The sequence below is a fragment of the Lissotriton helveticus genome, chromosome 7 (assembly GCF_964261635.1).
Source record: "Lissotriton helveticus chromosome 7, aLisHel1.1, whole genome shotgun sequence".
In the NCBI taxonomy this organism is placed as follows: Eukaryota; Metazoa; Chordata; class Amphibia; order Caudata; family Salamandridae; genus Lissotriton; species Lissotriton helveticus.
The window spans coordinates 1674350536-1674927251 of record NC_136068.1 but is presented as its reverse complement, the minus strand read 5'-3'; the positions used below and the strand labels follow the sequence as shown (position 1 = coordinate 1674927251).

The 576716-nt window shown below is 43.1% G+C and overlaps 1 protein-coding gene across 1 annotated transcript; it reads left to right on the top strand.

Annotated features, from left to right (window-relative positions):
• Window positions 1-121443: 121443 nt before the first annotated feature.
• On the top strand, window positions 121444-464056 carry LOC144767611 (putative methyltransferase DDB_G0268948). Its single transcript, XM_078651014.1, has 7 exons — window positions 121444-121600; window positions 171826-171936; window positions 177940-178097; window positions 201677-201890; window positions 403253-403359; window positions 444330-444467; window positions 463874-464056. Exons 2-7 carry the CDS (start codon window positions 171826-171828, stop codon window positions 463965-463967), a joined length of 822 nt encoding a protein of 273 aa, XP_078507140.1. The 5' UTR covers window positions 121444-121600; the 3' UTR covers window positions 463968-464056.
• Window positions 464057-576716: the final 112660 nt, after the last annotated feature.

The window sequence follows — 576716 nt, the reverse complement described above, 5'->3', positions numbered from 1 at the left end:
TCTCACGGGGTGTCCAAATAAAGGTTCAAATGGAGAAAACCCTACTCCCTTTTGTAACACCTATCTGTAAGCAAAAAGCAGGCAAGGTAGCAAGACATCCCATCTTCTTCTGGGTTTTTCAGCGAGCCCAATAATGTTAGAGTCTTGTTAATTCTTTCAACAAGCACATTTCTCTGTGAATGGTATGGTTTAGTGAACATATAGTTTACCCCACACTCAGCCAACATGTGTTTTAAGTATGCAGACATGATGTTTGTACCTCTGTATGATACTACTTCCTTAGGAAATCCAACATTAGTAAAATACTAAGGAGTGCCATGGCCACTGCGTATGCAGTGATGGTCCTTAGGGGAATGGTTGCAGGGTATTTGGTTGCATGATCCACTATCACCAAAATAAATGTATTCCGTGATGCAGTTGGATGGCCAAGGAGACCAACAACGTCAATCCCTACCCTTTCAAGGGCATCCCATTGATTGCAAGTGGAATTAAGGGGGTCTTAGGATGCTACCTTACTTGCCACTGGCCTGAAAGGTAGCACAGAACTTGCAAAACTACTACACCTTCTGGGATATTGCTGGCCAGCTGAAGTGGTTAAGTACCGACTCCTGTTTTTTTTTCTGGCCAAGATGGCTACATAGGGGAATGCCATGGGCCAATGTTAGGAGGAACTCTCTTTAGTGCGAGGCACTATCAATCTCCTGGAGGCACCAGGTTTGGGTCTCTAGACTCAGTATATAGGAGTCCCTCCTAGCAATAGGTCCTGTGGGAACCACAAATACTTCCCTTTTCCTGATCATCAGCTTGCGGCTACAGACTTTCAAGTGTAGGATAGTTTTTCTGCCGAGGCACAGATCTACCCCAGTGGTTCCCCCTGGTCCTAGGAGCTCTGCCATGAAAGACCAAAGCTCCTGGGGCTGACAAGTCTTCTCCCTTCTCCCTGTCAGCTCATTTCCGAGCAGACACTGTACATCAATGTTATGTTATGTTATGTTAATCTAAACTTTTTAAGCTCACGGGCACCCAAGGGTTTCATGGCGCTGGCAGTGAGGAAAATTGATAGCAATTAACCTATCCAGAAGCTTGCTTGAATAGCCAGGTCTTCAAGGCTCTCCGAAACTCCATAAGGTTAGTACATCTCTTGATCGTCAGAGGAAAAGTGTTCCAAACCTTTGGGGCAAGAAAAGCAAATCGGCACCCACCCTGACGCTTCCGTTTGAAAGAGGGTAGGGTGAGGAGGGACAGGTGGTCTGAACGAAGGTTGCTGGTAGGCTCATGCTTGACAATTAGGTTGTTGATAAACATGGGGCTTTTCCCGTGGGGGGCCTTAAAAGCCAGACATCCTACTTTAAATATTACCCGTTGGGCTATGGGTAACCAGTGGAGGGCAGCCAACAGTGGTCTCGCCGATCTCCCATTGCGGTGTTTGAAAAAAAGACTGGCTGCTTGGTTTTGAACAATTTGTAAGCATTTAGACAAAAACATGGGGAGTCCTAAGTAGATAGAATTGGAGAAGTCTAATCGGGACAAGACCAGGGCAAGTACCACTTGTATGATCGCAGAGAGGGTGAGCAAGTGAGCAATTTTTCTAATTTTGCGCAATTGATGGAAGCTGGAAGAGATCACAGCTCCCACCTGACCTTTGAGAGAGAGATAGGAGTTGATGGTGATCCCGAGGCTTTTCACCGAGAGAGAGGGAGAGGGAGGAGACCCCATGGTTGACGGCCAGTAGTGGGGGCCCCAGCTAGTCGCACTTTTGCCCGGGAGTACTAACTCTGTCTTCCCTGGGTTGAGTTTTAGATGGTTCAACTCCATCCACCGCTGAATGTGCAACATGGTGGCCTGGAATTCCGGGACAGAGTCAGTAGAGTCCAATGAGAATATTAGCTGCAGGTCGTCAGCGTAGTTATAAATAGTAACCTTCCTGTTTTTTAAAGAGTGTAAAAGGGGTTTGAGACATAAATTGAACAGGAGGGGGTACAGTGACGTACCTTGCGGGACACCACAGGTAGTGATCAATTTGGGCGCAGTAAAGTTCCCGAGTCTAACTTCCTGAGTACGGTTGCTCAGGAAAGATTTCACCCAACTGAGAGCCGAGCCCCACAGACCAGCCTGTTCGACACGGTGTAATAGGATGGTGTGATCCACCGTGTCAAACGCCGCCGACAGGTCTAGGAGCACCAAGGCCTGATGTATACCCCTGTCGGCGTTAGACCTCATAGTGTCCAGGACTGCGAGAAACACTGCTTCAGTCGGGTGTGCCGGGCGGAAACCAGCTTGGTTGGGCTCCAAGTACTCCGATGTTTCGATGAAATTGGAGATACAGCTTGCCACATGGGCTTCAAGGATCTTTGCTCCGAATGGGAGGAGGGATGTGGGCCGATAGTTAGAAAGATTGGCCGGTTCGGCCCCCGGTTTTTTAATTAGTGGGACCAGTGTCTCATTTTTAAAAGTAGTGGGGACCCTTCCCTGTGCTAGTGACTCATTCAGGAGGAGTAGTATGCCTAGTGGAAGTGCTGAGGAAACGTCCTGTAGGACGTAGGGGGGGCAACAGTCATTAGGTGAGCCAGGTTTCACCCGGGTCATCAGTTCCACTAGCCTAGGATGATCGATCGGGGGAATAACATCAAGTTCAGTTGGATTCCTGAGGATGTCCTCAATAGGAACCGTGCTAGGCCTTTCCGGTATGCTTTCTTCTATGGTGGCAATCTTATCCATAAAGAAATTATTGAGCGAGTTACAGAGCTCTTGTGTCGGAACTTGGGGGGGGGGAGTTCTTACATCATTACAAAGATCGTTCCCCACCTTAAAAATTTCTTTTGATTTATTGTGCGCATTCAAGATTTTCTCAGAGAAAAATGCTGCATTAGTGGTTAATATAGAGTTCTTGTAGTTCCTACGAGCAGTCGTATATAACAATCTCTCTTCATCAGAGTACCCATGTCTCCATTTCCTCTCGTATTGACGCAGTTCCAATTTTTGTTTCTTTAGATCTTCCGTGAACCATCTATGAGCATCCATACGACGGGCAAGGGAGAATTTGGAGAGCGGTACATGCTCATTGCAGGCTGCCAAGAGCCAGTCAGAGCAGGCTACACCCCTACCCTTTTAAGGCCAATAACTCCTCCCCAATCTAAGGTCACAAAGGCCATTGGATGCTCCTAAGCTTGATTGTCAGCATTGAGGACTGTCTAGGTCTGTCCTAGGAGATAATAATATGGGGATACCAGTGACTGAGCCACCATGGTAATGATGGTATCAGTGTCCTTCAGGTCTTCCATTTTAATCCCATTAATATTTGGCTCTTATTTGTATCTTTCCAGGTTACTGGGCCATAGTGCCAGGGTAGCTACATCTACCCCTCCCTCTGAGATGAGGGTTAAGTCAGTGAGTACCTTGACATGGTCAGGCCTTACCTGGGATCCCATCTGCTGCAGGTATGCTAGTGGCATTATTTTTGTTTTTACAATTAGGGTCTCTAGTTTGGTGTCCAGTTGTCCAGCAATCAAACTACCAAGCCTTCTTGGGATCACAGTTTTTAACCTGGTACCACCCTTGGACTGTGATTAGTTTCTGGGCCCACCATCCTGACCAGAGTTTTAGGGGCCTGACTTATTTGGCACACCAAAGGCAAGCCCATCTGTGCTTGTCTATGCCTGGACCATGCCCAGAGCCACGGACACAGGTTCTTGGACGTGCTACAGATTCAATACCAGCACCCTCCTTGCCCTCAACACAGGAGGCCATACCATCTGCCACCTTGCATCACTGAAGGTCACCCAAGGGTCCTTTTCCTGCCATAACTGCAGCTTCACCTTGTCCCACCTTTTCACTCCAGCTCCCCCGCCACCCGACTGACTTATGGCGGTCAAGACCAGCTCTGCTGCATCCTCCTCAATGTGCGTTCCCTCCACAAACAAGCTACAGAAACCTTTGATCTCATCGACTTCACCTCTCCCGACATCACCTTCATCACGGAACCCTGGAAGAAATCCCAGCTCTGCCCTGGACATCGCCACTGCCTTACCAGATGGCTACAGGATCACCCTCAAGGACCATGTCATCCAAAACAGCAGGATGCATCGTTTTCATCCACAAAAAAACTCTGCCTGACCACCCACTTCGAAGACCCAGCGACAAGAATGGAACACCTCTACTTCTACTTCCAGGTCCAGACAACATAACCCTCACAGAACCCTCCACAGCACGATCACAACCCTCCACAACACCATCATCAACAGACCTCCGGGCCCTGGCCTGCCCTTCACCAAAGTCATCATCGACGTCATAAACCCCAGGCTCTCGTATCAACTGATTCCATCCTACTCTGTGACCTCAACTTTCACTTGGACAACCCCAATGACCAGAACACTGCTTCCATTCTGGAGAACCTCACAAACATAGGACTCAAGCAGCTAGTAACCACTCAAACCCATGCAGCGGGACACACGCTGGAGCCCTGTCTTCTCAGCCAGTGGAAACGTCACCTACAGCCACACCACAAAACGCATCTGGACCAAACACCACTGCGTGCACTTCAAATTCACCAAACCTACTGTACACCAAAGCCTTCACTGCACCCCCGGCCGTAGCTGGAACAAGGTCACCAAAGAACAGCTCACCACCTCCCTCAGCCCTACCACGTTTCTGACATCCACTGATGCCAACACAGCTGCATGCTGCAAGATAGCTTGGCTGATGAAACTGCTCCTGGGGTGCATTTTTCCAGTCCAGGGAGGACTTGGTTTGGCAGTTCGGGCTGGACTGTCCCCATGAGGAACAGGGTCAAGACTGATTCGAGTATGGATGGGCCAAAACTGGGGTGGGATGGTGGGCAAAAGAACAATAGATTAAACCCCGATCCTTGTAATTGTGGGTGAATTGTTCAACATTCTGTCGATCATTTGTTCCTTAATGGTTTTGTCGGCCTAAGTTGGAAGGGTATGCCGAGATGTGGGTACGTGATCAATGAGCCACTGGATTCAAGCTAGCCTGGCCAATGAGGGGTGATTCCCTGAAAATAAGGATACTTATTTCGGCCCAGGGAGGACATGGCTTGGCAGTTTGGGCTGACCTGTTCTCATGAGGAACAGGGTCAAGGCTGATATGCTTTTGGGTGGCTCCAAACTTGGGTGGCATGGTGAAAAAAAGAACAATGGATTAAACCCATATCCATGTGACTGGGGTGAATGTTTGCATTGTTCAGCAGTCCATCCATCATTTTTTCCTTTAACTTTTTAAAAGTGCCATTTTCTAAATTGCAACCAAAAATTTGATTTCATTATAAAAGAGAATTTCTTGTTAAAAATTCCAGAGACACCAAACTTGAACTGTTCATGTGTTCCCATTTGGAAATTCCACTTGTTAAATGTAGAAATGCAACTCCAATGTTATCCTATGGGAGAGATAGGCCTTGCTATAGTGAAAAATAAATATATGATTTGTTCACTTTCATGGCATGTACATTTAAAAGTATATGTCCTACTTTTGAAATACACTGCTCCCTGTATATGGGTTGCTTAGGGCCAACCCTAGAGGTTAGTTATACATATGAAAAGGTAATGTTTTTGCATTTTAAAAGATATATATTTGCCAGATAAAAATGGCAGATTAAAATTGGACACAATAGCAGGCCTGAGAAATGTTTGGAAGAGCTACTTAAGTGTGTGGCACCGTCAGTGCAACAGGTCCACTGTTAGTGTTACATTTACTTTCGCTGGGTACATCTCCTACTACTTTATCAAAGACTTACATGTAAATTAAATATGCTAATTGAAAACAAGACAATGTTATTATGTTTTAGGAAGTGAGCACAAATGCTTTAACACTGGTTATCATTAGAAAAGTCCTTAGGCCAGCAAAATAGAGCTCATTAAAAAGTGGAGGAATAAGGCAACATGTTTTGGGGAAGACCATCCTAAGGTGGACAGGTCTGACAGGGGTCCTGGTGGGACCCCCCAACCAAAATGTTTTTTTAAAGTAGACATTTTGGGGTAGTGTGGTGGAAGAGGTTAATCAGGGTTTGCCACCAGTGGGGGATTGGTATGGTAGTGAATTGTCCCTAGACTTTCAGTGAAAACGACCAAGGATAAAAGTGATATTCAAATTAGGTGGAAATGAGGGGGCATGGCTTGGACAGGGGAATGTATGTCTTCTTATCTCAACCTATCCTCTCAGCTAAATCAAAATACCACAGGTTGAGATGTTTCAAAACCTGTAATCCCACTGAAAATAACTGATTTCAATGTTGGAAGACAAACAGAGCTAACCTTGAAAGTCAGAGAGCCCGAAAGTCTTTCCATGAGGAGACTTATTTGAAACAAATCATCACCGCCGTAACACACACTGATCCAAAATGGCAGCTGTCGGTACACAACCGAAATTGGAACAGGGATCGCCTCACACTGTTAACTGTGCATGCCAGTGACCGTGCACTCAAATACCAGCACCAATGTTGCCAGGTACTACTTCATTTGAAGCAACACCTTGACACAGCTACTATCTGCCACCTATAAATGCCATACATAGGCTGATACACAAGCTTTACCTGACCGTAAAATGATGAACATAGGTCACAGCAATTGATAAACCAGTTAGCGCTTCTAAATTTGTCACGGTCACCAGAGTTACTAGGCACTGTTTGCGCCCTTAGGACAATACTGATTTTTTTATGACAGATTTTTCGAGCCAATTGAACACCTGCCACTTCACTAACACTTTGTCAGGAGGCTCACCTTATTCTCCAGCTAGGTCTGTAGTTCTTGCACAGGAACAGAAGTTGCTAACTTCCCGACTCCCACTACCAATCACTCAGGGCCAACAGATTTCTTGGCGCTAACTGATCAGCGAGGGGGAAGGGGGAAAAGTGGATAAAATAAGAAAGAACAAAAAGAGACAGGTCCAGAACCTTCTGATTTCCGTCAGGTATTCTTCTTCAGCTAGTACTCAGCTTATTGAAGACACCTAGGAAACTAAGCACATAACAATTATATATATTTCCCTTCCCTACTCTACTCTAATTTCTATTGATTTTTTCCTAAGAGTGTTACCTACCCACAGTTCTTTACACCTTGCCTCTCTTCTGTGCCTGATGTAGTCTGTTTATTTTATTATGTGGTTGTGGTATTACATCTGTAAAACATTTAGAAGGGAATTATTCTCTAGCTCTTTCTCTCTGTATTTCTTATTAAAGTTTTCTATTAGTTCTGTAACCTACCAGGTTTTTCCTAAAAGGAATTTCCTAAGTAATCTGTATTTCTCTTTTTCTTCACAGCTATTACTTCACGGAAGCAAGTCTCTGGTAAGTGTTCTCCACTATAGTTTTTTCTCTCTTAGTAACTCTGTAGCTTTTCTGCGTAGCTAAACAGTTTTATTTGTCATATTAAAGTCTTTCTTTCTCTTGCAGGTAACAAGCATCAAAATATCCGCTATTGGTAAGTTTCTCAGTCACTTGTCTGCTTAAAGAATCGTAAATGAAATTTAACTTGGTAACTCTCTAGTTTTCAGACTGCCTTAACGATTAGTTTATACAGTGTACACTTTTATCAAGTTGCTCCAACAGAAATACGTTCTTTTTGTCACTTAGCTCTCAGTTAGGTTGTTGTGCAGCATGACGAAAACACCAGTCTTTTCCTCAGAAGACGAGCAGGACTCCGTAGCTCGCCGCGGTATTCACTCGCTCTCTCAACTCGGACTTCGGAATCAGGAAACGTTGTCACCTCCAAGACGAACCTTGAAAATACACTGCTCTACTTGGCGTTGGTCCTAAAACACTCTATTGCTCACTAGGAATCAGTACTTTTTGAAAACTACGGGCGCTCTGGGACACTACCTCTTCGGTGAAAAGCTTTAGTGAAGTGCGCAACACCTCAGGTGTGCGTGCGTCACATAGCCTCACTCTGAATCTGTAAGAAGACTAGACTGCTGACCTGAACACCTCAGCAGCCATCTTGCAGTTGCGCAAATGCCACCAACTTGACCACTGCTGTCCAGTCTTCAGCCCAGTAATAACGCAAGAGTGTTTCCAGTCACGGACATTTGTAGAATTTATATCTAAAGCGTTAGGGATCCTGACAGTACCCCCCACCAAAGATGGTCCTCCCTCTCTTGGTTTAGCAGGATAGCGTTGATGGAACAGCCGTACCAATCTGGGAGCGTGAACATCTGACTCTAAGTCCCAAGATCGCTCCTCTGGTCCATAACCTTTCCAGTCAACGAGATAGTACAATTTTCCTCTAACAAGCTTGGAATCTAAAATGTCTTTGACTTCAAACTCCGCCCCTGTATCTAACTGAATTGGTGGTGGAACTGGTCCCTTTCTCAAATTTGGTTCTGATTTCTTCAGTAAGGAGACGTGAAACACTGGGTGAATCCTGAGTTTTGGTGGCAATGTCAATTTATAAGTCACTGGATTAACCTGCTCAACAATAGGATAAGGACCAATGAATCGTGGTTGAAACTTTCGGTTTCCCTTTAATCTCAGATTCTTGGTATTCAACCAGACTTCATCTCCTACCACTAACGAAGGAGGGTTCTTTCTCTTTTTGTCAGCATGCATCTTATACTTTTCCTTAGCCTGTTTTAAGTTTTTTGATGCCGACTCATGTACTGAACTTAAGTGAGTCACCAAATCCTTAACTGCTGGAACTGAAAGCTCAACATCTTGTACTGTGGAATTTGGGTGCCTGCCGTAATTTAAGTAGAATGGGGAATAACCGGTGGACACATTCTTAGCATTGTTGTGAGCAAATTCTGCTGTCCATAAATAGTCCGGCCATTCACCATCCTGTTTCAAGGAGAACAATCGTAGGTATTGTTCCAACTCTTGATTCACCCTTTCAGTCTGTCCATCTGTTTCCGGATGGAAACTGGTGGAATAGCGTGTTTCTATTCCCAACCCTTGCATAAAGGCTCTCCAAAAATGCGAATCAAATTGAGTGCCACGATCTGATATTATTATTTTAGGTATTCCATGCAACCTTACTATCTGTGTGCTAAAATGACTTGCCAACTGTTTCGCTGTTGGGATTCCTTTTAAACCCAAGAAATGTGTCATCTTTGTGTATGCATCTACCACCACTAAAATTGTGTTTACCCCATGACAAGATGGAAAATCAGTTATCAGATCCAAAGTGATCGTGTGCCAAGGATAGGGAGGGGTGGGCAGTGGGTGCAACAATCCCTGAGGAGCGTGCCGTTCTGATTTTCCCTGAGCGCATATCTCACAGGTTTTCACATATTGTTCAATGTCCTCATTCATTTGTGGCCATCGATATTTCCTTTTAGTTAGATCTGCGGTCTTGAGTTCTCCCTTGTGTCCAGCTAACCGATGATCATGACATTCTCGCAAGGCCTGTTTCTGTAATGCTATAGTAGGCAAATATAATGCACCCTCTTTGTAAGGTAAATTATTAAGGATTGCTCTTCCTTCCCCTTGTTGGACCCAGTCTTGCATTTCTTCAGGGGTTAAGGCTTGGGCTATTTGCTCTTTGAATTCCAAAATGTCAGTAGCACAGATAATTTTAGAATCCGGTATAATCGCTTGAGTACTGATTGAATCTTTCTCTTCTCCTGAGCCCATTCTAGACAAGGCGTCCGCCTTTCCGTTTTGAGTTCCTGGTCGATAAGTTATTACAAAATCGTAATCAGCAAAATATAGCGACCAACGGAGTTGTCGCGGTGTTAGAGTTCTGGCAGACTTCAGAAACTTTAAATTGCGATGGTCTGTGTAAACTGTTACCAAGTGATGAGCTCCCATGAGATAATGTCTCCACTCTTTAAAGGCATCTTTAATTGCCAGCATTTCTTTTTCGGTAATTGTATAGTTGATTTCAGCTGGTGTCAACTTTCTAGATGGATAAGCCACTGGGTGTAATTGGCCAGTTTCCTTGTTCCTTTGAGAAAGTACTCCACCAATCGCAAAATCCGAAGCATCAGTTTCGACATAAAAAGGCTCCATTGGGTCAGCATGAAGGAGAATCGGTGTGGAAGTGAATTCACACTTCAATTCCTTGAAGGCTTGTTCTGCTTCTTCAGACCATTCAAATCGAACTCCCTTCTTCAATAGGCGCGTCAAAGATAATATTCGTCGAGAGAATTCTCCAATAAATCTTCGATAGAAGTTTGCAAACCCTATGAACGCTTGAACTTCTTTAACACTGGTCGGTGACTTCCATTCAAGGACTGCCTGAATCTTCTGTCTATCCATATGGATTCCAGTTGGCGAAATCACGAAGCCCAGAAATTCCACCTTTGTAACACTAAAGGCACACTTCTCCAATTTAACAAATAATTTGTTCTCTCGAAGCTTCTGAAGTACTCCTCGAACTTGTGTCTGATGCTCTTGTGTATCAACTGAGTAAATTAAAATGTCATCAATGTACACAATTGCGCATTGATCAATGAATTCACTAAGCACCTCATTGATAAAGTGTTGAAACGCTGCAGGAGCGTTACATAACCCGTAGGGCATCACTTGATATTCAAATAGCCCAAAACGAGTCCTGAAAGCCGTCTTCCACTCATCACCCTCTCGGACTCGAATAAGGTGATAAGCACCTCTTAGATCCAACTTCGTAAATATCTGCGCTCGCTTGATTTGATCCAATAGGACAGAGATGAGAGGAAGAGGATATATATTCTTCTTTGTTATTCTGTTTATGGCTCGATAGTCGATACACATCCTTAGCTCACCCTGCTCCTTCTTGGGCACGAAAAATAGGGGCGAAGATACGGGAGATTGAGAAGGACGTATAAACCCATTGGCCTAATACTTGTCAAGATATTCTCTCAAATGATGGTGTTCCAGTTCAGTCAAGGCGTACACACGACTGCATGGCAAATTCGCCCCTGGTTCCAGATCTATCTTGCAGTCATAGACTCGATGAGGGGGCAATTGTTCAGCTTCCTGTTCATTGAACACATCCTCGAAATCCTGATATTCCGGTGGTATTGAGTGAGTATTGATCACACACACTGAGACTTCTGCCGAACATAGGGCGTGAGCCGGATTCTGTTTGTTCGTTTCTTGTACATCTCCAAAGCAGTTCTCTTTACAATATGCTGAGTTCATCCTAATTGTTCTGTCACTCCAGTTAATTGAAGGATTATGCTCCATGAGCCATGGAAGTCCCAAAATAGGTTGAAATTGGGGGGCGTCGATCAAATTAAAATGTATCGTTTCTCTATGCCCATCCTCACGAATCAACTCTACCAGTTCCGTGTGACTTACTATTGGCCCAGAAGACAAATTTGTTCCGTCAATGGCTCTAACTGGTTCGCTCTTAACCTTGGCGATAGCTTGTAACCCAATTCTTGCCGCGAATTTCAGGTCACAAAAATTGCCAGTTGCCCCTGAGTCCACCATAACCGCGACACCGTTCATAGTTTCTTGACGAAATCTTATTGTCATAGATAAAATTAAATGCGGTGAGGATGACTGCAAGGTATTCGCCAATCGATGTTCTTGTGGAGTTGATTCTTGATTCGCATCCACCTGCACAACTCCTTCTACAGGTGGTGCTGTGAGTTTTCCTTTGGCTTAAATGGTCCTTTTGGCTTCTTCGGACAATTCCGTACAAAGTGTCCACTGGAGCCACAGTACATACACAAATTACTGACTCGCCGCTTTTCCTTTTCTTCCTTTGTAAGTGGACCCCGAATCGTTCCAATTTGCATCGGTTCAGCTCCAGAGGGGGTGTCTGCGCCTTTCCAAACTTCAGTCTTGGCTCTGTCAAATCGTGGAACGGTTCCTCTGTACTCTCGCTTCTTTTCTCCTCTCCGCTCTCCTTGCCGGAAATCTAATTCTAAGACCAGATCTATAAGAGCAGATATCTCAGTGGGTCGATTGGGTATCTGAGCCAAACCGTCCTTCAGCTCGTCGCGCAGACTTCGATAAAATATCGCTGTTCTTTTGCGTTCTGGCCAATCCGTTTCCATTATAAGTTTGTTGAACTGGGCTAGATAAGCCACTAACTCTCTATTTCCCTGCTTGAGCTCCAACAACTCATTATCCACTGCCTGGGAGATTCGTCTTCGATCAAAGATTCTCAAAAATTCCTTCTTGAACTCGTCAAAATTCTGCAACAATGGATCATCTCGCGAAACTATCGGCATCGACCATGCCGCCGCATCTCCACTTAAATATGACAGAATAAAGGCTACTTTAGATTGCGCATCAGGGAAGATAGAAGGGCGACACATAAAGTGGAGTGAGCATTGTGTGATAAATATCTGTGCTTTTTGTGGATCCCCACTAAATCTCTCTGGTGCTGCCAAGGGTATAACAGGTGACAAGGAATGTATAACCTGCGTAGTTAACTTATTTGGATCTCCCCCGGAAGTTGTCGGACTCTCCCTTCCAACTGGGTATGGTTGTCTTACTCTCTGTGCTAATTCTGCAGTTTCTTTTCTAGAATTCATGACCTCCTGTCTCAAACTTTGATTCTCTTCTTTAACCGCTACCAGTTCCTTCTGAATAGCCTCTAGAACCGACCCTAAGGTCTGCAGATTTATTCCCTCAACCATTTTCTGTTTGGGTGCAAGATTTAAGACGTGGGCACTTCACTCTGTCAGGAGGCTCACCTTATTCTCCAGCTAGGTCTGTAGTTCTTGCACAGGAACAGAAGTTGCTAACTTCCCGACTCCCACTACCAATCACTCAGGGCTAACAGATTTCTTGGCGCTAACTGATCAGCGAGGGAGAAGGGGGAAAAGTGGATAAAATAATAAAGAACAAGAAGAGACAGGTCCAGAACCTTCTGATTTCCGTCAGGTATTCTTCTTCAGCTAGTACTCAGCTTATTGAAGACACCTAGGAAACTAAGCACATAACAATTATATATATTTCCCTTCCCTACTCTACTCTAATTTCTATTGATTTTTTCCTAAGAGTGTTACCTACCCACAGTTCTTTACACCTTGCCTCTCTTCTGTGCCTGATGTAGTCTGTTTATTTTATTATGTGGTTGTGGTATTACATCTGTAAAACATTTAGAAGGGAATTAATCTCTAGCTCTTTCTCTCTGTATTTCTTATTAAAGTTTTCTATTAGTTCTGTAACCTACCAGGTTTTTCCTAAAAGGAATTTCCTAAGTAATCTGTATTTCTCTTTTTCTTCACAGCTATTACTTCACGGAAGCAAGTCTCTGGTAAGTGTTCTCCACTATCGGTTTTTCTCTCTTAGTAACTCTGTAGCTTTTCTGCGTAGCTAAACAGTTTTATTTGTCATATTAAAGTCTTTCTTTCTCTTGCAGGTAACAAACATCAAAATATCCGCTATTGGTAAGTTTCTCAGTCACTTGTCTGCTTAAAGAATCGTAAATGAAATTTAACTTGGTAACTCTCTAGTTTTCAGACTGCCTTAACGATTAGTTTATACAGTGTACACTTTTATCAAGTTGCTCCAACAGAAATACGTTCTTTCTGTCACTAAGCTCTCAGTTAGATTGTTGTGCAGCATGACGAAAACACCAGTCTTTTCCTCAGAAGACGAGCAGGACTCTGTAGCTCGCCGCGGTATTCACTCGCTCTCTCAACTCGGACTTCGGAATCAGGAAACGTTGTCACCTCCAAGACGAACCTTGAAAATACACTGCTCTGCTTGGCATTGGTCCTAAAACACTCTATTGCTCACTAGGAATCAGTACTTTTCAAAAACTACGGGTGCTCTGGGACACTACCTCTTCGGTGAAAAGCTTTAGTGAAGTGCGCAACACCTCAGGTGTGCGCGCGTCACATAGCCTCACTCTGAATCTGTAAGAAGACTAGACTGCTGACCTGAATACCTCAGCAGCCAGCTTGCCGTTGCGCCAATGCCACCAACTTGACCACTGCTGTCCAGTCTTCAGCCCAGTAATAACGCAACAGTGTTTCCAGTCACGGACATTTGTAGAATTTATATCTAAAGCGTTAGGGATCCTGACACACTTCTATGAGTTCACCAATACAGGCCCAGTTTGCACATGATAGAAGCAAGCTTGTGCAACACACAAGTTCCAGAATTAGACAAACATGCTTCGCACATACACGTGAATCCTGCAATTTTAATGCCCATTCTGACCATTGTCAGGGGCTCCTGATATGCATGTTGGTGACGGTGCCTTTAGGCTTTTGTTAAGTCTGCCATATCTTATGCTTTATCAACAGGACGTCGAGGACCAAATGCTCTAGAGATACAGACCCATGTGAGGCTCTCAACATTTAAGAACCTCATAGAGCTTCATCTTTATCTTGCTTTTTAATCAGCACAATTTTCCTATTTAGGCAAATAACCCTCTGTGAGTAATTGTTCAGGAACTGCTTATTGCCTCCTCCTACTTAGATTAGTCCAATTCTACAAGTGGGAAAACCAACTCCTATTTGCTTTAAACCCCTACGCCAACATCGGATACACCATTGATTCTAACTAACACCACCATCCTGGCCCACCAAGATGAGAGATAAAAAATCTAAATCACTCTTTCAGCACTCAAAAGCAAAGCTACCCTTTCCTGAATTGACTATCAAAAACAAATCAGATATCAACAGAACGATCAAAATGATATTTAAAAGCAGGTGGATGTATGTACGGTGCTCAGATGGTTTTCGTCTTTTCTAGCCGGCCGCCGGCAAACGGTCTGGACATCACCTGACACCGCTGTGATGCCGCCTTTGGGAGTCGGGGTCCCTCAGGGCTCTATATTGAGCCCGACCCTTTTTAACATCTTTATGACCCCTTTGGCGGCGGTGGCGGAGTCATTTGGTGCCCGGATCGTGTCGTATGCCGACGACACCCAGCTCCTCTTCTCTTGTGAGAGAGGGGCTGACTTTGACGGGGAGAGTATCCGGAATTGCCTTGGGGCGGTGTTCACATGGTTCCAACTGAACAGCCTCAAGTGCAATTCCGACAAATCTGAGGTACTCTTCTTCGGGTGCGATACGGAGCCTAGCTGGCAGGCCTGGTGGCCCATCGACATGTTCCCTCCGTCCGGTTCTTCCCCCATGGCTAAAAACTTGGGGGTTAAGATGGACAAGGGGCTGACGATGAAAGCCCAGATCCTGGGGGTGACCGGCACCTGCTTCGGCCTTTTAAAAATGTTGCGGAGGTTTTTGCCTCTCTTGTCAGAGGAGCACAGGAGGCTGACTGTGCAGGCTCTGATAGGCTCCAGGTTGGATTATGCCAACATTCTTTACCTGGGCCTACCAGAGTACCTGTTGCAGCGGCTTCAAGTTGCGCAGAATGCGGCGGCCAGGGCCATTTTTGGTCTAAATAGACGCACCAGCGTCACCGGGCTATTGGTGACGCTGCACTGGCTACCCATTCGCAAACGGATCGCCTTTAAGGCTATGACTTTGGCCTACAAGGCGCTCCATGCCGTGGGAGCAAAGCATCTCCAAAAGAGACTGGCCTTTTACCACCCGGCTCGTTCGCTGAGGTCTGAATCTCTACTTTTGGCGGCTGTCCCTCTTGTTAAGAGAGCTCGCCTGGGCGGCCGCTCTTTCAGTCTGTTGGCTCCACAGATGTGGAATTCGCTTCCGCTCCCACTTCGGGGGGCCACTACTCTCCTTGATTTTAGAAGAGGCCTCAAAACTTGGCTGTTTACCCAGTAGGTTCCCTAGCAGTCCCTCTTTTTTGTCTGTTTGTTTTCTACTCTTTTTAACTGTGTTATGTTACTCTGAATTAATTCTCCTTACCTAAAGCGCCGGGACACTCTTTTTGAGTAACCGTTGCGCTATACAAAAGAATAAATAACATAACTTTTTTTTCTCTTTTATGCGTGTGTTACAATTCCCTTCAGTGTTATGTTTCTCCCTCTCTTAGTGGGTACCTTCGAAAAAGCGCCGGGATGCTCCAACTGGAGTGGCCGTGCGCTATAGAAGCACAAAAATAACATAACATAACATAACATAACATAACATAACATAACAGGTGGCCTGGCAAAATTAACAAAGCAAAACATGGACTGTGCTACAGGAAATGGCTACGATAAGAGCGGACATCAATGCAATCAATAATAAAATAGCTAAGGTAGACCATAGAATCAGTATATTTAGAATCCGTAGAAGATACCACTCATGTGTCTAAGGAATTACAAGCACTTCAATTGTTGATAAAACCCATGAAAAAAGACATAACTGTATTGGAACAATGCATCAGGAGTGGAAACATAAGAATTGTTGCAATCCCTGACAGTACAGAAGGATCGTCAGGCTCCTTAATATCGTTCTTTGAGACCTGGCTCTCACAAGTTACTGGTCTGAAATTCAACAAACAATTAGAACTCGTAAGAGCAAATAGAGTCCTGACAGTCGCCAATTGACAGAAACGCCACAAAAGGATAGTATCTAAACCACTGTAGTTCCAGAACATATAGATGGTACTGGTCTACATGCACAAGAATAACTGGAATGGCCTCAAAGTTCATATATGACATGACTATTCCAAAACCACTGTCAACACCAGGAAAGGATTCTAGGCACTCCAGGATAGATTTATAAGATTACAATCTTCCTTTGAAGGGCCAACAAAACTCAAAGTAAAGATGAAGGACAAATTCCATACCTTTGAGGACCCCAATGACCTGTTAAACTTCCTTAACAAAGGCACAGACCAGGAGATGAAAAACTCCTGCTCCACCTCCAACAAAAGGAAAACATTATTCACGTCTCGGATGAGTAAGACAATGTCCTTAAGCCTTGCTATTTAACAGACTGCTGTGTGTTTTAGATAAGTATATTATATTTCCAATACATTTCACCAGTAATTGGCTTATATAAGTGAACAGAGATTGTTGGTGCTAGAATTGGGCATATTAGCCAAACACCAGTTCTGTCACTTGGTTCAAAAGCTCAAGTGCCTTGATTGGGCCTTCGTCTATGGTTGTGGACAGTTTGTTGACATGTTAATTAAGTTACTATGCTTTTTCTTCTTCTTACAACAGAGAACTGATGCCTTCAAAGTAGTTACCAATAATTGTCCTTCGTTCATATATTTTATTTTGTCGAACACTCTATTTTATAACCTTAAAAAAAATCCCCTTTGAAAGAAATTATGGTTAGTACAAAAAAAGACAACATTAAAAAGAAATTGTGTTCAACAATGATCTTTATAAATAAAACTTTTTGTGAGGTATATCATTACAAAAGTAGTCCTTCCGCTATGTTTACAAATGTGAACAAGTTTTAGCTCTCTAGAATTTCTGACATTCTGTGGCTGGAACACAGTAAAAAACATTTTTTAAAACTTTAAAAATAAATACACGTTCTCTCTGAATTCAATGCACCTTTAAAAGCCATGTATTAAACATGTTTTGTTTGAATTATGGAACACCACCCAAAATACACCGTCCCTAATTTTGTTCTCAGTAGTACACTGAAGCCCTTCATGACCACATCCATTCTTTGGAGCAGAGAATCAAGACCTACATCCTGTAGTTAATACTGCCTTCTAACAAGTTAAAAGGTAAATCAATAGGAATATTCAATCAAAAATAAACCTTCCAATAAATCTAAAATATATATATATTCATTGAAAAAACCACACACAGTATAGTTAGGAATTAGCATTTAAAAAACTATGCAAATTCATTGAAAAAACCCTAGTTTTCACACATTATAGTTAGCTGAACATTTCTCTCATACAAAACCCTTGAAATTCCTCCGTTATAGTTAGCTCAGCTAACTATAACTTGCGCACCCGCAATGCACTGCTGATGACGTCACATATAACATCACTCATGACATGGTCAGTGACATCACTCATGACATCACTGATGACATCTCAAATGACATCACTGATGACATCATCCACTGAATGTGTGTCTTTCTGAAAAATAAATCTTTTTATATATGTATATCTAAAGGTCGATGGAAGAATAAATGGGTACATAAGTGTCTAAATGGATATTTTTTTGTAAATTTCATTGTATAACTGACTTAATAAGTGTATATTGGTGAATACATGTATTAGCGAGTAATGTTTAAATATGTAAATATCTGTATCAGTGTCTCACTTTGTGCATAAGTGGCTGCATGGGTTGGTGAGTAGCTACACAAGTGTCTATATGGGTTATTAGTTGGTTTTTTCAATCAATCAATCAATCAACAATTTGTATAGCGCGCTACTCACCCAGTAGGGTCTCAAGGCGCTGTGGGGAGGGGTTCGTTACTGTTCGAAAAGCCAGGTCTTGAGTTGTTTCCTGAAGGAGAGGTGGTCCTGGGTCATCCGTAGGTGGATGGGGAGGGAGTTCCATGTCTTGGCCGCCAGGTAGGAGAAGGATCTTCCTCCAGCGGTGGCTCTGCGAATGCGTGTTACGGAGGCGAGGGCGAGGCTGGCCGGTCGTAGCTGGCGGGTGGGTTGTAGAAAGTGAGGCGGCTGTTGAGGTACTTCGGGCCCATGTCATGGAGAGCCTTGTGTGCGTGGGTGAGGAGTCTGAACGTGATCATCTTGTTGATGGGGAGCAAGTGCAGGTCTCTTAGGTGGGTAGAGATGTGGCTGCGGCGAGGGATGTCCAGAATGAGTCGTGTGGAGGCGTTCTGTATGTGCTGGAGTCTTTTCTGTAGTTTGGCAGTGGTTCCCGCGTAGAGGGTGTTCCCGTAGTCCAGTCGGCTGGTGACGAGTGCCTGGGTGACTGTCTTCCTGGTTGCGGTGGGGATCCATCGGAAGATCTCACGGGGCATGCGCAGGGTGTTGAAGCACGATGACAATATGGCGTTGACTTGTCTGGTCATCGAGAGGGAGGAGTCCAGGATGAAGCCCAGGTTTCGTGCGTGATCCGTTGGCTTGGGGGTGATGCCCAGGGCAGGGGGCCACCAGGACTATTCCCAGGCGGAGGGCGATGATCACAGGATGAGGACTTCCATCTTGTCTGAGTTCAGTTTCAGGCGGCTGTTCTTCATCCACTCGGCGACGTCTTTCATCCCTTCGTGTAGGCTGGCTCTGGCGGTGGCGGGGTCGTTGGGGAGGGAGAGGATCAGCTGGGTGTCATCGGTGAAGGAGATGATGTTTAGGTTGTGTTGGCGTGCGGTGGCTGCGAGGGGGCTCAAGTAGATGTTGAAGAGGGTGGGGCTGAGTGAGGATCCTTGTGGTACGCCGCAGATGACTTCGGTGGCCTCGGATCTGAACGGGGGGAGGCGGACTCTCTGGGTTCTTCCGGTGAGGAACGAGATGATCCACTCCAGTGCCTTCTCTTGGATTCCGATGTTGCTGAGGCGCTGTACTAGGGTGCGGTGGCAGACAGTGTCGAATGCTGCACAGAGGTCCAGGAGGATGAGGGCCGCTGTTTCCCCGTTGTCGAGCAGGGATATGATGTCGTCGGTGGCTGCGATGAGGGCGGTCTCGGTGCTGTGGTTGGCTCGGAAGCCGGACTGCGAAGGGTCGAGGGATCCGTTTGTCTCGAGGAAGGCGGCGAGCTGTTTGTTGACGGTCTTCTCGATGACGTTGGCAGGAAAAGGGAGGAGCGAGATGGGGCAGAAGTTCTTGAGGTCGGTGGGGTCCGCAGTTTTTTGAGTATCAGAATGAGTGTCTGTATGGTTTGGTGGCGGGTATTACTTAGGGCACAGATGCATGAATGACTGAATCACTGTTTGTATGTGTTTTGAAGACAGCATGTGTGCAGGACTGCACGGGTGGATGAATGTGTGCATGGGTGTGCTAGTGAGTGAATGACTGCCTCAATAGTGTCTTTATGAGTAAGTACATATGTTTTAAACAAGTATGTTTGAGTATCAATGTATATAAGTAAGGATATATGTCAGTGATAGATTCAAAAAGTTCCTGTATAAATAAGTATGTGTTTCTATCACTGATTGTTTAAGAGAGTAAGTATGTGTACGTTTCTGTAAAAGTAAGTCTAGTGGTGTGTGTATAGCTGTATATGCAACAAATGGATGTTTGATAGTTTATTTACATGTGTGAGTATGTGTGTGAGTAACTGTATGGATGAGTGTCGGTGTGTAACAGTATTCATAAGTATATGAGTACATATGATGAGTGAGTACAAGTATAAGTGACTATGTAGAACTGTTGGTGAATGAGTGGATGGGTATGTAGATGGCGGAATTACTAAATTGGTTGTTGGTAAGTGGTATTCGTATCTCCATTTTTTATTTTATTTTTACTTTCTATTTATGTAGGTTTGTATCAAAGGTTATTTTACGCCAAAAGGAGGTCTGCCACTCTTTCACAAGGATGATATCATCAGTGATGTCATCAGTGATGTCATTTGAGATGTCATCAGTGATGTCATGAGTGATGTCACTGACCATGTCATGAGTGATGTTATATGTGACATCATAAGCAGTGCATTGCGGGCGCTCAAGTTATAGTTAGCTGAGCTAACTATAACGGAGGAATTTCAAAGGTTTTGTATGAAAGAAATGTTCAGCTAACTATAACGTGTGAAAACTAGGGTTTTTTCAATGAATTTGCATGTTTTTTTAAATGCTAATTCCTAACTATAACGTCTGTGAAACCTATGGTTTTTAAATAAATTTGCAAGGTTTTTTAAATGCTAATTCCTAACTATAATGTTTGTGAAACCTATGGTTTTCAGTGAATTTCAAAGGTTTTGTAAATGATAAGTTATTAATGTATAAATTGTTATGTCTTTCTTTTTATACTAATTTCTTATATTTTTAATATAAATATTTATATGTATTTAATTTTTTAGATTATATTTCATATTCTATTTTATAAAATAATAACAAAACTAAATTGCAAAGTAATTTTTGGATTAATTATTGCTTGACTTCGGTTGCAAGTATAACCCAACTCCAGCAATGCTCTGGGGCCCTATGCTCACAAAGCTGTATCAATCATTACACCTGCTTCAAGCATGTACAAGGTTTTGATGCAGCTTAAGCTCAAAAGTGACTGAATGAAATGTTATACATTTCACGCAGTCACTTTTAGGAGGCGTTGCTGCACCCTCTTCTGCACAGGAAAGCCTCTTCTGGTGCAGGGCTTTACAATGTAATGCACCCTCCAGATGCGTCACATTGTTAATAGCACACACCGTGGCCCATTTTTGCACCACCGCTTTGTCACAAAAGTGACGCAACGGCTGTGTAAAAGAGGCACAAGGGGATTGTAAATCCACCCCTAACACATACAAATTCACCCAGGCAGTTTCACCAGCAGCGCAAATTGAAGCATAGACTTCTAACATATTTAAGTACATATGTTACATTCAAGTGCTTCGCACATACTACAGTATACTATAGGTAAACACCTTACAGATTTATGCTGTAGTACTTCCTTATAGCTCTGAACTTTCTTTTTTTCTTTTTTTTTTTTTTTAATCCTCATCTTGCGATTTCTGTTATGTTTATGGAGTATCAGGTGTCTGCCTCATTGCTTTTTTCCAACACTGCCCCTTGTTCTCTCTTGATTGGGGAGTTTTGACCATTCGTTGTTTGAGGAGTTTCCTTTACTCGTCACATATCAATACCTCTCTGGCTTGGATCGAGGGGAGCTAGCCAGCTTGGCTACTCGGCAAGTACCTTACTTGTCCACCAGAAGATAAATCGCCTTAATCATAGGACTTAAGTTTATTCTTATTCTTATTTGAGGTTTAAGAAAGATTCGAAAACATCCCAAAACTTAAATCTTTTGCTTGCACTTCCTAGCTTATCAAGTTTGTTGATTCTTATTGACGAGTTTAGCCATTCTGCATGGGTTGGGCAAGAGGCTCCTATCCATTTAATACATATTTCTCTCCTTGCGAGAGCTATTAATACAAAGAGGAGATTTTCCTGCTCTTTAGTGAGACCCCCTTCATTACCTGAGTCCAAAATCCCAAAAAGAATAAGAGTTGTACTTACAGTAAGTTGTTTGGACAGGATAGTGCTCAGGGTCTTACCGACTTGATCCCAAAATTCCTCCAGATGGGGACAACTTTTAAACATATGGATGTCGTCTGACTTTTCTTCCCCACATTTAGGGCATTTCCTAATTCCAGCATTTTTGAATTTGGACAGTTTTTTAGGAGTCCAATATGCCCGATGGATTGTATACAGATGATTCCTCTTCAAAGCCGCGGATTTCAAGGTTGACCAGCATTTAGCTACAGATTTTTCCCATATTAGATCTAAATCTGTTATTTCAATATCTTTCCATATTTGGGTTTCCATGTTAACACTAACATCGTTGGCCGTTATCAGCGCCCAATACCACTTAGCCACTTCTTTTGGTAGTCGCGTTGTTGTGATCATGTCATCTTCCAATCTTTCATTACCATGTATACTGGGTAGAGTTCTGGACCAACTTGACATTTGATAATATTTGAATTTAGATAATGTGTTGTTCGACATTTCTTGAAGTTCTAACCAAGTTTTTAAATTTGGACCATCTAGTATTTGTCCCCAGTATTTGATGTCGACTCTTTTCAATGCTAGTGCAAGAGTGTCTTTTAGGCATTCTGGAGTTCCGGGGGATTCCCAAATAGGAGCCCACTTACTGTAGTAAGATATGTGTAGAATGCCTCTAATTTGTGTCCACATCTTTGCTGCATCTCTCAGTATCTTAAGCTTTATTTTTTTGAAGTATTTGGGATGTCCATACTTAAACAGCGCGTGATCCTCTGAATTTGTGATTGCTTGTAAATAGGCTGAGTAGTGTTCATGGTTTTTCAGTAGTGGTTTGATATTTTTAAATTGAAAGGCTCTGCAATATTCCAACAGATCTGGGCTGGCCAACCCGCCATCCCTCTTGCTCCTCCTGATCTTTTTCCATGCAATCCTCGTGCCCTTTGCTGCCCAAATGAAGCTTGTTATATCTCTTTGTGCTCGAGCTAGATCCGCTTTTCCGAACTCCATTGGTATCGTATTAAATAAAAAGGTAAACTTTGGCAAAATGGTCATCTTGATTATATTCGATCTCCCAATCAAGCTCAGTGGTAGAGAGGTCCATGTCTCAAGTAATTTTCTTACGTCCCCGGCAACTTTATTCAAATTCCTGTTTGCAATCTTCTCTATGTCATGATTTATTAAGATTCCTAAATATCTGATTTCATTTTTTATGAAATTGTTTTGAAAAACCGTATTCCATGTCATAATCTCTGTCTTAGTTTGATTCACCAAATATCCTGAGATTTTCCCAAATGTAGTTAGAGTTTTCTCGATACTTGCTTTAGCTTTTGAGTAATCATCAGTAAAAATCATTAAATCATCCGCATAGAGAGCGATTTTCTTCTCCCAGATGCCATACTTGAAAGGTGTAATTCTGTTGTTGCTTCTTAGCTTGTTTGCCAGAGGTTCAATATATAAATTGAAGAGTAAGGGGGAGAGTGGACAACCCTGTCTTGTTCCTCTGGTTATTTTTATGTTTTCTGTTAAACTACCGTTTATTAGGACCTTTGACCTTGGATCTTTATAAATCTGGTTTACCATACATGTAAAGTGGGGTCCGAAGTTATTCTTGATCATAACTTTCTCAAGAAAGGTCCAATTGACCCGGTCAAAAGCCTTTGCGGCATCAACAGCAAGTATAGTAAGGGGAGTTTTCTCACTTATAGCAATGTCTATTGCAGTTAAGAGCTCTTGTGTTACTTCATGTAAGTGTCTTCCTTTAATGAAGCCTTTTTGATCTTGATGCAGTAAATTTGATAGTACTTTCCCAAGTCTAGCTGCCATTATTTTGGTGAATATTTTGTAATCAGCGTTCAATAGTGATATTGGACGGTATGATTCACATTTGAGAGGGTTCTTTCCGGGTTTCAGAATGATTGAAATTATGGCATCATTCCATGAGTCAGGTATTGTTTTCTGTTGTATTAAAATTAAGTTGATTAGTTTTGTTATGTAAGGAAGTATGGAGTCTTTCAGTTTCATATATAGTTCGTTTGGAATGGCATCCGGCCCTGCTGCTTTCCCTTTCTTCAAACCTTTAATCACATCTGCCACTTCTTCTTCGAGGACTTCTTTGTCCAGTGTTTCTCTATCACTTTCTGTCAATTTTAGGAGCGCTGCATCTTCCAGGTAGGAGTTAATCCTTTGATCTGAGGGATTTGAGTCTTCCGTATACAGATCTTTAAAACATTTCCAGAATTCGTGCTTGATGATATTTTCATCGGAGGTAGGATTATTTTGATCATCCGGAATGATGCTTTCCACCTTATTTTTGGCTAGGTCTGTTTTGAGCTTCCATGCCAGCCATTTTCCGCAGCCTTCGCCAAACTCATGTTTCGCTAGTTTGCTGGAATCCCATTTCTTCTGTAATCTCTCCTCCAAGATTTGATTAATTTTATCTTTTTGCATTTGTTTTTTGTCAAGAAGATCTTGTTTCTTTACCTCTTCATGTTCTGTGGATATAGCGATATCTAAGGTACTGATCTCTGTTTCTAGATCTGAAATCTCTCGCTTTACTTGTTTGTTTTTGCGAGCCCCTAAGCTCAAGAGTTTACCCCTTAAGACTGCTTTATAAGTGTCCCACGTTATTTGTTCTGTGGTATCTGTCACATTTAATTCGAAGAAGGTGTTTGTTTCTATTTCTAGCTCCTTTATAACTTGTTCATCTTCCAGCAAGGCTCTTTCAACTGTGAATCTCCTTTCAGTTATTTTTTCTGTAATTTGTAGTTCTAATTGTACTGCCGAGTGATCTGACAGGTGAGCTGGTAAGTGAGATACTCCTTTTACTTTCCTTGATATTTCGTTACTGATCAGAAAGAAGTCAATCCTGGATTTGTGACCCAGTTTTTTGTTGTGCAGAGTAAATGGGTATGATTTTTCTCCTTTATCTCTCCAGATATCCACCAGATTAAGATCCCTTTTATAAGTCCCAATCCATTGTCTCATTTTTTTTAGGTTGGTATGTCTACCTGGAGGTGATCTGTCTAGTTTTAAATCCATTACTAGGTTGAAATCACCCCCCAATATTATGGGAGAAGTGGCTAGTAGTAGCTGCGAGTATAAATTTCGCAGCGGATCAGAATCATCTAAATTAGGACCGTAGTATTCTGCAATTGTAATGGGAGAATTTCCTATTTTTGTATTGACTATTGCCCATCTTCCTTTGCTATCCACTTCTGAACTGATTATAGTTGCTTTTAGGGACTTTTTAAAGATTATCGCTATTCCCTTAATATTGCATTGTTGTGTTGTGCAAATTAAGGTATCTACCCACCACAGGTTCTTAATTATTTGGTCCCAATCTTCCTTTAACAAGTGAGTTTCTTGTAGTATTATTATCTCACTTTTCCCAGTTCTGATATATTCTAAGATTTTATTCCTCCTGCTTTTTGTCCTTAACCCATTCACATTCCAGGATAGAATATTTACACCTCTACTTTCACTCCCCATTTGTTTTGTTCAGTAGTTGTGATTTTCTTTTTAATATACTTCACTCCCTGTTGTTTTGATTTCCTGAATTTTCGCAGATGAGGAATTTTTTGTTTTTTTTTCCCTATTTTGCTCCCCGCCCTTTTTCGTGTAGTTTCGTATTTTCTGATTTGTGCTTTACAGTTACCCTCCCCGGGGAAGCCTCCATCTTCTTCTCCTTCGGTTATCTTCGTAACCCTTTTGGCTTCCCGTCCCCACCCCCGTGATTCTTATCTATATACATTTAAAAGATGAAAAAATTTAGTTGGATTATAGCTCCTACATATTATTTTACACTTGTCCTTGCGTATGAGTTGAATTGGGTTGGATTGTGTCTGTTTCTCCTTAGAGATTTTTTTAACATTTTTTTTTTTTTATGTGAACATTTTAGCATTTTAACTCAGAGGTTCCTCTGATTGTACTTGATCTTTGATCCGTTCTATCAGGTTTTTCACCTCTTCAGGCTCTCTTAGATTTCTCATTTTATTTCTCCACATAATGCGTAGTGAGGGTGGAAATTTCATTTGTACTGTGGCACCTAGTTGTTGCAATTCGGACATCAGATTTCCCAGTTCCCATTGTCTGGTCTGAGAGGCTTTTGACATATCAGATCTTATTTTAAAATTCCAACTATCTTTGCTATACGTTCCTTTTTTCAGTGCCTCCCCCAAGATCTTATCCTTCAACATATACGTTTTGAAGTTTACTAGAATCTTCCTGGGGGTTTTCCTTTCTTTGCTCTTTCCATAAGGATCTCTGTGCACCCTCTGTATATCCTCGTTCAAAACCTCTTTGTCTGCCTATGGGAAATGTTCCATCAAGAGTGCCACTACAAATGCTTTTACATCTTTACCCTCTTGATTCTCCGGCACATTTAAAATCCTTATGTTGTTTTTCCTGGCTTGATTTTCTAAGGATTCCAGTTTTTCATTTATGTTTTTACTCTCCAATCTTATGGAATTTATTTCCTTTCTATTTTTCTCCACCCTTTTGTCCAAGCCAGTAACTTCATTTTCAACTGCCGTGACTCTGTCTGCTAGAGCGTTTAGCTTGCTATCCAATTTCTCGCAGACCTCCTGTATTTTGTTTTGTTTTGATTCGGAAATGGAGAATTTCTCTTTCATTTCTATCCATATTTTTTCAAGGAGTTCGTCTGTATGAGTTTTAGCTGGGTTCTTGTTATATTCTATAGACCTTGGGTCATCGTCTTCTTTATCTCCAACCTCTTCCGTCATATTTACAGTTTCATTTACTACTGCTATGGCAGCAGGATCAGCGCCCCCCTCCGCCATATGGAGTTCTGTTCCTTCTTCTGTACTGATTCCCTTAATTTTCCAAAGTTCTTCTAAACTCTTGTTTTCCACTAAGTTCTTTTTCTTAGTTCGAGGTTTTCTCCCTTTCTTTATCTTGCTTGGACTCGGTTTTCCTGCTAGGAGGGGAATTCCTCGTTGAATTTCCTTTCTTAAGGAAAGAGTATCTGTAGATTTGGTTGTTTCTTCCTTCTCACTTCCCCAAGCTTCTAATGATTTTTGTGGTTGTACGGAGCTAGAAGGACCCGAGTTTAGCTCTTGTTGCTGAATTTTAAAGTAAGACCTAAGAGAGGGAGTAACTTTTACTTTCACTTTTGATTTTTCCTCCTTCTCTAAGTTATTCTTTAGGGAGTCTCTGAGTATGGTCTTTTGTTTTTTCCTGCTCACTCTCGGTGTGATACCCTTTGGGAACTGCTCCTGACTCAGAAATTTTCTATTGCGTAGACTGTAGAAGGATTTCACCGTGTTAGGCTGAGTTTCTTGTTGCCGAGGCTCTGATTCTATTTCTGATTTAGATTCAACTTGATTTTTCAGAAGGTTTTTTGAGTCTTGAGGTATTTTCTCTTCTGAAACCTCCTGCGTTAATTCAGTGACTTTACTCATGTGCTGATTGTTTGTGGAGGTTTTCTTTTCTGTATTTGTATTTGTGATTTGGCAAGGTTGAAAATATTTATATGTCTGGCCCGGCAAAAAATATTTACGAAGTTGACAGGGTCGACTATCAATACTTTTAACACTGTTTAGGTTATAGTATGTTTTATTGTGTATGTTCGTTTGTTGGGCTTGCTGTGCTTCGTATGTTTCGTGAGGCAGTTTATCCAAAATCCAAATACTTTCAATACTTTCGGTACTTAGATGATTATTTATCTCTTTCTCCTTGTATTCGGGACTTGTTTCCTCTAGTCTTGCCTCTTTGTATTCCTTTATTTTGCTGAGTGTACTTCCATAGACTTTCCTCACCCCTATCGCATTATCCAGTTCTTTTCTCGGTATGCTCGTTATCGAGTCAGAGTCCGATTCAGATTCTTTCCTACTGACCCCTTCGAGCAGCCGCTTCAGTTCTCTGGCTCCGGCTCTGGCTCTGCAGCTCGCGCCCCGGAACTGAAAGCTCAGTCTTCCGGAGGCGCGGCGGCAGTGCGACTTTGCTCTCTGTGCGGCGCTCCACTTGCCTGTCCCCGCTGTAACACGAGCTCCGGAGCTCCTCTCCGCTTCACCTGCTCCCCGGCGCCCACACGTTCCGCTGACAGCCCTCGGGGAATCCAAGAAAAATGCGCTCACTGTCACAAAAGTACCGTATGTGGGGCAGCGAGCCTCAACCTCCCAGACGCCGCAGGGCAAACAACAAGCCTCACCCTTCTCACCACTGCGCAGCGAGAGAGAGGCGGCCCCAGAAAACACCATACCAGGTACAGTCCGTTATTTGGATAAGAATGTCTTCCTAGCACTCGTTTGGTTCGTAAATTCAATCCCCACTATGCGTCGCTTCTTAATAATTCACCTCGGGTCTAGTTGCGTCCATGCTGGAGCTGTTTCCCCAACCTCTGCTATGATGAATCACGGGTGAGCGGGAGCTCTCCGACCGAGCTTCCTACTCGGCCGCCATCTTCCCCCCACTCGAGGTCATAGCTCTGAACTTTCACATTCTCCATACATTAGTAATATATTCATTTATGAACTACACATTCATTCTGACAAACTTTTACACACTAACATAGAAATATAGTTCTTTCTTTGACCAGTGAAGGTAGTTCTAAAAATAACTGGTTTTTTTTGTTTTGTATTTTTTTGTTTTCTCAACAAATTCCAAGCGGAACAAAAGAATGAAAAAAAGAACAACCAATGTCGAGGACAGCAATGATCCTGTATCCTGCATTTCATCAGGTCTATAGACTGTTCCCCATAACACAAAAGTTTATCGTAATAAATGCAAAGAATTTTAACTTTAGCAAAGTCAGAATCAATACGTGGGTGTGGACTGCTTGCTGAAAATGCTGCCACAGTTGACGTGCTTGGTGTAGCAGCAGGTGGGTTCTAGTGCAACCTCCGTCTTTCAGCTCGAGCAAAGTTCTTGGGGTGCAAGTTCTTCACGTGTCGCACCATATTTGCTGTGCCAAAGGAGTATTTTTTACATGGATCACCCCTTGAAAGTGTTGTTTGGTAAATTTTACAGGTTACTTTTGCAGCATTAACCTTTTTTTGACAAACTTCCAAATTAGAGCTTCTTTCCTCTTCTTTGGAGCTTCTTCAGGAATTAAATATTCCTCAGAAGAGCTGCTGGAAGATGACTCCATTGCTCTTATTATGGTGATCTTCCTTCTATTTGAGAAGAAAAGTCAAAGTCGAATAATTATAATGGGACGGAACTTTCAACACTCGCAATAGGAAAAGTTACGAACCAATCAAATTTCTACTTTTAAAGTCACATGGCTTTGCGTACGCTTACGATGCACTTGCGCAGCTCTTCCAATACGAGTACGCATGATGTTCTACCGCGATTTGTGTAATTCTTTTTAAAAGTAATATAGGAATATTAAAAGTATTTAAAAAAATCATAGTTATCCCAAATGTCTGCCCTTAGTATCTATATTAAATACATACATGTTTTAAACCAAGTAGAAACATTGTCCCCTTTCACGTACAGAACGCCGTACATGACGTCACACTGAAGCTTTAATGCGACACGTAACGTCAAAGCATATTCGTACCGTATGCGCGGGTACACCCTGAGAGTATGATAAGCAGTACAAACTATGGTGCAATCACCCTCTCTTTTTTTATTTTTTATTTTTTTATTTTTTTATTTTATTGAGAAAATAAGGTGTAATTCCATTAAGATCCAATACATATTCACTTCATACATCATAAAAAGATATAAAATTCATAATGTGCAATAAATTAGTCAACATTATACAATAACGATATAAATACAATCATTGCTCATGGAAAATTCATACTTCTATTATAAAAACATAGATCAGCTTTAAAAAACTACTTAATGATATGATCATACATCATAGCTTTTCATTGGTTCCTCCATTTCTTCAGTGGCGCCCAGATGTTCCTACCGAATTCTTGCGCCCTCCTCCCCTTAAATTAATATAGACATGCCTCTAGATTATGCATACCTAGCAACCTGGAGAGCCACATATGAAACGTGGGAGCGATGGTATCCTTCCACCCAGCAGATATAAGGATTCGTAATACCGCTACTGATTTGAACAATAATGCTTGGGTGTCATTCCCAACCTTGAGTTTATCATCTGTCCCTGTGAGAACCAAGGTAGGGGATAGGTCAATGTTAATACCTATCAGCCCCCCCAAAAACTGGGTTATCTCACTGCGTATTAAGGCCAAATTGGGACAATATTAAAACATATGCAGTAGATCTGCTGGATCTATGTTACATTTAGGGCAATTATTGTCTTCTCTTAGCCCCCACCCATATAATTTTGCCGGGGTATAGTAGAGGTTAAACAAAGTCTTATAATGTTGGGCCCTCAAATTTGACGCTCGAAATACTTTCTTACTTAGGAGTAGGGCTAGGTCTATGTCAACATCAGGGTCCCCCAATTTTTGCGCCCATGTGGCCTCTATTTTCTCCAGATCATCTGGGAGGCCAGGCAGTAAAAGATTGTAGGCTGTACCTATCTTCTTTCCCCCTCTTTTTAAATATTCAACCAGTTGACTGTCTGGAGGCAGCAGAATCTTTGGTCTATAAGCCAATAGGGTTTGAACAATTTGTCCATATAAAAACCAGTGACTATCTGGGATCCCATATTTCTGCTGTATTTCACAAAAGCTGAGGATGACATCGGCTGTCATGATATCGCCCAGGCATCTTATCCCCTGCCCCCTCCATACGGTACAATACGCACTTTGGCCCAGATGAGGGAATAGAGTGGATTTCCACAAGTTAGTATTGGCATTTATTTTAGGGATCTTCAGAATTTTGCTAATAGCCTTCCAAGTTCCCCAGACCCCTTCGATAATCTTATACCTTGTCTTCCTATAATACCTTCGATCCACCTCGCACTGCAGTAATCCATAGGCCTTCCTCCCTAATAGTAGCTCAAAAAAAGAGGGAGGGTCCTGCCTCTCAATTTGACCTTCAGATGGTAGAGGATCAGATTGAATCAGTATATTCATTTGCGTGAGGAGGCATACCAAATGATATAATCTAAGGTTCGGCATAATGACATGTGGTTAATTGAGCGTCTAATTTTGCCGTACTGCCAAACAAACCTAACAAATGTGGCTTCAATTTTCCTCACCTTCCTCTAACTACAGTGGAATAGCCCTAAACAGGTATAGTAATTTGGGGAACATGGTCATTTTTAGAACATTCACTCTGCCAATCAAAGATGGGTGTAACACATCAATTCTTTTTAGGTCTGTTTCAATTGAATTAATGAGGGGAAGATAGTTCTCTCCAACCATCTTCTCAACTGATGCATTAATTCTGACCCCAAGATATACAGCTGAATCTACAAATCTATAATCAGTCTTCACAACATTTTTAGTACATAAAATCTGGGTTTTCCCCTCATTTAACCGATAGCCAGATCGAAGACCAAATTCATTAGCTAGTTGTACCAGTACAGTCATTGCTTGGTATGGGTCCGAAGTAGTTATCGCTAGGTCGTCGGCGTAAGCAAGCAATTTTTGGGTAAAGCCATTGAAAATCACGGGGCTAATTTGACGGGAGGCTAAAATTTTCTGTATAAAAGGATCTATATATAGGGAAAACAAGATCGGGGAGCAGGGGCAACCCTGGCGCGTCCCCCTCTTGATCACTATTTTATCTGACCGTTGCCCCATAACCATGACCCAAGCCACCGGATCAAGGTACATAGCCTTAATTACCCTCAGGAAATTACTACCAAATCCTCTGCCAGCCAGAATGCCCCAGAGAAAGTCCCAGACCACTCGATCGAAGGCTTTCTCTGCGTCGAGGAGGATCATGGCCATCTCCCCCCGTGGCACCATGGGCATCAAATAGCGCTATTGCTCTTCTGGTATGTTCCGTAGTGCCTCTCCCGGGTATAAACCCATGCTGCCATGGGGAAACAAGATGGCCAATAATCCCCGCCAACCTGCCAGCCCAGACCTTAGAGTATAATTTTGTATCCGCATTAATTAGCGATATTGGGCGATAAGACTCCGGCAGTTCCTTAGGTTTCCCCTTCTTATGAAAGATAACTATGTTAGTCTCCTTCCAGGACTCCGGTATAATACCAGAGCACAAGATCCCGTTAAATAAATCAAGTAGAATTTGGGCGATCTCCTTTTCTAAGCATTTGTAAACCTCGAGGGGCATTCCGTCAGGGCCTGCAGCCTTGCCTGCAGCTAGCTCCTGTAGGGCCTTAGTTAATTCCAACATATCTATGTCTCTATCAAGTTCTTCTCTACACTGTGCAACTATACCCGGACCACCATCCAAATAGCCAGGGCCCTGCTCACCAGTAACATCCTCCTCGTCATACAACTTTTGATAAAAATTCTGAAAGACCCTTAAAATATCTTTGGGCTCCGTATACTCCTGTCTTCCTCCTGTATACGGGAAATTAAGTTCTTGGTCCTCTCAACGCCCTGTTCTCCCCCCGCCTGACTGCCCACCCTTCCCCTCTTCCCCCCTCACTCCCCATTCCCCCCTTGCCCTCCAGCCCCTCCCCCCTTTTCAAGCACCCCTGCACCCTTGCTGGTGAGGCGCTCAGACCAGGTCTGTGCATGTGATGGTCACAGTGAGACCAGTGAAGCCCTTAATACAACAATCCAATTCAACATCCTGTTACCCCTTACCATCTTTTTGAAAAAACCCACACTCCGAATCCAACCTGACCCCCTCACCAATGCTTCAATAGTACTACGAAAACCAACATATATACGTCCAGTATTAAATGATTCTACTTCCCATAAGAATCCAAATATTCTCTGGCTTTTATCTCGGAGGCAAAGTACATAGTTCTCCCCTCATTAATGATTTTCAGTTGAGCTGGGTAAATCAAATAGGCCTGCATTTTTTTCTGTTGAAAAGGGGTGATCAGTTGCCTGAGTCTCCAGTGCCTCTCCATTGTTATATGGCAGAAATCCGGGCGGACAAATAAAGAGATCCCCTCCACCTGCCTCTTAGCATCCGGTCTTGCCTTCTTCGCAATTGCCTGCCTCAGCACAAAGTTGCCCAGAACAATTAGAATAGCTCTAGGTTTGTCACCTTCCTTGTTGCCTTTTTTGATTTTAAACGGGGTGCGATGCGCTCTCTGGATCTCTGCTGCCCAGACCCAGTTTGAAAGCTCCGGAAATGCCTGTTCAAATAGTTTAATGACGTAGACTCTGACATCGGACCCTTCCACTCCTTCAGGTACCCCAAGGATCCGGAGGTTATTCTGTCTGAGCCTGTTCTCAATGTCCTCCAGTTTCCACTGGATGTCTCTTACTTGTGCATTTTGGGCTTCGACCTTATTGACTGCGGCTGTTGCCTCCGCAGAGACCACTCTATCCTCCAGATTAGTTACCCGATCTCCCAGATTAATACAGGCCTTAGACAGCTTCCTAACAGCCCCCTGTATTTTCTTTACAGCGGCTTGGGACTTCCGACCATCCTGCCGGGCTTCCTCCCTGTGGGCCAGGATCTCATTGTGAATAGTCTCCAATAGCGACATCTGGGCTGCACCGCCCCCCGGGCTCCACTGCAGAGGCATTGCTGAAGAATGGTCCCAACTAAGCTCACTTTGAGGGAGCTCACGGCTTTTTGGCGGTTTAACTGCTGTTACCGGAGAGCCAGGCTCGAAATCGCTTTCTGCGTCAGGGTCTGAATTCACATTGGAGCCAAGATCTTCATCATCATCATCCTCTGACCACTCACCTCCCTCCGACACTGAAAAGAAGCATTCGCTCGGGACCTTTTCATTCTCTTTTCCCTTATCGCCTTCCCCGCGGACCACCGCGTTCTCCTTTGTAAGCTCGCCAGGTTTCTGCCCATCTTGATCTTCTGCCCTATTCACGACTTCATTCAGACCACCTGAGTTCCTTTGAGTGATACAGGCATCTGGAACGGCATTAAGATCACCTGGCTTACATTCGCCCAGTTTGTTATTGCTGATAGCTCCATTCTCCATAACCTCGTTGTCCAGGTTGCCTGGGTTATTAAGCTCAGCAATATCAGCTCCTTTCGCCATACTTTGTCCTATGGTACTCAGGGGCAAAGGGGAGTCAATCAAATCAGTCAGATCCGGGAGAATTGAGGAGGTTACATCACCTACCTCTAGTTCAGCCTCACCGCCCTCCCCCACAGGCGTTGTAGTTTTTAGCCCCTTCTCTCTGCCAGCCTTGACAAAAATATCCGCAATTGGGGCTGTGGCTGTAGACTGCCTCGTTCTGACCACCATCTGCTTTCTCACCGGGGGGTCTGTACTTTGCCATCAATGTCTCCTGGCGCTGTCTCCACTCCAGCCTTCATTTTCTTTTCCTTTTCTACAGCAGATTTTCCTCCTGTATTGATCTTAGGAGCCATTGCAATCCATCTCTTTTCTGCCCAGAGCCTCCTTGCACTGCACTCCTCCTCGCGTCTTGCTGACCTCGGTAGCCCTGCCACAGACACCGCTCTGCTCCACACAGCCCGCGGAACTTCACCCGCGCCCCGCCCCTTCGCTCTCCAACGGGTGCGGGAACACACAGAGCGAGCAGCCCGAGTCAGCTCCTGAAGCAGCCATAACGCTGAGCCGCGGCAGGTGAGCTGCAAAATCATCCGTATGAGTGCTCCGCCTGGATTTTTAGTTCGATTTTAATTTCCGCATTACTGAGGGATCAGGAGTCTCCGGGGTGAGAGGAGAAGAATCCCTGTAGTTCCGCTGGGTTAATTTACACGGGCTTCACTGCTCTGCTGTGATCGGCCACAACTAGGCGGCCGCCATCTTGCCTCCTGTGCGATCACCCTCTCAGTGACAAATCAGAGCTCAGGGCACGATAAGGACAATGATTAGAAGTGCTGACTCATTGCAGATCTGATTCTGGGCCTGCCTCTGCGTACATTATAACACCGCTCCCATCTCTCTCTGTTGTTAATGGTTAGCGCACACACTCATACTTGCACATACGCAGTGCACGCCCGCCCAGACTACCCACATGCCACCACCTAGCATGCTTGCTATCATTTAGCCAGGAAACCAATACATTACCCAATGGCATGTCCCAAAGGGCCATCATTCTTGCAGACCGCGAAAACGCTACCAATGACGGCCCTGGGCTTGGTTTGGTCAGCCCCCGCGGTTCCCATATAATGCGGGCACACGTGAGCACGCTCTCTTTTGCCTGCCTGTGCTGCGGTGACAGACAGACTGCCAGACTCAGGGAAACTGCTGCCTTTCAAGACACGATAAAAGACGACAGAAGCAAAGGTAAGAGAAGACGTCACAACATCAGCCTCCACTGTAAATTGTATATACATAATGCTATTTTTTTATCCTTCATATGGCTTTCAATATGGCCTCAATGGTTTTAAATAGTACTTACATAATTGAAATATTTCTTTATAAGTCACGCGGTCCTATACACCCCTAATGTCAAAAATTGTGCGTGCATACATTTCTGTGTCGTATTTCTGTACTACGCCACGTGCTTAGGCCTCTATTATTATTAATTGTGCGTCCATGATACTATTTTCTTTTCTGCGTCACAAGGCCGTCCCTGGCCTCTATTAACATATTGATCTTCCTTTGTTTGCTGGAGCAGCAACAGTCTTAACTACGTAATATTAAGAACCCACATTAAAATTCACTTTTGATTGTAGTTACACACTCAGTTTACGATGACTAATCAAAATGTCCTTTTGTTTCCTTCAGCAAACATCGTTCAGAAGCAACCACGGCCTATCGAGCAAGAGCAATGGAATTCTTATTGAATATACTTTGACGTATAGGCAAACTACAAGTCGAATGGTGAACTCCGGTGGCCGCACTCTTTATACAAGGTAAGCACAGCACCCTAGATCTAAGCCTTCATAGCAATGCATTAGAAATAAGTCGCCATAACGGGCGTCAGTAACGCAGTAGGCACTTCTATATAGACACCACTTGAACACGGCACTATAACAAGTAAAATGTACCAGTACACTGCACTCGTAAAATTGTAGTGTTAGCTTTATTTGTGAAACGAGAGAGGGCCATATTATCAACCCTTGGCGACAAAATTATCGCCACTTTATCGCCAGCAAACTGCCGCTAAATAGGCCATAATAGGTTTGATAATATGCTGTATGGAATTCCAATCGAAACTCATGTTACATGTGAAGGACATCTGACATGACCTTAGATTGAAATTCCATAGAGCATATTATCAAACTCATTTTCGCCACTTTAGCGACACTTTCCTGCCGATAAAGTGGCGATAATTTTGTCACCCAGGCTTGATATTATGGCCCAGAGTGCGTAGTGTACAGCAGCTTCTCTGTAAAATCTATAATTAATAATAATAATCCACATTTGTAAAGCGCACAATCACCCGTAAGGGTCTCTAGGCACTGGGGGCCGTCGGGAAGATTAAGCGAGCTATTGCCCAGAGTCACATGGTGCTGGGCTAACCTGCCGCCGGAGCCGGGGATCGAAACCTGATCCCCAGATTCCAGCGTCAGTTGCCCTGGCCGCGGCGCAACACCTCTCCCCTAATTACCTCCAAGCAGTGAAAACAGATAGGTTACTACAGTCTGACAAACAGATCCACAACCTTATTACGCCACTTTTGAGTCACTTTTAACATGGGCAAAGTGATGCAAGGAGCTAGTAAATCTACGTCTGGTTCAACAAAAAATCTCAACTCCAGACTCTGTGACACAGTTTTAATGTTGTTTTCTCTCTCTCTCACTCTCTGTGACATCATTTCTCTTTCTCTCTTAAACTTAGACACTGCTGTCTGCTTGGACGTGTAGAAGATCTGCTCAACTTAAGTTGTCAACTCCACTTCCTAATGTGTTTGGCGAAAAGTTTACACAACGGTAAGCACAGAGGCCTAGATCTACAAATCCTTAACAGGAATGCCTTAGCAATAATGCGACATAACGGGCATCAGTAACGCAGTAGGCACTTCCATATAGACACCACTTGAACGTGGCACTATATCAAGTAAAATGTACCAGGTACACTGCACTCGTAAAACTGTAGTGTTAGCTTTATTTGTGAAATGAGAGACGGCCATATTATCAACCCTTGGCGACGAAATTATCTTTATCGGCAGCAAACTGCCGCTAAAGTGGCCATAATAAGTTTGATACTATGCTGTATAAAATTCCAATCAAAGCTCATGTTAGATGTGAAGGACATCTGACATGAGCTTCGATTGAAAATCCATAGAGCATATTATCAAACCCATTGTCGCCACTTTAGCGACACTTTCCTGCCGATAAAGTGGCAATCATTTTTGTCACCCAGGCTTGATATTATGGCCCAGAGTGCGTAGTGTACAGCAGCTTCTCTGTAAAACCTATAATTACCTCCAAGCAGTGACAACAGATAGGTTACAAATGTCTGACAAACAGATCATCAACCTTATTACGACACTTTTCAGTCACTTTTGAGTCACTTTTAACATGGGTAAAGTGATGCAAGGAGCTAGTAAATCTACATCTGGTTCAACAAAAAATCTTAACTCCAGACTCTGCGACACAGTTTTAATGTTTTCTCTCTCTCTCACTCTCTGTGACATCATTTCTCTATCTCTCTTAAACTTAGACACTGCTGTCTACTTGGACGTGTAGAAGATCAGCCCACCCGAAGTTGTGCATCCAAGTTGCTGCAGTGTTTGGCCACAAGGTTTATACAACGGTAAGCACAGAGGCCTAGATCTACAAATCCTTCATAGGAATGCATTAGAATAAGTCGCCATAACGGGCGTCAGTAACGCAATAGGGACTTCCATATAGACCCCACTTGACCGCTGCACTATAGCAGAACAAGAATATACGAGTCACACTGCACACGTAAAACTGTAGAGTTACCACAACTTGTAATACTTCAGCTCATTTACTCACATCTACATAATTCTAAACTCTAATTTTCTTTTTTCTTTTGCAGATTACCAATCGGACACCTTTTGGAATCCATTTCACAATTTCTTTATAACATTGTTTAGGTTTTTTTGCCAGTTCTAATATACTTATAATTGAGTTTTGTTCATATTTATTGTTTAATAAAAGTTAATTAAAAAAAACTACATACTTCTTTTATTTTGTGGGGGAGGGGTACGACGGTCCACAATAAAAATAATGTTCAAATACTATAGTAAGATATTCAAGACTAGGATTGAAAACTACTGAGTTCTAACTAACTGATATAATAATTACAACGGTGAGAAACTACTAAAATGGCGATGGACCCAGGACATAATCAACGTTTGGTGCCTCGGCACTACCTTTCAAATAAATATATAAAAAATATAACTATTAATACTGTACAAAAGTACAGCACCGGATGAATCACATGAACCGGGAAAAGAAAGCGACAGATGTACTAACTGATATAAAGAAAGGTTTGCTTGTTGAACTTGAAGAAAAAGAAAACGTGAGCTTCGAAACAACGATGAGCATGCGAAGAGAGTACAACTGCTACATCAAAAAAAGGGAAAGCTTTACATACATAAGGCGATACATCATCGCCGCTTTTATCGACAGGAAACTGCTGATAAAGCGGCGATAATGTGCTTGATAATAGGCCCTTGTAACTTCCCATAGCAGCCCAGGTTCTGATCCTAACCTAGGCTGCCATGGTTATTCACAAGTACATATTATTAAGCCCATTATCTCAGCTTTATCAGCAGTTTCCTGCCAATAAAAGCGACGATAATGTATCACCTTTTGTTGATAATATGGCCGATTGCTCTTTTTTTGACCAGTAAACTTAGGTGCATAATATCAAGGATCGGTGATAAAATTATCGCCAATTTATTGGCAAGAAAATGCAGATAAAACGGCGATAATGAACTTGATAATACGGCCTTGTTATTTCCCATGGAACCCCATGTTAGCACCAGAACATAGGCTTCTATGGGAATTAACAAGGACGTATTATCAAGCCCACCCTCCTAACAATAATAAAAAACTCCAGACAATGCAGATACCCAGAGCTGGAAGGTCATTTTACATATCACTGCCCCAGAAAGGTGGGCGTTCCCCGCGACATTTACGGGGAGAGAGAGAGAGAGAGAGCTCAAAACATATATATTTTTTAAAAAGACCCGAGGGGTGCCGCTCACCGAGACTGTGGGGAGTAGGACCGTATCCCCCCGCATAAATCAAAATAAAACCAGAGGAGTGCCGTTCCCCAGTGCTCGGGGCACCTTACAAGCCCCCATTATGCAGAAAAACTGCCCCCGTAATTTACCCCCCGGGACCTAATGAATAAAACAGACTTCTACTTTTTTTTCACCTTTTCCACGGCGTACAAGTACTGCACAAGTACCTCGCCATTTTTTTTTAAAAATAAAAATTGAGCCTAAAGATCCATTTACCACCCCCTGACCAAGACTACGGGCTCAGAATGTTTCTACCCTGCCACCTTTCCTTATTTCTCAACTTTGTTTTACTGTTTTCTTGTGACTCGGTTCTAGCGAGGCACAAGATGGCCGCCAACACTTCCTGGTTAGAAGTATTGACAGCCAATCAGCATGCAGCTCCTGCTCGTAATTGTAGGTATTTACATACGGGTACACCGCGATTTTTCTTTAAAAAAAATAAAATAAAAAATAGAGCCTTAACATCCATGTACGTCCCCCTGAGCAAGCCTAGAGGGTCAGAATGTCTCTATCCTACCCCCTTCCCTTATTTCTCAACTTTGTTTTACTGTTTTCTTGTGACCCGGTTCTAGCGAGGCACAAGATGGCCACCAACACTTCCTGGTTTTGAGTGTTGACAGACAATTCACAGCCATGCAGCTCGCGCTCGTAATTGAACAGATTTCAGTACGTGTACTGAACTCCGACTCTAGATATCGCTTTGATTTTACTTGCAATTTTCTCAGAAACTCCAGAACGGATTGACACCATTTAACAAAAAGCACAATGTGTGAACTGAACTCTACCTCTCTGCCAAATTTCGTGTAATGCCGTTCAATCGTTCGGGCTGTAGCCCTGGCTAAATGTCCCTATGGAAAATTGCATGGGGAAAACACATTTTGGGGTCCCCCTTTTTTCTCGGTCCCCACTTGACGAATCACCCCCAAACTTTCAGGGAAGGAGCGGAACTGAGCAGGTCCACCGGCGCCAAAGTTATTCCAAATAGAATGTTGTGGATCTCCTATGGAAACTAGGTCCTAACTATAACTACCTACTGGTGACCGCCAGTAGGTAATATATATCTATCTTCTATATCTATAAATATATATATCTATATTACCTACTGGCGGTGGCCAGTAGGTATATATAGTTAGGATTTTTTTCCCATGGGATTTTTGAAAATTCTATGTCGAATAACTTTGGCGTTTGAGGACGGAATTGGCTGAAATTTTCAGGAAAATGGAACATTTTGTTTCTGAGCACCCCTGAAAGTTTGGGGGGTTTCGTCAAGGGGGGGGCCGAGAAAAAAGGGGGGTCCCAAAACGCGTTTTTCCAATGCAATTTTTCATTGGGCGGTTGGACTCACTTTTAGCCCGAACGGCTGAATGGATTTCCACGAAACTTGGCAAAATTGTAGGGACTGTTAGCCCGATGTGCCTTTGCTAGGTCTCAATATATGTGCTCCGGTGGATTTTGATAAATTAACGTAAAAAAAAAAATATATATCTGTAACAGCGCTCCGGGTAGCGCCCCGGTTCGCGTACCTTACTCGTAACGGAACTTCGCGAAGCGAAGCTGATTGGCTCTCCGGTGTCTGTCAACATTCTAAACAGTCCGGAGCGGCCGCCATCTTATCTCTCGGTAGGATCGAGAGACAAGAGGAGGCCAAAACAAAGGGGGAAATGACCATAAGGGGGCATAGTAGATCCTCCCTGACCCCCTAGGTTTGATGTGGAGGCTTTAAAAGGGCCCCGCGTTCAATCGAGAAAGAGATGTACAGGGGGGGGAGCAGAAGAACAAATTGCAATCAATAGACAAAAGTACGTGAAGGAAACCACGGGTTACGGGGACGTTGGTGCAACATCTGGGTCAGGAAGAGGAGGGGCACATATATCGCCACGGTAAGTGTTCCACTGAGTCCATATCTTCCCCCATTTTCGGGGGGTACCTCGAGAAACATACACAGTTTTTTCTCTGAACATGCACCAATCCATGTTTTGTTTCCATTTCCGTATCCCGGGCGGCCCCTGAGCACCCCACAGCTGCGCAATGTCCCTTTTGGCAATCATATTACCCAAGGTCACCCACCGAAGCTGCGACACAGAGTAATCATTCGGTTCCCAGACGTTCAGCAGACATCTCCTAGCCTCCGGCATTGATCGCACCCCCGTAACCTCACTCATCACCTCGTGCACACGGGTCCAGAATCGCACTATCTCAGGGCACTCCCAGATGATATGTAAAAAGGTACCTAGGAGACCGCATCCACGCCGACACAAACCATCCACAGAAAAGCCCATACGTACCAAACGGGGACCAGTGACATACACTCGATGCATGATTTTTAATTGCACAAATCTAAGGCGCGCCTGGATGGCTACCTCTTTAGGGGAGGAGATCGCCGCCTGCCAGTCCTCGTTGTCTAGCTCCAGCCCATCGCCCGTCCAGACCTCCCTGAGGCGAGACAGGAGATCAGACCTGGAGTTGATGAATTTTTTATAAATAAGCGAAATCGTACTATCAGGAACATGTCCGTCTAGTACCCTGTCCTCAAGTCGGGACGACTACGGAATCTCCACCCCCATAGGGAAGATCGAGAGCACCACGTGACGGACCTGCACATAGCGAAAAAATTTGCGGTCGCTCAAAGCGAACTCGGTTTTCAATTCCACAACGTCTTCATTCTCCCCTTAGTCCAAACATCATCAATCCTGCTGATACCGATCAAGTCCCACCTATCAAACCCCTTCGACTGCCAGAGTGAACCAAGTCTATCAGACGCATACAGTGGTGTGGCGCAAGTCAGTTTATCAGTCCACCCCAGCACCATGGAAGCATGTCGCCACACCTGGACGGCCGTCCTAGTGGGGCCCGTAACGTTGCGAGGGGTGAGTTTCGAGTAGAGGGCTCTGTTGTAGTCGCGCCCCGGTAGCAACCATTTGTCGATCTCGAAGGCCGGATTCGGCAAAGGGCCGTACATGCAGTGATTTATAGCCCCCAGTTGAGACGCCCAATAATAGCGACGGATATCAGGCAAAGCAATTCCACCGTCGTACCACGGGAGCGACAATTTAGCAATAGCGATCCGGGGCCTACCCCCCCACACCAGTTGCCTCTGTAAACTCTCAACCTCACGGAAGTATGTAGCACGGGACAACGTCAAGCGTGTTTTGCAATGCGTTGAGGAAGCGGGGCAGCGACATCATCTTAAACAATGCCGCTCTACCCAGGGGAGAGAGAGGAAGTTTCCCCCAGGCGACCACATCCGCCCGAAGGCGCTGAAGAGGGGGCAGCAAGTTACGGTCAAACCGCAGCGTAGAGCTCAGCGTGATAAAAATGCCTAGATATTTAAAACCATCGTTCACAATCGCGATAGGACAACCACTCGGCAGAGGGGGGCGGCACCCGACAGGACATATATACAGGACTTAGACCAGTTGATGACAAGACCTGAGTTTTTGCGGAAGGATGTTAGGACATCAAACAGCACAATGAGGGATTTACGGGGTGACGTAAGATACAGCAAAATATCATCAGCGTAGAGAGATACACGATCCTCAAACCCCGAATTCCATCTAATGCCCTTCAGGGACGGTTCCCACCTCAACCAGGCCGCCAGCGGTTCCAAAGCGAGAGCAAACAACAAGGGGGACAGGGGGCAGCCCTGTCGCATCCCTCTGCTCAGTGCAAAGGGCGCCGAGACCCGACCATTGACCACCACCTGAGCCATAGGACCGGCATAAAGCAATTTGACCCACCGAACGAACTCCGAACCGAAACCAAACTTAGCAAGAACCGCCAACAAATATGGCCATTCTATCGTATCAAACGCCATCGTAGCGTCCAAGGACGCCAAGATGGCGGGCTCACGCAGCGTTTCGGCCCGTGCCAGGACCCCATGCAACCTTCGGAGGTTAAGCGCCGTGTTACGATGCGGTATAAAGCCGGATTGATCAGGGTGAACCAGGTCCCCAATGACGGTCGCCAAACGTGTAGCCAGCAGCCTGGCTAGGATTTTAGGTTCCGCATTAATCAACGAAATGGGTTGAAAAGAGGCACAACGATCCCGTGGTTTACCATCCTTGTGGATGACAACAATGGTAGCCAGTCTCTGGTCTGGCGGGAGAGAACCCACCTCCAAAGACTCAAGAAACATAGAGCGCAGATGAGGAGCTAGCGAATCCGGGCGCAGTTTATAAAGCTCAATGGGGAGCCCATTAGGGCCCGAGGCCTTGCCGGATCGGACCGAGCGGACAGCAGCGGCAATCTCGTCCACAGTAGGCGGAGCATCCAGAGCATCTCTATCAATATCAGACAATCGGGGAAGTGCAATATCACGCAGTGGCAAGTGGGAATCCTGCTCCGATCGATTAGACACCTGGGAGTACACCTCGCGGAAATAATCGGCAAAACATTCAACAATATCAACAGGGTCTGTACAACTCTCTCCATTCTCCGCAACAATCACAGGGACGACACGACTTGCATTCTCTCTCTTATCTAACCAAGCAAGCAATTTCCCAGCCTTATCACCAACATCATACAGGCGTCCCTGCTGTTCTCTTCCCATTTCCTTGGCGGCTTCAGTGACCAGAGCTCTGTATTCATGTTGTTTCAACTCCAGTAGATGTAACCCCTCAGCGGTGACCCCAGATTCCAAGCACTCCTCCAGGGCCGTAACCTCCCCTTCAAGTCGAACCATCTCAGCGCGGTTGGCCAGCTTCACGCCACCAATCAGTGAGAGGGCCTGGCCACAAATGACTGTTTTGTAAGCCTCCCAAAGTGAACTAGGGGAGGAAACAGAGCCCACATTTTCCTCAAAATAACAATCGTGCGCTTTAACCAGCTCATCTCTGACCCTGGGGTCCTTCAAATACCAGGGATTGATCGGAGCCACTCGGCCCGCCGAACCCTGCCGTGCATCAACCACCAACCAAAGCGGAGAATGGTCCGAGATACCCCGTGCCAGATGTTTAACTTCTCGTATGAGGGATGCATGAGCTGAGGGCAGTAATACATGATCTAATCTCGAGAGACTACCATGAGCACCAGAGTGATAGGTATATTGCGACTGGCCCGGGTGAAGCAACCGCCAGCTATCGGTGAGCCCCAGGGTATCCAGTTGTCACTCAACCAAGTATGGGCCCTCGGCAGTTCCCTGGGAGGGTGACGATCACGCATCCCCGAGACCACCGCATTAAAGTCACCACCAACCAGAAGCAGACCCTCGGGGAGACCCAGGATAAGCCCACTCAGATCAGCAAATGTGGTGGCCTGGAGGCCCGGGGGCACGTACACAGAAATCAGAATAAGAACCTTTCCCTCCCAGCGTCCCACAATGGCAGCATAGCGTCCCTTATCATCCAGTATGACATCATCAATGGCCAAGGGGAGGGAGGTCCGAACCAGAATGCCCGCCCCCCTAGATCCCGAAGTGAAACCCGAGTGCGCCACAAGGCGATAACCACGCCTATTCAAAGCGTAGCACTTGTTGCCGAGCAAGTGAGTCTCCTGCAGTAAAACAACATCTGGAGTCAAACGTTTCAGCAATTGCAACACCACCCTCCTCTTAATCCCATCCCCCAACCCGTTCACGTTCCAACACAATAATCAAAGTCCCTTACCCCCCATCTCTGCGTTCAGCCCCTCCCCCGCCCCACACCCAGAGCAACCACCATCCATGAATTCTAAGTCATCATTGGGTTCAATAACTTGTTCATTGTTGCTCTCCAGAACAATTTTGAAGGAAATATTCTGGTCTCCTTCCATTTTCTTGCTGTAATTTGCATAAAAAATAAATATATCAGTAGAGATAGGGCACTGTTGGGTTTAAGTTCAGACAGGCACTTGTGAGTTTATAACAGAGAAGTTATCTATGGGCACTGTATGGTTTCAGGCGTGAAGTAGTACTATTAAAAAGTGCCTGTGAAGAAGCCTAGGTAAATTCATAATTATACCACAGAAACCTCAATCAATCCATAATTATAATAAACAAGCCTTTCTCAATGTCTAACTCTTACAGAGGGACAGTATATAACTATCTGAAAATGTTTTCCCAAATTAATTTAAAGTGCATAACATAGTTCTCCTTTCAAATTTATAAAATAACATCTTACCTTTTAAAAACAAGTTTAAGTTGTCAGTGAAAATGCTCTTGCAATGTACTTCATGAAGTTGTAGTCAAAATGGCTGTGTTTCTCTCTCTTTCTTTATATATATTCAGGTACATAACCAATCAAATGTCAGGTAAAAAAGTAGAAAATGAAAGTAACATTTTCATTGGTTGTCAATTCCAACACTTCAGATGTGTTTTGTGAAGTAATTTACCTCAGGGTATTTAGAGAGGTGTACAGGCTAAATGGCTAAATGGAATTCCAACCAAATTTGTGAAAATGGTAGGGATTGGTATGTAGTATGAGCTAATCTATATTTGGTGAAAGTGTCTCCAGTGGTTTTTCTGTAAATTACTTTCCCACCTTTTTTAAGCGAGCGCTTCCCGGTGCGCGCCCCGGTACGCGAACCGGCTGCGTTACGGGAGTCCTCCATATTGTGTTTCGGTAGAATTGAGATACAAGATGGAGGGCAAATAATGTTCAGAATGGATAGAAGGGGGCACGGTAGACGTATCCTGACCCCCTAGGTTTTCTGAGGGTGGCTGAGGAGGCCCATATGTGCGAAAAAAATCCACATTTTTTTTCAAATTTTCGCGCGTTTAGCGTCCGGTGCGCGTACCGCGTAGCGCTCCGGAAAGCGTAAATCGTGAACATTTGTAAAAAAAAAGTTACATTTAAAATTTGTTTATAGTGATCATAGTTAGGGTAGCTCTGAGAAGAGCTTTTGGGTCTGTGGTAGATTTAGGTACTTATAAGTAGGTACCAATACATAGTCTTAAATTCAGGATGAAAACTGTGTTCCCCTCATCTGAGAAGTGAACTCCATCTTCTCTGTAGATATCTTGCATGTAGTAACGCAAGTTATTGTTGCAGATGGAGCCCATTCCATGGTCTCTCATGTAAGCTGAAACAGACTTATTTACATGCTTCCTCGATTTCTCAATTTGTGGACAAAATTCGTTAGACCACCTCCATTTCTGTCTTTGGCATATATTTGAATATACCAAGGCAGTTTGAGGAAAAAGTGCCATCAATTGCTCAAAGGTGTCCTTTAAAAGCATTTCCAGACCTACCCCAGTCAAAGTGCCCAAGTCATTTCCTCCACAGTGCACAATTAACAGGTCAGGTTTTGGCAAATGCAAAAAGGTTTTCACCAATGGTATCAATTGGTGACATCTTAATCCTCTGTGGCCAATCCAGTAGATTTCCACATTTTTAAAATTGAGGTTGTGTAAATTTCTGTTATCAGCATACCTTTGAGCCCAGTAGATGTAACTATGTCCAACAATCCAGACAGAAAACATGGTGAGAGAACGTTCTGCTGCAGTCAGATGAAGTGTGGTAATGAAATGGCAGTTGAAACAGTAGGAGTATGTAATGAAAAAAACTGTGGAGTTTCTGTGCTAATGAATCAGTAGCAGTGATTGGTGGATTTTGATTGCTGAAAACAGAAAGTTAGGGTGCATGGATGAGTTCTTTGAAAGATGTAATTTGAATGGTCAAGAAAAAATCATTTTATGAAAGATTGCACTGGATACGCAGGTGTACTGAGAGTTCAGAGTTCAATTGAAACATTGTTGTGTGAACTTGCAAACATGAGAGGTCTTTCAGGAGGTGGTTGCTATGGGAAAAAGGCAGAAAGGGCAGAGGGGGGAAGGGTGTTGATTTGAAAAAAGTGAGGGAAGAGTTTTGATTGGGTGACATGAGAGATATGTGTGATGAATTACAGCATTTCTGTGCCATTGTTGGTTGCAGCCTCTGGAGTGCATACCTTTTGCTCTGCTAAAGAATATTTTGTGTGTGTCTGAGACTGTTTTGAAACTCAAAAAGTATTTGCTAAGGTGAGAAAAGATTCATTTAATTTAGATAGAGAATAGTATGCTTTAGGCAGAAAATTATGAAGAAAGTTGTGTATTTAAAATGTTGCTTTGTGTCAAGTGTTTTACAAATAAATTTTGATTCTTTGAGTTACATAGCCATGTTAAAAGTGACGCAAAAATGGTGCAAGGGCCTTAAAAATACGCTTCCATGTGTGTTAGGGCATTTTAAGTCACTTCCCCATGAATGTGGGTAAATAATTGCTTTACTTGATGTGTTTAAAAACGTTTTTTGAAATCAATTAGGTTTCTTGATATGTACTGTTAGAGTTTCATAGGTTGCTTGGGGCATATTTACAAGTCCTTTGAGTCACTTTGATGTTATTTTCCCCATTTTAATTTAGGTCATTTCCCCGTGGTGCAAGGTCCTTGTAAATACGCCCCAATGTGTGCTTGGCAAATTTAGATTTTGTTTCTTTGAGTTACTTAGCCATGTTAAAAGTGACGCAAAAATGGTGCAAGGGCCTTAAAAATAAGCTTTCATGTGTGTTAGGGCATTTTAAGTCACTTCCCCATGAATGTGGGTAAATAATTGCTTTACTTGATGTGTTTAAAAACGTTTTTTGAAATCAATTAGGTTTCTTGATATGTACTGCTAGAGTTTCATAGGTTGCTTGGGGCATATTTACAAGGCCTTTGAGTCACTTTGATGTTATTTTCCCCATTTTAATTTAGGTCATTTCCCCGTGGTGCAAGGTCCTTGTAAATACGCCCCCATGTGTGCTTGGCAAATTTAGATTTTGTTTCTTTGAGTTACATAGCCATGTTAAAAGTGACGCAAAAATGGTGCAAGGGCCTTAAAAATACGCTTTCATGTGTGTTAGGGCATTTTAAGTCACTTCCCCATGAATGTGGTTGAATAATTGCTTTACTTGATGTGTTTAAAAACGTTTTTTGAAGTCAATTAGGTTTCTTGATATGTACTGCTAGAGTTTCATAGGCTGCTTGGGGCATATTTACAAGGCCTTTGAGTCCCTTTGATGTTATTTTCCCCATTTTAATTTAAGTCATTTCCCCGTGGTGCAAGGTCCTTGTAAATACGCCCCCATGTGTGCTTGGCTAATTTAAGTACTGACAGGGTGTGCTTCTACATAGGACTTGTGTTGTGTTTTCAAATTATGACCAGAAAATCGTTTTTTAAAAAAAAATACGCTTTTCACATTTATGAGAAGGTCATATTGGTGTCTGCTTCTTTAAATAAATATTTCAGTTTCCACCATGAATATGTGAGAATAATTTTCCTTGTTTGCCGGTTTAAAAACACGTTTCTTGAAGTCATTAAGGTTTCACAAAATGTTCTGCAAGAGTTTCATAGTCACTATGATGATAATGATATAGATTTAGAACTGTGTAGGAGGCATGGAGAAACTGAGGCTTCTGTAAGTGTCAAGGGAGGTGAGTAATGTACATTGCTCTGTTGCATACAGTCCTCATCTTCTGCGTACTCTTGGATATGCTAGACTACATCTGCACAATGAGATAACTAAGCTGAGGAAACACGGGTGATGTATTGTGAATTGAGCATAACTATTTGCACGTTTTTCAATTACATCACCTGTGTTTCCTAACATTACGAATCACATTGTGCAGATGAGGTTTAGGCCTGTCCAGTGAGATAGAGGAGGTCTGGCCTTTGTTCAAGAGTGCAGTGGACTTGACTCACTTCATTGTTAGGCGTGCACATGTGTTATCTCCTCTGTACTCTTCAATAAGCCTAAATTTCATCTGCAACCCTGAGTAGGCCTCACCTCAAACAAACCTCTGGATAGGCCACACCTTATCGTCATCTTGAATCAATCATTTAAAATGTTAGGGGCAGATTTATGATTGCTGTGCGCCTCTTTTGTGCCGCTGTTGCGTCACTTTTGTGACGCAGCAGTGATGCAAAAGATGCACCATGTTGCAAGATAGGCCTCACTTCATCTGCAACAAGATACCGTCAGTTTAAACTGTAAACATTTAGGACTGTGTAGGGGGCATGGAGAAGCTGAATCTTCTGTAAGTGTCAAAATTGTTGCATAAAGTGCTCACCTTCTGCGTATTCTTTGATATGCTAGACTACATCTGCACAATGAGATACCTAAGCAAAGGAAACACAAGTGATGTGATTGTGAAATGAGCAAAAGAAATTCCACATTTTTCAATTACATCACCTGTGTTTCCTAACATTACGAATCACATTGTGCAGATGAGGTTTAGGCCTATCCAGGGACACAGAGGAGGTCTGGCCTTTGTTCAAGAGTGCAGTGGACATGACTCACTTCATTGTTCGGCGTGCACAAGTATTATCTCCTCTGTACTCTTCAATAAGCCTAAATTTCATCTGCAACCCTGAGTAGGCCTCACCTCAAACAAACCTCTGGATAGGCCACACCTTATCGTCATTCTGAATCAATCATTTAAAATGTTAGGGGCAGATTTATGATGGCTGTGCGCCTCTTTTGCGCCGCTGTGCGCCACTTTTGTGACGCAGCGGCGGCGCAAAAGATGTGCTATGTTGCGACATATTTACAACTTGATGCATCTAGGCAGATGTGTCATGCTGTAAAGTCCTGTGCCACATGAAACCTGCGTCAGGTTTCATGTGGGCGTTTTGTTGCAGGGTGGGCAGTCATTTGCATGAAAGCCCTGTAAAACTAACACAGTAAAATTAAGAAGATTTCACTGAGTCAGCTTTATGGCATTGCTGAATCAAATCCTTACGCCTGTTTGAAACAGGCATAAGGAGTGATGCACCATGCAATGTGTGGCTTGCCCCTGTGCATTGCAGTAGATATGTCGCGCTTACGACGGGATTCCTGCAATGCGCCGCTTTTGAGGAACAGATGCGTGACGCATCTGTGCTGTTTTTGCTCAATGGTGCTCCGCATTGTAAATGAGGCATATCATGGGTGGCAGAGCAGTGGCGCACGTTAACTGGTGCATCCCTGGGGATGCGCCAGTTAACATAAATCTGCTCCTTTACATTTAAGTATGAGCAGGGGACACAGAGTTGGTGAGGCTTATCCAAGGTTAAGAAGAGATGAGTCCTGTTCACTGAAAACTTGGACATAGGCCTCACCTCCTCAGCATTGCTGGACATGGTTAAATAATATCTGCAAAATGTTACTCTTGTTAAACAATTTTACTATTATAGTCTCTGAGATTTGTCTCTTACTCTGCAACATCTCATTGTTGTTCTCTTTCTCTAAAGATAACGACAACATCAAGCATGAGTGATAATGAGCAATCTGTTGATCTCGATCTTATCATTGAACTTGTTATTGAAACGTCAGTGGAAGTAGATCCTTTGATGATTTATATCCTGTGGATGATGAAGAATATGATGAGGATGCTGATTTGTCAGAATTGTATGATATAGGGTGGGCAGCTGACCTGCTCGAGCCTATTAACCTATAAAGACTTTTAAAAATAAATTTAAGTTACTCGAAATAAAAAGTAATCATGTAAACCGTTTCATTTAAAATTGAATACAACTTCAAAAACAGCTTGTGTGAAGTGTCTTTAATAAAATAGTGAAATATGATAATAAAATTAGTTCAGATTCACATATAAAAGAGCACAGGTCAAATGTAGAAGCATTCCATTTCTTTGCTACTATTTGTGAGTTTTAAATTTGCCAATGCACTAAAAATTATTGCATGTAGAATTGACAACTAGTATGTTAATTTTTTGACGACTGTTATTGATTTACTGTTTGTTAATAGTGGTTAATAAAAATTTTTGTTATATTTTACCACAGATTCAACTGCAGATCATTTCAAAACTACACTATGCAATCGAAGCAAAGAAGCCGAAAGGCTACAAAAGGTCAAAGACAGCAGCTTACTAAATGCTTGCAGCAGTCCTCTACAATAAAAACTCGTCAAGTCACCAAGAAAGCTCCGGGTAAGACAACAAAATCATTCCTAAGAAACATTTACAGAAAAAAAGTATCACTACAGAACATGTTTTAGTCCAGAAAAAGAGAGCCAATTTAAACAGAAAGGAAAGGACAATCAAAAATGTTACTGCTAGAGCAGGAGATAACTCTGTGCATGGTAGTAGTAGGAAAAATCAGTTTAGGGACATTCGTAGACGAATGTTCCGCAACAGGATAATTGGCAATTTGTTAAAAAATATTAAGAAAGGTCAACAAAAAGTGGCTTTCTATAAGAGAAAGAAACACGTTGAGAAAATTATTGATCAGGCATTCGAAATTAAGCGAAAGTTATTTATTTTGATAATCAATAGAATTAGGAAACTAAACAAGGCAATTTATGATTTCAAATCAAATAGTAGATGGAAGAGAACAGTTAATCGTAGTAATTTTTGTGAAGTTTTTTCAGGAGAATGGATGCATAGTTCAAGTTGTGAGGCATTTTTTAAAGAGGAGAGTTATTTCCAGGATAATGATTTGGTGCATGCAGTTGACACCAGTGGTCGAGCATATGAGGTGAAATATGGTTGTGTGGTTGAAAAAGAAAAACTTGTGACAACAGAGGCAGAAGAGGTGTTAGGTAATGAAGTTTTTTATTAAAACGTACTAAGGGACCAGTGTACACCTGGAAGTGTAGTAGTATTTGCAGTGTGCGACAGGATTCCATCAATTTGCTTTGTGATTTTGTACGGACATTTAATAAGAAAAGTTTAAAACAGAAAATGAAGTTGTTGCAAGAATTAGATCCTTGCAGAGTGAGAGAAGTGACAGGTTTGCATGGTCATTCATTGGCTTGTCTTTCCAGGAGAGTATGCCAGAGTGTTTTTCATCATTTCAGGATGCTAGCAGTGCATCATAATAAAGTGAGGAAATTAGTTATAATGTTGTATTATGCTAAGAGTCCAGCAATTATGCTTAAACTATTATGCACTGCTCTTTTGCATGGTTCAGAAGTAGATGTGAAGAATATTTGTGCAGAAATTGAGTTTTGTTACTTTGCAAGTGAAGAGGAGAATGTTGAAATTGACCCAGAAGAAGAAGGTAATGTGGAAGAGAGTGTACAGATTTCCAGTACAGATAATTTTCAGAAGGAAATTGCCACGTTTCAGGTGAAATCAAGTGAGAGGCCTAATTTCACTTGTGTGTGTTTTTGACGCACTTATTATAAGAATCAGACTAAGTTAGTGGATTTATATGCAAAAAGTGAAAGGGAAAATAATAGTGAATGGAAGGATTTCGCAACATACTTGATGGTAGAAAATTTGTTTTGATTTGGGATCGGATCTACGTGTGTGTACTTATTGTTGTAGCAAATTAAATCAAAACCGGATGCTTGCTAGAGCGGTTCATAATAATCTGGAATTGGTTGACATTCCTTCTGAATTGAAGGATTTAAATACTTATGAATCTATTTTGATTCAAAGTGTCCATCCCTTTCAAGCTATTGTACGAATGGAGCCAAAGACTGGGAAATTGCCTCCATCAGGTTTACAGAGAGGATTAAAGGGAAGAGTTGTTTATTTGCCTCTAGATTTGAAGAAAAACATTAATACAATTGGAGTAGAGAAAGTGGAAGAGGAACCTCTGGTTATCTTAGTTCACGGGGTTCCGACAAAGAGTAAAAAAATCTGGCAAGATTTAGTGGATGTTAGGAAAGTCAAAAAGGCAACATTGTATTTGATGAAAAACAATCAGCACTACAAGAATGTATGTGTTGCAGAAGAGGAAGTAAGTGAAGAAGAGGACAGCGATTTGTGTGCTGGACAAATTGAGAAAGTAGAAGCCTCTAAAAATGAAGAAATATATGAACATTATAGTGTTCATCCTTTGCATTCCAAGGAAGTCATGGGGAATGCTATTGAGTTGTTTCAAATGAAACAAGCCAAAGGGAGTCCCATTAGTGTTTGGGAGGAAAGTTTGGAAGCTCGGTGTTTCCCACAGCTATTTCCAACAGGTCAAGGAGGAAGATATGATGAGCGACCTCATCAAATTCCTGCTTCTGAATACCGGACTTTACGATTGTATGCAGAAGATCCTAGGTTTCGTCAATGCATTCCTTATTTGTTTCATCTACTGTTTGAAAGTGATCTGTCTGGACTGTCATATGTAGTGAACCACATTTTGAAAAGTGGTGTACAGATGCAAAATATCTCGGCAAGGGACTTTATGGATAAAGTCAATGTGCAAGACAGTATTTTGGATTCTCACCTGATTAATCTCATGGCGTGTCAGCGTGGTACTAATGAGTACTGGTACCATCGTCATGGTGAATTAAAATGTATGCTGAGGAACTTAGGAACTCCCACATGGTTCCTCACTCTCAGCTGTGCCGAGTATGGTTGGGAAGACTTACTTGAATTTCTACGAGAGGCAAATGGAAACATTGAAAATATCGAATTCAAGACACCCGGAGAACTGTGCTCTTTGGATCCAGTGAATGTATGCAGGTACTTCAATCATAGATTTGAAGCTATGATGTCTTTCATCATGAACAAGAAAAATCCACCTCTTGGAGAGGTGTTGGATTTCTTCTGGAGAAAGGAGTACCAAGCAAGAGGTGCTCCTCATATACATATGCTGCTGTGGATCACAGATACACCCAAATTTGGAACAGATCCGGATGACTTAGTGATGAGTTTCATAGAACAGTATTCTACATGTGCTGTTCCAAAGACAAAGGAAGACAAAAGCCTAAGAGAACAAGTTTTAAGCTTCCAAAGCCATCATTGTGGAAAGTACTGTCGTCGTAAATTCAGAAACAAGGACAAGTTCTACACAAAATGTCGTTTCGGCGTTCCACGACCGGTGATTTCTAAAGGAAGAGTGAACAGTTTGATGTCTTCGCTGCGACATAATGTGAAGAGGAAATCACCCAAAAATACATACAATTTGAAAAGGAACGAAGAGTCCAAGTACATCAACGACTACAACCCAGTGATTTTGTCCATGTGGAATGCTAACATGGATATACCGTTTGTGGCTGATAACAGTATGGCTGTGGCTCGGTATGTGACATCTTACATTACCAAAAAAGAAAAGACAGAATTGAAGGATATGTGGGAGGACATTTCCCATGAAAAGAGCCTCAGTAAGAAGTTGTACAGTTTCAGTCTGAAGATGTTGTCACATCGAGAAATCAGAGCTTACGAATGTTCTGACCGCTTATCTTCAGCAAGTCTCTATGCCAAATCTAGGAGTATCATTTGGGCGAGTCTTGGTTCTGAAACCTGTGCGGGAAATTGAGTATTTGGCGGAAAATGAGCCAAACAGTACTGATATATTGAAGACCAACATGTTGGATACATATTATCCAAATAGAAGCAGTCACCTCGAGAATGTTTGTCTGTATGAGGTTCTACAAAATTACATATTCAAGAGGAACATCAAAGAAGATACTGATAAAGGAGTGTATGCTGTAATTGGAAGTGAGGGATGTCTGGTCAAGCAAAGAAAATGCCAATTGGTAATCCATCGAAAATTGAGTGTCGAATCTCCTGAAAGAAAAGAGTTTTTCTATTTAGCTCTTTTGCAACTTTTCAAGCCTTGGCGTGCAGAAGAGGAACTGCTTGGAGATTTCCTCTGTTACGAAGACTCTTTCAATGCCGCCAAGGAGACCATAGAATGTCCTGTTTTTCCCAAATATCTAGAAATGTTGAATGCGGAAATCGAGCAGGAAGCAACGATTGCAGCCGAGATTGCTAGAGACAGTTCTCAGGATAGTCAGAGTTCTGTTTCATTGAGTCAGGATCCACTAGGAGGACCAGTTATCGAAAATGAAGCTGCCACTGCCATGATTGAAGTGGAAAGAGCCATGGCACATGCTCAGGAGGATGCGGTTAACTTAGAAGACTTGGAAAGACAACTCAACGTTGAGCAGAGGAAAATATATGACGAAGTTACCAACCAAATTGATCATGGATTAAGTCATGAGAAGAAAGAGTGCTCATGTACGTCGTTGAAGCCTGTCCGACTGTACGTGAGTGAAGAAGCGGGAACTGGAAAAAGTTTCCTCATTAAAGCAATTTCATGTTATTTGCAGAAAAGGACTGAGTCATTGCTGTCTTGTGTTGTCACTGCTCCAACTGGACTGGCAGCACATAATATTAAAGGTATTACTTTGCATCGTCTACTGATGCTGCCATCTGAGCATGATAACAAATTACAATACCACAAGTTATCTGGAGATGCTTGTTGTGAAGTTTCAAGAGTCTTGAGGAAAATGAAACTTCTTATCATTGACGAAGTAAGCATGGTTTCCAATGTCATGCTTGCCTTTGTGCATTTGAGAATGCAAGAAGTTCTCAAAACAGAGTATGATGTGTTATTTGGTGGCAAAAACATCATTGTTTTCGGTGATCTTCTGCAACTGACACCAGTGAAAGGACAACCAGTTTTTAAACTACTTACGCATGAAGATACCAGGAAGTGCCTAGGGAGCATTGGCAACGTCAATATATGGTTAAACTTCAATTATGCTGAACTGCGTGAAAATATGCGTCAAGCGAAGGATGAAGATTATAAGAATATTCTACAAGATGTTAGAATCGGAAAAGTGACCGAGCATGGGAAAGAAGCTTTACATGCACGATTACTGTCAAATTTGTATCCAGAAGAAGACGTTGTGCCAGAGAATATTTTTCGGAAAATTACTGAGAAGAAATCTGGAATATGTTTGATGCCAACTCTTGCAGAATGTGCCATCTTCAACAACAAAATGTTGAATTTAGAAAACCAAGAGATTGTGAAACTGGAAGCTATTGACAGAATAGAGCATATGGGAGCAACAATTATTTTGTCTGAGAATTTGAAATCTAAATTGGATTCATTAGAGAAGACTATATCTAAAACTGCTGGTTTTGAAAAGACTCTGAATGTGTGCTTAAATTGCCGTATCATTTTGAGAAGGAATTTGCATGTTGAAAGAGGTCTGGTAAATGGATCAATGGGTAATGTTGTTGATTTTGAGAAATACAGAAATAGAGATGGAATTGAATTTTTAAAAATTAAATTTGATGGCATTGAGGAAGTACAGCTAATTGGTCGTTGCTCTGCTAGGTTTTTGGTTGTAAAAGACTTATATGTTCGCCGTAAGCAGTTTCCTGTTTGCTTGGCATATGCAGTGACAATCCATAAATCGCAAGGTTTAAGTGTAGACAGTGCATTGGTGAATATTGGTAGTTCTGTGTTCAAGGAGGGTATGGCATATGTGGCATTGTCACGAGTCAGAACTTTATCAGGATTGTACTTGATTGAGTGTGATGTCACAAACATTTGTGCGGATTTAGATTGTGTTAAGGAATACAATAGGCTAAGAAGAGAGTATGCGCCACATTTGCCTCAATATCCTTTGTTTGAGAAACGTGTGGTAGGCCGGAAACGAAGAAATGTGACCAATAGTAGAGAGGTTGTAGCAAAAAGACGAAAAGTCGATGAACCTGAAATTATAAACAGAAAGAAAAAGGATTCTGTTGAAGATGTTGTTGGTTTTCAATTTGAAAATAGTTCTGGTGTCAACTGCTATGCTAATGTAGTGGTTAATGTTGTCTTTTCTCTAGAAACTTTAAAAGAACAGATTGTGATCAATTCGGATCAACGTTTTTGCTGCTTGTTGAATTCTGTGTTAGAGAAATGTAGCACTGATAGAACAAAAATAGAAAGTGTGTCTGAAATTCGAAATCTGTTAGACAAGTGTTCAGGTCAAATGCAATTCTCCCAAAATATTCAGCAAGATTGTCAGGAGTTTTTAATGTATATGCTTGATGTATTGCAAGATGAAGGTGTAGATGTAGATCATCTGTTTGGCCTTTCTTATCAATGGCAGCATGACTGCGAGAACTGTAGGGTATCAAGTACTACTAGTGTAGACTCAGAAAGATTTATATATTTAACCCCTTCAGCGCTAATGACAAGGGTAACTCGTCATGGACTTTCCATTGATTTCAATGGAAAGTCAATGGGAAGAAGAGGGAGTACCTTAGCAGCCAAGTGGTTAACTTTGCCAGACAGTAAATCAGTGTCCTTTAATAAACTAGTAAAAGCAGCCGATCAAAACATGGAGTGTAGCCAATGTAAGTCTGCAATGCTGTCCACATTATTTATACGAACATATGGCCAGTATGTCATTTTAATGTTCCAACGATGTAGGCCTGATGGAACAAAATTGACAACTTTAATTAAAAATGTTGTGGCTTCGCAGTTGTCAATATCAGGAAGGACTTTTGTAACTGCAGCAATTATATATCATGATGGTCCTTCAACAACATCAGGACATTACACAGCTTATTTGAAGTCTGGAAACGGCTGGTCATTCTGCAATGATTCTGTTTTAACTTTCAAAAAAAGATTGCCTTTTGACCTTAAAAATTCTTACCTGGTGTTTTTACAACCAAAATTTTAGGGTAGGAATCTCGGGATTTGCACTGAGGAATTTCAAGAGGTTATAATGGCTCCTACACTATTTAGCCTTGAGGATAAGTGTAGTACAGAGTCAAAAGTTATTTTTGAGTTTTAAGTAGTTCCTGGAAAAAAAGAAGGTTTTCTTACAGAAATTGGTGGGCACGGATTAGTTAAAGGACAACAGAGTATTTCCCAAAGCAAACGGTGTTCTTACCATAACACTTGACGTCATGGAAAAATAACTGCACTTTGAATGAGTTCAGAAAAACTGTTTCTTTTAATAAGCTAATTCAAGCAGCCAATCAAAACATGGAGTAGAGGTAATGTAAGTCTGCAATGCTGTGCACATTATTTGTCCAAACTTTTGGTTATAATGTCATTTTAAAATTCCAACTATATAAACCTGATGAAAGTAAGTCTTCAACTTTAATTACAAATGTTGTGGCTACACAGTCGTTGATTTTAGGAAGAACATTTGTAACTGCAGCTATTATATGACATGATGGTCCTTTGACAACATCCGCTTATTACACAGCTTATTTAAAATTTAAAAAAAGCTGATGTTTCGGAAATGATTCACATTTGACTATGAAACAATGTTGCCTTTTGACTTAAAAATATTCTTACTTTCTGTTTTCAGAGGAGAGAATTTTGGGTAGGTAACTGGCCTATAATGATTCTAGGAGTTGATATAATTTTATGTCCTGTTTTAAATTGCTTTGTGATTAAAAGTGATGTAGAGAATTAAATAATTGTAGTAGTCATAGAGATAGTGTTAGTGTGCCTCATAGTAAGCAGTATCAATGTCATAGGAAATATAGAACATGAGTAAGCAAGAAGGGTGAGATATTAATAGTACAGGATTGTGAAAGTGATCTTGAACGTTTTCTTTCTGAAAGTTGCGGAAAAAGAAAATGACGGGATTTGCTTAGAAGAATTCCAAGAGTTATAAATGGCTCTTACACGATTTGGCCTTGAGGAAATGTGCGGTAGAGAGCGAGAAGTCATTTATTGTATGTAACATATTTGTCAAAACGATGGAGCTTTTCTTTCAGAAAGTGGCGGGCTGAAAATAATAACAGCACAACAGAGTATAAGCTGTTCATAGGACATCCTTCGACGTCATGGAAAGTAAGTTACTTTTAAGGAGTTCTGATTTCTGATTGGTTATGTTATATGGGTTTTTTAAACACAATCATTTTGATTGTGTTTTTTTTCCCCCCGCTGTTATATGATGAATACCTTCAACTCACTGTTTTTAGTGAAATTTGATACATTCTGAGAACAGAAAAAATAAACCATTTAACATGTATAATTAATTCTGTACTTTTTGTATTTATGATATACATTTAGAACTGTGTAGGAGGCATGGAGAAACTGAGGCTTTTGTAAGTGTCAAGGGAGGTGAGTAATGTACATTGCTCTGTTGCATAGAGTGCTCACCTTCTGCGTACTCTTGGATATGCTAGACTACATCTGCACAATGAGATACCTAAGCTGAGGAAATACAGGTGATGTGATTGTTAAATGAGCAAAAATATTTGCACGTTTTTCAATTATATCACCTGTGTTTCCTAACATTACGAATCACATTGTGTAGATGAGGTTTAGGCCTGTCCAGGGAGACAGAGGAGGTCTGACGTTTGTTCAAGAGTGCAGTGGACATGACTCACTTCGTTGGTAGGCCTGCACATGTATTATCTCCTCTGTACTCTTCAACAACTTAAATTTCATCTGTAACCCTGAGTAGGACTCACCTCAAACAAATCTCTGGATAGGCCACACCTTATCGGCATCTAGAAACAATCATTTAAAATGTTAGGGGCAGATTTATGATGGCCGTGCGCCTCTTTTGCGCCGCTGTTGCGTCACTTTTGTGACGCAGCAGCAGTGCAAAAGATGCAACATGTTGCAAGATAGGCCTCACTTCATCTGCAACAAGATACCGTCAGTTTAAAATGTATATATTTAGGACTGTGTAGGGGGCATGGAGAAGCTGAGGCTTCTGTAAGTGTCAAAGTTGTTGCATACAGTGCTCACCTTCTGCGTACTCTTTCATATGCTAGACTACATCTGTACAATGAGATACCTAAGCAAAGGAAACACAGGTGATGTGATTGTGAAATGAGGAAAAACAAATGCACGTTTTTCAATTACATCACCTGTGTTTTCTAACATTACGAATCACAGTGTGCAGATGAGGTTTAGGCCTGTCCAGGGAGACAGAGGAGGTCTGGCATTTGTTCAAGAGTGCAGTGGACATGACTCACTTCGTTGGTAGGCCTGCACATGTATTATCTCCTCTGTGCTGTTCAACAAGCCTAAATTTAATCTGTAACTCTGAGTAGGCCTCACCTCAAACAAATCTCTGGATAGGCCACACCTTATCGGCATCCTGAAACAATCATTTAAAATGTTAGGGTCAGATTTATGATGGCCGTGCGCCTCTTTTGCGCCGCCATTGCGTCACTTTTGTGACGCAGCAGCAGTGCAAAAGATGCACCATGTTGCAAGATAGGCGTCACTTCATCTGCAACAAGATACCGTCAGTTTAAAATGTATATATTTAGGACTGTGTAGGGGGCATGGAGAAGCTGAGGCTTGTGTAAGTGTCAAAGTTGTTGCATACAGTGCTCACCTTCTGCGTACTCTTTCATATGCTAGACTACTTCTGCACAATGAGATACCTAAGCAAAGGAAACACAAGTGATGTGATTGTGGAATGAGCAAAAAAATTGCACGTTTTTCAATTACATTACCTGTGTTTCCTAACATTACAAATCACATTGTGTAGATGCCTCACTCAGTCTGTATCTGACACTCTTTCCTTCACTTCCTCTGTCTCCTCTCTCCCTAACTCTCTTTTCCTTATTCACCCTTTCCTTATATAGTTTACCTTACTCACTTTCTTTTAGTAGCTTACACAACTTCAATTTAGTTTTCTCTTCTATCCTTCTTTTCTGTCACTGAAAGTATCTTCCTTTTTTTTCTCTTAGTAATTTACTCTATTTCAATTTCTTTTTGTCTCTGACTGTCTATCACCGTTTCTTTCTCTTTTTTTTCTGCATGTTTATCTCTAACTTTATTTCTTTGTAAAATTGGATGATTGTCAATCTTTTCCCTTGTCTTTTCTAATTTTTAAATACATGTTTTAATATTTTTCAAATTTTTGTTGTTTCTTTCACAGATTGAAAGTATAAAAATATCAGATGTCACTGACCATGTCATGAATGATGTAATATGTGACATCATCAGCAGTGGATTGCGGGTGCGCGATATATAGTTAGTACAACTAACTATATATGGAATTTCAATGGTTTTGTGTGAGTAAAATAAGGTTTTGTAAATGCTAATTCCTAACTATATATGGTGTATAACCTATGGTTTTTTCAGTGAATTTTCAAGGTTTTGTAAATGCTAATTCCTAACTATATATGGTCTATAACCTATGGTTTTTTCAGTGAATATATATATATATATAAGTGGGGGCAGAGAAAAAAGGGGGGTTTTCCCCTTGTTATTTTCCATAGGACAATTAGACACGGCTACAGCCCGAACGGCTGAACAGAATTACAAGAAATTTGGCAAAATGGTAGAGTCAGATTCGCAGATCACGCTTTTGCTCAAATGGTGTAAATCCTTTCAGTAGTTCCTGAGAAAATCAAAAGAAAAAATATATATATATCTATAAGCGTGCACCTGTGCACGCACGGTGTGTGAATCGGGTGTGCGCGAGCCTAATTCTGATTTGCTGTTAGACGTCTATCAACATTCCAATCGGTCGAAACCAGGAAGTCTTGGCCGCCATTTTGTCAGTCCGAGGCGGAAGAGAACTCAAAACAAAATTGGAAAATGTGAAAAGGGGGCAGGGTAGTGACTCCCTGACCCCCTTGGCCTTCTCAGGGGGTCCCTGAAGGACCCCGAAGGCCCCCCCAAACTTTTTTTTTGTTTAAAAATCACGGGGTGCGCGCACGTTGCACACACCCAGAGACAGAAGAGAGCCTAAAACAAAAGTGGAGAACGTGAAAAGGGGGCAGGGTAGAGACTCCCTGACTCCCTAGGCCTTCTCAGGGGGTCCTGAAGGACCCGAAAGGGCAAAAAAAACATTGTTTTTTAAAAGAAAAATCACGATGTGCGCGCACGTTGCACGCACCCTCGAGGCTGAAGTGAGTCAAAAACAAAAGTGGAGAACCTGAATAGGGGGCAGGGTAGAGACTCCCTCACCCCCTAGGCCTTCTCAGGGGGACGCTGAAGGGCAAGAAAAACATTTTAAAAAAACAAAAAATCATGAGGTGCGCGCGGGTTGCACACACCCTCGAGGGAGAAGTGAGTCAAAAACAAAAGTGGAGAACATGAAAAGGGGGCAGGGTAGAGATTCCCTGACCCCCTAGGCCTTCTCAGGGGGTCCCTGAAGGACCCTGAAGGGCAAAACATTTTTTTTTTTTTTTAAATATCGAGGTGCGCGCACGTTGCGAGCACGTCGGATAAAAAATACAAAAGAAATACAGTTAAATAACAAGTTTGAGTGTTTAGATGTTGGTTGGTTCTAAAAAGATCCATTGTGTTTATTGAGTGTTTTTTGTACCTACAAGTAAGTACCGATGCAGAGTCTAAAGTTCAAGAGGAAGACTCTGTTTCCCTCATCTGTAAAATGTACACCGTCTCCTCTATATATGCCTTGCAAGTTGTAACGCAACTTGTTGTGGTATATAGAACCCATACCATGGTCTCTGAGGAAAGCAGAAACAGACTTATTCACATGTTTCCTTGCTTTCTCAATCTGTGGACAATATTGGTTGTGCCAGTTCCATTTTTGCCTTTGGCATATATTAGAATATACAAAGGCAGTTTGTGGAAAAAGTGACATCAATTGCCCAAAGGTGTCCTTTAAAAGCAATTCAAGACCTACCCCAGTCAAAGTGCCTAGGTCATTGCCACCACAGTGCACAATTATGAGGTCAGGGTGTGGGAGATGCAAAAAGGATTTTACCAATGGCATCAATTGGTGACATCTCAATCCTCTCTGGCCAATCCACATAATATCCACTTTTAGTAAATCAAGGTTGAGAAAGCATCTATTTGCTGCATACCTTTTACTCCAGAAAATATAGCTGTGTCCTACAAGCCACACTCTAAGCATCTTGAAGGGATATCTGGTTGTACTCAGATGGGCTCTGGAAATGAAATGGCAGTTTGAAAAGTAGGAATTTAGAAAAAAATGTGGATGAGATTCAGTGCACTTGAAAAAAAGAAATGATTGGTAGTTTTAGAAAATTCAACATTGAAAACTAGGGTGCATGCTATTGTTTTGGAAAGGAGAAATGCTAATGGTTGTGAAAAAGTCATTGAAAGGAACATTGCACAGGTTAAGCTGGTGTATTGTGTGATGAACTTTTCACCTGTGGGTTCAGTTAGGTGTCCTTTGGAGTGTTACCATGGTATCAGGCAGAGAGAGCAGTGGGGGAAGGTTGAACATTATGTGAGATTGAAAGTGTTGAAATGTAGAACCAATTAAAATGTTAGTTTGGTTTTGAATTCGTGTGGGAAGATATTTTATTGGTTAACTACAAGAATACGTTTGGAAAATGAGAGGGGAGCTATGTCATTCTATTGTCGAAGTGACTGGGGCACAATTCAGAGATTCTGCTTAGGAAAATCTGGTGTGTGATTGACAGTGTTCTAAATCTACAAAAGGATTATTAAAGGTGAGTTGATAATTTGTAAAGGGCACTATGTTGTGCATTTTAAGTTAAATTGTAGGAGTTTATTTGTATAGAGTCTGATTTTGAATTTGTTTACTTTGGGAAAAACATTGTGAAAGGAGCATTTAATATGTTGATGTGTTTGAGGAGATATTTTTTGCAGTACAGTGCTGTTGTTAAAAATGTAGAGTGTGTATATTAAGTGGTCTAACCATTAACACACTTTTATATCAGGGTTGGAATTCTCAGATAGTCTCCTTGCAGTCTAGTAAACATTTTGGGTTTGCTGCACAAATGCCATAGAAAATCTTTCAATAGCAGATAGTAATAATTTTACTGAATTGCAAGGGATACTGTCATGTGTATAAGATCACAGTGTGAGTCAGAATTCATTTCAGCAAAATGTGGCAGAATCATTTGCTTAGATTATGTGTTTAAAAATATGGGAATACATGCACTCATGAAGTGAGTCTGGTTTTAGGATATTTACTGGTAGAAAGTCCTTTGCAGCATGTGTGTCAGGCCTCTCAATTCCCAAATAGTCTCCATGCTGTGTAATACAGATCCTGGGTGTGCTGTAGTAATACTATAACAACAAAGAGGGGATTCCAATACTGATATATTTTTTAGAACAATTACTTTCACCAAAGTACAGACACCGGTTCAATACCTGGGATGGCTATAAAATAGCTATTTATTCACAATAATTCAAAAACAACGGACACCATTTCAAGTTTAGTGCGCCTTTACAGGTTGTATTCTTGACAAACATTGAGAATTAGGACACAAAACAGTAAAAAGTTTCAACCATATCATCACTTTCCAAGCATGTCACATTCACACCACTCTCATTCAGACATTTGTAAAATACACAGAAGATAAAGAAGAATGAATTGGAAAATGTCGGGTCAACTATACAGTTCTAAAGCAATTATTAGGAGTAACACAAACAATATATACACCGCTATCATTTCATTTTTAATTTTCAGTTGTCAAAACAGAATGTGTAACACTCAAGGGGTGTATACGCACCAAACCAAGTGCCGAAAAATTAAACACCAGGATGGCACAGGTTGACCCTACACGGTCTACGCGTTTCGAATCCTTACTAATCACAGGATTCTCTTCAGGACCATAGAACGCTCTGCAGAGGAGACAAAAAGAGAGAGAGAGAAAAGACCAAATCTAAGTATCTAATTCAGTGGTTAAAACAACCGCTTAAACCTCAAAAGCACTACTACACCAGAAATCCAATAACAGCTTACCCATCAGAAGAGCAAAAGATTATTTAGGAATTGTGGTTGCTCCTACATGAAAAGGAGAATCAGAAAGGAAAACAAATCAAAACAGGGGGAGGGGAGAAGGGGTGTTAGTAACACTTGTCAGAGGCCAACGTGAGTTCTACATATCTAATAACCACAGGAGTTACCTTGAAAAAGGAATTTTCTGGGAAGGCAAAAATCCAGTCTTCAAAGAAAGGCGCGGCCAGCTGTGGTGCCCCTGGTGAACCACATATACATGGTTTAGTATACACACTTCATGACTCCACAGCGAGCCAATGCATGCATGTCTATCAGAACCGTTGAAGTGCGCTTACCGGGCGGGGATCATAGTTGAAGCCCAAGAGTAGTTCAAACAGACTTGGCTGAAGGTGGCAGCGTCGGAGAGTGAATCAACACGCCGGCTATCTAAAATAACAAAAGCAGGCCGGCTCTGTATTTAATTTAGGGTGGGCTGTAGTCAGGGATTAGAACTGCAGCAACTACTGAAAAGGACATACGGTCTTACCGTCAGTTAGCCGAGCCTGACGCCATGGGCGAGAGCTTCGTCAATGGCAGTAAACGACTGATTGCGCATGCGTGCCCCACAGCACGCTGGGTAATGTAGTTTCAGTGGTGCGGGAGCAGTGGTACGAGCAGGAGGATTACTGATCCTGCTGTTGCAAAGTCAGGGGGGCACCTCCGAATCGGAGGAGGGGCGGCCTTCGCGTCATAGGTGTGGGGTATCGTAATTAATATAAAACGAAAAGGCGAATTTAAGAGCCAGAATAATTGGTAAAATCTATGACTGGTACAGAAGGCTGCCACATGAACGTGGAGTTAAAGTTTGTAAATTTCGGACAGTTCATTGAGACCCGGCACGGCCGTGTCGAATTTAACAATAAGAAGGGCTTCCCTCCTAGACAGTTTTAGTTCCCAATCACCTCCACGGGGATCTTTTTCTACTTTGGAGACGACTGTCCATCTCAAGTCATTAATATGGTGTTGGCATATATTCCAGTGGTTGACCAATGGCGCAGTTTCCACTTTCTGTTTTAATCTGTACTTATGTTGCGAAATCCTTTGACGGATTTCTTGGTTGGTTTTACCAATATACAGGAGTCAACAGGAACATTTTATTCCGTAGACCACATATTTTGATTTGCAGTTGCTAAATGTTTCGTGTTTCCAAAAAATTCCATTGTGATTGAAGAGTTTGCCTTCTACAGTAAGGTCGCAACACAGACATGTCCCACATTTGTGGTGACCTGTGATAGGGGGCAGACCCATAAGATGTCTTAAAGTGGGTTGTGATTCCTTCGGGGGGGCTGCTCTCACTACATAGTTGGCAATACACTTTTCTTTTTTAAATGCAAAAAGAGGAGACTCATGTAGACTCTCATGTAGATCCTTCACTAGATGCCAATTCTGTCCAATGATTTTTTTGAGTCTGTTGGCATTTGGGCAAAAAGTAGTGACACACACTTGACGTTTCAGTTGGGATTTATTTTTGCGTTCAAGAAGGCTTTGCCTTGGAGTCCATCTGGCACGTTTCATTGAATTTCGCACTAGTTTTTTATGGTAGCCTCGTTCACATAACTTTTTGATAAGGTTGCCAGCATGCAGATTATAGTCATCATTGTAAGAACAATTCCTACGCACGTGTAAAAATTGGCCATAAGGCAGATTTTCCTTTAGGATCCTGGGATGATTACTGGAGAACAATAAAGCCTTGTTTCTATCAGTTGGCTTAGTAAATAATGAAGTCGCCAATTTCCCTTCAGCAGGAAAAACTTCAACATCCAGGAAGGATATTCTCTTGTCTAATTGAACCATACTAAACTGGATATCGATGGTTCTAGCATTCAACCAATTGTAGAAGAGTTCCAACTTTTCTCTCCCTCCTGACCAAATCATGAACACGTCATCGATGAACCGTAGTCATGTCTCGATGTACTCAGAAAATGGATTGATATGATGTACATAAGTATCCTCATATAGTGACATAAACAATACTGCCAGCTCTGGGGCAAAAGGACACCCCATAGCTACCCCTTTCGTTTGAAAAAAGAATTCCTTCCCAAAACAGAAGTAGTTTTTTTAAGGGCAAAAGAGGCCAGATCAACCAAAAATTGTGTGGGAACTTGAACTGGTCTTGGTCTCAAGTCTAGGAAGTGGGAAAGCACTGCCACTGCTTCATCCTGAGGTATTTGTGTGTACAGAGAAGTCACATCCATTGTAACTAATAGATCCTTCCCTGTTGTAAAGTTGATTGTTTCCAGTTTTTTGATGAAGTCAGTGGTATCTTGCATGTAGGAAGTTACATGCACCATAAATTGTTTCAAGAAACAGTCCACATATTTCGCAATTGGTTCCAATAAAGAATCACAATCCGCCACAATTGGTCTTCCGGGCGGGTTTGCTTTGGTTCTTATGAACCTTTGGTAAGATGTAGAACAATGGGACTTTGGGATGTTTATTCTGTAGATAGTCGTATTCTTTAGATCCGAGGAAGCCTTGTTCATGGCCCTCTTTAAGTATAGAAAAAAGTTGGTTTTGCAATTCAATTGTGGGAACCTTTTCGGTTTTCCGGTAACATGCTCGGTCATTGAGCTGCCTCATGACCTCGGATGTGTATTCAGCAGTGTCCCAAACCACAATCGACCCGCCTTTATCAGATTGTTTTATTGTAACAGTGGAGTCATTGCGTAAGGTTGTCAAAGCATTGGTTTCGTCCTTTCAGAAATTTCTTTTGTTTTTCCATTTCGGAGATGGCAGATAAAACCGTTTTTTCAAACACAATGATTTCCTTGGGAATCTTATTACCTGGAGGACAGAAGGTCGATTTTTTCCATAATCCTGTTACTTCAGGTGTCAGAGTGGCTGGACTGTCCACAAAAAGCAACGTCAACCTCAATTTGCGGCAGAATTCCATAAATTCAGTTTTCATTCTCACAAAGTCAGTTTTCCTGGATGGCACAAAAGAAAGTCCCTTGGCCAGGACACTTTTTTCCGCCTCATTTAGAATTCTTTGAGATACGTTAAAAATAGGAGAGACCGCTAATTCTTGTAATGTTGGCGGCGGGTTGTCATTTCCCACGGTTGTGTGTATCTTGTTTTTGCTCTTGACCTGGGTTGACCTCTTCCTAAAAAAGAATTCGAAGATTGTCCTTGAGGCTGTTGTTGTTGGTTCCATTTACGATTCCTGTTTGGTCTATTACTACTGTTGTCACTGTCACTGCCTGCTGATGAGGACGTGTCGGAAAACGTGATAAATTGATTGCGTGACCTTCCTCGGTTATCACTTAAAAAGCGTCTTGAATCTGACTTGGTGTAGAAGTCCGCTTGTAAAAAGGGGTAGACGTTGTCCAATGAAAAGTTTTTTTTATCCTTTTCAAATTGGTTGGTTTTTTGCGTGATAGTGTAATCTCTGAATTCCTGGATTTCCTTATCTACTTTTTCAAGTAGCGATTTGGAGTCTGTTATGGTTTGGCTGTTACTTATTTCAGATTCCAACTGTGCTATTTCCTCAAGTTCTTTTTGGGAGATCCTAGCTGCCGTTTCTATAGTAAGGACCATGAGGTCCCTACTACATTTCGTTTCAATGCGGCTGAATCCTTTTTTAAAAAGGGGATACTCGGTGAAAATCACCTGTATATTCTTTATTTGGAGGCCTCCTGGGAAAGTGCCTTCCCTAAGATGTTGGAGAAGGAAATGGCCGTGCAGATCAGTTCTGATCTGTTTTTTCTTTATTCTCAGTAATTTGTCCGACTCGTTTTGTGAGGCAGCAGAAGTACTGAGGGAAACTGAAGTGAATTTAGGTGGAGCGCTCAAGAGGTTTTTTATATGATCTTCGCTATAGGCAAAGGCATCCTTCTCTGCCATAACGTTTCGAAATTAGTAAATTTAAAAGAAAAGAAAAGGACAACTCAAACACAGGGGTACTGCAAACAAGTAAAACAAAGTTTATAGAGAATTGGCAAAGGATAGAAAAGAAGCAACCTCTACCTCCAGCAAAAAGGCACAAGTCCTCGATGCACCCTCTCATGTAGGGTTTCCACAACAGGGAAAAAAATTGCCTCGCGAGACTGCTCCCGCTATCACAACTAATAACAAAATAGGGCTGGCTCTGATCAGTAAGGCTGAGCCTGATAAGTACAACAACAAAGAGGGGATGCCAATACTGATAGATTTTTCGGAACAATTACTTCCACCAAAGTACAGACACCGGTTCAATACCTGGGATGGCTATAAAATAGCTTTTTATTCACAATAATTAAAAAACAACAGACACCATTTCAAGTTTAGTGCGCCTTTACAGGTTGTATTCTTGACAAACAATGAGAATTAGGACACAAAACAGTAAAAAGTTTCAACCATATGATCACTTTCCAAGCATGTCACATTCACACCACTCTCATTCAGACATTTGTAAAATACACAGAAGATAAAGAAGAATGAATTGGGAAAATGTCGGGTCAACTATACAGTTCTAAAGCAAATATTAGGAGTAACACAAACAATATATACACCGCTATCATTTCATTTTAATTTTCAGTTGTCAAAAAGAATGTGTATCACTCAATGGGTGTATCCGCAGAAAACCAAGTGCTGAAAAATTAAACAACAGGATGGCACAGGTTTACCCTACACGGTCTACGCGTTTCGAATCCTTACTAATCACAGGATTCTCTTCAGGACCATAGAACGCTCTGCAGAGGAGACAAACAAAGAGAGGGAGAGTGTGGAAAAGTAAATTTTGCCATGTTCTGTGTCCCTACGTGTCATCCATCATATGTTATGTGTGCATGACCAATATGCATATGTTATTCCCCATGTCCGATTAATGACGCAATTACAGTTGTGTCCACCTCTAGTATGTCATTTTCCAGTCCTCGTGAATACTACGAATATCAGGCCTATGTAAAGCTACGTTGCCACGTTTCTCAGTGTGCACGTTATTTCAATTGACAAGTCCCCGTTTTCTAGGCCTAAAAAGGGCCTGGACATCAGATTCAGTTCCTGTCTCCTGAAGCCTTGTTAAGGAGCGATACAGCCCCCACCTGTATCCTCGACCTTTCACTTGCTTCCTGCCTCACAGTGCCCGGTGCAGCCTGGCTCTGCCTCTGAGTCTGCCAAGAGTATGTTATTATTTATTTATTTATTTATAGGTTTTTATAGCGCTATGAATAAACTCCCGAAGGAGTATCTCCGCGCTTATGACACCTAGAGTGGAGAGCTTAGATGGAGCTACGGGAAGATATTTTAATACTTTAATACCAGAAGTCTAGTAGAGACCAGCGGATAAATGCTTAGCATAGGCTAAACAGAAAGGTTTTCAGACATTTTCTGAATTCTAGATGACTCCCACACTGTTTTAAAGAAAGCGGGAGGGAATTCCAAAAGCTTGGGCCTACCACAGACAAGGTCCTACCTCCTTGCCTTGCTTTGGCGATTTTTGGAATGTTCAACAAGAGCTGTTCACCAGACCTAAGGGTACGTGTAGGAACGTAGGGAACAAACTTAGTAGCAAGGTACTCAGGTCCTAATTCATTGAGGCCTTTGTGGATTATACAGCCGATCTTAAAATTCACTCGCTGCCGTATTGGCAACCAGTGAAGTTTGTGCAATAGAGGTCTAGAAGGAGACCTAGGGGGAGCATTGAGCACCAACCTCGCTGCTGTATTTTGTACCACCTGTAGGCGATTAAGGACCTCTTCATTAGCTCCTGCCAGGAGACCATTGCAGTAATCAAGACGGCTGATAATCAGAGCTTGAACCAGGGTTCTCCTATAAGAATCCGGAAGGTAAGGAAAAATCCTCCGGAGGAGACCTATTACGTGGAAACATGTTCCTACCGTAATGGAGACATGATGTTTCATAGTCAGCTCTGGTTCTAGTCTGACTCCTAAGTTCTTGATCACTGTTTTGGGCTGAGGGACTGGGCCCAGATCAGGAGGCCACCAGTCAGGGGACCATTGGACCTTGACATCACCAAAAAGCATAACCTCCGTTTTTCCAACGTTGCATTGGAGGAAATTGGCAGACATCCATCTTGCAACTGCCTTCATTCCGTCGGAGAAAGATTGTATTATCTCCGGTGTAAGATGTTTAAAAGGGAAGAGCAGCTGCGTATCATCAGCATATGATACTGGGTGGAATCCGTAAGCTCTAGTTACACCTGCCAAGGGGGCCACATAGGTGTTAAACAGGGTTGGGCTCAAACAAGAGCCCTGCGGAACCCCCTTGGTAATGTTAACCTCCTTCGACCTAAAATCACCCATGGTGACAGATTGGGTGCGGTTGGAGAGAAAGCTTCTGATCCAATCCAGTGCCATACCACCGATTCCACTCTCAGCCAGGCGTTCGATAAGAATGTTGTGCGAGATAGTATCGAACGCTGCCGATAAGTCTAGGAGTACCAGGATCACAGAGTAACCTTTGTCCTGGTACAACCGAAGATCGTCAGTAATCGACAGCAAGGCCGTTTCGGTGCTAAATTTTGGCCTGAAACCTGACTGAGATGGATCGAGGTAGCCAGATTTTTCCAAGTAGGTAGATAGATGTTTATTGGAATGCTTTTCGGTGATTTTCCCCAAGAATGGTAAAAGGGAAATAGGTCTGAGATTAGACAGATTGGTCCATGGAATTGAGGAATTCTTCCTGATCGGTCTTACAAGAGCTTTTTTCCAACATTGTGGAACTACTCCAGATGTTAGTGAGAGATTTACTAGCCTCTGAACGTCAGGGCCCAGAATGCTCCCTAGTGGGCCCATAAGCCTAGCTGGGAGCCGGTCTGCCGGACTGCCACTTTTGATATCCATAATTAGACTTTGGACCTCACTCAGTGAGATTTCTGGAAAGTTATTAAAAGAATGAGACTTCTTGGCTTTAGTTGATGATATACGCATCAAAGCAGAGTGATCTTGACTACTGTTCCCAGTATTTGTGGTCTCTATTGTCCTGTAAATGGCATCAATTTTATCGGAGAAAAAGCTTGATATACTATCACAAAGATGTTGTGAGGCCATATCTGTACTTTCGCAAGCAGCAGGCTTAAAAAATTTATTGACAATCTGGTACAAGGTCTTTGAATCATTACCAGCTGCCTCTAACTGAGCGGTGATATGGTGCTTGCGAGCAGATCGTATGGCTTTGTGATAGGTATTAAGAGCCATCCTGTAATTGACTTTGTCTCCTTCCAGGTGGGAGGTTCTCCATGTTTTCTCAAATTTCCTAGCTGTACGTTTTAAAGTACGCAAACCCTCCGAATACCAGACTTCGTGTTTTTTGGTGAAGCTAGTTTTAAAGGTTTTTATCGGGGCAAGTTGTTCTACTACATCACCGACTGCTAAATCCCACTTCGAAAGAGCGCTGTTAATGTCGTCTGTACATACGACAAGAGGGGGACAGTATCTTTGTTCAAAGGTGATGTTGGTGATTTTATGCCACTGCCTTCGTTTGGATGGAATATGGGCGTGTACAGCGGCAGGGGGAACATTTATTGGCATGAAAAACTCAAGCATAGAATGATCTGTCCAAGGATAGTGTTTGGGTAGGTTACATTTGATGCCCGGAAAATTGGCTATAATCATGTCCAAAGTATGTCCTGCTTGATGTGTAGGTCCACTGTTACATTGTTTTAATCCCAGGAGAGAGATATCAGTCATAAACGATTGTACCTCCTTATTATTTCCGTCTTCACTGTGGATATTAAAGTCCCCAAGTAATAGGAAATCTTTATCTATGCTAATATGTGGTGCAATTGCTTCCACTAACTAACAGAGTTATGATTCCAGCTATCAGTTTAGTCCTCCTTCTCTGCATTCCTAAGCTACTGAACTGCATCAATAGTTTCTGTCATTGTCTAGCCTTCACGTCTCCATGTTAGAGAAATACTGTATTTACTGGTCATTTAATATTCTTCATCACGCACTACATGTAGAATAATGCATGGTCCAGTCTTAGAGTCAAGTTAGCTTTTCCCCTCATGACTTCTAGTTTATATCAACATGTTCCCTAAACATCAGATACTAGATAGGGTTTAGGTACATGTCGCTCCGACCCTCCAGACTTTAGTCTCTGCTCCTAGCACAGAGTTCATAGCCCCCAGCTTCTCCTAGTGATACGTCATTGCCAGTTTACGCGCACCACCAGGTTAGAGGTCCCGGCTCCTTAGGTAGCCCCCTCCAATGTTTCCGCCCCATTCATGACATATTCTGTTACGTCTGCACCACATGTCTATGTATACGCCCAGTTACACCTACTTTTACTGTTATCTTTCGCGACTGCTACGCGTCACGCCTTCTGCTCCACCCACTGCTACGCCTACTGCAATGTAATGCTATGTGTTCGCGCTATGTATATATGCCCGTGTATTGTTATTAAAAGTTAGCGCGCTCATCCCAGACCCAGCCCCGGCAGCTGCCGGGCCACTCTAGCCCTGCCATTCTGTTCCTATGCAGGTTGTCCTGATCCTGTCCTTATGCTGTAATAAACCTGCAAAACTCCTACTACCTCGAATCTTGACTCTTATTTATTGAGCTATCTGTTATGATATATGCCTAGTCAAAAATAGGGTATTATTTATTTATTTACCACATAATGGCGCCCGAACAGGGACTTGCCCTTTCCCCACGCGTCGGTGAAGCCACGCCGACCCCCTGACCCTCTGCAGTCGTGACGGAACCATACTGGCCAAGTGCAGATATTTCTGCTTCAAGTATCCCTCAGGCCCACGGAGGAGACGGAGGAGGCGGTCCAGCATCCAAACGAGACGGTGGAGGAACGCGGCGAGTCCCGACCAGAGCCCAAGCCGAGAGTCCAAGGTCCGAGGTATCCGGAGGCCCACCCGTAACTGAAGTCCGAAGTCCGAAGTTCGTCGCCATCAGTCCAGTCCAGTCCGAGACTTTCCGTTCCGTGCTGCCCGGTGAGTACCATTGCTGGGGTAGTATCTAGACAGGACCAATCTAAATTGACTCCTGGTCCGTGGGTTGGTGGTACCCAGACTCACAAACGAAGTGTTCACCTAGGTGGATACGGGTCTTGATGCGTCCCTTTATGGGACCGGTATGTTCCGTACTGTTACAGCAGTGCATCCAGTAACTCTAGTCTGTTCCGTTCTCGAGAAAATTCCTGTATTTCTGTTCTCAGTATTCCAGGTAATATTCTGTTCGAACTGTTATGTTATGATATTGTTTAATGTATTTTCAATGTCGTGGTATGCCTGAATTGTTTTCCCAATTGTTATTGTTCTTTGTGTATTGTATTGTGTTCCGATTCAAGTTTACAATGCCGCTCTTTTCCAAGTTACGTCAGTTAAAAACTAGAAAGGGTTTATTAGAAGAAGCAGTTCCTGTTCCGCCGAGGGACAGTCCAGGTCATTTTATGTATCAGAAACATGGCATAAGTGCCATATTGTATCTAGATTTATGGGTAGAGTATACCAAACAGTTAGAAGAAAAGTATAGATGGCCTGTATCGGGTACATGGGATGCCGAATGTATCATGCGAGTAGAAGAAGTATTATGGAAAAAGAAAGCCAGACAGTCACAGAAAGATGCCATCGAGTTATGGCGTAAAGAAGCGCATAGAAGATCCGAAAAGGAAGTCAGAAAGTCAGAGTTAAGTAGAGAATCCCAAGAACGAGCCCAAGAAAGAGAATTAATCGAGATAGGTGAACAAGTCAAAGCCGAACAGACAGACAGACAGAGGCATGCCCTTATTAAGGGTATGTATCCTCTTCTTGCCGAGGGCTCGCCAAAAGCGACCCCGGAGGCATCCAGTAATTTCCCGCCACCATTAGTTCCGACCAAGCTACGTCACAAACAGACCGCAGCTGATATTTTTATTTCGTCCTATTTGGACGACACAGTCCCAGAATATGCAAATCCTGTTCGCGCTCCGCCAGTCCCTGTAAATCAGGCACTTCCCGCTCTTCCAGACACCGGAGTACCTGCTACGGTACCCCCGGTCCAGCCAGCATTTCAACTTCCCGCTCCGCCACGAAGAATGTCCGTCGATGATTCTAGTTTAGGGGCCGCAGGAGGAGGTCCTCCTCAGACCCCGCCGCCACACAAGCGTTTAACGTTAGCCGAATTACATGCACAAGCGTCACAGCGTACGCCTAGACATCAGACGGTAGCAGAAATAAGAAAATCCCTTGCCGAATGTGTCTATGATCCAGTCCCAGGCGAGGATAATATGGTTTTATATTCGTTCCGCGTAAGAAAGGTGGCCGAGTATCTAGTCACCTTACCGAATATGAAAGAAGATCTAGACAGAATATATCGTTTCATCCGTACAGGGGATGATCCAGAAAGTATTCACGAAGCCATGTCTCAAAGGAAAGCCGAGATCCAGCTCATGATATTAAAGTTTCTGATTAATTGTCTAATAAGAGAACAAGATTACCCGTCTAAAGATTCTGCCGAAATGAGAATCCTGACAAGGTGGAGTGATAATATAGCCGAGGGTAAGCACAAGACCGTCGGTGCCATGGAAAGTATGTACAAGAAAATCCGTAAAGAAATAATAAAGATACACGAACAGCGTAAAGCAGCACAAGTAAGCGAGAAAGAAAGTACCTCTGATCCTGAAGAGGAAGACGACGAGAATTCCGCCAGAATAGCGTATGTAGGAAAATCTAGATTTCCAGATCGCCATTTACGTCTAGAACCCAAGTCTATTTTCCATCATTCAGCACCAGAACAAGGTTCCCTAGAACAAGTATTTCAAGCTACCGATCACATTCTGAGATCACGAATCGGTTACAGTGAATTAAGTACTATGCATGAACAAGAACTAGTTCGATCAGCAGTCCGATGGATTACTGATTCTACCACTTTTCCAGACGAAATAGTGGCACAAATGTTTCTGAAATTGCCCCCAGCCGAGCAGCGACTGGTGGGTATGTATATGATCCAGCACCTCATTACTCTGTATGAGGGTCAGCACTCTGATCCAGGTCCGTTACATGATATCCTGAACGAGTTACTCCAGTATAAATGGAGAGGTCTAGGTACCGATTTAATTAGTGTCATTCTAGAACAGCGTCACAAATATAGAACGTTCTTGAACCCGCATTTTGTTCATGTCTCACCCCCAGAAAGTAAACCATTCTACATAGACAGACAGAATCCGTTACGAGAAGTCCACCCAGTTAGAGGAACGGGTGGCGAAATGCAGCGAGTGTTTGTATACACTCCAATCACAAAGATGGAACTCCTTGAAATGAAGAAATTAATTCCCTGTCATGACAAAGATCCAGCAGGGTTCCATAGAGAATTAAAAGACATGCTCCGTATGGGAGAATACACATACCCAGATATCATTAAAATGTTAAAAGTTCTGCTACCCGCAGGGGTGTATGAAAAGCTAAAGGAAAAAGAATGGGAGGTGGGAGAGAAAAAGATCGATTGGACAGCTCTAGAAGCTGAAGACAAGGCACGAGTACCAGGTACCGGTCTTGGAGATAAATGTAAAGAATTACCAGAATTATTAATTCAAGTTTTACCCAGATTATTAACAACGAGAAAAGAAGACTGGGATGCAATCTCAGCCTGTAAACAGAAGCAAGATGAAGATATTAGTGATTTTTATTCTAGGTTTGAAAAATGTTTCAGTATCAACAGTGGTCTCAAGACAAGTAGTGAGTCATACCCTCACCTTTTCGTTACTAAATTAGTCGAGAATTCAAGTCCACAAATTAAAAATCGAGTTTTGAAAGTCGAAAGCACCTGGCAAGCAAATACTCCGTCCCAGATGCTCCAGATGCTCCAGTATCACCAGAATAGAATCAGGGAAGAGCAAGAACACGAGAGAAAACGTATGAAAGATACGAAAATGAAAGTGCTAGTTGCACAATCTGTTCCTCAAGATAGTCAGAAGAGGGGTCCGAATCAAGCCAGTCATCCTGCAGCTCCCGTTAAAGGGAACTGCAATTATTGTAAACAGCCAGGTCATTTTATAAATGAGTGTGCAGTTCTGAAACACAACATAGCTACTGGTAAGACTAAAGAAAGACCACGTCCGCCTAGACAAGAACAAGTTTCACAGACTCCTCAGTCACAGAATGCACCACAGACAGTTACAGTACCGCAGCCTATTGCTGCAACACAGCATGTCACATCACAGATGTACCAGTATGCGCAGTCTGAGTATCCAGAGTACCAGCCATATTCATGAAACAGCCTAGAGAGGGAGGTAGGCTTGCCTCTCATCGAGATACCTGTAGATCAAGAAGGTCCCTATGTTCACAGTCAAGTATTAGGGAAAGACAGAAAGTTTCTGATTGATACAGGGGCAAGTAGGACCACAATTAGTCATGCCGAAGTTCCAGGGGCTCCGCTCTCAGGCTCAAGAAATGTTTCCCTTGGATTTTCAGGAAAACCTATCGTTAACGAGATATCGAAGCCAGTTACTTTAGAAGTAGGCCCATTGTCCCGCACTGCTGATCTGTTACTTACTAAGTCATGTCCAGAAAATCTATTAGGCATTAAGACACTGAAAGAGTTGGGTGCAGTCATATGCTGTTCCCCAGAGGGAATACGTCTGTTCCTACGTGACTTTAAGGGTCACTATGTATTACGAGATTTTGATTCAAGACTGTCTAATGTTCCGCAGCATTTATGGGCGCAAGGTCCAACTGATGTAGGTTATATGCAAATCACACCCCATCGTGTGACTCTCAAACCAGGTGTAGTGTTACCACGAATCAGACAGTACAGATTGCCACCTGAGGCTGTAGCAGCCTTATCCAAAATTATAGACGAGCTCATGGCTCAAGGAGTAGTTGTAGAAACTGACTCCAATGTATGTAACTCTCCGATCATTCCAGTCATGAAACGTACTGATCCAAATGCACCCCCAGTATATCGATTAGTGATTGATTTACGAGAACTTAACAAATGTATTATTCCTCAGTACCCAGTTGTCCCAGATATTTCCTCCCTGTTAACTGCTATTGATCCCGAAGCCATGTTCTTCACTGTGATAGACCTCAAGAATGCATTTTTTAGTGTTCCCATTCATCCAGACAGCCAGTTTCTTTTCGGATTTTGTTTAAATGGAAGGAGCTATATGTTCACACGCGCTCCTCAAGGTTTCACAGAAAGCCCTAGTATTTACAGTCAAGCACTCAAGAGACAACTAGACAATATTCACATGCCAACTGACACTGCCCTGCTCCAGTATGTCGATGATCTACTGATCACAGCCCGTTCTGAACGTGATTGCGAGCGTGCATCACTGACAGTTCTGTATTTCCTAGCCGAGATGGGGCACAAGGTGTCCCCTTCGAAGCTTCAATTCTGTGTCCAGCAAGTGGTCTACTTAGGACACTTGCTGTCCAAGAGGGGTAGGCAGTTGACACCCGACCGTATCCAGTTAATAGCGAGTCTTCCCCAGCCCAGAACCCAGAAGGAGGTGCGTGCCTTTATCGGCCTTACTTCTTATTGCAGACAATGGATTCCTCAGTATGCATTTCTAGCCAAGCCACTGATACAGTTAACGACACAGGAGGCAGCCGTATCGACTGTCCTCCCTTGGACATCTGAACATACACTTAGTTTCAACGAGTTAAAGAAAGCTTTATGCCAAGCTCCAGTTCTAGCTACACCGAACTACAGTAAGCCTTTTACACTTTTCGTCACAGAACGTGAAGGTACAGCATTATCTGTTCTCACACAAGATCAAGCAGGTCAATACAAGCCCTGTGCTTATTTTTCGAGCACATTAGATCCAGTCGCCCAGGCGTTGCCTGCGTGCCTCAAGTCAGTTGCAGCCACAGCACTAGCTATCAGACAAAGTGATTCCATAGTTTTAGGACATTCCCTGACAGTACAAGTTCCACACTCCGTAGAAGTTCTTTTAAACCGAACACAAACACAGCACTTGACAATTGAACGTTTAACAGGTTATGAATTGACACTGTTTCAGCCACACATAGAAATTAGACGCTGCAATATCCTGAATCCTGCTACACTGTTACCATCAGTTAATTCAAATCCTGACACACATGACTGCGTGGAAGTAGTTAACATTACGACAAAGCCAAGACAAGACCTGACAGATATTCCGTTACTAAATCCTGACCTGACACTTTATGTGGATGGTTCATGTATGAGAACTAGTACAGGAGAACTAGTCGCCGCATATGCAGTGACTACTGACACTGAAGTTATTAAGACACACCGCATTGATACCTTGTCCGCTCAAGCAGCAGAGCTAGTTGCTCTGACACAAGCCTGTATACACGCCAAGAACCTGAAAGTTAATGTTTACACAGATTCACGTTACGCATTTGGAGTTGTACACGACTTCGGAGTGCTCTGGCAGGAGAGAGGTTTCATGACTTCTCATGGAACCAAGATTCAGCATGGTCTCCTTATTCAAGCCCTGTTAGATGCCATACATTTACCAACATCCATTGCTATCATGAAATGCAAAGCACATACGAAAGTTACTGACATTATTTCTCAAGGTAATGATCTAGCAGATCGCACAGCCAAGCTTACAGCACAGACTCCAGACATTCCAGTTAACCTGACACACACTCCAGATCCGACTACATGTATGACAGTTAAGGACCCTACTCAAGATGTCATAGATATCCAGTTACATGCTACTTCTGATGAAATCAAGAAATGGTCCGAACAAGGAGGGGTCCAGACAGATCAAGGATGGGTAACGAAGGGTAGAGCCACATGGTTTCTCCCCGACTCTATGGTTCAAGTCATCATTAATACCGCACATAGTCCAGCACATTTAGGAGAAAAAGCTATGTTAGACAGTATCCCGAACATTTGGTTCAACAAGCATTTACGAGCTGCAGCTAAGCAGAAAGTCCGTACCTGTATGATATGTTGTCAGTTTAATCCAGGTAAAAGTGTCCCGGTGGAACAAGGTGGTTTCCAGCCTCCTGACCACCCTTTTGAAGTCCTCCAGATGGATTATATTCAGATGGAGCGATGTCGAGGTTTCAAGTATGTCCTTGTAGTTGTATGCGCTTTGTCCAGATGGACAGAAGCATATCCAGTCCCAGATTACACAGCCGCGACCACTGCCAAGCAGTTGGTTCGTGAATTCTTCCCTAGATATGGTCTCCCTAGAGTCGTATATTCTGATAACGGTCAGCCATTCTCATCTGAACTCATGAAGCACGTTTCCCTTTTGTTAGGGTACCAGTGGAAGTTCCATTGTGTACGCCATCCTGAAGCAGCCGGTCTAGTCGAGAGACATAATCAGACTCTGAAAATCCGTATCGCCAAAGTTTGTAAAGAAAAGGGTGTGGACTGGCTAGTAGCTCTGCCAGTCGCTTTATTTTATATGCGCATGGTCGCACATTCCAGATCAGGTCTGTCCCCGTATGAGGTCGTTTTCGGCCGCCCCCCTAACATGTGGGGTACTCCTAGACCCCGAAGTATTACCGATGTTTCATGTAATATGCTGACAGATTACCTAGCTTCCTTGATGTCTGCCCTCAACTCATGTCGTTCACAGGTTGCTGCCGCATTTCCAGACAATACCGAGGTGGCACCGCATGAAATCGTTCCAGGTTCGCTGGTGATGATCCGAAACTTTGACAGATCAAGTCCGCTGGAACCTCGTTGGAAGGAGCCCCGTCAGGTCCTCCTCACCACCCGTACAGCCGTGAAGTTGGAAGGCCGAAAAGGATGGATACATCTTTCTCATGTAAAACTTTTCAATGGATTAAAACCCGTTTCTAAAAATATTTCCAAGGATTCCCAGGATTTTAAAGACTGCCGAAATATTGTTCCTAAGGACTGTCCCGCAAAAGACATTGACACAACCCCTTCCCTGTTAGAGAAAACTCCGCAGCAGGAGTATAAGCAAAAGCTACGGTCTAGTAAGTCAGTCAGGTTGATTGTATAAGTCCTCCCCTAGGTGAAACGGTTAGGCTGTTTCTGACATGTATAAAATAGACCCCCATAGTGAGAGAGTTAGTCAAAACTCAATTCAATGTATCATTTTTCTAAGCTTCATATTATTCATCAGCATTATGATTTCTTGCATCAGCTATGTATTTTTCCTGTATTTTTCAGTTTCTCATGTAAATAAGTCTGCTAATGCTACAGTAGAACACACGTTTAGTGATCTGCCTCCTCACGAATATGCTTACCGCCTCGCTATGCGTAACAATTCATTTATCCGTATGTTACATTACTCACACCAGACCAGCAATGCCACTAATTGTTGGGTGTGTGGTCGACTCCCCCCTTTCCAGACACCGAAGGGAGTTCTGCCACTCTTTCCTTATCCATTTTCACATAATGGTTCGTGTGGAGCATGGTCCACGTTAACGTCCTCCTCAACAGATATGTCTTTTCTTAACAGCACATGTTTCCCAGACAAGCAAGGTTTCCCCCACAGAACAGGTTTAGATCTAGAAAATGAAGTGTATAATTTAGGTAACTATTCTTCGAATTTTATGGTCCTGAATGTCCAGTCTGATACTACTCCAGACTCACCTGCTATTTCAGTATTACCAGTCAAAGGCGAATTATGTGTCCGTAGTCATGGTTCTGTACACGTAGGACATAGTGATTGTACTACTATTATCCAGTATAGTGACAGTGGGAAATCTATTTTCAAAGCTTCACGTCATTCTTATTTTGTTTGTGGTCAAACTGCATATGTTCGTCTGCCCCTCGATTGGGAGGGAACCTGTTACATTGCCTTCCTACTGCCACCAGTTTTTCTAGCCCCACCTGACTATCATAGAAACACACATCTAGTACATACTAGACACAAGAGAAACCTCCCGATTGTCGATTATACTGAAACCGCTGCAGAACAATTCATTGATATTGATAAAGGTGTGTTCCCTTATTTAGGTACAGTTGTAAACAGTAAGCTAATCCGTAGGTTAACAAGAACCCTTGAAGCAGTAGTAGATGAGACTGCCTCCGCTCTAGGTAACTTAACCGAAGAGCAATCCTTTATGAGAATTGTCGTTTTACAGAATCGTCTCGTCCTTGACGTCATACTGGCCGATAGGGGCGGGGCCTGTAGAGTTCTCGGATCTAGTTGCTGCATTTTCATTCCAAATAACGCGCCGTCTGTTTATTCAGCTATAACCAGACTTCATAAAATTGCCCATCTGTTACACCAAGATCCAGGCACCTGGACATGGTCCGGTTGGTTCTGGAATATAATTTCCGCCTGGGGATGGAAAGTCCTGTCCTTTCTAGGTATTGCAGTAGCGATCATATTCAGCTGCTGCCTCTGTATACAATGTGGCCCTGCGATTTGCGGCATTTGTGCTACCTCTTGTATTCCTAGTCCCAAGCCCCGTTCTAAATCCCGTTCCAAGACAATTCGAGACGAGCAAATGATACTGTATGAAATGATAGATGGTATCATGAATATTGATGTTTCCTGATGGAAACGTAGTGACAAGGAGGGAATGTGGAAAAGTAAATTTTGCCATGTTCTGTGTCCCTACGTGTCATCCATCATATGTTATGTGTGCATGACCAATATGCATATGTTATTCCCCATGTCCGATTAATGACGCAATTACAGTTGTGTCCACCTCTAGTATGTCATTTTCCAGTCCTCGTGAATACTACGAATATCAGGCCTATGTAAAGCTACGTTGCCACGTTTCTCAGTGTGCACGTTATTTCAATTGACAAGTCCCCGTTTTCTAGGCCTAAAAAGGGCCTGGACATCAGATTCAGTTCCTGTCTCCTGAAGCCTTGTTAAGGAGCGATACAGCCCCCACCTGTATCCTCGACCTTTCACTTGCTTCCTGCCTCACAGTGCCCGGTGCAGCCTGGCTCTGCCTCTGAGTCTGCCAAGAGTATGTTATGATTCCAGCTATCAGTTTAGTCCTCCTTCTCTGCATTCCTAAGCTACTGAACTGCATCAATAGTTTCCGTCATTGTCTAGCCTTCACGTCTCCATGTTAGAGAAATACTGTATTTACTGGTCATTTAATATTCTTCATCACGCACTACATGTAGAATAATGCATGGTCCAGTCTTAGAGTCAAGTTAGCTTTTCCCCTCATGACTTCTAGTTTATATCAACATGTTCCCTAAACATCAGATACTAGATAGGGTTTAGGTACATGTCGCTCCGACCCTCCAGACTTTAGTCTCTGCTCCTAGCACAGAGTTCATAGCCCCCAGCTTCTCCTAGTGATACGTCATTGCCAGTTTACGCGCACCACCAGGTTAGAGGTCCCGGCTCCTTAGGTAGCCCCCTCCAATGTTTCCGCCCCATTCATGACATATTCTGTTACGTCTGCACCACATGTCTATGTATACGCCCAGTTACACCTACTTTTACTGTTATCTTTCGCGACTGCTACGCGTCACGCCTTCTGCTCCACCCACTGCTACGCCTACTGCAATGTAATGCTATGTGTTCGCGCTATGTATATATGCCCGTGTATTGTTATTAAAAGTTAGCGCGCTCATCCCAGACCCAGCCCCGGCAGCTGCCGGGCCACTCTAGCCCTGCCATTCTGTTCCTATGCAGGTTGTCCTGATCCTGTCCTTATGCTGTAATAAACCTGCAAAACTCCTACTACCTCGAATCTTGACTCTTATTTATTGAGCTATCTGTTATGATATATGCCTAGTCAAAAATAGGGTATTATTTATTTATTTACCACAAGAGCAAAGACCAAATCTAAGTATCTAATTCAGTGGTTAAAACAACCGATTAAACCTTAAAAGCACTACTACACCAGAAACCCAATAACAGCTTACCCATCAGAAGAGCAAACGAAGATTATTTAGGAATTGTGGTTGCTCCTACATGAAAAGGAGAATCAGAAAGGAAAACAAATCAAAATAGGGGGAGGGGAGAAGGGGTGTTAGTAACACTTGTCAGAGGCCAATGTGAGTTCTACACATCTAATAACCACATGAGTTATCTTGAAAAAGGGATTTTCTGGGTAGGCAAAAATCCAGTCTTCAAAGAAAGGCGCGGCCAGCTGTGGTGCCCCTGGTGAACCACATATACATGGTTTAGTATACACACTTCATGACTCCACAGTGAGCCAATGCATGCATGTCTATCAGAACCGTTAGAGTGCGCTTACCGGGCGGGGATCGTAGTTCAAGCCCGAGTGTAGTTCAAACAGACTTGGCTGAAGGTGGCAGCATTGGAGAGTGAATCAACACGCCGGCTATCTAAAATAACAAAAGCAGGCGGGCGCCGTATTTAATTTAGGGTGGGCTGTAGTCAGGGATTAGAACTGCAGCAACTACTGAAAAGGACATACGGTCTTACCGTCAGTTAGCCGAGCCTGACGCCATGTGCGAGCGCTTCGTCAATGGCAGTAAACAACTAATTGCGCATGCGTGCCCCTCTGCACGCTGGGTAATGTAGTTTCAGTGGCGTGGGAGCAGTGGTACGAGCAGGAGGATTACTGATCCTGCTGTTGCAAAGTCAGGGGGGTACCTCCGAATCGGAGGAGGGGCGGCCTTCGCATCATGGGTGTGGGGTATCGTAATTAATATAAAACGAAAAGGCGAATTTAACAGCCAGAATAATGGGTAAAATCTATGACTGGTACAGAAGGCTGCCACGTGGACGTGGAGTTAAAGTTTGTAAATTTCGGACAGTTCATTGAGACCCGACACGGCCGTGTCAAATTTAACAATAAGAATGGCTTCCCTCCTAGACAGTTTTAGTTCCCAATCACCTCCACAGGGATCTTTTTCTACTTTGGAGATGACTGTCCATCTCAAGTCATTAATATGGTGTTGGCATCTATTCCAGTGGTTGACCAATGGCGCAGTTTCCACTTTCTGTTTTAATCTGGACTTATGTTGCGAAATCCTTTGACGGATTTCTTGGTTGGTTTTACCAATATACAGGAGTCCACAGGGACATTTTATTCCGTAGACCACATATTTTGATTTGCAGTTGCTAAATGTTTCGTGTTTCCACGAAATTCCATTGTGTTGGAAGAGTGTGCCTTCTACAGTAAGGTCGCAACACAGACATGTCCCACATTTGTGGTGACCTGTGATGGGGGCAGACCCATAAGATGTCTTAAAGTGGGTTGTGATTCCTTCGGGGGGGCTGCTCTCACTACATAGTTGGCAATACACTTTTCTTTCTTAAATGCAAAAAGAGGAGACTCATGTAGACTCTCATGTAGATCCTTCACTAGATGCCAATTCTGTCCAATGATTTTTTTGAGTCTGTTGGCATTTGGGCAAAAAGTAGTGACACACACTTGACGTTTCAGTTGGGATTTGTTTTTGCGTTCAAGAAGGCTTTCCCTTGGAGTCCATCTGGCACGTTTCATTGAATTTCGCACTCGTTTTTTAGGGTAGCCTCGTTCACATAACTTTTTGACAAGGTTGCCAGCATGCAGATTATAGTCATCATTGTAGGAACTATTCCTACGCACGCGTAAAAATTGGCCATAAGGCAGATTTTCCTTTAGGCTCCTGGGATGATTACTGGAGAACAATAAAGCCTTGTTTCTATCAGTTGGCTTAGTAAATAATGAAGTCGCCAATTTCCCTTCAGCAGGAAAAACTTCAACATCCAGGAAGGATATTCTCTTGTCTGATTGAACCATACTAAACTGGATATCGATGGTTCTAGCATTCAACCAATTGTAGAAGAGTTCCAACTTTTCTCTCCCTCCTGACCAAATCATGAACACGTCATCGATGAACCGTAGCCATGTCTCGATGTACTCAGAAAATGGATTGTTATTATGTACATAAGTGTCCTCGTATAGTGACATAAACAATACTGCCAGCTCTGGGGCAAAAGGACACCCCATAGCTACCCCTTTCGTTTGAAAAAAGAATTCCTTCCCGAAACAGAAGTAGTTTTTTTTAAGGGACTTCTCTGTACACACAAATACCTCAGGATGAAGCAGTGGCAGTGCTTTCCCACTTCCTAGACTTGAGACCAAGACCAGTTCAAGTTCCCACACAATTTTTGGTTGATCTGGCCTCTTTTGCCCTTAAAAAAAACTACTTCTGTTTCGGGAAGGAATTCCTTTTCCTTGAAGGTAAGATGCTGAGGTTCCCTCAGCGCGTTTCAATTGTGTTTTTTAATCGATGCCCCGAGATTGTTGCTCCAACTCCACCCCTCCCTTCATCTCACCAGATAACCGATTTCCGTACCCCCGAAGTGGGCGTTTCTACGCCACCTGACGGCCATTGCCCTTCCTGGACTACTCGTTACTCCAGGATTCTGCTAGTGAGTAGTGCTAGCGCTCTGGCTCGCCCTACACAGACCTACCCCCTTTAAATGGTATTTCATGCCTGATATATATACATATATAATTTCAGTTCTCCACGTGCCACCCGGATCAGGACCACCACAGGCTTGACTCCAATTGAATCCTCCCACACTGGTCCGATAATCATTGATCCACGGTAAGCACCAAACCCAACCCCACCTTCCCATTACCTTAATCCAGTTGCTTGACCTTCCCTTACCCTTGTCTCCCTCCCTCCCATACAGCACTGTACCCAGCCCATCATGTCCTGAAGATGATCCTCATTCACACGGATCGAAACGCCGTCGACCAAACAGCCAGACTCCAGGCGCCCCTCCACATTGGTTCTCCTTACAAATACTGAACTGAGATACCATTATTGAACCGGAAACCATTGTGTACTTTCACTGTATATATCTGCACCTTGCACCTTGCGCCGTTCACGCTGTATTCTCTGTCACTTGCGCTGCCGTAGTGTCACAACCCACTGCACTCGTGCACCTTGTACTACCCTATGGGCTGATATTTGCTATTTGTTTAATTGTTCACACAGTGCTGTAACCAATTGAGTTTATCTGCCCCCACCCCTCATTTTTCTTTGAATATAAAATGATGCTTTTTAGCACTACCATGAACAAAATAACTGACTCCTTGATCTTTTTAGGATAATACTGTATAGATATCCTTACCAAGTACTGTTTATTAACGTGTTCAATAACACCATTTGGGATATTGTTTTGTATACACTTCCCTGGACTGGATACATGCTTCCTAGGACCGGTTTCTGGCATTCCCGCCGTCTTCAGCCAGGCTTGCTTGAATCCAGTGGCAAAGTGAGCAAGGCACTCACGTCTGAGCATACCCTGCCAACTTATGGCGAACAAAGAGGTACAAAAGGGGGTGGTGATGGACGGAGCATCTGAACCAATCAAACACTCACACCCAGTCAAAAGATTTGGGTTTAATCCATCACCGTTCTTTAGCCCACTCTGCCACCCCAGTACAGACATGCCATATGCAAATCAGTCTGACACTGTGCCTCATGGGAACAGTCCAGCCCGAACTGCCAAGACATGCCTTCCCTGGACCGGATACAAGCTTCCTAGGACCGGTTTCTGGCATTCCAGCCGTCTTCAGCCAGGCTTGTTTGAATCCAGTGGCAAAGTGAGCAAGGGACTCACGTCTGAGCATACCCTGCCTTTGTAAATTACTATTTCTTCTTTACCTGGTCCTTACCTCAGGAAGATGCTGTACAGTGACTGAGGGGCTAAATTAGCATTCCTACTGCACCAGATACTAACTTCAGGAGAGGTGCTGGAAAGTGAGGGTAGTGGTGTCTGAAATATACATTGAAATACCAAACTAACATCAAAACATTTGGTTTCACCAATACAGAATTTTGGTTGAAAGTAACAATAGGATTTTTATCCAGTAATCCTGTCAAAACTCTCAACAAATGATTAACTTAGGCCTTGAGATAGAGAGTGAGCGTCCGTGACAGGTGTTGGATGGTGACCAGGGGGCTAAATTTCTATTTCTACTCTGCAGGTACTTACCTCAGGGCAGGTGCAGGATAGTGTCAGGGGCTAAACTACTATTACCGCTCTACCAGGCATTTACCGCAGGGCAGATAGTGATGGGGGGCTACATTTCTTTTCCTACTCCACTGGGTATTTACTTCAGCACAGGTACTGGGCAGTGACTTGAAGTCAAATTATTATTTATACTCCACAGGGTTCTTACATCAGTGAACTAAAGGGTCATTGGGGGACAAAATCACTATTCCTACTCCACCATGTAGTTACCTCAGGGCGGGTGCTGGAGAGTGACTATATGTCAATATTTTTCTAAACCTACTCCACTGGGTACTTACTTTAGTGCAGGTTTTGGACAATGACTGGGTGGCGGAATCACTACTCATACTCCTTTGGGTACTTACCTCAGGGTACGTGGTGGACAGTGTCTAGGGAACAAAATTCCTATTCCCATTCTGCCATGTACTTACCTCATAGCAGGCGGAGGACAATTAGAGTCAGAGGTACAGAACAAATAAATAAGAAAATGCAACTAAATTTTCGATATTTGTTTTCACCCATTGAGACTTTCCTTTGAAAGTAAAAATAGAGTTTCTTTCCAACCAACCACTGAAATCTCTTATCAAAACATGAAAATTACACATTAAGTGCTGCAAAATAATCAATGTGGATGGTGACAAATGAACCATATATCAGTATACACATCTAAAGTCCCAAAATCTTCCACTGCTCCAGAATTTTCTAAGACTAGAATCTGATCTAACATTTGCCAATCAAGCAAATACCATATTGACCTTAGGTAACTAAACACCTATGCAAAACTTCAACCCATGCTGTACAAAGAATAACAAAACAAAACTACAGAACTTAGAATATTTGTCTCCCACATGTTTTAAACTGTTCCCTTTCTCCATAGACTACAGCAAATAGCAAAATCATTTCATTTTATTTGCAGAAAAAAACAACAAAAAGTTGAGCATCTTAAAAAATATGTAAAACACATAGACTTAAACAGGTTTTCTTTCTCCCACAGATATATTAACAATGGCAACAGCAAGGTAAGCAGATTACGTTAAATCTCGTACAAGGAACAAACTTGTGAAATATGGTGGCTATCTCTACTGTAAAGAGAATTTACTGAATCCAAGATTCATTTAAGGTGTTTGTAATACTTCTCTTCCCATAACACAGGCAGAGCGGTTACTCTGAAAGGTACTTTGGTTAGGACAACAGAGCGTAACCACTCTGCCTCTGCAATGAAAATAGAAGTAAGAGAAAATGTTCGACAAATTAAGCTTCTCGTGCACAGTTCCAATGAGCACTGTGGTGAAATATTATGAGAGGTAGCCTAAAACATTCCAGTACATGTTGCCAGGGGCATGCCCTCCATTCCCAACCTTAGGAAGATGGTTCAGAGGTAAAAACTCTACCGTGTAACACCCAAACCTATGAAGACATTTACATCCCTCTTTAACTATCTGTATATTTCTCCAAAACACCTTTAGTTTTGCATGGCAATAAAAACCCTCAAAAAAGATTTTTAATTTTAAGTACTACCCATAACCTTAGACAATAGTCCACATCTATATCAACACCCCATTAATTCAAGCAAAATTATACTATTCATGTCAACAGGAATAACACATCTATCCTCTTAGTGTACGCTTTACTCCCTTACGAACATTCTTCAACATTCACAGAATTTTTTACTGTGATCAGAAGCAAAACTTTGAATTAAAGTCCTGGAAAAGTAATAGTGGATTTCGAATTGACAATGAATAAAACTGTGACTAAATTATACCCTAATAGCCATACTCAAAGATGCTTTTTCCATTTTTTTCAGGTGTATTGGCAAAAAATACAAAAATCATTCTTGGTTGAGGGCTATTTGTCAAGCATAAAACTACAAAATGAACTACAAAATTAACCGCATTATGATTCGAACCATGCGACAGTGTAAATTAGTCCTATACTTCCACTACAGAATTTGAATATTTTACCCAAAATGAAGAGAAATTGGCTCTATAAGTAAGCTACTTTGAGTATACATGGATTGGCAGTCTAAGCAGGTTGGGTCGCAAGAGGAAGCCAAAGGTTTCCCATTGAATGCTGGAACTGCCACATGACCAGCTTAGAAGTTGGTTCGAAAACTAACTATTGCCATTGTGGGATGGTAGAATTCCTTCAACAAATCAATTGGTAAACATTAACCAAATATCTATTATTTTCTGGACATTTTGAAGAAAGAACAAGGTTTCCTGGAAATAAGGCTTGTGCAATCACTGTTAAGTAGCCTAAACCCATGAGTATCAATAAAAAGAGAAGAACTGTCTGAAAGACGTTTGGATAAAATTAAACAATTTTTGTTGATGGTGTCTTCGAACTACCATGACAGTATGGCTTACATATTACAATTCTAGCGCTAGCTAACTGCATTACTTGCATTACTTGCCAATTTTTAGAAGAGAGATAAATTCATCCAATTTTTCCATGTTATTTTCTCAAAAAATTAAATTTTTAAAAGGCAAATACATTAGCCTTATTCCACAGCAGCCACGTGGTCTTCAACCAATGTTTCCGATGAATTTTAAAAAATGGAAAATCCTCCTTATGAAATGCATCACAAAAAATTTGAAAGTGTCACTTTCATTTGAAAATGTTTTAGGAGAGTAGTATTTCATTTTAATTAAATGCTTTTGTAAACCTGTTTTAAAAACATAAACACCCACACAAACATGATTTGTATTGGAATGAATTTGTGTTTGAAACAACATATTTGTATACAAACGTAGAACCTATCTCCGAACTACCTATACCCTCTCTCATTACATTAAAGATAGTCACCTATTTACTTAGAATAATAATTTAAATAGTGCTTATCTGCACAATAATCTTCCTTGCTTCCGATCTTGATCCCGCCCCTCCACCGACTGTCAAAGCACACACACAACCAAATCTGTAAATATAGAAAAAGGAAGTTTCTCCCATTGAAATCAATGGGGGAGCACAAAAAAGTTTTTTATATTAACTGCTATGTTCAAAAATATGTTTATTTTTAATACATTTTGTACATTTAATTAGTTTTCTAAAATTATGTCTGTATTTATAGTGTTTTTAATAAAAATATTCATTTGAATATAATTAGTGTGTTAATTTAAAATTCTTCCTCGCAAATAAAACATAATTCAGTGTGTTCTGTACGTTGAACTATTTTCAAATCTCAAAAAGTTGTGTATATTGTTTTTAGCTCTTATATTTTTCTTTTCACTTTTGTTTTTAGTATTTAAAATGTAATTTCATGAATTCTTAGGTACTAACATTGAGTGTCACTTTTTTATAATAAAATTATCTGTTTAAGTTCACTACTTAATTTAAATCTATAAGTACCTTTATTGATTAATACACAGGTTTAACGGCTATTACATAGTATACATGAAATACCAGGTCTCAGGAATGCTCTATGTAGGATTTACCAAGAGGTCTTCTTGGCCCCCACGGCCCCTCAGGAGTAATGTGGACTTCACTTATAAACTAGTAGTGCACCTTGAGCCGTGTTTGCAGAGTAGTGGAGAAAGGAGGCCAGGCCTCCAAAGACTTCTTAGCAATCCCGCTGTGTGTGACTTATTGGAGTTAACAGGAGTGGTAGATGGCCCCCAAGGACTTTATTGGAGGCCATGTCCCCTTTCTCCACCCTGCTGCAAAAATGCCTCCATGGGCACTACCAGAAAAGCTACTTAGGTTCCTTAAGGGCCAACCAGCCCTTCTGTTACTGCACATAAGACTCACATAGTAGGATTGCTAAGAGGTCGTCAGCGGCCATGTCCCCTTTCTCCACCACTGTGCAAACATGTTTCCTGGCACATTACTGGTTGGGGAAAGACGTCCACTCAGGAGTACAGTGGAATTCAATCCCCAACCAGCAGCTTGCCAGTAGGTGCCTTTGTAGAGTGGCGGAGAAAGGGGGCGTGGCCTCCAATTCCTCTCAGCCATCCCGCTGTCTGGGAGTTACTGGAGGCAGCAAACAGAAGGAGTGCCTGGACCCCGTGGAACCTTAAACATCATAGGGAACTTCCGCCCCAACCACCACTCGCCTCGAGGAACACTTGAAAATTGGTGGAGAAAGGGGCATGGCCTCTAGTGACTTGCCGGAAGTTTTTTTTTCTTTTTTGAGTGAAGGGTGCTGTGTAGTTCCCCTTTCCTTGGAATTTTGAGCCCCAGGGACCCCATCCTCCAGGGCCTGGCAGTTTTTATATACACTACAGGCCCGGCCAGTATGAGGAAAACAAATTATAATATGGCCTGAATGTCCCCTGCGTGCACCCTGCCATTTTAGTATAGCTACATGTCACCCACGCATTACCCATTCATCATCTGCCATGTTAAAGCCTCTACATTGAGGCTCATTTAAACGCCATGTTTTTCTGCCACCAAGTTGAAAAAGGCACAGGTTGCATTTTCTAGCAGTACACCACATATTTGCTGCCTGGCCACTTCAGGTAAAGAGGCCCAGCCTGGGGCCTCAAGCTATATCGGTCAAAGAGCTGATTTGACAAACTGCATTCCGGCCTCGAGCAGGAGGCTAAACCAAGCACATCTGCAGAGATAAGCCCCAGCCTTCCTGCCGCCACTTAAAGATAAACAGAGCTTACGACAAAGAAGTTTTCAATACAGCTACATAATGGATGGGCAGGAAGGGCCTAACGAACTCGCCTCGCTAGTTCACTGGTATGAAGAAACCACTCTCCCACAGATAAGAGCCATCTGGATCCTGTCCCGGGCTAGAGATAAAGACAGATTTACTGGTCACCCTGACACCCAGGGCCCTCCCTACCAGACAGGAAGAATGCAGCCCCCGTGCAAGTGCTGATAAGTTGCGCAAAGAGGCAGGATGGGTTTTCTTTTAGCTGACATTGCAGACCAGCTTCCTGTATGCACCCACCCCCCTATGACTCATACACGCTCATATCTCCTTTTCTTTCCTTTACGTGGAGGGCTCCTCCCTATGTATGCAAAGAATGTATAAATATTATACTCTGTGAATAAAGTTCAGAACTCTCCTGAACCCGCTTGGTGAAGGAGCTCTCCGTTAACTCGAGTTAATGAAATAAAGCCCATTGACTCTAACACCACGGACTCTGCTCCTCATTTATGCTTGACCCTTTTGGTATTTATAGAAATTATGATAGTTTAAATAATTTATTTACCACATTCTGGTGCCCGAACAGGGACGCATCCCCTTCCCCACGCGCCAGTGATGTAGGTCCGGCCCATGCCCCTTTCTACAGCCTGGACGGACTTCAAGTGTACACGTCAGCAGGACTTCCCGCCTACTCCCTCAGGCCCACAGAGGAGGCGGACTGCGACCAGACATCCACACGAGGCGGTGAGGAAGATTGCGGAGCGTCCTGACCCAGAGCCCAACCAGTGAGAGAGCCGAGTCCGAGGTCTTCAGAGGTCCGCCATTCCTGCGCAAGCGTCAAGTGTCCGATGACCAGGTCTTCAAGTTCTGCTTCCCGGTGAGTACCACTGAGAACGCATAAAGACGGGTTCATTTATTGAACACGGTAAAGACGTGTCTCCTTCACGAGACCGGTATGGTTGTACTGTATTTCAGTGCATAGGAATATGTTATATATGTTTTGAGTTTGGATTTGTTTTAATTAGGTTTTAGCATGCTGCTGTTTTCAAAATTGCGTAAAATAGGCACTAAAAAGGGAATATTAGAAGAGGCAGTTAATGTCCCGCCAAGAGATACTCCCGGCCATTTTATGTATAACAAACATGGCATCAGCGCTATTCTCTATTTAGACCTCTGGGTAGATTATACAAAGGATCTAGAGGCGGTGCATAGATGGCCTGCTACGGGCACATGGGATTCAGAATGTATTATGAGAGTAGAGGAACAATTATGGAAAAGGAAGTCGAGGCCCTCGCAGAAAGAGGCCATTGAATTATGGCGGAAAGCGGCTAACAGGAGGTGCCCTGAAAGAACTTAACAAAGCCGAGAAAAGCAGGCAAATGTCAGAACAGGCAAAAGAAAAAGAGTTACTAGAAGAGGGTGAACAGGTTCGAGCGGAACAAATGGATAGGGATAGAAATGCTCTTGTTGTTGGTATCTACCCTGTACTCTCAAAGGAGATTGCGGAGGAAGTTCCCCAAGGTGTACCCCTTAGAATAAAGCCAACGGCCCCAGAAGCGTTCCTTTCAGCCTACCTGGTAGAGCCCCCCCCAGCTTACATAGACGCGCCATTTCCCCCGCCGCCACCACCACCAGTGAATCAGGACCAACAGGATCCCCGGAGTGCGGAAGGTGGGGCAGAGGGAGGGGGGGTCGGTTAACGAAGACAAAGACAACATTGTACTCCCTAAGTGTAGATATGACCCAGAACCGGGTGTAGGGCCAATGCTCATCATATCAAGGAGGTTGCACCGAGCTGTCACTGAGTTAGACGATATACCAAATATAAGAAGTTTCTTAGACAACATATACGATTTCATCAGAACTGGTCAAAATTCCGAAGCTATAGCTCAGGCTATGGGAAGTAGAAAAATAAGGGTTAAGAACAATATTCTCCGTTTTATCATCAATTGCTTGATCAGGGAACTTGATGAGGGCAACGGGGACGTAGACGCTGGTTTAATAGAATGGAGCGATAACATAGATGCCGGTAAACATGACAAAGTAGGGCAGACAGACAATATGGTGACTAAAATAAGGAAAAGAATATTAGCAATACAGAAAAAGGAGGAGGAAGAAAAAGAGGACTTGCCCGGGGAGGGGGACCCACAAAAAGACAGTACAGAAAACACGTTAGGGTTCCAGGGCCTGGCACGGCACAATAGTGGTGCAAAGTGCCACCGTCCTCAGAAAAAGAGATTAGTCAAAGAACTGGGACTTTCCCCTGAGGACCTGTTCCAAAGAACTGAAAAGGCACTACACAATTGGATAGATGATGAGCCACCCCTCACGTCACAAGAGAGGGAGTTGGCACGGTCCGCTACCCAGTGGATGTCCCAACCATATGTATATAATCCTGACATACTGTCCCAAATGTTTCTGAATCTCACCCCTCATGAACAACGCCTGGCCAGTATCTATATGGTCCAACACCTGATCCCTATGTATGAGAGTCATTATCACCACCCTGGTAAATTATACAAACTCTTAGAAGATGTGATACTAGACAGATGGATGACGCAGGGTCCGGAATTGATTAACATCGTTTTGGACCTGCGTCATCGTTATGACCAATTTCTGTCCACTTCAACGTTGCCCGACCCTCGTCCCAGAGGACAGTACCCCCTGCGAGAGGTACACCCTGTAAAAGATGCAGACGGTACCCTCCAGCGGGTATATGTCTATACCCCTTTGACAAAACAGGAAATACTAGAGATGAAGAAGTTACTGCCCTCCCATGATAAAGATCCAGGAGGGTTTCACCGAGAACTCAAAGATTTTCTCCGCATAGGAGACTATACGTACCCAGACATTATAAAATTACTAAAGGTCTTGTTACCTGCAGGCTTTTATGATAAACTTAAAGAGAAGGATTGGGAGGTGGGAGAGAAAAAATTGAAGTGGACAGACTTGGAAACGGAAGAGGCCGGTAGAGGCCCAGGGGCTGGTCTTGGTCCCCGCGCTAAGGACCTCCCCGACCTCCTCATACAAATTTTACCGGGACTATTGACAACTAAAAAGGAAGACTGGGATGCAATATCAGCATGCAAGCAGAAACCAGAGGAGGATACGGGCGATTATTACACTAGGTTAGAAAAATGTTTCTCTATAAATAGTGGTTTAACAACAAGTAGCGAGGCATACCCACATCTGTTTGTGTCAAAGCTGGTAGAGAACGCCCTCCCTCAGATCAGGAACAGAGTGCTGAAGGTAGAAAGTACCTGGCAGGCTAACAGTCCCTCGCAGATGTTGCAAATGCTACAATACCACCACAACAGAATAAGGGAAGAGCAAGAACAGGAGAAGAGGCATATGAAGGATACAAAAATGAAAGTGCTAGTTGCCCAAACTGTACCTGCAAGCACAAACAAAAATGGTGCTGCACCCGCACCCAATAAAGGGACTTGCAATTATTGTAAACAACAGGGTCACTTTGTAAGAGAATGCCCCTTCCTAAAGCACAATATAGCGACAGGCAAAACGAAGGAACGGCCCTATACGCCCAGACAGAACAAAACTCAACAGACACAAGCCCCCACACCACAACAGGTCCAGACGTCCGCTGCTGCTGCACCTCAAATGTATCAGTACACGCAGTCAGACTACCCTGAATATCCACCTTTCTCATGAAACAGCCTCGAGAGGGAAGATGGATTGCCCCTTATCCCAGTCCCTGTGGACCAAGAGGGTCCGTATGTACATGCTAATCTACTGGGACAAGATAGAAAGTTTCTGATTGACACAGGGGCGAGCAGGACTACCATCAGTCATGACGAGGTTCCAGGGGCACCTCTCTCGGGCTCTCAGAATATATCCCTGGGATTTTCTGGAAAGCCAATTATCAACAAAGTATCAGAACCAGGCTCCATTGGGGTGGGTCCACTGACACGCATGACAGACCTACTACTGGCTAAAACATGTCCAGAAAATTTGACACTAAAGGAACTGGGAGCAGTTATCTGTTGCTCACCAGAAGGAGTAAGACTGTTTCTACGTGATTTTAAAGGACATTTTACAGTAAGAGATTTTGATCCCAGGCTTCAGAACGTTCCACAGCATTTATGGGCACAAGGTTCGACTGACGTGGGTTACATGAACATCACACCAAATGAGGTCACACTCAAAGAAGGAGTAGTCCTACCCCGGATACGAAAATACAGGATCCCGCCTGAGGCCGAAACAGCCTTACTAAAAATAATACAAGAGCTCATTGAACAGGGGGTGGTGGTGGAGACAGACTCAAATATATGCAACTCACCCGTCCTTCCTGTCCTTAAACGAACAGACCCTAAAGCACCCCCAGTTTACAGACTAGTGGTTGACCTTCGAGAATTGAACAAATGTGTGGTCCCACAATACCCGGTGGTGCCAGACATTTCTTCACTGTTGACCGCTATTGATGCTGAGGCAACATTCTTTACGGTCATTGACCTGAAGAATGCATTCTTCAGTATTCCTATACATCCTGACAGCCAATACCTTTTCGGATTCAGTCTAAAAGGTCGAAGCTTTAAATTCACGAGAGCACCCCAAGGTTTTACAGAAAGCCCGAGTGTTTACAGTCAGGCATTGAAGAGACAACTTGACAGTATTAGTATGCCTACCAACACAGCATTAATACAGTACGTGGATGACCTTCTCGTCACAGCAAGATCAGAATCTGACTGCAAAAAGGCATCCCTCACAGTCTTACACTTTCTGGCTGACAAGGGGCACAAAGTGTCCCCCTCAAAGTTGCAATTCTGTGAACAGCAAGTGGCTTACTTAGGGCACTTGCTGTCCAAGGAGGGTAGGCGGCTAACACAGGAACGTATTCAATTGATTTCCAACCTTTCACAGCCCAAGACACAAAAGGAAGTACGTGCATTCATTGGCCTCACCTCCTATTGCAGGCAATGGATTCCCCAGTATGCTCACATAGCAAAGCCCCTTATACAGTCGACTACACAGGAGGCAGCCACTTCTACTGTCCTCCCCTGGACACCAGAGCATACCCTAGCATTTGAGGAATTAAAACGGGCCTTATGTCAAGCACCAGTTTTAGCCACTCCTGATTACAATAAACATTTCACCCTGTTCGTGACTGAGCGGGATGGAACAGCATTATCTGTTCTCACACAAGACCAAGCAGGAAAGCACAAGCCATGTGCTTATTTTTCTAGTACACTGGATCCGGTAGCACAGGCTTTGCCCGCATGTCTGAAATCAGTTGCGGCCACAGCCTTGGCAATAAGACAAAGTGAGTCGATAGTGCTGGGACACCCTCTGACAGTACAAGTACCACACGCAGTGGAAGTCCTCCTGAATAGGACACAGCTGCAACACCTGACTGTAGCGAGATTGACAGGATACGAGCTGACACTATTCCAACCACACATAGAGATCAGAAGATGCAACATACTCAATCCTGCCACTCTTTTACCATCAAACACAGATGACACCACACCCCATGATTGTGTGGAAGTAATAAATATAGTGACGAAGCCAAGACAGGACTTGACAGATGTTGCACTCCCAGACCCTGATATAACGCTTTATGTAGATGGATCATGCATGAGAACAGGGACAGGAGAGTTAGTGGCAGCATATGCAGTAACTACTGCTTCTGAGATTGTAGAGACACAAAGAATAGATATCCTGTCAGCACAAGCAGCAGAGCTCATTGCTTTGAAACAAGCCTGTAAACGAGCAAAACAGTTAAAGGTTAACATTTACACCGACTCACAATATGCATTCGGTGTCGTTCACGACTTCGGAGTGCTATGGAGGGAAAGAGGCTTCTTGACCTCACACGGAGCTAAGATACATCATGGCCCTCTCATACAAGCCCTGTTAGAGGCAATACATCTCACAGCAGCCGTAGCTATCCTGAAATGCAAAGCACACACCAAAGCCACTGATGCCATTTCCCAAGGCAATGACCTGGCAGACCGAACTGCGAAACAAACAGCTCAGACCCCAATTGACACAACAGACTCACAGGCATCATTACCGACTACCACTATGGCAGTCAGGGATCCCTCCAAAGATGTACATGATATACAGACCCATGGCAACACCAGATGAAATAAAGAAATTGACTGAACAAGGAGGGGTCCAGACTGACCAGGGTTGTATGACGAAAGGCAAAGCCACATGGTTTCTCCCTGATTCTATGGTACAGGTGATAATAGATACAGCACATAGGCCAGCTCACCTGGGAGAGAAGGGAATGTTGGACAGCCTACAGAATATCTGGTTTGATAAACATTTACATGCTGCAGCAAAACAAAAAGTGAAGACATGTATGATATGCTGTCAGTTCAATCCAGGAAAGGGTACCCCAGTGGAGCAAGGTGGATTCCACCCCCCTGACCATCCTTTTGAGGTCCTCCAAATGGACTATATCCAAATGGATAGGTGCAGAGGTTACATGTACGTCCTGGTAGTGGTGTGCGCCCTGTCCAGATGGACAGAAGCGTACCCTGTCCCAGATTACACTGCAGTAACAACAGCCAAACAGTTGGTAAGAGAATTTTTCCAGAGATATGGGCTGCCTCGTGTCATTTACTCAGACAACGGCCAGCCTTTCTCTTCCGAACTCATGAAACAGGTGTCCATTCTGTTAGGATATACCTGGAAGTTCCATTGTGTGAGGCACCCCCAAGCAGCAGGTCTGGTAGAGAGACACAACCAGACACTTAAGACAAAACTAGCCAAGATCAGTGCAGACAAGGGCGTGGATTGGATGGTGGCCTTACCGGTTGCCCTCTTCTACATGCATATGGTAGCTCATTCTAGAACTGGCCTATCCCCATATGAGGCGGTTTTTGGCAGACCACCAAATATGTGGGGTACACCAATGCCTAAAAGAATAACTGATATTGACAGTACTATGCTTACAGATTACCTGGCTTCCTTGATGTCTGCACTACTCTCTTGCCGTTCGCAGGTTGCCGCTGCCTTCCCTGACAACACCCAGGTCGAGGACCATGCCATAGCCCCAGGGGACTGGGTGCTAGTGAGGAACTTCGACCGGACGAGCCCTCTGGACCCCAGGTGGAAGGCACCAAAATGAGTCCTGCTGACGACAAGGACGGCCATCAAAGTCGAGGGAAGAAAAGGGTGGCTACATGCTAATCACTGTAAAAAATACTTTGGGACTACCAGAACGTTTGCTAAAAACAAAGACAGTACAGACTTTGAGCCCCCCTTTTTGGAAAAGACTCCCCAGCAAGAGTACACTTCCAAACTGAGATTTAGAAGGTCAGTCGACGTTTGATTGTCTAAGTCCACTCGGTGGTGAAACGGTTGAACATGATGTCTGACTTGAATAAATTAGTGAACAGTAAAGAAAAAAGGACTACGATGAGAGAGAAGTACTGCAAGTTATTACACAGCAGATGTATAGTGTCTCTGATTATTGTACTTTTTATGAGCACTGTGGTGATAAGCATTGGCTGGTTCTTGCATGTTCTCTATCCACCTGCTATCTCAGGCAACACCACTATAGTACACTCACATGTTGAGCTTCCAGTACACTTAGAGAACAGAAGAAATGAATTTCAGAACAATACTTTCATCACCCTTTTACAACAACACCAACTGGCCATAAACACATCCAACTGCTGGGTGTGCGGTCTTCTTCCCCATACAGTTGCCAGAGGCATGCCTTTCATCACTCTCCCTTTTTCTTATGAAGGCTCTTGTACCGGGTGGTGGGAAACAAACAAAGCTTCGTATATGGCCAATACGGATACAAAAGGGCAGTCTCAGCTCCGAGATCACCTATATATCTTATGTTGGCCAGGTGAAAAGAACAGGGCATATGGCACCCCACTAGAGCAGGAAGCCTATGCTGACGCGGTAACAGATCTAATGAGCTATATTATCAGTATATGGACAGGATAAACAGATCAGTTTCACCTGTTTTTGTGGTATCAACGAAGGCCCCTTTTTGTGTCCACAGTGAAGGAAAAATACGTATGGGTGATAGCGTCTGCAATCACACAGTCAATTTGAATGGAACAAACAATACACGGCTAGTAGAGGCACAGGGCACATACTTCATCTGTGGGGATAAAGGTTACACATGGCTCCCACAGGGCTGGTCCGGCACTTGTTACATTGCGTTTCTCCTTCCACCCACCTACACTGCCCCTGCGGACTATCATGACATTGAGCCCCTGACTGTCCATAACAGACGGCGAAGGGGGGTCATAGATGCAGAAGATACAGCAGGGCAGGATGGGGAGACTTCTTTGCCGGAGTCATTCCATTTTGGCGTCCAATGGTAAACAGCAGGAATATCCGCCACCTCACACGAGTGGTGCAAAATACGATAGATGCAACGGCAGGTGCCCTCTCTAATCTCACAGCCGAGGTGGTCGCGGATAGACTCATGACCCTACAAAATCGCATCGTTTTAGACATCGTTCTGGCTGACCGTGGTGGTGTATGCAAATTGATCTCCACGAGTTGTTGTGTGTTTATCCCAGATAATGCACCTACGGTATACCAAGCCATTGCCAAGCTACACAAGATGTCAAGTCAGCTAGACCTGGATAAAGGAGAATGGTCCTTAAGCAGCTGGTTGTGGGGATTGGTATCAACGTGGGGATGGAAAGTGTTGACTGTATAGGATCAATACTGTTTAACATCTTCAGTTCAAAGTCCCTGCTGAGCACACAAATCGAAGGTGTATAAATTCTGAGTCCAATATGAAGTCTTCAAAATTGCAAATCTTCTTCATGAAAGTTCAGTTAGTGTTCGGGAGTATCAAAGATGCATAAGGTAGTATCAATCTTTTTTCAAATCAAAACGTCAACGAACGTGAGGTTGGTTCTTTTATTTCCAAATATCAACCAATTCTGCAGCCAACACGTGTTTCGTCAGGCATCAATCGTATGCCAAACAACTTCCTCAGGGCTGCATGCCAAAAAATAATATAAGAGAATTGTATCACAATGCTTGTTCTATAATGATAATAACACTATCAGAAAATAATTTTAAACTTATGAACTAATCACCACCTAAGTGAAAGAGTAAGGCAAAGATCCTTAAGTGAGCAACAAGTATAAAAACTCACGTGACTCCCGGTGTGAAATTTACAACCAACACAAAACATTCCGTTTTATAGCCAAATCCATGAGTATAGAAATGATATTTACCTATATTAAACAGATCGCATTTCCGTATAATCAAAGTTGACAAATGAAGAAAACTAAACGTAGAAATTGAATCTGGAATGACATAAAGTAACCCTCAGTCCAGACGCCAAAACTTGAGCCCAACAAGAGAACCTCTACAGTCATCCTCTTCTAATAATTAGTGTCACACTACACTTAATCATTAATCACGTGTTTAAAAGATATATTTCACAAAGATGTGTCCAAAGCCTTCAGTCATCAATTTTAGTAACATACACATGATAATATTTCTAATAGAGTATTACCTCATATCGTTCTTAAGTCCCTATGTACAGAATTTACCATCACATATTGATGATACAAAACATGTGCTCAACATCATGAATGACATAGTGTGGGATGATGACATGATTATGGCTACACTTGATGTAGTATCCCTTTACTCAAATATTGACCATGAATTGGGAATTCAAGCAATTGAGAGCTTTTTTAACAGTAGATCTATCGAGTATCTGGATCATACATCAATGTTGTTAGAAATGACAAAAATAGTTTTGGAAAATAATTATTTTTTATTTGAATCTACCTGGTACAGACAAAAACTTGGTACGGCAATGGGTTCTAAATTTGCTCCGTCCTTCGCGAACCTCTTTATGGGGAGACTGGAGGCGGAGTGGATTTGGGGCCCCAAAGGCCAACAATGGATAGATCACATTTATTTTTGGGGAAGATTCATTGATGACTGTTTATTATTTTGGAGAGGGACTTCAGATGAGTTGGAATCTTTCTTTGAGTATCTTAATGCTAACAATTTGAACATGTCATTTACCACGCATTATGACAAAAAGAAATTATCTTTTTTAGATATTGAACTCTTTGTAGAGGATAATGTATTACACAGTCGGATGTTTCGGAAAGAGACAAGTTGTAATGCTTTATTGCGAGCTGATAGTTGCCACCCCAGAAGTCAAATTAACTCTATCCCATATGGAGAAATGATTAGAGCAAGGAGAAATTGTTCCAAAGATGTAGATTTTCATAAGAATATACTTGATATGGAAAATAGATTTATAAACAGAGGATACAGCAAAAATGTGATTAACAAAGCAACCAATAAAGCTATGAAGCTAAAGAGAGATGCTACATTAAAATCAAAAATTAAGAATGATGTAAGTCAATCGAATCAGAAAGTAAGAATGATTACTAATTTTGCTAAAGGAAGCCAAAAACTCTATAATATTATGCGTAAATATTGGCATATGTTGTGCTCTGATAAGGATTTGAAACCCTTTCTCACTGATAAACCAAGTGTGACTTACCACAAAGGGATGACTATTGCTAACTTTGTGAGTCCTAGTTATCCTAAACCTATAAATCCTACAAGCCAAAGTGACTGGTTACGGTTAAAATATAAAGGCTTCTATCACTGCGGTAATTGTAGTTCTTGCTGGTGGGCGGAGAAAAAAATACTTACGTTTGAATACAACGAGACTGGTACTTTTTACATAAATTCTTTTATTAACTGTGAATCGACATATGTGATTTATGTAATTGCCTGCACATGTGGGAATATTTATGTAGGAAGTACAGTGAGGAGACTGAAAGAGCGTATGGTGGAACATTATAGAGCGCTGAAAAATGGAGATACGAGGTATCCTATAGCCTCGCATCTGATTCAAAATAAGAATGATTTCAGTAAACACAAATTCTCCTATCACGGTATTGAACAAGTGATTATGGACAAACGTGGAGGAAATAGGTTGCTAAAACTGAGGCGCAGAGAAGCAAAATGGATCATGGTCCTTCGGGCAGTAGAAGAGGGACTTAATGTTGATACCGAATTACAGTATTTCCTAGGAGAACGTTAATAACTAGGACCGCTATTTACTTTTGAAATAATCTGTTGCTGAAATGTATAGTGTATGCTCTGTTTAGTTGTTTAGTATATAATTTTGAATATTACCCTGTGGATTCTTCTCATGCCTATGCTGTGTCCCTACGTATCTGAATTGAGATGCTATAATTACATTAGTGATGTTGCTTACTGAGACTTTGGTATATTATAAATCACGATGTAATTAGTTACACATATGCATATTTGTGTTGATTTAGTAGTAATTGATGGCATGACTGGGGGCACCCATTTGACTGGACGCTGACTCTTGTGACCCACAAGTTGACAAGACTTTTCCAATTGATCAAAAAATAAAGTCTAAAAAGCTTAAAATACTTAGGTAGATTTCGAATAAATTTTAAATCTGTATTGTACCTAAAATTGATTTATATAAAGCGAAAACGCATGATGATCGCTTAATACGATTATGACTCTATGTGTTTAGTTTGCCCAACCCAAGATGGCGCTGACGCTTGAGAAATGAATAGCGTATTTCACTAAGAAATGAATCGTTTAAGCATAATCTTGGCAAACGAAGGTTGATTTTGGTTATGTTAAACCATATATTATATTTAGAGCCATAAATATACAATTATTTGAAACTCGCGTTAGGTCCGATAAACATGAACAAATTTATGAAATATATTCGTCTTTTAGGTAAACTTGTATTGCGCGAGCCGGGTCCGCATTAAAACACGGACTACTTATCTGTATTTACCACAAACAGTGTTAACATCTTATAAACGACTTTTATTTAAACAACATGGCGGCCGTAATAGACGCCAGTCCACTGAACTCGGTAGGACTGAGACGTGAGGATTTAGCGACGACTGCACTCGAATATAGGGTAAGTCTATGCGTGCATATAATAATGGTTGGGCAACATAAACCACGGAGGACTACACTGATATGGTGTTTTATCTTATACATTTAGAAACTTGAATTTGTGATGACGACCTGATTGGATCAAGACATTGATATTTTGACTGTGAAAAACGATATGAGGTAATACTCCATTAGAAAGGAAGCTTATGCTTGTAGACACTAATAGCTGGGCAATACAAACCACAGAGGAATAGACTGATGTGGTGTTTTATCTTATAGATTTAGAAACTTGATTTTGTGATGACGACCTGATTGGATCAACAATTTGATATTGTGACTGTGAAAAACGATATGAGGTAATACTCTATTAGAAATATTATCATGTGTATGTTATTAAAATTGATGACTGAAGGCTTTGGACACATCTTTGTGAAATATATCTTTTAAACACGTGATTAATGATTAAGTGTAGTGTGACACTAATTATTAGAAGAGGATGACTGTAGAGGTTCTCTTGTTGGGCTCAAGTTTTGGCGTCTGGACTGAGGGTAACTTTATGTCATTCCAGATTCAATTTCTACGTTTAGTTTTCTTCATTTGTCAACTTTGATTATACGGAAATGCGATCTGTTTAATATAGGTAAATATCATTCCTATCCTCATGGATTTGGCTATAAAACGGAATGTTTTGTGTTGGTTGTAAATTTCACACCGGGAGTCACGTGAGTTTTTATACTTGTTGCTCACTTAAGGATCTTTGCCTTACTCTTTCACTTAGGTGGTGATTAGTTCATAAGTTTAAAATTATTTTCTGATAGTGTTATTATCATTATAGAACAAGCATTGTGATACAATTCTCTTATATTATTTTTTGGCATGCAGCCCTGAGGAAGTTGTTTGGCATACGATTGATGCCTGACGAAACACGTGTTGGCTGCAGAATTGGTTGATATTTGGAAATAAAAGAACCAACCTCACGTTCGTTGACGTTTTGATTTGAAATAAGATTGATACTACCTTATGCATCTTTGATACTCCCGAACACTAACTGAACTTTCATGAAGAAGATTTGCAATTTTGAAGATTTCATATTGGACTCAGAATTTATACACCTTCGATTTGTGTGCTCAGCAGGGACTTTGAACTTGTAACTTTCAGAGCGTTGCTCAATGAATTTTGGGGGAGTGAGGTAACCTCCCTCTCTTGCTTGGAGCACCTAACGTAATTTGTTTTACTTATACCTTGGCCTTATTTTTTGCAGTGCGCCCTGTCAACCTGTTACCTAACCTTGTATATAACATCTTCAGTTGTTGCCTTTGCCCGGCCATCTGCGGTCTGTGCGCCACTGCCTGCGTTCCCCGTCCACACATACAAAGTGAAGAAAATGGGAAAATAATGCTGCAAGAGCATATCGATAATCTTATGAGAATTGATATGACTTAAAGGGTACACTAGGGGACAAGGAGGGAATGAGGAAAACTAATTATAATATGGCCTGAATGTCCCCTGCGTGCACCCTGCCATTTTAGTATAGCTACATGTCACCCACGCATTACCCATTCATCATCTGCCATGTTAAAGCCTCTACATTGAGGCTCATTTAAACGCCATGTTTTTCTGCCAACAAGTTGAAAAAGGCACAGGTTGCATTTTCCAGCAGTACACCACATATTTGCTGCCTGGCCACTTCAGATAAAGAGGCCCAGCCCGGGGCCTCAAGCTATATCAGTCAAAGAGCTGATTTGACAAACTGCATTCCGGCCTCGAGCAGGAGGCTAAACCAAGCACATCTGCAGAGATAAGGCCCAGCCTTCCTGCCGCCACTTAAAGATAAACAGAGCTTACGACAAAGAAGTTTTCAAGACAGCTACATAATGGATGGGCAGAAAGGGCCTAACGAACTCGCCTCGCTAGTTCACTGGTATGAAGAAACCACTCTCCCACAGATAAGAGCCATCTGGATCCTGTCCCGGGCTAGAGATAAAGACAGACTTACTGGTCACCCTGACACCCAGGGCCCTCCCTACCAGGCAGGAAGAATGCAGCCCCTGTGCAAGTGCTGATAAGTTGCGCAAAGAGGCAGGATGGGTTTTCTTTTAGCTGACATTGCAGACCAGCTTCCTGTATGCACCCACCCCCCTATGACTCATACACGCTCATATCTCCTTTTCTTTCCTTTACGTGGAGGGCTCCTCCCTATGTATGCAAAGAATGTATAAATATTGTACTCTGTGAATAAAGTTCAGAACTCTCCTGAACCCGCTTGGTGAAGGAGCTCTCGTTTAACTCGAGTTAATGAAATAAAGCCCATTGACTCTAACACCACGGACTCTGCTCCTCATTTATGCTTGACCCTTTTGGTATCTATAGAAATTATGATAGTGTAAATAATTTATTTACCACAAGTAGTTCACCCACATTTTATAAATTAGGGACTGTGGGTTGAGCCTGTAGACACACACGGTCCTGGTTGGCTCCCCGCCTTCTGCAGGAGCCAGCATTGCTTTTTACACACAGGAAGATGCTGACATGCATACCTATACGACGCACAACCATACGATATTAGCCACTAGATAAAGTCAGCAGTCCGTAGTGAGCTAAGAGGAATCAGGGTGTGGTCCGAGGGAGAGAGTGGTGCCTGGGCGGAGGGATTCAAATGTCCAGTGCACCTCACCTCGGACACTACGAGGCAGCATAAGTAGAGGGAAAAATATTGTCACAGAGTAGCCTCTGACCACTTACCACACTTGTCAAATAGGATAGTAGATCACTCTAAACTTAGGGAAGGGCCGAAAATTTAAGGAAACTAGCCCAAAAAGAGGTTTTCTGACAAAAGGCAGGGTTGGGATACGTGGCGGAAGAAGGGAGGGTCATGTGGCATGCCAGAAGTTGCAAGATACATACACACATGATCTCGGGGCAAAGTGCAACCTCCAGCGGCACTAAACAGCAACACCCCCCCTTATCACATATTCTGACACACATATAGAAGAAAAATGCATCTCACACCAACAGCGCCCTCGTGTACACACCAAGCAAGACACATCCCTGGAAAACTAGTGATGCTCACAGAATTTATGTTCATGTAGCACTACGATTAGTTCATTTGTCAGAGGAAAACAAAGAGACCTTATGTAAACCAATCTCCATAGGAGAGATCAATAAAACTATTTACATCCTTAAAGAAAATAAAGTGCCTGGCACTGACGGCTTTACAGCCAAATTTATAAAAACTTTGCCCTCTCTATTTAATTGACCAAACTAGAATAATTTAATTATTTTGCAACAACTGTTACTATTAGCAGCACTGCAGCTGAAAGTAACGTAGTCTTGATCACTAAAGAAGGGAAAAACCTACTACTGTCAAAACATCATAGGCCTATATCACTTATACATCTGGAATGCAAACTGTCCAGAAAAATACTCGTTAAGCGGATCAACCACTTCCACATCTACCACATTAGCGATAAGACTTGACATTGAGAAAACATTCAGTAGAATATCCTTGTCCTTCCTTGAAGAATCTCTCAAAGCTTTAAACTTTAGAGACAAATTCATAAAAGTGGTCATGGCCTCATATAGGAATTGTTATGCTCCAGTCTACACTGGTTGTTTCCTATCTCAAACATGCAAACTTGAAAAGGCTCAAGACAAGGGGCCTCATTTATGAAGGCCTTGCGCCACTAGTACATCACTTTTTCCCATTTTAAAAGTTACGCACCGGCGGCGCAAGACCTTCATAAATAAGGCCCAAGGATTCTAGCTCTCGCCGTCCCTCTTTCTAATGGCACTGGAGCTACTCCTATTAGATATGAACAACAATGATAATATAGCAGGAATCATATGTATCTCATTGCTTAATTGTTTTGTATTTAAAATAATAAAGATTATCTGAAAAAAACCTGATAATTAGCTGAAAAGGACAATTTACACACAACATTTTAAACTAAAAAAACACTGACATTTGCCCAGTTATGTTTAACTTAAGAAACTATACCGTATGCCTCCATCATGTACAGTGTTGTCATCAATGATGTCATTTGAGTTGTCATCAGTGATATTATCAATTATGTCATGAAACTTTTCATGAGTTAAAAACAATAAATAGCATGGAAACACACACACCTGGAATTCATTACCTAATTTGAATATATATACATTCCAGCAAGTTCTCCAGACGAGTGCATCCTGACCCAATAAACAAGTGAGTTGAAAAGCCACGTTATTGTTTTCTTTCTGAACCCCAATCTGTTAGGTCTGAATTTGATCTTCAAAGGAAGCTCTTCCAGATCTTGGTAGTGTTGCAATATGAATATCTGTTCAAAACACACTTAAGAGACATGGCCCAAACGTTGCCTGTCAGCTCTATGTTGAATGTTGAATGTCCTTATTAAAAGAAACTAGCAGCCCGCCCCGGCGTTGCCCGGGGCAGCATCGCAGCAGGAGTGACGCAGCAGAGCAGCCGTTTTGTTGGTCCAGGCCGCTTCTGCCCACGCTTTGTTTTCCCCGCCGTCCCGAATTTGAAGAAAATGTGTTTTGAGCACTCAGTGTTTATGGACCCCGCCCGTCGTTGGTCCTGGCCGCTTCTGCCCACGCTTTGTTTCCCCCTACGTCCCGACATTGAGGAAAATGCTTTTAGAGCACTCAGTGTTTATGACCCCCGCCCGTCGTTGGTCCTGTCCGCTTCTGCCCACGCTTTGTTTCCCCCTACGTCCCGATTTGAGGAAAAGGCTTTTTGAGCACTCAGTGTTCATAGCCCCCGCCCGTCCCTCGGTGCGCACCCACGGATGCTTCTCTTACCTCTGCCTCCGCTCCTCCCCGCGCTGCTGATTTTACCGCTCCACTGCTCCTCCGCTTCTCGCCGCTCCGCAGCTCCTCCCCACGCTCATGTCCACGGCTGTTCCTCGGGCACCTGTACGCTGCTCCTCCCTGCGCTGCTGATGTCAGCATGCACGTCGCGGCCGGCGCTACTTCCAAGGGACTACTTTTTTTGTAATCGTAAATTTTTTAAATAAGGTATATATATATATTTTTTATATAGCCTATGTCCTTCTGCTTGTCCTGACGTTTTCAAACATGTATTGGGTGTTTGGATTGGTGGAGTAGTTTTCGAGTTTACTTGGCTCAAAGGTCACAGTTCTCTCTTTATAATAGTAGTATAGATAACGATCTGCGCCTCATCATCATCATATGAGATCAGCTGAAAGTCAACAAATGAGCCTAGAAAGAGAAATGGCATTTACATTAAATAAAGGGCTTAACAACAAGTGCACATGAGGAGGCGTAATCTAGAGCAGCAACTAGCGAGTTTAACTATTGAGTTTCTGCTGTGATAAAAGATGTAGCCAAGCCAATGGATTGTGGTGAATCACAAGTAGAGGTAATTGTGCTGTGATGTGACTGTATCAGAAGCAGTCCTGAAATATAACATAATAAAGCTGTACTGTCTGCTCTTTCAAGAGTTACATGCAGTATTTCACAGATTGTTCATAGAGCAGACTCAGCACTAATGAGCTTTTTGCAAGCCCCTTTTATGATGTTCCGGTGGCAGAATGCAGACCCATATCTACGAGTCCAGGTAAGGCACCTTTAGCAAAGATTTTCAGGAACAATTGTGTCTAGCATGTGCCCTGCAATATGGTTAGCTTCATTTACGTTGTGTGCATGACCATGTAGGTTAACTGGTCAAGACAGGCCTGCATGCAGTATAGCTAAACACAGGTAATGTGCCACGGATAGGGTAAAAAATTACGCAAACCTGCACATGCAAGTTAGTTGAAAATACACAAATGTGCAGGGTTGTGCAATTAAAGTATGACACAAGAGATTTGCAAATACAGAACATAATTTATTTTGTCTATGGAATGATCTATCATTTGGTGGTTTAACGGAGTATTTGCTTTCCTATAAGGTACGCTTTGATGATTGGAGTGCCTATAGCTCGGTGATAAAAATGTGCTTGCCAAGAAGAATTGTGTACGAAATTGGATTATTATTTGAGATTGGCAACTGCCCACCTCAAATAATGATCACAACTCTTTGCAGGGTGAACCAGAGCTCAACCACTTGTACCAAATAGTTAAAAGTCAAAACATCAAGTAATAAAAGTACCAAACAGAAATAGTAAAATAAAGGAAAGTGTAATGAGGTAAATGACATGAATAAAACAAAAAAACAATAAGTGAAACCCATGACATGATTTTATGAAGTTTAAGAGATGAAAGTGCCAAAAAACAAAAATCTCTAATTGTAGTTCATGCTCCTTCTAGACTGGGACCTAGGTGCAGACCAACCAGGTTTGGCACGATTACAGGTTGATCTTGGTACTTAGTCTTCACTAGAGCAAAGCAGCAGGATATATCAGAGAAAGACTTCTTAAAGTTATATACTACTGAAACTGTTGGTTTTGGCTGGAAAAGCATAATACAGGAAACATTCAGATTTAATTCCAGGGAAATCCACTTGTTGGCTGAATTATTTTGGTGTATTGCATAGACAAGATTTTTACCTTTGTAATTGTCTCTGGTGTTAGTATCCTATGTTGAGTTCCATGAGGCCAGAGGCCAGGGGGACAATGAACCGCATTTGCAGCAAATAATTCCCAAGTGGTAGAACCCTGATTTAGCCCAGGAAAGTTGGGTCTTGGTTAGATAGATAGGAATGTTTGTCCGGGTCCTCTGGAAGTCAGGAAATCAAAAATATTTTCTAAGTAGCAGGTTTTTAGGGATGGTAGGAGAGAACACCTGTTAGATACTGCAAATATAGATTCTCAATATCAAGAACCACACTGCTGAAAAGTACTGAAACACAAATAGGCACCAAAATAGTACTGGTTTCAAAATATTCAACTTTAAGTCTAGCTTTCAAAAGAATCCTAATGAAACATTGGCCAGTCTTAAGCATGGAACCAGACTTTAAGTCCTTATTCCTACAACCACCGTTATTTGCATACACAAGAAATCACAACTTGGGAGAATTACTGAACAAAAAGACCATGTCACAACCCGCAGCGAAGGGAACTAGAGCATGTACAAAAATGCAACAATTGTAACATTGTGATAAGAGGCAATACCATAACACACCCCATGAAAGGTTTCAACATCAAACTGAACACATCAGAAACTTGTGACACACCCAATGTGATATATCTATTAAAATGTCCATGTGGAAAAGTATATGTCGGGAAGACTGAAAGGAAAATAAGAATCCGAATTAATGAGCACAAGTCAAACATTAGAACACATAATGAAAAATCATCAGTTGCCATGCATTTCAAGCGAACTAAATAATCACGTTTCACAATTAAAATTTCTGGTCCTAGAAGTAATCAAGAAAATGGAAGGCAGAGACAATAATTAATATCTCCTACGTAGAGAGAATTTTTGGATACATAAATTGAACTCGATGAGACCGAACGGACTAAATGATCGCATGGAATTCACATGCTATCTTTAAATTGTAATAACTGTGACACATGAATTGCCATTATGGCAAGAGATGTCTTTTCCAAGGTGCCATTAGTGAATTATTTTCATTATTACACTACACACTTTCGTACACTCACACGAAAACCGTTTTCTTTATCCTGATTTCCCTTTACCGTGAGTGTATTATTATTCGTATTTGTATTCCACTTATTTCATTTCTATTCGTATAACCTGATTCCATAATTTTTTATGGACCAAATAGCCATTATATATCCCCGCGACCACTTCAAAATGGCCGCTGCACTTGTCTCGACATCGTTAGTCCATTTTCTATCACTATTGAAACGCGTGGTTACGTACAAAGCCAATGAACGCTCCATATGTTTACAAAAAACGTAATGCCGGCCGGCAACAATACGGAAGCAGATACCCTTCTAAAGCTGAACAGCGCGCGACTCTGGTGTAAAATGTGAGTTCTTATTAGCATGAAGCTTTCAAAACACAGGACCCGGTAATCTAATTTTCCTTCATTACAGCTTTTTTCATGTTATAGTTCCACAAGCTGGTTTTAAAAGGTCATATCGATGCGTAAGTCCATTTGTTTCATAACGAAACTCTCGTTTTTCACCTTGGGCAATGTTTCAGCAGCATGTTTTCACTCCACGCTCACTCACTAATACACATTTTTTTCGCACCAATACTGGCATGAACATTATCACATAAAACGATTACTGTGATTCTGTATATGGTTCATGTAAGAAAATGTACAGATGTTATGTCCTTGGTATCTTGTAGATAAGCTCCCCGAAGAAGGGCGTGTTAGCCCGAAATGCATCGGAGCGTTTGGAATGTATTGATTATGTTGATAATCACTTGAAAAGGAATGAAAACATATGAAATTCAAATAAGAATAAATCATAAACTCAAAAAGAAACTATTGTGGAATCCTTCTTACTGTAAGGAATCAAAGGTGTGCCCTGAAGGGATGCAACCAATGTTTGGAAGCACAACACTGATTTATACTGCAAAGAATCCCATTATCTCAATGAAGAGAACTTCGGGTTAAAGTTCCCCTTGGAAGAGGCCACCAGCATGGTCCATGTCACGTTCAGCTGGTGCTGAAAAATTTGGAACTTCTGGAATAGACTTATTGCAGATTTTTGTAGCTCTGTAACCAAACAGAAGTTACTCAAACTGACCATTGTAGTGCACGTCTTTATCCTGCATACAATTTTGAAGCAGGTCCATCCTGTAGGAGAGTAGGATCTGCTTACTATGGTTACCCCCACTTTTTGCTGGTGTTTCACTGTTTTTCTACTTTCGTCTGGATGGAGCCCTGCTATTCAGGACCCCAGCCTAGCTGCTTCCTCTCTAACATGATTGCATGTACTTTAGGTACACTCCAGATTGGTTACTGGGTTACCCTTGAGAGTCCCTAGTATATGGTACCCGAGGTACCAAGGGCATAGGTACCCCAGAGGCCTACCAGGGGCTGAATCATGTTTTATGCCACCCCTGGGAAGCCTTCCAAAATGGCACCACAGGTCTGCTACTGCAGCCTGGGTAAGGTGGTGCATGCACCCCTTACTAAGATATAGGTTACCTATATCTACATTTAATCACTGACACATATAAACCTATAAGTCACTCTATGGCAGACCTTATCATTCCTAAAGCAAAAAGTGCTTGGTTTTGTGTGAGAGGGTGCCCATGCATGAGCTGGGCCGCTCTGCAGCTTTCGGAGCATATTCTCTGAGGCTGTTAAGTAATGCGGCCAGACCACCTACTCTTAAGTGCATATAACCTCGCTGTAAAATGCTAACTTTGGAATGGCTGCATGGAAACATGTTGAGTTCGGTGCAAATCACTTTGGAATCCTACACCCCCGCCAGTCCTGGCAGCGGGGCTAGAATTCCACCATTCTAGAGGGAGAGACATGTCCACACTGGTCTAACCAATAAAAGTGTAAAAGAACCTTGGCATCACAAAATGGATGCAACAGCCACAGACACGGTCTGACCTCCTGCTGCTAGATGAAACTCCAGCAGGGGAGGCCTGGAAAACAGGTTTCCTATCACATGGAGGTGTAACCACCTCCTAGACAGCCTTTAGTGTATTGGGGCTAGGTGGGTGCATTCAGAGAATGCTTTTCAGACATTGCTGGGGACACACTTGGTGTCCCTGTGCATAATCCAGATCAAACCAGTTGCAGAGGCCTTCAGCCGCTATTCTGGCGTGAAACTGGGCAAAGGGAATGGGGGTAACCACCCCTCTTCCCAGACCCTCCCATAGGTGGGTCCCCAGAGTATGTCCAACCCCCTAACTCGTATAAGTATGGGACCCCAGTCCTTAGGACTTCAGATTATACCTGGATGAAACTTTTATACTGAATCCTGGAACTTCGACACGCTATTTCGACTAGAAGACTGAAGAATCTCCATTGAGGTCAAGGAGTGACTCCCATGTTCAAACAGGCACCAAAGAAGCATCTTGCCGGTCTGCATTTCCAAAGCTCCCACCGGACTCCAAAGTATTTGTGACTCAGGACATGGACTTCCAGACTTCTCAGAGGCCGAAATGAGATCCTAGCAAAGCTGAGACCCGCAGCCCTCACAAGTGATGTGAACTGGAAGTCATGGACACGTGCACACTTGCTAGTGCATTGACCTCCCAAGCTTTCCCGATGTTGAGCATTGGGCTACTTGTAGTCCAAGCCCCAAGCACCATCTGCATTGAAGATTGTGGGCTACACTCCACGAGTGTTCCGTGAGCCTGATTCTAGCATTTCTGCTTGAGGCCCCTTCGCCATCCCTGGTCCATCGACTGGAAACTCTTCTTTTCTTTGAGCTTCCCTGGTTGCTCCAGAAATGCCCTGACTCCCCACGGAGTGCTGAGTCCCTCAGACCTTGCTGGTCGGCATCAAAGCCAATCCTAGCTTTCTGCATGGGTTGCCAAGGCTTGTTGGGTCCAATCCGGAAACCGACACCGCAGCACTCGACATCCTTTGAGGGATAACTCAAATCAAGCTCCAGGTTGTCGTTGATGCCTCTTGGTCCTAGTGGCTGAAGAGTCAAGCTTCACCTTCTTCACCTGAAATCACCTGACATTGGTGGGCATTCACTCATCACCTTCCTTGTCACTGGAAAGTGACCCAGACTCTGTCCCCTCTGCTTTCAGGTTCTTCACACCTCCGATCCACCCTTGGTTCCACTCGGACACTTTCGACTTAGTCGCCAGCAGCACTTTGCAGCAGATCGCCATTTAAACCGACGTCGAACCCCGACACGAAAAGACACCTAAGAACCCGCCTTCCCTGGGTGAGGTAACTCGAGTACTCCGGTGCTTTTATAGGTGTTGACTCTAGAACCTCCTAGTTCTAAAGGGGTTTGCTCCAAGTCCTCTTCTAAGTGTCCTTATTCTTTAAAATTCCGACCGCGACTTTCCTCATAGAAGTCAATAGTGATTCGCAGCTGTGTTTAGACACTGCACACTTCCCCCATGGGTCCCCTGTGTCACTACCTTGGGTGGTACCTGGTGGCCAAAGCGGTTCTAAAGACTCTAGGCCTTGTCTCTGTGTCAGCCGTGGTTCTTTCTACCACTTACTTAATATATGGTTTTCGTACGCACCTATGGCTCAAAGTATATTGTGCTAATTTACTGTGTGCTCATTAAGTTTAGTGAATGTACTTTTGCCTCTAGCCTCATAAAGAGACTAGAGGGATGTTTTTTGAATAATTACATATATTTTATATATATATCCCTGGTGTGGTTCTCCTTTCATTTGATCATTGATGAGATTATAGACTGGTAAAACAAGCTGCTTTACATTCCTTCAAGACTTAGCCTGAAGGCTGCTGTCCACAGCTACTACTAGGATAGATTTCTATATAGGTTGTCTTTAAACCTACCATCAATAAGGATTGTTTGGCCTGGTGCAAGGTGCCCGCTAGAATAGTGGACAACATATGCCAGGCCAACTTCTCACACATTCCTATTCTTTTCATCCAGAGGTACAGAATATACTTTTAAGAAGGAGCCTGGGGATGCCACATTTTTGCCAGGCACTGCTTAGTGAAATGGGTGACTCCTGACCCATCCTAGCAAATTGGATAAAAGTTCTCACAGGTTATTCCATCCATTTTTGCAGCAGTCTCTACTGCAAACAATTTCAAAGTTCCCCTCACTCCTAAAACCCAAAATGAATAGTCCTCCTCCCCTTATGCAAAATGTGTGTGCCTACCATGAGTTGTGGCCGGAGTAATGAGCCGTTCCTTCCTCTGTGGTCAGTTCAAACCAGTTCTGGGAGCAGCTTTCCCCCACTGGAATTGGTGCCTGCTTGAATTGGAAGAAAAATGCGCGGCCTGTTCAAGTTTCCACTAACATGGCTTGTGATGAGGGAGGCCACTTTTAGGTAAAATATGCTCCTGGGAACATCAGAACTGGTCTTCCTACATGGGAAAGTGAAAACATCACCACACACCCCGAATCCCAAAGCCATTGTAACTGCTCTGGGACCAGTTTTCACACCTCATCGGGGCTACTTACCCACTAGTCTTCCACTGGGGGACAAATGCAGATAGGCATACAACATACAAATTTGCGTTCGCCATCGGGTCGGGCTTTTAATCGTGTCTTAGGCTGGTCCCAATACAGAGATAGACAAATTATTATTTAATCACACTTTCCATTATTTCCTGTGGGCCAGCCAGGCCTGCGTACAATACAAAATGCTTTTGGTTGTTAATCACTGTAAGTACATGTCAACTTTAAAATTCTGCATCTCATACTTTTAAATATCCAGTCTTTTACTATAATTGAGGTGACATTATTATCTAAAAGGCAGGTTTTCTCTTGTCAAAAAGTGTTATTTTGACAGATTACATGTTTTACACTGCAGTAGTCATGCTACACAGAATATTTCTGATGTCATGTTTGCTCTGCCACTGTAGTGAAGGGCACAAAAGGTGCTACAATTCACAAATTGTTTCTAATTAAAAGGCCCTGGGTGCACGTTTTGCACAATATGCAGGAGATGTATATGCAAGTTAGATGTGCCAGTTTGAAATAAGCCAGTTCAAGGTGGTGTAAATACCCTTTCCAGGGTGGGCAGGGAAATGAATCACCCCCGCATTTGGTGGGGTTGTAGAAGAAGGTGTTTCTCTGCAGGGGTAAAATAATATCCCTGTGGAGAAAGAAAAGGCCAACAAATGAGAACTGTGATCCTTCTGTGCAGCATTTTCCACCATAGCGAACTCTATACGGAAAGAATGGGTTCATAAGATGAAATTCACCTCACTTTGCTAGGAGTTTGCAAGGGACACCTGTGCTAAGCTCAGCTTTTCATGTGGGTTCCTTGAGAAGTTTCCTACTTCCATAATGTAGGAAATCTACACACAGACACAAAAGTAAATGGTGCCTGGATACCCTCTTGAGTGAATAGTGAGCTATACAAATCAACATAAAATGACATATACATTTTCTACTTTTCTTGTCAATAGGATCTTAGGCAGAGATTCATCAAACAAAAATCCGCTCGCAAAGGGGCAGAATCCGAGAATCTGCCCCTTTGCGAGCGGTATTTTTGGATTTGCGATGCATCACCCCAAATGCAAAAATCGCAAATAGAGAATTCGCTAAATTGCGATTATTTGCATTTAAGAAATCTCAAATTGAGATTCCTTAAATGCAATGCATGAAAGTTTTAAAAATAGCGAATTCGCTAATAGGGCACGCAAATTACCATGAAGTACAACTTCATGGTAATTTGCAAAAACTTTTAAAAATGCACTTTTGTGCATTTTTCAAAGTTTCATGTTGCGCACACACATGCCCCAAGGGCATGTGTGTGCGCAACATATGTGCACAGATCAATTTCAGGGGTGCAACAGGGTGTCCTTTGGACACGCTTGCATCCTTGAAATCGCAATCTCAATTTGCGAAATGAATGGGGGGTATTCCTTAATTGCGACTCGCAATTTGCGAGTCGCAATTAATGAATTTTAAGAAATCGCTATTTTTTAAGTGATTTCTTGATGCATTCCATTTTGCTATTCCTTAATAGCGAATCGGTATTTTTCGCTATTAAGGAATCACAAAATGGGTTATTGATGCATCTGGGGGATAGTTTTTTTTTTTTATCCCTAACGACCAAGCCTGAAATGACCAATCTGAATCTCAAAATGAAGAATGCAATCTGGCTTTATTTTCTGAAGGATAAAGAAGTATTTCCCAACCTCCCGATGGCATGTGTTAAGTGCTTTGAATGAAATGAAATGAAATGAAGGTAAATTTATAGAGCGCGATTGCTGCCCGGGGGCGTCCAAGCGCTAGGAACCAACAGAGGAGGCCTGGCAGAGTTGCTAACAGAGATTACTGAGGGAGGTTGAATAGGAATGTCTTTAACTGTTTTCGGAATAAAGAAAGGTTGGGGTTAGCTCTGAGATGGAGGGGGAGTGTATTCCAGGTCTTGGAGGTATTATAGGTGAATGTCCTGCCGCCAGACCTTGTCTTTTTTATTCTCGGAGCAATACCCATAAAGGCCTGGCTCGATCGAAGGCTTCTGCAGGGTTGATAGTGATTGACTAGGTTACGGGTGATCATAGGACCTGTGTCCCAGAAGGCCTGGTGGGCGATGCACATGGCCTTGAAAAGGATTCTCTGACGCACTGGTAGCCAATGCAGGCTGATCAGACCAGCTTTGGCTGATTGTCTGCGAGGGAGCTCTAGCAGTGTGCGAGCCGCACAGTTCTGCACTGTCTGAAGTCTACGCAGGGTGTACTCTGGGGCACCAAGATAGAGGACGTTGTTGAAGTCCAGGCGGGACTGTATCAAACCCTGAATGGCTACCTGCTTAGCCTCCATGGGTAGAAGGGGGAGAATTTTCTTTAATATCCTGAGAAGGCCAAAGCAGGTAGCCGACAGTTTTGTATCCTGGATGTTAAATGAAAGGGTCCTATCCAGCCACACCCCGAGGCTCTTGATGTTGTCCTTGGGTGCTGGAGGGGTGCCTAGGCAGGGGGGCCACAGAGAGTTGAAAAAAACGGGGTTAGAGGGGCCCAGGAGCATCAGCTCCGTTTTGTCCCCATTGAGTTTAAGGGATGATGAGGACATCCAGCTCTTTACCTCCTCTAAACACTTTCTAAGGCCGCCTGACATTGGCATGCCGGCCTCCTGTGCCTCCAGCCACCAGCTGGGTGTCGTCCGCGTAAGATATAATCTTAACCCCAAAGGGACGAACAACCTCAGCCAGTGGCCTCATATAGATGTTTAAAAGCGCAGGGCTTAAAGAGGAGCCTTGTGGGACCCCACACCTCAATGGTCTGCTAGTGGACACTGACTCACCATCAAATACTTGAAAGGATCTGTCCCTCAAGAAGGACTCGAACCAAAGCCAGGCTTTATCCATTATTCCGACACTGGACAGACGGTTCAGCAGGATGTCGTGGCTGACCGTATCGAATGCCGCGCTAAGGTCAAGGAGGATCACTGCCACTGATCCTCCTTGATCTAGGATTTTTCTGGATTCCTCGGTGACTACAAGGAGGGCGGACTCAGTTCCGTGTTTAGGCCTAAAACCCATCTGGGTGGGGTCCAACAGTTGGTTGTTTTCCAGGAAATTCACCAGTTGGAGATTGATGTATCTCTCCAGGACTTTGCTCAACCAGGGGAGCAGGGAGATAGGCCGGTAGTTACTAAAATCTGAGGGATCCAGATTGGGTTTCTTTAACAGGGCTCGGACCATGGCTCGTTTCCAAACGGGAGGGACAGTGCTGGAGGTGATGGAGAGGTTCAGGAGGTCTATTATGGTCGGCAAGGTGATCTGGGAAGCTGACATTATGACATCTGGCGGAGCCGGATCGTCCGGGGATCCAGATTTTACCTTGCGGGCCACGGACTCTAAGGATTCAAGATCTAAAAGGGGGAAGTGGTCCAGTATAGGTGGAGGATCTAGTGGGGTGTCTGCCAGCTTTGTATTGGTCCGAGCTAAGGGGGCGGTAGCTAGAGAGGAAAAGGATGAGTAGATTTTATTGACTTTTTGGTGGAAAAATTCTGCTACGTCATTACAGTGGGCTGTTGTTTTTGCCTCGTGCAGGCTAGATGGTGGAGGTTTGGTAAGTTTTTTCAGGATCTGAAAAATTTCTTTGGGTTTGGATTTGGCTAGAATAATTCTGTTAGAGAAGTATACAGATTGAGCAGCTTTGACTTCTGATTTGTAGTCCTTGATTGAGTCTCGGTATCTAATTTTTGCCTCCAAAGAATAGTGTAGACGCCATTGTCTTTCTGTTTTTCTGCATTGGTGTTTCTTTTCCCTGAGAACCTCTGAGTACCAGGGGGCGGTGTTATGGGAGCGTTTCAGCGTAATTTTACTCTTAGGGAGAGTCGCTTCAAGGGTTTGTGTGATCCAATCTTCATAAGCCTGATTGGCTCGACAAGGATCCTCATTGTGGAGGGGTTGGTTGCTGGCGAGCTTAATGGTCCATTCGTCGACTGGGAGGCGCGACCAGGATCTGGCGTGTCTTGTCGTGGGTCTAGTGGGTGGGGGCTTAAGCGTGGTCCAGGTGAAAGGTACCAGTAAATGATCCGTCCACGGGAGGGGAATAGGTAGTCCTGCTACAAGGTCTACGCAGTTGGTGAACACAGGGTCCAGCAAGAGGCCCTTGACGGGAGTTGGGGTCTTGACATGTTGAATTAATTGCAAGGCAGCTAGGTCATCTACGAGCGTAGTAACTGTATGATTCAGGGATTGCTTCTGGAGTAACTCGGCAGTGGAACTGTTCTTTATAAATGATTGCTAGGCCTCCTCCTCTCCCCTCAGGTCGGTCCTGCCGAGTAATTTGGAAGCCTGGAGGGAGGGCTGTTACGAGGGCTCGGTCGGAGTCTGTGGCGAGCCATGTTTCCGTTAGGAAAACTACGTCTGGCATGCGTTCTTCTAACAGCAGGGCAACTTCCGCCCTGTGTTTAGGCAAGGATCTGCAGTTTAACATAAACATACAGTACTCGTGTGTCAATTCTTGGACCTGTTTAGGTTTAAGGATTGATTTACATTTCGGGCAGGTATGTGGAATGTCTTCTGCATGGTAGAAATGCAGAGAGCAGTCCAAGTCTGGGGGCCTAATACTGTGGAGAGTTTCAGCGCTGTATTGCCTGGTCTTTTGAGGTTGAGATGTAGGGGGTATGGCCCCAGGCCCGGACTCGGCTCGGACGAGCGCAGACGAGCTTGCCTTAAGCGCACCTTCGGCGCGCAAACGTTGCGCCCGCTGCACTCGTCCGCTGCGCTTCCGGTAGATGCACATACTTATTAGGGCGGTGAAAGGGTGCGGGGGGAGTGACCAAACAAGTGGGCGTGTCTTGTGGCTAGGCTTGGAGAATGGCGGCAAGAGAGACGGAGAGACTCTCCCGCGTCAGCGCTAGATCCGCTGTGCGGGGATGCCTGCACCAAGTAGATCGGGTGCCAAGTGGGGTGGTGAGTTACTTTTAAAATCAAATTAACACACAGTAAAAACGAACGCGAGCAAACTCTACTCCCGGCTGCGCCTCAGGAGGTTCCAGCTATCTAAAGCGGCGCTTGTATTCAGCGCGCATTAAATACCTGGTGCGGGGGGCGTGGCCAAACAAGTGGGAGTGTCTTGTGGCTAGGCTTGGAGAATGGCGGCAAGAGAGACAGAGAGACTCTCCCGCGTCAGCGCTAGATCCGCTGTGCGGGGATGCCTGCACCAAGTAGATCGGGTGCCAAGTGGGGTGGTGAGTTACTTTTAAAATCAAATTAACACACAGTAAAAACGAACGCGAGCAAACTCTACTCCCGGCTGTGCTCAGGAGCTTCCAGCTTTGTAAGTTTGGTTTATTAGCGCCAACTCAACTCTGCTTTATAAGCTAATAACATCCTGTTGAATTCGCAGACTCAGTTTCATAAATCAAAAAACAAGCATTAGCTGGTGTAACATGTTCCTTTCATCACCCATTCCCAACAAAACTGCCACAGGAGGCCACTCCTTCTCCTTCCTTGCAGCCAAGGCCTGCAACACCCTTCCGCTCCATCGCAGACAGACAACATCACTTTCCAAGTAAGGTCGTAAGAGATCTCAAGACCTGGATCTTCGACAGACCCCCCTCTTTGATGGACCGGAACCTGCACACCCCTAGTCTCAGGGAGACCCTTACGGATAAGTAGTCGCGCTTAACAAACAATTGATTGATTGATAGAATATATATATTATTACCATAATCATCTCTTCTGGAAGAAAAGATGGCATGTAGCCAGAGACAAATGGCTCATCTGAAGTGCCTTCAGAAAGACTGCATACAGCATTAACAGATACTTTCAAAACTAATTAACTTGGTACCTGGCCGGCTTGATTATATAGAACTCTTACCCTCAGGAAGGGTGTGGCCCATGTTGCAATGCCTTATTCACCTTTGTTGAAAAGAAATATGCCAGCAGATGAGGCAGGAAGGGTGTGGCCCATGTTGCAATGCCTTATTCACCTTTGTTGAAAAGAAATATGCCAGCAGATGAGGCAGCATTGGCATGCCCAATCATGATTAAAACATTCAGCTGTTGATGTAACTATCAATGGCATATAAGAGAGTTCCCACCTGTACCTTCACACATTCACTGGCTTCTTTGAGTGGGACTTCATAGACTTCCTAATGAAAGCATCCTCCTGAGTACCTTGGAGCTGCGACTTGAACTAATCCCTTTCCACCCACCAACGTAGCAGCTGTCATTGAAGAAGAAACGCTTACCCATTGCAATAGTAAGCTGGTCTTTCCTCTGGTGTTATCTTTTCTTTAATTACAAGGCTTTGCTTCTGTTCAGAGCTTTAGTGGAATGCACATCTGCTCCCACAGTGATTGTTGTCGTTTGTATGGTACTATATGGAAACCTATTGAGTGCAATCATACTTGGGTATCAGCAAAAACAACGTTTTGCACGGCAGGTTTGAGCCATCTGTTAATATGAAGTTAAAATATTGGTAATATGTTTGGAAACAGTAAACATTTACACTGGAAAATATGGTAATTGTGGTAGTGTACATCATGAAAAGAGTCATAAGGTCCGAGCTGAATTATGCCTCTTTTATGAAACTGAAGTATTAATCTCTTTGACAGATTTGGTATATTATTTGTCTTGTATGTTACAGAGTGACCTCATGTGTTTAAAATAATTGTGTATTATGTGATCTAATATTTACCCGATGGATAATATGGTAGGTGACTGATTCTGAGAGTGGGGCGCATAGAGTGCGTATCTTTGCACACTTCATGTATTCGTGTGTTTCTCACTTTACAGTTTTTTTTTTATTTTATTCTATAATGCTGGGAAGATTAGTGGTTTCATGTTAGTAGAGTTTTGACCAAATGTTTATTCACACCATTATTTTCTATCGTTTTGGTAATTTGAGGAACCAGATAGCACATACAAGAAACCCATCTTTCAGGGTTTCTGCTATGAATTTGAAATAACAACGATTTTGAGACACCTTTAAGTTTCACATGCACACAGGTTACTTGACTAAATGCCTTAATAAGTTATTGACTGTGCGGCAGTTGCAGAAATATTTCCACTTATAGCATTTTACCTGTGCAGGCAATGTATCATACCTTTAATTATGTAGCATTTAATGTTCAATTTCATTAGTTTTAGAGCGCTAAAACAATGGTTATTTTTTTGGGTCTTTTCAGCACCAGAAGACAGTCCCCATTACAGCATTCTACCCAATTAGACACTCCCTATTTTTATTTACAATAGTAAAGGTGATTGCAGTAACTATGAGGGTCCGTGTCGTAGTTGTTCTGCTTATCACACGTGATATTCAGTTTTAGTTGTTTAGTCAGATTCCAGTAACTGTTTATATTTCAACAAAAAGAAAAAAGCAGATGAGCTCAACACTGGCCTGATGATTCAGTGGTGGGTGAGTGTTATCTTGTCCTAGCAGGGACGACACTCATTTGCTGCTGCTTTACCCCACCCCCATCCCGTCCCTCCCCCAAAAGCAACTGCAGGGCTAGCAGTAGAAGTGATTGTTTGGTAAAGTTTAGCTACGTTAACACTATCTTAACCAGTTAATACATGCAGAATGCAAGTTCAAATTAGAGACCTTTATTGTACTTTAAAATATAATTCGCAAATTTTCTTGGATTTTCAAATGATTCGTGTAATTGAAATATTCATCCTTTGGCACGATGTAGGGATTAACTGCGATAATGCATGGGTGACTGTAATCTAGGCATTAGTTAAATGCATGTTTTACGTGTCATGTCTCCTTTTCATTACCTGCATATATAGGACAAATTTCATTTCATACCTTTTTTAAAGTTCTCTTGCCTAAAGTAGTCATCGCCCTGGGCCAATATTTAGTTCACATGGATATGGATTGCAAATATTAAACCCGGCCCTATTCTGGCGCAGGGCGCACCTTTAACAGGGCGTGCTAGGTGAAAACTGGGTCACTGCACATTTTTCATAAAGACTTGTTTTTCTCAGTGCAGGAGCAGACTTGCATCTCACTGGGAACATTCCATTAGTGAAAGGCAGACCAGCTGTTTGAAACCGCCTGTCCACTTTTCACTGTGCAGGTGGCAACAACCCTGCATCTGTAAGCAAGATACCTTCGGTGTCCCCTGTGCAGGTGTTCGCAACTTCTTCTGCAACACAAATGTGCCCTAGGAGTTCAAATAGGAGGGGCCATGCCTATTGCACAAAGGGCTACAAATGCTAATAAAACATAAATCTCTCACCCATCTTTATTCTGACGGCTCTGCCATCCCACACGAGTTGGTGAATAAAGATATCATGTGGGACACTATGGCGTGTATTTACAAGGGTATAGCGCCACCAGAATATCATGTTTAGGGACGTTCTGGTGGTGCTATGCCTTTCTCCATATTTACAAAGTGGCATTAAGCCACCTTTCGTGGCTTCAAGCCGCCTTATAAATATGGCCCATTTACACACATCACTCAGCGTGGAAAGGGTGTGCAGTGTGTGTTTCTGGGGGCATTTCACCGCAACACCTATTGTTTTTTGACACTGCCACAGATTTACAAGGATCTGCAAATCTGAGGCAGTGCCAAAAATTAACGCCATGCAAGAGCAGGCATTAGCATGGTGAAACATGGAAAAATGCTTATATTTCTCCTTGTTTTTGCTGTTTCTATGCGTGCTGCCATTATGGATTGTTTATGTGCAGGAAGGTAGACCTTAAGGCACATAAGCAATCAATACCTGCCACGCTGGCACCCTTTCACCATGGTGCAAGGGTGCCTAGGGTGGTGATAGGCAGCTAATTTTAGAGCCAGCTATTGGTAAAACACATGGGTGCACTTTATTGTTGTAAATACTGTGCATCCCTGAGTTTTGTAAATGTCGGATCACTATGCTGCCAAATTTGGCACAGGCCCGTACTCTGACATTTCTTTTTTAAATATGCCCCTAAGACTTACCCAGAGGCACACACTGTGACATTAAGAAACTAACTCAGGGGCACTCCAAATGACAGGTAAGCACCAGCTAAAAGTATCCAACATAGTCACAGCCATACTACCACAGAAGAACCAACACTGACATGGGACATTGCCATGGCTACTGTAGCTAAGGTAATACTAACTGTGGACCACTGATACTGGGGCACAAGCAAACTAGTGCTGTCATGATAAAACCATCATTAACAATAGGGCATTGACACAGGAAACCATGAAACAATAGCAGTGATATGACCGAATGTATGACGTTACAACGCATGCTTTTACCACGCGTGCTGTTACAACGCATGCTTTTACTACGCATACCATTACAACGCATTACACTTGGGGGTGCTGGATAGTGAATAGTTTAATTTACTATTCCAACTCCAGTCCCCGTGGACACTAGGGAAGGTGTTGGATAGTAAATTAAACGTATTCCCTATCCTAGAGCGCCCCCCAGTGTAATGCGTTGTAATGGTATGCGTAGTAAAACCTGCGTTGTAACAGCACTGCGTGGTAAAAGTTGCGTTGTAAAGGATGTTTACCATATGACCAGGGCAGAGAGACACTGGACGCTGCTATGGGGCACAAAGACTAATACTATGACAATTTCGCAGGGCAGTTTCACTGCAAACCTGACACAGGGGTGCTGACATGACGATAGTGGCACTAGGAAACAACACAAGAACAGAGACACATTGTAGGGACACTGACAGGTACACTCGGAGTGCAAGTCATGGTGTTGATATAGGTCAAAAACATCAACACTAGTGCACTGTCCTAGGGACACCAGCAATCACATGGCCACACTGACTCAAGCGGTACGCGAAGAGGGTTTAGACACATTATTTTGAACACGACCGATTGTTTAAGAGGCACCATGGGTCAAACCATACATTGATTGTGTAAACCGCCAGGTATCTAACACGGGGCCACGCACCCGAGCGTCTCTCGCTGCCGTGGTTTCATTTACTGGGACAGTTGGATCCGCGCAAAGTATTGAACAAGGTATACCCAGTAAAGGATATTTTAGGAGTGGTTTTCCGATGCCTGCCACATGAATATTAGGACAGGATCAGAATGTTCACTGCTGGCAGTGACTTTACCGTTCTCAAGGTGTCACGTCAGAATCTCTATACTTTAAGGAACGCATACTTTCTACCCAAGATATTATCTTCTAGGATTACGATTGGTTTCACATTGATTGGAACTTAATATTTGAGCCCCAGCTTTGCCGTATCTCATATTTTGTTGAAATATCCATAGAGGAAACCTTCAACCTGAAAGTATTGCATCTTCCGGCCCTGACGAAGGAAATTTGGACCCAGGTCCTACCCCGAAACGCGCGTTGGCGCCTTTTTTCCCTTTGTTGATGTTATGTTGTTTGTAGGTTCAAAGGTTCAAAATAAGCTTTATTCGATATTTAGCAAAGAAATATCATATAAGCGTACATACTTATACAGTGTTTTAAAAACAAGATGATGAAAAAAGAACAAAGAAACACAAAGAATTCCAATTTAAAATTCCTCAATAGCTTAGGCAATGGTTAAAACACACTGTTAAGAAAACAATTAAAAACAGCATTTAAAAACGACAATTGTTATCACCGGTATCATTCTAGGGATTTCCTAAATTTGATCAATAGTTTTAAAAACTGTTCCATGGTAGAGATCACCTCCCGGTCTTCAAATTCTTGCAAACGCTCGAAGGCGATTTTGCAGGACCTAATACCCCATCTCTTTATGTTGTTGGTATAATTTTCGTATTATTGTTATATTTTTTGTGTTCTGTTAAGTGGAGTTTGATGTACTCCAGTTGTGTATGGTTTGACTGATGCGTGTGGGTATGTGTGGAACTATTAGGGGATGAATGATTCCTGTGTATATATTCTTGTTTAGGGGCTCTATGTAATTATGAATTATGTATTGTGAAGAATGTTGTATATGCAACAAATAGTTTGATGAAATTGCTTTGCCAAATATAGGTTTCACTTGTGATACAATAAAATAAAATAATGTTTATATATTTCTGGCTTGGGACAATATTGATGTCAATTAAATGAATGAGGTAATACCCATGTCTTAAATAGTTGCCAGGGAGAGGTTTTTGTCCTTGTTCACACTGACTCAAGATCCATGACTCTGGCACAGGACCAACAAGAATTATTGATTAACTTAACAGTGACTCTTTTTAAGAAAAAAATGTATTGCGTTTAACTTTAGTTGTCAAGCAATATACAGCAATACTTTTTACATCACAACTCACAATGATTACGTTGACACCAAGGTTGCATGCCCTACATTATATCAAATAGGCGACAACAAAAAAGCAATCAGAGAAAAAACAAAGATACAGAACATATGCCATGCAGTGCCACACATCAACCCACAAGTCCAATGCTGTCAATCATCATGTATCTGTATCGCCCATTTATCGACTGCAAGCTTATACCACATCCGGGTGTTCTAACAGATAACATGTAAGTGGCGCCCAAAGGTTTTTGGGTCTAGAGGCCTCTGGCAGTTCCTTCGCCTATTACATGGCTGAAGCTTTTTTAGCAGACCTAGGAGGCATACTTCAGGTGAATATTTGACAGTTTTCATTATAATCAACGTTAGCAATGTGGGCATCAGTGTAACATTTGTCCAGAAGTGATAAATAGAGCTATATGGCTAGGCCAATTGTGCGAAACCTGCCCCATCGTCCCCGCATCTCACGCATTTAGCATCCTCGTGCTGCCCATATTTCCACAACTTCATTAGTGTGTAATACATTTGATGCAGGAATTTAAAAAGTCTTATTCTGAGATTGCAGTTGGCCGTGAGGCGGCCTGTCAGTGCACAGCATGTCACCCGGCCCTCCCAGACCAGCGGCACCTCCATCTGTCAATTCCAACTAGCAAAGGAAGTGGAACTTTTCACATCTGTTTCTCTTTGGGAGGCATTGTACAACCGAGTAATACGCCCTGGAGATTCCCACACAGTTAAAACAGTTAGTACTGCTTTCAGCATTTTCGGCTCATCTGGGAATCCTGGGTCCGGCTCTCTGACAGCCATGCACAGCCCGGTATAAACAAACCCATGCATCGCGTTATATTGGGTCCCTGTGGTACGGTCATTCAGGGATAGAAACTTTCCATTTAGATACATATCCTCAGTTTGGTAATGCCTGCACTATATAATATGCTTAATGGCCCTGTCTCACATGCCACCGAAATATCCAGGTGCACACTGGCATTGCTGGTGCATATAAATATTCATGTCCTGCACAACCATTCACGGTTTTTCACACTCTGATGGTGCATGCAACGTATCTATCTCTTTCCTGTTCCCATGTGTTTTATGTTGCAATACCATAACAGTCAGCGGGATCGGGTGCGCATTGTCTGCCTTCACCACCAAGGGTGGCAGGTAGCAATGGGAGAAGTACCAGTAATGTGCAAATTGGGCTTGTGTGCAAAGATAACGTAATCACAAATCTGGGGCTTCAAAACCTCCCTTTTCAAATGGTAACACCAGTGATCCCAGGTGCATCTTAGTTTTTTACCCACCCAAACCAATCTCAGCAAACATGACTGCATGGCCTGAAAGATAGCTCTATTAAGTGGTAATGGGATAGTCACAAACAAATATAGCAATTTGGGGAGTATTGCCATTTTGGCAGCAGCTATCCGTTCAGCAAGAGACAGAGGGAGGCGAGTCTATCCAGCAACCTGGTCACCTAGTTTTGTGAGCACTCACCCATTGTTCATGCTAATCACAGTTTCAGGGTCTCTGGGCACCCAAACTCTTAAACACCCAAACTCCCAACTTCAGACTAGGTGAACTCTAGTGTTAAGGCTACTGCAATTCATTTAATTGTTCCTTGCGATTGGTTGGATCTCTATGCCATAACCTTCTATATATCTACCATAAAAAAGAATAAGACCACGCAACCTGTCAAACTTTAACTGTGGATTTGAGACACCAACGACCCAAATATTGAGCAATTAGCAGCATGATGAGAGAAGGGTCTAAACCCACCCAACAACTTGATGTACGTTAGCAAACTCACAGATCACTATAACGCATCAATGACGAATATAATTAACTCCACCATGCCGCTAAGACTGTAAAGAATTACAGAGAAAGATACAAATCCCTGGTTTAATGGGTCACTAAAGAAGACAGGTGGAGACTGAGACTAGCAGAAAGAAAATGGAGAAAGACCCTTTCATCCACCCAGCTAAAAGCTCCCAGGAAAACTAGAAACAACCACAACCAAAGCATTCTCAGATCTAAAAAGGAACTTTTTTAGATCCAAACTGGATAATGTTAAAAACAGACCACGGAAACTCTTTGAGATGTTATAACAACAATCCAATAAATTGGCCATAAATGCTCAGGAATCAACAAAAACCCAACTGAGCTGTGAGGAATTCTCAACCTTCTTCACATACAAAGCCAACTCCCAAGAAAGGGAACTCGAGATGGCAGCTGACAACCTCTCTAGACCATTATGTTCATAGAATGTTATGTTATGTTAAGTGGTTTATTAAGAGCTCAAATCACCCTGGGCCATCTTGTCGCTGACTAGAAGATTGGATCCTGCTATAAAATTCACTTTGTACGCCGTCCAGTCCCACCTCTTTCCATTAGGGAGCAACACTATGGCCTCTTTAATGTCCTCAACCGTCCAGGGCTGTGTGAGATATTCACGCTGGCTCATAGACAACCAGCCCAACACTATGTCATCTAAGTAGTTTGAGAACTAGGATACTGCAACAGGCAGCATGGCTCTTACAGGTCAGAGAAGAACCCCATAAACACCCGACTGATCTCTGGTGTAGTGTGACGTGCTACCAGGTTGCTGTCTACAGAGATCTCTGAAAGCTCTGCACACTTGAGCGGCCTTGATATGCAGCCTTCACAACATAAACAGACACCTCCCTCACCCACTTCAGCATCCACAACATGCTAAAGCCATCCCAAAAACAAGTGAGAGAGGAGTTGGCCTAACGGCTAGGGCGCTCGACCTCGGACCTGGGGACCTGGGTTCGAGTCTCGGTAACGACGCCAAAACCTCCTGTGATTCTCGGCAATTCACTTACAGCCTGATTCATGTAGGTAAATTGCACTCGCAAAGGGCCAGATTCTGAGAATCTGGCCCTTTGCGAGTGCGATTTTTGCATTTGGTATTCCTGATACCAAATGCAAAAATCGCTATGTAAGAATTCGCATATTTGCGTGGAATGGCATTTAAGGAATCTCTAATAGAGATTCCTCAAATGCTATTCATGACACAAAACAAATTAGCGATTTTGGACTTTTGGGGCCGCTATTTACCGAGAGGTCAGACCTGTCGGTAAATAGCAAAAACTCAGAAAAATGCTTTTAAAAGCATTTTTCTAAGTTGCATGTTGCACACACACATGTCCTTTGGACATGTGTGCGCGCAACACATGTTCAAATCTGCATTTTAGGGGTGCTACAGGGCGTCCTTTGGACACCCCTGGCACCCTTAAAATCGCTATCTCATTTGCGAGTAGCAAATTGCTACTCGCAAATGACGGATACTCCCCATTCATTCCTATGGGCCTCTTGGCCCATAGGAATGAATGGGGAGTATTTGCGAGTAGCAAATTGCTACTCGCAAATAAAGAACATGTAGGAATCGCTATTTAAGTAGCAATTCCTACATGAATGCCGTTTTGCGTGTCCTCAATAGCGAATCGCTATGATTCGCTATTAGGGACACGCAAAACGGCATGTACATGAATCAGGCTGTATATCTCCCCGTGCATAAAATGAAAGTGTGTCCTCATGTAACGTAACTGGAAAATATGTAAAGCGCTCTGATACCTGATTCGGTTCGGGTCTAGTTTGCGCGATATATCAAACTCTGCAAAAAAAAAAAAAAGTGAACATAACCCAATTACATAACAAAATCCACAAATAGATGTCGGGTACACTATTGGGGAACATCAGAGTGCAACCAACATCCCAAATGAAAGGGAGGTGGCCAAACATACGCAGTACATCCACAGGGGGACCCGTATGCATGGGATCAATAACAGCAATATAATTAAAATACCTACACACCAATAGGTAGAATTACGATCAGTGACCACGAGAAACCAACATTATTCGACCACCCCAGCAGACACCTACCATCAGTCTTGGTCCCCATCAACTGTTCCCACCATTGTAACAACAGATGAAGGTCCAAGATCAACACAATAGTTCCTGCGGATCAATGACCCTCAGTCCTTCTCAGCCTCCGGGGCTTTGCCTTATGTTCCAATTCATAGCCAGGCTGGATATAGCATGGCATTCAGGATGTTCTCTGCCATTACCAGTTTCTTGACATTCTGGAATTCCCACCTCACTGCCTGGACTGTTGCTGTGAAATCCGGATAGAAGCCAAGGTTATTTCCCCAAAAGTTTATGGTGCCTTTCTCATGGGACATGCGTAGGACTTAGTCACTGTCCCTATAATTATTTTTATTATTTATTTTTGTCACATATTAAACTATACAGACATGGCAGTTCACTGTCGGTGCAGCATCAATTGAAACATCAAAAAAAATAGCATACTTGTACATTGAAATACACCCACTACTATAGCTTACAGTGTATAATTCTTAGCCGTTCAATATAAACACAGTCCCTTGGCCCCAACCCATGACGTCATTGCGGCCACCATCCAGATAGTGCCCGCCCCTGGAAATCTTGGATTCAACAGACATATAGTGCTAAACATTCGAGAATTATCTTGCATGGTGGTGGGCACCATGGGTAAGCCTCAAAATACAAACGGGACGAGATCTATCACCCCACCCCCTCCTGGACAATGCCCCGTTCCAGTTGTGAGGTGGATGCCTGTCCGTAAATCCTCCACATAGGTTCAGTAAGGTCCCCATATGTCTTTAGGGCTTGAAGAGCGAGGCATAGTGCTAGAGTAAACCTGACTGTTAGTGGTGCAATAGGCCAGGCGATGCAACCAATTCTGTGTCGTAACTGACTTGCGACCCCACAGTAGGGCTATTTCTCTTTTGGCCAGCAGCAGACAGAGGAACGCAAATCTTCTAATCTCTCTGGGGAAGTTAACTGTGTAGCCCAGTAAAGCAACTTCCGGTGTAGGGATCAGGGTCAATTTGGTCATATCTCCTAGTGTGAATTCTGGGACAATTCCATGTGAGGTGTGCAAAATCTGCATGTGGCGCCGAGCACTTCTGGCAATTATGCAGTCTGGATGGGTCTGGTCTGTGTGCTTTGGAATGAGTTAAGTATATTTGACATAAGAACTTGAAATTAAGGAGTTTATGCCTGCTGTTAAGCGAGACTTCATTCGTAACTACACAATACTTGGTCCATTGCTCGTCCGTGATGGGGCCATGGGCGTCCGCAGGGGGGGGCAAGGAGGGGCACTTGCCCCCCCCTGGAGCGCCCCTCCTTGCTCCCCTGCCAGGCCCGGCTGTAGGGTGGTGTGACCGCTGCCATCGCACCGGGTGCTGGCTTCCTGGGGGCGCCGTGTTTACATCTTAATTATTATTTTAAAAGCACCTGCTGCAAACTCCTTTCCTCCTGCAATTAAGGGGCCTCACAAAAATGTCTAGATAACTCCTGGGATTAATGTTCTTTCTGGCCAGAGATCAGAGTTTAATGTAGTTGAGGTTTTTGACTTCTATGAAGGTAGTACAGAGGGTTAATATGCCTGCTGCAAAGAACTTGTACCAAGTAGATTAAAGAGTGCATTTAATGTAAATAGATCAGCTTTTAAAAGAGCTATCCTTTTCTTACTTGCAATTTATAACTTAAAGTCCTAATATAGAATAGTGAGGTATTAACTTTCATCATAGAAGTGCATACACACTGCTAAGTATAGAACATTGATTAATGTTGCAAAAAGGGTTAATTTGGGTAGAAATGGATTCTTATTAAAGAAAACTCCCAACTATGCTGTTTCTTTTTCGACTCTGAGTTTGTGCTTCTCCACACCAAGCGAGTGCTTACTATACTGCCTACCAGTATGGATGACATGTGACTCCTACACTTTTAGGGGCATATCATCAACGGTCAGCGATAATTATCGCAGGCCGTGTGTAGTGTGCAAAAAATTAACGCCGCATATCGCCTTATTCTATTGCTCGGTGAGCGCACTATCAGCAAGGTGCATCTCCCAGGCGTTAGAAATCCGGGCAAAAGCGACGGAAAGAGTCGAAATCGCCGTATTTCCAGAGAAAGAAAACCGCGTTAGGGAAAACCTAATCTATAATGGGAGACGTGGACTCAGCATAACAATCCATATCCCATTATAGATATGGCTTAGTAAGGAAAATAGCAGGCGTTACAAACCGGCGCAAAACCCGGTTAGCACTGATTATAATATTGCTATGTATGTTAGCGATACACTTGAAAATAGAGAGAATCAAGGTTAGTGATGATACCCCATGTTGTTTCACGGGACACGCCTCCCTTGTATCTCATTAGCGATGCAAGGTGATGCGATGTTGAAACCAGGGCTAATCCCATTGAACACGCGTTAGCGTGCTCTTGTAAATAAAGCAATATTTTTATCGGCGCATTTTGTCCGAAAACGAACGCAAACGCAGCGATAAAAATATCGCTAGGCTTGATAATATGCCCCTTTGTCCTTTGGCTTATGTAACATTTCCTATACACTGATTTACACAAGTATGATTGATTGTCTGTGTAATGTGTGTGTGATGCAAAGTGCTCTGATATACTTTAATGGTATGAGGAGCGCTATATAACAAATTCAATGCATCTGAGAGAGAGTGGTTATGGAGACTTGGTCACTGTTAAAGTAAGCATGGGCGTAAAATCCGCTCCGCTCGCGGATTTTTCAGATTTTCGGCAAATTCGCAATCCGCGAACGCTCGCGAATTTGTCGAAAATCCGTGAATCCGCTCGCGGCGGATTTTTTACTTGGTTGCGGCGCGCGGCGTGGTGCACGGCGTTCACTTTCCGTCATTTTAGCGTTTGCCGAGTTGTTTTTCTTTGCGAGTGACGCGCCATTTTAGATCTTGCTGCGTGTTCCCGCGGGAGTTTGTCGCCCGCGAATACGTACTCGCGGCTTGCCACCTTGCACAGCACACCTCGCGAGAGTTCGCAATTGCGAACACGTAGTTGCGGCGGAAAGGAACAATCTCGCACTTGCGAAATAGACATTTTGCAATTTCGCACAAGAAAATCACCAGCAAACAGGATAAACCTTCAGAAAATTATGATTTTTATCAGAATCACTCCTCAGGTTGACATTTGCATGGCCTTTTTTTTTGCAAGGAGTCCATTTTGGGGGGGGGAGGAAGGAAGTGCCCCACAGTCTCCAACTTCCTGTTCCTGTCCAGCAGGCTCCTCCCAGTGCTTTGTCCATCTCCTGGTCACTTTCATTTGGATCTGGAGCTGGAAGGATTACTTTTTGTGGGTGCTGCTGGATATTTGGATTTGAGGCCTTTTTGACTGTCTTTGGATCACTTTTGGATTAGAAATCAACTTTCACAAGTAAGTTTGTTTGGGGCATTACAGTTGCTGCAAGTACAATTTTGGAACTTTTTCAGAAAATTAAATAAATTATATTGTGGGTAGCCACAGTATCCAGTAGGACCAGGGTTGGTTATGGGTGCATGATACAACTGTTTTGTTGAATTTAAACACCATTGAGGCCATGGATGGGCTGGGATTGTGCAGATTTTATTGTTTTTTGTCGTTTTTTTGGGCCTGCTGGTGTGGCCCTTTGCCCAGGGGTGGTGAGTGTTGCATGGGCCTAGTCTTTCTGTGGGGTGTCTTCTTGAATTTAAACACCATTGAGGCCATGGATGGGCTGGGATTGTGCATATTTTATTGTTTTTTGTCGTTTTTGGGGGGCTGCTGGTGTGGCCTTTTCCTTGCCCAGGGGTGGTGCTGGTGCATGGACTGAGTGTGCCTGTGGTGTGGTCTCACTCTCTTTGATGTAAACATCATGGATGGCATTGGATTGTGGTGATTTCTGGCTGTTTTTCTGTTTTTTGGGGGTGTACTGTTGATGTGGACTGGCCATGTGGGTGGTGGTGGTGGCCATCTTGAGTGCTGGCTGGTACAGGCAACATGTGCTTGGGGTGTAAGGGGGCCATTTTGAGGAGAGGCAGTGTCTGAGGCCTGCACTTATTTTGCCTACTTTTCATCCCTTATGCCCAGGGGTAGTGAGTGTTGCATGGGCCTAGTGTTTCTGAGGGGTGTCTTCTTGAATTTAAACACCATTGAGGCCATGGATGGGCTGGGATTGTGCAGATTTTATTGTTTTTTGTCGTTTTTTTGGGCCTGCTGGTGTGGCCCTTTGCCCAGGGGTGGTGAGTGTTGCATGGGCCTAGTCTTTCTGTGGGGTGTCTTCTTGAATTTAAACACCATTGAGGCCATGGATGGGCTGGGATTGTGCATATTTTATTGTTTTTTGTCGTTTTTGGGGGGCTGCTGGTGTGGCCTTTTCCTTGCCCAGGGGTGGTGCTGGTGCATGGACTGAGTGTGCCTGTGGTGTGGTCTCACTCTCTTTGATGTAAACATCATGGATGGCATTGGATTGTGGTGATTTCTGGCTGTTTTTCTGTTTTTTGGGGGTGTACTGTTGATGTGGACTGGCCATGTGGGTGGTGGTGGTGGCCATCTTGAGTGCTGGCTGGTACAGGCAACATGTGCTTGGGGTGTAAGGGGGCCATTTTGAGGAGAGGCAGTGTCTGAGGCCTGCACTTATTTTGCCTACTTTTCATCCCTTATGCCCAGGGGTAGTGAGTGTTGCATGGGCCTAGTGTTTCTGAGGGGTGTCTTCTTGAATTTAAACACCATTGAGGCCATGGATGGGCTGGGATTGTGCAGATTTTATTGTTTTTTGTCGTTTTTTTGGGCCTGCTGGTGTGGCCCTTCGCCCAGGGGTGGTGAGTGTTGCATGGGCCTAGACTTTCTGTGGGGTGTCTTCTTGAATTTAAACACCATTGAGGCCATGGATGGGCTGGGATTGTGCAGATTTTATTGTTTTTTGTCGTTTTTTTGGGCCTGCTGGTGTGGCCCTTTGCCCAGGGGTGGTGAGTGTTGCATTGGCCTAGTCTTTCTGTGGGGTGTCTTCTTGAATTTAAACACCATTGAGGCCATGGATGGGCTGGGATTGTGCAGATTTTATTGTTTTTTGTCGTTTTTGGGGGGCTGCTGGTGTGGCCTTTTCCTTGCCCAGGGGTGGTGCTGGTGCATGGACTGAGTGTGCCTGTGGTGTGGTCTCACTCTCTTTGATGTAAACATCATGGATGGCATTGGATTGTGGTGATTTCTGGCTGTTTTTCTGTTTTTTGGGGGTGTACTGTTGATGTGGACTGGCCATGTGGGTGGTGGTGGTGGCCATCTTGAGTGCTGGCTGGTACAGGCAACATGTGCTTGGGGTGTAAGGGGGCCATTTTGAGGAGAGGCAGTGTCTGAGGCCTGCACTTATTTTGCCTACTTTTCATCCCTTATGCCCAGGGGTAGTGAGTGTTGCATGGGCCTAGTGTTTCTGAGGGGTGTCTTCTTGAATTTAAACACCATTGAGGCCATGGATGGGCTGGGATTGTGCAGATTTTATTGTTTTTTGTCGTTTTTTTGGGCCTGCTGGTGTGGCCCTTTGCCCAGGGGTGGTGAGTGTTGCATGGGCCTAGTCTTTCTGTGGGGTGTCTTCTTGAATTTAAACACCATTGAGGCCATGGATGGGCTGGGATTGTGCAGATTTTATTGTTTTTTGTCGTTTTTGGGGGCTGCTGGTGTGGCCTTTTCCTTGCCCAGGGGTGGTGCTGGTGCATGGACTGAGTGTGCCTGTGGTGTGGTCTCACTCTCTTTGATGTAAACATCATGGATGGCATTGGATTGTGGTGATTTCTGGCTGTTTTTCTGTTTTTTGGGGGTGTACTGTTGATGTGGACTGGCCATGTGGGTGGTGGTGGTGGCCATCTTGAGTGCTGGCTGGTACAGGCAACATGTGCTTGGGGTGTAAGGGGGCCATTTTGAGGAGAGGCAGTGTCTGAGGCCTGCACTTATTTTGCCTACTTTTCATCCCTTATGCCCAGGGGTAGTGAGTGTTGCATACTTGCATGTCCCTAGTCTTTCTGTGGGGTGTCTTCAATGTAAACATCATGGATGGCATGGGATTGTGCTCATTTTTCTGTGTTTTGTCGATTTTTTGGGGTGTATAACTGAACTGATGTTCCTCTGTCTTCCATTGCTTTTAGGTGCACAAGAAGACTCAATAGAACCACCAGTGCCAGGAAGAAGTCCTGCAGCGGTGTGTGCAGCACAACGTCACGCGACGTCACGTCTGGACACAGAACCCTCTGCAACTCGTGCAACTGCTGCCTGCTGACCTGCTCTGAAGAAGATGGCCCCAAAAAAAGTAACCCGTAGCTCCTCTAGCAAGAAAGGTGCCAGTAAGGAGCAGAAGAAGCAAGTTACCAAGGACACTGGTGTGCCGCCTGCCCCTTTTTTTGGGAGTAAAAAAAAAAGTATGCCTGCAGCAGCTGCAGCGGGATCTGCTGGGGACCAAGCTGGCAGCAGCACCCCCGCTCCATTGGGCTCAGTGCCACCACCACCACCACGCCAACTTAAGTCCAAGCCCTTGAGTGGTGCAGAGGCAGCCAGTATACTTCTTCAATCACCATCGACCAGTGATGTTGGCTCATCGCAAGAAAGCAGCAGCAATGTCCCTCAATCAACACAGGTTGTTGTAGCTCATCTGACGAGTGTTGAACAACCACAGCCGCAACAACAATCACATGTGCAAGTACAAGCCCAAGTACATGTGGAAGGAGAGGCAGCGCAAGGAGATGCGCAAGCAGAGGTGCATGGAGGGTCACAACAAGTGCCCACAATAGTTGTTCCTCCCGAAGTAGGGGCACATCAGGAAATCGACAATCAAGGCGAGGTATCATTTGAGGAAGCCACTCCTCCTGATGATCCTTCATTGTCTTCCACACCCCTAGCAAGGAAGAGATCAAGGGTGGTGTCTACATCCTCTTCAAGCACACCTCCTTCTGATGATACGGATCAAACTTGGGAACAAACAAAGGTAGTTAAGCGTAAAAGGAAGCTCGTCCAAAGTCTCAGAGTTATGGAGTGTGATGAGTCTCAACAAGAAGTGGCGGATACTGCTGCTGATGAAGACTCTGCCAACGACGACCCAGTCATCATAAAGGTCACTGCAGCCCCAGCGGGCATGCAGCAAACAGACATTTTGACCCTAGCCCGAAAAGCTGCTGAGCGTGATGATGATGTTGTCGATGAGGAGGCAGTGGAAACACCACAATCATTGGAGTTAAGTAGTACACCAACTCGTCCCGCTTCCATATTTCTTTCTGGCAAGAAGAGACCTCCGTCAACCTCGACCTTAATTAGTGGCGGTGAAAGTGCAAAACGTACAAAAGTTGGGCAATCCACATCCTCCACTTCATCTGGCATTAGCTTCATGACCACCACCACCAGTATCGCCGCCTCCTCCATGTCCCACAGACACTTCAAGTCCCCAGTTTGGGACTTCTTTACTGTTTGTCCAAAAAATCCAAAGTTTGCCATTTGTACCATTTGTAAGCAAGCAGTTAGTCGTGGTAAGCCAGGTACAAACTATGGTACCGGAGGCCAGAGAGGTCATCTTAGGAGACAGCACACTGTCAAATGGTTTGCGCACCTAGATGCGATCAAGAAAGGCCAAATTCATGGAAACGTTGATGTTTCATCTGATGATGACGAGCAGGAAGAAGACGTGTCAAACACTTCCCTTACACCCAGTACCCCTGTCAGCAGCACACCCAATGTGAGGCACACTAAGAGTGTTGGAGCGAGTGAGACACCAACGCACAAAAGTTCACCAGCGAGCAAAATTGGGTCAACGAAGTCATTATCAGCCCGTAAATGCTTGGTCCAGGGCAACATTAGAACAATGCTTACTTCAGACGTGCCATATGAACGCAACCACCCACTGACGCGTCTGTATAACACTAAGCTGGCTAAAATGCTAGCTGTGGACCTTCTACCTTTTTCTTTTGTAGAAGCGGTAGGTTTTCTTGAATTAGTGGCAACGCTCTGCCCTAAATGGAAAGTTCCGAGCCGGTTCTATTTTGCCAGAGTTGCGGTTCCAGCACTACATGAAGATGTGCTGCAGGCGATTGGGGCAGCTTTGCAGAAGAGTGCTGTTCACACAATACATCTGACAACAGACATGTGGACCAGTGGCCCAGGCCATGATTACATGTGCATCACTGCACACTGGGTCTCTTTTTCAGGTGTTAAAGCAAAGCTAAACGCAGGTGTTGACCCGGACAAAGTTTTCAAAGCTGCTCGGAAACATGCAACACTAGCCATGTTTGGCTTGGAGAAAAGTCACACAGCAGAAAACCTTTTGCAAGAGTTTAACAAAAAGGTCTTGACAATGCTATCCCCCCTAAAACGCAAGATTGGTTATGTTTCCACGGATAATGGCTCCAATGTAGTTAAGGCCATGTCGGAGGGTGGCTATTTCAGAGTGCCATGTTTGGCGCACTGTATCAACCTGGTAGTTCAAAAATTCTTGAGTGATAGAGACAGTGCAGCGTTCGCGGTAATGGCCACCTGCCGCAAAATGTCCAACCATTTCAGCCATTCTTTTAAGGCCCGGAAGCATCTGCGGAGACTGCTACTTCAACGTAGAATGCCAGTGAAAGCACTCATCCAGGAGGTGGCAACACGTTGGAACTCAACCTTCTACATGCTTGAGCGTCTGTATGAGCAGTATACGGTACTCGATCACTATTTCTTCACAGAGGGTAAATCTCAGAAGGAGGACCTGCGGATGACTGCGGCGCAATGGGACATAGTTAAAAGCCTGACAGACATGCTTCGTCCTTTTGAGTTCTTCACGCGTGCAGTCAGCCAGGAGGACTGTAATTTGGGAAAAGCTATCCCATTGTTGTGCATGCTGGAGCACCAACTGATGGCGGTGTCTTCTGAGTTTGAAAAAGAAGATGAAGAAAAAAAAAACCATTTCATTTTGTCAGAGAAATTATTAGAGCGCCTACGTGGTGATGAACGTCTTCAAAAGATCAAGTCCGATCAGCATTACATTTGTGCTACTATTCTGGATCCACGCTACAAAAAGGCGCTGGCAGACGAAGCATTCTTTCCTTTTGATGATGCAGATGTTCAAAAGTACAAACATTGGTTAGCCTGGTCAGCCAATAGGTTTGAAAAAGAACGGCAGGTTATTGAAGGAGAAGCCAGTACATCAGCATCAGCATCAGCAGGCCATCCCCAGTCACAAGAATCCACTTCTGCACCTGTGGCTGGGGCACAAGTGACCTCTCAGCCGTTAAAGACACCGGCAACTGGATCATCTGCACCACACACAATGACAACACTAACAGTGGCTGCGGAGGAGGATTGGCTAAGTTTGATGGGGTATGGTTCTCGAAAAAATGTCACAGCCACAGCAAAAAGTAAGCAAAGTGGAGGAACCGTTGATGACCTTGAGTCGATGGTGCAGGCCTATATGAATGACTCAACAGTGGTCTTTCTTAATGAGGAGCCATTGCAGTATTGGCATGGCAAAAAACAATTGTGGCCACAGCTCTACAACCTGGCTATAAACTATTTGTCTTGCCCACTCGCAAGTGTGTCTTCTGAACGTGTTTTCAGTGCTGCTGGTGGCATTGTAACTCCCAAACGGAGCCGCCTCTCGCCCAAAAATGTGGAGCGGCTGACAATGATCAAGATGAATCAGCACCTCATACCACCTGATTACAAAGTACGAGAAAGCACGCCGCATGAAGACGAGGAGGACGGCAACGTAGATGAGGGGATTTTTTCTCTCTTCGGTGGCACTGACCTCATCCAGCCTGAATTCGCAGAGTATGATGACGAAATCTTGTTCTTATTCCCTGACACCGAGCACTGAAAATGAGACAATCAATCAAGAACTTTCTTTTTCGTCCTTATTCCCTTTTATTCCTGTGTGCTTTGTGTCTCTCTTTCTTTGTTTTGCACAATTAATTTAATTCAAACTTTAATCACCTAATCCCAAAAACAAGACCATCATCAGAACTGTCTTCACTTGTTTGCTTATTGCTTTGAAGGTGCCGCAGTCTACATTCCTCAGGTTCACAAGTTCCGAAGAACATGCTCCTCTATCCTCCTCCTCCAGACTGCGATTTCCCTCCAAGCAGAGTGCTGGATTACGCCCAATGAAGAAAGACTCAGCACTTGTGGGGGTGTTGTACTTCTTTGCGGGTGAGTTGACGGATTTGGGCCCATTGCTGTGAAGCTCTAATAATGGACAAAAGTGTTTTGGACCAAATATGAGGTGGAAATTTCTTGCCGTTTTTGCTGACTTGCTTGCCTTTGAGGTGCTCTTTGGCGGGGTTCCGGGGGTTTGTGGGTAATTTTTGGTGTCTGTCGAAGCACTGCTGCGACAGTCTAATCTTGATTGCATTTGCTTTTCAGGAAATCCGTGGTGGAAAACAGGAGTTATGATGATTGATGATGATGACCTAGCTGAACAGCGCCGCATTTGGACCGAAGGCCGAGAGATATTGTAAGTATGAGATTTAGCTTTTTCGCTGTTTGGGGGTGTTGTCGGTTGTTTTTTTGCGGGTGGGTTGGCGGGTCTTGCCTGGTCCATTCCTGGGAAGGTCTAATACCGGATAGAAGTGTTTTGGACAAAATCCATAAGGAACAGCCTTTTTTTTGCTATTTCTTCTGACATCTTGCTCAATGTAGCGTTTTGGGGGGCTTCCTGCTGTTCGTGGGTGGGTTGCGGCCGGGGTCTCTGTCGAAGCACTGCTGCGACAGTCTAATCTTGATTGCATTTGCTTTTCAGGAAATCCGTGGTGGAAAACAGGAGTTATGATGATTGATGATGATGATGACCTAGCTGAACAGCGCCGCATTTGGACCGAAGGCCGAGAGATATTGTAAGTATGAGATTTAGCTTTTTCGCTGTTTGGGGGTGTTGTCGGGTGGTTTTTTGCGGGTGGGTTGGCGCCGGCGGGTCTTGCCTGGGGCATTCCTGGGAAGGTCTAATACCGGATAGAAGTGTTTTGGACAAAATCCATAAGGAACAGCCTTTTTTTTGCTATTTCTTCTGACATCTTGCTCAATGTAGCGTTTTGGGGGGCTTCCTGCTGTTCGTGGGTGGGTTGCGGCCGGGGTCTCTGTCGAAGCACTGCTGCGACAGTCTAATCTTGATTGCATTTGCTTTTCAGGAAATCCGTGGTGGAAAACAGGAGTTATGATGATTGATGATGATGATGACCTAGCTGAACAGCGCCGCATTTGGACCGAAGGCCGAGAGATATTGTAAGTATGAGATTTAGCTTTTTCGCTGTTTGGGGGTGTTGTCGGGTGGTTTTTTGCGGGTGGGTTGGCGCCGGCGGGTCTTGCCTGGGGCATTCCTGGGAAGGTCTAATACCGGATAGAAGTGTTTTGGACAAAATCCATAAGGAACAGCCTTTTTTTCAAGGTCAAATTTTGTTCTAAAACACAGTAGTACACCTACCTTGAGGGGAAAGATCCGCTATAATATTTTGGCCATACTTATTGATCCTTAAAAAGGTGACTCAGACAGAGCACGCAATTTCTAAAATATTGTACTGTCTATTAGGGAAATCAAAGTGTGACTTTTTGCACCACACAGCGTACATAGCTTTTATTTATTTATCAGTGGTATTGTAATAGCACTTCCTGTTTTCCGTTCAATAATTACAGGCCGGGTTTCAGTCAACATCCGCCAGGCAGGCAGTGGACAGGGTGTCTTCTGTCAGTGGTCACCACATTGATGGACGAAGCGTCAGCTGGAATGGAGGAGTGCCGCCAATAAGAGGAATTGTTTGCTGCATGCTTATTACTTACCAAATTCAACAGGACAACTCCAACAACATACGCAATACAGATACAGTATCCATTGTTGTCTTTTATTCTATGAGTGTGACTGCATGTGCTTACCTTTAGTTTGTAACCAAAGATTGTCTGTATCTTCAATTATTGTTTGTCCATGCTCTGCTTTTTTTTTCTTCTCTCAACAAAACCTACCCAAAAAGAAACCCCCATTCCCATCCATTTTACAAACCCTAACCCTCTTCCCCCGGGCTGTGTTGTTTTGCTTGATGTCTGACTAAAATGACATCAATAATTCCACACACTTGCTGGGGAGGATAAGGTCATAGCAGCAACAGGCTGGTGAAGGAATACGAGGATATCTTCTAGACTTACTAAGCTTCAGTACTATATCTTCTAGTAGTAGTAGCCAATGTCAAATAAATTCAACGCAAGTACTAGTTATACTTGCAAGCAAATACTTTACCATTTGTTAGGCTACATTATGGCACTGTTCTAGTGTACTGTCACCTGCTATTTTCTCGATCGTACCGTAACCGTTGTAATGCTACAGTAAGGAGGACAAACAAGGTTTTGTTTTCTTTTTTTCCATAGGCATGCAACTGCCACTGTGTCACACCACTAGTACCACCGCAATGAGGAAATGTCACCCGCCCAGGATTGACAACGTTAATCCCCATTTCACCTGAAGCCAGCCCTGGGCCTAGCCCTAATTTCTAACACAAATTACAGGTAAGATAAGCGTTTGGTGGGAGGTAGTATAATGGAGTATTATTTCGGAGTAGACAAGAGATTGACGGTTGTACTATTAAAGTCCTACGACTGTTCAGGAAAACAAAGTTACTGTTACACCCCCGCCCCCCACCCACCAGACTGAAAAGCAGTAAAAAACAGGTATGGTCAGATAAAGTTGAAAAATATATTTATTTAGCCCTAACAAAATAATCTCCCTCACCCACCCTAACCCCAACGATTGTCTCTGAAACGTCCCAAAACGATCCCAACTCCCAAATCCCACCCCCCAAAAGTCTATAAAAAAAGGGCAAGGGACACTCCACTACTGGAGGGTGCTGGTGCTGGTGCATGATGCGGCATGGGCATCATACTCCTTGCGGAGGGTGGCAAGCTCGGAGCGGAGGCCCTTAACCAAGTTCTTATACCTCAGGACCTCCTGCTCCAGGTTGGACATGCGGACTCGTAGGCGGCGTTGGCGTTCCTTGCAGCTCCTGTGGGGGGCAGCTGGTATTTCGGTTGCTTGGCGGTGGCGGTCGTCTTTCTTAGCCCGGCTCGGTCCCGCTGGCTTAGTCACGGAGGAGGATGCAGTGGTCACAGTCGAGGATGTTGCCCCGCTCGACTGCGTGTCCTCCTCCTCCTCCAGGGCCACCAGCCGCCGATATTCGGCGACTGTGGCCTCCAGCCTCCGTTGCCGGGCCAATCTAGCCTGCTCCCTCCTTGTTGTTGATTTGGAAGGAGCAACTATATGAAGAAAGAAAGACATAGTCTGTAACCAATGCTCCTTATTAATAACACAAAGTGATTGAGCCGAAAGTTGGGTCACAGAGTACAAGTAGCAAATTGAAAGCACAGTACATAACTATTGAGGACAGTATCTATGTAACCTCCCACTTCTGCATCCTTGCTCTAACAGTAGTGGTAGTTTAATGAACTAATTCTACGACCACTATGGACTTCCATTACAGTCGACTATGACAGTACACCAGTCTTATTCTTCTTCTTCTCTCTTGTTTAGGGAAATGGGTACGTTATCTTATGCAAGCCGGCAGAATGACATGGACACAGCACAGTGAACTTGCACCCGAGAAAAAAAGTTGCACACCATGATGAGTGAGACAGACTTGCGTTACTGTACCGGTCCAGTACATGCAGGTGGTGAAGCTATTACTTTTCTATTACCTATTACGGGTGGCACTGAGAATACTCTGTTACAAGGGCTACTGCTTAATTAATTTACCTTTCACCCTACAGTGCAAATGAGTACTAGAAAAGGAAAATGAAGAAGCTAACTAATTTGATTATCTATCACTTCACATGGGACGTATTTAATGACAGATGAGATGACTTTAGGTGCTTTGCTTAATATTGAGTGAACAGTGATACACCCACACATGAATGACGTACTACAAGTAAACTAAAGTTATTAAGAGAGGTACGGAGTGTCCACCGTAATAACCAGATATATGCTGTGAATGCAAACGCAATACAAAGTACTGCTACTATTCATGATAGTATTGGACACATTTATAATTTCTTTTCCTTGCCTTCCCTGCACTGGAACGGACGTGCGGGTGCGGTGGTACATGCTCTTCAAGGTAACACTTACTTCACCTGGCGACCATCTACTCTCTCTAGATACACATGTGCTATCTAAGAGTCAGAGAATACCATGCTCCAGGCATCCATTCAGTCAAAGTATACGCACACATACAGTTTCTGTTTCACCCACCCAGGCTGCTGTCCTTCCACCCATCCTTGCTTCATCATTGACCCAGCCATGCACCATACCATATTCTTTCCTTCCCAGCCACCTCGGGGGCCAAGCAAACACATATCGTTCTTCTTTGCCAGCCATCATACAAGTTCGCGTCCCACTTACTTACACCCTTCTTTCGCTTTTCGTTCATCCCATCCATCACGTTCGTCTAAGAACTTATTGGGATTCTTCTCACCAAAAACTTCACAGCTAAGTCGAAGTACATTTCGAGGAGGCTACTACCTGGTTGATTTGTAATTGTAATACACCCGTGCAGAAAGCACACTATGCAGTCTTCAATCTCAATAAGTAAGGAATATATAGCTTACCTGTTTCCGCCACCACCGTTTGATCCCCCACAGGAACGTCCGCCAGCTCTTCTACCGCCGCCTCCTCCCCAGAGGCCTCCGAGTCCTGGTCCAACACAGCCACCTCCGCGCTGGCCCCGTCACCAGATGTTACACCTACAAAGTACATTTAAGAATGTTAGAATACACCACTCACTACTATATAATATTTGGTCTAGGAGAAATGTTAAAAAAACAGAATACAATGTAATAATTTGTGACTGTCTACTCCATAGTAAAAATGTCCCATTTTCCAGGGAAGGCTGTTGTCTTGCTGCACTTTTATGCACAACTGATGAATGCTTGCTTTTGATTTTTAACACGCACCACTTTTTCTCCTAACAGACAGAAGCTTGACTCCTGAGTCCTAAGAACACGACCAGGATCAAGTTCAAACCAGGTGAGAGTTCGGCTCGACCACAAGAAATGTGTCCAATTAATCGTCAGCACTAACCACTTTTCCGTTTACAGTTAAATAGTTTTATGACAAAGTAGATTTTAATAAATGTGTTTACTTTTAATAAAGCTTTTAAACTTAAATAGACTCTGTGGTTTTTGTTCCTCTACACTAGAGTGGATGAGCTAAAGGTTTTGGAATTTTTGCAAGCATGAGTGCCTCTGACACTTCTTGACTGTGCTGTGACTCCGTAATACTCTCTTGTCCTGCGTACGATAATCTAGAGATCATTGGGGATCTATAATCGGTGACTTCGGGAGCTGAATGACTCTGCCACACTATCTAGTCAGTAAGGAGACAGTGCATAGAGGTATTGCTGAATATAATGGGAGTCCAATGGAATTGCCAAATGTCCAATCTTAGTTAGCTACACAGACAGACTAATAAGAATAGTCTAGTAATACCACAGGGAGTCATATTCGAGGCAGGATAAGAATTTATATCCAGTCTACAAGAAGATCAAAGACGATTTAGAAAAAATCGAATGAGGAACGCTAGGAAAAAATAGGTACTGTTTATTAAAATGTAAACTTACTGGGGCCAGCAAAGGAGCCCTCGCCTGCCCGATCCTGGCCTGCATCCTCAGCACCCTCCTCCTGTGTCCTCTTGCCCTTGGGGGGAGCTGATGTACAACATGAAAGAAAGAAAAACCAGAAAACATGGATGAGATTTTTCAACCAAATCAAACATTTCAAAAGAACAATAACAACATATTTTGGAAAAATAGCAAATAGATAGACAACCATTCCACGGGATCTATCTCATGTGGTATACTACGTTATTCGTATTGCCTGATTTGCGGAACGTTGACTTAGAAAGTTCCTATGTAACTCAATAAACAGACTACTAAAGAGGTTTGCCTAGGCCTGGCACTGCAGCAGGCAGCAGTGCGCAACACGTGACAGACAAAGTCCATCCTGCTTGCAGATCAGTGAATACTCAAACTATCAATCCACCCGCCACCACCGCCACTATTTCTTCTTATAGCCATGTGTCTAAAGGAAGGACTGGACTTCAGTCTGTTGGGGCTGATTTAGAAGTCCCTTGCGGAAGATGCGGCTCATTTTCCTCCATTGTTGCGTGCCTTTTCTGACGCAGCGGCAGAACAAAAGACTCGCCATGGTGTTGGTGCGGCGTATATATTAAAAAAAAAACACATATGGGCATATGGGCGATGCATCACGTTGTAAAGCCCTGCGCCATCAGGGGGCGTTCCGGCGCAAGGGAGGGCGTACCTGCGCAGGAACGAATCCTAAAAGTGGCCGAGGGAAATCTACAAGATGTCAATCAGTCACTTTTAGGACAATGATGCATGACTCAAACCCTGCGCGCTTGAAGCCGACGTACGGCTTGATGCAGCATTGGGAAGATAGGGTACCCCAGAGCATTGCTGGAGCTGCGCCATCGTTGGCACGCAACTCCAGCAATGCGCTGCCTTTACGGCACAGATGCGTAAGGCTTCTGTGACGTTTTGGGCCAATGGGTGGTGGTGGCATGGCACACAATTACTGCCGCATCCCTGCTACTTTGCAGGGATGCGCCGGTAATTGAAAATATGACCCTTACTGTCTAGCATTACGCAGTTTTTTTCTTTACAGTACACTCATACATAATTTCTCAGGCCAATGAAATGCTTCTGAACACAACATACAAAACAAAGAAGCATAGTAGCAAGCAAGGCTACTGAGAAGGAGAGCAGTGCACCTGAAATGCATAGAAGATTTTGAAATATAATTTACCTCAATGTAATCGGCAGCATTATTGCTCTTGGTAAAGAACAAAGATTTGCAAATAACAGAGCAGGATAAAACAGAGTAGTAAATGTACTACTACTACTACTCACCAAGCCCGGGGACCTCTACGCCGAGCGCGTCCAGCAAGTCCCGCTCCCGGTCCATGACATCGGTCCAGCGGTGGGTGGCCTGGTTATATGTGCGCCGGACCCCAGAGATCTTGTACATGGCCCGGCACACCTTCTCTCACCGCTTGCGACGCTCCCGGATGCCATAGCCGGTCGCGATCTTGCCGCCTCCCAGGATCGTCTTGGGGAGGCGGCGCTGGACGTGGAAGATCAGTGCCGCCACTTCCTCCGCGCTGAAGATCTCCCTCGGGACCACTTGCTCCCCCCTTAAACGCCCGCACGGGAGCCGGGCACGGGGTGCGGGACCCTTCCCCTTCTCAGGGTGCTTCCCGGCTCCCTTTACCATGGTCTGGGCAGAAATAAACTTAAATGATAAAGAAGAAATAGAATAGTGAAGAAGAAAAGAAAAGAGTTTAAAAAAGTAGTTTAAAAGTAACTAAAAGCTGCAGAAAACACAAAAATATAGAGGTAGAAAAATAGAGGGATAGATAATAAGTAAAATTAGATCAAAAAAACTTCAAACAAGCAAAGGATGGCAGAGATTGAGAGAGGATAGAGAAAGCATGCCCAGAACCATAGCAATGAATGAGAAACAAGATGGCCGCGCCCGTTCACGACCGCGTGGGTGAGTTCGCGCGAGATTTTCCTTGCGAGTACGCGTGAAATTGTACTAGCGAGCAGCACACTTTGCGAGATTACACATAGCGGGCGGAAACGGAATTACGTCACGCCAACAAGATGGCCGCGCCCATGTACGACCGATAGGGTAACTTGGCAAATGTATAGCTAGAAGCGCCTCGCGAACACGCGCAAGATCACGCGAACATACACGTCGCAAAAAAAAAATTTTGTATTCGCACGTATTCGCGGCTTCCGAAATCGATCTCGCACGGATTCGCGCCCCAAAAAACGCGCGAAATTGCAGAAAAAACGATTTTAGCTAAACTGAAAGCAATGAGCAGGTGCAAAAGTTCAAACTTAACATTAGTAACATTCAAGGTAGTGCTTCCTGATGGGCCCCTCCAGAGTTTGCAACTATTCTATGACCCTGCTATGACCCAAACAGCAGGCTCATAGAATAGCTACAAGTAGACCATAAAGGTCCTGTGAAAAAAAAATTTCACTGCAACAAAAAGCAAATTACAGATAAGGAAGGAAGCAGGTGCCAGCCAGACTGGAACTTTCAAAATTACTGACACAATAATGAAACACAAATTAATTGATGGCAGTTGAAGAAGGGCAGGTGTGCTTGCTTTTTTCAACCACCATAATCTACAGTGATAAATAAACCTAATAGGTGCCAGTGAGGATGTACCAGAGGGTGGCATGGGTGTCCCAGAGGGTGGCAGTGGTGAAACAGAGGGTGCTGTGAACCTGTGATGATAAACCAGACGTAGAAACAACATAGTCGCGGCCGTTGCGAGCCGAAAAGTAAGTTCGCAATTGCGAACTTGTCCCAAAATCAGCGCGAACACGCGCCAACACAAAAAACGGAAAAATCCGCAAATCCGCTAGAGTTCGCGGATCTTCGCGGATTGCGAATCCGTAAATCCGCAAGTTCGCTTACGCGAGATCCGCTAGATCCGCCCATACTTATGTTAAAGGGTGTTAGGGAGAGAATCCGTGGTGGAGGTGGTCATTGGGGGCACCAACTAACATTATTGCACTGGGTGCCACCAGCGCTAAAGCCGGCCCTGCCCCCTGCGGACGCCCATGCCACTATACATTACACATGGTGCTCCAGCCACGGTTCCTCTCCAGCTCGCACTCTCTGTTCTATTCTGAAGCTCCTCTGCATTTCAGGGCTCAGTAGGACAAGACCTGGGCTTCATTTTCCTGCACCGTCCCTTTGGCACTCTCTTCTAGGAGAACTCCTGTGCATCTCATCGCATGTCACATCTAGACAACACCTGGAGATTCTGCACTTTTCTAGATCCTTCTGAGTACCCTCTGATCCCCCACCCCCTCCATCTTATAATTTAGTCAGAAGTGCCAGGAGACCTCGGACTTTATAGTACGCTCTGACACAATAACAAGATTGAGGCAAAGTCTTTTCAAATAATTATTGGATTATAGTGATTGACTGCCTAGAACAGTTGCTGTTAAGTAAATTACTAAGCAGAAAGAATAGTCACATTTGAATAAAATAGTAGTATCTGCCTCTTGCTCTGGTGTTGTTTTTGTCCTCAGACTGCTCCCCGCCCCGTCTCACCTCTCTGAGAGCCAGTGCCCCCTTTAACCCTCTACTTGCTGCCCAACCCCTCTCCCACCTCTTCCCCTGGTTCACACCTTGGTGCTTTCACACTTAACGTCACCTCCAGCTCGCATTTTCAGAGAGGGCCCCGGGCTCCCTATCACCGACATGAGGAGGAGGAAGAGAGAGGGAGGACAGAGGAAGACTTGGTGGGGTAGGGGAGACGGATACGGTTGGGGTGAGAGTGAACGAAGAGGGGGGGGGAAGAGAGAGAGAAGCAGTGGGGAAAGAGAGACCGAGAAGTAGGGAGGAAGGAAGATGAGAGAGCAAGTGGAGAGGGAGTGGGTGGACTGGGTGAGGGAGAGCAGCTTCAGAAAAGTGAGACCTGTGTCCTAACTCCGCCAGTGAAGACAGCAGGTCCAAAGGAGAAAGAACTAGGCCAGACAGAGTAGGTCCAGGCAGTGTGCACGGAGGCAGGCTTGGTGGGTCTGGAAGAGGGACAGGGCAGGCAGAACAGCTCCAGCGAAGGGCAAGCAGAACCGGACCAGGGCGAACCGATCCGGACCAGCAGATCCTCCCTGAGCAGGGAGACGGCGCAATACACAATCAGATGTAGTGTTCAGCTTTTGGGGTGACAGGGGGTAACTTGAGGGTTCAGGGTGGGTGTTGGTTTTAAGGTGCCAGGGAGTAATTTTAAGGTTCACGGTGGGTTAGAGATTGGGGTGCCAGGGGGATAATTTTAGGGTTCAGGATGGGTATGGGTTTTGGGGTACCAGGGGCGGTAATTTTAGGATTCAGGGTGGGTACGGGTTTTGGGGTACAAGGGGAGAATTTTAGGGTTCAGGGCGGGTATGGGTTTTGGGGTGCCAATTTCAGGGGTCTGGACAGTATGGTTTATGGGGTGACAGGGGGGTAATTTTAGGGTTCAGGGTGGGTATGAGTTTTGGGGTGCGAGGGGGACAATTTTAGGGGTCAATGTGGGTATGGGTTATGGGTGCCAGTGGGGTAATTTTAGGGATTGGGGCAGGTATGAGTTTTGGGGGGCAGGGGTAATTTTAAGGTTCAGGGTGCGTATGGGTTTTGGGGTGTCGGGGGTAATTTTAGGGTTCAGGGTGTGTATGGGTTTTGGGGTGCCAGGGGCGTAATTTTAGGATTCAGGGAGGGTATGAGTTTTGGGGGGGTGGGGTAATTTTAGGGTTCAGGGTGGGTATGGGTTTCGGGGTGCTAGCGGGGAATTTTAGGGACCAGGGCAGGTATGGATTTTGGGGTGCCGCAAAAGAAAGAGATGGCTGTGGCACAACAACCCTATGGTGTATGAGATCATATGAGGCCTGCTTCCTGCCCCCCATGGCTCCTCCTGCGCCCCAGTGTTTCTTGTGCCCCACCTGGCACACATCATGTCGGAGGATAGTGATGATGTTAACATTTTGCCCCCCCCTGGAAAAATTTCTGCGGACGCCCATGGATGGGGCGACCTGAATCGGAATCCCATCCTTTCCGGATCTTGTCGTCGTTCACCAGCCTCATCCTAGCACATGTTTTATATAGTTTAGATATTAGAGGAGCACTATTAGTACTTTCGGTAATCAGCATTAGAGGGGTGAATGATTCAGGTTCAATGGGGAAATTGGGCAGTGTGGCACGGAAAGCCGAACGGATTCGGCCCAGCACAAATCTGTCTATAAAAGTTGCGTCTTGCAGCGCTCGTTCTCGGACAGAAAATATGCCCCTTTGGTAATAGATCTCCCAGTTTGTGATCTCAAATTTGGCGAGAGTGCGGTGTACCAGCTTTTTGCCGGTTATTGGCAGCCATCGAGCATTAGGGATAGGTAATACAGAGGAATATAATGTGGTGGTGCCGGTTAGGAACCTCAGCTTTTCCCAGGCCCAAATGGTGGTGGAAATCGACTGTCTGTCATTGGGGTCCCGAGGAACTCCCCTGAGCAGCACTGTGGATAGCCGATCTGGCAGGGCAAAATCTGCCTCTGGGCAAAGAAATTGGATCCTGGCGTCCGGATGAAACCAGGCATAGGCGTGGCAACATTGGGCCACTAGATAGTATATTTGTAAATCCGGGACGCCATACCCCCCTCTGTCGTATGGAAGAGTGAGCACTTGCCAACAAACTTGTGCCTGCTTGCCACCCCAGACTAATCTTATAAGGTGTGTGCGCAGAATCAGGAAAAAACTGCTCGGCAGGGGAATGGTGATGTATTTAAAAAAATATAAAAATGTGGGGAGCACTACCATTTTAAGAATCAAGACTCTGCCAGCAATTGACAATGACAGAAGCAGCCATCTCTCAACCTGGGTCTCGAGGGTGCTGACTGCCTGCCTGTAATTCAAGCGGATTATCTCGGTTGTATCTAAGTGAATATGGATACCCAGATACTTGATCAAGTCAGAGCACCATTCCAAGGGAAACTCGCATGCCCATGGAACCATACTGCATGTTAAAGGAAAGATCACAGACTTATGCCAATTGATGGCTAGGCCAGAGAAACGGCCAAATCTGGGTATTTCCCTAATGAGCAGCTCCAAATTCACCTGGGGATCTCTAACATAGAGGCTTGTGTAATCCGCGTAAAGCGAGACTAGGAGGGGGCCAGTCTAGAATTGCAAGCCTCTCTGTAAATGTCGTTCTTGGGTATGGCGTATTAAAAGATCCATAGCCAGGATAAACAATAGAGGATACAAGGAACAGCCCTGACGCAGTCACACCCAGCCAAGCCGGTCTTGAATCGGGGGGGAGGGGGTGTCACCACCACCAGTCCCTCGCCCAGGTCACTCACCGCCACAATGGGTCGTCCTCCTGCCTGCACAAGTCTAGATGGCGCAGTTTCTCGCCAGCTCTTGCTCCACCCCCGCAGCTTCCGAGTGCTGTAGATCACCGGAGGAGGCACCTTTCTGCCACCTGGTCAGACCGCCATGCTCAGTACGTTGTCAGCACTCAAGCGCTGTTGAGCATGTTGCGGTAGCTGCAACGATCGCCGGGGAAAATGCAGAATAGCCAGGCCGTCCGACGGAGCTTCAAAACCAATCGGCCATCTTGGTCGCTGGCTTGGCCATGCCCCCACGGTCCCTATAATTTAGAACAGTTGAGCAATAATTGGCCTCGACAGGGTGCCAAGCATCATCAACAGATGTTCTGCTCCAAAGATCTCCTTGAGCATTTCCTTAACATAGGGCTCCAGTTTCCCCATGTTGGTTGACACCTGCAGGCCTGTGATCCACAGGTTATTGCGTCTTGACCTAGCTTCAAGGTCCTCATTCTTAGCCTGGATATCCGCAAGCACCTTTTCCATGTTAAGGGTTTTGGATGAAACGCTTTGTAGACTGTTGTCTGCATCAGAAATACTCTTTTCAGCTTCTACCAGCCTGGAGCCCTGCTCATCAAGCTCAGCTGACGTGTGATTCATTCTCAGATTAAGGGCATCAATTTTACCATCAATGGATTGCAAGTTACTTTGCATAGTGAGGAGTGTTGCTTCAAGTGACGGTGTGCCCTATGCTGCGATTTGCCAGGTTTCCGCAGCTCGAAAGTGAGATAAGATTGGTTCTTGTCTGTTTTGCCCATTTTGTGCATATGGGCAATGACGATATGAATAGATCACGTACCGCCAGCTGGCTATATGCTTCGTGGCACCCCCAGCCCCAGTGGATCTCACACCACAACGGGAGATCCCGTTAAGCACAGCGGATCCCTCGCAGGCCCTACAGGCTGCCTCTGTAGTTTACTGCTGCGTATGCTGTGTTACAGACAGTTCAGTGTCTTCCCTTTTGATATTGGCTGCAATGCACGTTGATTTCCAAATAAAAAGGTAATCCCTACTCTGCCTGTGTAGATGCGCAGATATAAACTTTAGCGTTACATCACTGGGAGACAGGGGACTATGGCATACCACGCATTGAGCGTGCCGCTGGAGTGAGGCCCACCACCAATTCAATGTAGTCAAACTGCCATATCCAGATCCACAGACCTGCAGTGGCTCACGCCATGTGTCTGCCTTCACGCTGGCCCTAGGTATTAGTCAGAAGCGTTGCGGGGTCCCTACAGGAAAAGTTCCAGCAACATAGAACTTAGCTCTAGTGTGCTTGCTTCTGCATACAATCTTTTACAGCCACTATTGTCCCTTGCATTGGGCCTGGCCCCCCAACAGGGAAGGCCCCCTTTCTGCAATGGAACTTTTGTAGTCTCACGGCATCAGCACCGCACAGGGCTATCTCCAGGGAGCAGGTTCACGGCCCTAGGCCCAATGTAGCACATGGATCGAAATACAGTGCCATACTGCGTTCGCCGAATTGGAATGCACAACGCCTCCGGGGGCCCTCGCCGCCAAAGGCCGCCTAGCTGCAGAGCGTCACAACGGTAATCTCGACTTCAACGGGAGTCCAGCAGGGGTGTCTTGTGACACCGGCCGCTGGCCCATACAGGCCTGTGTCGCGCCCCTGCGGCAGCCCAGCTCACCAGCTCTCAGCTGGGGACTCTGTCTTGCCTCACAGCCACCATGTTGCTCTCGGAGGTGCGGCAGTGGCGATCAGCAAAAACGGGATTCCGGGTAATCCCCTACCCCACTGCCACTTCAAATCACCTGTCTTCTGTACAGCAACAGTGCCTGTCAAGTCTTGGCGCAGTATGTCAGATTATGAGCAGGATTTTAGGCTGATAGGGTGCTCGGCTAGCAGAGCTGCACTACAGTGTAGTCATCTTGCTGTGCGCCCTCTATGATAATTATAATGATAATGACATTTATAAAGCGCACAACTACCAAGAATGGTGTCTCGGCGCTAGAACCATGAGCAGAGCCCCAAACCAACACCCCTCACTGGAACAACCAGGTTATAAGATTTTTTATAAAGGTCATAAGAGAGCTGGCCTTCCTAATTTCTGGTGGAAGTAGATTCCACAGCTTAGAAGTGCTGTGCTGGAAACTCCGTCCTCCCCAATGCAAAGTCCGAATTTTCGACACTGTTAGAAGTTTTGCACCTGAAGAACGGAGTGATCTGTCTGGCTGGTACCACGCAAAAAGCTCCTGCAAGAACAGCGGACCCTTTAGTGTCAGAGCTTTGAAGGCCACACAGAGTGCCTTAAATCTGATCCGTTGCACCACTGGAAGCCAATGTAACTTCTGGATCTCTTCTGAGATGGATTTATGCCAAGGTAAGAACAGCAAAAGGCGGGCCGCTGAATTTTGAAGAGCCTGGAGTTTTCTCAGGCACTGCGTCTGGGCATTCAAATAGAGCCTTTTGGAATAATCCAACTTAGACTGTATCAGGGAAGTGATGACCACTTTCCTGGTTTCCTCAGGGATGTAGGGAAGTACCTTCCTGATTTTTTTTATCAGGAAGTGAGAAGCAGACACGATGGCATTTGTTTGAGGGATAAATGCCCACATTTTTTTTCCTTGCTGTAGGAATGGGCGGCAGGCCCATTTCCACAGGCCACCAGAGATTACTCCAGGAAGGTTGCATATTTCCAAAAATCAGCACTTCCGTCTTCTCAGAGTTTAATTTGAGGCAGTGACTACTCATCCAGATGTTGATGGCGGCCATGCAGTTATAAAACTGCACCGCAGGGAGCTCTGTTTTTTATGAGCTGCAACCACATTCTGAGAGTCATCTGCATACAATGTTAATGAGAAGCCGTAATCCCTGACCAATAATGCGAGTTCAGTGACATAGATATCGAACAATGGGCTCAACGAGCTACCCTGCGGAACCCCACAAGGCAGCACATAGGGTTCCGAATTGAACCCGTCGAGTGACACCGTTGATCTCCTCTCCTGCAATAAAAGAGGCCAAAAGGGCCAACGCCATGCCATCCACACCTAAAGTTTTTAATCGGTGGGTCAACGGTATCAAACGCGGCGGAGAGGTCGAGTAAGATTAATGTCGCAGTACCTCCACCGTCCATGACTGCTCTAATTTCTTTGGTCACCTTAATGAGTGCTGTCCCGGTACTATGTTCCCTGTCATCAATAAACTAGGTCATTTGGATGTTCATAATTTTGTCCACAATTTTGACTGGAAGAGGACGTCGAGCAATGGGGCGATAGTTTGATGTCATAGATGCATTTAGGGAGGGTTTCTTAAGAAGCGGGAGAACGGAGGTCTCCTTCCAAGTAGTGGGAAAGCTTCCTGAGGAAAACATTTTGTTAAAGATGTCTGCCAACACAGGACTCACAAGGTCTGCCAGCTCCACCAAAAAAGCTGACAAGCACGGGTCCAAAGGAGAGCCCGATTTAGAGGCCAAAATATAATGGCCCACTGTATCAGTCGACACAGGGGAAAAATCGAAAAATCTGCTCATGCCGGCAACTGTCACCTTCGTGCTAGAAACCGGCTGAGCACCCAGGCCATCTTTAAAATTGCGGACAATATCCAAATCCTTGCTTTTAAAATTAGACGCCATGTCATCCACAAACTGTTGACTGCCCAGTTTGTTCAAAGCCTTGCGGACCGTTAGTTTGTTTATAACTAATCTCGACTTCAACGGGAGTCCAGCAGGGGTGTCTTGTGACACCCCTGCTGCAACAGCTCTTTTGAAGAATATTTCGCTGAATCAATCTGGGATTTAAAGTATTTACTTTTCTCTGTGATCACTAATGCTTTATAAGACCTAAGGGTAGTCCTGTAAATCTGTTTGTCGGAATTATAATAGTTTAGACGCCAGCGTCGTTCCATACGACCGCACTATCTGTCTCTCATTGTGAAGAAGATCAGAGAACCAGGGTGCTGATGACGCCGCCCGGTTACCAGAGATGTGCTTGACATGAACCGCTACACTAATGGCATCGGATAGCCAGCTATTATAGTTATTAACTGCATTGTCCACATTGGCCGAACTTAGGGGGACGGAACAAACCAGTTTAGTTCGAAGGGCAGTTTTATCCACTTTACTCCAGGCTCTACAAGGGGCTGCCTGAGGCATGGCTTTATAACCCTGTTGTCCAGAGCTTATGGGAAGGGTAAAGCAAATGAGTGAATGATCAGACCAGGGAAGTGGAATCCCTTTGTTAACTTTAAGTCCGTAAAAAGAAGAGAAAATTCCATCCCGCGTGTGCCCCGCTTCATTTTCATTTCATTTTTACATTTACCGACCAGTTGAGCCAGCCATGCAGCACCCAGAGTTTCCATGAGCACCGCAGTCTCTTTATTTGCAGGGTCTTCTAAATAAAAATGAAAATCACCCATAGTGAATTCCTTATTAACTAATACTGATTTGAGTAATTCATCAAGATTGTTCAAGAAGGTGGCTTTAGCTCCAGGCGGCTGGTACACAAGAATACCCTTAAATGAAAGGTTGGCACTAAGTTTGGAAGTGAAGTGTAATGCTTCACAACCAGAGAGCTGAACCGGATGGACCGTAACAGTGTAGCAATTTTTTAATATAATTGCTACTCCTCCTCCTCTCCTGCCCAGAGGCCTATCCATCTTTAAAAAACTATAACCATCAGGGGAGGCGGTAATGAAGTCAGGGTCCGAAGCCATGTCCAGCCCCATATTTTCAATAACTTGGGCTATTTCATACCTATGTTTCCCCAGTGAACGGCCCTGCATTAAAATCTCAGATCGCCGGCTGCCCGCATGACTAGTATTTGCGGTAGAAAAGGCAAAACCACAGCCACCGCATCTACAATGGGCATTAAGAGGACATACCTCACATCCCTCCTTTGGATGATTTAAGGCGAGCAGTTCCTTTTTAGAGTACAATAGTCTATTTTCCTGCAAACTGGCATCATTATGTGCGCTCGGTGGAGGCCAGGCGCGGACGGGCGCAGACGGGCTTGCCTTAGGCGTGCCTTCGGAGCACGAATGGCTAAAATACCTTCCTTCCGGCGGACGACTAGACCGCGTCCTGCCGGAAGTAGGGATTGTGTGCAAAGTAGCGGCAACCGCCCTCCGCACAAACGGCACAGCAGCCGTGGCGGACAGGGGTCAGTTCCAGAAAAAGAACAGAGCCGAGGATGAATGCTTAGAGCTGCGCCCAGGTACAAGTAACAATTATGTAATTTTCCCCGAATCACTTGATCAAAATGCTGAAAGCCCCAGAATCACACGATATTTAAAATATGTACAGACTCTTTAAAATAATTGGGAAGGTTCAAGAATTGCAGTGCCAGCAGGGCTACTCACAGTCACCCCCAACAGTGACTCTTAATGCTGAGACAATGTAATGGTGCAGTGACACTGGATTAATGTGACAAAAGGCATTAGTTCGGGTTGAAGGCTACCGATGTTGTAATGAGATCGCAGATTGAAGCCTCTTTGATGAAAATAAGTGCAGAGGGTTGAAATTGTTGGTGTTAAAAAGAACATTTTGACATCTGATCTCTTAATCTACTGGCAGAAAGGAATCTAGAGTTAATTGGAGGTATATCATGGAACTTCTGTGGTCTGTTCGGTAATTAGTCTTGGGAGACTAAAGGTTAGGTCCCTGACCTGCCCATTAAAGGTCTTCTAATGAGAATTGTTTCAAAAGCATATAAGAAAGGTTTTCCATCCTATCAAAAGCAGAGATTGGATAAGAAGAATGAAACTGGATTTAAGGATTTAAACACCAGTGAGTCCTTTTTTTACCTTGAGATGTGGAACTAACCTGACAACCTATTTTTTTCTGTTCCTTTGGGAACCGGGGTAAATCCTTCAAAAAAAGTGAAGCAGGAGGAGCTAAGGGGTCGATCACAGAGGGAGGTTTGATCAGCCGTGTCCCGTGCAAGTAAGAGTGGTGAAGCAGTAGGGAAGGGTTGAGGGGACGTAACTGATGACCACGAGGGAAAATTCAAAACATTTTCCCTCGTCGTTGTCTTTTTAAATTCCCCCCCCCCCGATTCCACTGCTCTTAGCTGCATGACTACGGCTAGTTTTTATATATCATGACAACACTTCCTTTCTTTTGTACAGAGAGAATCACTGTTATGATGATGTAGCTCCTTTAGAGGAGTTTGGGAATGTAGCGGATGTGGAGGGGGAGGTTGAGATGTTGAAGTGGACAATGAAATGATCAGTCCAGGTGATATTGGTGGCATGGCTGTACCTGATTCTGTCACTGGCTGTAGAAATAGGCTCAAGGGTGTGTCCAGTGAGGTGTGTGGAGTCTGTGATGAGTTGGGAGAGGCTGAAGAATTCCACACTCTTGAGTAGATTGGTTGTGTTTGTGTTGTTGAGGTCTACCAGGTGAAACCTACGGTCCACGAGGAAGAGGAAGTCCTTGGAGAGTATGGCTTGCGGGGTTACGAAGTCGGAGATGGCTTTGCAGAAGGTAGGGTGTGGCCCAAGGGGTCTGTAGGCTATGTTGCCTGTGACCAATGATTTGCTGTTGGAGTTGATCTGAAAGTTGAGGTGTTCCATGATGGAGATGGAGGATTCGACAGTGATTGTGCAGTTGAGTGACTCTTTGTGTAGGATGGTTATTCCACCAACTTGTTTGTTCGGGTGGTCCCCACAGCTTATCTTGTAAATATTTGGTGTGCTGGTGGTAATGTTGTGTGGTGAAGCCGGATTAGGATGTCTGGTGTGAGGAAGGTAATGGTGTTCCACATCCCGTTGGTGTGCTTGTGAAGTGAACAGGTGTTAATCACTAGCAATTTGAGTTGATCTATAGTGGTGTCTGTGTGTGAGGGCTGCAGAGCAGAGGGTTCTATGTTGCCATGTAAGAAGCAGTGCTGGCAGGAGAGTGGCTGTTGCTTACGGAGAAGCGTGTTAGTGGTTGTTGTTGTGTGGACCTGAATTGAGGGCTAAAAGTTTGGAGCTGGTATATCTGTGAATGGGTTTAGGGGCAAGGGTGCTGGGCAAGGTCCAGGTGTTGATGAGCCCAGACAGGGTTGCCTTTGGCACGCCAGTGGCACGGCCACGTTGTAATCTCCAATAAGTGTTTAAGTAAGGTAAACAGGCACCAGTTAAAAAGAAAAGTATGTTTTAAATAAAATCAATCACTGACATGGTGATTTTCTGACCCCAACAGCCTACCTCATTAATATGCATGAGGTAGGTTGATCTGCAACCCACTAGGAATTGCTAACAAAACTCATAAAAGTTTCATATATTAGGAATACCGATAACCTAATTGCGATTCGGAATTAATCGCAATTTTAAAATCTGTATTCCTAATGTTAGTACATCTAGCCCTTGGAGTGCAGGATATGTGATAAGGACCATATTTAGGTACGTCTTCATTTATTCCCTTAGGTGTTCCACAGTCTCGTCACTGAGCTTTACACTTTTTAGCGCATATGACTGCCCTTTGGCGAACATTTTTCAATCATTTGGCTTTACGTTAATTTCACTTGCTAAAATCAATTTATCATATCTGTGACTCCCCATCCAGGCAGCAACCCACCCAAAATGAGAGAGTGTCTGATGTTTGTGGCAGTCTATATGGACCTTAAATGCCTCGAAATTCAAATGGTACTGCATGATGGTGGGAATCATCCCAATTTTGTGAACCTCTCACTGTGGCCAGAGGCCTTAAACCCATTGCCAGACCCTATGTTTGCCGTGAAGGCCTTGAGCGTGATGTAGTAATTTAATTGTTGACAACCAGATAATAGCTGTCTCCACCTAAACATAACTTCTAGACTATCTGAATTTTAATATCTGGCCATCAAGCAGGCCTCACTAAAGATATTCCAAACTATTTACAATGTGGGAGCACACCAGCTCTGTCACATCCCCAAGTACCACTCGATTACACAGTATTTGTGAGATCTACACTGGCTGCCAGTGGGCAAGCATATGCAATTTAAAGTTATCTGCTTTGCCTACTGTGACTTTGTAAATATAGCGCCATGCTATGTGGGGCATGTCATACAACACTACGTTCCATCTAGGACCTTAAGATCAGCCAATTTAAAGTTAGCACAAGTTTCGATAATCAAACAAGTCAGGCAGGGGGACAGCTCCTTCAGGTATTTGGCATCCAAACTCTAGAGCACTCTTGGCATTCAATCAATCAATCAATCAGGACACTTTTAAAGCGCACTACATACCCGTGGGGGTCTCAAGGCGCTGGGGGGGCGCTGCAACTGATCGAAGAGCCAGGTCTTGAGTAGTCTTATGAAGGCCAGTAGGTCTAGGGTCTGCCGTAGGTTGGGGGGGGAGGGTGTTCCAGGTCTTGGCGGCGAGGTGGGAGAAGGACTCGCCTCCGGATGTCATTGTTTGGATGCGGAGGACAGCGGCGAGGGCGAGGTTGGCTGAGCGGAGCTTGCGGGTGGGGTGTGAAGCTGAGTTGTCTGTTGAGGTATGCTGGGCCGGTGTTGTGGAGGGCTTTGTGTGAGGGGATGAGGAGCTTGAAGGTTATTCCGAGGCGTTTTGGATGCGTTGCAGCCGTCTTAGGAGTTTGGCCGATGGTTCTGCGTAGAGGGCGTTACCGTAGTCCAGCCTGCTGGTGACGAGGGCCTGGTTGACTGTTCTTTTTGTTTCAGTGGGGATCCATTTGAAGATCCTGTGTAGCATTCGGAGGGTGTTGAAGCAGGAGGAGGATAGGTTGACCTGCTTAGTCATGGTGAGAGTGGATTCGAGGACGACCCCCAGGTTGCGTGCGTGGTCTGTGGGAGTCGGAGTGGTTACCAGTGCGGTCAGCCACCTGGAGTCATCCCAGGCCGAAGGGGTGGACCCAAGCATGAAGACCTCCGCCTTGTCCGAGTCCAGCTTCTGTCGACTGATCCTCATCCAGTAGGCGACGGCCTTCATTCCTTCATAGAGGTTGTTTTTGGCTGTGTGAAGGTCTTTGGTGAGGGAGATGATCAGCTGGGTGTCGTTGGCATAGGAGATGATGTTGAGGTCGTGTCGACAAGCGACGTGGGCGAGGAGTGCCATGTAGATGTTGAACATCTTTGGGCTGCGGGACGAGCCCTGGGGTACGTTGCAGATGATCTCAGTGGCATTGGAGTGGAAGGGGGGAGGCGGACACTCCGTGTTCTGCCGGTGAGGAAGGATGTGGTCCAGTCCAGGGCCTTCCCTTGGACTCCAGCGTTGTGTAGATGTGGGCTTTGGGTGCGGGGGCAGACTGTGTCGGAGGCGGCTGATAGGTCCAGGAGGATGAGGCCTGCTGTTTCTCCGTTGTTTAGAAGGGTCCTGATGTCATCCGTGGCAGCAATGAGGGAGGTTTCGGTGCTGTGATTGCTGTGGAAAATGGACTGGGATTGGTCCAGGATGTTGTTGTATTCAAGGTAGCGGGTTAGCTGTTGACTATTTTCTTGGTGACCTTAGCCGGAAATGGGAGCAGGGAGAGGGGCCGGAAGTTCTTGATGTCCTTGGGGTCCGCCTTTTGTTTCTTGAGTAAGGCGTTGATTTCTGCATGTTTCCAGCATTCTGGGAAGATTGCTGTCTCGAAGGAGATGTTGATGGCCTTGCTGAGATGGAGTGCGATGGATGCGCTGGCTTTGTTGAAGATGTGGTGGGGATATGGGTCTAGCGGTGAGCCGGAGTGGATGGTCTTCATGATAACGATGGTGTCCTTGTCGTCATTGCAAATGTGTCATAGCCCTGATGAAGGGCGCATTCGAAACCACCTTAGGGTATTGCTGTTCCAAGTAGGCTAATGTGAACTAAATTACTTTAGCAAATCTATTTTAGCTCTGAGAAATTGCCATTTGGAGCAGTCATGTGGTCTATGATTCCTGATAACAAAACATTACATAAGACAGTACAACATGACAATTGCAAATTCTGCATATCAGAAATACATCATAGACTATAATTTTGAGATAATAAGGCATCCTATCAATTTAAACGCACAATGATTCCTCGTCCCTGCTGAAAATAAACCCAACTCATGCCTCAAAAAAGTGAATTTCTAAAATACGCCTTTGATGTTCTCAGCACTGGGAGAAAGACAAATGCTTTCTGTTGTCACAGTGCAGCAGTGTGAGGCTTGAATCAGTCTATTTCCGAAGAGAAGCTTTTCTCTTTTTTTTTTTATTGTATTCTTGGGTTTTACAATCATCATACAAAGTCCCCAAACTTATCATTCATAGGTATACAGTGACAAATGACACAGAGAACAGTAAAATCAGTTTTGTAACTAACCCTTTAAGTTATGTTCTGAATGTCATAGGAGGGTCAACAAAATCGAATACACAAGCAGATACTTCACCTGCACCTAATTCACTTGGCATCATGTTAGAGGAGGCAGCCTTAAGCAGGAGAGGTAAAGAAAGTGTAGGTAAACTTACATCGCCCATACGAGGTTAACAAGGGGGAGCACATCCGGAATGAAAGGGTCAAATATGCTCAAATTCGAGCGTTTGATCCAGAGACTATAAATGCTTTGCTCATTTGAGGCTGTCGCTGCCATGCCATGCATCCCGTCAATGTGGAAACGGGTCACTCTTTTCTTCCATCAACAAGCATAGCCATTGTAGCTGCCGCAAGAGCCGTTCCTAAACACGGCTTTGTAAGGTTGTCTAGATCAGCCACTTTCAGTGAATCATGAAGAAAAATCAGCACTGTTGACGGCGTTTGCTCCAGATTGTTGCAAGAGTTGATACTCCCTCTGACCATTTGCCAAATGTTTGTAAATGTGGCTAAGAGTATAAATGTACAATCTCACCAATCTAATGATCACATCTCCAGCAAGTCATCTTGAGGCACAAATAGGCAGCCTGTAGTGTTTGCAGGAATGTTTGCCAATAGTGCACAGTTTGAAGAAACAGAAGGTTATATTTACAAGGGGAAAGCACCACCAGAATGTCCTTTTTAGAGACGTTTTGGTGGAGCTATGCCCTTCTCCATATTTACAAAGCAGCGTTAAGCGACTTTTTATGGCTTTACTCCACCCAGTATATACAACCCCTCTATACGCATCACTTTGCATAAAAGGGGGTTCCACAGCAACACCCATTGCAATTTGACAGTGGCCCAGGTTTCTAAGCATGTGTAAATCTGACATAGCACACCATCAAAAAAGAACGCCATGCACCAGCAGGCGTTAGAATAGCGCAACAAGGAGAAATACTTTTGTTTCTGCTAATTTTTAGTTTTTTATTGTTGCTACATTTTGCAGCACACATAGAAAGAGCAAAACGCTATTAATGATTGTTTATGTCATATACAGTAATCAAAAGGCCTCCCCCTCAGGTATCCGCATGTAGCTTGCTGTGTTGCTGTTTCAGACCATCCCAGACATAAGCTTTTTACAAGTTTGCACTCCAGGGTATGTGAAGTAGATATTTCGGGTACCTGAAGAGAGATACTGTCACTGTCTTTACTGTTTGCATCTGCCCCGCAGTGAAAGTTACAAAACTGAACACCACTTTAAAGTCAGCCGCAGATGTATTGAGCAAGGCCTTCATGTTTTTCGGTGTTGCCTGTGCTAAGTCGGTGCTGAGCATGATGGCGAAGTTTTTAGGCCCTTCAGTTCTGTTGCTGTTGTTGCTCAGATAAGGGGTAAATATTTTATTACTAGAAAGATGACCAAACACAGTAATTGTATTGTAGTAATGGAACATAGAGGCTTCTCTTTCCAGGACCTCCTTGTTAATGCTGGAGATGACAGTGGATGCATGTAGTTTTGTTTTCAGGGCTTCAAGTGTCAACAGGAAAAGAAGTGCAAACAGGTGATCTGTCCCACACTCCATCACAGTTAACCTGACCTTATGACTTTTACATGGTCTCACATGACAAGATATCTGTGAGTGGCACTTCGGCAATTTTTCACCTAAAATTACAAAATCTCATGTCTCCAGTTCTACTGATTGGATTTTTGTCATTTTGGTGTAAAATATCAGATTATCTTTTACTCTATGTTTCTAAATTGGTGTGGGATTTTTCTTGTGTTATTTTTAAATTGTATTGCTGTTTGAAGTACTGCATACAACTGTACACATTGCCTCTACATTAAGCCTGGCTGCTTTTATGCCAAGTTACCAGAGGTTTAAGCATAGATTACTTTGGGTTTTGCTCGTGACAGAGATTGAGGTTGCTGCTTGAGTAAGGTTTCACCTACTCATTCACTAACCTAATTTCCAACATTGTTCTTGAGGATTGCTATTGGTATTTGTTTAGAATTTCCTCTAACATCTTCATAGACAAGGCAATGAGCATTGTACTCTCTTTCCTCAAGCTACCACGATATTCACAGTGTATCTTTTCCATGCTTTGGTAAGAATTCAGTTTTATTCTAGGCATACTTCCGCTTGTCAAGCATCTGAGGGAGTCTGTTAATAAGTCTGATATCTCACAGAGTTGCACCCATTACATAAATATACCATAACAGAGTGGCCTGCTATTTAGATAAACTGATATTTCTAGAGTTATAGATTACACAGTGCCAGCATCATTCACATGTGTGGCTGACTAACATGGTCTGAAAGGAGGTTTTAGGGGGAGATTGAGAGAAGACTGGAAATTAACCGGCATGTGAGGAGTGTGGGGGACACTGCGGAGGTATTTGTAAGATCAGGGCTGCATAGAGGTTAGCCTTGCATAGGCAGAATAAGCATCCATGGTTGATTAGTGTTGGACTTGACCCTTTTTTGCAGGGTCATCCCTGAACTTTTTACGGACGCGGTAGCTCTATCCGGGGCTACTGCGATGCTGAAAACAACAGAGTCAAACAGTTCCAGCCAACCAAGTTGGTACGGGCCAGAGAAAGCATGGACAGACCCGGTAACAGTATCTTCTTGTTGTGCCTGGCTCGTTGGTGCGAGCCGGACTAGGCAACCATTGCAAAATGGAAGAGGTGCAGGGTGCGGTGCCCTCTCAAGGATGTATGACGTTACAACGCATACTTTTACCACGCATACCTTTACAATGCGGTATTTACAACGAATACCGTTACAACGCATAGCGCTTTGAGGTGCTGGATAGTGGTAAGTATAATTTTCTATTCCAACTCCAGTCCCCGTGGACACTAGGGAAGGTGTTGGATAGAAAATTAAACGTATCCCCTATCCTAGAGCGCCCCCCAGCGCAATGCGTTGTAATGGTATGCGTGGTAATGCCTGCGTTGTAATGGTAGTGCGTTGTAAAAATTTCGTTGTAAACGTTACATACCCCTCTGAATGCTGTGGAGGCAGTGCTTAGTGAAAATCGTCCAGATGGCGTTGGTGAGACCAGAACTTATGGTGCAGGGCGATGCGGTGCTCTATGCGGTGCTGGCAGGTTGTGGTGCAAGCGACATAGCCGGTTAGCAGGAGCTGGCATCGGTCTGTTTGGGACGAGGTGGTGGGTCGTGAAACTTACGAGCTGTGCCCCCATCCATTATGTGGTCAGCAGCAGCGACAGTTTTGGTGAGAACAGGATGGCAGAGTGTAGCAAGGCGGTGCAGAGTGCGGTACCCCCAGTTCACGATGCAAACAGTGGCTCAATGGCGGCAGTTTTGTTCGTCGTCGTCGGAGAGACCGGGCTTGCTGTACAAGATGTGGGTGGTGCCTTCTGCAGAGCCATCAGGATATAGAGCTAGCAACGGAGTCGGTTGTGATTCACTTCTCAGTGGCAACTGAAACGGCGGTTCCAGAAGTGGTACCCATAGGTTGGTGTAGTCTTTCCAGTCCCTGAGACTTCAGGACAGGAAGCAAGCTCTATTTTAAGCCATTGGAGATACTCAGAACAAGTAAAGAAAGTTCAGTCCAGTACTTTCACTGCCCAAGGCAGAAGCAGCAATTGCAGGCCAACCCAACAAAGCAACAACACAGCAGAGGGGCAGTACTCCTCCTGGCAGCTTTTCCTGATCTTCTTCATGGCAGGTTACTTGATTCCAGCGAGTTCTAAAATGTTGGGGTCTAGGCCCAAATATTATTAATCAAAATCCCTTTTTCTGTCAGTCAGGCAGTGTCTGTTCTTAGTCCAAACCACTTCTGTCCTCTCAGGCTCAGCTTCCTGGCAGGAGGTGGAGAAAGCATTGTGGAAGGCAGACCAGCTCCATTCAGGTGAAAGGAAATCTCCTCTGCTACTCTAAATGCAGTCCAGGTCTGTTCAGCACACCCCTGACTCATCCAGACCTTCTGGACCCACTGTACATCCCCAGCCCCTGTCACTCCAAAGCCAGACAGTTAATATACATCCTATCAGAGGCACACTGGATGGTTAAGCAAGAAAATACCTACTTTCTAAAAGTGGTATTTTCAAACACAGAATGTAAATCACCCTCAATAAAAAATGCATTTTAACATTCTGAGTTCAGGCGTTCTAAACTTTATTTTCCGACCTTGTTCCCATGCGTAGTTATGTTATCTGATGTTCTAAGCAAACTCCCTATTCTATTTCATGGGAGCAGGTAGCCTTGCAATAGTGAAAAACAAAATTGGCAGTATTTCACTATGAGGGCATGCCACACACAACAGGGCATGTCCTACCTTTCACATACACAGCAGCCTGCCCACAGGGGTACCTTGGGCCTACCTTAGGGGTGACTAACATGTAAGAAAAGGGAAGGTTAAGGCCTGGCAAGTGGGTGAACTTGTTAAGTCAACATGGCAGTACCAGACTGCACACAGGCTCTGCAAAGACAGGCCTGAGTTACCTTTTCGGGACTCCTCCTGTGGGTGGCACAAGCAGTGCTGCAGACCCAATCGTGGCATTTGATTTACAGGTCCTGGCACACTTAGTGCACTTTACTAGGGCCCTACCAGTAAATCAAATATGCCAATCATGGGAACACCAATCCATAATAACAGTAGCAATTGCACTTTAGCACGGAGCAGCAGTGAAAAAGTGAGCAGAGACACTAACAGCCAGATTCATGAAGCAAAATTGCGATCGCAATAGCTGGGAATTAGCTATTGCGATCGCAATTTACTGAAAAGCAATTCATCATGTCAAAAACACAGAAATTGCGAATTCTCAAAAATAAAACTGCGAAATCGCAAAGAAAATCGCAGAATTTAGGAGGAACCCCTATAGCGAATCGGAAATAGCGAGAATCCATGGATTCTGCAATTTGTTTTGCGATATTCGCTAAATAATCGCAAACGCAATTCATGACAACTCGCAATTTGCGAAAAAGCTCAAAATCGCTATTTGCGAGGCGCAATTTAAGGAGAACCAAAAGCAGGTGGTAACCCTTAAGGACAAAAAACAAAATCCACAGGTGCAGTCCTGAACAATAACACTTAAGGAAACACAGTAGTAGCCTGAGGACTCTCACAATGCCAGGACTCTACATGGTGGTCAGGCGGCGAAGGCTCCAGGCTGCAGCACGGAACAGACGCAGGATCCAGGAGCGAATATTCCGCCAGCGGGTCACCCTGCTGGGCCAAACTGCGGAGCAAATTTACTCTAAGTACCGCCTGAATGGGCCAATGATCATCAAGCTGATCCGGGACCTAGACCCCCTGATGCAGCACCCAACAAGGAGGACCAATGCTGTGCCCACCCATGTCCAGGTCTTGTGCTGCCTGCACCTGCTGGCTTCCGGAAGCTTCCAGGGGATAGTCGCTGTTGCAGGGGGGATGTCCCAGAGCACCATGTCCCGCTGCCTAAGTTTTCTGGAGGCATTGCTGATCCGGCTACACCACTACATCTCATTCCCCACCACCCAACAGGACTTTAATGAGACCAAGCTACATTTTTACAACGTTGCGTAATTCCCACATGTAATCAGATGCATTGACTGTACCCACATCCACATCTGCCCACCAGCACAAACGGAATACATGTACCGCAACCACAAGTTCTACCACTCCCTCAATATCCAGATGGTGTGCAACGCTAAGACTTACATCACGGACATAGTGGCACAATACCGAGGTAGCACACATGACTCCTTCATATTCCGGTACAGCGGCATTCACACACGACTGGCCAGGGGAGACTTTGGAGAAGGAAACCTACTAGGTAAGTACACATGCCCCCATATAGTACACTATGATCATGTAGCTGCGCAGAATATGCACTCACCCTCTGCTCCTTTCATTCAGGTGACAGCGCCTACGGTCTCCGTGAGTACCTCCTCACCCCTTACCTCAACCCTGCAACACCACAGCAACGACGTTACAATGCAGCACACATCCGCACTAGGAATTGCATTGAGAGGACACTTGGGCTTTTGAAGAGCCGCTTCCGCATACTGCATAAGACTGGTGGGGCCCTCAAATACGAGCCTGAGGTCTGCTGCCGCATTGCTGCCGTGTGTGCAATACTCCACAACATTGCTACCAAGCACAGGATACCTGTTGAGCTATCTGGCAGTGAATCGGAAGGGGACAACCGCCCACCTGCACATGCGCGTCATGCACGCGGGGAAAATCCAGCTGAAGGACACAGACGCCGCAACCACATCTCAAATAACTGTTTCTAGTCCACCCACTCCCCTCACACAACACTGCACTCATGCATGACAAATATAATAATGACATGAGTCGGATTAACGTTAAACCATAAATTATTATTGTTCATTTACAATAATGTGGCTTTTTTTGTCCATGAGTGCACATGGGAACAGTATTGCCTCAGACGTCCCCATGCAGGGGTAGAGGGCTGCATGGCCCTCTAGGCAGAGAGAAAAGTGTCATTGGCGCCTCCGTCCAGACGCACCCAGTCGCCTCTCGCTGTCCTCATTTGCAGTGTTGGCCCGTGATGCTGCAGTGGGCCTGCTGCTGCGGCGGCGTTCAGTCACCGTCGGCAAGGACATGCTGCTGTGGCTTGACGTGCCCTCGCTGACATCATCACCACCCCCTGGTTCACCATGGGCAGTTGGCTGCAGACTGAGCACTGCTGCTGTCACCTGATCAAGTGCCCTTGCAACGTCCTGGCAACACTGGACCATTTGTACCTCCATTGCAAGGGACTGGCAGGAAAGCTGAGATGTTGCATTGCCAATAATATGATTTGACCTGGTGTAGGCTGACAGGCGGGTCAGCAGCTGGCGGTGGCGATGGCGGGTGATGTCCTGCTGGGAGACCAGGATCTGGTTATTTTCTCGCACCGCTGCGGTCAGCTGTCCAACATGCTGCGCGGTATTAGTGTGCTGCAGATGTATGGCAGCCAGGTGACACGCCTGCGTCATATGTACCGCAAGCTTGCTGCGTTCAAATGCCAGGCCAGGATCCCGTGCATGGACAGCCCTGCCCCTGTGTGTTGGGGTGTCACGCTGCTGGCGCGTCAGTCCGCTGGACTGCGACCTGACTGCGGCTGTGCGCCTCGTCTACCTCCTGGCTGCTGGTGGTGTGGCCTGTACCACTGCCGTGGGTGTCAGTTGGGATGGTTGCTGGGCACCTGTGGCTGCAGGGGTGGCCCTGACCACATGGGGGGGTGGTACTGCTGCAGGTGGCTGAGATGGTCCTGGTTCAGGTTGGCCCTCACCCTCGGTGTCCTCCGGGTACTCATCAATATGTAGGGCCTCGCTGTCGGTTCTGGCCTGTTCTGCTGCACCTGTGATGTAAAGGGGTGTATGATTAATGATATGTAGCTTGCACAGGAGATGTTCCTACATGCATGCAGGCCTGCTTTCCCTGACTGGCTTTTGGAATTACTTTGAATTGACAGGTCTGCCTGTGTTGGGCTATCTGGGAATGTTTATTACACTGAAACTCCCACAATGCAATAGGGCATTTCAGGTGTGCATGGCCTGCATTACTGGGGTTGACAAATTGCTAGCTCAGGGGTCATGGACATTGTTAGGGGACGGGCTAGCAGTCGCATGGCACTTACCTTGGGATTGTTGGGTGAGTCGGGACGAGTCGAGCTGGGTGACCCCCACGCAGGCTTCAGGAGTCAGGGTGTCCTCCACCAGGTCCTCCAGTGGGGTGTTGGGTGTGGCAGTGGGGTCTCCTCCACCGGTGGCAAGTCGCTCCCCCAGCCTCTCCGCAATTCGCTCTTTGGCACGATCTCTGAGGTCGTACCACCTCTTTTTCAACTCGTCGATTGACCGCTGGGTCACCCAAACAGAATTTACCTTGGCGCAGATGCGCAGCCAGATGCGGCGCTTGTCAGCCTCTGGCACCCTCCTGGAGTCCTTGCCAAACAGGTGTGCATGGTCCTTACAGACCCCCTCAATTAGGAACTCGAGTTCTTGCTCAGAGAACTTAATATTCCTCTTCCTCTCATGGCCACTGCTCCCTGCTGCTTCTTGTGACATTTTGGAGGTTGTGGAGGTCCTGCTGTGGTGCTGCAAGTTCACTGTTGTGGAGCTCTTCCCAGTCCTGCTTCCACTTTCAGGCTCAGTGGTCTGAATGTGGGAGGGAACAGCCTACTTCCTGGTTGTGATATCATCATTGGGCTCGAAATGCGACTTCCCGTTTTTGCGATCTTGCAGTTAGCGAGATCGCAAATAGCGATTTCGGTAATTGCGAAATCGCAATTTTAACCAAGAAATCGGCCGATTCTGCGATTAAAATGCGATTGGGGCTAAATCGCAATCGGTAATTGCGGCCGATTGCGATTCGCATTTTTTTCGCACTTTTCTTCATGAATGCCATTCTGCGAATTCTAAATTGCGATTCGGTAAATATCGCAATTTGTAATTCGAGAATGTTGCATTGATGAATCTGGCTGTAAGCCAGCAAAAACAGAGTCAAAACCGGGAGGTCAGAAAGCAAAAAGGCATGGGGAACATACGAAAAGATGCCAAGTCTAACATCTATTTATCGAGGAGCAGGCTGAATGTGAGTGACATAGGGGGATGGCTGCATAAATGTGAAGTGTGACATGAGTTTGACTCCGAATCTATTTGAATATAGATGTTTCTTGTTGTGCACATGCCTGGCCCAGGATTCCCTAAAACAGTTAGACCACACTGCAGTTTAGATGTGTATAAGGCAGAGGATACTCCTTCTTCGAGATGATAATCTGTCAGTCTTTGACAATGAAAGAATACCCCAGCCCAGTCATGGATAATTGACACACACAGCTGCACTGCCCACATTAATCTGATCTGTATGTGACTAACTTTGTGACTATATGATATACTGTAATCCTGCTGGTTTTACATCAGTTTTGAAACTAACAGTCTTTGTGCACTGAAATGTGACTCACTTCTTCTAAATGTGTACTTTTCTTTTACCTAAATGTGTTGCAACTTTCCATTAACAATGCACCTAAGAACATTTTGGTACCAAAATCTGAATGTCCGTTTGATCGAAAATGGTCCTATTGAATTGATATCAAAATATGATTTGACACCTAAAACTGATTTTATACCAGAATATGTTTTACACTAATTGAATTTCCACAGTACTGTTGATGCTGCAACTAGGGTGATTTTTCACATTCATAATGATATTGCAGCAATTATGAATTTGCACTAATACATGGTTTTCGTTCTAAGGGGAGGGGAACCCAGTTTAGTAGATTATGGCATTGTTGTTCACTGTATCTTTTATTTTTATAATCCTTATGTTCTTTTCATTTTGTTTCTTGTGTTTTTGCATCTCCAGATGACTTTTCGATTCTACGAAAGGAAGGAACATGCGTCACTGTATCGGAAATACATGATCCGTGAGCCTAGCGAGGTGCAGGGGCTTATCCTCTCCTACCTAGAAAAGAAGGTAAGAGGAACATGGTTATGTGTGAGGGCATTGTCATTGGTCCTGCTGTGGAGTTTGGTGAGATGATGCTTTGTGCTGTGGCTCTGATGAGGAGTTTCTGGGAGATGATGCATTGTGATGCATCGGTTTTGCTGGGATCACAGTTGGGCTAGCATAGCACGTCCAGGCCAACTTCCAAGGGTCCATGGCTTGGGTAACACCACTTGGGAGGGTGGGACTCACAACTGGCAGAGTCCAGATGCTTTGCTCAAGATGAAGGAAGCCTGTTCAATCTCTGAGTCTTCTGAACAAAAGGCCAGCCAACTAGCCCTTGGATTCAACCCAGATCTGTGACTGGGGGTAAGTGTGTGAAACGTTTCAGCGCTCTGTCCAACATCTCCTTGTCAGGTCTCGCTTGGTGTTGCAGTGCGAATGCGCTACCATCACTTTGCGAGGCATGCACTATACACTATAGTGTGGAAGCTTTGTGTAAGCTCCACCAACACTCCGCCCATGTTTTTCATTTACTTTTGTGTTAACTGCTGCCTTCCGATTGGTTTTAGGCTTCTTAGTCCCTCATCATGATTACTATGTCGTCATTTGTGTCCTTCCATGGCTATTGGCCCCTTTACTCTGCCTGTTGTCCAACACTATTTTATTCCAGTAGCCCCCCCCCACCCTCTCCCGCAGTCCGTGCCTTCTCACATGCTTGTTAGAGTTAGTAAGTTGTATAGTATGAGCTCTGACAAGGTCTCAAGCTTTACATGTTGTCTTTTTTATAATCCCGGCTCAAAGGCGGCGCAGACTCTTCATATACAACTCGGAGCAGCCTTAGACCGTGTCATAAGCAGTCGCCATGTAAAGGTCAGGCAAATGCTAATAGAAACATGTGCATGTATCTTAACATTTCTTCGACTCCAACAAGACGTTGGCTGTTTGAACCTCTACTCTGACCAGTCTGGCGTGCGTAATTGCTCTCAAATTACGGCCAGAGCAGTTACCTGGCTAAAATCTCACGCCTATAGGTTAATGAGCTTAGCGCATTCCCAGGGCCCTCTGCTAGCGTTTAGTGTTTGTGAGTTTGGGGCTCACACGCCACCGTCCGCTCTGAGGCCTGCAGGACCATCTCTACGCATGCCGATGTGCGTGTGCTAGTGCTGGACCTGGTGCTGTGCGGGCGGATAGTCTCTTCCCTCCCCTCTGGCTGGGGGTGAGCACAGAGGGTCCCCTAGAGCAGGGTATTGGCGGACGCAAAGCAGAAGAGCAATGAGCAGCTCCAGCGCTGGATCGGCACTGAGATGGAGCAGAAGCCGCCCATGGTTATGCGCAAGAAGGCCAGGGTCAAGTTTGACGATGGTGGCGTCTTCCTGACTGCATGCTCCAGTGGTGACAGAGAGTAGGTTAGTTTGCACACACTCTCTCCACACATGTTCACATTGCTGCTCACGACCCAGTTATTTCCACCAAAGAAACCCTTCCTGAGCAATAAGCATAGTCACTTGCCTGGAACTCCGGCCCTGGTTTTTGGCCCGCCGCTGTATTGGAAGATTCTAACTGATAAACAAACTGGAGTGAATTTGAGATAGCAGTTTTGTTTAAACCACAGCATCCAATTCACACAAGTTCCCTAGCATCACTACTCTGTCTAAGCCAGCCATTTATCGATCTACGGTCCAAACCAGAGTAGTTCATTTTTTTCTCCTATTACTGGTTAGTACTTTGAAGTGGTCTTAGGGTAACAAGAGCATCACACAGTATTCCACATTGCACTACATTCTGTTTTCTTCCTATTCTCCATTGGCATACTGAGGCAGCCCAAGTGTAGCTCTAGAGGTATAAAAAGCAAAAAAGATACAACATTCGCCTTACTTCTCTCCTATTCCCTCCTTGGATGCCTCCTGCATCATCAACAGTTATTTGAAGTCCACCTTTCCTCTGTTTTTTTTTCTCCCACTCCCTCTGTAACACTCTGAAGTTTCACCCGTAGCACACACATTTCACATATAAACTATTGCACAAGAACTAGAATTATTCACTCAACAACAGAATCTCCACCAAATTATAATCTACAAAATGCAATGTATCTTCTCTTTAAATGGCCAGACATGTTAAAGGGTATGACAAATTTCAGAACGTTTTTTTCAGCTATTTGTGTTTTGCAGTTGTTGTATCTAAGTAGCAGCGCTTGCCTTAACTGTTGTTGAAGTATGGCCTGTCACAGCTCTAGCTCGGAGGCACTGCTAGATGGGCCCCGGTAGGGCTTGCCTGGCCAGGAGAGTGATGGTGGTGGCTTTATTTTGGTGTGGTGCACGACTGGCACAAGTGTACAGCCTGCTACATTTAGAAATGCTGCACAGGTGAGCTAGGGCAGGCTGAGAGCATTAATGGAGCGCTGAAGCCGCAAAAATGAATGAAGATAGACATTGTTTAGTCAACCCATTTACGCAGGAATAGTTCCCATGACAAGAAGCAGTTTAAGTCAGTATTTAGACTGGGTTGGTATTGTCAAGTACCTGCTCTCCTTAAAATTGAAAGAAAGTATACCTGCAAGGCTCAGCGCTGGAGCAATACTTTTAATTGGAGAGAACCAGTACTCGTTGTAACAAATATTATGGAATAGTAAGTGCAAGCACTTCAGTATTTCCAGTGAAAGGGGGGCTTTAATAAACCTAGGGTATTTATTTTGGATAGGAGTGCAGCTATAATATGAATGACGTCAAGGGGCCACGGAGCAGTACTTCAAAAAAATGCACCCACCTTCACTGTCTAAAAGCCATTTCACCAAGCCATACGAAACACAGCAACCGAATCACCACCCTCTCTGAGGATTAAACAAAGCAAAGTAGGTGCTTGTGAGCACCGTGCAGACATATAAGTAGAAGATTCATATAGTGTAGCTTATTACCCGGGAGGGTGTTAAGGCGGTACCAATAGGTTTACACCACTACTAGGATTTCCATCTTAAGTTTTCGAGAAAAAAAATACTGGCCATTTGTTGTTATTTTAAGTGTGTGCAAAGTTGCAGGCATGATAATAAATAGGACTTTAAATTAAATAAAATATATTTATGTGTAATATTAATGTCTGCTTTTGTTTCCTTTAATTATTAGCCAGGGATGCTTAACACAGCTCCCAAACATATTTAAAAGTACTTCCTATTTGTGTTTGAAGTATGTACAGATAAGAGGTAAAATACCAGCTATTTGTGATTTTGCTTATTTTTTTTACCGGCAAGACATCAAAATGCTGGCGGGGCCGTAGAAAACCAGTCAGGTGGCAGCACTAATCACTTTCCTCCTTCGCTTGCAGCTCTATGGTGTTTTGGAAGACACGTGTCACGAGAAGGCTAAGGTATATGCTGGCATGGGCAGCAGCACAAGCATTGTACACTATACAGCAGTCAGATCCAGCCTCCTTCCGCAGCTCCAGATATGGTGCCATTGTTTTGCCAGTGACCTCCAGTGGCCGAGCACAGCCGTTTGTCTCCTTTCCTCTCAGGCGGGCCTTTGAGCACGACCAGCGAGATACGAGTGAAGGAGAGGAGTCTTTTCTTTCATGCTCGGTGACAGAGTTGCTTCAAGCGTGAATTGCGAGTCTCCTCCAGAGAACCAGTCCCCAAACCCACTGGAGGACTGGACACACACGGGGCATGAGTCCTAAACAGGGACGACGTTTGAAGGGCTTTTGTGTGCTGATAGATTGAAGGCCCTGCAAACACACACCACGAGGGGGGGAGGAGGCTGTGTAAATAATAATAAAAGTAGTAACATTAATGTGCAGGTAATCGCACCTTAATGTATCTATTTGCATCATTATGTAAGCGCAGGGCAGATTGCAGCGTCACAGCTGGGGTGAGGACTAGCCTGGGGGAGGAGCAAGCTAGAGCAGGCAAACAGAACAAGTAGAACAGCAACAGCAAGCTCAGGTCAGAGACTGTGCCTACTTTCAATGCAATGCGACCGATATGGTAATTGAGGAGAGGGAGGCATGAGATCCCCCCCTCTCTGAGCCGCAGTACAGCTATAAGTTTGGCTTGGTGGGCAGGAGCAAATGTTTTTTCTTCCCTGTCTGTGAGTGTGTGCAGTAAAACATATTTGCTCTCGGTGTGAGAGCAAAGTAAAAATCTTCTTATGCAGGGCAGAAGCACTCTTTAGTGGGTGTTGCCAACATCACAATGGGGATGTTCAGGGGAGCACTCAGAAACACCCACCAATAAGCAGAATGGCTAGCCAAAAATTATACCAAATGTGGCTAATAGGTTTAACTTTACTTGGAAAGCTTGTTTGAATTCTTTTAAAGATTTGGCTTTTTGGGCTTTGCATAGGAATTATATTTATATCTGGACAGTTGGTCCCATGGTACTGTAAGTTATAAAAATTAATGAGTTCTAATTGGCTGAGAGGGCTTTTTTCCCATTGAATGTTTCAGTATCATGAGACTGGTTCAGTCTCATGAGACTGTTACCGTCTCACAGAACCAAGTGAGATGATTGGCTGGTCATGGGATGAACAGAATGTGCCACCATTTAAGGACATAGTTAACGTGTTTCTAAAGCTAAACTAAAATAACATATAAAGAGACAGTATAGCAGTACTCTGATCCCCTGGCACTTCTGCGGTACACAGAGGGGCCTCGCTGGCTCAAAAGTTAAACAATATGGTTTTTATGCCACATGTCCTCCTGTGTAACCCAGCAAGAACCCATGTGAAGTAGTGCTGGCCTACCACAACAGTTGTTGTACCCCAAGACAGCACAAGATTCAATAAGTGAAGTTTTTGTGGTTTTTCTATACCGCGGGTGAGGATACCACAGTATTGTAAAACAATTGTAAAAAGAAAGTGAGAGGTGGTCCTTTGGAGTTTAGATGCCTGCTTTATAGCTCACAAACCTGACAACAACTTGCAGCCCCAACATGCACTGCTTATGAGCTCACATATTACATCAATCATGAAATGTTAAATTACAACATTTATGACTTTACTAATGGCAGCTCAAATGACAATGTGCATGACATCACTGATCACTTCATAGATTACATCATCCAATAGATATGAAAGTTTGCTAGAAGCTTTTGAAGCTTGATGGTATTAAGCAAGGTACACATAGATCCATTTGGAAATATTGTCTTCACTTGTACTAATCAGCCAATTGTAAGGCATGAACTACCAAACCCTAGGGCAATCCTCTTTAGAATGTAAAACTACTCTGCACATATTATTGAAAAGAGCAGAATGGTGTGCACCATTTAAACATGGCTTGCAACCATACTATGACATGAACCCTCTGTGAGTCACCCATAGATTATACATTAAAAAAAACAATGTACCATATCACAACATTTTCAGTGAATATTTGAGATAAAAATTCCTAAGTTAATATTGAAATTGCCTATAGTACTTCATGACAACTCTTTAATGTTGTTTAACAAAATCCAGATGAGAAATATGTATTTCAAGGAGAAGCTTCATTTTTTCTACTATATGTTTGGTAAGAGGCCATTGAATTAGGGTACAATCTATTGGAAATGTACATCTGCAACACAAACTAGTTGAACTCAGTATCTACTTATTTGATGAAGTACTGCTTGCTCTTGAAATTTGACTGGTTGCTTAAGTGCCCACCACATATGATGTCAGCAGTGATGTGATCAGGGATGCCATCAATGATGTCATGTGAGATATTATCAGTGATGTCACCATTGTTGTCATTTAACATGTAATGTGTGAAGTAATTTGGAGATCATAGGTAGTTCATGGTTGGGGCACAGGTTATAAGTAGGTAAGTAAATAATAACTGGTGAATTTCTGTGTGTTTTTGATTTTTGAATTATATTTTTATCTGGCATTTTCACCTAACTATAACGTCACTTTAAGCTTTGTTTTTTGTCTTGAATTTCTCAGGTTATTTTGAAATATAAAGTAAGATATTAGTACCAGACCTCCATATAATGCCATGTATATTACAAGGACATCACAAGGAAAAGCCTGTCTCTAATAATCTTGCTGAAACCTTTTTTTCAAACAGAAGAATCCCTATGAGCTTGCAGTCGATGTTGGCTGTGGAACAGGGGACAGCACTCGTTTCTTGGCTCCTCGTTTTCAGAAGGTGGTTGGGATCGACATCAGTGAGGCTCAGATCCAAGAGGCCAAGAGTGTTGGCTCACCCTCCAATGTGTCCTACCGGTAAGTTAGCTTCAACTTTTACTAGAGTTTCATAGCAGGTGCAGGTTGTTCCGTACATTTCAGAGTCACATAACTCCAACATTACACAGTCACATCTGCAGAGGAGGTAGAGCATGGAGCACAATAAAGACATTTCTGATAGTCCCAAAGTAGCACCAGAATAGCTTTTTGAAATCTATAAGAATATATCTTCTACAGTTTGAGAATGTTTGTAAAATATATTTTACCAGTATGAGCATAAATGTATAATGTGTTCTAATTTACTATTGTTTGTGACACTCTGGCCGTACAGTGTCTTTATGTCTGGATTTGATCAAGTGGCTAGAAAACAGAGGTACTCTTCAAGGAGTACCATGAGGAATAGTGGCCAGAGAACAACAGGTATGTTTGCAACTTCCACTAAAAGTTGCAGAAATAGGGTTCTTTTATGGACAATACATTGAAAAAACTGTTTACAATTTTACTGATATTTTAACCATGGCCACACTAGTGATAAAAAAGCTGTCCAGTCTGCCCTAAAACCTTTGCAATTTGGCAGGGGGGAACATGAAAATGGGGAAACTTTGAAAACTTCTTGAAATGTGATTTCCCCATTTATTTCTCACTCCCTAACAATGTATACTTCGGAAAAGTATTCACTTTTCTCATAGGAGTGAATTGATTTAATGCCTATTTTGACGTGGTGGTTGTCAATTAATTCAAGTGAAAAATATGAAGAAATCATTGTGGATGACTTGTAACTCTAAAAAATGTTGACCTGTAACATTGTCTAATGCAAATGAAATACAGTGTCATTGAACTGCATTACTTACCAGTACTCCACCCTTGCAACCATAATAGCAGAGTCTCATTGTGGGTTTCTGGTGAAAGTTTGTTTTGTAATAGGTAGGTCAATGGGCACTCGTGTTAGCTATATTGATATTTTTAAACGTGTTGCTTTAGTGTCAATTTCTTTGGTTAGTGTGGAATGTTATGAAGACGTTTGAAACTGTAGTTATTTCTTTAAAATTACAGTGGAATTAAGGTGGAATTGATAGCTCCAGTGGAGATAGTTTTTTTCTTCACTCTTAGATGCTGTATTAGAGCTGCTCAAGTCGATGTTAATGTCTTTCCTGCAGAAGAGGAAGAAAGGAACTAATGTGAATTGCCTTCCCTAGATTGTGATAAGTTGGAACTATAGAGACAATAAGTTCCTCATTTGTTAGACCAAGGCTTGATATTCTGGGCATAAGTGTTTGACATGTGCTCACCAATTTTTGCTTTATTCACTAAAATATGAAAACACCATACTAAATGTTCAATTCTTTTATATTTATATATATATATTATTGCTGTCCGCATTCAAGCCCCTGCACAATTATCTCCTGACATCTGTGGCTTTGGCAGTATGGGGGGACCCGAGGGGAGACCGAGTGTTCAGGAAGTCGGCGATTTGTGTCATCGTGTCTGCCAGCACTCCGGTACCGCAATATTCAACTGACCATCGCTCCCCGAAAATTTTACCTACCTGCATTGCTTCCACAAGGCATTATGGGTGTTGCAGTTCTGAGATGTGAAGAAACTGCAACAAGTGAATGCTATCGTCATCGGGGGAGGGGCGGACCTGTATTTGAATCACTCAAGTAGCGGCAAGAAAGACTTACACGGTGTCATAATGGTCTGGTGTTGGGCGCTTAGGAATGTTCTTATTGAAATGCATTCGCCGCCACTGGAGCGGAATCCTGAACATTAAAGCCTCTCCAACCTGTCCCCCTGGGTTCCTGCCTTTTCTTTTTCGAGGCAGAAGTTATTTCTAATGTTTATGCGCTGGCCAGCAGCACATTAAAGGACACCCCTGCCACGCTTTTGGGTCAAGACTACAACTGGCAAGCCTCATGGCCAATCTTCCTGTTCGGCTATGGACTGAATCTGGTACCCACCCTATTGGAAGGAGAAGGCGAGCAGTTGAGATATTGCACCTCTCTCGGGCTAATTGTTGTCCGCATTCAAGCCCCTGCACAATTGACTCCTGACATCTGTGGGTGTGGCAGTATGGGAGGACCCGAAGGGATACCGAGTGTTCAGGAAGTCGGCGATTTGTGTCATCGTGTCTGCCAGCACTGGGGTACCGCAATATTCTACTGACCATCGCTCTCCGAAAATTTTACCTACCTGCATATCTTCCACAAGGCATTATGGGTGTTGCAGTTCTGAGATGTGAAGAAACTGCAACAGGTGAACGCTATCGTCATCGGGGAGGAGCGGACCTGTATTTGAATCACTCACATAGCGGCAAGAAAGACTTACACGGTGTCATAATGGTCTGGTGTTGGGCGCTGAGGAAGGTTCTTACCGAAATGCATTCGCCGCTACTGGAGCGGAATCCTGAACATTAAAGCCTCTCCAACCTGTCCCCCTGGGTTCCTGCCTTTTCTTTTTCGAGGGAGAAGTTATTTCTAATGTTTATGCTCTGGCCAGCAACGCATTACAGGACACCCCTGCCACGCTTTTGGGTCCAGACTACAACTGGCAAGCCTCACGGCCAGTCTTCCTGTTTGGCTGCGGACTGAATATGGTACCCGCCCTATTGGAAGGAGAAGGCGAACAGTTGAGGTATTGCACCTCTCTCGGGCTAACTGCTGTCCGCATTCAAGCCCCTGCATAATTGACTCCTGACATCTGTGGCTGTGGCAGTATGGGGGGACCTGAGGGGAGACCGAGTGTTCAGGAAGTCGGCGATTTGTGTCATCGTGTCTGCAAGCACTGAGGTACCGCAATATTCAACTGACCATCGCTCCCCGAAAATGTTACCTACCTGCATTGCTTCCACAAGGCATTATGGGTGTTGCAGTTCTGAGATGTGAAGAAACTGCAACAGGTGAACGCTATCGTCATCGGGGGAGGAGCGGACCTGTATTTGAATCACTCAAATAGCGGCCAGAAAGACTTACACGGTGTTATAATGGTCTGGTGTTGGGCGCTGAGGAAGGTTCTTACCGAAATGCATTCGCCACCACTGGAGCGGAATCCTGAACATTAAAGCCTCTCCAACCTGTTCCCCTGGGTTCCTGCCTTTTCTTTTTCGAGGGAGAAGATATTTCTATATATATATATATATATATATATATATATATATATATATATATATATATATATATATATACATATATATATATGTAGACTTTGGGTGAGACGTAGGTCCCCTAATTAGTTCTGATTTCATGACTGCCTAGATTTCAGACCTCCAATATGGGTAAGTCGCATTACTTGGGTCTCACTCACTGTAAGCTGTGATAAAGTGACCTGGAAGTACTAACCACCAGTGTCTGCTTTTTAAAGTAAGGTCCGCTTCTACACAGACGTAGTATTAGGCTCATGGTTGTGTGCATGTGAACATGTTCGCACTAGCATGGACACACATGTAGGCTGAGTGAGTACAACTAGCATCTATCCCCATTCAGTGTCTGTAGGGACATAGCCTGTTGCAGAAGGACCCTGTTAGAAATTGGGTTTCTGGTTGGTAGAGGTATAACACTTTGTCAAGCAGGAACCACAATCCGAATCTGGATAAGTAGAATAAACAACCTAATTTAACCTGTGCTCACCCTCTGGCAGCGTAGCACAGAGCAGTCAGGCTTAACTTAAGACGCAATGTGTAAAGTATTTGTGCCATACTTAAAACAGTAAAACAGTGAAAACACCACAGAAGAATAATCCGAAGCAAGTTAGAAAGATAGTAAAGCCTTAGGGCCATATGTATCAAGGCCAAATGGGTTCGCAAATGCCGAAATCCGCAGAATTTCGGCGTTTGCGAGCCCATATTCGCAAAATGGTATGTATGAAAGTATTTAGGTGCAAAATAAGGATTCGCAAAATTTGCCATTCCTTATTTTGCGATTGAAGTTAAGGAATCGCAAATTTTGCGATTCCTTAAATGCAATGTATGATGCAATGAAAAATTCCAAAATGTCCTTAGGGAATCGCAAATTACCACCAACTTGTAGTTGGTGGTAATTTGCGAATTCTTTTACAAATGCACTTGATGCAATTTGTAAAGGTGCCATGTGACGCTCATACATGCCCTTAGGGCATGTATGTGCGCCATATGCGCACACATGTCATTTTCAGGGGTGCATCAGGGTGTTCTTGAGACAGCCCTGCACCCTTGAAATTAATCTGAATTTGCGATTAGCAAATTGTGAATCGCAAATTCAGAATAATTTCACATTCATTCCTATGGGCCTCCTGACCCATAGAAATGAATGGGAAATTATTCCTTAATTGCGATTAGCAATTTGCTAATTGAAATTAAGGAATTTTAAGGAATCGCTAAAAAAAGCGATTTTCTACATACATACCATTTTGCGATTTCTAAATAGCGATTCCTTAATATTCGCTATTAAGAAATCGCGAAAGGGTATGTTGATGCATATGGCCCTTAGTTATGAATTTATAACAAATATTTTGAAATGTAGGACTTAGAAACATATAGAATTCCACTCTGGTTTTCTGAGCCTCCTGTACAGGATCAAATCTGAATAGTCAGGCCAACTGCAATGGAGCTTGGTTTGAATACCGGAGCCATGTAGGACTCGCCGAAAATAGTGCCTTCTTGCAGGATATATCACTGTCGAGATCAATAGGATTGCAGGTGATGCATCAGTTCTGAGTCGCACAGTTGGGAGTTGCATTGTTGTTGAATCCCTAGTGGTGAAATGTTCAGAGCAGCGGGAATGGTGATGTGTTAGCGTTGAGGCGAGATGCTTCAGTTCAGTTTAACCCCGTGGCCGCGGCAGTAATTATGCTGCGGCGCTAAGGGGGAGGGGGGCCGCGCGGCGCCGCCATGCTCGTGACAGAACCACTCCATCACGAGCCATGGTGGCGCTGTGCTTGGGACGGAATGGTTCCGTCACAGCCTCGCCAGCTCAATAGAACGCGCAGGCGCGAAATTGATGCCGCACAGGTAAGGCGGCCGGGCCGTGACGGAACCAATCCGTCACCAGCACAGTGCTAACGTGGCTCATGATGGAATGGTTCTGTCACGAGCATGCAAAGGGTTAAAGAACGGTGATGTCTTGCTTTTGCAGAAAACAGCCACTTCCAAGTGCCCAGGACTCGATTGGTACCACTTGGCAGAGCAGGATTCAGAGTTGGCGGAGTCTAGAAGATGTAGCAGGGTTGGGTGAAATCTTTCATGTCCCTTCGAGTCACTTATTTCTAGGGATGTAGAACTGCAGGCCCAATCTTTTTCACTATCAGGCAAGGAGGGAAGCAGGCATCAGGGCAGGCACAGCAGAACAGGAATCTAGCAGAACCCAGCATAGTGACAGTCTTTCCAGCAGAAGAGCCATCTTTATGGTTGGCAGAGTGTCCTTAGGTCCAGAAGTGTACTGAATTGTTGATTTCAGGAATCAAGTACTTATAACCAGTTGTGCCTTTGAAGTTGGGGAGACTTCAAAGAGAGGCCTGTGAAGTGCAAAAGTCCTTGCTCTTCCTGCCCAGTTCCTAGACAATCAACAGGGGATATGCAGCTCTTTGGGTCGAGCCAGGCACAGCCCCTATTTGTGTCTGGACAGGTACAACCCTATGCAAGTGTCATGTCCTCCCTCGCATTTTGCCCGGGATGGCCCATCAGCCTGGTGACAGCCCATCAGGATGTGAATGGACCATCAGGCACACCTAAGCTCCCTTTGTATGGGGCTATCTAGAGGATGAGTGGGTAAAGTGGGAGGAGTTTAACTTCATGGAATTCCTAGAAGTTACCTAAAAACTCACTGAGATTCTGCAGAGTTTCGTGAACACAGAATTCCAGTTTGTCATGCTATTTTCACTGATTTTAAGCCCTGGGAGCTTGTCACATACAGTAAAATCGAAGGGAAAAGGAACACAAGACACACCCGATTGTGCTACCTCTTTCTGTCGTGACCATCCACATTGAGAATTCTTACCAGGAGATGATCTAGTACTCATCTTCTTTTTGTTCGTGCTTGGCAACTTAATGTTGGTGAGCCGCGCATAAGAAAATCTGCACTATGCTGCATTTGGCAGAATTTTTCCGACAGAGTGCATAAAACTATGCTAACTTTGTCCACAGAGCAGACTTTACCACCCACCCCTTGTCTAGAGGGAATACACAAAGCCCAGCTGTCACCCAACCCAGACGTGTATTCAGAGACAAGCAGAGGCACAGAATGGTTAAAGTAAGAAAATGCCAACTTTCTAAAAGTGGGTTTTTCAGACTTATAACTTAAAATCTGACTTTATCATAAGTTGTGATTTTAGATTTTAAGTCCCAAGACCCCAAACTCCAAATACCTATTGTTTCCCAATTGGTAATTACACTAATACAATGTAATAAAGTAATCCCGATGTTAATTCATGGGAGAAATAGGTCTTGCAGAAGTGAAAAAGGAATTTAAGAGATTTTTACTACCACAACATGTAAAATATAAAGGCCATGTCAAACTTTTAAAATACATTGCACACTGCCCTTTGGGCTGGCCAGTGCCTACCTTAAGGGTGATTTATATGTATTAAAATAAGGTTTGGGCCTGGCAAGAGGGTTTACTTCCCAGGTCAAAATGGCAGTTCAAACTACTACACAGGCACTGTATGCATGAAAGTCCAGGAAGACAAGGATCTCAAGTACAAATGTGTCATTATTTTCCGCTAATCTGCACTTATTCTGGCACTACAGTATTAAGAATTTTCTTTTGGTCATATCCTGATTAGAGTAAGGCTTAGAATTACCCGGGTGTACCATGTCAATGACTTTGGTGGCTAAAATTAGGGTCAGAGGGTTGCCCCACAATAGAACAATTTGACGATAATTAGGCTTGATCATAGTAGAGTAAAGGGTGTGGACAGAATCTGCCTGTGCTAATTACTTTCTCTGGTGGTCTGTGAGATGTTGAGCTAAAAGTTGGGTTTGTTTGCCCACGATATGATCCTTATCTTGGCACTATTTTATGTTGCCAGTTAGTTGCCATCCGCCCATTCATGGAGGTCAGGCAATCTTGTAGAATAATAAATGTGACACATTTGGATCTCATTTGAATGTGGATATGAGTGTCATTGGTGTAGGAATGAACCCCTGCACACAACAACTACACACTACAACAACATCAACTCAACAGAAAAACTAAACACAATGTTATTGTTTTGTTGCAGTGTGGTATACTTGTTGTTTAGTTTTGGTTAATGTTAGAAGCGGCTGTCTCTAGTTGGCAGAGGTATACACTTCTGACAAATAGGGACACACCTTTTCTAGTCAGGGCAAGGGGATCACACACTTAGATAACCCCTGCTCACCCCCTTGGTAGCTTGGCAAAGCAGACAGGCTTATCTCAGAGGCAGTGCGTTAAGCATTTATGACCACATACAGTAATAAAGTGAATACACTACAAATGTACACGACACAGTAGTATTATAAAAATAAGGATGTTTATATAAGGCTTAGCACAAGACCAAATAACGACAAAAATATACCACAATCTTAATAAATACTCTTGGAAGGAAAAATAACAGTTCAAGCGTAGTTTCTTCTTAGCACAAAGTCATTAGTAACAAAAGCAACTCTTCTTCTTTACAACACAGTTCTTGGCAACAATGTAACCTGCACGGGGGTCACACGACGTCGAGGCAAAGTTAATCCAAAGGTTCGGCGTCGACCGTGAGGAGCACTACGTCGAGCCCGGAGTCGCACAGACCCCCACAACACAGTACCTTGGAAAAGTGAAGCACTCGATGATCAGCGGCGTCGAGAGGTCCGGCGTCGCGTCTTCGGCGTCGATCGGGCCTCGGAGTCGGGGCGATCTGCAGCGGCGTCGACAGATGTCAGGCAGGAGCAGCGCTCACGAGGTGAAGCAGGATACGGCATCGTCGTTGATGTCGATGTTGCAAGAGTGAGCAGCGCTCACGGCGTCGAGAGGGCTCGGCCTCGATGCGATCAGCGGCGGCGTCGACACAGGGTCACTTGGAGCTGGAGCTGAACTCGCTACTCACTGGCGTCGATCGGGCCCGGCGGCCGGCGTCGGAGGTGCGGGACACGGGAGCTGCACTCACGATGTCGGGCTGGATCCGTCGGCGTCCGTCGGCGTCGGGATTGCTGGATTCTTCAGAGGTGCTGAATTTTCAGGTTCCAGCAACAAGCACTTTTAGCAAATAAGTGAAGTCCTTTGGCCCTGTGACTTCAACAGGAGGCTGGCACTCTTCCAGCCCTTGGAGATTTTCCTTGGCAAAGCTTGAGAGTACAGACTCAGTTCCTCTCTCCTGGTTCCTTGGCAAAAATAAAGAAGCAACTGCAGGATTCCCCGACAAACAGCACACTGGCAGAAGGGGTAGGCAAGTCCTTGGATCAGCAGGCTTCTTGTCCTTGGTTCAGGTTTCCTTGTCAGAAGTGATCTGAATTCTTGGTTCAGGGGTCCTTCTCCTATACCCCTTTTTGGCTTTGATCCCTTTGTCCATTCAGGGGAATTTCCCCCCATCTTGGGTTTGTTGTGGGTGTTGCCAGGCCGAGGCACCTGGCCTATTCACTGTGCAGGGCAGAGTCTTCAGCCGCCCAGCAGGAGCGGAACCAGCATTGTCACTGGCAGGGGCAGGGCCATCAGTCGCCCGGTAGGAGGTGGGGCCCGGAAAGTCCCCGGCAGGCACAGAGTCATCAGTCGCCTGGTAGGGGGGTGGAGCCATCATTGTATCAGGCAGGGCAGGCTATCAGGAGCTACTCTTCCCCCACTCTCAATGCAAAAGCCCCACTCACCCCACACTGACTCATTCAGATCTCTGGAGCCACCTAGCTCCTGTCACACGCACACCAGAACCAGCAGAGACCGGTAAACAGTTAGACAAGAAAATAGCTACTTTCTAAAAGTGCTATTTTCAAACACAGAGTCCAAAAACCATTCCACCCAAACGGATGCGTTATTAAACCCTGAGTTCAGGGATACCAAACTCGTCATTGCACCATGCTCCCCGAGCCCGCTAGGATTATAGCATTAATAATCCTGGCAGCCCATTCTAACTGATGGAGAGCAGGTAACCTTACAATAGTGAAAACGAATATGGCTGTAATTCACTATTAGGACATGCCAACCTTGTCAGGCTTGTCCTACCTTATGCTTACAATGCACCCTGCCCTTGGGCCTACCATAGGGGTGACTAACATGAAGTTAAGGGAATGTCTAGGGACTGGCAAGTAGGTGTACTTGCGCAGTCTGTGTGACAGTACCAGACTGCATGTAGGTCTAGCAATGGCAGACCTTTAGACATATTATAGCAGGCGGCTTCTGTGGGTGGCACAACACGTGCTGCAAGCCCACTAGCAGCATTTGTATTTACAAGCCCTGGCACTCCTGGTGCACTCTACTAGGGACTGACAGTAAACCAAATAAGCCAAACATGGAATCCAATCAATACATCAATTTCACATAGGGAGCACTTGCACTGTGGCACTGATCAGCAGTGGCACAGTGCCCAAAGCAATATACCAGCAAAAACATCGTAAACAGAGGAGGCAAACAGAAAAAATGGAGGAGAGACTCATGCCAATGATGCCAGGTCTAACAGTTAACAATTGTTTTATTGTGTTGTGATGGTAAGTTGCTGTGCTGTAGTGCTGCTTTTAGTTCAACATGTTGTTCTTTTGTACTTATATGTTTGTTTTGTCATTGTGCTATACTATATTGGTGTACTGCTACATTGTGGTTGTGTGTTGAATTTTCTTTGGTTCTCTCTGTGTTTGGCTTTTATTGCATTGCTTTGTTCTTCATTGTTTTATAAATCTGTTTATTAAACAGCAAAAAGACGACATTTCCATTCACAATTTGATGAGATAGGACATGTTACATGATTATAGTCACACTTGACGTCATTGTATGATATGTCATATGAAATAGCAATGTAATGATCTTTATTGTGTTAAAGGATCTTCCAAAGAGAGAACAGCTGGGGGTTCACAGATATTACTTCAGTAGCTATTCCATTTGCTCCATATGTCAATCCACTTTTTGGGGCACCCTCTAGAAAGATACACAGTTTTTCCCACAGCAGACACCAATACATGTCTGCTTTCCAATCTATAAGTTTGGGCGGTGTTCCGGCTCCCCACAACCTGGCAGGTTCCTTTTTGCGACCATCAGTCCCAACGTGGCCCATATATGGTACCCAAATCTGTGGGCTCCCATACATTTAGAAGACATCTCTTAGCCTTGTTCTCCACCACAGATCCAAGAACTTCACTGAGGCAGGCGTGTACCCCCTTCCAATATATATAGTATATAGTATATGCACACCCTCCCACAGGATATGCATAAATGTGCCCTCCTGACCACATTGTCTCCTACACATGCCCTCATCCGCCCTTCCCATACTGACAAACTGAGTCCCCGTGACATAAATTCTATGGAGGATTTTCAGTTGGACCAGGCACAGCCTGAAGAAGATTGCAAATTCCCGCGGGGATGCCACTGCCTCTTGCCACTCAACGTCATCAAATTCCAACCCATTGCTCCCCGAGTGCTCCCAGATCACTTTGAGAGGGTCGAGCTTTTTATATGTCAAGGACACTGCTCTTGTTTTTAGGTACCCATCAAGTAGCCTGTCTTCCAGCAGCAAGGCATCAGGGAGGATACCCCCTTTCTGTAAGTGCCACGTTAGCGCATGTCTCAGCTGTAAATACCTAAAGTATTCGGTGCTGGCCAGTTTGTATTCTTGTTGCAGGGTGGTGAAGGAGACCACTTCTCCCTTCTGCCATAGGTCACCTATTTTCTTGCGCCCTATCAGGTCCCACTTATCAAATCCCCTTGAACCCCTCAGGGTGCCAAACTGTTCCGAGTCCTACAAGGGAGTAGCAATTGCGAACTTTTGTTTCCACCCCAGGCTTCTATTTACTGTGTACCACACGTGCACTGAATGTCCAGTCTGCCCCATAAGTGATAATCTTTTGGGCCTGGAATAGAGAGCCATGTTGTAGGTACCCTCCGGTAATAACCCTATATCCATTCTGTAACCTAGGTCGTCCCACTGACAGTACATACATTGATTTATAGCTGCTAAGTGGGCCACCCAGTAATACTTTCTTGTGTCTGGTAGCCCAATCCCCCCATCATAACAATTTAGAACCAACTTGGGAAGGGCTATGCGAGGGCGACCATCCCAAAGCAGCTCCATCTGAAGGCTTTCCACCATTTTAATACATTTCAGCTGGACTGAACCTGGGAAATTGTGGAGGACATATAGAAAACATGGCAGAGACATCATTTTAAATAATGCCGCCCTCCTCAATAATGAGAGCGGTTGGGTCTTCCAAGGGGTCACATCTTGTTTTAGTCTCTGTAGCAGGGGGAATCATTTCGATCATAGCTAGTTTTGGGATCTTCAGTGATATAGATTCCAAAAATACTTGAAGCCCTCTTTTGCTTCCTTCATAGGATACCCTCTAGGCAGTGGAGGCGGCTCACCACTAAGGACATATATCAGTGATTTTCACGAGTTGATCTTGTACCCAGAGTATTTCCCAAAGTTGGTGAATATATCCAGTGCTCTGCAGAGCAATGGGTTAGGGGAGGCGAGATAAAGCAGGATGTTGCCCGCATATAGGGAAATGCAGCCTCCTTAGGTTCAAAGCAGTATTACGGTGGGGCATTTAGCCCGACTGGTCAGGGTGCACTAGTTTGCCTATTACCTGGACCAAATGCCTGGCTAGTATTTTTGCGAGTATTTTGGGCTCAACATTTAATAGTGAGATGGGCCTGTAGGAGGAGCATTGCCCTTTGGGTTTGCCACTTTTATATATATTAATCAGTGTGGTAACCCGCTGATCTAGATGGAGCAGCCCCAAGTCTAGGCTTTCCTCAAACATGGCTCACATATTTGGGGCAAGAAAATCTGGCTTCATCTTGTAGAGCTTGTTGGCAGGCCGTTGGGGGCCAGAGCCTTACCGGATTGGAGGCTTCTAATCACTTGAGCAACATCATCGTTAGTAAAATCGCTGTCTAGCAGGTATCTATGTCTAGGAATGGACGTTTTATGTCCCTGATCAGATCCTGTGAGTCTTCTTCCGTTAAGGAAGTGCTTGCGCTATAGATGGAGCCATAGTGGTCCGCAAACTCAATAGCGATCTCTGGTGGGTCTGTTATAACTTCCGCTGAGCCCTTTAGCAGCTCCGGAACCAGTCTGCTCGCCTGCTCTCTTTTATCCAGCCATGCCAATAGTTTCCCCAGCCTTGTCCCCCAGGTCATAGAGCCTACCCTCTCTGTCTCAACTCATTGACTTGGCCGTGTCAGTAGCTATGGTTTTATATTCTGTTTGTTTAAGCTTCAGGGCATGAAGACTGTCTGGTGTCAGTGGTTCCCCGCCATCGTCTTCCATGAGGTGGAATTTCCTCTTCCAAGCAAGTTAGTCACTTCGACTTTTTTTTCCTCACCCGCGCTATCAGCAAGAGTGCCTGACCATGCACTACAGTTTTAAAGGCTTTCCATAGGGTTTGGGATGAACTCACTGATTCCTTATTCTCTAGGTAGTAATTTTTTATAGCTGTTACTACTCTGTCTTTAACCACTGGGTTTCTGAAGTACCACGGGCTGATAGGCGCCAACCGTCCCACTCTCTTCTCACCAATGACAACTTCTACCCACAGCGGGGAGTGATCAGATATACCTCGGGCAAGGTGTCTGATTTCCCTGATGGTCCCCCCTTAGGGCACCGGATTGAGAAGGTAGTCTATACGGAATAGGCTATTGTGTGCCCCAGAATGGAAAGTATGTTGAATGCGATCTGGGTTGAACACTCTCCACACATTCACAAAGCCCATGGCCTCAATGAAGTCTGGGAGACAACCCTGTGAGGGGCTGATGGTACAGGGGGAGAGCGGTCCAGAGAGGCCAACACAGCTGAATTGAAATCTCCTCCTATACCTAGAGAGCCTACTGGGAATGACTACACGATTTTACCCAGGTCACTGAAAGATTGGCCCTGCAGCCCCAGCGGGATATACACTGACACCAGAGTGAGTGTCTTACCTGTTTGATACCGGGCTGAGGAGGGGAGCAGGCGGACACACTTTCCCTCACCTGCTGCTGGGGCCCTGACGCTGTTTGTGCCCCCTGCCGCCGTTGTTTCCAGCTTCACGGCCGCAGTTGGGGGAACTACAGCTCCCAGCAAGCCCTAGGACAACATCCGGCACCGCCCACGCATCCCGAGGACTAGCGCGCACGGAGGCGCTTTCATCCAGGAAGCTCCCATTAAGGAGCGGGGACCTGTTTGATACCGGGCTGAGGAGGGGAGCAGGCGGACACAATTTCCCTCACCTGCTGCTGGGGCCCTGACGCTGTTTGTTCCCCCTGCCGCCGTTGTTTCCAGCTTCACGGCCGCAGTTGGGGGGAACTACAGCTCCCAGCAAGCCCTGGGACAACATCCGGCACCGTCCACGCATCCCGAGGGCTAGCGCGCCCGGAGGCGCTTAAATCCTGGAAGCTCCCTCCGCGTTGCGGACGCGAGCCGACGCCGGGCGAAGCCCGGGCAAAGGGCGGGCCCTCTGAGGTCCTCAGAGGTCGAGGAGGCCGGGCCGGGTGCACCCCCCTAACACTGATATTGTCGGTCTTCCCAAGGTACGTCTTTCCGACAATCTTCGTTTCATCTGGATTGACTGCCGGACAGCTACATATTTTACCTACCACATGAGGGAAATAACGCAGACTTGTGTATATATTACCCTGCCCCTTGCGAACTCCACTGTACGGCATATTGCTTCTCGCATCTTCCCAATTCCTACCCTTACAGTTACAGGTGGTGACACATCTTAGTGAATATAACCACTGCATATTCCGTATTGTACTTGTGCCCTATACTGCGCTTACCTCGGTATTGGGTTTGTCCCGACTCACCCGCTTTTGTGCAATAGTTTCCCTACAGGGGATCCCTTTGTCATCATTGCCATTTAGCGGGGAGAGTGGGAGGGTCCAAGCCCAGTATAACACCTTTTGTTCTTTGTTTGGAATTGAGTAACAGCCTACTTGTGATAACATAAACACTTCCAAACAAACACTATGTCTACTAGGGGCAGTAGAAGCAAAACAGCAAGCTGAGGGGGTTCCAGTGATAGGCCCAATAGATAACTTTATAATAAGAGCCAATGATGCCATAGATCAGGGCATCTCACTCCTGGAGCGCAGGGTTTCGCAAGATTTAGCCCGAGCAAAACGATCATCCCTTGGACTCATTGCATCGGCAAGAACACCAGTTCAGGCCAGAAATATTAATATTGGACCTACAATTGATGTCCGTGCCGATATTCACAGTATATCAAATGAGGTTAATTTATCAGCATCGAACCCCTTAATAGACTCAGATTCAGAATATAGCATGGAACTGGAAAGGTCCCCGGACCTGCTCATCAATCCTACACCATATGAAGCAGTTGTAGATAGTACAAGGCAATTAAGGGGTAGGCGGGAGGGTGCCATACGGAAACAAATAAAACACACAACACAGCCTAGTATGTCTAAGGTTAGAAAGCATAGCGCGCCAAAGCGAAAGCGAAAGCCCAGGAAGGGCGCTAACTCACACACAAATGCAGATGGAACAAATGTAACCATAGAGATAGAAAGCGTAGAGTCTCGGGGATGCCGCTGGGCACAGGGGACAAACTTGATGCAAATACTGCAAATGATCAACTGTTGGAAAGAATGGGTGAACTTTTTTGCATCTATTTGTCCCCTATAGAATCCAGACTTGTACGCATTGAAAAGCAACTAGCTGAATTAAGCGCTCCCATTAAAAACACTCCTAGCAATGGGGCGCCAACTTGTGTGGGACCCAAATCAAGTTCCTCAAAACCCACATGTCCTGAACCCAAGAACCCCCCAGCTCCAACCTTAACTACAAAGCCCAAAACCCCACAAGCTCCATGTAAAGGAACCGCTGCCAATCAACTGGCAGCAAACACTATTGTTAATCCTACCGTTAATCTTTATGCGACCAAAGCAGCCTCAAAGTTAGGGAAGGGGCAAAATACTGCCCAGAGCAAGGGGATTCCAAACAGCCAAACTAATAATTCTGCCCAAAATCCCCCAAGGGCTCAGCCCGTCCAAAATACGACAACTAACATGAGGCAGATTCCTCCCCGCATCAGCCTGCCGCCTGAATGCGGGGCGTACGTGCTGGTCCTAGTTAATGTCCCCAAACTTAGGAAGGACCAAGAAGAAACCCCCACGTCCCTTAAGAATAAGACCCTACACTGGTTAATTACAAATTGTAACTTCCCAATGGAAGGGGCAAGGTAGATCATTCATACCCAGATAGTGGGATGGGTAGGCCCACTGAAGAAAAAGGTCGAGGGGGACTGCATAATCGTAAATTTTAAGAACCCCCAATGGGCGGAAAAAACTCTGGCTAACGCACCACTGCCCTCATCATGGGAATTTAACACCACCCTGCTCCCATTGTTTTTTTTTTATAGACACTTGATTTCCCCTAAGTCGAATATGGCGAATAATCCTGTTGTGCCTTTTCAGGACCCACATTTCTGTACTAGGATTGAGTCTCCATTCTTTCACCAGAATCAAGATCTCAATTCCCTGAAGGGCCCTGCCCAGTGCCATCAGGCCCCAATGCCAGCATATCCGTTGTATTACCCTCACTTTCCCACTATGCCCCAGTACGACCACAGGGAAAGGTCACGTACAACAATTACCCCAAATCAGAATAAGCATCAGAATGCAGTAAGGCTCTATTTAATATCCCAACCTATAATAGGTTCGAATATGCCTTTTCAATTTTAGATGAGCAGGATTGACTGGATCATAGGGTAGGTAACAACATTGGAAGTATAGGTACAAGCAATGACAACAAGGGATATCTATTATCAGTAGAAGATAGAACAACTCAGGAAAGATTAACTGGTGATATGGACGGCAATAGTGGTTGTCCAAGAGTTGGCTATATTAACGAAGAACATCTACTAACAACACCAGCTAACGCCACCCAGGGAACACTAATACATGACCACACTGCTACACTTATAACCACACATGAATACAAAATTACTACATTGCCCGAACCCGATGTGAACATAGTGAGGAGTCTTGGGAACAAGCCTACTAGACATCCCAGTTATCGTGGTTTGTCAATTCTTAGCTGGAATGTAGCTGGGCTAGAATCAAGGCTCTCAGATCCTCAAGGGGCCAAGATAAATGATGGCATAGACATCGTTATGTTTCAGGAGACCTGGGCTGTTGGGAACCTACACATAGAGGGCTATCACTGTTTCAGTGTAACGGCGCCCAAACCCAGTTTTGGCCGAGCTGTGGGCGGTTTGTTTATTGGGATTAAGATATTGGCTGGTGGCACAATTAGAGATTTGTCTAGAGGGAATCTCAATATACAAATTCTTGAATACAAGTTAAAGACCCGGATTTATTTAATCAATTTTTATAATAATGATTTTTACTGCGTACCTAATAAGAACTTTGAGGCACTTGCAAAGACCTTACACAATCTGGAATTTAGCCCACAGGCTGATGTTGGGTCAGGGATTTTAATTGGGGGTGACTTCAATGCAAAGATACTAAAGAATTACGGAACTGAGGATAGGACCCACTTAGATCAAGCGGAACGAAGGGGCATTGAATTAGCCAACATACTAACTGAGTTCACCCTTGGTGATGCCATGGGACCAGGCCACACTTCTAGTGCTTTTCATGCTCCTACGTTCAGAGGTAGGGACAATTTTTCCACCATTGATTATATCTTTATGTCGCCCCATTTAATAGATTGTATAGTAAAGGCTCCAGTGATGGAGACATCGTTTGGCAATCAAAATCCACTTACAGTAACTTTGGATTTAGCCCCTAGTTCGGTTTACACGAACTTAAATGGTGCAAGGGACATCACACCCTCGGTTGATGGTTTGCGACTAAAATGGAGGGGGGTTGATAGCGGGGTAATTTTGGATAGTGTACAAACTAAATACCCGCACTTGATTAACTCCTGCCAATCCATGGACGGTAACCACCACAGGATAATTGCTGATTTTGACAAATTGTGTTCATCCATAAAAACTCTCCTGTCAGTGCCGTTACCAAAGGAAGGGAAAGAACCAAGGTGGTTTGATTCGGCCTGTTCACTGGCAACTAGGGAATTACGAAGGGCACTTACTACTAAACCCAGGTGTATAACGGCTGTTCAGACAGCTAGGAAACAGTACAAACTTAAAATAGCTGGAAGAAAGGCTGCACTACTCTCGGAACAGTGGGAGTCGCTGGTCGCCAGCGCAAATCTGGGGGGCAGTGGGCCCTTCTGGTCCGCAGTTAGGAAAACAAGAGAAATGGGTAAAAAGCTAACACCAATTAGCTGTAATATAACTAGTAGTGTATGGGAGGCCCACTTCTCTAAAATCTATGCCGCACCACCCGAGGAGTCGATGACTTTCAGCCAAGGACAGCTGTGTGGCCTTCAGATTGATGCCCACGAAGTAGAAATAGCTATAAAAGAGAGCCTTGGAAACAAGGCACCAGGCCCTGATGGTCTGCCTATTGATATTATTAAGTACAGGCCAGATCTATGGGCACCAATTCTTCTTAATATCTTTAACAGCTTGCCAACAGTATCTATGCCTACTACCTGGGCAACCAGCACCATCGTCCCAATCTTTAAAAAGGGAGACAGGTCGGACCCAGTCAACTATCGTCCGATCTCCCTTTTGGATAATACCTTAAAAATCTCGGGGCGAGTAATTTATAACAGGGTGCTTGAATGGACTGAAGACACAGACTTATTGGACCCGTGTCAGATGGGATACAGGAGCGGGGTGGGGACAGTGGAGCAATGCTTGTACCTAAAATTGATAATTGACAAGTATAGCATTGCTCGATCATCTCCTATTTTTCTTGCTTTTATGGATCTTTCATCCACCTTTGATTTAGTGAATAGATCTAAACTCTGGACCATTTTACTGAATTACGGGCTAGACGAGGCTCTTGTTAACTTCCTGGCCTACCTACACACTGATCTTAAAGCACAGGTCAGGATTGGAATGGGTGGTGAAGTCTCTGGAGCTATTGATATCGGCAGGGGGGTGAGACAGGGGTGCATTTTAGCACCCCTGTTGTTCATTATCTACATTAATGGCTTAGCCGGAAGTCTTAAACAAGTTACTAGTGACGTACCGATAATCCTGGGGAAACCTCTACCAGTGTTACTATACGCGGACGATGCGGTGCTTATGGCCCGCACACCAAATGCCCTCCGTTTACTTGTTCAAAGCTTTGTCCAATATATGGAGGGATTACATCTGCGTGTAAATTTAAATTTTTTTTTTATCATGTCATGTGGCCCTGGGAAATGGATGCTCAACACCATACACATAGGGACAGATAAACTCGAATCCGTGCCTATATTTACTTACTTAGGGTTGGTTTTCGCTGCGAACGGCTCGTGGAGTGGGCTTTTGGCCCACGCCAAGAGCAAGTTCTCGAAAGCCACCAATTCTATCTTGAGCTTGCCTCGCCCGAAGAAAATAGGTGCCACAAGAGCTATCTTAAAATGTTTTAGACTACAGTGCCTACCAGTAGCCTCATATGGAGCTGAGGTTTGGGGGTTGGGAAGTAGCCCATGCATCCAATGGGAAGAAAGTCGTTTTTGCAGGAAAATACTGGGCGCCCCAATCTCATCTTCTGATTTTATCTGTCATAATGAATTAAACCTCCCTTATGTATGTGATTTTATCAGAGCCAGACCAGCACTATTCTGGGTTAGGGTTTGGAGGAACAACTCAGCCACCCTTACACATGGTGATTCCATGGCTCGCAGGAGTCTCTAAAACACTAAGCTCCGTGGACAGAGGTAATCTTTTCTCCGACCCCACCAAGATTGAGCTGAAGGACAATACTGAGGTTAAACACGCACTGTATGCACTTTATAAATCTGAACGGATGGGAAGAGAATTACCAAAATCAACTGTTGCAAAATATATGGGAAACGAACTGTGTAGGCAACCACTCCCGCCCTACCTTACTCTACCCATGACCAACTGGGAGAGATCACTTTTGTTTCGTTTAAGTGCGGGTTCAGTGAAATTTTTGTTGTCCTTCCCTTTGGGTTATCGACATAGCACAGACTATAATCCATGCCCGTGTGATGGTGTTACCACACAGGATGATTTGCACTTCCTATTCTCCTGTAAATTTATCTAAGATATATCAAATGGTTTTTAACCCCATATTTTAGGAAACATAGACCATTGTCGCTGGAGGATTCTTATTTAATGTTGGTTTCCCTGGATTCAGATGAATTAATTTTTCGCACTAGCACTTTCTTGAGACTGATAATACGAGTGCGCAAAATGATGGAAAATCCCTGAAATTAGCCTTATCAAAACTGTATTACATTTTAATCATGAATTTTTGTATGATGTGTTATGTAAATGAATTGTTTTTATGTGGTACTTTTATGAATTTTATGAAATTCGAATAAAGGTCTTTTGAAACTTGAAACTTGAGTGTCTTACCCTCCCACTGCCTGGAAATCACCGCATACCTACCCATCCCATCGGTCCATGTATGTTGTATTGACATCGGAAAGGAATTCTTGATCAGGATACCCACTCCCCTGGAACCCGCGGTAAAACCAGAGTGGGTCAACAGCCGGTAGCCCCATCTGCCCATGGCCTTGCAGGAGTTACCTACCAGGTTCATCTCTTCGAGAAGCACCATATCTGGAGCTTGCCACTTGATATATTGCATTATTATACTATGCTTTACTTTGTCCCCAAACCCATTTACATTCCAGCTTAGGAGCTTAAAGATCTTATCACAGTGCTTCCCCATGTGTAGGTGCAAAGATTTTGTATCTCATCTCTCTTTTAGTAATGTGCAATACTGCTCTCTTTAACAGAACATAGAACAACCCCACTCCACCCCAACTCCCCCCCTCCCTGCTCCCGTGCACTGTGGGCCTGGAACTGCTCATGTTTCAACTATGCAGAGTGCCTATCGCCCAAACTATACTAGGGGGTGTAAGCTTCGCCACCCCAAGCACCTCCTAAGTCCAAAAAGTGATGCGCCCTGCCATATAGGCACACCCAATACCAAAAAAGGATATATAGGACAATCAATCAATGCTGTCAAACCATCGCCCAACACACATGTTCAGCCGCTGCATCAGTTCGAAGGCACTGCTGGGCAGTGTGCGAAGATCAATTACCAGCACCACACGCTCATCAGATTGAGTCATTAGATGAACCGGCCCGGGCCGCTCCTTGGCGGGCTGTATGGTCCCTTGCATCTCTCCATCCTTCAAGCCAGTCTGCAACTGCCTCAGGTGCATCAAAGAACCTGACCCTTCCATCGGCTTCGACATTGAGTTGGCCAGGAAATAACATGGTGCGTTTAAGTCCCTTGTCTCTAAGTCTCTTCTTCACCTCCAGAAAGGAATGCTGTTGCTGCTTTACATTAGAGGTCAAATTTGGAAAAAAGGAGATCTCTGAATTCTCATATTACAAGGGAGGGGGGCTAATAGGCGAGCGTCTGCAATATGGCATCTCTGTCTCTGAAATGTAGAAGTCTTGCCAACATAGCGCACGGAGGCGCACCAGGTTTGGGGCATCCTCCAGGGACTCTATGCACCTTTTCAACCACAAAGAAGTTAGACAACCCCTTATGCTGATGGTGTTGAAGTATAAGTTCTTCCACAAATAGGTCCACGGCAGGACCCTCTGCCCTACCTGGCAGACCTATAATCCTCATGGTATTTCTTCCGGTGCAACCTTCATAGTCATCCAGTTTATCCTCTGCTAATTTGTGAAAGGTCTGTAGGTCCTTGATAGCTTGCTGCATTTGCGTTGCATCTCCCATGAGGCTGGCAGTGACGATTTCCATTTGCTTCACTCTCTTTCCAGTTTTAGTTAGGTCAGCTCAGATCAGCATGACTTCAGACGTGATTGTGTCCATCTTCTGCTCAAGGGAGGAGTGTACAGCTGAGATGGCGTCCATGACATCTTTTAACGTTGAGTCCAGGAGTTCCCCCTCAGATCAAGTTATCCGTTTCCCCTTGTCACTGTGTTTGGGTTCCGTCCGCTTTGGCAGTGCATATTTGTCTAGTCTACTCTGTTGTGCCATTTTCGCACCCTTGGCAGATCAACCCCATGCAGACTCCAGGTCTCCCACTCCTCAACGGTAATGCCCTCTGCCCTCAGGCGACCAGCCTTGTCGTGCGGCTCACTTATGATGTTTCTCTGTTACCAGCATCAGCGGGGGAGGCCCCATATACCAGGTCATTGCATATACAAGTTGTCGGTTGGTGGGACCAATGTGATCTTCTCTTTTGCCCCACCGTGACAATAGTGCTGATTCTACTGGGGCTCCGAGTTCGGTTATTCAGCTGGGCCACCGAGCCAGTCTCTGGCCCACCACAGCGGTGGAGAGGGCCAGATCAGCTTTTCCCACTCAGGCACAGCCTCATGGTCAGCCCTCCAGAGGCCAGCGGTCCAAGTCCAGACCGGCAGCCGTGCCATCGTTCTTCCACTCCTCAGCGGTAATCCCCTCTGCCCCATGGCGACCAGCCTTATCGTCCAGCTCACTTATGATGATTCTCTGTCACCAGCAGGGATCACTGCACGTACTTATTGATGGTAGATGGGGGCCACTGTGACCTTTTCTTTTGCCCCAGCGGTAATTTAACTGGGTCACTGAGTTTGTTTATTCAGCTGGGTCGCCCAGCCAGCTTCGGCCCACCCCCTCAGGCACAGCCTCAACCTCAGCCCTTCAGAGGCCGGTGGTCCAAGTCTAGACCGGCAGCTGTGCCGTCTTTCCTGCCGTTCAGCGTCCCATGAGGCTGTCTTCTACCATTACAGCAGCTGGCCGATCGGGACACACGCATTCACCACCCACTGCAGCCACCGCCGCAGGCTCTGGTCACGCAACACTGGCATGAGCACTCATCCGTCCTTCGCGGGCGGTCGGGCCACAGACACTTGCATCAGGGTCAGGATGTCGGGACTCGGACTGCCTCCCACTGCCACAGGCCCGACTGCAGAAACATTTACGGCCTTGTGTTCACTAAGGGCTGGACCAAATAGTGCACCACGCCCAGCTCTCCAATGTGGCAGTTCCCGGCCTCTGATCTCGGACAGGTCACAGCTTTGAATGCCGCGGGGAAACAATGAACCGCCCTTGACTGGATCCAATCCTTTCTCACCGGCGAACCCAGAGGATCAGACTCCCTCCCTTCGTCTCCAAACCCATCGACATCAACTGCGGAATACCACAAGGATCATCGCTAAGCCCCATGTTCTTCAACATCTACATGGCCCCCCTCACTGCCATTGTCAGACAGCATGGGCTCAGCATTGTATCCTAAGCCGATGACACCCAACTCATCTGCTCACTCACGAAGAAGCCTGAAGATACCAGACTCTTTTTCAAGGAAGGAATGAAGAAGGTGAAAACCTGGGTGAAAGACAGCTGTTTGAAGCTCAAATCAGAGAAGACCGAGGTCCTCACCCCGGACCCTGCACCTCCACCTGGTGGCCCACCGCCCTCGGGAACCCACAGACCCCTACAGACCACATACGAAACCTCTGCATCATCCTCAACTCCTCCCTCTCCACAAACCGCCAGATCAACGCCATCACCTCCACCAGTTTCAACTGCCTATGCATCCTCCGCAAGACCTTCAAATAGATCCCCCTGACTGCAGAAGGACCCTCACCCACGCACTCATAACCAGCAAACTGGACTACGGCATCGCCCTATACGCCGGAATCAACAGAACCCTTCTACACAAACTCCAAACCATCCAGAACGCCGCAGCCAGACTCATCCTCAGGAGTGTGCATCACGAACACATGACCCAACACCTAGGAGACCTCCACTGGCTCCCTGTTGAGAAGAGGGCCACCTTCAAACTCCTCAACAATGCCTACAAATCACTCAACAATATCGGACCCAAATACCTCAATGAGAGAGTATCCTTCCACGTACCCAAGAGGAACCTCCGCTCTTCAGACCTCGTCCTGGCAGAAGTCCTCCGTATCTGCAGAAACAGAACAGGCGGGAGAGCCTTCTCCTACTTTGCAGCTAAGACCTGGAATTGTTTTGGAATGCTGCTATTATTGCAGTGTTTTGTTTTGTGGTATGGTGTGCAGTTTTGGTTATTTTGTGAGGCTGTTCTGTCATTGAACTCTAGCTGGTATCTGTCAGCTTAAGTTTGCAAAAATGTTTTTGTCATATATTACTACCGCAATGGATTTCCTGCCAAGCCATTAGAGGGGTAAGCACAGGCTCATTAAGTGACTTTTATTGTTCAGCCTGACAAGGATTGTGGACATTATTTGAGTGTGACTTCCACCACTTTCAAATATTAGCCCCATTTCTTGCAAGTAATATACAGAATTATTATTGATTTAATTAATATGACTTCAATTGTATGTTAATTCAAAGTGCCCATGACTTCCTCAATAATCAGGTGGTGAAGATGTGTTTGCTGGAGCATGCATAAATATCAAGCTTCCTAAAGAGGGCACTGTTAGGTCTCTGAAAGCTCACGCCTTGTACGACTTTTGAAATCCAGGTTTTATAAGTGAACCCATCTTTTCTCTTCTTCTCTAGAGTTGGTTGTGCTGAGAATTTGCCATTCGAAGATAGCTCTGTTGATCTGATCACTACTTCTGTTGCTGCTCACTGGTTCAACACAGAGGAGTTCTTAAAAGAATCAGATCGTGTCCTTAAACCCAATGGCTGCCTGGCGATATACTCTTTGCATCCACATTATAATCTTTACTACAAAGAATGCTCTCAAAGTTTAACGCATGCTTTCAATGAGGTGAGTGATCACACAATTATTATTTGACAACATTTTAAATACGCACATCAGACTTAGGAAGCAGCCTCAAAGATCTTGATTTTTGGCTTAAGGTTCGAGAACCCATATCTTTTTTGAACAGTCATGGTAATAGAAGTACCTAGCAAGTGCCTGGGCTTGCATAAAAAATAAAGAACTAAGGGCCTTATTTATTTATTTATTTGCATCGCGTTTCCACCAGGCAACGTGGTACATGCATGATGCTAACCTCTAAGTCAGATTTTTGAAACCACGCAAGGCCACTTTACAGGGCTCTGAGTGGCTTAAAAAATCTGGAGTGTCACAATGCAAGCAATTCACTACATTGCATTACTCTGCATTGGAAGACATTCCATGGTCATTATGGGGGTGTTCCCAAGCAACTTCCATGGATTTTGATTTATCCGTAAATTTACTAGGTGGATGCACAAAGATCTTACACCTTCCCAGGAGGAGGCGTATCAAGGAGAAATATCTCTATTTCTCCTAATTTCTTCCTCTTCTTATGTGAGCTGCATTCTGCAGCGCTCATAAAAGAGGGAGATGCCTCCCAGGATTGTTTTTGTGCAGGATCGTTTTTGTGCAGGAAGGGGCACCTGCCTGCACAAAAACAATCCTGCATGCAACCCATGGTGCAAGGGTGTCAGTGTTGGCACTAAGCTACAAAAATGGAGCCAGTGCAAGAAAAATGACAGGAATGTGCTGTATAGCCTTAAATAGGATGCATTTCTGCCCTCTAGCCATCATGCAGTGCAGCACAGCAAGGTGACTTACAGCGCTGCACTGTGCCAAAGTCTCTTAATGAACCCCTAGATGCACAGTGTTTGGAGTGCATCTAGGGGCATGCAAGGTCATGCAGGTGTAGCATGTATTCCTGCAACATAGTTACGGTTGAAACTTTAATTAGCCTGGAATAAATGACAAACATGACGTTTTTTGAATTAATGGGGCGCGCTGTATTTACAAGAATATGGTGCTAACCTGTGTTTTCACTTGCGCTGGCTCGAACAAAAGCTCCCTACTATCAATAGAGTCACCCTTGCACCATGGTGCAATGGTGCCTATGATGCATGGATGATTGCCAATGTGCAAGAAGGGGCACCTTCCTGCACATAAACAATCATTAAAGGCGATTTGCTCCTTCCAAGCGTGCTGCAGATGCAGCACACAAAGAAAGAGCAAAAACAAGGAGAAATACAATTATTTATCCTTGTTGCACTCATTTAACACCTGCTATTGAGTGGCTTTATGCAGGTACGCACATGCAAAGGTAACAATATTTACAAAGTGCTGCTTTGGTAAGTATGGCGCAGGGCATTGTGCAATGAGAGCATCCTAAAAAGTGACGCTCCAGTGGCACAATGCCTGTATAAATATGTCCTATTGTGTACTTTTCAAAAATTCACAAAAGGACATATCACACAATTTTGCATATCTTTTTAAGGTGCAAAAGTGCATTTTGGTACAAATTCCCCATTGATGTAACATCAAGGGGGTGTTAGGGGCTTTTCTCTGGACATCTAGAAGCAAATATCACATTTACATGCGCAAAAATCACATTTTGTGAACAATCAGCACGGCCATGGTGTTACGGTTGGATGCAAAATCACTTTCAGACACAAAAAATAGTAGTGAGATGTTCATCATCATCACTTTATTTTAACTGTGTTTACAGAGCATAACAGTTCATAGATACATATTTAATTCATCAGAAATTCCATAAAGAGTATAAAAACCAGTTAAAAACGATCGTGAAAACACTAAAAGAAAACCTATAATTAATTCCGGCAAATGTGCATTCTTCTAGATTTTAGGGACATGCATAAGAAAGATACGACACAGTAACAAACATAGTGATCAGGCAGCATTTTTAAGATTGACATTCTAGGACTACTTTGTCTAAAATTGTGTATTGGCATGATTGGCAGAATATACCTTTTGCGGTGTTCCAAACAAAATATTAAAATATGTATGTCGATTGTAAAGATACCCTATTCATATAGGTCACCCAACATGCAGGGAGTTAAGTTTAGCCTGAATCTCAATAGTAAAAATCTGTTGTGCAAGTTTGTCAAGGAAGTCAGATAACACTATTGCCCCCTGATTAGTGGCGGTCCCTCACGATATACTCGCATCATGAATTTAAAACTATTGAGTTGATTCCTTTTTTCCATCATATAATTTAAAAAGCATGCTTTATTGATTTTTTTAGATATTCTGGCAGGTACTTGGGGTTTTAAAAATAGTTTTTAGGCATAGGGAAATCAGGTTATTTTTAACATACAATAGCCATGAGATATTTTGTGCATGTTCCAGAGTAAGGCAGTCCCCCATGAACTGATGGGTTAAATCAACAGGATCTCTTCTCTATATGGACTGTGATACAAGGATTGGGACCAAGGATATATGGTCTGATATGTAGGGAACTTTCAGTGCAATATTGCAATTGTTGTTAGAACATCTTTTAGGGAGGCCCACCAGATTCTTCCAGAATGTATCTTATGCTGTTTGCAGGGTTGCATGCTTAGTATGTCCCCACACACCAGCTCCGTAAGTAGCTACTGCTATGGACTTGAACATACCCTTTTCACAACATCTAGGGGTTTCGAGCCAAACTTTTTGTTAAAAGAGAATAAAGCAGCAATACATTTTTCTAGCATGAAGCCCCTGTTCCTCACCATTTGGGACCATGATAGCGGAAGTTCACACCTAAGTAGGAAAATTTATCTGTCTGAGCCACTCTCTGGCCTGCTATGCAAAATGTTGAGGCTTTCTTCGCCTTCGGCCCCGTCACTAACATTTTGTATAATTACTAGATTATGCATGAAGTTAACAAAGGAGTCTAGGAGCTTCTGAAGAGCCAGACCAGCTCTCTATATTAGGACCGCATCATCTGCATAGAGGAGGATGGGAGTGTGGACTGTGTTCATCTTTGGGACATCAGGGGTTAAATCTAATAAAGGGGCCTCTACTCCATTGGTGTAAAATGAGACGAGAAATGGGGTGAGAACACAACCCTGACGAACTTCCGTATTAACAGGGAACCACCTTGTGCACTCTCCCTGCTTTCCATAGCAAACGCAAGCTTATTATTTGTGCACTGGGAAAAAGCTTCCTTAACCTCTAAAAAATTTAAAGTAAGAACGCGGGTGGATTAGAGCCAATACTATTCATGGACAGTTGCCTTCTTTCACTCCCAGTAATAAATATTTTGGAAAAGTAGGCCACCCATAAATATTCATCCACATGGCTATCTAGGTTAAGGTATAGGGATGATTTCAGGAATATGGCATTAATTACATTCCAAAATTCCCTGAAAGTATTTCAGGTGGACGGCTGCTGTAGTTGTTCTCAGGCTTCCTCCTTCAGTGCTTCTAGTCTAGCCTTCCTGGCATCTTTGTAGAGTTTTCGTGATAACTTGACCACTGTTCTATCAGTCATTAGGGCCATATGTAGGGCCTTATGTAGATTTTAGAGCACTCTGGTACAATTTTGGTCAAACCACTGTTTGGTGGCTACACCCTTCTTTGTTAAATTATTTTTTACCTCACACAGTCTTGACTCAAAAGCATTCACAACAACCTTGAATGGGTCAGTATTAACCCTGGGCAGAGTATGCAGAGTGGCACTCCACAGAGTTCCACATAGGTAAAACTCTGTGGAACTCCGCTCCGCCCCAGTCCCACCTACAATTAAAAAAAGATTTTAAAAAACCACTTACCTGCTCTCTGGTATCTGCGGGCCATCCTCCACCTCGCTGTGATGTCACTCCTCCTTGCTACCATCCTCCTCACCATCGCAGGTCACAATTTCCTACGTTCTATGTCTTCTGTATACTGTGCATTTTCAGTTCACGTAATTCGTAAAGTGTAGGGATTTGCAGCAGCGGCAACGAAAAGGTGACGGCGAGGAGGAGAGACAACATCGCGAGGAGGAGGACGGTCCGCAGACACCAGAGAGCAGGTAAGAGGGTTTTTTGTCTTATGCTGTGGTGTAAGGGCTGATGGGCGTACTGCTCCCTACATAGAGTAGGAGTGTTACATCAACTTTGCATTCCCAGTGGAGCGCCGAGTTGGTAAAACTTTGCTGTTGTTGTTGATAACTTTTATTTCGGTCAAACGACCATAAAAGTGTATATAAAGTACATCAGCACAGACAATAAAACAATAAATAATCAGGAAATGTTAAAAAGAGAATTAAACTAAGTGTTATCACAATACAAGACGTTAAAAAAACTATATATACAACAATCAAGTTAAAAAGGTATATCTCCTACGCCACATATTAAATAACGAGAGACCGCAAACACAATGGGAGGGTAGTTATCATACGTCAATATCCTACAAGCCTGCGTAAAATGCAAAAGTCCCAGGTTCTTGCAGATCGGTGTTAACCAGCGTTTTCTAATTGCAGAATAGGCGGGGCAGAAAAACAGCACATGGGTTACATTTTCAATTTTGTAGCTACATGCAGGGCAAACTTCGTTCTTAGGGTTTAACCATTTAGATGTGAAAGACCTAACTGGAAGAGTGCCATGCCTTAACTGTAGATGCAACTTTCAAGCAACTGGGGGTTCAATTAGGTCCATGAATTCCTCAACTTTAGGTTCAGGTTTAACTAGGAGGAACTCAGATGTCAGCTTACCCGGGCATGCAGAGCTCATTAGTGATTGATAGTTTAACATACGTATCTGAGAAAGAAGTTCGTTCTTAGATATCCCGAGGCAAAAGATCTCAGGGGTTTCCCACAGTTCAGGAAAACCTAAACGGGTACTAACAGCACTAATGTGCTGAAGCCAAGGGATCTTTATGTTTTTAAGAAGGGGCAAAATCTCAGAAAAATACACTCTATACGCATCCTGTTCAGGGACTGACCACAACCTCTTCCAGTACATAATTGGTCTAGCACTAGTGATCTCCTCTATTAGCAACATGCCAAGGTCAAATCTAAGGGGGATCAATGGCGTGCTAGATGGTAACCCAACTAGATTTCTAACAAAAGACTGCTCCACCTTTTTAAGTTTCAGTATCTGCTTGTGCCCCCAAAGTTCAGCCCCATAGGTTGCTGCCAACCTAGCCTGACGGCAGTATATCTCTAGGGCTGGGGACACCGGCCTAAAAGTAGATGCCCTAAAAACCTTACTTATGCCCCCCGCTAGCTGGGATAACTTGAGTGTGGATTTAGCAATCTGCGTATTCCAACCAAAATTCTCTGTTAACGTGACACCCAAATAAACAAATGTTTTAACCCTTTCAAGGGGAATACCATGTAAAACAGGGTTTGGGCGTACACGCTTAGGGGGGTTAAAAATCATAAATTTTGTTTTACCTAGGTTGATTTCTAACCCCCGAAGGTCGCAAAACTCCACAAAACCACCAAGTATTCTCTGAATGCCCGATGATGTTCTAGACAACAACAAAGTGTAGTCGGCAAACATCAGAGCGGGCACTCTACCTGTAACTAGTTTAGGGGCATCGTTATTTTCCACACCATTCAGATGTTCTACAAGGCCATTTATGTAGAGACTGAATAACGTTGGCGCCAAAACGCACCCTTGGCGAACTCCTTTTTGAACAGGGAATTGGTCTGTGAGTTCGCCATACGTGCCACACCTCACCTGGGCAAAATTATTTTCATGAAGCCTGGAAAGAATGGCTAACAGATAGGGCGGGAGGCCCAGGTCTGCTAGTACTCTCCACAATTTTCCACGCGGAACTAGGTCAAAAGCTGCCCGCAGGTCCACGAAGACAAGGTAGAGGCTGCCACCCTCCACCTTAGCTGTCTTCCAGTACAAGAACTGCAGGCGAAATATTTGATCTAGAGTGGAGATGCCAGACCTAAAGCCTGCCTGGAGTATAGACAGTATCCCATTGTCCTCAATCCACCCTAAAATCCTATCGAGGGTGACCCTCGCCATCAGCTTTTGAGATGTATCTCTTAGGCTGATCGGTCTATAGTTCGAAGGCGTTAGTGGGCAACCCTTTTTTAAGATAGGGACGATTTCAGCTCCCAACCAGGTAGGGGGCAAATCATCTCCCTGTAAAATGCCGTTAAACAAAACAACCAAATAGGGGGCCCAGATTTTCGGTTGCGCCCTAAACAAATCTCCTGGCAGTTTATCCAAACCTGGGGCCTTATTAGGAATCAACGTACCTATAGCTGTCTCTACCTCAGCCAAGGTAAAGAGTTCGGCTGGGGGGGGGGGGCATAAGGGAACTGTAGTTAACCGTCCCCACTCAGCCCCACTAATGCTATTAGATTGCTGAGGCTCAAGTGTAGTAACAGGCTTTTCATCAGGCTCAGAAATGCCATAAAGATCGCAAAAGTGGCTTTCCCAAATTAAACGGGCAATGTTTGGAGCAAAAGCGGGGAGATGCCCACTAAATCTAGTTGCAACTCTGGACCAAAATAATTTGAAGTCATTGGTACTAAGGGGCCGATTAGGATGGCGGACGGAAATGGGTACTGTCCGCCATGGTGGGGGAAATTTTACTCCCGGCTGCGCCGCGGAGAAACCGCGGTTGGGATTAGGATATTCATGTCACGAAACTCCGACCGCGGCGGACGGATCACAACCAACACCGTCCGCGGTGGACTGAACACAACCAAGTCCGTCCGCGGCGGACGGAGTCCAATGAACAACCACTGCCGCGGACGGAAATGACCGCGGAAAATAAAACATGTACCGCCATACCTGAGAATACTCCGTGACCGCAATTAGGATAAATCCGCCCGTACCACGGAATTCACAGCCATCCACGTCCGCGGCGGAAACAATGCTACGATAACCACAGCATCACTGCGGAAGGCCAACACGCACAACATCCCTAGCGCCTAACAAATGTCAGAAAGTGCACCGCAAGTCCTAAGCAAACATACGAACATTGACAAGGCCCCCCCCCACACCAAGCACAAGCCACCATGACACGTCCCAATTATCCAATAATGCACACAAGTCAACACGCCCACCTACCACCTGACTCGCAACAACCATTGAGACACGACTACAAAAAGACACCCACACACAACCACAATCCTTTGCACCACAGCATTGCTGCCAGCAAGAGGGCCATTCGAGACACTGCTAACTCACATAAAATCACATAGAAGACACCCACCCACCACCCTACCACACCCACCACACAAACACCCACCACACAAATCCTACACATCACACACCACACACCTGCACCTCCCAACTCACTCAACTCACACACTGAGCACCACACACCATGGCACCCAAAAAAACCCCGAAATTCACGGAGACAGAGTTGCGGGTAATGGTAGATGAAATAATCCGTGTGGAGCCCAACATCTTCGGGGCCCAAGTCCAGCAGACGACCGTGGCGCAAAAGAACCACATGTGGGACAGGATCGTCACTCGGGTGAATGCGTCGGGGACTGTGCCGAGGACGAAGCATGACATTCAGAGGCGGTAGCATGACCTGAAGACCAGGGTCAAGGGCATCCGAGCGAAAAACTTCGGCAGAGCCAATCTTACTGGCGGTGGCACACCCCCGGAGCCCATACCCTACACCGATTGGGAGGAGAAGGTGCTGGTGATACTACACCCAGAGAGCCTAGACGGACTTGACGAAGGAGAAGAGACTGGTGAGTACAAACCAAGCACCACGATCAGCACGACATGGTCAGGCTCACACAACTGAGAAGAAACATCCCCCACGCCCCAACCCATGCACGTTGGACACCAACACACTAACATGTCCATGCCTCCCAACAGGCCCCCATGTTCACGGGGAGGGTGGTGGTGGTGGTGGAGGGTGGGGTGTGTGAGAGGGCCAAACTACAACTCCCAACGGGCCCCCATGTTCACGGGGAGGGTGGTGGTGGTGGTGGAGGGTGGGGTGTGTGAGAGGGCCAAACTACAACTCCCAACAGGCCCCCATGTTCACGGGGAGGGTGGTGGTGGTGGTGGAGGGTGGGGTGTGTGAGAGGCCCAAACTACAACTCCCAACAGGCCCCCATGTTCACGGGGAGGGTGGTGGTGGTGGTGGTGGTGGAGGGTGGGGTGTGTGAGAGGGCCAAACTACAACTCCCAACAGGCCCCCATGTTCACGGGGAGGGTGGTGGTGGTGGTGGAGGGTGGGGTGTGTGAGAGGCCCAAACTACAACTCCCAACAGGCCCCCATGTTCACGGGGAGGGTGGTGGTGGTGGTGGTGGTGGAGGGTGGGGTGTGTGAGAGGGCCAAACTACAACTCCCAACAGGCCCCCATGTTCACGGGGAGGGTGGTGGTGGTGGTGGAGGGTGGGGTGTGTGAGAGGCCCAAACTACAACTCCCAACAGGCTCCCATGTTCACGGGGAGGGTGGTGGTGGTGGTGGTGGTGGAGGGTGGGGTTGTGAGAGGGCCAAACTACAACTCCCAACAGGCCCCCATGTTCACGGGGAGGGTGGTGGTGGTGGTGGTGGTGGTGGAGGGTGGGGTGTGTGAGAGGCCCAAACTACAACTCCCAACAGGCCCCCATGTTCACGGGGAGGGTGGTGGTGGTGGTGGTGGTGGAGGGTGGGGTGTGTGCGACAGGAAACAGAAATGTCTACAAATCAATGTAACCATGTACTGTCCAAATTACTGACCAGCTCGATCTTGTCCCTCAGGTGATCGTCAACTGACTGGGGAAACCAGTACCCGGCCGCCAGCCTCGCCTCCTACACCTACAGGACTCTCTGGTGACGAGGACACAGTCAGCTCCGGGGCGGAGGATGGAGCGGGACCAAGCACGCAGCCAGGGCCATCTGGCTCACAGGGACTCCCGGGACCGACCAACGTCGCAAGTGTCATTCCAGCGACACCTGTCTCTGTGATCTGCACAGTCCCCACCACCACCAGTACCACCAGTACCACCAGTACCACCAGTACCACCACTACCACCAGCACCACGACTCCTGCCGGTGCCACCCAGCATAACCCAGCGCGCAACGCTGGTCCAACGGCCCCACACACAAGCAGGGTGAGTGGGCCACAAACACAGGCAACGGGACAACAGCCAATCAAGCGAGCCACACACCGCCGTGCAGAGGAAGGACAGCTACCCGAGCCAGTGGCACAGTCCCTACAAGCTCTTGCCAGGTGCCAGGCGTCATACGACCGGTCCCAGGCTAACGCTGATCGTGCACACCAGGACTCAGTGGACAACACCAACATCCAGCGCGAAATCGCTGGCATCCTTGGCCAGATGTTCCTGATCATGGGCCAGCAGGCAACGATGTGGAGGGAATGGGTTGCCCGGAACAACCCCCCCCCTCCACCAAGTGTGTTAGCGCCACCGCCACCGTCACCTCCGCCTCCCCCGTCACCTCCGCCTCCCCCGCCACCTCCGCCTCCGCCTCCACCGCCGCCACCACCACCTGAGCCCCTGGCGACGGATGTGGCCCATCAACAACCTGCCCTCCCAGCTGACTCTGTTCCACCTCAGAGACGGAGGGGCCGGCCGAGGCAGGAAGTGGCTGAGAGCAGTGTTGGAGCGCCAGGCACACGCTCCAAGAGGGGACGACCATGACAATGCCACTGCCTGTGCCAGACATTCACCCTGCAAAGCATCCTGTCCCACATAGACAATCATTGCCACTGGTCTGCTGGACTAGCCTGACACCCCCCAATGTGGTGTCAGCACGGACATTTCATCTGCCATTACCTTCAACTCCAACTCCCTCCCCCCCACTTACTTGTAAATATTCACCAGCACAAAAGCACAACCTGTCAATAAATTGCATTTACTCACACAATGATGTTTTGCCTCCATGTTTATTCACATGATTGCCATCAGATACAGACGTAAACAGGTACAGGGATCATAGTCGCACATGATCATGGCGCTGCGGGAGTGACCTACAGAAAACCAGAGACAGCAAACACACGTCAGTAAAGAGATTCACACACATCACAACACAATGCACAGCAACATTACACAAACGACAACCATCACACAAGCATGGGATGAGAGCACACACATCATGGACACTCCTATGTCCAAAGACATGAAGACACACATGTGCAACCATCACAAACCACACCCAGCTGATTAACCCCATATCCACACAACACCAGCAAACATACATGAGGCATTGTCAACCGCCACTAGAGGTAGATACTCACATTCAAGGGAAGTAGCGATCTATGAGCTGGCGCCTCTGGTCCACACCTTCCTCCTCACCACTATCCTCATCAGTCGACATGGGTGGGATGGGAGGCCGAGGAACTCCTTCGTCTTCAGGGTCCAACAGCAGTTCAATGTTATTGCGTACTGCCAGGTTGTGGAGCATGCAGCAGGCAATCACGATCTTGCATACTTTTCCTGGTGAGTAAGGCAGGGCCCCTCCGGTCTTATCGAGGCACCGAAACCTAGACTTGAGCAGTCCAAAGGTACGTTCGATGACTCTCCGTGTCCTTCCATGTGCCTCATTGTACCGCATTTCACCCGCCGTCCTCGGATTACGTAGGGGACTGAGGAGCCAGGGCCGGTTTGGGTAAGCCGAGTCGCCTATGTAGGGGGATGACAGAGACAAACATCACAACAAGATATGGTGGGTACCCCATGCAACACAGAGATCACAAGAGTCCCCACTGCACACTCACCAACAAACCACGCTTGACCGGGTGGCAGATTTGCCATGAGTCGTGGGACATTGCTGCTCCGCATGATGTGGGTGTCATGTGCGGATCCAGGAAATCTTGCACACACATGGGAGATGATGTTGCTCGCCAGGCACACCACCTGCACGTTCAGCGAATGAAAGTGTTTGCGATTCCTGAACACTTGTTCGCGTGCCCGTGGTGGAATGAGCGCGATGTGCGTGCCATCAATTGAGCCCACAACGTGAGGTATGTGGCCCAGTGCATAGAAACCAGCTTTGACAGCTGGCAACTCTTCCGGCCGTGGGAAATGTATGTACTCATCCTTGTACAGCATCATAGCTGTTAACACATCCCGAAGAACCGTGCTGAACATGGCCTGTGACATTCCCCCGGCACCTCCAACTGTATACTGAAATGTGCCAGTAGCGAAGAAATGTAGTACCGCCATGACCTTTGCAGTGGGTGTAAACGAGCCAGGATACGTTCTACGTGGCTGCAGATGAGGAGACAATTGAGCCACAAGCTCCAGCAACCGACGTCGATCCAGCCTGAATTTCCGAATCACCTCCTCGTCTACCATATCCTCCAGCACAGTGTATGGCCGATGCACATTTGGAGCCCTCCTGTGTGGGAGAGAGATGTTACTTTGGCCAACTAACACACGACGCATATGTGTACAACTCCATCACATGTGTACCTTACTGACAAAACTTCAGTCTTCACCCTAATGTATCGTAGACACATCACAGACACTCATGCAACTGCATGCACACAAACGATAAGTTTACACACGCCATGTCATCAAGCACAAATGCCACCACCAATAATGATGTGCATACGGTAATGACATGCATGGTGACACAACGTAGAAATCACATACACGGAATGCATGTGTACCACCACCACTGTAGTCACCTCGACACAACAAGAAAATGACAACAGATGCATTAATTGGCCACACAGCCATGATGTACTGTGTAGTTGTGAAGATGTGACAACGTCTGTAGGGTCACACCCGACGTCAACACGTACAAATGCACATCTGTTGCCCATTGTGTGCCGACCGATGGCCATTGTATGGACACACATGCTATATTGTATGACATATGACCTTTCCCAATCACGCTCACATCCCTCATGACGCAACTGCACACAACACATCACGGTGCAGCGTCTGACAAGATCACATATTTGGCGCCGCCATGGCGGTGCTCAAGTTCCGCTACTTCCCAAAGGCCATATGCGGCCAGCGTCCCTCTTCCCATTGGCTGCATGTGCAGGGACCGTCACGGGCACACATCGGCAACCGCACGTGCAAGCCTCAGGCACGGATGCTTCAGTTGCAACAATGTACTATCACTGGCGCCTCCATGGCGGTGCACGTACACAGCGGGGGAGGTGCAGGCCTATACACCCTGTAGATGTACTCAATGGACATGCCAGTTCATGACCCCCCTTACAGTCACCTTGCATCATCCACCGTACACCGGCCGGAGCGGCCGGGCCATGAGCAACCGCCGTGCCCGGCCATGAGCAACCGCCGTGCCCGGCCATGAGCAACCGCCGTGCCCGGCCATGAGCAACCGCCGTGCCCGGCCATGAGCAACTGCCGTGCCCGGCCATGGCGGTTGTGTTCATGGCCGGCCACTTCACATGGTGTGTCCTTTGAGAACTGCGTGGCACTCTTGTGGTCCCTGTGACGGGTTGGTAGGGACACGTAGTTGTGCAGCCTCTGATGTACCTGCTCTGTACTGCACAATGCCCTGTTGATGCTCTGATACTGCATGCTGCCCTCTCGTTACCTGCTCTGATGTACCTGCTCTGTACTGCACAATGCCCTGTTGATGCTCTGATACTGCATGCTGCCCTCTCGTTACCTGCTCTGATGTACCTGCTCTGTACTGCACAATGCCCTGTTGATGCTCTGATACTGCATGCTGCCCTCTCGTTACCTGCTCTGATGTACCTGCTCTGTATTGCACAATGCCCTGTTGATGCTCTGATACTGCATACTGCCCTCTCGTTACCTGCTCTGATGTACCTGCTCTGTACTGCACAATGCCCTGTTGATGCTCTGATACTGCATGCTGCCCTCTCGTTACCTGCTCTGCTGTACCTGCTCTGTACTGCACAATGCCCTGTTGTTGCTCTGATACTGCATACTGCCCCTCTCACGTGCTGCCTCTGATGGATCTGTTCTGTGCAATGGACTGTTGATGCACTTAGCCCCTCTCACGTGCTGCCTCTGATGGGCCTGTTCTGTGCAATGGACTGTTGATGCACTTAGCCCCTCTCACGTGCTGCCTCTGATGGATCTGTTCTGTGCAATGGACTGTTGATGCACTTAGCCCCTCTCACGTGCTGCCTCTGATGGGCCTGTTCTGTGCAATGGACTGTTGATGCACTTAGCCCCTCTCACGTGCTGCCTCTGATGGGCCTGTTCTGTGCAATGGACTGTTGATGCACTTAGCCCCTCTCACGTGCTGCCTCTGATGGATCTGTTCTGTGCAATGGACTGTTGATGCACTTAGCCCCTCTCATGTGCTGCCTCTGATGGGCCTGTTCTGTGCAATGGACTGTTGATGCACTTAGCCCCTCTCACGTGCTGCCTCTGATGGGCCTGTTCTGTGCAATGGACTGTTGATGCACTTAGCCCCTCTCACGTGCTGCCTCTGATGGGCCTGTTCTGTGCAATGGACTGTTGATGCACTTAGCCCCTCTCACGTGCTGCCTCTGATGTACCTGCTCTGTACTGCACAATGCCCTGTTGATGCTCTGATACTGCATGCTGCCCTCTCGTTACCTGCTCTGATGTACCTGCTCTGTACTGCACAATGCCCTGTTGATGCTCTGATACTGCATACTGCCCTCTCGTTACCTGCTCTGATGTACCTGCTCTGTACTGCACAATGCCCTGTTGATGCTCTGATACTGCATGCTGCCCTCTCGTTACCTGCTCTGATGTACCTGCTCTGTACTGCACAATGCCCTGTTGATGCTCTGATACTGCATGCTGCCCTCTCGTTACCTGCTCTGATGTACCTGCTCTGTACTGCACAATGCCCTGTTGATGCTCTGATACTGCATGCTGCCCTCTCGTTACCTGCTATGTTGTACCTGCTCTGGTGCCCACTTTGCCCATGCTCACGCATACACTGTGATTTAACCCCTATTTTGTACAATAAAGGTAGTGTATCAAGTCTCGTGGTCTGTCGTTGTCATTCCTGCTTGCGTACTACAAATGTGTATTCGTATTTGCTTCTCATCAGTGGTTTCGGTAAGATGACACTCCCCCTCCCTACGTCACATCCCTTGCTGGTATTCACCTCCAGCCAGCCAATGGTTTGTGCCTTACCTGCGTCGTCGTCCATAGTAGGCCATGACTAGGACGTGGTGGATCGCGAAGAGCATCGGGAAAGCGTGTAGCGCCGGGTCCATGGTGGTGGTCAGCTTGCGGTGGGTTTCTCGGCTGTGTCACCTATGTTCGCTGTGGGGATTCCGCCGTGTTCAGACAGGTTGTTTTTCCGCTGCGGTTTTATGTGTGTTTTCCGCCATCTTGATTGGGGGGACGGTCTTAGACGTCAGTGCGTACGGCGGAGCGTCCGGATGTGTTACGTCCGCCGCGTGGTCGTGTGTAGTTGGCCGGCGGAACGTGCTTTTCCGGAAATTTGACACGTTTTCCTATCCTGATATGGCGGACGGAGTATCCGCGGCAGGCGGACACGGTAAAGGCTTTTTCCGCCTACTCACGGGCTGCGGTGGCTCTTCCGTCCGCCATCCTAATCGACCCCTTAGCTCGGATCCCAATTCCTCCCACATAGAGGCCTCCCATTCCTTCTTGCCATCGCAAAGTGCCTTTTTATACATGCTAAGATGGGCCCAGATTTCCTCCCTGTTATTTGATGTTCTTGCTATAAGGAGGGCCTTTTTGGCCTTCCGACAGGAGGCATTGAACCATCTAGAGGTTGCACTTCGAGGCTGATTTAACTTTCTCACCGGGTACAGAATATCTTTGAGTGCGGCAGCCAAATGAATGTGTATTTCAGATGCCCTACCTAGGTGGCCGAATTTCCCCATATCTTCAATGAATGGAGTAACAAGCTCAAATAATTCGGCAAGTTTACTAGTGGACATCTGAAGGTCTGGCCATTTGACCCTGTGCCTACAGTTTGTTATTATTAAGGGCTCAATGATGGAATGTTCAGCCAAAGTTTGGCATTTCAACCCAAAGCTCCCCGGTTTAAGTGACAGGACCAAAGCATTATGATCACTGTCGGATCTTTCGATAACCCTGAACTCATGCAGCCTATCCCAATGCCTGGCCTCGATGAAAATATAATCGATTACTGAGGTGCTCATTTTTAATCGATTAAACATGTTTTTCCCTGGTCTATCAGGGTCCACCCTCCCATTACAAGCTCGCAATGATGTCGCTAACGAGAATGACTGCAATTGCAGAACCAGGGGGGTCCAGACCTTGACCCAAGTAGTCAATGGCTCGGGAATAGCCCACAACAAGTCAACCTCATCCGGATTGCTCAAGTTCGGATCCATGAGTGGCTCAAAGTGACAGTTGAAATCTCCAACCAGGATTAACACAGTGGATGAATCAATCGATTGGATGAAGGTTAGCAAGGACACAATAGCCTCCGACTCAAGGCCCCGCCTAACTGGCCTTGAGTATACGTTGATCAAGGCAATGTCCGGCCCATTTAACATACTCAACAGCACACACTGGACATCCTTTGAATTAGTTGGAATTTGAGAAGCCTTAGCTCCTAAGTGCGTGCCGACCCATATAGACAGCCCACCCGAGGGCCTACCCCTCTCACCCATAAAACTTTGCAAACTCCACTGGCGGAGCGGAGTCCGTCGCCCGGGCTTAATCTATATTCTTTCGAGACATGTAGTTGAATCACTGAGAGAATATTGACTACCACAATATCGAGGTCCCAAAATTTCAGGACCTAAATATCGATGTCAAGAATATTGAAATCCTATCTACATCATAGTAGGTACAAAATATCGTTTTTTTTTAAATAATATAAAATAAAGTAAATAGTACATATGATTGGAAAAAAGGGTTAGAATTATTATAAAATGTTTAACATTCGAAATTATAAATATAATGTAAAAAAAATTAAACATGCATGTATATAAAATATAATATATACATTTACTTAACAATATTAATAAATAATTATTATAACATGTTAGAAACATACAAAAAATTATAAATACATAAATATATTACCTACTGGCGGTCGCCAGTAGGTATATATAGTTAGGATTTTTTCCCTATGGGATTTTTGAAAATTCTATGTCTAATAACTTTGGCGTTTGTGGACGGAATTGGCTGAAATTTTCAGGAAAATGGAACATTTTGTTTCTGAGCAGCCCCTGGAAATTTGGGGGGGGTTCGTCAAGGGGGGGCCGAGAAAAAAGAGGGGTCCCAAAAAGTGTTTTTCCCATGTTAATTTCCATAGGGCGGTTGGCCTCACTTTTAGGCCGAACGGCTGAATGTATTTGCACGAAACTTGGCAAAATTGTAGGGACTGTTAGCCCGATTTGCCTTTGCTAGGTCTCAATATATGTGCTCCAGTGGATTTTGAGAAATTAACGTTCAAAAAAAGATATATATCTGTAAGCGCGCTCCAGGCAGCGCTCCGGTTCGCGAACTTGACGCGTAACGGAACTTCGCGTAGCGAAGCTGATTGGCTTTCCGGTGTCTGTCAACATTCTAAACAGTCCGGAGCGGCCGCCATCTTGTCTCTCGGTAGGATCGAGAGACAAGAGGAGACCAAAACAAAGGGGGAAATGACCATAAGGGGGCATAGTAGATCCTCCCTGACCCCCTAGGTTGGATGTGGAGGCTTTAAAAGGGCCCCGCAGGGCAAAAAAAAAAAAAAAAAAATTGTTTTTTTGCGTGGGGAGCGCCCGGTCCGCGAACCGGGAAGCGTTCTGGGGAGCGTACTATAAGGAAGAATGAATGATAGACTTTTTAAATACTGTATGTTAATTGATTGTTGGTTTTGTTGATTATTTTTTAATTTCTTTATTTTTTAAGCAATTATTTATTATTGTGATTGTGTTTCAAAATTTAATAACATTTCTAACATTTCACTGTCTGAAATGTCGTTATTTTCATTGAACATAGCTTGTAATCTCTGAGGGTGTAAAATGTCCTCATTTTGAAGGAGGTCATCTACTGCTTGCACACATTGCAGTGGGAATGTAACTGTGAATCTGAAAGGTCACATCTAGCATTTAGAACAAATCATTTTTTACTGTTTCCCTTGTGCTCTAAATAAGTATCAGAGATATGGGTGAACATACGTCATTCTTTTTATATTATTTAAGCTGTCAAAATTTGACACTTTGTTTAGCAGACACCAATGCCTTTTAAATGGCGCTCGCCCTATTCAGCCAATCGGGTTATAGACATATGGGTAAACATATGTTACCCGTCTATATTATATAAGCTGTTAAAATCTGTTATTCTATTCAGCACAGACTTACACGTCTTTCCCCACTTACAAATGGCGCTCGTTTTTTTTTTTTTTTGAGCCGTTGGGAGACCATTCTGAACCAACCCGTAGTTCAATTCCGGAGCCGAATAATTATATTTGTTTTCTTTTTTGCCTATATGGTATTACTGCTAAATACTTAAAAATATCACGGGAAACCTTGTATGTTTACCAGGCCCCCCTAACTGCGTTTAATAAAGAAAATAAACATACACTCGATAATATCGGCAACTACTTCCGGGTCATTTCCTTTAACTACCGGGTTCCCGCGAAAGTGAGTAGCGTGGGGATTCAACCCAAAGACCATCATGCCGGTATAATCTTAGGATCGGGGACATCAGTCCAACAAGTAAGTCTCAGTCGCATGCCGCCCAAACCGCTTCATACGGTTTTAAAACTACGGATGTATATCATCCCCCCCCTTTATGGACGAAAGCGTCCGTAATTTTTGGGTTGTATACCAACTACATGCCATTTATAATTCCCGACATGTATATTCGGTTTTTCTTTTTTGCGGCACGCTGTCATGCCCTTTCACGTGTATACCGGCCCAGTCATATTGTTAGTGCCTTTGTTTTTTCGAAACAATGTTAACATGACGAACGGCTATGTAAGACCTGTACTGTTTTATACGGTTTTAAAACTACGGATGCATATCATCTCCCTCCCCTATGGACGAAAGCGTCCGTAATTTGGGTTGAAATACCAACCACATGCCATTTATAATCCCCGACATGTATATTTGTTTTTTTCGTTTTTGTTACACGCTGTCATGTTTCTTTCGAGTGTATACCGGCCCAGTAAAATTGTTTGCGCCCTTGTTTTTTCCGAAATAACGTTAACATGACGAACGGCTATGTAATACTCGTACTGCTAAGCAAAGAATGCACATTTTGTTCAACCACTAGAACACATGAAGGTGACTCCGTTTGTTTATAAATGCCATATAAAATGTGATCATGTGTTTGTTGAATACAAAAATTAAGCCAATCCTTCCCAATAGAGGTAATCCATGATCTCGCTAAAAATATGTTATAAAGTCACCAGGGCCATTACTGTAGTGCTTTATTTGCCAACAAATGAACTTATTGGATGACAGTCCCAATGATGTAGGCAAAATAGCATTGTTAAAATCAAATAACATGCACTACCGCCAAAGAGCCTGTTAAACCTTATGCAAGGATATCATGAACCTGTTTATTTTATGTTGTGAATACCTTTTATATATATATACAGATGGTTCTTATACTATATAGGCTTGCTTGTACCCTTCGCAATGCTTTATTTAGACATACTAACAAAAATCTGAGTGACAATATAATCGCACTTATGGTATGTTTTGTCTGAATTTACAGAAAATGTTTTATTTTTGAAGAACTATATTTTCGTATTTGGGACTTTTTAAATATTTGGATACAAAGATTGTCTACGCGACCTAATCAATCTAGGTATTATGACTGTATTTTTTCGTATCACATTGTATCGTTATCCACTCACTTATTTTTTAGCTTTTTCTTTTCTGTATTTTGGGATCTTTTCTCTGATTAAGAACACTGAATTTCGTCCAAAATCTCTCTCACGCTCAATAGACTTTGCCGTCTTTCCTAAAAAAAATTTTTTAAAAAGTTTTTTTGATTCTCCTTTTAACTTTGCTCTGCGTGGCTCTGGACTTCTCCACACTACTGCACTTGTTTTAAGAATCACCATTCATCTATGAGCACGAATACTAGCTCTCTATTGTCATTCAAACACGGACCTACCTCTAACTATTTTTTCACATTTGGTGTCTTTCATGCTCTCTCTGGGGTCAACTGCTCTTAGATCACATAAACTAAACACTCTCTTTTATCCTCTTTTAACAGCCTTGAGAAAGCCCCGGCGCAATTCGCCAAGAGGGGGCGAAACACGTGTCGGCTGTCCTTTGCTCTAAAGAAAAAATAGAAAAAAATAAAAGAAACCTCACTGCAAACAAAAACGTCTCTGTCATATCATGATTTGAAAAAAATGGATATTAATCTCGAAAATTGATGCAATCTTATGTGGAGAACACACTTATCACTTCTCAAATCTGTTTTGTATTTGAAGCCCAAGAGGTCCAGAGCTTCGAGTGTGTCTCCACCAACCTATTAAGATCACTTATTCAAGTGTTGTCTAAAGCCTTGATTTTCCCGGACCTTTGCTACTTCATCCGCTTCTACACATTGCAGTAGTTCTTGGTCCCAAGTTTCATCCATACATTCTATATAATTTGGATCAATTATTTCTTGGCTGCTCTCTTGCAGGACAATTTGAAATGAAACTTTGTGTTCGCCTTCCATTTTGCCTGAAATTTGGATAAAAATATATATATTAGTAGAGATAGGGCACTGTTGGGATTAATTTTAGATAGGCAGTTTTTATCAGTGAATTTATCTTTGGGCAGTGTATAGTATCAGAGTGGAAGTAGGAATATAAAAAAGTGTATGTGATTTAACGTAAGTAAATTCATAATTATACAAGAGAAACCTAACTCCATCCATAACTATAACAGAGAAGTCTATCTAAATCTATAACTACTACAGAGGGATAGTATATAACTATCAGAAAAAGTTTACCATATTAACTTATAGTGTACAATATACTTCAGTTTTTAAAATAACAACTTACCTTTACAAAGAAGTTGAAGTGATTAGTGAAAATCCTATTGAAATGTACAACAAGAAGTAGTAGTCAAAATGGCTGTGTTTCCTTCTCTTCCTTTATATATATTCAGGTATATAACCAATCAAATGTCAGGTAAAAAAAGTAGAAAATGAAAGTAACATTTTCATTGGTTGTCAATTCCAACACCTCACGGTATTTAGAGAGGTCTCCAGACTAAATGGCTAAACGGAATTTCAATCAAATTTGTGAAAATGGTAGGGATTGGTATGTAGTATGAGCTAATCTATATTTGGTGAAAGTGTCTCCAGTCGTTTTTCTGTAAATTACTTTCCCACCTTTTTTTGATGGAGCGCTTCCCGGGGAGCGCCCCAGTACGCGAACTGGCGAGCGCCCCGGTACGCGAACCTGAAGCGTTACGGGAGTCCACCATTTTGTGTTTCGGTCGAATTAAGATACAAGATGGAGGGCTAATAATGTTCAGAATGGGTAGAAGGGGGCACGGTAGACTTATCTTGACCCCCTAGGTTTTCTGAGGGTGGCTGAGGAGGCTTATATGTGCGAAAAAAATACATTTTTTTAAAAAAATTCGCGAGGTTAGCTTCCGGTTCGCATACCAGGTAGCGCCCCGGGGAGCGTACTTTGTTGAAAATTAGTGAAAAAAGTTAGAGTAAAATAATAATTGTGAGTGATCAGATGTAGGGTAGCTCTGAGAAGAGCTTTTGGGTTTATGGTACATTTAGGTACTTATAAGTAGGTACCAATGCACAGTCTTAAATTCAGAATGAAAATTCTGTTGCCCTCATCTGAGAAGTGAACTCCATCTCCTCTGTAGATATCTTGCATGTAGTAACGCAAGTTATTGTTGTACATGGAGCCCATTCCATGGTCTCTCATGTAAGCTGAAACAGATTTGTTTACATGCTTCCTCGACTTCTCAATTTGTGGACAAAATTGGTTTGACCACCTCCATTTCTGTCTTTGGCATATATTTGAATATACCAAGGCAGTTTGAGGAAAAAGTGCCATCAATTGCTCAAAGGTGTCCTTTAAAAGCATTTCCAGACCTACCCCAGTCAAAGTGCCCAAATCATTACCTCCACAGTGCACAATTAACAGGTCAGGTTTTGGCAAATGCATAAAGGTTTTCACCAATGGTATCAATTGGTGACATTTTAATCCTCTGTGGCCAAACCACTTAATTTCCACATCTTGTAAATTGAGATTAGGTAAATTTTTGTTCTCAGCATACCTCTGAGCCCAATAGATGTAACCATGTCCAACAATCCAGACAGAAAACATGGTGAGAGAAGGTTCTGCTGCAGTCAGATGAAGTGTGGCAATGAAATGGCAGTTGAAAAAATAAGAGTGTAAAATGAAAAAAACTGTGGAGTTTCTGTGTTAATGAAGCAGTAACAGTGATTGGTGGATTTTGATTGCTGTAAACAGAAAGTTAGGGTGCATGGATGAGTTCTTTGAAAGATGTATTTTGAATGGTCAATAAAAAATCATTAAATGAAAGATTGCACTGGATATGCAGGTGCACTGAGAGTTCAGAGTTCAATTGAAACATTGTTGTGTGAACTTGCAAACACCAGAGGTCTTCCAAGAGGTGGTTGCTATGCAAAAAAGGCAGAGAGGGCAGAGGGGGGAAGGGTTTTGATTTGAAAAAAGTGAGGGAAGAGTTTTGATTGGGTGACATGAGAGATATGTGTGAAGAATTACAGCATTTCTGTGCCATTGTTGGTTCCAGCCTCTGGTGTGCATACCTTTTGCTCTGCTAAAGACAAATTGGTGTGTTTCTGAGACTGTTTTGAAACTCATAAAGTATTTGCTAAGGGGAGAAAAGATTTATTTAATTTAGATAGAGAATAGTGTGCTTTAAGGAGAAAATTATGAAGAAAGTTGTGTTTTTAAAATGTTGCTTTGTCTCAAGTGTTTTACAAATAGATTTTGTTTCTTTGAGAAATTGTAATTGGAGAAAATGTGAAGTATTAGTACTGACAGGGTGTTTTTGTGCATAGGAGCTGTGGAGTGTTTTCAAATTATGACTTGAAAATCGTTTTTGAGGAAAAGGAATGGTTTTAAAATTTATGACAAGGACATAATGGTGTATGCTTCTTTATAAGGCATTTGAGTGTCTCTGATGTTATTTTTCCCATTTTAATGTAAGACCTTTCCCCGTGGTGCAAATTCCTTGTATATATATTCCCACCTGTGCATGGCAAATTTAGATTTTGATTGTTTGAGTTACATAGCCATGTTAAAAGTGACCCAAACATGCTGCAAAGGCAATCAAAAAACGCTTTCATGTGTCTTAAGGACATTTTAAGTAATTTCCCCATGTGCAGTGTTTTCAAATGATGACTTGAAAATCGTTTTTGAGGTAAAGGAATGGTTTTAAAATTTATGACAAGGACATAAACGTGTATGCTTCTTTATAAGGCATTTGAGTGTCTCTGATGTTATTTTTCCCATTTTAATGTAAGACCTTTCCCTGTGGTGCAAATTCCTTGTAAATATGCTCCCACCTGTGCTTGGCAAATTTAGATTTTGATTGTTTGAGTTACATAGCCATGATAAAAGTGACCCAAACATGCTGCAAAGGCAATCAAAAAACGCTTTCATGTGTATTAAGGACATTTTAAATCATTTCCCCATGTGCAGTGTTTTCAAATTATGACTTGAAAATCGTTTTTGAGGTAAAGGAATGGTTTTGAAATTTATGACAAGGACATAATGGTGTATGCTTCTTTATAAGGCATTTGAGTGTCTCTGATGTTATTTTTCCCATTTTAATGTAAGACCTTTCCCTGTGGTGCAAATTCCTTGTAAATATGCTCCCACCTGTGCTTGGCAAATTTAGATTTTGATTGTTTAAGTTACATAGCCATGTTAAAAGTGACCCAAACATGCTGCAAAGGCAATCAAAAAACGCTTTCATGTGTCTTAAGGACATTTTAAGTCATTTCCCCATGAGCAGTGTTTTCAAATTATGACTTGAAAATCGTTTTTGAGGTAAAGGAATGGTTTTAAAATTTATGACAAGGACATAATGGTGTATGCTTCTTTTTAAGGCATTTGAGTGTCTCTGATGTTATTTTTCCCATTTTAATGTAAGACCTTTCCCCGTGGTGCAAATTCCTTGTAAATATGCTCCCACCTGTGCTTGGCAAATTTAGATTTTGATTGTTTGAGTTACATAGCCATGTTAAAAGTGACCCAAACATGCTGCAAAGGCAATCAAAAAACGCTTTCATGTGTCTTAAGGACATTTTAAGTCATTTCCCCATGTGCAGTGTTTTCAAATTGTGACTTGAAAATCGTTTTTGAGGTAAAGGAATGGTTTTAAAATTTATGACAAGGACATAATGGTGTATGCTTCTTTATAAGGCATTTGAGTGTCTCTGATGTTATTTTTCCCATTTTAATGTAAGACCTTTCCCCGTGGTGCAAATTCCTTGTAAATATGCTCCCACCTGTGCTTGGCAAATTTAGATTTTGATTGTTTGAGTTACATAGCCATGTTAAAAGTGACCCAAACATGCTGCAAAGGCAATCAAAAAACACTTTCATGTGTCTTAAGGACATTTTAAGTGATTTCCCCATGTGCAGTGTTTTGAAATTATGACTTGAAAATCGTTTTTGAGGTAAAGGAATGGTTTTAAAATTTATGACAAGGACATAATGGTGTATGCTTCTTTATAAGGCATTTGAGTGTCTCTGATGTTATTTTTCCCATTTTAAATTAAAAGACCTTTCCCCGTGGTGCAAATTCCTTGTAAATATGCTCCCACCTGTGCTTGGCAAATTCAGATTTTGATTGTTTGAGTTACATAGCCATGTTAAAAGTGACCCAAACATGCTGCAAAGGCAATCAAAAAACGCTTTCATCACCTGTGTTTCCTAAGTTTACGAATGACATTGTGCAGATGAAGTTTAGGTCTGTCCATGGACACAACAGAGGTCTGGCCTTTGTTCAAGAGTGAAGTGGACATCACTTACTTCATTGGTAGGCCTTTACATGTATTATCTCCTCTGCATTCTTCAACAAGCGTATCTTTGATCTGCAACCCTGAGTAGGCCTCATCTTAAACAAACCTCTGGATAGGCCACACCTTATCGTCATCCTGAATTAATTATTTAAAATGCTAGGGACAGATTTATGATAGGTGTATGCCTCTTTTGCGTCACTGTGCGTCACTTTTGTGACGCAGTGGCGGTGCAAAAGATTTGCTATGTGGCGACAAAATTACAAATTGATGCATCTAGGCAGATGTGTCATGCTGTAAAAAAACCGTGCCACATGAAACCGATGCAGCAGTGATGCAAAAGATGCACCATGTTGCAAGACAGGCCTCACTTCATCTCCAACAAGATAAGAAGCTTAGGGATAGATTTATGATGACTGGCGCATCCCCAGGGATGTGCCAGTCATCCTGCGCCGCTGTTCCGCCACCCATGGTGTGCTGCATTTACAATGCGGCGCACCATGGGGCAAAAACGGCACAGATGCGTGACGCATCTGTGCCGTAAAGGTGGCGCATTGCTGGATCTGCATCGCAAGTGCGATGCAGCTCCAGCAAGGCTTAGGGGTGCCCCATCTCCACAATGCTGCGTCAAGACCTATGCCTGCTTCAAGCAGGCGCAGGGTTTTGATGCAGCATTGTCCTATCTGATTGTAAATGTGGCACACCATGGGTGGCAGAGCAGCGGTGCACGTTAATTGCTGCATCCCTGGGGATGTGCCAGTGAACATAAATCTGCCCCTTTACATTTAAGTATGTGCAGGGGACACAGAGTCGGTGAGGCTTCTCCAAGGTTAAGAAGAGATGAGTCCTGTTCACTGAAAAATTGGACATAGGCTTCACCTCCTCAGCATCGCTGGACATGGCTAAATAATAGCTGCAAAATGTTACTCTTGTTAAACAATTTTACTATTATAATCTCTGAGATTTGTCTCTTACTCTGCAACATCTCATTGTTGTTATCTTTCTTTAAAGATACCGACAACATCAACATGAGCGACAATCAGCAATCAGTTGATTTCGACCTCATCATTGAACTCGTAATTGAAACATCAGTGGATGTTGATCCCTTGGATGATTTAAATCCTGAGGATGAAGAAGAACATGATGAGGATGCAGATTTGTCAGAATTGTATGACATAGGATGGAAAGCTGACGTGCTTGAGCCTATGGAACTATAAACATTTATTTAAAAAATGTATAATAAATGAAAAGTAAAAATGTAAACCGTTTCATTTAAAAATAAAGAAACCTTCAAAAACAGGTTATGTGTAGTGTCTTCAATAAAATATTAAAATATGCTCATAAAATTAGATCAGATTCACATATAAAACAGCACAGGTAAAATGAATATGAATTCCATTTCTTTTCTGCTATTTCTGTATTCTAAATTTGCCAAGCACTAAAAAATATTCTATGTAAAAATGTCAAGTAGTGTGTTAAGTTTTTGATGACTGTTATTGATTTACTGTTTGGTAATAGTGGTTAATAACATTTTTTATTATATTTTACCACAGATTCAACTGCAGATCATTTCAAGATTTGAGCATGCCAAGCAAAGAAAGACTTAGAAAGGCTGCAAAAGTCAAAGACAGCAGGACCATGACATAATGCAGCAGTCCTCTAACAAAAAAATTAGTCAAGTCACCAAGAAAGCACCGGGTAAGAGTACAAAAACATTTATAAGAAATATTTGTAGTAAAAAAAATATTACTACAGAAAATGTTTCAGTCCAGAAAAAGAGAAGCAATTTAAACGGAAAGGAAAGGCCAATGAAAAATGTTACTGCTAGAGCAAGAGATAACTCTGTGCATGATAGTAGAAGGAAACAACAGTTTAGGGACATTCGTAAATGAATGTTCCGCAACAGGATAATTGGCAATTTGTTAAAAAATATTAAGAAAGGTCAACAGAAAGTGTTTTTTTATAAGAGAAAAAAAATAGTTGAGAAAGTTATTGATCAGGCATTTGAAATTAAACGTAAGTTATTTATTTTGATAATCAATAGAATTAGGAAGCTAAACAAGGCAATTTATGATTTCAAAAGAAATAGTAGATGGAAGAGAATAGTTAATCGTAGTAATTTTTGTGAAGTTTTTTCCGGAGAATGGATGCATAGTTCAAGTTGTGAGGCATTTTTTAATGAGGAGAGTTATTTCCAGGATAATGATTTGGTGCATGCAGTTGACACCAGTGGTCGAGCTTATGAAGTGAAAGATGGTTGTCCAGTTGAAAAAGAAAAACTTGTGACAACAGAGACAGAAGAGGTGTTAGGTAATGAGGTTTTAGGAAGACGTCCTAAGGGTCCTGTGTACACCTGGAAGTGTAGTAGTATTTGCAGTGTGCGACAGGATTCCATCAATTTGCTTTGTGATTTTGTACGGACATTTAATAAGAAAAGTTTGAAGCAGAAAATGAAGTTGTTGCAAGAATTAGATCCTTGCAGAGTGAGAGAAGTGACAGGTTTGCATGGTCATTCACTGGCTTGTCTTTCCAGGAGAGTATGCCAGAGTGTTTTTCATCATTTCAGGATGCTAGCAGTGCATCATAATAAAGTGAGGAAATTAGTTAGAATGTTGTATTATGCTAAGAGTCCAGCAATTATGCTTAAACAATTATGTGCTGCTCTTTTGCATGGTTCTGAAATAGATGTGAAGAATATATGTGAAGAAATTGAGTTTTGTTACTTTGGAAGTAAAGAGGAGAATGTTGAAATTGACCAAGAAGAAGAGGGTAATGTGGAAGATAGTGTACAGGTTTCCAGTACAGATAAGTTTCAGAGGGAAATTGCGACGTTTCAGGTGAAATCAAGTGAGAGGCCAAATTTCACTTGTGTGTGTTGTCGACGCACTTATTATAAGAATCAGACTAAGTTAGTGGATTTATATGCAAAAAGTGAAAGGGAAAATAATAGTGAATGGAAGGATTTCACAACATACTTGATGGTAGAAAATTGTTTTGATTTGGGATTGGATCAACGTGTGTGTACTTATTGTTGTAACAAATTAAATCAAAACCAGATGCCTGCTAGAGCAGTTCATAATAATCTGTAATTGGTTGAGATTCCTTCTGAATTGAAGGATTTAAATACTTATGAATCTATTTTGATTCAAAGTATCCATCCCTTTCAGGCTATTGTAAGAATGGAGCCAAAGACAGGGAAATTGCCTCCATCAGATTTACAGAGAGGATTAAAGGGAAGAGTTGTTTATTTGCCTCTAGATTTGAAGAAAAACATTAACACAATTGGAGTAGAAAAAGTGGAAGAGGAACCTCTGGTTATCTTAGTTAATGGGGTTCCGACAAAGAATAAGAAAATATGGCAAGATTTAGTGGATGTTAGGAAAGTCAAAAAGGCAACATTGTATTTGAAAAAAAATAATAAATACTATAAGAATGTATATGTTGCAGAAGAGGAAGTAAGTGAGGAAGAGGATAGCGATTTGTGTGTTGGTCAAATTGAGAAAGTAGAACCCTCTACTAGTGAAGAAATATATGAACATTATAGTGTTCATCCTTTGCATTCCAAGGAAGTCATGGGGAATGCTATTGAGTTGTTTCAAATGAAACAAGCCAAAGGGAGTCCCATTAGTGTTTGGGAAGAAAGTTTGGAAGCTCGGTGTTTCCCACAGCTTTTTCCAACAGGTCAGGGAGGAAGATATGATGAGCGACCTCATCAAATTCCTGCTTCTGAATACCGGACTTTGCGATTGTATGCAGGAGATGCTAGGTTTCGACAATGTATTCCCTATTTGTTTCATCTCCTGTTTGAAAGCGATCGGTCTGGACTGTCATATGCAGTGAACCACATCTTGAAAAGTGGTATACACATGCAAAACATCTCGGCAAGTGACTTTATGGATAAAGTCAATGTCCAAGACAGTATTTTAGATTGTCACCTGATTAATCTCATGGCGTGTCAGCGTGGTACTAATGAGTACTGGTACCGTCGTCATGGTGATTTAAAATGTATGCTGAGGAACTTAGGAACTCCCACATGGTTCCTCACTTTGAGCTGTGCCGAGTATGGCTGGGAAGACTTACTTGAATTTCTACGAGAGGCAAATGGAAACATTGAAAACATCGAATTCAAGACACCCGGAGAACTGTGCTCTTTGGATCCAGTCAATGTATGCAGGTACTTCAATCATAGATTTGAAGCTATGATGTCTTTCATCATGAATAAGAAGAATCCACCTCTTGGAGAGGTGTTGGATTTCTTCTGGAGAAAGGAGTATCAAGCAAGAGGTGCTCCTCATATACATATGCTGCTGTGGATCAAGGATGCACCTAAATTTCGAACGGATCCAGAAGACTCAGTGATGAGTTTCAACAGTATTCTACGTGTGCTGTTCCAAACGCAAAGGAGAAGAAAAGCCTAAGAGAAAAAGTTCTACGTTTCCAAAGCCATCGATGTGGAAAGTACTGTCGTCGTAAATTCCGAAACAAGGACAGGTTCTACACCAAATGTCGTTTCGGCTTTCCACGACCAGTGATTTCTAAAGGAAGAGTAAACAGTTTGATGTCTTCGCTGCGACATAATGTGATGAAGAAATCACCTAAAAACACATACAATTTGAAGAGGAACGAAGAGTCCAAGTACATCAACGACTTCAACCCGGTGATTTTGTCCATGTGGAATGCTAACATGGATATACAGTTTGTGGCTGATAACTGTATGGCTGTGGCTCGGTATGTGACATCTTACATCACCAAAAAAGAGAAGACAGAATTGAAGGATATGTGGGAGGACATTTCCCATGAAAAGAGCCTCAGTAAGAAGTCGTACAGTTTCAGTCTGAAGATGTTGTCGCATCGAGAAATCGGAGCTTACGAATGTTCTGACCGGTTGTCTTCAGCAAGTCTCTATGCCAAATCTAGGAGTATCGTTTGGGCGAGTCTTGGTCTTGCTGCAACGCGTAATCGAGTTCTGAAACCTGTGCGGGAAATTGAGTATTTGGCGGAAAAGGAGCCAAACAGTACCGACATTTTGCAGACCAACATGTTGGATACATATTATCTAAATCGAAGCTGTCACCTCGAGAATGTTTGTCTGTATGAGGTTCTTCAAAATTACATATTCAAGAGGAACCTCAAAGAAGATACTGAGAAAGGAGTGTATGCTGTAATTGGAAGTGAGGGATGTCTGGTCAAGCAAAGAAAATGCCACTTGGTAAACCATCGAAAATTGAGTGGCGAATCTCCTGAAAAAAAGGAGTTTTTCTATTTAGCACTTTTGCAACTTTTCAAGCCTTGGGGTGCAGAAGAGGAACTGCTTGGAGATTTCCTCTGTTACGAAGACTCTTTCACTGCCGCCAAGGAGACCATAGAATGTCCTGCTTTTCCCAATTATGTAGAAATGTTGAATGCGGAAATCGAGCAGGAAGCAACGATTGCAGCCGAGATTGCCAGAGACAGTTCTCAGGACAGTCAGAGTTCTGCTTCATTGAGTCAGGATCCACTAGGAGGACCTGTTATCGAAAATGAAGCTGCCACTGCTATGAATGAAGTGGAAAGAGCCATGGCACATGCTCAGGAGGATGCGGTTAACTTAGGAGAGTTGGAAAGACAACTCAACGTTGAGCAGAGGAAAATATATGACGAAGTTACCATGCAAATTGATCATGGATTAAGTCATGAGAAGAAAGAGTGCTCATGTACGTCGTTGAAGCCTGTCCGACTGTACGTGAGTGGAAAAGCGGGAACTGGAAAAAGTTTCCTTATTAAAGCAATTTCATGTTATTTGCAGGAAAGGACTGAGTCATCGCTGTCTTGTGTTGTCACCGCTCCAACTGGACTGGCAGCACATAACATTAAAGGGATTACTTTACATCGTTTACTGATGCTGCCAGTGGAGCATGACAACAAATTACAATATCACAAGCTATCTGGAGATGCTTGTTGTGAAGTTTCAAGAATCTTGAGGAAAATGAAACTTCTTATCATTGACGAAGTAAGCATGGTTTCCAATGTCATGCTTGCCTTTGTGCATTTGAGAATGCAAGAAGTTCTCAAAACAGAGTATGATGTGTTATTTGGTGGCAAACACATCATTGTTTTCGGAGATCTTCTGCAGCTGACACCAGTGAAAGGGCAACCTGTGTTCAAAATGCTCACGCATGAAGATACCAGGAAGTGCCTAGGGAGCGTTGGCAACGTCAATATATGGTTAAACTTCAATTATGCTGAACTGCATGAAAATATGCGTCAGGCGAAGGATGAAGTTTACAAGAATATTCTACAAGATGTTAGAATTGGAAAAGTGACCGAGCATGGGAAAGAAGCTTTACATGCACGATTACTGTCAAATTTATATCCAGAACAAGACGTTGTGCCTGAGAATATTTTTCAGAAAATTACTGAGAAAAAATCTGGAATATGTTTGATGCCAACTCTTGCAGAATGTGCCAAATTCAACAACAAAATGTTGCATTTAGAAAAGCAAGAGATCGTGAAACTGGAAGCTATTGACAGAGTAGAGCATATGGGATCAACAATTATTTTGTCTGAGAATTTGAAAACAAAATTGGATTCATTAGAGAAGACTATATCTAAAACTGCAGGTTTTGAAAAGACTCTGAATGTGTGCTTGAACTGCCGTATAATTTTAAGAAGGAATTTACATGTTGAAAGAGGTCTGGTAAATGGATCAATGGGTAATGTTGTTGATTTTGTGAAATACAGAAATAGAGATGGAATTGAATTTTTAAAAATTAAATTTGATGGCATTGAGGAAGTACAGCAAATTGGTCGTTGCTCTGCTAGATTTTAGCTTGTAAAAGACTTATATGTTCGCCGTAAGCAGTTTCCTGTTTGCTTGGCATATGCGGTGACAATCCATAAATCGCAAGGTTTAAGTGTAGACAATGCATTGGTGAATATTGGCAGTTCTGTGTTCAAGGAGGGTATGGCATATGTGGCATTGTCACGAGTTAGAACTTTATCGGGATTGTACTTGATTGAGTGTGATGTCACAAACATTTGTGCGGATCTAGATTGTGTTAAGGAATACAATAGGTTGAGAAGAGAGTATGCGCCACATTTGCCTCAATATCCTTTGTTTGAGAAACGTGTGGTAGGCCAGAAACGAAGAAATGTGACCAATACTAGGGAGGTTGCAGCAAAAAGACGAAAAGTCGATGAACCTGAAATTATAAGCAGAAACAAAAAGGATTCTGTTGAAGATGTTGTTGGTTTTAAATTTGAAAACAGTTCTGGTGTCAACTGCTATGGTAATGTAGTGGTTAATGTTTTGTTTTCTCTAGAAAATGTAAAAGAAGAGATTGTGGTCAATTCTGATCAAAGATTTTGCAGTTTGTTAAATTCTGTGTTAGAGAAATGTAGCACAGATAGAACAAAAATAGAAAGTGTGTCTGAAATTCGAAATCTGTTAGACAGATGTTCAGGCCAAACACAATTCTCTCAAAATATTCAGCAAGATTGTCAGGAGTTTTTAATGTATATACTTGATGTATTGCATGCTGAAGGTGTAGATGTAGATCACCTGTTTGGGCTTTCTTACCAATGGCAGCATGACTGCGAGAACTGTAGGGTATCAAGTACTACTAGTGTAGACTCAGAAAGATTTATATATTTAACTTTGCCAGACAGTAAATCAGTCTCTTTTAATAAGCTAGTAAAAGCAGCTGATCACAACATGGAGTGTAGCCAATGTAAATCTGAAATGATATCAACATTATTTATACGAACATATGGCCAGTATGTCATTTTAATGTTCCAACGATGTAGGCCTGATGGAACAAAATTGACAACTTTAATTAAAAATTTTGTAGCTTCACAGTTGTCAATATCAGGAAGGACTTTTGTAACTGCAGCAATTATATATCATGACGGTCCTTCAATAACATCAGGACATTACACAGCTTATTTAAAGTCTAGAAATGGCTGGTCATTCTGCAATGATTCTGTTTTAATTTTCACAAAAAAATTGCCGTATGACCTTAAAAATTCTTACCTGGTGTTTTTAAAAACAAAATTTTAGGGAAAGAATCTCGGGATGTGCTCTGAGGAATTTCAAGAAGTTCTAATGGCTCCTACACGATTTGGCCTTGAGGATAAGTGTAGTACAGAGACATAACTTCTTACCATAACACTGGACGTCATGGAAAAATAACTGCAGTTTGAATGAGTTCAGAAAAACTGTTTCTTTTTATAAGCTAATTGAAGCAGCCAATCAAAACATGGAGTAGAGGGAATGTAAGTCTGCAATGCTGTCTACTATTTTATATTGCTTTGTGATTAAAAGTGATGTAGAGAATTAAATAATTGTAGTAGTCATAGAGGTAGTGTAAGTCTGCTTCATAGTAAGCCGTATCAGTGACATAGGAAATGTAGAACATGAGTGAGGAAGAAGGGGAAGATATTACTAGTCCAGGATTGTGAAAATTATCTTCAACATTTTAATTCTGAAAGTTGCAAAAATGCAAAATGACGGGATTGGCTTACAAGAAATCCAAGAGTTATAAATGGCTCCGACATGATTTGGCCTTGTGGGAATGTGTGGTAGAGAGCGAGAAGTCATTTATTGTATGTAACATATTTTCCAAAACGATGGAGGTTTTCTTTCAGAAAGTGGCGGGCTGAAAGTAATAACAGCACAACAGAGTGTAAGCTGTTCATAGGACATCCTTCGACGTCATGGAAAGTAAGTTAACTTTAAGGAGTTCTGAATTCTGATTTGTTATGTTGTATGGGTTTTTTAAACACAATCATTTTGATTGTGTTTTTTTTCCCCGCTGTTATATGATGAATACCTTCAAGTCACTGTTTTTAGTGAAATTTGATACATTCTGAGAACAGCAAAAATAAACCATTTAACATGTATAATTAATTCTGTACTGTTTGCATTTATGATGTACATTTAGAACTGTGTAGGAGGCATGGAGAAGGAGACGCTTCTGTAAGTGTCAAAGTTGTTGCATACAGTGCTCACATTCTACGTAGTCTTTCATATGATAGACTACATTCCCACAATGAGATACTTAAGCAAAGGAAACACAGGTAATATGATTGTGGAATGAGCAAAAAAAATTGCACGTTTTTCAATTATATTACCTGTGTTTCCAAACATTACACATCACATTGTGTAGATGAGGTTTAGGTCTGTTCCAGGAGACAGAGGAGGTCTGACATTTGTTCAAGAGTGCAGTGGACATGACTTACTTCGTTGGTAGGCCTGCACATGTATTATCTCCTCTATATTCTTCAACAAACCTAAATTTCATCTGCAACCCTGAGTAGGACTTACCTGAAACAAATCTGTGGATAGGTTACACCTTATCGGCATCTTGAAACAATCCTTTAAAATGTTAGGGTCAGATTTATGATGGCCGTGCGCCTCTTTTGCTCCGCTGTGGGTCACTTTTGTGTAAAAGATGCACCATGTTGCAAGATAGGTTTCAGTTCATCTCCAGCAAGATACCATGAGTTTGAAATGTATATAATTAGCACTGTGTAGGGGGCATGCAGAAGCTGAAGCTTTTGTAAGTGTCAAAGTTGTTGCATGCAGTGTGCCTTTCTGGGTACTGTTTCATATGCTGGACTACATCTGCACTATGAGATACCTAAGCAAAGGCAACACAGGTGATGTGATTGTGAAATGAGGAAAAGAAACTCCACATTTTTCAATTACATCACCTGTGTTTCCTAAGTTTACGAATGACATTGTGCAGATGAAGTTTAGGTCTGTCCACGGACACAGAAAAGGTCTGGCCTTTGTTCAAGAGTGAAGTGAACATGACTTACTTCATTGGTAGGCCTTCACATGTATTATCTCCTCTGTATTCTTCAACAAGCGTAAATTTGATATGCAACCCTGAGTAGGCCTCACCTTAAACACACCTCTGGATAGGCCACACCTTATCGTCATCCTGAATCAATCATTTAAAATGCTAGGGACAGATTTATGATAGGTGTATGCCTCTTTTGCGCCACTGTGCGTCACTTTTGTGACGCAGCGGCGGTGCAAAAGATTTGCTATGTGGCAAAATAATAAAAAATTGATTCATCTAGGCAGATGTGTCATGCTGTAAAAAACCCGTGCCACATGAAACCGATGCAGCAGTGATGCAAAAGATGCACCATGTTGCAAGACAGGCCTGACTTCATCTCCAACAAGATAAGAAGCTAAGTTCTGTAAATGTCAAAATTGTTGTATATACTGCTCAACTTCTGTGTACTCTTTGATATGCTAGACTGCATCTGCACTATGAGATACCTAACCAAAGGCAACACAGGTGATGTGATTGTGAAATGAGGAAAAGAAACTCCACATTTTTCAATTAGATCACCTGTGTTTCCTAAGTTTACGAATGACATTGTGCAGATGAAGTTTAGGTCTGTCCACAGACACAGAAGAGGTCTGGCCTTTGTTGAAGAGTGAAGTGGACATGACTTAGTTCATTGGTAGGCCTTCACATGTATTATGTCCTCTGTTCTCTTCAACAACTCGAAATTTTATTTGGAACCCTGAGTAGGCCTCACCTCAAACAAACCTCTGGATAGGTCACATCTTATTGGCATCCTGAAACAATCATTTAAAATGTTAGTGTCTTGCGACACTTTTGTGAGACAACAGCAGTGCAAAAGATGCACCATGTTTTAAGATAGGCCTCACTTCATCTGCATCAAGATACTGTTAGTTTAAAATGTATATCTTTAGGACTGTGTAGGGGGCCTGGAGAAGCAGAAGCCTCTGTAAGTGTCAAAGTTGTTGAAAAACTGTTTGTCCTTCAATCTTTTCCCTTGTCTTTTCTAATTTTTAAATACATGTTTTAATATTTTTCAAATGTTTGTTCTCTCTTTCACAGATTGAAAGTAGAAAAATAAAAAGTGAGTAAGTTACCGACAATTATAAGGTAAATGTTTTGTATTCTTTTCGTTACATTTCTATCACATTCACCTACTATTAGTTCCACAGCTTCATTTCTTTAACCCTCAGTTTCCTGCCTTTGCTACTTTCCTCATTCCTTTCTCTATTACGTACTTACTCAACTCCTTCCACTCTTTTTCTCAGTCCCTCTCTTCTCATAGTTCCTCACTCTTGTTCACTCACTCCGTCTCTATTACTCTTAGTGTCTTTGACTGATCACTCTTTCACTACTTGTTCATAATGCTTTCTCTGTGTAGTTGAAGCACACTAAGGGGCATATTATGAGCACAGCCAATAAAATTATTGCTGTTTTTATTGGCAGAAAACTGCTGCAAAAGTGGTTTTAGCGGCAGTTTTCTGCCGCAAAAGCGGCTTTAGCGACACATTTCTGCTGATAAAAGCTGCAAAACTTTTATTGGCTATGTTGATGATATGGCTCTATGTTATTTACATTTCTTTGCTGTTTCAATTAATCTTTTTCTGTTATTTTTTCTTTTCTGTTTTCTGTTTTTTCTCTCTGTTATTCCACATGTTTTAATCTTATTTTGAACATTCACTCACATTCTCCAAGAAACTCTTCTTTGTTATTGTTCTACTCTCTTTTTTTTCTTTCACTTCCTTATCTATTTTGTTTTTCACAATTATACCCTCTTCCATCTTTTCTTCGGCAAATAGATCTATTAAACAGTATCTCTGGTTTACTCCCTATAGCTGTCTTTCTTTTCACATTACTCTCTGTTTACTTCCCTTATACTTACTCTTCTTTTTTTTTTTTTAATTTTTGGTTCGCTCCCGGTTCGCGAACCGGGAAGCGAACGGGGAAGCGAACCAAAAGAAATAGAGCTTGCCAGAGTGCTAAACATTCTAGCAATTTTTTTTGAAAGGGGAGGTAGTCCTGAAAAGAACTTTTTTTTATGTTTTTGTTGTTTTATATTTTTTTTTTATTTTTCTGAACATTTTTAGTTTTTTTGTATTTTTTGAACAGTTTTATGTTTTTTTTTGTTTTTGATGGAGGGGAAACAACAAAAAACAGGCATTGGAAAGGGCTCAACAGGAGCAACAAAAAAAATTACTGTCTGGGGCGTTTAGGGCAATTGTGATTTTCATAAGCTTGGTTGATTAAGGTAATGCTCATGTTGCCACATGACAGCAATGCACCGCAATACAGACAGGTAAACTTCATATGAACAAAGTTCTCCTGAATGTTTGGCACAGTTTCCCGTGCCTCTGCTCCTGTCAAAGATATCTGTGATGTTGACCTGGCCACAGGAGTTGTTGGGTTGTCCTGCAGGTCACGCATCTCTGCCCGGCTGTAGTTCAATGGATGCCACCTGCTCATGTGACGATGCATGGTGTAGTTACCGAAGCTATACTTTTTTAAAGTGCCTCTAGATAACTGGTCTTTACATATGAGGCAGGTGACATATCTTGCATTAACTTTCTTCTGCCCTTCAGGGACTGAAAAAAACTGCCAAATAAAACTGGTTTACCGATGAGAAACCCGGGGCACCTCTTCTAAAAACTGTGGTCCTTCTGTCTCCTCTTCTTCTTGTTCATCCTCTTCCTCCTCTGTGTTGCTGATGAACTGGGGAGGTGGTTCTCTCTTCCCATGAGGAGGTGGTGGTGGTGGTGGGGGTCCACCAGCTGAAGCTACCATTGAAGCCATTGCTCAAATTTCAAAAAAGGTCTTCCTCTCACAAAGATGAAAGTCAGAGTGAGGAAAGAAGGAGGGGTTTTCATCATTTGGGAAAAACAATAGTTCTAAACCAATGAAAAGTGTTATTTTTAGGTCACCTGACCTAGCCTTACATCATTATGAAACCAAAAGTGAAATGAACCAATGAAAAGTTTTATTAACAAGTCACATGACCTGTTACGCTTATGTTACGCGCTGCGGAACGCGCCCCGGATCGCTTCCGGGTCGCTGCGCTTCGCGCCTCGGTTCGCGCTCCGGAGCACTTCCGGGTGCGGTAACGCGGCGCGTCATAAGACGCATTACGCGGCAACGCGATACGTCGCGCTTTTGCGACGTGCCCCGGATCGCTTCCGGGGAGCTGCGCTTCGCGTCTCAGTTCGCGTACCGGAGCACTTCCGGGTGCGCTAACGCGGCGCGTCATAAGACGCATTACGCGACAACGTGATACGTCGCGCTTCCGCGACGCATCACGATGTTGATTTCTAACGCGGCAGTTGCGCAAACGGAACGTTTACCGGTTCGCGGACCGGGTCGCGGCATCAAATTGAGCTAACGGGAAGCTTCCCGGTTCGCGAACCGGGAGCGAAGAAAAAAAAATATAAAAAAAAAAATATTAATAAACATATAAAATATATTTTTGGATTTAAAGAAGAATACATTTTACAGCTACAGATATTAGCTTTTAAAAAACCAATGAAATTTACTGAAAAAACCGTAGGTTATAGACCATATATAGTTAGGAATTAGCATTTACAAAACCTTGAAAATTCACTGAAAAAACCATAGGTTATAGACCATATATAATTAGGAATTAGCATTTAAAAAACCTTCATTTACTCACACAAAACCATTGAAATTCCATATATAGTTAGTTGTACTAACTATATATCGCGCACCCGCAATCCACTGCTGATCATGTCACATATTACATCATTCATGACATGGTCAGTGACATCACTGATGACATCACTGATGACATCTCAAATGACATCACTGATGACATCACTGATGACATCTCAAATGACATCACTGATGACATCACTGATGACATCACTGATGACATCTCAAATGACATCACTAATGACATCACTGATGACATCTCAAATGACATCTCAAATGACATCACTGATGACATCTCATTTGACATTACTGATCACATCACTGATGACATCATTCATGTGATATTATGATGAACCTCTTCAGACTCTTATATAACCTTAGATACACTCAGTATAAACATACACTCACAGACTGTCACTCATCCATGGAGTTACTCACACACCTAGTCAGTCATGCAAAGAATCAATCACACCTCCATTTCCTCAACTATACAGTTATACACACCTTACTTATTCAAACATATACTAAAACATATTTACTCACTTATACAATCCTGGATACAAGTTCAGAATGATCCATACAGCCACTCACACATTCACTGGCTCTTATGCACAGTTATTTATATATGTCAACTCTCACATGTACTGTATTTTACATATGTACTTACTTTGACATGTAGCACTGAGATATCCATTCACTCACCAATACACTCATGCACACAGTCAACCGCCCATACAGCTGTTTCCACATGCACTTTTGAACCCATAAATCTAGTGAATCAACTGCTCACACATCTATGCACAGAGTCATACACCTCCCAGCCACCCACACACACCCTCAGTCTCCCATACAAATGCTTGGGCAACCAATCAATAACCCATATAGTTAATCATATAGCTACTGATCAACACATGCAGCAGTTTACAGAACAACAGACATAATGATGCACAAATTAAGACAGTTTAGTCACTAACCCATGCACTCAGTGAGACACATTTAATCACTCACTCATACAGTCAGTCATGCCCCTACTAAATCCTTCATCCAGACACTTATACATCCACTCATTCTTCAATATGTAAGACATATTTTAACTTTACATAAAAATACAGTCACTGGATGTTGTCATCAGTGATGTCATCAGTGATGTCATTTGAGATGTCATCAGTGATGTCATCAGTGATGTCATTTGAGATGTCATCAGTGAAAAACCCATGGGTTATAGTCCATATATAGTTAGGAATTAGCATTTAGAAAACCTTATTTTACTCACACAAAACCATTGAAATTCCATATATAGTTAGTTGCACTAACTATATATCGCGCACCCGCAATCCACTGCTGATGATGTCACATATTACATCATTCATGACATGGTCAGTGACATCACTGATGACATCACTGATGACATCTCAAATGACATCACTGATGACATCACTGATGACATCTCAAATGACATCACTGATAACATCTCAAATGACATCACTGATGACATCACTGATGACATCTCAAATGACATCACTGATGACATCTCATTTGACATCAATGGTCACATCACTGATGATATCATTCATTTGACAATACAATGCATCTCCTTACACTTTAATATGACCTCTGTTACACCCAGTGTTAAATACAGAATATAATTTTTTAAACCATTGACACACCAATACTAGTTACTACATACGCACTCACTGATTCCTATGTCTACACACACATTCACTCATTCACCCATACAATCATTCATACATACAATCACTCATCTTTACAACACTATCATATGCACTCATACACCTATACAGACACTCACACTCTGCCACTCATCCATGGAGTTACTCACACACCTAGTCAGTCCTGTAAAGAATCAATCACACTTCCATTTTCTAATCTATACAGTTAAACATAGAGCACCTTACGTTTTCAACCATATACTAACACATACTTACTCTCTTATACAATCATTGATACAAGTACACATTGATCTGTACAGAGTCACACATCTCCCAGCCAGCCACACACACACTCAGTCTCCCATACAAATACTTGGACAATCAATCAATAACCCATATAGTTACTCATATAGCTACTGATCAACACATGCAGCAGTTTACAGAACAACAGACGTAATGATGCACAAATTAAGACAGTTTAGTCACTAACCCATGCACTCAGTGAGACACATTTAATCACTCACTCATACAGTCAGTCGCGCACCTACTCAATCCTTCATCCAGACACTTATACATCTACTCATTCTTCAATATGTAAAACATATTTAAACTTTACAGAAACACACAGTCACTGGATGATGTCATGAGTGATGTCATCAGTGATGTCATTTGAGATGTCATCAGTGATGTGATCAGTGATGTCACTGACCATGTCATGAATGATGTAATATGTGACATCATCAGCAGTGGATTGCGGGTGCGCGATATATAGTTAGTGCAACTAACTATATATGGAATTTCAATGGTTTTGTGTGAGTAAAATAAGGTTTTCTAAATGCTAATTCCTAACTATATATGGTCTATAACCCATGGTTTTTTCAGTGAATTTTCAAGGTTTTGTAAATGCTAATTCCTAACTATATATGGTCTCTAACCTATGGTTTTTTCAGTGAATTTCAATGGTTTTTTAATAGCAAATATCATAAGCTGTCGAATGTCAAGTACGTGGTAAGTAAAAACATTTTCGTGTTTATGCACACTGATCTGCTTTGAATGCTGCCCCCCCCTCATTTCTATTAGGAGTACTCTCTCTTTGCAGATAGTGAAGGGTAGTTAACGCAGGCCTTTGCCCCCGTTGTAATCCGTCGTGCCTGCTTCTCTCTCCATTTGATTGATTGTTATCAAAGCATTTACTGTTTTAGAATTGGTTCTATTTGGTTCATTCTCTATTTACAAACAAGCACAGAGTCGCAATACTCTGTTTAGTCTTTGCAGATAGCGAAAAATCGTGTAAAAAAACAAAAGGAATCGAGCAAAATCAGTAGGCCACTAATGGGATCTCTTTTTGACCTCGCTAAAATAGAAACATTAGGAACAACCCCTCATGAGAAATACGAAACTAGTGAGATGAACTGAGCTCCACACCATGATGGCTGCAAGACAGCTCGGCTCCGCCACCCACCCCGCCCAAAATAACGATAAACTCTATGCAAATATTACAAATATATACAACACACCAGCAAAGTAACAGGGTAAAACATTTTATTAAATAACTATTTACATAACTAATTTATACTTTTTGTTGCCCGATCCGGCTAGCTCAATCGATCTGTGGTAAATAAATGATTAAATACCTGATCTATTTTTCGGAATAATTAATTAACAGATAGCTCAATAAATAAGAGTCAAGATTCGAGGTAGCTGGAGTTTGCAGGTTTTAATACAGCATAAAGGACAGGAACAGGACAACCTGCACGGGAATAGGATGGCAGCTGCCGGGGGCAGGATCTGGGAGCATAAGGGGGGTAACTTTTAATAACAGTGCACAAGTATATATAGTTAAACAAAATACATAGCATTCAGTACAGTAGGCGTAGCAGTGGGCGGGGTCTGTAGCAGTCGCGAAAGATAAGGCTGAAGTGGGTGTAACAAGAGGCGTGAACAGGGCGTATACATAGACATGTGATGCAAACGTAACAGAATATGTCATAAATGGGGCGGAAACATGGAGGGGGCTACCTAAGGAGCCGGGACCTCTAACCTAGTGGTGCGCGCAAACTGGCAATGACGTGTTACTAGGAGGAACTGGGGGCTACGACTTCTGCGCTAGAAGGGGAGACTGAAGTCTGGAGAGTCAGAGCGACATGTACCTAAACACTATCTAGTATCTGATGTTTAGAGAACATATTGATAGAATCCAAAAGTTATCAGGGTAAAGGCTAACAGACTCTAAGACTGCTGCATGCATTATTCTACATGTAGTGCGTGTTGAGGAATATTAAATGACCATTAATACAGTATTTCTGTGGAAAAGTAAATTTTGCCATGTTCTGTGTCCCTACGTGTCCCCCATCCTATGTTGTATGTGCATGATTAATATGCATATGTATTCCCCATGATCGATTAAAGACGCAATTACAGTTGTGTCCATCTCTAGTATGCCAGTTTCCAGTTCTCGTGAAAGCTACGAGTATTAGGCCTATGTAAAGCTACATTGCCACGTTTCCCAGTGTGCACGTTATTTCATTGAAAGTCCCCGTTTCTAGGCCTCAAAAGGGCCCGGACTCAGATTCAGCTCCTGTCTCCTGAACCCTCGCTGAGGAGCGATACAGCCCCCACCTGTATCCCTGACCCTTCACTTACTTCCTGCCTCACAGTGCCCGGCTCGGCCTGGCTCTGCCTGCCAGTCTGCCAAGAGTATGTTATGATTCCAGTTATCAGTCCAGTCCTCCTTCTCTGCATTCCTAAGCTACTGAATCGCATCAATAGTTTCCGTCATGGTCTAGCCTTTACGTCTCCATGTAAGAGAAATACTGTATTAATGGTCATTTAATATTCCTCAACACGCACTACATGTAGAATAATGCATGCACCAGTCTTAGAATCTGTTAGCCTTTACCCTGATAACTTTTGGATTCTATCAACATGTTCTCTAAAACACCAGATACTAGATAGTGTTTGGGTACATGTCGCTCTGACTCTCCAGACTTCAGTCTCTTCTTCTAGCGCAGAAGTCATAGCCCCCAGCTTCTCCTAGTAACACGTCATTGCCAGTTTGCGCGCACCACTAGGTTAGAGGTCCCGGCTCCTTAGGTAGCCCCCTCCATGTTCCCGCCCCATTTATGACATAATCTGTTACGTTTACATCACATGTCTATGTATACGCCCTGTTCACGCCTCTTGTTACACCTACTTTCTGCCTTATCTTTCGCGACTGCTACAGGCCCTGCCCACTGCTACGCCTATTGTATTGAACATCATGTATTTTGTTTAACTATATATACTTGTGCACTGTTATTGAAAGTTAGCTGTTGTCCCGATCCTGCCCGTGTGCAGCGCTGCCATCCTATTCCCGTGCAGGTTGTCCTGTTCCTGTCCTTTATGCTGTATTAAACCTGCAAAACTCCAGCTACCTCGAATCTTGACTCTTATTTATTGAGCTATCTGTTATTGTATATCTAGTCAAAAATAGAGGTATTATTTATTTATTTACCACATTTCTCTTACATGGAGACATAAAAGCTAGACTGTGACGGAAACTATTGATGCGATTCAGTAGCTTAGGAATGCAGAGAAGGAGAGCTGGACTGATAACTAGAATCATAACATACTCTTGGCAGACTGGCAGGCAGAGCCAGGCCGAGCCGGGCACTGTGAGGCAGGAAGTAAGTGAAGGGTCAGGGATACAGGTGGGGGCTGTATCGCTCCTCGGAGAGGGTTCAGGAGACAGGAGCTGAATCTGAGTCCGGGCCCTTTTGAGGCCTAGAAACGGGGACTTTACAATGAAATAACGTGCACACTGAGAAGCGTGGCAACATAACTTTACATAGGCCTAATACTCGTAGCTTTCACGAGAACTGGAAACTGGCATACTAGAGTTGGACACAACTGTAATTGCGTCTTTAATCGATCATAAGGGAATACATATTGCATATTAATCATGCACATATAGCATAAGATGGGGAACACGTAGGGACACAGAACACGGCAAAATTTACTTTTCCACATTCCCTCCTTGTCACTACGTTTCCATCAGGAAACATCAATATTCATGATACCATCTATCATTTCATACAGTATCATTTGCTCGTCTCGAATTGTCTTGGAACGGGACTTAGGACGGGACTTGGGACTAGGAATACAAGATGTAGCACACATGCCGCAAATCGCAGGGCCACATTGTATACAGAGGCAGCAACTGAATATGATCGCTACTGCAATACCTAGAAATGACAATACTTTCCATCCCCAGGCAGAAATTATACTCCAAAACCAACCGGACCATGTCCAGGTGCCTGGATTCTGGTTTAACTGATGGGCAATTTTATGAAGTCTGGTTATAGCTGAATAAACAGACGGCGCGTTATTAGGAATGAAAATGCAGCAACTAGATCCGATGACTCTACATGCTCCTCCTCTATCGGCCAGTATGACGTCAAGAACGAGACGATTTTGGAGCACGACAAATCTCATAGCAGATTGCTCTTCGGTTAAGTTACCTAGAGCAGAAGTAGTCTCATTCACTACTGCTTCAAGGGTTCTGGTTAATCTACGTATTAACTTACTATTCTGGATAGGGCCTATAAAGAAAAAGAAACCTCTATTGAAGTCTGTATACTGTTCTAGAGCAGTTTCAGTTTGATCGACAATTGGGGACTCGATCTCCCTTCTATGTCTAATGTGTACTAGATGTGTGTTTCTATGATAATCGGATGGGGCTAGGAAAACTGGTGGCAGTAGGAAGGCAATGTAACAGGTTCCATCCCAATCGAGGGGCAGACGAACATATGCGGTCTGACCACAAACAAAATAAGAATGACGTGATGCTTTGAGAATAGATTTCCCACTGTCACTATACTCGACAGTAGTAGTACAATCACTATGTCCTACATGTGCAGAACCATTCTTTCTGACACATAATTCGCCTTTGACTGGTAGTACTGAAATAGCAGGTAAGTCTGGAGTAGGATCAGACTGAACATTCAGGACCATAAAATTCGAAGAATAATTTCCTAAATTATAAACTTCATTTTCTAGATCTAACCCGGTTCTATGGGTGAGACCTTGCTTGTCTGGAAAACATGTACTGTTCAGAAGGGACATATCTGTTGAGGATGACGTTAACGTGGACCATGCTCCACACGAACCATTATGTGAAAACGGATAAGGAAACAGTGGCAGAACTCCCTTCGGTGTCTGGAAAGGGGGGAGTCGACCACACACCCAACAATTAGTGGCATTGCTGGTCTGGTGTGAATAATGTAACATACGGATAAAGGTATTGTTGCGCATAGCAAGACGATAGGATAGTTCGTGAGGAGGCAGATCACTAAATGTGTGCTCTACTGTAGCATTAGGGAACTTATTTACATGAGAAATTGGAAAACATAAATGCAATGCATAACTTGTGCAGGTAACCATCAAACTCAGAAACAATATAAAACTTAGAAAAACGATACATCGGATTGAGTTTTGACTAACTCTCTCACTATGGGGGTCTATCTCATACATGTCAGATACCTGTCTAACCGTTTCACCCGAGGGGGACTTAGACAATTAAACTGGCTGACTTATTTTACTAGACCGGAGCTTCTTTTTATACTCCTGCTGCGGAGTTTTCTCTAACAGGGAGGGCTTTGAGTCAAAGTCAATAGCGGGACAGTCCTTGAGAATAGGGCAATTTTTAGACTCGGAAGTGTCCGTAGAAGTATCACTGAATGTTTTAGTTCTTAGTCCATGAAATTTCTTGACGTGGGACAGGTGCACCCAGCCTTTTCTGCCTTCCAACTTCACGGCCGTGCGGGTGGTCAGAAGGACTAGCTTCGGCTCCTTCCAGCGAGGCTCCAGCGGACTTGAACGATCAAAATTCCTGATTAAGACCAGGGTGCCGGGAAGGACCTCGTGTGGCTTGACTTCAGTATTGTCGGGAAATGCAGCGGCAACCTGTGAACGACAAGAGTGTAGGGCAGACATCAAGGAAGCTAGGTAATCTGTCAGCATATTACTAGAAACATCTGTAATACTTCGGGGTCTAGGTGTACCCCACATGTTCGGGGGGCGGCCAAATACGACCTCATAAGGGGACAGACCTGATCTGGAATGTGCGACCATGCGCATATAGAATAGGGCGACTGGCAGGGCAACTAGCCAGTCCACACCTTTCTCTTGACAAACTTTGGCAATGCGGGTTTTCAGTGTCTGGTTATGTCTCTCTACAAGACCGGCTGCTTCTGGATGGCGTACACAATGAAACTTCCACTGGTACCCTAACAAAAGGGAAACGTGCTTCATGAGTTCAGATGAAAATGGCTGGCCGTTATCAGAATACACGACCCTAGGGAGTCCATAGCGGGGGAAAAATTCACGAACCAACTGCTTGGCAGTGGTCGCGGCTGTATAATCTGGGACTGGATATGCTTCTGTCCACCTGGACAAAGCGCATACAACTACAAGGACATACTTGAAACCTCGACATCGCTCCATCTGAATATAATCCATCTGGAGGACTTCAAAAGGGTGGTCAGGGGGCTGGAATCCACCTTGTTCCACCGGGACACTTTTACCTGGATTGAACTGGCAACATATCATACAGGTACGGACTTTCTGCTTGGCTGCAGCTCATAAATGCTTGTTGAACCAAATGTTCTGGATACTGTCTAACATGGCTTTTTCTCCTAAGTGTGCTGGACTATGTGCGGTATTGATAATGACTTGAACCATAGAGTCGGGGAGAAACCATGTGGCCTTTCCCTTCGTCACCCATCCCTGATCTGTCTGGACCCCTCCTTGTTCGGACCATTTCTTGATTTCTTCAGGAGTAGCATGTGACTGTATGTCTATAACATCTTGAGTAGGGTCCTTAACTGTCATACAAGTGGTCTGTTCTAGAGTGGATGTCGGTGTCTTGTTAACTGGAATGTCTGGTGTCTGTGCTGTAAGCTTGGCTGTTCGATCTGCTAGATCATTTCCTTGAGAAATAATGTCTGTGACTTTCGTATGTGCTTTGCACTTCATGATAGCGATAGATGTCGGTAAATGTATTGCATCTAACAGAGCTTGAATAAGGAAACCATGCTGAATCTTGGTTCCATGAGAAGTCATAAAACCTCTTTCTTGCCAGAGCACTCCAAAATCGTGTACGACTCCGAATGCATAACGTGAATCTGTGTAAATGTTAACTTTCAGGTTCTTGGCGTGTATGCAGGCTTGGGTCAGAGCGACTAGCTCTGCTGCTTGAGCGGACAGGGTGTCAATACGATGTGTCTCTATAACGTCAGTGTCAGTAGTCACTGCATACGCGGCTACTAGTTCTCCTGTACTTGATCTCATACATGAACCATCCACATAAAGTGTCAGGTCGGGATCAGGTAAGGCAATGTCTGTCAGATCTTGTCTTGGCTTTGTCATGGTGTTAACTACCTCCACACAGTCATGTGTGGCAGGATTTGAAGTAACTGACGGTAACAGTGTAGCAGGATTTAGAACGTTGCAGCGTCTGATTTCTATGTGTGGCTGGAACAGTGTCAGTTCATAACCTGTTAAACGTGCAATTGTCAAGTGCTGAGTCTGTGTTCGGTTTAAAAGAACTTCCACGGAGTGTGGAACTTGTACTGTCAGGGAGTGTCCTAATACTATGGAATCACTTTGTCTAATAGCTAGTGCTGTGGCTGCAACTGACTTGAGGCACGCAGGCAGAGCCTGGGCTACAGGATCTAGTGTGCTTGAAAAATAAGCACAGGGCTTGTATTGTCCTGCTTGATCTTGTGTAAGAACAGATAATGCAGTACCATCACGTTCTGTGACGAAAAGTGTAAAAGGCTTACTGTAGTTCGGTGTTGCTAGAACAGGAGCTTGGCATAAGGCTTTCTTTAATTCATTAAAACTAAGTGTATGTTCAGATGTCCAAGGGAGGACAGTCGATACGGCTGCCTCCTGTGTCGTTAACTGTATCAGTGGCTTGGCTAGAAAGGCATACTGAGGAATCCATTGTCTACAATAAGAAGTGAGGCCGATAAAAGCTCGTACCTCCTTCTGTGCCTTGGGCTGTGGAAGACTCGCTATTAACTGGATACGGTCAGGTGTCAACTGCCTACCCCTCTTGGACAGTAAGTGGCCTAAGTAGATCACTTGCTGGACACAGAATTGAAGCTTCGAAGGGGACACCTTGTGCCCCATCTCGGCTAGGAAATACAGAACTGTAAGTGATGCTCGCTCGCAAGCACGTTCAGAACGGGCTGTGATCAGTAGATCATCGACATATTGGAGCAGGGCAGTGTCAGTTGGCATGTGAATATTGTCTAGTTGTCTTTTAAGTGCTTGACTGTAAATACTAGGACTTTCTGTGAAACCTTGAGGAGCTCGTGTGAATTTATAGCTCCTTCCATTTAAACAGAATCCGAAAAGGTACTGGCTGTCTGGATGAATGGGGACACTAAAAAATGCATTCTTGAGGTCGATTACAGTAAAAAATACAGCTTCAGAATCAATGGCTGTCAATAGAGATGAAATATCTGGAACAACTGGGTACTGGGGAATGATACATTTATTGAGTTCTCGAAGGTCAATCACTAATCGATATACTGGGGGTGCATTTGGATCAGTACGTTTCATGACTGGAATGATAGGAGAATTACATACATTGGAGTCAGTTTCTACAACTACTCCTTGAGCCATGAGCTCATCAATAATTTTGGATAAGGCTGCTACAGCCTCAGGTGGCAACCTGTACTGTCTAATTCGTGGTAGGACTATACCTTTCTTGAGAGTCACACGATGGGGTGTGATTTGCATAAAACCAACATCAGTTGGACCTTGTGCCCATAGATGCTGCGGAACATTAGACAATCTCGGATCGAAATCTCGTAAAACATAGTGACCCTTGAAGTCACGCAAAAACAAACGTATTCCCTCTGGGGAACAACATATGACTGCACCTAATTCTTTCAATGTCTTAATACCTAACAAATTTTCCGGACATGACTTCGTAAGCAATAGATCAGTAGTTCGGGACAATGGACCAACTTCTAGAGTAACTGGCTTTGATATCTCGTTAACTATTGGCTTTCCTGAAAATCCAAGGGAAACATTTCTAGAGCCTGAGAGCGGAGCCCCTGGAACCTCGTCATGACTGATAGTAGTCCTACTTGCCCCTGTATCAATCAAAAACTTTCTGTCTTTCCCTAATACTTGACTGTGAACATAGGGACCTTCTTGATCTACAGGAATCTCGATGAGAGGCAAGCCTACCTCCCTCTCTAGGCTGTTTCATGAATATGGCTGATACTCTGGATACTCTGACTGGGCATACTGGTACATCTGCTGTGTAACATGCTGTGTTGCAGCAATAGGTTGCGGTGCTGGAACTGTCTGTTGTACATTCTGTGGTGGCTGAGAAGTCTGTGAAACTTGCTCTTGTCTAGGCGGACGTGGTCTTTCTTTAGTCTTACCAGTGGCTATATTGTGTTTCAGAACTGCACATTCGTTTATAAAATGACCTGGCTGTTTACAATAATTGCATGTCCCTTTAACGGGAGCTGCAGGATGACTGGCTTGATTCGTACCCCTCTTCTGACTGTCTTGTGGAACAGATTGTGCAACTAGTACTTTCATTTTCGTGTCTTTCATACGTCTTCTCTCGTGTTCTTGCTCTTCTCTGATTCTATTCTGGTGGTACTGGAGCATCTGTAACATCTGGGACGGAGTACTAGCTTGCCATGTACTTTCGACTTTCAAAACTCGATTTTTCACTTGTGGGCTTGAATTCTCGACTAGTTTTGTAACACAAAGATGAGGGTATGACTCACTACTCGTCTTTAAACCACTGTTTATGATAAAACATTTCTCGAATCTGGAATAAAAATCACTAGTGTCTTCGTCTTGTTTCTGTTTACAGGCTGAGATTGCATCCCAGTCTTCCTTTTTAGTGGCTAATAACCTAGGCAAAACCTGTATCAATAATTCTGGTAATTCTTTACATTTGTCTCCAAGACCGGTACCTGGTACACGTATCTTATCTTCAGCTTCTAGAGCTGTCCAATCAATCTTTTTCTCTCCCACCTCCCATTCTTTTTCTTTGAGTTTTTCATATATGCCCGCAGGCAACAGGACTTTTAACATTTTAATAATATCTGGATACGTGTATTCTCCCATACGGAGCATGTCTTTTAATTCACGGTGGAACCCTGCTGGATCTTTATCGTGACAGGGAATTAACTTCTTCATTTCTAAGAGTTCCATCTTGGTAACTGGGGTGTAAACAAATACTCGTTGCATTTCACCACCCGCTGTCTTAACTGGGTGTACTTCTCGTAACGGATGCTGTCTGTCTATGTAAAACGGTTTACTTTCCGGGGGTGAGACATGAACAAAATGCGGGTTCAGAAACGTTCTATATTTATGGCGCTGTTCTAGAATGACACTAATTAAATTGGTACCTAAACCTTTCCATCTATACTGGAGTAACTCGTTCAGGATATCATGTAACGGGCCTGGATCAGAATGTTCACCCTCATACAGTGTAATGAGGTGCTGGATCATATACATACCCACCAGTCGCTGCTCGGCTGGGGGCAGTTTCAGAAACATTTGTGCCACTATTTCGTCTGGAAAAGTGGTAGAATCAGTAATCCATCGGACTGCTGATCGGGCTAGTTCTTGTTCATGCATGGTACCTAACTCACTATAACCGATTCGTGATTTCAGAATGTGATCGGTAGCTTGAAATACTTGCTCTAGAGAACCTTGTTCTGGTGCTGGAGGATGAAAGACTTTCTTGTGTTCTAGGCGTAAATGTCGGTCTGGAAATCTAGATTTACCTACATACGCTATTCTGGCGGGATTCTCGTCGTCTACCTCTTCAGTAGAAGAGTCATTTTCTTTCTCGCTTCCTAGAGCTTCTTTGCGTTGTTCGTGTAACCTTATTATTTCTTTACGTATTTTCTTGTACATACTCTCTATACTATTGAGTGTCTTGTGCTTACCCTCGGCTATATTATCACTCCACTTTGTCAGAATTTTCATTTCGTTCGGATCTTTAGTCGGGGAATCTTGTTCCCTAATTAAACAATTGATCAGAAACTTTAATAGCATGAACTGGATCTCAGATTTCCTGAGAGACATGACTTCACCAATACTTTCTGGATCGTCTCCTGTACGAATGAAACGATACATTCTGTCTAGATCTTCTTTCATATTCGGTAGGGTGACCAAATACTCGGACACCTGCCTTATACGTACGGAATATATAACCATACTATCCTCGCCTGGGACTGGATCATAACAGCATTCAGTAAGAGCTCGCCTGATTTCTGCAATGGACTGATATTTGGGCGTACGCTGTAATGCACGTTCATGTAACTCGACTACCCCTAGACGTCTATTTGGCGGCGGGGTACCAGGAGGACCTCCTCCCGCGGCCCCTAAACTGGAATCGTCGACTGATACTCTTCGTGCTGGCAAAGTGACTGATGTGGCGGGAATTTGTACTACGGGCTGGACCGGGGGTACCGTAACAGGTGCTGTAACAGGTGCCCCGGTGGCTGGAGGACCGTGAATTACATTATTTACAGGAGCTGGCGGAACAGGATATGCATATTCTGGGACTGTGTCGTCTAAATAGGACGAGAGAAAAATATCAGCTGCGGTCGGTTTGTGACGTAGCTTGGTCGGAACTAAGGGTGGCGGGAAATTACTGGATGCCTCCGGGGTTGCTTTTGGCAAGCCCTCGGCAAGAAGAGGATACATACCCTTAATGAGGGCATTCCTCTGTCTGTCTGACTGTTCGGTTTTAACTCGTTCACCTATTTCGATTAATTCCCTTTCTTGGGCTCTTTCTGAGGATTCTCTACTCAATTCTGACTTTCTGATTTCTTTTTCGGTTCTTTTATGAGATTCTTTGCGCCATAACTCGTTGGCATCTTTCTGTGACTGTCTGGATTTCTTTTTCCATAATGCTTCTTCTACCCGCATGATGCACTCGGCATCCCATGTACCCGATACGGGCCATCTATACTTTTCTTCTAACTGTTTGGTGTACTCCACCCATAAATCTAGATATAATATGGCACTTATGCCATGCTTATGATACATAAAATGACCTGGACTGTCCCTAGGCGGGACAGGAACTGCTTCTTCTAACAGACCTTTTCTAGTTCTTAACTGACGTAACTTGAAGAATAGAGGCATGACTGGGTTGGAGTCTAGACACAATACAATACACAATGAACACGATAATTACTGAAGAACAACACATTCATACCACGACATTGAAATACATGAATGACATTTAAAATAATAGTTCGGACAAAATACTATCTGGAAACAGAAAACAGAATACATGAATTTCTCGAGAACAGAACAGACTAGAACAGAAACTAGATGCACTGCTAAAACAGTACGAAACTTACCGGTCTCATAAAGAGACACGTCAGGACCCGCATCCACCTAAGTGAACACTTCGTGTTGGATCTGTGTACCCAAACCCACGGACCAGAGACAATGCAATTGACCCTGTCTAGATACTACCCCAGCAACGGTACTCACCGGGCAGCAAGAACGGAAGGCCTCGGACTGGACTGGACTGCTACGACGACGGACGGACGCACTTCGGACTTCTGTTACGGGTGGGCCTCCGGATACCTCGGACCTTGGACTCTCGGCTTGGGCTCTGGTCGGGACTCGCCGCGTTCCTCCACCGCCTCGTCTGGATGCTGGACCGCAACCTCCGTCTCCTCCGTGGGCCTGAGGGATACTTGAAGCAGAAATATCTGCACGTGCACGGTATGGTTCCGTCACGGCTGCAGAGGATCAGGGGGCTTGCGTGGCTTCACCGGCGCGTGGGGAAAGGGCAGGTCCCTATTCGGGCACCATTATGTGGTAAATAAATAATTAAATACCTGATCTATTTTTCGGAATAATTAATTAACAGATAGCTCAATAAATAAGAGTCAAGATTCGAGGTAGCTGGAGTTTGCAGGTTTTAATACAGCATAAAGGACAGGAACAGGACAACCTGCACGGGAATAGGATGGCAGCTGCCGGGGGCAGGATCTGGGAGCATAAGGGGGGTAACTTTTAATAACAGTGCACAAGTATATATAGTTAAACAAAATACATAGCATTCAGTACAGTAGGCGTAGCAGTGGGCGGGGTCTGTAGCAGTCGCGAAAGATAAGGCTGAAGTGGGTGTAACAAGAGGCGTGAACAGGGCGTATACATAGACATGTGATGCAAACGTAACAGAATATGTCATAAATGGGGCGGAAACATGGAGGGGGCTACCTAAGGAGCCGGGACCTCTAACCTAGTGGTGCGCGCAAACTGGCAATGACGTGTTACTAGGAGGAACTGGGGGCTACGACTTCTGCGCTAGAAGGGGAGACTGAAGTCTGGAGAGTCAGAGCGACATGTACCTAAACACTATCTAGTATCTGATGTTTAGAGAACATATTGATAGAATCCAAAAGTTATCAGGGTAAAGGCTAACAGACTCTAAGACTGGTGCATGCATTATTCTACATGTAGTGCGTGTTGAGGAATATTAAATGACCATTAATACAGTATTTCTCTTACATGGAGACATAAAAGCTAGACTGTGACGGAAACTATTGATGCGATTCAGTAGCTTAGGAATGCAGAGAAGGAGAGCTGGACTGATAACTAGAATCATAACATACTCTTGGCAGACTGGCAGGCAGAGCCAGGCCGAGCCGGGCACTGTGAGGCAGGAAGTAAGTGAAGGGTCAGGGATACAGGTGGGGGCTGTATCGCTCCTCGGAGAGGGTTCAGGAGACAGGAGCTGAATCTGAGTCCGGGCCCTTTTGAGGCCTAGAAACGGGGACTTTACAATGAAATAACGTGCACACTGAGAAGCGTGGCAATATAACTTTACATAGGCCTAATACTCGTAGCTTTCACGAGAACTGGAAACTGGCATACTAGAGTTGGACACAACTGTAATTGCGTCTTTAATCGATCATAAGGGAATACATATTGCATATTAATCATGCACATATAGCATAAGATGGGGAACACGTAGGGACACAGAACACGGCAAAATTTACTTTTCCACAGATCGAGCATGAAACTCATGCACTCTGATAGTTCAAAGTTTTGAGGAGTGCTTGTTAGACGGTCTGAAGCTTATTTGCACCTGCTACAGCTTCACTATTCTCAATGTAAGTGGGGGCTGTTTGAGGACGTGACTGCATTTGAAAACAATGTGATGCGGTGCCTTCCTGAACCGCTTGACGGAGGCCCCCGAGGGACGGTGTGATGGCGCGGACTCAGAGGGGGCGCTTGGCTCCGGCCCCCTCCCCAAGTCGTGTTGCCCTGGTGTGGCCTGAGATCGCCCCCGACATAGGTGGCCGGCTCCCGGGGTCAAGCGGAACTTTTTGCCTTTTGGTGACTCTTCCATTCTTGACCTTGTCCCACAATCCTTTTGACCTAAAGACACGCTGTAGTGGGGCGCCCCTTTACCGTTTCAGTTGCCATTCCGCCCGCTTTTGCTACACTGTGCCTCTTCCGCTATTCAGCTGTTTACCGCCCGCTCTTGCGACTACAGCATCTCGCTCACCATGTAGTTGAGTTGCTCCCGCTCTTGCGGTGCAGCGATAGGCGGCTGCCACAGGACTCTCAAAATGGCGGCCGGCTCTTCAGATTTGGGCGTGGTCCACTAAAATGGCCCTGCGACACCTTGGAACTCGGACGCTTGCCTGCTCGGGGTTGGGCTCCATTCTCGAAAGCGTCCCCTCAGCCTTGAAGATTCTACAAAAGTCTTGGGGGCCCCCGACTCCCGCAAGCTTCTGGTGGGGAGCGGCTGCCATGATTGCTCGTGGAATGGCCATGACGGAGCTACGAGATGGTGGTGCTCTCATGCTGACGCCAGCTTCAGTCTGAAACATCCAGAAACACTGTAGACTACCAATTCGATCAGTTCCGGTAGCGCCCCAACGTGACCCGGTAGAGAAGAACTTGCCCTCCCCTCTTTGACTGATGGTTCTTGTTGCCTGTCCCTTCTGTTGTCATTTAACAGAATTATTTAGCCTGCTGAAAGGGGTTGTGTTCCGACCGCTGGTTGGTGGAGACATTTTGACTATATTCTGGACCTGCGTTGTCGCGTAATGCGTCATATGACGCGCCGCGTTAGCGCATCCGGAAGTGCTCCGGTGCGCGAAGCGCAGCTTCCCGGAAGCGATCCGGGGCGCGGCGCGCAGCGCGTAACGTAAGCATAACAGGTCATGTGACTTGTTAATAAAACTTTTCATTGGTTCATTTTACTTTTCTTATTCTAATGATGAAAGGCTTGGTCATATGACCTAAAAATTACACTTTTTATTACTTTCGAACATTATTTTTTCTTAAACATATATGTTATAATGTTCCAGGCTAATGTACTTTCCCGGAAAATTTACAACTGTCCTGCAAGTAAAATATATTCCTTTTTTGAGAAAAAGGGCGTTTCTGCGTCCCATGACGGAGCCGTTGAGCAAAAGAGGCTCGGCCTGCTGTCTTAGTCGCCGATACGCCTGAATATCAGATTCTTATCGATCACTTTATGTTGCAGGAGTAGAAAATACAACAGCCCTTGACCATTTATCTTTACTGCGTTCCTGCGTATTATACCTTTTACCCTTCATGTAATTGGACTGCTTTATTTCACTTGCCTTTTACTGATTCGAAAACAGTGACTATTATTAAAAACTTTACCAATGTAAATACTACTACCATGTTTTCTTTTAAAAACCTTTATTGTGAAAATGTCAGTATACAAAGACGGGCCTATAACCACGTGGGCCGGCCACGGAGCAAACTGTAATCGTATATGATGAGGAGACATTTACACTGTAGAGGAACGTAACGGGCGGGCCATTAGGTTGCAAGAACTAAGGTGTCTAACAGTTGCGGAATCGGTGGACGTACATTTTATAATTAAAATACGACAGGGCCAGTTACAATAAAATTATCTAGATATACATTTGCGGGCAAGTACCATGGGTGACGTTAATTCGAACTTTCAATAGTACAGTAATCAATAACACATCAGAACTTAATATCAATAGGGATGTCGAAATATTCAATCAATTCTCGTCCCCGCCCGCCATGTGCTTCAAAACTGCATACGTATCTCGTGATATCAAGGTTGTGCAACCAGTACACAACAAGGAGTTACGAGTCCCATTTATTCCGGCGCCATTTTGGGCGAGGACGGGCAGGTCCAGGATATAGTCAAAATTTCTCCACCAACCATCGACTATGATGATGTTCATATGCTGTATTTATTAGAGTAACACTCATCTGTCCACATGAAATTAATTTGCCACAATCTAAACATGTCATTTTAATCTTTTCAAAGTTCTTCTGAATATTTGGGACCGTTTCCCTTGCCTCTGATGCTGTCAGTGCCACTTCTTTGGTGAATGTACTGGCAGGTCGGGGGTTGTCCTCCAAATCTCTCTTTTGTGCAGCACTATAATTAATCGGTGCCACCTCTCCATATGACGATGCATGGTATAATTACCATAACTATATTTTTTTTCGGTTCCTCTGGAGAGTACATCGTGGCAGATGAGGCAGGTAACGTACCGGGCATTTACCTTTTTTGCATGTAGAGGAAAGGAAAAAAAATTCGAGCGTCCGAGTTCTAAGGTGTCCCAGGGCCATTTTAGTGGACCAGGCCCAAATCCAAAGAACAGGCCGCCATTTTGAGAGTCCTGTTGCAGCCGCCTGTCGCTGTAGCAGCAAGAGCGGGCGAAACTCAGCTAGACGGCGCTCCACTGCAGATGAAGTGCCTCAACCTGGAGAGGCGGGAGAGGCTCGTTTGCGCCGCCTCCCCCCCCCCCTTCGGGCACCCCACGCCGTCTTTCGGCGCTGCATTGTAGGATGGCCACACCAGTGCGGCAACTTGCTAGACACCACCTCGGTGCCATCCGGATCTCGGAGCCCCACTGCAGATGAAGTGCCTCCACATGGAGAAGCGAGAGAGGCTTGTTTGCGCCGCCTCCCCCCCCCCCTTCGGGCACCCCCACGCCGACTTTCGGCGCAGCATTGTAGGATGGCCACACCAGTGCGGCAACTTGCTGGACACCACCTCAGTGCCAACCGAATCTCAGCGCCTTGTGGTGTCTTCCATTCCGAAAATATTGTTGGCAGCATTTTGAAAGGAAAGATAAACAGCCGTTTGTGGCCCTCACTACACCGTTCTCCTAGTGGGTCTCACATTGTTACATTTAGGAAGAATGTTGAAGAGTAGTATGTTGAAAATCTGAAGCCATTGTTCTACAAACTCTCAACCAGCCTTGGATGGAAAAATCCTGAAGAATGTACAAACTGATGTCTGTATAGCATCAGCAGCAACGCTTGAGTCAGCTTTGTGTGAAGCCGCCATTTTGATTCAATCAATAGCGTCCCCCTGCACACATTCAGGGACCTGGTCGTGTCTTCAGGTCAAACGGATTGTGGGACAAGATGCACAAAGGACAAGGAAAAAAGTTCCGCCGGACCCCGGGAGGCGGCCGCCTATGTCATGGGCGATCTTAGGCCACACCAGGGCAATAGTGAAGCTGCAGCAGGTGCAAATAAGCTTCAGACAGTGTTACAAGCGCTGCTCAGAACTCTCAACTATGACACCACCTCGGTGCCATCCGGATCTTGGCGCCTTGTGCTGGTTCCGGCCTATTCACACATCGGTCCGCTACTGACGCCACCTCACAGGCCAACGGGGCACCCCATGCCGACTTTCGGCGCAGCATTGTAGGATGGCCACACCAGTGCGGCAACTTGCTGGACACCACCTCGGTGCCATCCAGATCTCGGCGCGTTGTGCTGCCTTCGGCCTATTCGCCGCAAGTGCGCACGCAACTCAGCTGCATAGCGAGTGAAACACCAAGGGGCGCCCCACTGCAGCCGAGGAACCTCCATCTTGGGGGCGACGCACAGCATCACATTGCTTTCCAATGCATTCAGATCCTCAAACAGCCCCCACTGACTGACGCAAACTCACAGGCCAACGGGGCGCCCCACGCCGACTTTCGGCGCAGCATTGTAGGATGGCCACACCAGTGCGGCAACTTGCTGGACACCACCTCGGTGCCATCCGGATCTTGGCGCGTTGTGCTGCCTTCGGCCTATTCGCACATCGGTCCGCTACTGAGGCCGCCTCACGTGCCAACGGATTTTCTACGCTTTTTATAGCCCTATGCCGCATGCCGGTCATGTGACTTGTTTATAACACTTTTCATTGGTTCATTTTCCTTTTGGTTTCCTAATGATGGATTAAAACATTTTTTTTTCCCAAACGATGAAAGCCCCACCTTGTTTCTGGATGTTTCAGACTGAAGCTGGCGTCAGCATGAAAGCACCACCATCTCGTGGCTCCGTCGTGGTCATTCCGCGAGTAATCATGGCAGCCGCTCCCCACCGGAAGCCTGCAGGAGTCGGGGGCCCCCAAGACTTTTGTTGAATCTTCAAGGCTGAGGGGGCGCTTTCGAGAATGGGGTCCAAGATCTAGCAGACAAGCGTCCGAGTTCCAAGGTGTCCCAGGGCCATTTCAGTGGAACAGGCCCAAAAAGGAAAGAGCCTGCCGCCATTTTGAGAGTCCTGTGGCAGCCGCCTGTCGCTGCACCGCAAGAGTGGGCGCAACTCAGCTGAATGGCGGATTTTGGCACAGTGTACCAAAAGCAGCCGGAATGGCAACTGAAACGGTAAAGGGGCGCCCCACTACAGCAGACAAGCCTCCACCTGGGGAGGCCCGTTCACGCCGCCTCACCCCCCCCCCCCAGGGCGCCCCACGCCGTTATTCGGAGCAGCATTGTAGGATACCAAAACCAGTGCGGCAACTTACTGGACATCACCTGGGTGCCATCCACATCTCAGCGCGATCTGCTGCCTTGGGACTATTCGTACAACAGACCGCTACTGACGAGGCCTCCCCCGCACCCCCGGGACGCCCCACGCCGTTTTTCGGAGTTGCATTGTAGGATACCAAAAACCAGTGCGGCACCCAGGTAACATCACCTGGGTGTCGTCCAGAACTCAGCACGTTGTGCTGCCTTGGGACTATTCGCACAAAACACAGCTGCTGACCATTGTTGCTTCTTTTTTCAAAAAAATGTTTAAATGTATTTACTGTTTTTGTTGCGTTGTATATATTTATAAGTTATTAAAGTTTTATAATCCTACTACTTTGTTGGAGTGCTCTATATTTTTAATGTGACACATAATTGTAAAAACTTTGATGTACAAAGAGGCATCCCTGGAATCTTCCGCTTCAGGCTCGGTCCCCTCCCCAATCCCAATACAGGATGGTTTTCAGATAGTAGGAACGCGTGTGGTGTGACGGATCTCATCGGGTGGGGGCCTTGATCTACTGTAACTCCTTTGAAGAGGGGTGATTCTTTACAGCTGGGGCCATAAACTACATCTGCAGGGCTAAGTGATAGCCTGGGACCGGCCTGGACAATCGGACACAGAGGAAGAGGAGTGTCAGAGGGTGCGGTAGTGAATAGGGCGAAAGGGAGGTGTCGGGCGGGCACAGGGTGTGATTCTCAAGGAAGAGCAGCGCAGATGGGGGAGGTTTATTGCCCATGCATAAGACAGAGAGCGGGGGTGACCAGTGCCTGGGGGAGATGCTTGCGAGGGTGGGGAGCCATGCTAAGGATCGACAGCGTGCAGAGAGTGGGTCTGGTCAAGGCATCTAAAATGGCTGCCGTGCACGACAAAAGTGTGGCATTTGAAAAAAGGCAAGATGGCGCAGACAATGTTTATCAACACTTCCTGATTTCCTTCGAATCGAACGTTAACAGACGTTATCTCTACCACACTACCGGTCCCCCTGGGCTTAAACGCCGAGATGGTATGGACTGCATCCCGTGGAGATAGGCCGAGACGTCACTCAGCAGAAAAAAAATAAAAATAAAAAAAAGTCTATAAACATACAATAAGTTAAAAGTCAATCATTCTTGTTTCCTTGTAGTACGCTCCCCAGTCCGCTTTCCGTTACGCGTACCGGGCGCACCCCATAAAAAAAACGATTTTTTTTTTTTTTTTTTTGCCCCATGGGGCCCTTTTAAAGCCTCCACATCAAACCTAGGGGGTCAGGGAGGATCTACTATGCCCCCTTATGGTCATTTCCCCCTTTGATTTGGCCTCCTCTTGTCTCTCGATCCTACCGAGAGACAAGATGGCGGCCGCTCCGGACTGTTTAGAATGTTGACAGACACCGGAGAGCCAATCAGCTTCGCTTCGCGAAGTTCCGTTACGCGTCAAGTACGCGAACCGGAGCGCTACCCGGAGCGCTGTTACAGATATATATCTTTTTTTGAACGTTAATTTCTCAAAATCCACTGGAGCACATATATTGAGACCTAGCAAAGGCACATCGGGCTAACAGTCCCTACAATTTTGCCAAGTTTCGTGCAAATCCATTCAGCCGTTCGGGCTAAAAGTGAGGCCAACCGCCCTATGGAAATTAACATGGGAAAAACGCGTTTTGGGACCCCCCTTTTTTCTCGGCCCCCCCTTGACGAACCCCCCTCAAATTTTCGGTGGCTGCTCAAAAACAAAATGTTCCATTTTCCTGAAAATTTCAGCCAATTCCGTCCACAAACGCCAAAGTTATTAGACATAGAATTTTCAAAAATCCCATAGAGAAAAAATCCTAACTATATATACCTACTGGCGACCGCCAGTAGGTAATATGTACATATATATATATATATATATATATATATATATATATATATATATATATATATATATATATATTCACTGAAAAAACCATAGGTTATAGACCATATATAGTTAGGAATTAGCATTTAAAAAACCTTATTTTACTCACACAAAACCATTGAAATTCCATATATAGTTAGTTGTACTAACTATATATTGCGCACCCGCAATCCACTGCTGATGATGTCACATATTACATCATTCATGACATGGTCAGTGACATCACTGATGACATCACTGATGACATCTCAAATGACATCACTGATGACATCACTGATGACAACATCCAGTGACTGTATGTTTCTTTAAAGTTAAAATATGTCTTATATATTGAAGAATGAGTGGATGTATAAGTGTCTGGATGATGTATTTAGTAGGTGCATGACTGACTGTATAAGTGAGTGATTAAATGTGTCTCACTGAGTGCATGGGTTAGTGACTAAACTGTTTTAAATTGTGCACCATTGTGTCTGTTGTTTTGTAATCTGATGCATGTGTTGATCATTAGCTATATGACTAACTATATGGGTTATTGATTAGTTGGCCAAGTATTTGTATGGGAGACTGAGTGTGTGTGTGGGTGGCTGGGAGGTGTATGACTCTGTGCATAGATGTGTGAGCAGTTGATTCACTAGATGTATGGGTTCAAAAGTGCATGTGGAAACAGCTGTATGGGCGGTTTACTGTGTGCATGAGTGTATTGGTGAGTGAATGGATATCTCAGTGCTACATGTCAAAGTAAGTACATATGTAAAACACAGTACATGTGGTAGTTGACATATATAAATAACTGTGCATAAGAGCCAGTGAATGTGTGAGTGGCTGTATGGATTATTGTGAACTTGTATCAGGGATTGTATAACAGAGTAAATATGTGTTATTATATGTTTCAATAAGTAAGGTGTGTTTAACTATATAGTTTTCGGAAATGGAGGTGTGATTGATTCTTTGCAAGACTGATTAGGTGTGTGAGTAACTCCATGGATGAGTGACAGTCTGTGAGTGTCTGTTTACACTGAGTGTATCTACGTTTTTATTAGAGTCTGAAGAGGTTCATCGTATCATCACATGAATGATGTCATGAGTAATGTGAAATGAGATGTCATCAGTGATGTCATCAGTGATGTCATTTGAGATGTCATCAGTGATGTCATCAGTGATGTCACTGACCATGTCATGAATGATGTAATATGTGACATCATCAGCAGTGGATTGCGGGTGCGCAATATATAGTTAGTACAACTAACTATATATGGAATTTCAATGGTTTTGTGTGAGTAAAATAAGGTTTTTTAAATGCTAATTCCTAACTATATATGGTCTATAACCTATGGTTTTTTCAGTGAATTTTCAAGGTTTTGTAAATGCTAATTCCTAACTATATATGGTCTATAACCTATGGTTTTTTCAGTGAATTTCATAGGTTTTTTAATAGCAAATCTTTATAAAAATAATACATTTTAAATCAAATTTTATATTTTATAATTTTTTTATTTTTTTTTAATATTATTTTTAGTGCGCTCCCGGGGCGCGGACAGGTGAACGCACGGGTAAGCGCAATCTTGCGGCGCGCCCCGGGGCGCGTACTAATGCGCGTCCCGGAAGCGCTATTGCCGAGAACGAAAACAACATCGTGACGTATCGCGTAGCCGCCACACCTTGCGTCATAAGACACGTATCGCGTAGCCGCGAGATGCGTCTTATGACGCACCGCGTAAGCGCACCCGGAAGCGCATACGATCGCGCAACGTAAGCGCCCTGATGCGCTTACGATACACGCCCGGGACGCGCCCCGGGGCGCGTAGCGTAAGCGCGTCAAACCATGTGACTTTAAAATAACACTTTTCATTGGTTCAGAACTTTTTTTTTTCCAAATTGTGTGAAACCCACCCATTTCTCTCACTATTGCTTTGTACTTGGAGAGAGCAAGAGCTGTTGTGTCTACTCTATCTCCTACTTTTCTGATCTCCAGCAATGGCTGCAAGAGAGTCATCCAGCAGTGATTCAGAGGGATTTTTAGATGAGGACCCTCCTCAGCAAAAGAAAAAACCCCATTTCATCTGGAAATTTTACGAAATCCCAGAAGGACAGAAAAAAGTCAACGCTCCCAAAGTAACATGCAAAATATGTGGGAGTAGTTTATCCAGAGGCAATCCTCTGAAAAAATATAGTTTTGGGAATGCTAATTTGATCCGGCATGTGAAAAGAAGACACCCTAACAACTTTGCCAGGGAGAGTGTCAGAGAGCTGGCACGGAATGTACCCACAGATGGCGGCAGCACCTCCACTGGTGGAGCAACACCTTCGGGACCACCCCGTGGAAGAATGGTTCCTAACATTCAGCCGGTGTTTGCGGGCATCAAATTTTTGTGCAAAGAGTGTGACGAACTGCTCTGCTATGGGGAGCAGAGTGTTGAACTGATTGCCCTAAAGAAACAGCAACACCGCTGCTCTTCCAGTCCCTAAATTTTCAATTTTTTTTGCTCCTGTTGAGCAGTTTTGGAATCCTTGTTTTTGTTTTTCCCTTGAAAAAAATCCCAAAAAAATATAAAATTGTTTTAAAAAGTCTAAAAAAATATAAAACAACAAAAACAAAAAAAAATATATAAAACAACAAAATCAAAAAAAAAGTTCTTTTCAGAACTACCTCCAATTTTTAAAAAGAAGCTTTATTTTTTTAAAAGTCTGTCATTTTTAATCTCCATGGTACGCTCCCCCGTACGCTCCCCGGTGCGCGTACCGGGCGCTCCCCCCCGCGAAAATCGAATTTTTTTTAAATTTTTTTTTTACCCGCAGGAGCCTTTTATGGCCCCCACATGAAACCTAGGGGGTCAGGGGGTGTGTACCCTGCCCCCTCTTGCTCATTTCCCCCTTTGATTTTTGCCACCTCTTGTGTCTCAATCCTACCGAGACACAAGATGGCGGCCGCTGCGGACTGTTTCGAATGTTTACAGACACCCGAGAACCAATCAGCTTGCCGTGCGCAAGTCGCGTGGCGCGCCTGAAGCGCTCCCCGGTACGCGTACCGGGGAGCGCTCCAGGCGCGGCTCTAGATATATATCTTTTTTTGAACGTTAATTTCTCAAAATCCACTGTAGCACATATATTGAGACCTACAAAAGGCACATCGGGCTACCAGTCCCTACAATTTTGCCAAGTTTCGTGCAAATCCATTCAGCCGTTCGGGCTAAAAGTGAGGCCAACCGCCCTATGGAAAACTCAATGTTAAAAACACGTTTTGGGACCCCCCTTTTTTCTCGGCCCCCCCTGGACGAACACCCCCTAAATTTTCAGGGGCTGCTCAGAAACAAAATGTTCCATTTTCCAGAAAATTTCATCCAATTCCGTCCACAAACGCCAAAGTTATTAGACATAAAATTTTCAAAAATCCCATAGGGAAAAAATCCTAACTATATATACCTACTGGCGACCGCCAGTAGGTAATATATATATATATATATATATATATATATATATATATATATATATTAGTTGTACTAACTATATATCGCGCACCCGCAATCCACTGCTGATCATGTCACATATTACATCATTCATGACATGGTCAGTGACATCACTGATGACATCACTGATGACATCTCAAATGACATCACTGATGACATCACTGATGTCTTGATCAAGACACTCTATGTGTCGAAACGCGTAGCGTGTGAAACTGTAAACAATAAAACCATCTAGTAAACGGAATCCTGAGTGCGCAACTTTTTGCTCTGAAGCAACCTTGCATTGAATATTAGATTCGGCTTTTGTGGTCCGCCGGAACCTTTGCGCCACCTGGCTTGGGAGAAAGGATCCCAGCAGGACCCTGTTTTGCTCCTTGGGATATATATATATATATCAAAACAAAACCCTTTCAGGCATAGAGTGACGCATAAATTATGCAAAAAAGAAGGAGAGAACTCTGGGCATTTCTCAGTTTAGGTGGAAAGCAGGTCCTGTTAGAGCACTCTCAACACCAGCGACACTCTAGATCTGCTCACCTCAAATGTCTGTTTTTCTATCAAAGTTTTTAAGCATAGGATTAGCACAGTGCTATCCACGCCGAGATAGAAAATGACAAAGTATTTTGCCATTTAAACTGCAAAGTCTTTAAGCATAGGACTAGTACAGTGCTGTCCTTGCCGAGCTGTAAAATAACAAAAGCCATTCATCACTCCAGGCACAATATTACAGCTTTGAATTGGTAAAATACCAACTCAAGCCAACCTGAAATGAGTAAAAGCAACCCCTGACACAGTGTTCCGCTCTAATTAGAGCTCTTCAGAGAGGTATAGCTTTGTCCAGACACAAGGGAGCACCCAGTATTAAGTCAAAACAAAACCCTTTCAGGCATAGAGTGACGCATAAATTATGCAAAAAAGAAGGAGAGAACTCTGGGTAGTTCTCAGTTTAGGTGGAAAGCAGCTCCTGTTAGAGCACTCTCAACACCAGCGACACTCTAGATCTGCTCACCTCAAATGTCTGTTTTTCTATCAAAGTTTTTAAGCATAGGATTAGCACAGTGCTATCCACGCCGAGATAGAAAGTGACAAAGTCTTTTGCCATTTAAACAGCAAAGTCTTTAAGCATAGGACTAGTACAGTGCTGTCCTTGCCGAGCTGTAAAATAACAAAAGCCATTTATCACTCCAGGCACAATATTACAGCTTTGAATTGGTAAAATACCAACTCAAGCCAACCTGAAATGAGTAAAAGCAACCCCTCACACAGTGTTTCGCTCTAATTAGAGCTCTTCAGAGAGGTATAGCTTTGTCCAGACACATACATATATATAAATGCATATGCATATATATTCATATATATGTGCTTATGTGTGCGTGTAGAGAGAGGTAGAGAGTGAGTAGTAGAAAGAGAGTAGTAGAGAGTAGTGGAGTAGTAGACAGTGAGTAGTAGAGAGTAGTAGAGTAGTAGACAGTGAGTAGTAGAGAGTAGTAGAGAGCGAGTAGTAGAGGGAGTAGTAGAGAGTAGTAGAGAGCGAGTAGTAGAGAGTAGTAGAGTAAGTAGTAGAGAGTGAATAGTAGAGAAAGAGTAGTAGAAAGTGAGTGGTAGAGTAGTAGAGAGTGAGTGGTAGAGAGTAGTAGAGAGTAGTAGAGTGAGTAGTAGAGAGTGAGTAGTAGAGAGTGAGTAGTAGAGAGTAGTAGTAGAGAGTAGTAGAGAGTAGTAGAGAGTGAGTAGTAGAGAGTAGTAGTGAGTGAGTAGTAGAGAGTGAGTAGTAGAGAGTAAGTAGTAGACAAGCCACGCCACAAGTTTGCATCCTAAACATACTATCAGTAGCATTCCCTACGGTAAGATTTTACGTCTCAAACAAATTTGTAGCTCTATTGATGAGTTTGAGAAGTGTGTAAAAGAGATGAACGTCAGACTCAAGGAACGTGGCTATTCCGATGCTATGTTACATCAAGCGCTAGTCAAAGCCAATGCACGCCCCAGAGATAGTCTTTTTCCATTGAATCATTCTAGCATCAAGCAGGTGGGAATCAATCTGACGCCTGACATCGAGATGAATGACTGCCCTAGACTGATTACGGCCTTTAGCAATGAGTAAAATAAAATCAGGACCATTGTTAAAAAGAACGGGCCGATATTGCTAACGGATACAGTATTAGGTCCCCAATTACCTAGTATGCTGTTGGTCACTTTTCGAAGGGCAAAAAACATGGGGTCAGTCTTTGATAAAAGCATCCCAGAGACAATACAAAAAAGCATGTGGCAGCAACCAGCGTCAGGGTTCCGGGAATGCTCTTCTTGTAGGGCATGCAAATTTGGAATCAACAAGACCCATTACCAAACTGTATTTTGTTCCAGGGATATCCCGATTGCAGGTAGCTACAATTGCAAAACTGAATTTGCAGTGTATGTCCTGACATGTACCTGTGGCCTGAATTACATAGGCAGTACAAAATTACAGGTGCACATCAGGATTTTGCAGTATCTCAGCGCTATCCTGCATAGTGACCCAGCATATCCGGTAGCACATCATTTTAAAAAGAAACACAATAACAACGTTGCTTGCCTAACCTATTTTTTGGTGGGGTCCATTGCTAAACCACGTAGAGGTGGCAATAGAGAGCAAAAATTAAGGCAACTTGAGTCAACTATGATCTTAGAATTCGACAGTAAATGGCCGAATGGTCTCAATAATACTGAGTTCATGCAGAATTTCTTATGAGAACTACTTATGATCTTTCTGAGCAGTTTTCCGTCCCGGTAGTTGCCTTAGAAATGGGTTTTGGTTGCCTACAGTCTCCTGTCTGTAGTCAAAGCTTCCGGTATGAACCGTAGTCGCGTCTTATTCCAATAAGTAGTCAAGTTCCCTGTTACCTAGCATATTACACATGACACATATAGTAGGTTTTTTAGAGTGGTTTTTCATCTCCACTACGGATTAATATTGTCTTTTCAGGTAGTCAGGTTCCCTGTTACCTGATATATGCATTGTTGTTACTTTAGTCTACTGTAAATATTATGACATTTTGGTCCTCTCTTTTTTCACACATGGGGTGCACACCATTTTTAAAGACATGATGAATTACTGTTTTTACAAAAATGTGATGTTTAAGTGGTTTTAGAATCAAACATTTTATTATGCAGCCAGGTAGCATCATACACAGCCAGCTGCCTACATCGACTCGCCGGGTGTAAGCAAGCAATAAGTAAACACAGCGTTTGGACCTACAACCCGGAGGGCGGTCCCGCGTAGTAAATACCATAGGCACCCCCCACCGGTGTCCGGAGTCCGCAATTTTCATAGAAGAGAAAAACCAACAAGAACCAAAAAGAAAACAGAGAAAACACCCCCCACCCCCCTCCACCCATTCCCCCCTAGCCGATCCCCCCAATCCCCCCTCTCCCTCCCTCCCCACTCCGCATCCACCATCGGTCAAGCCAAGTGCAGCACACCCACCCCTTTGACCCAGACAGATCCGTCCCTAGGAACTAGGGCACCGGTATAGCACCCATCAGACTCAGGAGAATGAGCTGTAGGATTTGTAGGTACTTCGGACATGTAACTTCTCTAAGCTCCTTAGACAGAAGTCGCAGAAACGGGGCCCACAGAGTAGCATATTCGGACCCCCTGTCATCCATATTCAAGGAGAGACGTTCCATCGCCAAGGCATGACAAAGGCGCATCAACCAGTCACGCACATCAGGGACGTCCGGGGAGCCCCAGCGCGTCAGCAGGACCTGTCGTGCAGTCAGTAGTCCTAGTGCAATTTGTCGTCCTAGCAGCGCGCGCAGAGGAAAACAAGAGGGATGTGGGAGGCCCAGCAGTGTGTGCTCGGGGAGCCTAGGCAATGTGACCTGGAACGCAGCATCTAGTTCATCAAGAACCGTTTTCCAGTATCGTTCTAGCTTAGGGCAGCGTCATAACAAATGCAGGAGATTGCCCGACATACCGCACCCCCTCCAGCAGAGACTGGATTTAGCCTTGTCCCAGGATACAACGCGCGGTGGCGTATAGTACCAGTACGTCGCCAGTTTGTAGGCCACTCCGTACCCGCTGTGTTAGCAGTAGTATGATGCGTGCGATAGAATACCTGTTCCCACTCTCTCTGCGAGACTGGAGTCCCCAGCTCTATTTCCCAACGCACTTGCGCCTTTGTACGCTGCTGCCGTGGGTCACGCAAAATCATGGCATATAGTTCAGAGATAAGGCTCCGATCGTCTTTTTTTAGCAGAAGCCATTGCTCGAAAGCCGTGAGGGAGCGCGACATCAACGCCACGTTAGCTGGATGCGTCACCCAGTGTGCCACCTGTGCATAACAAAAACCATCCGACACGTCCAGTAGGGAATGTTCCGACCGTAGCTCCGAGAAGGGGACAAGCCCCTCCAGATCAAACAGCATACCCGCCCTCTTACAACCCTTCTCCCGCCAACGGTGGAAGACCGGCGATGCACGGCCAGGGGGGAAGGCGGGGTTGTCTACAATCGGCGTCATGGGTGAAGGGAAGGCCGTCCAACCCTTACGGAGTGCTAATCGATCCCACGCCTTGAGTGTTGGGGATGTCACCGGCGAGGAGTATAGCCCCCATGCCCTATCTTTGCGAGGCAGCCAGAGTTCCCGCCAGATGTTCCAACCCCCCACAGTCTGGTCCATGAACAACCAATGCTCACTCGATTCAGGCCTGTTCCATTCAACCACGAAGCGAAGGCAGGAGGCCTGAAAATAGGCCGTGAGATGGGGGAAACCCAAACCACCAGCTGCTTTCGGGAGTGTGGTCGTTGCAAACGCTGCCCGGGGCCGCTTGTTGTCCCAGAAAAACCTATTCAACAAGCCCTGGAGCTTCTTCAGAGCACCCCTCGGTGGTGTGAGGGGCAGCATTTGAAAAACGTAAAGTATTTTGGGCAGAAGAGTCATTTTAATAGCCACCAACCTGCCAAACCAGGCCAGGTTGAGGCGCGACCATGCGGAGATAGATTTGGTAGTTTTTCTATCAGTTTGGTGTAGTTTAAGGAAAGCGTCTGGGACACAGTCGAAGCAAGGCGGATGCCCAGGTACGTGATGTCAGACTGCGTCCAGCGGAAGTCAAAATCCCGCTGCAGGTCAGCCACTTCCTCCGGCGGGACAGAGATGTTCAAGATTTCGGACTTGGTAAAATTAACCTTAAAGCCCGCCGCGTCATGGAAAGCCCGAATCTCCGCAGAGAGGCAGCATAAAGAGGCAGCGGGGTTCTGTAGAGCCAGAATAACATCATCAGCATACAGACTGATTTTATGCTTGTCAGCTCCAAATCGAATGCCCACAATGTCGGGGTGGGACCTGACACACTGGGCAAAGGGCTCCATATAAAACGCAAAGAGGAGCGGCGAGAGGGGACACCCATGCCGCGTCCCCCTGGTGATAGAAAATGGTTCCGACCTACAGCCATTGACACGCACGACCGCTTTCGGAGACGCATATAGGGCCTGAATCCAGCGCAAGAAATTACCCTTAAGACCATAGGCCCACAATACTCGGAAAAGGAACCCCCACTCAACCCTGTCAAAGGCCTTCTCCGCGTCGATGGATAAGAGGAAGGCCTGGGTCTTTGCGTGGTGGACTCCATCCAGCAGGTGTAGCAATCTCTTGGAGTTGTCACTACCTTGGCGGGTAGGAACGAAGCCCGACTGATCCGGTTCAACCACTCCATCCAGGAGAGGGCTAAGCCGTGCCACAAGGATGCCCGCAAAGAGCTTGGCATCGACATTGAGGAGGGAGATTGGCCGGTAAGAACTACAATCAGCGGGGTCCTTGCCAGGCTTAAGTATGACCGTTATGGCAGCATCAGACATAGAGGGCATGACCGAGCCCGTGTCCAGGAACGAGTTAAAGAGGCGGGTCAAAAACTGAGCCAGTTCCCGGCAAAAAGTTTTATAAAAAAAGTGCTGAGAATGGCAGAGATAACCTCCTCCACGCGGATCTCCATGTTCAGGTCCTCAGCAGCATTCTCAAATAAGGGCGTAATGCCAGCCGCCTCAATGTACCGGTCACCATCTACAGGCAGTGTACCCTCCTTTGTGTACAAGGTTTGGTAAAAACGGCGGAAGGCCGCCACGATATCGGAGTCAGTGGTACGTGACACGGATTGGTGATCGCGGATTTCCGTGATGGCATGGGATTGGGCCTGAGCCCGCAAACGATGTGCAAGCATTTTACCCCCCTTGTCCCCACTCAGGTAGAACTTGTGACGCAGGCGCAGCAGCGCGTATTCCGCCCTGTCGAGATCCAGATGCTTCAGCATGCGCCTCTTGGTCTCGAGCTCCCTCCAAACCCTGCGAGCCCCAGTACGTTTATGGACAGATTCCAAACCCCTCACTTCCCCCTCCAGCTCCTCCCTTTTATCTCTGCGAAGTTTGGCATACGTGGCTGCTAAAGCAATAAAGTCCCCCCTAACCACCAGCTTCAGTGCCTCCCAAACAGATGCTATCGCCGTGTCTCCAATTGGGTTCTCGGCGAAGTAATGTGTGATAGTGTCCCTAATCTTCGCCACTACAGAGTCAGCGTTAAGCATGGAGTCGCGCAGCCGCCAGCCAGCTGAGGGAGGTCGCATGCTGCATAGGGTAATCGTGACCGTCAGGGGCGCATGATCCGAAAGGGATCAAGGGGCAATGTCCGCGTCTTAGAGGTGGGGCAGCAGGGCTGAAGAAGCCAGGAAGTGGTCAAGTCGCGGGTATGTCTGGTGTGCGGCCGAGTAATATGTGTAGTCGCGCTCCTGGGGGTGTTGCAGCCGCCACACATCATGCAAACCACCATCCGTCAACCATTGCCTCCCCTCTGCAGACCAGGTCCCAGAATTGTGCAGCCTATTCGCCGATCTATCGAGAGTCTTATCCATTACAAGATTAAAGTCCCCCCCACCAAGAGGAGAGCATCAGGGGAAGCAAGGACCTGGGCCAAAGCTGTGCGCAGAAAAGGCTCCTGCTGTGTATTCGGTGCATACAAGGACCCAATGGTGAAAGTCATGTCTCCCCACCGCACCCCCGCCAGAAATCTACCCCGTATATCTACCAGATGGGTCAAAACCTTACATCGCAGCCGGGAGCTGAAAAGGATGGCAACTCCGTTCTTCTTAGCCGGGCCCGAGGACCACAACTGAAGTGGGAATCTCCTGTCTCGCATTCGACGCTCATCCTTGTGGAGGAGGTGCGTCTCCTGCAAGAGGCAAACATGTCCCCCAGATTGCTCAAGGAGGGACAGGACAGCAGAGCACTTCACTGGATTGTTTACCCCCCGGACATTGAGGCTCACCACTTTCAGCACCCTAGCCATCCCACTCCAACAAGATCAGCATCGCATGCTTTCCAAAGCAACTCCAGGGCAAAGCACAGCCGACCCACTTGCCTAGCGTACACACCAATCGGCATGAAGGGAAGTAGCAAAGATGCACATTCATACACAAGCGGCGGAGTCCCCCCTGCCCTCCCCCCCTCCCCAACACACACACCGAACCCCCCCACAACAGAACCAAACAGGAGCAGAAAAGGACAAAGTGAGATACGAAAGTTTGTAATACAGGCCAGAAAGGCATGGGGAAGAGGTACCAGTCCACAGTCTTCCAATTCCCGATACGGGACTCACTCATCACGGCACCTCCGGAACATCATCTGATGTCGCCTCCGTAACCAGAGCCACGGAGGCTACAGCTGCACCCCTCTCCTGGAGACATACTGAGGGATCAGGCCCTTTCTTGGGGACAGAGCGGCCCACTTTCTGCCAATCCGCCGAGCGTCTCCGTCGTCTGAAGGTACCGCTACCGCCAGCAGACTCCGTCTCCGTGTGCTGTATACCGAGGAGGTCCATGGCAGCTGTGAGCGAACGAACATGAACCAGTTTGTTTTGCCAGCGGAAAATGAGTCGGAACGGGTGACCCCACGTATAAGCGATGTTGCGATCTCGCAGATGTGACGTGACCGGTTTGAAGTCCCTGCGTTTTTGCAGCGTGGACGCCGCAAGATCCTGGAAGAGCACTGGATTATGCCCACGGAACTGCAGAGGGACGAACTCACGCGCCATCCTGAGGATGCGTTCCTTCAGTTGAAAATCATGCACGCAAAAGAGGATGTCTGGTGTTGGCACCTTCGTGCCCTTAGGCAGACCTACACGATGCACTCTGTCCATACGAATCTCCGACACCTCCTCGTCCTGCAGGATCTGCTTAAAGAGGGCCTCGACATACTCACGCAGATCCGCTCCCTCACCCTTCCACGGCACCGCTCTGATTCGGATATTGTTGCGGTGGGACCGGTTCTCCAAATCCTCCGCATGTGCCTGAAGGTCGAGGTTCTGCTCGGTCAGCCTGATGATGTCCTGCTGAAGCTGATGTATGTCGCCCCCTGTCTCAAGATCGTGCTCTTCCAGCGTGGCTACTCGCTCTTCTATGTCATCTACGTCCCTGCGAACCTCCCACAGGTCCGCGGCCAGCTGAGTACGCAGCCCCGCAATGTCCTCCTTGACTGCCGCAAAAAGTTCCAGCATAAAGGCTTTGGTCGCAGGCTCCTCCGCCTGCCTCCGACCTGGGGACTTGTCAACTACCGGGGACACTGCCTGCACTGCACTCTTTGGCAAGCAATCCTTGCCCGGCTTATCTTTCTTCAGCCTAGCCGCCGCCATGGCAGATCACAGGGGGCCCCTCCTTCTCAAGACGCCCCCGAGCCAGGGGAGACCGCCGCACTACCCGCACAGTGAGGCCCGAGCGCCAACGAGTCCAGCTAGGCCTCACATCAGCCACACGTGCCACGCTTCGCTATGAGGCCTCCGAGCTCGGCACCACCCGGGCAGAGAGGCCGGCACCGGCAGTCCTTCGCTTCAATGGGGCACTCCGCAGGCCCAACCCGCACCCAGTCGATCAATGATGAGGGCCGAAGCGCTGAAGGAGACAGCGCGGGGTGGGGGCACAGTGCGCTCCAACCAGGGCCCACCAGCACAAGCAATGGAGACCTCCGTAGGCCCTAAAGGTCCGGGCTCCGGGCGAGCATCTCAGCACCACCGTGTGTAGGGCAGCGCAGCCGGGGGACACATCCCACACACCTGAATGGCTGAGTACAGTTCCAGTCCCCACCGGCAGGGAGAACTCGGCATCTAAGCCCTGAAGGGCCGCTCCGGTCCGCGGCAGGTCTTTTATGGGGCGGGCCGCCCCGTGTCCAAGGTTGCCGGCACTGGCACCTGCTGCAGCACCCACCGGGCAGCGGTCCGTCACCCACTCCGCTCCTCCCCTCAGATTCATCCGGGCCGCACAGGCCCAGAAGCCGCGGCCTCGCGTAGTCGGCCGAGCCGGGGAATGCGCTCCTCCCTTGCTGGGCGCTCAGTTCACTGCACTCCGTCGGGGCGCCGCCACAGGGCGCCGTCTGGGTCCGCCCCCCTCTCCGGTCACCTCTCGAGTCGCCGATGGGGTCCCAGGAATCTCCTCGTCCAGCGTCCTCACTCGGGAGGGTCCCGCGACAGCCTCGCGCACAGGCCGGAGGTCGCCACGTTGTGGGCCGCACCAAGACCACTCCCGGTTCGCTGTCAGGCGGAAGGCTGAGTGCCGGTAACAGGGCACAGCACCTCGAGGAGAGGTAGAGGCACACAAACGTCCGGAACCGGGCTCCGGAAAGGGTGCTTTCCAACGTTAAGAACGGCCAGGCGTCGAAGGGACACAAAAGCACGTCCTACTCCGCCGCCATCTTGGCCACGCCCCCCTGTGTGGTTTTAACAATGGATTTAGGCCATGACCGATTTTTATTGTTAATCATATTTATACATATTTATACAGATCTATTTATCATACACTTTTCACTTTTTGAAAGTATTGTTTGCACTTATTTCCACAGCTTTTTGTACATTAAGCAGAGGTGTTTGAAGAAAATACACACACAAAAATGTATGCACTTTGATTGCACTAGATCCTCCCTGCAGTTCTGCATTTGCTTCAGAATGGATTCATTAATGGTGTATATTTATGTGTATAGAGATCTCTTCAAGGGCGAGGATTTGTCCTGCAACAAAGTATTTTGAGCCCATTCAGATGTTTTATATTTTTTTTACATTTTTAAGATCGCATACATCTTACATGCATTTATGCTGTAATATATTTGTTGCTATATGTGTGTCTCTTAAAAAAAAAAAGGAGGGGTTTGTACAATTAGCGGGTTTTGTATTTTAAGAGCTGTTACTAGATGTAATACATTTATGTATTTGTATAAATGCAATGCGGTATTTTTGTAATGAAAAATCAGCTCTAATTGACATTATTGCAAAACCCACTTTGAACAGTATCTCCTCAGTGTCTATGGTCATGTGACCTGGAAGGAGTTCGTGTCAGCGGAGGCTTGCACTGGTGTTCACTGCATAAAAACGATAAAAAAATGTAACTGCTCTGCATGTGATCAAGGGCTCACGAAGCCCGAAAGGTGTCATGGCTGTTTACCTGTGCCAATAAATCATTCTGTGGCCAGATCCTGTTTTGGCTTCGCCGGTCCGAGGGATTTGGGAGTGGCTTACGGAGAGTTTCTGTGCATATATATATATATATATATATATATATTCACTGAAAAAACCATAGGTTATAGACCATATATAGTTAGGAATTCGCATTTACAAAACCTTATTTTACTCACACAAAACCATTGAAATTCCATATATAGTTAGTTGCACTAACTATATATCGTGCACCCGCAATCCACTGCTGATGATGTCACATATTACATCATTCATGACATGGTCAGTGACATCACTGATGACATCACTGATGACATCTCAAATGACATCACTGATGACATCTCAAATGACATCACTGATGACATCACTGATGACATCTCAAATGACATCACTGATGACATCACTGATGACATCTCATTTGACATTACTGATCACATCACTGATGATATCATTCATGTGATAATACGATGAACCTCTTCAGACTCTAATATAACCTTAGATACAATCAGTGTAAACAGACACTCACAGACTGTCACTCATCCATGGAGTTACTCACACACCTAGTCAGTCATGCAAAGAATCAATCACACCTCCATTTCCTCAACTATACAGTTATACAAACTTTACTTATTCAAACATATACTAACACATATTTACTCTCTTATACAATCCCTGATACAAGTTCACAATGATCCATACAGCCACTCACACATTCACTGGCTCTTATGCACAGTTATTTATATATGTCAACTCTCACATGTATTGTGTTTTATATATGTACTTACTTTGACATGTAGCACTGAGATATCCATTCACTCACCAATACACTCATGCACACAGTCAACCGCCCATACAGCTGTTTCCACATGCACTTTTGAAACCATACATCTAGTGAATCAACTGCTCACACATCTATGCACAGAGTCATACACCTCCCAGCCACCCACACACACACTCAGTCTCCCATACAAATACTTGGGCAACCAATCAATAACCCATATAGTTACTCATATAGCTACTTATCAACACATGCAACAGTTTACAGAACAACAGACATAATGATGCACAAATTAAGACAGTTTAGTCACTAACCCATGCACTCAGTGAGACACATTTAATCACTCACTCATACAGTCAGTCATGCACCTACTAAATCCTTCATCCAGACACTTATACATCCACTCATTCTTCAATATGTAAGACATATTTTAACTTTACAGAAACATACAGTCACTGGATGTTGTCATTAGTGATGTCATCAGTGATGTCATTTGAGATGTCATCAGTGATGTCATCAGTGATGTCACTGACCATGTCATGAATGATGTAATATGTGACATCATCAGCAGTGGATTGCGGGTGCGCGATATATAGTTAGTGCAACTAACTATATATGGAATTTCAATGGTTTTGTGTGAGTAAAATAAGGTTTTGTAAATGCGAATTCCTAACTATATATGGTCTATAACCTATGGTTTTTTCAGTGAATTTTCAAGGTTTTGTAAATGCTAATTCCTAACTATATATGGTCTATAACCTATGGTTTTTTCAGTGAATTTTCAAGGTTTTGTAAATGCTAATTCCTAACTATATATGGTCTATAACCTATGGTTTTTTCAGTGAATATATATATATACATACATATATAAACATATATCATCTGTATATCTATATAAATACAAACATAAATGCATGCATACATATACTTATATGCATACAGATGCATGTTATTTACATGAAAGTTGAAAAAACACTAATAAAAGCAAAGCTAAAAAGCCACCTCATTACAAACAGAATGGCTTTAACTTAAACGAGGGCGAGATCTATTGCATTTTCAATGCTTGTTTACTTTGGTTCCATCAAGAAGGCATTCAGATGTGTCACACATTTGCCATGAATTCAGAATGTTAGCACTCTAGTTGCACATTAGATCACTGTAGTAAAGCTACTGCTCACCAGGGACGTCTGCTGCTGGTATTCAAAGTGCATGTTTCAGTCTGCATGTCAGAATTTTTTTAATGAAATTGAAGAGGGTTTGAGAAGTCACTCAAAATGTGCCCTAATTTTTCTTTCTGCAGCACTAATCATAATTCATATGGCAAAATATACCCCCTCATTTTGTTCCTTTTTAAATTAAATGTTTTAAGAGTTACCACTTTATTCCAATCAAGATGGCTTCAGGTGTGCCATACCTTTGTAATAAGTAGGACTGTTAGCGCTCTAGTTGTTCTTTAGAACACTCTGGGACATTCTGTCATTGGGCTATACTTGGGCTACATCTGGGTGATATTTGGGCTACATTTGGGCTCTTTTGTATCTGGTGGCCATTTTGGGAGACTGCATGTCAGAATTTTTTAATGAAATAGAAGAGGATTTGAAAAGTCACTCAAAATGTGCCCTAATTTTTCTTTCTGCAGCACTAATAATACCTTCTATTGCATAATATACCCCCTCATTTTGTTCCTTTTTAAATTAAATGTTTTAAGAGTTACCACTTTATTCCCATCACGATGGCTCCAGGTGTGCTATACCTTTGTAATAAGTAGGACTGTTAGCGCTCTAGTTGTTCTTTAGAACACTCTGGGACATTCTGTCATTGGGCTATACTTGGGCTACATCTGGGTGATATTTGGGCTACATTTGGGCTCTTTTGTCTCTGGTGGCCATTTTGGGAGACTGCATGTCAGAATGTTTTAATGAAATAGAAAAGGATTTGAGAAGTCACTCAAAATGTGCCCTAATTTTTCATTCTGCAGCACTAATCATACTTTCTATGGCAAAATATACCCCCTCATGTTGTTTCTTTTTAAATTAAATGTTTTAAGAGTTACCACTTTATTCCAATCAAGATGGCTTCAGGTGTGCCATACCTTTGTAATAAGTAGGACTGTTAGCGCTCTAGTTGTTCTTTAGAACACTCTAGGAGGCTGCAGTAGAACACAAAGGATTCAACTGACAGTCTCTGTCCTTGTTGGATGTACATGTTTTACTGAGAATGTCAGACTTCATTTTGACATGACTGAGAAAGATAATGTGAATTTACAGAAAATATGCTTTCAGTTTAGCTTATAGATCCCCTTCCAAACCACTGTGGGAAAATCATGAGATATTAGTTTTCTTTCAAACAATATTCATGATATCACAGCAGAAGGTTTTTTCACATGGTAAAATCACCTTAGAACCCACCACAATTCCTAAAACGAGTATGGTACCATCAACAAATGATTTATAATGTAACTAAAGTCCTAAAACCCTCTATTAACTACAATGCTTTTTAATGAGGTGCTATCATGTATATTGGTCCCAAGATGGCTGCCAACACTTCTTGGATGAAGTGCTGACAGCCAATCAGATCAGATGTGTGGTTAGGCTCCGCCCAGATATATATCTTTTTTTGAACCTAAATTACTCAAAATCCACTGGAGCACATATATTGAGACCTAGCAAAGGCACATCGGGCTAACAGTCCCTACAATTTTGCCAAGTTTCGTGCAAATCCATTCAGCCGTTCGAGCTAAAAGTGAGGCCAACCGCCCTATGGAAATTAACATGGGAAAAACGCGTTGTGGGACCCCCTTTTTTCTCGGCCCCCCCTTGATGAAACCCCCCCAAATTGTCAGGGGCTGCTCAGAAACAAAATGTTCCATTTTCCTGAAAATTTCAGCCAATTCCGTCCACAAACGCCAACGTTATTAGACATAGAATTTTCAAAAATCCCATAGAGAAAAAATCCTAACTATATATACCTACTGGCGACCGCCAGTAGGTAATATATATATATATATATATATATATATATGTATATATATATATATTCACTGAAAAAACCATAGGTTATAGACCATATATAGTTAGGAATTAGCATTTACAAAACCTTATTTTACTCACACAAAACCATTGAAATTCCATATATAGTTAGTTGCACTAACTATATATCGCGCACCCGCAATCCACTGCTGATGATGTCACATATTACATCATTCATGACATGGTCAGTGACATCACTGATGACATCACTGATGACATCTCAAATGACATCACTGATGACATCACTGAAAACAACATCCAGTAATTTTATGTTTCTGTAAAGTTTAAATATGTCTTACATATTGAAGAATGAGTGGATGTATAAGTGTCTGGATGAAGGATTTAGTAGGTGCATGACTGACTGTATGAGTGAGTGATTAAATATGTCTCACTGAGTGCATGGGTTAGTGACTAAACTGTCTTAATTTGTGCATCATTATGTCTGTTGTTCTGTAAACTGCTGCATGTGTTGATCAGTAGCTATATGAGTAACTATATGGGTTATTGATTGATTGCCCAAGTATTTGTATGGGAGACTGAGTGTGTGTGTGGCTGGCTGGGAGGTGTGTGACTCTGTGCAGATCAATGTGTACTTGTATCAATGATTGTATAAGAGAGTAAGTATGTGTTAGTATATGTTTGAAAATGTAAGGTGCTCTATGTTTAACTGTATAGATTAGAAAATGGAAGTGTGATTGATTCTTTACAGGACTGACTAGGTGTGTGAGTAACTCCATGGATGAGTGGCAGAGTGTGAGTGTCTGTATAGGTGTATGAGTGCATATGATAGTGTTGTAAAGATGAGTGATTGTATGTATGAATGATTGTATGGGTGAATGAGTGAATGTGTGTGTAGACGTAGGAATCAGTGAGTGCGTATGTAGTAACTAGTATTGGTGTGTCAAAGATTTCAAAAATTATACTCTGTATTTAACACTGGGTGTAACAGAGGTTATATTAAAGTGTGAGGAGATGCATTGTATTGTCACATGAATGACATCATCAGTGATGTGATCATTGATGTCAAATGAGATGTCATCAGTGATGTCATCAGTGATGTCATTTGATATGTCATCAGTGATGTCATCAGTGATGTCACTGACCATGTCATGAATGATGTAATATGTGACATCATCAGCAATGGATTGCGGGTGCGCGATATATAGTTAGTGCAACTAACTATATATGGAATTTCAATGGTTTTGTGTGAGTAAAATAAGGTTTTGTAAATGCTAATTCCTAACTATATATGGTCTATAACCTATGGTTTTTTCAGTGAATTTTCAAGGTTTTGTAAATGCTAATTCCTAACTATATATGGTCTATAACCTATGTTTTTTTCAGTGAATTTCAATGGTTTTTTAATAGCAAATATCAAAAGCTTTAAAATGTATTCTTCTTTAAATCGAAAAATATATTTTATATGTTTTTAATACAAATTTTTTTATGTATTTTTTTGTTTTGCTTCCGGTCCGCGAACCGGGTAGCTTCCCGTTAGCTCAACTTGCTGCCGCGACCCGGTCCGCGAACCGGTAAACGTTCCGTTTGCGCAACTGCCGCGTTAGAAAACAACATCGTGACGTGTCGCGTAACCGCGACGTATCGCGTTGTCGCGTAATGCGTCATATGACGCGCCCCGTTAGCGCACCCGGAGGTGCTCCGGTGCGCGAAGCGAGGCGCGAAGCGCAGCTTCCCAGAAGCGATCCGGGGCGCGGCGCGGAGTGCGTAACGTAAGCATAACAGGTCATGTGACTTGTTAATAACACTTTTCATTGGTTCATTTCACTTTTGGTTTCCTAATGATGTAAGGCTAGGTCATGTGACCTAAAAATAACACTTTTCATTGGTTTAGAACTATTTTTTTGTCCCAAATGATGAAAACCCCTCCTTGTTTCCTCACTCTGACTTTCATCTTTGTGAGAGGAAGACCTTTTTTCATCACTTAGCAATGGCAAGTGTTGTAGCTTCAGCTGGTGCACCCCCACCACCACCACCACCTTTTAGGAAGAGAGGACCACCTCCTCAGGTTATGGTTCAGCAAGAGGAGGAAGAAGAGGAAGAAGAGGAAGAGGAAGAAGAGAGGCAGTTTTTGCCAGAAGAGCCTAGGAGGTCCCGTGTCAAACAGAATTGTATTTGGCAATTTTTCAAATATCCCCGGGGCCAAAAAAAAGTGAATGCTCGGTATGTAACTTGCCTTATTTTCAAAAAAGATCTGTCCAGAGGGACAGATAAAAAATATAGTTATGGCAATTATACCATGCATCGCCATATGGACAGGTGGCACCCTATCAACTATAGTGCTGCGCAGGTACGTGACCTGCACGATAACCCCCGTCCTGTGGCCAGTACATCGCATCAAGAGGCACTGACGGGACCAGAGGCGAGGGAGACGGTCTCAAATATTCAGCTGAAGTTTGGGGAAGTGAAATTTGTATGCATTTATTGCGAAAAATTGATTTGCTACAGGGAGAGTAGCGTAAAATTAATCAATGCTGCAATTGACAATCACAACTGTCCAAAACGCCCCAGAAAATAAATGATATATTTTTTTTTGTTGCTCCTGTTGAGCCCTTTATAATGAATCATTTTTGTTTCCCCCCCCCAAAAAACCCCAAAAAATATAAAACCGTTAAAAAAATACAAAAAAAGTAAAAAATATGTTCAGAAAAATAATAAAAAAAAATATAAAACAACAAAAACAATAAAAAAAAGTTCTTATCAGAACTACCTCCCCTTTATAAAAAATTGCTAGAATGTTTAGCACTCTGGCAACCTCTATTTCTTTTGGTTCGCTTCCCGGTTAGCGCGCCGGTACGCGAACCGGAAGCGAACCAGAAAAAAAAATGAAAGAAAAGAAAGTATAAGAGAAGGAAACAGAGAGTAATGTTAAAAGAAAGACAGCTAGAGGGAGTAACACAGAGATACTGTTTAATAGATCTATTTACCGAAGAAAAGATGTAAGTGGGTATAATTGTGAAAAACAAAATAGATAAGGAAGTGAAAGAAAAAAAGGAGAGTAGAAGAATAATAAACAAGAGTTTCTTAGAGAATGTGAGTGAATGTTCAAATTAAGAAGAAAAACAGTAAAGGATGTGGAATGAGAGGTAGGGATAGAACCGGACTAAAAGAACAATCCTGAGGGAAAGTGTTAAGAAAAAAGTGAGCAAAAGTAAATAGGAATAAAACAAGATGTATGATAGTTACTAAGGTTAAAACATGTGGAATAACAGAGAGAAAAAACAGAAAGCAGAAAAGAAGAAGTGACAGAAAAGGAATGATTGAAACAGCAAAGAAATGTAAATAACATAGGGGCATATTATCAACACAGGCAATAAAATTATCGCTGCTTTTATCGGCAGAAAACTGCCGCTAAAGCTGCTTTTACGGCAGTTTTCTGCCGATAAAAGCAGCGATAATTTTATCGCCTGTGTTGATAATATGCCCCTTAGTGTGTTTGAACTACAGGGAGAAAGCATAATGAACAAGTAGTGAAAGAGTGAAGAGTCAGAGATAGTGAGAGTAATAGAGACGGAGTGAGTGAACAGGATTGAGGAACTATGAGAACAGAGGGACTGAGAAAAGGAGTGGAAGGAGTAGAGTAAGTAAGTAATAGAAAAAGGAATGAGGGAATTAGCAAAGGCAGGAAACTGACGGTTAAAGAAATGAAGCAGTGGAAGTAATAGAAGTTAAATGTGATAGAAATGTAACGAAAAGAGTACAAAACACTTACCTTATAATTGTCGTTAACTTAGTCACTTGTTATTTTTATACTTTCAATCTGTGAAAGAAACAACAAAAATTTGAAAAATATTAAAACATGTATTTAAAAATTAGAAAAGACAAGGGAAAAGATTGACAATCATCCAATTTTACAAAGAAATAAAGTTAGAGATAAACATGCAGAAAAAAAGAGAAAGAAACGGTGATAGAAATTTAAATAGAGTAAATTACTTAGAGAGAAAAAAAGAAGATACTTTCAGTGACAGAAAAGAAGGATAGAAGAGTAAACTAAATTGAAGTTGTGTAAGCTACTAAAAGAAAGTGAGTAAGGTAAACTATATAAGGAAAGGGTGAATAAGGAAAAGAGAGTGAGAGAGAGAGGAGACAGAGGAAGTGAAGGAAAGAGTGTCAGATACAGACTGAGTGAGGCATCTACACAATGTGATTCGTAATGTTAGGAAACACAGGTAATGTGTTTGAAAAACGTGCAATTTTTTTTGCTCAATCCACAATCACATCACTTGTGTTTCCTTTGCTTAGGTATCTCATTGTGTAGAAGTAGTCTAGCATATGAATGAGTACGCAGAAGGTGAGCACTGTATGCAACAACTTTGACACTTACAGAAGCCTCAGCTTCTCCATGCCCCCTACACAGTCCTAAATATATACATTTTAAACTGACGGTATCTTGTTGCAGATGAAGTGAGGCCAATCTTGCAACATGGTGCATCTTTTGCACTGCTGCTGCGTCACAAAAGTGACGCAATGGCGGCGCAAAAGAGGCGCACGGCCATCATAAATCTGCCCCTAACATTTTAAATGATTGTTTCAGGATGCTGATAAGGTGTGGCCTATCCAGAGATTTGTTTGAGGTGAGGCCTACTCAGGGTTGCAGATGAGATTTAGGCTTATTGAAGAGTACAGAGGAGATAATACATGTGCAGGCCTACCAATGAAGTGAGTCATGTCCACTGCACTCTTGAACAAAGGCCACACCTCCTCTGTGTCCCTGGACAGGCCTAAACCTCATCTGCACAATGTGATTCGTAATGTTAGGAAACACAGGTGATATAATTGAAAAACGTGCAAATATTTTTGCTCATTTCACAATCACATCACCTGTATTTCCTCAGCTTAGGTATCTCATTGTGCAGATTTAGTCTAGCATATCCAAGAGTACGCAGAAGGTGAGGACTGTATGCAACAGAGCAATGTACATTACTCACCTCCCTTGACACTTACAGAAGCCTCAGTTTCTCCATGCCTCCTACACAGTTCTAAATGTATATCATAAATACGAAAAGGTACAGAAATAATTATACATGTTAAATGGTTTATTTTTGCTGTTCTCCGAATATATCAAATTTCACTAAAAACAGTGAGTTGAAGGTATTCATCATATAACAGCGGGGAAAAAAAAGACATTCAAAATGATTGTGTTTAAAAAACCCAAATAACATAACCAATCAGAAATCAGAGCTCCTGAAAAGTAACTTACTTTCCATGACGTCGAAGGATGTCCTATGAACAGCTTATACTCTGTTGTGCTGTTATTATTTTCTGCCCGCCACTTTCTGAAAGAAACGCTCCATCGTATTGACAAATATGTTACATACAATAAATGACTTCTCGCTCTCTACCGCACTTCTCCTCAAGGCCAAATTGTGTAAGAGCCATTTATAACTCTTGGAATTCTTCTAAGCAAATCCCGTAATTTTCTTTTTCCGCAACTTTCAGAAAGAAAACGTCCAAGATCATTGTCACAATCCTGTACTAGTAATATCTCACCCTTCTTGCTCACTCATGTTCCACATTAGCTTTTCACTCTGTACTACACTTATCCTCAAGGCCAAATAGTGTAGGAGCCATTAGAACCTCTTGAAATTCCTCAGAGCAAATCCCGAGATTCCTACCCTAAAATTTTGGTTGTAAAAACACCAGGTAAGAATTTTTAAGGTCAAAAGGCAATTTTTTTTTTAAAGTTAAAACAGAATCATTGCAGAATGACCAGCCATGTCTAGACTTTAAATAAGCTGTGTAATGTCCTGATGTTGTTTAAGGACCATCATGATATATAATTGCTGCAGTTACAAAAGTCCTTCCTGATATTGACAACTGCGAAGCCACAACATTTTTAATTAAAGTTGTCAATTTTGTTCCATCAGGCCTACATCGTTGGAACATTAAAATGACATACTGGCCATATGTTTGTATAAATAATGTTGACAGCATTGCAGACTTACATTGGCTACACTCCATGTTGTGATCGGCTGCTTTTACTAGCTTATTAAAGGACACTGATTTACTATCTGGCAAAGTTAAATATATAAATCTTTCTGAGTCTACACTAGTAGTACTTGATACCCTACAGTTCTCGCAGTCATGCTGCCATTGATAAGAAAGGCCAAACAGGTGATCTACATCTACACCTTCATCTTGCAATACATCAAGCATATACATTAAAAACTCTTGACAATCTTGCTGAATATTTTGAGAGAATTGCATTTGACCTGAACATTTGTCTAACAGATTTCGAATTTCAGACACACTTTCTATTTTTGTTCTATCAGTGCTACATTTCTCTAACACAGAATTCAACAAACTGCTAAATCTTTGATCCGAATTGACCACAATCTCCTCTTTTAAAGTTTCTAGAGAAAAGAAAACATTAACCACAACATTAGCATAGCAGTTGACACCAGAACTGTTTCCAAATTGAAAACCAACAACATCTTCAACAGAATCAATTTTCTTTCCGCTTATAATTTCGGGTTCATCGACTTTTCGTCGTTTTGCTACAACCTCCCTACTATTGGTCACATTTCTTCGTTTCCGGCCTACCACACGTTTCTCAAACAAAGGATATTGAGGCAAATGTGGCGCATACTCTCTTCTTAACCTATTGTATTTCTTAACACAATCTAGATCCGCACAAATGTTTGTGACATCATACTCAATCAAGTACAATCCCGATAAACTTCTGACTCGTGACAATGCCACATATGCCATACCCTCCTTGAACACAGAACTGCCAATATTCACCAATGCACTTAAACCTTGCGATTTATGGATTGTCACCGCATATGCCAAGCAAACAGGAAACTGCTTACGGCGAACATATAAGTCTTTTACAAGCAAAAACCTAGCAGAGCAACGACCAATTAGCTGTACTTCCTCAATGCCATCAAATTTAATTTTTAAAAATTCAATTCCATCTCTATTTCTGTATTTCTCAAAATCAACAACATTACCCATTGATCCATTTACCAGACCTCTTTCAACATGTAAATTCCTTCTTAAAATTATACGGCAATTTAAGCACACATTTCAAAACCTGCAGTTTTAGATATAGTCTTCTCTAATGAATCCAATTTTGATTTCAAATTCTCAGACAAAATAATTGTTGCTCCCATATGCTCTACTCTGTCAATAGCTTCCAGTTTCACAATCTCTTGGTTTTTTAAAGGCAACATTTTGTTGTTGAAGAAGGCACATTCTGCAAGAGTTGGCATCAAACATATTCCAGATTTCTTCTCAGTAATTTTCCGAAAAATATTCTCAGGCACAACGTCTTCTTCTGGATACAAATTTGACAGTAATCGTGCATGTAAAGCTTCTTTCCCATGCTCGGTCACTTTTCCGATTCTAACATCTTGTAGAATATTCTTATAATCTTCATCCTTCGCTTGACGCATATTTTCACGCAGTTCAGCATAATTGAAGTTTAACCATATATTGACGTTGCCAATGCTCCCTAGGCACTTCCTGGTATCTTCATGCGTAAGTAGTTTAAAAACGGGTTGTCCTTTCACTGGTGTCAGCTGCAGAAGATCACCGAAAACAATGATGTGTTTGCCACCAAATAACACATCATACTCTGTTTTGAGAACTTCTTGCATTCTCAAATGCACAAAGGCAAGCATGACATTGGAAACCATGCTTACTTCGTCAATGATAAGAAGTTTCATTTTCCTCAAGACTCTTGAAACTTCACAACAAGCATCTCCAGATAACTTGTGGTATTGGAATTTGTTATCATGCTCCACTGGCAGCATCAGTAGACGATGCAAAGTAATACCTTTAATGTTATGTGCTGCCAGTCCAGTTGGAGCGGTGACAACACAAGACAGCGATGACTCAGTCCTTTTCTGCAAATAACATGAAATTGCTTTAATGAGGAAACTTTTTCCAGTTCCCGCTTCTCCACTCACGTACAGTCGGACAGGCTTCAACGACGTACATGAGCACTCTTTCTTCTCATGACTTAATCCATGATCAATTTGGTTGGTAACTTCGTCATATATTTTCCTCTGCTCAAAGTTGAGTTGTCTTTCCAAGTCTTCTAAGTTAACCGCATCCTCCTGAGCATGTGCCATGGCTCTTTCCACTTCAATCATGGCAGTGGCAGCTTCATTTTCGATAACTGGTCCTCCTAGTGGATCCTGACTCAATGAAACAGAACTCTGACTGTCCTGAGAACTGTCTCTAGCAATCTCGGCTGCAATCTTTGCTTCCTGCTCGATTTCCGCATTCAACATTTCTAGATATTTGGGAAAAACAGGACATTCTATAGTCTCCTTGGCGGCATTGAAAGAGTCTTCGTAACAGAGGAAATCTCCAAGCAGTTCCTCTTCTGCACGCCAAGGCTTGAAAAGTTGCAAAAGTGCTAAATAGAAAAACTCTTTTCTTTCAGGAGATTCGCCACTCAATTTAAGATGATTTACCAATTGGCATTTTCTTTGCTTGACCAGACATCCCTCACTTCCAATTACAGCATATACTCCTTTATCAATATCTTCTTTGATGTTCCTCTTGAATATGTAATTTTGTAGAACCTCATACAGACAAACATTCTCGAGGTGACTGCTTCTATTTGGATAATATGTATCCAACATGTTGGTCTTCAAAATATCTGTACTGTTTGGCTCCTTTTCCGCCAAATACTCAATTTCCCGTACAGGTTTCAGAACTCGATTACGCGTTGCAGCAAGACCAACACTCGCCCAAATGATACTCCTGGATTTGGCATAGAGACTTGCTGAAGACAACTGGTCAGAACATTCGTAAGCTCTGATTTCTCGATGCGACAACATCTTCAGACTGAAACTGTACAACTTCTTACTGAGGCTCTTTTCATGGGAAATGTCCTCCCACATATCCTTCAATTCTGTCTTTTCTTTTTTGGTGATGTAAGATGTCACATACTGTGCCACAGCCATACAGTTATCAGACACAAACTGTATATCCATGTTAGCATTCCACATGGACAAAATCACTGGGTTGTAGTCGTTGATGTACTTGGACTCTTCATTCCTTTTCAAATTGTATGTATTTTTGGGTGATTTCTTCATCACATTATGTTGCAGCGAAGACATCAAACTGTTTCCTTTAGAAATCACCGGTCGTGGAAAGGCGAAACGACATTTTGTGTAGAACTTGTCCTTGTTTCTGAATTTACGACGACAGTACTTTCCGCAACGATGGCTTTGGAAGCGTAAAACTTGTTCTTTTAGGCTTTTGTCTTCCTTTGCCTTTGGAACAGCACATGTAGAATACTGTTCTATGAAACTCATCACTAAGTCATCTGGATCTGTTCCAAATTTGGGTGCATCTTTGATCCACAGCAGCATATGTATATGAGGAGCACCTCTTGCTTGGTAGTCCTTTCTCCAGAAGAAATCCAACACCTCTCCAAGAGGTGGATTTTTCCTGTTCATGATGAAAGACATCATAGCTTCAAATCTATGATTGAAGTACCTGCATACATTCACTGGATCCAAAGAGCACAGTTCTCCGGGTGTCTTGAATTCGATATTTTCAATGTTTCCATTTGCCTCTCGTAGAAATTCAAGTAAGTCTTCCCAGCCATACTCGGCACAGCTGAGAGTGAGGAACCATGTGGGAGTTCCTAAGTTCCTCAGCATACATTTTAAATCACCATGACGACGGTACCAGTACTCATTAGTACCACGCTGACACACCATGAGATTAATCAGGTGAGAATCCAAAATACTGTCTTGCACATTGACTTTATCCATAAAGTCCCTTGCCGAGATATTTTGCATCTGTACACCACTTTTCAAGATGTGGTTCACTGCATATGACAGTCCAGACAGATCGCTTTCAAACAGGAGATGAAACAAATAGGGAATGCACTGACGAAACCTAGGATCTTCTGCATACAATCGTAAAGTACGGTATTCAGAAGCAGGAATTTGATCAGGTCGCTCATCATATCTTCCTCCTTCACCTGTTGGAAATAGCTGTGGGAAACACCGAGCTTCCAAACTTTCCTCCCAAACACTAATAGGACTCCCTTTGGCTTGTTTCATTTGAAACAACTCAAGAGCATTCCCCATGACTTCCTTGGAATGCAAAGGATGAACACTATAGTGTTCATATATTCCTTCATTTTAAGAGGCTTCTACTTTCTCAATTTGACCAGCACACAAATCGCTATCCTCTTCTTCACTTACTTCCTCTCCTGCAACATATACATTCTTATAGTACTTATTTTTTTTCTTCAAATACAATGTTGCCTTTTTGACTTTCCTAACATCCACTAAATCTTGCCTTATTTTCTTACTCTTTGTCGGAACCCCATTAACTAAGATAACCAGAGGTTCCTCTTCCACTTTCTCTACTCCAATTGTGTTAATGTTTTTCTTCAAATCTAGAGGCAAATAAACAACTCTTCCCTTTAATCCTCTCTGTAAATCTGATGGAGGCAATTTCCCTGTCTTTGGCTCCTTTCGTACAATAGCCTGAAAGGGATGGACACTTTGAACCAAAATATATTCATAAGTATTTAAATCCTTCAATTCAGAAGGAATCTCAACCAATTCCAGATTATTATGAACCGTTCTAGCAGGCATCCGGTTTTGATTTAATTTGTTACAACAATAAGTACACACGCGTTGATCCGATCCCAAATCAAAACAATTTTCTACCATCAAGTATGTTGCGAAATCCTTCCATTCACTATTATTTTCCCTTTCACTTTTCGCATATAAATCCACTAACTTAGTCTGATTCTTATAATAAGTGCGTCGACAACACACACAAGTGAAATTAGGCCTCTCACTTGATTTCACCTGAAACGTGGCAATTTCCTTCTGAAAATTATCTGTACTGGAAACCTGTACACTATCTTCCACATTACCCTCTTCTTCTAGGTCAATTTCAACATTCTCCTCTTTACTTGCAAAGTAACAAAACTCAATTTCTGCACAAATATTCTTCACATCTACTTCTGAACCATGCAAAAGAGCAGTGCATAATTGTTTAAGCATAATTGCTGGACTCTTAGCATAATACAACATTCTAACTAATTTCCTCACTTTATTATGATGCACTGCTAGCATCCTGAAATGATGAAAAACACTCTGGCATACTCTCCTGGAAAGACAAGCCAGTGAATGACCATGCAAACCTGTCACTTCTCTCACTCTGCAAGGATCTAATTCTTGCAACAACTTCATTTTCTGTTTTAAACTTTTCTTATTAAATGACCGTACAAAATCACAAAGCAAATTGATGGAATCCTGTCGCACACTGCAAATACTACTACACTTCCAGGTATACACTGGTCCCTTAGGACGTCTTCCTAAAACCTCATTACCTAACACCTCTTCTGCCTCTGTTGTCACAAGTTTTTCTTTTTCAACTGGACAACCATCTTTCACCTCATAAGCTCGACCACTGGTGTTAACTGCATGCACCAAATCATTATCCTGGAAATAACTCTCCTCATTAAAAAATGCCTCACAACTTGAACTATGCATCCATTCTCCTGAAAAAACTTCACAAAAATTACTACGATTAACTGTTTTCTTCCATCTACTATTTGTTTTGAAATCATAAATTGCCTTGTTTAGTTTCCTAATTCTATTGATTATCAAAATAAATAACTTTCGCTTAATTTCAAATGCCTGATCAATAATTTTCTCAACTTTTTTTTTTCTCTTATAAAAAACCACTTTCTGTTGACCTTTCTTAATATTTTAAACAAATTACCAATTATCCTGTTGCGGAACATTCGTCTACGAATGTCCCTAAACTGATTTTTCCTTCTACTACCATGCACAGAGTTATCTCCTGCTCTAGCAGTAACATTTTTGATTGGCCTTTCCTTTCCGTTTAAATTGGCTCTCTTTTTCTGGACTAAAACATGTTCTGTAGTTATACTTTTTTTTCTACAAATGTTTCTTAGGAATGATTTCGTTCTCTTACCCGAAGCTTTCTTGGTGACTTGACGAGTTTTTATTGTAGAGGACTGCTGCAAGCATGTAGTAATCTGCTGTCTTTGACGTTTTGTAGCCTTTCGGCTTCTTTCTTTAGATGGCATATTGTAGTTTTGAAATGATCTGCAGTTGAATCTGTGGTAAAATATAATAAAAAATGTTATTAACCACTATTACCAAACAGTAAATCAATAACAGTCGTCAAAAAATTAACATACTAGTTGTCAATTCTACATACAATAATTTTTAGTGCATTAGCAAATTTAAAACTCACAAATAGTAGCAAAGAAATGGAATGTTTCTACATTTGACCTGTGCTCTTTTATATGTGAATCTGAACTAATTTTATTAGCATAGTTCAGTATTTTATTAAAGACACTTCACACAAGCTGTTTTTGAAGTTGTTTTTAATTTTAAATGAAACGGTTTACATGGTTACTTTTCATTTCGAGTAACTTAAATTTATTTTTAAAAGTCTTTATAGGTTAATAGGCTGAAGCAGGTCAGCTGCCCACCCTATGTCATACAATTCTGACAAATCAGCATCCTCATCATATTCTTGATCATCCACAGGATATAAATCATCCAAGGGATCTACTTCCACTGACGTTTCAATGACAAGTTCAATGATAAGATCGAGATCAACAGATTGCTCATTATCACTCATGCTTGATGTTGTCGTTATCTTTAAAAAAAGAGAACAACAATGAGATGTTGCAGAGTAAGAGACAAATCTCAGAAACTATAATAGTAAAATTGTTTAACAAGAGTAACATTTTGCAGATATTATTTAACCATGTCCAGCGATGCTGAGGAGTTGAGGCCTATGTCCAAATTTTCAGTGAACAGGACCAACACTGTGTCCCCTGCTAATACTTAAATTTAAAGGAGCAGATTTATGTTAACTGGCGCATCCCCAGGGATGCACCAGTTAACGTACGCCACTGCTCTGCCACCCATGATGTACCGCATTTACAATGCAGAGCACCATTGAGCAAAAACAGCACAGATGCGTCACACATCTGTTCCACAAAAACGGCACATTGCAGGAATCACGTCATAAGCGCAACATATCTACTGCAATGCACAGGGGCAAGCCACACATTGCATGGTGCATCACTCCTTATGCCTGTTTCAAACAGGCGTAAGGATTTGATTCAGCAATGCCATAAAGCTGACTCAGTAAAATCTTCTTAATTTTACTGTGTTAGTTTTACACGGCTTTCATGCAAATGACTGGCCACCCTGCAACAAAACGCCCACATGAAACCTGACGCAGGTTTCATGTGGCACAGGACTTTACAGCATGACACATCTGCCTAGATGCATCAAGTTGTAAATATGTCGCAACATAGCGCATCTTTTGCTCATCTTCTCCATGCCCCCTACACAGTCCTAAATGTATACAGTTTAAACTGACGGTATCTTGTTGCAGATGAAGTGAGGCCTATCTTGCAACATGGTGCATCTTTTGCACTGCTGCTGCGTCACAAAAGTGACGCAACAGCGGCACAAAAGAGGCGCACGGCCATCATAAATCTGCCCCTAACATTTTAAATGATTGATTCAAGATGACGATAAGGTGTGGCCTATCCAGAGGTTTGTTTGAGGTGAGGCCTACTCAGGGTTGCAGATGAAATTTAGGCTTATTGAAGAGTACAGAGGAGATAATACATGTGCAGGCCTACAAATGAAGTGAATCATGTCCATTGCACTCTTGAACAAAGGCCAGACCTCCTCTATCTTCCTGGACAGGCCTAAACCTCATCTGCACAATGTGATTCGTAATGTTAGGAAACACAGGTGACGTAATTGAAAAACGTGCAAATATTTTTGCTCAATTCACAATCACATCACCTGTGTTTCCTCAGCTTAGTTATCTCATTGTGCAGATGTAGTCTAGCATATCCAAGATTTCGCAGAAGATGAGGACTGTATACAACAGAGCAATGTACATTACTCACCTCCCTTGACACTTACAGAAGCCTCAGTTTAATATTTCTCAGTTCAATATTTATTTAAAGAAGCAGACACCAATATGACCTTCTCATAAATGTGAAAAGTGTTTTTTTTTTAAAAAAAAACGATTTTCTGGTCATAATTTGAAAACACAACACAGGTCCTATGTAGAAGCACACCCTATCAGTACTTAAATTAGCCAAGCACACATGGGGGCGTATTTACAAGGACCTTGCACCACGGGGAAATGACTTAAATTAAAATGGGGAAATTACATCAAAGGGACTCAAAGGCCTTGTAAATATGCCCCAAGCAACCTATGAAACTCTAGCAGTACATATCAAGAAACCTAATTGATTTCAAAAAACGTTTTAAAACACATTATGTAAAGTAATTATATACCTACATTCATGGGGAAGTGACTTAAAATGCCGTAAGACACATGAAAGCGTTTTTTTAAGGCCCTCGCGTCATTTTTGCGTCACTTTTAACATGGCTATGTAACATGGCTATGTAACTCAAAGAAACAAAATCTATTTGTAAAACACTTGACACAAAGCAACATTTTAAATACACAACTTTCTTCATAATTTTCTCCTTAAAGCATACTATTCTCTATTTAAATTAAATGAATCTTTTCTCACCTTAGCAAATACTTTTTGAGTTTCAAAACAGTCTCAGACACACACCAATTTGTCTTCAGAAGAGCAAAGGGTATGCACTCCAGAGGCTGCAACCAACAATGGCACAGAAATGCTGTAATTCATCACACATATCTCTCATGTCACCCAATCAAATCTCTTCCCTCACTTTTTTGAAATCAACACCCTTCCCCCTTCTGCCCTTTCTGCCTTTTTTCCATAGCAACCACCTCCTGAAAGACCTCTGATGTTTGCAAGTTCACACAACAATGTTTCAATTGAACTCTGAACTCTCAGTACACCTGCGTATCCAGTGCAATCTTTCATAAAATGATTTTTTCTTGACCATTCAAATTACATCTTTCAAAGAACTCATCCATGCACCCTAACTTTCTGTTTCCAGCAATCAAAACCCACCAATCACTGCTACTGATTCATTAACACAGAAAATCCACAGTTTTTTTCATTACATACTCCTACTGTTTCAACTGCCATTTCATTACCACACTTCATCTGACTGCAGCAGAACCTCCTCTCACTATGTTTTCTGTCTGGATTGTTGGACATAGTTACATCCATTGGGCTCAAAGGTATGCTGATAACAGAAATTTACACAACCTCAATTTACAAAATGTGGAAATCAACTGGATTGGCCACAGAGGATTAAGATGTCACCAATTGATACCCTTGGTTAAAACCTTTTTGCATTTGCCAAAACCTGACCTGTTAATTGTGCACTGTGGAGGAAATGACTTGGGCCCTTTGACTGGGGTAGGTCTGGAAATGCTTTTAAAGGACACCTTTGAGCAATTGATGGCACTATTTCCTCAAACTGCCTTGGTATATTCAAATATATGCCAAAGACAGAAATGGAGGTGGTCAAACGAATTTTGTCCACAAATTGAGAAATCGAGGAAGCATGTAAATAAGTCTGTTTCAGCTTACATGAGAGACCATGGAATGGGCTCCATCTACAACAATAACTTGCGTTACTACATGCAAGATATCTACAGAGGAGATGGAGTTCACTTCTCAGATGAGGGGAACAGAGTTTTCATCCTGAATTCAAGACTATGTATTGGTACCTACTTATAAGTACCTAAATCTACCACAGACCCAAAAGCTCTTCTCAGAGCTACCCTAACTATGATCACTCTAAACAAATTTTAAATGTAACTTTTTTTTTACTAATTTTCACGATTTACGCTTTCCGGAGCGCTACCCGGTACGCGCACCGGACGCTAACCGCGCGAATTTTTTTTTAAAAATGGGGGGTTTTCTCACATATGGGCCTCCTCAGCCACCCTCAGAAAACCTAGGGGGTTAGGATACATCTACCGTCCCCCCTTCTACCCATTCTGAACATTATTTGCCCTCCATCTTGTATCTCAACACAAAATGGAAGACTCCCGTAACGCTGCCTCTTCGCGTACCGGGGCGCGCACCGGGAAGCGCTCGCTGAAAAAAGGTGGAAAAGTAATTCACAGAAAAACCACTGGAAACACTTTCACCAAATATAGATTAGCTCATACTACATACCAATCCCTACTATTTTCACAAATTTGATTGGAATTCCATTTAGCCATTTAGCCTGTAGACCTCTCGAAATACCCTGAGGTAAATTACTTCACAAAACACATCTGAAGTGTTGGAATTGACAACCAATTAAAATGTTACTTTCATTTTCTACTTTTTTTACCTGACATTTGATTGGTTATGTACCTGAATATATATAAAGAAAGAGAGAGAAACACAGCCATTTTGACTACTACTTCCTGAAGTACATTGCAAGAGCATTTTCACTGACAACTTAAACTTGTTTTTAAAAGGTAAGATGTTATTTTGAAAACTAAAGTATATTGTGCACTTTAAGTTAATATGGAAAACTTTTTCTGATAGTTATATACTATCCCTCTGTAATAGTTATAGATTTAGATAGACTTTTCTGTTATAGTTATGGATGGATTTAGGCTTGTCTTGTATAATTATGAATTTACTAAGGTTTCATCACATACACATTTTTATATTTCTACTACCAGTCTGATACCATACACTGCCCAAAGATAAATTCACTGTTAAATTAATCCCAACAGTGCCCTATCTCTACTGATATATATATTTTTTTATGCAAATTTCAGGCAAAATGGAAGGAGAACAAAAAGTGTCATTTGAAATTGTCCTTGAAGAGACCAATCAAGAAAACATTGAACCAAATGACATTGAATTCATGGATGAATCACAGGACCATGAACTACTACAATGTGTACAATCTGTAGATTTCCTCCTTCAAAATGAGGACATTTCAGACACTCAAATGTTGCAAGTTATGTTCACTCAAAATAAGGACATTTCGGACACTCAAATGTTGGAAGTTATGTTCACTGAAAATGACGACATTTCGGACAGTCAAATGTTAGACGTTCTATTAAATTTTGAAAAACAATCACAAAAATAAAAAAAAAATAAAAAACCAACAAAACGAACAATCAATAAACATACAATATTTGAAAAGTCTATCATTCTTTTTTCCTCATAGTACGCTCCCCGGACCGCTTCCCGGTGCGCGTACCGGGCGCTCCCCAAGCAAAAAAAACGATTTTTATTTTTTATTTTTTTTTGCCCCGCGGGGCCCTTTTAAAGCCTCAACATCAAACCTAGGGGGTCAGGGAGGATCTACTATGCCCCCTTATGGTCATTTCCCCCTTTGTTTTGGCCTCCTCTTGTCTCTCGATCCTACCGAGAGACAAAATGGCGGCCGCTCCGGACTGTTTAGAATGTTGACAGACACCGGAGACCCAATCAGCTTTGCTTCGCGAAGTTCCGTTACGAGTCAGGTACGCGAACCGGGGCGCTACCCGGAGAGCTGTTACAGATATATATATTTTGTTGAACGTTAATTTATCAAAATCCACTGGAGCACATATATTGAGACCTAGCAAAGGCACATCGGGCTAACAGTCCCTACAATTTTGCCAAGTTTCGTGCAAATCCATTCAGCCGTTCGGGCTAAAAGTGAGGCCAACCGCCCTGTGGAAATTAACATGGGAAAAACGCGTTTTGGGACCCCCCTTTATTCTCGGCACCCCCTTGACGAACCCACCCCCAAATTTCCAGGGGCTGCTCAGAAACAAAATGTTCCATTTTCCTGAAAATTTCAGCCAATTCCGTCCACAAACGCCAAAGTTATTAGACATAAAATTTTCAAAAATCCCATAGGAAAAAAATCCTAACTATATATACCTACTGGCGACCGCCAGTAGGTAATATCTATATATATATATATTCACTGAAAAAACCATAGGTTATAGACCATATATAGTTAGGAATTAGCATTTTAAAAACCTTATTTTACTCACACAAAACCATTGAAATTCCATATATAGTTAGTTGTACTAACTATATATCGCGCACCCGCAATCCACTGCTGATCATGTCACATATTACATCATTCATGACATGGTCAGTGACATCACTGATGACATCACTGATGACATCTCAAATGACATCACTGATGACATCACTGATGACATCTCAAATGACATCACTGATGACATCACTGATGACAACATCCAGTGACTGTATTTTTCTGTAAAGTTAAAATATGTCTTACATATTTAAGAATGAGTGGATGTATAAGTGTCTGGATGAAGGATTTAGTAGGTGCATGACTGACTGTATGAGTGAGTGATTAAATGTGTCTCACTGAGTGCATGGGTTAGTGACTAAACTGTCTTAATTTGTGCATCATTATGTCTGTTGTTCTGAAAACTGCTGCATGTGTTGTTCAGTAGCTATATCAGTAACTATATGGGTTATTGATTGGTTGCCCAAGTATTTGTATGGTCGACTGAGTGTGTGTGTGGGTGGCTGGGAGGTGTATGACTCTGTGCATAGATGTGTGAGCAGTTGATTCACTAGATGTATGGGTTCAAAAGTGCATGTGGAAACAGCTGTATGGGCGGTTGACTGTGTGCATCAGTGTATTGGTGAGTGAATGGATATCTCAGTGCTGGAGAACAGCCATTACAACGCGGGGATTACCCCGTACTACCATTACAACGCGGGGATTACAACGAAAGTCGTTACAACGACTTTCGCTGGAGGGCGCTGTTGGATAGGGAATAGTTTAATTTTCTTTCCAACACCTTCCCTACTGTCAACGTGGGCTGGAGTTGGAATAGAAAATTAAACTATTCCACTATCCAGCGCCCTCCAGCGAAAGTCGTTGTAATGACTTTCATTGTAATCCCCGCGTTGTAATTGCATGCGGGGTAAAAGCCTGCGTTCTAATGACATACAACCCTCAGTGCTACATGTCAAAGTAAGTACATATGTAAAACACAGTACATGTGAGACTTGACATATATAAATAACTGTGCATAAGAGCCAGTGAATGTGTGAGTGGCTGTATGCATCATTGTGAACTTGTATCCAGGATTGTATAAGAGATTAAATATGTTTTAGTATATGTTTGAATAAGTAAGGTGTGTATAACTGTATAGTTGAGAAAATGGAGGTGTGATTGATTGTTTGCATGACTGGCTAGGTGTGTGTGTAACTTCATGGATGAGTGACAATCTGTGAGTCTGTGTTTACACTGAGTGTATCTAAGGTTATATTAGAGTCTGAAGAGGTTCATCGTATTATCACATGAATGATGTCATCAGTGATGTGATCAGTAATGTCAAATTAGATGTCATCAGTGATGTCATCAGTGATGTCATTTGAGATGTCATCAGTGATGTCATCAGTGATGTCATTTGAGATGTCATCAGTGATGTCATCAGTGATGTCATTTGAGATGTCATCAGTGATGTCATCAGTGATGTCACTGACCATGTCATGAATGATGTAATATGTGACATGATCAGCAGTGGATTGCGGGTGCGCGATATATAGTTAGTACAACTAACTATATATGGAATTTCAATGGTTTTGTGTGAGTAAAATAAGGTTTTTAAAATGCTAATTCCTAACTATATATGGTCTATAACCTATGGTTTTTTCAGTGAATTTTCAAGGTTTTGTAAATGCTAATTCCTAACTATATATGGTCTATAACCTATGGTTTTTTCAGTGAATTTCAATGGTTTTTTAATAGCAAATATCATAAGCTGTCGAATGTCAAGTACGTGGTAAGAAAAAACATTTTCGTGTTTATGCACACTGATCTGCTTTCAATGCTGCCCCCCCCCATTTCTATTAGGAGTACTATCTCTTTGCAGATAGTGAAGGGTAGTTAACGCAGGCCTTTGCCCCCATTGTAATCCGTCGTGCCTGCTTCTCTCTCCATTTGATTGATTGTTATCCAAGCATTTACTGTTTTAGAATTGGTTCTCTTTGGTTCATTCTCTATTTACAAACAAGCACAGAGTCGCAATACTCTGTTTAGTCTTTGCAAATTGCGAAATTGATTGATTGATTGTTTGAAAATACTAGTATTACTTATTGATTGTTTCTGAGAGATTCTCTATTTGCAAACAAGCACAGAATCGCCATACTCTGTTTAGTCTTTGCAGATAGTGAAGGATAGGTAAATGCAGACTTTTGTCCCCATTGTAATCCGTCATACCTTTTTTTCCTCCCCATTGATTGATTGATTGAATCGAGCATTGAATTGTTCGAAGTTGGTTCTCTTAAGGATCTTCTCTGCCTGCAAACGGGGAAGAATAGGAATATTCTCTCTCCCTTTGCAGATAGTAAAGGGTAGGTAACGCAAACCTTTAACACGTCAAGCCTATTTCGTTCCTCATTGATTGATTGTTTGCCCGAACATTGACTGTTTGGGAATTGGTTCTTTTTGGAGGTATTCCCTGTTTGCGAATAAACGTAGGAAAAGTTTTGCAAGTAGTGAAAGGGTAGGTAATGCGGACCTTTGTCCCCCGTTGTAATCTGTCATGCCTATCTACTCCCCACTGATTGATGCACCTGTTTCACCCGGACCATTTACTAGAGATAGGTCATCTGGCCCGACCAGAGAGCACCCCTAGTGAAAAGGACATATGCAATAATAACGAAGTGATCACTGTATCCTGTTACCAGAAACTTTAGCATGAAACAACCTGGAAAGAAAGGAATAGGAAAACGAAAATCAGTAGGCCACTGATGAACTTTTTATTAAATAACAAACAAAGAAACGATAACAATACGTAATGATAAAACCTATTATTGTCCTAGAAACAAGAAACGTTAGAAGTAAGCCCGTAATAAGAAACCTGAAAACAGTAAGAGAAACCAAGTGTGACATTGCAACGGCCACAAGGCAACGAGGCTTCATCGCCCCTCACTGCCCCAAAACGTGTCTGTCCCACCGCCTGCCACGCCCAAATAACGGCAAACTGGGAAAGATACAAGTCAGCAGACATCCGCCCCATTCTGGAAACTTCCAAAGTGCAACAGGTTTGCGGCTACGCCCAGCCGGAAGCAACACATATAAGGCGAGTCCTGCTGCCAACCGTCGGCAGAAGATCATCACGTAGGGTGTAGCCGGAGGAAAGGCCGAGGCCAATGGGACCCGGCCAGGGGGATTGCTACGACAACCCTGGAGAGTTGCAAGGGGGGGGATGTCCGTGTCCTCGACCCTCCCCTCTCTCTCCCAGCCCGGCCACCATCAACCAGAGGCCGAGGCCGACGGGATCCGGCCGCGGTAACACTGGAGAGTTACAGGTTTGACCCCCCCTCTCTCTCCCAGTCTGGACCAGCATCCATGGAGGGCCTGGGAGTGGAGAGGCCACTGCACGAAAGGCCCAGGAGAGGCACCGCGCGCCACGCGCCAAGGTCTTTCCCAAGGATGGACTAAGGGACCCGTTCCTGGGGCCGTGGCAAGGAGCGTCCGGCCACCATCAACCAGAGGCCCGCCCCAAAAGACGCACTGGACATTTCTTTTTTCTTCCATAATGGCTGCAACAACCCTGGGGGGGGGATGTATTGCACATGCCTCCGACCCCCCCTCGTCCTCATCGCCTGGTCCGGCCATAACAAATGTCAAGCGAAACGCCGTGGGGTGCACTGGGAGGGAGAGACGGTGCGAACAGGCCTCTCCCGCCTCCCCAGGTGGAGGCTTCCCAGCTGCACCCTCAGCGCTCCAGGCGCCCGGAAAAGGGTTCTTCCACTGTGGCGATGCTGCAACGTCTCGCCCGGCAGGGTGGAGCCCGTCCGCTCATTTGACCCCGCGATCGCCGGTAGCTGCCGAACTCTCAAAATGGCGATCGACCTGGCAAGAGCGGGCCCAGCATGAAGAAATGGCCCGGTCACTGGTTGACTCCACCACCGTAGTCCTCCACGACCTTGAAGATTCTAGAGGAGCCGCGGGAGTCCCCGACCCCCGCAGACACCCCCGATGGGGAATGACTGCCATGATCGCCCGTGGAGCGACGAAACTGTAGCCGCGGACCGTCGGCGCTCCCATGCTGGCGCCAGCCTCAGTTTGACTACAATCCTACAGACCACAGTTCGGATCAGTTCCGGTGAAAGCACAGTGTGACCCGGTAGGAAAAATTGTTGCACCCCCTCCCCTTTTTGACTGATGGTTCAAACCACCGATCCTTTCTTTTGCCCTTTTAACGGAACTTTGGACTGCCAAAGGAAGCTCTGGGCCAACCACGAGTTAATAGAGATTTAGACTATGCCTGGTTCTGCCTGACTGCACCCAAAATGGCGCCGATGCAAATGAAACCCTCAACTCCTTATTGTACCCCGATTGCTCAGCCTCGGTGTCATAGGATATGTATGAAGTTTTTAAACATATAGATTGATATAGGATGTGTACTGATTATGAGTTCAGACAATGGATTGATATAGGATGTATACTGTCAGCTCGGACAATGAATTGATATGAGATGGGTACTGATTAGGTGTTTGGACAATGAAGGACAATGAATTAGCATAAGATGGGTACCGATTGAACATTCGGACAATGAATTGTTGTTGAGTTTGGCGCATCATGATTATTGAAAGTTCGAAATTTCGATGCTTATGATATTCGCTCACACTAAAGATTCAATATGATTTTTATTGCACTTGGCGCACTTTTTATGAAATTAACGACCACTGACTCCATTAAGTTTTCCACTAATAAAGTATCTCCACATCTACAGTTCCAGCCTGCTCCGTGGCCAGCCCACGGGCTTGTAGGCCCGTATTTGTGTACCGACATTCTCATTAAAGATTGTTTTTGAGAAAGCAAATATAGTTGTCCGCGTAAATTGATAAGTTTCGAATAAATGATCCGATATAACTTAAGTACAGGTGAAACGACTCAGCTTGATTAAAAAAAAAAGGGTTAAGAGGGTATAGTACGCAGAAATACTGCAAACATGAACGGTCCAGGTTTTTGTTGTATGTACTTTGCACATTTTTGTACAGCCAAAGGCAACCGTTAAAGATCCTGGTATTTAGCCTATACTTTATATGCTGCCTGTATAAGAAAAATCACACTAACGGTCCACCTGGGCTTGAACGCCCAGTTGGCAGTGACTGCATCCCGTGGAGATAGGCCGAGTACGCAGTAAGTAAAAGCCTTTCTGGGTTTATGCGCGCTAGTGTGTCTATCAATGTAGCCCCTGCCTCCCTTCTTTTTCCCTCTCTCTGCAGGTCACATCGGAATGTCGACTAATGTACAAAAATGGTGATCTAACGAACGACGAGACGGGAAAAAGGCGTTTGATTATGGTGCCTGACCACGACAAACCCCGAATAGTGCAACGAAAAATAACATACAATAATGAACACATTCCTACTTTTAACTAAAGTAGGGAAAAGTGTAGGGTATTTCGAGGTAAGGGTTACACAAGTATCCTCCGCCGAGAGGACTAGGGATATTGTCAATATTTGAAAACCTACTACCTCCTTTTTCGCATCCTCATAGGCATGTAACTCAAAGCTGCCCCATTGTTCTCCAACTGACACCGACTATTGTCTCAGCCTGGAAACACATTTGCTAAAATGACTCGAAAATACCACCGTGAGCACTAGCCCGATCAGGTTAGTTCATGACCAAGTGGCAGAGACGTAAGTGTGCGCAACCACAACCTCCAGTAAAGGCAGCCGACAATAAAGAGAGAAGAACAAGTAAAGAGAGCTTAAGATACTGAGAATGCGCAGCGTACCGGAGGAGATCATTGTTGGCCAATAACTGTTCTATGTTTGTCTTGGATTTCTGTATATAATACATGTACTGTCTCCCCCGTCCGAGAGACAAGATGGCGGCCGCTACGGACTGTTTGGAATGTTTACAGACGCCGGAGAACCAATCAGCTTCGCTTCACAAAGCTCCGTAACGCGGAAAGTACGCGAAGCGGAGCGCTGCCCGGAGCGCTGTTACAGATATATATCTTTTTTTGAACGTTAATTTCTCAAAATCCACTGGAGCACATATATTGAGACCTAGCAAAGGCACATCGGGCTACCAGTCCCTACAATTTTGCCAACTTTCGTGCAAATCCATTCAGCCGTTCGATTATTATTATTATTTTTTTTTTTTGCCCCGCGGGGCCCTTTTAAAACCTCCACATCAAACCTAGGGGGTCAGGGAGGATCTACTATGCCCCCTTATGGTCATTTGCCCCTTCGCTTTGGCCTCCTCTTGTCTCTCCATCCTACCGAGAGACAAGATGGCGGCCGCTACGGACTGTTTGGAATGTTGACAGACGCCGGAGAACCAATCAGCTTCGCTTCACAAAGCTCCGTAACGCGAAAAGTACGCAAAGCGGAGCGCTGCCCGGAGCGCTGTTACAGATATATATCTTTTTTTGAACGTTAATTTCTCAAAATCCACTGGAGCACATATATTGAGACCTAGCAAAGGCACATCGGGCTACCAGTCCCTACAATTTTGCCAAGTTTCGTGCAAATCCATTCAGCCGTTCGGGCTAAAAGTGAGGCCAACTCAACTCAACTTTTTTAGGAAAAAATCCTAACTATATATACCTACTGGTTGCCAGTAGGTATATATAGTTAGGATTTTTTCCCTATGGGATTTTTGAAAATTCTATGTCTAATAACTTTGGCGTTTGTGGACGGAATTGGCTGAAATTTTCAGGAAAATTGCACATTTTGTTTCTGAGCAGCCCCTGGAAATTTGGGGGGGTTCGTCAAGGGGGGGCCAAGAAAAAAGGGGGGTCCCAAAACGTGTTTTTCCAATGTTAATTTCCATAGGGCGGTTGGCCTCACTTTTAGCCCGAACGGCTGAATGGATTTGCACGAAACTTGGCAAAATTGTAGGGACTGGTAGCCCGATGTGCCTTTTGTAGGTCTCAATATATGTGCTCCAGTGGATTTTGAGAAATTAACGTTTAAAAAAAGATATATATCTGTAACAGCGGACTGGGCAGCGGCCCAGGACGCGTACTTGTCGCGCAACGGAGCTTTGTGAAGCGAAGCTGATTGGTTCTCCGGCGTCTGTCAACATTCCAAACAGTCCGTAGCGGCCGCCATCTTGTCTCTCGGTAGGATCGAGAGACAAGAGGAGGTCAAAACAAAGGGGGAAATAACTATAAGGGGGCATAGTAGATCCTCGCTGACCCCCTAGGTTTGATGTGGAGGTTTTAAAAGGGCCCCGCGGGGCAAAAAAAAATAATAATAATAATAATCGAACGGCTGAATGGATTTGCACGAAACTTGGCAAAATATTAGGGACTGGTAGCCCGATGTGCCTTTGCTAGGTCTCAATATATGTGCTCCAGTGGATTTTAAGAAATTAACGTTCAAAAAAAGATATATATCTGTAACAGCGCTCCGCTTCGCGTAACGGAGGTTTGCGAAGCTGATTGGTCATTCTGTCACTGGGCTATAGTTGGGCTACATCTGGCTGATATTTGGGCTACATTTGTTTTTTTGTGTGTCTGGCGGCCATCTTTGGGCTACATTGGGCTACATTGGGCTACATTTGGGCTCCAACATATATATAGGCCAATGTAGCCCAATATATATTTTTCAAAGTTAATTTTCGTAAAAACCACTGGAGCATATATCTTGAGACATAGCAAAGGCACATCGGGCTACCAGTCCCTACAATTTTGCCAAGTTTCGTGGAAATCTTTTCCGCCCGTTCGAGCTAAAAGTGAGTCCAACCGCCCTATGGAAATGAAGGAAATGAATGGGTAATTTGTAATTAGCAAATAGCTCATCGCAAACTAGGAATGGTAAAGAATCGCTATTTATTCCTTAAAGTTCGCTATTTAGGAAATGCAAAAAACTTTGATGATACATATGGCGGTTCATCTCTAACAAGATAAGAAGCATAGGGATACATTTATGATGACTGGCGCATCACCAGGGATGTGTTAGTCATTCTGTGCCGCTGTTCCGTCACCTATGGTGTGCTGCATTTACAATGCGGCGCATCATGGGGCAAAAACAGCACAGATGCGTGATGTATCTGTGCCGTAAAGGTGGCGCATTGCTGGAGTTGTATCGCAAGTGTGATGAAGCTCCAGCAAGGGTCGGGGGTGCCCCTGTCGCAGGGTTTCTGTTCTCACACAGAACTGTGGACAGAGGATTGGAACCTCGGCGAATTAGGGTGTCCCAAAACTCACGTTAGTAATCAAAAACTCCTTAGCAAGCTAGGTACAGTGTCACATTGGATATAACAAACTCTCAATGTTTAGACAATCCAGAATATGAACTTATAGTACCTCAGGATACGTGGAACTCATGAACAGTCGGTCGTTATATATTTCTTAGAAACCAGAACATGGAGTTAAGAAGAACACATGTGTATTTGAAATGTTTATTTACTAATGCCGTCTTCACAGGCGTAGTATCTTAGATAATACAAGTACACATATTATCAGTAGCAAAATTACCAGCATAGTTACTAGTACATAAAAAGCGAATGGTGATAGTATGTTAACATGCTGTAAATGAATAAGAGTTAGCAACACTTATAAGCAGCCGCGGGCCGTGGAGGGAGTTACGGTGGGGCAGGGAGGCGGGGAGGGGGAGGGGCAAGGTAGAGAGGGCTCCACCCTGCTTCTCCCCCTCCCCGCCTCCCTGCCTCACCGTAACTCCCTCCACGGCCCGCGGCTGCTTATATCTCACCCTCCCTAATACACATATTATATTATTTGCTAAGAAGGTCTCTTTGTGTTGGTTTAGGGCGTGCCCATACTTTAGTGTCTTACATTTGAAGGAATCACATCAGCATACACCAGCTCTCTCTTCATGTGAGCCGCATCAACTGTTGTGTATGTGTGTTCGGCAAAGCAATATAAAACCCGCCTCATGCCCAGAATTGGCAGAAGTTGCACTTATGTTATGAGTATGAAGTCGTGGAGATCAGACCTCATAACAATTCTGTATCGTGTTGTTCTTGAAACTTTAGCACTCGCTGTACAGATATAGTTTAACAAGCAAAGCAGATAGTAGAGCAATAACATATTATTCTCATGTAAACCACGATGAACTACTAGGTGGAAAGCTAAAGCAACAACTAAGTGTCGTGTGCAGAAGTTGCAAAAAAGGAAAAATGGCGTTTAAACCGGTAATGAGCCCATGCTAACTTAACACGGTGTAAAGATATCCAGGACCTAGATGACACCTCCCCATGATCCGGAAACGAACTGAATAAGATAATAGAAGTGCCATCTCATGAGAGCAGATTGCAAGTTTATATGTGGACGGTCCGCAAGGTAAAGCATTAAAAACTAGGAAAATTTAATGCCAAAGAAAAATAAAACAGCCAAGTACTTTATCGAGTCTTAAGCCAATAGGCAAGGTAAATAATAAAAACTTGACGAATAAGTCAATGAATTGTCAATGAAATGCTAGTACTCAGCATATCAAACATGAAAAAGGTCTATGACATAACTGTGTATGCAAAATAAGCTGCAACAGCCTCCAATAGGAAGTCACCGTCTTCATCCGAAAAGAGTTCAGCCATCCAATTTAAAAGCGGAAAAGAACATACGTGCTCTCCCAGCACCGGATCCTCTATCACCATCAGAGGACAGCTCGGTGGGTTTTCAAGAAAGCTCTGTTCCAAGAAAGACTGTGCTGCCGCCAGTAAATTCCAGGGACCAAGTAGTCCATGCATCAATGCCACAGCCATAATCCTTTCGCCAGGACAAACCAACTCGTGAGTAATGATAGGAGTCATCAGCTGATTAAAGTCGACGTCAGGAGAAACCGGTCCGCAGAGACACAAATCAATGGCCCAATCGAAATCACAGGTCAGGCAGTGAAATACAGGCTGGACACAGGTGAAGTAGGAGAATCAAAAAGATAATCCATATGCCGTGCTTAATATCGCCAACGGCATTGTGCCATAATATTCTAGCATGCGATTGCGGAACAGTGTCAGCAGCTGCAGGGTGGGAGGTTGCATAGGAGGGACATCCATATTTAAAAATGTAAAAAAGCACAAGAGCGTCCGCTGGTAATGCAAGTAAAAATGCCAATCCACGAACCAGAGTGGAGAAAATAGAATGAAAGGAAGCAGGGATGAGTCCAAAGATTTTCTCAAATGAAGTCACGAGACCACTGGTAACAACTTTAAAAAAGTGCGCCAGGGACTTTGCGGAGGATGCGTTAAAGATAGTCGGAACCATCTTGCTGAATTTGAAAGGCAAATCTGAATTGAAAAGTGTGTGCACCTCTGTACGGGTGTTCGCTATGTGAAGCACGAAAGTTTCACGGGCCGAACTCAAGGCCACCTCTCTCTGAGACAAAAGAGCTCTTATTCTTGCCATGCCGTTGAAATCTGTCCCAAGGTTGGTATTTGTGGCCAGATTGAAAACTCCCTATGTTCATGTGTGGGAGGAAATAGAACATTTCTGCAGCAAATAACCCGTTCACTTACTGTTACGATAAAAGGAATACTTTTAATTAACTCAGAACAATCTTCATTATTGAGCATCAAATAACTACCATTTTCCAACAACTTGAACGTGGGGATGATAGCAGGAACTGGCGTGCCTTGCAACACGCAAGCCATATTTGGTCGGTGTTTGTTGCATGAACCGTGTAACTGTATGTGCCTACACATTAGTGAATGATCTGGCGTCTCAGTGCATTCCTCTCCATTCAGATAAACTTCTTGATCATCTTTGAAACATCTGTATGTGTATGGAAGCGACCAGACCTCATGAAGAAAAGCACTACCTAAAGGTTCATAACGACCTATTGGTATATATTTCATACAATTTGAAAACTTATATAAAGCAAAAGGCAGCGTTATTAAACCGTGGATAAGGCACGTTGCCAAAAAACCCGCAATCCTCTGCTGATGATGTCACTGAGCATGTCATGAATGATGTAATATGTGACATCATCAGCAGTGGATTACGGGTAATAGTATCTCTAGTTTACTCCCCTATAGCTGTCTTTCTTTTAACATAAGTGTCTGTTTCCCTCCCTTATACTTACTGTTTTTGGTTCGCTTCCGGTTTGCGTACCGGGGAGCGAACTGGGAAGCGAACTAAGAGAAATAGAGGTTGGCACAGTTCCAAATATTGTACCAATTTTTTAATAACGGGGAGGTAGTTCTGAAAAGAACTTTTTTTTTATTTTTCAGAACATTTTTTTACTTTTTTTGAATTTTTCTGAACAGTTTTATATTTTTTTGGGTTTTTCTTGGAGGGGGCAATGAAAACGATTCATTGTAAAGGGCTCAACAGGAGCAACAAAACAAAAAAAAGAAGTATTTATTATTTTGGGCGTTTCGTACAAACTTGCATATGATAGTCAATAGCTCTGTTGATCAGAGTGATGCTTTTTTCTCCGTAGGAAATGAATCCATCGCAAAATACGCAGATGTGTTTTACATCACCAAATCTCATTTGTATATTTGGCACCATCTCCCTGCCCTCTGGTCCCGTTACTTCCGGTACAACAGATCTTCTGGCCATAATAGGGAGATTATCTAGGTCGTTCCGAAACTGTGCAGCACTGTAGTTGTTAGGATGCCACCTAGTCATATGGCGATGCATTGTGTAGTTTCCGAAACTGTATTTTTTGTCGGTCCCTCTGGACAGTCTATCTTGACATATAAGGCAAGTTACGTATCTTGCATTTACTTTTTTCTGACCTTTGGGAATTTTAAAAAATTGCCAAATGAAGTTTTCTTTCCGGTGAGACGTCCTGGGCTGCTCAGGCAAAAACTGCCTCTCTTCGTGCTCGTCCTCCTGTTCCTCTTCTTCCTCTTCTTGTTGAATTATAACTTGAGCAGGTGGTCCACTCTTCCTTGGATGTGGTGGAGGTGGTGGGGAAGCACCAGCTGAAGCTACTAAAGAAGCCATTGCTCAGTGATCACAAAGGGTCTTTCTCTCACAATGATGAAAGTCAGAGTGAGGAAAGAAGGAGGGATTTTCATCATTTGGGAAAAACAAGAGTTCTCAACCAATCAAAAGTGTTCATTTTAGATTATATGACCTAGTCTTACATCATTAGGAAACCAAAAGTGAAATGAACCAATGAAAAGTGTTATTACCAAGTCACATGACTTGCTGTGTTTACGTTAAGCGCTTTGCAGGGCCTCCCGGTTTGCTTCCAGAAACCTGCGCTTTGCGACTCGCTTCGCGTACCAGTTCGCTAACGTTGTACGTCATATGACGTATCACGCGACAACGTGAAACGTCATGCGGACGGGAGGCGTCACGATGTTGTTTTCTAACGCGGCACTTGCGGTAAAGAAACGTTTACCGGCTCGCGGTCTATTTCGCGGCATCAAGGTCAGCTAACGGGAAGCTTCCCGATTCGCGAAGCGGGAACGAAGAAAAAAAAATATAAAAAAAAAAAATTATTCATAAACATATAAAATATATTTTTGGATTTAAAGAAGAATACATTTTACAGCTACAGATATTAGCTGTTAAAAAACCAATGAAATTCACAGAAAAAACCATAGGTTATAGACCATATATAGTTAGGAATTAGCATTTACAAAACCTTGAAAATTCACTGAAAAAACCATAGGTTATAGACCATATACAGTTAGGAATTAGCATTTAGAAAACCTTATTTTACTCACACAAAACCATTGAAATTCCATATATAGTTAGTTGCACTAACTATATATCGCGCACCCGCAATCCACTGCTGATGATGTCACATATTACATCATTCATGACATGGTCAGTGACATCACTGATGACATCACTGATGACATCTCAAATGACATCACTGATGACATCACTGATGACATCTCAAATGACATCACTGATGACATCATGACACACCAATACCAGTTACTACATAAGCACTCACTGATTCCTACGTCTACACACACATTCACTCATTCACCCATACAATCACTCATACATACAGTCACTTATTATTACAACACTATCATATGCACTCATACACCTATGCAGACAGTCACACACTGCCACTCATCCATGGAGTTACTCACACACCAAGCCAGTCCTGTAAAGAATCAATCACACTTCCATTTCTTCATCTATACAGTTAAACACAGAACACCATACTTCAGTGACATCACTGATGACATCACTAATGACATCTGAAATGACATCACTGATGACATCTCAAATGACATCACTGATGACATCATGACACACCAATACCAGTTACTACATACACACTCACTGATTCGTACGTCTACACACACATTCACTCATTCACCCATACAATTACTCATACATACAGTCACTTATTATTAGAACACTATCATATGCACTCATACACCTAGTCAGTCCTGTGAAGAATCAATCACACTTCGATTTCCTCATCTATAGTTAAACACAGAACACCATACTTTTCACACATATACTAACACATACTTACTCTCTTATACAATCACTGATACAAGTACACATTGATATGCACAGAGTCACACACCTCCCAGCCAGCCACACACACACTCAGTCTTCCATACATCCAGTCATTCTTCAATATGTAAAACGTATTTAAACTTTACAAAAACACACAGACACTAGATGATGTCATCAGTGATGTCATTTGAGATGTCATCAGTGATGTCATCAGTGATGTCACTGACCATGTCATGAATGATGTAATATGTGACATCATCAGCAGTGGATTGCGGGTGCGCGATATATAGTTAGTGCAACTAACTATATATGGAATTTCAATGGTTTTGTGTGAGTAAAATAAGGTTTTCTAAATGCTAATTCCTAACTATATATGGTCTATAACCTATGGTTTTTTCAGTGAATATATATATATATATATATATATATATATATATATATATATATATATATATATATATATATATATATATATATATATGCTGAATTCCAGGAAGAAATTGATTCGCACTCACGGGGGGTTTAAATCTAAGTCTCATTTATTTTGCACAAAGGAAATAATAAAAAAAACAGACGCGTTTCGGCGGTACGCCTTCGTCAGTATCAGGCGGCCGCCATGACGCTGCGCAATATAAACACAAAAACAATGACTGCTTCACAAAATCTCGTGGGATCTGTCTCGTGGCAACGCCATTATCGTGTCAGGCGATACAATTGTCAGCATAGAAAAATCAAACAAAGTATTTACTTTCCAAGTGTGCAAGAAACCTGTGGAGGTAATGCGATCACAATATAATTGCATAATGCACTTGGTTCTGGAAGAGGAGACCAACAGTTGTCATAAATTAAGTAGTCGGTCAGTGCTTAACATTTTCATAACACAGCTGCTTATCCAGATATGTCGACCTCGAACCAAGAAAATAAATCCCTCAAATGGGCACATGATTAGATACTGCAGTGATATAAAATTTCAAAAATTGAATTAACAGCACAATTGTTCTCATCTTCAAATCAAGCTGTACTGAGTCAATTAGAAATAAATTAATGCAACTAAACAAAATAAAGCACACTTGATCTCTAACTTCAGTTCATCGATTGAAGCCTGAGACCCCATTGTGAAGCAGAAAAGATAATTAATGGCAGATATTATATACAGTATTTAAAGGTGTACTCTCAGTTCCTCCCCCATATTGAGTCCCAGAGGTGTTTTAGTTGCTAAGTCGATGATATAGCGGGACTCTAGTCTCCTTAGGCGTTTCTCTATATCTCCACCTCTGGAGTCTCGAGCTACATGATCTAGGCAAAAGTAACTCAAAGGTTTGCGGTTACTGTTATGGTGAGTTAGAACATGATGCACTACTGGGTAATTATTGTCATTATTTTGTATTGCCCTTTGGTGTTCCAAGATGCGGATTTTAGCCGGGTATATTGTACTCCCTATATATCTAAGTCCGCACGGACAGGTGAGACAGTAAACCACGAAAGGTGTCAGGCAGTTAATACATTTTTTGATGGTGAACGGATCGCTCCTTCCTGGTACGGGATAGCATATAACTTTCTTGCTGTCCGCACATGGTTTGCATTTATTGCAAGGGTAGAAACCACTTAAACCCTGTATGCCTCTGGCAACAGGGGGCAAGTGGCTCTGTACCAGGTAATCCTTGAGCGATCTGGTCTTTCGGAATGTTATAGATGGTTGTGCGGGAATATCACGTCCAATAATTGGGTCAGATTTTAATATATTCCAATTGGAATATATGATTCTCTTAAGGCTCTTTGCTGCATTAGAGAAGTTCGTAATGAGCCTCAGATTATTGGTACCTGTATTTTTGTCTACTTTGGGAGTCTCCTTAATCAAGTCAGTTCTGCTCTTTACCTGGGCTTTCTTCCATGCTTCGCTCAGTACCCTTTCTTTGTAGCCACGTTCCCTGAATCTGTTAAGGCTAGCTTTACCTGCCTCATTATAGTCTTCAATTCTGGAGCTATTGCGTTTAATACGCAAAAGCTCCCCATAAGGAATAATGTTCTTAAGGCTTGTGGGGTGACTGCTACATGCATGAAGCACTGAGTTGCCCGCTGTGGGCTTCCTAAAGAGTGCTGTCTGTAACTTGCCATCTGTTATGAACACTCTGACATCTCGGTATTGATGATTTCACCAGAGAATTTCAGATTTAGGTTATTATTGTTTGATATATTCTTCAACTGACTCTCTACTACCTCGCCATACAAGAAAGAGGTCATCAATGTAGCGCCTCCAAATTATGGTCTTGTTGACCCAATGGTCGCAGGAGTCCGAGCATGCCGCCCGCTTCTCCCACCAGCCGACGAACAAGTTTGCGTAGCTGTGGGCAAAGCAGGCTCCCATGGCCGCCCCCCAGAAACGAAGAAAGTCAATGAGCATCTCACTATGTTCTCTGTATTCTGATGGTCTTTGTTGCAACACCTGGTTAATTACATCTAGGCCTTGTTTGTGTGAAATACTTGTATATAGACTGGCTATATCCAAGGTCACCATCAGATAATCTGATTCCCATGGGCTCCCTTCACATATAGTAGAAAGTCCTTCGTGTCTCTAGTATAGGAGGACATTTCCTCCACAAAAGGAAAAAGGTAGAAGTCTATGAACTTTGACATATTCTCCAAAAGACCTCCGATTGATGAAATTATCGGGCGTCCTGGTGGTTTTTCAGGGTCTTTATGCACCTTTGGCAGGTGATAAAAAGTGGGTATCCTGGGATAGGGAACTTGCAGAAATTTAAATTCCTCCACTGACAGCATACCTTTCATGTGCCATTTATGCGTCAGTGATTCATATTGTGTAATACTTTCCAGATACTCGTTCATGGCGATAGGTGTGTAATTGGCTCAATTACTGAGTTGGAGAAGTGCTTCAAAACAATAGCTTTTGCGAGTTTGTAAGACCACATTACCGCCCTTGTCAGAGGGTTTTATCACAAAGCTCTTGTTGGCTTCCAAGTCCTTTATTGCTTTTCTTTGATTATATGTCAGGTTCCACACAGGTCTATTCTCAAGCATGACCTTTTCGTGAAAAACGTCGATAGTGTCCATGGTGGTTGGTGGGACAAATTTCGAGACTGGTTTGAATGAACTTGCCTCTCTTTTCTGGAAATTACTGGAAGTTACTCCAGAGTTGGTCATATCTGGTTCCTCTTGGCTGGCTGTTACGCCTTCCACATTTAAATCCTCCAGAATGGCACGAAGCTTCAACTCTTTTTCATTTACAGGGTGGTGTCCTGATATATATATATATATATATATATATATATTCACTGAAAAAACCATAGGTTATAGACCATATATAGTTAGGAATTAGCATTTACAAAACCTTGAAAATTCACTGAAAAAACCATAGGTTATAGACCATATATAGTTAGGAATTAGCATTTAAAAAACCTTATTTTACTCACACAAAACCATTGAAATTCCATATATAGTTAGTTGCACTAACTATATATCGCGCACCTGCAATCCACTGCTGATGATGTCACATATTACATCATTCATGACATGGTCAGTGACATCACTGATGACATCACTGATGACATCTCAAATGACATCACTGATGACATCACTGATGACAACATCCAGTGACTGTATGTTTCTGTAAAGTTAAAATATATCTTACATATTGAAGAATGAGTGGATGTATAAGTGTCTGGATGAAGGATTTAGTAGGTGCGTGACTGACTGTATGAGTGAGTGATTAAATGTGTCTCACTGAATGCATGGGTTAGTGACTAAACTGTCTTAATTTGTGCATCATTATGTCTGTTGTTCTGTAAACTGCTGCATGTGTTGATCATTAGCTATACGAGAGGCTATATGTGTTATTAATTGCTTGCCCAAGTATTTCTATGGGAGATTGAGTTTGTGTGGGGGTGGCTGAAAGGTGTGTGACTCTATGCATAGATGTGTGAACAGTTTATTCACTAGGTGTATGAGTTCAAGAGTGCATGTGGAAACAGCTACATGGGCAGTTGACTGTGTGCATGAGTGTATTGATGAGTAAATGGATATCTCAATGCTACATGTCATAGTAAGTACATATGTAAAACACAGTACATGTGAGAGTTGGCATATATAAATAACTGTGCATGAGAGCCACCGAATGAGTGAGTGGTTGTATCGATCATTGTGAACTTGTATCAGGGATTGTATAAGAGAGTAAATATGTGTTAGTATATGTTTCAATAAGTAAGGTGTGTTTAACTGTATAGTTGAAGAAATGGAGATGAGATTGTTTCTTTGCATGACTGACTGGGTGTGTGAGTAACTCCATGGATGAGTGGAAGTGTGTGAGTGTCTGTATACACTGAGTATATCTAAGATTATATTAGAGTCTGAAGAGGTTTATCGTATTAGCACAAGAATGATGTCAAATGAGATGTCATTAGTGATGTCATCAGTGATGTCATTTGAGATGTCATCAGTGATGTCATCAGTGATGTCACTGACCATGTCATGAATGATGTAATATGTGACATCATCAGCAGTGGATTGCAGGTGCGCGATATATAGTTAGTGCAACTAACTATATATGGAATTTCAATGGTTTTGTGTGAGTAAAATAAGGTTTTTTAAATGCTAATTCCTAACTATATATGGTCTATAACCTATGGTTTTTTCAGTGAATTTTCAAGGTTTTGTAAATGCTAATTCCTAACTATATATGGTCTATAACCTATGGTTTTTTCAGTGAATTTCAATGGTTTTTTAATAGCAAATATCATAAGCTGTTGAATGTCAAGTACGTGGTAAGTGAAAACATTTTCGTGTTTATGCACACTGATCTGCTTTGAATGGTGCCCCCCCCCCTCATTTCTATTAGGAGTACTCTCTCTTTGCAGATAGTGAAAGGTAGTTAACGCAGGTCTTTGCCCCCATTGTAATCCGTCGTGCCTGCTTCTCTCTCCATTTGATTCATTGTTATCCAAGTATTTACTGTTTTAGAATTAGTTCTCTTTGGTTCATTCTCTATTTACAAACAAACACAGAGTCGCAATACTCTGTTTAGTCTTTGCAGATAACGAAAAATCGTGTAAAAAAAAAGAAAAGGAATCGAGCAAAATCAGTAGGCCACTAATGGGATCTCTTTTTGACCTCGCTAAAATAGAAACATTAGGAACAACCCCTCATGACAAATACAAAACTAGTGAGATGAACTGAACTCCACACAATGATGGCTGCAAAACAGCTCGGCTCCGCCACCCACCCCGCCCAAAATAACGATAAAGAACGGCTGCCATGATTGGTTGCGGAATGACCACGACGGAGCTACGAAATGGTGCTGCTCTCATGCTAACCCCAGCTTCAGTCTGAAACATCCAGAAACACTGTAGACTACCAATTCGATCAGTTCCGGTAGCGCCCCAATGTAACCCGGTAGAGAAGAACTAGCCCTCCCCTCTTTGACTGATGGTTCTTGTTGCCTGTCCCTTCTGTTGTCATTTAACAGAACTATTTAGCCTGCTGAAAGGGGTTGTGTTCCGACCGCTGGTTGGTGGAGACATTTTGACTATATTCTGTACCTGCGTTGTCGCGTAATGCGTCATATGACGCGCCGCGTTAGCGCATCCGGAAGTCATCCGGGGCGCGCAGCGCGTAACGTAAGCATAACAAGTCATGTGACTTGTTAATAAAACTTTTCATTGGTTCATTTTACTTTTCTTATTGTAATGATGAAAGGCTTGGTCATATGACCTAAAAATTACGCTTTTCATTACTTCCGAACATTATTTTTTCTTAAATATATGTTATAATGTTCCAGGCTAATGTACTTTCCCGGAAATTTTACAACTGTCCTGCAAGTAAAATATATTCTTTTTTCGAGAAAAAGAGCGTTTCTTCGTCCCATGACGGAGCCGTTGAGCAAAAGAGGGTCGACCTGCTGTCTTAGTCGCCGATACGCCTGAATATGAGATTCTTATCGATCACTTTATGTTGCAGGAATAGAAAACACAACAGCCCTTGACCATTTATCTTTACTGCGTTCCTTCGTATTATACCTTTTACCCTTCATGTAATTGGTCTGCTTTATTTCACTTGCCTTTTAATGATTCTAAAACAGTGACTATTATTAAAAACTTTACCAATGTATATACTACTACCATGTTTTCTTTTAAAAACCTTTATTGTGAAAATTTCATTATACAAATACGAGCCTATAACCACGTGGGCCGGCCACGGAGCAAACTGTAATCGTATATGATGAATAGACATTTACACTGTAGAGGAACGTAACGGGCGGGCCATTAGGTTGCAAGAACTAAGGTGTCTAACAGTTACGGAATCGGTGGACGTACATTTTATAATTAAAATACGACAGGGCCAGTTACAATAAAATTATCTAGATATACATTTGCGGGCAAGTACCATGGGTGACGTTAATTCGAACTTTCAACAGTACAGTAATCAATAACACATCAGAACTTAATATCAATAGGGATGTCGAAATATTCAATCAATTCTCGTCCCCGCCCGCCATGTGCTTCAAAACTGCATACGTATCTCGTGATTTCAAGGTTCTGCAACCAGTACACAACAAGGAGTTACGAGTCCCATTTATTCTGGCGCCCTTTTGGGCGAGGACGGGCAGGTCCAGGATATAGTCAAAATGTCTCTACCAACCATCGACTATGATGATGTTCATATGCTGTATTTATTAGAGTAACACTCATCTGTCCACATGAAATTAATTTGCCACAATCTAAACATGTCATTTTAATCTTTCCAAAGTTCTTCTAAATATTTGGGACCGTTTCCCTTGCCTCTGAAGCTCTCAGTGCCACTTCTTTGATGAATGTACTAGCAGGTCAGGGGTTCTCCTCCAAATCTCTCTTTTATGCAGCACTATAATTAATTGGTGCCACCTCTCCATATGACGATGCATGGTATAGTTACCACAACTATATTTTTTTTCGGTTCCTCTGGAGAGTTCATCGTGGCAGATGAAGCGTGTAACGTACCGGGCATTTACCTTTTTTTGCATGTACAGGAAAGGAAAAAAAAATCGAGCGTCCGAGTTCTAAGGTGTCCCAGGGCCATTTTGGTGGACCAGGCCCAAATCCAAAGAACAGCTATCTCACAGGCTAATGGGGCGACCCACGCCGAGTTTCAGCATTGTAGGATGACCACACAAGTACAGCAACTTGCTAGACATCACCTCGGTGCCATCCGGATCTCGGCGCCCCACTGCAGATGAAGTGCCTCTCAACTATGAAACCACCACGGTGACATCCGGATCTTGGCGCGTTGTGCTGCCTTCGGCCTATTCGCACATCGGTCCGCTACTGACGCCATCTCACAGGCTAATGGGGCGACCCACGCCGAGTTTCAGCATTGTAGGATGACCACACCAGTACAGCAACTTGCTAGACATCACCTCGGTGCCATCCGGATCTCGGCGCCCCACTGCAGATGAAGTGCCTCTCAACTATGAAACCACCACGGTGACATCCGGATCTTGGCGCGTTGTGCTGCCTTCGGCCTATTCGCACATCGGTCCGCTACTGACGCCATCTCACAGGCTAATGGGGCGACCCACGCCGAGTTTCAGCATTGTAGGATGACCACACCAACTTGCTAGACATCACCTCAGTGCCATCCGAATCTTGGCATCTCAACGCCTAGTGGTATCTTCCATACAAAAAATATTGTTACGCTGCCTTTGGCCCCATTCGCACATCAGTCCGCAACTTATTCATCACCTCGGTGCCATCCGGATCTTGGCATCTCAGCGCCTTGTGGTGTCAATCAGAAAATATTGTTGTGCTGCCTTCGGCCTATTCGCACATCGGTCCGCTACTGACGCCATCTCACAGGCCAACGGGGCGCCCCACGCCGACTTTCAGCATTGTAGGATGGCCACACCAGTGCGGCAACTTGCTACACACCACCTCGGTGCCATCCGGATCTTGGCATCTCAGCGCCTTGTGGTGTCTTCTACTCCGGAAATATAGTAGAAAATATTGTTGCGCTGCCTTTGGCCCCATTCACACATCAGTCCGCTACTGACACCATCTCACAGGCCAACGGGGCGCCCCACGCCGACTTTCAACATTGTAGGATGGCCACAGAAGTGCGACAACTTACTAGACACCACCTCGGTGCCATCCGGATCTTGGCGCGTTGTGCTGCCTTCGGCCTATTCGCACATCGGTCCGCTACTGACGCAAACTCACAGGCCAACGGGGCGCCCCACGCCGACTTTCAGCATTGTAGGATGGCCACACCAGTGCGGCAACTTCCTACACACCACCTCGGTGCCATCCGGATCTTGGCGCGTAGTGAAGCTGCAGCAGCTGCAAATAAGCTTCAGACAGTGTTACAACCGCTGCTCAGAACTCTCAACTATGACACCACCTCGGTGCCATCCGGATCTTAGCGCGTTGTATTGCCTTCGGCCTATTCGCACATCGGTCCGCTACTGACGCCGCCTCACGTGCCAACGTATTTTCTCCGCATTTTATACCCTATGCCGCATAACAGGTCATGTGACTTGTTTATAAAACTTTTCATTGGTTCATTTTACTTTTGGTTTCCTAATGATGGAAGGCTTGATCATATGACCTAAAAACAACACTTTTCATTGGATGAAAACTTTTTTTTTCCCCCAAACGATGAAAGCCCCACCTTGTTTCTGGATGTTTCAGACTAAACTGGCGTCACCATGAGAGCACCACCATCTCGTAGCTCCGTCGTGGTCATTCCGCGAGCAATCATGGCAGCCGCTCCCCACCAGAAGCCTGCAGGACTCGGGGCCCCCAAAACCTTTGATGAATTCTCAAGGCGGAGGGGACGCTTTCGAGAATGGGGTCCAAGACCTAACAGACAAGCGTCCGATTTCCAAGGTGTCCCAGGGCCATTTCAGTGGACCAGGCCCAAAAAGGAAACAGCCTGCCGCCATTTTGAGAGTCCTGTGACAGCCGCCTATCGCTGCACCGCAAGAGTGGGCGCAACTCAGCTGAATGGCGGATTTTGACACAGTGGACCAAAAGCGGACGGAATGGCAACTGAAACGGTAAAGGGGCGCCCCACTAAAACAGATGAGACTCCACCTGGAGAGGCCCGTTCACGCCGCCTCCCCCGGGGCGCTCCACGCCGTTATTCGGAGCAGCATTGTAGGATACCAAAACCAGTGCGGCAACTTACTGGACATCACCTTGGTGCCATCGTTCTGCTGCCTTGGAACTATTCGCACAACAGTTTGCTACTGATGACCCACCCCCCGCGACGCCCCACGCCGTTATTTGCTGGGTGGCAACTTACTAGACATCACTTTCGTGTCATCTAGATTTCGGCGCGTTCTGCTGCCTTGGAACTATTCGCACAACAGTTTGCTACTGATGACCCACCCCCCGCGACACCCCACGCCGGAAATCTGGACGTTGTGCTGCGTTGGGACTATTCGCACAGCCGACCGCTACTTCGTTGTTTTTCTCTAAAAATGTTTATATGTTATTACTATTTTTGTTTTCTTGTATATATTTATAAGTTATTAAAGTTTTATAATCTTACTACTTTGTCGGAGTGCTATATATTTTTAATGTGACACATAATTGTAAAAACTTTGATGTACAAAGAGTCATCCCTGGAATCTTCCGCTTCACGCTCGGTCCCCTCCCCAATCACAATACAGGATGGTTTTCAGATAATAGCAACGCTTCTGCTGTGACGGATCTCATCGAGTGTGGGCCTTGATCTACTATAACTCCTTTGAAGACGGGTGATTCTTTACAGCTGTGGCCATAAACTACATCTGCAGGGCTAGCTGATAGCCTAGGACCGGCCTGGACAATCGGACACAGAGGAAAAGGAGTGTCAGAGGGTGCGGTAGTGAATAGGGCGAAAGGGAGGTGTCGGGCGGGCACAGGGTGTGATTCTCAGGGAAGAACAGCGCAGATGGGGGGAGATTTATTACCCATGCATAAAACAGAGAGCGGGGGTGACCACTGCCTGGGGGAGATGCTTGCGAGGGTGGGGAGCCATGCTAAGGATCGACAGCGTGCACAGAGTGGATCTGGTCAAGGCATCTAAAATGGCTGCCGTGCACGACAAAAGTGTGGCATTTGAAAAAAGACAAGATGGCGCACACAATGTTTTTCAACAATTCCTGATTTCCTTCGAATCGAACGTTAACAGACGTTGGGGCATATTACCAAAGTTAAGCGATATTTATCCCTAACGATGCATTGCAAAGATTTTTTTACCGTCAGAAATTATCGCAGATAAACCTTGCTATTATCAAGGTTTATCGCAAATACGATAAAAAACGAGCGCAATGCATTAATATCGCTGAAAACTCCGCGATATTCATGCATTACCGAGCTAATGCTCTTAGCCATGTTATCCACCTCCCATTGGATAACATGGCTAAGAACTGCTCAGGGCAGCTGTTACTTTTTGGAGATATTCGCGCTTATCTCGAATATTTCCAAAAGTTGATAATAGGAGATAGCGATGTTAGCGACTGTTTCCAGTCGCTAACATCTTGGCATGCCCACTTTGCATGTCATTAGTGATAAATATCACTCACATGCAAAGTGGGACCCAAGATGGTCGCTATCTCCTACTAGCCGTCGCTAACTGGTGTTAGCAACAGCTAGGTAATACAGATATAATTTTATCTCCGCGAAGCGGAGCGCTGTTACAGATATATATCTTGTTTTTGAACGTTAATTTCTCAAAATGCACTGAAGCACATATATTGAGACATAGCAAAGGCACATCGGGCTACCAGTCCCTAATATTTTACCAAGTTTCGTGCAAATCCATTCAGCCGTTCGATTATTATTATTATTTTTTTTTTTTGCCCCGCGGGGCCCTTTTAAAACCTCCACATCAAACCTAGGGGGTCAGCGAGGATCTACTATGCCCCCTTATGGTCATCAGCCGTTCGATTATTATTATTATTTTTTTTTTTGCCCCGCGGGGCCCTTTTAAAACCTCCACATCAAACCTAGGGGGTCAGCGAGGATCTACTATGCCCCCTTATGGTCATTTGCCCCTTCGCTTTGGCCTCCTCTTGTCTCTCGATCCTACCGAGAGACAAGATGGCGGCCGCTACGTACTGTTTGGAATGTTTACAGACACCGGAGAGCCAATCAGCTTCGCTTCGCAAAGCTCCGTAACGCGAAAAGTACGCGAAGCGGTGCGCTGTTACAGATATATATCTTTTTTTGAACGTTAATTTCTCAAAATCCACTGAAGCACATATATTGAGACCTAGCAAAGGCACATCGGGCTACCAGTCCCTACAATTTTGCCAAGTTTCGTGCAAATCCATTCAGCCGTTCGATTATTATTATTATTATTTTTTTTTGCCCCGCGGGGCCCTTTTAAAACCTCCACATCAAACCTAGGGGGTCAGCGAGGATCTACTATGCCCCCTTATAGTTATTTCCCCCTTTGTTTTGACCTCCTCTTGTCTCTCGATCCTACCGAGAGACAAGATGGCGGCCGCTACGGACTGTTTGGAATGTTGACAGACGCCGGAGAACCAATCAGCTTCGCTTCACAAAGCTCCGTTGCGCGAAAAGTCCGCGAACCAGAGCGCTGCCTGGTCCGCGCTTACAGATATATATCTTTTTTTAAACGTTAATTTCTCAAAATCCACTGGAGCACATATATTGAGACCTACAAAAGGCACATCGGGCTACCAGTCCCTACAATTTTGCCAAGTTTCGTGCAAATCCATTCAGCCGTTCGGGCTAAAAGTGAGGCCAACCGCCCTATGGAAAACTCAATGTTAAAAACACGTTTTGGGACCCCCCTTTTTTCTCGGCCCCCACTGGACGAACTCCCCCCCAAATTTCAAGGGCTGCTCAGAAACAAAATGTGCCATTTTCCTGAAAATTTCAGCCAATTCCGTCCACAAACGCCAAAGTTATTAGACATAGAATTTTCAAAAAACCCATAGAGAAAAAATCCTAACTATATATACCTACTGGCGACCGCCAGTAGGTAATATATGTATATAAATATATATATATATATACATATATAACATGGCTAAGAACTGCTCAGTAGGTAATATATGTATATAAATATATATATATATACATATATATATATATATATATATATATATATATATATTACCTACTGGCGGTCGCCAGTAGGTATATATAGTTAGGATTTTTTCTCTATGGGATTTTTGAAAATTCTATGTCTAATAACTTTGGCGTTTGTGGACGGAATCGGCTGAAATTTTCAGGAAAATGGCACATTTTGTTTCTGAGCAGCCCCTGAAAATTTTGGGGGGGTTCGTCAAGGGGGGGCCGAGAAAAAAGGGGGGTCCCAAAACGCGTTTTTCCCATGTTAATTTCCATAGGGCGGTTGGCCTCACTTTTAGCCCGAACGGCTGAATGGATTTGCACGAAACTTGGCAAAATTGTAGGGACTGGTAGCCCGATGTGCCTTTGCTAGGCCTCAATATATGTGCTCCAGTGGATTTTGAGAAATTAACGTTCAAAAAAAGATATATATCTGTAACAGCGCTCCGCTTCGCGTACTTTTCGCGTTACGGAGGTTTGCGAAGCTGATTGGTTTTTCGGCGTCTGTAAACATTCCAAACAGTCCATAGCGGCCGCCATCTTGTCTCTCGGTAGGATCGAGAGACAAGAGGAGGCCAAAGCGAAGGGGCAAATGACCATAAGGGGGCATAGTAGATCGTCCCTGACCCCCTAGGTTTGATGTGGAGGCTTTGAAAGGGTCTCGCAGGGCAAAAAAAAAATATACCGTTTTTTTAGTTTTTTTGCGTGGAGTGCGCCCGGTTCGCGAACCGGGAAGCGTTCTGGGGAGCGTACTTTCTTGAAAATTAGTGAAAAAAGTTAGAGTAAAATAATAATTGTGAGTGATCAGATGTAGGGTAGCTCTGAGAAGAGCTTTTGGGTTTATGGTACATTTAGGTACTTATAAGTAGGTACCAATGCACAGTCTTAAATTCAGAGTGAAAACTCTGTTGCCCTCATCTGAGAAGTGAACTCCATCTCCTCTGTAGATATCTTGCATGTAGTAACGCAAGTTATTGTTGTACAGGGAGCCCATTCCATGGTCTCTCATGTAAGCTGAAACAGATTTGTTTACATGCTTCCTTGATTTCTCAATTTGTGGACAAAATTGGTTCGACCACCTCCATTTCTGTCTTTGGCATATATTTGAATATACCAAGGCAGTCTGAGGAAAAAGTGCCATCAATTGCTCAAAGGTGTCCTTTAAAAGCATTTCCAGACCTACCCCAGTCAAAGTGCCCAAATCATTACCTCCACAGTGCACAATTAACAGGTCAGGTTTTGGCAAATGCATAAAGGTTTTCACCAATGGTATCAATTGGTGACATTTTAATCCTCTGTGGCCAAACCACTTAATTTCCACATCTTGTAAATTGAGGTTAGGTAAATTCCTGTTTTCAGCGTACCTTTGAGCCCAATAGATGTAACTATGTCCAACAATCCAGACAGAAAACATGGTGAGAGAAGGTTCTGCTGCAGTCAGATGAAGTGTGGCAATGAAATGGCAGTTGAAAAAATGAGAGTGTAAAATGAAAAAAACTGAAGAGTTTCTGTGTTAATGAAGCAGTAAGAGTGATTGGTGGATTTTGATTGCTGAAAACAGAAAGTTAGTATGCATGGATGAGTTCGTTGAAAGATGTATTTTGAGTGGCGAAGAAAAAATCATTAAATGAAAGAATGCTCTGGATATGCAGGTGCACTGAGAGTTCAGAGTTCAATTGCAACATTGTTGTGTGAGAGGTCTTGCAAGAGGTGGTTGCTATGCAGAAAAAGCAGAGAGGGGGCAGATGGGGGAAGGGTTTTGCTTTGAAAAAAAGTGAGGGAAGAGTTTTGATTGGGTGACATGAGAGATATATGTGAGGAATTACAGCATTTCTGTGCTTTTGATAGCTGCAGACTCTGGAGTGCATACCTTTTGCTCTGCTGAAGACAAATTGGTGTGTTTCTGAGACTGTTTTGAAACTCAAAGTATTTGCTAAGGTGAGAAAAGATTTCTTTAATTTAGATAGAAAATAGTGTGCTTTAAGGAGAAAATTATGAAGAAAGTTGTGTTTTTCAAATGTTGCTTTGTCTCAAGTGTTTCACAAATAGATTTTGTTTCTTTGAGAAATTGTAATTGGAGAAAATGTGAAGTATTAGTACTGACAGGGCTTTTATGTGCATAGGAGCTGTGGAGTGTTTTCAAATTATGAGTTGAAAATCGTTTTTGAGGTAAAGGAATGTTTTCAAAATTTATGTGCGCCATATGACCCCAAATTTCTTTTTCAGGGGTGCAGCAGGGTGTTCTTGAGACACCCCTGCACCGTCGGAAAAATTCGTAATTTGCGATGAGGTAATTGCTAATCGCAAATTGCACCTTCATTCCTATGGGCCTCCTGCTGCATGGAAATGAATGGGTAATTTGTAATTAGCAAATAGGTCATCGCAAACTAGGAATGGTAAATAATCGCTATTTATTCCTTAAAGTTCGCTATTTAGGAAATGGAAAAAACTTTGATGATACATATGGCGGTTCATCTCTAACAAGATAAGAAGCATAGGGATAGATTTATGATGACTGGCGCATCACCAGGGATGTGTTAGTCATTCTGTGCCGCTGTTCCGTCACCTATGGTGTGCTGCATTTACAATGCGGCGCATCATGGGGCAAAAACAGCACAGATGCGTGACGTATTTGTGCCGTAAAGTTGGCGCATTGCTGGAGTTGTATCGCAAGTGTGATGAAGCTCCAGCAAGGCTGAGGGGTGCCCCTGTCGCAGGGTTTCTGTTCTCACACAGAACTGTGGACAGAGGATTGGAACCTCGGCGAATTAGGGTGTCCCAAAACTCACCTTAGTAATCAAAACCCCTTAGCAAGCTAGGTACAGTGTCACATTGGATATAACAAACTCTCAATGTTTAGACAATCCAGAATATGAACTTATAGTACCTCAGGATACGTGGAACTCATGAACAGTCGGTCGTTATATATTTCTTAGAAACCAGAACATGGAGTTAAGAAGAACACATGTGTATTTGAAATGTTTATTTACTAATGCCGTCTTCTCAGGCGTAGTATCTTAGATTATACAAGTACACATATTATCAGTAGCAAAATTACCAGCATAGTCAGTAGTACATAAAAAGCGAATGGTGACAGTATGTTAACATGCTGTAAATGAATAAGAGTTAGCAACACTTATAAGCAGCCGCGGGCCGTGGAGGGAGTTACGGTGGGGCAGGGAGGCGGGGAGGGGGAGGGGCAGGGTGGAGAGGGCTCCACCCTGCCCCTCCCCCTCCCCGCCTCCCTGCCCCACCGTAACTCCCTCCACGGCCCGCGGCTGCTTATATCTCACCCTCCCTAATACACATAATATATTAATTGCTAAGAAGGTCTCTTTGTGTTGGTTTAGGGCGTGCCGATACTTTAGTGTCTTAGATTTGAAGGAATCACATCAGCATACACCAGCTCTCTCTTCATGTGAACCGCATCAAGTGTTGTGTATGTGTGTTCGGCAAAGCAATATAAAACCCGCCTCATGCCCAGAATTGGGAGAAGCTGCACTTATGTTATGAGTATGAAGTCGTGGAGATCAGACCTCATAACAATTCTGTATCGTGTTGTTCTTGAAACTTCAGCACTCGCTGTACAGATATAGTTTAAGAAGTAAAGCAGATAGTAGAGCAATAACATATTATTCTCATGTAAATCACGATGAACTATTAGGTTGAAAGCTAAAGCAACAACTAAGTGTTGTGTGCAGAAGTTGCAAAAAAGGAAAAATGGCGTTTAAACCGGTAATGAGTCCATGCTAACTTAACACGGTGTAAAGATATCCAGGACCTAGATGACACCTCCCCATGATCCGGAAACGAACTGAATAAGATAATAGAAGTGCCATCTCATGAGAGCAGATTGCAACTTTATATGTGGACGGTCCGCAAGGTAAAACATTAAAAACTAGGAAAATTTAATGCTAAAGAAAAATAAAACAGCCAAGTACTTTATCGAGTCTTAAGCCAATAGGCAAGCTAAATAATAAAAACTTGACAAATAAGTCAATGAATTGTCAATGAAATGCTAGTACTCAGCATATCAAACATGAAAAAGGTCTATGACATAACTGTGTATGCAAAATAAGCTGCAACAGCCTCCAATAGGAAGTCACCGTCTTCATCCGAAAAGAGTTCAGCCATCCAATTTAAAAGCGGAAAAGAACATAAGTGCTCTCCCAGCACCGGATCCTCTATCAACATCAGAGGACAGCTCGGTGGGTTTTCAAGAAAGCTCTGTTCCAAGAAAGACTGTGTTGCCGCCAGTAAATTCCAGGGACCAATTAGTCCATGCATCAATGCCACAGCCATAATCCTTTCGCCAGGACAAACCAACTCGTGAGTAATGATAGGAGTCATCAGCTGATTAAAGTCGACGTCAGGAGAAACCGGTCCGCAGAGACACAAATCAATGGCCCAATCGAAATCACAGGTCAGGCAGTGAAATACAGGCTGGACACAGGTGAAGTAGGAGAATCGAAAAGATAATCCATATGCCGTGCTTAATATCGCCAACGGCATTGTGCCATAATATTCTAGCATGCGATTGCGGAACAGTGTCAGCAGCTGCAGGGCGGGAGCTTGCACAGGAGGGACATCCATATTTAAAAATGTAAAAAAGCACAAGAGCGTCCGCTGGTAATGCAAGTAAAAATGGGAATCCACGAAGCAGAGTGGAAAAAATAGAATGAAAGAAAGCAGGGATGACTCCAAAGATTTTCTCAAATGAAGTCACGAGACCACTGCCCGAACCATCTTGCTGAAATGGAAAGGCGAATCTGTATTTAAAAGGGTCTGCACCTCTGTACGGGTGTTCGCTATGTGAAGCACGAAAGTTTCACGGGCCGAAGTCAAGGCCACCTCTCTTTGAGACAAAAGAGCTCTTATTCTTGTCATGCCGTTGAAATGTGCTCCCAAGGTTGGTATTTGTGGCCAGATTGAAAACTCCCTATGTTCATGTGTGGGAGGAAATAGAACATTTCTGCAGCAAATAACCCGTTCATTTACTGTTACGATAAAATGAATACTTTTAATTAACCCAGAACAATCTTCATTATTGAGCATCAAATAACTACCATTTTCCAAGAACTTGAACGTGGGGATGATAGCAGGAACTGGTGTGCCTTGCAACACGCAAGCCATATTTGGTCGGTGTTTGTTGCATGAACCGTGTAACTGTATGTGCCTACACATTAGTGAATGATCTGGCGTCTCAGTGCATTCCTCTCCATTCAGATAAAGTTCTTGATCATCTTTGAAAATCTGTATGTGTATGGAAGCGACCAGACCTCATGAAGAAAACCACTACCTAAAGGTTAATAACGACCTATTGGTATATATTTCATACAATTTGAAAACTTATATAAAGCAAAAGGCAGCGTTATTAAACCGTGGATAAGGCACGTTGCCAAAGCAGTCAACCTTTTGGATTTATACTGGAAATGTTAAAGGAAGAATTACGGAGTAGGGCCTGTAAATCTTTAATGGACAACGAGTAAAATTACTCCAACCATCATATTCCTCTAACTCCGGGATAGTAGGGGTGTTTAATTTTTTAGAAGTAGCCAATCCAAAGCATTTGGTCTGGGAAATTGTTTCATTCACAAACAACATATGATTTGGGATGAGACATGCACGGTGGAAAGCCTCAGTGCCTTGTACCTGCCAGGTTCGTGAACCCCAAACTGATGTAGATCCTGGATATTTTTACTCTGTGTTACGTTAGCATGGTCTCATTACTGGTTTAAACGCCATTTTTCCTTTTTTGTAACTTCTGCACACGACACTTAGTTGTTGCTTTAGCTTTCAGCCTACCTGCGTCAAGATCTATGCCTGCTTCAAGCAGGCGCAGGGTTTTGATGTAGCTTTGTCCTATCTGATTGTAAATGCGGCACACCGTGGGTGGCAGAGCAGCGGTGCACGTTAACTGGTGCATCCCTGGGGATGTGCTAGTTAATATAAATCTGCCCCTTTACATTTAATTATGTGCAGGGGACACAGAGTAGGTGAGGTTTATCCAAGGTTAAGAAGAGATGAGTCCTGTTCAGTGAAAAATTGGAGATAGGCTTCAGTATATTATATACTTAAGTAGTGTGTTAAGTTTTTGATGACTGTTATTAATATACTGTTGGGTAATAGTGGTTAATAACATTTTTTATTATATTTTACCACAGATTCAACTGCAGATTATTTCAAGATTTTAGGATGCCTAGCAAAGAAAGAGTGAGAAAGGCTGCAAAACGTCAAAGACAGCAGGACCATGGAATAATGCAGCAGTCCTCTAACAAAAAGATTTGTCAAGTCACCAAGAAAGCACCGGGTAAGAGTCCAAAAACAGTCATAAGAAATATGTGTAGTAAAAAAAATATTACTACAGAAAATGTTTCAGTCCAGAAAAGGAGAAACAATTCAAATGGTAAGGAAAGGCCAATGAGAAATGTTACTGCTAGAGTAAGAGATAACTCTATGCATGAAAGTAGAAGGAAACAACAGTTTAGGGATATTCGTAAACGAATGTTCCGCAACAGGATAATTGGGAATTTGTTAAAAAATATTAAGAAAGGTCAACAGAAAGTGGTTTTTTATAAGAGAAAAAAATAGTTGAGAAAGTTATTGATCAGGCATTTGAAATTAAACGTAAGTTATTTATTTTGACAATCAATAGAATTAGGAAGCTAAACAAGGTAATTTATGATTTCAAAAGAAATAGTAGATGGAAGAGAATAGTTAATCGTAATAATTTTTGTGAAGTTTTTTCTGGAGAATGGATGCATAGTTCAAGCTCTGAGGCATTTTTTAATGAGGAGAGTTATTTCCAGGATAATGATTTGGTGCATGCAGTTGACACCAGTGGTCGAGCTTATGAAGTGAAAGATGGTTGTCCAGTTGAAAAAGAAAAAGTTGTGAGAACAGAGATAGAAGAGGTGTTAGGTAATGAGGTTTTAGGGAGACGTCCTAAGGGTCCTGTGTACACCTGGAAGTGTAGTAGTATTTGCAGTGTACGACAGGATTCCATCAATTTGCTTTGTGATTTTATACGGTCATTTAATAAGAAAAGTTTGAAGCAGAAAATGAAGTTGTTGCAAGAATTAGATTCTTGCAGAGTGAGAGAAGTGATAGGTTTGCATGGTCATTCACTGGCTTGTCTTTCCAGGAGAGTATGCCAGAGTGTTTTTCATCATTTCAGGATGCTAGCAGTGCATCATAATAAAGTGAGGAAATTAGTTAGAATGTTGTATTATGCTAAGAGTCCAGCAATTATGCTTAAACAATTATGCGCTGCTCTTTTGCATGGTTCTGAAATAGATGTGAAGAATATATGTGAAGAAATTGAGTTTTGTTACTTTGGAAGTAAAGAGGAGAATGTTGAAATTGACCAAGAAGAAGAGAGTAATGTGGAAGATAGTGTACAGGTTTCCAGTACAGATAATTTCCAGAGGGAAATTGCGACGTTTGAGGTGAAATCAAGTGAGAGGCCAAATTTCACTTGTGTGTGTTGTCGACGCACTTATTATAAGAATCAGACTAAGTTAGTGGATTTATATGGAAAAAGTGAAAGGGAAAATAATAGTGAATGGAAGGATTTTACAACATACTTGATGGTAGAAAATTGTTTTGATTTGGGATTGGATCAACGTGTGTGTACTTATTGTTGTAACAAATTAAATCAAAACCAGATGCCTGCTAGAGCAGTTCATAATAATCTGGAATTGGTTGAGATTCCTTCTGAATTGAAGGATTTAAATACTTATGAATCTATTTTGATTCAAAGTATCCATCCCTTTCAGGCTATTGTAAGAATGGAGCCAAAGACAGGGAAATTGCCTCCATCAGATTTACAGAGAGGATTAAAGGGAAGAGTTGTTTATTTGCCTCTAGATTTGAAGAAAAACATTAACACAATTGGAGTAGAAAAAGTGGAAGAGGATCCTCTTGTTATCTTAGTTAATGGGGTTCCGACAAAGAATAAGAAAATATGGCAAGATTTAGTAGATGTTAGGAAAGTCAAAAGGGCAACATTGTATTTGAAAAAATATAATAAATACTATAAAAATGTATATGTTGCAGAAGAGGAAGTAAGTGAGGAAGAGGATAGCGATTTGTGTGCTGGTCAAATTGAGAAAGTAGAACCCTGTACTAGTGAAGAAATATATGAACATTATAGTGTTCATCCTTTGCATTCCAAGGAAGTCATGGGGAATGCTATTGAGTTGTTTCAAATGAAACAAGCGAAAGGGAGTCCCATTAGTGTTTGGGAGGAAAGTTTGGAAGCTCGGTGTTTCCCACAGCTTTTTCCAACAGGTCAGGGAGGAAGATATGATGAGCGACCTCATCAAATTCCTGCTTCTGAATACCGGACTTTGCGATTGTATGCAATCCTTATTTGTTTCATCTCCTGTTTGAAAGCGATCTGTCTGGACTGTCATATGCAGTGAACCACATCTTGAAAAGTGGTATACACATGCAAAACATCTCGGCAAGTGACTTTATGGATAAAGTCAATGTCCAAGACAGTATTTTGGATTCTCACCTGATTAATCTCATGGCGTGTCAGCGTGGTACTAATGAGTACTGGTACCGTCGTCATGGTGATTTAAAATGTATGCTGAGGAACTTAGGAACTCCCACATGGTTCCTCACTTTGAGCTGTGCTGAGTATGGCTGGGAAGACTTACTTGAATTTCTACGAGAGGCAAATGCTAACGTAGAAAACATCGAATTCAAGACACCCGGAGAACTGTGCTCTTTGGATCCAGTCAATGTATGTAGGTACTTCAATCATAGATTTGAAGGTATGATGTCTTTTATCATGAATAAGAAGAATCCACCTCTTGGAGAGGTGTTGGATTTCTTCTGGAGGAAGGAGTACCAAGCAAGAGGTGCTCCTCATATACATATGTTGCTGTGGATCAAGGATGCACCTAAATTTGGAATGGATGCAGAAGACTCAGTGATGAGTTTCATAGAACAGTATTCTACGTGTGCTGTTCCAAACGCAAAGGAGAAAAAAAGCCTAAGAGAAAAAGTTCTACGTTTCCAAAGCCATCGATGTGGAAAGTACTGTCGTCGTAAATTCCGGAACAAAGACAAGTTCTACACCAAATGTCGTTTCGGCTTTCCACGACCGGTGATTTCTAAAGGAAGAGTGAACAGTTTGATGTCTTCGCTGCGACATAATGTGATGAAGAAATCACCTAAAAACACATACAATTTGAAGAGGAACGAAGAGTCTAAGTACATCAACGACTACAACCCGGTGATTTTGTCCATGTGGAATGCTAACATGGATATACAGTTTGTGGCTGATAACTGTATGGCTGTGGCTCGGTATGTGACATCTTACATCACCAAAAAAAAAAAGACAGAATTGAAGGATATGTGGGAGGACATTTCCCATGAAAAGAGCCTCAGCAAGAAGTTGTACAGTTTCAGTTTGAAGATGTTGTCGCATCGAGAAATCGGAGCTTACGAATGTTCTGACCGGTTGTCTTCAGCAAGTCTCTATGCCAAGTCCAGGAGTATCGTTTGGGCGAGTGTTGGTCTTGCTGCAACGCGTAATCGAGTTCTGAAACCTGTGCGGGAAATTGAGTATTTGGCGGAAAAGGAGCCAAACAGTACCGACATTTTGAAGAGCAACATGTTGGATACATATTATCCAAATCGAAGCAGTCACCTCGAGAATGTTTGTCTGTATGAGGTTCTGCAAAATTACATATTCAAGAGGAACATCAAAGAAGATACTGAGAAAGGAGTGTATGCTGTAATAGGAAGTGAGGGATGTCTGGTCAAGCAAAGAAAATGCCACTTGATAAACCATCGAAAATTGAGTGGCGAATCTCCTGAAAAAAAGGAGTTTTTCTATTTAGCACTTTTGCAACTTTTTAAGCCTTGGCGTGCAGAAGAGGAACTGCTTGGAGATTTCCTTTGTTACGAAGACTCATTCAATGCTGCCAAGGAGACCATAGAATGTCCTGCTTTTCCCAAATATGTAGAAATGTTGAATGTGGAAATTGAGCAGGAAGCAACGATTGCAGCCGAGATTGCCAGAGACAGTTCTCAGGACAGTCAGAGTTCTGCTTCATTGAGTCAGGATCCACTAGGAGGACCTCTTATCGAACATGAAGCTGCCACTGCTATGAATGAAGTGGAAAGAGCCATGGCACATGCTCAGGAGGATGCCGTTAACTTAGAAGAGTTGGAAAGACAACTCAACGTTGAGCAGAGGAAAATATATGACGAACTTACCATGCAAATTGATCATGGATCAAGTCGTGACAAGAAAGAGTGCTCATGTACGTCGTTGAAGCCTGTCCGACTGTACGTGAGTGGAGAAGCGGGAACTGGAAAAAGTTTCCTTATTAAAGCAATTTCATGTTATTTGCAGGAAAGGACAGAGTCATCGCTGTCTTGTGTTGTCACCGCTCCAACTGGACTGGCAGCACATAACATTAAAGGGATTACTTTACATCGTTTACTGATGCTGCCAGTGGAGCATGACAACAAATTAGAATATCACAAGCTATCTGGAGATGCTTGTTTTGAAGTTTCAAGAGTCTTGAGGAAAATGAAACTTCTTATCATTGACGAAGTAAGCATGGTTTCTAATGTCATGCTTGCCTTTGTGCATTTGAGAATGCAAGAAGTTCTCAAAACAGAGTATGATGTGTTATTTGGTGGCAAACACATCATTGTTTTCGGAGATCTTCTGCAGCTGACACCAGTGAAAGGGCAACCTGTGTTCAAAATGCTCACGCATGAAGATACCAGGAAGTGCTTAGGGAGCATTGGCAACGTCAATATATGGTTAAACTTCAATTATGCTGAACTGCATGAAAATATGCGTCAGGCAAAGGATGAAGTTTACAAGACTATTCTACAAGATGTTAGAATTGGAAAAGTGACCGAGCATGGGAAAGAAGCTTTACATGCACGATTACTGACAAATTTATATCCAGACGAAGATGTTGTGCCTGAGAATATTTTTCAGAAAGTTACTGAGAAAAAATCTGGAATATGTTTGATGCCAACTCTTGCAGAATGTGCCAAATTCAACAACAAAATGTTGCATTTAGAAAAGCAAGAGATTGTGAAACTGGAAGCTATTGACAGAGTAGAGCATATGGGATCAACAATTATTTTGTCTGAGAATCTGAAAACAAAATTGGATTCATTAGAGAAGAGTATATCTAAAACTGCGGGTTTTGAAAAGACTCTGAATGTGTGCTTGAACTGCCGTATAATTTTAAGAAGGAATTTACATGTTGAAAGAGGTCTGGTAAATGGATCAATGGGTAATGTTGTTGATTTTGTGAAATACAGAAATAGAGATGGAATTGAATTTTTAAAAATTAAATTTGATGGCATTGAGGAAGTACAGCTAATTGCTCGTTGTTCTGCTAGATTTTTGCTTGTAAAAGACTTATATGTTCGTCGTAAGCAGTTTCCTGTTTGCTTGGCATATGCGGTGACAATCCATAAATCGCAAGGTTTAAGTGTAGACTGTGCATTGGTGAATATTGGCAGTTCTGTGTTCAAGGAGGGTATGGCATATGTGGCATTGTCACGAGTTAGGACTTTATCGGGATTGTACTTGATTGAGTGTGATGTCACAAACATTTGTGCGGATCTAGATTGTGTTAAGGAATACAATAGGTTGAGAAGAGAGTATGCGCCACATTTGCCTCAGTATCCTTTGTTTGAGAAACGTGTGGTAGGCCGGAAACGAAGAAATGTGACCAATACTGGGGAGGTTGTAGCAAAAAGACGAAAAGTCGATGAACCTGAAATTATAAGCAGAAACAAAAAGGATTCTGTTGAAGATGTTGTTGGTTTTCAATTTGAAAACAGTTCTGGTGTCAACTGCTATGCTAATGTAGTGGTTAATGTTTTGTTTTCTCTAGAAAATGTAAAAGAAGAGATTGTGGTCAATTCTGATCAAAGATTTTGCAGTTTGTTAAATTCTGTGTTAGAGAAATGTAGCACTGATAGAACAAACATAGAAAGTGTGTCTGAAATTCGAAATCTGTTAGACAGATGTTCAGGCCAAACACAATTCTCTCAAAATAGTCAGCAAGATTGTCAGGAGTTTTTAATGTATATGCTTGATGTATTGCATGATGAAGGTGTAGATTTAGATCACCTGTTTGGGCTTTCTTATCAATGGCAGCATGACTGCGAGAACTGTAGGGTATCAAGTACTACTAGTGTAGACTCAGAAAGATTTATCTATTTAACTTTGCCAGACAGTAAATCAGTCTCTTTTAATAAGCTAGTAAAAGCAGCTGATCACAACATGGAGTGTAGCCAATGTAAATCTGAAATGATGTCCACATTATTTATACGAACATATGGCCAGTATGTCATTTTAATGTTCCAACGATGTAGGCCTGATGGAACAAAATTGACAACTTTAATTAAAAATGTTGTGGCTTCACAGTTGTCAATATCAGGAAGGACTTTTGTAACTGTAGCAATTATATATCATGATGGTCCTTCAATAACATCAGGACCTTATACAGCTTATTTAAAGTGTAGAAATGGCTGGTCATTCTGCAATGATTCTGTTTTAATTTTGAAAAAAAAATTGCCATATGACCTTAAAAACTCTTACCTGGTGTTTTTAAAACCAAAATTTTAGGGAAAGAATCTCGGGATGTGCTCTGAGGAATTTCAAGAAGTTCTCATGGCTCCTACACTATTTGGCCTTGAGGATAAGTGTAGTACAGAGACATAACTTTTTACCATAACACTGGACGTCATTGAGAAATACGTGCACTTTGAATGAGTTCAGAAAAACTATTTCTTTTTATAAGCTAATTGAAGCAGCCAATCAAAACATGGAGTAGAGGGAATGTAAGTCTGCAATGCTGTCTACTGTTTTACATTGCTTTGTGATTAAAAGTGATGTAGAGAATTAAATAATTGTACTAGTCATAAAGGTAGTGTAAGTCTGCTTCATAGTAAGCAGTATCAGTGTGATAGGAAATGTAGAACATGATTGAGCAAGAAGGGGAAGATATTACTAGTCCAGGATTGTGTAAATGATCTTCAACATTTTAATTCTGAAAGTTGCGGAAATGCGAAAAGACGGGATTGGCTTACAAGAAATCCAAGAGTTATAAATGGGTCTGACAAGATTTGGCCTTGTGGAAACTTGTGGTAGAGAGCAAGAAGTCATTTATTGTATGTAACATGTTTTTGAAAACGATGGAGCTTTTCTTTCAGAAAGTGGCGGGTTGAAAGTAATAACAGCACAACAGAGTGTAAGCTGTTCATAGGACATCCTTGGCCGTCATGGAAAGTAAGTTAACTTTAAGGAGTTCTGAATTCTGATTTGTTATGTTGCATGGGTTTTTTAAACACAATCATTTTGATTGTGTTTTTTTTCCCCGCTGTTATATGATGAATACCTTCAAGTCACTGTTTTTAGTGAAATTTGATACATTCTGAGAACAGCAAAAATAAACCATTTAACATGTATAATTAATTCTGTTCTGTTTGCATTTATGATGTAGATGTAGAACTGTGTAGGAGGCATGGAGAAGGTGAGGCTTCTGTAAGTGTCAAAGTTGTTGCATACAGTGAACACATTCACACATCGGTCCACTCTTCCTTGGATGTGGTGGAGGTGGTGGGGAAGCACCAGCTGAAGCTACTAAAGAAGCCATTGCTCACTGGTAACAAAGGGTCTTTCTCTCACAATGATGAAAGTCAGAGTGAGGAAAGAAAGAGGGATTTTCATCATTTGGGAAAAACAATAGTTCTCAACCAATGAAAAGTGTTCATTTTAGATTATATGACCTAGTCTTACATCATTAGGAAACCAAAAGTGAAATGAACCAATGAAAAGTGTTATTACCAAGTCACATGACCTGCTGTGTTTACGTTACACGCTTTGCAGGGCCTTCCGGTTTGCTTCCAGAAACCTGTGCTTTGCGACTCGGTAAGCGTACCAGTTCGCTAACGTAGTACGTCATATGACGTATCACGCGACAACGCGAAACGTCATGCGGACGGGAGGATTCACGATGTTGTTTTCTAACGCGGCAGTTGCGGTGAAGAAACGTTTACCGACTCGCGGTCTATTTCGCGGCATCAAGGTCAGCTAACGGGAAGCTTCCCGATTCGCGAAGTGGGAACGAAGAAAAAAAAATTAAAAAAAAAAAGTTATTAATAAACATATAAAATATATTTTGGGATTTAAAGAAGAATACATTTTACAGCTATATATATTGGCTATTAAAAAACCATTGAAATTCACTGAAAAAACCATAGGTTATAGATTATATATAGTTAGGAATTAGCATTTACAAAACCTTGAAAATTCACTGAAAAAACCATAGGTTATAGACCATATATAGTTAGGAATTAGCATTTAAAAAACCTTATTTTACTCACACAAAACCATTGAAATTCCATATATAGTTAGTTGCACTAACTATATATCGCGCACCCGCAATCCACTGCTGATGATGTCACATATTACATCATTCATGACATGGTCAGTGACATCACTGATGACATCACTGACGACATCTCAAATGACATCACTGATGACAACATCCAGTGATTATGTGTTTCTGTAAAGTTTAAATATGTTTTACATATTGAAGAATGAGTGGATGTATAAGTGTCTGAATGAAGGTTTTAGTAGGTGCGTGATTGACTGTATGAGTGAGTGATTAAATGCGTCTTACTAAATGCACGGGTTAGTGACTAAACTGTCTGAAAGTGTGCATCAGTATGTCTGTTGTTGTGGAAGCTGCTGCATGTGTTGATCAGTAGCTATATAAGTAGCTATATGGGTTATTGATTGGTTGCACAAGTATTTGTATGGGAGACTGAGTGTGTGTATGGCTGGCTGGGAGGTGTGTGACTCTGTGCAGATCAATGTGTACTTGTATCAGTGATTCTATAAGAGAGTAAGTATGTGTTAGTATATGTTTGAAAATGTAAGGTACTCTATGCTTAACTGTGTAGATTAGAAAATGGAAGTGTGATTGATTCTTTACAGGACTGACTAGGTGTGTGAGTAACTCCATGGATGAGTGGCAGAGTGTGAGTGTCTGTATAGGTGTATGAGTGCATATGATAGTGTTGTAAAGATGAGTGATTGTATGTATGAATGATTGTATGGGTGAATGAGTGAATGTGTGTGTAGACGTAGGAATCAGTGAGTGCGTATGTAGTAACTAGTATTGGTGTGTCAATGGTTTCAAAAATTATACTCTGTATTTAACACTGGGTGTAACAGAGGTTATATTAAAGTGTGAGGAGATGCATTGTATTGTCACATTAATGATATCATCATTGATGTGACCGTTGATGTCAAATGAGATATCATCAGTGATGTCATTTGAGATGTCATCAGTGATGTCATCAGTGATGTCACTGACCATGTCATGAATGATGTAATATGTGACATCATCAGCAGTGGATTGCGGGTGCGCGATATATAGTTAGTGCAACTAACTATATATGGAATTTCAATGGTTTTGTGTGAGTAAAATAAGGTTTTTTAAATGCTAATTCATAACTATATATGGTCTATAACCTATGGTTTTTTCAGTGAATATATATATATATATATATATACATATATATATATATATACTACCTACTGGCGGTCGCCAGTAGGTATATATAGTTAGGATTTTTTCTCTATGGGATTTTTGAAAATTCTATGTCTAATAACTTTGGCGTTTGTGGACGGAATTGGCTGAAAATTTCAGGAAAATTTAACATTTTGTTTCTGAGCAGCCCCTGAAAATTTGGGGGGGGGGTTTGTCAAGGGGGGGGCCGAGAAAAAAGGGGGGGCCCCAAAACGCGTTTTTCCCATGTTAATTTCCATAGGGCGGTTGGCCTCACTTTTAGCCCGAACGGCTAAATGGATTTGCACGAAACTTGGCAAAATTGTAGGGACTGGTAGCCCGATGTGCCTTTGCTAGGTGTCAATATATGTGCTCCAGTGGATTTTGAGAAATTAACGTTCAAAAAAAGATATATATCTGTGACAGCTTCCCGGGTAGCGCTCCGTTTCGCGTACTTTTCGCGTTACGGAGCTTTGCGAAGCGAAGCTGATTGGCTCTCCGGTGTTTGTAAACATTCCAAACAGTCCGTAGCGGCCGCCATCTTGTCTCTCGGTAGGATCGAGAGACAAGAGGAGGCCAAAGCGAAGGGGCAAATGACCATAAGGGGGCATAGTAGATCCTCCCTGACCCCCTAGGTTTGATGTGGAGGCTTTAAAAGGGCCCCGCGGGGCCCAAAAAAAATAATTAATTATTTTTTTTTTTTCGTGGGGTGCGCCCGGTTCGCGAACCGGGAAGTGGTCTGGGGAGCGTACTACGAGGAAAAAAGAATGATTGACTTTTAACTTATTGTATGTTTATAGACTTTTTTTTTTTTTTTCTGCCGAGTGACGTCTCGGCCTATCTCCACGGGATGCAGTTCCTACCATCTTGGCGTTTAAGCCCAGGGGGACCGGTAGTGTGGGAGAGAACAAGAATGATTGACTTTTAACTTATTGTATGTTTATAGACTTTTTTTGATTTTTTTTTGTTTTTTCTGCCGAGTGACGTCTCGGCCTATCTCCACGGGATGCAGTCCCTACCATCTCGGCGTTTAAGCCCAGGGGGACCGGTAGTGTGGGAGAGATAACGTCTGTTAACGTTCGATTCGAAGGAAATCAGGAAGTGTTGAAAAACATTGTCTGCGCCATCTTGCCTTTTTTCATATGCCACACTTTTGTCGTGCACGGCAGGCATTTTAGATGCCTTGACCAGACCCACTCTCTGCACGCTGTGGATCCTTAGCATGGCTCCCCACCCTCGCAAGCATCTCCCCCAGGCACTGGTCACCCTCGCTCTCTGTCTTATGCATGGGCAATAAACCTCCCCCCATCTGCACTGCTCTTCCTTGAGAATCACACCCTGTGCCCGCCCAACACCTCCCTTTCGCCCTATTCACTACCGCACCCTCTGACACTCCTCTTCCTCTGTGTCCGATTGTCCAGGCCGGTCCCAGGCTATCACCTAGCCCTGCAGATGTAGTTTATGGCCCCAGCTGTAAAGAATCACCTCTCTTCAAAGGAGTTACAGTAGATCAAGGCCCCCACCCGATGAGATCCGTCACACCACACGCGTTCCTACTATCTGAAAACCATCCTGTATTGTGATTGGGGAGGGGACCGAGCCTGAAGCGGAAGATTCCAGGGATGCCTCTTTGTACATCAAAGTTTTTACAATTATGTGTCACATTAAAAATATATAGCACTCCAACAAAGTAGTAGGATTATAAAACTTTAATAACTTATAAATATATACAACGCAACAAAAACAGTAAATACATTTAAAAAATTTTTTGAAAAAGAAGCAACAATGGTCAGTAGCTGTGTTTTGTGCGAATAGTCCCAAGGCAGCACAACGTGCTGAGTTCTAGACGGCACCCAGGTGATGTTACCTGGGTGCCGCACTGGTTTTGGGTATCCTACAATGCAGCTCCGAAAAACGGCGTGGGGCGTCCCGGGGGGTGCGGGGGGAGGCCTCGTCAGTAGCGGTCTGTTGTGCAAATAGTCCCAAGGCAGCAGAACGCGCTGAGATGTGGATGGCACCCAGGTGATGTCCAGTAAGTTGCCGCACTGGTTTTGGTATTCTACAATGCTGCTCCGAATAACGGCGTGGGGCGCCCCGGGGGGGGGTGAGGCGGCGTGAACGGGCCTCCCCAGGTGGAGGCTCGTCTGCTGTAGTGGGGTGCCCCTTTACCGTTTCAGTTGCCATTCCGCCCGCTTTTGGTACACTGTGCCAAAATCCGCCATTCAGCTGAGTTGCGCCCACTCTTGCGGTGCAGCGATAGGCGGCTGCCACAGGCCACTGAAATGGCCCTGGGACACCTTGGAACTCGGACGCTTGTCTGCTAGGTCTTGGACCCCATTCTCGAAAGCGTCCCCTCAGCCTTGAAGATTCTACAAAAGTCTTGGGGGCCCCCGACTCCTGCAGGCTTCCGGTGGGGAGCGGCTGCCATGATTGCTCGCGGAATGACCACGACGGAGCCACGAGATGGTGGTGCTTTCATGCTGACGCCAGCTTCAGTCTGAAACATCCAGAAACAAGGTGGGGCTTTCATCGTTTGGGAAAAAAAATGTTTTAATCCAATGAAAAGTGTTATTTTTAGGTCATGTGATCAAGCCTTCCATCATTAGGAAACCAAAAGTAAAATGAACCAATGAAAAGTTTTATAAACAAGTCACATGACCTGTTATGCAGCATAGGGCTGTAAAAAGCGTCGAAAATCTGTGGCACGTGAGGCGGCGTCAGTAGCGGACCGATGTGCGAATAGGCCGAAGGCAGCACAACGGGCCAAGATCCGGATGGCACCGAGGTGGTGTCCAGCAAGTTGCCGCACTGGTGTGGCCATCCTACAATGCTGCGCCGAAAGTCGGCGTGGGGTGCCCCGTTGGCCTGTGAGGTGGCGTCAGTAGCGGACCGATGTGCGAATAGGCCGAAGGCAGCACAACGCGCCAAGATCCGGATGGCACCGAGGTGGTGTCCAGCAAGTTGCCGCAAGTTGCTGGTGTGGCCATCCTACAATGCTGCGCCGAAAGTCGGCGTGGGGCGCCCCGTTGGCCTGTGAGTTCGCGTCAGTCAGTGGGGGCTGTTTGAGGATCTGACTGCATTGGAAAGCAATGTGATGCTGTGCGTCGCCCCCAAGATGGAGGTTCCTCGGCTGCAGTGGGGCGCCCCTTGGTGTTTCACTCGCTATGCAGCTGAGTTGCGTGCGTACTTGCGGCGAATAGGCCGAAGGCAGCACAACGCGCCGAGATCCGGATGGCACCGAGGTGGTGTCCAGCAAGTTGCCGCACTGGTGTGGCCATCCTACAATGCTGTGCCGAAAGTCGGCGTGGGGTGCCCCGTTGGCCTGTGAGGTGGCGTCAGTAGCGGACCGATGTGCGAATAGGCCGAAGGCAGCACAACGCGCCAAGATCCGGATGGCACCGAGGTGGTGTCCAGCAAGTTGCCGCACTGGTGTGGCCATCCTACAATGCTGCGCCGAAAGTCGGCGTGGGGCGCCCCGTTGGCCTGTGAGTTCGCATCAGTCAGTGGGGGCTGTTTGAGGATCTGACTGCATTGGAAAGCAATGTGATGCTGTTCGTCGCTCCCAAGATGGAGGTTCCTCGGCTGCAGTGGGGCGCCCCTTGGTGTTTCACTCGTTATGCAGCTGAGTTGCGTGCGCACTTGCGGCGAATAGGCCGAAGGCAGCAAAACGCGCCGAGATCTGGATGGCACCGAGGTGGTGTCCAGCAAGTTGCCGCACTGGTGTGGCCATCCTACAATGCTGCGCCGAAAGTCGGCGTGGGGTGCCCCGTTGGCCTGTGAGGTGGCGTCAGTAGCAGACCGATGTGTGAATAGGCCGGAACCAGCAGAAGGCGCCAAGATCCGGATGGCACCGAGGTGGTGTCATAGTTGAGAGTTCTGAGAAGCGGGGGGGAGGCGGCGCAAACGAGTCTCTCCCTCCATGTGGAGGCACTTCATCTGCAGTGGGGCGCCGAGATCCGGATGGCACCGAGGTGGTGTCTAGCAAGTTGCCGCACTGGTGTGTGTTGAAAAGATGAAAGGTCCACAGCAAGTCTATGTTCCTTCAGTGGAGCGCCGTCTAGCTGAGTTTTGCCCGCTCTTGCTGCTACAGCGACAGGCGGCTGCAACAGGACTCTCAAAATGGCGGCCTGTTCTTTGGATTTGGGCCTGGTCCACTAAAATGGCCCTGGGACACCTTAGAACTCGGACGCTCGAATTTTTTTTCCTTTCCACTACATGCAGAAAAGGTAAATGCCCGGTACGTTACCTGCCTCATCTGCCACGATGTACTCTCCAGAGGAACCGAAAAAAAATATAGTTATGGTAATTATACCATGCATCGTCATATGGAGAGGTGGCACCGATTAATTATAGTGCTGCACAAAAGAGAGATTTGGAGGACAACCCCCGACCTGCCAGTACATTCATCAAAGAAGTGGCACTGACAGCATCAGAGGCAAGGGAAACGGTCCCAAATATTCAGAAGAACTTTGGAAAGATTAAAATGACATGTTTAGATTGTGGCAAATTAATTTCATGTGGACAGATGAGTGTTACTCTAATAAATACAGCATATGAACATCATCATAGTCGATGGTTGGTGGAGACATTTTGACTATATCCTGGACCTGCCCGTCCTCGCCCAAAATGGCGCCGGAATAAATGGGACTCGTAACTCCTTGTTGTGTACTGGTTGCACAACCTTGATATCACGAGATACGTATGCAGTTTTGAAGCACATGGCAGGCGGGGATGAGAATTGATTGAATATTTCGACATCCCTATTGATATTAAGTTCTGATGTGTTATTGATTACTGTACTATTGAAAGTTCGAATTAACGTCACCCATGGTACTTGCCCGCAAATGTATATCTAGATAATTTTATTGTAACTGGCCCTGTCGTATTTTAATTATAAAATGTACGTCCACCGATTCCGCAACTGTTAGACACCTTAGTTCTTGCAACCTAATGGCCCGCCCGTTACGTTCCTCTACAGTGTAAATGTCTTCTCATCATATACGATTACAGTTTGCTCCGTGGCCGGCCCACGTGGTTATAGGCCCGTATTTGTATACTGACATTTTCACAATAAAGGTTTTTAAAAGAAAACATGGTAGTATTATTTACATTGGTAAAGTTTTTAATAATAGTCACTGTTTTCGAATCAGTAAAAGGCAAGTGAAATAAAGCAGTCCAATTACATGAAGGGTAAAAGGTATAATACGCAGGAACGCAGTAAAGATAAATGGTCAAGGGCTGTTGTGTTTTCTACTCCTGCAACATAAAGTGATCGATAAGAATCTGATATTCAGGCGTATCGGCGACTAAGACAGCAGGCCGAGCCTCTTTTGCTCAACGGCTCCGTCATGGGACGAAGAAACGCCCTTTTTCTCGAAAAAGGAATATATTTTACTTGCAGGACAGTTGTAAATTTTCTGGGAAAGTACATTAGCCTGGAACATTATAACATATATGTTTAAGAAAAAATAATGTTCAAAAGTAATAAAAAGTACAATTTTTAGGTCATATGACCAAGCCTTTCATCATTAGAATAAGAAAAGTAAAATGAACCAATGAAAAGTTTTATTAACAAGTCACATGACCTGTTATGCTTACGTTACGCGCTGCGCGCCGCGCCCCGGATCGCTTCCGGGAAGCTGCGCACCGGAGCACTTCCGGATGCGCTAACGCAGCGCGTCATATGACGCATTACGCGACAACGCAGGTCCAGAATATAGTCAAAATGTCTCCTCCAACCAGCGGTCGGAACACAACCCCTTTCAGCAGGCTAAATAGTTCTGTTAAATGACAACAAAAGGGACAGGCAACAAGAACCATCAGTCAAAGAGGGGAGGGCAAGTTCTTCTCTACCGGGTCACGTTGGGGCGCTACCGGAACTGATCGAATTGGTAGTCTACAGTGTTTCTGGATGTTTCAGACTGAAGCTGGCGTCAGCATGAGAGCACCACCATCTCGAAGCTCCGTCGTGGCCATTCCATGAGCAATCATGGCAGCCGCTCCCCACCAGAAGCCTGCGGGAGTCGGGGCCCCCAAGACTTTTGTAGAATCTTCAAGGCTGAGGGGACGCTTTCGAGAATGGAGCCCAAGCCCTAGCAGACAAGCGTCCGAGTTCCAAGGTGTCCCAGGGCCATTTCAGTGGACCAGGCCCAAAAAGGAAAGAGCCTGCCGCCATTTTGAGAGTCCTGTGGCAGCCGCCTATCGCTGCACCGCAAGAGTGGGCGCAACTCAGCTGAATGGCGGATTATGGCACAGTGTACCAAAAGCGGGCGGAATGGCAACTGAAACGGTAAAGGGGCGCCCCACTACAGCAGACGAGCCTCCACCTGGGGAGGCCCGTTCACGCCGCCTCACCCCCCCCCCCGGGGCGCCCCACGCCGTTATTCGGAGCAGCATTGTAGGATACCAAAACCAGTGCGGCAACTTACTGGACATCACCTGGGTGCCATCCACATCTCAGCGCGTTCTGCTGCCTTGGGACTATTCGCACAACAGACCGCTACTGACGAGGCCACCACCCGGGACGCCCCACGCCGTTTTTCGGAGCTGCATAGTAGGATACCAAAAACCAGTGCGGCACCCAGGTAACATCACCTGGGTGCCGTCCAGAACTCAGCACGTTGTGCTGCCTTGGGACTATTCGCACAAAACACGGCTACTGACCATTGTTGCTTCTTTTTTCAACAAAATGTTTAAATGTATTTACTGTTTTTGTTGCGTTGTATATATTTATAAGTTATTAAAGTTTTATAATCCTACTACTTTGTTGGAGTGCTATATATTTTTAATGTGACACATAATTGTAAAAACTTTGATGTACAAAGAGGCATCCCTGGAATCTTCCGCTTCAGGCTCGGTCCCCTCTCCAATCACAATACAGGATGGTTTTCAGATAGTAGGAACGCGTGTGGTGTGACGGATCTCATCGGGTGGGGGCCTTGATCTACTGTAACTCCTTTGAAGAGGGGTGATTCTTTACAGCTGGGGCCATAAACTACATCTGCAGGGCTAGGTGATAGCCTGGGACCGGCCTGGACAATCGGACACATAGGGAGAGGAGTGTCAGAGGGTGCGGTAGTGAATAGGCCCCCTCCGAGTCCGCGCCATCACACCGTCCCTCGGGGGCCTCCGTCAAGCGGTTCAGGGAGGCATCGCATCACATTGTTTTCAAATGCAGTCACGTCCTCAAACAGCCCCCACTTACATTGAGAATAGTGAAGCTGTAGCAGGTGCAAATAAGCTTCAGACAGTCTAACAAGCACTCCTCAAAACTTTGAACTATCAGAGTGCATGAGTTTCATGCTCGATCGATTGAGCTAGCCGGATCGGGCAACAAAAAGTATAAAATAGTTATGTAAATAGTTATTTAATAAAACGTTTTACCCTGTTACTTTGCTGGTGTGTTGTATATATTTATAATATTTGCATAGGGTTTGTCATTATTTTGGGTGGGGTGGGTGGCGGAGCCGAGCTGTCTTGCAGCCATCATGGTGTGGAGTTCAGTTCATCTCACTAGTTTCGTATTTCTCATGAGGGGTTGTTCCTAATGTTTCTATTTTAGCGAGGTCAAAAAGAGATCCCATTAGTGGCCTACTGATTTTGCTCGATTCCTTTTGTTTTTTTACACGATTTTTCACTATGTGCAAAGACTAAACAGAGTATTGCGACTCTGTGCTTGTTTGTAAATAGAGAATGAACCAAAGAGAACCAATTCTAAAACAGTAAATGCTTGGATAACAATCAATCAAATGGAGAGAGAAGCAGGCACGACGGATTACAACGGGGGCAAAGGCCTGCGTTAACTACCCTTCACTATCTGCAAAGAGAGAGTACTCCTAATAGAAATGAGGGGGGGGGCAGCATTCAAAGCAGATCAGTGTGCATAAACACGAACATGTTTTTACTTACCACGTACTTGACATTCGACAGCTTATGATATTTGCTATTAAAAAACCATTGAAATTCACTGAAAAAAACATAGGTTAGAGACCATATATAGTTAGGAATTAGCATTTAAAAAACCTTGAAAATTCACTGAAAAAACCATAGGTTATAGACCATATATAGTTAGGAATTAGCATTTAAAAAACCTTATTTTACTCACACAAAACCATTGAAATTCCATATATAGTTAGTTGCACTAACTATATATCGCGCACCCGCAATCCACTGCTGATGATGTCACATATTACATCATTCATGACATGGTCAGTGACATCACTGATGACATCACTGATGACATCTCAAATGACATCACTGATGACATCACTGATGACATCTCATTTGACATCATTTTTGTGCCAATACAATAAACCTCTTCAGACTCTAATATAACCTTAGATACACTCAGTGTATACAGACACTCACACACTGTCACTCATCCATAGAGTTACTCACACACCTAGTCAGTCATGCAAAAAAACAATCTCACCTCCATTTCCTCAACTATACAGTTATACACACCTTACTTATTAAAACATATACTAACACATATTTACTCTCTTATACAATCCCTGATACAAGTTCACAATGATCCATACAGCCACTCACACATTCAGTGGCTCTCATGCACAGTTATTTATATATGCCAACTCTCACATTCAACTGCCCATGTAGCTGTTTCCACATGCACTCTTGAACTCATACACCTAGTGAATCAACTGCTCACACATCTATGCACAGAGTCACACACCTCCCAGCCACCCCCACACAAACTCAATCTCCCATACAAATACTTGGGCAACCAATCAATAACACATATAGCCTCTCGTATAGCTAATGATCAACACATGCAGCAGTTTACATCACAACAGACATACTGATGCACACATTCAGACAGTTTAGTCACTAACCCATGCATTTAGTACGACACATTTATTCACTCACTCATACAGTCAGTCACGCACCTACTAAATCCTTCATCCAGACACTTATACATCCACTCATTCTTCAATATATCAAACATATTTAAACTTTACAGAAACACACAGTCACTGGATGATGTCATCAGTGATGTCATTTGAGATGTCATCAGTGATGTCATCAGTGATGTCACTGACCATGTCATGAATGATGTAATATGTGACATCATCAGCAGTGGATTGCGGGTGCGCGATATATAGTTAGTGCAACTAACTATATATGGAATTTCAATGGTTTTGTGTGAGTAAAATAAGGTTTTTTAAATGCTAATTCCTAACTATATATGGTCTATAACCTATGGTTTTTTCAGTGAATTTTCAAGGTTTTTTAAATGCTAATTCCTAACTATATATGGTCTCTAACCTATGTTTTTTTCAGTGAATATATATATATATATATATATATATATATATATATATATATATAGTGATTAAACTGTGTGAACACCTGTATCACTCTATCTCTTGTTGTGTAAACTACTACAAAAGTTGGTTACTAGCTATGTGAAAGTCTATATTAGTTATTAATTAGTTAAGTGTGTATTTGTATGGGATAGTGAATGAATGTGTGTGGTTGGGTGGGACGTGTATGACTGTCCAAAGATGTGTAAATAGTTCATTTAGTATGTATATGAGGTTAAGAGTGTATGTGGAAACAGTTGTTTGAGTAAGCAAATCTCTTTATGGGTGTGGTGATGAGTAAATATATTTCTCAATGATATATGTCCAACAAACTAGAAATATAAAAGGCAGTGCATGTGACAGTTGTTGTATATAAATAAGTATACCTAAGACTCAGTGATTATATGCGTGACTGTATGGATTACTGTATAATTCTAATAGTGATTTTAAAACACACTAAGTATGACTTTCTAACCTTATGAATAAATAGTGGTGTTTGTGTTTATCTTAGTAAATGTCAGTATGCACAATTATTTACAAAAGTGATTAGGATGTCTGCATAAGTGAATAGGATGCGTGCAGGTGTGTAATTTTTATGTAGGTGTATAAGTATATTTAATAGCATTATATTGATCTTTGTTAGCATGTATGACTGAATCTATATGTATTTAGATGTGTGTGTAGATAAAGGAATTACTAAGTGAGCTTTTAGAAACTTGTATTACTGTGTCAATGGTTTCATACATGATACTCCATATTTTATAAAGAGTGTTGAAAGGTTATGCTACTGTTTGATGAGGTATATCAGTTTGTCACATGGATGATGTCGTCAGTGATGTTATCAGTAATGTCATTTGAGATGGCATCAGTGATGTCATCAGTGATGTCACGGACCATGTCATGAATAATGTAATATGTGACATCCTCAGCAGTGGATTGCGGGCGCGCAAGTTATAGTTAGTACAACTAACTATAACAGGGGAATTTGGTTGTATACGAGTGAAATGTCTAACTAAATATAACACCCCTAAAACCTATGCTTTTTTCTGTGAATTTCTAAGGTTTTTTTAAATGCTGATTCCTAACTATAACGTATCTGAAACCTATGTTTTTTTCAGTGAATTTCAAAGGTTTTTTAAATGCTAATTCATAACTATAACATGTCTGAAACCTATGTTTTTTTTCAGTGAATTTCAAAGGTTTTTAAAATGCTAATTCTTAACTATAACATATGAAAAACCTATGTTTTTTAGTGAATATTTATTGTTATTTTTTAATATGTTTTAATCTTTTTATTTTTAGATGTTATTTTTTAAATTACATTACATATATTTGTATTACATTTTTTTACATAAAAACATTTTATTTTATTTATATTGTTTATGATATACTTACATTATTTTTATTATTTTGTTTCCTTTTTCTTGGAGTCGCGCACCCAAAGCGCACCCTACTCGTTTACTGCGCAAAACGTGTCCGCCATTTTAGGGTCGCAGTCTAGGATCCACGTAGGGTGTGCGACGGATACGACTTTTCCAACGGGGTTGCTATGCGACCTGTGCGCGACTCCAGGCGCAAACGCAAGTTGTACGTATTACGTGACGTGACGGAGGCGCGGTAGCACGTGAAGTCATATGCAAATCGGACGCGGTGGGTGCGCGACTCCCGCGATTTTTGGAATGTTTAAAAACGTATTTATATGTATCATATAAATATTAAGACAAGAGATTATCAGAGGTTATTATAAAAATAATATTCTTTAACTTTCTTAAAAAGTACATCACCTTTTAACGCAATTTCACAAAGTCGGGCTGGGTGCGAGCACGAGCATCCTACGCGCATCCTACGCGCACCCCATTTGACCCCAATGAAAGAGATTTGATTGGTTCATTACACTTCCTATTGAAACTATTGAGGGACCCCACCCATTTCAATCACTCTTCTTAGAACTTTTCTTTGGGAAAGACCTCTTGAGAAGATCTGCTCTTTTTTGCTCATTGCAGACCTGATTGACCACATCATCTTGAAAATGGCTATAAATCCTGCTTCTTCATCAGATTCTGAAGAGTCTAACACTCAGGAATTTGTTCCAGAGAGGTATTTATCTATAGTGTGGAAGTTTTTCACATTCCCACTTGGACTAAAAAAGATCAATGCGACCAAAGTAACGTGCAGAATCTGCAAAGGGTTACTCTCTAGAGGAAATCCCAACAAAAAATATTTGTGTGGGACTGCGAGCATGAAAAAGCATTTGCAGACACGCCATCCAGTTAACCTAGCATGAGAGGATATGAGACGACTACGACAAAATGCTCCTGCACCACCAGCTGTACCAAGCACATCTTGAGGAGTACCCTCAACTTTTAGTTCATCACCAGCTATACGTCTCCAGTTGGCATGAGTCAGGATGAATTGTGTAACATGCGGACGGCTCATTTCTTATGGTGAACAATATGTGGACCTTGCTTGTCGGGCTATCAACAACCACCATTGTTAGATTTTTTTTCTCCTTGTAGTTTTTGGTTCTGTTCGTCCTGTTTCCCTGTTTAAAAAAATCCCAAAAATCATTCAAAAAAATACAAAACAACAAAAAGAAAAAAAAAGTTATTTTCAGAACTAACTACTCTGGTTAAAATAATATCTAATGCATAATTGACGGAAAAAATTACATTTGTGATGTGTGGTGAATGCATAAGTCCAGAATTATAAGGAAGTGCAGCATGACACTGTAAACTGTTTAACTACAGCATGCTGTGGTACTTCCGAATCACAGGGATGGAACATATGTATATAAATATGTTGCAGGTCTGTGCTTCCCTCTGCACAGCTGCTTAAACTGCAGCCATGTGGTGACACAGGCACCCTTGCACCATTGTGCAAGGATGTGCGTGTCATGTGGATATTATTTTTGTACAGAAAGGGACACCTTCCTGCACAAAAACAATCAGTAAAGGCCTTTTTTTCCTTCAATACATGCTGTGCATTGTAGCATATATTGAAAGTGAAAAAATGAGAAGTGAAAACAATTCTCCTTGTTGTGCTTTGCTACACCAATTGGAGGATGGTGCAGCATTTACAAACATGTCCAGATTTATGATTTCCTATAGAACGCCTTTTCAAGGCAAAGTGTTGTGTTTGATTAGATTATATTTACATGGAAAACAAAATATATACAGAATGCCTTTTCCTTACCTTGTAAATAAGAAATAGAGTTAATGGCTAGGCCAATTCTTATTATAGGAGTACATTTCTGTTCTGCTATCAAAAAACAAGATACATTTATAACTACATATGTTTTAGGAAACTGATAGGGCATGGTTATATATTACTGAAGGGTATGGTATGGTGAACAGGGAGTGTAGGTGGTCATGCTGGAGGTAGATTAAGGGTTTACAGTAGTGCAGTGGTGTTTGGGTAGTGTAGGAAATCATTCTGGGGTAGTATCACTTCAAGACTACATGTACTTATTTGTCTGCAAAAACATCAAGCATGCATTCCATATATTTGAGAACTGCATTTTACTATTAATACTAAACTCATTTTGGAAACACATACCCAATGACTATTTTCTAATTATACCAAAATGTGGGAACACAATACGTTTTTAACCAATTACATGTCGGGAAACACATGAATTACCAAAATGCTTCTCTCAGAGTGATTCCTAAATGCACAAAATCACTGTGTGATTCTAGACAAATAACAACATTTCTTATAAATACAGTAGTAGGATAGTATAGTGCTGTTTGGGTAGTGTAAGGGGTCCTGCTTTGATAGATTTACGTTTTAGAGTAGTGAAATGGGGTTTAGGTAGTATAGGCAGTCATACTGGGGTAGTGTTCTAGCATAGTGCAGTGGTGTTTATGTACCATAGAGGATCATGCTAGGGACAGCGTTTTAGGGTTCAAGGTAGTGCAATGGTGTTTGTGTAGTGTATGGGGTCCTGGTAGGGTAGTGTTCTAGGAAATAAAGTGGTGTTTGGGTAGAGTAGGAGGTTGTGCTGGGGTAACTGTAAGGTTTAGGATAGTACAGTGGTAAATAGGTAGTGTAGGTGGTCAAGCTGGATGTAGATTAAGGATTTACAGTAGTGCGGTGGTGTTTGGGTATTGTAGGGAATCATGCTGGGGTAGTGTCACTGCAAGACTACATATACTTATTTGTCTGCAAAAACATCAAGCATACATTTCATATATTTCAGAACAGCATTTTACTTTTAATACTAAACTTACTTTCGAAAAACATAACCAATGTTTTTTTCCTAATTCTACCAAAATGTGAGAACACAATACGTTTTTAACCAATTACATGTCGGGAAAGAGATGAACTACCAAAATACTTCTCTCAGAGTGATTCCTAAATTCACAGACTCACTGTGTGATTCTATTCAAGCAACTCTATCCCTTGCTTTTTACCAAAACACATTTACCACTCAACAAGACTTTAGTTTACACATTGCACAAAATGTTCTACTACTCATTAGTATAGAGTGCTTCTATCAGTATAATTCCTAAATGCACACAAGACTCACTCTAGCACGCTAGACAACCAACACTATCCATTGCATTTTACCAAAACACATTTCGTAGACTAGAATGAGTACTGCATTTTAATGTAGAAACCTGAGTCATTTTTTAAAATAAATAAAAAATAACTGGTTTCTAATTCTACCAAAACATGAGAACAGCACAGTTATCTGTCTGCAAGCACATAAAATACACAAATGATTTTCTCAGAAGGCTTTTTAAATGCACACACACTCACAATAAAATCCTAGAGAAAAAAAAATGATTCCCTGCACTTTAGCATGACAAACACATTAGTCTTATTAAAATCAAAATGCACCACATACATTTTCTCACAAATTAATAACTCACCTTTCAAATTGTTTTGTAGAATAAGAAGTATATAAGTCACACAGCAGATTTTCTTATACAGAATCTCTGTTTTGAACACCTCTCAAGAGAACCAAAGAATGGCACAGTGTCCCTCTCATTTTGAACACATATACACCTTCACATCAAATCACAATGCTTCCCTCATTAATTCAAAAGCAAACACACATTTCTATTGGTTACGGATTTCAACTCTTTCCAAATGATATAAATGTCAACCCTACCCCCAATCTGCCTTCTGCCTGTTATCATAGAAACAGTTCATGGAACACTTAACCCAACACACAGGTCAAATGTTCATCACACAATGTTGCTAATCAAAACAGCAAGTATGCCTGACTTCTCAATATACCAGCTTATCCTATGTAATGTTCTTTTCAATCACTTTTTGATAGCAAATAAGAATCATGCTTTTAAAAAACAGAAACATGCACCCTAGTTTTCAGTGTAGAATGTTGTCAAACAACCAATGATTTCTTTTCTGTTTTTTAACACTGCATGTTATCCACTATTTTAGAAAAATCTTAGTTTTCAAACTACCACTTCATTTACAGAGGCCATCTGAGTGCATCCAGACCTCTCTTCAAGATGCTTAGGGGTCCATTAGGATGTCAGGCAGATTGCCCCCGCCAGGCTGGCGGTGGCTACCGCCAGCCTGTCGGGGGCAATCCACCCGACATCCTTCCCTGAATTCCCCCGCCATATTACAATGGCGGGGGGACCGATGTGGACGAAAACACCGCCCGCCACTTTTCCGCCCCGGTCGCCTCGCCATAGACCACAACAATCTGCGTTTCAATATGCATGTTATGTTATGTTATGTTATGTTACTCTTGCTTATATAGCGCTCGAATTACCTGGGGGCATCTCGGCGCTTTACTCTGGAAACACCCCGAAAACAGGTAGCACAGAAAGATAGGGGAAGATTAAAACAGAAGTGCCTTTAGATATTTTCTGAACACCAGGTAAGAGGGAGTTTCTTGCAAGGATAGCGGTAGACTGTTCCAGTATTTGGGTGCGAGGTATGAGAATGCCATACCTCTGAATCTACGAAGTCTGATGCGGGGGACCAGTAGTAGCTGTTGGGAGCCAGACCTCAGAGCACGTGAGGGTACATATTTTTGCAATTTTTTCTGGAGGTACTCTGGCCCCTGACCATGAGAGGCCCCGTAGGGGAGGTAACAAATTTTAAATAAGGACCTCTGTTTTATTGGAAGACAGTGTAACCTTCTCAGCAGTGGTTGCGAGGGGGTGCCGGCTGGCATATTCATGACCAGCCTGGCTGCCGTGTTCTGGATGACCTGTAACTTCTTCAAAGATGTGATTCCTATTTCAGCTAGTAATGCATTCCCATAGTCAATACGGCTCATGTCTAGGGCTTGAGTAACTGTTCTCCGGTGTTCCGTGGGGATAAGGGAAGGATCTTTCGCAGTAATCTGAGCCTGTAGTAGCAAGCGCCTGACACTGAGGCTACATGATCTTGCATGGACAAGGACTGATTGAGTTTAATGCCCAAGTTGTTGACACAAGATTTAGGTGTGGGGGGCAGGCCCAGTTGTGCAGGCCACCAATCACCATTCCAGACCTCTGAGGCTTTTCCTAGGAGCATCTCCTCCGTCCTGCTCGGATTCAACTGTAAGTAATTGTTGGTCATCCAATTGGAGATCACAGATATACCCGTTACAAAGCGGATTCTGACGTCAGCATACGAAATTATTTCAAACCCCAGGGCCTCCACCACCTTAGCTAACGGCCTCCACCACCTTAGCTAACGGGGCCATATAGATATTAAAAAGCGTGGGGCTAAGGCAGGAGCCCTGGGGCACACCCTTGTCTAGAGCAATTCTATCATATTGGTAGGGACCCATTTGGACCGATTGTGAGCGGTCCGCTAAAAAATTCCGTAGCATCTATGAGCAAGGCCCTTGATACCACAGAAGCTAAGCCTCTCCGCGAGGCTTTGGTGAGAGATGGTATCAAAGGCCGTGGAGAGGTCAAGCAAAATCAAGATAGCTGAACCTCCGGCGTCCACTGTGGTTCTGAGGGAATCAGTCACTGCTAGAAGGGCTGTCTCAGTGCTAAAACCCCGCCGGAAGCCGGACTGGGAGGAGTCCAGGATGTTATTTGACTCAAGGTAGCTGTTTAATTGCATATTAATCCGACTTTCCAATATTTTCCCCAGGAGTGGAAGTAGAGATATGAGGCGATAGTTGGCCAGCTCTGCTGGATTGGCCATGAGTTTTTTTAAGATGGGGCGGACATAGGCTTCCTTCCAGGGAGCTGGAATTACTCCTTCTTTGATAGAAAGATTAAAAATCTTTTGTACTGAGGGGGCCAGACTGTGGGACAGAAGCGACATAATTTCTGGGGGGCAGAGATCTGCTGGTGAGCCCGATTTGGCAGAGGCCAAGGCCCCTAGCGTCTCTGATAGGGTGACTGGCCTGAAACAGTCTAAAGAGCAGTCCGTCCTTATAATAGCGTCATCTAGATTGACAGTGCTAGTTAGGGTGGCCAGCTTGTCAGTAGGGAAATTCGCATACATTTTTTCAATTTTCTCAGAAAAAAACTCAGCTAGGGAATTGCAAAAGGTCCTTAGTCTCAACAGTGGGTTGTTTGCACACCGTAGGTTCGACAAAGTCCTTCACGATGTCAAATAGTGCCTTAGCTGAGTTTTATGATTGCTCAATTTGATTAGCAATGAACACACAGCGTGCTATCTTCAAGTTACGATGGTAAGCTGCCAGAGCTGTTTTATAAAGGAGTGTTGATTACACTGACGTTCCAGTTTTTTACATAGAGACTTTTCCCGACTCAAATCTGAAGTGAACCATTTAGCTGAGTTAAGGCTTGGGGTGGACCTGGGTTTGTGTTTCCTGGGAACGGTAGCATCCAGAGCTTTCGTCAAACCTTCGTTAAATACTGCCAACATGTAATCTACCCCCCGGTCTTCTAGCTGGAAGGTTGTCCGGTAGGCTTCTTCGAAAGCCTGTGGGGTAAGTTTGTTCCATGGCCTGTGTGCGGTAGGGCAGCTGCTGCCAACCAGGTCCTTCTGCCCCAGCACGGGCAGGCGATATGTAAACGTAATCAGCGCGTGATCCGACCAAACAAGGGGCTGTGGGTGATCGTATTTAAGCGCCTCAATATTAGTAAAAACTAGATCCAGGGTGTGGCCACCGCTGTGCGTGGGTCCTTGTATTCTTTGATACAGGCCCAACTGCTCCATGTCAGTGAGGAGTTTATTTACTTCCGCTAGGGGGCTCAGTTCTCCGTGAAAATTAAAATCTCCTAGCACCAGAAACTTATTTGCGGCAAGAGCATACGTGGCTATCAGGTCTATGAGAGTGTCCGTGAAATCAGTTTTTGGGCCAGGGGGCCAATAGACCAAAGCTCCCGTCCAGCACTCTGAGGCTGAGAACATAACTTTAAAAATCCCGATTTCCAGACCCTCATCCAATTGAGAGTTAATCCAAGAAACATTAATATGCTGTTTATAGGCTATGGCTATTCCACCCCCCCATTTTTCGTGTCCTATCAAGGTGAAAACATTTGTAAGTTACTGGGATGGCTATGTTTATAGTCGGGTAGTTGGTGGAGTTCAACCAGGTTTTGGTCATAAAACACAGGTCGGGTGAGTGGGTGTTTAACAAGACCCAAATTTCAAACTGATGTCTAGGAAGGGACCTAACATTGCATAACATGAAGGTATGGGCCTCCTCCGTACTGGTCCACAGCGAGTGTCTGTACGATCTATAGCTAGTGAGTTTATCGCCCTGGAAGGTGCACTTGCTACTGGCCACCGGACCCTCTAACTGACCCGGGAACTTAGATGGACAGGTTAGCATATCCCCCCTACACCTAGGCTGTTCTCCATATGGTATGGAGTTCCGCTGAGGAATAGACTAAAGTATTAGCCTGATTTGTATCTGGCTGAGGTGGGCAGATTGCTCTGGCCCCTTGCCCCGTTCTGCCGCGGACGGGCGCAGACGGGCTTACCTTTGGCGCACCTTCGGCACGCCAAAGCCTCACCCGCTGCCCGCGTCCGCTGCGTGGAGGCATCACCGTCTTCTATTGTAATGACGCCGCTCGCGCCAGCAGCACTGTCCCCTACGCCCCGCCTTCAAGGTGGGCGTGGAATGTGTCAGCAGCGTAATGGGGAGGTGTGGTCACAGCACCTAATCGACGGAGCACCGTGGAGTCCTATTCTTCCGTAATGCAGTAAGTTTTTTAAAAGTGCTAAAACACGAATATATACAAAGACAGAGTGCAGCATTAAAAAGTCAGTAAAGCAAACACACAAGTCCTAACTCCCGGCTTTCCGCCTCAGGAGTGTCAGAGTAGCATGGCATCTATAGGAGTGATGGTGTACATGTCACAGATGACGGGAACAGAGTCTTCCTCTTGAACTTTAGACTCTGCATCGGTACTTACTTGTAGGTACTAAAATTTCTCAATAAACACAAGGGCTCTTTTTTAGAGCCACCTAACAACTAAACACATAAGCTTGATGTATATCCAAAATATATTATTTGTTTTTTTGCCTGGAGTCGCGCACCCAATGCGGCACAGTCGTTCAGCCAACATGTACAAGACGTGCACCACACGCGCTGGAGTCGCGTACCCTACCTTGTCGTGCATCCAATGCGTGCACACCAGGGGCCGCAAAAAAGCGTCGCGCTGGGTGAGCGACTCCTAATTTTACCATAAAAAAATTGGCCCCTATCAGTAATTTTTATTATTCTCCGGGACCCCATCCCCTGAGGCTTATATAATATGATGGGGACCGTGGGGGGAGCCCCAATGCTCCCACGGTCCCAGCCAGCTCCCTGTGTCCTTCTGGAGCCCGTATTGCTTTTCCACAGGGAGAGCAGCTACCATGCTGCTCCCCCTGAGGAAAAGCAATCTGCTTTCCTATTTTGAAGAGAGAGCAGGTTAACCTGCTCTTTTTCTCCGAATAGAAAAGCAGTTTGCAATGACAGGGTGGGAGCCGCGAGGCTCCTGCCCTGCCATTGCAAACAGCAGTGTCCCGGGGGTGGGCACCCTGGGACACTGCAGGAGCTGACCCTGGGGGGGGCTGTCCCCAGGGCCATCTTGGGCTCCAGGAGGGGGGCCACACTTTAAAGAAGCCCCAGGGGTGGCATTGCCCAAAGCTGGGGGGGGCCTCAGAGCCCCCCTCAATTAATGTTTTGAAAATCCGGGGGTGGCGTTCCCCGGGGCAGGGGGGTCTAAGACCCCACCACCCTTCTTAAACAAGGCCCGGGGTGGCGGTTTCCGGGGCTGCTGGGGGGCCCGTGAGCCCCCTACATATATTAAGTTACAGCCCCGGGGGTGTCGATCCCCGGGGCAGTGTGTGGGGGATTGGGACCCCCCACACTATTTTGTTTTAAATGCCCCGCCGGTTTGTCCCACCCGGGGGCTAATACCCTTAAAAGCACGTGAGCCCGCGCGTAATTTTTTTTTCAGCAGCAAAATGCGCGGATCTTACGCAGATACCGTGATTTCTACCCTGCCCCCTTTTTGCATTTTGCACACATATTGCAGAGACTTCTTCAGCCTTTATTAGCTGAATGCTAATTGGCTGTCAAGTGGTTGTCAACATTCGAAACTACAAACTGTTTGGCAGACATTTTTTGCATAAAATGGCTGCCAACAGTTTCTAGTTTTGAATGTTGACAACCACTTGACAGCCAATTAGCATTCAGCGCGTGATCGGGAGGGTGGGCTTATGGTGCGCTCCACCATATAAGCAAAAGGCACAAGTCCGAACCAAGGACTACCTCTTTGCCAAATTTGGTGTAATTGCGTTCAGCTGTTCAGGCTGTAGCTGCGGCTAAATGTCCGATGGGAAATTGCATGGGGGAAACATGTTTTGGCACCCCCCTTTTTTCTCGGCCCCCGCTTGATGAATCATCATGAAACTTCAAGATAAAACGGAACCAAGCTGGCCAAAAGTTTGGAAAATTTGATGCAGATTCATCAACCAGCGCCAAAGTTATTCCCAATAGAATGTCGCAGATTTCCTATAGATAATAGGTCCTAACTATAACAACCTACTGGCGACCGACAGAAGGTAATATATATAAATAAATAAATATATGTTATATATATATATATATATATTACCTACTGGCGGTCGCCAGTAGGTATATATAGTTAGGATTTTTTCTCTATGGGATTTTTGAAAATTCTATGTCTAATAACTTTGGCGTTTGTGGACGGAATTGGCTGAAATTTTCAGGAAAATGGCACATTTTGTTTCTGAGCAGCCCTTAAAAATTTGGGGGGGGTTCGTCAAGGGGGGCCGAGAAAAAAGGGGGGTCCCAAAACGTGTTTTTAACATTGAGTTTTCCATAGGGCGGTTGGCCTCACTTTTAGCCCGAACGGCTGAATGGATTTGCACGAAACTTGGCAAAATTGTAGGGACTGGTAGCCCGATGTGCCTTTTGTAGGTCTCAATATATGTGCTCCAGTGGATTTTGAGAAATTAACGTTTAAAAAAAGATATATATCTGTAACAGCGGACCTGGCAGCGTCCCAGGACGCGTACTTTACGCGCAACGGAGCTTTGTGAAGCGAAGCTGATTGGTTCTCCGGCGTCTGTCAACATTCCAAAAAGTCCGTAGCGGCCGCCATCTTGTCTCTCGGTAGGATCGAGAGACAAGAGGAGGTCAAAACAAAGGGGGAAATAACTATAAGGGGGCATAGTAGATCCTCGCTGACCCCCTAGGTTTGATGTGGAGGTTTTAAAAGGGCCCCGCGGGGCAAAAAAAAATAATAATAATAATAATCGAACGGCTGAATGGATTTGCACGAAACTTGGCAAAATATTAGGGACTGGTAGCCCGATGTGCCTTTGCTAGGTCTCAATATATGTGCTCCAGTGGATTTTGAGAAATTAACGTTCAAAAAAAGATATATATCTGTAACAGCGCTCCGCTTCGCGTAACGGAGGTTTGCGAAGCTGATTGGTCATTCTGTCACTGGGCTATAGTTGGGCTACATCTGGCTGATATTTGGGCTACATTTGTTTTTTTGTGTGTCTGGCGGCCATCTTTGGGCTACATTGGGCTACATTGGGCTTCATTGGGCTACATTGGGCTACATTTGGGCTCCAACATATATATAGGCCAATGTAGCCCAATATATATTTTTCAAAGTTAATTTTCGTAAAAACCACTGGAGCATATATCTTGAGACATAGCAAAGGCACATCGGGCTACCAGTCCCTACAATTTTGCCAAGTTTCGTGAAAATCCATTCAGCCGTTCGAGCTAAAAGTGAGTCCAACCGCCCTATGGAAATGAAGGAAATGAATGGGTAATTTGTAATTAGCAAATAGCTAATCGCAAACTAGGAATGGTAAAGAATCGCTATTTATTCCTTAAAGTTCGCTATTTAGGAAATGCAAAAAACTTTGATGATACATATGGCGGTTCATCTCTAACAAGATAAGAAGCATAGGGATACATTTATGATGACTGGCGCATCACCAGGGATGTGTTAGTCATTCTGTGCCGCTGTTCCGTCACCTATGGTGTGCTGCATTTACAATGCGGCGCATCATGGGGCAAAAACAGCACAGATGCGTGATGTATCTGTGCCGTAAAGGTGGCGCATTGCTGGAGTTGTATCGCAAGTGTGATGAAGCTCCAGCAAGGGTCGGGGGTGCCCCTGTCGCAGGGTTTCTGTTCTCACACAGAACTGTGGACAGAGGATTGGAACCTCGGCGAATTAGGGTGTCCCAAAACTCACGTTAGTAATCAAAAACTCCTTAGCAAGCTAGGTACAGTGTCACATTGGATATAACAAACTCTCAATGTTTAGACAATCCAGAATATGAACTTATAGTACCTCAGGATACGTGGAACTCATGAACAGTCGGTCGTTATATATTTCTTAGAAACCAGAACATGGAGTTAAGAAGAACACATGTGTATTTGAAATGTTTATTTACTAATGCCGTCTTCTCAGGCGTAGTATCTTAGATAATACAAGTACACATATTATCAGTAGCAAAATTACCAGCATAGTTACTAGTACATAAAAAGCGAATGGTGATAGTATGTTAACATGCTGTAAATGAATAAGAGTTAGCAACACTTATAAGCAGCCGCGGGCCGTGGAGGGAGTTACGGTGAGGCAGGGAGGCGGGGAGGGGGAGAAGCAGGGTGGAGAATACAAGTACACATATTATCAGTAGCAAAATTACCAGCATAGTTACTAGTACATAAAAAGCGAATGGTGACAGTATGTTAACATGCTGTAAATGAATAAGAGTTAGCAACACTTATAAGCAGCCGCGGGCCGTGGAGGGAGTTACGGTGGGGCAGGGAGGCGGGGAGGGGGAGGGGCAAGGTAGAGAGGGCTCCACCCTGCTTCTCCCCCTCCCCGCCTCCCTGCCTCACCGTAACTCCCTCCACGGCCCGCGGCTGCTTATATCTCACCCTCCCTAATACACATATTATATTATTTGCTAAGAAGGTCTCTTTGTGTTGGTTTAGGGCGTGCCCATACTTTAGTGTCTTAGATTTGAAGGAATCACATCAGCATACACCAGCTCTCTCTTCATGTGAACCGCATCAACTGTTGTGTATGTGTGTTCGGCAAAGCAATATAAAACCCGCCTCATGCCCAGAATTGGCAGAAGTTGCACTTATGTTATGAGTATGAAGTCGTGGAGATCAGACCTCATAACAATTCTGTATCGTGTTGTTCTTGAAACTTTAGCACTCGCTGTACAGATATAGTTTAACAAGCAAAGCAGATAGTAGAGCAATAACATATTATTCTCATGTAAACCACGATGAACTACTAGGTGGAAAGCTAAAGCAACAACTAAGTGTCGTGTGCAGAAGTTGCAAAAAAGGAAAAATGGCGTTTAAACCGGTAATGAGCCCATGCTAACTTAACACGGTGTAAAGATATCCAGGACCTAGATGACACCTCCCCATGATCCGGAAACGAACTGAATAAGATAATAGAAGTGCCATCTCATGAGAGCAGATTGCAAGTTTATATGTGGACGGTCCGCAAGGTAAAGCATTAAAAACTAGGAAAATTTAATGCTAAAGAAAAATAAAACAGCCAAGTACTTTATCGAGTCTTAAGCCAATAGGCAAGGTAAATAATAAAAACTTGACAAATAAGACAATGAATTGTCAATGAAATGCTAGTACTCAGCATATCAAACATGAAAAAGGTCTATGACATAACTGTGTATGCAAAATAAGCTGCAACAGCCTCCAATAGGAAGTCACCGTCTTCATCCGAAAACAGTTCAGCCATCCAATTTAAAAGCGGAAAAGAACATACGTGCTCTCCCAGCACCGGATCCTCTATCACCATCAGAGGACAGCTCGGTGGGTTTTCAAGAAAGCTCTGTTCCAAGAAAGACTGTGCTGCCGCCAGTAAATTCCAGGGACCAAGTAGTCCATGCATCAATGCCACAGCCATAATCCTTTCGCCAGGACAAACCAACTCGTGAGTAATGATAGGAGTCATCAGCTGATTAAAGTCGACGTCAGGAGAAACCGGTCAGCAGAGACACAAATCAATGGCCCAATCGAAATCACAGGTCAGGCAGTGAAATACAGGCTGGACACAGGTGAAGTAGGAGAATCGAAAAGATAATCCATATGCCGTGCTTAATATCGCCAACGGCATTGTGCCATAATATTCTAGCATGCGATTGCAGAACAGTGTCAGCAGCTGCAGGGTGGGAGGTTGCATAGGAGGGACATCCATATTTAAAAATGTAAAAAAGCACAAGAGCGTCCGCTGGTAATGCAAGTAAAAATGCCAATCCACGAACCAGAGTGGAGAAAATAGAATGAAAGGAAGCAGGGATGACTCCAAAGATTTTCTCAAATGAAGTCACGAGACCACTGGTAACAACTTTAAAAAAGTGCGCCAGGGTCTTTGTGGAGGATGCGTTGAAGATAGTCGGAACCATCTTGCTGAAATTGAAAGGCAAATCTGAATTAAAAGTATTCCTTTTATCGTAACAGTAAGTGAACGGGTTATTTGCTGCAGAAATGTTCTATTTCCTCCCACACATGAACATAGGGAGTTTTCAATCTGGCCACAAATACCAACCTTGGGACAGATTTCAACGGCATGGCAAGAATAAGAGCTCTTTTGTCTCAGAGAGAGGTGGCCTTGAGTTTGGCCCGTGAAACTTTCGTGCTTCACATAGCGAACACCCGTACAGAGGTGCAGACCCTTTTCAATTAACTCAGAACAATCTTCATTATTGAGCATCAAATAACTACCATTTTCCAACAACTTGAACGTGGGGATGATAGCAGGAACTGGCGTGCCTTGCAACACGCAAGCCATATTTGGTCGGTGTTTGTTGCATGAACCGTGTAACTGTATGTGCCTACACATTAGTGAATGATCTGGCGTCTCAGTGCATTCCTCTCCATTCAGATAAACTTCTTGATCATCTTTGAAACATCTGTATGTGTATGGAAGCGACCAGACCTCATGAAGAAAAGCACTACCTAAAGGTTCATAACGACCTATTGGTATATATTTCATACAATTTGAAAACTTATATAAAGCAAAAGGCAGCGTTATTAAACCGTGGATAAGGCACGTTGCCAAAAAACCCGCAATCCTCTGCTGATGATGTCAGTGAGCATGTCATGAATGATGTAATATGTGACATCATCAGCAGTGGATTACGGGTAATAGTATCTCTAGTTTACTCCCCTATAGCTGTCTTTCTTTTAACATAAGTGTCTGTTTCCTTCCCTTATACTTACTGTTTTTGGTTCGCTTCTGGTTCGCGTACCGGCGAGCGAACTGGGAAGCGAACTAAGAGAAATAGAGGTTGGCACAGTTCCAAATATTGTACCAATTTTTTAATAACGGGGAGGTAGTTCTGAAAAGAACTTTTTTTTTAATTGTTTTTGTTGTTTTATATTTTTTTTATTATTTTTCGGAACATTTTTTTACTTTTTTTGAATTTTTCTGAACAGCTTTATATTTTTTTGGGTTTTTCTTGGAGGGGGCAATAAAAACGATTCATTGTAAAGGGCTCAACAGGAGCAACAAAACAAAAAAAGAAGTATTTATTATTTTGGGCGTTTCGTACAAACTTGCATATGATAGTCAATAGCTCTGTTGATCAGAGTGATGCTTTTTTCTCCGTAGGAAATGAATCCATCGCAAAATACGCAGATGTGTTTTACTTCACCAAATTTCATTTGTATATTTGGCACCATCTCCCTGCCCTCTGGTCCCGTTACTTCCGGTACAACAGATCTTCTGGCCATAATAGGGAGATTATCTAGGTCGTTCCGAAACTGTGCAGCACTGTAGTTGTTAGGATGCCACCTAGTCATATGGCGATGCATTGTGTAGTTTCCGAAACTGTATTTTTTCTCGGTTCCTCTGGACAGTCTATCTTGACATATAAGGCAAGTTACGTATCTTGCATTTACTTTTTTCTGACCTTTGGGAATTTTAAAAAATTGCCAAATGAAGTTTTCTTTCCGGTGAGACGTCCTGGGCTGCTCAGGCAAAAACTGCCTCTCTTCGTGCTCGTCGTCCTGTTCCTCTTCTTCTTCTTCTTGTTGAATTATAACTTGAGCAGGTGGTCCACTCTTCCTTGGATGTGGTGGAGGTGGTGGGGAAGCACCAGCTGAAGCTACTAAGGAAGCCATTGCTCAGTGATCACAAAGGGTCTTTCTCTCACAATGATGAAAGTCAGAGTGAGGAAAGAAGGAGGGATTTTCATCATTTGGGAAAAACAAGAGTTCTCAACCAATCAAAAGTGTTCATTTTAGATTATATGACCTAGTCTTACATCATTAGGAAACCAAAAGTGAAATGAACCAATGAAAAGTGTTATTACCAAGTCACATGACTTGCTGTGTTTACGTTAAGCGCTTTGCAGGGCCTCCCGGTTTGCTTCCAGAAACCTGCGCTTTGCGACTCGCTTCGCGTACCAGTTCGCTAACGTAGCACGTCATATGACGTATCACGCGACAACGTGAAACGTCATGCGGACGGGAGGCGTCACGATGTTGTTTTCTAACGCGGCACTTGCGGTAAAGAAACGTTTACCGGCTCGCGGTCTATTTCGCGGCATCAAGGTCAGCTAACGGGAAGCTTCCCGATTCGCGAAGCGGGAACGAAGAAAAAAAAACATTTAAAAAAAAATTATTCATAAACATATAAAATATATTTTGGGATTTAAAGAAGAATACATTTTACAGCTACAGATATTAGCTGTTAAAAAACCAATGAAATTCACAGAAAAAACCATAGGTTATAGACCATATATAGTTAGGAATTAGCATTTACAAAACCTTGAAAATTCACTGAAAAAAACATAGGTTATAGACCATATATAGTTAGGAATTAGCATTTAGAAAACCTTATTTTACTCACACAAAACCATTGAAATTCCATATATAGTTAGTTGCACTAACTATATATCGCGCACCCGCAATCCACTGCTGATGATGTCACATATTACATCATTCATGACATGGTCAGTGACATCACTGATGACATCACTGATGACATCTCAAATGACATCACTGATGACATCACTGATGACATCTCATTTGACATCAATGACCACATCACTGATGATATCATTCATGTGACAATACAATGCATCTCCTCACATTTTAATATAACCTCTGTTTCACCCAGTGTTAAAAAGAGAGTATAATTTTTGAAACCATTGACACACCAATACTAGTTACTACATACGCACTCACTGATTGCTACGTCTACACACACCTTCACTCATTCACCCATACAATCATTCATACATACAATCACTCATCTTTACAACACTATCATATGCACTCATACACCTATACAGACACTCACAGTCTGCCACTCATCCATGGAGTTACTCACACACCTAGTCAGTCCTGTAAAGTATCAATGACACTTCCATTTTCTTGTCTATACAGTTAAACATAGAGCACCTTACATTTTCAAACATATACTAACACATACTTACCTTCTTATACAATCATTGATACAAGTACAGATTGATCTGCACAGAGTCACACACCTCCCAGCTAGCCACACACACACTCAGTCTCCCATACAAATACTTGGGCAATCAATCAATAACCCATATAGTTACTCATATAGCTACTGATCAACACATGCAGCAGTTTACAGAACAACAGACATAATGATGCACAAATTAAGACAGTTTAGTCACTAACCCATGCAGTCAGTGAGACACATTTAATCACTCACTCATACAGTCAGTCATGCACCTACTAAATCCTTCGTCCAGACACTTACACATCCACTCATTCTTCAATATGTAAGACATATTTAAACTTTATAGAAACAAAAAATCACTGGATGTTGTTATCAGTGATGTCATCAGTGATGTCATTTGAGATGTCAGCAGTGATGTCATCAGTGATGTCACTGACCATGTCATGAATGATGTAATATGTGACATCATCAGCAGTGGATTGCGGGTGCGCGATATATAGTTAGTGCAACTAACTACATATGGAATTTCAATGGTTTTGTGTGAGTAAAATAAGGTTTTCTAAATGCTAATTCCTAACTATATATGGTCTATAACCTATGGTTTTTTCAGTGAATTTTCAAGGTTTTGTAAATGCTAATTCCTAACTATATATGGTCTATAACCTATGGTTTTTTCTGTGAATATATATATATATATATATATTCACAGAAAAAACCATGGTTTTTTCTGTGAATATATATATATATATATATATTCACAGAAAAAACCATAGGTTATAGACCATATATAGTTAGGAATTAGCATTTACAAAACCTTGAAAATTCACTGAAAAAACCATAGGTTATAGACCATATATAGTTAGGAATTAGCATTTAGAAAACCTTATTTTACTCACACAAAACCATTGAAATTCCATATATAGTTAGTTGCACTAACTATATATCGCGCACCCGCAATCCACTGCTGATGATGTCACATATTACATCATTCATGACATGGTCAGTGACATCACTGATGACATCACTGCTGACATCTCAAATGACATCACTGATGACATCACTGATGACATCTCATTTGACATCATTCTTGTGCTAATACGATAAACCTCTTCAGACTCTAATATAACCTTAGATACACTCAGTGTATACAGACACTCACACACTGTCACTCATCCATGGAGTTACTCACACACCTAGTCAGTCATGCAAAGAAACAATCTCACCTCCATTTCCTCAACTATACAGTTATACACACCTTACTTATTCAAACATATACTAACACATATTTACTCTCTTATACAATCCCTGATACAAGTTCACAATGATCCATACAGCCACTCACACATTCAGTGGCTCTCATGCACAGTTATTTATATATGCCAACTCTCACATGTACTGTGTTTTACATATGTACTTACTATGACATGTAGCATTGAGATATCCATTCACTCATCAATACACTCATGCACACAGTCAACCGCCCATGTAGCTTTTTCCACATGCACTCTTGAACTCATACACCTAGTGAATCAACTGCTCACACATCTATGCACAGAGTCACACACCTCCCAGCCACCCCCACACAAACTCAATCTCCCATAGAAATACTTGGGCAACCAATTAATAACACATATAGCCTCTCGTATAGCTAATGATCAACACATGCAGCAGTTTACATCACAACAGACATAATGATGCACAAATTAAGACAGTTTAGTCACTAACCCATGCATTCAGTGAGACACATTTAATCACTCACTCATACAGTCAGTCACGCACCTACTAAATCCTTCATCCAGACACTTATACATCCACTCATTCTTCAATATCTAAGACATATTTTAACTTTACAGAAACATACAGTCACTGGATGTTGTCATCAGTGATGTCATTTGAGATGTCATCAGTGATGTCATCAGTGATGTCACTGACCATGTCATGAATGATGTAATATGTGACATCATCAGCAGTGGATTGCGGGTGCGCGATATATAGTTAGTGCAACTAACTATATATGGAATTTCAATGGTTTTGTGTGAGTAAAATAAGGTTTTCTAAATGCTAATTCCTAACTATATATGGTCTATAACCTATGGTTTTTTCAGTGAATTTTCAAGGTTTTGTAAATGCTAATTCCTAACTATATATGGTCTATAACCTATGGTTTTTTCTGTGAATTTCATTGGTTTTTTAACAGCTAATATCTGTAGCTGTAAAATGTATTCTTCTTTAAATCCAAAAATATATTTTATATGTTTATGAATAATTTTTTTTTTAAATATTTTTTTTTCTTCGTTCCCGCTTCGCGAATCGGGAAGCTTCCCGTTAGCTGACCTTGATGCCGCGAAATAGACCGCGAGCCGGTAAACGTTTCTTTACCGCAAGTGCCGCGTTAGAAAACAACATCGTGACGCCTCCCGTCCGCATGACGTTCCACGTTGTCGCGTGATACGTCATATGACGTGCTACGTTAGCGAACTGGTACGCGAAGCGAGTGCCAAAGCGCAGGTTTCTGGAAGCAAACCGGGAGGCCCTGCAAAGCGCTTAACGTAAACACAGCAAGTCATGTGACTTGGTAATAACACTTTTCATTGGTTCATTTCACTTTTGGTTTCCTAATGATGTAAGACTAGGTCATATAATCTAAAATGAACACTTTTGATTGGTTGAGAACTCTTGTTTTTCCCAAATGATGAAAATCCCTCCTTCTTTCCTCACTCTGACTTTCATCATTGTGAGAGAAAGACCCTTTGTGATCACTGAGCAATGGCTTCTTTAGTAGCTTCAGCTGGTGCTTCCCCACCACCTCCACCACCTCCAAGGAAGAGAGGACCACCTGCTCAAGTTGTAATTCAACAAGAAGAAGAAGAAGAGGAACAGGAGGACGAGCACGAAGAGAGGCAGTTTTTGCCTGAGCAGCCCAAGACGTCTCACCGGAAAGAAAACTTCATTTGGCAATTTTTTAAAATTCCCAAAGGTCAGAAAAAAGTAAATGCAAGATACGTAACTTGCCTTATATGTCAAGATAGACTGTCCAGAGGGACCGACAAAAAATACAGTTTCGGAAACTACACAATGCATCGCCATATGACTAGGTGGCATCCTAACAACTACAGTGCTGCACAGTTTCGGAACGACCTAGATAATCTCCCTATTATGGCCAGAAGATCTGTTGTACCGGAAGTAACGGGACCAGAGGGCAGGGAGATGGTGCCAAATATACAAATGAGATTTGGTGAAGTAAAACACACCTGCGTATTTTGCGATGGATTCATTTCCTACGGAGAAAGAAGCATCACTCTGATCAACAGAGCTATTGACTATCATATGCAAGTTTGTCCGAAACGCCCAAAATAATAAATACTTCTTTTTTTTGTTTTGTTGCTCCTGTTGAGCCCTTTACAATGAATCGTTTTCATTGCCCCCTCCAAGAAAAACCCAAAAAAATATAAAACTGTTCCGAAAAATTCAAAAACATTAAAAAAATGTTCAGAAAAATAAAAAAAAAAGTTCTTTTCAGAACTACCTCCCCGTTATTAAAAAATTGGTACAATATTTGGAACTGTGCCAACCTCTATTTCTCTTAGTTCGCTTCCTAGTTCGCTCGCTGGTACGCGAACTGGAAGCGAACCAAAAACAGTAAGTATAAGGGAAGGAAACACACACTTATGTTAAAAGAAAGACAGCTATAGGGGAGTAAACTAGAGATACTATTACCCATAATCCACTACTGATGATGTCACATATTACATCATTCATGACATGCTCAGTGACATCATCAGCAGAGGATTGCAGGTTTTTTGGCACCATGCCTTATCGACGGTTTAATAACGCTGCCTTTTGCTTTATATAAGTTTTCAAATTGTATGAAATATATACCAATAGGTCTTTATGAACCTTTAGGTAGTGCTTTTGTTCATGAGGTCTGGTCGCTTCCATACACATACAGATGTTTCAAAGATGATCAAGAAGTTTATCTGAATGGAGAGGAATGCACTGAGACGCCAGATCATTCACTAATGTGTAGGCACATACAGTTACACGATTCATGCAACAAACAGCGACCAAATATGGCTTGCGTGATGCAAGGCACGCCAGTTCCTGCTATCATCCCCACGTTCAAGTTGTTGGAAAATGGTAGTTATTTGATGCTCAATAATGAAGATTGTTCTGAGTTAATTAAAAGTATTCCTTTTATCGTAACAGTAAGTGAACGGGTTATTTGCTGCAGAAATGTTCTATTTCCTCCCACACATGAACATAGGGAGTTTTCAATCTGGCCACAAATACCAACCTTGGGACACGTTTCAACGGCATGACAAGAATAAGAGCTCTTTTGTTTCAGAGAGAGGTGGCCTTGAGTTCGGCCCGTGAAACTTTCGTACTTCACATAGCGAACACCCGTACACAGGTTTGCCTTTCAATTTCAGCAACATGTTTCCGACTATCTTTAACGCATCCTCCACAAAATCCCTGGCACACTTTTTTAAAGTTGTTACCAGTGGTCTCGTGACTTCATTTGAGAAAATCTTTGGAGTCATCCCTGCTCCCTTTCATTCCATTTTCTCCACTCTGGTTCGTGGATTGCATTTTTACTTGCATTACCAGCGGACGCTCTTGTGCTTTTTTACATTTTTAAATATGGATGTCCCTCCTATGCAACCTCCGACCCTGCAGCTGCTGACACTGTTCCGCAATCGCATGCTAGAATATTATGGCACAATGCCGTTGGCGATATTAAGCACGGCATATGGATTATCTTTTCGGTTCTCCTACTTCACCTGTGTCCAGCCTGTATTTCACTGCCTGACCTGTGATTTCGATTGGGCCATTGATTTGTGTCTCTGCGGACCGGTTTCTCCTGACGTCGACTTTAATCAGCTGATGACTCCTATCATTACTCACGAGTTGGTTTGTCCTGGCGAAAGGATTATGGCTGTGGCATTGATGCATGGACTACTTGGTCCCTGGAATTTACTGGCGGCAGCACAGTCTTTCTTGGAACACAGCTTTCTTGAAAACCCACCGAGCTGTCCTCTGATGGTGATAGAGGATCCGGTGCTGGGAGAGCACGTATGTTCTTTTCCGCTTTTAAATTGGATGGCTGAACTGTTTTCGGATGAAGACGGTGACTTCCTGTTGGAGGCTGTTGCAGCTTATTTTGCATACACAGTTATGTCATAGACCTTTTTCATGTTTCATATGCTGAGTACTAGCATTTCATTGACAATTCATTGACTTAATTGTCAAGTTTTTATTATTTACCTTGCCTATTGGCTTAAGACTCGATAAAGTACTTGGCTGTTTTATTTTTCTTTAGCATTGAATTTTCCTAGTTTTTAATGCTTTACCTTGCGGACCGTCCACATATAAACTTGCAATCTGCTCTCATGAGATGGCACTTCTATTATCTTATTCAGTTCGTTTCCGGATCATGAGGAGGTGTCATCTAGGTCCTGGATATCTTTACACCGTGTTAAGTTAGCATGGGCTCATTACCGGTTTAAACGCCATTTTTCCTTTTTTGCAACTTCTGCACACGACATTTAGTTGTTGCTTTAGCTTTCAACCTAGTAGTTCATCGTGGTTTACATGAGAATAATATGTTATTGCTCTACTATCTGCTTTGCTTGTTAAACTATATCTGTACAGCGAGTGCTAAAGTTTCAAGAACAACACGATACAGAATTGTTATGAGGTCTGATCTCCACGACTTCATACTCATAACATAAGTGCAACTTCTGCCAATTCTGGGCATGAGGCGGGTTTTATATTGCTTTGCCGAACACACATACACAACAGTTGATGCGGTTCACATGAAGAGAGAGCTGGTGTATGCTGATGTGATTCCTTCAAATCTAAGACACTAAAGTATGGGCACGCCCTAAACCAACACAAAGAGACCTTCTTAGCAAATAATATAATATGTGTATTAGGGAGGGTGAGATATAAGCAGCCGCGGGCCGTGGAGGGAGTTACGGTGAGGCAGGGAGGCGGGGAGGGGAAGAAGCAGGGTGGAGCCCTCTCTACCTTGCCCCTCCCCCTCCCCGCCTCCCTGCCCCACCGTAACTCCCTCCACGGCCCGCGGCTGCTTATAAGTGTTGCTAACTCTTATTCATTTACAGCATGTTAACATACTGTCACCATTCGCTTTTTATGTACTAGTAACTATGCTGGTAATTTTGCTACTGATAATATGTGTACTTGTATTCTCCACCCTGCTTCTCCCCCTCCCCGCCTCCCTGCCTCACCGTAACTCCCTCCACGGCCCGCGGCTGCTTATAAGTGTTGCTAACTCTTATTCATTTACAACATGTTAACATACTATCACCATTCACTTTTTATGTACTAGTAACTATGCTGGTAATTTTGCTACTGATAATATGTGTACTTTTATTATCTAAGGTACTACGCCTGAGAAGACGGCATTAGTAAATAAACATTTCAAATACACATGTGTTCTTCTTAACTCCATGTTCTGGTTTCTAAGAAATATATAACGACCGACTGTTCATGAGTTCCACGTATCCTGAGGTACTATAAGTTCATATTCTGGATTGTCTAAACATTGAGAGTTTGTTATATCCAATGTGACACTGTACCTAGCTTGCTAAATAGTTTTTGATTACTAACGTGAGTTTTGGGACACCCTAATTCGCCGAGGTTCCAATCCTCTGTCCACAGTTCTGTGTGAGAACAGAAACCCTGCGACAGGGGCACCCCCGACCCTTGCTGGACCTTCATCACACTTCCGATACAACTCCAGCAATGCGCCACCTTTACGGCACAGATACATCACGCATCTGTGCTGTTTTTGCCCCGTGATGCGCCGCATTGTAAATGCAGCACACCATAGGTGACGGAACAGCGGCACAGAATGACAAACACATCCCTGGTGATGCGCCAGTCATCATAAATCTATCCCTATGCTTCTTATCTTGTTAGAGATGAACCGCCATATGTATCATCAAAGTTATTTGCATTTCCTAAATAGCGAACTTTAAGGAATAAATAGCGATTCTTTACCATTCCTAGTTTGCGATGAGCTATTTGCTAATTAGCCGAATGTAGCCCAATGAAGCCCAATGTAGCCCAATGTAGCCCAAAGATGGCCGCCAGACACACAAAAAAACAAATGTAGCCCAAATATCAGCCAGATGTAGCCCAACTATAGCCCAGTGACAGAATGACCAATCAGCTTCGCAAACCTCCGTTACGCGAAGCGGAGCGCTGTTACAGATATATATCTTTTTTTGAACGTTAATTTCTCAAAATCCACTGGAGCACATATATTGAGACCTAGCAAAGGCACATCGGGCTACCAGTCCCTAATATTTTGCCAAGTTTCGTGCAAATCCATTCAGCCGTTCAATTATTATTTTTATTATTTTTTTTTGCCCCGCGGGGCCCTTTTAAAACCTCCACATCAAACCTAGGGGGTCAGCGAGGATCTACTATGCCCCCTTATAGTTATTTCCCCCTTTGTTTTGACCTCCTCTTGTCTCTCGATCCTACCGAGAGACAAGATGGCGGCCGCTACGGACTGTTTGGAATGTTGACAGACGCCGGAGAACCAATCAGCTTCGCTTCACAAAGCTCCGTTGCGCGAAAAGTCCGCGAACCAGAGCGCTAACCGGTCCGCTGTTACAGATATATATCTTTTTTTAAACGTTAATTTCTCAAAATCCACTGGAGCACATATATTGAGACCTACAAAAGGCACATCGGGCTACCAGTCCCTACAATTTTGCCAAGTTTCGTGCAAATCCATTCAGCCGTTCGGGCTGAAAGTGAGGCCAACCGCCCTATGGAAAACTCAATGTTAAAAACACGTTTTGGGACCCCCCTTTTTTCTCGGCCCCCACTGGACGAACCCCCCCCAAATTTTCAAGGGCTGCTCAGAAACAAAATGTGCCATTTTCCTGAAAATTTCAGCCAATTCCGTCCACAAACGCCAAAGTTATTAGACATAGAATTTTCAAAAAACCCATAGAGAAAAAATCCTAACTATATATACCTACTGGCGACCGCCAGTAGGTAATATATATATATATATATATATATATATATATATATATATATACACATATATTACCTACTGGCGGTCGCCAGTAGGTATATATAGTTAGGATTTTTTCCCTATGGGATTTTTGAAAATTCTATGTCTAATAACTTTGGCGTTTGTGGACGGAATTGGCTGAAATTTTCAGGAAAATGGCACATTTTGTTTCTGAGCAGCCCTTTAAAATTTGGGGGGGGGGGTTCGTCAAGGGGGGGCCGAGAAAAAAGGGGGGTCCCAAAACGTGTTTTTAACATTGAGTTTTCCATAGGGCGGTTGGCCTCACTTTTAGCCCGAACGGCTGAATGGATTTGCACGAAACTTGGCAAAATTGTAGGGACTGGTAGCCCGATGTGCCTTTTGTAGGTCTCAATATATGTGCTTCAGTGGATTTTGAGAAATTAACGTTCAAAAAAAGATATATATCTGTAACAGCGGACCGGACAGCGCTCCAGTTCGCGTACTTTTCGCGCAACGGAGCTTTGTGAAGCGAAGCTGATTGGTTCTCCGGCGTCTGTAAACATTCCAAACAGTCCGTAGCGGCCGCCATCTTGTCTCTCGGTAGTATCGAGAGACAAGAGGAGGCCAAAGCGAAGGGGCAAATGACCATAAGGGGGCATAGTAGATCCTCGCTGACCCCCTAGGTTTGATGTGGAGGTTTTAAAAGGGCCCCGCGGGGCAAAAAAAAAAAATAATAATAATAATCGAACGGCTGAATGGATTTGCACGAAACTTGGTAAAATATTAGGGACTGGTAGCCCGATGTGCCTTTGCTAGGTCTCAATATATGTGCTCCAGTGGATTTTGAGAAATTAACGTTCAAAAAAAGATATAAATCTGTAACAGCGCTCCGCTTCGCGAAACGGAGGTTTGCGAAGCTGATTGGTTCTCCGGCGTCTGTAAACATTGCAAACAGTCCGTAGCGGCCGCCATCTTGTCTCTCGGTAGGATCGAGAGACAAGAGGAGGCCAAAGCGAAGGGGCAAATGACCATAAGGGGGCATAGTAGATCCTCCTTGACCTCTTAGGTTTGATGTGGAGGTTTTAAAAGGGCCCCGCGAGGCAAAAAATAAATAAATAATAATAATCGAACGGCTGAATGGATTTGCACGAAACTTGGCAAAATTGTAGGGACTGGTAGTCCGATGTGCCTTTGCTAGGTCTCAATATATGTGCTCCAGTGGATTTTGAGAAATTAACGTTCAAAAAAAGATATATATCTGTAACAGCGCTCCGCTTCGCGGAGATAAAATTATATCTGTATTACCTAGCTGTTGCTAACACCAGTTAGCGACGGCTAGTAGGAGATAGCGACCATCTTGGGCCCCACTTTGCATGTGAGTGATATTTATCACTAATGACATGCAAAGTGGGCATGCCAAGATGTTAGCGACTGGAAACAGTCGCTAACATCGCTATCTCCTATTATCAACTTTTGGAAATATTCGCGATAAGCGCGAATATCTCCAAAAGCTAGCACCTGCCCTGAGCAGTTCTAAGGCATGTTATCCAATGGGAGGTGGATAACATGGCTAAGAGCATTAGCTCGGTAATGCATGAATATCGCTGAGTTTTCAGCGATATTAATGAATTGCGGTCGTTTTTTATCGTATTTGCGATAAACCTTGATAATAGCAAGGTTTATCTGCGATAATTTCTGACGATGCTTAGCGGTAAAAAAATCGTTGCTAAGCATCGTTAGGGATAAATATCGCTTAACTTTGGTAATATGCCCCAACGTCTGTTAACGTTCGATTCGAAGGAAATCAGGAAGTGTTGAAAAACATTGTCTGCGCCATCTTGCCTTTTTTCAAATGCCACACTTTTGTCGTGCACGGCAGTCATTTTAGATGCCTTGACCAGACCCACTCTGTGTACGCTGTCGATCCTTAGCATGACTCCCCACCCTCGCAAGCATCTCCCCCAGGCAGTGGTCACCCCCGCTCTCTGTCTTATGCATGGGTAATAAACCACCCCCCATCTGCGCTGCTCTTCCCTGAGAATCACACCCTGTGCCCGCCCGACACCTCACTTTCGCCCTATTCACTACCGCACCCTCTGACACTCCTTTTCCTTTGTGTCCGATTCTCCAGGCCGGTCCAAGGGTATCAGCTAGCCCTGCAGATGTAGTTTATGGCCCCAGCTGTAAAGAATCACCCCTCTTCAAAGGAGTTATAGTAGATCAAGGCCCACACTCGATGAGATCCGTCACAGCAGACGCGTTCCTATTATCTGAAAACCATCCTGTATTGTGATTGGGGAGGGGACCGAGCCTGAAGCGGAAGATTCCAGGGATGACTCTTTGTACATCAAAGTTTTTACAATTATGTGTCACATTAAAAATATATAGCACTCCAACAAAGTAGTAAGATTATAAAACTTTAATAACTTATAAATATATACAAGAAAACAAAAACAGTAATAACATATAAACATTTTTAGGGAAAAACAACGAAGTAGCGGTCGGCTGTGCGAATAGTCCCAACGCAGCACAACGTCCAGATTTCTGGCGTGAGGCGTCGCGGGGGGTGGGTCATCAGTAGCAAACTGTTGTGCGAATAGTTCCAAGGCAGCAGAACGATGGCACCAAGGTGATGTCCAGTAAGTTGCCGCACTGGTTTTGGTATCCTACAATGCTGCTCCGAATAACGGCGTGGGGCGCCCCGGGGGAGGCGGCGTGAACGGGCCTCTCCAGGTGGAGTCTCATCTGTTGTAGTGGGGCGCCCCTTTACCGTTTCAGTTGCCATTCCGTCCGCTTTTGGTCCACTGTGTCAAAAGCCGCAATTCAGCTGAGTTGCGCCCACTCTTGCGGTGCAGCGATAGGCGGCTGTCACAGGACTCTCAAAATGGCGGCAGGCTGTTTCCTTTTTGGGCCTGGTCCACTGAAATGGCCCTGGGACACCTTGGAAATCGGACGCTTGTCTGCTAGGTCTTGGACCCCATTCTCGAAAGCGTCCCCTCCGCCTTGAGGATTCATCAAAAGTTTTGGGGGCCCCAGACTCCTGTAGGCTTCTGGTGGGGAGCGGCTGCCATGATTGCTCGCGGAATGACCACGACGGAGCTACGAGATGGTGGTGCTCTCATGCTGACGCCAGCTTCAGTCTGAAACATCCAGAAACAAGGTGGGGCTTTCATCGTTTGGGAAAAAAAAAAGTTTTCATCCAATGAAAAGTGTTGTTTTTAGGTCATATGATCAAGCCTTCCATCATTAGGAAACCAAAAGTAAAATGAACCAATGAAAAGTTTTATAAACAAGTCACATGACCTGTTATGCGGCATAGGGTATAAAATGCGGAGAAAATACGTTGGCACGTGAGGCGGCGTCAGTAGCGGACCGATGTGCGAATAGGCCGAAGGCAATACAACGCGCCAAGATCCGGATGGCACCGAGGTGGTGTCCAGCAAGTTGCAGCACTGGTGTGGCCATCCTACAATGCTGAAAGTCGGCGTGGGGCGCCCCGTTGGCCTGTAAGTTTGCGTCAGTAGCGGACCGATGTGCGAATAGGCCGAAGGCAGCACAACGCGCCAAGATCCGGATGGCACCGAGGTGGTGTCTAGTAAGTTGCCGCACTGGTGTGGCCATCCTACAATGTTGAAAGTCGGCGTGGGGCGCCCCGTTGGCCTGTGGGATGGCGGCAGTAGCGGACCGATGTGCGAATGGGGCCAAAGGCAGCGCAACAATATTTTCGGAATAGAAGACACCACAAGGCGCTGAGATGCCAAGATCCGGATGGCACCGAGGTGGTGTCTAGCAAGTTGTGGCACTGGTGTGGCCATCCTACAATAGTAAAAGTCGGCGTGGGGCGCCCTGTTGGCCTGTGAGATGGTGTCAGTAGCGGACTGATGTGCGAATGGGGCCAAAGGCAGCGCAACAATATTTTATGACTGACACCACAAGGCGCTGAGATGCCAAGATCCGGATGGCACCGAGGTGATGTCTAAGTTGCGGACCGATGTGCGAATGGGGTCAAAGGCAGCGCAACAATATTTTCTGTCTGGAAGATACCACTAGGCGTTGAGATGCCAAGATCCGGATGGCACCGAGGTGATGTCTAGCAAGTTGCTGTACTGGTGTGGTCATCCTACAATGCTGAAACTCGGCGTGGGGTGCCCCATTAGTCTGTGAGATGGCGTCAGTAGCGGACCGATGTGCGAATAGGCCGAAGGCAGCACAACGCGCCAAGATCCGGATGTCACCGTGGTGGTTTCATAGTTGAGAGGCACTTCATCTGCAGTGGGGCGCCGAGATCCGGATGGCACCGAGGTGATGTCTAGCAAGTTGCTGTACTGGTGTGGTCATCCTACAATGCTGAAACTCGGCGTGGGGCGCCCCATTAGCCTGTGAGATGGCGTCAGTAGCGGACCGATGTGCGAATAGGCCGAAGGCAGCACAACGCGCCAAGATCCGGATGTCACCGTGGTGGTTTCATAGTTGAGAGGCACTTCATCTGCAGTGGGGCGCCGAGATCCGGATGGCACCGAGGTGATGTCTAGCAAGTTGCTGTACTGGTGTGGTCATCCTACAATGCTGAAAGTCGGCGTGGGGCGCCCCATTAGCCTGTGAGATGGCGTCAGTAGCGGACCGATGTGCGAATGGGGCCAAAGGCAGCGCAACAATATTTTCTGAAGAGAAGACACCAAAAGGCGCTGAGATTCCAAGATCCGGATGGCACCGAGGTGGTGTCTAGCAAGCTATGCAGTTGAGTTGTGTGCGCACTTGCGGCGAATAGGTCGAAGGCAGCATAACAATGTTTTCTGAATAGAAGACACCACAAGGCGATGAGATTCGGTTACCACCGAGGTGATGTCTAGCAAGTTGCGCACTGGTGTGGCCATCCTACAATACTGCTCCGAATAACGGCGTGGGGTGCCCGAAGGGGGGGGGGGAGGCGGCGTGAATGGGCCTTCCTAGGTGGAGGCTCGTCTGCTGTAGTGGGGCGCCCCTTTACCGTTTCAGTTGCCATTCAGCTGAGTTTCGGCTGCTCTTGATGCTACAGCGACAGGCGGCTGCAACAGGACTCTCAAAATGGCGGCCTGTTCTTTGTATTTGGACCTGGTCCACTAAAATGGCCCTGGGACACCTTAGAACTCGGACGCTCGATTTTTTTTTCCTTTCCTGTACATGCAAAAAAAGGTAAATGCCCGGTACGTTACACGCTTCATCTGCCACGATGAACTCTCCAGAGGAACCGAAAAAATATATAGTTATGGTAACTATACCATGCATCGTCATATGGAGAGGTGGCACCAATTAATTATAGTGCTGCATAAAAGAGAGATTTGGAGGAGAACCCCTGACCTGCTAGTACATTCATCAAAGAAGTGGCACTGACAGCATCAGAGGCAAGGGAAACGGTCCCAAATATTTAGAAGAACTTTGGAAAGATTAAAATGACATGTTTAGATTGTGGCAAATTAATTTCATGTGGACATATGAGTGTTACTCTAATAAATACATCATATGAACATCATCATAGTCGATGGTTGGTAGAGACATTTTGACTATATCCTGGACCTGCCCGTCCTCGCCCAAAATGGCGCCGGAATAAATGGGACTCGTAACTCCTTGTTGTGTACTGGTTGCAGAACCTTGAAATCACAAGATACGTATGCAGTTTTGAAGCACATGGCGGGCGGGGACGAGAATTGATTGAATATTTCGACATCCCTATTGATATTAAGTTCTGATGTGTTATTGATTACTGTACTATTGAAAGTTCGAATTAACGTCACCCATGGTACTTGCCCGCAAATGTATATCTAGATAATTTTATTGTAACTGGCCCTGTCGTATTTTAATTATAAAATGTACGTCCACCGATTCCGTAACTGTTAGACACCTTAGTTCCTGCAACCTAATGGCCCGCCCGTTACGTTCCTCTACAGTGTAAATGTCTACTCATCATATACGATTACAGTTTGCTCTGTGGCAGGCCCACGTGGTTATAGGCTCGTATTTGTATAATGAAATTTTCACAATAAAGGTTTTTAAAAGAAAACATGGTAGTAGTATATACATTGGTAAAGTTTTTAATAATAGTCACTGTTTTAGAATCATTAAAAGGCAAGTGAAATAAAGCAGACCAATTACATGAAGGGTAAAAGGTATAATACGAAGGAACGCAGTAAAGATAAATGGTCAAGGGCTGTTGTGTTTTCTATTCCTGCAACATAAAGTGATCGATAAGAATCTCATATTCAGGCGTATCGGCGACTAAGACAGCAGGTCGACCCTCTTTTGCTCAACGGCTCCGTCATGGGACGAAGAAACGCTCTTTTTCTCGAAAAAAGAATATATTTTACTTGCAGGACAGTTGTAAATTTTCCGGGAAAGTACATTAGCCTGGAACATTATAACATATATTTAAGAAAAAATAATGTTCGGAAGTAATAAAAAGCGTAATTTTTAGGTCATATGACCAAGCCTTTCATCATTAGAATAAGAAAAGTAAAATGAACCAATGAAAAGTTTTATTAACAAGTCACATGACTTGTTATGCTTACGTTACGCGCTGCGCGCCCCGGATGACTTCCGGATGCGCTAACGCGGCGCGTCATATGACGCATTACGCGACAACGCAGGTCCAGAATATAGTCAAAATGTCTCCACCAACCAGCGGTCGGAACACAACCCCTTTCAGCAGGCTAAATAGTTCTGTTAAATGACAACAGAAGGGACAGGCAACAAGAACCATCAGTCAAAGAGGGGAGGGCTAGTTCTTCTCTACCGGTTTACATTGGGGCGCTACCGGAACTGATCGAATTGGTAGTCTACAGTGTTTCTGGATGTTTCAGACTGAAGCTGGGGTTAGCATGAGAGCAGTACCATTTTGTAGCTCCGTCGTGGCCATTCCGCAACCAATCATGGCAGCCGCTCTTTATCGTTATTTTGGGCGGGGTGGGTGGCGGAGCCGAGCTGTTTTGCAGCCATCATTGTGTGGAGTTCAGTTCATTTCACTAGTTTTGTATTTGTCATGAGGGGTTGTTCCTAATGTTTCTATTTTAGCGAGGTCAAAAAGAGATCCCGTTAGTGGCCTACTGATTTTGCTCGATTCCTTTTCTTTTTTTTTTTACACGATTTTTCGTTATCTGCAAAGACTAAACAGAGTATTGCGACTCTGTGTTTGTTTGTAAATAGAGAATGAACCAAAGAGAACCAATTCTAAAACAGTAAATACTTGGATAACAATCAATCAAATGGAGAGAGAAGCAGGCACGACGTATTACAACGGGGGCAAAGGCCTGCGTTAACTACCCTTCACTATGTGCAAAGAGAGAGTACTCCTAATAGAAATGAGGGGGGGGGCACCATTCAAAGCAGATCAGTGTGCATAAACACGAAAATGTTTTCACTTACCACGTACTTGACATTCGACAGCTTATGATATTTGCTATTAAAAAACCATTGAAATTCACTGAAAAAAACCATAGGTTATAGACCATATATAGTTAGGAATTAGCATTTACAAAACCTTGAAAATTCACTGAAAAAACCATAGGTTATAGACCATATATAGTTAGGAATTAGCATTTAAAAAACCTTATTTTACTCACACAAAACCATTGAAATTCCATATATAGTTAGTTGCACTAACTATATATCGCGCACCCGCAATCCACTGCTGATCATGTCACATATTACATCATTCATGACATGGTCAGTGACATCACTGATGACATCACTGATGACATCTCAAATGACATCACTGATGAGATCACTGATGACATCTCATTTGACATCAATGACCACATCACTGATGATATCATTCATGTGACAATACAATGCATCTCCTCACATTTTAATATAACCTCTGTTTCACCCAGTGTTAAATACAGAGTATGATTTTTGAAACCATTGACACACCAATACTAGTTACTACATACGTACTCACTGATTCCTACGTCTACACACACTTACCTGGGAAATGCATCCTGGGTCTTGTGGTTCCTACGAACTACAAGTTGTGAGCAGTTAGTAATGAGGGGGTGTGGCGTATTCCAGTGAATAGGAGTGCGGCAATGACATTCTTAACGAGCAGCAAGTCTCCAGAATATGTTTGGTGGCATCTGAGGAAGACCGATATGCGGTCGAAATGCATTATGCCTTTAATCAAATAATAAAGCTTCCACCAGATTCCCCGCTGTGGCCCCTGCTTCTTTGTTCGTCGGAGGAGTTTGCTGTCATATATATATATATATATATTACCTACTGGCGGTCGCCAGTAGGTATATATAGTTAGGATTTTTTCTCTATGGGATTTTTGAAAATTCTATGTCTAATAACTTTGGCGTTTGTGGACGGAATTGGCTGAAATGTTCAGGGAAATGGCACATTTTGTTTCTGAGCAGCCCTTAAAAATTTGGGGGGGGTTCGTCAAGGGGGGGCCGAGAAAAAAGGGGGGTCCCAAAACGTGTTTTTAACATTGAGTTTTCCATAGGGCGGTTGGCCTCACTTTTAGCCCGAACGGCTGAATGGATTTGCACGAAACTTGGCAAAATTGTAGGGACTGGTAGCCCGATGTGCCTTTGCTAGGTCTCAATATATGTGCTTCAGTGGATTTTGAGAAATTAACGTTCAAAAAAAGATATATATCTGTAACAGCGGACCGGGCAGCGCTCCGGTTCGCGGACTTTTCGCGGTACGGAGCTTTGTGAAGCGAAGCTGATTGGTTCTCCGGCGTCTGTGAACATTCCAAACAGTCCGTAGCGGCCGCCATCTTGTCTCTCGGTAGGATCGAGAGACAAGAGGAGGCCAAAGCGAAGGGGCAAATGACCATAAGGGGGCATAGTAGATCCTCGCTGACCCCCTATGTTTGATGTGGAGGTTTTAAAAGGGCCCCGCGGGGCAAAAAAAAATAATAATAATAATAATCGAACGGCTGAATGGATTTGCACGAAACTTGGTAAAATATTAGGGACTGGTAGCCCGATGTGCCTTTGCTAGGTCTCAATATATGTGCTCCAGTGGATTTTGAGAAATTAACGTTCAAAAAAAGATATATATCTGTAACAGCGCTCCGCTTCGCGTAACGGAGGTTTGCGAAGCTGATTGGTTCTCCGGCGTCTGTAAACATTGCAAACAGTCCGTAGCGGCCGCCATCTTGTCTCTCGGTAGGATCGAGAGACAAGAGGAGGCCAAAGCGAAGGGGCAAATGACCATAAGGGGGCATAGTAGATCCTCCTTGACCTCTTAGGTTTGATGTGGAGGTTTTAAAAGGGCCCCGCGGGGCAAAAAAAATAAATAATAATAATAATCGAACGGCTGAATGGATTTGCACGAAACTTGGCAAAATTGTAGGGACTGGTAGCTCGATGTGCCTTTGCTAGGTGTCAATATATGTGCTTCAGTGGAATTTGAGAAATTAACGTTCAAAAACAAGATATATATCTGTAACAGCGCTCCGCTTCGCGGAGATAAAATTATATCTGTATTACCTAGCTGTTGCTAACACCAGTTAGCGACGGCTAGTAGGAGATAGAGACCATCTTGGGCCCCACTTTGCATGTGAGTGATATTTATCACTAATGACATGCAAAGTGGGGATGCCAAGATGTTAGCGACTGGAAACAGTCGCTAACATCGCTATCTCCTATTATCAACTTTTGGAAATATTCGCCATAAGCGCGAATATCTCCAAAAGCTAGCACCTGCCCTGAGCAGTTCTTACGAATAAACAAAGTGGAATCCACTCAAGGTGATAGTGATCCCTAGAGTGATGGGGAACACACAGTGTTGTTTAAATGCCCCTCACACACCAACAGGCCCCTTGGTGTCATGCTTCATCATCGGGGCCTTCGCATCCCTCTACGGGATGCGGCGTGCTACGACTCGCGAATACGCAGGAGCACTTGAAGTGAACTATGTGTGGGGGGGTGTGTTTATTACAAAAGTGTGAGTGAGGTGAGGTGAAAAAGTGAGTGGTTAAAAAATACCTGGCACGTGGGAGAAAAAAAAAAAACTTTATTAAATCCCCGGCTGGTATTATTAAAATAAAAGTGCAGGGCGTGGTTTTGATAGATACGTGTTAGGGTATCAAACCACTGTTTCAAAAGTCAACATGTTTCGGAGGTCAGAGCCCCCTTCTTCAGGACAAGGGTTAATGCACTTACCCTCCCCTTACTGACATGTAAGATGTAAAAGTGAAAATAAAAATTACAACAATGTGTAATGTTCCTCACAATGTTAAATGTTAGTGAGTGTCGTTGCGCCCAATTGGCGTATGAACTTAAAGTTCCCAAATACAGGACTTCATGAGCCTTAGCGTATATTGGGGAATCCTTCCTTTCTAATCAGAAAACGGTTACTGCAACAGCTAATCGCCTGCCTTCCCTCAACGCGGCTCCGAAGAAATTTTTTAACCACTCACTTTTTCACCTCACCTCACTCACACTTTTGTAATAAACACACACCCCCACACATAGTTCACTTCAAGTGCTCCTGCGTATTCGCGAGTCGTAGCACGCCGCATCCCGTAGAGGGGTGCGAAGGCCCCGATGATGAAGCATGACACCAAGGGGCCTGTTGGTGTGTGAGGGGCATTTAAACAACACTGTGTGTTCCCCATCACTCTAGGGATCACTATCACCTTGAGTGGATTCCACTTTGTTTATTCGTATGACTCGGGAGACTGAATCCACTGACTCTCTCTCTCTCCCCCCTTCTGTTAAAATCTGAGCAGTTCTTAGCCATGTCATCCAATGGGAGGTGGATAACATGGCTAAGAGCATTAGCTCGGTAATGCATGAATATCGCTGAGTTTTCAGCGATATTAATGCATTGCGGTCGTTTTTTATCGTATTTGCGATAAACCTTGATAATAGCAAGGTTTATCTGCGATAAATTCTGACGATGCTTAGCGGTAAAAAAAATCGTTGCTAAGCATCGTTAGGGATAAATGTCGCTTAACTTTGGTAATATGCCCCAACGTCTGTTAACGTTCGATTCGAAGGAAATCAGGAAGTGTTGAAAAACATTGTCTGCGCCATCTTGCCTTTTTTCAAATGCCACACTTTTGTCGTGCACGGCAGTCATTTTAGATGCCTTGACCAGACCCACTCTGTGCACGCTGTCGATCCTTAGCATGGCTCCCCACCCTCGCAAGCATCTCCCCCAGGCAGTGGTCACCCCCGCTCTCTGTCTTATGCATGCGTAATAAACCACCCCCCATCTGCGCTGCTCTTCCCTGAGAATCACACCCTGTGCCCGCCCGACACCTCCCTTTCGCCCTATTCACTACCGCACCCTCTGACACTCCTTTTCCTCTGTGTCCGATTGTCCAGGCCGGTCCTAGGGTATCAGCTAGCCCTGCAGATGTAGTTTATGGCCCCAGCTGTAAAGAATCACCCCTCTTCAAAGGAGTTATAGTAGATCAAGGCCCACACTCGATGAGATCCGTCACAGCAGACGCGTTCCTATTATCTGAAAACCATCCTGTATTGTGATTGGGGAGGGGACCGAGCCTGAAGCGGAAGATTCCAGGGATGACTCTTTGTACATCAAAGTTTTTACAATTATGTGTCACATTAAAAATATATAGCACTCCAACAAAGTAGTAAGATTATAAAACTTTAATAACTTATAAATATATACAAGAAAACAAAAACAGTAATAACATATAAACATTTTTAGGGAAAAACAACGAAGTAGCGGTCGGCTGTGCGAATAGTCCCAACGCAGCACAACGTCCAGATTTCTGGCGTGGGGCGTCGCGGGGGGTGGGTCATCAGTAGCAAACTGTTGTGCGAATAGTTCCAAGGCAGCAGAACGATGGCACCAAGGTGATGTCCAGTAAGTTGCCGCACTGGTTTTGGTATCCTACAATGCTGCTCCGAATAACGGCGTGGGGAGCCCCGGGGGAGGCGGTGTGAACGGGCCTCTCCAGGTGGAGTCTCATCTGTTGTAGTGGGGCGCCCCTTTACCGTTTCAGTTGCCATTCCGTCCGCTTTTGGTCCACTGTGTCAAAAGCCGCAATTCAGCTGAGTTGCGCCCACTCTTGCGGTGCAGCGATAGGCGGCTGCGCCCACTCTTGCGGTGCAGCGATAGGCGGCTGTCACAGGACTCTCAAAATGGCGGCAGGCTGTTTCCTTTTTGGGCCTGGTCAACTGAAATGGCCCTGGGACACCTTGGAAATCGGACGCTAGTCTGCTAGGTCTTGGACCCCATTCTCGAAAGCGTCCCCTCCGCCTTGAGGATTCATCAAAAGTTTTGGGGGCCCCCGACTCCTGTAGGCTTCTGGTGGGGAGCGGCTGCCATGATTGCTCACGGAATGACCACGACGGAGCTACGAGATGGTGGTGCTCTCATGCTGACGCCAGCTTCAGTCTGAAACATCTAGAAACAAGGGGGGGCTTTCATCGTTTGGGAAAAAAAAAAAGTTTTCATCCAATGAAAAGTGTTGTTTTTAGGTCATATGATCAAGCCTTCCATCATTAGGAAACCAAAAGTAAAATGAACCAATGAAAAGTTTTATAAACAAGTCACATGACCTGTTATGCGGCATAGGGTATAAAATGCGGAGAAAATACGTTGGCACGTGAGGCGGCGTCAGTAGCGGACCGATGTGCGAATAGGCCGAAGGCAATACAACGCGCCAAGATCCGGATGGCACCGAGGTGGTGTCCAGCAAGTTGCAGCACTGGTGTGGCCATCTTACAATGCTGAAAGTCGGCGTGGGGCGCCCCGTTGGCCTGTGAGTTTGCGTCAGTAGCGGACCGATGTGCGAATGGGCCGAAGGCAGCACAACGCGCCAAGATCCGGATGGCACCGAGGTGGTGTCTAGTAAGTTGCCGCACTGGTGTGGCCATCCTACAATGTTGAAAGTCGGCGTGGGGCGCCCTGTTGGCCTGTGAGATGGTGTCAGTAGCGGACCGATGTGCGAATAGGCCGAAGGCAGCGCAACAATATTTCCTGAATAGAAGACACCACAAGGCTCTGAGATGCCAAGATCCGGATGGCACCGAGGTGGTGTCTAGTAAGTTGCTGTACTGGTGTGGCCATCCTACAATGTTGAAAGTCGGCGTGGGGCGCCCCGTTGGCCTGTGAGATGGCATCAGTAGCGGACCGATGTGCGAATGGGGCCAAAGGCAGCGCAACAATAGTTTCTGACTGACACCACAAGGCGCTGAGATGCCAAGATCCGGATGGCAACGAGGTGATGTCTAGCAAGTTGCTGTACTGGTGTGGCCATCCTACAATGGTAAAAGTCGGCGTGGGGCGCCCTGTTGGCCTGTGAGATGGTGTCAGTTGCGGACCGATGTGCGAATGGGGCCAAAGGCAGCGCAACAATATTTTGTGTATGGAAGATACCACTAGGCGTTGAGATGCCAAGATCCGGATGGCACCGAGGTGATGTCTAGCAAGTTGCTGTACTGGTGTGGTCATCCTACAATGCTGAAACTCAGCGTGGGGCGCCCCATTAGCCTGTGAGATGGCGTCAGTAGCGGACCGATGTGCGAATGGGGCCAAAGGCAGCGCAACAATATTTTCTGACTGACACCACAAGGCGCTGAGATGCCAAGATCCGGATGGCACCGAGGTGATGTCTAGCAAGTTGCAGCACTGGTGTGGCCATCCTACAATGCTGAAAGTCGGCGTGGGGCGCCCCGTTGGCCTGTGAGTTTGCGTCAGTAGCGGACCGATGTGCGAATAGGCCAAAGGCAGCACAACGCGCCAAGATCCGGATGGCACCGAGGTGGTGTCTAGTAAGTTGCCGCACTGGTGTGGCCATTCTACAATGTTGAAAGTCGGCGTGGGGCGCCCCGTTGGCCTGTGAGATGGCGTCAGTAGCGGACTGATGTGCGAATGGGGCCAAAGGCAGCGCAACAATATTTTCTGAATAGAAGACACCACAAGGCGCTGAGTTGCCAAGATTCGGATGGCACCGAGGTGGTGTCTTGCAAGTTGTGGTACTGGTGTGGCCATCCTACAATGGTAAAAGTCGGCGTGGGGCGCCCTGTTGGCCTGTGAGATGGTGTCAGTAGCGGACCAATGTGCGAATGGGGCCAAAGGCAGCGCAACAATATTTTCTGACTGACACCACAAGGCTCTGAGATGCCAAGATCCGGATGGCACCGAGGTGATGTCTAGCAAGTTGCTGTACTGGTGTGGTCATCCTACAATGCTGAAACTCGGCGTGGGGCGCCCCATTAGCCTGTGAGATGGCGTCAGTAGCGGACCGATGTGTGAATAGGCCGGAACCAGCACAAGGCGCCAAGATCCGGATGTCACCGTGGTGGTTTCATAGTTGAGAGGCACTTCATCTGCAGTGGGGCGCCGAGATCCGGATGGCACCGAGGGGATGTCTAGCAAGTTGCTGTACTGGTGTGGTCATCCTACAATGCTGAAACTCGGCGTGGGGTGCCCCATTAGCCTGTGAGATGGCGTCAGTAGTGGACCGATGTGTGAATGGGGCAAAGGTAGCGCAAGAATATTTTCTGAAGAGGAGACACCACAAGGCGCTGAGATTCGGTTACCACCAAGGTGATGTCTAGCAAGTTGCCGCACTGGTGTGGCCATCCTACAATACTGCTCCGAATAACGGCCTGGGGTGCCCGAAGGGGGAGGGGGGAGGCGGCGTGAACGGGCCTTCCTAGGTGGAGGCTCGTCTGCTGTAGTGGGGCGCCCCTTTACCGTTTCAGTTGCCATTCAGCTGAGTTTCGGCTGCTCTTGATGCTACAGCGACAGGCGGCTGCAACAGGACTCTCAAAATGGCGGCCTGTTCTTTGGATTTGGGCCTGGTCCACTAAAATGGCCCTGGGACACCTTAGAACTCGGACGCTCGATTTTTTTTTCCTTTCCTGTACATGCAAAAAAAGGTAAATGCCCGGTACGTTACACGCTTCATCTGCCACGATGAACTCTCCAGAGGAACCGAAAAAAAATATAGTTATGGTAACTATACCATGCATCGTCATATGGAGAGGTGGCACCAATTAATTATAGTGCTGCATAAAAGAGAGATTTGGAGGAGAACCCCTGACCTGCTAGTACATTCATCAAAGAAGTGGCACTGACAGCATCAGAGGCAAGGGAAACGGTCCCAAATATTTAGAAGAACTTTGGAAAGATTAAAATGACATGTTTAGATTGTGGCAAATTAATTTCATGTGGACAGATGAGTGTTACTCTAATAAATACAGCATATGAACATCATCATAGTCGATGGTTGGTAGAGACATTTTGACTATATCCTGGACCTGCCCGTCCTCGCCCAAAATGGCGCCGGAATAAATGGGACTCGTAACTCCTTGTTGTGTACTGGTTGCAGAACCTTGAAATCACGAGATACGTATGCAGTTTTGAAGCACATGGCGGGCGGGGACGAGAATTGATTGAATATTTCGACATCCCTATTGATATTAAGTTCTGATGTGTTATTGATTACTGTACTATTGAAAGTTCGAATTAACGTCACCCATGGTACTTGCCCGCAAATGTATATCTAGATAATTTTATTGTAACTGGCCCTGTCGTATTTTAATTATAAAATGTACGTCCACCGATTCCGTAACTGTTAGACACCTTAGTTCTTGCAACCTAATGGCCCGCCCGTTACGTTCCTCTACAGTGTAAATGTCTACTCATCATATACGATTACAGTTTGCTCCGTGGCCGGCCCACGTGGTTATAGGCCCGTATTTGTATAATGAAATGTTCACAATAAAGGTTTTTAAAAGAAAACATGGTAGTAGTATATACATTGGTAAAATTTTTAATAATAGTCACTGTTTTAGAATCATTAAAAGGCAAGTGAAATAAAGCAGACCAATTACATGAAGGGTAAAAGGTATAATACGAAGGAACGCAGTAAAGATAAATGGTCAAGGGCTGTTGTGTTTTCTATTCCTGCAACATAAAGTGATCGATAAGAATCTCATATTCAGGCGTATCGGCGACTAAGACAGCAGGTCGACCCTCTTTTGCTCAACAGCTCCGTCATGGGACGAAGAAACGCTCTTTTTCTCGAAAAAATTATATATTTTACTTGCAGGACAGTTGTAAATTTTCCGGGAAAGTACATTAGCCTGGAACATTATAACATATATTTAAGAAAAAATAATGTTCGGAAGTAATAAAAAGCGTAATTTTTAGGTCATATGACCAAGCCTTTCATCATTAGAATAAGAAAAGTAAAATGAACCAATGAAAAGTTTTATTAACAAGTCACATGACCTGTTATGCTTACGTTACGTGCTGCGCATCGCGCCCCGGATGACTTCCGGATGCGCTAACGCGGCGCGTCATATGACGCATTACGCGACAACGCAGGTCCAGAATATAGTCAAAATGTCTCCACCAACCAGCGGTCGGAACACAACCCCTTTCAGCAGGCTAAATAGTTCTGTTAAATGACAACAGAAGGGACAGGCAACAAGAACCATTAGTCAAAGAGGGGAGGGCTAGTTCTTCTCTACCGGGTTACATTGGGGCGCTACCGGAACTGATCGAATTGGTAGTCTACAGTGTTTCTGGATGTTTCAGACTGAAGCTGGGGTTAGCATGAGAGCAGCACCATTTCGTAGCTCCGTCGTGGCCATTTCGCAACCAATCATGGCAGCCGCTCTTTATCGTTATTTTGGGCGGGGTGGGTGGCGGAGCCGAGCTGTTTTGCAGCCATCATTGTGTGGAGTTCAGTTCATTTCACTAGTTTTGTATTTGTCATGAGGGGTTGTTCCTAATGTTTCTATTTTAGCGAGGTCAAAAAGAGATCCCATTAGTGGCCTACTGATTTTGCTCGATTCCTTTTCTTTTTTTTTTTACACGATTTTTCGTTATCTGCAAAGACTAAACAGAGTATTGCGACTCTGTGTTTGTTTGTAAATAGAGAATGAACCAAAGAGAACCAATTCTAAAACAGTAAATACTTGGATAACAATCAATCAAATGGAGAGAGAAGCAGGCACGACGTATTACAACGGGGGCAAAGGCCTGCGTTAAGTACCCTTCACTATGTGCAAAGAGAGAGTACTCCTAATAGAAATGAGGGGGGGGGGCACCATTCAAAGCAGATCAGTGTGCATAAACACGAAAATGTTTTCAATTACCACGTACTTGACATTCGACAGCTTATGATATTTGCTATTAAAAAACCATTGAAATTCACTGAAAAAACCATAGGTTATAGACCATATATAGTTAGGAATTAGCATTTACAAATCCTTGAAAATTCACTGAAAAAACCATAGGTTATAGACCATATATAGTTAGGAATTAGCATTTAAAAAACCTTATTTTACTCACACAAAACCATTGAAATTCCATATATAGTTAGTTGCACTAACTATATATCGCGCACCCGCAATCCACTGCTGATGATGTCACATATTACATCATTCATGACATGGTCAGTGACATCACTGATGACATCACTGATGACATCTCAAATGACATCACTGATGACATCACTGATGACATCTCATTTGACATCAATGACCACATCACTGATGATATCATTCATGTGACAATACAATGCATCTCCTCACATTTTAATATAACCTCTGTTTCACCCAGTGTTAAATACAGAGTATAATTTTTGAAACCATTGACACACCAATACTAGTTACTACATACGTACTCACTGATTCCTACGTCTACACACACATTCACTCATTCACCCATACAATCATTCATACATACAATCACTCATCTTTACAACACTATCATATGCACTCATACACCTATACAGACACTCGCACTCTGCCACTCATCCATGGAGTTACTCACACACCTAGTCAGTCCTGTAAAGAATCAATCACACTTCCATTTTCTTGTCTATACAGTTAAACATAGAGCACCTTACATTTTCAAACATATACTAACACATACTTACTTTCTTATACAATCATTGATACAAGTACACATTGATCTGCACAGAGTCACACACCTCCCAGCCAGCCACACACACACTCAGTCTCCCATACAAATACTTGGACAATCAATCAATAACCCATATAGTTAATAATATAGCTACTGATCAACACATGCAGCAGTTTACAGAACAACAGACATAATGATGCACAAATTAAGACAGTTTAGTCACTAACCCATGCACTCAGTGAGACACATTTAATCACTCACTCATACAGTCAGTCACGCACCTAAATCCTTCATCCAGACACTTATACATCTACTCATTCTTCAATATGTAAAACATATTTAAACTTTACAGAAACACACAGTCAATGGATGATGTCATCAGTGATGTCATCAGTGATGTCATTTGAGATGTCATCAGTGATGTCATAAGTGATGTCACTGACCATGTCATGAATGATGTAATATGTGACATCATCAGCAGTGGATTGCGGGTGCGCGATATATAGTTAGTGCAACTAACTATATATGGAATTTCAATGGTTTTGTGTGAGTAAAATAATGTTTTTTAAATGCTAATTCCTAACTATATATGGTCTATAACCTATGGTTTTTTCAGTGAATTTTCAAGGTTTTGTAAATGCTAATTCCTAACTATATATGGTCTATAACCTATGGTTCTTTCAGTGAATATATATATATATATATATATATATATATATATATATATATATATATATATATATATATATAATATATATATATATATATATATATATACCCTCAAGCCTTGGATAATGTGGTGCGGTGTAGCAGCCACTCGACTGCTCTCTGGACGGGGCGGATTTTCCGCTTGGCCCCCGCTACAAAAATCCCATTGGCCTGAGGGGCGCTGCGATTTAGGGGACCAGAGGAGCTTGCTGAATCTTGGGACACTCGTACTTTGGGGTATACTTTACAACATCATAGCCCGTACTTGCTCCTATTCCCGCAATGCCTACCCACTCTTCAAATGCATTCTGGGACCTGTAGGCGATAACAACTTAGCGCCAAACGGAAGGCATATGCTTATGGACTGCACCTGGAAGGGGTGGAGCAAGCACAGAACAGCGAGGGGGAGGCGGGTATTTATACCGACATATGAACTCCTTCTCTGTTGCAGAATACCTCAGACGCTGAAGAAGGCTGTCATTATGCCGAAAAGCATTCGTCTGTACGGAGGTGTTCCTTAATAAAAGCTGTCTCCTAACGGTTCCCCAGTGGTGGTCTCATCTTCCTCAAAGGAGGGAGGTCGTGTTGGATTCAATAACGCGATGTCCAGTGTCGCATCTACGAGGCCCCTGCAGCATCAAGATGGTCCAGGTTTCACTGGTCTCTGCTCCGGCAGAATCTTTGTTGTTTCCAGGTGACTGGATTTACCATGGACCCACCCTCCAGCCATGGATAATGTGGTGCGCTGTAGCAGCCACTCGACTGCTCTCTGGAGGGTGGGATTTTCCGCTTGGCCCCCGCTACAAAAACCCCATTGGCCTGAGGGGCGCTGCGATTTAGGGGACCAGAGGAGCTTGCTGAATCTTGGGACACTCGTACTTTGGGGTATACTTTACAACATCATAGCCCGTACTTGCTCCTATCCCCGCAAAGCCTACCCACTCTTCAAATGCATTCTGGGACCTGTAGGCGATAACAAGTTAGCGCCAGACGGGAGGCATATGCTTATGGACTGCACCTGGAAGGGGTGGAGCAAGCACAGAACAGCGAGGGGGAGGCGGGTATTTATACCGACATATGAACTCCTTCTCTGTTGCAGAATACCTCAGACGCTGAAGAAGGCTGTCATTATGCTGAAAAGCATTCGTCTGTACGGAGGTGTTCCTTAATAAAAGCTGTCTCCTAACGGTTCCCCTGTGGTGGTCTCATCTTTCTCAAAGGAGGGAGGTCTTGTTGGATATGAATATATATATATATACACACACCAGGGAGTACAACAGTAAGGAAAATGTTGGATAGCGTATAGGAAGAATTTACTATTCCTATTCCAGCAGGTGTAACTGTAGGGAAAGTGTATCAATTGCGGAATTTACTATTCCCACTCCAAGAGTGCAACAGTAGGGAAAATGTTGGACAGCTGAGGGGTAAAAATTACTATTCCTACTCCAGCGAGTGCAACAGTAGAGAAAGTTTTCGATAGCAGAATGGAATAATTTACTATTCCCACTTCAGAGAGTGCTTTTGGTAGAGAAAGTGTTGGATTGCGGAGGGGTATAAATTACTATTCCCACTCAAGAGAGTGCAACATTAGGGAAAGTTTTGGATAGCAGAGTGGATAAAATTACTATTCCCACTCCAGCAAGTGCTACAGAAGGAAAAGTGTTGGATAGCGTAGGGGAATAATTTACTATTCCCACTCAATGGAGTGCAACATTAAGGAAAGTTTTGGATAGCAGAATGGAATAATTTACTATTCCCACTCCAGAGAGTGCTTTTGGTAGAGAAAGTGTTGGATTGCGGAGGGGTATAAATTACTATTCCCACTCCAGAGAGTGCAACATTAGGGAAAGTTTTGGATAGCAGAGTGGATAAAATTACTATTCCCACTCCAGCAAGTGCTACAGAAGGAAAAATGTTGGATAGCGTAGGGGAATAATTTACTATTCCCACTCGATGGAGTGCAACATTAAGGAAAGTTTTGGATAGCAGAATGGAATAATTTACTATTCCCACTCCAGAGAGTGCTTTTGGTAGAGAAAGTGTTGGATTGCGGAGTGGTATAAATTACTATTCCCACTCGAGAGAGTGCAACATTAGGGACAGTTTTGGATAGCAGAGTGGATAAAATTACTATTCCCACTCCAGCAAGTGCTCCAGTAGGAAAAGTGTTGGATAGCGTAGGGGAATAATTTACTATTCCCACTCGATGGAGTGCAACATTAAGGAAAGTTTTGGATAGCAGAATGGAATAATTTACTATTCCCACTCCAGAGAGTGCTTTTGATAGAGAAAGTGTTGGATTGCGGAGGGGTATAAATTACTATTCCCACTCCAGAGAGTGCAACATTAGGGAAAGTTTTGGATAGCAGAGTGGATAAAATTACTATTCCCACTCCAGCAAGTGCTACAGAAGGAAAAGTGTTGGATAGCGTAGGGGAATAATTTGCTATTCCCACTCGATGGAGTGCAACATTAAGGAAAGTTTTGGATAGCAGAATGGAATAATTTACTATTCCCACTCCAGAGAGTGCTTTTGGTAGAGAAAGTGTTGGATTGCGGAGGGGTATTAATTACTATTCCCACTCCAGAGAGTGCAACATTAGGGAAAGTTTTGGATAGCAGAGTCGATAAAATTACTATTCCCACTCCAGCAAGTACAACAATAGGGAAAGTGTTGGATAGCAGAGAAGAATAATTTACTATTCCCACTCCAGCAGGTAGAACTGTAGGGAAAGTGTTGGATAGAGGAGAGGAATAATGTACTATTCTCACTCCAGAGAGTACAACAGTAGAGAAAATGTTGGAGAGCAGAGGGGTAAGCATTAATATTCCCACTCCAGCAAGTGCAACAGTAGGGAAAGTTTTGGATAGCGGAGGGAAATACTTTACTATTCTCACTCCAGCGAGTACAACAGTACAGAAAGTGCTGGATAGTGGAGGGGAATAATTTAATATTCCCACTAAAGCAGATAGAACAGTATGAAAAGTGTTGGATGGGGGAGGGGTAAAAATTACTATTCCCTCTCCAGCAAGTGCAACAGTAGGGAAAGTGTTGGATAGCGGAGAGGAATAACGTACTATTCCCAATCAAGCAAACTAATTCAAATTATTTAAAACAATACATTCATTAAAAAAATTGCCACCCACCATATTCCCCAATAAATGACACCACCAATGGTGTAAAATATAACATACTTAATTAATATTTAATTAATTAGTTAATTAAAATTAACAAGCAAATAAAAACAGTTAATAATGATTTAATTCACACACTTAACAGTATAAAACAAATAAAAAAAGATGCAATAAAAAAAGTAAAAAATATATTGAAATTAAATTACTTTCCAGCCTACTCCCCCATCAACCCACAACCCGCTCTTAAAAAAATTACACATAACATAATTAATTATTAATTATTAATCATTATTAACCAATTAATACATAATTAACAATATATTATTGACAACAATTTACAATATTTCATTTTAAATACATAAATATTAAATAATTAAAAATATAAATACAATATTTAATATTAAATTACTTCCCAGCCTGCTCCCTACAAACCCATAACCCACTCCTAAAAAAAAACACAATTTACATAATTAATTAATAATTATTATTAACCAATTCATAAATAATTAACAATATATTATTGATCACAATTTACACTAGTATTATTATAAATACATAAATATTCAATATTATAAAAATAAATAAATACATTATTATTAAATTACTTCCCACCCTACTCCCCTATAAACCCACAACCCACTCCTAAAAAAATAACACACTTTACACATTTACAATTAATTATTAATAATTAACAAACAATTAATAACTAATTAATAATACATTATTGACAACATTAACAATATAAGATCATAAATACTTAATTATTAACTAATACAACTATTAAATATTTTTTATCATTAAATTACTGTCCACCCTATTCCCCTATAAACCCACAACCCGCTTCTAAAAAAATAACACAATTAAGATATTTACTAAATAATTATTAATAATTAACAACCATTTAATAACTGATTGATAATTAATTAATGGCCATAATTAACAAATATATAACTATTATTAATACAAGATAATAATTAATTATTTATAATCAAATTAATTTCCACCCTATTCCCCTATAAACACACGAACTGCCACGGATAAAAACGCAAAATGTAATTAAAAATAATTAATAACTTCTAAAAATGATTATTAAATGTACTATCATTAACTTACTTCCCCCCCATTCCCCTATAAACCTACAACCCGCTACAGAACCAAAACACAAAATGTACTTACAAATAATTAATAACTTTTAAAAATGTAATACATATATTAAAAACAAAATACAATACTTAAATAAAAATATAGAACACATACATTTAAAATACATACTAAAATACATAACACTAATATAAACATCGATATTATTAACAACATTTTTACAAACGATATTACTGACTTCGGTACTAACAAAAATGATATTTCTTACCTTAAAGTTGATATTCTGGTCCACGATATTCTTGCAGTCGATATTCTGTCACTTTGATATTTCCAACTCGATAAAATGGCACCTCGATATTCTCAACTCGCTATTATGTCTGTGCACCAATTATTATCATATTGGTTTGCAACTCCTGATGGGACGAGTTTCTCCTTATCTGTTTTACCCCAGTTTCAAACATTACTACTTTCCCTAGTTATCAATGGTTTTATATCAGTTAAGTGGTGGAAGTGTATCCCTTCCCAGGCCAGGTGGGAAAATATAGCTGCGTGGTCCCTGAACATAGAGAAGGTTACTTCTAGGTGAGTAATGGACTTTTTGAGGGAAACTGACGCTATGACATAATCTATGGTTGATCCCTGAGACATGGAACCATATGTGTTCTGTTACTGACCTGTGGACTTGACAGTGGGGTTCATTATTTCTAGATCTTTTGTGAAGAAAAGTCTAATCAAAGCGGCACCATGCGAATTGTGGTGAAGTGCGCAAGGCCAACACCTTCCTCATCAAGTAATCCACAGTTCATATTGGATGCAGAGGGGAAGATGTGTGCATTGCAGTTACCCACTCATAAAATACTGGGTACCTTCTTGTAGTTGTTCCTATGGTAGTTTATTAAAAGTATAATATTGCCCCCTGGCCCTAATAAATGTAATATATGAAAGTTAGTTGGATGTTATATTAGGCGTAAATGCTGTGCATCAGTATGCCATCCCCTTCAGGGTGAAGGCACATTGAAGTGCAAAAACACTGTCTAAAATCAGTAGAGACTATAATCATTTTAGTAGCACTTAGACACAAGCACATATTTTGCTGTGATTCAGCCTTAGAGACACATCAACAGAAATGTGAAAAATGTCAAAGACGAACAGTTATATTTGGTTGGAAAACATATTTATTTGCGAACTGACTTTTAGGTGCATGATCGTCCTTTGTACAAAATATTAGGACTGTGGAATTTCAATTGCATATTTATGATCAGGCGCAAATGTACATGTTTTGCAATATTTATTTACTGGGTAATTAAAAGGTACATTACAAACAGGCAGAAGGTGTGTAAAAGTAGGCCCCAGTACAGGCGAGACACTACAACACTGTGCTATTGGCGCTAAGTCTGAACCGAGTCAAGGGCAAAAACAGCAATAAAACACCATGGCCAGAGGGCTCCATGTCCAAAGGAACATAGAGCTGCTCAACTAGGCAACTAGAACAACCGGTTAATAACATTAGGTGAGCGATCTGAATTATGCAGTGATGTTGTCTTGGACCCTCACCTCAACCTTCAATTGTTTGTTTTTTGATTTTCATTTGTCAAAGGCAGAGTCTGTCAGCAAGAGCCCCCTCCACATGGCTTTGTCTGCTACCCAAAATATTTCTGGTGATGAGATGAAGAACCCTATATGTTCTATTTTACATGTACAGATATGTGAATGCAGTCTCCTTATATGGTTCTCTGTACACAGCTGCCCTCATATACTAGTGTTCTCTAGCTCTAAGACGGACCATTGGTGGCCAGTCCATCTTGGCTTTTTACCCACATCAGTCTTAAAGCCAAAAATCTAGGAATCATTGTTGATACCAAGCTTTCCTTTGAAGCACAGATCAATTCCACTACCTCTGCTTGATTCTTTCTTCTCAAAATTCATAGGAAATACTTCCTTCAATTTCATTGGAGCTGAAGATCCAATTTAAAGCTCTTTGCATTGCTTTCAAAACTTTGAACAATCTGGGGCCAATGCAGGTGGCAAACCGTTTTGAACCAAATAATCCAGCAAAGTCCCTCGGGTCAACTGAGCTTGGAAATCTTGCTGTCCCTACAGTAAGAAGCTTTTACCACTACAACAGCTAAACTGTGGAACTCTTTACCAGCCTCACTCAAAAAAGAGACCAACCTGCTAAAATTTAGAAAGGGCTTAAAAACTTAGCCGTTTAAGGTATAATTCCAAATACAGTTGAGTCAGATCCGCATGTTCCTAGAGTAGCACCTAGACACCTTAATGTATTGCTGTGCTCTATAAATATATCATCATCATCAGACTCTAAAAAATTACCCTGTCATTCCTGTCTGAAAGTAGGATCTGCTTTTATGGTTACCCTCACTTTCTGCCTGGTGCTCAGCTGTTTCTGACTAGTCTGACTGAGATTCTGCTAATCAGAATTCTAGTCTTTCACCTTTAAATTGTTATGGTAAGTACTTAGGTACATCCCTGATTGGATACGGAGGTACCCTGATAAGTCTCTGGTATGTGGTAGCACCATACCAAGGGCATAGATACCCCAGGCGTCCCCTATAGGCTGAAGCATGTATTATTCCACCTATTGGAGACCATTCAAACTGTCACTACAGGTCTGCCATTTTAGCCCGTGGAAGCTGGTACTAACACCACTTACAACAGATATAGGTTCCCTATATCTATGGTCACTGCACTTAAATCCTATAAGTCACCCCTATAGCAGGTTTTTTAATCCTGAAGGCAGGGTGCTGGGTTCTAAGTGTGAGCATTCCCCTGCTTGAGCAGGACACCCCTACAGCCTTCGGAGTCCATTCTCCTGGGTTGTAAGTGAGACAGCTATAAAACGTATGGAGGGTCACTGCTTCAATACGCATTAACCATCTTGAAATGGGCTGTAACGATCCCTGTCATGTTTGGTACCAATCGTGCTGGGATCATACCATAAACGTGTGAGAGGTATGATTTCCAGCACTGTAAAGGCCCTCCTTTAGGCCCTCAGTGCTCACTTTACCAGTCTTCTAGGTCCGGACAGCACAGCACAACATGGCTGTTGCCGACCAGAGACATTATTCTGCCCTCCTGCTGCCGAACCAAGCTCACGCAGGGAAAGGCAGAACAATCAGTATCCTGTCACAGGGATGCGAGATCACCTCCCAGACAGGGTTTAGTGTATTCGGGCTTGGTGGGAGTTCGTCACATTTGGTGCCCTCCTTGCATAGTCCAGTTCAAACAAGTTTAGGGGTCTGTTGGCTCCCTCTCTGGCACAAAACTGGACAAAGGACATGGGAGTATCCTCCCCACTGTCCAACCCCTCCCCTGGGAAGGTACCCTGTATTGCCCTAAACCTTTCTTTAGGGTACTTAAGGGCCTACCTAAGGGTGGGTCCCTAGATTTATCATGGGCCACCATACAATTCAGACAACACTTCAACTTCGACCACCTGGGCACTCTGGACTTCCCTCAGGGCATCAAGGCTGCAACTGGGAAAACTTCTGCTGCTCCTGATCTCTTGTCTGCTACACCATTCGTGCCTGTGTTCCATAAAGGAAACCTTCTAAGGCCTGTGTGCGATCAAGACACCTGAAGGAATCTCCCTTGAAGGGAAGGAGTCACTTCCATGCAGCTACAGGCACCATGACTAAGTTGACTGGTCCGCTGATCCTGAGCTCCCACTGCCTCCAAAAGGCTCAGCAACCCAGTTAGTGGTTCTTCATACCCTTTGATATCTGCCCTGTCCTGTCACCAAGATTGAGGGTATTATCACTCGTCTGAGCCGCAGAAGCCGAAACCCTGTGCACAACATCGACTTGCAGTCACAAAGGCTTGTTTGATTCCTTCATCAAGATCTTTGGGCCAAGTAGCCCTAAGCTCCAGCATAACCAGTGACTAGAACCTTCAGCCGCTCTGCATCACTTGCAACATGGGCCTCCTTCTTTGTGGAGCTGCTTGAGCTCCTCTCGTGACTACAGTGCCTCTGGACTGAGGGTCCTATTCAGGGCCACCGTTGAAGGTTTGAGCTCTGCAGATTGTGTGGGCCTGCCCTAACTCCCCTACTTGTGCTGAGTCTCCTGGACCTTGCTGGCCCTGACACTGTACCTCCCTAGCTTTCCACATTGATTGAAGTTGCCAAATCTTGTTGGTGCTCCTGATAGACACCAATTCCTCAATTTTTGACATCTGACATGGGACAGTTCATGAAGAGCTCCTGGTCTTCCACATCATCGCTTGGTCCTCACAGCTTCAGCTCCAAGGTCACCCTCAACTCTCCTACACCAACCAACATCAGTGGGCATTCGTCTTCCATGCCTCCTGGTCACTTCCAAGTAGCCTGGACCCTGTCCCCTTTTCTCTTAGGTACTTCCTAACTTAAATCCACCTTTGGGTTCCACCGGACACTTTCTCCTTTACCAGCAGTGGCATCTTCCTGCATTGGGTTCAGCTGCAGTTTCTGGCGCCCCTTCACATCTATGAAACCGACTCCCCTGTGGAAGGTATCCAGGTTCCTAAGGTATCCACGGGTAGGGTGGCACTCCAACCTTCTGTCTCCCAAGGGGTTTCTTCAGGGTAAATTGGGAAGGGTCATTCTTGCTTTAAAATTGCAACCGCGACTTACACGTTGATTATGGAAATTTGTATTTTATTTTAAATATGGGTTGTGAGTTGTCTTGTGTTATAGGGTAGAAATTAAATAAACAAAATGTATGTAATAATTAACGTTTTTGTTAATAACTAGTTTCTAAATACAAATATGTATTTGTTTGAAATTTTGATTTCATTTTATTTCATATAATATTTGTAGGTATTTGTGATTTGTATTTAACATTATAAAATGTTTTTATTTTGTTTCATTTTTAATGTTAAATATATTTTTATTTTTAACATTGAATATTTTTTAATTTTCTACTTTTTGAAAATATTTTTATTTTGTTGATATTTTGTGTGTTTTTAATTTTGAACAGAATGGAGTGGGAATAGTACATTTTACACCTCCACACTACAAAACTTTCCCTGACTGGAGTGTGGATAGTAATTTTTACCCTTCCGCTATCCAACAATTTCCCTACTGTTGCACTCACTGGAGTGGGAATAGTAAATTGTACCCCTCCGCTATCCAACACTTTCTCTACTCTTGCACTGACTGGAGTGGTAATAGTACATTTTATCTCTCTGCTATGCAACATGTTCCCTACTGGTGCACTGACTGGAGGAGGAAATTTAAGTTTAGAAATTTTATAAATAGTTTAATGTTTTAATAGTGTGTGTGTAATTTTTTTATATAATTTTAAAATTATGAAATACATTAAAATAATTAGTTTTATAAAAGTTTTAAAGTCAATATATATATTATTTATTATATATGTGTGCTTATTATTATTTATTATTTTGTTATATATTTCTATTAAAAACAATATATTGTACAACTAAATGTGTCCCTGTACAGCATTTGAAGTCATGTGCTTAAGTGGATATGATACAATCAAGAGCTCTGGTATTTTACCTTAATAAGCGAATTGCAGATGAGCAATGGTGATTAGAGGAAGTGACATGTTTCTGGAAGGATACTAATGGTTTTAGGATATAATGTAATTATGTATACAGTGTCTTATGTCATTTTATCCTGTTTCACTTATTTTAGCTCGGTCTGAGGAAATAATAAGGGAGACAAAAAACAGACGGTTTTAAGGGATATAATCTCATTGCATTTTACCCAATATTAACTTTGTGTTTTTTGTTTAAAATATTTATATATTATTACGAATATTTATTAATGGCTCATTCCGCTTTTTTGCACATACTTATTATACTCTATTTAAGAACTATATATATGTATATATATATGTTGCACAGAGACAAGTCCACAACAATATCATTGAGTATTTTGTCCATTTCCATTATGTTAAATCACACATGTTATCTTTGCACTTGCACTTTAAAAATCAAAAAATGTCTCTGATTCGTGTCACGTGATCAAGGCCTCATTTGTGGCTGCAACGCTTAATGGCGGAGGTACGGGAGTTTCAGGAACAAACTTGCTGGAAACTTGCAAAACTCACTTCTTGACCATCTCTGTGCACAAAATCAACTTCTCCATCTTTGTAAAGCTTTAAAAACTACACTGGATCATAAGGTCCCTTATATTTCTGGTTTCCTTTACATACTTTACTATTCAATACATGCATACCATGAATAACATGATGAATGATTGAGTGTAGAGTACATCATTCCTCATTCAGTTATTGTGTTAATTTATCATAGTCCTAGCTTTAGAGGAATTAGGGTAAATGAAATGAAAAAGATATGCACGTGATATAGGGAATAGGCTGAGAGGGGTGGGACATCTTTGAAGTCAGACTAAGGGCCTTATTATGACTACCCCATGAAATTCTAGTATATGTGTTAACTCTTGGTACTACAATTTCCCACCCCGTAATTTTCCCCAGCAAAAACATGCCAAAATTGACCAAGAGAAAAATGTACATAAAATACTTAGACATGCCAATTGTGATGCAGTAAGGCCCAATATTGATATGTTCTGCCACATTTTACATGATTGAACTCAGAATAGGTGAATATAATTGCAGCTCTTAAATTCTGATCCCCAGTGTATCTGTTTTAACAGGAGGAATGCATATTTCTTCCAGACCATTCATAATGAGATTTGAGAGAATTGAAGAGTCCCCAGTTTCAAGACTGAATTTTCAACCTGGAGTAGAATTCACTGCATTCTTCCAGCATAGGTATAGAATCTTAAAGAGCATTTAGACAGTGGATTCTACCCCTTGGACTGTTACTTCACTTAGAACTCTAAATCATTCCTTAAATATATTCAATACTTTTATGGATCCAGCAGAGGAGAATGCTGTTAGATAGCAATTTAACAGTTATAGCATCTGAAGCCTGAAAGATACTGTAAGCTATGGAAAAGGATTATCGCTTGCAATGCGGCTGTTATTACTGGGTGGCTTGCATAAATTACAAAGCACAGATTGGTTTGAATACTATGGTCACATGATTGCATTTATCTCTGCAGGGTATTGACTTTCTCTTATATGAATATGGTGCTGAATGTGTTGCTGAAAACATGATTACTGAATACAAAGCGATATTTGAAGCTGTTCAATATGCTGATAAAACAAGGTAAGACAAATAAGGGGAAGGAAAAAACTTCAATCACTGTCCAAGTCACAGATAGATATTTCATAATAAAATAACTAGACAGCTGTAGAACATTGTGAGTTACTACGAAGTAGTAGAGCAGGAAAGACGTATAAGGCCATTTGACAGAGCGCAAGCCCTTTATGGCTCTGTCCCCTTATTTTCTCTATATATTTAACTTATCAGTTCAAATGCTGAAGCCTGACAGAAGCATCACTAGTGATTGCAGCCAAGTTGAGGTTGTACGGTGTGTACTGGTAATGAACCAACCTATATAAACTGAAAGTCGTAGTTTTAATGAAAATGATGAGTACATTCATACTTTTGCCATCTCCCTTGAATGGCTATATGAATTTATGAAGCTTGTATATAAAACTGTAGAGTGCAAACCATCTCCTTATGTGAACTTTCAACTGTGTTACAGTGGAAGGTAGGATGGGGTGACAAGAACTTACCCAAGTGAGAGGAAAATACATTTTACTTGTAGTTTAAAACAAACTCCCTTCATTTTCAGGACATATTTGCAAAGGGATTCTACTGTTTGTTTCCTTTGAATTCAAGCCCTCATTTACTATAGAAAGACAACTAGGTTTCACAGTTGCAAGTTAGATACCTAAGTGTACTGTTCTGCAATTTCTTGTCACTTTCGATTCAGAGATGCAGCTTTGATTACTTGGATAAATATATGTATCAGACATTCAGCCTCAAATGTAACCAGTGCCTTCAATGGAAAGCCAGGTTATCAATTCCATTTAGACTCTGACGACCACCTGATTAGTGATGACTTTAACCTCCCCCATCATCTTCAGCAGAGGACTGTCCACTAAATAGAAAACGTAATCCCAGGCAGATGGGGATCTTTGTACATTCAGTTGATCTACCAGTATGACAGGTTCACTAATGGAACTATTCATTTGCCAAAAGACGCAAACGGGCACCATGTGTGATTCACCTGCTCCACCAAGCATTCTCTACTTCAAGAACAAACTCCCAAGGCTAGGGTTTGTTCTTGTAAAGCAAAGTTACAGTGTTTTTGAAGCACAGTGATATTTCTTCCGCACTTGCAGATCATTGTGCAATTTCCTTAGAATGGGCCACCATGGTGGTCTCATGTTGAGAGAATGAGCGACGGTCTCTGCTTCCAAAATTGGGCCATGTGGCAGACCAGCCATTTGGTCAAAGGTTTGGAATGGCAAATCCAGCTGTGTCTCTTCTGACAGAAAACTCTGCATTTCTCCCAACTTTAATTAAGGGAACAACTTTGTCTGATTGACGCATCCACCAATTTAGGGTAGATGTACCAAGCTGCCTCCAATGTCTCTTCATACCATGTAATACAGGATCTGTTTTCCTTAGTCACAGAACCAGACAGTCAAATACATCCAACGATTATCAAAGTATGGATATCCATTGTTAAGGCAACCATATAAAAAATACAGGGGCATATTATCAAGGGGGTTTATCTCCGCTTTTTTGGCTTTAAAAGCCAAGAAAGTGGAGATAAAATGATCTCCCTATTACCTAGCTGTCGCTAACACCAGTTAGCGACAGGTAGTAGGAGATAGCGACCATCTTGGGCCCCACTTTGCATGTCAGTGATATTTATCACTAATGACATGCAAAGTGGGCGTGCCAAGATGTTAGTGACTGGAAACAGTCGCTAACATCGCTATCTCCTATTACCAACTTTTGGAGATATTCGCGCTAAGCGCGAATATCTCCAAAAGCTAACACCTGCCCCTGAGCAGTTGTTAGCCATGTTATCCAATGGGAGGTGGATAACATGGCTAAGAGCATTAGCTCGGTAATGCATGAATATCGCTGGCTTTTCAGCGATATTCATGCATTGCGGCCGTTTTTTATCGCATTTGCGATAAACCTTGGTAATACCAAGGTTTATCTGCGGTAAAAATCGCCGCATCTTAGCGGTAACATTTTCTCTTCAACCAAGCAATAGCGATAATTATCGCTATTGCTTGGTAATATGCCCCACAGTGTTATATTTCACTGGATCTCATTTGCACCATGAGTTTTTGATATTAAAATCAGAGCAAACCCTCTTCTTAGTAGGCACATCTGAAAGAACATGTGCACTATGTACTAATGGGCATGATGGCATTTATGTTCCCCACACAGAGAGACAAGACTTATATCAAGATTCAAAGATCTTTGAAAGCAGAAAAACCTCTTGAATACCATGTCTTAACTTTTGGGGAGACAACGAATATCAGTTCCATGCTTTTGTGATGAAATTTAACCAGTTCTTAAAATTCATTGTTGAACATAGCAACAGTTGAGCTCATGTTTATTCATCAAATGTAATTAAGGTTTTACATAAACACTAAGGTGGGTATGTGACAGAGGAGATCCTCTGACATTCTATATTCAAGAATTTCTAATCCTGATCCAAAATCCATCTAGAAATTACCAGTAGTTTCTTGCAAAAATCCTTTTAAAAGGAGGCCAGATAAGTGTACTACATTGCCCAGCATCTATGTCAACAAAATAGATATCATATTTCCCAACATCCATCTCTACTGGAAGGTATGTCACTGCCATTTATCCTACTTTAGTTAACTCATCAGGGTATCCCAACATCTAGGTGGCCACCTCTCTGGACAGACCCAGACAATGGAATCTTCTGTTTTATTCTCTTATGAACAGAAAGTGAAGAACATAGAAACCTTCTCTGGGGTCTCACTAATACTTGGTCCTTTTAAACCAACAAAGAAGAAATTGGCACAGAAGCTGAAATATAAAAAGAATGTATTTATTCACCTCAGATGAGGGAGACTACGTCACACAGAAATCTTAGCAACTGAATGAGGCAGTCTAAGGAGTACATAAAACAGAGGCCTTATATATGCTTAGGGTTACATAGTCAGCATAAGACCAAGGGGCAGTGCTGGCTCATGTAAGCATGCAAAAAGCCTAATAAGGGCATACAAGATCTGCCTGCTCAAAAAAGTGGGAGGAGAGTTACTTCTCCATACAGCAGCAAAAATAGCCTGACAGTTATACTAGAGAAGCAGGTGCATTCTACTAGCTAGGCCCTTCTGAGCACGTGCAAAGCTCTGAAGAGGGAGAAGGGCCATGGGACAGATCCACTGTAAATTCAGCAAGCAACTACAAGGTACGATGTGCCTAGCCCAGGACTCCTCATTACCATCCCTACAATCACACCCAGACTCACTTCACACAAACACTTACACAGAATTAAGAATACAAGAGATACCATCTTAAGGGTACATACACAGGGTGTCACAGCATGTCACCAATCAACTCAATCTAAAAGCCCTAGCTTTAGTTTTTCATTCTTGACATCACTGACCATCCAGTGCAACCTAAATACAGCTCAGGTTTGTACTGATAACTTCACCATCACAATCTTCCTGTTTAGGAAACCCAAGGTTAACCTGGAGTTTACTTTAAACATTTAGATCCTTTGAAGGATCAAAAACCTTGTGCAATACGTCATATCTCACCCTACCCATTTCAGTTTCCAACATGAGCTCTCTCCAAAACTGCTTTAACTTCAACAGCATGAACTAAAATACACAAGATCTCTCCAAAACACTCCTCACCTTCGTACTCCAAAATACTTGCCACCAACAAACATTCCATCTGCTGAGAAGAAAGAAAAAGGAAGAAAAGCAGAACACACTAAAACCCTTGTTTTATGAAGAGCTGTGTACTTAGGGGTCTATTAGGATGGCGGTCGGAAATCCCCTCCGACCGCTATGGTAGCGGAAATCAACCACCCGCCAGTAGCGTGGCAAAACCGGCGGTCCCATTAGGATCAACCGCCCAAAAATCCAAATGAGGCTGGTGTGTCAGTATGGGGTATGTCTGTGTGACTTGAGAGGCTGTGTGTCCAGCTGAGTGATTGTTCCTGTAATGTATGAGAGCTCATTTTGGACTGTTTTGTTGCCATGAGTGTAGTGTAGGTGTAGTGTGAGGGTTGCCCTGGCCCTGTGCTTCGTTGATGTGTGTTCCTCTGCAGCCCCACCTGCTGAGGATGTCGCCCTAGTTGTTTGGTAAGTGGTGCAGGGTGTAGGTACACCTGGGTAGTTGTACATGGGGGTGCACAAGAGAGTCACATGGCATGCCCCTTCATGTGTGTGGGGGGGCTGCTGTGTGGAGGGTTGAGGTGTGGCCCTATGATCTTCGTGTACTGCCCATGCCTGTCGCTGACCTTGCCTTCTGCATTGTGTGCATGTTTTCCAGTGTCTTCACTAGGGGTGGGCGTAGTGCTGGTCTCCGCCCACGGAGCGTGTGTATGTTTGCCTACTTCGCGAATCGCAAAGTAGGTGAAGTAGGCAACACTACGCACACGCCATGGTGGAACGAAGTAGCCTGTCACCTGCCTCCCTCCCGCCCTCTAGTAAATGCCCTGGACATGATTTAAAACATTGTTAAGTGAATTAAAAACAACTTACCTGAAATCCGGCGTCCCGGGGCTCCCTCTTCCTAGTTTGTCGCCACTTCTTCCTGACAAATGCGCATGCGTGGGCACCCGCGCATGCGCATTTCTCGCGAGAAATGCGCATGCGCATTTGTCAGGAAGAAGTGGGAACAAACAAGGAAGAGGGAGCCCCAGGACGCCAGATGTCAGGTAAGTCATTTTTAATTCACTTAACAATGTTTTAAATCATGTCCAGGGCATTTACAGGAGGGCGGGTGGGAGGTGGGCAGCACGTAGTGGGGCTACACGAAGTGTGTGGGTGGACTTACATTCCCCCCCACTTTGTGGTACTTCGCGTACCCCACTACGCCCACTAAGCCCAGGTTTATTCTTCACCACTGCGCTAACGTGACCGGGACATTGCATCAATACCACGGTTGGTGAGTCACCTGGATGCGGAGATGTGATTTTGTGACAGGTAAGATATATGTGGGTACACTTGTGCATGAGTTCCTGTCCCCACTAGGCGGTCAGGTGTGGACAGGAACCGTATAACAGCCCTGGAGTTGTGTGTTGTTGTTGTGTGCATAGTTGTGTGTTAGCGTACCTGCGGCGGCGTCCGCGACGGTGCATGAGTTGCTGTTAGTGTATCAGGTAAAGCACGGGAAGACGTGTAGAGCTCGGTCCATTGTGGTCGGGACTGGGTGAAAGGGACCGGGACTCTGGTTTTGCGCTCCGCTGTCGTGCGTCCGCCGTCTCTAGTTGGGCGGTTTCTCAGTTGCGGTGCGGCTGGCTGATTGGGGCATCCTGATTTGTACAGCGGACGGGACATCATTCTGCACAGCAGTGAGTCTCCATTGGCTCCCACCGCCGTGGTGACGGGCGCACTTTGATGGTTATCGTCGCACGGCAGTTGATGGGAAATGGGCCATGTATGTCCATACTAATATGGCGGGCATGAGGACTGCTGCTGGCATGCGGAAAAGGGCATTTTCCACTAGCACCGCGGTGGTGCCTCCACCCGCCATCAAAATGGGCCTCTAAGTGCATTGAAAATGTATCACTTCAGTCACTTCCAACTACTCCACCAACTCCATTAATTAAACAGCCTAAAGAAACAGAAAGCTGTCCAACACTATCTACCATTTCAAAAACCTCCCACCTGATCTTATACTCCTACAGTGCCCAAGCAAGTTTACAGCCATCACCTTCATCCCAAAAATACAGCTCTTCAGGAAATTACATCGCTGGTTTCCTGCCAAAAAACTTTAACAGAAGATGCCAGACAAGCACACTTCATGCTACATAATCTATCTTCAGAGAAAGTGACATCCTTACATTTTCCAGTATCCACCTGCACAAGGAGTAACATCACTGCATTTCTCAGCAACCAACTCTACAGGCTTTATATCATAGAAGAGGCCCTTCTGGCTGTAGGTGAAGATGATCAATTCTTCCTCATAGCGCCTGATACCTCAGCTGCCTTCAACACTGCCCCCTCAACACCCTCAAAACCACCCCCTCATCTACATCATGAAGTATTGTGTGAGTTTCAGTGTCAATGTTCCTCAGTTGTTCTGCTCTTACCTTTCCAGTCAATACTAGATTGTTGATATTGGCCCCATTTGGTCCCAGAAGATCCCTATCATCCGTGGAGTCCCCCAGGCTTAAGTACTACTGCCATTATCTTCTATTTCTACCTGGAAAGACTTTGGCCTCTAGTCAATGATAACCCTAACCACATTCACTAATTTGATAACAACTCACAAGTGAAATTGAAAGTCGCCTCTGTTCTAGACAACATTTGCCTAAAACACTGCTTGTACCTCATCTAGGCCGTAGTCTTGAGCACTTACCTACAGTGGCTTCTCATCAAAACAGAATTCCTAATATTTGCTAAAAGCTGCAAGTAGGAAATAGTACAAAGATGGCTAACTGGCATGAACTTTGACATCTTCATCTTGAGTCTTCACCCTCATACTTGTATCCTGTTCCAAATCACCCACATTCACAATGGACATCACTCTCACACCCAAGGAACACATTGTGAAGAAAACATAGATGGTCTGATACCAGCAATGTCAATTGAAGAAAGTGAAACTGTTTCACTCAGAAAGTGACCCCACAACTGATGTGCATGCCTCCATAATCTTGCATCTAGATGGTGGAAATGCTCAGCTCCCTGGCCCACCAGATACAACATTGGCCCCCCTTTCAAGGCATCCTACTATACTACACAGCATCTCATTAACCTTTATGTTGCTAGGACTCCACTGGGTATCTTGCCCACCCACGCTATCTTAAAAACAACTGCGTCTTCTACAGAGCCATCACAAATAGGATCCCCGCTATCTAGCTAACAAGCTGACCATCTCTGGTGGCTCTCACCAGGCCTGTAGCTACGATGGTGTATCATCATAATATGGTTTGCAATATCATAGGAAAATATTGTGGCATTCAGAGCATTGTGGGGCATTATATTGGAGGCAAGAATAGTATATTTTTCTTTAATATCTTGTGAAAAATGCCTTACATGAATATAACCATAGTATTTCATGTATGAAATACTCAAATTGCAGGAAGTTAAATGTTACCTGTAGGCTGCAGCACATATCGTTCTTTTTCGCTGACCAGGAAAATTTGGCTTCAGGCCTATATTTATCACCTGACTACTGAATCTTTACAACATGTGGCCAGACACCGGTAAGTCGGCCTTGAAGGCAATATAATTGAGGATGCCTAGTATTTGATAGTGAAACATATAGAAATTAACAGTTGAACTAATGTTAAATATGCAGCACAACGTGTGAATAATCCCTACAAGATAAATCCATGTACATACTTACACACTTCCCTATATCATCAGTCAACTCTGTGAATGCTGTGCAAAAAATGGATGTCATATATATATATATTGAAAATAATAAATGTATTCTAATTTTATAAAATTGTGTTTTCGAAATTCCGTACTAATGATGCAACATATTAAACAACATAAGACATACTTCACATACATCTGGAAGAATTACCACAAAGCTGAATTGATTGACCATAACAATATAAATATCTAACAATCTTTGTTTCTGAGCAATCATGTATTAATTATTCATATTTAATTATAAGCCGTGGTTTATGATTTCATCAGTTTCATGCAAAACCACCAAGGAGGGTATCCTTGAAAAGGTGGTAAAAAATGAGAAGTTGTTTTTTAACTCCCATAGGAATCTTTGCCCTACAAAATAGATTGAAACCCAGTAAGGAATTGCATCAAACTTGAAATGAAACTTTGTGCTGTTGCCTTGTTTGAAATAAATCCATTCAGTAGTTTTCGAGGGACTGGCATAACAATAATGTGTCAGTGGGTTGAAACTGGTAAAAGAGATAGTTGGACCGTTATTATGCAGACAGTCCTCAAACCCATGTGAATAGACTATAAGTCTAGTACATTAGACTCTATTGGAAAAAGAAACGTTACGCTCTTGCTGTTGATTTTGAATTCACAGACTCAAAGTTTGATCCGTGAACCCAATAAAACAGGGTACACAAATTAAATCGCTGGCAGGTTAGAGGTCAGACCCTGTGCCCAATCCAGGCCATGCATGCTTAAAGAAACTATGCATTCTTGGCGGGCAAACTGCAGTAGTTTATCAAATAATGACCAAATACGCACTTTGCTTGATTTCTACAGAACTGAGCCCCCTGTTGATGCATTTGTTTGAACCTTCAAATACTAAGGGATAGACAAACATGCTAAGGTTCTGCCAAATTTCATATCCGTCTATGATATCAGCACAAAAGAATGCAAATCAAAAAATTATCCCCACTTTAACTTTGCTGCTTCACCAGATCTTCCTGAAACGTGGGATTCCTGCACTGTGCTCCACTTGCTAACAGCCTTTCAAATATAATGTTAATTCATAAAGCACTGGCAACCCTATTTTCAAATGAACTCTGTCGCCCTCCTCAATTTTCACATAACTCGATCTTTCAAGTGTAAGCTGAAGATTATAAGGCTTAAACTTGAAGGAAGTGAATCTGTTTGGGGCTACCCGGGTCTCCTAGAACCACCTCTCAGCCTTCGATACCAAATGAAGACTCAGCAGAGCAGTGGAGAATATATCAATAATTATTTTATTCGGGGGCACTCAGAGTGGAGCCCCGTCTGCACAGTCTCGAAGAGTGATACAGATGGAACTAAATTCAACAAGCATAGAGATACATTATGTACGTTTCATAGTTGGGCAAAGACACGCTTATAATGGAATTTTCCAGGCAATGCAACTGGGCAATGCAATACAAAAAAAATAAGTTTTGATAATAGTATCTCACACAATCTAACAAAGTCCAAGGTCGTTTCACACTGTGCCTGCCACCGCACATGAGGGGCAGGGCCTCTATCTAGAGGGAAAGGTATGCATTAACATGAACAGTCTATTCAGTATTGAAACTAAGCATAAACAAAACTTAAGAGAGACTATTTCTCAGAAACAACAAAGGATTAGTTTCGATCATGATTTAAAATGGCATCCACAAAGAAAATGTTGCTGCAAATGCTAACTTATATAAGGCACTGCGTAAGCCATCTCGTCTCCATTCTAACAGTCCCTCCTTTTAACATGAGCTAAAACATTTTCTGACCATAGAAAAAAAAAACAGAATTGTAAATAATAGTTAAACATGAAATTAGGGTACAATTGGGAACATTCCATATTGTCAACAACAGGGAGCGAATCTGCAAGAAGAGATTAATTCTCAAATATTCCTTCATTACCATTCATCATATCATCAATATCTTTCTGAAACAATACAGCTGCATTGGTGTCATAAATTTATATTTTCTCTTTGGGTGTGAAAATGGCGACAAAATAGGAGCAACAAAAAGGAAGACACTGAATGAGGATACAGCAAAGCATCAATACCACAATGAGGTAAATCACCTATTCAATGATCCAACCCCAACTGCCAAAATGGGACCAACTCCAATTTTCACTCTTCATTCCCTTAATGTTTTTGAGAATATCTAGAATGTGTTTTCTAAAATTCTTTTTCATATTCTTAATCCCGACCACACACTGATTGCCAACCGCCACGCATACACCACCACTCATAGCTAGGATAAAACCCACTGCATATCTAGTTAGTTCTGAATATATCCACAAACTTTCTAACTTTGTGGCGATGTCACTTAAAGCTTCCACTGTGTATTACACAAAATTTGCAGTTTAAATCAAAGTGTTCTCTAGCTTTCTCACCCCTGGCCAGGGAAATACCACCCAATGTAAAAATAGAGGAAAGGATGTATTTAAAGGTAATACCATTACTGTAATTATTGACCACTACATCTGTCACTCCCTTACAGAATTCTGTTGTCAATGTACTTTTAACCCATCTTGTTTTAGGCATGGCATCTTAACAGGGGACACCCAAAGGTAATACCATTCCAAGGGCTACATCATTTGTACCATTATAGACATTGGAATAAGTCCCATTAGACAAAAATCGGCCACTCATAATCTACTGCAGCATACCTAGATTTTCTTTCAAATATACTTGGATCCTCTCTATTCGTGAGATGCACTGTGTTTTTGTGCAACACTGGTCCTGTGCAATTGATATCCAATGAGTTATCCATACTGTTCACTATAGGGCAACAGGCAGGGTAATAACCTGCCTCTTGAGGAACTGCCAACTCTTTGTAGTGCCAACCTACTAATGTTACATTCTGTTCTTCCATATAAAAATGATCGCAATTTGTTTTATTATCACAACCCAGATAACCCACCCCCTGTGGCTTTCTATGGTATAGACATGGCCAGTGATAACCAAAACTAAACACTCCATTCATTTCTATAAAGTGGGGTGATCGAGTATATGTCTAATTTACAAGTGACAATGGATATGCAGTCCACAAACTGGTGACAAATTGAGTGGTGTAACAAGCAGTCCCTTCACCAAAGAACCTCTTATGTATTTCCAAAAATAAATTACTCTGAGCATCTTTCAAAACCCAAGATACCCCACACAATAGTATTATCAGCAGAATCAAAATAAAGTCACACAATACTTTTCTTTTCCCAGACCATATCCCACCATACTGTACAGTAGGAACTATTGGCTGTTCCTCCTCTGCAACTTTTCTGCAAAAAGGATGCATAATGAATTTAAAGGAATAAGATGCAAGATAATATAATGTTCTCAGTGTCTGTTAGAGCCTCTCTGGTACAGGTGCCTATTGTCCATCAATGAGTTGCCACTCTTGAGCACCGACGGTGGAGATTGCTCCATCCTAAGCTCTTCTCCGAAACCCACGTCGACAAGGGTGGTGTACTTTAAGTATACTTTCCCTTTTCTTGATTAGTTTTCAAACAACTAAGGCAAGGTAACCACAAAATCTCACTAATTTGCATGATTCATTGGTACTGATACTCAGCGCTACCTATCTTATATAGGCCTTATCTAATCGTCTTTGTCCTTAGACTTAGTGGCCCGGAGCCAAGGGCGTAAATTGTATTTGGCAGCCCCAGGCACTGTGTGATCAGTGATCAAAGGACACTGGATAGCACGATTTCTGGTGGACCAGCCTCGTTCAAAATATCCTTATTCTCCTCAGATGTCTCTGACCCACTGCTCATACAGCAAAGAAATCCTCAGGCAGTGAGTGGCGTACACCCAGTTTTTTTGACCAGCAAACTTTACAGCCATCTGTGTCACCAACAAAACCTGCTTAGGACCTTTCCTCCGGGGCTCCAGACTTATCTTCCTCAGGAAGTTTTTCACGAGAATGAAATCCCCAGGCTGGATGTGGTGGCCGGGTCCCTCTGGTATAGGAGGTAGTGATTGCTGCACTTGTTGGTGAACAGAACGTAAACTTTCTTTTAACTGGCCAAGATAGTCAAGAAACATAGGAAATTTAATATATTCACGAGGATGTGGGACGCTCCATACATTTGCTGGGCGTCTGAACATAACCTCATAAGGTGACAATCCAGTTCTAGAATAGGTTGTTGTTCTTGTTGACAGAAGACCTAATGGTAGAGCATCTGGCCACTTTCACCATGTCGTTCCTGAATCTTTGTTCATTTCAGTTTGAGAGTACCATTGCACTGCTCAACCAAATCCGCTGATTGTGGAGTATTTGCAGCATAACATTTTTGTTTTATGTGCAAACCTTCTCTAATCAATGTAATCACTTTCCCATTAAAATGACTTCCATTATCACTCCAAATAATTTGGGGCAAGCTGAATCGAGGAAAGTATTCTTTATGGAGTACTTTTTATTTATTTATTTATATAGCGCAACATTCATCCTATTGGGTTATGCCGGCGCTGAGGTAGAGGACAATGGTGGGTGGTGCTGGTACTGAGTCCATAAGTGACATCAATCTATAGGGAATAGGTGTATTTTGAGTTTCTTCCTGAATGTAGTGTAATCCTTGATCAGCCGTAGTTCTACTGAAGCCCATTCCACTGCAGTGCCGCAGGATATCAAAAGGTACGTCCCGATGTACCTGCTGTTGTGACATTTGGCGTCTGGGAGGGATGTAACATTGGATTTTATTCTAAAGAATCTTAGGGCCAGTGCAATGGAGTGCCTTGTGTGTATGCCCTAAGAGCTTACATCATGCTCTTTGATGCATGGGCAGCCAGTGAAGTTTCCTCAGTCAGTCAGTTGCTGAGCTGTATCTGCCCTTGTTGCAGACCAGTTTGGCCGCAGCATTTTGCACTACCTGCAGGCATTTAAGAGGTAGTCCAGTATGCCAATGCAGGGCCTGTGTGACTGCCTATCTGTACAGGGGCATCGGAATGAGGGTCTGTACTTTCCCAGTTAGTGAGCTCTGCTGGGGCATTGATATTAAATGTTGTAAAATGGTGCTTATTTTGTCCGTGAAGAAGTTAATGATCATTTCACAGCATTCTGCTGATGGTTGCATGGTTTCGGACATGCAGGTCGGTTTGCATAATTCTCGTGCAGTTGTAAAGGCCGTATTATCCTTACTGGGATAAGCCTCAACCCACCTACTGAACACACAGATGACCACTAAGACATAGTTAAGATTATTACATCTCTCTATTTCTATGTAGTCCGTTTGAAGGACTACATAGAGTTTCTGTACTAGTTGGTGTAGGGGTACCCTTCCCTGGGTTATGCATCATGTAAACCATACATAGTTTCACCAAATGTGCAGCTGTCTTAGAAATTGTGTTATTATGCCAAACAGGGGCTAACAATGCCTTTCGCACTAATATGATCCGGACCATGGGCCACAGTAACCACAGGAAGGACATATGCATTCTTCAACATCCATTTCTTTTCTTCAGATGTTTCAATCCAATATTTAACTGTGGTGTAATCTCCTGCCTCTTCACTAATTCCTCTTTCATAGTTTCACTTTGTATCTCCATCACACTTTCAACAGTGTTTTCAAACATAGCAACTCCTGGAACCCACCGAGCTGGACCTGCAACAAACATGCATTTCATTTTACTTTGAGCCATCTCCTTAGCTACCTGATCCGCAAATGCATTACCTCTTCCCACGTCATCAATAACCTTCCTTTGTTCACTGCACTTAACGATTGCTAGTTTCTTGAGAGCGTTAATGTAGATAAAAGCTGCAGTATAAGGTGTTTAATCTTGATACCATGAGAGGCAAGAAACCCCCTCTCTTCCCACAATCGGCCAAAATTATGTGCAAAACCTAACCATATACTGGCTGTCAGTATAACAATTGACAACCAGTCTTTCACTCAATTCTCAAGCTCGAATAAGGGCAGCAAGCTTAGAGGCTTGAGCCAACTGATAGGGGACCCATGATGTTTCTACTATTGTCCGCAACGTAGTGATAGCAGAGGCTGCAGTGGTGGTGCCATCTGGTAATGTAAAACAGGAGCCATCAACATATAGTTCCCCTTCGGGTTCAGATACGGGAACATCCTTCAGGTCTACCTGTCCTTTCGTCTCTTCTTCCATCCAGAATATGCAGTCATGTTTGTTGTCTGCTTCATTCTCAGAAGGAGGGGTAGTAACGTGACTGGATTCAGAGTGGCACATCTTTTTTTTGCAATATGTTTAGCAAACAATGTCAATCCGTAACCAGTATGACGTGCACTGGTGAGGTGCTGTGTATTAGTCTTATTTAAAAGTGTATCCACAGCATGGGGTACCATTACTGTAAAGGCTGTATCAAGTACGAGTCCTGATGATTGTCTTATTGAAGTGGCCACAGCCATGACTGCTCTCAGACACCTCAGACGGCCCTAGCCACGCGATCAAGCCCAAATTTCTGTGTTAAAACAGAAAGTGCGTAACCAGCCACCTCATGCGCGTAGAGATCAAATGGTTTGTTATAGTTAGGTGTGACAAGAACTGGAGCTGAACAAAGTGCAGTTTTTAATTGCTCAAAAGACTGCTGACATTCAGGCATCCAATGCAAAGGCTCATGCAGAGTTTTCGTTGTTAATGCAAGCAAAGGTTTGCTTAGTAATGAGTAATTTGGGATCGACTGACGACAGTAAGATGTAATACCTATAAAATCACGTACATCCTTTGGAGTCCACGGAATGGGCATCTTATTGATGGTACTGATGTGCTCAGGGGTCAGTCTCCTATCCTCCTTCGACAGTAGGTGACCTAAATAGGCAACCTCCTGTTGTCAATACCAACATTTTGAAAGAGAGACCTTATGTCCATGTTGTTGCAAAAGCAACAACAATTTCACTGTACTATCCTTACAACCTTGTTCCGTATCAGAAGCAATTAGTAGGTCATTAACATACTGCACTAGTACATTATCTGGGGAAAGCGATAGTGAGTCCAATTGACTTTTTAATGCTTGACTATGAATACTAGTACTTTCTGTATAGCTTTGAGGAGCGCAACAGAATCTAAAGCTTCTGCTGGCAAAACAACTGCAAAGGGGTGTGATTATCAAAATCACGTATTGATTCAATAGTTTTTTCGAGGCGCAACCACTTTTAGTATTTACTTCGGAATTGCGCTTTTCGCACACAAATTACTTGACTAAGAGCACAACCACATAGCAGAATGTGCCTATTGTATTGTTTATTGTCACTCATGAGCATGAACCTGTGGTTTTAAGCGCACTACTGGAATGCACATTTTTACCGTCCAGCAATATGATACTGCCACTTGGCTAACTTACACAAGCATGCAATTCACAAGCAAGTCTCAGATACTTTTTCAAATGTTATGATAAAGCAATTAATCCTTGTTTAGGCTTTCGTAAACTGGGGTTTTTCAGTGCACTTAACTTTAACAAATGTCTGATATTTAGGGTATGAACAGTGTTAATTATTGACCCCAACTTTTCCACTTAATTTTTTATGAATTTAAATTTCCCATGATGAAGGGCTCACAGCAGCCCAAAATGCATTAAGATTACTAATTTGGAACACAACTTGGAATTCCTAATATCATTGTTTTCAATTTGTATCGTTATGGATGAAAAATGTCATTCTAATTGAATAAAAGACAACTCTTGAAAACAGACTAATATGCTTTAAATTGATTTAATGTGGTTCAAAGGATTACGCTGTGCCTTGAGTGGACACCCTCCCAAGTGGGGTGCTATCCACAGTCAATAAGGCTACTGCAAAGCTGGTTAATGTTACCTTTAAGAGAGAGGAAAGCATGGATCCACATACTCCAGTGATAGCTGCAAGTGCCGGTTAGGCCCAACAGCATAGTGCAGGTACCTAAAAGAGGAGCTGTAAAGGTGGCCTATACAAAAGTAACAGAGGGATCTGAAAATCTTTTTCAGATCGGGTGCTGAGCTGTCAGTGATGTGTAGTAAAATACAGTCTGGATAAATAGGAATACTGAAGAAGGCGTTTTTCAAATCAATAACAGAAAAGACCTTAGCAGTAGACAAGTTCATCTTTAAAAGCGTGGTAATGTCAGGAACCACCAGAAATGGTGCAACCCCGAGTTTGTTAACATCTTGCAAATCAATAACAAAATGATAGACATCCTCAATAGCATCAGGGGAACCCGAAGGTGAACTTTTAAGGACCGGAAGAAAAGGAGTATTACAGATATTGGCGGACGTTTCCTCAACCACTCCCTTTCAGATCAAATCCTGAATATTTTGAATAAGAGCTCGTTCCCCTGCTTGCAGTATATTATATTGAGAAATAAGGGGCAAAATAGCATTATCGTAAACTTGTATAGAAACTGGTGGTAGATGCAATAAACTCACGTCTGTATCACCTGTGGCCCATATTGTAGGGGGTACTGGAGTAAACTCATCTTGAAGGGGCGCATCCTAAGGAAATCACTGACTGGTGTTGCTATGCGGAGCATAGTAACATGAACCCCATCAGGAGAGAAATAAATGGTAGCTTGCCCTTCTTCAATAAATCCAATCCCAACAAGTTCACCACAATTAGATATTAACAAAAATGGAGACTCATCAGTAAAAGGACCAACAGTAAGAGCCATGACCAACAGTGAGTGCAAGGGGGCGCAAAATGGATCTGACGACTGGTACACTAGAAAAACCTACTGAAACATTATTCTGGCCAGACAGGGCCGCCCCAGGGACCATGTGTCAAGAAATAGACCATGTCTTTGCACCTGGATCCACCAAAGATTCCTTAGTCCAACCCTGAAAATCTGCTGTGACGTAAGGACTACAATGATCTACATGTATCTGAACTGGCCCCTCACCCTGTCCTTGGCTGTCCTAGCTGTAATACATACCTGTCACATCATCCACAATATTATTGTCCATCTCTGGTGTCAAAAAAATAATTATTGTCAGAGCGGCCCATAGGAGCTGCAGCATTCTCATTTCTGTCTGTCCCATGGCCTCTGCCACTAGAACCACGTCCTCTAGGGGACAACACCTTCTGTAGCAGCACTTGGCACTGGCTGCACCAATGCCCTTCCTCCTTGAAATAAGCACTCTGATTTTGTCCCAAGGGTATTGTTGACGGATGCCTAGTACGCAGGAGTTGTCGAGAAGGGCCTACCCATCCCATGTTGTGTCCCGAGATGCCTGCTGTAACAACACTTTTGTCTTTAAATCCATACCTTTTTTAACTGTTTTGGCCTTCTCCTCCTGATCTCCACACTGATAATTTTGAGCCATGTTCAGGATACCAGAAGAAGAGGGCGTAGACCAAGTAGTTTCAGATGCCTGCAAATGAGTAACAAACAACCTACATTCTTAGGTAGAATAAGAGTATGTATATATGCAATGATACAGCCAAGTGCCCGTACGTGGCTTATCTCCTGGCTCCCTCTTTTGATCCCAACCCTTAATCACATCCCAGGTACCACCCAACTCAGCAACATGATCTTGAATAAGCACCTACATATCAGCAAGAGTCATTACAGAAAAAGCAGCAGCCTCAGTTAATTCCTTATAATAGGCAGTGGGATTTTTCCTAGAATTGGGCTACGTAGTCTTAAGGGCTAAAACCTTGCTCTTTTTCCTTGGAGTATAAACCCAGTTCTCCTGAAAACAGGCAGGTACACCATGTCTAGTGACCGCACCATGCTGGTCTGTTAACTCAGGTATGTTTGGCTGATAAATAGGGTGGACTTCACGCAAGGGAAGTTATTTGAGTAGGGCTTCTATCATGCAACCAACCTCTATAAGAAACTATGGTAGTAACATTACCAAACACCTGTCCTGGTTCCAAATCAGTAATATAAACATGATGTCCAATGCCAAATAGTATTTGGGGAGCCTCTGACCCATTCTGACCCATTGTGTGTATGCCAAAGATCAACCAATGTAGCAGTCATATGTTGAAGAGCATACTGTTGTAAGAAGGGCTCAAAGTCACATATAACCTGCCAAATAGCTTCCACACTATAAACTGCATTATGATCTCACTGCATGGCCTTACTCGCTATTGTACTCTTCTCTTCCTCCCCTATGTCAGATCGATTCAACTGACCTATTTGTTTCCTAAATCTCACCAAATCCCTGTCATCAAACCCACATATACGAGTATCCACATCCGAAAACTTTGGGGGATGTATAACAGCAGAATGAAGGGTAACAGGAGTAATAAGTAGAACTGTAGTCAATGGTTACATTGAAGGAGAAAGAACAGAGGGCAAAGGAGTGGGTTAGTGGATGTTAAAGTCATCGAGGGTGGAGAAGAGAGACAGAGAACAGGGGGCACAGCAACCAGAGCTGTGGGTACAACATTAGTTGATACAAAAGTAACTTTAGCAGACCAGACAGGCTGCTGTGTCTGCAAAGAAACAACGGAATATATCCTCAGTTTGGAATAAGGAGGCTGGGGTTGGGTATCTAACATCTTCTCTACAAACGTATCATCATCCTCTTTGGACACATAGGACTTATCAATTTGAAACGGAAATTTCCTGTCATGACATCCCCTTACTCTCTACTGCTTTTATCTATCATATGCCATAGCTTTCTGTGTAATAGTCTGCATCCTTCCCTTCCGTGCATCCTTCCTCATTTTCAACCATCTTTGCTTTGGCTTTTTCTGCCAAGTTTGGAGAGAGTCAAACATCAACTGTCTACTTCGTCTCTTAAACAACTGTTCTTGTAAAAAGTCAATCTTTTGTTCATCGGGACGTGACCAAGCCGCCGACCGTAATGGGCATGTAGGCTTGGAGGACTGTTGTACTTCCTCTACATCCGCCCCCTTGAGCACCGCGCCCTGCAGCAATGTGGCAGGCGATGGTGTGTAAGGAGCGATGAGGGGTGTCCAGTGATCAGCGCAACCCCAGAGAAGCCAGCAGGCTGCGCCAATATAGAAGCAGTGAGGGGAGAAGCCTATCGGCACATGAGAAGCAAGGGGCTCCATTACATTGGAGCTGCCTGGAGCTCCTGACAAGCCGGGAGGAGCACAACACAGGACCGGCATGCCGCAATTGAAGAGGCTGGCAGCAACGAGGTAAGCGGTGGCGGTGGGGTCATTTAATACACCTGCCAAGGACCTGTGAGCCCCTCAGACTTTCTACCGGGGGCCCTGTGGTGACATGGGTCCCGAGTGAGTTTGGAGGCTGGTCAGTGGCCTGGGAGCTGTGGGACCACATCAGAGCCACCCCGCTGCCGCGTCTCACCCTTATCTGTACGGGCATCCCAGGGCTGCTGTCAAGCAGCTCACCATAGCTGGTTACAGCAACAGAGACATAGATGGTTATGTATAGCAAATGCTGCACCCAGGAAACACCTGAGAGGTGCAAATACTGGCCAAGCCACTGTGACTCCAGAGGAATGGTTGGAGCCCGAACCATTGGTGCATTGCACACCCACCATCGCAGTGCAGTTGGCAATTATCTCCCCACACAAGTGCGCAGCTTGTCACCCAGGATTTGGGCATGGTCTGGAAAAAAAGTAAGAGCACGGCAATACAGCAAGTCAGCATGGTGGAGGGAGGCGGTACACAAGCGCCTGCAGTGGATGGGGCAGACACCATGTTGTTGGAACTAAGGGCAGGCTTCAAGGCACCGATTTCCTCTTTGATGCCCTAGACAAGAGGCTTGACACCATGGGCACCAGGCTTGACCAGCAGGAAGGGCACCTAACAGGGCAGGATTTCCAATGTGGAGGATCAAACTGCCAAAAAGCTTGAGCGCATGGAGAAAGTTCTTAAGTCCATTGCCATCATGAATGAGGATTTGAAGGCGCGGGCGGCACAACAACATACAGGTTATGGGAATATCTCAGTTCACCTACACTGGGCAGCTGGATAGATTCATGGAGACATTGTTAATCAACCTCTTCGGACAGGAGTCCTTTACATTCACCTTTGTGGTAGAATGTGCGCCCCACACCCTTGGACCACACCTAAACCCAGGTTGCCCCCTAGACCAATCGTAGCCCGCCAAAGATCAGGACACAGAATTAAAGGATGGCTCAAGAAAAAGGCACTCTAGAGTGGCATGGGTCATCCATATCCTTATATCCATACTTTAGCGCCATGGTGCACAAAGTATATGGGGGTGAAAGCGAGGCTATGCAAGCTAGGTCTGTGCTATGGGATGCTGTATCCTGCCTGTTTGAAGGTGGACGTGGATGGCAGATCACGTGTGTTTGATTCCCCACATGATGCCCAGGAATTCGGTGGGGCATACTCAAAATCGAGGCGTCGTATCATCTTAACGGCTAGTTAAAATGAACATACCAATCATCAGCAACAGAATCAGATTAGTGGCCACATTGCACATATTAACGCCTGCTGCAGTGGTTTTTGCTTTTTTTTCACCTTTTTGATAATGCTGCGGTGGCCGCCGCTCGAGGTGAACCATACTACATCCAATTAGGCACTACGGCGTCAACAGAACTCGGATAACAGCATGGCGTTGCCACCCCCAGTACAGATGCACTTACTAAGTTTGTTACAGCAATGTAGAATGCTTTTTACTCATGTATGTTTGAAATTCATACTTGTGGGCTGGATTTTTCCCCCGAAGTTTGTTGCGGGGGATGGGCGGACAGTGTGGGTTTATGGGGTCTTCACACGAAACTCTGAAATGTGGTTCTTTTGTATTTTTCTATTGCAGTGCACCAGTGACTATACAGAAACAGGTAGTTCATGTAATAACATTCTAGAAAATGGTTAACAAGGTATACTCAAAAGCAAATGTTGTAATGATGTCATGGAATGTAAGGGGCCTCAACAATGCCTGTAAATGTAAGCAAGTAACCAATTACATACAAAGACATCAAATAGATATTGCCTTCTTGCAGGAGGCATATTTGACCCCCTTGGCCTAGTCCAACCTGGTGGCCAATCGGGGAGCACATAGATATTTTGCAGGCTTCAGTTCCTACATGAGAGTGGTTGCAATACTGATTCATAGTCTGGTGCCCTTTAGCGAGGTGGCGGTGTATAAAGATGTTGGTTGAAGTTTTTTACTTGCCAAGCGATGCTTATTAGAACACTCAGTATTATTTGTGAATGTATATGCACCAAACATCGATGATCCAGACTTTTTCACAAATTGAACGTATGGAGGCGGACCAAATTTACTTGGGTGGAGACCTCAATTTACTTCTCGTCCTCGCAAAAGATAGTACTACTACCTTTACAGACACCAAGCCTAGAGCTAGGTAATCACTGTCAGACATTATGGAGGCATATGGGTTGATGGATGCATGGAGATACCACTGCCCTAGTTAAGATGGGTACACACAGTAGTCTGCCCAACATAACACATGGACCCGGTTAGATTACTGGCTTTTTACAACAGAGGCAGCCCTGTGGATTAACACCATTAGTCATCTCCCCTGCACACTCTTGTTCCACTCTCCTGTTCTGATGCAGCTGAGAATACCACGTGCAGGGGGTGTGGAAAGAACGTGGAGATTTCCAGACATGGCCCTTAGAGATGCTGTATTTGAGACTGAACTCCGTGAAGCAATATTGGAGTATTTCACGCTCAATGTTGGCACTGTCCGTTCAAAAGCCAACCTCTATGAGGTGTTTAAGGCATATGCTAGAGGAGTGTGCATCTCCAAGAGCACTGGAGTATTTAGAGATTTATGCCGTAGGCTGGCGCAACTGGAGGCGCAATTGATCGAGGTTGACAGGAGTGACTCCTCTCTTTTGCAGTCCCCCAGTTTACAACGCCTTGCATTCCTCATGGCAGATTTTCTTGAGGGTGCGGAATGGGAGGTGCACTACATGGGCAAATATGCAGTGGCTAGGCGCTATGGGCAAGGGGAGCATCCGGGTAGAAACCTTGCTATATTGATGCAACAACCTCCAAGCCGATTTATATAGCTGAGTTACATGAGCAGGAGGGCACCCGGATCACCGGCAATGTAGGCATCCTAGAGGACGTCCTCACTTATTACTGTAATTTATAGAAGTCCAGAATGGCGGGGGACATAAAGATGTTTAGAGATTATCTGAATGAGATCTCCCTGCACTGGTTTTACAAAGCGCATTAGGAATTTCTGGCCGAACCTTCTACTGAAGATGAGTTAACTCAAGCCATTAATGCACTGGATGGCTCCAAGGCCCTTGGGCTTAATGGGTACACGGGATGCTTCTATAAGAAATTTAAAATGATCCTTTCTCTCTACCTCATAGATGTGTATCAGGAGCATGGAGTCTGGAGTGCTTCCCCCTATATTGAGGGAGGCGTTTATAATACTTCTTCCCAAATATAGGAAAGACTCAAACAACTGCAGCTCATTTAGACCGCTCTTGCTCTTAAATGTTGACAACTAGATTCTAGCCAAGATATTGGCAAAGCGACTTGCCCTGAGAGTTGATCAAATGATCTCACCCGTCCATTCAGGATTTATTCCGCATAAGTCAACTGCCCTCAGCCTCCAAACATTATTCATAACACTTCACAGAATATCACCCTCCGTTCCTGCGGTGGCGTTCTGCTTGATGCGGAAAAGGCATTCGACACTCTAGAGTGGCCCTTTTTATACTCCACACCTGGTTGTCGAAGTCGTTCCTAGCGGATATCAGGCTCCTATACTCGACCTCATTGGTGCGCATCCACCTTAATGGCACTTTAATGTCTGAATTTCATCTCTCACGGGGAACGCAGCAGTGGTCCTGCTCGCTTGCCTGTTGTTTGTATTGGCGCTGGATCCTCTGGTGCGACATCTGCAGGAGAAACAAAGCCAACGGGGATTGCAGTTAACACTCGCCCCCTTCTCCTTACTTTGTATGCAGATGACATTATACTATATGTGAAACACCTATGACAACCTTGTGCTGCTTCTCCGCAAAACAACCAGATATGGTGCCTTGCCTCTGTATTATTTGAGAAAAGTCAGAGGTCTTTCCATTGACCGCCGTGCAATGTTTTCGTGTGGCAGAGTACACGCTGGTGTGATGCGACGACTCTGTTATGTACCTAGGTATCCACATACATAGGGAATGTGGACCGCATCCTGCAGTTAAATTACAGCCCAGTGATGAAGATGTTGAGATCAACATTGAGCACTGGTTAACATTGTCTTTGTCCATGGCGGGGAGAATAGCCATAGTTAAAATGGTGGTCCTCCCGCAATTTCTTTTACCCATTTCAAAATATTTCCATCCTACGCTACGGACACACCTGATTCAGCTAGTATGGGGTGGTACACATTCACGGGTTAGCCGGGACACCCTTATGTTGCCATATGAGAGAGAAGGATTTGGGGTTCCAAATTCCTGCATTGACTATTATTTAGCACAGGCTAGCTTCGCTAGGCATTGGTACCACGCAGATGCCAGGACTTAGCACATTATTACCTGTTGGGTTTCCGCTGGACCCGTAATATATCCAAACACTCTCCACGATGAGTTGGGCTTGGAACTGACTATGCAAAATATTTGGTTCCCACCTCCTGTACTCCAGCAAGCTTCTGCTGGCGGACAATGGCTGGATCCCTATCCTGCAAGAGATGCTGGTAAAACAGACACTGGCAAAATTCTGCTTGACAACATTCAGAGACCTATTTCTCAATGGCCACATCTTCTCACGCACGGAAGACCCCTGTTTCTGTGGGGCCACGGTAATGGATCATTTTGTACTGCAGAGGGCCAAAGTTTTCAGTTACCCTCTTGAACCTCCGGATTTTCCCTTGCTGACACTCATTATCAAATACACTAGCGAGAGTCACCTTATGTCCAGATTGTACAGGGTTTCTATGTCTATGATGTCTAGTCGGGATGCTGGGGTGCGGGCTGCATAGGAGCGTGACCTGAGCCATCCCACATCCGACTCACAGTGGAGTCTCTGTTGCACAAAAATACATATAGTCCCCCCCAACCACCGGCATAAGCTTTTGCATTTTAAATTCCTTTGGAGGGTCTACCTTTCACCACTCAAGCTGCACCATATTGACCAGTCCTGTCCACACTCCTGACCCAGATACAGCTCACAGGAAGCAGACTTTGCGCACATTACATGGACATGTGGCAAAATAGCAGGACATTGGAGGATGATCTTTGGGGAAATCTCCTGTATGATTTAAATGGAGCTTGCACACACACCAATGCTGGTGCTTATGGAATAGATACATGACCTCCCAAAATCCAGTTGCCATTTTGTAGCCATTGCGCTTCTCGTTGCCAAAAAGAAGTGGATCTCAATTGGGGCAGCAAACACACGCCCACCCTGAAGACCTGGCTGTGCAGCATGGCCTATTGCAACAGAACCAGCGATATGTATGTGTCGCTACAGCCACCAGCCGCTCAGCTCCTAGATATATGGCAACCAATTCATGCTTATTTATTGACTACAACGAATGCCGATGTTGCACCGCCACCACAACAACAGACTCCTAGGGGCACCGGGACGACCAGTGAAACACCCAGGTCCACTGGTCAGATGCCAGCACCATAGTGTTTGTACACATGTGTCCTCTTCCACTTTGTTATCAGGATGGTCGTAATACTTAACAGCCTTGTATACCTTTGGCTGTTTATCACTCTTGTTCTATTAATTAATACTGTACCATGCTCAAATCTTCAGCTGCACTGTACTTTGTTTGAACAAACAAAATCGTTACTAATCCCTGGCAAAATGGTTGCAAACTCTTTTTATCAAAACAGTTCGTAGACAGCACCAAACTCAAACTCAAATGGTACCATATCCACAACGAGCCTAAACAAACTCACCTGATATTGGTAGTACAAACAAACCAGTTCTCCACTGCTGACTCCTCAGACCAAACTGTCAGATAAAAGGTTTCGCTGTTCAGGACTCCAGTCGGGATGACCACTGGGTGAGGCACTGTCCGGCGGGACAGAAGGAGCAGCTGCGAGTATCGGAAACTCTTCATGCAGGGATCCTCGAGCCGTCAGTCCGACCCGATAATGCCTTCGTCCTCTACCCGTCTGTGGAATGGGGATGGATCAGTCACCCAAAGGAGTACCTGTTGGGGCACCAACTGAAGGAAGTGACCTGCTGAAGCCAACCGGGTCTCCTCGGATCACCTCTCAGCCTTTTATACCAAATGAAGAGTCGGCAGAGCAGTGGAGAATATACCAATAAACGTTTTATTCAGATGCACTCAGAGTGGAGCCCCGTCTGCACAACCTCAAAGAGTGATACAGACGGGACTGAAATCAACAAGCATAGAGATACATTATGTACGTTTCATAGTTGGGCAAAGACATGCCTACAATGTCATTTTCGAGGCAGATGCAACCAGGCAGTGCAATACAAAAAAAATAAGTTTTCATTCTAGTATCTCACACAACCTAACCCAGTCCAAGGTTGTTTCACCCAGAGCCCGCCACCAGACAATTGGTAGAGTGCCTCTAGAGGGAAAGGTATGCACTAATATGAACTGTCCATTCATTACTGAAACTAAGCATAAATAAAACTTAACAGAAGCTTTTTCTCAGAAACAACAAAAGATTAGTTTTTATAATGATTCAAAATGGCACCCACAAAGAAAATGGTGCAGTGAATGTTAACTTATATAGGGCACTGTGTAAAGGATCTCAAGTCCATTCTAACACACTTTAGCAACAACGTTTTTACCATATCAAAGATTTTTTAGCCCTCACTTTTAAATTTGCTCTCCTTCGACTAACCTGTATTAAACATGACATACAAAGAAAAATTAAATACGCTAAAGATTTGCCAAATGTTTTGTTGATTTGTGAAATGGTATCCCAATTATCATTAAAAGTATATATTTTGTATCTCCTCTAATAAATGTGTCCCCGTCTTGATGAATTAGCACAACTGTGAAAATACTAATAGTGAGCTAATCTTGCTAAATCACTTCCATATTCCTAATTTGTAAAAAAACAGAACAGAATTAATAAGCAAATCTGTTTACATTACACAGGAGCGATAGATTCATTATCATAAAAGGAGTTCATTGACATGCTCCTTTCAGGGATGTTTTCTTAGAGCCATCAGGTGCGGCCTTGGAAAATGTCAATATGGTGTGTAACCGCACAGCCTTATTTGTAACTTAACGTTCATCAAATATAAAGATAAGTGTTTATGAGTTTAGGTTGCTCCCAGGCTAGCGTTTACCGTCAAAAACGCCTCTGGTTTAATCCAACATTGTGTGCTTCCAAGCGTGCTTAGTCACAAATCCCTTATTGGGGCACTCCTATAGGTCATTAGACCTTGGAAAATGTGACTGGTTTCCAAAAATATGATTCCCCATTTTTTCCCATAGGGTATTTTGTTCTTGATACAGAAAAATTGGCCTAAACCTCTAAGTCTGTGCTTTTTTCAGTTTGGTATAAATCTGTTCAGTAATTTTTGGGAAATAAAGCTTAAAGAGTGGCTCGTGTTGGGCATACAGAGTCTCAATTTTAGATGTATCTAGGCCATTTATTCAACAATATACATTGATCCGGGACTGTGAATATCTGCCAATACATACTTTTTAAATATAAGCTACTATGATTTGCCATAGGTGTTTTTCTTCCTTTGGTCATTTGGATGTGGATAAAGTTAAACTGATTCAAAATGATCTGATTAACCCATTTTGAGCCTTGCATGTGTATATAGATTTGTTGTCTAAAACACTGAAAATTTTGAGGTCACCATTACAAGCCTCTCGGTCCCCAAGTCCTTAAAAAAATAGAAAAGGGAACCTAAGGAGCAGGGTGAAATTGGTTATTAGTTGAAGGTGGTGAGTACCTACCTCAAATAATAACATCACCATTGATAAGGCGAAGTAAAGTCACTAAATTAACCTGAGCTCAACCCACTCGGTCCTATGGCAAAGATAAAGAAGATTTAGCTTAGGGGTAATGTGTAAAGCAAATATGTAGTACCTAAATTCAAAACGCAGCACAAAATAAAAGCTAACAACAATTTAATTTTTTTTTAATACATAATCCGAAAAGAGAAACCCGAGTTATCAGTTTTTACATTTACATATGAAAATAGCACCACAAAGTGCTAAACCAACAGCAGTCACCTGGTTTCTCTGGACCGCACCTAGACACCATTTGAGTTGACCACGGTGAGATACAGATACGAGGTTTGTCATGGTCAGAAGATAAAACTTCAAATGTATTCTCTGTGATTGACATAAAAGTAGTGAGTGGGTCAAGCAAGCAGGCTGTGGCTGAAGAAGATTCCACATCATCACATCCCCACTGGACAAGATCTCTGTGAAACTGTTGATTTTTGAAGGGGAAAGCTCAGAGCAGGAGAGATTTAGATTTCACACTCAGAGAAGGTCCCATTGCCGGTCAGGTACTTTTGTCGCCTTCGCCCAGTGAAGCCTTCTACTTCTGGATGAAGTCATTTTATTTAGAGCTTTTAATCTTCTAAAAACCTACCTAAGCACCATTTCAGCAGCATTTTGCTCATCTGCAGGCCATGATTTGGGGGCTACTGGTGTTTTTTTACACTTCTGGTAGTCCGGGAAAGGGAGGGTCGGCGATCTAGATGCTGAACAGCAGGGGAGGTAAAACACGGGTGCAGCATGATCACAGGGATAGTTTTATCTCATGAATCAGCCAGTCACTACGTTTTATAGTGGTTGTATTTGTACGGGAGATTAGCTGTAATTGTGTTAGCAAGTACTCTGCTTCAGTAACGCATTTTTAATTCCTATATTTCACATTGCGCGCCTTGCACTTTTTGACTGTACAGTACACACTCCCCCCCCTCCCCAACACCATCCCCTGCATAGAGAACAGTTACAACAGAGGCAGCAGCTGTGCAAGCTTCCCTCACGTCGAATATTCCAGCACTGACAGCAGCACTGCTTGTTTCTCTCACACACCAGGATACAGCACAAACCGTAGCAGGCAAGCTTCCATTAGTCTCAGTACAGGAAGAGCCTCCTTCATATTAATAATTATAATCCTTATTATTGCAATTATTTTTAAATGACCATTCGTATAACATTAACAAACACTACCAAAACAAAATCTCTTGGTGCTATTAACCGCATGTGTGCGGACGGAATTCCGCTCGTACGCGGAGTTTTGCGAAAAATCGCATTTTACGTGACGAGCTGGGCTCGTCATCAGCGTAGCAGGAGGCTACCTCATGACGAGCCCAGCTCGTCATCAGCGTGGGAGGGGTTAAGTCAACAAGGACTACAAGTAGAAAGGGCGTGTTTTATGCACCGCTTGCAGGTTGTCAAAACACATAAATTGAAGGCATTGTCATTTAGAATGCCAGTAGCTCTCAAAATCTCGCAAATACGAGACCTATTGCATTGCAAATGCTTGTTTTCAACTGTCATCTTGGCCAGCATCTAGATGCCAATACAGAGGAAGGAAACAAAGATACTTAGCTTATCACTTCACAAGTACTTCAGAGAAACTCTGACTTGGTGGAAGGTTTTTGACTTTGTTTAACTCCTCCTGTGTAATAGATGTATATGCACTGTAAGAATTAGGGGTTTCATTTATGATGTTTTGGCAAAGGGTAGCACCGCATCCAGTGCTTTAAATGGGCCGGTCCTGTCCTCTAAACTGTGTTGACCTGACCTATGACCTTAGGCAGTGTGGATTCTGACCTCTGGTGATTTGAAAGAGAATGTTAAAAGTATCTTTAATATATACAAGGGTATCAACAATATATTACTGATTGGAGCAATTTGTCATTATTCACACCCCAAAAAATTCTTGCGCCCTTTAAAGTGACATTAGTCCCGCCTCCTAGCCCCGCCTTCTTGCCACGCCCCCAGGGTCACAGCTCAATTTGATGAGTACCTGCACTTTTTTTTCCCCATTTTAAGCACTGACTGTACTAGAATCTGAATTTGTATCTGTTTTTAAGTTACCCCTTTAATCTTCTAAAAACCGACTTTAGCAGCATTTCAGCAGCATTTTGCTCAACTCTCATGGCAGGAATTGTGGGCAAATCATTTTTTTACACTTCCGGTAATCCTGGAAAGTGGGGGGTCGTCGGTTTAGATGCCGATGAGCAGGAGAGGTAAAAGCACAGCTGCAGCGGCTGCACCACTGTCGTGCTACAACTCACCAAAGGCAAGCACGTCTGTGCCTGGCCCATGCCTAATGCCAGTCGCTCTGCCAGTGTCAGCTCCCAAACTACTCTAAAACTGGCTTACACAAGGGACCAGCTATTAGATATTAACATTACAAGTAAGTGCAAGCGGAAACCCGGCCTTAGTGACGACCCGTACGCGGATCCTATTCACTGCCCGGAGTATAATGTTCACATTCACCCCACTAAACCACAATTCCTATCCCCGACCCTTTTCTCTGTAGCATGAGGGCCTTGCTGAACCAGATAAATTATCTGCACTTTGATCAATGCATGATCCCTTTGTAGGAACGTGGCTGAAGTTGCCATTTTTCGGGAGGCTCAGTTGGTTGACATAGCTTTTATCACTGAGACCTGAGCTGACGCCTCATCAGGCCCAGCTTTAGCCATCGCAGTTCCAACTGGGTAAACCATTTTTAAACAAAACCGGGTGAGAAAAAAGGGTGGTGATCTGGCCGTAATCTATTGAAGCAACCGGAAAGGGGTATTTACTACTTAAAATAACCTGTAAACCCTGGAATCCCGACTGTTTAAGATTTCTATTGACAATCACTATACATTTAATGGCTTATTATTTTATCGTCCTCCTGGACCCCGGGGTTGACTTCCTAAACACTGTGGGTGAATAGTCTGGGACTGAGTCAGCAAGTAACTGGTAGAACCCATGCTGCAGGACACCTGCTTGATGGAATATTTTCTAATAATAACGCTGTACAATGTCACCCATCACTCCCGCTAACCTGATTCAAACAAAAAGCTGTCAAGTTTTCCCTTACTCTCCAACATTTGGGATCAGAACATTTGAGAAATAGATTTCCCAGTAGGTTCTGTCCATGGAACAACATTGTAACAGAAACCTTACAAAGCTCTCTGTCCCAGACTCCCCTTAGGAGTATTAATGTTCCCAAACCAGTAGCAGCCATCGAGCAGTGGCTTCGCACCTCAATTGATCAGGTTTTACGTGAAAAATCCACCACTAATCACAAATCAAGATGCTCTTAACCATGGGATACTAAGCATCTTAAGCTTCAGAAACAAAAGTGCCGCTGATGTGAAAGGAAATGGATATCTTGCTTGGCCTACAAACAATCTTTGTTGGATTATAAAAAGTTTAAGCATGAGCTGAATAAATGCTATTACACCACAGCCATAAACACAGCAAAAAAGTCATCAAAAGAGTTATTTGCCACAGTAAAAATGTTCAAACCCCCCCGAAATTGCCACCACACAGGTACATCAGACTTTCTGTAACTCCTTGGCCACTCTCCTCCAGGAGAAAGTCAGATTAGTTTATGGTGGCTTCTCTAACTCCATGTCCCAAACCACCACCTCTTCTCAAAGTATGCCACCCACGTTTAATGGAGAAGAGGAATAGAAAGCATCTTTAGCCACTTTAAATTCTATTGATCCTCCGGAATTACTCTCCTTTCCACCCTTGACCTCGTATCAGGTCATCAATCTACTCCTATCCAATAAATCAGGATACCCGTTAGACCCATGCACCTATAAAATGTTCATCTTCTACCGGAAGTAATAGCCACTCACTTATCCACAATTGTTAATCAAATGTTTTTATCAGGCATATTCCCTACCAATTGGAAACTAGCCTCAGTTCTACCCCTTTTAAAAAAGCGAATTTGGATGGGGTGGATCCTAGCAACTACTGTTCTATGTCCAGACTCAAGCTGCCCACCAAAATGGTTGAGAAGGCCATAAATGTAACACTGTCATTACATTGAGAAACATGCCTTTTTGTATGCTACCTAGAAAGCACCATAGCACAGATCCGGCACTGATCTCAGCGGAATACAGCCTTTACAACGAAACTTTTACAAAGAACTACCATTACAACGCAACTTTTACAACGCAAACCATTACAACGCATAGCGCTGGGGGGCGCTCTTGGATAGGGAATAGGTTTAATGTACTATCCAACACCTTCCCTACTATCCACGGGGACTGGAGTTGGAATAGTAAATTAAACTATTCACTATCCAGCGCCCAAAAGCATTATGCGTTGTAATGGTATGCGTTGTAAAACTTGCGATGTAAAGGTAGGCGTTGTAAAAGTATGTGTTGTAACGTCATACATCCATCTCAGCATCAGAACAGATCATTCAGACAGTTGAAGCAGGGGGCAATGCAGAACTTGGTCTGCTTGACCTCTCTGCTGCATTCGATACAGTAAGCCATACAAGACTACTAGATTGCCTGGAGAGGATAGGAATAAATGGTAACACTCTCACCTTACTCAGGTAATTTTGTCTGGCAGATAACAGTTTGAATCTCTCTCTGGGTTCAAGTCACCCAATTTTATACTACTGTGTGGGGTTCCTCAGGGCTCGTTGTTGACCCTGACCCTTTTTAACATCTACGTAGCTCCTTTGGCATAACTGATTAGGTCCTTTGGTTTCTCAGCAATTTCCTATTCTGATGATACCCAAATTGTTGTATCAGTGACAAGCTCACTTTTGGACACAGCATCACAGTTCTTTACGTGCCTCCGACAAGTCAGTGACTGGATGGCCACCAACTGCCTAAAAGTGAATTTCAACAAAACTGAAGTCTTTCTCTTTGGTAGCAGTACTACTTTCTGGTCCCCAGCTCTCTGGCTGTTGGAACTGGACTCTTTAATATGCCCTACAATTAAAGTAAAAACGTAGGTGTCATTTTTTACTCCAGGCTTAGATTGGAAAGTCATGTAAATCAGGTCACCTCTGTATCCTTTTATATATTAAGATGACTTAGAAAATTCTTTCCATTCATTCCAATCAATTTACACAGGTTGGTAATTACTGCACTAGTGTTGTCCAGAGCAGGCTACTGTAACAGTCTTTTCATTAACCTCAGAACCAAATGTTTGAATAAACTACAAATTGTGCAAAACGTGGCGGCACGCATTCTGTTTGATATTCCCAAACATAAATCTCTCTCTGCCATGTTAAGGGAATTACATTGGCTACCAGTGACGAGACGTATTGAGTTAAAGGCTCTTTGTATAGCTTTTAAGGCTACCCATGACATGGGCCAAGCCTTTTTTAAGCAGCACCTCAGTCATTTATTCATACACTCCATTTACGCTCAGCTGAGTCCTTTAATTTGTTGATCCTCTGGTTCAGGAAAAGGGCTTGTGGCGGGAGAAGCTTTCTGGTTGGTACAGCCAGACTTTGGAACTCTCTCTCCCAGAGGATAAAAAATGAAACTCACCTACTGGCATTTAGGAAGGTGCTAAAAACATGGCTGTTCAATCTCTGATGGTATAAATAAATCCTTCAGCACTTTTCACTAGATACGCTAGCACCTTGACACATTTGGGTAAATGTATTGAGCTTTATAAATCTCTTTTTAATTTCATTCTTTCAGTGGCAGGGCTACAGGCTGCAGCCTAAGAGAGCTCCACAAGACCCAATACCATCTTCATGAGTTCCTACTGAATTGGATTTCCAAACGCACAAAATCTCTGGGTGTGATAAACCTATTTCTTTGGTCCAGTGGCAAAGCACCTTCATCAGATCACCTTAGGAGATTGGTCCCTGTCCTTCGTAGGTCTTTGAAGCTAAAATGTTTTTACGTACCAGGTTTCAGTGAAAGTTAGTAGGAGTACAGTTGGACACCAGCTAAGGGTTCGGGACCATGATGACAGCACTTGGAGGTCATTACCCACTCAAACAGAAGGCAACAGTAGGTTTTATGGCAGGTCCAATAGAACTTGCCAGCTAGGCAGTTGCAAAAAAGACCTTGTTTAGCTTCTTGCTTCCCTCTGGCTTGAACAGGAGGTCAACCAACTGACTCTTGGAGTCCACTTATTTGTCTAGAATACAAGGAGGAGAGCCCAGTCTTCTCAGTGTTACTCAGGTCCCAGCCAACAGGTTCAATCCTCTTCTGTTTTCCCACCGGTCCAAAAAGTGGGACTGAGGATGCCACATTTGTGTATGGCACTAGTCTGTGGGTGTGGTAAACTCCAAGACCCTTCCTAACCAGCCACTAAGCAAGAAAAATGAGAAATCCCTGCTCTGTGGTTATTATAAACCAGTTTTGAGAGCAGCTTTTCTTCCTCTAGCATTGATGCATACCTGATTGGAGAAGCAAAGAAAGGCCGTGCCAAATTGTTAGATAACATTTGTCTGTAAATAGGTAGGCCTCTTTGAATATATTTAAGTTGGAGGACACAGACCAGATGGTCATGCTGCTAGCCGAACAGACCACCTTCCCACAGCCAAGGCATTTGGCTCAGCTCTAGGAGGACGTTCACACATCATCAAGGGGTCTATTCAGTAGACTTTCCAAAATAATATTTATTACAAATCTGACCAGTGAATTGGACTTGCAATAAATATTTCAAAAAGAACAAGAATTACATTTATATGTGTTTCACAACCAGTGATAACATTATTAAATATAATATTGATTCCCAATGCTTTTGTATTGAACAGAGCACCCTCCCACAGTAAAAATCGATTTTGGATCCTTTTGACTGTTCTACTGGTAACCTTGCCTTATGGGTACAAAAGCCAACTTTGTGGTTACTTGTTATTATGGAAAAGCAAGGTTTAGGCATTTAAAAAAGGGGTTATATTGGCAGGTTGCATTTACAGTTTTCAAACTGGATAGCCATGCTATGCCTGTCACTATAGTGCATGGCACAATGGCTGATGTAGTCCGCTTGTGCCATTTCACTTACAGGTCCTGAGTAGACTTTTTTACCATATAAAAGTGACATATAGGGATGTTAAATAGGCCAATCAAGTGAATGTCAGGTTCATCATGTTGACGGGGCAGAGGCTGGTTAAATAGGGTAATGTGCTTAGACTACAACAGTCAGTAAAAAAAAAAAAGAAAGAAAAACATTTGGGGGTACACCACACAGAAGTTGGTCCATTACAAAGTTTGCTCCTTTGATCATTTTTTTTAAAAATCCTAATTTACTTGTTGAAGCCAAAAGGTAATTCATAAAAAAGAAAGGTCTGATTGGAGGCCTGGCCCTTTTGCCAACCTCTTATGTGCATGCCTGAAAGCTATGGGCAGCAGTAGTTGACCCCCTATTGCAGGCGAGTATGTGTACAGGCCATGGGCCAGTCCCTACTACCAACACCTGCTATGCATGGCCATATCGGGGTTGCTCACTTGTGACAAGAGGGTAGGGTCTGCAGCTAACTCCTTCCGTACATGGCTATCAGTCCTGAGCAGCATGGATAGGCCACCTGCACAGGGTTGGGCATGGAGCTTTGGCTCAGGCTAGGCCTGGAGGCCAAAACCAAACAGAATAGTATATGCCAGTAAACCATGCACCCATTTTTATGTTGAGGATTTGTAAATATCACCAAGACCACAAGATGGTATTATCAGAGTGCAATACCCATGTACATCTTTTTTTTTTCAATGATCATTACGGAACAGTGAGCTTGAATTTATTTTTGTTGGCCTTAGAACTATATGCACCTTACCACTGCTAACTAGTAGTAAGGTGATTGTGATATCTCTCTAAAACATGGTAAAATTGACTGATACCTAAATGACATATTTAGTTTACCTGTAATTCCTTTGTAGAATGGTATACCATTTACCCAGGGCCTGTAAATTATATACTATTAGTGGGTATGCATCACTTATTGAACCACCCACTTAAGTGGCCTTTTCACACATGCCCTAGAACTGCATTGCTAAGCTGCCATTTGGACTTTGATTGTAAGTTCCCCTTTTATTACATGTATTTCACCCCTAAGGTATGCCTAGGAACCCTGTAGGGCAGGCTGCTGTGTAAATAAAAAGTATGACATATACTTTAAAGTTTTGTATGTGCTGGCAGAGAAAATCTAAATTTGTTATTCACTACTGCAAGGCCTATTCCTCCTAAAGGATTATGTTGGGTATTCCTTATTACATATGAAAAGCTGTGATTCGTAATTGGGAGCAGATGGAAATGTCATTTTGGTACCTATGAAATTTAAATGATGAATCATCTTTAGTGGTAAAGTCAGATATTTCATTACAATTTTGAAAATGCCATTTTTAGAAAAGGTAAAGATACACAGATGATGGATGGAATGTGGAAGTAATCAAACTATCTCCGCAAGTCAAGAGATCTGGGTTAAATCCATTGTTCTTTTGCTCACCATTCCACCCCAGTTTAGACTCAGCCATATGCAAATCAGTCTTGACCCTGCTCTGCATGGGAACAGTCCTGCAGAAAACTGCCAAGCCTGGTCCTTCCTGGACCAGAAACTAGCATCCTGGGACCATTGCTGCAGTATCACCCCTGATCAACCAGGCTAGTTTGAATGCAGTGACACAGTGAGCCCTAGACCCATATCTGGGCATATCCAGCACACTTAGAGCCAGAAAGCAAAAGACATACAAATGATGGCCACAAGGCTGAACAAATCAAACATTCACCCTAGTCACGAGATCTTGGTTGAATCCATTATTCTTTGCTTACCATGTTATCCCAGGTTAAACCCAGCCAACTGGATGTTTTGAAAGCTAGCATTTTTCTTACCTTAGCCCTTTTGTTCGCCCTAGCCTGTCTTGAGTGACATGACTGGGTGTAGTTGACATTTAGATGCAGCAAATTCCTCCCAGAGAGTCACACAATAGAGGAATTAGGGGTACCTCGAGGAGCCATCTACTCGAAGGATGGAGGGGCAGAGCTGAGAACATCCCCACTAACACCTCAAAATCCTGTGTTCAACCATCACTCAAAGGGCCTAATGACCCTGTATTGTCACTGCATCCAGCTTAAAGCCAGGGCAGGGGGGTCTGAAAAAGCCATGCACTTAAAATAACCATTCCAGATGAATGGTTTGGATTCTACTCTCAAGTGGTTGAACCTGGCGTCCACATGCCAGGTGGCCCTAGTACACAACCTTGCTCTGCCCTATTTGGCACTTGGTGGCCTTGATAGTGAGGCCTATTTTTTGCAGGGCCTCCAGATCATTTCTGAGATGGACCAGGTGATACTCCCGGGTGGAGCTAAAGACAGATATAGCAGCTAGATATGCTATACTATATGCTTCCAGACCCGTTAGGACTTTGTTCACCAACAACTGAATTGTGCCAGGTGCATTCTTCAGACCAAAGGGCATCAAAACAAGTTCATAATGTCCACCAGGGGCTTAGAATGCTGTTTTTGGCTTGGCATCGTCAGCTAGCCTGATTTGTCACTAGCCAGCAGTCAGGTCAAATGTACTCAGAAACTTGACTTAATATCTATAAGTTCATCAGCCCTTGGAATAGGATGGGCATTAGTCCTATTAACTGAATTGAGGCCTCTGTAGTACACACACAAACCTCATCTCTCTTTTTTTCCCACCCTCAGTGTGAGGTTTTGGCACAAGGACTACTGGACTAGCATAGGGGCTCTCTGAAGGCTCAATGACCCCCAATTTCAGCATATTTTGGACCTCTGTCCTGTTGCAACCCTGACATGGTCAGGCTGTTTGTAGATTTACTCTGTACATGTAGGCTGTCACCTGTGTCCACTTTGTGGGTACACCAGGTGGTCTGACTGGGTAATAGAGAGAACATATGTCTATACCGATTGGGGACTTGCCTGCAATCAGCTTGCTGTTGGTCAGTAAGGCTGCCTGACAAAGCTATTCCATCTACTGACCCATCATCAGGGTTCTGAGAGAGGAATCAGAGAGTGGGTCACTCTCTTCCTCCTGTCCCTCATCAGTTGCCATAAGCAAGCCCATGTCAGCACTGTCTAGAAAAGGTTTCAGGCGGTTCACATGAAGGACCCTATGGGGACTTTTGGGAGTACACTAAGTAGGTGACCTCACCTTTTGTTCAAGGATAGTGTGTGGGGCACTGTACTTGTCTCGGAGAGCTGCTGGGGCCTGGCTGGTAAACAGTCTAGACAGCCGTTTGGTCATACCAAGCTTTTTGAAGTTCTTAGTTGGCCTCCAGGTTTTTGCTGGTCTTCTTCATGTACTCAGCCATGCATTAACGCAGGCCAAGGACATAGTCCAGAATGTCCTGTTTAGGAGATTTGAGAGGTTGCGCCCAGCCTTCCTTCACTAGACACAATGGGCCCCTAACTAAATGTTCAAACATAGGCTCAAATGGGCTGTAGCCAACACCCTTCTGAGGAGCTTCTTGGTAGACAAAGACAATGCAGGGTAGTAAAACATCCCATTTTTGCCTAATCTTTTCTGGGAGTAGCATAATCATACCCTTTAGGGTCTTGTTGAACCTTTCTTCAAGCCCATTGAACTGTGGATGGTAGGGTGTGATAAACTTGCAGTTCACCCCAAACTCTTTCCACATGGCGATGATGTAACTAGACATGAACTTTGTACCTCTGTCTGTTAAGACCTCCTTAGGGAAGCCCGCTCTGGAAAAGATTCCCAGGAGGGCTCTGGCCACTACAGGAGCTGTAGTGGTTCTAAGGGTAATAGCTTCTGGGCACCTAGTGGCTAGGTCCAACCTAACTAGGATGTAACTGCGCACAGATGCAATTGGAAGAATCGAGGGACCAACAAATAATCCCTACCCTTTCAAAGGGGGCCCCAACCACTGGGAGTGTAATTAAGGGAGTCTTTGTAGTGCCACCTGACTTACCACAGGCTTGGCAAGTGACATAGGAGTGACAAAACTCCTTGGTGTCTGCATACATATGGGACCAGTAAAAGTGAAGGACAAGTCTGTCCCAAGTCTTGCTTTGCCCTAACTGACCTGCAAGAGGAATTTCATGTGCTAGGGAGAGGAGGAAACATCCGCAGTATTAACAACCTCCTGCTGGCGCCAGGCTTAGGGTCTCTCCCCACAAAGTACAAAAGCCCACCTTCCCAATAGATGCTATGGGACCCACTGATATTATCTGCTTCCTCGTCAGCAGCTTGCTGACTGAGGGGTTCAATAGAGGGGCAGGTCTGCTGCTTCAAATTTTATTCTGCCCTTGAAGGGCCCCCTGCCCCCAAGAAATCTGCTTGGTCAGGCCCAAGTTCCTCTGGAACATAACCTTCACAGAGGCGGAGATCATCTCCCACAGGAGGCTGATCTTCACTGAGAGTTTGTGAGGAGGTTAAATCCTTACCCTTACTGCTCCTTCTTTTGAAGGGGGTACAAAAGGGGGTGGTAATGGACGGAGCATCTGAACCAATCAAACACTCACACCCAGTCAAAAGATCTGGGTTTAATCCATCACCGTTCTTTAGCCCACTCTGCCACCCTAGTTCAGACATGGCTATATGCAAATCAGTCTGACCCTGTGCCTCATGGGAACATTCCAGCCCGAACTGCCAAGCCATGCCTTCCCTGGACCGGAAACAAGCTTCCGAGGACCGGTTTCTGGCATTACAGCCGTCTTCAGCCCGGCTTGCTTGAATCCAGTGGCAAAGTGAGCAAGGGACTCACGTCTGAGCATACCCTGCCACACTTATGGTGGCCAAAAACGGTACAAAAGGGGATGGTAATGGACGGAGCATCTGAACCAATCAAACACTCACACCCAGTCAAAAGATCTGGGTTTAATCCATCACTGTTCTTTAGCCCACTCTGCCACCCCAGTTCAGACATGGCTATATGCAAATCAGTCTGACCCTGTGCCTCATGGGAACAGTCCAGCCCGAACTGCCAATCCATGCCTTCCCTGGACCGGAAACAAGCTTCCGAGGACCGGTTTCTGGCATTACAGCCGTCTTCAGCCCGGCTGGCTTGAATCCAGTGGCAAAGTGAGCAAGGGACTCACGTCTGAGCATACCCTGCCACATTTATGGCGGCCAAAAGCAGTACAAAAGGGGGTGGTAATGGACTGAGCATCTGAACCAATCAAACACTCACACCCAGTGCAAAGATCTGGGTTTAATCCATCACCGTTCTTTAGCCCACTCTGCCACCCCAGTTCAGACATGGCTATATGCAAATCAGTCTGACCCTGTGCCTCATGGGAACAGTCCAGCCCGAACTGCCAAGCCATGCCTTCCCTGGACCGGAAACAAGCTTCCGAGGACTGGAGTCAAGCTATCCAGGCTGATGAAGGCTGATAGCCAGAAACCGGTCATCTCCAACCCCAAACAGAGGTTGGAGATGTGCATTCATTGTAGACACCCACCGGGAGAGTTGAGGGGTGTTCTGCCTTTCCTGGGTTACTCAGAGCAGAGCTGTATAGACCCTGGTTGCATTTAGAGTGGTCGGAGGAGTTTCCTCTGCACCTGAAAACATCATGCCTCCTTTGCACAATGCTGATTCCACCCCATGTGTTTCTGCTGCACAAGAGAGGGCATAACTGGTTTGGATTGGTCTCAGAGACCCTTGCCACAAAGAGAACAAAGATAAAATGAGGTATAAGTGGAGAAGTGTGGCTCAGGGGTTAGAGGCAGCAGACCCGGAAGCTGAGATCGGTCCTGGACCAGGGTTCAATTCCCCCGCCTCGGCGGGTCTTGGGCTACAAATTCCACGGACTCAATAATTCTCGCCCCGGTGCCTCCTCGACTCACAGGTTCACACTCTGCGACTGTGGGCAATAGCTTGCTTAATCTCCACAACGGCCCCTCGCGGCGGGATGCCTGACTTTCACCTTGTGGATACCCTGCTATCTCACAGGGGAATACCAGGACAGGTTCCCTAAGCAATCGCCGGGAAACCCACTGTGGCTAGCTGTGCGCTATATAAGCTCAACTACATTTACATTTACAAGTAGTGGACCTTAAACCCTAAAGAATTTGATCACTTCTGGACTCAAGAGGAACCTTTGCCAAGGAGAAGAGCTAGAGAACTGTGAGGAGTACTACCCCTTTGCTGTGTGCTCTTTGGCGTTGGCCTGCAGTTGCTGATTCTGTCAAGTAAAGGACAAAGACTGGAACTTTGCTGAGAAACCTTCTTGAAGGAGAATCTCCAAGGACTTGTGTGTACTGGCCTTCTGTTCTGAAGCCTCAGGGGCACAAATATGTCACACCCAGCTCCCCTTGAACTCCAAGCTTGGATTTCTGACCTGCCAGGAGGTGCCTATTTCAGATTTGGGGCTCTAGAGTTTGTTCCTGTTGTTAGGAGCTGGAGAGATGCAAAAAAAAACAATATCCGATGCCGTCAGTGATGCCATCATGACACCACAACCTGCACCAGGCTAGGGGCACCGCTGGTGAAGTGCACAACGCACATCCCTGTCTGCACCGCAGCATCAACACCTGCTATTATTGGCCTTCATGACACCAGCACTCGCCCCGGCTCTGCCACCCCAATCATCACCTGCATCCCATTATCGTGGAGCTGATAACTGATGAGGGTGAATTCAATAGTCTCCGACTTCACATCACCTCACAGGAACCGATGCCTCACTGCTGATGCAAACAACTTCCCCAGTTCTGGATTTGACTAGTCGCTTCCTAGCAGACACAACGCCTCACCTCTAAAGTGGCAGCCAGAGAAATGTCCTTGACCTTGTCACCGACACCTCACCTCCACAGGACGTGCATCATCCAATGACTTCATTCCTAAGATACTGTTGCCTGGGGTCTGTTTGACTCTGTGCCCAATGCCATGCACCTCGCTGTGAGTGCCATTCTGTGGATTAATGCCTATCACAATGTCGTAATGGCCCCAGGTAGAGCTGTTTTGTTTTATACAAGTCTATTTTTGAAGTTACTGTTCTAAAATTGTATTTTAATATTTATATGATGGATTTTTGTCAGTTTTGTCTTGTTTAGTTTAGATAAAGATCCTTTATTTTGCTAAACTGGTTTGGTGGCCATTTGTGGTGTTTTCACTGTGTTACTTTGTGTTTTGAGTACAAATACTTTACACATTTCCTTTAAGATAAGCCTATCTAAAGTGTGTATCCCTCTTACCCTGACTAGAAGCAAGAGTCCCTACTTGGACAAATATGCATACCTGTGGCATTTAGAGACCACCAGTTCTAACATCGCCATAGAAGAGAAGTTCCACAGGGACAGGGACAAAAAGGTAGGGGAAGTTCCATGGCCAACATGCCTGCTTATGCAGCATGCTCTCTTCATTTTGCAGCCCTTTGAGATATTTCTGGAAGTATAATATATTTCTTTTTGTATAAGTGTTAAATGAGAAAACTAACAACAAATGTGAAACTACCAAAATCGTTCACTTTTGTTAAAACCTTGTGTAATTTACACAGATATCCGAACAGGTCTTAAAAAAAAGGAAATCAATTTAATTTATACAATTATTCATGATAGTGTACTAGGCAATTCAGCAATCTGACTTTAATCTTAACATAGAACCAGATTTACATTTGTGGGGAAAAGTGGTATTGTGAAATACTCTCATTTCTGGAGTGACCACTAAATCAGAAGTTTAAATCAGTGTGTGTTGCCTGCACTTTATTGAATGCATGGTCAAGGAAATATTCCCATTGCATTCGTTTACAGGTTTAACATTGCAATCAGGAATCTGAGGATTTTCCAGGATAAACCAACTCCAAACTAGGCCTTTGGTTTAAAAACCAGTTTCCAGAGTCTCTAAAAACTATGTCAGCAAAAAACGTACAAATAAATACTCACATATTGTGTACTTTATGTAACATTGGGCTTATGTTCTTCTTGCAAACCTTACACTGTTTACAACTGGAATCAATACTCATAATGGAACATGAGTTTGTCAGTGCATGATGATGAACGTAATCTACAGCCTGTATCCTCTTTATTGTTTACAGAGTTACTAAAATTTTGTTGAAGAAAACCATATCCATTGCAGAATTGATGGGATATGTAGAGTCACTTGGCATGTTTCAGAACTTCCTCATAAAAAACCCTGAAGAAGCAAAAGAATTCCTGCAAACATTTCAAGAAAGGTAACGAAAACAGTATGCTACAATAACACAAGATGAAAGTCTCCATCAGAACATTTGGCAAGCAGAAGTGAAGCCATACTTCTCTATATGTCCACTCCTGATTGATTTGTTTTATCATGACACATACAGTATTTTATCATGATTTTAGCCATTCTGTTCATGTAGATCAGGTTCTTGGGACATATCTTGGGGAATAATAAGAGCTGTAGTAATTTCACACAATCTTCATGTTCACTCCGAAAGCCTTCACCATTTCCACAATCTTTGAAGTCCCACTATCAAAGGACAAATGTGAAAATTCCGGACATTTCCTCTGATAAAGTGTTTTTTCAACTTTTCCAAAGACATTTGTAGTTAAATTCATAATTATGCAGGAATATTGTTCAAGGTATACATATACTCTTAAATGAGTATACATATAAAAACCTCAGGCCCAATTCACAAAGGTAAACTGAGACGAAAGTCTAACTTTACTACTTGTAAATGCCCTTTATGGATATCGAAAATCGTAAAGTTAGACTTCTGTCTCAATTTACCTTTGCGAATCGGGACCCTCATGTCTCACTCCTGCTCACAGGTAGCATATTATGCACCTATGTATAGACTAACCTAACACATATAATGAATGTCTGTATACTCTTTGGGCCTGATTACATAGGTAGCTTACATAATACTTCTTGGCATTCCGAATTTCTTAGTTGAAGTTTCTGCAAATAACCACAAATGAGTTGTAAGTCTAGGACTACACATGACCAAACATTTTCCTGCTACAACCTCCCATAGAAAATCATGGGTTTAGGGACTTAACATTAAACTCTATAGGAAATAATGTTACATTAAATTAAAATAATTTAAATATGTAAAAACATAAATAAAAAAACTAATGTTAAAAAATATAAAAATTACATATTTATTCATTCAGTTCTAAAATATTTTAATAACCTATTTTGAATTAAAAAATAATGTAATATTACATGTTATCAAACAATAAATATATTATTTGTAAGTAATTATGTGCCGGTGCATGAGTTACTACACTCATAAATAGAGTATCCTCTTCATTTTTATGTTGTGAATGTAATGTAATAGATCATTAATAGTAACTCATTTTATATACTAGTTATGTAGTTAATGAGGACTGTAAATAGCAAGAGGCACAATTTGCCAGTGTTAAAATTAGTAAAAAGTTCAAGCAATAGAAAATAGCAATGGAGACAGTGACTGTACCATTAGGTCAAAGGTCGAGCCGTAATTTATACCATCTAATTCTCGTAAAACAACTGGGATGTTTGACAATCCACTCACAAATATTACCAACAACATTTATCTAACTGTACCATTTGAATTTAGAATGTAAGACTAGACAGGCTAGAATTCATCTGACTGCATTCAAAGATGTCCCTTGATGTAGTATTAATGCATAACCTGTTGTGAGACCTCATTGTGCACCCAATAATGTCACACGATTCTACGAACATTGAGAATTGAAAGTGCGCACCACAAAAGAGATTATGAGTAAACATTGCTTGATTTTAAAGACGTTTTACACCAACTTTGGACTGAACATTGTATGATCAAGCATGTCTTCCCCAACAATCAGACAAGATTTCACCAAACGAAAACTGGGGCCACTAATTTTTAATCTGTATCGTCACGTTTCAGACATTACTACATATGTCTGAGCCAGGTGGACATTCGGAATGCACACTCTGTGACAATTGTGCAAACTAAAAAAATGGTGGACAGTGAGATGAGTGCACATGTGAATAATGATGGTGGATTACAGATGTGGGTTGATGTAGAGTGATTTGTTATGCTTACATTTGTCTCACAGGCCATTAACAGAAATTAAACATATTAATTGCAAAGTGACACTAATTTATTCAGTTGATTCTCCCTGTGGGGTAAAAGTACTGAGTCTGGCTTAACAAGGCATGCTGGTGCAGTTTATTCCCCTTTACAATTGATGGATTGATGTGTGCCTCTATATTGAACAGATTGAATTCATACGAAAGTACAAAAGGCGTCGACGCGTTTCGGTGTATCAGCACATGGATATCGCTACACCTTCATCAGGACGGTATCGATAGGGGTCATCTGATTCAATGGATGGAAATCAAGGCTTGGTTTGGACAACTAGAAAACGGGCTGATACACCGAAACGCGTCGACGCCTTTTGTACTTTCGTATGAATTCAAGCCACTAGAATCCCGGATATCTTGCACACTGCAATACCAGGGCCTCTAGCATACTATTGGATAGGCTGTTGAATCATTCTTTATCTGTGACTACATTCCTTATTTTTTCTGTATAGAGGGGTTCTTTCTGTCCTTTGTCTATCCGCTTTTCTTTAATGAAAGTATGTTGATAATTTAGAAATTGTGTACCCTTATATGTATTGTGCTGTTCAGTTGAATTTGAATAGATTCAATTGTTTTTTAATTATTGTTTAATCTTTGAAATTTCGTCATCTTTTATGCGTGTTTTTTTATTGAATGTTTTCAGTATAATTGTATCTCTACTGAAATTTTAACTATGATGCATATTTTAATTAATAAAAAATTGTGAACATCACATACTAGTCCATGACCAGACTGTTTCGTATTGATATGGAGTTATCCATACTGTCTATTCGTGGTTAGGTATCCAATTACATATACTTTCCCAGGGATTTCTCTCTGACTTTATATTGTCACTTGGTACCCTGTTCCCTGGAACGCGTGGGGTCCTCTCTCAATTTATTAATCTAATGAAAGAGTTCTGGGGAGGGTCCACTGTAGGTAAACATTCTATATCCACTGTGAATGAGGGTCTGAATGATGAAGCACAGCATACTATCTGATGAGTACATTATATAATGCACCTTGATGCCATACCTTTAAGTGTGTGATACAGAGCGAGCAAATAACATTATTTTTTATAATCTCTGGTCCTGAAAGACTTCAATAGCAATAGAGGAGTTTGACTATCTTTATATATGCTTCACTTACATAGCTAGATGGAAATCACACTGTGGATAAAACTGCTAAATGGATGGTGAAAAGGGGGCCTGTTGAGGGAGCATGTACTGTCCATGAGTGAGGGTCTTAATCCTTTTTTGTATAAACCACTTAAGTGTTCTTCTATAGTATTTTAGAGAATTAGAAGGGTGTATCAACCTCTTTGTGAATAAACAGGCTTGGAAGATTGCTTCTTGACACCTTATCCTAATCTCACTCCCCCGCTCTTCTGGTGTTGTATAGATTCTCAGGAGCATTGACAACTTTTTATTCTGTAAAATGTTTTATACTTTGTAGCTTCATTCCCATAATTAATTTCTATTGTCATAAGGTACCATGGTAGCATTTGAATTATTGATTCCCTGAACCTTGCCTTTTGCATTGTATCCTATACCCTCAATCTGACTATTTGTACCCCGTTCCTCGTATGCCTAGTATCTCAGTTTGGTAATTGATGTCATGCAACAATATATGTTACTCTAAGTACCTTACTTCACCCCTAGCAATGATAGCATTATTTTTGCATATTAACGTGTCTCACAAAGTATACACCAACAGCTAAGTTACCGATTACCATACTCCACTTATTAACTGGCCCATCCATCCCCAGGGTCACCAGCCTACTAGAATACGCTCCATCCTCTGTGGCAAGGGGAGCTAATGGAGTACCATCAGGATGGGTTAATGTGATCGCATTACTTCAGGCACTGCATGAAATGTTCTGCAGTCTTCAGGATCCCTTAATGGGTGCCAATGTGGAGTCTGTGAGGCCATGGAGCTGGGTCTTACCGCCATCCAGATGCAAGAGTATGGGGGTTAAAACAGAAACTCTGAAGTCCGTTTTTAGCAAAATGGTTTACCTTTCTTTAAAAGAGAAAGCTCTGTTTCTTTTTTTATTTGTCAAAGCATTCCTGGAGGATGAGGATGGTTTTCGAGGTGAATTTAAGTGGGTTGGCGTTATGTCAAAGTTGAGATTTCGAGCCTTGAAGGTGCTTGTTGTTTAGCAAGGATATACAGTTTTCTGTATGCTATACTTGGTTAATAACAGGAATTCTGTCTGGTTTGAGCTGATCTTTAGGTAGGTATAATGATTGTGCAGGCAGTATTTCGGATATTAGATGTCTTTCAAATTCACTTGTGTTCCATCAGCATTTTGGTGCATCATGATGCTAATATCTAAGTACAGCAACAAGTGGCAATATTGTGTGCAGTCCTCTTGAAGGTTTGTTAGTTAATTTGATGTGGAGTCATTATATGTAATTCCTTGGTAGAAAGGTGTCAGTTCTGCAGTATGCATGACATTTTCACTGATAAATGGCTCATTTAAAAAAATAAACACCCAACATTTAACTCATGTACAATTGCAATCCCTCCCAACTTTCTCTCATGTTCCTTTTATAATGATCAAAGCTAATAGTCAGTCCTTCTCAACAATGTTATATCTCACCACTCACCCTACAACCCTCCTCTTCTTACTCACATTCATTCATGTACAACTTTTCAATTTCTAGTCTCAACAGGTACAACATATAAGAAATACAATTACAATGTTGTTAATAAGATACTATTTACATATAGAAGTATATGGTAGACAACATACAAACAGAAATTGGAAGTTACTGTCCCCACAGATGATGTGAAGACGTGTATTCTTCATATGCAACCTCAAGGGCAGATGCTTTCATCCAGACTTTTTTTTATTCTGAAGTTTAAGACTTTTCACAATTTTCCTAAGGATATCCTTTGGTGTTTTAGTTAACCAAAAGAGTGTTGTAGAATAGCAAATGTCACTGGAAAGACAAAAGTGTAGGGCCAGTTTTTGCCAGTATACCAAGCTTTGGTTTATCCACTAAGTGAAGTCCTTGAAGGTGGTGAACTTTCAAAGAAGTGTGGTGATTTACATTATTCTTGAGTTTTTGAAGGTAGTTAATAAGTTATATTTTTGGTACCTTGCAAAGAAGTGAAATACTTGATGATGGCGAAGATTTTGTTTCTTCTGTTGGTGCTGGTTTTGATGGATTCTGCAAGAGCTGTACTTTTGGTGGTCCATTTCTGCTGATGGTAGCTTTTAAGGGTGGTTTCAAAGATTTTTTTTTCTGTTGTGTCTTCACTTGAGCTCCATTTGCGATACAGTTGCTTGAAGCAGCATTTTGCTAGCCAGAGTTCCTATGTGTACGAACTGGCTCTGCTCTTGTCATTGAGCTGGCCTTGAGAGAAGGTGGGGTATTGGTGCATGCAGTAACCCAGCTTTTGAGATTCTTGATGGCTTTCAGCAAATTGCTTGTGTACTCATAACAGTGCACAGGGGGCGGAAGCCCAGTCCGCTTCTGTGATGCTTTTCAAACTGCGGCAGGCGGGTCGTGTGGTAGTGGATCTGAAGATGTGTGGGATTAGTATGCTGAAACTGATGAGGGTGTGTCTTGTCCAGGTCATAGTTATCAGCTTGTCAACTGTGATGTTGCTGATATTACTATATTCCACATGACCAAAGACCAGGCTCTATCCTATGAGAGGTTGGAGGGAAAAAGTATGGAGCATGGAAAGATACATACAATTAACAACTGATTTAGATTTGGGAGTGATTAAAAGGTCACAGTATCAGGTGATTTCCAGATTTTTTGCCTTTGTCTCTTGATGGCAGGCTATTTGAATGGTAGAGATGAGTTATTTTGCTCTTGCATAACCAATGTATTGATTTCTTTGCACTGTAACAATGAAAGACATTCTCTTTCATTCAGTTGTTACATGTGGTCTTAATAGTTGGTGAATTTGGGAATGTGCTCTGAATTAGTTTCTAGATGGATATAGATTTGAGTGTTTTCTGAATACACCTGGAATTGGATCTTATACTGGTTTTGTATTTGTTTCAAGGCCATTTTGCAACAGTAGCATTGACACAGCAGGATATTGCACTGTAATTCATAAGACGAAGATTCTAGTAAACCCTGAAATATTCACTGAGTTATATCAGTGGGAAAAGACCTGATCATTTGGAAATTAAAAAAAAATTAAATTCCCCAGTTATCGTTTACTAACATCATTATAACATGCCTTCACCATGCACAGTGATGTTATCAATGATATCATGTCAGGTGTCTCCTGTGATGTAATTTCAAAAAGGGGGTGGTGATGGACCGAGTATCTGAGTTAATCAGAACACTCCTACCCAGTCAACAGATCAGGGCTTGATCCATCACCGTTTTTTAGCTCACTGCACCATCCCAGTTCAGAACCTGGCTATATGCAAATTAGTCCGTCCCTGGCCCAGTGCATCGTGGGAACAGGGCAGACCAAACTACCAAGCCAATTCTTCACCGGAAAGGAAACAAGTTTCCTTTCCAGTAAGGAATTGGCTTGGTAGTTTGGTCTGCCCTGTTCCCATGATGCACTGGGCCAGGTACAGACTAATTTGCATGTAGCCAGGTTCTGAACTGGGATGGTGCAGTGAGCTAAAAAACGGTGATGGATCAAGCCCTGATCTGTTGACTGGGTAGGAGTGTTCTGATTAACTCAGATACTCTGTCCATCACCACCCCATTTTTTAATCGTTTTGGCCACCACAAGTGTGGAAGGGTATGCTCAGATGTGAGTCCCTTGCTCACTGCACCATCAGGATTCAAGCAAGCCGGGCCGAAGACGGCTGTAATGCCAGAAACCAGTCCCCGGAAGCTTGTTTCCTTACCAGTAAAGAATTGGCTTGGTAGTTTGGTCTGCCCTGTTCCCATGATGCACTGGGCCAGGTACAGACTAATTTGCATGTAGCCAGGTTCTGAACTGGGATGGTGCAGTGAGCTAAAAAACGGTGATGGATCAAGCCCTGATCTGTTGACTGGGTAGGAGTGTTCTGATTAACTCAGATATTCTGTCCATCACCACCCCATTTTTGAATCGTTTTGGCCACCACAAGTGTGGAAGGGTATGCTCAGATGTGAGTCCCTTGCTCACTGCACCATCAGGATTCAAGCAAGCCAGGCCGAAGACCTCTGTAATGCCAGAAACCGGTCCCCGGAAGCTTGTTTCCTTTCCAGTAAAGAATTGGCTTGGTAGTTTGGTCTGCCCTGTTCCCATGATGCACTGGGCCAGGTACAGACTAATTTGCATGTAGCCAGGTTCTGAACTGGGATGGTGCAGTGAACTAAAAAACGGTGATGGATCAAGCCCTGATCTGTTGACTGGATAGGAGTGTTCTGATTAACTCAGATACTCTGTCCATCACCACCCCATTTTTGAATCGTTTTGGCCACCACAAGTGTGGACGGGTATGCTCAGATGTGAGTCCCTTGCTCACTGCACCGTCAGGATTCAAGCAAGCCGGGCCGAAGACGGCTGTAATGCCAGAAACCGGTCCCCGGAAGCTTGTTTCCTTTCCAGTAAAGAATTGGCTTGGTAGTTTGGTATGCCCTGTTCCCATGATTCACTGGGCCAGGTACAGACTAATTTGCATGTAGCCAGGTTCTGAACTGGGATGGTGCAGTGAGCTAAAAAACGGTGATGGATCAAGCCCTGATCTGTTGACTGGGTAGGAGTGTTCTGATTAACTCAGATACTCTGTCCATCACTACCCCATTTTTGAATCGTTTTGGCCACCACAAGTGTGGAAGGGTATGCTCAGATGTGAGTCCCTTGCTCACTGCACCATCAGGATTCAAGCAAGCCGGGCTGAAGACGGCTGTAATGCCAGAAACCTGTCCCCGGAAGCTTGTTTCCTTTCCAGTAAAGAATTGGCTTGGTAGTTTGGTCAGCCCTGTTCCCATGATGCACTGGGCCAGGTACAGACTAATTTACATGTAGCCAGGTTCTGAACTTGGATGGTGCAGTGAGCTAAAAAACGGTGACGGATCAAGCCCTGATCTGTTGACTGGGTAGGAGTGTTCTGATTAACTCAGATACTCTGTCCATCACCACCCCATTTTTTAATCATTTTGGCCACCATAAGTGTGGAAGGGTATGCTCAGATGTGAGTCCCTTGCTCACTGCACCATCAGGATTCAAGCAAGCCGGGCCGAAGATGGCTGTAATGCCAGAAACCGGTCCCCGGAAGCTTGTTTCCTTTCCAGTAAAGAATTGACTTGGTAGTTTGGTCTGCCCTGTTCCCATGATGCACTGGGCCAGGTACAGACTAATTTGCATGTAGCCAGGTTCTGAACTGGGATGGTGCAGTGAGCTAAAAAATGGTGATGGATCAAGCCCTGATCTGTTGACTGGGTAGGAGTGTTCTGATTAACTCAGATACTCTGTCCATCACCACCCCATTTTTGAATCGTCTCCTGTGATGCATTCAATGATGCTTCAGAACATGTCATGACTGATGTAATATGTGAAGTCATAAGCAGTGTATGGCAAGGGGACAGGTTATAGTTATTTCATTAAACCATGAAAGGTGAATAACAGTGTTTTTTCAAAGTTTATAATGTTATGATTTACTTGACATTTACATCTAACTGTAACATTTTTCAGTGAATTCCATTTAATGTAATATAACATATCATTACCATACTTAACTATTTGGCCACATGCAGAACCCCTATTTCGGCTACACACCAATAATAATAATAATAATAATAATCCACATTTGTAAAGCGCACAATCACCCGTAAGGGTCTCTAGGCGCTGGGGGCCGTCGGGAAGATTAAGCGAGCTATTGCCCAGAGTCACATGGTGCTGGGCTAACCTGCCGCCGGAGCCGGGGATCGAACCCTGATCCCCAGATTCCAGCGTCAGTCGCCCTGGCCGCGGCGCCACACCTCTCCCAATGTACCCACCGGGCCCCATGCCACTGTTCGCGAGTAAACCTAGACCACAACTCCCTTTTTTAGGACAGGGCTGCAGTTCACGAGGCAGAAGAAGACAAAATCAACAACACCAGCAAGTATACTGGGCCGAGGAGGAGAACCCGGTGAGCGCCAACACGCGCCAGAGAGCCAGAGACCTCCCGGGCACCAGCAAACAGTGACCTCACTGGTGTTCAATCTATCAAGTACACAACTGACAAACAAGGAACAACATGTACTAGAAAAAGGACTTTCATTCGTACCTACCTCCAGACAGGATAAGTTCAAACTCCATGTTGAGCTGGCTGAGTTCTTCAGCAAACTAAAACTCAAAGCTTTCTTTGAGAAAACGACTCTGGATGACAATATCACCAATGAAAACCCAAACGTCACAGGCTTGAGACCAAAATCCACCTTTATCACCCCACCTGCTACCATCCCTCCTGAAATCACCACTTTTGAACAAGCGGTTTATACCGACATTGAGAAACTGAACCCCACGGGATATTTCAACAACCTGTCCAAGGAAGACAGAGATACCATCCAACACCTTCAAAACAACCCATCCCTGGTGATCAAACCAGCGGACAAAGGGGGCGGACGGACTATGACACGGAATGTCGCAGATTGCTGAGTGACACCCGTAACTACAAGAAACTTGACCGGGACCCCACTTCGGTACTACAAATAACCATCCAGAACTTGGTAAAAAGAGCCAGTGACCTGGAACACATCTCCAAACAGGAAGCAGACTATCTCTGTCCCAAGAAAGTAAAAGTACCCTACTTTTACATCGTACCCAAGGTACATAAAGGCACTATACCACCACCAGGGAGACCCATAGTATCGGGCATCAACTCCCTCCTAGAACCACTATCATGATATTGCGACTACTTCCTCAATCCCCTGGTCCCACTCACACCCACATACATAAAGGATACCAAACACCTCCTTAACATCATCAACAACGAACCGTTTGATCTCAACACACAGCTGCTTGTAGGACTGGACATTGAGAGCCTCTACACCAGCCTCCCACAAGATGCCACCCTCCAAGTACTCAGATAAATCTTCACACAGACCCCATGGACATACAACACACCTTGGAAATTCATCATGGACTGTGCAACCCTGGCCCTCAAGGATAATTACTTTGAATACGAAGGCACCCATTACCTACAGACAAATGGTACATCTATAGGCAGTGTTTTCGCTACCAGTGTGGCGAGGCTGTATGTCCACCACTTTGAGCAAACACATGTCATGTCAAGCACCAACCCCTACGCCAACAACATCAAGGAATGGCGCAGGTATATTGATGACATTCTCATCATCTGGCAAGGCTCACACCAGACCCTGGATAGCTTCCTAACCTGGCTCAACAGCAGAGACCCCTATCTCAGATTTAGCAGCACCGCTAGCGCTTCCACACTAGCCTTCCTAGATCTCAACATCACGATCAAACAAGGGCTCCTTACTACCACCACGTACTAAAAACCGACTGCTAGAAACTCCCTTTTGCACTTCGAAAGCTTTCACCCGAGACCGCTCAGGGAAAACCTCCTGTACGGCCAATTCTTACGCATCCAGAGAAACTGCAGCCAATTGTCAGACTACAAGAGACAATCATCCATCCTTGCACAGAAACTGTCGGAATGTGGATATCCCAAGGCCATCATTGCAAAGACTAACAAAAGAGCTCGCAACCAGAACAGAGATGCACTGCTAGAAACCATCGTCAAGGAGCCCCAAGAAGAACCCATGACTTGTGTAACCACCTACAACACGGCTTCCAACCAGGTTGCCAAAATCATCCGCAAACACTGGAAAATTATCAACTCTCGGCCAAGGCAATGGGAGACACCATGCTTTGCCTACAAGAGATCCAATAACCTTAGAGACCAACTAGTGTCTACCCGCCCCAAACCCCAAACCAGAATGGAAGCCAACACCATCCTCAACACTTGGGGCCTCCCCATGATCACGGGACACTACCTCTGCAATGACTGCAGTGTGTGCCACCTCACCAGACACACAAAAACCCTGGACCTGAAACCAGGAAACATATGGACCCAGCGTCACCACACTTATTGCAATTCCAGCAATGTAGTCTATCTCCTAACATGCCCATGTGGCCTGCGATACATTGGCATGACCACACGGAAAGTACGCACTCGAGTGGTGAAACATAGAAGTACAATCAGATGCAAAAAGAACATTAGCAAACTGACGGACCACTTCCTAAGCCACAATCACACTTCCAATGACCTCACCTGGACTGTGATTGAACAATTCAATGCCAGCAGGAATGACAATGACAAGTTTCTCCTTAACAAGGAGCAACGGTAGATTTATCATCTCTCCTTGCACAAAAATGGACTAAATGAATCCATACCGTGGAACTCTCTAAACCAGTGGGTCCCAAACTTTTGACTCCTGAGGACCCCCATTGAGTCACCACTGGAAGCCGGGGACCCCCAAGCAATTTGTATGAGTTGCATTTCAAACATTAAAACAGTAATTCGAAAAAAATACACACGTGTGCACACAAAACAAATACTCAAAGTACTAAGGATTTTGGGGCCAGATGTACGACCATTTCATTTAGCGCCTCGCAATTGGCGAAACATTGCGAGTGGCAAATTGCGAGTTGATAAATGAAATGTACAACAGTGTGTTTAACACTGTTTGGGATTCCCAATGGGGTCGCAAATTGCGAGGTTCATTAATATTAATGAGCCTCTCGCAATTTGCGAGCCCCTTGGGAATGCCAGCCCTCCCAGGGATGGTGGCCTGCTGGGCTCTGAGGCCACCATGTCTCGGCCTGCTTTTAAATAAAGAAGTTTAAAAAAAATGCAGCCTGTTTACCATGCATTTAAAAAAAAAAGAAAATGAAACATTTTCGTTTCATTTTCTAAGGGCAGGCAGAGGTCCCTGGGACCACTGCCTGACCCTAAAAACTTTTTTTTGCATGCATTTGAAAAGGGGAAGGGGTCCCCTGGAGACCCCTTCCCATTTGCGAATGCATTACCATCTACTTGAAGTAGGTGTTAATTGTGACTGTTTTGCGACCGCAAAACATTTGTACATGGTTTTGAGACTCGCTATTTGGAAGGGAATGCCCCTTCCAAATAGCAAGTTGCAAAACCTATTTAGAGAGTCGCAAACAAATTGCGACTCGCCAAATAGGATATGTACATGGCCCAATAGGTTTTTGCATGTGCAAACGGTTTCGCGAAGCCGTTCGCACATATAAAAACAGATCGTACATCTGGCCCTTAGTATTTTATATTAAAGTAATAGCCCCTCGGTCACATGTATTTCATTTGTTTTGTAGCATCTCTCATACCATTGTAGAATGTCAGATCACTTTACATCACACACATAGAGAGACATTGAATCATACATGTAAATCAGTGTGTCTATAGAATTTTTAAAGACTGCTTGGTCTGGAAAAGCACAAACTCAGGATTCAGAGCATAACACAGTGGCTAGCATTGTCTTTAACATTAAAAATGTATTTCCACCTAAATATATCTTTTTAGCAGCATCAGGATAATGAATAACTGGGACAAAATATAAGTTACTAACTGGTACCATGCAGTTTGCAAGCAGCTCTTTGATGACAGTTTAAAGGTCCCTCTGCTAGATTACGATTGTCACTTATGAAGTGCACAGTAATAAAGGAATCTCTGTGACAAAAGCAGTAACCACGAACCTAGGCGCATAAAATGCTGCTTTTTAAGATGCATGTTACACGCTCTTTGCAGTAGACACATTAACCCTCTGTGCTATTTATTTATTTATTTATTTATCTAAACTTGTATTGCGCACAGCTACCCTCAATGGGTTTCCCGGCGCCAGGGACAGACAAGAGAAGAAAGTAAGCAAAAAGCCCAAACCGAGCAAACAGTGCAGAAGGATCAATTAAACAAAAGAGTCTTTAATTTTTTCCGAAATGAGAGGAGATCAGTCTCGGCTTTCAGAGCCGGCGGACGAGCATTCCACATCCTTGGACCAAGATAGGAAAATGAGCGGCCGCCCATTTTGGCCAATTTAATTCTAGGGACAAAGAGATTGCCACTGGTGGAGGATCTTAAAGTACGACCAGGCTCATAGACTTGAACCAGGTTCTGCAGGTATTTAGGAGCAGAGCCCTGCCGAATTTTGAAAAGGAGACATAAGGTTTTAAATTGTACGCGGTTCGGGACCTTAAGCCAATGAAGGTCACACAGAGCCTTGGCTGCAGAAGATCTCCGGGGTACATTACACAATAAACGAGCTGATGAGTTTTGCACCACCTGGAGTTTGTTTATTGTGGCCTTATCGGCCCCAAGATAAAGCACATTCCCATAGTCAATGCGGGAGATCACAAGAGCCTGGACGACAGTTCTCCGAGTAGAGCAAGGTAACATCCATAAGATCTTCTGCAACCATCTTAAGATGGAGAAACAGATTGCAGCGACCTTTGTTACCTGCTGTCTCATTGAGAGCTTATCGTCAATAAGAAAGCCGAGGTTGCGGGCTACGGGGGTTGGATTCGGCAGAGGACCCATGTCGCAGGGCCAATGTCGAGGGCCCCACAGATCTTTATTTTTGCCCAAAATAACAACCTCGGTCTTATCACCGTTGAGCTTGAGCAGATGGTCGTGCATCCAGGCAGCAACGCGTGATAGACCAGACTTCAAAGCAGAGACCTCGTGGCCCTCACTGCTAGAGAGAGAGAACACTATCTGTGTGTCGTCAGCATACGAATAGATTGTTAGGCCGGCGTCCTCCACGATGGTGGCAAGGGGTCTGATGTAGATATTAAACAGCAAAGGGCTGAGAATCGACCCCTGGGGGACGCCGTATGCTGATGAGTAGACAGCAGATTCAGCTTCTGTCGAAAATACCTGAAAGGTGCGTCCGCTTAAAAAGGAGGCAATCCAGGCCAGCGCAGATCCAACAACACCAAGGGAGCGGAGAGAGTCTAGAAGGATGGAATGAGATACGGTATCGAACGCTGCACTCAAATCCAAAAGGATGAGTGCAAAGGTCTCCCCGCGATCGATACCGTGCCGAAGCCTCTCCGTCACCCCAAGGAGTGCGGATTCAGTGGAATAATGTGCACGAAACCCGGATTGGGACGGATGGAGATATCCCACATTTTCAACAAACGAATTAAGCTGGGTGTTCACATGTCGTTCTAAAATTTTAGAACATGCAGGCAGCAGGGATATGGGCCTAAAATTTGCTAGGTTCGTGATCTCAGCGCCGGTCTTCTTCAACAAGGGAACGACCATGGCATGTTTCCACTCCTGTGCCATCGTAGACTTTATAAGAGAGGTATTCAAAAGTCTCATTAGGACTCTCCGTGGCTCGAGGTCCAACAGTTTTAAAATTTTCATAGGGACAGGGTCCCGAGGGGAGCCTGACCTGATACTATTTAGGCACGATAAAAAGGTAGTGTCATCAAACAAAGACCAGTCGTTGATGATCGTTGAAGGGAGGGGAGGACTCCCAGAAGTAACCACCAGTGAGGACTCAGCAGATGGGGGGGAGGTAGACAAAAAATCATGAATACGCTCCACCTTAGAAATAAAGAAATCAGCAATGGCATCACACTGTGGTTTGTCCAAAGCCGGAGGAGAAGGTACCGTGTCTGCTCCTGTTAGCTTCTTTATCATTGTAAAAAGAGTCCGCGGACAATTCTGGGCTTGAGTGATCGTAGATGCCGTAAAAGTGGCCTTGGCCAGTTTACAGTTAACATGATATCTCTTTAGTGCCTCTTTATAAGCTGCCTTACTGGGGATTGAATAGAAACGCCTCCATTTTCTTTCTAATGCCTTGCACTTGGCTCGTTGTGATTTTAGCTCCTCTGAGAACCAAGGTGCGGGAGGATAAAGAGATCTGTGATTCTTAGATATGGGAGGGAGAAGTGCAGTTACAGCATCCCTTAGCCACTGGGACACTGCAGCATTAGATTCTAATCCAGATTTTTCCAAAGTCGGGATAGATTCAGAAAGGTGTTGATTAAATGCCACCATATTAAGCTTGTCCCACCAATAAGAAAGCTTGCTCTTACCAGCACAAGGCTTAGCATTAGATGAACAAAGAGGAAACACAAAATGTACCGCAAAATGGTCAATCCATTCTAGTGGGCGGGCCCTTTGGGAGCAGTCATAGGGTAAGTTAGAAATGATTGGGTCTAACAGGTGACCTGCTGAATGGGTAGCCCCAGAGTTTCGAAGTGAAAGATTGAAAACTTTGAGATCTGACAGTAACGACTGACTGAGGGTACCTTCAGCGTCCTCAAGATGGATGTTGAGGTCACCGAGAATGGTGAAATTAGCCGATTTAAGTAATTTAGGGGAAATAATATCGGCCAAAGACGATATCCAAGGGCCAGCATTGCCCAAAGGGCGATATATTAGAAGACCAGTAAGCGTTAGTTGAGGGCCAATCATTAATTTGAATAGAGTGGCCTCACATCCAGGGAGGGAAAATGACTCCAACTTACATTGGTAGATGGATTTAAAAATAATAGCGATCCCCCCACCCTTACCGGAAGCCCTGTCCTGACGTACCATCACATAGCCGTTAGGAACGGCTAAAGCAATGTCAGGTCCAGAGCTTTCGTGAAGCCAGGTCTCGGTTAAAAACAAAGCGTCTGGTGACTCTTCATTTATGAAATCAAACAAATTTAATTTGTTTTTAGGGAGCGATCTGCAGTTAATACTCCAAAATTGGAGAGGAAGGGAAGGCTGAAGAATCTTAGTGGCCTTCCATTTACCCCGGTGATGTGCCTTAGCAGTTTGCGTCTTAGAAAGCGACATTTTACCGGTAGAGAAGCCACAACCTGCACAAGTAAAATAATGGATAGGTAGAGTACAGATAGTACAAGAAACGGGAGTACGGGGTCGCAAGGATATTAAAATAAATGCGGAGTATGTCAGACGATTGGGAACAAGATCATGATTTAACCGACCTGAGTTGGAATGCAAAATGTCGATGGGCAGCCCGTCCTGCAGCCCGTCCTCAGAGCGGACGGGCGCAGACGGGCTGGACTCTGGCGTGACTCCGGCTACATTAGTTAAATCAAAGCTGCCACTGAAAAAACCTCTCCTCACTCTCCAGCAGGTACATTAATCACTTGCATTCTCTTGACACTTTTATTATTGGTGGAAAGCTGCTAATTATACAAGAAATGTTTCTGTGCTTTTAAAACTGTTGCCTACAGACCCCCTGGGAATGTGTCACGGACCCCTGGGGTCCGCGGACCACAGTTTGGGAAACACTGCTCTAAACCATTGACCATGGCCCAAGGCACTATAGGTACGGTGGTCTCAACTACTGGCCTGCTAACGATCCCCACATCCCGCCCCTAACATATGGTGGGCACTACTAGTCCTCCATGCCCTTATACCTGGTTATCTTAACCCCAATGACATTGCCATGTCCATGCCTCTGCATTAGAAAAGCCTTTATTCACCACAGCATTACAAAGCACCCTCCTTGCCCCACGTGCGTACGTGTTATTCACGGCACACCCCCAGCATTATGATATGCCCCGGCCCTCACACGCTTAACATGGCTTTCCTGAACAACAGCGCATGCGTGACAATGCCGAACTCACTGAGCATGCGCGAGACTCCATGACGCGTCTTTCCATAACGCATGCGCACACCAGACTGCACCCAGCATCGGGAGTCTCTCTACCATTGCTCCCCTCTCCTGGTGCTGATACTTACTGCATACAATATAAACACCGCTGCATCCCTCACTCGGGTTACGGAGGTTGATGGCGGCACTAGAGGTACCCCGCAGGCTTTGACTGACATTCCCGTGAGTATGTTGATCACCACACGCATCTACCGGGTAAGCGTTTCTTTCCCTACAGGTTGTAACTATTGGCCGTCCCCCTCTAGGGTCAATCCCCTTGCCGAATCACTCCAGGGAAGCATACGAAGCAAATCACTAGCGTGAGACATTTTCCCTTACACTACTGTCACCAGTGTGTGTGATGCTCGCTGTCTAGCCTCACCACGCCTAAGATATCTCCCGTTAAAGATCACCAACAGCACAACCAGTACTGTTACACTGTCATCGTGCTATAGTCCTCCCCCCCACGAAGCACTTAAAAACCGACAATCTCGTTTTTTGTGACATAACACATATGCTAATTGACTCTTCTTCCTGTATGTCCTGTTTTGTTATTTATGTTATTTGTTCAGGTATGCTTGGTGAAGGAATCCCGTCCGCACACTTAGAGCACCTTAGTGAGTGCGACACATAATCTGTAAAAAACACTCTCTTGGATTTTTAACTTGCCCCCACACTATTTATGGTCCTGAGAAAAGCCAGCATTACTAAAGGCACTGGCTGAAACATGTCGACCAATACTGGATGTAGGTGGCCTTAACTCTATCACCACAACACCCACTTGCCTTGCTTTTACCCGCTCACGGCAGCCCAGGTATTAAAATTTAATTTACCCTCGATTACTGGGACCACTGTGAAGCCGTTTTAACCTTCACTTTATCACTCACCACACTGCACTCTCAGTAAAATACCTGCTCCGCTGTAATCAGACGTTGAAGCACACCCGGGACACATTAGGTGTCACTGGTGGGCCCGATGATGAAGCATGCCACCAACTAGGTTGGTGGGTGAGGGCTTCATGAAAACACCTACTAGGTGCCTGCTGATAATACAGTCCAGAGTCCTACTATGGTCACACACGGCTAGTGCCTGTTGATAACACATATAAACCCCTGGGAATTGAAACTAGCTTTCTAGTCCTCTCTCTCTCTCCCTTGGTATGCTCTCAAAAATATTTACAGAACATTTAGTTTTATAAATGTAAATAAAAAGTCAAAAACAAGGAAATTCTACTGTAAAAACATTTACAAAAAAGTATAATTTGAAAACTGTAAAAAAATTGGTAAAACTAAAAAGTGAAAACAACATAAAAATACCCATACAGAAAAATAAGTATCCACACACTAGTACACAGGGGGTTTGACCGCATGCTGGGGCTTGGTAGCTGAGGGGCGAAATAGCACAGACCTGTTTCCTGCCAATATTCATATACTAAAATACCAATCACAAATTTCAATCGTGGGCTAGACTACCTGCTTATGAGGGCTTCTCCCACAGATTTTGTCTGACTCATCTGGCAATGTCCCTGAGCCAATCTCTAGGGGTGCTTGAGTCACCAAGATTTGACAATTGCCACAATGCTTTGCATCACATGCTGTATTTAAGGCAAATAGTGCAACTCTGACTTTTCCCCCTGAGCTGCTGCACAATGGACTGCCATGCATCAGCAAAGGCACCCTTGCATCATGGTGCACAGGCATTCCACCTGGAATGTTTTTGAGTAGGGCAAAATGTTAGTCAGCTATCATGCACGTAATTAGTAAATACAGATGTATGATTTTAGGGACCTCATTTATGAGGCCATGCGTCACTTTTACGCCGCCGATGCGTCACTTTTTGTGACGCATCGGCGGCGTAAAACATGCCTCCTGTTGCGCACTATTTACAAAGTGACGCATCTAAGTAGATGCGTCACTTTGTAAACCCCTGCGCTACATTATACCTGCGTCAGGTATAATGTATGCAGAGGGGGCGTTCCCCCGCAAAAGCCTCGTAATAGTGACGCAGTGAAATCTATGAGATTTCACTGCGTCACTTTTAGGACGCTGTTGCATCAAAATCTTGCGCCTGCCTCACAGCCGGCGTAAGACTGACGCACGCCCTTTCACATGGGGCTTTCCCCATGTGAAAGGACGCATTGCTGGAGTTGCGTCACTTTTGTGGCACACTCCAGCAATGCGTCACTTTTGCGCTTACAGATATGTCAGAAATACTGACGTATCTGTAAGTCCTTGCGCAATGATGCGTCATATTGTAAATATGACGCATCATTGGGGTCGCAAGGAGGGCGCAATGAAAAGTGACGCATCGCTGTTTTCTCGCAGCGATGCGTCACTTTTCATAAATGAGGCCCCATGAGTCTATAGGGCCACCATATATGCTCACCACTAGGGCTGGTGGGAAACGGTAAGGGTGTATGCATCGCTTTTATTGTCTCTTTGGGGGCAGCATGACCTTCCCTATCTCCTGAAAGAGAATCAGGGTCGACCGCCAGAGCTGAGGTCTGTATAATTGGCTCAGCGTATTTAATATACGCATACATTCGAATCCCAATATTCTTAAACTTCAAATTTGATTCAAAGGTTTTTCGTGTGATTAACTCTTAATAAGCCATACCCCACAGCACAAGGTGCAAAACACACAGGGTAATTTTCTGGTTCTGGGTTTCCATGTTTCCTAGTTGGCGACCGTGGTTATTTGTGCATGAGCTGTTACAAAATACAGATATGTCAAGCAGTTATAAGCTTTACTTTTATTGGAAAAAGCGAAATATACTGATGAAATTTAACATCCCAAACAAATCGGAAACAACACGGAAGACAAAAGGGCTCTTCTATCAAATTAGACTTTAATTTTATTTTAGTAAGATTCAGAGGCAATAGAGAGCACTGAAGACCAGAGTGAAAAGATAGAGAGATCTGTTGAATGAATGCCAACATGGTATCTGTGCTAAACTATGTACCTAATTTACTCTCTCCATTTTCTTTTGCAGGATTTTGGGGATCATGAGATCGACTTCTGCAGAAACTGAGCTAGAGATCTCCAACAATTACTGCTGTGTGTTGGCTTGCAAGTCAGGCCATTAAATGGATGAATGTCAATTATATTTTTTTATCATATGTGGGAGAGAAATACATTTGTATTGCAAAATATAAATAAAAATCCTATATATTTATTTCACTGAAATGTATTTTGTTAATTTCAAGAATGTGTTTGTGAATATTTTTGGGAAGGCATATACTTTTGTAAACCCAAATTATTGTGCTACCGGTGCAGCCTGTGTGGCATCCTGTTTCGTCACACCTAGATTCATTGCACAGCTTGATTATGCACAGGACTTGGTTTTAGCAGCAATCTGGTGTGGTAACTGTGAAACCGCAGGCATGCTGCAGTGATAACCAGGTGATTTAGAATGGATGAAACTATGCATAGTTGGGGTTGTATGACAGTACAACGTGGGCTATTACCACGCGTGCCATTACAACGCTATTTTTACAACGCAAGTTGTTACAACGACTTGCGCTGTAAGCGCTGGATAGTGGAATAGTTTAATTTTCTATTCCAACTCCAGCCCACGTTACAGTAGGGAAGGTGTTGGAATAGAAAATTAAACTATTCCTTGTCCAACAGCGCCCTCCAGCGCAAGTCGTTGAAACGACTTGCATTGTAAAAGCAGCGTAGTAATGGCAGCGCGTGGTAATGCCCGCGTTGTAAAGGCTGTTCCCCCATAGTTGGTCTTGCCCCTAAGACTATTGCATAAAATGTATGTTCGTGAATGAACTTTGACTTGCCAAGTTCGTATTTTTGTTTTCCTAACGAAACCATAGAGAATAGGAAATGTACTGTTATTTTTATTGGCTTCCTGGTACAAATGTGTTTAGAATAATAGAAAGAAAACAAGATATAGAACAACGTTTTGTCTGCATCACACCTGTACTGTTTTCGAAATAACTAAAGCAACAAACAACATGATATAGCTCTAAGAAGACATTCTATGTGTTCTCAGGGCTGTCAGCGATATGATGGACTATTGAAAGAGAAATTAAAGGTGGCTAGATGGGAGGGATGGAACTATCTGTAGATGTGTTTTCATGTTACAATTAAAAGGAGTTTTCTGACAAGCTGATGCCAGAGGTACACAATGACTCGTTAACCTTGGTGGAATTAGTCACATTTGGGAGGCCTCTGTGTGTAGGTTAGGGTTAGCTCTATCCTAGGTGTGCTCTGCAAATGAGAAGGGCTCCTCATCGGCCAGGGTAATGGCTGGGGCTGAGGATGACAGAGTGTCAGTACTGGCAAAACAGGATTTGAGGAAAGGCTAAAAAATATTGAGGTGGTCTGTAAGAAATCGGATTATTACTTTGGGTGGATGACTACCCACCTCACAGACTAATCACAGCCAATTTCAGGGTGAACCCTCAAAGTCACAACATTAAACTGAGCTCAACTCACTGGTAGCTATGGCACAAAGCAGCCAGGTGTAATTTAGGGAAATACTTAAAGTAATTATGGAGCATGAATACAGTAATAAAGTGCAAAGAAGTAACATTAAATAAACCAGATTACAAATCACCCAATAAGGGGAGCCAGAATTTAAAAATGTTTACATAGCAATCAGCACAAAGTCAGTGGCAGCTGCTGCTGAACAGAAGTGGTGGGTCAGTGTGGGAGGACAGGGGTTAGAAAGAAAAAGACAAAGAAAAGATACCTGCCGGCCTCCACCTCTCATCTGTCCTTGTCTGTTGCTCCTGGCAGCACACAGGCTCCCAGACTTCTCAGGGCCAACCACAATGCTGTTGCATAATAGCAGCATCGTGATTGGTCTGGATGGCCTTTGTTATGACTGTTCTCCACTCGGCTGTGCAACATAGCCGAGTGGAGAAATGTTAAGTGCGCATAATGGTTTGGCCGTCCTAAGATGTCCGGCTAAACCATCATGTGCACTTATGTTGACCACCATACCTCCTCTCTGATGACTGTTGCTGTCCGTCAGGGTAGCACAGACCCGCCCCACCCTGGCTCAGTACTGAAAAATAAATTGAGAATGACATTGTGTTATTAGCATTTTATTTCTCATTTTTACACTGCTCAGAGAGCTGGTGCTGCACTAAGTGCCAATGATACTTTGTAGTAAACAGGGACTGCAGTGAATAGTGGGTGGCATACGCCAACCAGGTTCATCTTAGCCAAAGATTTTACCTTCTGAGACAGTCCTTTAAGCCTCAATTCATCACAGGAGTACACTTCTAAAGGAAAGGCACTTAGAGACTCACAGGTTGTTAGGCAGAGGCCAACAGCAGGGTACAGTGCAATTTCAGTTGCCACTGGTCAGCTGAACAGTTCACTTAAAAAAGCACAGAGAGGCAACATAAACATTTCAAAATGCACAAACGCACAATAGATGACTCAATCCGGACTCTTTTAATGGTGTTAGATATGATCCTTTAATGGAATCTTGGACCATATATGATGGAATAGTAAACCTAGAGTGCAGCCAACGCGTTTTCCCCCGAATAGGAATTCCTCATGGCAATCGTCAAATTGCTCCAATCTTATGTTGGTCACAGAAGTACCTTGATCAATACTTCCAAACTTTCAAAATGGTGTGTATTGTATTCCATAAATACAAGTATTCTAAATGAAGACCTTTCAGTTGTCCCCCAACTCAGATAAGCGCGACATATTAATTCTTCAATATCAGTAGAGAAATCCAAATTCTGAATTCTCGTGATCACTGTGCCTCTTGACCCGCAGTCACTTTCAAAACACGGCAGGTCAAGAGGCACGGCGTTACTAATGGGAGAGAATTGAAGTAATGACAATGGAGAATGAATAACCCTATGTGCATCACCTATCATAGATAAGAAATGGTAGCTGCAAAATACCTTTTTCCCTGGAGTGCGCAGTTGGCCAGTACCTACTTGACCTGGAGAGCACCCTGTTATTGGCCTCTCCTGCAGTGAGACTTGACCACCAAAGGTTGACCCTGACATCCTGGGACCATTAGTTGTGTCTAACTTGATTTCTTCGAACACATCTAAAAAGATGGAACTTTCAGCATTCCTGAGAGCCAAGACCAGTCACCCAGTCTTGCGCGGGGACACTCTTGCAGTATCTGTGTGCGGTATAAATGAAAATAACATAACCCAAGGCAATCCACCCATGGTGTGACTTTGCTGGACTGAGGAAACAGGTTCAGGTTTAAATTACTGAAACCTTTGCCTGGATCTAAACATTTTTTGACATTATTACTTGTGGTTGACTACCATCTACTCTAACTGAAAATTCACTTTCTTAAACTACAACACAATACTCATGAGGAATTATAATTAATGTATTCCCTGCATGATTTTGGTATTTTATGGATGGAAATGTATTTATGTGGACTATGAATTAGCCCTTTTATGCCAAGTTATGGAAGTTGGGCCAGGTCCATGATACATTAAATAGTGAGTACATCCCATCCTGTGATGTACAAGTCTAGTGTTTCTCTAGTGAAACACTTAGGAGCTTACTACAATGTCGGTGGGAAAGACCGTCCCACTGCCGCTGTCATGGATACATTCACCCCGGCTAGTCTGTGATGTCTTTGACCACCATATTATAATGTATAGCAGGCAAAACTCTGACAGTGTTGGTCAGACAGAATTTTGATGCAACCGCATTGGCCGTAAATGAATACGAACTGACGGCGTCGGTCAGAAAAGCAGTTCCATAGGGATTCCGAGTATGAACATGTGTTGGTTGTCTTACCGAGCAGATTATGATGTATTTAACATGGTTGCGTACTTAGTTTGTGTCGCACATTCAACTGTTAAATTGAAAAAAGCAGGCCAAAAAAGACAGCATCAAGCATACGCACTGCCAAAAAAGAGCACATGTCAATTTAGAAAGTAGACTCACCCACCAATCTTCCAATATAAAAAAACATGATCCTTTCCTAATACTGCTGAAAGAAGTAGGGAGCTCTTTGCTGTCAGCCCTGCACTCACTAACACACTGCATTCACATCACTGCCTGCACATATCACGTTTTTGTTTCATATTCCTTTCTTAGACACACCTTCTAATTCACATTCATGTTCACGCTCACACTCACAGTTACCCTCATCCTCACTATGTCAAAGAAGAAGCAGCCACTTTCTATTTATCATGAGTTGATAGTGCTGGTTGATGAAATCCTCAGAGTAGAGCCACATTTATTCAGAACCCTAGTCCAACAGAGCCCCATGAGACAGAAAAATCAGTTGTGGGACAGAATAGTCAGCAAGGTAAATGCAGTAGCCCCGATCCTGCACATGACAGATGATATCAAAAAGAGGTGGTACGACATCAGAATGAGGGTTAAACAACTCCCCAGCAAAGAACACCTGGATACACAACGACCTGTGGGTTGCCCTCCTGTACCACCTGTGCACTTTACTTCTTAGGAGGAAAAGCCGCGTACCATCATTCAGCGAAGAGCTTGTTTGCCATACCAGAAGGATGGGAGTCTGGTATGTAGGAACTCCACATTTCACACAGGTTAGCAATGACACTTCTGCAGATATATCTGTAATTGTCCCAGTTCCCAAAATTAACATTCTGAGATTCAAACAAACTAATAGTTAAAGATCATATGATGTGATTGTAATATAGATAACCCACATACCTGCAATAAAGATGAAAAATATCAAAACTATTGCCATGTACACACTTCACCCAAACTACCATCAAGGACTTGTGCTCCAAACAGCATGTACCATTGTCAGCCATCTTAACAGTACCTTTCCACGCACTGTTCGGAAAGCAGAGTTTTAAGTGGTCTAGTTGGGTTGGGTGGGAAGGTGTATATAGGACAGGGCCTAATCGGAGATAAACTAATTGCAAACACATCTCCTCCCACCCTGCACAAACAACCCTACTCAAAGTATGCATTCCTGACAGTAAGTAGAAATATACTGGCATGATGGCTAACACTGGTGACTAGTGTTTGGAGCACAAGGCTTTAATGGGAGTTGTACTCAAGTCAGACACAAGTCAACAGTAGCAGCCATCTTGCTAGAACACTTCCACCCATTTTCAGGACACCACTCTTCCTGATGTACTGGTTGGGCTGGGGGAAGGTGTGTGTGGGACATGGCCTGATGGGAGATGTAGTCGTTGCAAACACTCATCCTCCCACTCAGCACAAACAGCCCCACTGGAGCTCTGCTTACCTGACAGTGAGTAGGAATGTAGTGGAAAGATAGTTGACACTTGTGACTAGTGTTTGGAGCACAAACTCTTGATGGGAATACTGTTCAAGTCATACACCAGCAACCAGTGTTAGCCATCTTGCTAGTATACCACCCCTCATTGTCAGGAAACCACTGTTCCTTGTGGCGTGGCTGGGCTGGGTGGGATGGTGTGTATAGGGTAGGGCCTGCTGGGAGATGCAGGCATTGTGAACACTCCTCCTCCCACCCAGCACAAAAAGCCCCACTGGAAGTATGCTTTCCTGACAGAGAGTGAATATGTACTGGCAAGATAGCTGTCACTGTTGACTGTTCTTTAGAGAACAAGAGCCATGATGGGAGTAGTGTTAAAGTCGGACACCAGGCACCAGTGTAAGCCATCTTGCTAGTTCACTTCTCCTCATTGGAAGGACACCACTCTTCCTGGAGTCCTAGTTGGGCTGGGTGGGAAGATGTTTTTAGGACAGGGCCTGATGGGAGATGTAGTCATTACAAACACTCCTCCTCCTACCCACCCTAAATAGCCCCACTGGAACTCTGCTTTCCTGACAGTGAGTGGTAATGTACTGCAATATGGCTGACACTGTAGTGTAGTTCCTATTTTCCCAATAGGCTCTGCGCATTGGAATAATATCTTCAATAGTATAGACGTAGGACTGTGGTTAACTAGGTCTTCTACTGACGATATTAGACTTAAAGTTATGTGTTTGCCAGCTAGCTCAGAGTTCACTAGAAACTTTCTCGAATAGGCAAGGAGGAGTTTAACCTCCCTGGATAGACAAGAAGGGATTTAGTTTCTGACAACCATAGAACATGATAACTTTGCTCCCCCTAATCAAGAGTATATCTCTAGAGTCGTGTGAAAACAAAACTCAGTCAGTACGTGCATTCTTAGTTTCACCAGATTGTAGAGAAAAGGAAGAGACGGGCGTGTTCAATAAAAAGGTGTTATTTATTGATCAGTCTCTTTTCTCATACAAGAGAAATGAATCGCTATTATTGCAATACTTATAGTTAAGTAAAGTGCAAACAGTAAAAACAGAATTATAAAATAATACTGTAAAAGCATTGATATGGTTTCTTAGCCATATGATACTTTAAAATGGATAAAATAGATACATACATATATACATTGACTAATCGTACTCAACTGGTGCTTCTAACTACGCCTACCCCAGTGTACCTGACCTAAGCCTAATACGTGGGGGGGAGTAGATAAGTAGCAGTTTAAGTTAAGTTTGCTTTGCCAAGGATCTGATTCAAGAATTCTCTGTAAGGGGTTATTCAGTTCTGTACCTGGGATTTAGAAGGCTGGAGGTCGAGGTAATGTCTTCTAGAGGTACCTAAAAATAGAAGTTTTCTGTTCTCTAAGAATAGTTTTACTTTAAGCAGAAGATAAGTGCCCAAAAAAATGTAAATATTTTGGTTTTGGAAAAAAAAAGTTCTTGTTTTCTTGCAAAAACTGGAAAATTCTTAGTGGCTTTGTTTTCAAAGTTCGAAGGTCAAATTCAGAGTTCAGGGAACGCTGTGTGCACGTTGCTTAAAGTTATTCCTTCTGTTCTGGTGAAAACATCATATCATTAAGATGTTTGAAAAAACAGTCAACAGCTTCTGGTGAGAGTTCGACTAGGTTGGAAAATGACGCTACCATGCAGTCATGAGCATGATTGCTTTCAGTGATGGTTTGATCAGCATTGCTGACAGAAGGTCGTACCTGATCGATGCTGCTTTCATCTTGTACTTCACTACCCTTCCATCGCAGTGGTGAAGTCTCCACGAATGCCGTCATCAGGATAGGTAGCCGCTGGGGACAGCACAATGCATGAGCCTTAACTGGACTCAACAAAGTCTCTGCATCCAATGGCACTTCTGATTGTAGTGTGAGACAGGTGTCCAACACGCATTCCTCGCCGCATAGCAAGCACCTTAATACAGGCATAACACAGGTCTGCCACAAGGGTTTGAATGAAAGAAAACCAGGTCATATTTAAATCTCGTAGCCGTGCTAATCCAAGGACTTTAGTTATGCGGTCCCGGTAGCGGATAGCTAGGATCGTTTCTTCCATTGTTGCTGGAGTCATGTCTGTGACACGGTTTGCCATAGCGAAGCAAATGTAGCAAAAATAGGATACCTGCTACTAGTCCCAACAGGAGAGGTAGTCCGCCAAAGATGGAATGGACGAAGTTAGGAAAAATACTAAGGATGGCTTTGAATGGGGTCAAAGCTCCCGAAAAAACTGTCTTAAATACACTTGCGATACCACTTGTATCAGAAATATTTAAGATTTCGTTTAGTATTTCTGCGAAGTGTAGGGGGCTATTTGTTGATAACAGTGAATGAATCTCTGCCGTTGTCCTTGCAACTTGGAGATCATACGTTTCTTTTGATGACGTCAACTGGGTTGGCGTCTGTAGGAGCACAGTTTTCATTCTGCTTAAAGTATCAATTCGTATAGAAGAGATTTTCAAACTGGGCCATAACCTTGCCTCCCTGTCTGGAGCATCATTCGGGAACAATACTCTTTCACAGCACATGACCCTGGTAGTCACGCTTACGAGATAAGGTTTTCCTGGCAGCAGGCTACAACATCAGCGATCTACAATTAGAATGTAACTCCCGTTCGAGAGTCTCCTAAAGAATGGTTCTATTTGTGTTGCAGGTGTGCCTTGCTGGTGACATGAAAGGTTATTTGAAGTCCCTTCACAGGCCCCATGCAAACTTATACCCTGACACAGAAGTATACCGCTTAGTGATTTTGCACAATTATTGCCACTAAGAAATACACTCTGTCCTTTATTACTGACACATGTGTGTGTAAAGGGCAAGTTCCATGTTGACTTAATGTATCCTTTACCCAACCTTTCATACTGGCCTGCCTGTATATATTTTTGGCAGTATTGAAACTGGAAAGTTGTTATCAGAATATTTATTATCCCATGTATTATCCATTCAATGACAGGCCGTTCTGACATTGTCAATGGTAATCTCTCAAGTTTTTCAATGCTCAGAATTGTATAGTCAGCACCCTTCTGTGCCAAAATGATTTGTTTATCAGTAAGGTTAAAGATATTAAATAGTGACGTTGTGTTGATTAAACGCCAAGGCACATAGCCTGAACGCAGATTTTGTAACGTCCAGCCAAGCTGTACAATAGAACGTAATTGAGACTGACCGTGTTGTAACATCAGTAAGTCTTGCTCTATTATATCAATTGCTGAGGACACAATACTGTCCAGTGAATATATTCTGGAAGACAGAGTCATTAACCCATTGTCTACAACAGAAAGTGATTTTTCCAAATTAACACGGTCAATTTCCCGTATTTTTTCTGCTGTCTCAATTTGAGTTTCTTTCCAAGCTTCGTTATAAGCTGCATGTATAGAGGCCGCTATGAAACGTTTTTGACGCTGTTTGCGTTGCCCCATAATGAAATCACGCAAGTAAGCACCGTCTTTAAGTAAAGTTAGGTGTTGCTTAATTTCTGCCAGTGTGGATGTATGTAGCCATTGAAGGCAGAGCTTTCCCACACTGTAAGTAGTTACTATCCCTGGATGTTGTCTCTGGGAGTATCTAGGGTCTGGCCTGGTCAATGTGAACCCCTGTATTTTGTTCAGGAATCTGTCTTGACAGTTATTTGTGTCTGTGGGCCAGATCAACCATTGTTTCCATTCAGGATGTGTTCTGTTTTGGTTTAAAATATGGTTTACGTCTATCTCAACATCCGTAGTGCTATTACTGTCCGTTGTTGGCTTTGGAATAGACGGTTTGTTTAAGTCTTTGATTTTGGCTAGGCCAAGACAGGTAGTCTGTTGAATAGTGTCATTCAAAAATATAATTTGTTCTGGGATCATGCAGGCTCTAAATAATGATTCTATACCTTGCACTTGTCAATATTCTGTGCCCCTGATCGTTTTCGTTTCAATGTTATTGCTCCAGAAATCAAAACCAAATGTATTCATTTTTTCGAAAAATGAGTCTGAATATATCAATTTTGTGTTTGTAAGCATGGTTTTCACTCCTGTCTTATTTAACAATTTGAAATAGAATGTTTCTGCATTACTTGTGTTAAACCCTGAAAAGTATGAATATTTATCATAAAATGTTTTTGAACTGCCTTTTGGTGGAGTTGCACAATGTTCCCATTGGTTATAATTTAAAACATTTCTAGGTTGAGAAGATTTATGCAGATAATGGTTACCATAGTGGTTGTAGCAAAACATCTCATCATAATTAGATGAACCTTGCAAATAATCATGTTCTGTAAATTTAGCTGACATCACTAGATCCGACATCATATCATTAATACTTTCAAAGTCCCAATCATCAGCAAATGTGCTTGGTTTTACAAAGTCACTCAATGAAATCTTAAATTGGTGTGGATACTTCAGGATTTCAACCGGGCCATATATTTCGTAATCAGTATTGTCCCATGCTACCCCGCCAGGTATAGGATTGGCTGTGAAGTTTACTGAAGAAAGTTCTCTTTTCTCAACGTGTGAAGACGTGTGTGGTTTGAGGACCAAGTTGATTTTCTGGCTTGCTGTGTCCATTTTAGCATATCTTCCCTCAATGAAATGTCCCAAGCATAGTACCATGATGAGCCAAAGTATGAGGACAAATGCACCAAATGCCACCCAAATTTCAATCCATGGAGAAATCAGATAGGTTTCTTTTAGTTGTTGAAAAAGTTCCTTTGCTTTGCCTTTTAAAGTTTTTTTCGTTGTATGATCGTCAGGTTCACTCAAATCCTCAGAAAAATCATCAAAGTTGATGCTGTTCTGTCAATTTGTTCCAATTGCTTCTGGATTACTTTTTGCTTTTGGAATTTGCTTTGTTTCATTAGAATAGTCTGTAGTTACATCATTGTAGGTTGGTGTTTCTTGATGATAAGCTTTGATTTGGGTTTTAAGAGGTTTAAGTTCCATTGCTTTGTTGCATAGTCCTTGTTGATTCACTGTAGATTTTTCAAATGTGATTAGTCTCTCAGTTTGAACCTCTGTACTTGTAGCACATTTTAGTGTTCTACTACTTCTTGGGAGTCCACTTGGCCTACTACTTGTTATTGGCCACATGATTGTGGTTTAACCAGGTCGATGGATACAACTCGGTTCTCCTTTTTACCAGCAAGGGGCGGTAGTACTACTGATCTTGTCCCGTTGACAGACAAGACAGGAACTGCTTTTCTGTAAGAAGGCCCAAATTCCTTCTTTACCGCGATCTTCTCTCTGACCAGATCCCCGATCTTTGGAATCCAGACAGGCCTTGCTGGGACAGGTGGTTTCTCTTCAGTGGTTGTTGGCTGTTGTTTCAACTTTATGTTGCTCAGGTCTTTTCTTGTTTCATTTAAGTCCTGTAAAATAGCCAAACGATCTTTGATATCAAAGCATTTTTCTTTAACCACTGAAGTCTGACTATCAAGGTCCTGGACTAACATTCTAGTCCCAAACAATAGTTCGTACGGACTGAGACCTCTCAGAGAATTTCTTGGCAGATTATTAAGACTACGTTGGACACTTATTAAATGTTTTACCCACCCAGCTCCTGAACCTAATACCTTTGCTGTTACAGATTGCTCTATGCCTTGGTTTTTTCTTTACACCATCCCGTTTCCCTCAGGAAGGAAGTGAGAAGAGTCCCGCAATGCAATGCTCATTCTGGCCATAAGCTCGAGAGCTAAAGGAAAGATATTGGTCAGAACGTAGCATGCTTCTAGCGTGTATGCCATTATAGACTCGCAAATCTTTTATAACAGTTCAGACGTCAGCCGAGAGTTGGGGTCTACATTATAAGTGAAAATAGTCTTTACATGTTAACGTGATGCATTGTTCATACTGGGTTTTATTATTTATTGTTTTTGATCCAATCTGGAGCGAAACGCCATGGTAATATACCGTCTCGGTCGCCACTGCGATCTCTGTTGCAGTCTGGGCAGTTTTTTACAAAAATGTGATGATGCAGGCTCATGCCTGGCCACCAGTACACTGATTGCAATTCTTCCAGAGAATCTTTTAGCTTAAGGTGTCTAAGACCCTCACCCATATGTGCGTCTGCTATTAACAAGCCTCTCCTGTCCATGTTTGGAATTACTCTATCCCCCACTCCAGGGATTCGAGCAAAAGGAACAGAGTTTGCATCGATTATGTATGTATAATTGAGTGGATAATTAATCGGTAGCGCTGAGCAGTCGCCTTTTGATGACGTTTTCACCGCCAGCACTGTTTCACCGTAAATGTATTTTACTGAACGCTTTTTTCTAGCTACGGAAGCCGATTTAGTTGCTTCCGCTGTGGCTGTCTCAGCCAATGAATTCCATGCAACGTGAACGCCATCACGCTGATGACTCAGTGAATGTATCACGTGAGTTTTTGGTAGTTCTTTCTTTAAAAGAACTATTTGTTCCCAAAGCATTTTTTGCTTTATTGTGGCACCTGTGTCATCTTTGTAAACGTTTTGAGTCCATTTCTGTAAATCGTTATTGTATGATTTGACGCAGTAATACGAATCGCACACTATAAGTGTCGGGAATTCGCGATCGGCATTATCTAGCGCCATTTTTAACGCTATTATTTCAGTTTGTTGTTCTGAATTATTTTCCACTGAGTGTGTTTTTGTCAATAGAGGTCTCAGTTTACCTCCGCGCCACACGTCTTTTACAATCTCGCATGTGGCGTTGTAAGCTTGCTCTCCCCAAACTGAGGGTTGAGCATGTCCGTCTGTATAGATTACACAGGCAGAATGTCAATTGGCAGAGGGTATTCTCTCTCATATTCTAGATATTTTAATTTTTTCATTTCCTGGATCAAAATAGTATTTTACTTTGTCTGTAGCAATAGAATTTACCCATTGTATCCATTCGGAATTCAGTGCCGTTGTCGGTAAATTACATGGGGTTGTTAATGCCTCAAAAGCTGATTCTGCTGTTCTGATTGTAATACGTCTACCGTCAGCTTGGTATTTTTCTTTTGCTATAGCCCTTTGAACCGCATGAACAATGTTTTCCTTAATGCTGAACATCTTTTCAGCTTCTGTGTACAAGTATGATTTGTATGCTATTGGTACCTTTTCTCCCTCATTAGAGGTCAGGTATGTGAATCCGCATCTTCCTGGGATGACTCGAATCACAAGGTTGCGTGTGTTGTCGCGTGTTTGTAGTTTTGTTTTAACTAACATGTCTGTTTGTAAAGATCTCAAAATTTCTGTGTGTTTTTGAGTCCAGTTGATTCTTTTAAAATCTGGTTTTATTAGATCATAGAGGGGTTTGACCCTCTCTGTATAATTTATAATGTAAGTTCTTCCGAAATTTCGGAAACCTAGAATTGATTGTAAGTTTTTTAGTGTTCTGGGTGCTTGGATTACAGCACATTTCTCTAGGAAATTGTCAGCTAGGCTTTTGCCTTCACTTGATAGTTCATATCCTAAAAACAGGACAGTTAGATGGGCAATTCTTGACTTTTTAAAGTTGAATTTGTAACCCTCTGCTGCGAACCCAAGTATTATGGTGTTCACTCTTTTCAAGTGAGTATCCAAGTCATCATCTGTTAGATAGATGTCATCGACATAAGATAATTTATTTTTTTTATTTATTTTTTTGTAAGACGTTTATTAATATTCCGTTTTGCAGTACATATAGCATAGCCTGCAACCCTTAGGGCTGGCTGCAACTTGTGGGCGTCCGTGATGGACAAAGAAGCGCAAGTAACGTATATGCAGTCACACACCTGCTACCTAAAGCCGTAGGTCGTTAACAGTAACCTCCGCGTTACATGGTGCTCTTATGTACAGTGTGCCTTCAAATGACGTCTTATTTTATTAAACATAATAAAAACATTTCAACTCTGTAAACTGGACAATTCTCATCGGTGTGTCCCATGTTTTCGGCTGTATCTCCAAGGAACATGTCAGCAGCCGTGCTTCCGAAACCCATAAAGATTGCGTGCAGACCTCCGGTGTATGTCAATAGTGTGGGTGTATTTGACACTCGAATGTGGTCAACCCTTGCCACGAGGCTATCCGCCCGGTAAGGGACAGCGGAGCCTCTCGTTTCATCCCTTCATTGTGTAGTGTTTCGCACGGGTAGTTGTATAGCCTGTCAGTTAGCTGAAGAGACGTGACCCATATCAGTCCTAATGTCTGATTCGGTGTACGTGCATGCCTCCAGGCTCATGAACTATATATGGAAGGCAAGAATCCAGTACAGTTAAATGGGGGGTGTTAATTCGGGAGTGGGGGGGGGTGGGGTGGGGAGGGAGAGTGTGTGTAAGAGAGTGTCGCCGTGAATGGTGGCCAGGGAGATACTGTTACGGGCCTTCGTGTTGTCTTTGCGTCTGCAGGTAGCCAGCTATCCGGCCCACCGGTTAGTGTGTGGACATGTTATGGGCGCAGTTGTCAGCCCTCTGGGCATTCGGGGAGGCGGCAGCCTCTGTCAATCTAGATATGCCACACAGCCAGCGCTCCGAACGTGCGATCGCCATTGGGGGGGGGAAGCTCTATCCGCGTGCCCAGCGTATCCTTATCTATTCCAGCTGTGTCATCTCGCTCATGGCATCGACATAAGATAATGCCTCGTCATCATATGTTTGTAGTAACTCTGTTACTCTCGCTGAGAATAATCCTGGGCTATTCTTGAACCCCTGGGGCAAACAACAGAAATTCTTTTGCGAGCCGTTTATTGAGAACGCGGTCAAATATCTGCTTTCTGGTGCTATATTTTGACAAAAGAATCCATTTGAGATGTCTAATGTTGTTTTGTATTTTTTGCGCACTATGTTATTCATTAGTGCTGCACTGTGTGAGTTTTGCACTGCAAAAGTTTTGCAACATGAGTTCAAGTGTCTGTAGTCCAAAACAAGACGATATGAATCATCTGGTTTGGAGACAGGAAACAAAGGATTGTTCATTTGTGAGGTGCAAGTTTCAATCACCCCCTGGTATTCAAGTTGATCTAGGATCTCTTTTACCTGTTTTTTAGCTTCTTGCTTAATTGGATACTGCCTCTGTGCAGTAGGTTGTGATTTTAACTGGATTTTGTGAGGAGGAGAGTCCTCATCCCATCCCACATGGTTTTTATATAATGCAGGAGCTTGGGCTACTGCCCACTTTCTTGCAAGTGTATATTTTTTATTTATTGGAATATGATTTGAGAAGGCAGGCATAATTATTTCTTCGCCATGAGGGCACTCCCTGACAAACTCTGGTGGCCAGTCTTTTTCAGCTAGAAGGATATCATAGCCCTTGGAGAGATTATCCCAAAATAGACCCCTTATTTTCCTAGTCTTATCCCCCTCTATACACAAGGTTATTTCATATATTTTATGAGGTTTGCTAACTCTGGTATCTGCAGTTTCCACCTGAATGTATTCATTTGTGTCCACTGTCTCCAGATGATTCATCAGGATATTGCGAGCTATGCTCACTTCTGCTGCGCTGTCTAGCATTGTCTGAGCCCATTCTCCGTTTTTCAGCTGTGTCCTCAGTATCCTCGGCATGGTTGATTACTTTAATACTGGCTACCTTCTTCTTTGGAAATTGTAATTTTTTATTTTGATGAGCAGGTTCCTTGTCTTTGGACTTGACGTGCTCTTCCCTGTGTTCTGATCGTCCTCTTCTTTCCGATTTCTGCGAGGAAGTCTGAAAAGATTGAGAGGGACGTGTATCAATATCTTGATATCTATCAGGTTTTTTTATATTATCCCTATTTCTAAGGTTGTATTTTTTCACAGAGGGCTCCCTTTGGGGAGACTTGTGTCCTTGGTCCGGAGATCTTTCTCTCCGCCGAGGAGACCTTCCTCTGGTTTGGAATCTTTTTTCTTTAAGAGTGGATTGTTTATTTCCATCCCAGCTCTTCTTTTGAGTGTTTAGATTATTTTTAATAAATACCTTTTCAGGATTTTCAATTAGTTGGGGTTTCACCGGTATTCCACCCAAACTATCTCTTCCTAGTTCTTCATAGGATTTTTCTATGATTCTGGCAATTTCAAATGGTTGGTCTGCTATATTTGTCTCTTTCAATCTCTGACGGATCGCCACATTTGCTGCTTCTCCCTTTATATTGGCTGGGAGCTCCGGGCAGCTCACCCAGTCGACCCCAGACGGCTACCACTGCCCTCGGGTCGGGTGCCTTGACCACTCCACCCAGGCTATCATGGCTGAATTCTTTCCCCCTCCCTTCCTTTGAAGAATTCTGTAAGATTGTTTACTCGGTGTCATTGGGGTCTCCGCTTGATCCGCTGCCCCCCAAGTTTTGGAAGGCCTTTCATGAAGAACTGTTCCCGCCTCTGTTTTCGATCTGTCTCCAATCCTTGGAGTCGGCGTCGGTCCCAGAAAGCTGGAAGTTAGCAGTGGTGTCGCCTCTGCTAAAAAAGCCAACTTTGGACCCGGCCTGTCTCTCCAACTACAGGCCGATCTCCTTGCTTCCCTTTCCGATCAAGATCCTGGAAAAGTGGGTAACTCGCTCTCTCTCCAGCTTCCTGGAAAACATCGGGTGGTTCGACGAGGCCCAGTTCGGCTTCCGACCTGGACATGGGACGGAGACCGCACTGGTGACCGTGTTGGACAATCTGCGCTCGCGTGTCGACAGTGGTCGGGCAGCCTTTCTGGTGCTGCTCGACATGTCGGCCGCGTTCGACACGGTCTGCCATCGTACCCTGGTCCGGAGGTTGGAGAAGTGCGGGATCAGCGAGGGGGCTAGAGACTGGCTGATTTCGTATCTTGAGGGCAGGCAACAGTTGGTTTCACTTCCGCCTTTCAGCTCGGAGCCAAGGAAAATAGGACAGGGGGTTCCTCAGGGCTCGGCCATCAGCCCGATATTGTTCAACCTGTACCTCCGCCCTTTAGTCCAGCTAATAAAATCTTTTGGGGTCTCGGCATTTAATTATGCCGACGACACTCAGCTGGTGTTCTCCTTGGAAGGGAATAATGCGGTCTCGCTGAGCACCTTCCATCGCTGTATGGCAGCCACAGCAGACTGGCTACGAGCTAACTCCTTGCAATTCAACAGCTCGAAGACGGAGGTGCTCCACTGTTCTACTGACCGTATCCCGCGGGCTCTACCCGCGAATTTTTGGCCGAGCACTTTTTCCGAACCAGTGCTGGCATCGGAGTCAGCACGTAATCTAGGGGTTATGTTTGGTCCTAATCTACAACTAGACCTAACAAAACCACGGGAACATGTATGATGCTGCTTCGCATGTTACGTAGAGTTTTGCCTCTTCTCCCTGCTCAGGCCAGGCCGGAAGTAGTCCGTGGGACTATATTAAGTCGGCTTGATTATTGCAACGGACTTCTTTTGGGGGCCCCAAAAAACTTGATTGGGAAGCTTCAGAGGGTGCAGAATATGGCTGCTAAACTGGCCCTTTCTCGACCCAGGTCTAGCTCCTCCAGTCTTGCGCTACGAGATCTGCATTGGCTCCCGGTAGATCTACGGGTCCAGTTTAAAGCGGCATGTTTGGTGTTTAGAGCGGTACACCTTTTGGGCCCTATCCCGATGCAAAACATGTTTGCATGGTATTCGGCCCCACGGCTTCTGCGGTCGTCATCGGCTCACCTTCTGGTGGTGCCTAGGTTCCAAAGAGTGAGGATGGGTGGCCGCTCTTTCAGGGTGGCTGCAGCTAAATTATGGAACTCCCTCCCACTCCCTCTTAGGAGTCACAAGGACTATCTTTCGTTCAGAAAGGCCTTAAAGACACACCTTTTCCCTAAGTAATGGTTGCGCGACTGCTCTAGCCTAGTGCGTGGTTCTCTGATCAAAGCGCCAGGATGCCCTCTGGGTGACAGGCTTGCGCTCTATAAGTATATTAAATAAATATTAAATAATAGTAATATTGCAGAGACCTGCTTGAAGTCTTTCAGTAATTTCATACCCAGAGTTAGGGCCGGTTCTGGACCGTATTCATCTTGAATTTGTTTTAGCACATCTGGTATTACTGACATGGATGGAACACCATGTGTTTTTGTGTAAATGGATATTTACAACAAGGAGTGGTGAGGGACAGAGTCTCTGAATTAAGCAGAATACTCTCACCCAGTCAAGAGATCTGGGCTAGATCCAACACCGTTTTTTAGCTCATTGCACCATCCCAGTTTCAGAACCTGGCTGCATGCAAATTAGTCTGTCCCTGGCCCAGTGCATCATGGGAACAGGGCAGACCAGACTACAAAAGCCAATTCTTACACTGGGAAGGAAACAAGCTTCCGGGACCGGTTTCTGGCATTACAGCCGTCTTCGGCCCGGCTTGCTTGAATCCTGATGGTGCAATGAGCAAGGGACTCATGTCTGAGTATACCCTTCCACGCTTAGGGTGGACAAAAATATTTACAACAAGGCGTGGTGAGGGACAGAGTCTCTGAATTAAGCAGAATACTCTCACCCAGTCAAGAGATCTGGGCTAGATCCAACACCGTTTTTTAGCTCATTGCACCATCCCAGTTTCAGAACCTGGCTGTATGCAAATTAGTCTGTCCCTGGCCCAGTGCATCATGGGAACAGGGCAGACCAGACTACAAAAGCCTATTCTTACACTGGGAAGGAAACAAGCTTCCGGGGACCGGTTTCTGGCATTACAGCCGTCTTCGGCCCGGCTTGCTTGAATCCTGATGGTGCAATGAGCAAGGGACTCATGTCTGAGTATACCCTTCCACGCTTAGGGTGGACAAAAATATTTACAACAAGGAGTGGTGAGGGACAGCCACCCCTTGTTGTAAATAATTTTGTGTAAACGGAAGCAAAGACTGTACCCCAAGTGTCACAGTCCTCTACATGTGGTGCGATTCCCATTGGAAGACAGATAGTCAGAATCCTGTGTTTCTCAACAGGGGTGGTATCTGGAAATACCGCCTCTATTTGAGTGATTTTTTGTGCTAACCAGAATGGAATTTGTTCCCGTTTTGCGGGTACTTTACCTAGACAGGACTGTATGTTCTGTGGTGTAATTTTATTTGTGTTCCCCTGATGAGGGGTCAGCTGTGGAATTTTGATAGCTGGTTGGACTGTTGAAGTCTGCATTACATATTAGACTAATTGTCTGTGTATTTTAATTGGTTGTTTTAGCTGTGCTAAAAGATCTGGTGTAGACATTTCTTCAATGTCTGGATGTGGTGTGTATCCGGCTAGGACCGGCCACGTTGCTCCTGGTCTACCTAGTGGACCGAGCCTGGTGATGTGATTATTATGTTTTAGGGCACCATTAAACCAGAGCAGGTGCTCTTGGTATTTGAGTGATATCTCCACTTCCTCGAAAGGAGTGTATTCATTTGGAGGTTCCTCTATTTTGTAGTAGTGGAACTCCTTTGTTACAGCGTTTGCTGCTGGAAAGGTTATCCATGAGTAGAATACCTCTGTCTGCCGATATTCGTGTGCCTCAATTACGAATATGACTGTACCACCTCTCGGTGTCAGTCCATTTTCTATAAGTTTTAAGGTTATAGTTTTTCTTATGTTGACCAGGATTAGTATTGCCTCCGGGTCTTGCTGTAGGAGACTATTGTCATCCGCTAGTAGTTGAACTGCTATTCTAGCTGTCTCACTTTCTAATTCATTGTCTGACATTTCACTGACAAGAAGGTTTTTCTGTTTGTTTGCAGATCAGGTTTCTACGGAAACAAAGATTAGATGCACAATATTTTGGAACAGTGTATCCTTCAACGTTGAATAAACCAAGAACCATACATAGGAGTCTCCTCCTACGAAGTTTGGCGGTTTTTAACCTTTCACCCACTCCAGACGTCTTTGGAATATTATAGGAAAAAAGGGTCTGTGTGAAAAAGCACGACTGAGTTACTCTAATGTCTTACGTTACATTTATCACCTATCCAAACCGTTGGGTGCCATGTAGTGTAGTTCCTATTTTCCCAATAGGCTCTGCGCATTGGAATAATATCTTCAATAGTATAGACGTAGGACTGTGGTTAACTAGGTCTTCTACTGACGATATTAGACTTAAAGTTATGTGTTTGCCAGCTAGCTCAGAATTCACTAGAAACTTTCTCGAATAGGCAAGGAGGAGTTTAACCTCCCTGGATAGACAAGAAGGGATTTAGTTTCTGACAACCATAGAACATGACAACTTTGCTCCCCCTAATCAAGAGTATATCTCTAGAGTCGTGTGAAAACAAAACTCAGTCAGTACGTGCATTCTTAGTTTCACCAGATTGTAGAGAAAAGGAAGAGACGGGCGTGTTCAATAAAAGGGTGTTATTTATTGATCAGTCTCTTTTCTCATACAAGAGAAATGAATCGCTATTATTGCAATACTTATAGTTAAGTAAAGTGCATACAGTAAAAACAGAATTATAAAATAATACTGTAAAAGCATTGATATGGTTTCTTAGCCATATGATACTTTAAAATGGATAAAATAGATACATACATATATACATTGACTAATCGTACTCAACTGGTGCTTCTAACTATGCCTACCCCAGTGTACCTGACCTAAGCCTAATACGTGGGCGGGAGTAGATAAGTAGCAGTTTAAGTTAAGTTTGCTTTGCCAAGGATCTGATTCAAGAATTCTCTGTAAGGGGTTATTCAGTTCTGTACCTGTGATATAGAAGGCTGGAGGGCTGGTATCTCTATCTCAGGACTTGATATCCCAGCTGCCTGCGAGGGCGGCTGGAAACGCCGGGGCTGGATTTCTCGGCAAGAGAAAAGGCAGCGTCTCTCTCTCAGCGCGTCAAAAGGGAGGGGCAGCGTCCGTGGGATTTTTCTGCATCAGCTGGGCTCCTCGGCAAGTCGCGCTGCACCAATCTCGTCACCACCGTGTGTTTGCTTAGGGGAATGTCGGTATTATTTATACCTGAAAGGTGCCGAGATTGACGTAAGGATGGACATAAATACGTCAATGAGGATGTCATAAGAACTGGTCGTTCCTACATTCTTTACTGGATTTCTTGGCTAAATCAAAACAATAGCTGCGGGGGATTTCCCAGGTTGCTGGAGGTTTGATTTGTTTTGAGAACTCGGTATGCTTTCTATGGGGGCTGGAGGAATAGTGCTTGCCTAATGTGGTAGCATGCGCTATGACCTAATCATAAAACGGGTTTCTGTGCCGTTTTATGGCCACTATTGATTTATTAATCGGACAAGGGTCAGAAACAGGAATATCGATACAGTTCCCATAGGAAATACATCACAACACTATTGACTGGAGTTTGGAGCACAAGGTCTTGATTGAAGTAGTGTTCAAGAGAGACACCAGGCACCAGTGTTAGCCATCTTACTAATACACCTTCCCTCATTGTCAGAACACCACTCATCCTGGTGGCCTGGTTGGGCTGTGTGGGAAGGAGCATGTAGGAAAGGACCTGATGGAAGATGGGGCCATTGCAAACACTCCTGCTCCCATCCAGCACACAGAGCAACCCTAGAGCTATCTTGCTGGTGGACTTATACTTATTGTCAGATACCACTCTTCCTGGGGGGCTGATTGGGTTGTGTGGGAAGGTGTGTGTAGGACAGATTTGTGAAACTTAGTACCCAAATACTAAAGCAAAATAAAGTGACAGTTTATTCCCGGACCCCTACCTGGGTCAGGTAGTACTACGTTTTAGCATGTCTGATCCTAATAGTCAGGAGGCGACCACCCTGTGGACAGGGATGGCTGTATCCAACAAGGTGAGGCAAGCAGCCTTTTGTTTAGAAGGACCCTCACTCACCACTAGTTGGTGACATGCTTCATCATTGGGTCCCCCCTGGGTTGACCGAATGCCACCCCAGCGTGCTACAACGCCTGAGTTACAGTGGAGCGGGTTTGGTGGTGAGTGTACTAGTGATTAAACTCAAATATGTGTGCAAGATGAGTGAGTGCAAAGTTAAAAAATACGAGGTTAGAACCCAAACAAAATATTTAATGAGGGCCAACCCGTATTAAGGTTAAAAGTGAAGGTCGGACAACAAATTGTACTATATTAGGAGACCTGTGTCCTTAATTGCAATAACTGGTCAACATGTTTCTGCTGTCAAAAAAGCGGGATCGCGCAGCATTCGTCAGGACCACACCTAAATGGCACTCCGGGGGTATGTACGCGCTAAGGTACACCCTCCCGTGAGGCACTTATTGTGAAAAGTACAAAAATTAAATGGTAAAAGAGAAATTACTCACGGATATTAACCGTGCCAGCACACTGTAGAGTACAGTAGCCTGAAGGTACCTGTAAAGGAAAGAAAAAAGGAACAAACTGATACTTAGAATACAAACAACAATGAAGCATGTAATCAAACTCAGTCACGTGTTTTGTGGCAACACCAAGGCTCATTCATGCCCCCGTGTCATTGAAACCATAGTGTGATTACAAGGTCCTAATCCCCCTTTAGTGAGGAAAATGTTAGTGCCTATGCCCAAATTGTTATCAAGCGTAGGCAGGGGAAACATGCGTTCCCTAAGATGCAGAAAAAGAGATTATGTCTGCATCTACAGTTTAACACCAATTAGGCAGTTAAACAAACCCTGCTGGTATCCAGCCATATAATCATGCTGGGTAAGGCAAGGAAACCATAATGTGAATTAGAAAGACTCACGGAAAATACAAATAAGGACCTCAGTGAGGTAAAACAGCAGTGGCCGATTTAGTAAATAATGCTGATTTTATCAATACGGCAGAGTGAGTTAACGGTTTCAATTCCGCCTGGTAAATGCGATGGAACTCCCGTGACAAATATAATGAATAAGGCAGATATTGTCAACACGGTAGGATTAATTATGCCGAACTAGAACAAATGTCCATTCAGCATAGTGAGTTATTCCAGACCTAGAGGAGGCACTTACAAATCATTAAAAAATCGTAGACTTCCTGGGTCAGGACGGATTTGGGCAATGTTCACGCCGCGTCCTCTGAAATTAAATCAGGACGGAGGTAGTCACTGCACAATATTTTCGAAAAGCCGATGTATCAAAAATCAGTAGCGGAACTACTGCACACGCAGGCCTGGTACTTACTTCAATGCCTGCGACTCCCCGCCCAGCACCTACATTCAGGGACCGCCGTCTGCCCGAAGAGTAAGTCAGCAATGGAGCCGGGCTGTTTACATCTTCCCTACAGCAGGTCACGTGACCGGTGTACGTCGATGCCGGTGACGTTGGGCCCACCGCGAGGGAATCAACAGAATTTAAAGGGGCAGTGTTGAAATACATGAATGTAGAGTTCGAGACCCCGTGTCCCCACCACAAATGCCCATCGTAATTAAGTTGTCAATATAGTGTGAGAATAATAAGACAAGCAACATTATTCAAATGGGCAAATTAGGAGACAATATTACAGTATACCCAGTTCAAGGCTTAGCGTGTTTGTTGAGCACAATAATCAGAGACAAAAATATCCCAACAATTTTACCATAGTACATCACTGATTAAGTTAAATAGTATCCAATAACCAAGCCAGGATATATCTTCTGGAAACACCCTCCACAAACTGATGGGGTCAGAATATTTTTTATAAAATTGCCTGTATTGTGTAGGAGTGAGTGTATCACGTAAGGGTGATTTGTAAAAGATGATAGCAAATCATCAATATACACTAAAACAAGAAAAATAATGGCAATTGATGGATGTACATAAACAAATCTTTTGCCAGAACTCAATGAACCCCTTAGTTTATCACTCGGGAGGAAAAAGGATCAAACACAACCACCACAGTATCAATTTGAGCGAAAGGGTTTCTTTTGGGAAAACTAAGAACTCCGCTAAGGGGTTGCGGGTGATAACAAATCCCCTTTCTCATGATGAATCTGCAAACCATCAAAATGTTGAACAGTCAGTTCCGTCTCAATACTGATCCCCAAGGGATATCATCATTCAAGCCAGATTTATTGGTTGATAAGCGATAAATCCATCGCTGTTCTTTTTCAAACAACTTGGCTTCCGATCCCGGTGGCACTTGTTCTAAAACAGTCCAGCGCATATCATTAGGAGTATGTTGCTTCTCTTCTTTGATGCGTCTGGACGTCATGCCAATGTACAGTACATTGGCATGACGTCCAGACGCATCAAACTAAGAATAGGCGAGCATCGCAGCAACATTCGTTGCCGAAAAACAACAACTAAGATGACTACCCATTTTTTGGAGAAGCAACATACTCCTAATGATATGCGCTGATGAAGGGCTAAACCCAGATACACGTGTCTAGAGATAACAGTACTACTTGTACCAACTTTGGTAAAAAACGACAGCAACCTTGAAAGTAAGCATACGGCATTTACCAGGATGCAATGGGGAGAACCATGCTGGAATGAGAAGCAGTGTGCTCCCTCCCCCCTTCTGATTGAGCACAAGGCCCTTTATCGCCCCTGCCCACAAAGAATAAAAGTTTGGCTGGTACATCCCAGGAATAAATCTGCGATCAGCGCATCAATACAAGCTCATGGTGCTGAGAACTTAAAGAAAGAAATGGTATGATAGTGCATTTTCAAAGCGGAAAGCAGACTCTGGAACTCCTCCCCACCAAGCCTTAGGGCTATTCCTCAGTTGATTTTAGGAAGGCAATCAAGACCTGGTTATACTCCCTATAGATTATTTCCCCAATCATCAGATGATTCACAGACAGAATATCGATTTGTAAAAAATACTGATGAAAAAATATAGATTCCAAAAATATTGACTCCCTATACTTAAACAGGTAAGTACAAAAATATTCCCCAACAATATCTGTTAAAAATATAGTTAGACAAAATATCCAATTTTTATATATATATATATATTCACTGAAAAAACCATAGGTTATAGACCATATATAGTTAGGAATTAGCATTTAGAAAACCTTATTTTACTCACACAAAACCATTGAAATTCCATATATAGTTAGTTGCACTAACTATATATCGCGCACCCGCAATCCACTGCTGATGATGTCACATATTACATCATTCATGACATGGTCAGTGACATCACTGATGACATCACTGATGACATCTCAAATGACATCACTGATGACATCACTGATGACATCTCAAATGACATCACTGATGACATCATGACACACCAATACCAGTTACTACATACGCACTCACTGATTCCTACGCCTACACACACATTCACTCAATCACCCATACAATTACTCATACATACAGTCAGTTATTATTAGAACACTATCATATGCACTCATACACCTAGTCAGTCCTGTGAAGAATCAATCACACTTCGATTTCCTCATCTATAGTTAAACACAGAACACCATACTTTTCACACATATACTAACACATACTTACTCTCTTATACAATCACTGATACAAGTACACATTGATATGCACAGAGTCACACACCTCCCAGCCAGCCACACACACACTCAGTCTTCCATACATCCACTCATTCTTCAATATGTAAAACGTATTTAAACTTTACAAAAACACACAGACACTAGATGATGTCATCAGTGATGTCATTTGAGATGTCATCAGTGATGTCATCAGTGATGTCACTGACCATGTCATGAATGATGTAATATGTGACATCATCAGCAGTGGATTGCGGGTGCGCGATATATAGTTAGTGCAACTAACTATATATGGAATTTCAATGGTTTTGTGTGAGTAAAATAAGGTTTTCTAAATGCTAATTCCTAACTATATATGGTCTATAACCTATGGTTTTTTCAGTGAATTTTCAAGGTTTTGTAAATGCTAATTCCTAACTATATATGGTCTATAACCTATGGTTTTTTCTGTGAATTTCATTGGTTTTTTAACAGCTAATATCTGTAGCTGTAAAATGTATTCTTCTTTAAATCCAAAAATATATTTTATATGTTTATGAATAATTTTTTTTTTAAATATTTTTTTTTCTTCGTTCCCGCTTCGCGAATCGGGAAGCTTCCCGTTAGCTGACCTTGATGCCGCGAAATAGACCGCGAGCCGGTAAACGTTTCTTTACCGCAAGTGCCGCGTTAGAAAACAACATCGTGACGCCTCCCGTCCGCATGACGTTTCACGTTGTCGCGTGATACGTCATATGACGTGCTACGTTAGCGAACTGGTACGCGAAGCGAGTCGCAAAGCGCAGGTTTCTGGAAGCAAACCGGGAGGCCCTGCAAAGCGCTTAACGTAAACACAGCAAGTCATGTGACTTGGTAATAACACTTTTCATTGGTTCATTTCACTTTTGGTTTCCTAATGATGTAAGACTAGGTCATATAATCTAAAATGAACACTTTTGATTGATTGAGAACTCTTGTTTTTCCCAAATGATGAAAATCCCTCCTTCTTTCCTCACTCTGACTTTCATCATTGTGAGAGAAAGACCCTTTGTGATCACTGAGCAATGGCTTCTTTAGTAGCTTCAGCTGGTGCTTCCCCACCACCTCCACCACATCCAAGGAAGAGTGGACCACCTGCTCAAGTTATAATTGAACAAGAAGAGGAAGAAGAGGAACAGGACGACGAGCACGAAGAGAGGCAGTTTTTGCCTGAGCAGCCCAGGACGTCTCACCGGAAAGAAAACTTCATTTGGCAATTTTTTAAAATTCCCAAAGGTCAGAAAAAAAAAAATGCAAGATACGTAACTTGCCTTATATGTCAAGATAGACTGTCCAGAGGAACCGAGAAAAAATACAGTTTCGGAAACTACACAATGCATCGCCATATGACTAGGTGGCATCCTAACAACTACAGTGCTGCACAGTTTCGGAACGACCTAGATAATCTCCCTATTATGGCCAGAAGATCTGTTGTACCGGAAGTAACGGGACCAGAGGGCAGGGAGATGGTGCCAAATATACAAATGGAATTTGGTGAAGTAAAACACATCTGCGTATTTTGCGATGGATTCATTTCCTACGGAGAAAGAAGCATCACTCTGATCAACAGAGCTATTGACTATCATATGCAAGTTTGTACGAAACGCCCAAAATAATAAATACTTCTTTTTTTGTTTTGTTGCTCCTGTTGAGCCCTTTACAATGAATCGTTTTCATTGCCCCCTCCAAGAAAAACCCCAAAAAATATAAAACTGTTCAGAAAAATTCAAAAAAAGTAAAAAAATGTTCCGAAAAATAATAAAAAAAATATAAAACAACAAAAACAATAAAAAAAAAGTTCTTTTCAGAACTACCTCCCCGTTATTAAAAAATTGGTACAATATTTGGAACTGTGCCAACCTCTATTTCTCTTAGTTCGCTTCCCAGTTCGCTCGCCGGTACGCGAACCGGAAGCGAACCAAAAACAGTAAGTATAAGGGAAGGAAACAGACACTTATGTTAAAAGAAAGACAGCTATAGGGGAGTAAACTAGAGATACTATTACCCGTAATCCACTGCTGATGATGTCACATATTACATCATTCATGACATGCTCAGTGACATCATGAGCAGAGGATTGCGGGTTTTTTGGCAACGTGCCTTATCCACGGTTTAATAACGCTGCCTTTTGCTTTATATAAGTTTTCAAATTGTATGAAATATATACCAATAGGTCGTTATGAACCTTTAGGTAGTGCTTTTCTTCATGAGGTCTGGTCGCTTCCATACACATACAGATGTTTCAAAGATGATCAAGAAGTTTATCTGAATGGAGAGGAATGCACTGAGACGCCAGATCATTCACTAATGTGTAGGCACATACAGTTACACGGTTCATGCAACAAACACCGACCAAATATGGCTTGCGTGTTGCAAGGCACGCCAGTTCCTGCTATCATCCCCACGTTCAAGTTGTTGGAAAATGGTAGTTATTTGATGCTCAATAATGAAGATTGTTCTGAGTTAATTAAAAGTATTCCTTTTATCGTAACAGTAAGTGAACGGGTTATTTGCTGCAGAAATGTTCTATTTCCTCCCACACATGAACATAGGGAGTTTTCAATCTGGCCACAAATACCAACCTTGGGACAGATTTCAACGGCATGGCAAGAATAAGAGTTCTTTTGTCTCAGAGAGAGGTGGCCTTGAGTTCGGCCCGTGAAACTTTCGTGCTTCACATAGCGAACACCCGTACAGAGGTGCAGACCCTTTTCAATTCAGATTTGCCTTTCAATTTCAGCAAGATGGTTCCGACTATCTTTAACGCATCCTCCACAAAGGCCCTGGCGCACTTTTTTAAAGTTGTTACCAGTGGTCTCGTGACTTCATTTGAGAAAATCTTTGGAGTCATCCCTGCTTCCTTTCATTCTATTTTCTCCACTCTGGTTCGTGGATTGGCATTTTTACTTGCATTACCAGCGGACGCTCTTGTGCTTTTTTACATTTTTAAATATGGATGTCCCTCCTATGCAACCTCCCACCCTGCAGCTGCTGACACTGTTCCGCAATCGCATGCTAGAATATTATGGCACAATGCCGTTGGCGATATTAAGCACGGCATATGGATTATCTTTTCGATTCTCCTACTTCACCTGTGTCCAGCCTGTATTTCACTGCCTGACCTGTGATTTCGATTGGGCCATTGATTTGTGTCTCTGCGGACCGGTTTCTCCTGACGTCGACTTTAATCAGCTGATGACTCCTATCATTACTCACGAGTTGGTTTGTCCTGGCGAAAGGATTATGGCTGTGGCATTGATGCATGGACTACTAGGTCCCTGGAATTTACTGGCGGCAGCACAGTCTTTCTTGGAACAGAGCTTTCTTGAAAACCCACCGAGCTGTCCTCTGATGGTGATAGAGGATCCGGTGCTGGGAGAGCACGTATGTTCTTTTCCGCTTTTAAATTGGATGGCTGAACTGTTTTCGGATGAAGACGGTGACTTCCTATTGGAGGCTGTTGCAGCTTATTTTGCATACACAGTTATGTCATAGACCTTTTTCATGTTTGATATGCTGAATACTAGCATTTCATTGACAATTCATTGACTTATTTGTCAAGTTTTTATTATTTACCTTGCCTATTGGCTTAAGACTCGATAAAGTACTTGGCTGTTTTATTTTTCTTTAGCATTAAATTTTCCTAGTTTTTAATGCTTTACCTTGCGGACCGTCCACATATAAACTTGCAATCTGCTCTCATAAGATGGCACTTCTATTATCTTATTCAGTTCGTTTCCGGATCATGGGGAGGTGTCATCTAGGTCCTGGATATCTTTACACCGTGTTAAGTTAGCATGGGCTCATTACCGGTTTAAACGCCATTTTTCCTTTTTTGCAACTTCTGCACACGACACTTAGTTGTTGCTTTAGCTTTCCACCTAGTAGTTCATCGTGGTTTACATGAGAATAATATGTTATTGCTCTACTATCTGCTTTGCTTGTTAAACTATATCTGTACAGCGAGTGCTAAAGTTTCAAGAACAACACGATACAGAATTGTTATGAGGTCTGATCTCCACGACTTCATACTCATAACATAAGTGCAACTTCTGCCAATTCTGGGCATGAGGCGGGTTTTATATTGCTTTGCCGAACACACATTCACAGCAGTTGATGCGGTTCACATGAAGAGAGAGCTGGTGTATGCTGATGTGATTCCTTCAAATCTAAGACACTAAAGTATGGGCACGCCCTAAACCAACACAAAGAGACCTTCTTAGCAAATAATATAATATGTGTATTAGGGAGGGTGAGATATTAGCAGCCGCGGGCCGTGGAGGGAGTTACGGTGAGGCAGGGAGGCGGGGAGGGGGAGAAGCAGGGTGGAGCCCTCTCTACCTTGCCCCTCCCCCTCCCCGCCTCCCTGCCCCACCGTAACTCCCTCCACGGCCCGCGGCTGCTTATAAGTGTTGCTAACTCTTATTCATTTACAGCATGTTAACATACTGTCACCATTCGCTTTTTATGTACTAGTAACTATGCTGGTAATTTTGCTACTGATAATATGTGTACTTGTATTCTCCACCCTGCTTCTCCCCCTCCCCGCCTCCCTGCCTCACCGTAACTCCCTCCACGGCCCGCGGCTGCTTATAAGTGTTGCTAACTCTTATTCATTTACAGCATGTTAACATACTATCACCATTCGCTTTTTATGTACTAGTAACTATGCTGGTAATTTTGCTACTGATAATATGTGTACTTGTATTATCTAAGATACTACGCCTGAGAAGACGGCATTAGTAAATAAACATTTCAAATACACATGTGTTCTTCTTAACTCCATGTTCTGGTTTCTAAGAAATATATAACGACCAACTGTTCATGAGTTCCACGTATCCTGAGGTACTATAAGTTCATATTCTGGATTGTCTAAACATTGAGAGTTTGTTATATCCAATGTGACACTGTACCTAGCTTACTAAGGAGTTTTTGATTACTAACGTGAGTTTTGGGACACCCTAATTCGCCGAGGTTCCAATCCTCTGTCCACAGTTCTGTGTGAGAACAGAAACCCTGCGACAGGGGCACCCCCGACCCTTGCTGGAGCTTCATCACACTTGCGATACAACTCCAGCAATGCGCCACCTTTACGGCACAGATACATCACGCATCTGTGCTGTTTTTGCCCCATGATGCGCCGCATTGTAAATGCAGCACACCATAGGTGACGGAACAGCGGCACAGAATGACTAACACATCCCTGGTGATGCGCCAGTCATCATAAATGTATCCCTATGCTTCTTATCTTGTTAGAGATGAACCGCCATATGTATCATCAAAGTTTTTTGCATTTCCTAAATAGCGAACTTTAAGGAATAAATAGCGATTCTTTACCATTCCTAGTTTGCGATTAGCTATTTGCTAATTACAAATTACCCATTCATTTCCTTCATTTCCATAGGGCGGTTGGACTCACTTTTAGCTCGAACGGCTGAATGGATTTCCACGAAACTTGGCAAAATTGTAGGGACTGGTAGCCCGATGTGCCTTTGCTATGTCTCAAGATATATGCTCCAGTGGTTTTTACGAAAATTAACTTTGAAAAATATATATTGGGCTACATTGGCCTATATATATGTTGGAGCCCAAATGTAGCCCAATGTAGCCCAATGAAGCCCAATGTAGCCCAATGTAGCCCAAAGATGGCCGCCAGACACACAAAAAAACAAATGTAGCCCAAATATCAGCCAGATGTAGCCCAACTATAGCCCAGTGACAGAATGACCAATCAGCTTCGCAAACCTCCGTTACGCGAAGCGGAGCGCTGTTACAGATATATATCTTTTTTTGAACGTTAATTTCACAAAATCCACTGGAGCACATATATTGAGACCTAGCAAAGGCACATCGGGCTACCAGTCCCTAATATTTTGCCAAGTTTCGTGCAAATCCATTCAGCCGTTCGATTATTATTATTATTATTTTTTTTTGCCCCGCGGGGCCCTTTTAAAACCTCCACATCAAACCTAGGGGGTCAGCGAGGATCTACTATGCCCCCTTATAGTTATTTCCCCCTTTGTTTTGACCTCCTCTTGTCTCTCGATCCTACCGAGAGACAAGATGGCGGCCGCTACGGACTTTTTGGAATGTTGACAGACGCCGGAGAACCAATCAGCTTCGCTTTACAAAGCTCCGTTGCCCGAAAAGTACGCGTCCTGGGACGCTGCCAGGTCCGCTGTTACAGATATATATCTTTTTTTAAATGTTAATTTCTCAAAATCCACTGGAGCACATATATTGAGACCTACAAAAGGCACATCGGGCTACCAGTCTCTACAATTTTGCCAAGTTTTGTGCAAATCTATTCAGCCGTTCGGGCTAAAAGTGAGGCCAACCGCCCTATGGAAAACTCAATGTTAAAAACACGTTTTGGGACCCCCCTTTTTTCTCGGCCCCCCCTTGACGAACCCCCCCCATATTTTCAAGGGCTGCTCAGAAACAAAATGTGCCATTTTCCTGAAAATTTCAGCCAATTCCGTCCACAAACGCCAAAGTTATTAGACATAGAATTTTCAAAAATCCCATAGAGAAAAAATCCTAACTATATATACCTACTGGCGACCGCCAGTAGGTAATATGTGTGTGTATATATATATATATATATATATGTATATGTGTGTGTATATATATATATTCACTGAAAAAACCATAGGTTATAGACCATATATAGTTAGGAATTTGCATTTACAAAACCTTGAAAATTCACTGAAAAAACCATAGGTTAGAGACCATATATAGTTAGCTGGACATTTTATTGACATAAAACCAATGAAATTCCATATATAGTTAGTTGCACTAACTATATATCGCGCACCCGCAATCCACTGCTGATGATGTCACATATTACATAATTCATGACATGGTCAGTGACATCACTGATGACATCACTAATGACATCTCAAATGACATCACTGATGACATCATCTAGTGTCTGTGTGTTTTTGTAAAGTTTAAATATGTTTTACATATTGAAGAATGAGTGGATGTATGGAAGACTGAGTGTGTGTGTGGCTGGCTGGGAGGTGTGTGACTCTGTGCATATCAATGTGTACTTGTATCAGTGATTGTATAAGAGAGTAAGTATGTGTTAGTATATGTGTGAAAAGTATGGTGTTCTGTGTTTAACTGTATAGATGAGGAAATCGAAGTGTGATTGATTCTTCACAGGACTGACTAGATGTATGAGTGCATATGATAGTGTTGTAATAATGAGTGACTGTATGTATGAGTGATTGTATGGGTGAAAGAGTGAATGTGTGTGTAGACGTAGAATCAGTGAGTGCGTATGTAGTAACTGGTATTGGTGTGTCATGATGTCATCAGTGATGTCATTTGAGATGTCATCAGTGATGTCATTTGAGATGTCATCAGTGATGTCATCAGTGATGTCACTGAAGTATGGTGTTCTGTGTTTAACTGTATAGATGAGGAAATGGAAGTGTGATTGATTCTTTACAGGACTGACTAGGTGTGTGAGTAACTCCATGGATGAGTGGCAGTGTGTGAGTGTCTGCATAGGTGTATGAGTGCATATGATAGTGTTGTAATAATGAGTGACTGTATGTATGAGTGATTGTATGGGTGAATGAGTGAATGTGTGTGTAGACGTAGGAATCAGTGAGTGCGTATGTAGTAACTGGTATTGGTGTGTCATGATGTCATCAGTGATGTCATTTGAGATGTCATTAGTGATGTCATCAGTGATGTCATTTGAGATGTCATCAGTGATGTCATCAGTGATGTCACTGACCATGTCATGAATGATGTAATATGTGACATCATCAGCAGTGGATTGCGGGTGCGCGATATATAGTTAGTGCAACTAACTATATATGGAATTTCATTGGTTTTATGTCAATAAAATGTCCAGCTAACTATATATGGTCTCTAACCTATGGTTTTTTCAGTGAATTTTCAAGGTTTTGTAAATGCAAATTCCTAACTATATATGGTCTATAACCTATGGTTTTTTCAGTGAATTTCATTGGTTTTTTAAAAGCTAATATCTATAGCTGTAAAATATATTCTTTATTACGTGACGTATCACGTAGCCACGTGAGACGCCTCATGACGCGTCGCATAACCGTGACGTATCGTCTCTACAGCGCAAACAAAACCCGTAACGTAAGCGTGCCGGAGCACGCTTACAGATATATATATTTTTTTTAACCTTAATTAGACAAAATCCACACGTGCACATATCTTGAGGCCTTGCAAAGGCACATCAAACAAACAGTCCCTACAATTTTGCCAAGTTTGCTGTTTCTCTTGGTTTTCTCCTTGTTACGCTTACCGGGACGCTACCCGGTACGCGAACCGGACGCCCCAAAAACACAAGATGGCGGACTCCCGTTACGCTGCCGGTTAGCTGCCCGGTTCGCGTACCGGGAAGCGCCTCTACCGCGAAAAATTGCGGGGGACTTTAATATCCCCCTCATCAATCCTAGGGGTCAGGAGGGGTTTACCTTGCCCCCTTTCCTTCATTTCCCCCTTCTTTTTTCACCACATCTTGTCTCTCGAACCTACCGAGAGACAAGATGGCGGCCGCTCCGGACTGATTACAATGTTGACAGCTACGCTGCCGGTTAGCTGCCCGGTTAGCTGCCCGGTGAGCTGCCCGGTGAGCTGCCCGGTTCGCGTACCGGGACGCGCCTCTACGGTGTAAAATCGCAAAAAAATTTTTTTTTTTATATTTTGCCCCGCGGGGCACTTTAATATCCCCCTCATCAATCCTAGGGGGTCAGGAGTGGTCTACCTTGCCCCCTTTCCTTCATTTCCCCCTTCGTTTTTCACCACATCTTGTCTCTCGATCGTACCGAGAGACAAGATGGCGGCCGCTCCGGACTGTTTAGAATGTTGACAGACACCGGAGAGCCAATCAGCTTCGCTTCGCGAAGTTCCGTTACGCGTCAGGTACGCGAACCGGGGCGCTAACCGGAGCGCTGTCACAGATATATATATTTTTTTAAACGTTAATTTCTCAAAATCCACTCGAGCACATATATTGAGACATAGCAAAGGCACGTCGGGCAAACCATATCTACAATTTTGCCAAGTTTCATGTCCAACCGCCCTATGGAAAAATGAATGGGAAAAACGGGTTTTGGGACCCCCCTTTTTTCTCGGCCCCCCCTTGACGAAACCCCCCCAAATTTTTAGGAGCTGCTCAGAAACAAAATGTGCCATTTTCCTGAAAATTTCAGCCAATTCCGTCCACAAACGCCAAAGTTATTAGACATAGAATTTTCAGAAATCCCATAGAGAAAAAATCCTAACTATATATACCCACTGGCTATCGCCAGTAGGTAATATACATATATAAACATATATAATCTGCATATCTATATAAATATAAATGCATGCATACATATACATATATGCATACATATGCATGTTATTTACATGAAAGTTTTAAAAACACTAATAAAAGCAAAGCTAAAAAGCCACCTCATTACAAACAGAATGGCTTTAACTTAAACGAGGGCGAGATCTATTGCATTTTCAATGCTTGTTTACTTTGGTTCTATCAAGAAGGCATTCAGATGTGTCACACATTTGCCATAAATTCTGAATGTTAGCACTCTAGTTGCTCATTAGATCAATGTAGTAAAGCTAGTGCTCACCAGGGAAGTCTGCTGCTAATCATGGTTTGCAGCCATTTTCCCGCATTTTTTATCCCGCCGACTTTCAGTCCGCATACCATTATCCCGCAAGGTCATTGAACTCGCATACCATTATCCCGCATTTTTTCAAAACGCATGTGCATTTATCATGCATGCCTTTACAAAGAATTATGTTTTAAAGGCATGTATGGTAAATGCATTTGCGTTGTGAAAACCACGATGACGAGAGAGGTAAGTGGGTTTGTGTTAATTTTTTCGTGGGTTAGTGATTGTGTAGTGTAGTGTTGTGGTGGTTGTTTAGTGTAGGGTCATGCTGGGGGTAGTGTTTTAGGGTTTAGGGTTGTGTTGTAGTGTTTGCGTAGTGTAGGGTCATGCTGGGGGTAGTGTTTTAGGGTTTAGGGTAGTGTTGTAGTGTTTGCGTAGTGTAGGGTCATGCTGGGGGTAGTGTTTTAGGGTTTAGGGTTGTGTTGTAGTGTTTGCGTAGTGTAGGGTCATGCTGGGGCTAGTGTTTTAGGGTTTAGGGTAGTGTTGTAGTGTTTGCGTAGTGTAGGGTCATGCTGGGCGTAGTGTTTTAGGGTTTTGGGTAGTGTTGTAGTGTTTGCGTAGTGTAGGGTGATGCTGGGGTGTAGTATTTTAGGGTTTAGGGTAGTGTTGTAGTGTTTGCGTAGTGTAGGGTCATGCTGGGGGTAGTGTTTTAGGGTTTTGGGTAGTGTTGTAGTGTTTGCGTAGTGTAGGGTCATGCTGGGGGTAGTGTTTTAGGGTTTTGGGTAGTGTTGTAGTGTTTGCTTAGTGTAGGGTCATGCTGGGGTGTAGTGTTTTAGGGTTTTGGGTAGTGTTGTAGTGTTTGCGTAGTGTAGGGTCATGCTGGGGTGTAGTGTTTTAGGGTTTTGGGTAGTGTTGTAGTGTTTGCGTAGTGTAGGGTCATGCTGGGGGTAGTGTTTTAGGGTTTTGGGTAGTGTTGTAGTGTTTGCGTAGTGTAGGGTCATGCTGGGGGTAGTGTTTTAGGGTTTTGGGTAGTGTTGTAGTGTTTGCGTAGTGTAGGGTCATGCTGGGGGGGTAGTGTTTTAGGGTTTTGGGTAGTGTTGTAGTGTTTGCGTAGTGTAGGGTCATGCTGGGGGTAGTGTTTTAGGGTTTTGGGTAGTGTTGTAGTGTTTGCGTAGTGTAGGGTCATGCTGGGGGTAGTGTTTTAGGGTTTAGGGTAGTGTTGTAGTGTTTGCGTAGTGTAGGGTCATGCTGGGGGTAGTGTTTTAGGGTTTAGGGTAGTGTTGTAGTGTTTGCGTAGTGTAGGGTCATGCTGGGGGTAGTGTTTTAGGGTTTAGGGTAGTGTTGTAGTGTTTGCGTAGTGTAGGGTCATGCTGGGGGTAGTGTTTTAGGGTTTAGGGTAGTGTTGTAGTGTTTGCGTAGTGTAGGGTCATGCTGGGGGTAGTGTTTTAGGGTTTAGGGTAGTGTTGCAGTGTTTGCGTAGTGTAGGGTCATGCTGGGGTGTAGTGTTTTAGGGTTTTGGGTAGTGTTGTAGTGTTTGCGTAGTGTAGGGTCATGCTGGGGGTAGTGTTTTAGGGTTTAAGGTAGTGTTGTAGTGTTTGCGTAGTGTAGGGTCATGCTGGGGTGTAGTGTTTTAGGGTTTTGGGTAGTGTTGTAGTGTTTGCGTAGTGTAGGGTCATGCTGGGGGTAGTGTTATAGGGTTTAGGGTAGTGGTGTAGTGTTTGCGTAGTGTAGGGTCATGCAGGGGGTAGTGTTTTAGGGTTTAGGGTTGTGTTGTAGTGTTTGCGTAGTGTAGGGTCATGCTGGGGGTAGTGTTTTAGGGTTTAGGGTTGTGTTGTAGTGTTTGTGTAGTGTAGGGTCATGCTGGGGGTAGTGTTTTAGGGTTTAGGGTAGTGTTGTAGTGTTTGCGTAGTGTAGGGTCATGCTGGGGTGTAGTGTTTTAGGGTTTTGGGTAGTGTTGTAGTGTTTGCGTAGTGTAGGGTCATGCTGGGGGTAGTGTTTTAGGGTTTAGGGTAGTGTTGTAGTGTTTGTGTAGTGTAGGGTCATGCTGGGGGTAGTGTTTTAGGGTTTAGGGTAGTGTTGTACTGTTTGTGTAGTGTAGGGTCATGCTGGGGGTAGTGTTTTAGGGTTTAGGGTAGTTTAGTTGTTTAGTGTATGCTAAAGGCATATTCGTTCTAAAGGTTTTCGTTATTTTAATTTGCAGCCTAATAGTACATGCGGGATTTTTTTTGCGGACTGATGGTATGCGGGATTTCGTCATATATTCGCTAATCATACTTTCTATGGCAAAATGAACCCCCTCATTTTGTTCCTTTTTAAATTATATGTTTTAAGAGTTACCACTTTATTCCAATCAAGATGGCTTCAGGTGTGCCATACCTTTGTAATAAGTAGGACTGTTAGCACTCTAGTTGTTCTTTAGAACACTCTGGGACATTCTGTCATTGGGCTATAGTTGGGCTACATCTGGCTGATATTTGGGCTACATTTGTTTTTTTTTGTCTCTGGTGGCCATCTTTGGGCTACATTGGGCTACATTGGGCTATATTGGGCTACATTGGGCTACATTTGGGCTCCAACATATATATAGCCCAATGTAGCCCAATATATATTTTTCAAAGTTAATTTTCGTAAAAACCACTGGAGCCTATATCTTGAGACATAGCAAAGGCACATCGGGCTACCAGTCCCTACAATTTTGCCAAGTTTGGTGTAAATCCATTCAGCCGTTCAGGCTAAAAGTGAGGCCAACCGCCCTATGGAAAATTGCATGGGAAAAACACGTTTTGGGACCCCCCTTTTTTCTCGGCCCCCCCTTGACGAAACCCCCCCAAATTTTCAGGGGCTGCTCAGAAACAAAATGTTCCATTTTCCTGAAAATTTCAGCCAATTCTGTCCTCAAACGCCAAAGTTATTCGACATAGAATTTTCAAAAATCCCATAGGAAAAAAATCCTAACTATATATACCTACTGGCTATCGCCAGTAGGTAATATGTGTGTGTATATATATATATATATATATGTGTGTGTATATATATATATGTGTGTGTATATATATATATATATGTGTGTATATATATATATATATTCACTGAAAAAACCATAGGTTATACACCATATATAGTTAGGAATTAGCATTTAAAAAACCTTATTTTACTCACACAAAACCAATGAAATTCCATATATAGTTAGTTGTACTAACTATATATCACGCACCCGCAATCCACTGCTGATGATGTCACATATTACATCATTCATGACATGGTCAGTGACATCACTGATGACATCACTGATGACATCTCAAATGACATCACTGATGACATCACTGATGACATCTCAAATGACATCACTGATGACATCACTGATGACATCTCAAATGACATCACTGATGACATCACTGATGACAACATCCAGTGACTGTATTTTTCTGTAAAGTTAAAATATGTCTTACATATTTAAGAATGAGTGGATGTATAAGTGTCTGGATGAAGGATTTAGTAGGTGCATGACTGACTGTATGAGTGAGTGGTTAAATGTGTCTCACTGAGTGCATGGGTTAGTGACTAAACTGTCTTAATTTGTGCATCATTATGTCTGTTGTTCTGTAAACTGCTGCATGTGTTGATCAGTAGCTATATGAGTAACTATATGGGTTATTGATTGGTTGCCCAAGCATTTGTATGGGATACTGAGTGTGTGTGTGGGTGGCTGGGAGGTGTATGACTCTGTGCATAGATGTATGGGTTCAAAAGTGCATGTGGAAACAGCTGTATGGGCGGTTGACTGTGTGCATGACTGTATTGGTGAGTGAATAGATATCTCAGTGCTACATGTCAAAGTAAGTACATATGTAAAATACAGTACATGTGAGAGTTGACATATATAAATAACTGTGCATAAGAGCCAGTGAATGTGTGAGTGGCTGTATGGATCATTGTGCTCTTGTATCCAGGATTGTATAAGTGAGTAAATATGTTTTAGTATATGTTTGAATAAGTAAGGTGTGTATAACTGTATTGTAGTGTAGCTCCTATTTTCCCAATAGGCTCTGCGCATTGGAATAGTACCTACGGCAGTAAAGGCCTAGACCAGACGTTAACTAGGTCTACTACTGTCGATACTAGACTTAATTTTTGGGTTTGCCAGCTAAGCTCAGAGTTCGCTAGAAACTTTCTCGAATGTTCAAGGAAGGATTAACTCCCCTGATTAGACAAGAAGGGATTTAGTTTCTGACAACCATAGAACATGACAACTTTGCTCTCCCCTAATCAAGAGTCAATCTCAAGAGTCGTGTGAGCACAAGGCAATTATTTTACTCAGTCAGTACGTGCATTCTTAGTCTCATCAGAATGTAGAGAAAAGGAAGAGACGGGCGTGTTCAATAAAAGATGTTATTTATTGATCAGTCTCTTTTCTCGTACAAGAGAAATGGATCGATATTATTGCAATACTTATAGTTAAGTAAAGTGCATACATTAAAAGCAATAGTATAAAATAATACTGTAAAAACATTGATATGGTTTCTGAGCCATATGATGCTTTAAAATAATTAAAATATATTTACATACACATATATATTTGACTAAACGTACTCAACTGGTGTTTCTAAATACGCCTACCCCGTGTACCTGACCTAAGTCTAATGCGTGGGCGGGAATAGAAAGTTACGGTTTAAGTTAAGTTTGTTTTTGCCAAGTGAATAACTAAAGAATTCTCTAGGAGGGGTTATTCAGTTCTGTACCTGGAATTTAGGATGAATGAGGAATGGTATCTCTTTCTCTGCTCTCGATATTCCAGGCTGCCTGCGAGGGCTGCCCAGAAGCGCCGGTGCTGGGTCTCTCGGCTTGAGATAGCAGCGCGTCTCTCAGCGCGTCAGGAAGGCGGGGCTGCTGCCTGCGGGGTCTGCTTCTGCTCTCGGCTTCGGCAAGTATGGCTGCTCCGTCTTGTCACCACGCGTGTGTTTTGCATAGGGCAAGGTCGGCAATATTTATACCTTAAAGGTGCCGGGATTGACGTAAGGATGGACATAGGTACGTCAATAAAGATGTCATACGACTTGCTCGTTAGCACATTCTTTACTAAAGTTCTCTGTGAAATCAAAACAATGGCCGCACGGATTATCCAGGTTGTCATAGGTTTGATTTGTTATGAGAACGTCGTATGCCTTATCAGGGGCTGGAGGAATGTCGCTTGTCTAATTAGATCTCAAGCGTTATGACCTAATCAGATAACACGTTCCTGTGCCGTAGTGTGACTGCGTCAGATAACGGTATCTGCATCATGGGGGATTTCTTGCCTCATGGGCTGACTGTTAATTAACTAGCTAGGTAGTTTAACCAGAATAGGGTCAGGAATAGGGGGATCGATTCAGAACCTATAGAAATACACGACACCCACTCCACGCTAACTATGGTCATATCTACTAATCTATGCATAGTATAACATAGTACAACATACTATAGAGTATAGTGTATACCTTACCACCCCAAAACACATAAATGCATTTTGAAATTTTCAAATATACTGAAAAATTGCAGTCATATATATTGTATGCACTTAAGCTATGAATTAAATGCAAAAGTAAACACGCATTGTTATGCATTATTGCTTGTTGGTATATGAGAAATACACATGAAATGGCTCTTAATATGGCTATACAGAAAAAAAGTCGAAACCATTTCATCACATAAAATATATTGTGAACATACCAGCGGGCAGCTAAAGTCTATATAAAGTCTATAAAGTATCTAAAAAATAGAAATCTTAGTTCTCTAGGAATAGTTTCTTACTTTAAGCAGAAGATCAGTGTCCCGGAAAAAAATATATAGAAAAATATTTTAAGGGGCTTTCTGAAAAAATTGCTGTCCGTGAACTGGATTGTAATTGTTCATGTGACTTTATTTTGAAAGTTGAAGGCCGGATTCAGGGAACGCCGTGTGCGAGTTTACTCAAAAGTCTCTATTTCTGTTCCGGAGAGAACATCATATCATTCAGGCTTTCGAAAAAACTGTCAACAGCTTCATGGGAAAGTTCCACTAAGTCGGAAATAGGGGTAACCATGCATTCATGCGCATGATTGTCTGCATTGACATTCTGATTTGCATTGCTGACAGAAGGTCGTACCTGTTCGATGCTGCTTTCATCTTGAACTTCACTACCCTTCAATCGCAGTGGTGAAGATTCCAGGAATGCCGTCATCAGAATTGGCAGCCTTTGAGGGCAGCACAAAGCGTGAACCTTGGTAGGAACCAGCAGTGTATCTGCATCCACCGGCGCATCCGATTGTAGCGTCAGACAGGTGTCTAACACGCATTCTTCTCCGCATAGCAGACACCTTAGTACAGGTAAAACACACCTTTGCCACATTGGTCGAAATGATAGAAACCAAGTCATGTTCAGGTCTCTAAGCCGGGAGAGTCCCAGGATTTTTGATATCCGGTCCCGGTATCCAATGGCTAGGATCGTTTCTTCCATTGTCGTGAGAGTTTATTCTGTGACATGGGTTGCCATAACGAAAAATAAGGACTAGGAATAGGATTCCTGCAATTAGTCCCAGGATCAAGGGAAGTCCGCCAAAAATCGAATGGACGAAATCTGGAAAAATACCCAGTATGGCTTTGAATGGTGTTAATGCCATCGAAAATACTGTCTTAAATACCTTTGAGACCCCAGTGGTATCAGAAATATTTAAGATTTCGCTCAGGATTTCCGCGAAATGTACGGGGGAATTAGTTGATAATAATGTATGTATCTCTGCAGTCGTCCTTGCGACTTGTAGATCATACGTTTCTTTAGATGACGTGAGCCTTGTAGGCGTCTGAAGAAGCACTGTTTTCATTCTGCTTAAAGTGTCTATTCGAATAGAAGTAATTTTCAAACCGGGCCATGCCCTTGCCTCCCTGTCTGGAAAGGAGCTGGGGAACAAAGAACGTCCACAGCACTTGACCTTCGCCGTCGTAGTGACGAGATAAGGAGTCCCGGGCATAAGACTACAACATCTGCGGTCTACAATAAGAATCTAACTCCCATTATAGAGTCTTTGAAAGAATGGTTCTATTTCAGTTGCAGGTGCGCCTTGCTGGTGACATGAAAGGTTGTATGAATTCCCTTCACAGGCTCCGTGCAAACTAATACCGTTACACAGAAGCGTGCCGCTTAGTGACATAGCACAATTGTTGCCACTAAGAAACACTTTCTGTCCTTTGTTACTGACACATGCATGTGAATAGGGCAGGTTCCAAGTTGTTTCAAGGTACCCCTTTCCCAATTTCTCGTACATGCCAGCCTGTATATATTTTTGGCAGTATTGAAACCTGAAGGTTGAGATTGGAATATTTATGATTCCGTGGATTATCCATTCACTGACAGGTCGTTCTGACATTGTCAACGGTAATCTTTCTAGTTTTTCAATGCTCAAGATTGTATAATCAGCACCCTTCTGCGCCATACCGATTTGTCTGTCAGTAAGGTTAAAGATTTGGAATAGTGACGTTGTGTTGATTAAACGCCAAGGCACATAGCCAGAACGCAGATTTTGTAACGTCCAGCCAAGCTGTACAATAGAACGCAATTGTGACTGACCATGTTGTAATAACAGTAAGTCTTGCGATAATATATCGATTGCTGAAGACACAATGCTGTCCAATGAAAAAATTCTGGAGGACAGAGTCATTAACCCATTGTCCACTACAGAAAGTGATTTTTCCAAATTAATACGATCAATTTCACGTATTCTCTCTGCTGTTTCAATTTGAGTAACCTTCCAGGCCTCATTGTATGCTGCATATACAGAGGCTGCTATGAAACGCTTTTGACGCTGTTTGCGTGGTCCCATTATGAAATCACGCAAGTCAGCACCATCAGTAAGTAAAGTTAGGTGTTGCTTAATTTCAGGCAGTGTGGAAGACTGTAGCCATTGAAGGCATAATTTGCCCACACTGTAGGTTGTTATTATCCCTGGGTGATGTCTTTGGGGATATCTAGGGTCTGGCCTGGTCATTTTGAAACCCTGTGTTTTATTCAGGAATCTATCTTGACAGTTATTTGTATCTGTGGGCCAGATCAACCATTGTTTCCAATCAGGATGTGTTCTGTTTTGGTTAAGTATATGGTTTATGTCTATTTCTTCATCTGTATCAGAGTTATTGCTAAACATTGTTGGCTTTGGAATAGACGGGTTATTTAAATCTTTGATTTTGGCTAAGCCAAGACAGGTGGTTTGTTGAACAGTGTCATTTAAAAATATCATTTGTTCTGGGATCATGCAGGCTCTAAACAAAGCTTCTATACCCTGTACTTGCCATTCTTTTGTACCCCAAACACTTTTCAAATCAACATTTTTGTCCCAATAATCGAATCCAAAAGTATTCATTTTTTCAAAGAATGAATCAGAATAAATCAATTTTGTGTTGGTTATCATGGTTTTGGTCCCTGTCTTGTTTGACAATTTATAATAAAATGCTTCAGCATTACTAGTGTTAAAACCTTGAAAGTATGAATATTTGTCATAAACGGTTCTAGAGCTCCCTTTTGGAGGTGTAGCACAATGTTCCCATTGATTATAATTTAAAACATTTCTAGGTTGTGCAGATTTATGCAAGAAATGGTTACCATAGTGGTTATAGCAATACATACTATCATAATTTGTAGAACCTTGCAAATAATCATGTTTTGTAAATTTAGCAGACATTACTAAGTCAGACATCATATTGTTTATACTTTCAAAGTCCCAATCATCAGCAAATGAGTTTGGTTTTGCAAAGTCACTCAAAGAGATCTTAATTTGGTGTGGATATTTCAGGATCTCGACCGGACCATGAATTTCATAGTCAGTGTTGTCCCAGGCTACCCCACCAGGTATTGGAATTGCTGTGAAGTTGGCTGAAGAAAGTTCTGAAGAAAGTTCTCTTTTCTCGACGTGTGAAGATGTGTGTGGTTTGAGGACCAAGTTGATGTTCTGACTTGCTGTGTCCATTTTAGCATATTTTCCCTCAATGAAGCGTCCCAAAGTAAATACCATGATGAGCCAAAGTATGAGGATAAATGCACCAAAACCCACCCAAAATTCAATCCATGGAGAAATCAGATATGTTTCTTTTAGTTGTTTCAAAAGTTCCTTCGCTTTGTCTTTAAAGGATTTTGATGATGGCTGTGTCTTTTGTTCGCTGAAACCTTCAGAGGAATCATCGAAGTTGATGAAGTAACCGGATGCAGTTCTGTCAATTGTTCCAATTGGTTCAGGATTTTTGTTTCTTGCATTTTCACTTGGTACTTCAGTATAGATTGGTGTGTCTCTGCTAAATGTCTTTATTTGGGTTTTCAGAGGTCTAAGTTCTATTGCATTGTTGCATAGTCCTTGTTGTTCTTCTGTAGGCGTTTCGAATGTGATGAGCCTCTTTGTTAGGACCTCTGTACTGGTAGCAAACCTTGGTGTTCTGCTACTTATTGGGAGTCCACTTGGCCTACTGTTTGTTATCGGCCACATGTTGTGGTTTTACCAGGTCGATGGATACAACTCGGTTCTCCTTTTTTCCAGCAAGTGGCGGTAGTACAACTGATCTTGTCCCGTTGACAGACAAGACAGGAACTGCTTTTCTGTAAGAAGGCCCAAATTCCTTCTTTACCGCGATCTTCTCCCTGACAAGATCCCCGACTTTTGGAATCCAGACAGGTCTTGCTGGGACAGGTGGTGATTCTTCAGTGGTTGTTGGCTGTTGTTTCAACTGTATGTTGCTCAGGTCTTTTCTTGTTTTGTTTAAGTCCTGCAAAATAGCCAAACGGTCTTTGACATCAAAGCTTTTTTCTATTACCACTGAAGTCTGACTATCAAGGTCAGAGATCAACATCCTAGTTCCGAATAATAATTCGTACGGACTGAATCCCTTCAGAGAATTTCTTGGCAAGTTATTTAGACTACGTTGGACACTTATTAGATGTTTGACCCACCCAGCTCCCGAACCTAATATCCTTTCTATTATAGATTGCTTTCTGTCTTGGTTTTTTCTTTACACCATCCCATACCCTCAGGAAGGAAGTGAGAAGATTCCCGCTGGGCTGTGCTCATTTGGCCATTCTTTCCCCCCCCAGGCTGGATTGCCTGAGAAAAAGAAAAAAATGGTCGAACGTAGCATGCTCTTAGCGTATATGCCATTTAGACTCGCAAATCTTGTATAACAGTCCGCACGTCAGCTGAGTGCTGTGGATCTACATTATAAGTGGGAACTAGCCTGTATATGTTAATCGCAAGCCATTCTTTTTAGTGGTGATGTTATCTGCAGTCAGATTCCACCGTATTTTATTTTTTCTCTCCCCACTACGATTTCTGTTGCAGTTTGGGCAGTTTTTTACAAAGATGGTAAGATGGAGGCTCATGCCTGACCACCAGTACCGTGATTGTAAATCTTCCAGAGAATCTTTTAGTTTGAGGTGTTCAAGACCCTCACCCATATGTGCGTCTGCGATTAACAAGCTTCTCCTGTCCATGTTTGGAATCACTCTATCCCCCACTCCAGGGATTCGAGCAAAAGGGACGGAGTTTGCATCGATTATGTATGTATAATTGAGTGGATAGTTGATCGGTAACGCTGAGCAGTCGCCTTTTGATGACGTTTTCACCGCCAGCAATGTTTCACCGTCAATGTATTTTAATGTACGCTTTTTTCGATCTACGGGAGCCGATTTAGTGGCTGCCGCTGCGGCTGTCTCAGCCAATGAATTCCCCACAACGTGAACGCCATCACGTTGATGACTCAGTGAGTGAGTCACGTGAGTCTTTGGTAGTTCTTTCTTCAAAAGAGCTACTTGTTCCCAGAGAAGTCTCTGCTTTATTGGTGCATCAGTGTCATCTTTGTAACCGTTCTGAATCCATGTCTGCAAATCCTTGTTATATGCTTTGACGCAGAAATATGAATCTGACACTATAAGTGTCGGGAATTCGCGATCCGCATTATCTAGCGCCATTTTCAAAGCTATTATTTCAGTTTGCAGTTCTGAATTAGTTTCTACTGAGTGTGATTTTGTTAATAGAGGTCTTAGTTTACCTCCGCGCCACACTTCTTTTGTAATCTCACATGTGGGATTGTATGCATGTTCTCCCCAAACGGAGGGTTGAGCATGTCCGTCTGTATAGATTACACAGGCGTAATGTCGTAGAGGCAGAATGTCGATTGGCAGAGGATACGTTTTTTCATATTTTAGATTTTTTAATTCTTCTAGTTCTGGATCAAAGAAGTAGTATACTTTGTCCGTTGTGATTGAATTTACCCATTGTAACCATTCTGGATCCAATGTTGTTGTTGGTAAATTACACGGTGTTGTTAGTGCCTCGAAGGCTGATTCAGCTGTTCTGACTGTGATATGTCTACCGTCAGCTATGTCTTTTTCTCTAGCTATTGCGGTTTGAACTGCTTGAACAATTTTTCCTTTGTTGCTGAATCTCTGTTCAGCTTTTGTGTACAAGTGTGATTTGAATGCAATTGGTACCTTTTCTCCCTCATTAGAGGTCAGGTATGTGAATCCGCATCTCCCTGGGATGACTCGGATCACAAGGTTGCGTGTATTATCACGGGTTTCTAATTTTGTTTTAATTAGCATGTCTGTTTGTAAGGATCTCAAAATTTCTGTGTGTGTTTGAGTCCAACTGGATCTTTTAAAGTCTGGCTTAATTAGATCATAAAGGGGTTTGACCCTTTCTGCGTAATTTGCAATGTAAGTTCTTCCGAAATTTAGGAAGCCTAGAATTGACTGTAGGTTTTTTAGTGTTTTAGGAGCTTGGATTACGGCACATTTCTCTAGGAAATTGTCTGCCAGGCTTTTGCCTTCACTTGATAACTCATATCCTAAGAATAGGACCGTCAGATGGGCAATTCTGGACTTTTTGAAGTTGAATTTGTAACCCTCTGCAGCGAAACCAAGTATTATGGTGTTCACTCTTTTCAAGTGAGTCTCCAAGTCATCATCTGTTAAGTAAATGTCATCGACATAAGATAATGCTTCATCATCATATTGTTGTAGTAATTCTGTTACTCTCGCTGAGAATACCCCCGGGCTATTCTTGTACCCCTGGGCTAACCGACAGAATTGTTTTTGAGTGCCATTTACTGAGAAAGCTGTTAAATATCTGCTCTCTGGTGCTATGTTTTGACAAAAGAATCCGTTGGAGATGTCCAAGGTAGTTTTGTATTTTTTGCGCACTATGTTATTCATTAGTGCAGCACTGTGTGAATTTTGCACTGCAAAAGTTTTGCAACATGTGTTAAGGTGTCGGTAATCCAAAACTAGACGGTATGAATTGTCTGGTTTGGAGACCGGAAACAAAGGATTGTTCATTTGTGAGGTGCAAGTTTCAATCACCCCCTGGTATTCTAGCTGATCTAGTATTTCATTTACTTGTTTTTTAGCTTCTTGCTTAACTGGGTACTGCCTTTGTGCAGTAGGTTGTGATTTTAACTGGATTTTGTGAGGAGGAGAATCCTCATCCCATCCTACATGATTTTTGTATAAAGCAGGTGCTAAGGCCACTGCCCACTTTCTAGCAAGTGTGTATTTTTTATGAATCGGGATTTGATTCGAGAAGGCAGGCATAATTACTTCTTCGCCATGAGGGCACTCCCTGACAAACTCTGGTGGCCAGTCTTTTTCAGCTAAAAGGATGTCATAACCCTTTGAGAGGTTATCCCAAAATAGTCCCCTTATTTTCCTAGTCTTATCTCCCTCTATACGTAATGTTATCTCGTATATTTTGTGGGGCTTGCTAACTCTGGTATCTGCAGTTTCCACTTGAAGGTATTCATTCGTGTCCACTGTCTCCAGATGATTCATAAGGACTTTGCGAGCTATGCTCACCTCTGCTGCGCTGTCTAGCATTGTCTGAGCCCACTCTCCGTTTTTCAGTTGTGTCCTCAGTATTCTCGGCATTGTTAACTACCTTGATACTGGCTACCTTCTTTTTTGGAAATTGTAATTTCTTTTTCAGTTGAGCAGGTTCCTTGTCTTTGGACTTGGCGTGCTCTTCTGATCGTCCTCTTCTTTCCGATTTCTGCGAGGAATTCTGAAAAGATTGAGAGGGACGTGTATCAATGTCTTGATATCTATCAGGTTTTTTAATATTATCCCTATTTCTAAGGTTATATCTATTCCCAGAGGGTTCACTCTGGGGTGACCTTTGTCTCGGGTTTGGAGATTTCTCTCTTCGCCTAGGAGACCTTCCTCTGGACTGGAATTTCTTTTCTTTAGGATTGGATTGTTTGTTCCCATCCCAGTTCTTTTTTGGTGAATTATTATTATTGTTAAAAAACATTTTTTCTGGACTTGTAGTCAGTTGCGGTTTTACTGGTATTCCACCTAGACTATCTCTGCCTAGTTCTTCATAGGATTTTTCTATGATTCTGGCAATTTCAGCTGGTTGGTCTGCTATATCTGTCTCTTTTAACCTCTGGCGGATCGCCACGTTTGCTGCTTCACCTTTTATGTTGGCTAGTAATATAGCCGAGACCTGCTTGAAGTCTTTTAGTAATTTCATACCAAGAGTTAAAGCAGGTTCTGGACCGTATTCATCTTGAATTTGTTTTAGCACATCTGGTATCACCGAAATGGATGGAACACCGTGCGTTTTTGTGTAGATGGAAGCAAAGACTGTACCCCAAGTGTCACAGTCCTCAATGTGTGGTGCGATTCCCATTGGGAGACATATAGTCAGAATCCTGTGTTTTTCTAATGGGGTGGTGTCAGGAAACACCGCCTCTATTTGGGTAATTTTCTGTGCCAACCAGAATGGTATTTGTTCCCGTTTTGCTGGGACTTTACCTAGGCAGGATTGGATGTTCTGTGGTGTAATTTTATTTGTGTTCCCCTGGTGAGGGGTCAGCTGTGGAAGTTTAATCGCTGGCTGAATTGTTGAAGTCCGCATTACATACTGAACTAATTGTCTGTGAATTTTTAGTAGTTGTTTTAGCTGTATTAACAGCTCTGCTGCAGGCATTCTTTCGATGTCTGGATGTGGTGTGTATCCGGCTAGGACCGGCCACGTTGCTCCTGGTCTTCCTAAAGGACCGAGCCTTGTAATGTGATTGTTATGTATTAGGGCGCCATCAAATAAGAGCAAATGCTCTTGGAATTTGAGTGGTACTTCCACCTCCTCGAAAGGAGTGTACTCATTAGGAGGTTCCTCTACTTTGTAATAGTGGAAGTACTTTGTTACAGTATTAGCTGCTGGAAAATGTATCCATGTATAGTATACCTCTGTCTGCTGATATTCGTGTGCCTCGATTACGAATATGACTGTGCCACCTCTAGGTGTCAGTCCATTTTCTATAAGTTTTAAGGTTATAGATCTCCTTTTGGCGACCTGGATGAGTATTATATCCGGGTCTGCTGTTTGCATGGTAGCATCAGCATCTGCTATTTCAGTAGCTAATCTAGTAACCTCTCGTTCTTCATCGCTGTCCATTTTGCTGACAGGATGGTATTATGTTTATTTGCAGATCAGGTTTCTTTATGGAAACAGAGATTAGATGCACAATATTTTGGAACTGTTTTATCCTTCAACGTTGACTAGACCAAGAACCATACATAGGAGTTCCCTCCTGCGAGGTTTTGGAGGATATAATAACCTTTCACCCACTCCAGACGTCTTTGGAGTATTTGGGAAAAGGGGTCTGAGTGAGAAAGCACGACTGAGTTACTCTAAATGTCTTACGTTAGTTTTATCGCCCTTTCCAAACGCGTTGGGCGCCATGTAGTGTAGCTCCTATTTTCCCAATAGGCTCTGCGCATTGGAATAGTACCTACGGCAGTAAAGGCCTAGACCAGACGTTAACTAGGTCTACTACTGTCGATACTAGACTTAATTTTTGGGTTTGCCAGCTAAGCTCAGAGTTCGCTAGAAACTTTCTCGAATGTTCAAGGAAGGATTAACTCCCCTGATTAGACAAGAAGGGATTTAGTTTCTGACAACCATAGAACATGACAACTTTGCTCTCCCCTAATCAAGAGTCAATCTCAAGAGTCGTGTGAGCACAAGGCAATTATTTTACTCAGTCAGTACGTGCATTCTTAGTCTCATCAGAATGTAGAGAAAAGGAAGAGACGGGCGTGTTCAATAAAAGATGTTATTTATTGATCAGTCTCTTTTCTCGTACAAGAGAAATGGATCGATATTATTGCAATACTTATAGTTAAGTAAAGTGCATACATTAAAAGCAATAGTATAAAATAATACTGTAAAAACATTGATATGGTTTCTGAGCCATATGATGCTTTAAAATAATTAAAATATATTTACATACACATATATATTTGACTAAACGTACTCAACTGGTGTTTCTAAATACGCCTACCCCGTGTACCTGACCTAAGTCTAATGCGTGGGCGGGAATAGAAAGTTACAGTTTAAGTTAAGTTTGTTTTTGCCAAGTGAATAACTAAAGAATTCTCTAGGAGGGGTTATTCAGTTCTGTACCTGGAATTTAGGATGAATGAGGAATGGTATCTCTTTCTCTGCTCTCGATATTCCAGGCTGCCTGCGAGGGCTGCCCAGAAGCGCCGGTGCTGGGTCTCTCGGCTTGAGATAGCAGCGCGTCTCTCAGCGCGTCAGGAAGGCGGGGCTGCTGCCTGCGGGGTCTGCTTCTGCTCTCGGCTTCGGCAAGTATGGCTGCTCCGTCTTGTCACCACGCGTGTGTTTTGCATAGGGCAAGGTCGGCAATATTTATACCTTAAAGGTGCCGGGATTGACGTAAGGATGGACATAGGTACGTCAATAAAGATGTCATACGACTTGCTCGTTAGCACATTCTTTACTAAAGTTCTCTGTGAAATCAAAACAATGGCCGCACGGATTATCCAGGTTGTCATAGGTTTGATTTGTTATGAGAACGTCGTATGCCTTATCAGGGGCTGGAGGAATGTCGCTTGTCTAATTAGATCTCAAGCGTTATGACCTAATCAGATAACACGTTCCTGTGCCGTAGTGTGACTGCGTCAGATAACGGTATCTGCATCATGGGGGATTTCTTGCCTCATGGGCTGACTGTTAATTAACTAGCTAGGTAGTTTAACCAGAATAGGGTCAGGAATAGGGGGATCGATTCAGAACCTATAGAAATACACGACAGTATAGTTGTGAAAATGGAGCTGTGATTGATTCTTTGCATGACTGACTAGGTGTGTAAGTAACTCCATGGATGAGTGACAGTCTGTGAGTGTCTGTTTACACTGAGTGTATCTAAGGTTATATTAGAGTCTGAAGATGTTCATCGTATTATCACATGAATGATGTCATCAGTGATGTGATCAGTAATATCAAATGAGATTTTATCAGTGATGTCATCAGTGATGTCATTTGAGATGTCATCAGTGATGTCATCAGTGATGTCATTTGAGATGTCATCAGTGATGTCATCAGTGATGTCACTGACCATGTCATGAATGATGTAATATGTGACATCATCAGCAGTGGATTGCGGGTGCGTGATATATAGTTAGTACAACTAACTATATATGGAATTTCATTGGTTTTGTGTGAGTAAAATAAGGTTTTTTAAATGCTAATTCCTAACTATATATGGTGTATAACCTATGGTTTTTTCAGTGAATTTTCAAGGTTTTGTAAATGCTAATTCCTAACTATATATGGTCTATAACCTATGTTTTTTTCAGTGAATTTCATTGGTTTTTTAACAGCTAATATCAAAACCTTTACAATGTATTCTTCTTTAAATAGAAAAATATTTTTTACATGTTTTTAATACAATTTTTTTTTAATTATTTTTTTTGTTTCGCTCCCGGTACGCGAACCGGTTAGCTTCCCGTTAGCTCAATCCGGAGGCGCGACCCGGTCCGTGAACCGGTAAACGTTCCGTTTGCGCACCTCTCGCGTTAGAAAACAACATCGTGACGCGTCGCGTCAGCATGACGTTTCGCGTTCTCGCGTAATACGTCATATTACGTGCTACGTTAGCGTACCCGGAAGCGCACCGGTACGCGAACCGGAAGCGATCCGCGGCGCGGCGCCGACCGCGTAACGTAAACACAGCAGGTCATGTGACTCGGTAATAACACTTTTCATTGGTTCATTTCACTTTTGGTTTCCTAATGATGTAATACTAGGTCATGTGATCTAAAATGAACACTTTTCATTGGTTTACAACTTTTGCTTTTCCCAAATGATGAAAATCCCTCCTTCTTTCCTCACTCTGACTTTCATCTTGGTGAGAGAAAGACACTTTATTTACACTTTGACATGGCTTCAGTAGTAGCTTCAGCTGGTTCTAACCCACCACCTCCACCAAATCCAAGAAAGAGAGGACCACCTGCTGAAGTAATTTTGCAAGAAGAGGAAGAACAGGAAGAGGAGGAAGAGGAGGAAGAGCCAAGGTTTTTGCCAGAGGAGCCCAGGAGGTACAATCGAAAGGAGAATTACATTTGGCAATTCTATAGAATTCCTGAGGGGCAAAAAAAAGTGAATGCACGCTACGTGTTTTGCCGTATATGCGGTGATAGATTGTCAAGGGGAACTGAAAAAAAATACAGTTACGGCAATCACACTATGCATCGGCATATGAGTAGGTGGCACCCAAATAATTATAGTGCTGCCCAGCTACGTGATGAGCAACAAAATCCCCTCCCAATGGCAAGAAGATCGGTTGTTCCAGAGGTGTCGGGACCAGAGGCGAGGGAGATGATCCCAAACATCCAAATGTTGTTTGGGCACGTCAAGCAAGTGTGCGTGCACTGTGGCGATTTCATCTGCTACAGGGAAAGTAGCATCATTTTGATTATGAGAGCTATTCAAAATCATGTTAATGTTTGTCCGAGACGCCCCAAAGAATAAATTCTTTTTTTTTTGTTGCTCCTGTTGAGCCCTTTACAATGGATCGTTTTTGTTTCCCCCCCCCCAAAAAAACCAAAAAAAATGTAAAAACGTTCAGAAAATACAAAAAAAGTAAAAAAATGTTCAAAAAATAATAAAAAAAATATAAAACAACAAAAACATAAAAAAAAAGTTCTTTTCAGAACTACCTCCCCATTATAAAAAAATTGGTAGAATATTTGGAACTCTGCCAACCTCTATTTCTCTTAGTTCGCTCCCCGGAGCGCTACCCGGTACGCGTACCGGAAGCTAACCAAAAAAAATATTTTTTTTAAAAAAGAACAGTAAGTATAAGGTAAGCAAACAGACAGTTATGTGAAAAGAAAGACAGCTCTAGGGAGTAAACAAGAGATACTGTTACCTACAATCCACTGCTGATGATGTCACATATTACATCATTCATGACATGGTCAGTAACATCAACAGCAGTGGATTGCGGGTAACAGTATCCTTAGTTTACTCCCTATAGCTGTCTTTCTTTTAACATAACTGTCAGTTTCCTTCCCTTATAGTTACTGTTCTTTTTTTAAAAAAATTTTTTTGATCAGTCATAAACAGTGACATTAATAGAAACAGAGAGAATGAACAAGAGTGAAGAACTATGGTCCTCCTCAGCCACCCTCAGAAAACCAAGGGGGTCAAGATACATCTACCGTGCCCCCTTCTACCCATTCTGAACATTATTTGCCCTCCATCTTGTATCTTGATTCAACCGAAACACAAAATGGTGGACTCCCGTAACGCTGCTGGTTTGCGAACCGGGCCACTTCCCGGGAAGCGGTCCAAAAAAAAAGGTGGGAAAGTAATTCACAGACACTAAGAGTAATAGAGACGGAGTGAGAGAACAAGACTGAGGAACTATGAGAACAGAGGGACTGAGAAAAAGAGTGGAAGGATTGAGTAAGTAGGTAATAGAGAAAGGAATGAGGAAAGTAGCAAAGGCAGGAAACTGAGGGTTAAAGAAGTGAAGCAGTGGATCTAATAGTAGGTGAATGTGATAGAAATGTAACGAAAAGAGTACAACTATTTACCTTATAATTGCCGTTAAATTAATCACTTTTTATTTTTATACTTTCAATCTGTGAAAGAGAGAACCAACATTTGAAAAATATTAAAACATGTATTTAAAAATTACAAAAGACAAGGGAAAAGATTGAAGGACAAATAGTTTTTCAACAACTTTGACACTGACAGAAGCTTCTGCTTCTCCAGGTCCCCTACACAGTCCTAAAGATATACATTTTAAACTAACAGTATCATGATGCAGATGAAGTGAGGCCTATCTTAAAACATGGTGCATCTTTTGCATTGCTCTTGTTTCAGAAAAGTGTCGCTTCAGGATGCCAATAACATGTCTCCTATCCAGAGATTTGTTTGAGGTGAGGCCTACTCAGAGTTCAAGATGAGATTTACACTTGTTGAAGTGTACAGAGGAGATAATATCTGTGAAAGTCTACCAATGAAGTGAGTCATGTCCACTGCACTCTTCAACAAAGTAGAAACCTCCTATGTTTCCCTGGACAGACCTAAACTTGATCTGCACAATGTGATTCATAATGATAGGAAACACAGGTGATGTAATTCAAATATGTGCAATTTATTTTGCTCATTTCACAATCACATCACTTGTGTTTCCTTTGCTTAGGTATCTCATTGTGCAGATGTAGTCCAGCATATGAAAGAATACGTAGAAGTGCAGCACTGCATGCAACAACTTTGACACTTACAGAAGCCTCACCTTCTCCATGCGTCCTACACAGTTCTACGTATACATCATAAATGCAAACAGTACCGAATTAATTATACATGTTAAATGGTTTATTTTTGCTGTTCTCAGAATGTATCAAAATTCACTAAAAACAGTGACTTGAAGGTATTCATCATGTAACAGCGGGGAAAAAAAACCACAATCAAAATGATTGTGTTTAAAAAACCCATACAACATCAGAAATCAAAATTCAGAACTCCTTAAAGTTAACTTACTTTCCATGACGTCCAAGGATGTCCTATGAACAGCTTACACTCTTTTGTGCTGTTATTACTTTCAGCCCGCCACTTTCTGAAAGAAAACCTCCATCGTTTTTAAAAACACGTTACATGCAATATATGACTTCTTGCTCTCTACCACTATTTTCCACAAGGCCAAATCTAGTCAGAGCCATTTATAACTCTTGGATTTCTTGTAAGCCAATCCCATCATTTGGCATTTCCGCAACTTTCAGAATTAAAATGTTGAAGATCATTTTCACAATCCTGGAATAGTAATATCTTCCCCTTCTTGCTCAGTCATGTTCTACATTTCCTATGACACTGATACTGCTTAATATGAAGCAGACTTACACTACCTCTATGACTACAACAATTATTTAATTCTCTACATCACTTTTAATCACAAAGCAATGTAAAACAGTAGACAGCATTGCAGACTTACATTCCCTCTACTCCATGTTTTGATTGGCTGCTTCAATTAGCTTATAAAAAGAAATAGTTTTTCTGAACTCATTCAAAGTGCACATATATCTCCATGATGTCCAGTCCTATGATTAGAAGTTATGTCTCTGAACTACACTTATCCTCAAGGCCAAATTGTGTAGGAGCCATTAGAACTTCTTGAAATTCCACAGAGCACATCCCGAGATTATTTCCCTAAAATTTTGGTTTTAAAAACACCAGGTAAGAGTTTTTAAGGTCATACGGCAATTTTTTTTTGAAAATTAAAACAGAATCATTGCAGAATGACCAGCCATTTCTAGACTTTAAATAAGCTGTGTAATGTCCTGATGATATTGAAGGGCCGTCATGATATATAATTGCTGTAGTTACAAAAGTCCTTCCTGATATTGACAACTGCGAAGCTACAACATTTTTTATTAAAGTTGTCAATTTTGTTCCATCAGGCCTACATCGTTGGAACATTAAAATGACGTACTGGCCATATGTTCGTATAAATAATGTGGACATCATTTCAGATTTACATTGGCTACACTCCATGTTGTGATTAGCAGCTTTTACTAGCTTATTAAAGGAGACTGATTTACTGTCTGGCAAAGTTAAATATATAAATCTTTCTGAGTCTACACTAGTAGTACTTGATATCATACAGTTCTCGCAGTCATGCTGCCATTGATAAGAAAGCCCAAACAGCTGATCTACATCTACACCTTCAGCATGTAATACATCAAGCATATACATTAAAAACTCCTGACAATCTTGCTGAATATTTTGAGAGAATTGTGTTTGGCCTGAACATCTGTCTAACAGATTTCGAATTTCAGACACACTTTCTATGTTTCTTCTATCAGTGGTACATTTCTCTAACACAGAATTTAACAAACCGCAAAATCTTTGATCAGAATTGACCACAATCTCTTCTTTTACATTTTTTAGAGAAAACAAAACATTAACCACTACATTAGCATAGCAGTTGACACCAGAACTGTTTTCAAACTGAAAACCAACAACATCTTCAACAGAATCCTTTTTGTTTCTGCTTGTAATTTTAGGTTCATTCACTTTTTGTCTTTTTGCTATAACCTCCCCAGTATTGTTCTCATTTCTTCGTTTCCGGCCTACCAGACGTTTCTCAAACAAAGGAAACTGAGGCAAATGTGGCGCATACTCTCTTCTTAACCTATTGTATTCCTTAACACAATCTAGATCTGCACAAATGTTTGTGACATCACACTCAATCAAGTACAATCCCGATAAAGTTCTAACTCGTGACAATGCCACATATGCCATACCCTCCTTGAACACAGAACTGCCAATATTCACCAATGCACTGTCTACACTTAAACCTTGCGATTTATGGATTGTCACCGCATATGCCAAGCAAACAGGAAACTGCTTACGGCGAACATATAAGTCTTTTACAAGCAAAAATCTAGCAGAACAACGAGCAATTAGCTGTACTTCCTCAATGCCATCAAATTTAATTTTTAAAAATTCAATTCCATCTCTATTTCTGTATTTCACAAAATCAACAACATTACCCATTGATCCATTTACCAGACCTCTTTCAACATGTAAATTCCTTCTTAAAATTATACGGCAGTTCAAGCACACATTCAGAGTCTTTTCAAAACCTGCAGTTTTAGATATACTCTTCTCTAATGAATCCAATTTTGTTTTCAGATTCTCAGACAAAATAATTGTTGATCCCATATGCTCTACTCTATCAATAGCTTCCAGTTTCACAATCTCTTGCTTTTCTAAATGCAACATTTTGTTGTTAAATTTGGCACATTCTGCAAGAGTTGGCATCAAACATATTCCAGATTTCTTTTCAGTAATTTTCTGAAAAATATTCTCAGGCACAACATCTTGTTCTGGATATAAATTTGACAGTAATCGTGCATGTAAAGCTTCTTTCCCATGCTCGGTCACTTTTCCAATTCTAACATCTTGTAGAATAGTCTTGTAAACTTCATCCTTCGCCTGACGCATATTTTCATGCAGTTCAGCATAATTGAAGTTTAACCATATATTGACGTTGCCAATGCTGCCTAGGCACTTCCTGGTATCTTCATGCGTGAGCATTTTGAACACAGGTTGCCCTTTCACTGGTGTCAGCTGCAAAAGATCTCCGAAAACAATGATGTGTTTGCCACCAAATAACACATCATACTCTGTTTTGAGAACTTCTTGCATCCTCAAATGCACAAAGGCAAGCATGACATTGGAAACCATGCTTACTTCGTCAATGATAAGAAGTTTCATTTTCCTCAAGATTCTTGAAACTTCAAAACAAGCATCTCCAGATAGCTTGTGATATTCTAATTTGTTGTCATGCTCCACTGGCAGCATCAGTAAACGATGTAAAGTAATCCCTTTAATATTATGTGCTGCCGGTCCAGTTGGAGCAGTGACAACACAAGACAGCGATGACTCTGTCCTTTCCTGCAAATAGCATGAAATTGCTTTAATGAGGAAACTTTTTCCAGTTCCCGCTTCTCCACTCACGTACAGTCGGACAGGCTTCAACGACGTACATGAGCACTCTTTCTTATCATGACTTAATCCATGATCAATTTGCATGGTAACTTCGTCATATATTTTCCTCTGCTCAACGTTGAGTTGCCTTTCCAACTCTTCTAAGTTAACCGCATCCTCTTGAGCATGTGCCATGGCTCTTTCCACTTCATTCATAGCAGTGGCAGCTTCATTTTCGATAAGAGGTCCTCCTAGTGGATCCTGACTCAATGAAGCAGAACTCTGACTGTCCTGAGAACTGTCTCTGGCAATCTCGGCTGCAATCGTTGCTTCCTGCTCAATTTCCGCATTCAACATTTCTACATATTTGGGAAAAGCAGGACATTCTATGGTCTCCTTGGCGGCATTGAAAGAGTCTTCGTAACAGAGGAAATCTCCAAGCAGTTCCTCTTCTGCACGCCAAGGCTTGAAAAGTTGCAAAAGTGCTAAATAGAAAAACTCCTTTTTTTCAGGAGATTCGCCACTCAATTTTCGATGGTTTACCAAGTGGCATTTTCTTTGCTTGACCAGACATCCCTCACTTCCTATTACAGCATACACTCCTTTCTCAGTATCTTCTTTGATGTTCCTCTTGAATATGTAATTTTGCAGAACCTCATACAGACAAACATTCTCGAGGTGACTGCTTCGATTTGGATAATATGTATCCAACATGTTTGTCTTCAAAATGTCGGTACTGTTTGGCTCCTTTTCCGCCAAATACTCAATTTCCCGCACAGGTTTGAGAACTCGATTACGCGTTGCAGCAAGACCAAGACTCGCCCAAACGATACTCCTGGACTTGGCATAGAGACTTGCTGAAGACAACCGGTCAGAACATTCGTACGCTCCGATTTCTCGATGCGACAACATCTTCAGACTGAAACTGTACAACTTCTTGCTGAGGCTCTTTTCATGGGAAATGTCCTCCCACATATCCTTCAATTCTGTCTTCTCTTTTTTGGTGATGTAAGACGTCACATACCGAGCCACAGCCATACAGTTATCAGCCACAAACTGTATATCCATGTTAGCATTCCACATGGACAAAATCACCGGGTTGATGTACTTGGACTCTTCGTTCCTCTTCAAATTGTATGTGTTTTTAGGTGATTTCTTCATCACATTATGTCGCAGCGAAGACATCAAACTGTTTACTCTTCCTTTAGAAATCACCGGTCGTGGAAAGCCGAAACGACATTTGGTGTAGAACTTGTCTTTGTTTCGGAATTTACGACGGCAGTACTTTCCACATCGATGGCTTTGGAAACGCAGAACTTTTTCTCTTAGGCTTTTCTTCTCCTTTGCGTTTGGAACAGCACACGTAGAATACTGTTGGATGAAACTCATCACTGAGTCTTCTGGATCCGTTCCAAATTTAGGTGCATCCTTGATCCACAGCAACATATGTATATGAGGAGCACCTCTTGCTTGGTACTCCTTTCTCCAGAAGAAATCCAACACCTCTCCAAGAGGTGGATTCTTCTTATTCATGATGAAAGACATCATAGCTTCAAATCTATGATTGAAGTACCTACATACATTGACTGGATCCAAAGAGCACAGTTCTCCGGGTGTCTTGAATTCGATGTTATCTACGTTAGCATTTGCCTCTCGTAGAAATTGAAGTAAGTCTTCCCAGCCATACTCGGCACAACTCAGAGTGAGGAACCATGTGGGAGTACCTAAGTTCCTCAGCATACATTTTAAATCACCATGACGACGGTACCAGTACTCATTAGTACCACGCTGACACGCCATGAGATTAATCAGGTGAGAATCCAAAATACTATCTTGGACATTGACTTTATCCATAAAATCACTTGCCGAGATGTTTTGCATGTGTATACCACTTTTCAAGATGTGGTTCACTGCATATGACAGTCCAGACAGATCGCTTTCAAACAGGAGATGAAACAAATAAGGAATGCATTGTCGAAACCTAGCATCTCCTGCATACAATCGCAAAGTCCGGTATTCAGAAGCAGGAATTTGATGAGGTCGCTCATCATATCTTCCTCCCTGACCTGTTGGAAAAAGCTGTGGGAAACACCGAGCTTCCAAACTTTCCTCCCAAACACTAATGGGACTCCCTTTGGCTTGTTTCATTTGAAACAACTCAATAGCATTCCCCATGACTTCCTTGGAATGCAAAGGATGAACACTATAATGTTCATATATTTCTTCACTAGTAGAGGGTTCTACTTTCTCAATTTGACCAGCACACAAATCGCTATCCTCTTCCTCACTTACTTCCTCTTCTGCAGCATATACATTCTTATAGTATTTATTATTTTTTTTCAAATACAATGTTGCCTTTTTAACTTTCCTAACATCTACTAAATCTTGCCATATTTTCTTATTCTTTGTCGGAACCCCATTAACTAAGATAACCAGAGGTTCCTCTTCCACTTTTTCTACTCCAATTGTGTTAATGTTTTTCTTGAAATCTAGAGGCAAATAAACAACTCTTCCCTTTAATCCTCTCTGTAAATCTGATGGAGGCAATTTCCCTGTCTTTGGCTCCATTCTTACAATAGCCTGAAAGGGATGGATACTTTGAATCAAAATAGATTCATAAGTATTTAAGTCCTTCAATTCAGAAGGAATCTCAACCAATTCCAGATTATTATGAACTGCTCTAGCAGGCATCTGGTTTTGTTTTAATTTGTTACAACAATAAGTACACACACGTTGATCCAATCCCAAATCAAAACAATTTTCTACCATCAAGTATGTTGCAAAATCCTTCCATTCACTATTATTTTCCCTTTCACTTTTTGCATATAAATCCACTAACTTAGTCTGATTCTTATAATAAGTGCGTCTACAACACACACAAGTGAAATTAGGCCTCTCACTTGATTTCACGTCAAACGTCGCAATTTCCCTCTGGAAATTATCTGTACTGGAAACCTGTACACTATCTTCCACATGACCCTCTACTTCTTGCTCAATTTCAACATTCTCCTCTTTACTTCCAAAGTAACAAAACTCAATTTCTTCACATATATTCTTCACATCTATTTCAGAACCATGCAAAAGAGCAGCGCATAATTGTTTCAGCATAATTGCTGGACTCTTAGCATAATACAACATTCTAACTAATTTCCTCACTTTGTTATGATGCACTGCTAGCATCCTGAAATGATGAAAAACACTCTGGCATACTCTCCTGGAAAGACAAGCCAGTGAATGACCATGCAAACCTGTCACTTCTCTTACTCTGCAAGGATCTAATTATTGCAACAACATCATTTTCTGCTTCAAACTTTTTTTGTTAAATGACCGTACAAAATCACAAAGCAAATTGATGGAATCCTGTCGCACACTGCAAATACTACTACACTTCCAGGTGTACACAGGACCCTTAGCACGTCTTCCTAAAACCTCATTACCTAACAACTCTTCTGCCTCTGTTGTCACAAGTTTTTCTTTTTCAACTGGACAACCATCTTTCACTTCATAAGCACGACCACTGGTGTCAACTGCATGCACCAAATCATTATCCTGGAAATAACTCTCCTCATTAAAAAATGCCTCACAGCTTGAACTATGCATCCATTGTCCAGAAAAAACTTCACAAAAATTACTACGATTAACTATTCTCTTCCATCTACTATTTCTTTTGAAATCAAAAATTGCCTTGTTTAGCTTCCTAATTCTATTGATTATCAAAATAAATAACTTACGTTTAATTTCAAATGCCTGATCAATAACTTTCTCAACTTTTTTTTTTCTCTTATAAAAAACTAGTTTCTGTTGACCTTTCTTAATATTTTTTAACAAATTGCCAATTATCCTGTTGCGGAACATTCGTTTACGAATCTCCCTAAACTGTTGTTTCCTTCTACTATCATGCACAGATTTATCTCTTGCTCTAGCAGTAACATTTTTCATTGTCCTTTTCTTTCCATTTGATTTCCTTCTCGTTTTATGGACTGAAACATTTTCTGTAGTAATATTTTTTTATTACAAATATTTCTTATGAAATATTTAGAGCTCTTACCCGGTGCTTTCTTCGTGGCTTGAGAAATCTTTTTGTTAGAGGACTGCTGCGTTTTTTTTTCACCTGCTGTCTTTGACGTTTTGCAGCCTTTATCTGTCTTTGTATTGTAGGCATGGTGAAATCTTGAAATGATCTGCAGTTGAATCTGTGGAAAAATATAATAAAACATGTTAATAAACATTATTACCAAACAGTAAATCAGTAACAGTGATCAAAAACTTAACACACTACTTGACATTTTAATTTGAAGATTTTTTAGTCATTGGCAATTTTACAATACAGAAATACCAGAAAAGAAATGACATTTATATTTATGTTACCTATGCTATTTTATATGTGAATCTGATCTAATTTTATGAGCATATTTTAATATTTTATTGAAGACACTACACATAACCTGTTTTTGAAGGTGTCTTTATTTTTAAATTAAACGGTTTACCTTTTTACTTTTTATTGATTATAAATTTTAAAAATAAATGTTTATATTTCCAAAGGCTCAAGCAGGTCAGCTTCCCATCTTATATCATATAATTCGGACAAATCTGCATCCTCATCACGCTCTTCTTCATCCTCAGGATTTAAATCATCCAAAGGATCAACATCCACTGATGTTTCAATTACAAGTTCAATGATGAGGTCAAAATCAACTGATTGCAGATTGTCGCTCATGTTGAGGTTGTCTTTATCTTTAAAGAAAGATAACAACAATGAGATGTTGCAGAGTAAGAAACAAATCTCAGAGATTATAATAGTAAAATTGTTTAACAAGATTAACATTTTGCAGCAATGCTGAGCAGGTGAAGCCTATGTCTAATTTTTAACTGAACAGGACTCATCTCTTCTTAACCTTGGATAAGCCTCACCGACTCTGTGTCCCCTGCACATACTTAAATGTTAAAGGGCAGATTTATATTAAATGGCACATCCCCAGGCATGCACCAGTTAATGTGCACCACTGCTTTACCACCCATGGTGTGCCGCATTTACAATCAGATAGGAGAAAGCTGCGTCAAAACCCTGCGCCTGCTTGAAGCTGGCATAGGTCTTGACGCAGCATTGTGGAGATGGGGCACCCCTGAGCCTTGCTGGAGCTGCATCGCACTTGCGATACAACTCCAGCAATGCGCCACCTTTACGGCACAGATGCGTCACGCATCTGTGCCGTTGTTGTCCCATGCTGCGCCGCATTGTAAATGCAGCACAACATGGGTGGCGGAACAGCGGCGCAGGATGACTGTCACATCCCTGGTGATGCGCCAGTCATCATAAATCTATCCCTAAGCTTCTTATCTTGTTACAGATGAACTGCCATATGTATCATCAAAATATTTTACATTTTCTAAATAGCGAATTTTAAGGAATAAATAGCGATTCTTTACCATTCCTAATTTGCGATGAGCAAATTGCTAATTGCAAGTTACCCATTCATTTCCATGGCCTAGGAGGCTCATATGAATGAAGGTTTAATTTGCGATTAGCAATTTGCTCATCACAAATTAGGAATTTTTCCAAGGGTGCAGGGGTGTCTCAAGAACACCCTGCTGCACCCCTGAAAAACAAATTTGGGGGCATATGGCACACATACATGCCCTAAGGGCATGTGTTGGCGTCATATGGCACCTTTTTTTTTTTGAAAAAAAGCTTTTTGAAAAGAATTCACAAATTACCACCAATTTACCATAATAGTTTCCAAATCCTTAATGTCATTTTTTACATAGTTTTTGTTTGATACATTGCATTTAAGTAGTCACAAAATTTGCAAATCCTTCAGTGCAATTGCAAAAATAAGGAATAGCAAATTTTGCTACTCCTTATTTTGCATCAAACTTGTTTGATACATACCATTTGTCTAATTAACATTCGCAAAGGCCGAAATTCATAGAATTTTGATCTTTGCAAATGCTAATTAGCTTGATACATATGGCCCCAAGTGAGGCCTGTCTTGCGACATGGTGCATCTTTTGCATCAATGCTGCTTGGGTTTTATGTGGTACGTTTTTTTTACACCATGACATATCTGCCTAAATGCATCAATTTGTAATGTTGTCGCCTCATAGCAAATCTTTTGCACCACCGCTGCATCATAAAAGTGACGCACAGTGGCACAAAAAAGGCATACACCTATCATAAATCTGTCCCTAGCATTTTAAATGATTAATCCAGGATGACAATAAAGTGTGTCCTATCCAGAGGTTTGTTTAAGGTGAGGGCTACTCAGGATTGCAGATTAAAGTTACGCTTGATGAAGAATACAGAGGAGATAATACATATAAAGGCCTACCAATGAAGTAAGTAATGTGCACTTTATTGCGCCAGTCATCATAAATGTATCCCTAAGCTTCTTATCTTGTTACAGATGAACCACCATATGTACCATCAAACTATTTTGCATTTCCTAAATAGCAAATTTTAAGGAATAAATAGCAATTCTTTACTATTCCTAATTTGCAATGAGCAAATTGCTAATTGCAAATTACCCATTCATTTCCATGGGCTAGGAGGCTCATAGGAATGAAGGTTGCAATTTGTGATTAGCAATTAGCTCATCACAAAATAGGATTTTTTTCAAGCGTGCAGGGGTATCTCAAGAACACCCTGCTGCACCCCTGAAAAAGAAATTTGGGAGCATATGGCACACCTACATGCCCTAAGGGCATGTATGGGCGTCATATGGGACCTTTTTTTTTTGTGAAAAAAATGCTTTTTGAAAAGAATTCGCAAATTACCACAAACTAGAAGTTGGTGGTAGTTTCCAAATCCTTAATATCATTTTTTACATTTTTTTTTTTTTGATACATTGCATTTAAGGAATCGCAAATTTTGAATTATTGACATTTTAAGTCATTTCCACATGTGCAGTGTTTTCAAAATATAATTTGAAAATCGTTTTTGGGGAAAAGTAATGGTTTGCAAATTTATGACAAGGACATAATGGTGTATGCTTCTCTATAAGGCATTTCAGTGTCTCTGATGTCATTTTTCCCATATTACATTATAAGACCTTTCCCCATGGAGCACATTCCTTGTAAATATGCTCCCACCTGTGCATTGCGAATTTAGATTTTGACTGTTTCAGTCACATAGCCATGTTGAAAGTGACCCAAAAAAATTGCAAACGTTTTAAAATAACACATTCATGTGTCTTAAGGACATTTTAAGTCATTTCCCCATGGACAATGTTTTCTAAGTGGCGCAAAAGAGGTATACACCTATCATAAATCTGTCCCTAGCATTTTAAATGATTAATACAGGATAACAATAAGATGTAGCCTATCCAGAGGTTTGTTTAAAGTGAGGCCTACTCAGGATTGCAGATTAAAGTTACGCTTGATGAAGAATACAGAGGAGATAATACATGTAAAGCTCTACCAATGAAGTAAGTGATGTCTACTTCATTGCGCCAGTCACCATAAATGAATCCATAAGCTTCTTATCTTGTTAGACATCAACCGCCATATGTATCATATAACTATTTTGCATTTCCAAAAAAGCAAATTTTAAGGAATAATTAGCGATTCTTTACCATTCCTAATTTGCGATGAGAAAATTGCTAATTGCTATTTTACCCATTCATTTCCATGGGCTAGGAGGCTCATATAAATGAAGGTGCAATTTGCGATTAACAATTTGCTCATCACAAATTAGGAATTTATTCCAAAGGTGCAGGGGTGTCTCAAGAACACCCTGCTGCAACCCTAAAAAAGAAATTTGGGGGCATATGGCGCACATACATTTTAACAACATTCCTTTACCTCAACAACGATTTTCAAATCATAACTTCAAAACACTACACATGGGAAAATTACTTAAATTGTCCTTAAGACACATAAAAGCGTTTTTTGATTGGCTTTCCTGCATGGTAGGGTCACTTTTAACATGGCTATGTAACACAAACATTCAAAATCAAAATTTTCCATGCACATGTGGGAGCATATTTACAAGCAATTTGCGCCACAGAGAAATGTCTTACACTAAAATGAGAAAAATAACATCAGGGACAGTCAATTGCCTTATAAAGAACCATACACCATTATGTCCTTGTCATGAATTTAAAAACAATTCCTTTTCCCCAAAAACGATTTTCAAATCATAATTTCAAAACACTGCACATGAGAAAATGACTTAAAATGTCATTAAAACACATGAAAGCGTTTTTTGATTGCCTTTCGAGCATGGTTGGGTCACTTTTAACATGGCTATGTAACACAAACATTCAAAATCTAAATTTTCCATGCACATGTGGAAGCATATTTACAAGCAATTTGCGCCACAGAGAAAGGTCTTACACTAAAATGAGAAAAATAACATCAGGGACAGTCAATTGCCTTATAAAGAAGCATACACCATTATGTCCTTGTCATGAATTTAAAAACAATTCCTTTTCCCCAAAAACGATTTTCAAATCATAATTTCTAAACACTGCACATGGGAAAATGACTTAAAATGTCATTAAAACACATGAAAGCATTTTTTGATTGGCTTTCCAGCATGGTTGGGTCACTTTTAACATGGCTATGTAACACAAACATTCAAAATCAAAATTTTCCATACACATGTGAGAGCATATTTACAAGCAATTTGCGCCACATAAATCATAATTTTCTCCTTAAAGCACACTATTCTCTATCTAAATTAAAGAAATATTTTCTCACCTTAGCAAATACTTTGAGTTTGAAAACAGTCTAAGAAACACACCAATTTGTCTTCAGCAGAGCAAAAGGTATGCACTCCAGAGTCTGCAGCTATCAAAAGCACAGAAATGCTGTAATTCTTCACACATATTTCTCATGTCACCCAATCAAAACTCTTCCCTCACTTTTTTTCAAATGAAAACCCTTCCCCCTCTGCCCTTTCTGCCTATTTTCCATAGCAACCACCTCTTGGAAAAACTCTGGTGTTTGCAAGTTCACACAACAATGTTGCAATTGAACTCTGAACTCTCATTGCACCTGCATATCCAGTGCATTCTTTCATTTAATGATTTTTTATTGACCACTCAAAATACATCTTTCAAAGAACACATCTGTGCACCCTAACTTTCTGTTTTCATCAATCAAAATCCACCAATCACTGTTACTGCTTCATGAACACAGAAACTCCACAGTTTTTTTTTCATTTTACACTCTCATTTTTTCAACTGCCATTTCATTGCCACACTTCATCTGACTGCAGGAGAACCTTCTCTCACCATGTTTTCTGTCTGGATTGTTGGTCATAGTTATATTCACTGGGCTCAAAGGTACGTTGAAAGCAGGAATTTACCTAACCTCAATTTACAAGATGTGGAAATTAAGTGGTTTGGCCACAGAGGATTAAAATGTCACCAATTGATACCATTGGTGAAAACCTTTATGCATTTGCCAAAACCTGACCTGTTAATTGTGCACTGTGGAGGTAATGACTTGGGCACTTTGACTGGTGTAGGTCTGGAAATGCTTTTAAAGGACACCTTTGAGCAATTAATGGCACTTTTTCCTCAGACTGCCTTGGTATATTCAAATATATGCCAAAGACAGAAATGGAGGTGGTCAAACCAATTTTGTCCACATATTGAGAAGTCGAGGAAGCATGTAAACAAATCTGTTTCAGCTTACATGAGAGACCATGGAATGGGCTCCCTGTACAACAATAACTTGCGTTACTACATGCAAGATATCTACAGAGGAGATGGAGTTCACTTCTCAGATGAGGGCAACAGAGTTTTCACTCTGAATTTAAGAATGTGCATTGGTACCTACTTATAAGTACCTAAATGTACCATAAACCCAAAAGCTCTTCTCAGAGCTACCCTACATCTAATCACTCACAATTATTATTTTACTCTAACTTTTTTCACTAATTTTCAACAAAGTACGCTCCCTGGGGCGCTACCCGGTACGCGTACCGGGAGCTAACCTCGCGAATTTTTTTTAAAAAAATGTTTTTTTTTCGCACATATAAACCTCCTCAGCCACCCTCAGAAAACCTAGGGGGTCAAGATAACTCTACCGTGCCCCCTTCTACCCATTCCGAACATTATTTGCCCTCCATCTTGTATCTTAATTCGACCAAAACACAAAATGGTGGACTCCCGGAACGCTTAAGGTCCGCGAACCGAGGCGCTCAACGGTTCGCGTACCGGGTCGCTCCCTGGGAAGATAAAGGAAATAAAAAATAATCAAAAAATCCAACAATCAATTAACATACAGCATTTGAAAAGACTATCATTCATTTTTCATTGTAGTACGCTCCCCAGAACGCTTCCCGGTTCGCGGACCGGGCGCTAACCACGAAAAAAAACAAAAAAAAAATTATTTTTTTTTGCCCCGCGGGGCTCCTTTAAAACCTCCACATTAAACCTAGGGGGTCAGCGAGGATCTACTATGCCCCCTTATAGTTATTTCCCCCTTTGTTTTGGCCTCCTCTTGTCTCTCGATCCTACCGAGAGACAAGATGGCGGCCGCTCCGGACTGTTTAGAATGTTGACAGACACCGGAGAGCCAATCAGCTTCGCTACGCGAAGTTCCGGTACGCTTAAGGTCCGCGAACCGGGGCGCTGCCCGGTCCGCGCTTACAGATATATATCTTTTTTTGAACGTTAATTTCTCAAAATCCACTGCAGCACATATATTGAGACCTACAAAAGGCACATCGGGCTACCAGTCCCTACAATTTAGCCAAGTTTCGTGCAAATCCATTCAGCCGTTCGGGCTAAAAGTGAGGCTAACCGCCCTATGGAAAACTCAATGTTAAAAACACGTTTTGGGACCCCCCTTTTTTCTCGGCCCCCCCTGGACAAACCCCCCCCAAATTTTCAGGGGCTGCTCAGAAACAAAATGTTCCATTTTCCAGAAAATTTCAGCCAATTCCGTCCACAAACGCCAAAGTTATTAGACATAGAATTTTCAAAAATCCCATTGGGAAAAAATCCTAACTATATATACCTACTGGCGACCGCCAGTAGGTAATATATATATATATAGAGAGAGACGTAGCTCATTATTCAAACCAGGCAGCCGCCGAAGTTCTTCGCAGAAATGATTGTATTAACAATGAATTTATTGTTGCAGTCTCAAAATGTATGAAGAAAAATCTTTTGGAAAATCGCTAATGAGTTTTTTTCAAAGAAAATAATAATAATTATTTTTATAATACAATGAATTTTATATGATTTTACCATATTTATTCATCTTAAAATTATTCAAATATGGTATTTGTATCGAATTTGCTAATTTGCACTCTGTATTACCTATGCACTGTCACTTTAAATACTGGTCATTGCCTACCGCAATTTGCCATGTGATCAAGCTTCGTTGGAAGCGAAACGCGTAATGGCGGCCGGCTGGCTGAAAAAATAAAACCACCTTGAATCAGCACAGAATCTGGTCTGCTTTCGTCATTTGTGCAGAAAACTTCGGCGGCTGCCTGGTTTTAGTGACGAGCTACATTCATATATATATGTATATATATTAATATATATATATATATATATATATATATATATTCACTGAAAAAACCATAGGTTATAGACCATATATAGTTAGGAATTAGCATTTAAAAAACCTTGAAAATTCACTGAAAAAACCATAGGTTATAGACCATATATAGTTAGGGATTAGCATTTAAAAAACCTTATTTTACTCACACAAAACCATTGAAATTCCATATATAGTTAGTTGTACTAACTATATATCACGCACCCGCAATCCACTGCTGATGATGTCACATATTACATCATTCATGACATGGTCAGTGACATCACTGATGACATCACTGATGACATCTCAAATGACATCACTGATGACATCACTGATGACAAAATCCAGTGACTGTATTTTTCTGTAAAGTTAAAATATGTCTTACATATTTATGAATGAGTCGATGTATAAGTGTCTGGACGAAGGATTTAGTAGGTGCATGACTGAATGTATGAGTGAGTGATTAAATGTGTCTCACTGAGTGCATGGGTTAGTGACTAAACTGTCTTAATTTGTGCATCATTATGTCTGTTGTTCTGTAAACTGCTGCATGTGTTGATCAGTAGCTATATGAGTAACTATATGGGTTATTGATTGGTCCCCCGAGCATTTGTATGGGAGACTGAGTGTGTGTGTGGGTGGCTGGGAAGTGTATGACTCTGTGCATAGATGTATGGGTTCAAAAGTACATGTTGGAAACAGCTGTATGGGCGGTTGACTGTGTGCATGACTGTATTGGTGAGTGAATAGATATCTCAGTGCTACATGTCAAATTAAGTACATATGTAAAATACAATACATGTGAGAGTTGACATATATAAATAACTGTGCATAAGAGCCAGTGAATGTGTGAGTGGCTGTATGGATCATTGTGAACTTGTATCCAGGATTGTATAAGTGAGTAAATATGTTTTAGTATATGTTTGAATAAGTAAGGTGTGTTTAACTGTATAGTTAAGGAAATGGAGGTGTGATTGATTGTTTGCATGACTGTCTAGGTGTGTGTGTAACTTCATGGATGAGTGACAATCTGTGAGTCTGTGTTTACACTGAGTGTATCTAAGGTTATATTAGAGTCTGAAGAGGTTCATCGTATTATCACATGAATGATTTTATCAGTGATGTCATCAGTAATGTCATTTGAGATGTCATCAGTGATGTCATCAGTGATGTCATTTGAGATGTCATCAGTGATGTCATCAGTGATGTCATTTGAGATGTCATCAGTGATGTCATCAGTGATGTCACTGACCATGTCATGAATGATGTAATATGTGACATCATCAGCAGTGGATTGCGGGTGCGTGATATATAGTTAGTACAACTAACTATATATGGAATTTCAATGGTTTTGTGTGAGTAAAATAAGGTTTTTTAAATGCTAATCCCTAACTATATATGGTCTATAACCTATGGTTTTTTCAGTGAATTTTCAAGGTTTTTTAAATGCTAATTCCTAACTATATATGGTCTATAACCTATGGTTTTTTCAGTAAATTTCATTGGTTTTTTAATAGCTAATATCAAAACCTTTACAATGTATTATTCTTTAAATAGAAAAATATTTTGTACATGTTTTTAATACAATTTTTTTTTTATTTTTTTTTTGTTTCGCTCCCGGTACGCGTACCGGTTAGCTTCCCGTTAGCTCAATCCGGAGGCGCGACCCGGTACGCGAACCGGTAAACGTTCCTTTTGCGCACCTCTCGCGTTACAAAACAACATCGTGACGCGTCGCGTCAGCATGACGTTTCGCGTTCTCGCGTAATACGTCATATTACGTGCTACGTTCGCGTACCCGGAAGCGCAGCGGTACGCGAACCGGAAGCGATCCGCGGCGCGGCGCCGACCGCGTAACGTAAACACAGCAGGTCATGTGACTCGGTAATAACACTTTTCATTGGTTCATTTCACTTTTGGTTTCCTAATGATGTAATACTAGGTCATGTGATCTAAAATGAACACTTTTCATTGGTTTAGAACTTTTGTTTTTCCCAAATGATGAAAACCCCTCCTTTTTTCCTCACTCTGACTTTCATCTTGGTGAGAGAAAGACCCTTTATTTAGACTTTGAGATGGCTTCATTAGTAGCTTCAGCTGGTGCTAACCCACCACCTCTACCAAATCCAAGAAAGAGAAGACCACCTGCAGAAGTAATTTTGCAAGAAGAGGAAGAACAGGAAGAGGAGGAAGAGGAGGAAGAGCCTGAGTTTTTGCCAGAGGAGCCCAGGAGGTACAATCGAAAGGAGAATTACATCTGGCAATTCTATAGAATTCCTGAGGGGCAAAAAAAAGTGAATGCACGCTACGTGTTTTGCCGTATATGCGGTGATAGATTGTCAAGGGGAACTGATAAAAAATACAGTTACGGCAATCACACTATGCATCGGCATATGAGTAGGTGGCACCCAAATAATTATAGTGCTGCCCAGCTACGTGACGAACAACAAAATCCCCTCCCAATGGCAAGAAGATCGGTTGTCCCAGAGGTGTCGGGACCAGAGGCGAGGGAGATGATCGCAAACATCCAAATGTTGTTTGGGCACGTAAAGCAAGTGTGCGTGGAATGTGGCGCTTTCATCTGCTACAGGGAAAGTAGCATCAGTTTGATTTTGCGAGCTATTCAAAATCATGTTAATGTTTGTCCGAGACGCCCCAAAAAATAAATTCTTTTTTTTTTGTTGCTCCTGTTGAGCCCTTTACAATGGATCGTTTTTGTTTCCCCCCCCCAAAAAAAACCAAAAAAATTTTAAAAACGTTCAGAAAATACAAAAAAAGTAAAAAAATGTTCAAAAAATACTAAAAAAAATATAAAACAACAAAAACATAAAAAAAAAAGTTCTTTTCAGGAATAACTCCCCATTATAAAAAAATTGGTAGAATATTTGGAACTCTGCCAACCTCTATTTCTCTTAGTTCGCTCCCGGAGCGCTACCCGGTACGCGTACCAGAAGCTAACCAAAAAAAATATTTTTTAAAAAAAAGAACAGTAAGTATAAGGTAAGCAAACAGACAGTTATGTGAAAAGAAAGACAGCGTTAGGGAGTAAACAAGAGATACTGTTACCTACAATCCACTGCTGATGATGTCACATATTACATCATTCATGACATGGTCAGTAACATCAACAGCAGTGGATTGTAGGTAACAGTATCCTTAGTTTACTCCCTATAGCTGTCTTTCTTTTAACATAACTGTCTGTTTCCTTCCCTTATAGTTACTGTTCTTTTTTAAAAAAAAAATTTATGATCAGTCATAAACAGTGACATTAATAGAAACAGAGAGAGTGAACAAGAGTGAAGAACTATGGTCCTCCTCAGCCACCCTCAGAAAACCAAGGGGGTCAAGATACATCTACCGTGCCCCCTTCTACCCATTCTGAACATTATTTGCCCTCCATCTTGTATCTTGATTCGACCGAAACACAAAATGGTGGACTCCCATAACGCTGCTGGTTTGCGAACCGGGCAACTTCCCGGGAAGCGGTCCAAAAAAAAAGGTGGGAAAGTAATTCACAGACACTAAGAGTAATAGAGATGGAGTGAGTGAACAAGACTGAGGAACTATGAGAACAGAGGGACTGAGAAAAAGAGTGGAAGGAGTTGAGTAAGTAGGTAATAGAGAAAGGAATGAGGAAAGTAGCAAAGGCAGGAAACTGAGGATTAAAGAAGTGAAGCAGTGGATCTAATAGTAGGTGAATGTGATAGAAATGTAACGAAAAGAGTACAACTATTTACCTTGTAATTGCCGTTAAATTAATCACATTTTATTTTTATACTTTCAATCTGTGAAAGAGAGAACCAACATTTGAAAAATATTAAAACATGTATTTAAAAATTACAAAAGACATGGGAAAATATTGAAGGACAAATAGTTTATCAACAACTTTGACACTGACAGAAGCTTCTGCTTCTCCAGGTCCTCTACACAATCCTAAAGATATACATTTTAAACTAACAGTATCTTGATGCAGATGAAGTGAGGCCTATCTTAAAACATGGTGCATCTTTTGCATTGCTCTTGTTTCAGAAAAGTGTCGCTTCAGGATGCCAATAACATGTCTCCTATCCAGAGATTTGTTTGAGGTGAGGCCTACTCAGAGTTCAAGATGAGATTTACACTTGTTGAAGTGTACAGAGGAGATAATATCTGTGAAAGTCTACCAATGAAGTGAGTCATGTCCACTGCACTCTTCAACAAAGTAGAAACCTCCTATGTTTCCCTGGACAGACCTAAACTTGATCTGCACAATGTGATTCATAATGATAGGAAACACAGGTGATGTAATTGAAATATGTGCAATTTATTTTGCTCATTTCACAATCACATCACTTGTGTTTCCTTTGCTTAGGTATCTCATTGTGCAGATGTAGTCCAGCATATGAAAGAATACGTAGAAGTGCAGCACTGCATGCAATAAATTTAACACTTACAGAAGCCTCACCTTCTCCATGCCTCCTACACAGTTCTACATATACATCATAAATGCAAACAGTACAGAATTAATTATACATGTTAAATGGTTTATTTTTGCTGTTCTCAGAATGTATCAAAATTCACTAAAAACAGTGACTTGAAGGTATTCATCATGTAACAGCGGGGAAAAAAAAACACAATCAAAATGATTGTGTTTAAAAAACCCATACAACATCAGAAATTAAAATTCAGAACTCCTTAAAGTTAACTTACTTTCCATGACGTCCAAGGATGTCCTATGAACAGCTTACACTCTTTTGTGCTGTTATTACTTTCAGCCCGCCACTTTCTGAAAGAAAACCTCCATCGTTTTTAAAAACACGTTACATGCAATAAATGACTTCTTGCTCTCCTACCACTATTTTCCACAAGGCCAAATCTAGTCAGAGATATTTATAACTCTTGGATTTCTTGTAAGCCAATCCCATCATTTGGCATTTCCGCAACTTTCACAATTAAAATGTTGAAGATCATTTTCACAATCCTGGAATAGTAATATCTTCCCCTTCTTGCTCAGTCATGTTCTACATTTCCTATGACACTGATACTGCTTAATATGAAGCAGACTTACACTACCTCTATGACTACAACAATTATTTAATTCTCTACATCACTTTTAATCACAAAGCAATGTAAAACAGTAGACAGCATTGCAGACTTACATTCCCTCTACTCCATGTTTTGATTGGCTGCTTCAATTAGCTTATGAAAAGAAACAGTTTTTCTGAACTCATTCAAAGTGTACATATATCTCCATGATGTCCAGTCCTATGATTAGAAGTTATGTCTCTGAACTACACTTATCCTCAAGGCCAAATTGTGTAGGAGCCATTAGAACTTCTTGAAATTCCACAGAGCACATCCCGAGATTATTTCCCTAAAATTTTGGTTTTAAAAACACCAGGTAAGAGTTTTTAAGGTCATACGGCAATTTTTTTTTGAAAATTAAAACAGAATCATTGCAGAATGACCAGCCATTTCTAGACTTTAAATAAGCTGTGTAATGTCCTGATGTTATTGAAGGGCCGTCATGATATATAATTGCTGTAGTTACAAAAGTCCTTCCTGATATTGACAACTGCGAAGCTACAAATTTTTTTATTAAAGTTGTCAATTTTGTTCCATCAGGCCTACATCGTTGGAACATTAAAATGACGTACTGGCCATATGTTCGTATAAATAATGTGGACATCATTTCAGATTTACATTGGCTACACTCCATGTTGTGATTAGCAGCTTTTACTAGCTTATTAAAGGAGACTGATTTACTGTCTGGCAAAGTTAAATATATAAATCTTTCTGAGTCTCCACTAGTAGTACTTGATACCATACAGTTCTCGCAGTCATGCTGCCATTGATAAGAAAGCCCAAACAGCTGATCTACATCTACACCTTCAGCATGTAATACATCAAGCATATACATTAAAAACTCCTGACAATCTTGCTGAATATTTTGAGAGAATTGTGTTTGGCCTGAACATCTATCTAACAGATTTCTAATTTCAGACACACTTTCTATGTTTCTTCTATCAGTGGTACATTTCTCTAACACAGAATTTAACAAACTGCAAAATCTTTGATCAGAATTGACCACAATCTCTTCTTTTACATTTTTTAGAGAAAACAAAACATTAATTACTACATTAGCATAGCAGTTGACACCAGAACTGTTTTCAAACTGAAAACCAACAACATCTTCAACAGAATCCTCTTTGTTTCTGCTTGTAATTTTAGGTTCATTCACTTTTTGTCTTTTTGCTACAACCTCCCCAGTATTGTTCTCATTTCTTCGTTTCCGGCCTACCAGACGTTTCTCAAACAAAGGAAACTGAGGCAAATGTGGCGCATACTCTCTTCTTAACCTATTGTATTCCTTAACACAATCTAGATCTGCACAAATGTTTCTGACATCACACTCAATCAAGTACAATCCCGATAAAGTTCTAACTCGTGACAATGCCACATATGCCATACCCTCCTTGAACACAGAACTGCCAATATTCACCAATGCACTGTCTACACTTAAACCTTGCGATTTATGGATTGTCACCGCATATGCCAAGCAAACAGGGAACTGCTTACGGCGAACATATAAGTCTTTTACAAGCAAAAATCTAGCAGAACAACGAGCAATTAGCTGTACTTCCTCAATGCCATCAAATTTAATTTTTAAAAATTCAATTCCATCTCTATTTCTGTATTTCACAAAATCAACAACATTACCCATTGATCCATTTACCAGACCTCTTTCAACATGTAAATTCCTTCTTAAAATTATACGGCAGTTCAAGCACACATTCAGAGTCTTTTCAAAACCTGCAGTTTTAGATATACTCTTCTCTAATGAATCCAATTTAGTTTTCAGATTCTCAGACAAAATAATTGTTGATCCCATATGCTCTACTCTATCAATAGCTTCCAGTTTCACAATCTCTTGCTTTTCTAAATGCAACATTTTGTTGTTAAATTTGGCACATTCTGCAAGAGTTGGCATCAAACATATTCCAGATTTCTTTTCAGTAATTTTCTGAAAAATATTCTCAGGCACAACATCTTGTTCTGGATATAAATTTGACAGTAATCGTGCATTTAAAACTTCTTTCCCATGCTCAGTCACTTTTCCAATTCTAACATCTTGTAGAATAGTCTTGTAAACTTCATCCTTCGCCTGACGCATATTTTCATGCAGTTCAGCATAATTGAAGTTTAACCATATATTGACGTTGCCAATGCTGCCTAGGCACTTCCTGGTATCTTCATGCGTGAGCATTTTGAACACAGGTTGCCCTTTCACTGGTGTCAGCTGCAGAAGATCTCCGAAAACAATGATGTGTTTGCCACCAAATAACACATCATACTCTGTTTTGAGAACTTCTTGCATCCTCAAATGCACAAAGGCAAGCATGACATTGGAAACCATGCTTACTTCGTCAATGATAAGAAGTTTCATTTTCCTCAAGATTCTTGAAACTTCAAAACAAGCATCTCCAGATAGCTTGTGATATTCTAATTTGTTGTCATGCTCCACTGGCAGCATCAGTAAACGATGTAAAGTAATCCCTTTAATATTATGTGCTGCCAGTCCAGTTGGAGCAGTGACAACACAAGACAGCGATGACTCTGTCCTTTCCTGCAAATAGCATGAAATTGCTTTAATGAGGAAACTTTTTCCAGTTCCCGCTTCTCCACTCACGTACAGTCGGACAGGCTTCAACGACGTACATGAGCACTCTTTCTTATCATGACTTAATCCATGATCAATTTGCATGGTAACTTCGTCATATATTTTCCTCTGCTCAACGTTGAGTTGCCTTTCCAACTCTTCTAAGTTAACCGCATCCTCTTGAGCATGTGCCATGGCTCTTTCCACTTCATTCATAGCAGTGGCAGCTTCATTTTCAATAAGAGGTCCTCCTAGTGGATCCTGACTCAATGAAGCAGAACTCTGACTGTCCTGAGAACTGTCTCTGGCAATCTCGGCTGCAATCGTTGCTTCCTGCTCAATTTCCGCATTCAACATTTCTACATATTTGGGAAAAGCAGGACATTCTATGGTCTCCTTGGCGGCATTGAAAGAGTCTTCGTAACAGAGGAAATCTCCAAGCAGTTCCTCTTCTGCACGCCAAGGCTTGAAAAGTTGCAAAAGTGCTAAATAGAAAAACTCCTTTTTTTCAGGAGATTCGCCACTCAATTTTCGATGGTTTATCAAGTGGCATTTTCTTTGCTTGACCAGACATCCCTCACTTCCTATTACAGCATACACTCCTTTCTCAGTATCTTCTTTGATGTTCCTCTTGAATATGTAATTTTGCAGAACCTCATACAGACAAACATTCTCTAGGTGACTGCTTCGATTTGGATAATATGTATCCAACATGTTTGTCTTCAAAATGTCGGTACTGTTTGGCTCCTTTTCCGCCAAATACTCAATTTCCCGCACAGGTTTGAGAACTCGATTACGCGTTGCAGCAAGACCAAGACTCGCCCAAACGATACTCCTGGACTTGGCATAGAGACTTGCTGAAGACAACCGGTCAGAACATTCGTACGCTCCGATTTCTCGATGCAACAACATCTTCAGACTGAAACTGTACAACTTCTTGCTGAGGCTCTTTTCATGGGAAATGTCCTCCCACATATCCTTCAATTCTGTCTTCTCTTTTTTGGTGATGTAAGACGTCACATACCGAGCCACAGCCATACAGTTATCAGCCACAAACTGTATATCCATGTTAGCATTCCACATGGACAAAATCACCGGGTTGTAGTCGTTGATGTACTTGGACTCTTCATTCCTCTTCAAATTGTATGTGTTTTTAGGTGATTTCTTCATCACATTATGTCGCAGCGAAGACATCAAACTGTTTACTCTTCCTTTAGAAATCACCGGTCGTGGAAAGCCGAAACGACATTTGGTGTAGAACTTGTCTTTGTTTCGGAATTTACGACGGCAGTACTTTCCAGATCGATGGCTTTGGAAACGCAGAACTTTTTCTCTTAGGCTTTTCTTCTCCTTTGCGTTTGGAACAGCACACGTAGAATACTGTTGGATGAAACTCATCACTGAGTCTTCTGGATCCGTTCCAAATTTAGGTGCATCCTTGATCCACAGCAACATATGTATATGAGGAGCACCTCTTGCTTGGTACTCCTTTCTCCAGAAGAAATCCAACACCTCTCCAAGAGGTGGATTCTTCTTATTCATGATGAAAGACATCATAGCTTCAAATCTATGATTGAAGTACCTACATACATTGACTGGATCCAAAGAGCACAGTTCTCCGGGTGTCTTGAATTCGATGTTATCTACGTTAGCATTTGCCTCTCGTAGAAATTGAAGTAAGTCTTCCCAGCCATACTCGGCACAACTCAGAGTGAGGAACCATGTGGGAGTACCTAAGTTCCTCAGCATACATTTTAAATCACCATGACGACGGTACCAGTACTCATTAGTACCACGCTGACACGCCATGAGATTAATCAGGTGAGAATCCAAAATACTATCTTGGACATTCACTTTATCCATAAAATCACTTGCCGAGATGTTTTGCATGTGTATACCACTTTTCAAGATGTGGTTCACTGCATATGACAGTCCAGACAGATCGCTTTCAAACAGGAGATGAAACAAATAAGGAATGCATTGTCGAAACCTAGCATCTCCTGCATACAATCGCAAAGTCCGGTATTCAGAAGCAGGAATTTGATGAGGTCGCTCATCATATCTTCCTCCCTGACCTGTTGGAAAAAGCTGTGGGAAACACCGAGCTTCCAAACTTTCCTCCCAAACACTAATGGGACTCCCTTTGGCTTGTTTCATTTGAAACAACTCAATAGCATTCCCCATGACTTCCTTGGAATGCAAAGGATGAACACTATAATGTTCATATATTTCCTCACTAGTAGAGGGTTCTACTTTCTCAATTTGACCAGCACACAAATCGCTATCCTCTTTCTCACTTACTTCCTCTTCTGCAACATATACATTCTTATAGTATTTATTATTTTTTTTCAAATACAATGTTGCCTTTTTAACTTTCCTAACATCTACTAAATCTTGCCATATTTTCTTATTCTTTGTCGGAACCCCATTAACTAAGATAACCAGAGGTTCCTCTTCCACTTTTTCTACTCCAATTGTGTTAATGTTTTTCTTCAAATCTAGAGGCAAATAAACAACTCTTCCCTTTAATCCTCTCTGTAAATCTGATGGAGGCAATTTCCCTGTCTTTGGCTCCATTCTTACAATAGCCTGAAAGGGATGGATACTTTGAATCAAAATAGATTCATAAGTATTTAAGTCCTTCAATTCAGAAGGAATCTCAACCAATTCCAGATTATTATGAACTGCTCTAGCAGGCATCTGGTTTTGTTTTAATTTGTTACAACAATAAGTACACACACGTTGATCCAATCCCAAATCAAAACAATTTTCTACCATCAAGTATGTTGCAAAATCCTTCCATTCACTATTATTTTCCCTTTCACTTTTTGCATATAAATCCACTAACTTAGTCTGATTCTTATAATAAGTGCGTCTACAACACACACAAGTGAAATTAGGCCTCTCACTTGATTTCATGTCAAACGTCGCAATTTCCCTCTGGAAATTATCTGTACTGGAAACATGTACACTATCTTCCAAATGACCCTCTACTTCTTGCTCAATTTCAACATTCTCCTCTTTACTTCCAAAGTAACAAAACTCAATTTCTTCACATATATTCTTCACATCTATTTCAGAACCATGCAACAGAGCAGCGCATAATTGTTTCAGCATAATTGCTGGACTCTTAGCATAATACAACATTCTAACTAATTTCCTCACTTTGTTATGATGCACTGCTAGCATCCTGAAATGATGAAAAACACTCTGGCATACTCTCCTGGAAAGACAAGCCAGTGAATGACCATGCAAACCTGTCACTTCTCTTACTCTGCAAGGATCTAATTCTTGCAACAACCTCATTTTCTGCTTCAAACTTTTTTTGTTAAATGACCGTACAAAATCACAAAGCAAATTGATGGAATCCTGTCGCACACTGCAAATACTACTACACTTCCAGGTGTACACAGGACCCTTAGCACGTCTTCCTAAAACCTCATTACCTAACAACTCTTCTGCCTCTGTTGTCACAAGTTTTTCTTTTTCAACTGGACAACCATCTTTCACTTCATAAGCACGACCACTGATGTCAACTGCACGCACCAAATCATTATCCTGGAAATAACTCTCTTCATTAAAAAATGCCTCACAGCTTGAACTATGCATCCATTCTCCAGAAAAAACTTCACAAAAATTACTACGATTAACTATTCTCTTCCATCTACTATTTCTTTTGAAATCAAAAATTGCCTTGTTTAGCTTCCTAATTCTATTGATTATCAAAATAAATAACTTACGTTTAATTTCAAATGCCTGATCAATAACTTTCTCAACTTTTTTTTTTCTCTTATAAAAAACTAGTTTCTGTTGACCTTTCTTAATATTTTTTAACAAATTGCCAATTATCCTGTTGCGGAACATTCGTTTACGAATCTCCCTAAACTGTTGTTTCCTTCTACTATCATGCACAGATTTATCTCTTGCTCTAGCAGTAACATTTTCCATTGTCCTTTTCTTTCCATTTGATTTACTCCTCGTGTTATGGACTGAAACATTTTCTGTAGTAATATTTTTTTTATTACAAATATTTCTTATGAAATATTTAGAGCTCTTACCCGGTGCTTTCTTCGTGGCTTGAGAAATCTTTTTGTTAGAGGACTGCTGCGTTTTTTTTTTCTCCTGCTGTCTTTGACGTTTTGCAGCCTTTATCTGTCTTTGTATTGTAGGCATATTAAAATCTTGAAATGATCTGCAGTTGAATCTGAGGAAAAATATAATAAAAAATGTTAATAAACATTATTATCAAACAGTAAATCAGTAATAGTGATCAAAAACATAACACACTACTTGACATTTTAATTTGAAGATTTTTTAGTCATTGGCAATTTTACAATACAGAAATACCAGAAAAGAAATGACATTTATATTTATGTTACCTATGCTATTTTATATGTGAATCTGATCTAATTTTATGAGCATATTTTAATATTTTATTGAAGACACTACACATAACCTGTTTTTGAAGGTGTCTTTATTTTTAAATTAAACGGTTTACCTTTTTACTTTTTATTGATTATAAATTTTAAAAATAAATGTTTATAATTCCAAAGGCTCAAGCAGGTCAGCTTCCCATCCTATATCATATAATTCGGACAAATCTGCATCCTCATCACGCTCTTCTTCATCCTCAAGATTTAAATCATCCAAGGGATCAACATCCACTGATGTTTCAATTACGAGTTCAATGATGAGGTCAAAATCAACTGATTGCTGATTGTCGCTCATGTTGATGTTGTCTTTATCTTTAAAGAAAGATAACAACAATGAGATGTTGCAGAGTAAGAAACAAATCTCAGAGATTATAATAGTAAAATTGTTTACCAAGATTAACATTTTGCAGCTATTATTTAGCCATGTCCAGCAATGCTGAGCAGGTGAAGCCTATGTCTAATTTTTCACTGAACAGGACTCATCTCTTCTTAACCTTGGATAAGCCTCAACGACTCTGTGTCCCCTGCACATACTTAAATGTTAAAGGGCAGATTTATATTAAATGGCACATCCCCAGGCATGCACCAGTTAATGTGCACCACTGCTTTACCACCCATGGTGTGCCGCATTTACAATCAGATAGGAGAAAGCTGCGTCAAAACCCTGCGCCTGATTGAAGCTGGCATAGGTCTTGACGCAGCATTGTGGAGGTGGGGCACCCCTGAGCCTTGCTGGAGCTGCATCGCACTTGCGATACAACTCCAGCAATGCACCACCTTTACGGCACAGATGCGTCACGCATCTGTGCCGTTTTTGCCCCATGCTGCGCCACATTGTAAATGCAGCACAACATGGGTGGCGGAACAGTGGCGCAGGATGACTGTCACATCCCTGGTGATGCGCCAGTCATCATAAATCTATCCCTAAGCTTCTTATCTTGTTACAGATGAACTGCCATATGTATCATCAAAATATTTTACATTTTCTAAATAGCGAATTTTAAGGAATAAATAGCGATTCTTTACCATTCCTAATTTGCGATGAGCAAATTGCTAATTGCAAGTTACCCATTCATTTCCATGGCCTAGGAGGATAATATGAATGAAGGTTTAATTTGCGATTAGCAATTAGCTCATCACAAAGTAGGAATTTTTCCAAGGGTGCAGGGGTGTCTCAAGAACACCTGCTGCACCCCTGAAAAACAAATTTGGGGGCATATGGCACACATACATGCCCTAAGGGCATGTGTTGGCGTCATATGTCACCTTTTGTTTTTTTGAAAAAAAGCTTTTTGAAAAGAATTCACAAATTACCACTAATTTACCACAATAGTTTCCAAATCCTTAATGTCATTTTTTACATAGTTTTTGTTTGATACATTGCATTTAAGTAGTCACAAAATTTACAAATGCTTCAGTGCAATCGCAAAATAAGGAATAGCAAATTTTGCTACTCCTTATTTTGCATCAAAGTTGTTTGATACATACCATTTGTCTAATTAACATTCGCAAAGGCCGAAATTCATAGAATTTTGATCTTTGCAAATGCTAATTAGCTTGATACATATGGCCCCAAGTGAGGCCTGTCTTGCGACATGGTGCATCTTTTGCATTACTGCTGATTGGGTTTTATATGGTACGTTTTTTTTTTACACCATGACATATCTGCCTAAATGCATCAATTTTTAATGTTGTCACCTCATAGCAAATATTTTGCACCACCGCTGCATCATAAAAGTGACGCACAGTGGCAGAAAAAAGGCATACACCTATCATAAATCTATCCCTAGCATTTTAAATGATTAATCCAGGATGACAATAAAATGTGTCCTATCCAGAGGTTTGTTTAAGGTGAGGCCTACTCAGGATTGCAGATCAAAGTTACGCTTGATGAAGAATACAGAGGAGATAATACATATAAAGGACTACCAATGAAGTAAGTAATGTGCACTTTATTGCACCAGTCATCATAAATGTATCCCTAAGCTTCTTATCTTGTTACAGATGAACCACCATATGTACCATCAAACTATTTTCCATTTCCTAAATAGCAAATTTTAAGGAATAAATAGCAATTCTTTACTATTCCTAATTTGCAATGAGCAAATTGCTAATTCCAAATTACCCATTCATTTCCATGGGCTAGGAGGCTCATAGGAATTAAGGTTGCAATTTGTGATTAGCAATTAGCTCATCACAAAATAGGATTTTTTTCAAGCGTGCAGGGGTATCTCAAGAACACCCTGCTGCACCCCTGAAAAAGAAATTTGAGAGCACATGGCACACCTACATGCCCTAATGGCATGTATGGGCGTCATATGGGACCTTTTTTTTTTGTTGAAAAAAATGCTTTTTGAAAAGAATTCGCAAATTACCACAAACTAGAAGTTGGTGGTAGTTTCCAAATCCTTAATATCATTTTTTACATATTTTTTTTTTGATACATTGCATTTAAGGAATCGCAAATTTTGAATTATTGACATTTTAAGTAATTTCCACATGTGCAGTGTTTTCAAAATATAATTTGAAAATCGTTTTTGGGGAAAAGTAATGGTTTGCAAATTTATGACAAGGACATAATGGTGTATGCTTCTCTATAAGGCATTTCAGTGTCTCTAATGTCATTTTTCCCATATTACATTATAAGACCTTTCCCCATGAAGCACATTCCTTGTAAATATGCTCCCACCTGTGCATTGCAAATTTAGATTTTGACTGTTTCAGTCACATAGCCATGTTGAAAGTGACCCAAAAAAATTGCAAACGTTTTAAAATAACACATTCATGTGTCTTAAGGACATTTTAAGTAATTTCCCCATGGACAATGTTTTCTAAGTGGCACAAAAGAGGTATACACCTATCATAAATCTGTCCCTAGCATTTTAAATGATTAATTCAGGATGACAATAGGATGTGGCCTATCCAGAGGTTTGTTTAAGGTGAGGCCTACTCAGGATTGCAGATTAAAGTTACGCTTGATGAAGAATACAGAGGAGATAATTCATGTAAAGGCCTACCAATGAAGTAAGTGATTTCTACTTCATTGCGCCAGTCATCATAAATGTATCCCTAAGCTTCTTATCTTGTTAGACATCAACCGCCATATGTATCATATAACTATTTTGCATTTCCAAAAAAGCGAATTTTAAGGAATAAATAGCGATTCTTTACCATTCCAAATTTGCGATGAGAAAATTGCTAATTGCAAATTACCCATTCATTTCCATGGGCTAGGAGGCTCATATAAATGAAGGTGCAATTTGCGATTAACAATTTGCTCATCACAAATTAGGAATTTATTCCAAAGGTGCAGGGGTGTCTCAAGAACACCCTGCTGCAACCCTAAAAAAGAAATTTGGGGGCATATGGCGCACATAAATTTTAACAACATTCCTTTACCTCAACAACGATTTTCAAATCATAACTTCAAAACACTACACATGGGAAAATTACTTAAATTGTCCTTAAGACACATAAAAGCGTTTTTTGATTGGCTTTCCTGCATGGTAGGGTCACTTTTAACATGGCTATGTAACACAAACATTCAAAATCAAAATTTTCCATGCACAGGTGGGAGCATATTTACAAGCAATTTGCGCCACAGAGAAAGGTCTTACATTAAAATGGGAAAAATAACATCAGGGACAGTCAATTGCCTTATAAAGAACCATACACCATTATGTCCTTCTCATGAATTTAAAAACAATTCCTTTTTCCCAAAAACGATTTTCAAATCATAATTTCTAAACACTGCACATGAGAAAATGACTTAAAATGTCATTGAAACACATGAAAGCGTTTTTTGATTGGCTTTCCTGCATGGTTGGGTCACTTTTAACATGGCTATGTAACACAAACATTCAAAATTAAAATTTTCCATGCACATGTGAGAGCATATTTACACACAATTTGCGCCACAGAGAAAGGTCTTACACTAAAATGAGAAAAATAACATCAGGGACAGTCAATTGCCTTATAAAGAACCATACACCATTATGTCCTTGTCATGATTTTATAAACAATTCCTTTTCCCCAAAAACGATTTTCAAATCATAATTTCTAAACACTGCACATGGGAAAATGACTTAAAATGTCATTAAAACACATGAAAGCGTTTTTTGATTGCCTTCCCAGCATGGTTGGGTCACTTTTAACATGGCTATTTAACACTAACATTCAAAATCAAATTTTTCCATGCACATGTGAGAGCATATTTACAAGCAATTTGCGCCACATAAATCATAATTTTCTCCTTAAAGCACACTATTCTCTATCTAAAATAAAGAAATATTTTCTCACCTTAGCAAATACTTTGAGTTTGAAAACAGTCTAAGAAACACACCAATTTGTCTTCAGCAGAGCAAAAGGTATGCACTCCAGAGTCTGCAGCTATCAAAAGCACAGAAATGCTGTAATTCTTCACACATATTTCTCATGTCACCCAATCAAAACTCTTCCCTCACTTTTTTTCAAATGAAAACCCTTCCCCCCTCTGCCATTTCTGCCTATTTTCCATAGCAACCACCTCTTGGAGAAACTCTGGTGTTTGCAAGTTCACACAACAATGTTGCAATTGAACTCTGAACTCTCAGTGCACCTGCATATCCAGTGCTTTCTTTCATTTAATGATTTTTTATTGACCACTCAAAATACATCTCTCAAACAACACATCTGTACACCCTAACTTTCTGTTTTCATCAATCAAAATCCACCAATCACTGTTACTGCTTCATGAACACAGAAACTCCACAGTTTTTTTCATTTCAAACTCTCATTTTTTCAACTGCCATTTCATTGCCACACTTCATCTGACTGCAGGAGAACCTTCTCTCACCATGTTTTCTGTCTGGATTGTTGGTCATAGTTATATTCACTGGGCTCAAAGGTACGTTGAAAGCAGGAATTTACCTAACCTCAATTTACAAGATGTGGAAATTAAGTGGTTTGGCCACAGAGGATTAAAATGTCACCAATTGATACCATTGGTGAAAACCTTTATGCATTTGCCAAAACCTGACCTGTTAATTGTGCACTGTGGAGGTAATGACTTGGGCACTTTGACTGGTGTAGGTCTGGAAATGCTTTTAAAGGACACCTTTGAGCAATTAATGGCACTTTTTCCTCAGACTGCCTTGGTATATTCAAATATATGCCAAAGACAGAAATGGAGGTGGTCAAATCAATTTTGTCCACAAATTGAGAAGTCGAGGAAGCATGTAAACAAATCTGTTTCAGCTTACATGAGAGACAATGGAATGGGCTCCCTGTACAACAATAACTTGCGTTACTACATGCAAGATATCTACAGAGGAGATGGAGTTCACTTCTCAGATGAGGGCAACAGAGTTTTCACTCTGAATTTAAGAATGTGCATTGGTACCTACTTATAAGTACCTAAATGTACCATAAACCCAAAAGCTCTTCTCAGAGCTACCCTACATCTAATCACTCACAATTATTATTTTACTCTAACTTTTTTCACTAATTTTCAACAAAGTACACTCCCTGGGGCGCTACCCGGTACGCGTACCGGGAGCTAACCTCGCGAAATTTTTTAAAAAAATGTTTTTTTTCGCACATATAAACCTCCTCAGCCACCCTCAGAAAACCTAGGGGGTCAAGATAACTCTACCGTGCCCCCTTCTACCCATTCCGAACATTAATTGCCCTCCATCTTGTATCTTAATTCGACCGAAACACAAAATGGTGGACTCCCGGAACGCTTAAGGTCCGCGAACCGGGGCGCTCAACGGTTCGCGTACCGGGTCGCTTCCTGGGAAGCGCACCATCAAAAAAGGTGGGAAAGTAGTTCACACAAAAGCCACTTGAGACAATTTCACCAAATATAGATTAGCTCATACTACATACCAATCCCTACCATTTTCACAAATTTGATTGGAATTCCATTTAGCCATTTAGCCTGTAGACCTCTCTAAATACCGTGAGGTAAATTACTTCACAAAACACATCTGAAGTGTTGGAATTGACAACCAATTAAAATGTTACTTTCATTTTCTACTTTTTTTACCTGACATTTGATTGGTTATGTACCCGAATATATATAAAGGAAGAGAAGGAAACACAGCCATTTTGACTACTACTTCCTGGTGTACATTTCAATAGGATTTTCATTAATAACTTCAACTTCTTTTTAAAGGTAAGTTGTTATTTTTAAAACTGAAGTATATTGTGCACTTTAAGTTAATATGGCAAACTTTTTCTGTTAGTTATATACTATCCCTCTGTAGTACTTATAAATTTAGATACACTTTTTTATATTCCTACTTCCACTCTGATACTATACACTGCCCAAAGATAAATTCACTGTTAAAAACTGCCTATCTAAAATTAATCCCAACAGTGCCCTACCTCTACTAATATATATTTTTTTTATGCAAATTTCAGGGAAAATGGAAAGTGAACAAAAAATTTCATTTGAAATTGTCCTTCCAGAGTCCAACACAGAAATCATTGATCCAAATGAGATTGAATTTATGGATGAAACTTGGGACCAAGAACTACTGCAATGTGTACAAGCAGTAGATAACCTCCTTGCAAATGAGGACATTTTACAACCTCAGAGACTACAATGTATATTCCATGATAATAATGAAATTTCTGACAATGAAATGTTAGAAAGTTTAATAAATTATGAAACACAATAAAAAATGCTTAAAAAATAAAAAAGAAATAAAAAATAATCAACAAAACCAACAATCAATTAACATACAGCATTTGAAAAGTCTATCATTCATTTTTCATTGTAGTACGCTCCCCAGAACGCTTTTGTCCACAAATTGAGAAGTCGAGGAAGCATGTAAACAAATCTGTTTCAGCTTACATGAGAGACCATGGAATGGGCTCCCTGTACAACAATAACTTGCGTTACTACATGCAAGATATCTACAGAGGAGATGGAGTTCACTTCTCAGATGAGGGCAACAGAGTTTTCACTCTGAATTTAAGAATGTGCATTGGTACCTACTTATAAGTACCTAAATGTACCATAAACCCAAAAGCTCTTCTCAGAGCTACCCTACATCTAATCACTCACAATTATTATTTTACTCTAACTTTTTTCACTAATTTTCAACAAAGTACGCTCCCTGGGGCGCTACCCGGTACGCGTACCGGGAGCTAACCTCGCGAAATTTTTTTAAAATTTTTTTTTTTTTTCGCACATATAAACCTCCTCAGCCACCCTCAGAAAACCTAGGGGGTCAAGATAACTCTACCGTGCCCCCTTCTACCCATTCCGAACATTATTTGCCCTCCATCTTGTATCTTAATTCGACCAAAACACAAAATGGTGGACTCCCGGAACGCTTACGGTCCGCGAACCGAGGCGCTCAACGGTTCGCGTACCGGGTCGCTCCCTGGGAAGATAAAGGAAATAAAAAATAATCAAAAAATCCAACAATCAATTAACATACAGCATTTGAAAAGACTATCATTCATTTTTCATTGTAGTACGCTCCCCAGAACGCTTCCCGGTTCGCGGACCGGGCGCTAACCACGAAAAAAAACAAAAAAAAATTATTATTTTTTTGCCCCGCGGGGCTCCTTTAAAACCTCCACATTAAACCTAGGGGGTCAGCGAGGATCTACTATGCCCCCTTATAGTTATTTCCCCCTTTGTTTTGGCCTCCTCTTGTCTCTCGATCCTACCGAGAGACAAGATGGCGGCCGCTCCGGACTGTTTAGAATGTTGACAGACACCGGAGAGCCAATCAGCTTCGCTACGCGAAGTTCCGTTACGCGAAAAGTACGCGTACCGGGGCGCTGCCTGGTCCGCGCCTACAGATATATATCTTTTTTTGACCGTTAATTTCTCAAAATCCACTGCAGCACATATATTAAGACCTACAAAAGGCACATCGGGCTACCAGTCCCTACAATTTTGCCAAGTTTCGTGCAAATCCATTCAGCCGTTCGGGCTAAAAGTGAGGCTAACCGCCCTATGGAAAACTCAATGTTAAAAACACGTTTTGGGACCCCCCTTTTTTCTCGGCCCCCCCTGGACCAACTCCCCCCAAATTTCCAGGGGCTGCTCAGAAACAAAATGTTCCATTTTCCTGAAAATTTCAGCCAATTCCGTCCACAAATGCCAAAGTTATTAGACATAGAATTTTCAAAAATCCCATAGGGAAAAAATCCTAACTATATATACCTACTGGCGACCGCCAGTAGGTAATATATATATATATATATATATATATATATTTTATTTTTACAAAAGGTGTCCCTCAATAGGAGACCATCTAATACACAGCCACTTTACTAAATTTAATACCACTCAGAACAAATTAGGAATAAATGGCTTCTTTCCTTGCTGGAAATGCAAAGCCTGCAAATTTAGTAAGAAAATTACTACTTTCGAAGGTGGACCAGGGGACCCTAGGCCAATAAGGACTATTAATAAGTTCTATAATTGTAATTCTGAGTATACCATATACTGTCTCGTCTGTCCGTGTAAAAAAAGGTATATCGGCAGTACTAAGAACCCCACTAAAAAGCGAATATTAGAACACATGCGGGCCATTTCGAACAAAAACCCTACCTACCCCGTCGCAAGACATTTTGAATTATACCACCAAAGTAACAGGGATCTGTTGCAATATTACTGCATCGACGGGGTAGATAAACATGAAAGGGGTGGAGACAGATTGAGGAAACTCAGAGCCAAGGAGTCCCGTTATATAATAGAGCTTCAAAGTATGAGTCCGGCTGGACTCAATAACGATGAGGAACTCTGGACACACCTAGAATAATTAGTGGCAGCGTTATACCTAGAAAAGCAGTTTCACTGTAAGAATAAAGGATACAATGTAAAATATGTAATCAATACATGCAAAGATACATATATCCTTTCAATTTCCCATATCCTTTACCCCTCATATTGCTGCTCTACATGAAAAAAAGAAAAATAGGAATGTCCTATAGCAGCAATCTTTGCTAGACACACACATAGAACAAAGAGCCCATCCAGGGCACAATTTTGCTATCGCAACAGGTTTAGCAATAATAAGAAATTGATCTAATGTTTACTAATTGAGTGGATATTAATTTGATCTTTCTTTTTCCTGCTGTGATTAAGATTTATAACAGGGAATGTATATAGCAGATAATGAATTTGCTCTGCTTACAAAATCACACCTGTTTTGGTTTATATTTTTGTTTAAATTTGTAGCACTTGCACTTTACAAATGAAATTGTTATCATTGCATTTTATTAACCCTCTACAAGATGGCCACCACACAATCTGTTATTGTTGGGTTTGGTTAAATGTCCATCTTTTGTTTTCATGGCCATGATGACGTTTGGAGGGTTTAAAATGGTTGAATCACTAAATGGTAATCGACATTGAAAAAGCCGCGAGGCAAAACGCGTCTGTCGATAGGAAAAGGGGGGGGGAGAGGGCTTTAGCACCAAATAAAGCATTTTCAGCTTTATAACCACTCCGTGTGTGCTTTTCATTGCTGCAAGCCAGAGAATCGTTTGCCTAGTGAAGGAATACTTAGCGAGTCACCGTTGCTGAAGTGAGCACTCGGAAGCACGGAGTGGCGGCGGTGAAGTTCTGTTCCGGAGGCTTTGAAATTGACAGTAACGCCGATGGAAATGCGGGCGTGAAAAGAGAGCGTCTTCCACGAAAAGAACTTGCGGATTAGCAGATTAACGAACTCCGATATTGCAGTGACGAACCGCCTGGAATGGGACACGACTTCCGTGAGGGAGCTGTGGCGCCGACCTTGGTGAGTCCTTGCTCCATCGTGTGTCTCCGTAACTGCTAATTGTTAATGCTTCAAGCCTCTAATCCGAGGAGTAAAAAAGCGGTGCGCCCCAGCCCTCTCCCCCTCCCCGCTTTAGACAACCAGCGCAAGTGCTACTGAGGGGGCTATTGAATCACGCCTACCACGTCGAAAATATTTACGATATGTCTAGCGTTAAGAAACGCGAGGTAATGGCTACAGGGATGTTTAAGCCCAATTCCGGTGGACGGCCCAAACAAAGTACAGACAAGTCAATTACAGCGACTTCTGCAGGCAATTTAACTATACTCTTCCAAGCATTAGAAAAAGCCCACGAGAGGGAATTAAGGAAATGGTGGGAAGCCACCTCTTTACAAGGATATGTAGACTGCGACCGAATTCCCAGGGGTCTCAGAATCTACACGGTACCGGCTTACGAGAACCCGGACACCCAACTTCTCAAAGACTGGGCTGTGTACACCGCTGAATCAGCAAAAGGCATGGTAAAAATGTTAATACACTATGCCTGGAGCGATAGGAAGAAAGCTCTTGACGAAATAGAAAGACTGGAGGATCTAATTGGGAAAGAGCAGGACACCGTGAATACAGCTGACCTTAGAGACGCTATGCTCAAAAGATTGAAGGATTATGAACAGACGATCAGACGAAGAAAACAAAGCAAGTTTGATCGTGACGAACAGGACTGTTATACAGGACGCATACTGACCTTCGCAAGGAAATATGACAATGCCCGTAAAAAATTAAACAAAGCTGGCGCAACTGTCACGGAAGGCCAGGAAACATCAGAGTCAGAAGTAGAGCTATCCGAGGATGAACGACCATCAGGAGAAAGTGGCCAAAGTGGACACAACGTGGAAACTGAGACAGACCCCCCGTTTTTTCAGGAATACAAACTGATCAGGGAAAGTCATCAAAGAACAACACAACAGACACACACCCCGGTACAGCAAAAATTGAAAAATCAAAAAGGAAACAAGGCGGGGCAAGAAAGGTGGCAGAAGAAATGCCAACACAGAGAGAAACCAGGAGTCAACGGAAGAAAAACAAAAATTCAATGGTAAACCAGCACAGACAGTGGTCAATCTCTCTAATAGAACTCTAACAGAAGAAGAACAGAAAGTCTTAGAATTAGGTCCTACCTTCTGTCCAACCACAGGATACGACTACGCTGGTGTCCGCATAGACCTCTTCAAGTTCATACATAAATTTAAATTCCAAAAGATTTTCCTTATTAACCCGAAAGGCGAAACATCTACACCACACTCCGCCACTGCCGAGGAGGAAATAACAGAGACCCTATCGACAGTGAATACTTTTCGAACTATGTAAACTATGCAAGCATTGGAAAGCTTGGGTGCTGGTGAATCCACAGCACCCAACACACAGGAATATCTAGAGCATGCAGGAATCAAACAAGCAAGCGGAAACAGTGAGTTTAAAAGGAAATCAAGAAAAATTCCAGACACATCTTTTGATGCCATAGACGTTTTCAACTAAGCTGTTATCACAGACTTAAAAAATCTGGCCAAAAAAAGCCACAAAGGAATTGAACAGTAAAATATTCCACGGAAATATTGGGAAGCATTGCAAACATTAAAGAGTGACAAGTATATAGAGATAAAACCCTCAGACAAAGGTGGAAATATTGTGATTTTTACCAAAGAACACTACCAAAGAGAAGCAATGAGGCAACTGGAAGACACTGAATGGTACAATAAAATTCATCGTAACATATATGTGGAAAGTATAATTAGATATAACCAATTACTTGGACAATGGAAAGAGGAAGGCATGCTAAATAACGATGAGTATCTTTTCCTGCTTTGGGAAGAACCTACCTTACCCACATTGTACCACTTGCCAAAAATTCACAAACATCTTAGAAATCCACCAGGAAGACCTATTGTGGCTTCGAATAACAGTCTTTTGGAGAACACAGCAATATATGTGGATTCATTTCAATCTCCCTTTGTGAAAAACCTGGCGTCATACATACAGGACACACAGGACTTTTTGAAATATATAGAAGGGATTAGATGGGAAGAGAATTTACTGCTTATAACTTTGGATATCACAAGTTTATACACCTGTATCTGTCACTCCGATGGTTTGAATGCAATAGGATGGTTTTTGGGCCAAAAACATCCAAAATTTACACAACACAATGAAATGCTGCTCCAGATGGTCGCATATTGCCTCCACAATAACATCTTTGTGTTTGACGGGCAACTGTACCTACAAAATCATGGTACAGCGATGGGTACGTGCTTCGCCCCCAGCTACGCGAATCCCTTCGTGGGCTGGTGGGAGAAGCACGTAGCCTGGGGGGAGGCCAATGACCAATGGCTGGATAGGATCGTGCTTTGGTCACGATACATTGACGACCTGTTTATTATATGGAGAGGCGATCGACCCTCAGCTGAGGAGTATATCGCATCACTAAATAATAACAACCTTAACCTCATATTTACAGGTAAGGTAAGGTAAGGTAAGGTAAAGTTAAAGGTAACATTTACAGGAAATATCAGCAATAGCACGGTCAATTATCTAGACCTACAGGTCTATATTGAAAACAATGTCCTATTAACCCGTCTTTTCAGAAAACCCACTGCGTGTAATGCAGTTTTGCACGCGGGCAGTCTTCATCCAATAAGCCTAATTAAAAGCATACCCTACGGGGAACTTTTGCGCTTAAAGCGCAACTGTTCTACCGAGGAAAGCTATACAAGTGCCAAAAATGATACATTAATACGCTTCTCAGACAGAGGTTATAGGAAAAGACACTTAAAAACTGCTGAACTCAAAGTGCAGAAGATTGAGAGGAAAACATTACTTTCTTCTAAAAATATAAAAACTAAACAATCCAAAACTGAGAACAATGTTGTACGAATGATTACAACGTACAATGATAGATCTGCACAAATTGTCCAGATTTTCAAAAAGAACTGGCACATCCTCCAAACAGATAATGTACTGAAAACTCACATTCCAGAATGCCCGCCCATCACTTACAAAAGGTGTCCCTCAATAGGAGACCATCTAATACACAGCCACTTTACTCAATTTAATACCACTCAGAACAAATTAGGAATAAATGGCTTCTTTCCTTGCAGGAAATGCAAAGCCTGCAAATTTAGTAAGAAAATTACTACTTTCGAAGGTGGACCAGAGGACCCTAGGCCAATAAGGACTATTAATAAGTTCTATAATTGTAATTCTGAGTATACCATATACTGTCTCGTCTGTCCGTGTAAAAAAAGGTATATCGGCATTACTAAGAACCCCACTAAAAAGCGAATATTAGAACACATGCGGGCCATTTCGAACAAAGACCCTACCTACCCCGTCGCAAGACATTTTGAATTATACCACCAAAGTAACAGGGATCTGTTGCAATATTACTGCATCAACGGGGTAGATAAACATGAAAGGGGTGGAGACAGATTGAGGAAACTCAGAGCCAAGGAGTCCCGTTATATAATAGAGCTTCAAAGTATGAGTCCGGCTGGACTCAATAACGATGAGGAACTCTGGACACACCTAGAATAATTACTGGCAGCGTTATACCTAGAAAAGCAGTTTCACTGTAAGAATAAAGGATACAATGTAAAATATGTAATCAATACATGCAAAGATACATGTATCCTTTCAATTTCCCATATCCTTTACCCCTCATATTGCTGCTCTACATGAAAAAAAGAAAAATAGGTATGTCCTATAGCAGCAATCTTCGCTAGACACACACATAGAACAAAGTGCCCATCCAGGGCACAATTTTGCTATCGCAACAGGTTTAGCGATAATAAGAAATTGATCTAATGTTTACTAATTGAGTGGATATTAATTTGATCTTTCTTTTTTCTGCTGTGATTAAGATTTATAACAGGGAATGTATATAGCAGATAATGAATTTGCTCTGCTTACAAAATCACACCTGTTTACAGAAATGTTTTTAAATCCTTAATTATGGTTTATATTTTTGTTCAAATTTGTAGCACTTGCACTTTACAAATTAAATTGTTATCATTGCATTTTATTAACCCTCTACAAGATGGCCACCACACAATCTGTTATTGTTGGGTTTGGTTAAATGTCCATCTTTTGTTTTCATGGCCATGATGACGTTCGGAGGGTTTAAAATGGTTGAATCACTAAATGGTAATCAACATTGAAAAAGCCGCGAGGCGAAACGCGTCTTTCGATAGGAAAAGGGGGGGGGGGGGGGCTTAAGCACCGAATAAAGCATTTTCAGCTTTATAACCACTCTGTGTGTGCTTTTCATTGCTGCAAGCCAGAGAGTCGTTCGCCTAGTGAAGGAATATATATATATATATTACCTACTGGCGGTCGCCAGTAGGTATATATAGTTAGGATTTTTTCTCTATGGGATTTTTGAAAATTCTATGTCTAATAACTTTGGCGTTTGTGGACGGAATTGGCTGAAATTTTCTGGAAAATTGAACATTTTGTTTCTGAGCAGCCCCTGGAAATTTGGGGGGGGTTTGTCAAGGGGGGGCCGAGAAAAAAAGGGGGGTCCCAAAACGTGTTTTTAACATTGAGTTTTCCATAGGGCGGTTGGCCTCACTTTTAGGCCGAACGGCTGAATGGATTTGCACGAAACTTGGCAAAATTGTAGGGACTGGTAGCCCGATGTGCCTTTTGTAGGTCTCAATATATGTGCTTCAGTGGATTTTGAGAAATTAACGTTCAAAAAAAGATATATATCTGTAACAGCGGACCGGGCAGCGCTCCAGTTCGCGTACTTTTCGCGCAACGGAGCTTTGTGAAGCGAAGCTGATTGGTTCTCCGGCGTCTGTAAACATTCCAAACAGTCCGTAGCGGCCGCCATCTTGTCTCTCGGTAGGATCGAGAGACAAGAGGAGGCCAAAGCGAAGGGGCAAATGACCATAAGGGGGCATAGTAGATCCTCGCTGACCCCCTAGGTTTGATGTACCATTTTGCCAAGTTTGGTGTAATTCCGTTCAGCCATTCAGGCTGTAGACGTATGTAAATGTCCTATGGAAAATTGCATGGGGAAAACACATTTGAAAGTGTTGAAATTTAGAACCAATTAAAATGTTACTTTGGTTTTGTATTTGTGTGTGATGAAAGTTAATTGGTTATGTATATATGTCAAATGAGAGGAAACCACAGCCATTTTGTGATACTACTGTCTGAGGTACATTTGTGAGGATTTTTTGGTGGTGAATTTCTGGTGTTTGATTTACACAGTACTAACACTTCTCCTACTTTTAAAAAGGTGAGTTGTTAATTTGTAATGGGAACTATGTTGTACACTTGAAGATAATTTGAAAAATGTTTTCTGTTATTTATTTGCAGTCCTTCTGTTATACTAAATACTTGATAAAGTTAGTTTTATATTATGTATTACTAAAAACGATAAATGAAAGTGATTATTTTTTTCTGCAATTTACAGCAAGCAATTTCAAAATAAAATGAAATATTGTCACAAGGAGGAGATGACTTGTATGATTCCATTAGATTGATTGAAATGGACAGCACCAATAATGAAATATTGTCATAAGGAGATGACTTGAATGATTCCACTACATTGATTGAAATTGAGAGCACCAATAATGAAATATTGTCACAAGGAGGAGATGACTTGTATGATTCCATTAGATTGATTGAAATGGACAGCACCAATAATGAAATATTGTCACAAGGAGGAGATGACTTGAATGATTCCACTACATTGATTGAAATTGAGAGCACCAATAATGAAATATTGTCACGAGGAGATGACTTGAATGATTCCACTACATTGATTGAAATTGACAGCACCAATAATGAAATATTGTCACAAGGAGGAGATGACTTGAATGATTTTTTTGATCAATCTGTTGATGGCGAATTTATCGAATGTTTGGAGACCATAGAGTTACAAGAATCATCATTGCAGACTTTTCATGAGGAAATTGCTGATGAGGACATGTTACTAGTTCTTTCAAATTTAGAAAATTCTGAAGAATAAATTTATATTTAGTAATCAAAAATTGTTTGAGACATTATTCATTTTTATTTTTAATTTATGAGGTTGTAGCGAAGTGATTGTAGTATAAAATGAGACTTATAGTATAGAGTGCAACATTTTTATGTTACATGGTAAGTTTACTCATATTTACTTCCCTTCTGCCACTATATTATCTCCAATGTGTATTTGACATCTCTTCCTCATCTCCGGCCTCCTTTCTCTCACTGTGTGTCTCCGATGCATCTTATCGCTGCTATTTTGTGTAATTACAGAAGAGAGTAAAATAAAATAGTTTGGAACGTGAAAAGGGGGCAAAGTAGAGTACCCCTCACCCCCTAGGCCTTTATTAGGCGGTCCCAAAAGGATCAGTTTCTGCTTTCCTGAGAGATTATGGTATGAGTTCCATATACCACAATAATTTGCATTACAACATGCAAGATATCTATCTCCTATTACCAACTTTTGGAGATATTCGCGCTAAGCGCGAATATCTCCAAAAAGTAACACCTGCCCTGAGCAGTTCTTAGCCATGTTATCCAATGGGAGGTGGATAACATGGCTAAGAGCATTAGCTCGGTAATGCATGAATATCTCTGACTTTTTAGCGATATTCATGCATTGCGGCCGTTTATTATCGCATTTGCGATAAACCTTGATAATAGCAAGGTTTATCTTCGATAATTTCTGACGATGCTTAGCGGTAAAAAATTCGTTGGTAAGCATCGTTAGCGATAAATATCGCTTAACTTTGGTAATATGCACCAACGTCTGTTGACGTTCGATTCGAAGGAAATGAGGAAGTGTTGAAAAACATTGTCTGCGCCATCTTGCCTTTTTTGAAATGCCACACTTTTGTCGTGCACGGCAGCCATTTTAGATGCCTTGACCAGACCCACTCTCTGCACGCTGTCGATTCGTAGCATGGCTCCCCACCCTCGCAAGCATCTTCCCCAGGCACTGGTCACCCCCGCTCTCTGTCTTATGCATCGGCAATAAACCTCCCCCCATCTGCGCTGCTCTTCCCTGAAAATCACACTCTGTGCCCGCCCGACACCTCCCTTTCGCCCTATTCACTACCGCACCCTCTGACACTCCTCTTCCTCTGTGTCCGATTGTCCAGGCTATCACCTAGCCCTGCAGATGTAGTTTATGGCCCCAGCTGTAAAGAATCACCCCTCTTCAAAGGAGTTATAGTAGATCAAGGCCCACACCCGATGAGATCCGTCACACCACACGTGTTCCTACTATCTGAAAACCATCCTGTATTGTGATTGGGGAGGGGACCGAGCCTGAAGCGGAAGATTCCAGGAATGACTCTTTGTACATCAACGTTTTTACAATTATGTGTCACATTAAAAATATATAGCACTCCAACAAAGTAGTAGGAATATAAAACTTTAATAACATATGAATATATACAACAAAACAAAAACAGTAAAAACATTTAAACAACGAAGAGACCGTGGCAATTTCTTTTGAATTCCTGATGAGGACATGTTACTAGTTCTTTCAAATTATGAAAATTCAGAAGATGTTGCCTGGGGGTGGGTCGTCAGTAGCAGTCTGTTGTGCGAATAGTTTCAAGGCAGCAGAACGTGCTGAAATCTAGATGGCACGAAAGTGATGTCTAGTAAGTTGCCGCCCAGCAAATAACGGCGTGGGGCGCCGCGGGGGTGAGTGAGTCCAGTAGGCACCACAGCTATTCTTACCGGCATTGCAGAATTACTGCTGGGGACAATGCCTGTGCTGTAGCAGGGTCACAGCAGAAACAAAAAGGATTCTGTTGAAGATGTTGTTGGTTTTCAATTTGAAAACAGTTCTGGTGTCAACTGCTATGCTAATGTTGTGGTTAATGTTTTGTTTTCTCTAGAAAATGTAAAAGAGGGGGAGGCAGTCCAAAGTTCCGTTAAAAGGGCAAAGGAAAGGATCGGTGGTTTGAACTATCAGTCAAAAAGGGGAGGGGGTGCAACAATTTTTCCTACCGGGTCACACTGTGCTTTCACCGGAACTGAGGTCTGCAGGATTCTAGTAATTCAAAGTGAGGCTGGCGCCAGCATGGGAGCGCCGACGTCCCGCGGATACAGTTTCGTCACTCCACGGGCGATCATGGCAGTCATTCCCCATCGGGGGTCGGAGACTCCCGCGGCTCCTCTAGAATCTTCAAGGTCGTGGAGGACTACGGTGGTGGAGTCAACCAGTGACCGGGCCATTTCTTTATGCTGGGCCCGCTCTTGCCAGGTCGACCGCCATTTTGAGAGTTCGGTAGCTACTGGCGATCGCGGGGTCAAATGAGCGGACGGGCTCCACCCTGCCGGGCGAGACGTTGCAGCATGGCCACAGTGGAAGAACCCTTTTCCGGGCGCCTGGAGCGCTGAGGGTGCAGCTGGGAAGCCTCCACCTGGGGAGGCGGGAGAGGCCTGTTCGCACCGTCTCTCCCTCCCAGTGCACCCCACGGCGTCTCGCTTGAGATTTGTTATGGCCGGACCAGGCGATGAGGACGAGGGGGGGGGGGGGTTGGAGGCATGTGCAAGACATCCCCCCCCATTGTTGTCGCAGCCATTATTCAAGAAAGAAGAAGTGTCCCGTCCGTCTTCGGGCCGGGCTTCCGGTAGATGTCGGCCGGACGCCCCTGGCTCTGGCCCCATGAACGGGTTTCTTGGTTTATCGGCTGCAGCCGGATCCCGTCGGCCTCGGCCCCCCGACCGTTGGTGGCCGGACCGGAAGAGCATGTGGCGGGACTACCTGCAACTCTCAAGGGCCACCGCGGCCGGACTGGGAGAGAGAGGGGAGGGTCGAGGAGACATTCCCCCCCCCTGCAACTGTTCAGCGTTGTAAAGGCAATCCCCTGGCCGGGTCCCGCTGGCCTCGGCCTCTCCTCCGGCTACACCCTACGTTAGGATCTCCTGGCCGAGGCGTGGCAGCAGGACCCGCCTTATATGGGCTGCTCCCGGCTGGGCGTAGCCGCAACCCTGCCCCACCTTGGAAGTTTCCAGAGTGGGGGCGGATGTTCTACTGACTTGCATTTTCCCTAGTCTATCGATTTTTTTGGCGTGGCAGGCGGTGGGACAGCGAGGGGTGATTTGGTTTCTCTTACTGTTTTTCTGGTCTCTCACCACTGGCATATTTTAACGTTTTCTTGTTTCTAGGACATTAATAGGTTTTATCATTACGTTATGTTATCGTTTCTTTGTTCGTTGTTTAATAAAAGTTCATGTTCATCAGTGGCCTACTGATTTTCGTTTTCCTATTCTTTTCTTTCCAGGTTGTTTCATGCTAAAGTTTCTGTTAACAGGATACAGTGATCACTTCGTTATTATTGAATATGTCCTTTTCACTAGGGGTGCTCTCTGGTCGGGCCAGATGACGTATCTCTAGTAAATGGTCCGGGTGAAACAGGTGCATCAATCAGTGGGGAGTAGATAGGCATGACAGATTACAACGGGGGAGAAAGGTCCGCATTACGTACCCTTTCACTATTTGCAAAGATTTTCCTACGTATATTTGCAAACAGGGAATACCTCCAAAAAGAACCAATTCCCAAACAGTCAATGTTTGGGGAAACAATCAATCAATGAGGAACGAAATAGGCACGACGTGTTAAAGGTTTGCGTTACCTACCCTTCACTGTATGCAAAGGGAGAGAGAATATTCCTATTCTTCCTCGTTTGCAGGCAGAGAAGATTCTTAAGAGAATCAACTTCGAACAATTCAATGCTCGATTCAAACAATCAACAAGGGGTACTGTGAACACAAATGAACGCCGCTTATGTACATACACATTGGTATTATCAACAGGTTGTTCCTAATGTTTCTATTTTAGGGAGGTCAAAAAGAGATCCCATTAGTGGCCTACTGATTTTGCTCGATTCCTTTTGTTTTTTTACACGATTTTTCGCTATCTGCAAAGACTAAACAGAGTATTGCGACTCTGTGCTTGTTTGTAAATAGAGAATGAACCAAAGAGAACAATCAATCAAATGGAGAGAGAAGCAGGCACGACGGATTACAACGGGGGCAAAGGCCTGCGTTAACTACCCTTCACTATCTGCAAAGAGAGAGTACTCCTAATAGAAATGAGGGGTGGGGGGCAGCATTCAAAGCAAATCAGTGTGCATAAACACGAAAATGTTTTTACTTACCACGTACTTGACATTCAACAGCTTATGATATTTGCTATTAAAAAACCATTGAAATTCACTGAAAAAACCATAGGTTATAGACCATATATAGTTAGGAATTAGCATTTAAAAAACCTTATTTTACTCACACAGAACCATTGAAATTCCATATATAGTTAGTTGCACTAACTATATATCGCGCACCCGCAATCCACTGCTGATCATGTCACATATCACATCATTCATGACATGGTCAGTGACATCACTGATGACATCACTGATGACATCTCAAATGACATCACTGATGACATCACTGATGACATCTCATTTGACATCATTCTTGTGCTAATACGATAAACCTCTTCAGACTCTAATATAACCTTAGATACACTCAGTGTATACAGACACTCACACACTGCCACTCATCCATGGAGTTACTCACCCCCCCAGTCAGTCATGCAAAGAAACAATCTCACCTCCATTTCTTCAACTATACAGTTAAACACACCTTACTTATTGAAACATATACTAACACATATTTACTCTCTTATACAATCCCTGATACAAGTTCACAATGATCGATACAACCACTCACTCATTCAGTGGCTCTCATGCACAGTTATTTATATATGCCAACTCTCACATGTACTGTGTTTAACATATGTACTTACTATGACATGTAGCATTGAGATATCCATTCACTCATCAATACACTCATGCACACAGTCAACTGCCCATGTAGCTGTTTCCACATGCAGTCTTGAACTCATACACCTAGTGAATAAACTGCTCACACATCTATGCATAGAGTCACACACCTTCCAGCCACCCCCACACAAACTCAATCTCCCATAGAAATACTTGGGCAACCAATTAATAACACATATAGCCTCTCGTATAGCTAATGATCAACACATGCAGCAGTTTACATCACAACAGACATAATGATGCACAAATTAAGACAGTTTAGTCACTAACCCATGCATTCAGTGAGACACATTTAATCACTCACTCATACAGTCAGTCACGCACCTACTAAATCCTTCATCCAGACACTTATACATCCACTCATTCTTCAATATGTAAGACATATTTTAACTTTACAGAAACATACAGTCACTGGATGTTGTCATCAGTGATGTCATCAGTGATGTCATTTGAGATGTCATCAGTGATGTCATCAGTGATGTCACTGACCATGTCATGAATGATGTAATATGTGACATGATCAGCAGTGGATTGCGGGTGCGCGATATATAGTTAGTGCAACTAACTATATATGGAATTTCAATGGTTTTGTGTGAGTAAAATAAGGTTTTTTAAATGCTAATTCCTAACTATATATGGTCTATAACCTATGGTATTTTCAGTGAATATATATATATATATATATATTACCTACTGGCGGTCGCCAGTAGGTATATATAGTTAGGATTTTTTCCCTATGGGATTTTTGAAAATTCTATGTCTAATAACTTTGCCGTTTGTGGACGGAATTGGCTGAAATTTTCAGGAAAATGGAACATTTTGTTTCTGAGCAGCCCCTGGAAATTTGGGGGGGGTTCGTCAAGGGGGGGCCGAGAAAAAAGGGGGGTCCCAAAACGCGTTTTTCCAATGTTAATTTCCATAGGGCGGTTGGCCTCACTTTTAGCCCGAACGGCTGAATGGATTTGCACGAAACTTGGCAAAATTGTAGGGACTGGTAGCCCGATGTGCCTTTGCTAGGTCTCAATATATGTGCTCCAGTGGATTGTGAGAAATTAACGTTCAAAAAAAGATATATATCTGTAACAGCGGACCGGGCAGCGCTCCGGTTCGCGTACTTTTCGCGTTACGGAGCTTTGTGAAGCGAAGCTGATTGGTTCTCCGGCGTCTGTAAACATTCCAAACAGTCCGTAGGGGCCGCCATCTTGTCTCTCGGTAGGATCGAGAGACAAGAGGAGGCCAAAGCGAAGGGGCAAATGACCATAAGGGGGCATAGTAGATCCTCCCTGACCCCCTAGGTTTGATGTGGAGGCTTTAAAAGGGCTCCGCGGGGCAAAAAAAAACAAAAACGTTTTTTTGGTGGGGTGCGCCCGGTTAGCGTAACGGGAAGCGGACTGGGGAGCGTACTACAAGGAAAGAAGAATGATTGACTTTTAACTTATTGTATGTTTTTTAACTTTTTTTTCTGCTGAGTGACGTCTCGGCCTATCTCCACGGGATGCAGTCCCTACCATCTCGGCGTTTAAGCCCAGGGGGACCGGTAGTGTGGGAGAGATAACGGGGCATATTATCAAGGGGGTTTATCTCCGCTTTTTTGGCTTTAAAAGCCAAGAAAGCGGAGATAAAATTATCTCCGTATTACCTAGCTGTCGCTAACACCAGTTAGCGACCGCTAGTAGGAGATAGCGACCATCTTGGGCCCCACTTTGCATGTCAGTGATATTTATCACTAATGACATGCAAAGTGGGCATGCCAAGATGTTAGCGACTGGAAACAGTCGCTAACATCGCTATCTCCTATTACCAACTTTTGGAGATATTCGCGCTAAGCGCGAATATCTCCAAAAAGTAACACCTGCCCTGAGCAGTTCTTAGCCATGTTATCCAATGGGAGGTGGATAACATGGCTAAGAGCATTAGCTCGGTAATGCATGAATATCGCTGACTTTTCAGCGATATTAATGCATTGCGGCCGTTTTTTATCGCATTTGCGATAAACCTTGATAATAGCAAGGTTTATCTGCGATGATTTCGGACGATGCTTAGCGGTAAAAAATTTGTTGCTAAGCATCGTTAGGGATAAATATCGCTTAACTTTGGTAATATGCCCCAACGTCTGTTAACGTTCGATTCGAAGGAAATCAGGAAGTGTTGAAAAACATTGTCTGCGCCATCTTGCCTTTTTTCAAATGCCACACTTTTGTCGTGCACGGCAGCCATTTTAGATGCCTTGACCAGACCCACTCTCTGCACGCTGTCGATCCTTAGCATGGCTCCCCACCCTCGCAAGCATCTCCCCCAGGCACTGGTCACCCCCGCTCTCTGTCTTATGCATGGGCAATAAACCTCCCCCCATCTGCACTGCTCTTCCCTGAGAATCACACCCTGTGCCCGCCCGACACCTCCCTTTCGCCCTATTCACTACCGCACCCTCTGACACTCCTCTTCCTCTGTGTCCGATTGTCCAGGCCGGTCCCAGGCTATCAGCTAGCCCTGCAGATGTAGTTTATGGCCCCAGCTGTAAAGAATCACCCCTCTTCAAAGGAGTTATAGTAGATCAAGGCCCACACCCGATGAGATCCGTCACACCACACGCGTTCCTACTATCTGAAAACCATCCTGTATTGTGATTGGGGAGGGGACCGAGCCTGAAGCAGAAGATTCCAGGGATGACTCTTTGTACATCAAAGTTTTTAGAATTATGTGTCACATTAAAAATATATAGCACTCCAACAAAGTAGTAGGATTATAAAACTTTAAAAACTTATAAATATATACAACAAAACAAAAACAGTAAAAACATTTAAACATTTTTAGGGAAAAAGAAGGAACAATGGTCAGTAGCGGTCGGTTGTGCGAATAGTCCAAAGGCAGCACAACGTCCTGAGTTCTGGACGGCACCCAGGTGATGTTGCCTGGGTGCCGCACTGGTTTTGGGTATCCTACAATGCTGCTCCGAATAACGGCGTGGGGCGTCCCGGGGGGTGGCTCGTCAGTAGCGGTCTGTTGTGCGAATAGTCCCAAGGCAGCACAACGTCCAGATTTCTGGTTGGCACCCAGGTGATGTTGCCTGGGTGCCGCACTGATTTGGGTATCCGGCGTGGGGCGTCCCGGGGGGTGGCTCGTCAGTAGCGGTCTGTTGTGCGAATAGTTCCAAGGCAGCAGAACGCGCTGAAATGTGGATGGCACCAAGGTGATGTCCAGTAAGTTGCCGCCCTCCGAATAACGGCGTGGGGCGCCCCGGGGGGGGGGGGAGAAGGCGGCGTGAACGGGCCTCCCGAGGTGGAGCCTCGTCTGCTGTAGTGGGGCGCCCCTTTACCGTTTCAGTTGCCATTCCGTCCGCTTTTGGTCCACTGTGTCAAAATTCGCAATTCAGCTGAGTTGCGCCCACTCTTGCGGTGCAGCGATAGGCGGCTGTCACAGGACTCTCAAAATGGCGGCAGGCTCTTTCCTTTTTGGGCCTGGTCCACTGAAATGGCCCTGGGACACCTTGGAAATCGGACGCTTGTCTGCTAGGTCTTGGACCCCATTCTCGAAAGCGTCCCCTCCTCCTTGAGGATTCTACAAAAGTCTTGGGGGCCCCCGACTCCTGCAGGCTTCCGGTGGGGAGCGGCTGCCATGATTGCTCGCGGAATGACCACGACGGAGCCACGAGATGGTGGTGCTTTCATGCTGACGCCAGCTTCAGTCTGAAACATCCAGAAACAAGGTGGGGCTTTCATCGTTTGGGGGAAAAAAAAAGTTTTCATCCAATGAAAAGTGTTATTTTTAGGTCATATGATCAAGCCTTCCATCATTAGGAAACCAAAAGTAAAATGAACCAATGAAAAGTTTTATAAACAAGTCACATGACCTGTTATGCGGCATAGGGTATAAAAAGCGTAGAAAATCCGTTGGCACGTGAGGCGGCGTCAGTAGCGGACCGATGTGCGAATAGGCCGAAGGCAGCACAACGCGCCAAGATCCGGATGGCACCGAGGTGGTGTCCAGCAAGTTGCCGCACTGGTGTGGCCATCCTACAATGCTGAAAGTCGGCGTGGGGCGCCCCGTTGGCCTGTGAGATGGCGGCAGTAGCGGACCGATGTGCGAATGGGGCCAAAGGCAGCGCAACAATATTTTCGGAATAGAAGACACCACAAGGTGCTGAGATGCCAAGATCCGGATGGCACCGAGGTGGTGTCGAGCAAGTTGCCGCACTGGTGTGGCCATCCTACAATGCTGAAAGTCGGCGTGGGGCGCCCCGTTGGCCTGTGAGATGGCGGCAGTAGCGGACCGATGTGCGAATGGGGCCAAAGGCAGCGCAACAATATTTTCTGAATAGAAGACACCACAAGGCGCTGAGATGCCAAGATCAGGATGGCACCGAGGTGGTGTCTAGCAAGTTGCCGCACTGGTGTGGCCATCCTACAATGCTGAAAGTCGGCGTGGGGCGCCCCGTTGGCCTGTGAGATGGCGTCAGTAGCGGACCGATGTGCGAATGGGGCCAAAGGCAGCGCAACAATATATTCTGAATAGAAGACACCACAAGGCGCTGAGATGCCAAGATCCGGATGGCACCGAGGTGGTGTCTAGCAAGTTGCCGCACTGGTGTGGCCATCCTACAATCCTGCTCCGAATAACGGCATGGGGTGCCCGAAGGGGGGGGGGAGGCGGCGTGAACGGGACTTCCTAGGTGGAGGCTCGTCTGCTGTAGTGGGGCGCCCCTTTACCGTTTCAGTTGCCATTCAGCTGAGTTTCGGCCGCTCTTGATGCTACAGCGACAGGCGGCTGCAACAGGACTCTCAAAATGGCGGCCTGTTCTTTGGATTTGGGCCTGGTCCACTAAAATGCCCTGGGACACCTTAGAACTCGGACGCTCGAATTTTTTTTCCTTTCCTCTACATGCAAAAAAAGGTAAATGCCCGGGACGTTACACGCTTCATCTGCCACGATGTACTCTCCAGAGGAACCGAAAAAAAATATAGTTATGGTAACTATACCATGCATCGTCATATGGAGAGGTGGCACCGATTAATTATAGTGCTGCATAAAAGAGAGATTTGGAGGAGAAGCCCCGACCTGCCAGTACATTCATCAAAGAAGTGGCACTGACAGCATCAGAGGCAAGGGAAACGGTCCCAAATATTTAGAAGAACTTTGGAAAGATTAAAATGACATGTTTAGATTGTGGCAAATTAATTTCATGTGGACAGATGAGTGTTACTCTAATAAATACAGCATATGAACATCATCATAGTCGATGGTTGGTAGAGACATTTTGACTATATCCTGGACCTGCCCGTCCTCGCCCAAAATGGCGCCGGAATAAATGGGACTCGTAACTCCTTGTTGTGTACTGGTTGCACAACCTTGATATCACGAGATACGTATGCAGTTTTGAAGCACATGGCGGGCGGGGACGAGAATAGATTGAATATTTCGATATCCCTATTGATATTAAGTTCTGATGTGTTATTGATTACTGTACTATTGAAAGTTCGAATTAACGTCACCCATGGTACTTGCCCGCAAATGTATATCTAGATAATTTTATTGTAACTGGCCCTGTCGTATTTTAATTATAAAATGTACGTCCACCGATTCCGCAACTGTTAGACACCTTAGTTCTTGCAACCTAATGGCCCGCCCGTTACGTTCCTCTACAGTGTAAATGTCTACTCATCATATACGATTACAGTTTGCTCCGTGGCCGGCCCACTTGGTTATAGGCCCGTATTTGTATAATGACATTTTCACAATAAAGGTTTTTAAAAGAAAACATGGTAGTAGTATATACATTGGTAAAGTTTTTAATAATAGTCACTGTTTTAGAATCAGTAAAAGGCAAGTGAAATAAAGCAGACTAATTACATGAAGGGTAAAAGGTATAATACGCAGGAACGCAGTAAAGATAAATGGTCAAGGGCTGTTGTGTTTTCTACTCCTGCAACATAAAGTGATCGATAAGAATCTCATATTCAGGTGTATCGGCGAGTAAGACAGCAGGCCGACCCTCTTTTGCTCAACGGCTCCGTCATGGGATGAAGAAACGCCCTTTTTCTTGAAAAAGGAATATATTTTACTTGCAGGACAGTTGTAAATTTTCCGGGAAAGTACATTAGCCTGGAACATTATAACATATATTTAAGAAAAAATAATGTTTGAAAGTAATAAAAAGCGTAATTTTTAGGTCATATGACCAAGCCTTTCATCATTAGAATAAGAAAAGTAAAATGAACCAATGAAAAGTTTTATTAACAAGTCACATGACCTGTTATGCTTACGTTACGCGCTGCGCGTCGCGCCCCGGATCACTTCCGGATGCGCTAACGCGGCGCGTCATATGACGCATTACGCGACAACGCAGGTCCAGAATATAGTCAAAATGTCTCCACCAACCAGCGGTCGGAACACAACCCCTTTCAGCAGGCTAAATAGTTCTATTAAATGACAACAGAAGGGACAGGCAACAAGAACCATCAGTCAAAGAGGGGAGGGCTAGTTCTTCTCTACCGGGTCACGTTGGGGCGCTACCGGAACTGATCGAATTGGTAGTCTACAGTGTTTCTGGATGTTTCAGACTGAAGCTGGCGTTAGCATGAGAGCACCACCATTTCGTAGCTCCGTCGTGGCCATTCCACGAGCAATAATGCTAGCCGCTCCCCACCAGAAGCCTGCGGGAGTCGGGGGCCCCCAAGACTTTTGTAGAATCTTCAAGGCTGAGGGGACGCTTTCGAAAATGGAGCCCAATCTCTAGCAGACAAGCGTCCGAGTTCCAAGGTGTCGCAGGGCAATTTTAGTGGACCACGCCCAAATCTGAAGAGCCGTCCGCCATTTTGAGAGTCCTGTGGCAGCCGCCTATCGCTGCACCGCAAGAGCGGGAGCAACTCAACTACATGGTGAGCGAGACGCTGTAGTCGAAAGAGCGGGCGGTAAACAGCTGAATAGCGGAAGAGGCACAGTGTAGCAAAAGCGGGCGGAATGGCAACTGAAATGGTAAAGGGGCGCCCCACTACAGCGTGTCTTTAGGTGAAACGGATTGTGGGACAATGTCAAGAATGGAAGAGTTACCAAAAGGCAAAAAGTTCCGCTTGATCCCGGTACCCGGCCACCTATGTCGGGGGCGATCTCAGGCTACACCAGGAGAACACGACTTGGGGAGGGAGCCGGAGCCAAGCGCCCCCCTCCGAGTCCGCGCCATCACACCGTCCCTCGGGGGCCTCCGTCAAGCGGTTCAGGGTGGCACCGCATCACATTGTTCACAAATGCAGTCACGTCCTCAAACAGCCCCCACTTTACTTTGAGAATAGTGAAGCTGAAGCAAGTGCAAATAGGCTTCAGACAGTGTTACAAGCACTCCTCAAAACTTTGAACCATCAGAGTGCATGAGTTTCATGCTCGATCGATTGAGCTAGCCGGATCGGGCAACAAAAAGTATAAAATAGTTATGTAAATAGTTGTTTAATAAAATGTTTTACCCTGTTACTTTGCTGGTGTGTTGTATATATTTGTAATATTTGCATAGAGTTTATCGGTATTTTGGGAGGGGTGGGTGGCGGAGCCGAGCTGTATTGCAGCCATCATGGTGTGGAGTTCAGTTCATCTCACTAGTTTCGTATTTATCATGAGGGGTTGTTCCTAATGTTTCTATTTTAGCGAGGTCAAAAAGAGATCCCATTAGTGGCCTACTGATTTTGCTCGATTCCTTTTGTTTTTTTACACGATTTTTCGCTATCTGCAAAGACTAAACAGAGTATTGCGACTCTGTGCTTGTTTGTATATAGAGAATGAACCAAAGAGAACCAATTCTAAAACAGTAAATGCTTGGATAACAATCAATCAAATGGAGAGAGAAGCAGGCACGACGGATTACAATGGGGGCAAAGGCCTGCGTTAACTACCTTTCACTATCTGCAAAGAGAGAGTACTCCTAATAGAAATGAGGGGGGGGGCAGCATTCAAAGCAGATTAGTGTGCATAAACACGAAAATGTTTTCACTTACCACTTTGAGAGTCCTGTTGCAGCCGCCTGTCGCTGTAGCATCAAGAGCAGCCGAAACTCAGCTGAATGGCAACTGAAACGGTAAAGGGGCGCCCCACTACAGCAGACGAGCCTCCACCTAGGAAGGCCCGTTCACGCCGCCTCCCCCTCCCCCCCTTCGGGCACCCCACGCCGTTATTCGGAGCAGTATTGTAGGATGGCCACACCAGTGCGGCAACTTGCTAGACATCACCTCGGTGGTAACCGAATCTCAGTGCCTTGTGGTGTCTCCTCTTCTGAAAATATTCTTGCGCTACCTTTGCCCCATTCACACATCGGTCCGCTACTGACGCCATCTCACAGGCTAATGGGGCGCCCCACGCCGAGTTTCAGCATTGTAGGATGACCACACCAGTACAGCAACTTGCTAGACATCACCTCGGTGCCATCCGGATCTCGGCGCCCCACTGCAGATGAAGTGCCTCTCAACTATGAAACCACCACGGTGACATCCGGATCTTGGTGCCTTGTGCTGGTTCCGGCCTATTCACACATCGGTCCGCTACTGACGCCATCTCACAGGCTAATGGGGCACCCCACGCCGAGTTTCAGCATTGTAGGATGACCACACCAGTACAGCAACTTGCTAGACATCACCTCGGTGCCATCCTGATCTTGGCATCTCAACGCCTAGTGGTATCTTCCATACAGAAAATATTGTTGCGCTGCCTTTGGCCCCATTCGCACATCGGTCCGCAACTGACACCATCTCACAGGCCAACAGGGCGCCCCACGCCGACTTTTACCATTGTAGAATGGCCACACCAGTACCACAACTTGCTAGACACCACCTCGGTGCCATCCGAATCTTGGCATCTCAGCGCCTTGTGGTGTCTTCTAGTCAGAAAATATTGTTGCGCTGCCTTTTGCCCCATTCGCACATCGGTCCGCTACTGACGCCATCTCACAGGCCAACGGGGCGCCCCACGCCGACTTTCAACATTGTAGGATGGCCACACCAGTGCGGCAACTTACTAGACACCACCTCGGTGCCATCCGGATCTTGGCGCGTTGTGCTGCCTTCGGCCTATTCGCACATCGGTCCGCTACTGACGCAAACTCACAGGCCAACGGGGCGCCCCACGCCGACTTTCAGCATTGTAGGATGGCCACACCAGTGCTGCAACTTGCTGGACACCACCTCGGTGCCATCCGGATCTTGGCGCGTTGTGTTGCCTTCGGCCTATTCGCACATCGGTCCGCTACTGACGCCGCCTCACGTGCCAACGTATTTTCTCCGCATTTTATACCCTATGCCGCATAACAGGTCATGTGACTTGTTTATAAAACTTTTCATTGGTTAATTTTACTTTTGGTTTCCTAATGATGGAATGCTTGATCATATGACCTAAAAACAACACTTTTCAATGGATGAAAACTTTTTTTGTTCCCAAACGATGAAAGCCCCACCTTGTTTCTGGATGTTTCAGACTGAAGCTGGCGTCAGCATGAGAGCACCACCATCTCGTAGCTCCGTCGTGGTCATTCCGCGAGCAATCATGGCAGCCGCTCCCCACCAGAAGCCTACAGGAGTCGGGGGCCCCCAAAACTTTTGATGAATCCTCAAGGCGCAGGGGACGCTTTCGAGAATGGGGTCCAAGACCTAGCAGACAAGCGTCCGATTTCCAAGGTGTCCCAGGGCCATTTCAGTGGACCAGGCCCAAAAAGGAAACAGCCTGCCGCCATTTTGAGAGTCCTGTGACAGCCGCCTATCGCTGCACCGCAAGAGTGGGCGCAACTCAGCTGAATTGCGGCTTTTGACACAGTGGACCAAAAGAGCTTCGGAATGGCAACTGAAACGGTAAAGGGGCGCCCCACTACAACAGACGAGACTCCACCTGGAGAGGCCCGTCCACGCCGCCTCCCCCGGGGAGCCCCACGCCGTTATTCGGAGCAGCATTGTAGGATACCAAAACCAGTGCGGCAACTTACTGGACATCACATTGGTGCCATCGTTCTGCTGCCTTGGAACTATTCCCACAACAGTTTGCTACTGATGACCCACCCCCCCGCGACGCCCCACGCCAGAAATCTGGACGTTGTGCTGCGTTGGGACTATTCGCACAGCCGACCGCTACTTCGTTGTTTTTCCCTAAAAATGTTTATATGTTATTACTGTTTTTGTTTTCTTGTATATATTTATAAGTTATTAAAGTTTTATAATCTTACTACTTTGTTGGAGTGCTATATATTTTTAATGTGACACATAATTGTAAAAACTTTGATGTACAAAGAGTCATCCCTGGAATCTTCCGCTTCAGGCTCGGTCCCCTCCCCAATCACAATACAGGATGGTTTTCAGATAATAGGAACGCGTCTGCTATGACGGATCTCATCGAGTGTGGGCCTTGATCTACTATAACTCCTTTGAAGAGGGGTGATTCTTTACAGCTGGGGCCATAAACTACATCTGCAGGGCTAGCTGATACCCTAGGACCGGCCTGGACAATCGGACACAGAGGAAAAGGAGTGTCAGAGGGTGCGGTAGTGAATAGGGCGAAAGGGAGGTGTCGGGTGGGCACAGGGTGTGATTCTCAGGGAAGAGCAGCGCAGATGGGGGGTGGTTTATTACCCATGCATAAGACAGAGAGCGGGGGTGACCACTGCCTGGGGGAGATGCTTGCGAGGGTGGGGAGCCATGCTAAGGATCGACAGCGTGCACAGAGTGGGTCTGGTCAAGGCATCTAAAATGACTGTCGTGCACGACAAAAGTGTGGCATTTGAAAAAAGGCAAGATGGCGCAGACAATGTTTTTCAACACTTCCTGATTTCCTTCGAATCGAACGTTAACAGACGTTGGGGCATATTACCAAGGTTAAGCGATATTTATCCCTAACGATGCTTAGCAACGATTTTTTTACCGCTAAGCATCGTCAGAAATTATCGCAGATAAACCTTTCTATTATCAAGGTTTATCGCAAATACGATAAAAAACGACCGCAATGCATTAATATCGCTGAAAACTCAGCGATATTCATGCATTACCGAGCTAATGCTCTTAGCCATGTTATCCACCTCCCATTGGATAACATGGCTAAGAACTGCTCAGGGCAGGTGCTAGCTTTTGAGATATTCGCGCTTATCGCGAATATTTCCAAAAGTTGATAATAGGAGATAGCGATGTTAGCGACTGTTTCCAGTCGCTAACATCTTGGCATGCCCACTTTGCATGTCATTAGTGATAAATATCACTCACATGCAAAGTGGGGCCCAAGATGGTCGCTATCTCCTACTAGCCGTCGCTAACTGGTGTTAGCAACAGCTAGGTAATACAGATATAATTTTATCTCCGCGAAGCGGAGCGCTGTTACAGATATATATCTTGTTTTTGAACGTTAATTTCTCAAAATCCACTGAAGCACATATATTGAGACCTAGCAAAGGCACATCGAGCTACCAGTCCCTACAATTTTGCCAAGTTTCATGCAAATCCATTCAGCCGTTCGATTATTATTATTTTTTTTTTTTTTGCCCCGCGGGGCCCTTTTAAAACCTCCACATCAAACCTAAGAGGTCAAGGAGGATCTACTATGCCCCCTTATGGTCATTTGCCCCTTCGCTTTGGCCTCCTCTTGTCTCTCGATCCTACCGAGAGACAAGATGGCGGCCACTACGGACTGTTTGCAATGTTTACAGACGCCGGAGAACCAATCAGCTTCGCAAACCTCCGTTACGCGAAGCGGAACGCTGTTACAGATATATATCTTTTTTTTAACGTTAATTTCTCAAAATCCACTGGAGCACATATATTGAGACCTAGCAAAGGCACATCGGGCTACCAGTCCCTAATATTTTACCAAGTTTCGTG

Excerpts from the sequence above, each read along its gene's own strand:
- LOC144767611 (XM_078651014.1), top strand. The coding sequence starts at position 171,826 with ATGACTTTTCGATTCTACGAAAGGAAGGAACATGCGTCACTGTATCGG. Across the intron at positions 201,891-403,252 it reads TAACGCATGCTTTCAATGAG|GGTATTGACTTTCTCTTATA; the intron begins GTGAGTGATCAC and ends TTATCTCTGCAG. Across the intron at positions 403,360-444,329 it reads CAATATGCTGATAAAACAAG|AGTTACTAAAATTTTGTTGA; the intron begins GTAAGACAAATA and ends TATTGTTTACAG.